Source organism: Sarcophilus harrisii, chromosome 4, assembly GCF_902635505.1.
Source record: "Sarcophilus harrisii chromosome 4, mSarHar1.11, whole genome shotgun sequence".
NCBI lineage: Eukaryota > Metazoa > Chordata > Mammalia > Dasyuromorphia > Dasyuridae > Sarcophilus > Sarcophilus harrisii.
The window spans coordinates 219,379,271-219,930,609 of NC_045429.1; the positions used below are offsets into that span (position 1 = coordinate 219,379,271).

The following is a 551,339-nucleotide window of genomic DNA, read 5'->3' on the forward strand; positions in this document are numbered from 1 at the left end:
AAATTACAAAATACAAAATTGGTAAATGTTGGAAAAATTCAAAGAAGACAGAAATACTGATATACTCTTGATGAAACTGAATTGACCAAACCATTCTGAAAAAAAAAAGTAAGTTATTTTTAATTAAACTTTAAAACTCACTAAATTAAAGATACCCTTTGACTGATACCATTATTAAAAGTAAACTACCACAAAGATAGAGAGAAAGTTCCCATCTATGTGTAACAATAATAAGTGATGTAGTCCTTGATCTGTTGGAATGAGACTCCTCCCATTCATCCAAAGTACATATGCCCTGCGGCCCAGGAGTCCACCATACAGTCAATGAATAAATATTTTTATGTGCTTACTATGTGGTCAGGCTTTGAATTAAGCAAGAAGGATACAAAGAAAGGCAGAAATAATCCTTACCTTCAAAGAGTACACATTCTACTGGAGAAAACAACATGTAAATAAATAGATTCATAGAAGACTCATTTAGAATAGTGAGAAATTACCACAGAAGAGTAGTTTTGGGGGCAACAATGAACTGGAAGGAAAGTGGGTGCCTACCAGTTAGGAAACGGATGAACAAATGGGGATATATACATGTAATGTCATATAATTGTACAGCAAGAAAGGGTGGAATCTGAAGGATTCTGAGAAGCATGGAAAGACTTGTAGAGACTTATACAGAACAAGATAAGAAAAATCTGGAGATTAGTTTGTAAAATGACCACTATAATTTAAAAGAGAATAGTTCTGGGAGCTTTAAGAGTTTCAATCAAATACAATGTCTAATAAAGACTTCAGATGACTTCATAAGGAAGCATTCCTATCTCTCAACAAATATGTAGCAGACTATAGGTTCAAAATGAGGCAAGTATTTTCAGACATAGACAATACATTCATTGAGGTTGCCTGTCTGTACCTGTGTAATAATAGAAAGATCTATTATAGTTGGGGTAGAAGTTACTGCGAAATAACAAAGATTGTTTAAAAAGAGTATCATGCAAATATTTGGAAACAAAGAAGTAGATTTATTAAAGTTATTCTCTGTGTAAGCCACTGTGCTGGGCCTTATTGGGGACTGATGGGGGAAGGAGTCAATAAAGGCAATTATTCCAGTTTTGCTGGACCAAGTTGTGATGGATACTTTTTTTTTAACTTTGTTGGTGCCAAAAAAATCTTTACAAGTGTTATAGATTCTTTCAGACCAGAAGAGGAGGCTATAGACCTGCTTAAAGACAAACAACCATCTCCTTCCTAATTGGAAATGCGTCCTTTTGGAGACAGATGCCCTGAAGGTTAGAGTAGCATTTGAAGCTGACTGCTAATGTATGACTGGAGGCATTTGCCTTCAAATTCTCCTTTCCCCATAGCTGTGATTTTTTAATTTTTTTTTCTTCCTAAGCTTTGCAGCATTGCCAAGGAAATAAATGCAAGGACTCAAAGTCCCTGAATCAAAATACTGAAGATCTATGGCATTAGCCTAACCAGAAAAGAAGGCCTAGAGGAAACCAGGTTGGGAGAAAAAAGCAAGGCCTTCAATGCTGGAGGTATATTTTAACATCGATTCATAAACATGCCATTTCTTGGTAAAATCCTTTCTTTGTAGAAATGAGTCAATCTACTTTTTTTTTAAAAAACTGCTAAATACAGACAATAGCATACTATAAACAGGAGAGCCAAGAATCAGCTTGAACCTTCCCAAAGGGCCAGGAATCAGGCTCTGTCAACTCCTTTCATGTGTGTTTGGGTGGGGGTGAGGGAGGCACCAGTGGCGGGGATCAGAGGCACAAGTGAGTTCGAGCTGCATTTTTGACTGCCAAGAAACCAGGAATTTATTGGTACAGTGTTGACAACATCTTAAAGAGTCAGGCTAAATTGTCATGTGCGGTGCCCCTGATGGGTATTCATTCCAGGGGATGGCGGTTGAGCTTTGTTACAGATCATGGCTTAGAGCCCTCTCTTTGAAATTCTCATTTCTTGGCTGAAGAGCAGCATGAGATCCAGCTAAAGGCAGAGACTCTTTCATTGTTGTTTCTGTATCCCTTCCTTCCCATCTCTTCAGCCCTTCTAGCATAGTGCTTAGCACATAGTAGGTGTTAAAATTAATTATTGAATGAATAAATGAACAAATGAATGAATGAATATAATATAAATGTGAGAAAACAGATAAAATTTACAAATCTTTAAGTTAGGAAGGACCTTGAAGACCAACAAGTTCCTGGGGGAGAGAGGGAGAAGAATTCTTTTTATAATATACCTGACAGTGACCTTTGGCAATTCCTTGAACATTTCCTGTGGCCCCCCTGAGGCACCCTAATCCAGTTCTGGAGAAGGTTGTTTAGGCAGTTTTTCATTACAACCTCTTTGCAATTCTCCCTTCCCTCTTGATTGCCCCACTCTCCCATATTTCTCCTAGTCTTGCCTTCCGAGTCTGAAACAAACTAATCCCTCTTTCACATTGCACACATTCACTTACTTGAAGACAATTCTGTAGTACCCCCAGTCTTGCCTCTCCCAAAAGTTCTGTAGCAGGGCCATACACAAAAAGATGTACACACCTAATCCCAAAGGGAAATGGAAAGAAGCCCAGACCACTAGTGCCAATTGAATCCAAACTTCCTGAATCCGTACCCATCCACTCCCACATTCTCATATGCTGTATCATGAATCCCACAAAAGATCAGCCATTTTGACAACTGAATATTAAGTGCCATTCAAGGAGTCCTTCACCTTTTCTCTCAGAAAATAAGATGGGGGCCAAAAGAACCTTAGTGAGATGTAAGAAGGGCACAGTGTGGTCTCTCCTCCAATCAATGTTCCTACTTAGGGAAAACATCATAATGAAGAGATGAAGCTCTCCTAATTCCCAGAATACTCAGCCCAGAAGGTCTAGGGAATACCCTAAAGACTGAATCTGGAACCCTGAGGCCAGTTTCCCTCAATTACCAGAAAGAACTGCACAGTGATGGGTTGGAAGGATAAGGCAAAAGCAGAAAGAAAAGTACTTAGCAAATGTTTCTTAGCATAGTTCCAGGCATTGTGCTAAGCACTTTACAAATATTATCTCATTTAATCTTCAAAACAACCTTAGGAGTAGAAATTATTATTATCCCCATTTCACAGTTTAGGAAAATGAAGCAAATAGAAGTTAAATGATTTTTCTGGAGTCACACAGTTAGTAACTGAGGTCATATTTGAATTAATATATTCCTGACTCTGTGTCCAGTACTCTATCTACTGTGCCACCTGGTTGCTTCTAGTAGAAATGGGGAAGGCATCTCTATTAATATCCTTCCCTCCAAGTCATTCCCTTTAGAACCCCTAAATTTCAAAACTCAAAACCAGCTTAAATGCTTCCTCTTTCCAGTATGGAAGCAGCTAAGTGCCTTAGTGAATAAGAGTGCAGAGCATGGAATCAAAAAGACTCATCTTTCTAAGTTCAGATTTTACCTCAGACACTGTGTGACACTGGGCAAGTCACTTAACTCTGCCACTTAACTTCATCTGTAAAATGAAGGAGAGAAGGAAATGGCAAATCAGTCCACTATCTTTAGCAAGAAAACCCCAAAAGGAGTCCTAACCCCTGAACAACAACAATTTCCATGTCTGAGATATAGGTGGAACCTCCAAAGTTCTTCCATGGCCCCTACCTGTAGGGTGTTACTCAGTGTTGTTAATATACATAGCCATAAAAACCTGGAAAGATTTACACAAACTGATGCTAAGTGAAACAAGCAGAACCAGGAATACATTGTACACAATAACAGCAATAACCCCAAATGGAGTCATTAAGAGCTGGACACAGCTTGAAGAACTAAGAAAGACTTAGTTCTTCTCAGAGATTCAGTGATCCAAAGCAATCCCAGTAAACTTTGGATAGAAAAGGCATCTGCATCCAGAAAAAGAATTAATGGAGATTGAATGTAAATCAGCATATGCTATGTTCACTTTTATTGTTTTGTTTGTTTCTTTTGTTTTTCTCTGACATGTTTTTTCTCTTTTGTTCTGATTTTTCTCTGCCAACATGATCCATCTTATCTGAATGTATAAAACACATTGCAAATGTTGCTTTCTCACCTTTTAGTTATCCAGGCCTGAAAATGTTCATTTCAATTCATTTGACTGCTTTTAAACATTGTAAATATTTGCATTATGTTTCTAAGTATGCAAATTGTTCACTTGCTGCTGCTTACTTCTCTCTGTATCATTTCATGCAAGTCTTCCTATGTTTCTCTGAAATCATCAAAAAAAAGTCATTTCTCATGCTGCAATAATATTCTGCTACATTCATATGCCACAATGTATTCAGCCATTCGCCAACAAATTAATTCATTAAAAAATATTTGAATGGTATGTTAGGCTGGTGTTGTTGTTCTAAGTGCTAGGGATACAAATAGAAAAGTAAAAATAATCCCTGTCCCTAAGGAGCTTACATTCTAATCAATACTATTACAGAAGGGGAGAGAACACATAATAGGAGAGTATTTTGTTTTTGAAAATTATTGAAACTACAAGTTGAATTTATTAAATATCTTAAAAGAAAAGCAAGCTTTACATAATAGAGACCTACAGTACATGTGTAATACTCTTTTTCTATTTTAGTATTTATGTGAAATTGTCCATTTTATTTGGCATTTGCAAAATTGAGAATGAAGATAATTTTTTTTAAGTTACAAGGATGGTTAATAGAGCCATAGAAAAAGAGATTAATATATCCTTTCTAGGAACAATGACAGAGTTATTATATGGTTCCAGAACTGGAAAGGAGGAGATAAGGTATATTAATTTTATAGCTAGTGGAAATGTCCAGGGACTGAAGTATGACTGGAGGCAAGACCTGGATGTAGAAGGTGGCTGAAACAATAACCACTCAGATTAGTGGGGTTTTAGACTGGTAGTTTCAGGTCTGAAAGGGGCTAACAAGGGTAAACTTTTTCCCCTAGTTCCGTCTAAGAGAGACAGAGTTAGATTGTATGCCTGATTTTATTCCTCCTAAGAAGGCAGATATGAATACATGGGAGCACAGTTAGAACTGAGCTCCAGGTGGACCTAAACAGTATAGGTTATAAAGACAAAAAATCACAAGAGTGTAGGGTGTACTTGCATAGTGGTTGATCAGGTTATCAAGACAAAAATCACAGGTCAGGGAGTGGAAGTAATCACATAATGATCTTATCAGGTTATCTCTGGGCTAGGCTGTTTTTCAGAAGACATATTATTACCATATCAGGTTTGAACTAGTTAAGTTGGTTCTGTGGCATAACGGGGGAGTTCCAGATTCAGCATATCAATACTTCAAGGAATTTCTGATGTGCCCAGTTTAAGGAATGCTCAGTTTATCTCCTGCTTCTGATTTCCAGGTCATTCTGGCCTTCTCTGCATAGTAAAAGGAGCTTAAGCAAATCAAAGTGGTTAATAAAAATCATTAACTGCCTCAGTTTCACACAAGTCTTGGTTTCTGATCCCAGAAATATGGTGGCTGAGGAGGAAATGACCAGTTTTTTGCTTCCACAAGACATGTTGCTATGAATTTTTTTCATACATATAGGAACTTTCTTTCGGCCATTGACCAATGGGTTTAAAAATGGGATCACTGAGAAAGAGAACATTAACACTTTCAACTATGGATATTTAAATAGATTGATAGATACACATATGTAATGTGAGTTTATTTATATTTGCATTATATGTGTATATACATATATATTAGATATGTAGATAATGTGTATATATTTACATATGTACATATAAATGTGTGTATGCATATAATATTCTGCTACATTCATATGCCACAATTTATTCAGCCATTCTCCAACAAATTAATTACTTAAAAACATTTGAGTAGTTTGTTAGGCTGTTGTTGTTGTTCTAAGTGCTAGGGATACAAATAGGAAAGTAAAAATAATTCCTGCCCCTAAGGAGCTTACATTCTAATTGATGCTATTAAATAAGGGTTTACATACATGTATGAGAGAGAGAGAGAGAGAGAGAGAGAGAGAAAGAGAGATGCTAGATGTACAGTAGAAGACATCTTTTTGTTCAAATATGACTGTTTCCTCATTTGCAAAATGAACTGGAAGAAGGAAATGGTAAACCACTAAAGTATCTCTGCCTAAAAACCCTAAAAGAAGTCATAGTCAGACATGACCGAAAAATTATGAAAAATAGCATATGTGTATATACATTCACATATATGATACAAAAATATTCTTTTTAAAACCATTTTTTAAAATCTGAGCCTATAATATTACATCTTAACTCAGTGAATGTATTTCTACAATGAAAATTGCTCTTGGATATCTAATTTAATACTTAAATTAGGGAGTTTAGAGAACTTATAGGAATGCATTAAGTGATGTTGACATTGAGTAGAACTAAGAAATATTAAAAATGACTTTGAGTGAATGTTATTTTGACTATTATAAATATAGAAATTAATAATAAAGGACATATGAAGTAAGACTATACATCTGGAAAAAGAACAGATAAATAGAAGTATGTATGGAATAAGTTTATACATATATACACATATATATTTATCTATTTGTATCTAATAGCAGCCATCTCTAGGGTGGAGAGAGGGGGAAAAGTAAGTGACATAATATACATATATACCTATTTGTATCTAATGGCAGTCATCTCTATGGTAGAGGGGGGAAGCAAGTAACATCATAACTTGTTGTACATTTGGAAAAAAGAGCTATTTGTACATGGGAATTTTGCAGTTTCATGTGTAATCATCTTTTTTATTATACTGTATTATGAAAATGATTGTTTTATTCTGTGAACTAAAAAATAAAATAAATTTATCATATTAAAAATAGGAAATGGGTGGGGGAAGAGTATAAGATATCCTCACACAGATGGAAGAATATTCTTCTTTTGATTGGAGAGGACAAAGAGTGCCAATTTCATTAATTCCTTTATTCAATCACTTGCTTATTCACAAAAACATATACAACTTACCATGCATCTTGTTACAAGGCATAAAAAGATAAGAGGTGATTCCCCATCATCAAGGACATTACATATAGTGCCTTTAAATATGTCTTAAAGTTAATGATGCAGATTCTCAGACCTCTCACTGCCTTTTCAGCTACATAATCTAATAGGATAAAGAAGGGTCTTATTACAGAGTCAGTAGATGAAGAAACCTCTCTGATTTCTGAAGAATTAAGCACCAACTATAGCTACCATACAGTAATACTTAGGAAGAGGGAAAATACAGCTCCTCTCATCATGGGTAACAGATGGGAGAAAGACATACATGCAAAAATTTCACATCAGGTAGGAAAGTCTTCCTTTTCTAAACAACATCATACCTCAGTGTGTTGATAATAAGGGAAATGGAAAAGAAAAGAGGGATAGAAGACATAAGTTAAAGAAAACCTCACTCTTGGTTTGATTATGGGAGGCAAGGGAGAAAAAAGGATGACTCTGAAGTTTGAAGACCAGAGTAGATTCCTGAGATGATGGTGTTGTCATTAAGAGAAAGAAGGAATTAAAGAGGAAGAACTGCTTTGGGGAAGGACAGGATGAGTTCAGTGACAGAAGGACATAATTATAATAATGATCATGATGATGGTAATATTGACATTTATGTAGCACTTTAATGTTTACATTAAAGTTCTATTCCAATACATTATTATGGCACAGAGGTAACCCAGCTTCTTGAATTCTGGGTGAGCAAAGTGCAAGTTCTAGCATGTCCTACCATCCTACGTAGGAAAGTCCTTGAATACATATAGTCCCAGCAACAAACTGTGGCTTTTTCTCTAAGTATAGAGAGGCTTGCTATCAATAGATTGACTAATAAATGATGAATTTGGTAACTTTGGCAATCTGTAAATCAAAGGAGAATGAGAAAGAGCTTTAAGTCTTGTGCAGTCCCTTCCAATTCTGCAGTAGCAATAGCAAAAAAGAGAAGGAGGAGATAAATATTACATCATTTTTTGATATTCTATAAAAAGTACTTCATCTATTTGGTATTATAAATGTTAGATACTTGTCCAAAATATGATATACAATTGAATAAACAATATATATAGGTCATCCATCTACGTAAGTATTTATAAATTATATATACAATATAAATGGATATATATGCATAAATATAACTATCTTCAACAAACACTATAAATTAGTTATGAGGTAAACTCAGGATTGAATGAGAGATGAAAAGATAGAATGGATTGACTTTGGTACACTGCCAATTACATTTATGACTTCAAACTTCTCCTTGAAACAAAGATCCATATTTTGCATGCCAGTATTCTCCCAATGTTGTTTTATAACTACATGTAGGAGTATACTGATAAATGTTTAACAATCAGCTTTCCAAGGGGGAAAAAATGTAAACATGACACACTTTTAAACTTAATCTGCACATTGTATAACAGCAATATTGTGAAATAATCAATTTAGACTGACTTAGCTCTTCTTGGCAATACAATGATCTAAGATAATTCCAAAAGACTCATGATGAAAAATACTGTCCATATCCAGAGAAAGAATTATGGAGTCTGGATGCCAATTAAAGCATACTATTTTTACTTTTTTTAATTGTGTTTTCTTTCTCCTGTTTTTTCTCATTTGTACTGATCCTTCTTTCACAATATAACTATTGTTGAAATGTATTTAATATGATTGTACATGTATAACATATCAGATTGCATGCTATTTTGTGGGGGTAGAGGCAGAAGGAAGGGAGGGAGAAAATGGAAATCATAATGTTATAAAATTAAACAGTGAAAACTATCTTTACATTTAATTGAAAAAATAAAATATTAAGTGGGGAAACTACGTAACCTACATTGTAAACATTTTTTCCAATATTTTCTTAATCTAGACAATTTTAAAAAACAACAAATCAAGTCTTATTTTGTAGGATTGGCCAATTTTCAGTATATAAATGCTCCCATGGAAAATTTAACAACTAATTCTCATAAACAAATCTGAGCTGGCTCCCACATACCCCTGAGTCTATAAATCATAGATGACTACAATCTATGAGAATGAAAATTGAGGATTATCCAAAGTGCAATGGAAAGATTCATGGTAGACAAGAATAGACTATAACATATTACAAAGAAAGTATTATGAAGGAGCAATGCAGTAAAAGATAAGCATCAGAGAAACATATGAGTGCAAAAGATGAGCTAGTCACATGGTAAGAACATGAGATAACATCAGGACATTCTACTTGCTCTACTGGATTAATGATCAGTGCATCAACAGACAATTAGACAAGGTTATCTCTGTTATATCTTTATGTAATTCTGTCTATTTTATAGGGCAGCAAGGAAGGTTCCAGAATACTGGATGAAACCTCATGCCATGTCTAAGGGAAGGAAAAAGGAAGGGAAGGAACAAAAGAAGGAAGGAAGGAAGGGAGGAAGGAAGGAAGGAAGGGAGGAAGGGAGGAAGAAAGGGAGGAAAAAAGGAAGGAAGGGAGGAAGGGGGGAAGAAAAGAAGGAGTGGGGGAGGGAGGGAAGGAGAGACAAATGAAAAGGAATGTTGACTCAAAGGACAGAGTCAAAGAAAGAGTGCTGTTTGTAATTTTTTTTAAGAACAAAGATTTTATAAGCAGAACAATGATTTTAAAACCAGTAGAAAAGGGCATCAAAGATGTGAGAGATAAATGTCCTATAAAAGATAGGTAGAAGATATATAGTAACAATATCTTTGGAAAAGAGAAAAAACAACTGTAGTTTTTAAGCAAAAAGGGAAAAAAATGCAAAAAAAAATCAAATACAGAAGATGATATGGTTACAGACCATTTGAAGAAAAGATGTAGGAAGTTGAGGGAGGTGTACAAAATCAGCTACTTGTGCAGTCAGCCTGAGTGACCTCATTAAAACACACACACATACAACCAAAATAAAAAACAATCTTCTTTAGATGTTGAGTATCTGGGCAACCAGCCTGCAGAAAATGGTGATCTGAAATACCCCTGTACATATATACTAACTAATCCTTTCTCTCTATGATAATGATTGAAGAAGAGCTGGGATGGTGACAAATCTCATTTTCATAAGATTACTTGCATCACTCAACATGCTTTTGCCTTTATATGAAAGTTGTGACTCTCCTATTGCTTGCTATGTTGTGCTAATAAAATCCTTTTTGCCTTTCTTTGAGTTTTGCCTGATTTATCAAGGTTTGAGCCAAACCAAGGTTTCTTTTAACAAAGGTCTATGTCAAATGGCTTCAGTCTCCTCGATTAAACCACCGAAGATCTTCACATTCATATTCCTGATAAGATTACATGAGAGGAAAGTGGTAGGCATTGGAGATATGGCAAGACAATCATTCTAATGCAGTATTGATAGAACTGTGATTTGGTCCAACTAGTCTGAATAATTATTTGGAATTACATTGAAAAAATATCACTAAACTGTCTACACTTTTTGACCCAATAAGTAATACCACTACTGGAAATAAAACTTTGTAGGGTATCAGAAACAGAGAAAAAGGTCTCATACATAAGAAATACCTTGCATTGATCTGGAATATATTTTGTATACATATATATGTCCATGCTGTCTCATTTCAATAGAATGTAAGTTCATTTAGTTCAGGAATTATTTTTATCTTTGTATTCTAAATCTGGCATGTAATAAGCACTTAAGCATGTATTAATTGATCAGAGTCCAATCTGCTCATTTTATGAATGAAACGATTGCGATCCAGAGAGGGAAAATGATTTGTTCAAAATCACCCAGATATATAGTAGCAAAGTCAAAATTCAAACTCAGTTCATGGCTTTCCTCAGATACTTGGGAAGTCAGTAAAGATACTTGGAAAAGCAAAATAGTGAGGACTAGAAAATCAGGTATGGGTTTAGAGGAAGATGAAATTAAGGGATTCAAGTGTGCTAATGAAGGCCTTGTTAACCAGAGTATCCAAAGTAGTCAAGCCATCAGGTAAAGTGAGGAGAAAACCACTGGAGTGTGCAATCTATTACCATGATCTTTAAGACCCTGGTTGGCCTCCGTGTCATGATGGGAAAGTACAGGATGCTCCAGCACAGGGAACCAAAGGTTGGACAGTGAAAAAGAGCAAGTTTAGTTCACATAAGGTGACAAGAAATAGATCACTTACTCTCTGATTAATTTGGTTTAACTCAAATAAGACACACAGGAACATCTAACAATAGAACACTAAGGCAAAGAAAACCCCAAATAGGGTCACAAAGAATTAGACATGACTGAACAACAACAAACCATACGTGAACACCCATGTTTGAAAAGTCCCCTTTAAGGTGATTAAAAACACTCGTTTGTATAAACATTCTATTCTATCCTTCAACTTAAGAAAGCTTTGCTGTGCCTGATGCAATTGCAAAGGCAAATTGCAAAGGAGACACTTTTACCTCTTCCAGTTTAAAAAAAAAAAAAATTAAAGCATAAAATTTTAAAAGAAACACATCTGTAAAGTTTCTGTTTCCTAGGAAAGTTTTCTTAGATAGTTCCATCCAAGGATCAGACAGAAAGCTCTGAAAGGGTCATGCAAATCTAGGCTTTGGTATTTTATTTGGTATATTAGGTAAGTGGCCCAAAGCAGGCTTTGACCAATTAAAAGATCAAGAAGTCCAAATCAAGGATTAGGAATTGGAAAGCAGCATTACCACCACAATCTGTGAAGTAGAGTAGTAGAACAATGCTAGCTTCAGGGTCAGGAAAATCTAAATTTAAATCTTGTCTCAGACACTAACTCTGAAGTCCTAACAGGTGACTTAACTTCTCTTACAGCCTCAGTTTCCCTGTCTATAAAATGGAACTAATAATAGCACCTATTTCACAGAGTTGTTGCAATCAAATGAAATTATATATGTGTGTGTGTCACTCTACAAGACTTAAGGCACTATTACATTAGTTATTACCATTATTATCTTTTCATAATGTTGTAAAACCCAAAGAAGACATTGAAAATTAAAGAACAAAGATAAACCTTCAAAAAATCATGGAAAATGAAAGATCTGGGTCATCTAAATTGTGCTTACATTTCAATAAGATGTAAGTTCATTCAGGACAGGAATTATTTCATTTTTATCTTTGTATTCTAAATCTGGCATGTTGCAAGCACTTAAGCATGTATTAAATGATATCAGTCCAATCTGCTCATTTTATAGATGAAACAATCATATGCATATGATCCTGAGAGATGTTCCTCCCAAGTAGCTGAACTGACACAATTCAGAGGCCACCATATCTTATTTTTCCTAGATTTCTTTGCACAAAAGTGGTAATATGGACACCCAAGTGTATGTACGTGTATGTGATATTTTTCCAGGCTCAGAGGAATACAACACCTTACTACCAAGCTTAATCACCCTACTAACTTTGACAGCACTTGACCTAGTTACCAATAGCCCAGGTCATTCATCTCAAGCTCAGAATGTGCAAACAAAACATTATCTTTCCCCTTAAGCCTTTTTCCTCTTTCTGACTTCATTATTCCAATCAATGTTACCATCCTTCACCCTTCTCTTATATTCAAAATCTTGGCAACATTTATGCATTTATGACTGCTTTCTGTCACCAGTCAAATCCAGGATGTCACCAATTCCTATCAGTTCCTTGTTAACTTCTCTTGGATCCATCTATTATTCTTTATTCTCGCTGCTACACCCTTAATACAACTCTCATTACTATCCATTCAGACCAGGAGTAGGAAATATGCAGCCAACATGCCTTATACCACTAGTAAAATCATTTGCAGGCAATGATGAGCTGAAAACTAGGTACAATCTCCTACTGCTTGAGTTCTATAAGTTGATATTTTGTAGGCCCATGAATTATAAATATCCAAATGACTGTTAGCAGAAAAAAGGTTCCCTACCCTAATCTAGACTATTATAAAAGCTTCCTAATATTTCTAACTTCCAGTCTCTATCCCTTTTCCCTCCATGGCCAGATCAAATTTCCTTATGCGTAGATCTATACTTTCTATCCTTCTCATTAATCTCCTATTACCTACTGAGTAAAGTTCAATTTTATCTCCCTACCATTCAAGTCCATCCACAGCCTTATGACAACCCTATTTACCCTTGCAGTATCAACACAATCATATCCCTCTCTTCTTTGTACACTATGGTCCATCCAAAACAGACTACTCTCTTTCCCTCAAACACTCTGTGTTTTCTATCTCCTCATCTTGGCTCATGCTTTTCCCTACTCCTAAAATAGCCTCACTTACTCTCTTTAACTGCAAAATTTCTACCCATCCTTTAAAGCCCACTTCTAATACCATATCTTCCTTTGAGTTTTCCCTGAATTTCCTTACAAGTAAAAGTAGTTATTTGATCTATGTATCAATAATGCACTGACTCAATTCAATAGTAATTCATTTAATTAAGCATTTATTAAACACCTACAATGGGCCAGGCACTGTGTGACAAAACAAAGACACAAATGAGAAGAATTTCACTTATCCTGTTTGCTTCAGTTTTCCCATCTGTCAAATGAACTGGAGAAGGAAATAGCAAACTACTCCAATATCTTTACCAAGAAAACCCTAAATGGAGTCAAGCATAACTGAAATGACTGAACAACAACATTCTCTCCTAGCACCTAACACAATGCTCTGAATACAATAAGAACTTAATAATTAATTTTTGAATGAATGAATGCTCTTAATAGGAAAGAATTTGATTAAGTATATGTTTTTCATCCCAGGGAATTTAGTCATTAAATTATCAACTAAACCACTTTATAAGGTCTTTGCAATAAAGCCATTCCCTAAAAGGTATTCTGAGAACAGCATCATAGAGTGATTTCTTTGGTTTTTAATTTTGTTGTGAGTTTGGGATTTTGCAACATGGAACTTAATTTATTTATAGGTGTAAATCAAATGGATCAAAGACCATCATAAATGTAATAGTACACAGCAAGTTTGCGGAGATCTGCATTCCTATCTTGCATTTGGAAGAAATTTCAAGAACATGGAGTTGTTTGCAATAGTCATTCATGGGTTAGAGAAAAGTACTGTTTAAATGCAGCTGGTGCTTTAAAAACAAAGCTATCAAATGTCAGAAAAACAAGTCAACCTGGAGAGAGAAGAATGGGAAGAAAAATTGAAATATTGAGGGAAAAAAGGTAGTTGCAGGACTACTGTGAGAAGGAACTGACCCAGTCTTGAAATTAATGAGAAAGAGAATTTAGATCAAGTAAAAGAAAGATTTTAAAGTTTTCTTAGTCTGAAATATACCAGTGGGGCCACAATTTCGTCTAATCCTGCTTTATATCACCACCCTCCCCCAAAATAACAACAAACTAAGAAGAATATACATATCACCTAGTGAGTGAATCAATCATTATTCGATTTGAACTGGAAGATAAAGACAATAATAAGATCAAGGACATTCCATTCTTTGAAGATTGGATGACTCCTCATTCTTCTTTGAAGAATGGAATAGCTAAGCATCTGTCACTTTATTGATATGGATCCTTTTTCTCCTCTTTCACTGAGGAGATAGTTTTCAAGAGGATCTATAGCCAAAATGTTCATTACTATGCAACCAACCTGAAAAAATAACTAGACTACCTATTCATTAGCAACAGACACAACCAATATGGAAGCTATTGAATATGCATAGTCTTCAAGAATCCAGGGTCACCTTCATGCTACCATGAGATATCAGAGTAAGGCTTCAGTGAAAGAATAATAAAATGTTCCACAAACAAAAGAATAAACTAAATCAAATAAGATGGACTTGAATAGAGATAAATGTGAAGTCTTCCATTTTGGTTCAAAAACTCAATTTCACAAGTATAAATGATGAGACAAGTCACTACAAAAAAAATTTTTTTTTCATGGAGAAGAGCTACTTTATGACAAATTCCATATGAGTCAACAATATGATATAGCATCACAAAAAATAATGGGAACTTGTGAGAATTTTAATAAATAGGACTAGGGAGAAGTCAGTCCCACTGTACTGTGTTCTAAAATCTAAAGAGATGATATAAGAGGATTGTGTTCAGTTTAGGATACCATGTTTTAAAAGGACACTGATAAGCTGGAACTTGTGCTAGCCAAAGAGATCACTAAGGATGATGAAAGGTCTTGAGAGTATACATGAGGATTTTTTTTAGGGTACAATAGGAAAAGAGAAAATGTTTCTGAAAAGTATAGAAGAGGGATTAAACTTCTATTTGACCCCAGAGAGTAGAATCAGTAGCCATGGGTGGAAGTATCAGAGAGAAAACTTTAGCTTTAATATAAAAATTTTTTTGTTGTTGTTGGAGCTATCCAACAATAGAACAGACTACCTCAGGAAATAATGGGTTCCTCCTCATTAGAAGTTTTCAAGCAAAGATTGGATGACTCCTCATTGGGTATAGATGTCTAGTAGCGCAAAGATGACATTCATCCCACAATGGTCCTGAATGAATCCGAACTATATATAAATGTAATTAGGATATACTTAACTAAATAAATAAAAAATTAAATAAAACATCAATAATATTAGGATGACTAGATAGTACAGTGAAGTGCCAGTCTAGAATCAGGAAGACTCATAAAACTGGCTTTAGATGTGTATAAGCTGTAGGACCTTAGATAAGTCATTTAACCCTGTTTACCTCAGTTTCCTCATCTGCTGAAAACAAGTTGAAGAAGGAAAAGGCAAACTACTCCAATATTTTTGCCAAGGAAACCCCAAAAGGAGTCATGAAGAGTCAGACATTATTGAAAAATGGATAACAGTACTTTTGGGGGTGGTTGGTGATAAGGCAATCAGGTTACACTTGCCCAGAGTCATATAATAAATGTCCATTGCCTAAGGTCATATTTGAATTCAGGTCCTTCTGACCAAGGCCAGTGTTCCATCCACTGCAATCCCTAGCTTCCCCAATAGTATTACATTATGTGCTCTCAAGGATACTTCTGTACAGATGAATAGTTCCCTTTCTATTTGAATTCAACAGGACTGGTGAATTCTTGTTCAGGCATTAGCTAGATTGAATGGCAATCCTTTCCAACTCTAGGATTGAAACCCTTCCTAGATAATCGCATATTAAAAGCAGTAAGACTACAAGAGATGAGCTCACCAACCACCCAATCAAGAGAAAGAAGTAGAATTTAGGGATAGGAGTAGGATCCTGGCCCAAATCCATTCTCCCAACTCAATAGGAGATTCATCTTCCTCTGCTTTCTCTCAGTATTAGCTCTCAGGGAATTAGTCTGAACAGGTTGAGCCACGGGGAAATGAAGATTAAAACTAAAAAGAAATTCGATCCTTTGGAAGGGAAAGAAAAAAAAAACAAAAAAACAAGTTGCAACCTAATTTTCCATAATATAACCTGGGCTCTGTGACAAGAAATAAAGTTAGGATTAGGGCTGAGTGAAACTGACAGTCACCCATGATTCAAACAACCCAATAATAAGCTAGTAACAAGCATTCCCATACTAAAGTTAATCTCAATACTCTCATCTACCCATCATTTTTATTATTAATCATGTGGGGTTTTCTTCTTTTAACTCTGCCAAGCTTTCTCACACCTAATGATAAAAAAATAATAATAAGCCTTAAGAAGCCACTCATCCAAATTTAGCTTTGGTTAGACATCCAAGAGAGCTAAAAAGGAATGAATATTAATTGGAAAGTAGAACAAAGAGCAAAGCAAACATCTGAAGTCCAAAATCTTCTTATTTATTGCAAACATAAATAATTCTCTTACATTTTTGTTTCTAGTTAAAGAGGTTGAAAAATGCAGTAGCGTTAGGTGATAAATGGATGTCATTTCTTTTGCTGGGAAAATAAAATAAACAATGGCTTGATGTCCAATTTGTTCCTCGTTGGCATTCAGTGAAAACAAAAGTGTAGAACTTGAAATCTCCCACCACATATCAGCAAATGCTGAAAAATCTGGGACAAATTACTAATTAATCTAAGTAACATGGAATAAAAAGATGAAGTAGAGAAAATATGGAGTCAGTGGAAAGCTGCTATGTAACTATTTAGATGAATTAAACACATTTAACAAAGCTGAAAGTAACCCTAGGGTATCTTTGGGATGTGAAAGGACAGTATGTACAATAGAAAGAACATTTGATTTTGAGTTGGAAGACCTGGGTTTGAATTGTTATTTTGCTATTTGCAACCTGTGTGCCTTTCTGCAATCACCTATTCTCAGTTTCTTCAAGTATGGGAGTTGGGAATTAGATTAAATGATCTCTGGCATCCCTATCCACTCTAAATCTGTAATTCTATAAAACTGACATACCTCCTCTCAAAGGGAGGCAGGGGAACACTAGGGCTGAATGGTGAATACACTGTCCAATGAAGAAAGTATATTGGTTGTTTTTGCTTAATGATTTTTCTTATTACAAATGAGGTTTCAACCGTAAAGGGAAAAGAAGGGAATAAGCATTATTAAGCACCCACTGTGTGCCAGGCACTTATACAAAGAGCTTTACAAATATTATCTCTTTTGATCCTCACAACCACCCTGGGAATTAGGTGCCATTACTATCCTTATTTTTTAATAAGTAAGAAAAGTGAGTCAGACAACAGTTAAGTGCCTTTTCCAGGATTACACAGCTGATAAATGTTTAAGGCAACTGACTCTAGGCCCAGCACTCTCTACCCATTGTGCCATCTAGCTGCCATAAACTTGAGAGAGACATAAAAAAGCTGGAAAATCAGGACTTATAGAGAAGGCTGAGATTGCCTCAGGCGGATGAGGTTAGGGTCGGCAATCCCAGGATTATATACAGAGTAATTATATGCAGAAATGATAGGTATTTTAAAAAATTGCATCAGTAAAACTTACTTTTATTTTTTTAAAAATCATAGTTATTGTTCTGCCCTCTCCAATAAAGAAAAATAAAAGGAGTTAAAGATAAATAGAATTTTCTATAGAATCTCAATGGCAGTTGTTTGGATCACCATTAATGATTAACAAAACATTTCTAATTGTTTAGTGTTTGGGGAAGGGGAGGAAAGAATCAATTGGAATACTTGTTTATTAAATAAGCTATTAATTAATTAACTATGGAATATTTAATGTTCAGGCTAGGACTATGGGAAAGTGAGAATTCTCAGAAAACTAGCCAGTATCTAATCATCCCTGTCCTTGATTGAACTAACATTTCTATCCCAAGATCTTCCACTATCACAAAGCTAGCCTTCCATACCTCTTCCAGAAATAATTTCCCAGCTCCCTTTGTAAACTCACACGCTAATCAGTGCTTTGTTAAGTCAGCTTAGCAGAAAGCTGTAGAAGAGCCAATGAAAGCCAGCAGCCAAAATGTGACTTCAAATGTTCCCTGCCTTGCATTGAGGGTTATTATCAATGCCTCCTTGAACCTCAGAAATGCTACAAGTACTGAGTAAAGTCAGGCAAGATTCCCAGCCAAGAGAGGGAAGCTCAACAAAAAAAAAATCCTCCCATGGCCTTGGGGCTGCCCACCTCATCCTCTGGCACTTGGGGCAATCTCAGCACTCCCTCTGCTTTCTTTGTTTACTTGCAACAGGATTTATTCAAGATATTTTGAAGTTCTATTCCTTGGTTTCCCTGCTTTTTTTTTTTTTTCTTTCTCTGGCAGGCCCCAAGTTTAGAGCTCCCCAAAGTATTCACATCACCTTTCTCCTACTGCAAACTTCATGTGGGGCCTTGCCTCCCTCCTGGATGCGACCCCATTTTTACAAGTTGCCACATGTGGGGAAACAGAGCCGATTGCCTAGCCGGGCTGTTTTGAAGTAATAAAATTAACCCCTCCCTCAGGAGGCTGAATCAGCCTTGCATGGCCCATCTCCTAATCGTGGGAAAGGGAAGCAGGAGTCTAGACTGGTTTGGGAGATATCCCAATTCATCACGTTACGCAACTGTCACAGATTCAGATGGAGTACGCAATGATGGAAGGTAGCCCTTTGATTTGGATGGAGTAAAGCATGAAAAATATCTCAGCCAGCTGTGCCAACAGTTGCACAAACATACTATTTTAACACCTCAGTGTATCTTCAATATACAACATTATCTCCACTTAATTAGACCCAGCACACACCCAAAGAGGTGGGCCAGGACAAACGCCCCCAATTTGCAGATGGTGGAGCTTAGTCACAGTGAGGTTAGATGAATTACCTAAAAAACACAAGAAGCCAGCAGGAGAATAACAGAGTTTATTCAGTGCCCTTTCTATGGGAAACACTTTGGAGAGATTCAAAAAAAAAGAAAACATAGTACTGGTCCTCAAGAGGGTTGGAGTTTCTTAGAGGAGACATTTATATTTACTCTTATAAATGCATAAGAACAAAAGAACAAAAAGCTATATAACCCCATCCATGGAAGTCCCTCCCAGCTTTTTCATATTTGTAAATAATCTCAGAAAACTTAGTCATATGTAAGGTATCTAAATGTCTCAACTGCAGCAAGTTGGTCCTGGGTTTTAATTTCCTGTTTTAACTAGGAATGCATCATCCAAAATGCCTTGGGCTGACATATGTCCTCCACTAAGCATTTTCTCCTTTTCTTTTTCTTTTTACAACTTTGCTCTAACTATCCCATAGATAGAAAACTGGCCATAAAGTCAGGAAAAGTTGGGTTCAAATTCCAATTCAGACACCTGCTACAAAGGGGAAACTGAGGCAGCTAGGTAATATAAAGGATAGAGGACCAGAACTGGAGTCAAGAAGGCTAATTTTGGTGAATTTGAATCTGGCTTCAGATATGTCCTAGCTTTGTGACCCTGTGACCCTTAACTCTGTTTACCTCAGTTTCCTCATCTGTAAAATGAGCTGCAGAAGGACATGAAGAGTCAAGCAGGACTGGAAAATGGCCCAACATCAGTAAAAAGAAGGGGAACTTTGGGCAAGCTACTTAACATTCTCTGAAAAACGAGACTTGATAGCTTCTATCTCACAAAGTTGTTAGGATCAAATAAGTTACATAAAGTACTTTGTCAAACAAAGAACTGTGTAAAGACCAACTGTAATTAGTACTGGTCTGTTTCTTAAGAGGCAACTAGTTCGTATGATGGATAAAATGAGGGGCTTGAAGTCAGAAAAGTCTGAGTTCAAATCCAATCTTAGAAACTTACTAGATCAAGAAACTTGATCTCTTTCTGCCTCTGTTTCCTTATCCATAAAATAGGAATATTAATCGCATCTTCATCCCAATTTGCAAGCCCCAAAACACTATATAAATGTTTGCTATTGTTGTTGTTGTTATTTTCCTCCTGCTCACTTCTTCTTATATGGCAGTGTTATTGTGATGTATTTTAACATAATTCCTAGCACATAATAAGTTTTTAATAAATGCTTACTTTCGAGAAATTGTGCAACTAGACAATGACAGCAGTCATCTTGTTTTCTCCTCAATCAGACACTTTACACCAGTGATGTCAAACTCAAAAGGGAAGTGGGGAGAAGGGAAAAAGAGGGGAAGACAAAGGGAGGAGGGGGGAGAGTCATTAAAATATACATAAGGATCCCCATAAGCCTCATATCGACAGTTTTAAAATGTAATATTATCTGTGTTTTTCTGTATTTTTATTTATTTTGTTGAATATTTCCCAATTACATTTGGATTTTATTTGGGCCCCATTCAAGTATTACTGTAACCAGAGGTGAAATGTTTGGCATTCTATTCACCAAACTCTCTCCTCTACATAGATACCTCTTTCAAACTTCACTTTAGTTCCCTTCTGGGATATTATTTCTCCCTTTTCTCTCTCCTTTTTAAACAAAATAAAAGGCAGATTTAGTATCAAAATGACCTGGGTTTAAATGCCACTTAAAAGATGTATGACATTGACCAAGTCATTAACCTCTTTGAGGTTCAGTTGCCTTATCTCTAAAATGAATATAATAACAACCAAAATCCCTCTCTCACAGGGTTGTTGTAAAGATCAAATGAGATGATGCATGTAAAATGTTTTGCAAACTTCAAAGCACAACATAAATATATTTTAAAATTATTATTGGAAGTAGCATTCACCAGTTACCTCCCTGTGTTCTGCCCTGGCTTATCTGAATTCCATTCCCTGAAATCTGTGCTATACATAGTACTAATATCAAACACTGTCATGTAGCCCACAATTTTCCTCTGTTCTTTACAAATTGCTATTTTTACCTCCCCTTGACCCTAAAAAACCTTCAATTGGAAGAAAGCAGAAAGGCATAAGAAAATTCCTTTTCATGTAAATACCAAATATCCTAGAACAGAAATCACAGGCAAAATACATTAGATTGGAATGGAGGAAAGGGTAAAGGTAAGGCTATCCAAGGCTATCCACACTTTCTCTAGATTCCTATAGAGATCCTAATCCAGTTGTTGTTCACATCAAATATATGAATATTTCATTCAATTAAAAATCAATTATTCAACACAGAACATAGCCTGGACACATACACTCACAAAAAGTCCCTATTCTGCCAAAAAAGATTCTGTGATAGAATAGATACATAAATACACATGCACATGTATACAAAGACACTTTACTCACAGGATGAGTCTTTATTCAAATCCTGTTTACTCTTTTCTTAGACACCATTCTAGAAATATTGGTGATCTGACTTCCAAGCTTATTGCAGACTAGAAGCGGCAAATTAGAATAGTGGGAGGTAAAAATACATAAGTATAGTAAAAGAACTAAGCATTGACATCAGGCCAACAGCCTGATAATAAAGGAGGAGACAGATGGTCCATAAAAAGCAGATTCAAGAACTTTAAAAAACCCAGGGGTCTCCTAGTATCCCAGCTTAGTCTAACAATGAATATTCATATGGATAGTATTCTTAATGATTAAGAAAAAGATTCAGTTGTAACAAGTCAGGGAAATGTGCTGCATACTTTAAACTATATGAAATTGCTTTAAAAAGCAGTTACTTAAGTTACTTAAGCTTCTCCTAACTGGAAAATTCACTTATGTGGAAAATCTCATGGATAGAATGCTAGAGAAAGGAGAAGTCATGGTCTTGTCTTATCTTCCTATTACTATTTCTTTAATTATCCACTCAGCCCTCTCTCTCCCCACTCAGCCCTTCCTCCCATCCCCACCCCCACCCCATCCTACCCCTGTCATTCAACCCCTTACTCCCACCCCCTTCTCCCCACTCAGCCCCTCTCCCCACTCAGTTTCTCCTTCTCCCTACTCAGCCCTCCTTCTCCCCACTGAGACCCCCCCACACTCATTTTCCCCTTTCCCTGCTCCCTCTATTCTCCCCAGGCCTCCCCAGCCAGACCACAAGAAGCATGAAGTTGCACCTCAGATAATCTGGTTAAGAGCTATGGCATTAGAACAGGTAGCTAGTCTCATGAGGTAATATAATGCTTCTTTTACTTGCCTGAAACCAGAATTCTCCTTATTCTGTTCATTGATGTGCCTATAGCTTTATGGCTAAGCATTTGGCCATATATTTAGGGTCAGGGTCCAGTCCCTGAAACCATTCTTCTGAAGGTGTTAATTTTGTTCCCACCTTCTGAGAAGGTACAGCCTGAACCATAGAAACTCACTTACTTATTTCTATTCCAAAGAACAGTAGGAATATACTCAAAGCTCAGTGGATGGAGGGTCAGGGCCAGAGAGAACAATTCAAGCTGCCTTTTTCCCCAGTTATTATTGCTGATACACATTTAATTCAATTCAGTAAACACCTATTATGTGCCAAGCAGTGTGCTAGATGCTGGGCATACAAATTAAAAATGAAAGAGTCTCTGACCTTGAGGAATTTGTTTTCTATTGATGGGAAGAGAGGGGGAGAGAGAAGAAGACAACATGTACATAGAAAATCAAGTATGAAGTCAAGGTCCAGAGGCTGAGCTTTTCTGTTTCAGGGGAGGAACTGCAGGTCCACACTCCTTTTTAGTCTCTGAGATAGAACCCTCAAGGAGCACCCTATGATGTGGGAAAGGGACATTCCCTACCTTCCTGGAGGCAATCAGCCAGGAAAGTTGCCGGCTGTTTGTTAGTGACACTGATTTGAAGACTCCCTTGTGCCCTTCTGAGAATAGGGACCCATTCCCCATTTTCCTGCCTTTATTTCCAGCACTTTGATGGGCTCAGTGGATAAAGTGCTGGACTGGAATCAAGAAGATCTCATTGCAAATGTGGCCTCCACTACTCCACTAAGTCCACAGACTTAGACTGGGCAAGTCTGTTTGTCTTAATTCACTTAAGAATGAAACAGTAAACCTCTCCATTTTCTTTACCAAGAAAACCCCATAGTCCATGGGGTCATAAAGAGTTGGACAAAACTGAACAACAACTTCTACTCTTTGTATTCGATAATCCTTCAAAGAGAAACAAAATAAAAGTGGAAGCAAGCTATTCTGCTGCTTTTCTGCAGGTTGTTAGCAGAGCAGGGAGGCCTTTAGAACTCTTAACTTTTTAAACACTAATTTCTTGCATGGGGGGGGGAGGGACTTTAGAAAGTGAATTAAGTTGGACTATGGAGACTGGTTGGAGTGTATTTCTTTAAATACATGCAGAGAGATGGAAATGGGGAGAGGTGATCAAAACAAATTACTGGGACTTTTGTAATCTACAGACTGTATCAGTGAAGTTGGCTAAGGGTTCTAGAGCCAAATATTTAATAGAGAGGAGAGTTAATTAGATTGTGCAAGAAATTATTCCTAATAAAAATTGAACTAACCTAAGCTATCAGGATAATTGAACATGGCAAGCAATTATGCTGGCATTCTGGGTTTGAAAAGCAAGCCTAGTCCTTGAGCTGCTAGAGAATTTCCACCCACCAAATGACATTTGGGTGTGAGTTGCTGGGAAAGAAAACCATATCACCATGAAGGGAGGGTGGAGTGAGTGCCCCCTCCCAGATGAGGCACAGACAAGTCTCTCGAGTTCCAAAGTAATTGGCAGTTCAGCCTTTCCTGGAGTGGTGAGAGACTTGTGGCAGGGAGATCAATTAGGAGGCTGTTGTAATAATCTAAGCAAGAAGAGATAAGGGCTTGAATCAGAGTGGTAGCTGTGATTATTGAGGGAAAGTCAATTCTGAGAAAGGTTGTGTAGGTAGTAACCTCAAGCTGAGAAGGCACAGCCTGAACCATAAAAAGAAGAAATAAAAAGGATAAATGGGGAAAAAAATCAAGGACAATGAAAAAGTTTATAAACCTCAGTTACTAGAAGAAGGGTGGTACCCAGAACAGAAAGAAAAAATACAAAAAAAGATATACAGTAGGGAACAAATAATGAGTTCAATGTTGGACAAGTTGAGTTTGAGATACTTATAGTGTAATCAATTTAAAATATCTAATAAATATTTGGAGATGTACAATTGTAATTCAAGAAAGGAACTAGAGACCTATAGATATAGATAATACATACATATATATATATGTATATATATACATATATATATATATACAGAGAGAGAGAGAGAGAGACTAGAGATATAAACTTGGGAGTCATCTGTATAGAGTTATAGAGAGTCTAGGAAAAAAGAATAGAAAAGAGCCCAGGAAAAATCTAGAATTACATCCACAATTAAGGAGTATGGTAGAGATGAAAAGAACCAAGAGGTGGTAGTTGTTGTTGCTGCTCCTGCTCCTGTTGTTATTGTGTGGTGTCCAAATCATTGTGACCCTTTGGGGATACCAAAGTGGTTTGCCATTTCCTTCTCCAGCTCATTTTACAGATGAGGAAACTGAGATAAACAGGATTAAGTGATTTGCTCAGGGTCACACAGCTAGTAAGTATCTGAGACAAGATTTGAACACAAGAAAATGACTCCAGGACCAGCTTTCTATCCACTGTGTCACTTAGCTGCCCAAGAGAGTAGACACATGAAAACTCAAAGAAAAGAGAGAACCCAGGAAGAGGAAGTGGTTAAGTGTCAAATGCAGAAAATAGATTAAAAAGGATGAGGATTAAGAAAAAGGAAATCAGATTTGGGAACTGAGAGATCACTACTAACTAGAGAGAACAGGTTCAGTTGAGGGATGAAATCAGAAGCCAGATTGCAAAGAATTGAAAAATTCACAAGAGAGAAAGTGGAGACAACAACTTGTAAACAGATTTTGTTTAGAAAATTGGCTGAGAAAGGAAAGATACAGAAACAACAGCTTCAAGAGATGGTAGAATTTAGGAAAAGTGTTTGTTGTTTTGGGTTTGTTTGGTTTTTTTAAGAATGGGAAAGGATGGAAAAGTTTCCAATGAGTTTGTAGCAATGAAAAACAGAGCTAGTAAATAATTAGAGATTAAAAAGAAAGAGGAAAAAACTGAATTTATAATTTACTGGATAAAAAACAGAAGGGATGAAATGAAAGGTACATGTAAAGAAGCTGGCCTTAGCAAGGAGAAATGTTGCCTATTCACCTGAAAGAAAGAAGAGAATGAAAAAATAGCAAAGGATTTTGAAGTGTAGGGAAAAGGGGAAAGAGAACTTCCAGAAATTTGTTTGTTTGTTTTTTTTTTTCCCCAGAAAAGTATAAGGTAAGGTCCTCAGCTGAATGAGAGTATGTTATGAGAGGCTTAAGAAAAGAAAAAAAGGTTTTTTTAAATCCTTTGTGGAAAACTGAATAAAACAAAGTTTCTTAAACTTGTGTCATGGACCCCATTGCCTATCAGGTGAAACCCACAGACCACTACTCAGAATAATGTTTTTAAATGCATAAAATAAAATACAATGTGATTACAAAAGAAAGCAATTATATTGAAATAAAGGTGTAATCACTACACACCTGTCAGATTGGCTAAGATGACAGAAAAAATAATGCTGAATGGTGGAGGGGATGTGGGAAAACTGGGACACTGACGCATTGTTGGTGAAGTTGTGAACAAATCCAACCATTCTGGAGGGCAATTTGGAATTATGCCCAAAAAGTTATCCAACTGTGCATACCCTTTGATCCAGCAGTGCTACTACTGGGCTTATACCCTAAAGAGATCTTAAAGAAGGTAAAGGGACCTGTATGTGCCAAAATGTTTGTGGCAGCCCTGTTTGTAGTGGCTAGAAACTGGAAAATGAATGGATGCCCATCAATTGGAGAATGGTTGGCTAAAGTAAACTGCTTGCATTTTTGTTTTTCTTCCCGGATTATTTTTACCTTCTGAATCCAATTCTTCCTGTGCAACTGTTTGGTTCTGCACACATATATTGTATCTAGGATATACTTTAACATGTATAGCACTGCTTGCCATCTGGGGAGAGGATGGAGGGAGGGAGGGGGAAAAATCGGAACAGAAGTGAGTGCAAGGGATGATGTAAAAAATTATCTAGGCATGGGTTCTGTCAATAAAAAGTTACAATTATTTAAAAAAGAAGAAGAAGAAGAAGAAAAGAAGAAGAAGAAGAAGAAGAAGAAGAAGAAGAAGAAGAAGAAGAAGAAGAAGAAGAAGAAGAAGAAGAAGAAGAAGAAAGAAGAAGAAGAAGAAGAAGAAGAAGAAGAAGAAGAAGAAGAAGAAGAAGAAGAAGAAGAAGAAGAAGAAGAAGAAGAAGAAGAAGAAGAAGAAGAAGAAGAAGAAGAAGAAGAAGAAGAAGAAGAAGAAGAAGAAGAAGAAGAAGAAGAAGAAGAAGAAATAAAGGTGTAATTATTTCCCAGGGAACTGTGGATCCCAAGTTAAAGAAAACCTAAGAGCGAGGTTTAGGGAGGAATACAAGTAGTTAAGTATAGAAACAAATTTGAGAAGGAAATAAAAGGGAATAAATGCAGGGGTGAAAGTTTGAGTAAATATAGAGGGTGGATGGATTTGAGGTACTTATAAGACAATGGACAGGTTTAGGATGACAAAGTATAGAAAGAGATGAAGTTAGGATCTAATAAAAGGGTTTGGGAGTTTTTGAGTGCCAAAATGGATCACTAACTATCCCTGTCTGTGGCTGAGATGGAATGGAAGAATAGGTCATGGGAGTTGAGACCAAAGAATTGAGAGATTAAAGGTATTTGGGAGACATCAATCTATATGTCAGAGTTCCATAGGATAAGAACAGAAGTTGGGATTGGGAAGAGTAGGAGCCAGACATTAATCATTAGTATCTGTCTTTAGTGACCTTGAGAAAGGAGGAGAATTGGAGAAGGGAAGTACAATAGATACTTACCTCTAGGAACCTGATTGGGTAATAAATTTGAATAGAATGACCCTCAGAGATAGAGGGATTGACAGCAAAGAGAGATCTGGAAATGACACTGGAGAGCAAGAAATATTCAACCATTACTCTATCCAGAACCAATATGTATGTACAAGAAGGGAGGGGTATGACAGAAAATTCAGCCAGTTTGGAGAGAATGGTTAGGGATGCAGTGCCATCTAGAAGAGCAGGGTCTCTTCTCATACAAGTAAATGGGAAAAGACTGAAAGGAAAAGGTTTAAAACCCTACAGAAATGCTACATAAACGTAAGCTACTATTAGTAAAAACCTTGTCCTACATTCTAGTAGAGGGGAACAATAAAAAGTGCTGTTTTTAATTATCTTCAACACTATTACTGTGGATAATCAGGTATTGATTGTTCATAGATTCATGGGGTGAGAAGGTGCTTTCAGAAGCTATGTATTCCATTCAGCTGATTTACAATGTTGCAGCAATGAATTTCTATATATCAAGTTTATCTATATGATTATTTGAGGGAGGGGAGATGCAGACAAGGCAGCCAACAAGAAAGTAATTGCAGTAATCTGATCATGATATGGTGGCTCATGGTCTAAGATTATGTCTGTGGAAATGCAAAGGATGAGATGAGTCTAAGAAATAGCACAGAGGAAGATTTAACAGAAGTGCCAACCAAATTTAATTAGATTCAGAACTCAAAAGCCCACTAAAAAGGGATCCTCTGGCCTTTTAATTTAAGGTTGCAAAAGTTCAAGCTCATTTTGTGTTTCATCTCTCAGCAATATGAACACGGGGCTTTTTCAAGCAGACAGCAAACTTCAACATGATTTATTTTGTATATATGCACTTACAATAAATACCAGACCAAATCAAACAAATGATGAAATGCGCACCCTGTGTAGTCTTTCAGAGGAATTTTTTTTTTTAACTTAGTGTTGTACTGTTGGGCCCATAGCTGACAAAAACAAAATATGTGGAAAAATGAATTCTGAAGCCTGTTCTCACATAGAAAAAAGAAACTATAGATTCAGGATTCTCTCATAATAACCTCGGATTAGAGAGTAGATTCTGAGCAGTAGAAAACTTAAGAATCAGTAAACCTAATGGACTGAAGGCTGTGCTTTGAGTTAGGAAGACCTGATTTCAAATTCACATTTACTTAGCTGTATGACCATGGTTGTTTGACTTCTTTGTGATTCAGAAAACTTCCTAGGACTTAGCTATTTAGTCATAGGTAGGCTATATTGCCCAGGGGAGACAGTGCTTTAAATTCACCACGCCAGCTTACAAAAGAAGCTCAAGAGGCTTTGAGAGAAGTTGAACTGGCTTTATCCAATGTGGTTGAAAGAGTCACCAAAACCCTCGAATTAGTTTTTCCACACAAGAGGACCCACAGCAGTCCTTCATCAAGGACACAGTGTGATAGAGTGGGTGAACCCCCCAGCACAACCAGATCAAAGCCTTACCCTACCCAGTGCTTGTTTAGAATTTTATTAAAGGCCACTAAGCGAGCAGTACAAATCTGGGACAAGACCTGATAAGATATAACCTTTTATACCAATACACAAATTAATGTGTTTGGAGACCATCCCAAATGGAAATTTTATTAGCCATGGCTCCAAATTTTTTACATGGGCCCATTAAAGATAACTAGACTATTACATAATTGGCAATGGACTCTTGAAGAAAAAGTTTCTAAAGTTCCTCTTCAAGGACCAACAATCTTCACGGATGCATCCAAACATAATATTTGTGCTGTGTACTCTCATGATCTAACTATGAAGATAAACCCTTTTCAGTCCACTCAGCAGAATAATTGACATCATTTAGCTCTTACTTATTATCCAGGAGACATAAATATAAATCTGATCCGGCCATTCAGTAGGTGTGGTACAAAGAATTGCCACAGCCCAAATAAAATTTGCAGCCCTAATATATATCAGCCTTAAGAAACCAAGAGCAAGGAGAAAGCATCCAGGTAAGATCATATATTAATGTCCATTCTCATAGTGGACTTGGTCCCATATTTGATGGCAATTCAAAGGCAGATAGCCTTCTAACATGTTGGTCAACCCCTTTATTTCCGAAGCTCAGGCATCTCATTCTAAATATCATCAGGCTGCTCGAGCTTTACGTTTAAATTTGGGAATAAAAAAGAGGTTGAACAATAAAGTGAGGCTTGCCTTCCTTCCACGCCCTAATGCCCCGGGAAGAACCCTGTGGTTTGAGACCCAGTGAAACTGGCAAATGGATGTGACCCATTATAAATCTTTTGGTCGTCTGTCTTTCATCCATGTTGTGGTAGACCCTTTTCAGGATTCACTTTTGCAATGCCAAGAAAAGAGACAGCCCAGGGTTCACTGAATTCTCATACAAGCATTTGCATTTGGGTGTGCCAAAGCAAAAAAAAAGACAATGGTCCTGCTTATTTTTGAAACATTTTGCCACTTTTGTACAGTATGATTTTACACACCACGGGCATACCTTTTAATCTCAAGGACAGGCAATAGTGGGAGGAGAAACAGAGATATTAAGACACTACCCAAAAACAAAAGAAAGGGGAGCCACAGGTAACCCTAGAGAACTTCTAAATCTAGCTCTTTATACTATTAACCTTGATTTTTTGACAAAGATGACTGCGCTGACAGGTTTTATAACCCAGGAAGGCGTTCATGATCAGCTCAAACCTCAGCCCATTACAGCCCCATTCCTAAGAAACTTAATGCCTGAATTGGTAATTAAAAACAACTATTATTTTGACTAAAAGAGGATGGAGTAGAAGGGTAATAAAGATCTCATTGCTAAAATATATAGAGAATTGACTCAAATTCATAAAAATCCAATTGATAAATGGTCAAAGGATATGAGCAGACAATTTTCAGATGAGGAAATTAAAACCATTTCTAGTCATATGAAAAAATATTCTAAATCAATATTGATTAGAGAAATGCAAATTAAGACAACTCTGAGATACCACTATACACCTCTCAGATTGGCTAAGATGACAGGAAAAGATAATGATAAATGTTAGAGGGGATGGGAAAACTAGGACACTGATACATTGTTGGTGGAATTGTGGACAGATCCAATCATTCTTGAGAACAAGTTGGAACTATGTCCAAAGGGTTATCAAACTGTGTATATCCTTTGATCCAGAAGTGTCTCTACTGGGCCTGTATCCTAAAAAGGGTAAAGAACCCATTTTTTTAAAATTTTACTTAAGGTTAATTAGGGTAACTTTCAGCATTGACAATTGCCAAACATCTTGTTCCACTTTTTCCCCTCATTCCCCACCCCATCCCCCAGATGGCAGGATGACCATAGATGTTAAATATTTAAAAATAAATTAGATACAAATAAGTATACATGACAAAGCGTTATTTTGCTGTAAAAAGAATCAGACTTGAAATATTGTACAACAGCCTGGAAGGAAACCAAATGGGCAGGCAAAAATATAGGGATTGGGAATTCAATGTAATAGTTTTTAGTCATCTCCCAGAGTTCTTTCGCTGGGCATAGCTGTAAAGAACCTATTTGTGCAAAAATGTTTGTAGTAGCCCTTTTTGTAATGACAAGGAACTAGAAACTGAGTGGATGTCCATCAGTTGGGGAACAAGTTATGGTATATGAATGTAATGGAATATTATTGTTCTATAAGAAACAATATGCTGAAGGACTTCAAAAAGGCCTGGAGAGACTGACATGAACTGATGCTAAATGAAGTGAGTAGAACTAAGAGAACATTGTATATAGAAACAGCAAGATTATATTATGATCAATTTTGATGGACGTGACTCTTTTCAATAATGAGGTGATTCAAGGCAATTCCAATAGATTTGATATGGAGAGAGCCATCTGCAGCCAGAAAGAGGACTATAGGGACTGAATGTGGAACACAACAATGTTTTTTCATCTTTTTTTGTTGTTGTCTTTGTTTGCTTGCTTTTTCTTTCTTTCTTTCTCATTTTTCCCCTATTTGATCTGATTTTTCTTGTGCAGCATGATAATTGTGGAAATATATATAGAATAATTGCACTTTTAATTTACCTTGGATTATTTGCTGTCTGGAGGATGTGATGGGGGAAAGAGAGGCAGAAAAACTTGGAATACAAGGTTTTGCAAGGGTGAATGTTGAAAACTATCTTTGCATGCATTTTGAAAATTAAAAGCTATTATTAAAATTTCTTAAAGGGGGGCAGATGGATTAGAAGGAGAAAAGATTTGAAACAAGGATGAAGCAATTAAGGGGTACAGTGAATAGATAGAACACCGACCCTAAAGTCAGGTAGGACTTAAGTTCAAATCCATCCTTACTTACTGTATGACCCTGAGCAAGTCACTTAACCCTTATTCCCTCCCCAAAAATAAAAAATAACAAGGCAATTCCAATAGACTTGTGATACAAAGAGCCATCTGCATCCAGAGAGAGAACTATGGAGACTGTGGATCAAAGCATATTTTCACCTTTTTGTTGTTTGTTTTTTCTTTCTCTTTTTTCCCCTTTTCCTGCACAGCATGACAAATATGGAAACATATTTCAAAGAACTGCACATGTTTAACCTATGTTGGATTATTTACTGTTTAGAGGAGAGGAGGGGAGGGAGAGGGAAAGAGAAACATTTAGAACACAAGGTTTTGCAGGAATGAATGTTGAAAACTATCTTTACATGAATTTGGAAAAAATAAAAAGCAATTTTTAAAGAAATTAGTTGTCTAACCAAAAAGCTATTAGAATATCTAAGCAGGAGGTGATAAGGACCAGTACCTGAGTGGTGACTATATAAGGGAATATAAGTAGGGAGAATCAGGTAAATACAAGAGATAGGGTTCTGGACTCTAACCCTGGACCCTAGACTAGCTTATGAAAATTACTAATAAACATTTTCTAAAATCACCAACATAAGTATGTTTAAATTGGCTGAGCCCACAGAAGGAACTCTTTCCCACTAAACAGTTCCTTGAACCAAGGTAACCAAGTTGAACATTAGTATGTTTAGACTTGTTGGGTCCATAGAAGGAACACTTCCCTTGTAAACTGTTCCTTGAACCCTAGTAATCAAGTTGCTGTTTTGACTAACTCTACTTAAAAGCAGACTCTGAGGCTAGGCTACTGTCTGAAAAAGATTCTGTTTTTAACAGCATTAGTATTCCCAACATGACTTAGAGCCAAAATTTTGGTTTAAAAGCTTTCTTCCCCATGACCCTAATTGCTATTTGGCCTGACTGCTTTGACGAAATAAAGCTTTGACTTACAGAGAATCCTGGGCAATTGTTCTCACTCCATGCCCAAACCAAATGCTCTCCCAAAGCAATAACTATATTCTAGAAAAGTCATTTGGGTAATTATGGGTAGAATAGACTGGAATAGGGAGAGACTTGAGGCAGAAAAGGGACTTCCATATACCAAACAAATGGAGTTTAACTACTTCTCTCTTAAGTTCAGAAAAACAAAGAGAATTTTCCATCTCACAGAAAAAGAGATAAAAACATAAAGAAAACTTTGTAGTCATTATCTGGCCTATCACAGATGATACCTTGCCAAATCCCAATCTTGAGATTATTCCTACCATCTTGCTTTTTTTGATCCTATTCATGAGTTGCTTAAAGGAACTGGAGGGGGGAAAAAATCATAAAACCTTGTTGATTATACCCACTAAAAATTTGTATAATTTCAAATGGGCTTTCTTTACATCAAGGCAATTTTCTTAAGTGTCCTTATCAATTCACTCTTCTAGTATTCCACTTATCACAATGCTTTTTCCAAACCTTTTCACATCTTTGTCAAACCTCCTACAATTACCCCTTCAGCAACCCTATCCCCAGCCTTTTCAATTGAAAAATCAAAGAAAGTTTGATTTAGATTTCCCTGGAAAAATTGAAGTCATTTTCAGAGAATTTATTGGAGAAGATGAATGAAATGAGATCATTTTACCATGGAGAAAGGTATCCTTTATCCAGAAAAGGCCATAGTACCAAACATTGAAGAACAAGGTTAGAAACCTGAAATTTCTTCAATATAAGGGAATTGTATGTCTACAATTTAGAGTATTTAAGCATTACTTAGAGCAGAGCTTCTTAAACTTTTTTCACTCATTACCCCTTTTAACCTATGAAATTTTTACATGACCTTGGGTACATAAGTATATAAATAGGTATACAAATCAAGCCTTTGATTATCAAATCAATTATAAAGAAATTCATTTTAAAACAGTTCTTTAATATACATATAATCTTACCATTTATTTAAAACTAAAGCAAATTTGCATGCTAATGAGATGGATGTGCTAGCTTATTTTTACGTAAAAAATTAAATCATGACAGGCTGGTTTCAGAAAGCCTGGAAAGACTTATGTGAACTGATGATGAGTGAAGTGAACAGAACCAGGAGAATATTGTACACAGTAACAGAAAGATTGTGTGATTATCAACTGTGACAGACTTAACTCTTCTCAACAATAAAGTGATGCAAGACAAATCCAATAAAATGGATGTTATCTGCATCCAGAAAAGAAAAAAAACTATGGAAGGTACTAATTTCACTTTTTTTGTTGTTTTTCCTTTCTTGTGGTTTTTCCCTTCTGATTTTCTTTTTCCAATATGATTAATATGGAAATATGTTTAAAATGATTATATACATGTATAACCTATATCAGATTGATTACTTTCTCAAGAAATGGCAGGTAAGGGAGGGAAGGAGAAATAAATATTGGAACTCAAAATCTTGAAGTGAATGTTGAAAACTATTTTAACATGTAATCAGAAAAAAATAAAATGCTATTAAGTGGGGGGGAGGGGGGGTGAAGGATTAAATCCTGGTGGAATATTTGATAACTTTTTCTATGGCCAGATTTTTCACAACTCAATTCAGTTATGCAATCCCATAAGGGATCAAGACCCACACTTTAAGAAGCTTTGATTTAGAGCATTGTCAAGTTGAGTAGCATCTCCACAGTCACACAATCAGTAACTTTCAGAGTCAGGACATGAACTTAGACCTTTCTGTATTCAAAAACAGCTCTATTTGCTTACTGTACCTCAAAAAACTCTTCATTGAAAGCTGAAATTTGGGGGAAATTGGCCAGAATGCATGAGACAACAGCTCCAAGTGTCCTTTGAATTCAAGAACTATTTTGGCAGTGGCAAAATGACAGTCCTTGCCATGATTTATGAATTTGACAATGCAAAAGAAAAAAAATTCACCAAAGCACAGACTGGCAAGGCCTCTATAAGAAAAAACGAGAAATTAAGAAAGCAGGGACAGAAATGCAAAGACAAAATGAAATAAATGAGGAATAGTACAAAGGCAAATGTTGGTGCTAGCCAAAAGAACTAAAAGACAAAACAGTGATTTTATCTGTGAAGATAGTACAAGTTTGTTTTTTATCAGAGCATTAAAAAATTTGTAAAACTATATAATTATATATCATACATCATTTTATATATAATTATATAATATATTACATGCCATTATAATATATTACATAATTATATGTTGTTATATATTATATTATATCATTATATGTCATACAATTATATATCATATATATTATACACACATACTTGCATATATTAGAGTGGGGGCAAGGGAAGAGAGTTTCTTTCGGTCTAAGGCAAGAGTTCTTAAATTGGGATCTATCAATTTGATTTTTTTAAACATATTTTAATAACTGTATTTAAATATAATTGGATTCTTTTGTAATACTGTGTATTTTATTTTATGTACTTAAAGAGGTCCATAGGCTTCACTAGCCTGCAAAGGCATTTATGACACACAAGAAAGGTTAAGAACCCTTGCAATCTGAAGTCACTAGGATGGTAGAGATTCTGCAAGTCCTCAATGGTCACACTCTTTCCAAAAGCAGCAGTAATTGCATTGGTTTGATTCCTGTTCCCAGAATAACAGTTGTAGGGATTGATGGGGAGGAGGGAGGATTCCTAGAGACAGGATAAACTAGATTCAAAAACACAGAAGATGGCAAGGTGACTTAAATGCTCCACTGAAAAAAGACAAAGGCCTTTCTTCTTTTTTTCTTCTTCTATTTTTTAAATAAAGCTTTTTATTTTCAAAACATATATATAAAGTTTTTAACATTCGTTCTTGCAAAAGTTTGTGTTACAAATTTTTTTTTTCCTCCCTCTCTCCCCACTACCCACCCAGACAACAAATAATTCAATATATGTTAAACATGTACAATTCTGCTAGATATAGTTCCACAATTACCTTGCTGCACAGGAAAAATCAGATCAAAAAAGGAAAAAATGAGAAAGAAAACAAAATGCAAGCAAACAACAACAAAAAGAATGAAAATATTATATTGTGATATAACTCAGTTCCCACAGTCCTCTCTCTGGATACAGATGATTCTCTCCATCACAACACCATTGGAACTGGGCTGGATTATCTCATTGTTGAAGAGAGCCACATCATCAGAAGTGATCATTGTATAGTCTTCTTGTTGCCATGTATAATGATCTCCTGGTCCTGCTCATTTCACTCAGCATCAGTTCACGTAAGTCTCTCCAAGCCTCTCTGTATTCATCTTGCTGATCATTTCTTACAGAACAATAATATTCCATAATATTCATATACCACAGTTTATTCAGCCATTCTCCAATTGAGGGGCATCCACTCAGTTTTCAGTTTCTGGCCACTATAAACAGGGCTGCCACAAACATTTTTGCATGTGTGAGTCCTTTTCCCTTTTTTATTATCTCATTGGGATATAGGCCCAGTAGAAACACTGCTGGATCAAAGGATATGCACAGTTTGGTAGCCCTTTGGGCATAGCTCCAAATTTCTTTCTAGAAGGGTTGGATCAGTTTCAACTCCAATAATGTATTAGTGTCCCAGTTTTCCCACATCCCTTTGAGCATTCATCATTGCCTTTTCCTGTAATTTTTAGCCAATCTGAGAGGTGTGTAATGGTTTCTCAGAGTTGTTTTAATTTATATTTCTCTGATCAATAGTGATTTTTTTTCATAATTATAACTTTTTATTGACAGAATGATCAATAGTGATTTAGAGCATTTTTTTCATATGAGTAGAAATGGTTTTAATTTCTTCATTTGAAAATTGTTCATGTCATTTGACCCTTTACCTATTGGAGAATACCTTGTATTCTTATACATTTGAGTCAGTTCTTTTTATATTTTAGAAATTTGGCGACAAAGACCTTTCTCCAACAAATCTTCTCACTAAATGAAGGTTATGATAGTGATGCAGTTCTAGTGGTAGAGAATTGGAGTGGGAAATTCCCTCTGGCTGGCACAGGTACAACATGAAAGAATTTGCAAACCCAAAAAGTCTGAATGGCCAAAGGGATTTTTATTGGCACTGAGAAGCCAGCTTTGCTAGGAAGACGGACTCCTCGGTGGCAAGGTCCTGTCAGAGAAATAACAAAAGGTTATCATGGAGAAGAGGGTATCTTCACAGTGGGCAAGAGTCCTGGCAGGCAGCTGTGCCAAGAAGAGAGGTCTCTTGGCAAAGCATAATCCTACTTCGGACTTCTGCAGAGATTTGGAGTTTAAAATTGTCTTTTTATAAGAAGTCTGAGGCTGAAGCTTCTATTGAATGAGATTCAATGCCCACAGGCCTAGATTTCCAGCTGAAAAGAGAGTTGGCGTTTCAAGCCACTCAGTAGAGATTTCCAACTGAATAAGACCGCTTAACTGCCCGGAAGGGTGAGTCTCTGTCAGAGGAGTTTCAGAGTTCACTTACTTCCCCCCAAAAATCAAGGGGGATAGTTTCAGGGTTCACCCCCATCAATAGAAAGCATGAAATAATAAGTTAATGTTTATATAGCATTTTACATATATTATCTTATTTAATAGTCTCAACAATCCAGGGAAGTGGGATTTTACAGAGAGAATGATGTGATCCTGGGTAGCTAGTAGACCTTAACAGAGAAAGTCTGAAGTACAGATAAGATTATAATACCCTGAGGCAAGCAGGGAAGACTCAGCCTTAAGTAAGCCTTTTGTTTTTAAGTAGGTCTCTTGTTCTAGTGGACTTTCCATTACCATATCAAGCCAGGTGAAGGTCTTTAGAAACCCCACCTTACAGTATCCAATCAGAAAGCCAAGTTATAATGTCAACCCCTTCCCCCCAGGTTAAATTTCCCCCATAAATCTGCTCATGGTTTAAGCCATCTTTGTTCAATCCCTTTTAGGAGTTAGTTTCCCATGACGTTCTGCCTCATGGCATCCTGCCTCCTGGTGTTTGCCTTCTCTTCCCCATTTGTTTCGTGGTGAGTTGCTCCTTGTTATAGCTAAGTAACTTTAGGATGCTAAATCCCTTTTAGGATGAGCCTGCCAATCAATGGTATAAACCCCTTCCTCTATTAAGCCCTTTTGGGCTTAGTCTGCTGAATTCCTGTATGAAGAATTTAGTCTGCCAATTACAGCATGCTCACACCTCATGGAATATTCCATTTCTCCTGGTTAATTATTAGTTTGACTAGGGAGCTTGTCTTTTTCCTTGTTAAATGTTAAAACCCCTTTCCTTGCTAATTATAGGCTCTTTCAAAGCTCTTTCATATTTACCACTTCTGGCATTTTATCTATTCATTTTGTTCACTTTGCCACTGTGAATTCTTCACATGTCTTGAGCCTTATATCTCCTATTTCAAACTAGGAATTGCTACCCAGACCCCATTAATAGAGTTGAGTGATTTGCCCAGGGCCACACAGTTAATTAATAAGGCAGAATTTGAACTCTGGTCTTCCAATTTTATCTACTAGGCCAGATAGCTGTCTTCACTTTGAAGTCCTGTAATTTTAGATTTAAAGAACTTAAAGCTACATGGGGCCCTTAAAGATTATCTAGTCCAACCTCTTTTATTTTGTCTGATTCTTTATTACCCCTCTTTGAGGTTTTCTTGACAGAGAAATTGGAATGGTTTGTCATTTTCTTCTCCAGCTCATTTTATAATGCCGGAGAAAGTGAGCAAGACAGACATTAGAGAACAATTTAATAGTGTATAAAATGGAGAGATATACTGGGACCAACTGGATCTTGGTCCCAGGGCTGAATGAGACTATCATCTCAAAGAATCCAGCCCTGAGTAGCAAGATTTTTATAAGATAACAAGAACAATGACATAATGGGGGAGGCACCTAGGATGACATAATAGGGGGTGTACTGGAGAGGTTACTGATATTCTAACGATGTCTAAAATGGATAAACCTTTTTCTGTCAAACATTAAGAATGTTTATAGCTTAAAGATATAAAACCTTTATCTCATCAAACATTAAGAGGGAAAGGTTATAACCTGAGGCAGAGTAACTAAATAGGACAATTGGGAAACTGGATCAGGACATTAAAAAGGAACTGTGGCACAACAATTTTACAAATGAGGAAATTGAAGCAAACAGGATTAAATTACTTGCTCAGGGTTACATGGTTAGTATCTGAAGTCAGATTTAAATTCAGATTCTCCTGACTCCAAGTCCAGTACTCTATCCACTTTAGGCTTGGCCCAGAGTTCTAGCAGAACTTGAGAATTAAATCACACCCATTTTGTTATCTTTGCCCAAGGCATTCTTTGTATTCTTGGTTTGGATTTCCTTTCATCTGTATCTAAAACTTCCTGCCACAAGGCAATCTACTTACTCCTACTTGAGTACTTCTGGTAAAAGAGCTTCTTAAATCACTCTACTTGATATTAGTTTCTTGTGACTTTCACTAAACTTTGAAAATAACAATTGTTATTTTAAAGGAAGATTTATTATAGTCTCTCTAACCATCCAAGACAAAAATCACAAGTGTAAGCATTCTTATCCTTTCTTGAAAAATGGAGTGTCTACATTGGTTGTTCATAAAAAAAAAAAAAAAAAAAAAAAAAAAAAAAGCAGATTTTGGTTTGTTTGGATTTTTCCTATAGTGTTCAGTTCAATAAATAAAAAGGTGGATGTTTGGAGGCAAAGAGTTTGGAATCACTAAAAGCACTTCAAATCATCTTACAGGGCTTTCTATGATCCTATATTTGAATAGATACTTAATAAATGTTTGTTGGTAAGTTTGCTGTATCCAAAAATAATGCCATGGCCAAAGCCCATCACTTTGTTTTTGATGCTCATGGCCATGAATCACAGAATACCATAATTAAAATTTTTTAATCATGAATAACCCAAGGGACAAGGGATATACATACAGTTCACTAAGCAGGCAGTGTAAATCAATGAATTACAAATGAATTGCATGTAAAAAAAAAAAGGGTATCAAAGATATTATTTATGATGTGAAGGGATTGAGCCTGTCTTGTAGGAAAAACAAGGCAAAACAGAAAGGTATATCAATGTTCCAAGATATAGAAATTTTAAAAGAAAGAATATTAGCATGTTGGGATTTGAATCCCAAATCTTTTGAATCCCAATGCTCTTTGACTCCTCTATTCCAATGCTGTTTCTAATACCACTATGTTTCTTCTCTTCCTTTGAGATGTGAAAATAAATTTCCATTTATGGTCATGACGCTTCTTCAGTTTTATGTGTCTGCTAATGGCTCTGAAGTATGTTTCTAGATTCCTTTTTGGATAGAAAAGGAAATTTGGAATTCATTTTCATGGTTGGTAATGTTCTAAAGAGAAATTTCAGACCTCCATGTTGAGGCTTTAAAATAAAACCCTGATGAGACTCTTGTCTTGGGACAACTATAAAGTATTTTTTTTGTATTATGGGATACTGTCAGGGGAGGAATGCTGAGGAAAGAAACTTGGCTTTGAATCAGAATACCTCAGGTTAGGTCTTGTTCAGGCTAGATGCATGTGCCAAGAACAAGGCAATTAGTCTCTCAAAAACCCAATTTCCTCATCTATATTATAGAGAAAATACTTGGACAGACTATCTGAAAGGGTTGTTGTTAGAAACAAATTCTGTAAAATTTAGAAGTAGCTGTTATTATCAAGAACTGAGCTTTCTGGAACCTAACTACAAATATTAAGAGCAACTTGAAGCAAATCTGGTTTTCAAGAATTCTACACAATATATACATATATATAGATGTGTATGTTATTAAAAGGAAAACTAAAGTGTAGCTAAAGCCTTCCAAGTGATCTCTTTGAAATACTGAGGGAAAAACTAATAATTATATCTGACTTGTGACCCAAACCTCTCTGTTCTGTGCTAGTTGACCATAATATGTGATCATTAGAGGCTTGGAAGCATTGGAGTAAATAGCCTCTCCAGCATCATTGTTTTCAGAGTCATTGTTGTTTTCATGATTGTCATCATCACAACCAACATTTATATAGGACTTCAAAGTTTGCAAAATGCTTTATAAATATAAATATTATCTCATTTGGTCCTCAAAGAGATCTTGTGTTATTATCCCCATATTACAGAGGAGGAAACTGAGGTAGATGGAGGTTAAGTGATTTGCTGAAAGTCATCTAGCTAGTAAATGTTTATGGTGGGATTGGACCTCAGGTCTTTCCAATTTCCCAACTCCATTATCCCCCATACTATCAACTGCACTATTTGGTTGTGGTTTAGTCACCTTAAGGATGGTATGGTAATATTTCTGAGGTGCCTGAAAAAGTATATCCATTTTTACATTTTTAAGTCTTTCATAAATGTGTAGAGTGGTAAAAATGGAGTAAAAAATAGATAGATGGTAGGGGTGTGTGTGTGTGTGTGTGTGTGTGTGTATGTGTGTGTGTGTTTGTGAAAGAGGGAGAGAGAGAGAAAGACAGAGAGAAAGAGAGAGAGAAAGAGAGAGAGAGAGAGAGAGAATGTGTTCCTTCAATTGAAAGTCATTTAGAGGAATTTATTTTGCATCATCTTCAATTTCAGAAGCCTATTCTATTCCTTTTCTGACTCCAGTGAAATGTAAGCTTTGTTGGGACAGAAACTATTTCACTTTTGCTTTTATATTTAATTTTGACCTTTGTATACCCAGCACCTAGTATATTTTTTGACATATAGTAAGTATTTAATAAATGCTTGATTGAATGATTATTAGTTGATTGATTGAGCAGATGATCTATGAAAGATTTGTGAGAAAATATGAAAAAAATTACAATTCAATTCATTAAGTATTTATTAACCCCAATTATGTGTCAACTATTATGTAAGTCTTAGGAATATAGAAATAAAGCCATCTCTGTCTTCAGAGTTTACATTCTATTGGGGAAGTATAAGGGTAAATAAAGATATCAAATAAGATAAAAAGGCAACCCAAGTTGCTGTTTTTAAAAGAACAATATTTAATGCCAAAATTGAAACAATTGAAATAAGATTACATTTAAATAGGACCTTTTAAAGAGGATATCTTATTTTAAATTATTTTAACTAAATTGATTTTCATTATGCCTTTAAAATATCCACTGCCTTCAGTTTTGGGCAAAGTTCTTTAGAAAATACCTATGAATAAAGTGCTTTCCATGCCTTCCTCTCCCCCCCCCACCCCCCCCAAAAAAAAAAAAAAAAAAAAACAAACACCTTTATGAAATTTCTTATTTGTGAGATTGTTTCTTTAGCCAATCAGGTAGTCCATCTCCATGCTCCTTGGCTTATTGTTGTTCAATCATTTCAGATGTGTCCAACTCTTGATGACCCCATTTGGGTTTTTCTTAGCAAAAATACTGGAGTAATTTGTATTTTCCTTCTCTAGTTCATTTTATAGATGAGGAAACTGAGACAAACAGGGTTAAATGACTTGCCAAGATTCACACAACTAGTAAGTGTCTGAGGACAGATTTGAACTCTGGAAATTGAATCTTCCTAACTTCCTAACTCCTAACTCCACTTGAAAAACTCTACCACCTAGCTGCCCTGTAATGCTCTTTGGCAGATAGGGTTTAAGTTATATACCTGTATTTTTTTCAGTGTTGCCATAATCCCCTCGTGTATTTACAAGGATAGAGTAACGAAAGACTCTTGAACTACTAGAGAAAAATCATCTAAAAGAAAGAAAGAAAAGAGGCTGAATGTCCCCACAACAAAAACATCATTTTACAAACCCTAAATCTCAGTGAAAGAAAATGAGAAACAGCCTGAGTTATTTTTCACTTAGTTTTGTTTTAAGTGGAATAAAGTTCTCTTAGGAGTTATAGACTCATAGGAGCTTAATCTGGAAGAAACATCGTTTTCATATAGTCCTGTCCTCTTGTTTGAGAAGGTAGAAGAGATGAAGAGGTTCCCCCAACACCCATCAGGTAGTAAATGGCAGAACCAAGATCTTAATCCAGATTTTCTACAAATCAAATCTAGTGTTTCTCTAAGATCACCATATTGGCCTCCCATTAATGATTACTTAATGACTTATACTGCATCAAAGAGTCAATTCATGGGAAGGGATAGAAGGATAATGGTAACAATGGTTAGAACACTTCATGGTCTGCAAAAATGTTTTACAACTATTATCTCAAAACAACCCAGAAAGATAGATATTATTATTATTATTCCCATTTTACAAATGAAAAAAACTGAGGCTGAGAGAGGTTAAGTGACTTCTCCCAGTTAACTGTCTAAGGCAGGATTTAAATACAACCCTTCCTGATTACAAGTCTCAAAATTTGCAAAAAAGGGCAAATTGTGATTACTAGATGCTATATTTAGAGCTATTAAAAACTGCATGTGATCAGAAGCCAGTCATCACCCAGAGGAAGCTTCAGACCCAGAAATATTCGGGAAATATGATATGTAAGAGGTCAGTTAATGTTGCTTGGTTTTTTCCCCTTTGTTTTCCTTCATTCTCTCCCTTTTTCTGTCCTTCATATGTGCAGCACTCTAGGATGAGACCTTCAACCCCAGACTCAATTTATCTTGTAGGGACATTAAAAGTTCCCTAGGGCACTGCTCATCATTCATCATTTGCCTCAGTGTCCTTGGCTAAGATCTCCCTCCCTACATGGTCATGAATTTAACTGTTCACCCTGATTGCCCTGTAGCCCCACTGGATTAAGTTACAGAGAGAAAACTACATGCATTATTGATTACAAGATTTTCATCTTTTCTAATTCTTTTGAAAAATTCCTCTTACTTCCTCCCTCTAGCCATTCACACACCCCCTGGAATTAATTCAGTGAGGAACTTAAATCTGTACAGCATACCCAAAGGGCTTAAAATCAGAGAGAATCTTATAGGAATTCAAATCCAATTATTTTATTCTTTTGAATCCAAGAAAGCTTTTGTGAGGGTATATATGGGCATGAGGTCAGTGCCCACTGCTGGGAAAGTCAGGCTGTGGAAAAGAAAATATGGTTGAAAGAACACAGAGGGAGGAAACTGTTTCTGCTCTCAACTTGGTATCTATTTGTCAGAAAAATGCATTTGGTGGCTAATGTTGGCAGGGTGCTATTTATGTCTGTTTCTTGAGTCTACAAGCAACATATAACAGTACAAATTTCATGATGTGGTGCTGTGGTTGCCAATCTATGGGCAATGGAGGGCTAGAGTTCTTGCAAGGGAAACTGGGATTTTATATTCAAACAAAGTGATATCTACTTTATTCACAAAAAGATCCATGGAGGCAACATACATTACACTTTACAAATCTTAAAGGTACTGCAAAAATACTAGTTGTCATTATTGCCATCTTGATCTTTATTTAATTCCCATAGAATATTAAAAAATGTACTGTTTTTCAAATGTATGTGAATATGCTTGGGATTCACAAAACAAATTCATTTAAAAGTTACTGAATCACACAATGGCTTAGTCATCATGTGTTTTTTCAATTACTAGATAATACAAATGTCATTTCAATCTTGAAATTTTTTTGATATTTGAAATAGATCCTAAAACATTAAAGGGTTTCAAATTCTGATATAGATTGGAAGTTAAGAGGATAGGTAGAAAAGTCAATAGACCTAAAGTTAAAAGAACTAGGTTTGAGTTTTGGTTTTACACAGTAGTTGGGTATTTTGGGGCAAGTTGTTTAATCTCTCTGAGCCTCAATTTTCTTACCTATAAAATGATAACTTCTTTTCTATGAGAATCAAGGTAAGGTATATTCAGTGTTAAGTAACTATGAAAGTTTCAGCTGTCATCATTATTATTGTTATCATCATCATCATCATTATTTCTGAGAACCTCACAGATTCAATAAGAATAATACATTTTGGTATATCATTATCAATCCAAATACTAATAATCTCCAACTAGGGCATAAAAAGCTTTAAAAATGTATAAAGCGGGGCAGTTAGGTGGTGCAGTGGATAGAGCACCAGCCCTGAAGGTGGTCAGTCAGAAGAACCTGAGTTCAAATATGGCCTCAGACACTTAACACTTCTTAGCTGTGTGAACCTGGGCAAGTCACTTAACCCCAATTGCCTAAGGATTTAAAAAAAAAAGAAAAGAAAAGAAAATGTATAGAGCTATCTGAAGAGATCAAAACCATGTGACAAAATAAAATGAATATGAACCCTGGTATCCTGTCTGCTACTAGAATAGTAACAAAGACACTTTCAGTGAGCCTACATATAATGCTACATCTTAATACTTTTATTAACTATGATTGTTATCTTTGCAATAGTCATTTAGAATATTAAACACAAAAAAATAGAAATTAAATATAAAAGTCTTGTCCAAGAATCAGTTATAGCTGAAATCCATTTTTAAAAGATCAAGAGAATCTTGATCAAGACCAAGAGAATAATAATATTCTTATTAATAAGTATTATTATTATAAGTTTTATCCTATGTACATTTTTAGAAAAACTCTCATATCCCTTAAAAATCAAAGACAGTTGTATATTCATGCTATAATTTTGAGAGGAAGAAAATAAAATAATAAAAGTGAAGTAATCTGCGCCCGCCCCCCCCAAAAAAAGGAGACTGTTTGGTTACATTATTCAAGACAAACACAGAATTACATGTGAATCATCTATTCACAAGTGAATTCTAGCAGGATCATTTTTCTCTACTCTGTGCTGTTTGTCTCATGCTACAATCTGCTATAGTAACACTCACTGCTGTCCCCTGGTGACTTGCCAGTGAGATAGGTATTCAATGAGATTGATCCTAGGCTGCAAAATTCTTAATAAATAAATATAACTTGAGTAGACAGGAGATTAATGGCTGTAACTAACAGCTCATATAGCTTCAGATTGTAAAACATATAACTCCTTCAGACTGGATTGCTCTCTAACCTAATGTACTGACTTAACGGGTTACAGGAAGCAAAATCTGAAGTTGGTTTTGCAATTTGGTAGTTTCTTTTATGGGGGAGAAAAAAGGGTATGATGTGATCCTTAAGAATTTTAACCATTTAAATTTTAGATTCATGTAGAAATTAATTGGAAATGAATAACATTTGCTGTGTGGCTCCTTCTAAAGTCATTTACGTTTTTTTTTGTTTGTTTCATTTTTATTTTAAAGGAAATATCTGTATGACTGCTTTCCTTGACTCCACCCTTCCTAAGGAATTTTGTCTTATGCCATGTCAAAATGCAAGTCAGTCAGAATTAACAGCTTATTTTTCTATGTAGTTACATGGGTCAGTGCTATGTCATTACTTGATAAAGATTAAGCTAGCCACTTCCTACTTGACCAATAGAATTTGGCAGGATCATCATTCATTTAGTATATTCCAAATTCCAACTGAATCAATCACCTCTGAAATGGAAAAAAAAATTTTAAACTTAAAAAGCTTATTAAATTTCTAATGAGACAGTTGAATTACAATTAAGACCAGTTCCTCTTGTTCACTTTAATCATATCAGAAAAAAGAACAAGTAAAGGAAGGAAGGAAGGAAGGAAGGAAGGATGGAAGGAAGGAAGGAAAGAAAGAAGGAAGAAAAGAGGGAGAGAATGAGGGAGAAAGAGAGGTAAAGAAAAGGAGGGAGAAAGAACAGGAAAGAGAAGAAGGGAGGGAGGGAAAAAGAGAAGAAAGAGAAAAAAGAAAGAAAGAGAGAAAAGAAATTCTCACAAAGAAAAACAGTGAAAAGACTGAATAACTTCATAAACTCAAAAGAAGAAAGACCCTAATAAAAATAAAATCTTAAAAAAATAAGAATGGAACTACTGCACATACTTCCAGAATGAAGTGATTGAGAAACTTAATAAAAAAAAGAAAGAAAAAAAAGAAGATATATATGGAAGAAAGTTAGAGCTCTTAAAGAAGAATTAAAAATAACAAACAAGAGAATTTATGGTTTGGAGCAGAGTATAAAACTTAATAAAGTGCTGAACACTAAAAAAAAAAAAAAAAAAAAAAAAGGCAAAAAAAGTATAACTGTAAAAATGTGGAAATGGGACAACAGATATCAAAGCATGATCAAAAATGAACAAAACTGGAAGAACATTTGGAATATATCTATAGACCAAAGAATTGATCTTTTTTTTTAATAGCTTTTTATTTACAAGACATATGCATGGGTAATTTTTCAGCATTGACCCTTGCAAAATCTTTTGTTACCACTTTTCCTCTTCTTCCCCCCACCCCCTCCCCTAGATGGCAGGTAGTCCAATACATGTTAAATATGTTAAAGTATATGTTAAATACAATATATGTATACATATTTATTATTCGGTTATCTTGCTGCACAAGAAAAATCAGATTTAGAAATAAGGTAAAAATAACCTGAGAAGGAAAATAAAAATGCAAGAGGACAAAAACAGAAGGAGTAGAAATGCTATGTTGTGGCCCACACTCATTTCCCATAGTTCTTTTGCTGGGTGTAGCTGGTTCTCTTTATTATTGAACCATTGGGACTAATTTGGTTCATCTCATTGTTGAAGAGGGCCACATCCATCAGAACTGATCATCATATAGTATTGTTGTTAAAGTGTATAATTATCTCCTGGTCCTGCTCATTTCACTTGATATCAATTCACTTAACATCAACATCAAGCCTCTCTGTATTCATCCTGCTGGTCATTTCTTACAGAACAATAATATTCTATAGCATTCATATATTATAACAGGTTCAGTCATTCTCCAACTGATGGGTATCCATTCAATTTCCAGTTTCTGGCCACTACAAAGAGGGCTGTCACAAACATTTTTGCACATGTGGGTCCCTTTCCCTTCTTTAAGATCTCTTTGGGATGTAAGCCCAGTAGACCTTTGACTATAAAAATGTTTTCCCAGTTTATTGCTTCCCTTCTAATCTTGTCTGCATTAGTTTTGTTTGTACAAAACTTTTTAACTTGATATAATAAAAATTATCTATTTTGTGATCAATAATAACCTCTAGTTCTTCTTTGGTCACAAATTCCTTCCTCCTCCACAGGTCTGAGAGGTAAACTACAAGGAATTGGATCTTGAAGAGAACGGTTAACAAAACAACAGGAGCATCAGTCTCCTAGAAAACATGAAAAGTAAAGAGCTTTAATTTCATGTCAGGAAATCACACAAGAAAATTGCCTGAAAGGACTGACAAATAAAAGTGCACATTCTTTGGACTTCACCATCATGTATCAACTTCTACTTCTCTCTTCCCCAAAAGGTTCCTCCTCCAGTTGCTAAGTTCTTGTCTTAATCTTCATTTTGAAAAAGGGCCAGAACAATTATCCCTCAACTTCTGGACACATACTCTTGTTGTTGCTATGTACAATGATCTCCTGGTTCTACTCAATTCACTTAGCATCAGTTCATGTAAGTCTCTCCAAACCTCTCTGAAATCATCCTGCTGATCATTTCTTACAGAACAGTAATATTCTATAGCATTCATATATCACAACAGATTCAGCCATTCTCCAACTGTTGGCATCCACTCTGTTTCCAGTTCTTTGTCACTATAAAAAGGGCTGCTACAAACATTTTTACACATGTGAGTCCTTTCTCCTCTATTATATTCTCTTTGGGATACAGGCCCAGTAGATACACTGCTGGATCAAAGGGTATGAACAGTTTGATAACTTTTTGAACATAGTTACAAATTGCCCTCCAGAATGATTGGATCAGTTCACAATTCCACCAACAAAGTATTAGTGTCCCAGTTTTCCCACATCCCCTTCAACATTCATAATTATCCTTTCCTATCATCTCAGGCAATCTGAGAGGTATGTGGTGGTACCTCAGAGTTGTCTTAATTTTCATTTTTCTAATCAATAGTGATTTAGAGCATTTTTTCATATCAGTAGAAATGATTTTAATTTCTTCATCTGAAAATTGTCTGTTCATATCCTTTGAAAATTATCAATTGGAGAATAGCTTGGATTTTTATGCATTTGAGTCAATTCTCTATATGTTTTAATAATGAGGCCCTTATCAGAACCCTTGCATATAAAAACTTTCTGCTTACCTTCTAATCTTGTCTGCATTGGTTTTGTTTATATGAATTTTTTTTAATTAATATCATCAAAATTATCCATTTTGCATTTCATAATGTTTTTAGTTCTTCTTTGAACATAAATTCCTTCCTGTGGTCTTTCAGACAAGATCTGAGAAGTAGACTATTTCTTATTGTCCTAATTTGCTTATAGCATCACCCTTTATGTCTCAATCATTAACCCATTTTGACCTTTTCTTGGGATAGGATGTTATGTGTGGGTCAATGCTCATTTTCTGCCATACTATTTTCCAATTTTCCCAGCAATTTTTGTCAAATAGTCAGTTCTTATCCCAGAAGTTAGAGTCTTTGAGTTTATCAAATCAGTTATCAAACTGGAATACTATAGTCATTCATTATTATGCCTTGGGAACCTAATCTATTCTTCTTATCAATTATTCTATTTCTTAGCCAGTACCAAATGGTTTTATAGTATATAGTTTTACATCTGGTACAGCTAGACCACCTTCATTTGCATTTGTTTTCATTAATTCCCTTGAAATTCTTGACTTTTTGTTCTTCCAGATGAATTTTGTTATTATTTTTTCTAGTTCTGTAAAGTAATTTCTTGGTGGTTTGATTGGTGTGGCACTGAATAAGCAGATCACTTTAGATAGAATTGTCATTTTTATTATATTAGCTCAGCCTACCCATGGGCACTTAATATTCTTCCATTTGTTTAGATCTAACTTTGATTTTTGTGGGAAAGAGTTTTGTAATTGTGTTCATATAGTTCCTGGCTTTGTTTTGGCAGATAGAGTCCCAAATATTTTATATTATCTACAGTTATTTTAAATGGAATTTCTCTTTGTATCTCTTGCTGTTAAACTTTGTTGGTAACATATAGAAATGTTGGTGATTTATGTGGATTTATTTTGTATCCTGCAACTTTGCTAAGGTTGTTAATTGTTTCTAGTAGGTTTTTAATTGATTCTCTAGGGTTCTCTAAGTACACCATCATATCATCTGCAAAAGTGATAATTCGGTTTCTTCATTATCTACTTTAATTCCTTTCATTTCTTTTGAAGAAATTCTATGAATTCCAGTTAACACTCACTTTTCAACTGTTTTAATATTGTGTATAAGATTCTGAAACAGTCTTAAGATGTTTCTTAGAATTCTGAGAGAATAAGTAACTTCCAAGTTTCAGAAAAATTCTGCCTACCAGCATATCAGTACATTTATCAAAGTTAATCATTCCATACATGGAGAAAAGACTTCCAAGTCCATTGGAAATTGTTTTAAATCCCTTGAAAAATGTGGGGAAGATATTTTAGTCTGTAAAGATTCCCAGATCTTAAAGGCTTCTTCTGACAAGCTTTTTTTGTATAGCTTTGAATGGAAAAAGTAAATTTCATAGTAAAAAAAAAACCTGGTTCCAATCACCAGAACTCCAGTTTTTGTATTATCTTGCTTATATCAACTTATTTTTTTCTTTATGACAATAGTTAGTATTTTTTATACTAGTTTTTTTAATTGAAAATAGTAGTTTTTTATTGATTTTCTCATTGTTCTTTGGACTAAACCACAAGATAGAGTAATAGTGTCAAACTCAAATAAGCATGAATTTGACTGAACTGACTAGACTTAGGAAACTACAATTAACAGCATCTACTTGGATTATAAGTTTTTGTTATTGTTTTTGTTAAATATTTCCTATTATAAGGAATTTTTCAGGGAATTTGACACCTCTGCCACAGAGCAATCAATTATACCACCTCTAGCTGTAGGATTTCTCTGGAGGTCTTTGCTTGTTTTCTGAGCATTAATTAAGCGCATCAATTGTCAGTTTGTGGTATTTTTATTTTCAACTATACTTTCCTTTGTATGACTGATCCTTTTTCATTGTGGATTTGAATGATTTTTGAAATGCTTGGTTTTCCTACATCAACAGCAATTGTATTATCTAATTATCATTGCAGTAAGTATGCTTTTTTAGACACTACAAAAAAAAAGAAAATGTGTAACATGCATATTTCTTTGATAATATTCATCCTTTTAAAAACTACAAAATGTAAAACACAACAGAAGAGAGCAAAGAAATGCATGCAAGGTACAGATTCTAGCACTAAACTGAAAGCACTAATTAAGGGAGAGAAACCAGCTCAATCTGGTTCAAGGCCAGATGGTCTAAAACATCCTTTTGTCAGTAGAAGCACATACATATTGGTGTAATATAGCTTCTAGGGAAGACAACAATAATTTTAAGGTTCCCTGACCTTAGGGGGCTTCTATTCCAACAATCTGTCAGTGATTCTAAAGTCCTCTGGCTTTAGAATATGTTATCAAGGCCCAGAACACCCAACCTGAGAATACTGTTGTTCTAATAATTTATCTGATTGTGGGACTCAGGATAATCCCACAAATGAAACTCTTGAAACAATAGTGAACAAACCACTCCTCAATTCATTGCCGACCATCAGATAAATAATCTGATGTTCAGTGATAACCAAATTCCAGAGACTACTCCTTGGTTCTACCTTTGGGCCACAAAATTAGCACATTTATAACATAAAGTACTAGATTAAATGTGTCACCTTGCTTTTGTTTCTTTGCTAAATTCTCTTGGAATTTAGACCACTTCAATTGGCATTACAATTACAATAAACTTTGCCCTAGACTTGGAAATGGGTTCAACTCTGCAAATTCTTTTGAGATACCTCCAGACACTGGTCTGTACCCCAACCTTTTGGAGTCCCTTCCCAATCTCAACAATATTACTTTTAATATCACAAAATTAAAACATAAAAATTATTGCTAGTCCCAAGTAATTTATACTTGACTACACACATGTATATGCCTTATGTCTCTTATACAGAGATCAGTAGGATTAGATATAAAGGGATGATGATGCATTTTTCAATCTCTATTTTACAGATGGAAAAACTGAGTCAAAGATAAAAGGAATTGTCCAGGTCAAAGAACAAATAAGTGAAAAGTTTAGAAAGAAATTCCACATCCAGAGAAAGAATTGACATATATACGTATATGTGTACACATACACGTATATATGTGTGATAACTTGTAATTTTGAAAAGAATAGCATAATGTACATAATGAAGCTACAGTTTCAGGTTTCTTTTTTTTTCAGTTTCTTTTTTTCTATTCCACTTTGTTATAGTTTGTTTTATTTCTTAACTTCAAGAAAGAAAGAGAGAAAGAGAGAGAAAGAGAGGAAGGAAGGAAGGAAGGAAGGAAGGAAGGAAGGAAGGAAGGAAGGAAGGAAGGAAGGAAGGAAGGAAGGAAGGAAGGAAGGAAGGAAAGATGAAAGGAAAAGAGACTTCAATAGTCTGGAATCCCTGTTCAACATTTCCTCACACATCTAAATGATACAGTAATTGCTGGGCTTGGAGTCAGGAAGATTTGAATTCAAATCCAGTCTCAGACTCTTACTAACTGTTCAGATAGCTAGGCAAGTCACTTAACCTCTCTTTGCCTCAGTTCCCCAACTGTAAAATAGAAATAACAGTGTTTACCTCATAGATTTGTTGTGAAGATCAAAAGACAATATTTGCAAAATACTTAGCACAGTGTCTGGCTTATAGTAGGTACATTATAGATGCTTGTTCCCTTCCCCTTTCTGTAAAGGAAATAAGCAACATCAGATAGTAGAAAATTTAATTGATTTATAATCAGAGGATGTGGGTTTAAATCTTGTTTTCTTCCAATTACTGCCTAGATATCCTGGGCAAATCATTTCCTGCACTCTGTGTCCCTCAGTCTTTTCCTATGTAAATGAAGATGTCAGATTAAATCAGTATTTAAATGAGCACATTATGTATCAAACCATGTTAAGTACTGAGGATATAAAGGAACAAACAGTCCCTACCCTCTAGGAGCTCCCATTTTAATGAGGAAGAAAATCTGTAAATTATTAGGCACATTCAAGGATAGATGCAGAATAGAGGTAAGGTAAGTCCAGAGGAGAAGCTTCACATGAGACCTGGAAAGGCCTGAACTAACTTGGAATAATGAAAAGACAAAGACAGAGAGAACATTCAAACTTGGAGGCAGCCAAGGCAAAAGCCTAGAGAAGAGTTGGAGTGCAGAGTACTTATATAGTGTCTGGTCCAGGGTAAATGTTTAATAAATGTTTTATGTGCCTCACTATCTGCAGTCCATATAGACTCTGAGGGTGCTTATGCCAATTCTACTTATACTGGTAAGTCAGGTCTTGAGAGTATACTGGTCACATCTCCCCTTGGTATTCTAGGGATGATAATTCTTTTTCCTTCCTTTCTTCCTTCCTTCCTTCCTTCCTTTCCTTCCTTCCTTCCCTTCCTTCCTTCCTTCCTTCCTTCCTTCCTTCCTTTCCTTTCTTCCTTCCTTCCTTCCTTCCTTCCTTCCTTCCTTCCTTCCCTCCTTCCTTCCTTCCTTCCTTTCCTTCCTTCCTTCCTTTCCTTCCTTCCTTTCCTTTCCTTCCTTCCTTCTTTCCTTCCTTCCTTCTTTCCTTTCTATTCTAGGGATAATTCTATTTTCTTTCTTTTTTTACTTCCTTTTTTTATCATTCTTTGAATTCTAAGGATGATAATTCTTTTTTATTTCTTTTTTCTTCCTTCCTTCCTTCCTTTCTCTCTTTCTTTCTTTTTTCCTTCCTTTGTCTGCCTTCCTTCTTCCATCACTACCTTCCTCCCTTCATCCCTCCTTCTCTTTCTCTCTTTCTCTTTCTCTCTCTCTCTCTCTCTCTCTCTCTCTCTCTCTCTCTCTTGATGGGTCTCCCCATCTTGCCTAAGTCATAAATGCACAATCTCACCAATGAGGTCATGTTACCAGTTCCTAACATGTGACAAATTCACAATGACCGTTCTCTTTGCCAAAAGGGAAGTGACTAAAAACAAAATAAAAGGTAAAATAGGCACCAGGAGTAGCAGATATGAAATAGAGTTGGGAGAGCAATACAATTACCAAGGAAAAGAGTTTGGAAGAATCTATTAAAGGAATATGCCATGAAACCTAACTATGCCATTGACTGGCAGGTTAGATTCACAGTTAACCAGAGTTAACTACACTAAGGAGAAAGATGCCATTAAGGGAAAGACACTATGAGAGGGAGAAAGAATATCAGAGTGGGCTTAGTCCTGAAAATTCCTGAAAAGAACTTAGCAAAGATCTTCACCATGGGCACTTCTTTTTTAGGGAAATTATAGCGTTGAGAGTTTCTCAAGGAAACCAGGGAAATAAAGGCAGGAACTTAGAGGGAGGAATCAAGGGACCAGATGGAAAGCACCTGGCAGATCAGGTCCTAGACCTGTCTAAAGATATGCTCATCAATATCTCAAAGGCTATTTAAAGATGCATGGAAGTTGGGGAATAGACAATGGAGGGTGATAAGAGTTCCATCCTCATAATCACTCTGTGAAGACAGAATAGTCTGGGAATTGGTTATGCTTGATAACAGCTGGTTAGGTTTCTTCCTGACAAGGGAAGAGAGTTAATCCACATCACCACTACTCATCAATGCAGAACCTTTGACCTGTTTCCTGTTTCTTTTAACCTATTTCCAAACCGGGCTCATTTGCCCCTCTGTAGGCAACTTGTCCCATCTCTACTATTCCCACCTCCTGAGCTCAAAACTTCACCGCATTGATTCTAAATTTAGGGTGCATACCTAAGTATCAGATCTTATTATATTTTAGAACTCTTGATCCCTTGAGATCTAGGAATCCCTACTTTCTGAAAAGCTGAGATTACAAACATACACCTCCAATTGGGGTAATTCTTCTAATGTTATCAGATAATGATATTGAAGCCTCATTCTAGTATGTTCCCCAATATCAATATCACTAGATATACTTTAAAGCCATTTTAACTGTACATCCTATTCATCCCATCTTCTTTTTGTTGACTTTTTTTAAAATTTTCAATAGCATTTTATTTTTCCAAATACATGTAAAAATAATTTTCAATATTCATTTTTTGTAAAACTTTGTGTTCCAAATTTTTCTCCCTCCCTCCCATATCTCCCCCACTCCAAGACAGCAAACACTCTGATATAGGTTAAATAGGTACAATTCTTTTAAACATATTTCCATATTTGTCATGTCATACAAGAAAAATCAGACCCAAAGGGGAAATAAAAAACAAGAGAAAGAAAAGAACAAATAAAGAACAACAACAACAAAAAAGGCAAAAAATACTATGTTTCAATCCACATCCAGTCTCCATGATTCTCTCTCTGGATGTGGATGGCATTTTCCATCCCAAGTCCATCACAGTTAATCATCACATAATCTTCTTGTGTGCATAATGTTCTCTTGATTCTGCTCACTTTATTTAGCATTAGTTGATGTATGTCTTTCCAGGCTTTTCTGAAATCAGCTTGTTCATCGTTTCTTATAGAACAATAATACTTTTGTACATGACCCTTTTCCCTTTTTTATGATGTCTTTCGGAGTATCCCACCTTCTTTTTCTCTGGTTTTCTACCCCATTTGGGGTCTTTTAATTGAATGTAGGGGTTGTGAAATTATGATTTATTATCAGTAAATGTTTGATTTGTATACTTATTTTATATACCTACATATCCAGGGTCACACAAAAATTTCCTGGGCAAAAAGCAGTGGTGAGTGGAAAACATTTTAAGAAGCCTTGCTATGTATAATTTGTATTTTATCTATTTTTCTGCTTTAAGCTACACCCAAGACAGTTGGACTAACACAATAATACAATGGACTTCAAAACCAAGCTGACCTAAAGCTAAACTACATAAAAAACAAAAAAGAAAAAAAATCAAGATTCCCTTGTAAAACAGAAATCAATATCTACCCCCCTCCCCTTATATCTTCTATCCATCCACTGAAATCCCACACTGCACAAAGTGGAGAAACAAACAAGTCTTTTATCTCAATCAGGAGATCAAGTAACACAGGCATCCACCAAGGCTAAAACCTTCTAGACTTGAACTAAACAAACAAGCCAGGTTCACTATCCTGTTTTATAAATGTCCTTGATCAGAGTACAAGAGGATAAGAAAATGTTCCTGTTATAAACACTTCAGTTTTTTTCCCCCTAGTATGTTTTATATTTGTTCTTACAAAGCCCCAGTGAGTTAAATGAATATAATATTATCATTTCCATTTAACAGTGAAGGAATAAGTGGAATGCTGAAAGAAAAATCCAGCTCTCCCTCTGGAGGTTGCCTGTAAAAAAAATAATACAACAGGCTCCTTGCTTCCCAGCAGTTCTTATGATTATAGGGAAATCAAAAGATACCTAGATTCAAGAACATGGTCTTTCTCAGAGGACTTATTTATAGCCTAGAACTTTGTTGTCCTGCTATTCATCGGTGAACAAACTTCAAAAGGCAGCTGCTTTGTTTGTATCAAAAGAATTGACTCTGGTACAATGGAAAGAACACTGGCTCTAAATTCTGAGGATGTGGGTTCAGGTCTCACCTCCGGTACTACTATGTGATCTTAGACAAATCACTTTATCCTCCATTTCCTTATTTATAAAGGATATTGAACTAGATAATATTTAAGGTCCCAGAATGATGATATTATGAATATTCTTTATAACATGGAAGCCTTACCTCAAGAACATCATAATTTTTTTTATTATAGTTTTTTATTTACAAGATATATGTATGGGTAATTTTTCAGCATTGACCCTTGCAAAACCTTCTGTCCCAATTTTCTCCCTCCTTCCCCCTACTTCCTCCCCTAGATGGCAGGTAGTCCAAAACATGTTAAATATGTTAAAATATATGTTAAATGTAATATATGGGTACATATTTATACAGTTATCTTGCTGTACAAGAAAAATTGGATCTAGAAAGAAAGCAAAAAAACCTGAGAAGGAAAACAAAAATATAAGTAAACAATAACAGAAAGAGTGGAAATGCTATGTTATGGTCCACACTCATTTTCCAATGTTCTTTCTTTGGGTGTAGCTGATTTTCTTCATTATTGAACAACTGGAACTGGCTTGAATCATCTCATTGTTGAAGAGAGCCATGTCCATCAGAATTGATCATCATATACTATTGTTGTTGAAGTATATAATGATCTCCTGGTTCTGCTCATTTCACTCAGCATCACTTCATGTAAGTCTCTCCAGATCTCTCTGAAATCATCCTGTTGGTCATTTCTTACAGAACAATAATATTCCATAACATTCATATACCACAGTGTATTCAACCATTCTCCAATTGATGGGCATCCATTCAATTTCCAGTTTCTAGCCACTACAAAGAGGGCTGCCACAAACATTTTTGCACATGTGGGTCCCTTTCTCTTCTTTAAGATCTCTTTGGGATATAAGCCCAATAGTAATACTGCTGGAATAAAGGGTATGCACAGTTTGATAACTTTTTGAGCATAGTTTCAAATTACTCTCCAGAATGGTTGGATCCATTCACAATTCCACCACAATGTATCAGTGTCCCAGCCTTCCCACATTCCCTCCAACATTCGTCATTATCTTTTCCTGTCATCTTAGCCAATTTGACAGGTGTGTTGTGGTATCTCAGAGTTGTCTTAATTTACATCTCTCCGATCAATAATTATTTGGAGCACCTTTTCATATGACAAGAAATAGTTTCAATTTCATCATCCAAAAATTGTCTCTTCATATCCTTTGACCATTTACCAATTAGAGAATGGCTTGATTTCTTATAACTTTGAGACAATTCTCTATATATTTTGGAAATGAGGCCTTTATCAGAACCTTTGACTGTAAAAATGTTTTCCCAGTTTATTGCTTCCCTTTTAATCTTGTCTGCTTTAGTCTTGTTTGTACAAAAACTTTTTAACTTAATATAATCAAAATTTTCTATTTTGTGATCAATAATGATCTCTAGTTCTTCTTTGGCCACAAATTCCTTCTTCCTCCATAGGTCTGAGAGGTAAACTATCCTGTGAAGAACATCATAATGTTAAGAGGTTGCTTTGTAGCATGTAACCTTGGATTTTCCTTCAGAAACGACATGTTTCAAGGCAGAGGATTGGGAAGCTAATAGTGCTTACAGTTCTGGAGTAGGCAAAGACAAAATTATAGTAGACATCTGGGGTGGCCCATTCTTCCTTTCAAGAGCAGTCCAAATGGTTTCCATAAAATAGTCAACCAGAAGCCTTCTTCTAGAGCCAAAGCTAACAAACACAGCAGCCAAGTTGCCAAATGTTTCTTTCTTTTTTTCTTTTTTTTTTTTGGTCAGTTTTGTTTTGTTTTTTTCCCCCTTGAACTCTTTGAACTTAGAAACCAGTTCTGCTTGATGTAAAAGTTTCCAAGTTTACTGCTTTAGAAATGTGCTTTGCTTCCTTCTAAGAAGATAAACCTAAGAGCCATTACTATCTCTATGTGGGTGTTGCTAAAGAAATTGATACCAAACAAACAATTCTTTCCACAAGTTTCTGAGAGAAGAAACTAGAAAACAAAATAATTAAAGCTGATTTTATATTCACTTGGCAGTTGGCTGTTCAATGTGCATAACCTTTTTATTATGAAGACACACCAAAGTTACTGCTAAAAGTAAATGAACTTTGCTCTCTCAACGATGAATAGTCATTACATCCTTTATTAAGACCCTATGACTATGGAGCTGTAAAAATATTGATTGAAAGTGATATCTCTCCTTTTTTAAAACAATAATATTTTATTTTTCCCCAATTACATGTAAAAACAATTTTTAACATTCTTTTTTTTTTCATTTTTAAAGTTTTTGAGTTCCAAATTCTACCCTTCCCTTACTGAGATGGTAAACAATATGATAGGTTATACGTGTACAGTCATGTAAACATATTTCCATATTAGTCATTTTGTGGAAGAAACCTTAAACCAAAAAAGGAAGGATGGAAGGAAAGAAAGAAAGAAGACAAGGAGTTGGGAGAGAAGAGGAAAAGAGGAAGGAAGGAAGGAAGAAAAAAGAAAGGAAAGAAAGTGTATTTCAGTTTGTATTCAGACACCCATCAGTTCTTTCTCTGGAAACAGTTATCTTTTTTCATCATGTATCACTTTGGGATTGTTTTGGATCAAAGTCATTCAGTTATTCATCTTACAAAATTGCTATTATTATGTACATTGTTCTCCTAGTTCTGCTCACTTCACTCATCATCACTTCATGTAAGTCTTTCTAGGGTTTTCTGAAGTCATCCTGCATGTTATTTCTTATAGCACAATAATATTCCATTACATTTGTACACCATAACTTATCCACTTGATGGGCATCCTCTCAATTTCCAATTCTTAGCCACCACAAAAAGAACTTCTATAAATGTTTGTACAAATAAGTCCTTTTCCTTTTTTTTTTTTTTTTTTAATCTTTTTTGGGATACAGATCTAGTTAAATAATAGGTCTTATAAACAAACCAACAAGACTGGACAGTTCACAATAACTTGTGAAATTACAGTATTCACTCTATCTCTAAGATAACACCAAGGAAATTCCAGTTCAACCAAACAAATAGTTAAATAGGGAAGTGAAAAGATAAATCCAATTATTAAATTGGCAAAAGGACAACTTTGACTTTCTATCATTGAGCTTTTCCAATACAACAAAATGGAAAAAAAACAGTGAATTTAGAGTCAGAAGACCTGAGTTCAAAAGCTGCCTCTGAGGACTAGTTGTGTAATCATGGAGAAGTCATTCAACCTACTTACATCTATAAAATGAGGATAATGATGATTATACCTACCTCATGTAATTACTTCAAGGCTCAAATGAAATAATCTTTTTCAAGTACTTTACAAACCTTAAAATTGCTATATAACGGGTAGCTATACATATATTTTTAATATCTGGTTCTGCAACTACCAAAAAAAATCCAACAAAAGAAAAGTCCATCAATTGAGAGATAGCAAACTAAATTGTAGAATATGAATATAATGGAGTACTATCATGTTGCATGATAATCATTATTTTTAAAAGCTAGAGAGATGTGAGGTATAAAGAATTAAAATGCTGTATGTTCTTTCAGAAGAGATTGCTGTATTATTAGCTTTGTTAACTGCTTTCCTCTTTTTATGAGATTCACAAAATGAAAGTAGTCTGTAAAAATCGTGAAAAAAATAAAACACATCAAAACTTCTTTTTAATTTAGTTTTAACACTTATAATCATCTGATCTTGGCCATGTGACAGTCTCTCTGGCCTTCATTTTTTTCACTGGTTAAATGGGGATAACAATATAATATGCACTGCCAGCCTGTATAGGCTTCTTGTAAGAAATAAGCTTTAAAAAACTTAAATCGCTCACTTAACCCCAAATGCCTCAGCAAAAAACAAAACATAACAAAACAACTTAAATCACTATCTCATGGCCATGACATAATTTTTCTTGCTATAAATTAGGTAGGACCAAAAAGGATTTTTTGTTTGTTTGTTTTGTTTTAAATTCTATTTGCTATAAGCTTTGGGTCACAAACTATGTCTAATCTGAATCTGGCATATTATTAGAACAATCATTGTTTTGATTAAGAAAACAAATAGAGATAGGGTTAGGAAAAGGAAGAAAGGGAATAAGTATTTATTAAGCACCTAATATGTGCCAGTCATTGTGCTAAGCACTTTACAAATATCTCATTTAGTTCTCAAAATAACCATAAATATGCCTCAATTATAACTAAAGGAGTGGGGAGGGAAGTAACCCCCCATCCAACAAGCATTTATTGAGTATCTACTGTGTACCCATTGCTATGCTGGATACCAGCAACACAAAAACAAAAATAAAATAATTCTTACATTTTACTCTAAAACTACAAGATTTCAGAGATTCATTACTTAGCATTAACTCATCAGGTATATGCCATACTCTACCAACTTTTATATTAATAGCTCATATTAAATGTCTTATATATACCCAAGATGGTGCACTGGATACAACACTGGGCCTGGAGTAAAAAAGATTCATATTCCCGAGTTCAAATTTTACTTGAGATACTTCTTACCTATGCAGCCCTGAACACGTGATTTAACCCTGTCTGCCTCAGTTTCCTCCACCTGAAAATGAGCTGAAGAAAATGGCAAAACACTCCAGTATTTTTGCCAAGAGAACCTCATAAAAGATCATAAGGAGTTGGACATGGCTGAAAACAACTGAACAACAAATATATAATCGGCATCATCATCCCCATTTTGCATGTTGAACAAAGCATGTTGAAAAAAGTATTTGTCTAAGCTTTTCCAGAGGAGGATCTGAGATCAGAATCCACACTTATGGACCTCCTAATTTAACCAGTTGTAGTCTTATTAAGTCATTTGCCATGATTCTTCAGCTACTCAGAAGATAGGCAGCTGGGATACAGATAGCACAGAATGGTCACGTCATTTAATAGTGGGTAAATCTTTGAAGTTAACTTCCTTTTAGACCTATAGTACATTGAAAGTACAGGAAGCTGAAAAGATCAAGCATTGCAGGTCTACCTGAATCAATGTTTCGAGTAATTTATTAAAAGCATATTAAAAACAAAAACAAAAACAAAATTTTTGTACTACATTTTAGGAATGTTATAATGGAATTTTTAAATATCCTTTTCAACATGGAAGAAGATAATTATCTATCCAAAGAGCATCATCTTAATAATAAGATCTAAAATTTCTATACTCTTAAAGTTTATAAAATGCTTTACATGCAATTATCCCATTTGATCCTTATAATACGGTGAGGAAAGTTCTTTTATTATCTCTTTGAGGCAGATGAGGAAAGGGAGGCTCAGAAAAATTGAGGGATTTGCTCAAAGTCAGGTAGCTACTAAGGGCCTGATAGGTAGCACAGTGGATAGTGTGCCTGGCCTGAAATCAGGAAGATTCATCTTTATGAATTCAAATCTGGCTGTTTTCTAGCTATGTGACTCTAGACAAGTCACATAACCCTATTTCCTTCAGTTCTTCATCTGTAAAATGAGCTGGAGGAGGAAATGGCAAACTATTCCAGTATCTCTGCCAAGAAAACCCCAGAAGGTGTCATGAAGACTTCGACACAACTGAAAAACAACTAAACAAAAAACATAATAGTTACTAAGTTTCTGAGGCAAGGTCCAATCTCAATTCTTCCAGTCTTTTATCCATGATGATAGTTGCCTCTCCCAATGAAAATGAAAGGACTAAAGGAACAGTCTTGATTCCCTCTTTTTAAAGAGAGTCTAAAAGAAGTTTGAACCATTTCTATTCAGTCAACCTAGAGTAAAAGTTCAAATTTAGTTCATAAGCTTATCGCCAAATTTTATTTTATAAAGTACCTCAAACATAAACTCCTACTCAACTTGATCAAAAGCCTTTCCGGCTTCAAGAGACATAGCAACAATCCAGCCCCTTGTTCATTTAGCCAAGTCAGTGTTCTTAATCAACATAAGAACCGTTAAGAGCCAAATAAGTGGTTTTTTTCTCTTTTTTCTTTCTTTTTTTTTCTTAAATAAAAGCAGCTTGATATGACTCCAGGGCTAGTGGCAGAAATATGAGTCTGCTCCTTAAATACTCTGCCAGCCATGACCGTTGGAACCAAGGAGAGAATCCTAGCTGGGTCTTCTTTGAAAATTCAGGAAGATACAATTCAACCGACCCCTCAGTTCTTTGGTCTCAGTCTTCCCCAGCTATCCAAGATCTGAACCTCTTTCTTAACATGTGGGAATGTTCTTCTGAATCTATATCCAAATGGGTTTTTGTGCTCTAACTCCTTCAAAATTGAATGTTTGGATTTAGAGTCTCTTCCTAGAAAAACAAAAAGCTTCCTAAATTTCCAACATTGGCTTTACTTGGCCTTGATAAAAACATCAATTTCTCATTTTCCCCAAGTAAAGCAGCTTAGCCTGAAGATTGAAGTCTCTGAAGAGTCCCCTGAGTGGGATGAGGGGGAGTAAAGCAGGAGTTAGCAAAGCACTTATTAAATCCAGGGCTGGTTGATTTGTTTCTTTGTTTTAAAGTATGTTACATTAGAAAAAGTGATTGTCAAAAAGCAAAAATGTTATCTTTTTACTTTTCATCTAAAGGCTAATGGAACAACCTAAGCCTAGGAAGAATGTCAACAAAAGACCTCCTTACCGCCTGTATTTGTGAAATATCTATTAATATTATTTTTTCAAATGGTCAGTTAGCATTTATATAGCATTTCAAAGTAATTTAAAATATTATTTCATTATCCTCACAACACCACCTAAGAGATAGGTTCTACTATTATTCCTCATTTTACAGAAGGGGAAAGAGGTTGATCCAGGTCTAGTGTCAGCTTTCAGGATAGAAATATGAGTCTGGCCCTTCAAACACCCTGCTGGCCATGAACATTAAAAACAAGGAAAAAATCCTAATTGGGCCTTCCTTAAAAACCCTGAAAACAATCAACCAACCCATAATCCTTTGGTTTCAGTTAAATGAAGTGACTTGCCCAGGATTACATGGATACTAAGTGTCTCAGGCACAAATTCATCTCAAATCTTTCTGATTCCAGATCCAACAGCTGTTCTCTAAGTGCCTCCTCTGGTCCAGTTTGAAAGATCCAAGAACTATGATCAATATAGTAGCTAACCACAATTCCAGAGGATTGTCGATGAAGCATATTGTCTCCTTCTTGACTGAAAAATGATGGATTCAAGAGCCAGAATGTACTAAACATTTCTGAATGCAGACAAGGTAGAAATGTGTTTTGCTTAATTATGCATATTCAATATGAGGAATTATTTTTCCTTTTTTCCCCATATCCTAAAAAAAATAGAGAAAGGAAAATTGGAGTAAAGAAGGTTAACAATAGGTGGTCAAAAATAAAAAGGAAAGAAAGACTACCATCAAAGTATTTTTTTTTTAAATATTCAAAGGAGAACAGAAGGAAAGTCAGAAAGAAATGCAAAGAGGACAACAATGAATGTTGCATGTTGAATTTATTATATAATTAAAAGGAAAAAGTAAGTTATAGATAACTTTTATCACTTCATTTACAATCTTTTTTCAGTTCTACCTTGTATATGGAAATTCTAATTTTATCTAGTATTTGCTAAATTCACAATAAAAATTAAAATCCATATATATGTATATATACATATAACAAATATAAATACATATACATACATATAATATGTATATAAATACATATAATTATATACACAAACATACATATATGTGTATGTATAGTTTAAAGATCAATTTTATTTTCCCAGACTTAGATTCTTTCAGAGAATACCTCATCGAACTTTAAGGCTATTCATTCTTAGTGAATTTATTTGTTTATGCAATTATTTTTAATTCTTATCTCTTTTTAGTATTTGTTAACAAATTCTGCTACCACTCAAAAAAAGGTCTTCTTCATTTCTTCATCTAAATAGATATGTATAGATCTTGCTCAGTTAGCTCCTTATCATTTCTTATTTGAAAGATTAAGAACCAGGTACCATACAAAACAAAATTTGACATTACACATATCTGAGAACTCATAAGATGTATCATAGTTCTTCCTCCCAACTCAAACTCATAGCACTTTTATCTTCTATTGTTATTTTCAATACTAATTTAGTGGTTGATGGTGTCTTCTTATCAAACTTTACAAATGTTGACCTTTGGAGTTTATCCACTGTTTTTTCCCCCCTCTATCTCTCCTCTATTTCACTGTAGTTACTGGAGGCATCCATCAGGATCTATATTTATCCACACACAATGTGAGTGTAGATCCGTTGACTGCTCTGCCATTTCCTACCTATATGTTCTTGGATAAGATACCTCACATCTTTTAGTTATAGGTTCCTCATCTATAAAATAATGGGGTTGAGTTAGGTGACCTTTAAGGTCCCTTCTGGCTTTAAATGTTTGATCTGAAATCCCTCCAAACTATATATTCTTTCCTCACTACAGGCAAAAATATGTGGGAAATCCTGAATTATTGGCCCATGCCACTGTTTGGGAAGAACTCATTTAAGAAGTCAGATTCATTACGGCCCCTACTTAAGTTTGAAAGTAAAAATACATTCTATAGCCTTTCTCTTCAAGATCAAGGATGCTATAAAAAAAAAAATCAAGGATGGTAGATTTAATTGTTCCTACCATTGTAAATATAGTAGAACTCTGGGACCTCTGCTTATTAGCAAGTTAGTCCTTACCCTATTTTTCATCTTTATTACTCCATCTCTATGTATAATAATACATATTCATATTTAGCAACAGTTCCTTTCCAAGAAAAATAGTTAATTCTCTTGAAACATACACCACACCAGCCACACTACAGAGAGAGAGAGAGAAAGGAGGGAGAGAACGAGACAGAGAGACAGAATGAGAGACACGGAGAGAAACAGAGATAGACACAGAGATAGAGAGCGACAGAGACAGAGAGAGAGACATACACACAGGGAAACAGAGACAGAGAGACAGACAGAGAAACAGAGACAATAACAGAGAGAAGAGAGGAGGAAGGGAAGAAGGGAAGTAAGAAGAGGGAGGGAGGGAGGGAGGAGTTGAAAAGGGGGAAGGAAAGGAGACAGGGAGGTAGAAAGAGAGAGAGAGAGGGAAAGAGAGAGAAAGAAGGAGGGAGAGAGGGAGGGAAGCACTTCTCATTTCTTAAGTAACTAGATGATATTTTCCCCAGTTAAAGACTCCTTGATGTAAAGTCTTAGATGTGATCATTTCCTGTCTTCAATTTCAGTCATCCTTACTCTTAGTTAATTTGCTTAGATTGATTTAATTGAGTTCCACCTGGAAATGGTGTTCCTGTTATATGGTTGAATACTTTTGAATTTTATCATAAGCCCAGGCTAGGTTAGGATTTTCAGAATCTTACTGTTGTCTGTAATCACCGCTTGAGTTACAAAGCCTTTGGCATTCTTAGAATTTCTAAGTTTCTTACAGATCTTGATACTCAGAGTCATGATATTCTCACCACTCTTTAAAGATTTTTAGAGAAGCTCCAAGGCTTTACCTGGAAAATCCCTTAGGTTACTTACAAAGGAGAATCAGATTCAGAAAATCTGAATAGGACACAAACAGCCACTCCAGGAAAAGCTTGGGGTAACTAAACAAGAGCACCAAAAGCAAATATCTATTTATGTGCCTTATCCTACTACTTGATTAGATCTTGTATATAGCATGTTGTCTTCCCCATTCTACCTCTACAGCTACATAAAATAAACCTAATCCCTCTTCCATATAGCAACCTTTAAAATAACTGAAATGACCAACCTTTTTTTTTTTTCAAGCTGGTTGAAGAAGCAGATCCAAAAAGTGATGATTAATGAATTATTGTCAATTTAAAGAGTGATCTATAAAGGACAATCCCAGTAATCTAAGTACACTTGGTCTTATTATATTCACTATTTTTATTAATGATTTAGATGAAGTAAGATATGTCACCAAGTCAAATTTTGTGAATGACTGAGAAGTGAGGACAATCGAATCAGGTTGCAAAAAGCTCTCGATAAGTTAGAACAGGAGAAATCTAATTTGACTAAGTTTAGAATGATTATAAAAGTTCTACCTTTGAATTTTGAAAATCAGTTTTATAAGTATGGAAAAGGTGTGGTTAAACTTTGAAGGTTGTAGTGGATTAATGTTCAATATAGAGTTAACCTTTCTTCATTGCAAGAGTTAGGGACAAGTCATTATATACATCCCCATCACATCTCCAACACTCCTCCACCCTGAAAATCCATTAATAATATTTGGGGCCCTCTCTTTGTACCAGAGAAGAAGTCTGAATGTTTTCTTTTTCTTTTATGGGAGTGTTTACAGAACCTTATTGTAAAATTTGGGTTGATATTGAACGAGATGAGGTGAGATCTTTCAAGACAGTTGTGAAAATCGAGAAAGGCTTCATCTATTTCAAAGTTTGAGTAGACCTAAAGGACTTTAAGCATTAAGTCAAGGGCATACTTAAGTCCCCTCCCTGCTATCCCCTAAGGGCATACTTAAGTCCCCTTGTTATCCTCCTATGACATCAGTGTCTCTCTGTTTCGTCAAATATGGGCAACTATGTACTTATTGGTCAAGTTCAATTTCTTGGGGAGTTCCCTTGTTTAGAATGTAAGATCCTCAGTCAATAAGGATGAGGGTCAGTGGTGGGAGGGGGTATTTTCGTTAGGGATTAAAAGTGTTGACTCTGTCCCCTACAGTGCCTCCTCCCTTTGATTATCTGCTCAAGGGTGGGAACCCTATTCTCGAGAGAATGTATAATAAACTTTGCTTTGCTTCTAGAGATCTCTCCAGCTTTTTTTATTAAATGGTGTCTGAACCACACAGTTTCATGTAATACTATACACATGTTTTATGCATTTCTGAGTTTCTAAACTTTTTCTCTATCATCTGCTGGCCTTTATGCGTTGTCTATGGCTTCCACAAAATTCCTCCAAAATTCCCAGTTAATTTCTTATGCTAACCACACGATATATTGAAACTTCAATGGGGAAATCAAGATGTGGAAGAGAGAACTTTATGTCCAAAAATGTAATAAACTAACAATCATTGAAAGAACTCATCCCACAAAGAGCAGATGAAGAAACTAATGATACAAATACAAAAATATAAAAGAAAATCCCTGCCCCCAAAGAGTTTATATAGAGGGGGATAAGTCCTCAAGAAAAAAGTGGAGAAAACCTTCAAATTTGCTTATATTATTACATATTCTTGACCACTATATAATACAAAGAATATGTGGAAAAGAAGAAATACTTAGGAGAAACATAATGAAAGTTGAATAAAAAAAATAGATATATAAATTATTTTCATTCTTTCCAAGTGATCTGTGAAAATAATATATCTTGGATTGGGGAAAAAGTTCAAAGAGTTTGACTTTTACTTAGGTACTTTAGAGCAATGAAATTTCCCCAAGTGAATCTGATCCTATTCCACGAACCAAAACAATATATAGGTGGGGCAATAAAGGCTTTTCCCCAAGACAGAAAAATTTAGAGGGTGCCAATAGTATTTGCAACCTTCAAAAATATAAAAATAACTAAGCTCAGCCTATAGCTAACAACCATACTTAGTGAAAATTGAAAATTACAAAATGGCATGCTGGTGGGTATACCTCTTTGTAACCTGTACCATAGCCTACTTCTCTGTCTTTCCCTGAGGCCCATTTCAGGCCATTGTGCTTTCATATTTCCTGGGTCATATGAATTTTCTGCACTTTCCCTGAGCATGTTTTCTGCTACTTGTTCCAAACACAAAAATTGCTAAATATGGCTCTACAATTAGCCTATAACCAAGGAGAATTTTATTAAATGAAAATTATGTGAATAATTGCAAAGAAAAAAGGAAAGGTGGATTAACCACCCCAACCTCCTATTTTTTTTTTTTTTTTCCCTACATCTTGGAAAAAAAGATGATTTGTTGTCTGGATTCTGGTGTGAGAAAATAAATTCTGTTCCATCTTTTACAAAGGTGGCAAATTATGGATATGGAACATTACTTATACTATCAGACTCAGTTCATATGTTGGTTAGTTTTGCTAAGCTACATTTTTCTTTCATTTTTATTCTTGGTTGTTTAAAAATTCTCTGTTGTTGATTTATTTGGCATGAAAGGTACAAGAGAGATATTTAGGGGAAAAAAACCAAAAGATTTCAATAACAATTTTAAAAGATTTCTGAGAATGTGCTGAGATTAAAATGTTAAATGGAGAACCATCCCTTGGAATGGCTTCATCTTTAGTCCTATGCCAACTTTTAATGATTGTTCATTTGGGTCAAACACAAATATGATGTTTGTATTTTGGCACAGGCAGAGTTAGTACTATTAGATGATGTATATTAATCAAATAGATCAAATGTCCAAATAGAGCATTTCTTCCACCCAGATAATTATGTTTAATGTACCAGATCTGACTCTTACTCTGGTGGTATTTTCCAGCAAGATTCACTGTGCTAAGATCAAAGTTAAAGAACAGAAGTAGTATTTAAGGTTTTCCTCCTCAGCAAGGTTCAGTTCTTCACAACTTGAAACAAAAGGAGAGTCCCTGTTGGAAGCATGTTATTAGATATCCATTTTCTAGAATCCTGGCCATTGGGCATTCTTCCTTAAATAAAATAGACTGAAACACCTGGTGCTTCTCTGAAAGCACAGAGCATTAATTAAACACACATTGTTAAACATTTTTCAGCTGATTTGCGAATAAGAACTACAGGGGCTAAGGGAGGGGTTTGTACTGTGGGAGATTTTTAAAAACCTTCTGTTTTTAATGTTTCTTTTTTTAATCACTTCAGAGCATTATTTCTAAGACCTCAGTTCTTCAAAATTTTAACTCATTTAAAAACATCAGGATAACAAAATGATCAATAAAGTCACAAGGAATGAATAACTGGGTGATTAGGTAGTGATTAATTTTTAGTTTTATCCTGGTTTGTGCAAAGTAAAGACAAGAGCCTAAAACATTTCAGAAAGAAGCTTAACAAAGAAAACAATCTTTTTTTTTTTTTCTCAAAGAATGAAACAAAGCATTTTTGACTACCATGCTCTCAAAGGGAGACTGACTGAATAATGTCCCAGATGTAACTTATAATGTTTCTCCTCTACAGAGATAGGTTTCCCAATCTGAACTTTTGGAGCCAAAGAAGTTTTAAAATATTGATTCTTTGGACGGGGGGACAGGTTGGAAGAGTTGGGCTTGGTACTTAAATGAGGAATAAGAACTCATTAATTAATCAATAAGAAACAAACATTTATGAAATATCTACTGTGTATCAGGCACTGTTCTAGGTGCTGGGAAAACAAAAACAAAAGATTCTGTTTTCAAGAAGCTTAAATTCTGTCATAATATTTTCCCCTCTAGATGGTCTTTACCTAGACCAGAAAAACAAAAAAGTTCCTGAAAAATCCAAGGACTCTGATTGAAATCTTCTAGTCAATAATTCAGGCAATAAGAAAATTCTAAGAAACTAAGAGACAGCATGATATTCCATCACTGTAGAGTTTCTATTACAGAGAAAAAAAAAATTTTTTTCTTGGTAGGAAAAGTTAACAAGGCAGTTGCTTTCAAATGAATTGCAAAAATAGATACCACAGTGTTAAACTAATACTCCTTCCATTAAGGGGAATTAATCAAAAAGGTACCTATGATATGAGTCCAAAGTTCTAAAATATTTCTTGACCTAGTTTCACTATTTCCAAGGCAGATATACTTTTGTTTTCCAAGTCCCTTTTATGTATTATATGAGAGATAATATATTACATTATATTAGATTGTAAGTTCCTTTGAGGGCAGGAAATATTTTTGAATCTCTGGCATTTAGTGTAGTGCCTGGCGCACAATAATCACTTAAATGTTTTACCTGTTTATTTATCTAGCTAGCTGTCTGTCAGATATCTGTTGCTATTTATCTTTTGTTTTCTAAGAGAACCAATGATATCATGGGGTGAAATCTTAATTCATGGGTGAATTGGATTTAAGTAAGACAGAGTTGCACAAAGTTTTCAGCTTTACTCTCTCTTCCAGTCATCTCTAGTGGAAAAATCCAAATTACTAGAGATGGCCTACAATGCATTAGATTACCTTGGCATCCTTAATGTCTGAGCAAGCTCTAAGCACACCATCTTCATGGCTGTCATTCTTCACATACTTGGGGTAGACACTCCCTAACTCACCAACAGATTTGTAGCCCACGGTTACCAGAAGGTCTAGTTCACCTGCTGAGAGGGTTACCAGTGTGGTTATTGTGCATGTTATATATTCTCAGAGCCATAGATGAGAGTTGAGTGGCAGGTGGACACTAAAGGTAGATGAACAATACTGAAAAGGGCTTGGCAAAGCCCACAAAAGAGGTACCAGTTCTCCCTGAACCCTCTATGTATCCCAGGGACCATGCTAGAGATGGAGAAAGAAAAGGAAGAAAAAAGAATGAGGAGGAAGAGTAGAAAGAGGAGGCCAAGGAGGGGGAGGGAGGGATATATAGAGAGAGGGGGGGAGAAAAGGAGAAAGGGAGGAAAGGAGGAAGGAGAGAGAGGGAAGGAAAGAAGGAGGGAGGGGGAGGAAAAGAGGGAGAGAAGGAGACTAGAGGGAAGGAAAAAAGGAGGAAGGGATGAAAGGTGGGAAGGAAGAAGGGAGGAAGAGGGGGAGAAAAAGGAATGGAGGAAAGGAGGGAGGAAGAAGAGGAATAAAGGAGGGAGGAAGGAAGGAAGGAAGAATGGCAGGGAAAGGGGGAAGAAGGAAAGGAGAGAAAGAGAGAGAGACAAAGAGAGGGAAAGAGAGAGACCGAGAGAGACAGAGAGAGAAAGAGAATGAGAATAAGAATAAGAATGAGAATTTATCTTTTCTTATGCTATAATGGTCTTTTCTGAGTATTTTGCAGATCACTAACTGAAGTCATTCCTGCTTTATTGATGTGTGCTCACACCTGAGGTTATCAGCACTTTTTTAGATGGCCAGAGGAGATGGAAGGATTTTCAACTTTGTAGATCACTACATCACCAAGACTAACTCAGCTAGGTTCATCCGCTCAGCTCTTAATGAGCTAGGATCAGCACCACAAAACCAAGTACAGTAATTGCCCTAGATTTTTCCAAAGACTACCACACAATTGAATTTCATTAAAATACTTTCTGATTGTAGTTTAACCAATACCTCCTTTCCTTCTTCTCCTTGAAACTTTTGAATTAGATAGGACAGTACTAACAATTTGGCAAATGGTGAGATTGAGGAAAAGATCGGATAGGAAATCAAACGAAATTAAATTTTGCATTGGGTTCTTTCCATCCCTGAATTTCAGAGACAGAGAAAAGATTGTACCCCTATTGTAGGAATAGAATGGCAGAATTAGTGATTCACTTTTTTATGATTCATCCATCTGGCCAATCCACATGTGTAACAGATTATATAAATGGTCTTTTTGAATGCTAAGTCTTGCCTAGTATTCTCATCTAATGAGACCAAAAGAAATTAAAAATAACTTGTCCTTTGATATTTTTTTTTCTCAATAGTATTTCCTTCAATAATATTTTGAAGGATGTATATGAAGAATTAAAGATGCACAAAATATTTGTTGATTGTTCTGAATGAATGAAATAGATCTTTAAATAGTCAGTTGGAGGAAACTTTATAAAAGAAGACATTAACTGTTTTTCAATAGCTTTTTTTTCCGGCTTCAAAAGTTATTTCCCCATGCTATCTGCTAACAATTAAAAACAAAAACCAAGATAACAGATGAATGATATCCTCATAGCTAATTTTAAATTCTATTTCTATTCTTATAATTATAATAAAGAAGCTTTGCCTCTGAGTTGAGAAAATATAATTTCCTTCCCTCGCAGTAGAACTGGGCAACTATGGGTGAGTAATAGGACATAGATTGTTTGACATAAATGTATTGGTTGCTTTATTGAGATGATTGTTGTTTCTTTCTTTTAAAATATGTCTTTGAAGGAATGGTTTCCCAGGTAGGAGAGGAGGTAGAGATATATCCAGAAATAAATGTAATGTAAAATAGAAAATATTTATAAAGTGAAAAAAATTGTTTTTAAATACTTTTAAATACTTCCATAAAAGTAGTAGTGATTGAATGTGATCATAAGAAATATTTCATGGAAAAGATACACAGAGTTCCTATGGAAACTTCCCAGACTCAAGGACATGGTGATTTGACACTTGTGTTTTGGGGGATTGTGGGCTCCATGGCTGTTTCTGGCCACACCAGGGCTGAAAGGACTCAGAAGTTTATCATGATATGAAAATCCCTGAGTGGTTTTTTGATTTTCCTTTACTCTATGGCAGCAGCAATAACACAGAATGCTGCATCTGTTCAAAGAAAAAAAAAAAAGAAAAAAGAAACAGATTTGAGTTCAGATTTGTTTTACCGCAACTTTCAGTTGGCATCATATGACTCTAAGAATGGATAGAGAAAAACCAGTACTTCTACAGTCCTAATATCTTTTCTCATATAGCAGATAGTGCCAAAGGTCCTGACTAAAAATGTGCCTGGTCCTCTGGCCTCCTCTGCCTCTTCTGTGTTCATTCTTTCTTGATCTTAGGTACAAATAAATAAAGTACAAAAATAAAAAACAAATTCTAATTCTAAATGTTTTCATTGCTGCCAAGATTTGCACCATTAAAAAAAATGTTGTATTGCTCTTTTGCAGTAGAGAATCTTTCTCTTGAGATCCTCCTTCCTTCACTTTTATACAAATAACAACAATTCTTGATAAATGATCAAAGAAAATGAACAGATAATTTTCAGGTGAAGAAATTAAAACCATTTATAAGCATGTGAAAAAATGTTCTAAATCAGTATTGATCAGAGAAATGCAAATTAAGACAAGTCTGAGGTACTATTACATACCTCTCAGGTTGATTAAGATGATAGAAAAAGATAACGATGAATGTTGGAGGAAATATGGGAAAACTGGGACACTAATACATTGTTGGTGGAGTTGTGAACTGATCCAACCATTCTAGAGAGCAATGTGGAACTATGCCCAAAGGGCTATCAAACTGTGCATCCTTTTGACCCAGCAGTGTTTCTACTGGGCTTATAAAGATCATAAAAGAGGGGAAAGGACACACATGTACAAAAATGTTTGTGGCAGCCCTTTTTGTAGTGGCAAGAAACTGGGAAGTGAGTGGATGTCCATCAGTTGGGGAATGGCTGAATGGTATGTTATATGAATGTTATGGAATATTATTGTTCAATAAGAAACGATCAGGAGGATGATTTCAGAGAGGCCTAGAGAGACTTACATGTACTGGTGCTAAGTGAGCAGAATCAGGAGATCATTGTACATGGCAACAACGATATTATAAGAAGATTAATTCTAATGGACTTAGCTCTTTTCAACAATGAGACGATTCAGGCCAGTTCCTTTCATTCTTTTTGTTATTTGCTTGCATTTTGTTTTCTTTCTCGGTTTTTTTCTTTTTTTATCTGATTTTTCTTATGTAGCATGATAATTGTGGAAATACGTACAGAAGAATTGTGCATGTTTAACATATATTGGATTGCTTGCCATCTAGGAGAGGGGATGGGGAAGAAGGGAAGGAGGAAAAACAAGATTTTGCAAGGGTGAATGTTGAAAATTATCTGTGTTTTGAAAATAAAATGCTTTAATAAAAAAACCAATTCTTTTAACTCTATAAGTATATACTAAGCTCTTATTATGTAAAAGGTACTGTGCCAGGCATTGGGGACACAAGGATAATACACAAAACAAACCCTGCCCTCAGTTTTGTCATATCTCTTTGTAGAAAGTTTATTTTATATGTAATTTTAGGAATTGAAACACAGAAACAAAGGAATCTGCCATAGTACTTCTAGAGTCAATATTAGCAGCAACTAGCCCTCTCCAACTCCAACCATTAGCTCTGAAACAGAAAAAGAATCTACCAACTGCTAGATACAAGGGTAAGATATTAGGAATGATAATGATGTCGTATTTACTTAAATAAACATTGATATGAATATATACTTTGCAGAATTTTTTTTCAACACCACTTTGGTCCTGGCCATTCATTTTTGTAAAAGCACTCTTCCTTTTTCAATCTCACTGCAGAATTGTGCTAAAGAGGAAGACCGGAGCAAGATAGATTAGGGACTACTGTAAAATCCTGGGCAAGTCCCTTAATCTCTCTTGCTCTAGTTTCCTCATTTGTACAATAAGGCTAATAATAGTCCCTACCTCACAGAATCACTGTGAAGATCAGATGAGATGACATACATAAAACATTTTGTAAACCATAAAATGATATATAAACATCAGTTATCATTATTACAATTACTGTAAGCACTTAATAAATGCCTATTGTGTGATTCAGTTTCAGATACACTGAGAAAATATAAACAACAAGATTCCAAATAACTCTTGCACATTAAACTCCAATCCCTGATACTACAAGGCAAAGTCATTAGCATTGTATTTCTGTCATCCTGTTTCCTGCTGGCTCAAAAGTTTGTTATTTGATTGGTGGTTGTTTGTGCTGACTTTACAAAATGAGAAGAGGAAGCTTACTCACAATCACACAACTGAGACAGCTGAGAATGGAAGGCAAGTTTAGAAGGAATCTCAGAGGCCATCTGGTCCAAATTTCTCATTTTGCAAAGACGGTGGTAGGATATGAATAGGTAATATAAGATTTTATATTCTTTATTCTTTCCTTTATCCCATGTTATAATCTTTTGAATTTCCAGTTATTTCCCATTGTTTCTGTTTTTAGTTTAGTTTATTTTTTCTTTTTGGGGGAGTAGTAGGGGAAGGTAATCAGGATTAAGTGACTTGTCTAGGGTCACACTTCTAGTGTCTGAAGTTAGATTTCAACTCAGGTTCTCCTGACTCCGTTTTGAACTCTGAAAGATGAGCATTCCTGACTCCAAGCGCATCCTATCTACTTCACTACCCCACAGTATCTATAGATACTTAAAAAGATGATGAAGCATTTTAGATATAGTCCAGGTCAGAGGTACCAAACATGCTGGTCACCATGGCAACATCCCAAACTATAGCAGATTAAAGTGTAATTGACAAATATTTAACAAAATAAATAAAAATACAATAAAACATAGATAATGCTATATTTAAAAACTAAGTCAATATGCAGCTTACAGAGTTCCTCATATATTGGTTTAAAGGCCTCTGTTTCTATTTAAGTTTGACGCCACTGGTTTAAATGACACAGATTCTTGTTTTCCCGCATAATTGATATTTATGCCAAATGAGAAGTTTATAGCCTGTAACATAACCACTTTTTTCTACTACTACCCTATCCTATTCTATGGGTTGTGGTTGCTGAAAAAAAGAAGTCTGTTTGCTAGAAGGTACTATAAAGATGGGGATATTAATATTTGGTATTTTTTGAGTTTCTATACTTGTAAGCTATTGGGATTTGAGGCTTAACCTCTGAATTATAACTAGGATGGCTTCATCAGGGGCTTTGCTCCAAGGTGTTGAAATTTAAAGAGCATTTGTACTTCTGTAAGTAGAAATAACAAAACTTTATGCATACTTAGCAAAAAAAAAAATAGGAATTAGTTAAAATAGGAATCTGTAAGATAGAAAACTTAAACACACAGAGACACATTCACTGAAGTCACAATTCCTGTAAAGCTTCCCTGACCTTATCCCATCCTGCTCCTTCCTTTGGCAGCAACCCACCTACCCCTAGACAATATCCTGTGTTATCTTCCCTCCTTCCCCATCTTGAAAACTTGTATGACAACTGAAGTCTCTTCCTCCTTCCTCAAATGAAATTGTCCTAAAAAGTTCATTTGAATGTATCTTTCTAGCTGGTTGCTGTGGATGGTTTCAGTATTTACCCATACCACCAGAATTGCTAGCTACTACTTGGGCAGACCAAAATAGTTTTGTAGCAATAAAGGATTGCTTCTTTCTTGGTCACTTTTACTAATCTCAAAATAATCATTTCTGATGATGAAGGTGGCATTCCATTTAAAGCTGCACATTTGTAGGCATTATGCTTAAAATGCCAGCACCCTGAAACATGAATAGACCAGTACTTAAAACTGCCACTTTTTGGAAACAAGTAAATACTTGATGACAGCCAGCCTTGACATGGAAGGTGTCATTTCTAACCTGTCTTTATATAAGGCCGATAAGTTTTGGTTATTGGATTGTTGTGTAGACAAACTCTCTTTTTTGAAACAAATGGGACAAAGTTAAACCCTAAAATATGCTAAAATGATATTAGCTAATAATGGTATAGCACTTTGAAATTCATATAGTCTTTTATTTATTCAGTTATTAATTTACTTGTTTTTTTATTATTTATTTTGTAAAGCCCTTTTTAGACATTATCTCAGTTTGACTTCACAACAAACCTGTGATATAAAGCATTATTAACCTCATTTTAAATGTCTATCACCTTCCATTCATGACTCTTGGAACCAGGCTAACCTTGATTCAAATTCTACTTCTGATACTTACTAGTCAAATTATCAAAGGCCCATCTAACTTTTCTATGCTTGTTTCCTTAAAACAAGGAAAATGATGCCCTATCTCATAAAATTGTTGTGAGGTTCAAACTAGATAATATGAAGTTAAATGAAACTTCTTAAAATTAATCTGTCCTTCCCACTACCCATATCCCCATATCCAATCAAGATTGTTGTATTAACCTTCTAATTGATCTCCCATTTCCCAGTCTCCTCTTTATTTAAATTATCTTCCTCACAGCATAATAATCCATACCAAAATAATCTTCCTAAAGTATAGGACAGATTATTTCACTCACTTCTGCTCAAGAAGCTTCATTGGCTGTCTGTTGTCTCTAGAATAAAATATAGTTCCTTGATTTCAATCTCCTTTTCCAGATTTATTGCATGTTATTCCCCTTCACACATTCTAGTAGACTTGCTTTTTTCTGAGCTCAGAATTCCATCTCCTTCTTTCATGCTTTTTTTAAAAAATAGATTATCCCACATGTCTGCAATGTAACTTTACTCATCTCCACCTCTTAGAATTTTTAGCTTTTTTTCCAGCTAAATTCATACACCATCTCTTATGGGAAACTATTTCTGATGTCTCTAATTGTTAGTGCTATGGTCAGCTTATTTTGCATTTACTCATCAGTATAAATGCTGTATTCCCCAATGATGTAAGCTCCTTGAAAGGAGTGTCTTTTTAATTTTGTGTTTGTAACCCTAGTACCCATCATACTCACGTGTAATAGCCATTTAATAAATGCTGATTTCGTGTTAAAAGAATGCTCTCTTCTAGAAGAAAATGAGGGAAAGAGAAATTAAATGACTTGTCTATGATCATACAACTAGAACAATTGAGAGATGATATTATGGGTTTAGGTATCTCCTTGTCTAACTTATGGTCCCTATTTTAATTATGGTATAATCAAAAGTGCATTTCTCAACAGTATTAATAAGCTATTGTTCAAATATATAAGTTTCATAAAGAAAATTAATAGATCATTTCTTGTTATTGCAGAACTGTATTACCTGTTCCAATACAACTTGGAAGATTTCTCAGAGATATATTCTAAAATTACCATTAATGTGAAATTTATGATGAAGCCTTTAAATCAGTGGTTCTCAAAGTATGGTCTAGATGCAGGGGTCCTCAAACTTTTTAAATAGGGGGCCAGTTCACTGTCCCTCAGACTGTTGGAGGGCCAGACTATAGTAAAAACAAAAACTTTGTTTTGTGGGCCTTTAAATAAAAAAACTTCATAGCCCTGGGTGAGGGGGATAAACGTCCTCAGCTGCTGCATCTGGTCCGCAGGCCATAGTTTGAGAACCCCTGGAGGGAATCCTGGGGATCTCTGAAATCCGTTTAGAGGGTCTACAAATTCAAAAATAGTTTTTATGTCCAATATGGTAAATGTCTATAAATATAATCCAGATAAACAAAAGTGCTTTGGAGAGATCCTCAATAATTTTTAATAGGATAAAGCTACTGAAAACAAAAGTTTGAGAACCACTGAAGTTTCAATGGTACCTCTTAAATGAACCTAATGACATCTATAATAATCCATGAGCCAAATGTGGTGGTATATGATTAATATCCAAACTACCATGGAGGCTAAAAGCGTGTGGATCTCTTGAGCTCCAGAGTTCTGAGCTACAAAGAGCTATCTATACCAATAAGGTAGTGAAGCCACAAGGGTAAGGAGACAACCATCCTAAGAAAAGGCAGACCAGTCCAGGGTGAGAAAATTGGAATGGATCAAAGCTCCCTTGCCATTCAGTAGTGGGGATCAGGAGTAACTAATCCCTACTTTTCCAACATGTGTGAGATGAAGAAACCCAATTTTAATATATACATATAATGTGTGTGTGTTATGTATGCAGCTCAGAACTCCAGAATTCAAGAGATCCATAGCTTTAGTCTCCATGGTAGCTAGGATTATAGTATTATACTAACACACTTGGCTCTTGGACCATTATAATTGTGAAATTATATAGATATAGATATATGTGTGTATATGTCTATGAATACATATATATTTGTGTTTGCATATACATACATCCATATATACATATATCTGTGTATACCTATAGTTCCCTGAAAAGAAAAAGAAAAAAAAAGAAGAAACAAAGAAAGAAAAAGAAAGGAAGGAAGGAAGGAAGGAAGGAAGGAAGGAAGGAAGGAAGGAAGGAAGGAAGGAAAGAAGGAAGGGAGGAAGACAATTTTTATTTTATTCTAGAAGCAATAGAAAGTCATTAAAACTTCTTTAAGAGAAGACATAGCCTGACCTATACTTTAGGAAGATAATTTTGGCAACTGTGAAGAAGATAGATTGAATAAAGGAGAGACCGGGAACTTGGAGATCAATTAGCAATATATTCCTGGATATATCTATATCTACATATGTGTATATATAAGTGCAAAAATATTTGTTCCTAATTGGTATATGTACACATACACACACATAATATATATATATATATATATATATATATATATCCTAGATGGATAGAGATTCAGGCATTGAAACAGCATTTATACATTGATATAAAAACTAAAGGAACAGCTTCTAATATAAATATGATAGCATACAATCTTGTCAAGACAGTCAGCAGAATGTGGGAACCATGTAGACACTACAATATCTGCTGATTAGTTCAAATGTGAAAACTAAAAGTCAAGTCATAACACTATACATGTATAGCTGGAAAGTCTTTTATCAGTCACCTGGTCCAAAACCCTCATTTTACAGAAGAGGAAAATGGAATTCAGAAAAGTTAACGGACTCCCAGCTTCACAAATGTAATTAATGGCAGAAGCAGGTTTTAAATGTAAGACATCAAACTTCAAATTTGGAAGTCTTTCTACCAAACCAGCCAACTTTCAGTGTTATGGAGGGTTAGACTCACTCTGCTTACCAAGTCAAGAATGCAGAATGAAGATTCATTAAAAAAAAAAAAAAAAAAGGAACAGTATATTATTTTGAAATTTATACAAAGGAAGCCCATAAATTTTTCAACATTTGCCTTTGAAAAATCTTATATTCCAAATTTTTCTCCCTCCCTACACTTCACCCCCTTCCCCTAGACAGCAAGTAATGTATTATAGGCTAAAAATATACAACTCTTCTAAACATATTTCCACATTTATCATGCTGCACAAGAAAAATCATATCAAAAAGGAAAAAAATTAGAAAAAAAGCAAGCAAACAATAACAAAAAAGGTGTGAAAATGCTATGTTGTGATATACATTCAGCCCCCATAGCTCTTTCTGGATGCAGATCACTCTCTCCATCACAAGCCTATTGGAATTGAAGCCCATAAATTTGGATAAAAGTTCACACTACCAGAAAACAGGTGACCTTGATTATTCACAAATTAGTAAATCTCCATATTCAAAAGACCAACAACTTAATACCTGAAAATCTTGTCACATTTGTCATAATATTCCTCAAGAGATATGATTGTAAGACGTATGTCAACTCAGAGTAACATCTCTCAATAAAGTTATTTTCTATGGAGTCTTCTCCCAAGGATATTTTGCCAAAAATTCTGAATTCTTCAAGATAACAATATCACTTAATTTATATTATTAGACCCTGTGCTGTGAATAAGTAGGATTCCCTTTGTGGAGAGGCTCACACTCAGCATTGCAAGGGAGTGAGACTAAAGCTTTAGGAAACAATTAATGCTGGAAACCAAGGTCTATTGTATTTATTCCATTAGTATAGCTTTATTATAAGGTGCAGACAGGTTTGTCATTATATTCTCCAAAAATTCATAAGGGTCATCCAGTATCTTTCCTTCTATTTCGTGCTATTACACTAATTCTCTTGAAATCTAGTAATGTACTTTTTTACTTTGAGGAAAAAAAACAAAGATCTTAAGAATCACAAACAGAATGTCCTGAAACTCGTTAGTCATATCTAATGGATTATATCTATCTTGCCTCTGTTGAAGCCTAATGGTAAAACAACTCTGGGGAAACAAGTGAATTGTTTGTGCTTACAAATAGTGAAGCTTAAGTTGTGCCTTCTTTAGGTCTATGGTAAACTGCTTCAGAATACCACAAACATGCTCAATTCTAGTACAAATGGAAAAGTGAATGCAAAAGAAAAGCAAATTCAGAAGGCCTGAGTCCTATGCCTGCAATTAGTGAAGTCCTTTCATTTTTGCTAGAAGAAAAGGTCTTTGCAAAATCTGACCTTTCCTAGTCTTGTCAACAATTAATCATATATGTTGCTGTAGATGTTCAATCATTTGTTGAAAGGCAATATAGATTAAATAACTCCAGTTTGTTGGCTATTATGACCCTGGAATTTAGCAATGTCATGCACACTCCTATAATCCTCATGCTATCCTGTTTTAATGAATCTTCAATGTGGTACCAGATTAAGAACAAATTCAGCAATCCTATATAGTTTTGAGGCAAGCATGCAAGTGAATACAAAAATATGAACCAGAACTCCCAATGTCAAGGGAGAGGTTGAGGTTGGTGGATCACTTGAGCTAGAGAGTTCTGAGTTGTAGTAAGGTTAAACTAATTTGGCTTCTTCATTAAGACTGTCATCCATATGGCAAGTCACTTGGAACAGGGGGCTGCCAGGAGGCATAAAAAGAGGCAAATTGGTCCAGATGAAAATTGGGGAGAATCAAAGTTTCTGTGCTGAGCTAAATGTAATTGGGCCCATAAATAGCTACTGTCCTTCCTGTTTGAGCAAGGGAATTTTGTGACTTTGACCTTCATGATGCAGAGGAAAGAATTCTAGACTTAGAAACAGAGGACTTGAATTTAACACCTTACTCTGCTACTTAACCACTTGGACCTTGAACGTGCATACACATGTGGAGATACCAGAAAAAAAAAAAAAGTATTCTGAATTTAAGATTTCCTGTGGATCCATATGCACTCAAAATTATAGCTCACAAGCCCCTGGCAGCAAGGGGACTTTATTATTCAGAGCAGAAGTTTTTAATGAAATGGTATGAGGAATGAAACGATGGAACCTAGAGTGCACTCATACCATCAGTGGGCAGAATGAACATACACTGGGATCCCATTTGGGGACACATGTAACTGTGAAAGAGCACCTTTCTCTGTCTCTCCTTTATTTTTATTTTTTAGTTTATACATGTACATTCATCTTTTTTACATATTTTCATATGACAATCAATATTATAAGGCTATCAAGTTTTCTTGATGTCATGACAATTTTCTCTTTGATCCTTCTTCCTGATGGAATTACAAGTGGACCCCCATTGGATGTCCTATCTGTGCTTTTCTCTTTCTCCTCCCTAAGCTTCGAGCTCTCTCCTAGATCTCTCTCACTTCACTGATCTAGGGGTTGCAGCTGAATCTTGTCCCTCATCACTAGCCTTTGAGCTGCATCTCTATGGGTAACCTGTAGCCATCTCAGTTCTAGACTGCTAGGATATAGTGACTAGAATGTCATTACCTGATAAGGGCAAACTGACAGGTCGTAGCCAGAGACAATAACAACCAGCTAATAAATGCCAGGCAGTGTCTCAAGGCTAAGGAGGTTTTTTTTCCTAACTCATAACTAGAACTTTTATATTAGTCTTTTGTCTCAGACAACTATCTGACAGGTTACAAATTCCCCAGCTCCTTTCAGGCTTGGCTTGCGAATTAATTCAAGCCAGAACAAAACATAAACAGCAGAGTGAGGTCATTGCTCTCTTCTCTTTTATTTCTGCCTTTGTTATAAATATATGTCAGCAGTAAAACCTCCAAGCATGCGTGCTATATTTGGCCATATCTATCTCTACGCTTAACCTTCTTGGGTCTCAGTTTCCTCATCTGCAAATTGTGACCTGTAAGGTCCCTTCCAGCTCTAAATTTATGATACCGTCACATGCTAGAATGATACTTCCCAGAACATTAAACTGCTATTGACTTCTGGGGCTATGCCAGTAGATTTTGATAAATATAAGTCACTGATTCTACCACTGTTGCTTGGATTTACATTGTTGAAACTACTTTTAGCCACAAAATCTTGGGCGATGCTGAGGTAGCAATTATTTATTCCTTAACATAAAAATAGCAGGCTATTGTGGAAAGAAAACTGGTTTTGAAATTGGAAGGTTTCACTAAGAAGTTCAAATTCTGATTTTATTACTTTCTACCTGGGTGATCCAGAACAAGACTATTTCACATTTCTGTGCCTCAGTTTCTTCGAGTGTAAAATGAAAGGGTCATACTAATTTGTATGGTCCCTTAAAACTCTCACTTCAATTCAACATTTCTTAAGAATCTGTATTGTATAAAGCACTATGCTGGAATGCAGAGACAAAAATAAAAACAGTAATTGCCTTCATAGAATTTACATTTTAACCCCTATGACATATTTTTAAAGCTACTTAGAAAGTGGAATAACATACAAATTGAGAAGAAAAGCCTTACAGCTGTCATGCCAGTCAAGGTCTTCTACAACTACCTCTATAGTCAGGCTGTACAATTTTTACTAGTGAAAAGCCCTTTATAGATAAGCCCAAGTCCTTATTTTAAACACAGACATACACACATTCTCATTCTCTCTCTCTCTCTCTCTCTCTCTCTCTCTCTCTCTCTCTCTCTTCTTGTCTCTGTCTCTGTCTTTCTCTCTCTATATCTCTCTGTCTCTGTCTCTATCTCTCTCATGCTATTATCATTAAAAACAAGTCTTTTATTCAGTGTTTATAATAAACTCCTGTTCATAAGCCTGAAAGCATTGAATACTATTGTATTGCTTATGGGCAGGGTTTTATTATAACCACTGCATTTTAATTTTAGAAGACTTCCCTCATGACCTTTTTTAAGCTAATCAAATCTCATGATCATCCCCTTAGAATCTCATATCACTCCACATATTAAACTGGCTATGGGAAAACTGTCCAGGAGCAAAACTGCCTAAGGAACCTAAGCTTTCCATGAGCTGTCAACATGAGTTCTGTGCTCATAAGAGAGATGCCTTTCATGAGGAAGTTGCATTATTCCAGAAATGTTCATCTCTTCCTTGGCCATACCATATTGCAGCAGCAAAGTATTATTCTCACAAAAGCATTGACTAGATGCTATGACTAGTGACCTAGAATTGATTCTCATATTGAAAAAACTTTAAGAGAGCTCCAGGCAACAAGGCAAAATGCAAAGGTTCCTACTTTTATATTGGAAATGACCAAAAATTCTTGGTCAATTCAATTCGATCCAAAAACTGTTTATTTATTATCATCCTATCTCCTTCAGTAAGTTTCATCTACTATCCTTCCCCCTTTCTTTTAATTTTAGTTTATTCCTAACTACTTGCTTTTTTTCTGCCTTCTACAAATATGCCCATGTCTCTCCCATTCTTAAAAATACCTCATTTGATCTTTTCATGCCTGTTAAATATTGAATTATGTCTCCCCTCTCTCTTAATGATCTATACTCAGTGCTTCTGCTTCCTCTCCTCTCATTCTTTTCTAAACCCTCTTCAATATGACTTTCAAACTTGTCATTCTTCAAAATTGCCTTGTACAAAGATGCCAATGATCTCCTCCCCACCTCCATGTCTGTCTGTCTGTCTGTCTGTCTCTCTCATTTTTTTTTAGTTTATACATATACATTCATCTTTTTTACATATTTTCATATGACTCAAATTGGAAGAGAAAAATTGAACAAAAGAGAAAAAATACAAGAAAAAAAATAAAGGAAAAAAAAGTTAAAATAGTGTGCTTCGATCTCTATTGAATTTCCATAATTCTCTCTCTGGATGTGGATGGTATTTTCCATTCAAAGTTTATTAGAATTGCCTTGGATCACTGAATTGCTGAGAAGAGTCAGGGCTTTCAGAGCTGATCATAATACAATCTTGCTTCTATGTATAATGTTTTCCTGGTTCTGCTTGCTTTGCTCAGTATTATCTCATGTAAATTTTTCCAGGTTTTTCCATAATCAGCCTGTTCATAATTTTGAAGTGTTTTACATTTGCTTCTATTTTTTCATTCTTTTTCATTTATTTGACTGATACTTAATGTCTCATAGAGTCATTAGTTTCCATTTGCCAAGTTCCAGTTTTTAATACCAGTGATCTCTTCATTGCAAATTTCTCAGTTCTCATTTTTCTCAACTTCTCTGTGGCATTTGACTCTAATTGACCATGTTTTCCTGTATTCTTTCTCTTCTAGATTCTCCTGGTTCCTCTTCTACTAGTCTGACTCTTCCTTCTCAGTCTTCCTTATTGAATCTTCATCCCTGTCACGTCAGCTAACTGTGGGTAACCTCCCAAGACTTTCCTCTAGACCCCTTTCTCACTTTTTACTTAATGATTTCTTAAGCTTCCATAGATTTATTTATCATCTTTGTTCAGGTGATATGTATATATATGATATATATGATCAGTCATAGTCGTTCCCTTGAGCTCCAGTTGTACCTCATCTACTGCCTATTGGACATTTTGAACTGCGTGTCTCCTACACAACTTATACTCAACAAGTCCAACATAGAATTCAATATCTTACCCAAAAGGAAAAAAAAAGACTCCTCTTCTGAACTTCCCTATCATTATTGAGGGCACCACCATTGCAGTCACCTTGGCAGCATCCTCACCTTTTCATTCTCACTTATCCCAATTAATCAATAGTTGTCAAGTCTTATCCTTTCTTCTTTCATAACATCTCTCATATATGACCACACCTTTCCACTCACAGCTACCACCCTACTTTAGATCCTCATCACTTCTTGCCTGAACTATTATAATAATTTATCCCAAACTCGTCTCTTTCCATTTGAATCCATTTTCTACTGTTGCGAATGTGATTTTCCTAAAGTATAAGTCTGAGCATGTCAGCACAACGAATTCCAGTCATTTTCTGACATGGTAAATTTGGGAAGCAAGGAAGTCCTGGATCCCATCAAGTCCAAACTGATTTGCTTTGCCCCAGGAGGAATCCTCCGCAGCCATTCCAGAGCACTTGAGCAAGACAACTGACAACAAGAAGACAAGCTTAGGCTCACCCAGAAGACATGTACTAGGAGTTTGGACAGTGCAGAGCCAAGGTGAAATATAAAATACATAACAAGCCATCCTACCAATTGCTTTATGCTTAATGATTTTAAGTATCAATTTCCCAACTGAGTATAACAATAGTTAGAATTAGTTCTTGTTTAGTATAAATCTTACTGTCAATGTATATTTGTAAAAAAAAATTTTCTATTTTAACATTTCTTTTGTTTATAGGAAATAAACCTATCCTATATCTGATTCATATCATATAATAAGATTTTTTTTACTCTTCATCTTGGGAAAACCCAGGATAAGGACAAACCTTAAAACCTAAGTTTGAAATAATTTGTCCCTAGGGTACCTGGTTGGGATTTCATGAGCCACAATGTGAGAAAAGGGAACCTATAATTCTTCATATTAGAGGCCATATTCCTCAGTACTGAATTTAGGATTGTTTCACTTGCAAATAGGCAACTTAGTGTATTAGAAGTATGCCCAATACCAGAACTTCTTGTGAACCCTGCAGTTCATGCACAATGTTGCATATCAATGGGGCAATCAATATATCACCACTAGTTTGGGTTATCTTTATCTATAATTAGATAAGAATTTGCAAGACAAATGTCTATACTTTCTATGCCTCTCTGAGCCCACAAGTAAACCACTGTCAGTCAGCAGAGGGAGAAGAACATCATGAAATAAAATCATCTTTTACTGAAACAAAATGTCATTAAGTCAAGGTCCTGGACTCAACCATCAATGCTGTTTTACTGACCCTGCCTTGGAAGAACTGCTTCTTGACTGGACTTTTAATTCCTGACTATAAATCAGGTTTTTTTGTCTCTTTTCTATCTACTGTCTGGAGAATTGCCAATTCTCAACATTGTACAGTTTACTATTTGTTTTCTGATCTCTGGAATGGGCTCATACTCACCACCATTTCTGAGGTTAGCTCACTGGCTCATTGCCCACAGTTTTCTAGCACATCTTAGCACTGTATAGGCGCAGGAAAAAACAGTGCAGATTCTTTACTCATTTTTATGAGTTTTTTTTTTTTTTTGCTAAGACCTATGTGCAATGAGTTACTTGCAATTGCATGCAATATATTCTGTCTTAAGTGAACAGTGCAGCAATGAAAGAAGATGCCAGATCATAGGAAGCCATGTGAACAATACCTTCCAGTGACTGATGCTAAAACTAATAACTTTTAACCTTCAAAGCCCCAGTGCCTGCTGCTCCATTCCTGGATTTAGAGTCTTGGAAACTTGGCTATACAGCTTCATTTCATGTTCCTAAAGCTGATCTTTTCAGCAACAACCTGCTTCAAACTCTACCATCTTGAGCATATATCACATACCTACGGAGCTTCCAGCTAAAGCCACTGATACTTCGGCATTTGATACCTGACAATATGGCAGGTAGACAAATGCAAAAATGTCCCTCCATTCCCACTCCTATCAAGGAGATTCGGCAATAACTAAATCAGATCCACTAGATCAAGTTAATCATGATCTTTCAACTTATCCTTCCTCAGGACTCAGAGTCACAGGGTAAAGGACACAATAGTTCTTTGTCCCCTGTCACTGTTATCATAGAATTATGTGGAATCGTGGGGCAGCTAGGTGGTAAAGTGGATAGAGCACTGGGCCTAGAAGCAGGGAGTCATGAGTTCAAATCCTGCCTCAGGCATCACTTAAACTACATTTACCATTTTCTTCAACTACAAAATGGGGATAATAATAGCATCTACCTCCCAGCGTTGTTGAGAGAATCAAATGAGATCATGTATGTAAAATACTAGCACAGCGCTTGATATATAGTTGATATATAAATGTTGGCTATTATTATTATTACATGGTATTTCTAAATCTACTGAAGAATGAGAGAATCTCACTAAAAGGCGCTCCTTTTTTCTAGTTAAAAGGGCAAATTGAAAGAGGAGTGACATTAGGCCAGGAGATGCTGAGGAGCAATGTTGGTAGTTTTATTCTTTTTGAGTTTCTATGTGCTTTTGTGACTTTGAGAGATGGGTCAGACAGAACAGGTTTTATTTTAATCAAATACTACCGTGTTAAAAGTCTTCTCATCTCTCCTCTGTGTCCTAGGCAGCCAATAAAGCTAATGCAGACTTAAAGTAAGAAAAGCATGTCTAGAAGAAGGGAAGTTGATAATCCTGCTATTGTATTCAGTCTTTGTTAAGTCACTTCTAGAATATTGTATTCCATTTGGGACACTGATAAACTGGACAGCTTTGAGAGACCAACCATCAAATTATAGCTTAAGTCACAGGGGTCCTCAAACTTTTTAAATAGGGGGCCAGTTCACTGTCCCTCAGACTGTTGGAGGGCCGGACTATAGTAAAAACAAAAACTTTGTTTTGTGGGCCTTTAAATAAAGAAACTTCATAGCCCTGGGTGAGGGGGATAATCATCCTCAGCTGCCGCATCTGACTGGTGGGCCATAGTTTGAGGACCCCTTCAGGGTTAGACAAAGTTAAGGATTTGCCCAAGGTCACGGAGGTATTAAATAGAAGAACTGGGATTTGACCCCAGAAAATGGGGATACTTGGCCTGAAAAAGACTTAGGGAGACACAATAACTGTTTTCATTTATTTGAAGAGCTTCCAGTTGGAAAGGAAATTAGATTTGTTCTGCTTGGCCCCAAAGAGTAGAAGTAGGAAGAAGTACCCCCCACCATGGTTAAACGCCCCCTCCTCCCTTCTCTCTCCATCCTCCATCCCATGCCCAGAAATTGCAGAGATGCACGATTAAGTTCTCAGAGGAAAACATGTTAACAGCCAGAGCTATTCAACAATGGAATAGGCTGTCCCTGAAGCTAATAGGCAGCTGGATAGTGCAGTGGACAATATGGGAGTTGAAGTTCATGACATAACTTGAACATATATATCAGACAGCAGTTGTGTGAGCCTTCTCTCAGCCTCAGTTTCCACTATAGAAAATGAAAATAATACTGTATTATTTATTATTATTATTTTGTTGAGACAATTGGGGTTAAGTGACTTGCCCAGAGTCACACAGCTAGAAGCCTTAAAGTGTCTGAGGCCAGATTTGAACTAAGGTCCTTCTAACTTCAGGGTTGGAGCTCTATCCACTGAGCCACCTAGCTGCCCTGGAAAATGAGAATAATAATAGCATTTGCCTTAAAGACTTGTAGGAATGGAATGAGATCATTTATGTATAGTGCTTTTCAAACCTTAAAGTGCTAACTATTAGCTATTAATGGACTGCTCCAAACTTCCAGGAAAAGCTATCAGACCACTTGTTGGAAGGGACTCTCAGCTGGGTGGGAATTGGAATAAAAATCTCTGAGGTCCCTTCCAAATGAAAAATCTGCTTTACTGATGCTTATAACACAGAGGAACAGAAAAAGGGTGTGGGAGAACAGGGGAAGGGAGAACGAGAGATAGTGAAAGAGAGAGGAGTGAAAACTAAAAGGAGGAAAAGGAGAGGGAGAGAGGTATGGAGGGGAGAGACAGACAGACAGAGACAGGGAGGGTGTGGGATAGGAAAGCAAACCTCTCTGCCAGAAATGACATGACAAATGGAGTCAGAAAATGAGAGCGAGAGGGAAGAACTAAGCCAAGTCAAGCATTGTTGGGCCAACAAGACTTTACCAGCCAGCACCACAAGTGTGCAACTTACCCACAGATTCCTAAAAAACCTTGACTAGGAGAAGAGGCAACAGCTGGAGTGGAAAAATTGAAATCACTTGCACTGCCAGATCAATAAGGATATGTATTCCTTTACTAAGCAAATACTGGTGGAAGAACCCAGAATTTTCAGCTTTGTGCATTGAATTAAGGGAAAAATAAACTAGTGAAATAAAAATTTTAAAAAAGGTTCACACACAAAAAAAGTTGCACAATTCATTTAAACTAAATTTGGATTAGTTTCCCTTCTGGATCATTTATATTAGAATTCCTTGTCAACTCAGCGTGGTTGCTGAGGAGTGTACTTTTGGCCTAATACCATAAGTATTATCTGACCCCAAGCTGTTTTTCTACTTTAATGAAGCTTCATCTATTATGCTTTATATAAACCTTATGGGTATGTAGGGCTCATATACAAAACACACACACAAACACACACACACACACACATACACACACACACATATTCACTATGTTTCAGTTTGTGTTGAAAAAGTTTATGCCACATAATAAATCAACATCAAATGCCATCTGCTCTCCCCATCATCACCACTCCCAACTCTACCACAGCTAAATACAACAACATAGTTTTTCAACCTTTTGTTTCCTTTTTTGTCTTTTGTTTATGATAGGAATCTTAAATAAATTAGGTAAAAGAAAGAAGGAGGCTTAAAAAGAAGAGACTGTGAGGACTAAAAGAAAAAGCAAAATGCTTTCTCAATGGATGAAGGAGGGTGAGAGAGAATTTGGAACCTAAAATTTTAAAAGATGAATGTTTTTAAAATGTTTAAAATGTAACAGAAATATTTAATAAAACAAATAAAATAAATTTTTAAAGAGGGAAAATCAAAATGATTTCTCAATGTATAAAGGACAGATAGAAGAGAATTTAAGAGTTCATCTTTTTTTTTTTTTTTTTTTTTTTTTTTTTCCCTGAGGCAATTGGGGTTAAGTAACTTGCCCAGGGTCACAGAGATAGGAAATGTTAAGTGTCTGAGATTAGATTTGAACTCAGGTCCTCCTGACTTCAGGGCTGATGCTCTAACCACTGCACCACCTAGCTGCCCCAAGAGGTCAAATTTTTAAAAGATGAATGTTAAAAAATTGTAATTAGGGAAATTTTTTTTTAATTATTTTTTTTTGTTATTTTTGCCTAGTTAAATTTAAATTGTTTTTTTAATATTTGTTTCTAAAACTTTTGAGTTCCAGATTCTCTCCCTTATCCTTACCACCATCCCCCAGCTGATGTGGCAAGCTGTCTCATAAGAATTTGTAGACTTAGATCTTTTCCAGATTGAATCAAAAATTATATCATTATGCCATTGACTGGAGGGCTAAATTCCAAAAGGGAGTTCAGTAATTAGATTAACTAGGGGAAAAATGTGGGCTAAGTTCCCTAGTGGAACTCACCATTAACAAGAGGGAAGACACCATAAGGCAGGCAAAGTTCCTCAAGAACTTGCTGCCACAAGGCAAGCAGTTCCTAATGAACCTGCCATTGTGATGCTTAGTAAGTAGGTTAAGTTCCTTAAAGGAAAATACCATAGTATTTTAATTTTAGATTTTAATTGAGCTTTTGACAAAGTATCTCATACTTTTCTAGTAGAAAAGATGGAGAGATATGAATTCAATGATTATACACATATATTCAGTACTGCAAGGATTCCCAGACTAAAAGAGTAGTGATAATGCTTCACTTTCCACATAGCAAGAAATGTCCAGTGGAATGCTGCAGGGGATCTGTTCTGTCTACCATTTTAAGCAAGGCCCTGTTCTTTCTACCACTTTACCAGTGACTTATAAAGGCAAGTTTGTCTCATCAAATGTATACACGATACCACAATAAGAGAAATAACTAACACAGTAGATGATGGAGTCATAATCATGACTGACTAGCAGGGGACTAAATTGAAAGTCAATCGGGCTAAATGTAAAGTATTTCAATTTAGTGCAACTTATACACAAGTATAAATTGATTAGTTGACAGAACAGTTGTTCTGAAAAATATCAACCTTCACTTCATTGAAGTTCAGTGGTCTAACAATAAGTATAAACTCATAATAAGCCACCATCACCTTGTCAAAATCTAATGTGATTTTGGTCTGCACTAATAACCTTATTATTACCTTATTATAATAACCAGGAACCAAGTGATGAAAGTACCTTTGAATTTTGTCTGCTCTTATCAGACCTTATCTGGAATTATATGTGAAATTCTGGGTACCACAGTTTAAGAAGGACAATTATATATTAGAAAATGTAGAGAAGAAAGCAAGCAGAATAGTAAAGGGACAGCACTCCATGCCATATGAAATAGGGATATTTAGTAGGAAGGCAAGATTCACAGATGAGGGAGGGGAACTGAGATACTTGTTTTTAAATAAGATTTAATAGGGCTTTCACTTGAAAGAAGGATTTACCTCCAAAGGGAGGAACAGAATAGGTGGGAATCACAAAGTCACAAAGTTACAAAGAGGTCAACTAAGATTTGATTGCTGTGGAAAATTTTCTAGCATTTCATCTCTCAAAAAGTAATATTGATAAGGTTTGGTGCAGGACAGAGAGTAGTGGGGACCCCCTCTGGTCAGCCCGCAAGTCCTTTGTAAAAGAATTTGGGAACCCGAAAAGTTAGACTGGCAAAAAGAAGTTTATTGTTGAAACTGAGAAGCCAGACTTTGCTAGGAAGGCTGACTTCCTCAGAGGCAAGGTAGAAATCACATATAGGGGTGTGGTCCTGTTAGGGAAACAGATGAGAAAGATAAAGAAGGGTTAAGCTGAAAAGAGAATGTCTTCTCAGAGGGCAGAGGGTCCTCGAAGGTAGCTATGCCAAGGAGAAAGAGAGAGATTCCTTGGCATGGAATGGCATGTCCTGCTTTTGGCCCTCTTCAAGGAATGAGCCCCAAGTTGCCCCTTTTTATAATCTGAAACTTTAGCTAGGGGCTAAATGCAGTTTGAATTGAAATCAGACCGAAATCTTCGCAAATTGAAGAGAAATTTCCAATTGAATGAGTGTCCCTGGACTAATCTCCAACTCAGTACAGGTCGATAGAAATCTAAGTAGGAGTGGTCCAGGACTTAAATAGTCCCACCAAGATAAACAGAATGAAACCACTTTATCTTGATTCCCTAGGGTGGGTCTTTCTCAGAGGAGAGTTCAAGGAGTTTCTTCCCTTCAAGGAATTCTCAAGTGTTACCTCATGGTCCCCCACAAGTCAGAACAGTATCAGCGTTCCCTACATCAGTATGGGCTACCTTATGAGTGGTGGGTTTCCCCTTCCTTGGAAGTCTTCAAGCAGAAGCTGAATAACTATTTCTCAGATATGTCATCATGGAGATTCCTTTTGTGTATGATTTGAACTAGATGGCTGCTAAAATCCCTTTTAGCTAATTCTGTGATTATTTGAATTGGATAGAATTAAATCAAATGTCCAAAAGTGAAATAGGATACTTCAGAAGGTAGTACATTTCCTTTCATTGGAAGTCTTCTAAAAGAAGTTGGTAAACCACCCCTGAGGCTATAGAGGAGATTTCTCAATCAGGTACCAAGTAGAGGAGACAGCCTCTGAGGTTTCTTCCAGCTCTGACATTTAGGGATTCTGACATTGCTTATATGGACCCTATACTTTTTCATCTATAACAGAGGGAATTACTACACACGTGGATGAATCAGGTAGATCCATCCCCTTTTACCTGGATGACATTCTTCTGTGTCATCTAAACAGATGCTACTTAGAACAGAGAGGTTAGTTATCCCTCCTCTCCATTAAAAACAAAAAAGTGAAATAAACAATCAGGGACAATTTTAACTCCCATGCAAAGAAACGTCAACAGGATCTTTGTCTGTTTTTCTGTTGGGTTCCAAAAATTGTTTGTCTGGGTTCCCTGGTCCAAACTGTTGGATTGTAAAGGTGCAATTTTATCCTTGAAGCAGGGCGTTCCTCAGGCTCCCAGCCAATATAATTGGCTCATTCACTTCCTTCCCTATTCAATTTCTTCAGGGCTTTATGCATGTGAGAAGCCTATTAAAATGATGATTCAGAAGGGGGAAACCAGGAAGCATTCCTCTGAAGCTAACAAGAGTGCCTCAGATCACTCAGGCCACAGCTAGTTTACCTCCCTGAAGCCGTCATGCAGGTTCCTTTTTATTCCCCACAATTACCACCAGGGACAGCGTAAAGTAGAAGAGGAAGGGGAAGAGGAGGTTGTTTTTTTTCCTGATAGAATGTTGATAATCCTTTCATAGTCAGAGTCTGACACAATACACAATTGTATTGTTCTTTCTACTCAAAAGGACCTGTTGCAAGGCAACATTAGCCTGGAATTACTTCATCTGTGGGAATGATTGGATAGATCACTCCAAGGCTGTTGGACCAAAGGCAAAATATCTCTAAAGCTATCTGAACTGATGAACTTTCAGTGTGGAAAACTCCATCCCCAATGCAGATTGGCAACTTAGCTTTCAATTAGAAGCATATATTTTACAGAGGAAGACAAGAGTCCCACATAGGTTAAATAGCCTGCCCAAGTTATCAAAAAGGTTTCAAATCTCTTACTCCCAATCTAGTCTTCTTCATGCTAAATTATACTGTCAGAAATGCCAGGGGCTCAAAGTCCTACATCTAATTTGTTTCAAAAGATTTTCCTTACTCCAAGGCCATATTGTTGCTTCCTGCATCTGTGAATTACACTTTATATGTATGTATGTATATATATATATATATATATATATGTATGTATATATCTTTTTATTTACAAGATATATGCATGGGTAATTTTTCAGCATTGACAGTTGCAAAACCTTTTGTTCCAATTTTTCACCTCCTTACCCAATACATGTTAAATATGTTAAAGTATAAGTTAAATACAAGATATGTATACGTGTCCAAACAGTTATTTTGCTGTACAAAACGAACTGGACTTTGAAATAGTGTACAATTAACCTGTGAAGGAAATAAAAAATGCAGATGGGCATAAATAGAGGAATTGGGAATTCTATATAGTGGTTGATAGTCATCTCCCAGAGTTATTTTGCTGGGTATAGCTGGTTCAATTCATTACTGCTCTATTGGAACTGCTTTGGTTCATCTCATTGTTGAAGAGGTCACATCCATCAGAATTGATCATCATATAGCATTGTTGTTGAAGTTGAATGACACTTTCTACTCTTACCACCAAAAAAACTCAAAAAACATTCAAGATAGCTCTCCTTGGGGTTAAGGTTACTTATTGTAACTATGGATTATCAATCAAACAATCAATAAACATTTATGAAATGCCTCCTATGTGTCAGCCCTGAGCAGATTTCAAAGGTATAGCCCAGAGGGTCCTGCATGCCATATATATACATATGTAAAAACAAAAATCACTGACATGGTGTTTCAGTAATCCCAAGAGTACTCTAATTTCCATATATAGCCAATTTCTATGTTGCAAAGAATATTTCTTAACTGAAGAGTAACTATTTCCCTTTAAATTTCCAAAAAGACTAATATCCGAAGCAATATTTCAGCCAAAAGATTATGGACAAGAAAGGTTGGTAATCTGTGTTCTCACTAGTACTGATTGACTCAGCTTGAATGTAAATAGTAATCATTTCTACTTTGGTCAGAAAACCCGAGAGTCTTCCCCTCTCAGATTTATTTACTTATTTAGATTTTTTTTTGGGGGGGTGGGGAGGGGGAGGAACTAGATGAAAGAAGATTCTTTGCCTCAATTGCTCCCTAGCCTTAATCGTTGAATGTATGCGGCCTCAGACAAACAGACCTGTTAAAGACCTTAGTTTAAAAAGGCCTAGATCTCCCTTTTTATCCAGGGCAATCTCCAGTTGTCCTGATCTACATCTGGCCCTAGACCCAGATGGCTCTGGAAGGGAAAGTGAGGCTATTGACCTTCCCTAACTGCAATCCAATTCACTTACATGTCATGGTATCCTCTCCCTGAAGTCATGGTCAACAATACCCTCTGTGAAAAGTTATCACGGTTCTCTGCTAAGCAGGGAAGTACATTATGCCAAAGGTACATTATGATAGCAGCAGCTAGCCTGAAACTAGAAAACAGTGCAAGATTAGGGTTTTCAGACCTATGCTTTCCATTATTCACTTTGAGATTTTAGTTACCCTCTTAGCATGATGCCCAAATACAGAGTACTTGTTAGATGATACATAAAATAAAAATGATTAGACTTGTTTCTGAGTAGAGTCCAAAGCCCATTACTCTCTGAAGGCAAACTCTGGAAGGAATTTTGATTTTCTATAGATGTAGTTTATCATCCCACCTTATAGGCTGACCTAGGATGGAGGAAATGACAGGCAGAAAAATATAAATCTCTGAGAAATCCTCCAATAACTAACTCATTCAGATGGTATTTCAAGGGCATAAAAATAAATGACACCCTATCTCAAAACTAGTTGGGCCTTGTAATTAACTCATTAAGGAGTTTCAGGTAGACTATAAAAAGTACAATTAGAACCTTTATATACTATAAAACTGAAAAGATTCAGTATCCTTTTACCTTTAAAAAAGAGAATAATATAAACACTGCATTAAAAAAAAAAAGTCTAGATAGAGAAGCAACATGATATAATAAAGACCTAGACTTGAATACAGAAAGACCTGGATTTGAGTCTTATCTGACATATATTGGTAGTGTGACTCTGGTCTAATCACTTAAATTCTTAGCATACCAGGCAATTCTCTGAGACAATAATTTCCAAACTTTTTTGACCCTGTAGCCACATCAATGAAAAATATTTGAGCAGGCACTTTCAATGTATGTATATTTCCTTATTAATAAACTATATATCCATCTTACTATGTTAATAAATATGCACATATAAACACACAAAAATGGACATTTCAAAAGGAAAAATTAATTATTAAATAATATTTTGAAAATGTTTCATTAATACTACAAAAAACTTTTTTCTATCACTAAAATGTTATTAACTATCAATAAGAACAAAGTGATTGAATAGGCTTGGTTATTTTTTGAAATCTTGGTTTCACACTATGATACAAAGTTCTAGTACTAAATTCAATTTATTTTGCTAATTGATTTTAAAGGCTGTTATAACTGAAAAAGATAATTCACAAAGATATGTATAGTCAAATGGAAGAAATACATTGTTAGCTTAACTTACTAAATCAAAATCCTAGTTTTTCAATCCTGTCCACTAATTATAGTAAAATTTTTGTTGAAGTTTATCTAATACATTTCCATCTTCCCTGATTCTAAGCAATTATTCTCACAAACTAATCATTTGGCATCACAGTTTTATATTTTTAACAAATAAGTTCAAAACTCATTGATACTCTTTATTTGGAAGATTTTAAAATAGATTAGAAAATCCTGCTTTCAAGTTTTTTTGAGTGTGAAACTATGAGTTTTCCCAAAGGATGTTGGGCTATATATTATAGAGAAATTGTCAATCTTCATCTGCAAAAGAAGTTCCTTGCCAGGAGTTCCCTATAACTGTGAAATCAGAAGTCCAAATCTATCTTACCCTACAAAAAAGTAGAAGGGGTAGGGGATAGAGAAAGAAGGAAGGGGATATTGATTGAAGGAAGGATAGATTAGAAACAAAACATTTTTGAGGAGGGGCGGGGTAAAAGATGAGAGAGAATAGAATAAACAGGGTGGAAATAGATGGAGGGAAATAAAATTAGCAATCAAATTTGAACGAATTTTTGAAGCAAGTTTTTCTGATAAAGTCTCATTTCTTAAATATATAGAGAAGTGAATCAAATTTATAAAAATAAGAGCCATGCTCCACTTGATAAGTGATCATAGTTTTGGTTTAATTGTTGGTGGAGTTGTGTACTGATTCAACCATTCTGGAGGGCAATTTGGAACTATGCTATTAAACTGTGCATATCCTTTGATCCAGCAGTGTTTCTATTGGGCTTGTATCCCAAAGAGATCATAAAGGTGGGAAAGGGACCCATATGTGCAAAAATGTTTGTAAAGCCCTTTGTGTAGTGGCAAGAAACTAGAAACTGGAAACTGAACGGATGCCCATTAGTTGGAGAATGGCTGAATAAGCTATGGTATATGAATGTTATGGAATATTAGGGTTCTATAAGAAATGATCAGGAGAATGATTTCAGAGAAGCCTGGAGAGACTTACATGAACTGATGCTAAATGAAGTGAGCAAAATCAGGAGATCATTGTACACAGCAACAACAAGATTAAGCAATGATCAATTCTGATGTACATGGCTCTCTTCAACATCAAGTTGATTCAAGTCAATTCCAATGATTCTTGTGATGGAGAGAACCATATGCACCCAGAGAGAGGACTGTGGGGATTGAATGTGAATCACAACATAGCATTCTCATTCTTTTTGTTGTTGTTTGCTTGCATTTTGTTTTCTTTATCATTTTTCTGAGTTTTCTTGTGCAGCATGATAATTGTAGGAATATATCTAGAGAAGAATTGCACATCTTTAGCATATGTTGGATTATTTGCCATCTAGGAGAGGGGGTGAGGGGAAAGGGGGAAAATTTGGAACACAAGATTTTGCAAGGGTCAATGATGAAAAATTATCCATGCATATGTTTTAAAAATAAAAAAAACTTTAATAAAATAAAAAAAATTTTTAAAGCTTTGGTTTAGTTTACTTTTTTAGTTTAGTTTAATTTAATGGAAAGAAATGGAGAAAAAAGGAAGAGAAGTTCTCAGGATTTTTTTATTTTCCTGTCTGCATTCCTGGGCCCTTTATACTCCTTATTCCCTTTGGGAATGTTCACTCTACTCACTCTCAAAAAGGTCACCATTTTCTGTAACCTTGATCTATTGTAGTTGCTTTGAGACCTACAGATTTTACAAAAGAGGCAAGCTGGGCCAGTCTTAATACAAGCACTAGATCTTTCATGTGGGAGTATTTTAATTCACATAGGAAATGACATAAATTTTAACTCAAGAAACTAAGAAGGGGATGAGAGATCAGGAATAAAGGAGGAGGGTCATGGCTAAGAATACATGTGAATTTCAATGAAGGAAAAAGGAAAAAAAACTGGATTTCAATCACAAGAGAGAGCATTACTTCATGTCAAGGTTTTCGCTGGTTATGTCAGGCCACAGTAGGAAGGGATATGGAACTGATTTTTCTGTAGGAGGCTGCCCTGTGAACTTGACACACTCTGGCTACATTAAACTTGTCCACTAACTAGCTATCATTCCTTCTGGCTCAGTATGGGAGTTCCTGAGTTATATCCTCCTGATCAGAGCTGTTGAGTCACTTAAGTAAGGGCTAGGGATTTTAACAGTAGCAAAGTGGGAGTCTTGTTCAGGCACATCTTTAATTTTCTTTTTGCTGAGGCAATTGGGGTTAAGTGACTTGCCCAGGGTCACACAGCTAGGATGTGTTAAGTGTCTAAGGACAGATTTGAACTCAGGTCCTCTTGATTTCAGGGCTGGTGCTCTAGCTACTGAACCACCTCGCTGCTCCCCCACCTAATTTCAAAGTAAGCTTCCCCTATTGGGATAAATTGCTATCAATCAAGAATTCCAAGAGCTATTTCCTTTTACCCTTAGAGATTGGTACACATCTGTCTCTTTCTCAAATTACTTTGAATTTATTTTGCATATATTTTTATAACTCAAGACACAGGACCCCACAAATATTCTGGACCCAGATGGGCTATGATCAGTCCCAGAAGCTGACCTCAAGAAGTTTATAAGCATTATTTGTTTTTATTATCCTTACCAGGAAAATCTCCTAAAATACTCAGGATTTTATACCCAAATATGGATAAAATGTGGGTAAATGTAAAATAAGCCTTCAGATCCTAAACACACACTCACAGAACTAAGAGTATACCAGATATAAGAGAGCCTCTATTTCACTGGGCCTCAAATTCAATAGATATAACAAACTCTATAAATAGATCCAGAAAATACATGAAGGTCTCACATGGCCTATCAACTACTCTCAGAAGGAAGTTGAACCAAGGGGTAGCTATCAAGGCACCTCCATGACACTATGGCCAATCCTATACAATCTTTTCAAAACATTGTGTCATCCTGTGGTTTAGATTCCTTCCAGTCAGAAAATATATTTCTGGGGCTACTAACTTTCCTATCAGTTCTGCATTGTCTGAGTGACTCAGACTTGTCTTTTAGTAGGATGTTAAACAGGAACTATGAGCATGATCCTCTTTATAGTAGGAGCATTTATGGGAGGAGCAATAAGAAATTTCTGTGTGTGTGTGTGTGTGTGTGTGTGTGTGTGTCTGTCTGTCTGTCTCTGTTGTCTCTTTTTCTCTCTTTCTCTTTCCCTCTCTCTTTCTCCTTCTCTCTCTCTGCCTCTCAATCTCTCTCTCTCTCTCTCCCTCTCTCTCTCCCTTTCCCTTCCCTCCCTCTGTTCCCCTCTACACACATCTATTTTATTGCAGTTACTTTTGAGATGTAGAGATTTCACAAAAAAGGCAAGCTGGGCCAGGCCCACTAAAAATAATAAGTCTCACACACAAAAATATTTGTAGCAGTTCTTTTTGTGGCAAGAAATTGGAAATTGAGTGGATACCTGTCACTTGGAGAATACCTGAATAAGTTATGGCATATGAATGTAAAGGAATATTATTGTTCTGTATGAAATAATGAACAGGTTGATTTCAGAAAAGCCTGAAAAGATTTACATGAATTGATGCTAACTGAAGTGAATTGAACCAGGAGAACATTGTACATAGTAACAGCAAGATTATGTGATGATCAACTATGACAAATTTAGCTTTTCTTAGCAATTCAGTGATCCAATATAATTCCAATAGACTTGGGATGGAAAATGCCATTCGCATCCAGAGACATCCACTGGAGACTGAATATGGATTAAAACATAGTATTTTTACCTTTGTTTTTGTCTGTTTGCTTTTTTCTTTCTCATGGATTTCCCCCCTTTGGTCTGATTTTTCTTGCACAACATGACAAATATGGAAATATGCTTAAAATGTTATACATGTTGTTGTTGCAATTATTTTTCCTTTGTTCTCAAAGAAGATCATGACATTAGGATGGTGATGTCATGACATGCAATGAATTAAGAGAGGGTTGTGCAAGGTCAACTGCCTCACTTTCCAGAACCTCTGTATCAAATTGCTTGCTGTCTTGGGGTGGGGGAATGTTGGTGTTTTTCTCTTCTTTAAAATATAAGAGTTCTCTCTGGGAGAGGTTTCTCGGGAAGGTTTTCTGGAGGCAGCTTTAGTTTCAGTTACAAGTAAATAATCACCCAAAATCGCAGCCAGCTGATAAAAGTTCAGATCTTTTATTGTGTCTTTCAATATAGCCTGGTTAGCTCAGGCCTATCTCTCTGCTTGGTTCCAAGAGCTCTTGCAGCTTTGTCCTTGGCTTCTGCCTCTGCTTTCTTCATCCTCCAGCCAGCACCAAGGTGGAAGATGCAATGAATCTCCCTTGTCTCAGAGAGAGGGCTTGTGGGCTTCCTCCCAGAGTGCTCCTCTCTGACCCCAGTCAATGTTCTCAAGTAAGACTCTCGAGTGGCTCACTGAAGCTCTATTTATGCTGAGTGTAAAAGGCTGACTCCACCTTCTGGGGGCAGGGATTAAGGGAGGTATGAATTCAAATATCTCTTTCTAAACCCTGAAATCTCCCAAACATGAGAACTCCAATGAGTACTTAAATATTTCTTGCTTCTATGAGCTCTCTAAAGGTGTGAACACAAGCATCATTTCTATCAGTTGTACTTAGTACCTTGTTTCAAGTTCTGGCCCAAACTATCTCCTTCTAAGATCAAATCAATCATATTGAACCATGCTAAATTAGATAATTATTGTCTCTATCAACTCTAATGGCTTAACAGTTTGTAAAGATTCCAAAAGGGGAAGGCAAGGGAGAGAGGGAAAAAATTGGAACACAAAATCTTACAAAAATGCATGTTGAAAACTATCTTTTTTCCCATGTATTTAATATTTTATTTCCCCCAGTTATCGGTAAAACAATTTTTGAGAGCTTTTTGTTTATTATTTCCCAGAAAACAATAATATACCATCATAACTACATACTGCAATTTATTCAGCCATTCCCTAAACGATGGGCACCTCCTCAATTTCCAATCTTTTGCTCTGAGAAAAGAGTGGGTACAAATATATTTATATATTTCTATGTTTTTTTAAAATCTCTTTTGGGAAAACTATATGGATTTGGAAAAACAAAATATTTTTGAAATAAGTTAAATTAAATTAAAATCTGCATTAGATCTTTAGTGTAAGAGTATTTTAATTCACTGGCAGCTAGCTAGGTGATGCAGTGTCAAGCCTGGAGTGAGGAAGACCTGAGTTTATCCAGCCTCAGATACTTACTAGATATATGACTGTAGGCAAGTTACTTAACCCCTATTTGCCTCAATTTCCTCATCTGTAAAATGAGTTGGAGAAGGAAATGACAAACCACTCCAGTATCTTTACCAAAAACAAACCCCAGAAGGGGTCACAAAGAGTCAACAACAACTGAAAAATGACTAATTTTTTTTTTGTTGTTCATACATAAAGCTTAACTTAAGAAACTGAAAAAGAGGGTAACAAGGATAAGAAAACCAAGGGGTATGGCTAAGAATGTACATGAATCTCACTCTGTAAAGAAAAAAGGACAGAACTGGATTTCAGTCATAAGAGAGGATTCAATCATTGGGTGACAAGGACATCACTGGGTGTGTCAGACCACAGAAGGACACACATACACACACATTCACACACATTTTCAAACTTGGAAATTGAAAAAGTTGGATTTAAATGTGACACAACTCCCAAAAATATTGCTGCCCAGGAAATCTTTATTTGCTGGTTGGAAGACAAGATTCCAGGATTATACTCCTTTTTTTTTTTTTAAAGTAAATTTATTTTATTTATTTCCTATGTTCCCCATTTACAATCAAATAAATTTGTTTTACATTTGTTTTTGATATTTTTAAGTTCTAGGTTCTCTCCCTTATTGCTACCCACAATTAAGAAACCACATGTGAAATTATGCAAAAAATTTCCATTACAGTCAAGTTGTGAAAAGAAAAACATATCTCTCACCCTAATGAAAATAAAAATCCTCAAGAAAAAATAAGTTAAAAATAAAAAGAGAGATGAAGAGAGTAATAGAGAATGCTTCAATCTGTATTCAGACTCAATCAGTTCCTTCTCTGGATATGGATAGGATTTTTCATTACAAATCTTTCAGAGTAGGTGTTGATGATTGTACAATTGAGAATAACAGTCATTTACAGCTTTGTATACAATATATTTCACTTTGTTCATGAAGGACTTTCCAGGGTTGTGTTTTGTTTTTTTTTTGTCCTCCCCTCCCCCCCACCTCCAAGATCACACTCTTGAGGGAATTCAAGATCCTTTGTCCTCTACATAAAAGTTTGGAGTTCATGAAAATTATTTATGAACTATGCTCTCAGGCTACATATAAGCAACTTCTGCTTCTACCATATGCTTCTATTGTAAGTCACTATTATAAATTATTCCTATGGAGAGGAAAATTTACATGTGCATAGACAGAATTCCCTTCTTGACCCCATCCCCAAAATTTCTGTGAGGTCTCTGGTCTGTCTTCTCAAAGTCCTGGGGAGAGTAAAAGACACCTGGTCTTAAGCTCACTTTTATAGACCACAAAGAAAGTTTTTGACAGACAAATATCAGGAGCTTGTCTATGTGCTAAGAGCAAAGGATCAGGGAAAATGCTTTCATTTCATGGATCCCAGTAAGACTAATGGCATATAACCTTATCAGATTGATTTGGGAAACCCTTCAAATTGATCATGGACTCCCCTCAGCCATCCTCCTTATGTTTTGTATTTATATATTTTTGTTTATATTGTTACTTTTCCCCATCTCTCCATCCTTCAGTAGACTCTAAACTCCTTAAGGGAAAAGACTGGCTCATTTTTAAATCAATCAATCTACGTTTATGTATGTATGTATGTGCCAGGTACTACACTAATTCCTAATACCTAGTACCACTCTTGTTGAATTGAATTGAGTCTAATAAAGCAGAACTCAAAAATAGACATGAATTCTCATAAGTATATTCCACCTTTCACTATCTAATTTATAGATTTATTTCAAGACTCCCAATTATAAGAGATATCTACCTTAGGCCTTTTGCTCTTCTTTTTATTCTCTCATGGGGTGCTATTGAAGAAGAGGCTCCAGGTCAAAAGTCTTCAGATTTCCTTCACACATACTGGTCTGTCCCTGCTCTCTGTTGAATTTTGAGTAGGAATTTAGTGCATGGAAACAAATTATTTATTCCAAGGGAATTGTCATGGATCATAAAGGCAATAGAAGCTTTTCATCTGCACCAGAGGGAGGCAGTTTTCTAATCTTTTCTAGAAGACTTTTTAAAAAAAAATACTATTTGCAAGACTACATTCTATGCACATAATATTGTTTTATGAGCCTTTATAGACCATAAGCTGGAACTATTAAAGTGAATAGCATATGTGGACAGGTGCTAAGTGGCAGAGCAGGAAAGGAAAATAATGGTAAGAAGAGATTTTTACTGCTTCATTTATTCACAGAAAAACTTCATTCTATAATACCCGCCAAGCCAGATTGCAATGTAGTGATTTGCTTTGTTAATCTAAGTTTGAGCTTAGGATATCAAAGTATATAAAATAGTCACACTGAAGCTGTGACAATAAAAACTGTGAAAATAAACTCAGGTGGCCAGAGACAAAAGGCAGTGCCCTATTATTGGGCTTATTTTTCTGAGAATTTATGTTTGTAGAATAGTCCTGAATCTAGTTTCTAGAATCAGGTGCTACTGTTCTCTTAATGTAAAAATATGGGCAGAAAGAACAGGAGATAAATGTTGCAAATGGAATATTATGAAAGACAGGGTATATAATAAGCCAAAAAAAATAAATTTCCACCTATAACATACCATAGCTTTGTGCCTAGAATTCCCCATAAAGACCAAAAATCATAAAAAAATGCCAAAGGGACAGGGGATATGATATGTATCCTCTTGGCCCTTAGCAATGGAACCTGAAAATTTCATGGTCAAAGATAAAAGACAGAATGTTGACAACTAAAAATGTTGAAAATAAGCTGAGATCCAGCTATGAATCTAGCACCTGTGCTTTACTAGTAAGGAGCAAGTTGCTGTGAGAAACAGTTTAACAGGACAGCCAATGATAGGGCACCAAAAGGAAAAGTGTTGGTAATAGCAGTTTCAGTTTGGATAGGGGTCCTCCTGAGTCTCTGCTCCACACTGTGAGGAAGGACAGAAACATGGATCCAGAGTTCCTGGGTTCTTCATGCAATGACTGACTCTACTAGAAGCTATGATAAGATATGAGTTGAACAGAACTTGGGAAAATGGGAAGGAAACAAGTTTAGTACCTTGGAAAGGTACCTTAGTACCTTGGTTCTATGTTATAAGTCTTAGGTTCAAATACTATCTCTGATACTAAGGTAAGTCACTTAGACTCCCTGGGCTACAGTTTCCTCATCTATAACATGAAAGAGTTAAGACTAGATGGTTTCAGAAGTACCTTCCAGATCTAGATGATCCTGTAAACTTAACTATGTCTTTCTTAGAATTCCTAAGTTCAGAGTAACCTAAAAATGATTTGGAAATAATGTAATTCTAAGTAGGATATTCTCTTATTGATTCTATGGAAAGAACAAAATTCTGTATACAGCATATAGGCTTCTCTTACACCATGTAGAGCCAACTTAGTTATTACTCAATGAACTATAGTAGATTCAGGGTGGCTGTGATTTTTAGAGTGGAGTTCACAATTTGTTCTGATTGGGTAAAACTAAATCACACCCTTCAGGGGTCCTCAAACTTTTTAAATAGGGGGCCAGTTCACTGTCCCTCAGACTGTTGGAGGGCCGGACTATAGTAAAAACAAAAACTTTGTTCTGTGGGCCTTTAAATAAAGAAACTTCATAACCCTGGGTGAGGGGGATAATCGTCCTCAGCTGCTGCATCTGGCCCATGGGTCGTAGTTTGAGGACCCCTGCCTTAGACTAACAAAATGAATATAGCTCTTCCCTTCTAAAGAGTGGACATAATCAATTGGGGAATGGCTGAATAAATTATGGTATATGAAAGTATTGAAATATTATTGTTCTATTAAAAAATGACGAACAAGCTGATTTTAGAAAGGTTGGGAAAGATTTACACAAACTGATGCTGAGCAAAACAAGCAGAACTAGGAATGCCTTGTACAGAATAACCAGAAGATTGGATGATGATCAACTATCAAAGATTTGGTTCTTCTCAGCAATTTAGTGATCCACAGCAAACCCAATAAACTTTGGATGGAAAATGTCATCTGCATCCAGATAGAGAATGGAGATATGTAAATCAACACATGCTATGTTCACTTTTTTCTTTTTTTTCTGTTTTTTTTTTCTTTTCTCTTTTGGTTTTTCTCTTCTGTTTTGATTTTTCTCTGCCAACATGATTAAAAAGGAAATGTGTTTTTTTTTTTAATGAACCTAGAACTAAGATTAAAAAGCATGACTTTTAAAAATCAAATTTTATTCAGAATACACAAAGAAAAAAGACTAAATAGAGGCATTCTATTTGATTTTTCATCTTGGTTCTAGATTGACAGAAGTTTGGAGTTGTAGAAACCTGTCAATTTTTTTTCTAAAGACTATACTTTTCTATATATTTTGAACTTTTAGATAAAACTATGATTGGCAACCTGTACCGAAGGAAGGAAGGAAGGAAGGAGGAAAGAAAGAAAGAAAGAAAGAAAGAAAGAAAGAAAGAAAGAAAGAAAGAAAGAAAGAAAGAAAGAAAGAAAGAAAGAAAGAAAGAAAGAAAGAAAGAAAGAAAGAAAGAAGGAAGGAAGGAAGGAAGGAAGGAAGGAAGGAAGGAAGGAAGGAAGGAAGGAAGGAAGGAAGGAAGGAAGGAAGGAAGGAAGGAAGGAAGGAAGGAAGGAAGGAAAGAAAGAAAGAGGGAGGAAGGGAGGGAGGAAGGGAGGGAAAGGGAAGAAAGAAGGAAGGGAAGGAGGAAGGAAGAGAGGGAGGGAGAAAGGGAGGAAGGAAGAGAGAAAAAGAGAGAGAGAACGAGAGAGAGAGAGAGAGAAAGAGAGAGAGAGAGAAAGAGAGAGAGAATAGAACATATAACCACCACAGTGAAAATTTATATTCATAGGTCCTTTTTTGGTGAACTAGGTCAAGATGATGGCTAGCAATATTACTTTGTGGTTAAATAATTAAATTGTAGAAGCAGGCAAGGTAGCTCTCCTGAGATGAATTAATTCTTTGCAATGATATGGATACTGTTACAAATAATTTTATAATAACTGAGGAAACAAAGTCCAAGCCGTACAATTTATTGGCAAGGCATGAATTTGCAAAATCAATCTGTTCCAAGGCCTCTCATGAAGACCCTGAAGAGAGAATTACAAGGACTTATATAATAAAGCACAGTTACTATTTTTAGATTTAGGGACTTTCCTTTGTTTGGGAATGCTGATGGATTGCATCCACTTGCATCTAACAACATAATAATAGCTGATTTCCTTGAAATGACATGGTTTACAGAAACACCAGACTGCTCAGCGACACAAAACTCAACTTCAGCAACTATACAAAATGTCAGTGATGACACAAAATAGAATAAATTTGATTCTCTCAGTTTCCCCTCTTTGATCCATGAGTCATGGATTCCCAAAGATCACTATCTATAAGCAAGTTGTATAAGATTTTTAACATGGGTATGATCAGTATAATCAGAGCACACTAACATGACCTTCTTTGGGACTATCTTGGAATAGGCTTAATATAGTAGTTATTGCAGAGTCTAAAAAGAATTATAAGGTAAAGGGCAAATAAGGGCCCATTTACTAACAGTGGCTAACAGGTTATTTTCCAACCTCCAAGTGAACAAAGAAGAGGTATTCTATCAGGAAACAACTAGGGAAGGTTATATATAACTCCATATAACTCTTTGGATTTTATGAAAGTTTGTTACAATTTCCACTGATCAATTAATATAGAAACAACAATATTGTTTAATCATAGAATAAGTTCTTCCTTGTGAGGTAGTGAGGAGATTTTATAATACTGTCTGGACTAAAGAATCTACCTCAAATTTGAAGGAAGAGATGGATTCATTCATGACCTGGACTAACCTCTCAGTCTCAAGGGAGACCTTTCTAGTTGATTATTCTAAGATAACAATCCATATACATGGAATTAAGGACAAAGAAACTTTATTTCCATGCTGTTTTATGGAGTTTTGTATTGAAACTACATTCCTGTTAGTTTTTATTTTTATTTTTTTGATGCATGGGCCATTATGCCCCCAAGTTTCTGATAGACATTTTTTCCTACAAGTTCATACTAGGAATGATTAAAGACCAAAAGTGATGGGGCCAAACAGGCAATACCACAGGTACCAAATCAATTGCGACAGAGAGGAATAGATGTTATCATTACAAATAAAAAATTATCCTGGAGTCACTAGATCCCATAAGACTTTGGAAGGGAAAAGTTTATGTCTATCACAGGGTTTTGCCAAAATGTGTCAAATATTATTCCTAGATTTTATCTAACTGAACCCAGTTATATTCACCATAGTTATGGTTGATTAGGGAAACTAATCTAGAGGTTTGTAGTCTTTAGGATCATTATGGAGAATAGCTTTGGCACAGATATATAGATTCCCTTTAATAATATTAGGAAAAGGAAGATGCAATTATCTATGGTACCTAAATCTAGAGTAGTGCTAAATCCTTTCTCCTTTTTTTTACACAGGAATAGAAACTTAAAAAAAATTTTTTTTAAATTTAATTTCAATAGCATTTTATTTTTCCAATTACACATATAGTTTTCAACATTCATTTTTTGTAGATTTTGAGTTCCAAATTTTTATAGGTTTTAGATGTTTCCATATTAGCCATGTTATGAAAAAAAAGCCAGAACAAAAGGAAAAAGCATGTTGAGAAAAAAAGCAAACAAATAAAAAAAGAGATGAAAATAGTATATTTTTATCTGCAATTAGTCAATCTCTCTCTGGACACAGATGGCATTTCTGTCCCAAGTCTATTGGAATTGTTTTGGATCACTGTATTACTGAGAAGAGCTAAGTTTATCATAGTTGATCATCACATAATTTTGTTATTATGTATAACCATGGTAGTAATGACTTTTAATGAGATAGCTCAACCTTAAGAGTGAATTGATTTTATCTTGAGGGGAGTAAAGCCTTTGAGCTTTTGGGCATTTTTTTTTTTTTTTGTTAGAGGTATTAAAATTACAAGTAACAAAAGCAAAAACTGTAAAAGCCCCATTTAAAGGTAGAGAATCATGAGTGATAAAGTTCTTCTGTGAAAGTGTTTCCTTTTCAGTAATGGGAAAAACTTCTCATGAATTGAAACCCAATTGCTTTGAGATGGTACAAAATATGTCCCACTTCTCATGGAGAATGCTAATAGTATTAAGTTTTTATTTTTTGCTTTTTGTTTTTTCTCCCAATCCTTCTGTGAGAAGTGGGACAAACGAGGAAAGGGCAACAAATGGGTTAAAGGAGAATAAGCAAATTAAAACATCATGAAACAAAATGGGGAGCAGGTTTCACATGGAAACAATATATCTAGGAGTTATTTTCTCTGATTTCAATTGACATTGAGATTGCAGTACTTAGAACAGGCCCTCCCAAGGTGGTTGATTTCTATGAGTCTGCTGGAAATTCCTAGTATAGACCTTATCTCCAGAGTGAAAGTCATGTAATGAAAAGTTTACAAGTCCAGTCTGTTCAGCAGCTCCCATGTCATAGAGTTCTTGCAGCCTGGTTTGCAGTTTGTAGTTCCTGCATATTAGTTGTTATTGTTCTTCAGTCATTTCATTCATGTCCGGATCTTTGTGATCCCATTTGGGGTTTTCTTGGAAAAGATCCTGTAGTGGTTTGCCATTTCCCTCTCAAATTTATTTTACAAATGAGGAAACTAAGATAAATAGGGTTGACTTGTCCATGGTCACACAGTAAATGTCTAAGGCTGGATTTGAACTCAGATTCTTGACTTCATACCTGGTGCTCTATCTATATATCACCAGCAATCCAATAAAGAGACGTATGTACTTGGGGGGAAAAGATCTTGCTTGAATGGGGAGGTGTGTAGTACCTTAAAAGCTTTTCAAAAGGAGATATATGTAACCCCCTCCCCATTTGATGTATTTCACAGAGAAGAACAAAGCCAGAGGAAAACATCAGACCACTTTACATGGGTTTTGGCACACAGCTTGCTAATCGTGTTTTTAAGTTCCTTTTTCATAATGTCAGTTTGGCCTGGGCTCTGGGAGGGATAAAGTATATGAAATTTTGGGACCATCCCTAGGCAAGAGTAAACATGGGATAGGAAAGAAGCAGTGAAGTGGATGCCTCTGTCAGAATCAATGAGGGCCAGAAGGCTGAAGCAGAGAACAATTTCTTTCAAAAGCATCTTTGCATCAAATCCAGTCATGGCCCTAGAGCTAGGAAAAGCCTCTACCCATTCAGTGAGTTGATCAACAATAACAATGTTTATAGTGGCCAGATTTAGGTGTACAAATTAAATCAATCTTCAGGGCTCAAAAGGTAAATAAGCTTGTATATATTTTGAAAATAAAAAGCTTTAATTAAAAAAGAAAAGCTTAAAAAAAAGATGAATAAGCTAGGGAGCACCCATTGTAGGTAAAAGCAAGAAAAATATGTTGATTAAATGTGGGACAGGTGGCCCATATACACAAGCTGAGACCAGCTGAGACGTAATGCATGGGGCAACCCAAACCCTCTTAACTGAATCTCCAAATCTCTACGTAACAAAATGGTTCCATTTATGAACAGGTGATATATCTGGTAAGAGAAGCTCTGAGGGAGGAGTGGTTTGCCTTCTGTTGTCACTGAGACCCCCATCTATAGAAACATCTTGAGGTTTCAGAGACACAGACAGGTCAGTATCACCAGAAAAAGAGGAAACATATGTGCAGGGCATTTACGGCTCCGAGTTTTACAGCTGTATCAGCAAAGTTATTGCACCAGTTCCTCTGGTATGAACAGGATAATGGACAATGGACAAGTCATTAGGAGGCCTCAGGGAACGTGAGAGATCTTTGATAAATTCCACATCTGCATGACTGAACCATAAAACCCCTTTGCAGCCTAAGAATCCCATCAGTGTTACAAATACCAAATAAGTACCGCAAATTGTGGTGCTTTTTCTGTTGACAAGGTATTGACAGCAGCTTGGATTAGGTTAGAAAGTTAGAAAGGTTAGAAAGCAGAGAGACCTCCCAAACAGGGTCATTGTCAGAGACAACAGTAATGTCAGTGCAATGAGCACCATTTGTCATAAAGAAGACCTGACAGGATAAAAAATATAATCAGGATTTTGCAAGGGAATGTCAGAGAAGTCATCATGAGTTTGGTTTTTTTTTTTTTTTTTTTTTTTTTTAGCCACATGTACTACAGAAGCACAGACATGCAGAGGCTCTCTTGAGATTGGCAAATCAGGGAGCAATATGTCTAGACTGAGGACGGCACTTTACTTGAGGGTGTAATTCTCTTTACCTAGCAAAAGTCACTCCATATTTGGCAAGTTTCTAGTCAGAAAAGGCCTGAGTTTTCTAACTGTGGAGGCCTAGACAAGAAAGTCTGAGTCCTGATTCACCAAAGAATGCCAAACAGAGTAGATCCTGGAAATACTAGGGGGCCCCTGAACTTTAGCGAGGAGAGTAATACCATGCTCAGAATTTGCTTTAGGAAACTCAGTTTGGCAGCTGTGTAAAGAATGGTTTGTCGAGGGAGCAGATGTGGGAGGAGGACCCTGATTAAAAGGTTATTGAAAGAAACTAGGGATTGGTAGTCAGAGACTAAACTAAGATGGGAGCTGAGTAAATGAGAGAAGCAGGTGAAGTAAGAGGATCTCACTTCACTGAAGACACTCCATTTAAGGGGAAATCCCAGATCAAATTACAAGCCTTCCCAACCAAAAGGGTGTCAAAAGCAGTTACAGCATCAAGCAGAGAAGAATAATAAGCCACTGGATGTGAAGTGGGCCAAATGTTTGGAACAGGACACCAGAAGCTGTCCCCCTTCATTCATGTACAAAGAGAATCTGGAAGGGCTTACTGTAATCTGGGACTCCTAGTGCAGAGTCTGACAACAAAGCCTTTTTGAGCTTCACCAGGACAGAGAAGTATTGCTGGACAAGCTGCAGAGTCTTTAGTCAGGGAAATTAGGGGGTTAGTGATAGCATCAAAGGAGGGAACTGTTGACAATATTCAGCTGCTATGAGGATGACACACAGTTGTCTTTTGTTTGTGGAAACAGACAGTTTCTGGAAGGCCTGCACAGCTTAAGGGAAACAAAGCAGGCACCAGCAGATAAAATAAAATCAAGATATTCTACCTGTGGGAAGTGCCACTGAACTTTTGATTTAGAGACTTTGTGATCCCTCTGATGGAGATGAAGAAGTGATGGCTGTCTTCCTGATGAACCTCAACACTTAAGTGCTGCCAGTAGGAGTCATCAATATATTGGATTAAAAAACAAGTCCTTTAAAGTTATGGAAGTTAAATCCTGCCATAAATTTTGAAAAAACAGAGTAGGACTTTCTACTTACTCTTGAGACAAATGAGTGCATCCATATCCATTGTGCATTCCTGCAGGTGAAGGCAAACAAATAGTATCTGGCTGGATTCAGATGCTGACAAAAGCTGAGCAAAGATCTATCATGGCAAAAATTGATAGCTTCATGGGAATTGAGGAAATGATGGATGCAGAATTGAGCACTATTAGGTGCCTGGGTATAACAAAAGCATTAAAAGCATGCAAATTCTGTTCAAAGTGATAAACAGGTTTGCCATCTGGACCTGGCTTAGGTTTCTTAATAGGAAAAATAGGAGTATTACAGGGGGATTTACATGGAACAATAATCTTCAGTGGACTTCAGTGGGATAAAGGATATTAATGAATGGATGGTGGGGGGCTTCCTTTAGTCTTGATGGTGACTTGGCAACAGATTGGTTATGAAGAGTAAGAGTGAAAAGTGGAGGATGATTGTTATTCAGATTGTTAGCCTGAACTAGAGTCTAGGAAGATGGTGTTGCTCTCTCTAGTAATAGGGATATAGGAAGGGGAAAAGTTTAAGGGGAAAAAATGAATTCTGTTTCATTTAAGATGTCCACTGGATATTTAGTTTGATGAAAGACAATCAGAAATATGAAGTTGGAGCTCTACATAGAGGTTGGGACAAGAAAGGTAAATTTGAGAATCATTGGAATAGAGATGGTAATTAAATCCATGGTGATGAGATTACCAAGTGAGATTCTATAAATAAAGAAGAGGAGAGGGTCTAAGGATAGACCTCTAAGGGACATCAGCAGTGAGAGGCTATGATCTGGATGAGAATCCAGTAGAGGAGATAGAGGAATGATTAGATATGTAGGAGAAGCAGCAGGAGAATGATATTCCAAAAACTTAAAGAAAGTTAATAAATATATATATATATAATAAATATAAATAAATAAAACATAATAATATTGTCTATATATAAAATAATAAAGAAAGAAAATGGAAGAAACTATCAAAGAGGAGAAAGTAATCAACTTTTATTGCAGTCAAAGGCTGCATAAAGAGTAAGTAAAAGGAGGATTGAACAAAAGTCATTGGATTTGGCAACTATTGGTAATCTTGAAGTTTGGGTGGAATGATAAAGTCAGAAGCTGAATTGTAAAGGAACTAAAGAGTGGGGGGAGGGATGAAAGAACCTATTGTACAGGTGCTTTTTGTTAAGAGTTTTTAAAGAATTTAACTACTTAGGGCACAAGAGATTAAGGATGATGGTGGGCTTTAAATGATCCAGTGTTGTTTATTTCAGAATAAGGGAGACATGAGCATGTTTATAAGTAATAAAGAATCAGCTGGTAGACAGGGAGAGATTGAAAATAAGTGATGGAGCAAGAATGTCAGAGGGGGCAATGTGTTGGAAGAGGTGAGATGAAATGGGATTACTTGGAGAAAGGGATTCCCTTTGATAAAGGAACAATATCACTTCATCATGTGAGGCAGGGATGAAAGAGGAAATAATGGTAGAAGGGATATGAGTGATAAATGAGATGAGGAAGAGGAGAAAAAGGGGAGCTCATGGCAAATAGACTAATTTTTTTTCCTGCAAAATATAAGGCAAATTGATTTACTTCATTAGCATGAGTTTGGAGTGTGGGACATGATTGAAGTTCCTATGGACCTCCTGAAATACGGTATGGATAGAGGTTTCCCTAAGGATTGAGTATGTAAGATCTTACATTTTATATCTGGAATCTTTTCAACTTGGAGAAGACCCTACTTGGGTGCATCATAACTTGAGTAGATATAGCTAATTTATCACTGCATATGAGAGAGAGAGAGACAAAAACAGAGAGAGAGACAGAGATAAAGAGACAGAGACAAAGGGAGAGAGAGAGACAGAGAGAAGGGAGACAGAGACAGAAAGACAGAGAAGAGAGAGAGAGAGACAGAGAGAGACAGAGAGAGAGAGAGAGAGGCCTGCTATCATCTGTTTTAAAAAATCTTTATTTCTCAATGAATTTTCATTATGTATGTAAGTATGGCATGAAGCCTAAGTTAAAAAATACCTGGATTCAAATTCAAATTCTGATATCTAAAACTATTTTTATTTTTAAAAAGTATTTTATTTTTCCAAAAACATGCAAACATAGTTTTCAACATTCACCTTTCTAAAACCTTGTGTTCCAAATTTTTCTCCCTTTACCTCCCCCTTTCCCCATGACAGCAATCTGATATAGGTTAAACACATGTAATTCTTCTAAACATATTTCCATGTTCTAAAACTGTTTTTTTTTTTTTTAAGTTATCTGCATTAGTAGAAGGAAATTTTTTTCACCAGGAGCTTTCTATACCAAATGAAAATACATGTACAGATTTTTCTTTTTAAGCAAAATCAACATTATTATTGTTACTGAATATTTACGAAGGACATCTGGTATGGCAGAGCCAGAGAATACTAGAGCCAGAGACAACTGCAATTAAGTTTTAGGCCCTTGAGGTACCAGAAAGCTTGAAATAGAACCATGATTACTATAAGCTTCATTTTTCTTTAACAAGGAACTTGCTTAGTCCTAGAATTGTGAATAATGTTCAAAGTCTTCCATAAGTGAATTGTCAACTGCAAATAAAGACAAAAACTCAGGTTACTTGAACTAGTCCTCCATCCATGCTATCCTTAATATCATTACTAGCTATCCTTCCATATATTCAATTGATGAATTCCTTTAAAAATTTCTTTAAATATTTTAAGAAATTTTAAAGGAATTCATCAATTGAATATATGAATATGAATATGTATATATATATATATATATATATATATATATATATATATATATATGTAGAGACAGAGAAAGACAGGGATAGAGGTAGAGACACAGACATAGAGAGACAGAGACAGAAACAGAGACAGGGCTGGAAGTTGGGGGTGAAGGAAGACAAAGAGATATACAAATCAAATGCTATCCCCTTTCTGTCACATTTTACTAAATTTTTGAAAAGGATGATAAAGAATCATTGTTAACAATTCATGCTCAACAAGACAGTTCAGTGGATGGAGTCAGGAAGACCTGAGTTCAAATGTGACTTCAAACCTTTATAAGCTGTGTGGCACTGTGTATGTCACACAACCTCTCTCTCTTTCCTTTTTTCTTTCTTTTCTTTTAAAAATAATATTCTTTTGTTGTTGTTACATTTTGAATTCTGAACTGCCAACCTCCTTCCCAATCCTGTATTAGAGAAGGTCAACATTGATATAGATTTGTCTGTGGAATCATACAATACATACTTCCATATACCAATTTTTCCTCTGGAGATAGATAGCATTTTCTATTATAAGTTCTTCATAGTTGATCTGAACATTCATATTTCTCAGAATAATTTAATCATTCAGAGTTACTCTCTTAATAATATGGCTATTTTTACATAAATCATTCTTTTAGTTGTATGGCTCAGTTTCTTTCCAGAGATGTTTTGAGGATAAAATGAGAAATATCTATAAAGGACAATAAATAAGTGATAACTGTTGTTGTTTTGCTGTTTGGAAGACCAGACTCATCTCCTATCTCCCTCTTCCATCAAATCATCTCTTCCTTCTGAGAACAGTAATATGGTAGATTTAAAAGGGTATTGAATTGGAAGTCAGAAGAGCAGATTTCAGACCCTAGCTTTGGCATTAATTATAGCTGTGAACCTTTGGCACATCACTTTGTCCCCTTTGAGCCTTATTTTCTTCATTTATAAAATGAAGGTCTTGTATCCATCAAAGCTACTCAGAAGTCTTTTTTATTTCTAAGATTCTATAGATAAATCCAACAGATTATAAACTGTTTGAAGACAAAGATTTGTGACGACCACGCTAGCACCCAGGATACCTCAGAGTCAGCCAGAGTCAGGATAAGCAAAAGTCTTTAGTCTTTATTCTTGGTCTTTAGGGGTAGAAGTGAAGGGGATGGAAGTAGGATCTCCACAAAAGCAAAGGCCTTCTTCCTAGTCCATGGCCAAAGTGACTCTGGGTAGTCTTACTCCACCCCCTGGTTCCTCCTACAATTCTCTGTATACACCAATCATTGAGCCAGCACAGGAGAGAGAGAAGGGTCATTTTCCAAGTATATGCCCATAGAGTATTGTCCAATCAGTAGTTAGCCTCAAGTGCTTGGCCATCCTGACCTCAGTGCATCGACTCAATAGTTTCAGCCCTCTACACAGATTCTCATTTTTTTTTTTTAATTTCCTCAAGCACCAAGCTAGAAAACAAATATAAAATGGGCAATAAAATAAAATAAAATGCATTTTAAAAGTGGAGGTTTGGGGTTTGAACTTCTGATACAAGGTTCTATAATAATTAGGGGAAGGGGACAGGTTAAGTAGCAGAAGAGGGATTAGTCATAAATAGAGGATTTTTGTCATATGAGAGGAAGAGAAAATGGATGATGGAACTGAGATTGTGTGAGGAAAGGAACAATGGGACTGATAATTTATTTCTTTTGGCCTTAGTCTTTTCAATGAATTAGGAGGTGAATTTGTCTGCAGTTGGGATTGAGACAAGAAAAGTAAAAGGTCTGTGGGAAATTATATCAAATTATGCTAAGTTATATAAATTAAATATTAAATTATATATACATATATGTGTGTATATATGTCACCTTTATACATATACATATATATATATATATGTATGTATGTGTATATATCTATATCTATAATATCACCTTTAGGTAGAGTAAAAGTATCACTAAATAGCAGTAATGGTTTAGTTTATATCCACAAATTAAAGTCTTATAAGGCGTAATCTTCTCTGGGTTTTGTTGATACCACTCTATGATGGTTTTCCTACTATCTGTATAATTGACCCTTCTCAGTCTTCTTTGTTCAGTCATTATCCATATGTCTCCAGAAACTGTGGGAGGTAGGTAATATAATTATTTTTATCCTTCTTTTGCAGATCAGTAAGATGAAGCTCAAGTAAGTGATGAATGACTTTCCTAAGATCTCCATTAGTAAAATAGTGAAGATAAGGCAAACCCAGGACTTCTGGTTCATAGTATATTATAATTTCTACTAAATCACACTGCTGAACACCTACTATTTGAAATAAAATATTCTATAAAATTAGGAAAGAATCAGTTTTGAGCAGACTAGAAGTTTGGTTTTTGCATCAGAATGTATTCTTCATTCCAGTAACACTGGCCTCCTAGCTGTTGCATGAACAAGACACACTATCTTTTGACAGTGGACATTTTTATCTAGCTGTCCCCCCTGCCTAGAATATTCTGCTTCCTCTGTTCTGACTACTGACCATTCTGGATTCCTTTAAGTCCTAATTAAAACCCTACCTTCTATAGGAATCCTTCCCTAACCCCTTTTAATTTCAGTGTTTTCATTCTTTTAACCATTTCCCATTTATCCTGTACATAGCTTAGTTTGTATAGTTGGTTTCTATGTTGTTTCCCTTCTTAGATGGTAAGCTCCTTGAGAGCAAGTGGCTACTTTTTGCCTCTTTTTGCATGCTCAGAGCTTAGCATTGTGTTCAACATATACTAGGAGCTTTATGATGTTTCTTCAATTAATGAAGTCCTCCGTCTGGTAGATAATGTTTGAGTGAACCCAGAAAAGTCAATGAACCTCTTAGTGCTCCTAAACAACATTGTAGTCACATATTACAAATTTCTGTAACAATTAATGACATACATTCACCATGTACCCAGCATTGTGCTAGAATCTAGAGTTACAAAGATAAAAGGGAATTTAGACAATAAGGAACATACACTGAACTGGGAGGATACATCAACACACTAGGGAAAAGAAAACAAACTGTAGACAAAGCAAATACAGAGTGATTATAGCAGGGAGAGAGATATAACCAATTGGGTCAATTAAGAAAAGCTTCTGGAAGGCAGTGGTACTTAAATTGAGACTTAAGAGAAGCAAGGAGTTCTAAGAGGTAGAAATAGGGGCAGAATAAATTCCAGGAATGGAGAATAGCTTATGCCAAGTCACAGAGGCACAGATCTATCTAGTCCAACCTCCTTATTTTTCATATGAGAAAACAGTTCCAGGGAGGTTAAGTTACCTTCCAGTGATCACACTAGGAGGCAATGTCAAATCTCCCAGTTTGGAGATTTGAAGGTCTTCCAACACCAGAGACAAATGCTTTCCATTATAATGTCAATGTAATCTAACAATAATTTTGCTTAAATAGATCTACTTAGCTCTTTATATCTCCCATTATATGTGTGTGTGTTTTAATGTTGTTTAACAATATATATACATATATATATAAAAACACATGTGAGAAATGCTTATAAGAAGAGATGATATGGGGTAGCTAGATGGTGATAGAGCACTGGTCCTGGAGTCAGGACCTGAGTTCAAACAGCCTCAGATACTTATCACTTCCTAGCCGTGTGACTGGACAAGTCATTTAATTCCAATTGCCTTGCAAAAAAAGAGAAAGAGAAAGAAGAGGAGATATTGATTTTTTTTTAATTTTCAAAAGCTTTTTATTTTCTTTTTAAAAAATTTTTTATTATAGCTTTTTATTTACACAATATATGCATGGGTAATTTTTCAGCATTGACAACTGCAAAACCTTTTGTTCCAACTTTTCCCCTCCTTCCCAGCACCCCTTCCCCCAAAGGGCAGGTTGACCAATACATGTTAAATATGTTAAAGTATAAGTTAAATACAATATATGTATACATGTCCAAACAGTTATTTTGAAAAGCTTTTTATTTTCAAAACATGCATAGCTTTCAACATTCACCCTTGCAAAACTTTGTGTTCCAAATTTTTTCTCCCTCTTCTCCCCCTTAAATAACAAGTAATCCAATATATGTTAAACATGAGCAGTTCTTCCATACATATTTCCACAACTATCATGCTGCACAAGAAAAATCAGATCAAAAAGGAAAAAATGAGAAAAAACAAAATGCAAGCAAACAACAGCAACAAAAAGTGAAAATACTATGTTGTGAACCACACTCAGTTCCCACAGTCCTCTATCTGAGTGCAGATGGCTCTCTTCATCGTAAGATCATTGAAATTGGCTTGAATCACTTCACTATTGAAACGAGCCACATCCATCAGAATTGATCCTCATATAATCTTTGTTGTTTCTGTATAATGTTCTTTTCGTTCTACTCACTTTACTTAACATGAACTAATGCTTTACTTAGCATAGGCCTCTTTGAAAAAAAATCCTGCTGATCATTTCTTACAGAACAATAACATTCTATAACATTCATATACCATAACTTATTCAGCCATTCCCTAACCATTGGACAGCCACTCATTCCCAGTTCTTTGCCACTACAAAAAGGGCTGCTGCAAACATTTTTGCACATGTGAGTCCCTTTATCTTTTTTATGATCTCTTTGGGATACAGGCCTAGTAGAGACATTGCTGGATCAAAAAGTATACAGAGTTTGACAGCCCTTTGTGCAGAGTTCCAAATTGCTCTCCAGAATGTTTGATTCAGTTCATAACTCCACCAACAATGTATCAGTGTCCCAGTTTTCCCACATCCCCTCCAACACTCATCATTATCTTTTCCAATCACCTTAGGCAATCTGAGAACTATGTAGAGGTACTTCAGAGTTGTCTTAACTTGCATTTCTCTAATCAATAGTGATTTAGAGCATTTTTTCATATGACTAGAAATGGTTTTAATTTCTTCAGATGAAAATTGTCTGTTCATATCCTTTGGGCATTTATCATTTGGAGAATGGCTTGTTTTCTTATTAATTTGAGTCAATTCTCTATATATTTTAGAAATAAGGCCTTTGATGGTATTGTTTAAAAGGTAAAATCAGAACCAGTTAGAACAGAACTGGGAAAGTCTGGGACTTAGAATCACTCAGGTCCAAACTCAAAATTCTAATGAATTATTAATTCTAGGGTTCAGTTTCTTTGACATAAAGGAAAAAAACGAGATTAATATTATAAAGCAATTGTTGCCTGTCATCCTTCCTACCCCCCCCCCCCCCCCGCCCCCCGCCCCTGCAAGGGAAAGAAATTGAGTAGTGCAATGTCAAAATTGGACATTTCCCCCCCTCAAACTCTCAGTAAGTTGCCAATTCAAATGAGATAAAATTCTCTCAATCTCCATCTTCCCCATGAAAAGTTTTCCATGAGAGTTTGGAAAATTAATACTTTTCAAAGACCATTGTGGCCTTAATTTTTCACTGCCAGAATTTAGCCTTAAATGAACCTGATTCTCCCCTGAGCACCAGGGAACCCAATTGTGTTTTCCAAACATGGAGGACAGGAAGTTAAGAAGTAGGCAAAGTTTCTCTCTGTTGTATTCCTTATTACTTCCATGTCCTTGGGCACTTTTTCCTCCCAGGTGTTCCAGATTTGGTTCTTAGAATACTTATCCAGTGTTTCCTCTGGGCCCTTTATCTTCAGACAATGCACTATCTCTGATCCCTATTTTATTTCTTTTCTTCTTTCCTTCAAAACATATCTCATTCTTATAAAGCAGAGAGTCTTAATCATGACATAACATGTCATGGTGTCATGGATTCTTTTTGGCAGTTTGATAGGGGGTATTAGAACCTCCTCTCAGCATAATGTTTCTAAATGCACAAAATAAAATATGTGACATAATAAAGATATGATTTTCTCCCAACCAATTTCAAAAACCTTGTGAAATCTATTCACCATCCCCTTGGAAGTATGTGGACCCCAAGTTAAAAACTTCTATATAGAGAGAATTCTAGGTTAGTTAAATTAACTGTCCAGTGTTTGTGGTTGGGGTTTTTTTTAGACCCAATAAATTTATTTATATCAAGGTTTGAATATGTAATCCAAGCTTAAAAGTTTAGAACTGAAAGAAATCATTCAGTCCAACTCCTTTTATTTTAAAGATAACAGACCAAGAGAGATGAAAGAACTTGACAATGATCACATGGATAACCAGTGACACAATTGAGTGTTCCTATGAATTAGTACTCTTAGTGACAACTGGATTTCAAGGGCAATCATTAGGAGTTCCCTATTTCTTATCAGCAAGTTTCTCACGGATATGCCTATATTCCTGTAGGGAGGTACCTTCAGTTGCCTCCAAACACAGGACCATATTCTGAAATCTCATCAATTTGTCTGGGAAACTCAAATTGATCAAGAATTCCTCTAATTGACCATCTTACAAATATAAACTTATTATACATTATTCCCCCTTCCAGGAAAACTACAATCCAGTTAAACTGGATTTTTAATCCAGTTCCTTTTTATTTGTTTTAATTGTTCCTTATAGCAGACTTCCTATCTTTCCTCCTTCTCCTAGAATCTGTAAGTTCCTTCAAGCTCAAACTTGTGCATGAGACCTTTCTTGATTCTTTCTTGCTGCAGGGACCTTCCTCTCAAAATCTTATATTTGTTTTTTATATCCCTATACATAGGCACAATATGTCTTATCTCCTTGGCTGGCCTGTAAGCCTTTTAGATCAGGAACTGTTTTTGCTTTTGGCTTTGAATTCCTGGCATGTAGCACAAGGCTTGGCACATGGTATATTGTTGCTTAATTAATACTTGTTGATAGATTGCTATCAGCAACAGATTGGTAGGAAAAATTTGAGAATTGCTTCTTGAACTCTCTTAAGTCATACTTGCAAGGTTGGAAAGGAAAGAAGTTTCCACTAACCTCCTCCACCATAGCTTCTTAAGCTTTTTCTACTTGTGACCCCTTTTTGTCTGAGAACTTTTTGCATGGTCTTAGGTATATAGTTATATAAAATAGATATCCAAATAAAATATTTACTACCAATAAATCATAATTTTATGACACTCACATTTAGTTACAAGACTCTACATGGGGTTGTGACCCCAGTTTAAGAATCTGGATGCTATATCTATTAGTTCATCCCACAACACACACAAATACATATAATTCTGTCCTAGAACCAATTCTTAGTATGGCTTCAGTGCAGAAATGTAATCCCCAAATCAGTAGCTAACATTCCCCCTCTGGTTCACACTTCAAATATTTGGCCAGAAGGGACAATCCTTTCCCAGAGATTGGCAGATTATTCAGGCATTAGCAGGAAGGTTTTGCTTTGTTTACTCCTAAAAGGGTCTGCTTAGAGGAGATCACATTTGTATCTCCTAATAGATGAAATATGTTGCTTTCTAAATTGTATATTGGGTAATTTGTAAAAATAATCAGTTATGCTTTAAAATTTACTCAGCTGTGCTGGATATATGTATAAGTTTTATGAAATTTGATCCAAAGTTATTTAGATATTACCTATATTGTTAATTTTAAAGTTAAAAAAAATAGGTGATTTTAAAAACAAGAGACAAGAAAGTTTGATTTGCAAAGGTAATTGATAGTTTGAATGGAACATGCAGTTAGAATCTCACAAGCGAAAGTATTTTTTTTTACAAAATAACTTTTTCAATTAGTGTGTGTTAAAATTAGAAACTTAATTTGTAAATTACATGAGATTACTATCCATTCTTGTGATAGATTATAAAATTGTGAGACTGTTAAATTATTTGAGGTTTTTGTCCTAATACTGAAATCTAAAATTGTTAAGCATTATTGATGTGACAGGTTGTTGGAGAGAGAGAGTAAGAAAGAGAAAGGTGTTGGAGGGCACAGAGAGGATCAAGATGTTTTGGCTAGCACTAAAATATGTGGTTCCAGGACCCAAAAATTAAGGGATAGAATAGATACTGGGAATGGTAAATATAAAATAGAATGGGACAACATAGAAAGGGGTTTTAATTAATTTATGATTAATTAATGATGGAAAGGACAAGTTCTTCTGTGGAACCTGCTATTTGCCAGGAGAAAGGAAACATCCCATAAGGTTGGTACGCGCCCTTAGCTGGCAGGCTAAAATCTGAAAGCGACTTAGCAGCCTAAAAGAGTTAACTATAAAGAGAAGTGGGGTCAGAAAGCAGAATGGAGATAGTAGAGACACCACATGGCATGGGGGAAGGGAAAAGGGAAAGATGTGTTGGCTTGGGAAGGTAGAGGCTTAGTCCACCTTTCTCTCATTGGGTGTGACTAATGCTTAGAGGTGAGAAAAAAATCCACTCACTGGAGTTTATCCCCCCAACTTCTACCAATCTCCTTTCTGGTTAAATGAAATTATTTTAATATTAATTGTTTTTATTATTTAAAGGAATAGCTTACATTTACATAGTGTTGATACTGAATATTTTTATTTTTAAGTCTGTGGTTATTTTAAAGCAATCATTGGTGATACACTGTCCAAAGTTCTACCACTTAGCAATGCAAGGAACTTCTAAGTGAAGTTTGTTAGATTTCTTATTAACTGCAAATTCTCTGAAAGTAGTTATTTCAAAACTCATTCAGCAAATTATCTAATATTTATTAAGTGCATTATGGTCTCATTGTTTAATGAATATGATATATAGCTTTCTTGCTCTACAGGCACATGGAATAGATAGTTTAGGATCTAAAATCTCATTGATGAAAGTTGTTATTGAGATGAAATCTCTTAGGATTATAACTTATTTTTTGAGTTTTGAATTTGGGAATTATTAAATTATTAACCTACTAGTTGAGAGCTAAATTGGCTAATGTGGGATTGACACTATATGATTGGTTGTCAACTGTGCCCTCAGGCAGAGGACCTGAAGAATTGGTTTTGATGCTATTATAATCATGCTCCTACTTTTTCCACTTATAGCAAATTTCAACTTTCAGAGTAAGTGGCCAATAGAAGTCATAAGCACAGATCAAGTATGTAATATTTTGCTGGTTTCCATCTGAAAATATGTAGTTATCTTATCTTACAATTAGGTAAATGAGTATTTGGCCTGATCATTTAACTGTTGCAAGATATATGTGTTTGTATAAAAAAAGATCCTTTAGGAACCTCATGTACATGTAAGAACAATTGATACAACTGTGGGACCTGTTATTTTATTGATTATTGAAACTGAAGTTGAAATATCTTTCATATGGTTTAGAGAATATTTTAGTGTACTCAAATTTTCCTGTAGGATGTACATCATGGAAAAATTCATAGAAATCTGAGTGGTTTTTAAGCACCTTCAGGCCAGCTTCTAATCCTAGAGACAAGTCAGTAGAACTTCTTAGGACTACAAAGGCTCTTGTGAAATCTATTTTCACTGGTCTCAGGCTAGGAGCACAAGTAATTCCTGAAAGTGTGATTAAACCTCCTTCTTCTGAAACCTGTTCAGAGTTATAGGGATACTTGTCTAATGTGTGTGTGTGTGTGTGTGTGTGTGTGTGTATATATATATACATATCTCACATATGACTCATGTAAGAAGTTGGGTTCATCTCATCTCAATATCCAGCTTTAGATAGGCAAAGATTTTGTGAATACCTCTGTTATTCTGATGGGATTCCCCCTTTATGAAAATTGCTTTTGGGGTATAATGTACTCTCTAAAAAAGAAATAGCTATTTATAGAATCTTCAGGGGAAAATATAAGCACACCTCTCAAGATTGAGAGTTCTGCTCTTTGAACTTGCTTTCTCTAGTTCTCTTAGGCTTGTTTTCCTCTAGACTTTGAACAATTCACTTTCAAATGACCAATGCCAAACAGCTTTATTGACCAGCTCCAGAGGTCTGACTCAACTCACTGGATCCTTCGATCAACTCAAGCCCCTTCAAATGGGACCCTGTAGGACAACCCAGTTCAATGTCCATTGTCAGTAGGAAATACTTTCAGAAGATGAGATCATCACCCCATACCCCAAAAGACTTTGAGCACCATTTGTTTGGGAAGGAACTAGAACTGGTTGGTGAATGGACTCCAAATAACCCAGTGTCTGAGTGGGTTCCCTGTAAAGAGTCCATCAATCCTATGAAAGAGAAAAAAATATGTGGTATTAATGCTATTCACCTGCTGCAATAGTTTTTGAGACTTAAGATGGGGACATTGGGTTAAGATTTGGGAAATATTATTGGGAAAGGATATTACATAAACAATTCAGTTTGATGCTTGTAAATTATAGAATTGTAGAGGCTTGACTAGCCTTGACAAGTAGGTACAATTGTGTCCTAATAGAGAAAGAGGTTTTTATGGAACTGTCTGTCCAATTTGGAATAATGTTTGGTTTGCTACAAAGGCTAGACATTTAGAAAATGCAGATCAAAGAGTAAATTAGTTATACATGTAATAGGTATAAATAATTCCTTAGGAAGATTTGGAATCAAGTTAAGAACTTTAGGCAAGTAATAGACACCAATGCCTAGGGAGAACTGGTAAAGTACTCTATAAACAGTCTGAACAAAAAGTAATTTCTATGTCTGTGCTACAGGTTACCCCATGAGCAAATAGTACCATTCCCTTTGGATACAGAAAAATACAAGAGTGAATTCCTTCTGTTCCCAAAATAACATTCCTGGGGAGAATTGCAATGCAGTGCCTTACCTCTAGAAATATTTCAATTTATTCCTCATGGCAGAGTGAAAGATTCCAAAATCTAGGGATTATAGTGGTGTGTACCTGAGTCTGGAATATAACTAAAGGTAACTTTGGCAATTTCTCAAATGAGCACACCCCAAGCAAACTTTGGGTGATATTGTGGAGGCAGCACTCTCAAATCTGCTTTACCTGGGAACTGAGTGGGCACCTGTGCACTGATGCAATTGACTATTCCTTTTACCTTGGAATTCAATGAAGTAAGAAAGACTGAATCAGGAAAAATTAAGTCAAGCATAGTAAATGATGAATTCAAAGCTAAAAATCTAGTTCTGGTTGTGGGTCATTCCTACTCTGGTGAGTAAATATTATTGGATAAGTTATATCAGAGAAGCAGTGAAAGAAATAACAGAATGGTTAGATGCCACTAACAGAATGGCATGAGAAAATAGAATGACTCTAGAAAAGTTAATGGCAGGAAGAGGAAGAACATATGTTACAATTGGAAGTAGCCTCACTCTTAGGAAAGCCCTATCAAAAGAATTAGCAGAGAATTCAGGGATTAATCCCTGATTAATTATCCATTCTGTGTAAGGAGATCTGTGCAAGGGTTAATAGACTTATGAAGTGGAACATAAAAAAATTAGTCAAATATGAGGGATTAAAAAAAGGCTGTGGAAACCAAATTATTAAAAAGAAAAAAAAGCAGGATTGTGAGAAATGCATGGGCATTTGTTTTCCACAGTTATCAAAATTAAATTGGAGAAATGAAACTGAAATTCACAAGGATATTAAGGAATAATCAAGGATGGAGCCAAAAGAAGGTAAACTCCTTGGGAATAGCATCCAACTCAAAGTATGCCCTAATTGGGGCTCTACGAGCAGTTGCCCAAACTATCTCATATGACGTCTCCTTAGCTATCATTCTCCTCTCAATCATGCTAATTAATGGCTCATTTACCTTAAAAACATTTTCAATTACTCAAGAAAACTTATGACTTATTATTACTGGATATATAATGAAAGGTGGAGATTCATGTACTGTGACTTCTGTACCATCCAATTAATGGGGAATCAAGAGTGAGGGCCCATAAATCAGGAAGATAGAAAAAGTCCTAAAGGTGAGATAGATATAGAAGTCAAGGAACTATATCAGGATTGATGTGAGAAGTCCTCAAAAGAACACAAAAAAGAGGAGGGATTAAGTGGGATAAGTCTGAAGCCTTTTCAGAAAACTAACCCCTGCTATAGTTTAGGGCTACAATTCCAGGAAAATCCTCCTTGCTTGGACCCTTGCTTAATCTTGCACAAACCTCTTTATAATCTAGTCCCCCTGTTCTTGTATCCTGAGGATGGAGTGGATTTCTGTGATAGACTGAGAGCCTTGATACTAAATCAGGGACAGGTGGGGTCCAAGTTCAGGATTTAAAAAAACCTGCTCTGTTGCCTGTGCTTTGCCTCACTCCACTAGAATATACTAGTGAAGGTGATGCCTTTTTCCTGCAAGAATTGAATAAACTGCTTTCTGCTCTGGCTCTGAGAAAAATCTATTTGAATTATTTTGGCTTAGTGGTTGCTATCCCACACACTCTTATTTGATTTTTAAATTCTTTTTTGAGTTCTTCTATACATTCTCTTTGGGCAGAGAACCATTTCACATTACTCTTTGAGTTAGAAGTTTTTTGTTTGTTTGTTTTTTTTACTAAAGTGTTCTCCTCTGAAGATGAACTGCAGTCTTCCCCATTCAATGATGGGGTTCTTTCTTCTTTGCTGGTTCATTTTTTTTAAATGAGAAGTGTAATCACCTCTAATCATGGGATGGATGGATGATGCCTCAAGCTTCCCTTCAGCTCTCCCCTCTGACCAGGAACCTCAAACCAAGAGCTCCATCCTCTTACCCTTGTAATAAGCATATGAAAGACTCCTCTAATCATTAATAATAATAGAGAAATGCAAATCCTTGAGTTCTAGGACTAATTGCTCTTAAACAAAAATTTGTTGATTATTCTAATGGCATGTTTAGGGATCAAGGAGAATCCCTAGGAAGAGTCAAGTTTTACCCTGTCAGAATTAACTTTGTCCTGGGTCTAATATCTAGTTAAGGAGACAAATGAGACCTGAGACATACTTTATAAGTCTATTACTCTTTCTACTAAACCAAACTGCCTCTCATGTAAGTATGGTCTGAACTTTATATTTTTCATGATTTTACAGGGGCTAATTATTCCAGTTGAATGGTTATCTAGGAATCTTTTTATCTCTTATTTTCCTTCTGCAGAGTAAATGTTGACTTTGATTTTTCACTAGTACAGTTTTCTTAGTAAAGGAAAGGAGAGAAAGGAGAAGTTGAATTTAACTATTTCTTAGCAACTCTAGTAAAAGTGAAAGTTTAATGGTAAGCTTTAGGGTTGCCAAGATGGATCCCGTCCAAAGGACAGGTTTTGTTTTTTGTATTTTTGTTTCTGAGGACAGGTTTTGTTTTTTGTATTTTTGTTTTTGAGGCAAATGAGTTAAGTGACTTTCCCAGGGTCACACAGCTAGGAAGGGTTAAGTGTCTAAAGTCAAATTTGAACTTAGGTTGTCCTGACTTCAGGGCTGGTGCTCTATCCACTTCACCACCTAGTTGTCCCCAAAAGACAGGTTTTAAGTGCTTCTTGTAACCCATCTCATTTAGAGATGAGAGACTGGAATATTTTTTTGATGCAATGAATTTGCTAATGAGGAAGCTCCCTTTAACAATACAAATATAGGCTAGAAACTGAAGAGCAATTAATAGTTTTAGAGGGCTATTTTGGGCATTAGAAAGTTAAGTAACTTTCCTCCTTAGGTGTTAGTACTTTCATCCTCTTTAAATTACTCTATATGAGAATAGAACTTGACCTGTAATTTCTTTGGTAGAGGGCGCTCCCAAAGATGAAACTCTTTCTACTAATGCAGGTTGGTACTTTCTTACAACTTACAAACTAGGTCATCTTTTGCCTTAATTCATACCTAACCTTTAAATACTGCATTGCCAAACTGAGACCTGGGAAAGACTTTAGTTTAAAAAGGTCAAGGTCTCTCAGACGATCACTAATTGTCTTGGATTCTGATGACTCTGGAAGAGAGAGTAAAGCTGATGACTTTGCACAGTTCTGCCTCATTTAAATCCAATTCACTTGCAAGTCTAGACATCATCTTCCTGATGTCATTGATCCCCTTTGAGAATGAAAGACAAATAACAATATTAAAGAGTTGTGGCCAGATACAGAACCAGTATACATCAGAGATTTGGATGAGACACTTGAATCTAAATTTCTAGATACTACATTCTGATGCCAGTTCTCTATTTACTATGCAATCTTTAAACCCTTCTTCTCTTAGAATAAAGTCATAGAATGTTAGGATTAGAAGTTGTAATGTTCAGGCTAGTTTTTTGGAGGACCTTGGGATCAGCCTGAGTTCTTGGTCTTAGTGGAGAAGTGAAGGAGGCAAGAGAGCCACTAAGGGGGATGGTCAAAAATAGAATGTCTCATTTCCAGTCCTTCTCAGCCTCATATACCTTAGTACAATTACATCATTATAGCATTCTGAATATGTGTGAACTAGAGAACTATTACATCACCATACTAAGTACTAAGTGGATATGTGAACTAGAAAACCATCATCTCCTCAATTCCACTGAGTTAACACCTTGTTTCAAGTATATTTCTCCAGAGTTCTGGCTTTCTACAGGAAGTGACCTTAGAGCTCAACATATAATCTGATTCCCTCATTCTGTAGAAGAGGAAACAGACGTTAAGACAACTCTTATTGTTCCCACATATGACATCCCATCTTCTGATTTTCCTCTCTGTCTTTGCACAGGTTATCCCCAAGGTTCTGGATTGAATCCATTTTTCTTTTCTCCTTAAACTTTTTCTCTACACAGATCCCATGATTACTATTTATGCAGATGACCCATATATCTATACAATCAAAATGGAACTCATTATCTTTCCTCAAAAATCCAATCCTCTTTCCAATTCTTTATATTGGCAAAAATCCAATCTTCTAATTTCTTTATGTCTATCAAGAATATCATCATCTTTCCCGTCACTAGGTTTGTTCTGGAGGAGAAAGTGAGGCAGGTGATCTTGCAGGGCCTTCCCTCACTTAAATCCAACTCACTTGCATGTCATGGCATCACCTCCCTTGATGTCTTGGGCCTTTTTGAGAACAAAGGACAAACAACACTAAGTTTGCGACCAAGAAGCCATTCTGAACTCTTCACTAATCCTCACTTCACTGTCACCTCCAATTTGGTCAGTGGCCAAGTCTTGTTGCTTCTGAATCTAGAACATTTCTTTCACCTGTCCTCTTCTCTGTATTTATGTTATAATAACTGTGGTTTAGATGATCATAATCTCTCTACACTATTGCAATAGCAATTGGTCTTATTAATTCTAGTCTCTCTCTTTTGGGATATATCTTTCACATAACTGTCAAAGCTATAATCCTAAATTTTAGATCTAACTCCAGTATTCAAAAGTTTCAGTGATTCTTCCTTAGTACCTTTCAGAGAAAATACAAATTCTTCTACTTAGGATTTAAAGCCCTCTACAATTAGGATCTAGCCTACCTTTCCAGCTTTATTACAATTAATTCCCCCTAATGCACTCTACATTGTAGCCAAACCAGGCTATTTGTTAATCTTGATATATAACATATCATCTCCTACTGCCATTATGTTATGTTAGCCATAACAGCAATATTCCTTCTTCATTACTTTCTCTTAGAATTCCTATTTTCCTTCAAAATTCAACTCTAACATTTTAATGACTTCTAGATGAGACTTTTCAATTGTTAGTTTTTCTCTCAACAAAATATACTTTGCAACAGTTTTCTATTTATTATATACATGTTACTTTCCATTCCAATAAAACATAAGCTTTTAAGTCACTGCTTTGGGGTCAGTGTCTAGCACTAAAAAACACTTAACAAATGTCCCTTGAATGAATAATTGAACTATCATAATCCATTCCTTAATCTTCCCTGTCACCATAGCAGCTTTTTTTTTTTTTGTCAAGGTTCTTTTTTTTTTTTAAATTCATTATTAACTATTATTATTTTACTTATTTTGTGGCTTTTAAAATGGAGTTCTGCTCCTGGGGCATAGAGGGCATTGTTTCAACCTCACTTTGAGCTTTGGGGCCCTTTGAGCTTTGGCTTTGAGTACTAGGGCCTCCAGTTTTGGGGGATTTGCCACTTGAGATAGCACTGGGGGTAGTCTTACTTAATCCTGCCGGTTTTTGCCTGTTTTCCAGGGCTGGAATTTGCTTCTGTGCTTGGACTGGAAACTTCACTACTGGTCTGCTTGGGCTACTATCCTTTTGATGGATATGGATTGTTTTACTATAGCTAAGACTGTCCCACTGGCTTGCCTGGACACTATCTGTGCTGGGCTACACTCCTCTTTTACTCCAATGAGATTGGCCTTTCTATCTCTTTGTAGATTCTGTGACTCCGGAATCTCTTCAGAGGCTTGACTTCAAGTTTTTGTTGTTGTTGATGTTGAGGAAAACTGAGGAGAGCTTAGGCAATTTCTTGACTTTATCCATTGCTTGGAAAAAGACATAACAAAATACTACTATAAATTCAATAACACCTTTAAGTTAGCATGAGGGTCCCTAACACTATCTAGAAGAAAATGTTCTCTGATTTTGATGAGACTAGTTAATGTTTCTAGCATTGTGAAAACATTCTGAAGGACCATTTAATTCATTAGATCATGGAATCTGGGTTAAAAGACAATTGAAAGAATGTGTGAAGATGTACTCTGATTCTCTGAAGTGCAAACTAATTCAAATCACGATTACTATAGGTGGTTATGCAGCTTCTGCTTGAATGCGTTTGGTGACAGAGAACTCCCTACTTCATGAACTCTATTTTTAAGAGCTACAATTATTAGGAAATTCTTGTTCAGACTAAGCCACATCTTCCTTGTAATCTTCAGCAAATATTCCATTGATGGAAGCAAATCTTTCTGCTATAATTCTCTATCACTTTCTAATCTGTAATTTAGTGTCCTTGGTGGAGATGCCCAGAGAAATACCTGTGCAACCAACTGCCAGATATTAATCCCATTGTACATGAATATGAATTCATCTTCTGATATCAGTTTCTTGTGAGTTTAGCTAGTATGAATCAACTCCAGATGCTTACCCTTGCACAAACCAATAAAATCTAGTTACTAACCTGGAGAGACTAAAGATATTTTGAATCTAAGATCACTTTTTCAAGTTCAGAACCCTGAGGCCCAATCAATTGACCTTTTTTCCTGCCTTGCCTTATCACCACTCAGTTGCAACACAAACTCCAAAAACATCTAGCTGGTAAGCCAATTTTTGAAAGATCTGTCCTCCTCCTTCTCTTTCATCTCCTCTTTTTCCTGCTCCTCCTCTTCCTTTTCATATTTCTGTGACTTATTATCTTCTTTGTTTTTTAAATTTCTACGTGAAAGGCTGAGCTGATTTTAAAGAAATCTGGTTACGCGGCTGTGCTTCAAATATGATGCATCCTGGGTAAGGGTGGAGGAAAGAGGGTTCTTTTTCAAATAAGAATCATAGTTTTGGGTTTAGAAATACTGACAGTTGTGGGCTGGCAGTTGTGAATGAAAAACCTGAATAATGGTTGCAGATTGATATTTGAGCATAGGAGTTCAAGGTTAGTATTTAGGAATAGTGGTCAGATTTTTCAGCTAAAAGCTTTATATCTTTCTCATCCAGGCTCCTCAAGAGACCTGGGGAAAACCAATTAGGTTCCAGACTAGGAGAAAAGAGGCTGATCTTTGGCAGAAAAATGAAAATAATATCAAGCCAGAATAGTTATTGGGCTCCTCTTTGGGACCCACTCCACTAAAGTGGGTAGCTTCCTAGATGTTCTGCTCATGTATGGCTCTGGACCAAAACAGAAAACACAGAGACATAAACATCACTTGACTGGTGGGGCTGCATGCCTAACTTTGGCCCCTCTAAGGAACTAAGATAAGACTCTTGCACCCTAGAAACTCTTCTTCCCCTTCCATGGATGGTATCCTTACTCTCTTTCTGTTCTTAACATAATTAGGTGAGTTTACTTTAGGAAGTATATAGGATGAATTATTAGAGCATTTGCAAATTTGATCAAGCAGAATATAGTTTCCATATTAACTTTTGTATAAATACATTCATCTATATCATGTGCAAGATATATACATAGTATACATTTATCACAAAGATATGCATTGGTGTATATATACACTGTATATATTAGTATATACTAAATATGTACTAATTAAGTTTAAATATATTTCATTTTGTAAAGTTAATCAAATTCTTACAACTTTGTCCTGATTATATATATTAAGGAATTTCTTTACCTTATAGCTAGTGGATTAACTATCCTGCCTGACATCTAACAAAAGTTAAAAAAAAAAAAAAAAAAAAAAAAAAAAAAAAAAAAAAAAAAAAAAAGGTTTATGTTTTTCAGGGAGACATACAGATTGGGCTCAGCAATCATCCAAGAAAAAATTCTTTATATCCCAATTTATCATTTTAATCATTTTAGTCACTTATCCTAAATATAGCTCCTCTCCTGTAAACAGACTAATCTCTATTTTCTATTTTCTGAAACACTTCATAGTGGGCAGCTAGATGGCACAGAACAAAATCAGGAAAACCAAATACTGCATGGACATTTTTACCTCTGAATTTGTATTTGCACCTTTCATCTGACTAGAATGTTAAATTTGATTCATCCTTTAAGATTCAGCTCAACTCTCTATCTCTTTTTATATGTATGTGTGTGTGTGTGTGTGTGTGTGTTTGTGTGTTTGTCATTTGTCTCTGTCTGTCTTGGTCTCTGTCTCTAATTCATAGTATCTGAATAATACAGAATGAGGAATTTTCAATAGTAGGGGCTAAAGCATCTGCCCTATTTCCTCTATCTCAGTCCCAGCTGTTTCCATTAGGAGTTCATCCTATGAACTTTATAACTTTTGCTTTTGGTATTACATTTGATAGCATTCTGGTTTCTTCAGGGCATGATTTCTTCTTCTGGTTTCTTCTTCTTTAATCTTTGTATCTCTAGCATCTAGCATAGTGCCTCGATTTCTCAAACATAATGTGCTTAATGTGTGATTGATTTTTGTAGGTAATCAAAGCTGCCATCTCAGGGACTTTGCTGGTAGTTCCTGAGACTACTGGTGGTAGTTTCTGACAATCTGTAAAGATGCATAGGCTTCAAGGACTAAAGTCATTTCTCTGTTCAATAAACTTTAAAGTCTTTTCTCTGTTTAATAAACTTTAGACTTATCCACTCCCTTTAAATGGCTCTCAGCTATACTTGTTTGATTCAGTAAAATAAAATATGGAACTTTTTTTTGTGTTTGTGGAAGCAAGGAACTGAAAAAAATAGATGTCTATTAATTGGGAAATAGGTAAGAAAATTATAGTATGTGAATGTAATGGAATTTTATGAATTATAACAAACAATGAAAATGATAAACTGATGCAAAGTTAAGTAAGCAAAAATAGGAAAACTATATACAATACTAGAGTGTTATAGAGCATAAATATAAAAAGAAATTAATAGAATTTTTAAAAGAAAGTAAATAATTTTAATGACCAAACTTGGCTAGAAGATTCTCTTTTTCATAGAAGTTGGGGATTATGGGTAGAGATGACTGCAAATATTGTCAGATTGGGTTGAGATATTAGTGAGTTTTGCCAAATTAAAAAAAAAATATTCCTTACAAAGAATAGTGTGTTGGATGAGGAGAATGGGTGAAGCAAAAGTAAAAGTAAAAGCTATCTTTAGAACAATTTTAATAAAGCCTCAATACTCAAACTTAGTCCATTTGGGGAGGACTAAACTTTAAACTCTTATGAGACTTTCTTACTCATTAGCCAGGATGTATTCAAAGTCCTTTTCCCAAAGTCTCTGGGAGAAATAAATCAAGTTCTAAACAAAGGTCAGTTCTTTGTTAAGTCAGTGCTCTTCTAATATAATCAATGGTGGATGCTGTCAATTTGTAGACTACCAATCAATCAATCAATCAATCAAGCATGTATTATTCACCTCCTATTTGCTAAGGATACAAGAGTTCCAGAGATAAACAGAAGGGAAATCTTTCATTAACACTCTAATAATCATAATTAAGTCATATGAATCTAAATATACATTATAGCTAATGGCTCCCTGAACTATATGGACCCATAAGTGATTTTAACAGAGGTTTTCAAAACCCATGACATGTTTTAATGCTTAGTTTTAATTCTATGGGAAAGACAACATATATATAAGAAGGCCCATTCAAATGTTACAAAATACACACCAAATGATTTGCAGGAGAGGACACTAAGCAGCTAGTAGGATCAGGAAAGGTGTCATGTAGAAAGAGGCACTTGAGATGAATATTAAAGGAGACTAAGGATTCCAAAAGGCAGAGGTGAGGAGAGAATTTTACAGATTAACACGGCCAAGTACACAGACATGGAGCCTGAAAATGGAGACTTGTGTAAGAGGAACAATATGAAGGCCAGTTTCACTGGACTGAAAGATAAATGATTCAACATAGAAAAGTCTGCTTTTTGAAATGGGCTCATCATTCATGAAATTACTAAACTTTTCTTTCCTTGAGGTATATTTATTGCACACATACATTTCAAAGGACTCTCAAGTACTATACTTAGCATTAGTAATCTTAATACTTCCTTAAGATCAGCCTATCAGCCTACTAGGGAAAAATTATCAATTGTTTTTCCTCAGTATACTCTGTCCTTGCACACTCAGAAATTCCTTATAAATTCTTTCTCATATGAAAGAAAGTTTCAAATTTGGGGTTTTTTTTGTTCTAGTATAAGAACGAGTTCACATTTAGTTAATCTACGATTTAATCAAGACTCTGAGACATCCCTCACCCCAAACTTCCTATAACAGTTTTGTTAGATTTGACAGAAAAATGACTCACCAGAATCAGTTCTGATTGAGGAATACTTTTGTCAGTGTTTTTATTTTTATTTTTCCTAAACATATTTCCACATTTATCATGGTGTATAAGAAAAATTAGATAAAAAAGGGGAAAAAATGAGAAAAGAAAAAAAGTAAACAACAACAACAAAAAGATGAAAGTACTAGGTAATGATCTACATTCACTCCCCAAAGTTCCTGCTCTGGATGCAAATGGCTCTCTCTATCATGTCTATTGGAATTGGCTTGAATCAATTCATTACTGAAAAGAGCCAAGTCCTTCAGAGTTGATCATCACATAATCTTGTTCCTGTATACAATGTTCGCTCGGTTCTATTCACTTAGCATCATTTCACGTAAGTCACTCCAGGCCTTTCTGAAATCATCCTGGTGATAGTTTCTTATAGAAGAATAACATTCCATTACATTCATATACCATAACTTAATCACTTTCCCCAACTGATGGACATCCACTCAGTTTCCAGTACCTTTTGGCAATCTTTTTAAACAATTTAATATCTCTTTTATATGGAATGTTGTCCTAGCAAACACAGTACCTTATTTCCATTTTTATCCAGTGATTTCCAATGCTGTACAATTAGGAAATGCTTGCTAGCTCTACAAGCAACTATTACAACAAACTATTCTAAGTATTCCAAGCCTGTTAAAACTTGCCATTTTTTTTTAAGTCATTGTAAGAGCAGCATTAGTTCCACATAGATCATGGAGCTATTAGCTGTATTATACATTTAGATTCATGTGACCTGATTATGATTATTAAAGGGTTATAGGTTTTCTCCTTGGCCAATAAAATAAAAATTACTTTCAAATTGATATTTAGACTCTTGACCTTATAGCCTTTTTTTACATTGATACTGTCTGACAATTTTCCTTTATCTATCCCAACTAGAAGAAACAAGTAAAGTTGTGCAAATAGGAAGATAAACCTCTCCATCTTCCACTCTTCTGTATTCTGCCAGACACTACCTAAGTCCCAATTATTTTTCCTTTTGATCTGATTATAAATTCATCAGTCTGAAGACTGTGGAACTCCTTTCACTTAGGAATGTGAGAAATTCTGCATATTAACTTAAGATTCTTAAAGAGTCTTTTATGACATTGAGCTAGTAGGCAAGTCTTAAACCCCATCTTCCTGATTCCATTGCCCTTCTATAGGATGAATAAATTAATTAATAAGCATTTTTTATTAGACATCCACTATATGCCAATCATTCAATAAACAAATACAAAGGATACAAATAATGCTTACTATCAAAGAAGTTAAATTCTAGCTGAGGAGACATATATAGGGTGACCCAAAAGTCTGAGTGTAGAAATAGCATTGTGTTTCTGCACTGAGACTTTTAGACATCCTGCACATATATAAGTATATGAAGACTAAATATGAAAACTACATATCAGGAGAAAGAACACTAGTAATTGGGATAGTCAGAAAAGTTTCATTTAGAATAAGTCTTTGTGTCATGGATTCCTTTGGGAAATGAGGTAAAGTTTGTGATTTCTTTTTTCAAAATAATGTTTAAAATACACGCCATAAGTAGTATCACAAAGAAAAATAATTATGTAAAAATACAATTATCAAATTATTTTTATTTTTTTATTATTATAGCTTTTTATTTACAAGACATATGCATGGGCAATTTTTCAACATTGACCCTTGCAAAATCTTCTATTCCAACTTTTCCCTTCCTTCTCCCCACCCCTTCCCCTAGATGGCAGGTAGTCTAATACATGTTAAATATGTTAAAGTATATGTTAAGTACAATATATGTATACATATTTATACAGTTATTTTGTTGCACAAAAAAAAAATATAGGATTTAGAAATAAGGTGAAAATAACCTGAGAAGGAAAACAAAAATGTAAGCAGCCAATAACAGAAGAAGTAGAAATACTATGTTGTAGTCCACACTCATTTCCTATAGTTCTTTTGCTGAATATATCTGGTTCTCTTCATTACTGAACATTGGAACTGATTTGGATCATCTCATTGTTGAAGACAGCCACGTCCATCAGAACTGATCATCACATAGCACTGTTGTTGAAGTGTATAATGATCTCCTGGTTCTGCTCATTTCACTTAGCATCAGTTCATGTAAGTCTCTCCAGGCCTCTCTGAAATCATCCTGCTGGTCATTTTTTACAGAACAATAATATTCCATAACATTCATAACATCCAACAACATCCATAACTTATTCAGCCATTCTTCAAATTATTTTTCTTAAGTTCATGATCCTTTGTTAAGAACCACTGGTAAAAGGGTAGTGCTAGAGCTTTGTTGTGAAGAAAAAGGAAGATGCTATGATATATATAAATGATAAAAGCCTGAATTCTAAGCATGGGAGATAGCCAATTCAATGGCATCAAAATAATGAGTGTTGTGATAAAGAGCAAAAAAAAGGCCAATTTGGCTGGATCGCTGTAAAACAGAAGTAATATCCAATGAGGCTAGAAAGACAGGTGGAAGTCAGGTTGTCAAGTACCTGCTACATAACATCCTTACTACTTACAAGTTAAACGAAATTTATATTTAATTCTAAAGACAATGGGGAGGAGTGTCTGAATTTTATGGAAAATTGCATGGTCAAATCTGAACTTTAGGAAAATCATTCTAACAGCAGTGTAGAAAATTCACTAGAAAGAGAAACTTCAGGCAGGGACAATAATTTTGATGAGAGGTGATAAAGGTCTAAACCAAGGTGGTAATTATGTGGAGAGAGATGTCAGATGTAAGAGAAATATTGAGGTAAAATTGGCAAGACTGAGGTCAAGGATAATGCTAATGATATGATTGTAGGAAATTGAAAGGAAGATGGTACTTTCAATAGGAATGGGAATATTTGGAAGAGTTTAAGGGAAAAGAAAATGATTTCTGTTCCAGATTTATTGAATTTGAAATGGCTTTGGGGCATCCAGTTTCAAATATCCAATAAGCAACTAGTTATTTGGAATGAAAGCTCAAGGGAGAAACTGGGACTAGATATATAGATTTGTGAGTAGTCTGTGTAGAAATGATAATTAACCCCCCAGGAAACTGATGAGGTCACAGAGAGAGAGAATGTAGAGAGAGAAGAAGGAGAGCCTTGGGGAACACCCAGAGTTAGGAAGCAAGATATGGATAATGAGCCATCAAGAGACTGAGAAAGAGTGGATAGACAAGTAGGTGAACCAGGAAATGGTGTCATGAAAACCCAGAAAGGAGAAATGTAGCAAGGTTCAAGAAGGATGAGGATGACTTAGAAAAGACCATAAAGAAACTGAAGAAATCATTAGTAATTGGAGATAGAAGTTTCAGTTTAGTGATAAGGTTAAAAGCCATATTGTAAAGGGTTAAAAGACCTGGTAAAAGAAGAGGAGCTGGAAGCAAGACATATTTTTTTTCCCCAAAGAATCTAATGATAAAGCAAAGAGAGATTATAGGATGATAGAATAAGAGTATGATAAAGGTCTAGCAAAGTTCAAAAAAAATTTTTTTCCCAACCAATAGCAACTTATGTTCTCAACTTTATACTTTATCAACTTCCTTTGGGGGGGGTGGGGTGGGGGAGATCTTTGTAAGAAATATATATAGTCAAGCAAAACAAATTGTTATTCTGCATCATGGGTCTATCACCTCTCTATCAGGAGGTGAGTAGCATGCTTTATTATCAGTTTCCTGAATTCATAATTGTTCATTGTATTGATCATTGCTTACATTTATTAAAGATTTTTTATAGTGTAATTATAGAAATTTATTGTCATGGTTCTGCTCACTTTACTCCATATCATTTCACACAAATTTTCCCCAGTTTCTTTGAAAATGTCTTTTGTTATTGCTTATGGACTCAAGCATTCTGTTATATTCATACCCCTCGATTTATTTAACCATTCTTCAATTGATCAGTACTCTTAAGTGACCTGGTGAAGTTTTGTTTTTGTTTTTAAGGTGAGGGAATACTTGTCTGAAGATATTTCAAAATGAACTAGTAAAAAGAGAGAATTTAAAGTTTATTTTTAAGTTTTTAAAAATATTTTTATAATTACATGTAAAGAAAACTTTTAAACATTAATTTTAAAAATTCTATTTCCAAATTTCCTTTCTTTCTCCCCCCTCCTTCCCTAAAATGGTAAACAATTTGCTATAGGTTATATATATGCGGTCATGTAAAATATTTCCATATTAGATATGTTGTAAGAGAACAGACCAAAAGGGAAAAAAAAAAGAAAAAAAAGTGAAAATAGTATACTTTGATCTGCTTTCAGACTATATAAATTCTCACTCTGGATGTGGACAGCATTTTCCATCATGAGTTCTTTGGAACTATCTTGGATAATTGTATTGCTGAGAAGAACTATTCAGAGTTGTTCTTATAGAACTGTTGTTACTATGTATAATGCTGTGGTTCTGCTTACTTCATTTTGCAACAATTGATGTAAGTCTGTGCAGGTTTTTCTGAAATCTGCTTGCTCATTTCTTATAGTATTCTATTACATTCATATATCAAAAGTTGAAGTTTAGAAAGTGGGGATTATTAAGGTTGCACTGTATTAGAGAAGCCACAAAGAATACATTAAGGGCACATTGGTTGGTTTGGGTCTTGGCAAGAAGAGCCATCTCACTGTCAGAGAAAAGAAGAATTTATGCCCAGTGGTTTTGAGATTAAAAAGAGAAGAGGAATGATTTCACATTAAATGATTTCAGTTTTCTCAGTAAATTCAGTTGAGAGAGGTGGGGAAAAGGAAGGTGTGACATACTTGAGAAAAGAATGTTAAAGGTAGCTGGATGGCACAAACAGAAAATAATATTGGACCTGGGAGTCAAGAAAAGCCAAATCCAAAGTTTGCCTCAGGTACTAATTGTGGCATGTCACTTAACCTGTTTGCTTCAGTTTTGTCATCTGTAAAATTAGGGATAATTTTAATACCTGTTGTAAGGATTAAAGAAGAGACTAGATATAAAGTGCTTTATGAAAGCTTATAGCACTGTATAAATTTTAGGTACTATTATGAGGTAGCTAAATGGCACACACCTAGTGTTGAAGTGTTAGAGTTGGAGTGTCAAGGCCAGAATTAAAATTTTGCCTTGTATTCTTACCTTTTTCAGCTTCAGTTTTCTCATTCCCAAAATAGGGGGTTATTGTGAGGCTTGTATGAAGTTCTATGCTATATAAATTCTAGCTTTTATTATCATTTACTAAATCATCACACTTTCTCTTCAAGATCTGATTATGAAACTTATTTAGTAGAGATTTGGGATGAGGTCTAAAAATAGCTCTAGGGAGCTAGTAGTGGCAAAGTTGTGCCAAAGACTCCAATTTATGGTCTATTTACGGTCAAGCAACATCAAAACTTGGTAGATAGATGCTAGTTTAGATCAAGAGGCCAGTGTGATTGCTAAGAATTAACAAATCTCTTTAAATACCTTAACTTCCAGATTCAATCTTCAATAATAAATCTTGGACTCATAAATTAGTTCCATCCTTACTTTAGAGAGAATACCACATTCTAATTTTTTTAAACATGAAAATATCTTTTAAGAATATAAATCTTGTTGTAGTCATAATTTACTATCTTCCAAAAGCAACTTTTTTTTTTTAAATTTGCAAAATTAATCTTTAATTACTTGAGGAGAGGGACTGTTTCACTTTTGAACTTGCACCTTCAGAATCTAGCAAGTTACCTGACATATAGCACCAAAGGCTACTGATTGCTGGTTGCTTGGCTATACAGATAGTCATGGCTTGCTGATCTCACAGGCCACTTAGAAGTCACATTTCACATCATAAACTTTAAAACTGTTTATGACATAGTCAAACATTTGATTTTACTGTCCAAGCTTGGTCAGTATTTTGCTGTATGTTTTTTCTTAAACATAACAAAATTTGAAATAACATGTGCTTAGTTGTCCACATAAACTTGGTTATACATCAGGTTCTTGATATCTGTTCCTTGATTTATTGAAAAAGGTCATTAATTTGGCAGCTCAGTGAATGATAGATTGAATTAGGGAATGAATGTGTGCAGAGATACTAATTAGACAATTGCTTCATCTCCCTGGCCGCATCCACTCTTGCTTCAAATCTTACCTCTAGAGAACATACTTAGAAGTTAAAATGCATTGTGAAGTAAGGTCTTTAATAATTTTCAGAAAAATATATTTCATCCAAAACATAAATTATCTTATCCTGGATCAGGAGATGGTATACATGACAATTTGTTTAAAATGCATTTTTTCCCCTTAATAAAATACGTTAAGAATCTTTGTGTTTAATTCATCTCCTTGCTACTTGAAATGATGTACAACTTTTGAAAATGATTGTTTTTTGGTTTCCTCTATCTCCTTATCTGTACTTCTTCCAATAGTTGCTCTATAGGCTTGATATTAAGACATCATTTAGAATAAATTTATTTTCCATAAAGAATAAACGTAAACATTTTATATGAATAGCACAGAAATCTCATCTAGAATTTCGTTACCATAAAAAACTTTTGGGTTTGCACGTTATTTAAACTCCTTTGAAAAACCAGAGTATTTTAGAACGTGAGCCATGAGTTTAGCTTTCATCAAAGGCTGGTATAATTTATAAAGTACTTAGATGAAAAAAAGCTATTTTGTTTTCATAATCCTTCACAATTTTCTCAACGTGATCCTACTTTTTAAGTGCAATGACGAACACTCTAATCTGATACACTAAGGCTTTTGTCTGCCCTCCCAGTTCTAGTAATTTTCTATTTTACAGAGATAAAAGACAGCTGTTGAGACCCCGGGGCCAGCTGTGCCAGAACATTTCGTTATCTCCATAGAAAAACGGGGCTCCACATATTTCTTTATTCCACCAAGCATTTACCAAGCGCCAACTATCTCCACTTTTCAGTCACCACTCCCCTTCTAAACTGCCTTTCTTTTTCAACTCTTTTCCTTTCTTTCTCTTCCTCACTTTTTCAAAACCAACCGAGTGAAGAAGGGGATTTAAATTCCATTCCGGAAGTTGGGTTCTCGCGCACTGCACGGTGGGAATCGTAGTTCCGGATCCCCCTCCCCAACTGCCTTTTCCGCCCGTTTTCCCGAAGAAGACTACATTTCCCAGGACTCCTTTGAAGAACCCGCCTCCGTGCGCACGCGCTCTTCTGCCGCAGGATTTGAATCGGCGGCGTTGTTATTGACGCCATATTGGGGCCGGCGGCTGGTGGGGAGAAGTCTTATAGGGGGGCGGGGGGGAAAGGGAAGCGGTTAGACAAGCCTTTCCTTCAGCTGCCACTGCCGCCGCCGCCGACGTCGCTGCCGCCTCCTTCTAACCATCCCCTCGGCATTTGTCCTAGACCCACCGCACCCTATACCGGCCCTGCCCGGCGAAAGTCGCGTTCCGGCTTCAGATTTCGCAGCGCTCAAAGGGAAACGGATAGGCTGAGAGGAGGGTCCATTGAGCGAGGCGAAAAGACTCGAGCCGGGGCGGGGACCGGGGTCGGAGGCTCCCGGGAGAGCGGGAGCTGAGGCGAGAGGAAGGAAGGCAGGCAGGAAGGAAGGCCCCCAGCGCGAGCCACCCCCTCCCCCCCGACGCCGCCGGCTCTCGTCACCCGGGTCCCCCTCCCCGCAGGTCCGTGCCGCCACTGCTGCTCCCGCCGAGGCGGCGGCGGCGTAGTCCGCGTAGGCTGCCCCTTTCCGCCGCCCGCCCCTAGGGGGTCGCCGGCTCCCCTTTCCAGCTTTCCTGCGCCCGGCTCCCCCTCGGCCCCAGTCATGGCGTGCGGAGCCACTTTGAAAAGGACTCTGGATTTCGACCCGCTGTTGAGCCCGGCGTCCCCCAAGCGGCGGCGATGTGCGCCATTGTCGGCACCCGCCTCGGCCGCCGCCTCCCCGTCGTCCTCTGCAGCCGCCACCGCCGCCTCCTTCTCGGCCGCCGCCGCCTCACCGCAGAAATACCTCCGGATGGAGCCGTCCCCCTTCGGCGAGGTCTCTTCTCGCCTTACTACAGGTGGGTGCCGAGCCTCCGAGCTCGGGAGAGGGTGGGGGGAGGGAAAGACCCCTCCTTCCTCCTCCCGTCCTATGCGGCCAACATTGGGCGCCTGCCGTGTGCGGAGTCTGATTTCGGGACTGGGTATCGTCTGGCGAACTGCGCAGGCCCTCAGGGAGCTTCCATTCCACTTGGAGGCCGGCGGGGGGAGAGTGCGAGGAAGGACGGCTTTGGCTGGGGTGGGTGGGGGGATATCTCGCTCCTCTCGCAGCCATGTACAAAGTCCCATGCTTTCCGGTAGGATAAGGCCGTGGGATGGGGGCCGGAGGGAACTTGTTTTAATTAGGCGTCCCAGAGACGGGGACACAATAGAAATGGCCGTTTGGGCGGCGGGGGGTGGGGGGGAGGGAAGAGAGGAGCGGTGCGTGGGGGGTTGAGTGGAGAGAGAGGGGCTGTGGGAGGAGTGGGAAGGGGAGATCGGGTTTCTTAGGGTTGGGGACAGGAATTCGAGGGAAGGGAGTAGAGTAGAAACACTCTGCGGAAACGACTCCTCGAGGGTCGTCTTAGCCCCAACTTGGGAGCGAGAGGATCATTTGGAGCGCCCCCCCTCGGCCGATGCCTTTCAGACTAGCCCGAGCCCAGGAGGCAGCACCTCTTCTTTATCGTGCCTGGCCAATTTTCGTGGGGGGAAGAGGGGGCGGTGAAATCCGCGAGTAGTAGGTGACCCTAGGGAGCGAGACGGGTCTGGCGTCAATACCGCTGAAACGCCGATTCTGCTTGAGGCCAAGTCTACTTTACGTATGGCCGGTTCCGCAACAAAGACAATGCTCTTTGGGGGCACCGAAAAATAACCCAAACGTGTAGACTGAGTCACCCCGGAGAGATTATGGAGAATGTATTTGTGTGTAAAATAGTAGCTGTAGTTGGGTAATTAATTACTTGGACGAGGAAAAGCTTTATCTGGCCAAAAGGTGTTGGGGAATGCACCCGGAGTGTTAGGTAAGAAAGGAATCAACCCCAAGCGCCTCAGGGTATTTTCGTGTTTGGTTTCGAAACTCCTGAAAGTGACGGGGGGTGGGGGGGGGGTGGGGGTGGAATGGCTTTTGTATGTATGCCCCATTCCGATGCTCCCTTATGTGTTCTTTAAAAGCTGTTCCCTTGGCACGCACCATCTACGAATAGGCTTTTGTGGGACAGAGGTGTAAATCGACTTCCTTTGTATGTAGCTTGACTAGCAAAGATTTTGTATTGGCCTTTGGTAAAGCGTTTGCTACTTATGACTGGTTTGGTGATTGAGGAAGGGTCAAGGATCCTTTTTTATGGAATGGGTTAACTAAATGTCTAGTTATTGTCGATTTAGAAAGCCTTTGGGGATGCCTGGTGTTCTAAATTTGGTATCTTCCATTCTTAGTTGGCTGTCCTAATTATTTCACCTAATTTTAATTTTTCTAATTTTAAGATTGATTGCAGTTATTTTAAGGATAACCATAAATTCATAGAGGATCCAAAATTACTCTACTCCAATCCCTCATAATCTTTACTTTCCAGTATTTGAAATTATTTCATGCACAAGTAGTTTTTGGCTGCATTTTGCAGATTTTGTTTCAACAATGCTACCAAAATATTTCATCTGAATTGTGATTGCTTTCTTTGGAAAAAGTTATCCTGAATTTATGGCTAATAACTTTCATCAAAAAATCACCCAGATACTTTGGTATTTTATAGGAAGAAATGTGCTTGCAGTGTCGAGTGTTTTTTTAATGCTTTTTTAGTTTAACATTTTTAATGAATGTAAATTGAAAATTTACTGGAAGGATCTGTTACTATATAATTAATGCAAATACATTTGAAAAATTGTTGGCTAATTCAATAAATTCCATTGTCCAAGGGGGAAAATGTTTAAGTTCAGTATATAGTCATTTTTGTCTCTAAAGCCTAAATTTGTTAATGGTAAATAATATTAAACTTTTGGTTAATTGATCTGGATCTGTAAATCCTTTAGCACTTCAGAATTATTTTATAATGAGGGGAATGCTGATTTTAAACTTATCAAATGTTAGAATATGTCCACGAAATTGGATTAATTTAGTTAGATAGAAGCACCTTGCATTTTTCATATACTTGATATTTTTGAAATAGTTCTTGGTGACATCTAGTTGGGGAGTTTGGTCAATTTCCCTTATATTTAGAAATTTGAACTAAGTAAGACTATACTGCTTTTTTCCCCCTTGTTAGTGATTGGTTAACTAAGTTGACACTGCCAGGCATCTGAAAATACCTATCTTGAAATGAAATGGATTAAAATATTGTTATAATAGTTTTATAAATTATACTTAAGTTAATTTTACAAACATAATTAGCAAGATTCTGTATATTGAATAACTTATAATTTAGATTTGTGCACATTTAGCTATATTAGATGTGTACATTTGTGATACTGTCACAATGGGAGCATCTTTGAAAAGCTTCCCACTTTCGAGTTTAATGACAAAGAAACAAAGTATTTGGTGCCTAGTTTCTTTTTCTTTAGAATGTAGTTCTTAGACTAAGAAATACTTGCTTTCCTTAAAAGTCAAACATTAGGTTGAGAAGTCAGTCAATAAGCATTTATTTAAAATGCCTGCAATGTGATACTGTGCTAAGAGCAAAAAATAGCCTTACTCTCCAGGAGATTACAAACTAATGTGGGGAAGACAATGGTGAAAACAATCAAAAGGAGAGCAAAACATTAAAGGAACCTATAATAACTGGAGATTTGGCTTGGTGTTTGTTTGTTTTTCTCACCACTTTGACATTGGAAGGGAGTAGAATATATTTTAGAGTTGCCATCTTGTAACAACTTGAATAATTAAATTTTAGTTCTAAGAACTAAGTTCCCTTAGTAGTTTTCAGTTTTATTATGGGAACATAGTATGCTATTGTGTTACTCTTGTGTTTTATATAAATACAAAATTAGAGAATACTAGAGTAATTAGTTGTATAATTTAACAGAATCTTGAGACAAAAAGGACTTAAATAGTCATATGTTAAAGCTTGTCCATCTGGAAATATCTCGGGAAGTAATTCATTCTAGTCTTAGTAACTTGTTCTATTGCTCAGAGTTGCCAGTAGCTTCATATTCTTTCAAAAAACCTAACTTTATATAACTTTTAAGGTTTGCAAAGCACTTTGCATATTTTCATTTGATCTTCCCAGATGAAACTGAGAAGGACTTAGTGACAGGCAAGGTCATGTAGTATCTTGCAACACGTTTAGAATAAAAAATACCATGTGTTAATTAACGGGGACAGCTAGGTGCCATAGTGGCACCGTATAGAGGCTAGAGTCAGGAAGATTCATCTTTCTGAGTTCAAATATGACCTCAGACACTTATTAGCTGTATGAACCTGGGCAAGTCACTTCACCCTGTTGGCTTTAAAATGAGTTGGAGGAGCAAATTACAAACCACTCCAATATCTTTGCCACGAAAACCTTAAATAGGGTCACAGATACCATCAAAGAAGCAACAATAAATAGAAAAAGTGAGATAAGTAATTAAATGTACATCACTATAGGTGCCAGTATATTTTGTTATCACGTTAAAATGTTTATTTTCCTAATAATTGTACTAGTCCCATAAAATCATTAAGGAGTTATGGAACTTTGGAGCTAGAAGCTTTTAGATTTTTTTCAGTTCACCCCCCTCATTTTACAGATAAGGAAACTGAGGATCCATAGTTATTGGCAAAACCAGGACCAGATTTCAGGATTGGGTGGAAGAGAAGAGACTACTACTGGACTCTAAAGAACTGAATTTGAGTCCAATTCTTGCCCTCCTCCTCCTCCTCCTACTACTACTCTGTGATCCTGGGCAAAAAAATTAATCATCTCAATTTCTTTATCTGTGAAAGAAAAGGCTTGGATTAGCCTCTAGATCTCCAAGGTTCCTTCTAGCTTTTGTAGTGTTATGAATCTGGTTATAGATATAACATTCTTAATGCTTTAACATTTAACCTTCATGTGTAGGAACATTGTTTAGATAATGGAAGAGATACAAAGATTGGGTAAAAATTCATACCTCTGGTACTCAAGACTGTGAGTGAATATGAGAGATAATTGTAATATACAATATTACATAAAAGTATTTGTTGCAAAACAGTGTCATATGAGGTCCAGTGAAGAAAGTCTTGCTATTTATAATTCTTAGAGACATTATTGTTACTATTGTTTCACTTTTAAGTATTAGATATTTTAGGAGTGCATCAAATGCATTAGTTGATCTTAAAATTTTTTATAAAACATCAGTTGGAAATTTGCCTCTAATTGGACATTACAGCTTCTAGATAGCGATGAGCTATCCTATATAGATTGTTTATCAGACTTGTTTTCAAATTGAAACACCAGCTGGCTTAAATTAAATATAAATGGTTCTAGGTAAGGAAATGAGATATGTTGGAGGAAGATGGAATCCCACATCAGATGTAATTTATATTGAACATTTTAATTTGTGATTAAGTGATAGCTGTAATTTCACTTCTAATTTCCTAATGTATTTGGCAACTAAACTGTATGTTTAATAATCTCTTCGTGCTTTGGACTTTGGATGTGCTATCTTTAAATTGCTGATTGAAATGTGCTTGTGAAACTTTATGCTTGGTGTTAAATAGTAGGGGGGGAAATCCCTCTATGATTAAATGACTAGGGTCTCTAATCTCTTAGTGTGGATTTAAAGTGTTAGAAATATAAATACCTGTGCCACTTGCCATGTGTACATTGCTCTTGTGGTTTTTTTTATAAAGTCTCCTTTATCTTCAACTTAAAAATGCAGAAGTGAAGGAAAGGGTCTATTAGTTGATGTGGTATTAGAATTTGAAATGTTGGGGGCGGTGTTAACTATTAATCCTGTGTGTGAGTGTGTGTGTGTGTGTGTGTGTGTGTGTGTGTGTGTGTGAGAGAGAGAGAGAGAAAGAAACAGACAGACAGACAGTAAGTTTCTTTGCAGTTGATTTAGCAAATGTATAATTTGAGGGGTAGTATCTTAGGTGTATATTTAGAATGGAAGGACTAAGGGCTTCTAGTTCAAACCCTTCATTTTATAGAGTAGTTATAGATCCACATAGGAAATAGATGATACCCTCTGCTGCACAAGAGCTTGGGTTCAAAATTTTGCCCCTTAGATTGAATGATCTTTCTAGTCTTAAAATTCCTCGCCAGTAAGATGAGGAATTCCAGGTGTATGATAGCATCTAAGGTTGCTTTTGACTGTGTATGATTTCAATTTCAATGTTCTTTTTACTAGATTATGCTTTTCTATAAGATATGAAGATAAGTTTACATTTGTGATTTCAGTCTTCAGTTTTGTGTGTTGTGGCACTTTTTGGAAAATAAAAGAAAATTTAGAGTACATTTTTGTATTTATTAATATTCTAAGCAGATTCATTGAACACCCATTTGTTTCAGGTTTTAAAATAATGAAAGCTCTGACTTGAGAAATCACTTGCAGAGCACTTGTATTTTTAGGGGAAGCAGAAAAGCAGCCCTGAAAAAAGTCAGGTGCTGGACTACCAAAGAGGAAGTATAGTACAATAGAAAGAACATTGCTTTTAGAATCATTAGCCCTGGGTTCATCTCCACAGTCACTTAATTTTGTCACCTTGGGTAAGTCAGTTTAAGTTTTGTTTCTTCAGAGCTTTTTATTGTTATGTTGTTTTTACATTAATCTCCAAATATATCCTTTCTTTCCCTATTAAAAAACAAAAATGAATAAAAACAATACAATCAATGGGCAAGATAGCAGATCAAGCAAAATTAACACTTCTGCTAAATCTGACATTTGCGGTAGAAAAACTGTAGTTTACTATCTTTGCCATAAAGGAAGGGGAAATGTGTTTTTTTCACCTTTTCTTTTTAAGAGCAGGGGCTAAGGTTAGCCATATAATAAGCGTTTTGTTAAGAAAACTAATTAAGGGGTATGTTTACATGTAATATGACATAATTATTGTATCTGACTTGTAACCTGAGATTTATTTTCCAGTTTTGCCAATTGGCCTTCAAGGTAATTGTAATTGTAAACTACTTTTAAACTATGGCATAGAACAGAGGCCTTAACACTTAGTTCCAAATTGGGAAATAATTAACAAAGTAGATATAGAACTGGATATACATAATGTTAATAATGAGATTTTTTTATGGCAAACTCTGACACCACACAGACATATATTTGTGTCATATATGATTTAGTGATCCCAGTTTCTATTTGAGTTTGATGTCACTGGTAAAGACAACCCTTTCCTCATCTTCATTATATAACATGCATATAGTATTTAATTGTAATTGGTTGCAAGAACAGATCTATCTTTTTAAAGTGCTTGGAAAAGTGTACTTTAAAAATATTAAAGCCATTTAGGAAGATGATGATGATAAAAGGTGTAACTGGAAACCAAATTGATGTTTGCTCCATATAGCTTCAAATTTCAGAAGCTTGTCATATCAATCAAATGGAAGCTTATGGACAGCAAGCAAACTATAGATTTGTATACTCAGTGCTTAGCTGAGAATACACACACACACACACACACACACACACACACACACACACACACTATAGGAAGTAAGTGCTTGATTAATATTTGTAGAGTTTAAGTCAAACATTTCCTTAACAGAAACTATAAAAAGAAATATATCTTTTGAAGTTTTTTTTTTTTTTTAAAGAATTAATATCATGTGAAAATTAGGTCTTCTGTTTTCTGAAATTGCTAAAATAATTGAAGGATTCCAAAAGTAGAAAGGATGTCGGTCAGTGGTTTTCATCCATAATAAGTGCTAGTCTCAACATTCAGCTTTTGGTGGAACTATTTTACAACTTTCAAATGGTAGAAAACTAAGACATGTTTATGTTCTTTTATTTTGGAAAAAAAAGAGACAAGAAGACTTAAAAATATCATTTATCTGATCCTAAGACTTTTATTTCTTAGTTTGGGATCTTGTGTACCAGATGGTAACTGGATATGCCTAGAGCCCTTGGAGAGAGTGTATTTATATAGTTAGTATGTATGCATGTACATATGATATATATTACAGATGTAAAATTGTAAAGCTGAGTAGGGAATTTAACTGTTTTATCAGTCTTAATCCCCTCCCCACCCCCTTTTTAATGAAGAAACAATAATTCCTAAATGATGTTCTGCCCTCTCCTCTTCCCTCTGCCCACATCAGGTTATCATAGTTTTAAAATAGGGATGCTCTTAAAGGCGATTTTTTTTCTCTTGCATCTCTGAACTCTCCCAAGATATCTTGGTTTACTGGCTAGATTTCTTAAACCAAAACCAATCTGATTCTAATTGGCCATCAATAAATCCTAGGCCAGGCCCTATTTGGTCATTGTTTGGGTCCTAATTGACTCATTTTGATTGTAAATAAAATAGCAGTCATTTCTTCTTTGGCCAGAGACCCTGAGGGTCTTCCCTTCCCTGTTTTATTTATTTATTTTTATTTGGGGGGAGTGGGGGTTAGTGAAAGAGAAGATTCTTTATCTCTATTGATATTTATCCTTAATTATTGAATGGGTGCAGTCTCAGTCAAACCTAGCTGTCTTGAAGACCAGTTCATCCAGTGCTATCTCTAGTCATCCCGATTTCTATCTGGCCACTGAAATCTTAATTCACTTGCTGATTTTTCATGGTGGCATTTGAGAGCAAAGGACAAACAACAATCTAAGTCTATCTCTGTCTCTCTGTTGCCATGTCTGCCTCTGTCTTTGTGTCTTGTCTCCATCTTTCTCTTCCTTACACCTTGCTCTTGGCTGAAAAACTACTCATGGTTAAACAGTAATAATAATGATAATTTTTAAAAACAACGGGGATCCCGCAGTATCTGCATATATGTTGGTTTAAGGTAAGACTAGCATGTGAATGAAGAGTGCCTTTGCTTTAATTATTATAATCTTCATTTTTATATTAATCTTCCTGTAGACTTTTATTAATTCTCATTACAGAAAGGCAATTCTTGAAATATTTTCATTTGGGTGTTCATGTTTTTAAAGGACATTGGACAAAGATTGGGTTTGGTTCCAAAGGGCTAGTGATGAAACGCATTTTCCCCAGAGATGGTAGTATGGATACAAAATGTTTGCACAGGTGTTGAGTGATATGGTTATTGTGGTTGTTTTTGCTTTACTTTTTTTCTTTGTAACAAGAAAGGAGGATGGGGGGGGAGGGTTGAGTTATTGGGGAAAGATTGATATAAAAATCAAAACCTTAAAAGAATGGGTAGGTAACTTTTACCAAGGTTTTTATTCTTAGAATTAAACCCTAGTGAAATTAAGTTATGCAATTGGTATGTGAGATTTAATATCAATTTGGAAATTTGTTAATGTGTTGTTTAATTTGAATAACACTTAAAATTACTCTAATTCTACAAAATTATTGTTAATTTGTTTGAAACCAAGTGAGATTTTGATCCAGGTTTTTGAATAAATTGTTCTTGAATGTTTTCCTAACTTTGACAAATTGAATTGCCAGTTTAATATTCTAGTGGATATTTGTCTATCTCATTATTATATATTTTTGGCACTTCTATTAACAGTTCTTAAGAATGAATATTAGGATAGGTATGTTGGATGAATTTTTTTTTCCCCTGAGGCAATTGGGGTTAAGTGACTGGCCCAGGGTCACATAGCTAGGAAGTGTTAAATGTCTGAGATAACATTTCCTCCTGACTTCAGGGCTGGTGCACTATCCACTGCGCTACCTAGCTGCCCCTTGAATAATTCTTGAAAAAAGAAAACTGGTTCCTAAAATGGTCATGATATTGGGGCTTATTGACCATTTAGATTTGGAGAACCTATTTTAGGTAATCCTTAGTTTTAAGATTTTAATCTCAAAAAAAAAAAACAACTTAACACCTTAGCCTTTTTATTGTATCCTAAATCTTATTACTATTTCCATAATAACACTTCCTCTTCTCTCCATTCACAGTTAAACCACTCTAGTTCAGGGCTCTTGTCACCCTTGCCTGGACAACGATTCTAATTCATCTTCCTGCCTCAAATCTCCCATTTTCAATCCATGTTCAACCAAATCACTTCCCTCTTTGTTGTTGAATTGTTTCAGCCCTGTTCAAGTCTTTTTGAACTCATTTGGAATGGAATTATTTAAGCCAGTCTCTCTCCCAATTCACAACATTTAAAAAGGAAGGAAAAGCAACACCAATAAAGCTACATTAGAGATCAGACATAATATATAGTCTGCAACCATGTGAAAAATAGTTTCTGCCATTTTGTTATTACACACCACCTGGTTTTTTAAATCTCCTCTGAGATTTAGCCCTCAACAGAGAAGCTGCTTTGCTCTATGAGCTCAAAAGAAAAGCAAGATATCACAAAGTTAGAGAGTATACCCCAAATGTTCATAGGGACTATGTGTCTGACCTGTGGCAGAACATTCCAAACTCATTGGTTTGATCAATCGGACACACTAACTTAATTCTAATATAGTGCTGTCATTTTACTCCTCTTTGAAAAAGGACAACCAACCAAAGTCATAACACTTATAAGAAGCCTTTTCCCATTATGCATTCTCTTATATTTCCAATTTTTCCTATACATATGTAATATTTGTACATAGTTTCTTTCCTATTGTCATCCCAAACGGTCTGCTTTTTGGAGATCAAGAATTACTTAGCATAGTGTCTACTAAATGCTTGAGTTGATATGACTACATACTCCTTTCTATGTTTATAGTCTTTTTTTTTTTTTTTTTTTTTTTTTTTTTTAATCTGCCAATTTAGCTTTTCTTCCTGCCTGAATTCTCCCTTGTGACAAAAACAATTAAGCAACAATGTACTGGTACCTTGTCTGACTAAAATATTCTGATTAGTTTCTGCTTTTCTGCCATTAGAAGAGTATGCTTCCGTAACAAGGGGAATTTTTTTTTTAGTTTATTATTCATCCACTTCATCTTTTTATTGACAATATTATTATGTGTATTGGTTTCTTTTGGCTATACTTATTTGCATTCTACATCAGTCTTGGCAATTACAATATTTTTTTTCATCAATTATTTCTTGTTGTGCAGTAATTTTTATGTGCTCCAAATAGGTTTTTTAAAAGTCATTTCTCAATCTTTAATGGATCTACTTTTCTTTGCTATCACAAAGAATATTTTGATTTATAGTGGACAATTGTTTCTGTTGACTTTTCTTTAAAAATCTTTCTAATAACAAATTGGGGTAATTAAGGAGAGAAGGGAGAGAAAATTGGGTTTTATAATTTATTTTTAGTCCTTCATTTTTTGTGTTTTAAAAAAATTTGTTATAACTAATTTGTTTTATTCCAATTACATGTACAGAAAGTTCTTCCAACATTCATCTTTGTAAAATTTTCAATTAAAATTTTTCTCCTTCCCTCCCCAACACAAGAAGCAATTTGATATAGATCATACATATACAGTCATGTTCAACATTTTTCCACATTGGTCATGTTGTGAAAAAAGATTCAGAACAAAAAGGGAAAAGAAAAAAAAAACATGAGAGAGAAAAAGTGAAAGTAGTATTTGATCCATATTCAGACTCCATAGTTCTTTCTGTGGATGTGGACAACATTTTCATTCACAAATAAATCCCTTGGAGTTGTTTTGAATCATTGCATTGCTCAGAGAAGCTAAATCTGTCATAGTTGGTCATTGAATGAGATTGGTGTTACTGTGTACAGTGTTCTAATTCTCCTCACATGTGAGGAAAGACATGTGAGTCTTTCCAGGTTTTCCTAAAATCTGCCAGCTTATCAGTTCTTGTGGAACAACAGTATTGCATTAAGTTCATGTACCATAACTTGTTTAATCATTCCCCATTTGATGGGCATCTCTTCAATTTTCAATGCTTTGCCAAAACAAAAAAAGCTGCTATAAATATTTTTGTAAATCTAGTCCTTTTTATGATCTCCTTGGGATACAGACCTCATAGTGGTATTGCTGGATTAAAGAACATGCACAGTTTTATAGCTCTTTGGACATAGATCCAAATGGCTTTCACAAATCACAACTTTACCAATGGTATACTCAGTATTCAAATTTTCCCATATACTGAGGAGCTTGATTTTAAAGGAGTCAGTATGACAGTCATTCTTTTTGGGAGGGAATATGAGGCAACTGAAGGTAAGTAATTTATCAGTTAGTGGTAAGTAAGTGTCTGAGGCCTCAATTCCTCCTCCTCATTCCAGGACTAGTGCTCTATCTACTGCATCATCTAGTTATCTTGGACAATCATTCTTCAGTAAAGTCTCATTATACAAAAGATACTGATAATTGAGGAAAATCTTTATGTCCTTTAACCCTTAAAAGCTTCATCAGAATTAACTTCCATGTCATCCTGCCATCTAGGAGGGGGTGGGGGAAGAAGGGGAGAAATTGGAACAAAAGGTTTGGCAATTGCCAATGCTGTAAAATTACCCATGCAATTTAACTTCCACGTAAAGGTTGCTTTTATTAAAAAAAAAATTATTAAAAATAACAAAATGTCATAAGGATTTAATAATTAATTGCTGGTTGAATATACTAATATCTTACTAGAAACTGTTGCCACATTCCTCTACTAAATACTAAATGTAATAACTTCTGAATAGCAGAATACAAATCATATTGTTTTTATATTGTGTTGTTTCACAGTAGCTGCCAAGGTGGGTGAAAGAATGGGAGTTGGAAAAAGCAACTGGCCTTTCATGAGAGGGTAATGATTGACCTAGTTTACAACAATTTGACATACTTAACTACTGTCTCATGCATTTCATTTCTTAGAAGAGTTCTTTAAAATATTGAAACAATTCTGATGCAAAAGTTTTTTTTTTTGTGTGTGGTTTTTTGTTTTTTAAGAATTGTAAATTCAGAGGGGAAAATGGTCTTCATATACAGAAAAATATTGCTAGTGTAGCCACACACATAATTTTCTCAGTGATTTATTCAAGGGATTTTTCTCTAATCTTCATCCTATTTGGTGTGTTTTTCCCCCATGAGCATGTATGGATTAAAAAGAAATATTTCATGTCTCTAATTTCTGAAATACAAGAATATAAATGTTACTTATTAGATTCTACAATAAGGTTGAACTTGAAATAAAATTCATTTCAGAATTGTGTTTAATTTAGGTTGTTGCTTTTTAGTTGCAATTTTTAGTTTTCAGGATATCAGATATTAATCTTATAATTAGAACTTTAGTTATTGGTAATTGACAGCATATAAATTTACAAATTTCGCACTTTTAAACGATTATGAATTGAAAGTTTTAAAAGCATAATATTTAGTACCTTCTACAGATTTGCTTTACAATCCTCATATCATTGGTCAAGAAATCAGAGGTATAAAATAACAATAAATAATAGTGCATAATACTAATATTTATATAGTCCTGTGTACCAGACACTGTACTAAGTAAACATTTTACAGATACCAGTTGATCCTTACAACAATCCTAAAAAATGATTTTAAAATGTGATCTGTGTGAGTGATGTAGACTATTTTTATTGGACCAATTTATATTGGACTTAAGAATTTTTTTAAACTCTTTTCAGCCCTGAAAAGAAAAATAGTGGTGGTGTTATCTCACTCATGTTTGGAACTTGATTAAGTAATTTGTTCAGAAAGTAGTAAAAGGCAGGGAGTTGCTCTGTTTTCTGAATCAGGATTATTGTATTCCAAGTTTGAGAGTTTTATCTGTAGCAAATATATATCTGAAACGTTCTCCCTGTATTGATATCAAATATAAATTTATGTACTTTGATGCTTTTAGATATTTGGGATCATAGGATTTAAGAGTTGTAATTCATTTAGGACTGTTATATAGGGCTTTACTTAGTTCTTAGAAAACTAGTTTTTTAAAACAAAATAGAACTTGTCAAATAAGTTGTTAACTATCTTTTTTTTTTTTTTTTCCATGGGAAACCTTAGCAGCCTCATTTTTCCTTTAGGAGTGAAGTGTAATAGGTCTGTATGATTTTTATATAGGCAAAACTGGATGGGGGACCAAAGTAATCTTCATTTTAATACTTAAAACTAGGGCATAAAGTAAGTGACTCTCATTTAATAGATTTTATATCTTTTTCTTTGGGGGATTAGCATATATTTTTCCATTCCTAGAAAGAGGTTTGTGAAACCTGTACTGGTAGAGGGAGTTTTATCATCTCAACACTTTTTGTGCCAAAAAAAGTGACCTGCTCAGTCTTTATTTAATTTATTTATTTAACCAAGGGGTTGAAGTGAAGGATGAAATGGGTAGTTTATTTGGGAAAAAAAAAATTTATGGAAGAATGAATGCATCATCTTCTGTAAGGATTAACCAGAAGACTTTTTAAAGTAATAAAGAAGTTGCAAAGGAATGATCTTAACAAAATTTAAGTGAATAAAATAGACTAGAAATAATGATAATAAACCCAAACACTGTGTTGAAGAATTTGGAAAAATATCTGCATAAAATATATTTGTCCTATGGAATATTATTTTGGGGATTGCGATCTCATCAATTCTAAAACTGAGTCTAAGATTGTCTTTTTTAGCCTATACCTATTCCCCTCCCCTTGTGTAGTGTAAAATTGTGATATGGTTAATACATTTGATTCTTTGGTAGAGAGGATAAATACTAACTTTAATTTTCATTCTTATTTTGAAACAATGTAATATTCTTTTGAAAAAGTTTATTTCCTTAATTTCACACACATACACTCAGTTGAGCACTTACTAAAAGAAAAAGCATTTAACAAAAGCCAACCAATCATTCCATAAGAGTCTCTACTTTATTAAGAAAATTAATGTAGTTCTATTCCAGGACTGACATTGTTCATTATAGTTAATAGATCTATTGCCACTTTTAACTCTTGGCATCACTTTATACCAGTCTGAATTCCTTTTCTTAACATTCATATATGCCACAATTTCGAAGAAAAATTTCATTAAAAAATATTTCTTGGTTCAAAGAACTAAAGGTTAAAGTGAGGAGACTTTCACTTGTTAATTTTCTTTCCTTTTTTCTTTTTGTTATTGTCAATAACAAAAAGAGAGTTCCTATGGTTATAAATGACCTATCCTTTGACAGTGTCATTCTTGATATATGCCTAATAGCGTCAGAGTAGGAATAATTCATTGTCCGTTTTGTTCAGTTGTTTTCTTCCTCGGGCTTCTCTCTACTTTTGCTGGGTATGAGGTTAGCTAGGCCTTAATGTACATTTCTCGTATTTGTGATTTCAAGCATTTTTTAATAAAGTTGGCAATTTTCCCTAAAATCCCTAATTTTTCCTAAAATCTGTTATAAACTAAATGATCTTGAAAAAGTGACTTGGGTAAGGTGGATAATATTTTGTTACACATATTTAGTTAGGCAATAGTAATTTCTTTTAAAAATTAAACCTGGCAAAGGAAAGATTTATGCTAGAATGTATGATTTAACATTAGCTGTTAATATAAATATTATTTATAAAATCAAATGATAACAGTAGTAATAGAAAAGGTCTTCAATCAGTAAGGCAAGAAAAAGAATTTAAAGGAACAAAGACTGAAAAGGCAGTGTTTTTTGTTTTTTGGGGTGTTTTTTTGCACACAAATGTGATTAGTTTCCTTGGAAAACCCTATAGAATCAACAAAAACCATTCTAGATAGAATATGAAATTTACAGAAACCATTAATGTTTTGTATATTATAGATTCAGGAGGAAAAGAAATTCCATTTAAAATCTTTTTTTTTTTTTTTTTTTAAGAATTAACTTCTTTAGAATGCAAGTGAAGGTAAGTGAAATAGAAAAAACTATTTTTAAAATATTATTTTATTGTTCCAAATTTTTCTTCTTCCATCACCTCTCTCCTTCCCAAGACAGCAGGCAATCTAATATAGGTTAAAAACGTGCAGTTCTCTTAAACATATTTATGTTAAGTTGTATTAAGAAAAATCGGACTAAAAGGGGAAAGAAAGCAATGAGAAAAAAAAATTAAAGAAAAGGTTGAAAATACTGTGTTTCAAACCACGTTCAGTCACTAGTTCTCTCTCTTTGACCATCCATGTCTATTGGCAATGCCTTGAATCACTGCACTGTTGAAAAGACCCAAGTCCATCCTATTTTATCATCACATACTCTTGTTACTATGTACAATGTTCTCCTGGTTTTGATCGCTACACTCGGCTTTAGTTCATAGTTCTTTCCAAACTTTGCTGAAATCAGCCTGCTAATTTCTTATAGAACAGTAATGTTCCATTACATTCATGTAATATAACTTATTCAGCCATTCCTCAACTGGTGGGTATCCATTTAATTACCACTTTCTTATCACAGCAAAAAGAGCTGCTACAAACTAACTAATTTTCAAGGGCTGAGACAGTGCAAAAGGTAGAATAAAAATATTCCGGGGGGAAATTTAAATTGCTTTAAGATTTTGATTGTTAAGATAGTTTGAGGTAATAGATCTAAAAATTTGACCACAGAGGAGTGTGGCTGAAGTAGGGTACAAAGGGATGTTAGGGATTTTGAGGGGGCGATGCCCCAGGAGGCCAAGTTATCTGAAGAGCCTCTTCACTTGAAATATGAATGTCAATATGAAATGTTGAAATATGAAAATCAGTCAGAAGGAAGTGGTTGAGGAAGAAAACTGAATTAAATATAGTGCGAATTTATTATAACTAAAAGAAGGAAAAGTTTATAACAGTGGAAAGTATTGTTTTTCTTTTGACAAAGCTGGTGTGGAGATGGTTTGGAGAGAAGGATGAGAGGTCAGCATTGTAGAGAATTGGCAAGCTGTGAAGGTTTTCCTTGAGGCGGGATTTCTAATATTATGGTCCCACTCCTGGTGGGGGTGTCCCTGAGACCCTTTAAAGGAGTCTATGAAGTCTAGGCTATTTTCATAATACCAAGGTGCTATTTATCTATTAAAATGCTCCTCTCTTTTCCAGCTAAGTATCTGAATTGGACTGGATTTTTTTCATAAACTTCAACTAAAATAACATTGCAACAGATGGCGTGCAGAAGCAAATATGAGAATCTAGTTGTCTGTTAAAGCCAGACGTTAAAGAGAGTTATAAAAATATGCAAAACAATGCCAGTATTCACATTTTTGAAGTTATTTTTCATTAAAAATTGTTAGTATGTAATGTGTTATTGGTAACAGGAAGAAGACATGTTGAGTGAAGGGAAAGAGAGAAAATGAATAAAAGAAGATAAATAATTGACTAAATTTTGTGTTTAAAAATCTTAGACAAAAAAATTTCCTGCAAGTTATTTTCTGTAGTGCTTTTTTGGTTTAGTCTTTTTCCTCCCTCCTTTCCTTCCCTCTCTTCTTTCTTTTCCTTTTCTCTTCTCAGTTTAATTGGAGGGTTGTTTCTCTCCCTCACACTTTGATTATACCCAGACAACAATCCAATTTTAACCTATTAGCTTCTTCTATCATTCCCAATGACTAGCTGCATGAATGCTACCTGTCTCCCCCTCCTTGCATAATACAGTGTGGAAACCATTCTTTTCCTCCCTTTCCCAATAATCCTTTCTCAGTAGTCTCAGCACTTGGCTTATAGAAATAAGAACCAGGCTAGAAACTAGGTTTGGGAAAGACAGGGAATGGATAGGGGGTGGAAGGAGGAAATTGGCTCTAGGAAGTAGGAGAAAGGGGGGGCGGGGGTGGGGGAACTCTTACAAATCTCTTCTCTATTTGCTGCTCCTTGCATCTGACGAAACTGAAAAGGAAAAATGGGATCTAGTTGCTAATTTTTTAGATTCTTTTTGCTATCTTGTTTTATGTTGAGTATTTCTAGCAACTCTTGGTTTTTGGTTGAGCATTTTTTCTAAACTAGTTCCATTTTTTGGCGGTTTAAAATATTAAATATGACCTCTTAAGACCAGAAATCAAAACACAGTAAGGTGTCTGCCATTTAGCAAAAAATGTCTTTGGTCAAGTGCTGTTATTCCCCATTTAACTAACTTTAGGGAGAAGAATACCTTGGAATTATCTGAAGGCACACTGAATTACTTAATTTGTCTGGAGAACTGACATAACATTACTAATTTATATGCTCATTATTATATAGCTTTCTAACTTGTGATTTGTACTAGCTTTATAATTATGATTTGTACAATTACTAGATTCACTAGTATTAAATTTAGTCTTTTTAAAAGGCATTGGACAAAGATTCTAGTAAATGTAGTACTAGATTTATTAAATCTAGTACTACATTTACTAGAAATTCAGCCCATTAGGATTAGACTTGACATATACAACATCAAAAAAGCTTTATTTGACCTTTTTCTTGTGTTTCTGAACATAGGTATGTAATTAGTAATACTACTGATTTTGGCATTACCATTTGGTCATAATGAAGTAAAAATTGATTTAAAAGTGATCTGACTAGCTTTGAATAAAAAGAAAAATTCTACTTTACTAATATAAAAAACAATATTGCTTATTTTGAATTAGTAGGTATAGAGACTACTCAGATCAGACATTCTGATTTGACTTTTTTTTATTTTGAGGCAGTCAGGGTTAATTGATTCTCCCCCCCCCCCCCCCCCCCCCCCCCCCCCCCCCCCCCCCCCCCCCCCCCCCCAAGAGCTACACAGCTAGTGTCTGAGGCTGGATTTGAATTTGGGTCCTCTTGACTTGTGGTACTCTATCCATTGCACCAACTAAATTTCCCCAGTTGAGAAGATCTGGATAGTTTTTTGTCTTTGTTGTTTTTGTTGACCATTATGAAGCTAGAGGGATTCTCTGAAGATTTAGTCATTACTACTGTACTGCAATAACTTGGAAGGAAGGAGAACCTAGAAATCAGATTTTAGTTGATTTTGTTGTTTTTTTTTTGTTGTTGTTGTTGTTACAGAGCTTATGTGGACCGATATCAAATAAGTCATCACATCAGTGCATTTCAGGGTATTAAATGAGGTCTAATTGACGTTTTTATGCTATATTAGAAACAGAAACAGTGCTATCCCAGGACCCCTTTTGATTTTTTTTTTTTTAAAGCATTGGATGTGGGTTGTTTTGTTTTTAACATTGAATATAAATGTTTGAATTGACTAATAGAATTTGCATTAGTTTTTATTATGGGAGATAGTTTTTGGTATTGTAGAATATCAGAGCAGAACCATAATTTTGTTTGGCAATGTAACACTTTGATTTTTTTTGAAGTCTTGCTTGGTTTTGTGAAACAAATGGGAAAATGATAATACTAAAGAAATTGCTTTATGGTGAGGGAAGGGGAAAGTTACAAGAACTGTGAACCAGCTCTTTTGATCTTTTTCTGATAAATTTTTCATTGATCTGAATTTTGCATATGTCAAAGGTACATTCACAAAACAAGGTTTTATTAAGCACCAGGAGTATATAAGACGTGGGGGATACAAAGACCCAAACAGTCCCACTTTTCAAGGAACCTCTATACTTTAGACTTGGGATTTTTTTAAGTCCATAAAAGTAAGGAGGCCAAGGACGCCAAATTTATCAGTAGTTCTGAATTCCTATTTATTTTTAAAGGAAGACATCTGACATCTTCATGCCTTCCATATTAATAATATGGCCTGGCTTTCCTATAATAGGATATTCATCCAAGTTAAGCCTGGAAGAGATAGAAATCAAGAGAAAAAAAATCATTCAGAAATGTAGACCACACAACAAGTTAGGGGGAATAGCAAGTAATCCAATTTAGAAACGGTAGCTTGTGTAGGGGAAGACTAGTAATGTAAATAAGGCAGGGAGTAGAATGAGGCTAGATTTTTAAATGACTTTAAATGGCAAGCCAAAAGAGGTTTTGGTTATTCTATTTTTTTAAATTCTGGAGGCCTTGGGGAACTATTAAATAATTGTGAACCAATTCAAAAATAATTGTGAATCTTTTGATTTAGAGGAATATATAAATAACATAATTTGGCAGTTGTGGGAATGGAGTTGAAGTAAGGATACCAATTAAGGTGGTGATTTGTGTGAGTTTGAGAAAGATAAAAGCAAAGTTGGGAACTGATCGACTATTGGGGTGGAGAGTTGAAGGGAGGGAGATTGAAGATTTGGAAGAAGACTCAGGTTTGATAGGAAGTATAAGTGATAATTTAAACAAGAAATAAAATAAGTTAGGAAAAAGGGAAAGAATATGTTCTGATTTCAGCATGAATAAATAAATACAGGATTGTTATTTTGTGTGTAAGACTGGTTTTAGGAATATTGTTAAAATGCTTTAACAAGGATTATTATTTGGAAAAGGGAAGGAACCTAACAGATAATTACAACATTGAGATCCAGGAATGTAAAAAAATGATTTACCCCAAGTCATACAACTAGTTAAAGTCAGATATGAGACTGTTACATTTTAAAAAAAATTCCCCAAATACATTCAAAAACAATTTTTTTAAATTCATTTTTTTAAAAATGTTTTTTGATGTTGATGTTTTCACTCTTTCCCTCCCCCCTCCTTGAGAAAGTAAGCAATCTGATACAGGTTATACATGTGCACTTATGTAAAACATTTCATTTTGTTCAAGAAAAAGTAAAAATTTTGATGCTTTGGTCTTTTCAAATGGCATCAGTTTCAAGGCAAGTAGTAATTTTTATCATGAATCATTTGGGATTGTCTTGGATCGTTGTACTGCTGAAGTTATATTCACTGTTGTGTTCCAGGTATAACATTTCTTGACTCCCTTTCTAATGTTCTACATTGGTGGTTTTCACACTTTTTGGTCCCAGGCTCCCTTGAAACTCTTAAATTCTTGAGGCTCCCAAAGAATTTTTGTTTATGTAGATTATCTCTTTTTTACTTACAAACTCAAAAGACAGGTCCTCCCCAAGGATCTCCTAGACCTCAAAGGTTTCCTGAACTAGACTAGTTCCTGTGTGCACACAAGCTGATCATTCTAATCTAATAAAACTAATCCTAGGAAAACAGGATAAGCAAGCTTGTTAGATTTGTTTGTATAAAATAGGATTAAGTTACAAGTGAGTAGGTTCTCAGGACTAGACATTTTATTTGGGGGACTTAGGCTTTGTTTTTTCATATGATTGTTTATTCCCTTATTGTTTTAGGAAGGGAGGGATGGAGGGGCAGGTAGGATGAAGGATTGATTGGTTTATTAAGCATCTAATAGGTGCCCAGTGCTACAAATATGTTATCCTTACTACCATCCTGAGAAATGTTATCCTTATTTTAGAGAAGAGAAAATTTAGGGGTAAAGTGACTTGCCCCAAAAGTCACACAGCTATTAGTGTCTGAGGCTGCCTTTGAATTCAGGTCTTACTGACTTCAGGTCTAGCCTCCCTGTCAAGTCCCAGATAGGTCAATTTAGAGCTAGAAAGGAAATTTAAGGCCCAGCAAAGGTAAAGAATTATTCAAGGTTAAAGATGTTCTAAGAAACAGGCAATATTTCAATTCAGGTTTTCTGACTTTTGAATCTGTTTCATTCCACTGTACCATGCTACTTTCAGGGTATTATTTCTGGATATTGCTAGCTCAAACTCATTTAGCCATTTGTTTTGTTAGACTTGAATGTCACATCTTTTGATACTTGGAGGAAATCCCTTTTTGTCAAAGTGGTGTTTAGGGGAATGGCATTGACATTGAGGGGAACAAACACAGATACATATTAGAAACCTGATCAGATTTTTCTGGGTATGCTTTCTTGCCTAATTTTTAACCTTATAAAATGTTTTATTTTAGAACAAATTCTGTACAACATAAAACAAGAGTATAAACGTATGCAGAAGAGAAGACATTTAGAAACTAGCTTCCAACAGACAGATGCTTGCTGTTCTTCTGATTCACAGCCACATGCATTTCTCCTCAATGGACCAGCTTCTCCAGGTGAGTGTAGTCAAAACGGACTGGGGTTTCTCCATCCCCAATTCCTAAAAAAAAAAATTTGAACAATTTGATTGTTCTGTTTTACTGATTAGTGTAACAGTGCTTTTTAGTAGTTATACAGCTTGGTTTGCAACTATCAAACATGCTATAGAAGTAGTTTCTTGGAAAGGGTAGGATTAAAATTGGTTAGTCCGGTTTGGATGACTGCCTTGGTTTGGTGTGAGGCCTAGGAATAAAAGAATGGTAGGAGGAAAAGTCATTTTGTTTGACTTAGTTTTGTGTTAAGAGTTGCTGAGGGGATTGCTCAGTCTGTGAACCCTAGTAGACTTGATGATTTGAAAGGTTTTTTTTTTTAACTTTAAACTGATTTGTAATAAGTGAGTTGGGAATAAATTGACATTTGTTTTTCTCAAGTGTGTTGAATGCCGTCTTCTGACAATAGCACCTTAGTGGACCATGAAGCTAAGTAATTTGCTGAAGGTTAAAAACTGGCATGCTCTGCACTCTGATGGAAGAATGCTTTTATATCAGGAAGTTGGAAAGTGAGATGCTCAATGTAGCATTTTTTCTAATAATGAATTATAAAAGATTTAACTAGGTAGGTTCACTAAGTGACATGCTGTGATGTGAATAGAAATTTTTTTTTTTTTAACAAAGTCTCAAGTCACTTGTAGAGGCAAAACACTGTTATTACATGAATCAATACATCATTTATCAGATACTTTGTAGGTATTTATGAGGGAATGACAAAGGACAAACACACCGCCCCAATTCCCACTCTAGTGGGGCTTTCAATTTGGAGTCAGGTTCTTTATACCTTTCTAATTCAGAGAATTGTTTTAAGATTTTTGAATCTTAAAGATTTTGAATTGAAATTTTTGTTTGAGTGAATGATTCTTTATTTTTAAACAACAGCGACTTTTTTGTCACATTAGGTATACTTTAATCATTCCCCAATTTATAGGCATCCCCTCACTTTTCAATTTTTTTTGCCACCATAAAAAGCTACGATAAATAATTTTTGTGCATATGAATTCTTTTCCTTTGACTTTTGTATAACTCTAGAAGCAGTGTTGCTGGATCCAAAGTATATGCATAATTTAATAGCCTTTGGGGCACAATTCCAAATTGCTTTCTAGAATGGCTGGATTAGTTCACAAAACCACATACTTGTTTTTCTTATTTCCTTTGGCATATTTTCCTTTTTGGTCATCTTAACAGTGTGATAGTTGTGAAACAGTAGTTTAGCCTTTAGTGACACACTTATTTCAAGCTTGATTGGAAAGAATTCTAGCTTATCTTTATAAATAATGGCCGCTCTTGGTTTTAGGTAGATGCTGCTTATTTTGATGAAACATTCATTCCTATACTTTGTGGTTTGGTGTTTTTTGTTTGTTTTAAACAAATGGCTTGCGTGTTCTGCATTTATTAAATACTGTGAGTTTTGCTGGGTTTTAAATTTTTATTTATTGCTATGATCAATTATTCTTACATTTTGCCTAATATTGAACTAGTTCTGCATTCTGGTATAATCCAATGTGGTCATAGTATAAAATCTTCATGAGATATTGCTGTAATTTCTTTTCCTTAAAAAATAAAAAAATAAAAAGTTGATGTCTCAACTTGTTGGTTGACAATTTGGAAAGACTCAGAAGATGCTGTTCACATTTTCAAGGAGCCATAATATTTCTACTTAGTGGTTTTCTTTCTCCTGGTGTTTCCTTTTTGTTTTGATTCTTGGATAGCATAACTAATGTGGAAGTGTTCATGCATGTACAAATATCATATGATTTGGTGGAGGAAGCAGGGGGGGGGGGGGGAATTTCATGAAAGTAAATGTTGAAGGGGAATATGATCCCTGAAGTCAGGAGGACCCAAATTCAAACGTGGCCTCAGACACTTAACTCGTACTAGCTTTGTGGACCTTAGGGACATTAATTGCCTTACACAGGCACACAGTGAATGGTAAAAAAATAAAAATAAAAAAAAATCTTTACATGTAATTGAAAAGAAAATACTGGGGTTGTTGGGGTGGAAATTGGTCTATAGTTATCTTTCTTTTGAGTTTCCCTTGTATGAAGACAATAGAAGTGTATGTCATAGTATGAATGTCATAGAAGGAATTTGATTTAGGACTCATCTTTTCAAACAGTTTACATAATATTAGAGTTAATTGGTAGAATTGTAAATCCATCTGGTTCTGTTTTTTTTTTCCCCCTTAGGGAACTCAATTTATGCCTTTATTTTTCTAAGATGGTGTTATTTAGACATTTTATTTCTTATTTTTTTATTTATTTTGCCATGACATGGCAAATGGGATTCCAATGACATGGGAGATATTGGCACAGGACAGTCCAGCATAGTGTGCTCTCATCAGAGAAAGTACTATGCTCTATGAGCAAAGTGGAATTGAATTAGCTCAGAGAAAATCTAAGATGTACAAAGAGCTGCAAAAAGAGAAGCCATTTATTTATTTTTATTTATTTGTCTTTTTTTAAAAAATTCATTTCATTTAGATTGTTGGTTTGATTGGCATATATCTTTCAAATTCATTAATATGTCCTTTGATTTTCATTATTTCCATTTCAGAGTTTTAAATATATTGTTCAGAGGTTTAAAATGTCATTTTCTGTTTTTTTTTTTTTTTTTTTTTTTTTTGGCTGCATGCCCATTTTTTTGATCTAATCTGTCTTATTGATGTGTTTAAAGATAAAACATTTTCTTGTCAGCATTGTTTTGGTTGTATCTCACATATTTGAAACACTGTCTTGTTGTTAACATCTTTAATGAAATTGTTCTATGCTTTGTTTAGTCCACTCACTTATCAAAAACCCTTTATTGAATATATTTTTTATTGCATCCAAATTTGTTAGATGTCTGTTGTATAATTTAACATTTTTGTTTATCTCAACTTTTTTTGCTTTGTGGTTATATTTGTATAGATCTAAGAGAGGTAGATTGGAATCCCATTAATATTCTTTATTGTCTTGTTTCCTTCTGTAATTTTCTAACATTTGTTTCAAGAATTTGGATGCTATGCCGTTTGTTGCATTTGTTCCCTATTGATATTCATTGTTTATGGTACCTTTTTAGCAAAGTGTAGTTTTGCTATTTAGCTCTTTTAACTTTGAGATCACGATTGCCCCTTCTGCCTTTTCTTCAGCTGAAATTGGATTTTGTGTGTGTTTTTTCATTTTATGTATTTCTTATGGGATTCTGAATTCTAATTTCATTTTGCATTCTATTTTATAAAGTTCATCATATTCAGTTAGGATTGCTAACTTTTTCTCATACTTTTTTATCCTCTGCTCATGAATCTCTTTTGCTTCTGATTTTGGCCTTCCTTAATCTACCCTCCTTCCTCTCTTTCCCCTACTACCTACACTTTTTCTCTTACCTTCTTATTGGGTGTTTGAATTTCTTTACCAAAACTGTGTATTGAACCAGTACAGATGTGAGGTTTTGAGGGACTGTTCGTTTCTAACCCTTCCATTGTATAAACTCTTTTATATCCTCTTTTATGTGAAGTAATTTCCCATTTTTTCTCTCTTCCCCCCCTTTCCCTGTACATTCTTTTACACTCTTCCATTTTTCAGATTATTTCAGTATTACATAATCACACACAGATTTTGTTTAATTTTGTTGTCATTTTAATTATGTCTGACCCTTTGTTGACTCCATTTGGGGTTTTCTTGGCAAAGATAGAGTAGTTTGCTATTTTTCCAGCTCATTTGACAGCTGAGGAACTAAGGTAAACAGGGTGAAGTGACTTGCCTAGGGTCACACAGCTAATGTCAGAGCCTACTCCTTTATCCATATGCCATATGTATGTTTCTGCCCATATAAAAATGTAAACACTTTATACCCCCTTTTTTTTTTCCATCATGTGTATCTTTTTATGCTTCTTTTAATTTCAGATTTTCACTTCTGGTTTTTTAATCAGGAATGCTAAAACAAATCCTCTCTGTGTAGGATTATATTTAGTTTTGCTGCATAGATTATTCTCTTGCCTTTCAGAAAATGATGTTCTAAGCCCTATTATGTATGTTTCTTCATGGTAGTGAATGTGAAATGGTATGTGATCTTGAGAGTTTCATAGTATTTATTTTATTTTATTTTTTGCTTTTACTAAATTTTCTCTGGCTTGGAAGTTTGGGATTTGGGCTATCTGATTCTTTGGAGTTTTATTTGGGAGTTTCTTTTGAGAGATTAGTGATGGATTCTTTTGATTCCTACTTTGCTCTTTCTAAGGTATTTGAGCAGTTTTTTAAAAATAATTTCTTGAACTATGTTTAGGTTCCTCTTTGTTTCTGGATTTCATGGGAGTAATTCTCAATTTATTTTCTAGATCAGTTGTTTTTCATATGAAATAAAATGATCTAGAATGAAATCTTTAATGGCTATGATCTAGAATGAAATCTTTAATGGCTACTACAACAACTAGCAAACTGGTTAGAATCAAGGCCTTCTTATGGTTCTGAATTGTTTTTTTGTTTTTTTTTTTCTTCATACATTATATGTAGGCACTTCATCTGCAGCATCATCACCATTAAAAAAAGAACAGCCCTTATTTACTCTAAGGCAGGTTGGGATGATCTGTGAACGTTTGCTGAAAGAACGTGAAGAAAAGGTTCGTGAAGAGTATGAAGAAATATTGACCACAAAACTTGCAGGTATGTCTTGTAATATTTTCCTTATTCAGCTTATACTCTATTGGCTATGGAAAATATTTGCTCTGGCAAACACTTCATTCTCAGATTGGCATTTTCTAAATTGCTTATAGAACATCTTTTTTAAAAACAGAAAAAAAGCATACAGATCTGTAGAAAATGAGGTAAAAAAAACACCCACTTTTTGATTTTTCATAACAGTAGTGACTAATGCCAACCTATAACTGTATTTAAATTTTTTTGGAAGAATCTGATGTAAAATATTGTTTACACGGATTGTGATTTATATTTACATTCAAGTATTCTGGCTTATAGAAAATATTCATTTAAATTGTCATCTATAGATGATTTAGAGTGTAACATTAGCATTCAGAGAAAACCCTTAGGTTCTCTAGTCCTATTTTTCACAGAAGAAATCTTAATTAGGCTGAGAGGGGTTACTTGCCCAACCCACATGACTTGCTCAATTCCTTGTTAACAGTATGTTTTTCATAATGGCATATTGCCATTATATTATTTATTAGAAAAATTTATATTTTGATATTTAGAATTGTTGCTTCACAAGATTTGGTCAAAAGGAGGAAAAATGGGGGGGAAATATTGACCTGGGAAGGCTCACTTTATAAATTATTACAAGTTTGACACATTTACTTAATCTGTTTGTAGAACAATATGACGCATTTGTGAAATTTACGCATGATCAGATAATGCGACGATATGGAGAACAGCCTGCTAGTTGTAAGTATTTGGATTTTTTAATTTAAAACAATTTGTAGGATTTGGTTTTTAATACTTATTTCTGGGGTAGAGGTTGATGGGTGTGTTTATTACAGATGTTAATTATTTTAAATTACCAGTGTTTTTGGAGAAAACAATTCTATTAATTTTCTTCTTTTTTCCTCAGATGTTTCATGAATCACGTTTCCTGCATTTGTGGGCTGCCCAGTTCCCTGTTGAGTTGTTGCAAGTGGTCCCAGTTAAGACTTGCAGCAATGCCATATTTCTCCCCTTCCCCCTGTGAACACAGGTTATTTCAAGCTTTTGTCAGTGGCAACCACTCTTAGGCAGCAACTGATTTTGGAGTGCTCCCTGATGTCAATACCATCTGGATGTGGACTGTTGCTACCTGTATTAATACCAGTGGCCTCATTTGCTGTATCATTACAATTTGGCTTCTTATGTTAATGATATGTTTGAAAAAGATTAAAACTGGTGTTCTAGAAAATGCCCTTCATTGGTTGTGTAAATAAAACTGTAGAATGACACTTCGGATTGAAGTTAGTGTGGTTTTAATAACTGTGCACTACAACCAACCTGTAACCGTCATTAATAACTTAGAATGTAATCCCAGGACAATTAAGCAAATAGCCCGCAGTACTATCTGTGAAATATAGTGAAGGAGAGCATTTCTGTATTCCAGGACTTTGGGGGTGGGGTAGTTAAGAATGGGTTTATATGATTTCTTGTTTTGTAGTTTTTATTTATTCTATCAGTCTTTAACAAATGTTTATTGCTGCATTTTTTTTTTCAGTGTATCATTGTTTTACTGCCCTTGTAGTACTGGAATTTAGTTGAAAAAAATAAAACCTTTACTTCTAATCTGTTTGTTTTTAATGTGCAGATGGGCTTTGTGCAGTGAACAAATAAAATTAATATTTGAAATGCAAGCATTACCTAAGTGAAGGAACTGGAAGTTCTCAGAATGAAGTTTTATCTCGAGTAATCAGTGATTTAGTGTTATTGTTTAAAACTTGGCTGAGTTGTTTTCTGGTCCTGAAGCAATTTTCTACCTGATTGCAGTGATAGGATTTGACTGGCACTAAATTGCAGCTTATACTTTTAGCTTCAGAATTGTAAATTTCAGTAGAATGAAAAAGATTTGGGGGGTTTTGAAAGTTAGTTATTGGCATGAACAAAGATCTGAAATTTTTTTTATCACTTGTTAAAAATTTAACTTTTAAGTGCTGTTTTTAAGCATTTTTTTTATTTCTTGTTTAGTTTTGAAGCTATGCCAGGGATAAATCATTATGCTAAATTCCAGTAATACATTTGGCCATAAATAATTGAAAATGGGTTAATTTTTGGAAATATCCTAAGTGCAGCTTACTTTTAAAAATGTGCTTTCTGTAACAAAGCAAAGAGATGTATTTGATGCTATACATTTTCCTTCCCCTGGTGGCTTATGTTGTTTTTCATTAATACTTGAAAGTATTGGTTTTAACCTAATGAAGACTAAAGGGAGGAAAGGAGGCATGGATGGAAGGGTAATAAATACACTGACCCTGGGCTGTGGTTATAGATGTCACTTCATCCTGTTTTCCTGGTCACTAACTTCCACACCTGGAATTTTAGTGCCAACATAGTTGTATTAAAAAATCAGTAATAGGGCTACTTTTTATACTTGATACAGGGAGACACCAGTATCTCACTAAAAGGAAAATCAGTGCCTTTTTCCTTCCTTTTCCCCCTATTCCACAAGGAATGATATAACTTTTTAGGTCACAGCATTAATATAGTACATTTTAGATTTTATTAAAGTACAGAAATAAAATTTCATCGTAATGAAATTTCATTAGAACAAAAACTTTGCCAAATCTCAGTTTATGGCCTGGTCTTAAGCCACAGAATTTGGGCATTACCTTAGAATTCATTTTAATGGGATTTGGTTAATTGGAAACTTTCCTCTAGTGATGGGCCAGATATTTAGTTAGATTTGAAAAGTCTCTCCCCGCCCCTTCCCCCAACCCCCTCACTTTCAGGCCTGTTCTCTTTGGAATTACTTTTGTAGTGTTTTGCTATCGACAGGTTGGTGATTAAAGTAATAGCTAGTCAGTGCTGTTAATAATTTAAAGGTATTCTGTTACTAAGACCTATCATTTGTAGATATTGTAGGTAGCACACTGGCAAGCAGTTTTGTTGTTTTTGGTTTTTTTTGAAAGCAAACTTAAATTTTAGCTTCCCATGGCCTTTTAGAACTCTCAAATGGTGCTGTGAGAACTATGTTGCTCTAATGTGAATTAGTGCCATAAAACCCTGTTTAACCAGAACACTCAAATATGCTTTGGGGGGGGGGGGGGGGGGGAAAGGGGTTTGGGGGGGGGGGGGGGGGGGGGGGGGGGGGGTCAAGGGGTTTTGGGAGGGTGTACTGGGTGGGTGTGGGTAGGAGTTGCCTTTGAGGGAGAAGTCAATCACAAAGCATATGAATTCTCAGGGATTTATTCTAACATCTTCCAGGGTATTTCTTGGCCTCAGTATAGATTCCAACCAGTCCCCTGTATACCTTTGTATATACCTACACAGAGGCAAGTAAGTAGACTACTGTTTTAGACTTTTTCCAACACTTGATAGGTAAACCCTTCCCCCCAAAAAAAACAAAAACAAAAAAACCCAGTTAGACTTTTATTTTTAAACTGTTTAGTTAATTATACTTTTACTTCATCATAAATAAGGGAATCGGGGCAAATTGAATGGCTTAGTCTAGTTTTTTTCCTCCATGATAAGCTGCCATGGATAAGGTAAGAGGCTTTGTACCTGCTTCTAATGTAATATAAAAGCTATTACCAAAAACAAATTGACCTTGACCAAATGTGAACACAAGAAAATTTCTGATTTCTGAAGTGAAAATCAGACCTAGTATTTGGATAAGTGAATCAAAATGGGGCTACTTTTAAACACTATAGAAAAGGTAGCTAAAAATGGAAGAATCACATGAAAAACCTTTTCCATAGTACAGCTTTGATTACTTCTAATTGTACCACTTGTATTTTTTTCTCCTCTCTTAAGCAAGTACATGTTTGAACTTGGCTAAGCTGCTACAAAAGAAACCCTTTAATAAAAAGGGTTAAATTTCAGTTAGAAGATGAGGACATTGGCTCTCTTCCAGCTTTGATTTGATATCTTTGTTATGTGTGTCTCAAGTACTGTCCAAGAACAAATTAGTCGATTCCTTCATAAAGGGTACTGTCTCTAATTTGAGTGGCTATTTTAATCATGTTTAAAACTTGTATTCAATATTCAGTACATTTGTGGAAGTATATTATGTCTATAATCAGGTTCTTAAAAACTCCTCAAGATTTAAAGTTACCTGAAATTGAGCTAGATTGGGGGAGTCTATAAATTCTTAAGGAAATGATGAATTCTGACCATTCCCATGGGAATATGTTTTCAAAGTAGATACATTTCAAACACAAAGAATTTCATCACATATAACTTCCACAGACTTAATGATTTTTAAAGATGGAAGTGATCTTAGAAATAAAGTTTTATATGTCTCATTTTTTATAAGGAGAATGAAGCCCACAGGAGAGAATATTTGACTGGCCAGGGCAAGTGAGCCATACCAGGATCTGAATTAACGTTGTTTCAGATGTCAAATCCTAAGTTCTCTACCATGAAGACTTGAGGGTTTTGTTTTTTGATAATGTCCAGTTTCACAGACTAGGAGCCAAAATCCTGGTCTAAAGTTTTTTCCTATTACAGTACCTCTGTGAGAGAGAACTCTTCTGTTTGGAAATTTTATTAGGCTACTTAATTTTTTAAGAAGGACGGAGGGAACATGTGATATGTTATTTCTTTGTTCAAGGCACATTTTTTTCAACTCTTAGGCAGATGATGACAGGGATATAAAGCTGGGACTGAACTTGAAAAAAAAAAGAACTTTGAGAATCTTATGCTCTATCCTACTTCCTCTTAAAATATTAGTTTCTTAGCAACACCAAAGCATTTTACTTTTTTTCAAATCTTGACCTACAACAATCTGGGATTTGAAACTAGGCCTTTATATGATTGAATTTATTACCTAGAATGTCACCTCCATTAAGAAATGAAATGACTTAAGTTTACATTATACATTTAAGACAATTCTGAAATCCTTTCTACACTGATAAGACTGTTAAGACATTTCTGAGACAGTCATTTTTTCTTACTAAAGTCTGTTGCATCCACGTAAGAATGAATTTTATACACAGCCATGCAGATGTATTCTTGTTTCCTTAAATAGAAGCCTCCTGTAATGACTTATAGATTCAAGTAGAACTTAGTATTTATATCTTTCTGGAATTTTGCTATCTGGCAGCCTCACTAAAAATGGCCTTTGAGTAGCCATAATAAGATTCCCCAAATCCCTTATACTTAATCAGTGAGTCCTTCAGCCCATTTCACACACATACACATCCATGTCTAATAAGCTTGGTTAACTGGTTTCTGACCCTCTCCCCAATTTTTTAAAAAAGAGAAAAAGGAAAGGGGGAACCATTACAGCTAAGCCCACTGATTGATAGCAAGAGTAGACAGTCTGACAAAACCATTGTTTCTACTTAATCCATCAGGTCTTTCCTCCCTTTCCCCCCTCCATAGATCGTTAATAGACTTATAGCACGGTACAATAGATGTTCATGATAATGCTGAACTATCAGGAGATTAAACTGTATTCCATATGCTATTGAAGAAGGTAGGGAAATACAGATAAAATTTGATATTAGAAGGGGTAAAACCTTCAGCTCTATTCAAGGATTTTTGATAGCTGGGGATTTACTGTACCATTTCATCTAGGATATAAGATTACATAGTCTACTAACAGCTTTGTTTAGAAAACTATAGGGTCTACTGAATGTGATGTGCTTTGAATGTTGATTGAAGCTGTCTTTTTTTGGGAAAATGTTTACTGACACAGGAGTACTTGTATTGGAATATTTAACATACTGATATTCATAATAAAATGACCTTTCCACACATTGATAGCTGATGTTTTGGAGTTATTTTTTGGGAAAAGGTACTACCATATTCAGGATGGTAAATGACATTCATTACTATTCAGATTGGTGACAATGTGGATAATTATTGCTTTATGGCTTTTTCAGATCTGCTTTCACAGACAACTTGAAATATCTTCATACTATCTTCATACTATCTCTTTTTTGTCGAAAAAACAGGGAGAAGTAAACTTTTTCTCACCCGTAAGCTGGTAAACTTCGCCAATCTGTCAGTTGGCTAAGAAGAGTTTTTTTGACAGTCAAATCAACTTAATAAAATTGCAAAAGAATAACTTTTTAAAAATTTCATTGTTTCTACAAGGTCTTCAAGTCCCTGTAAATAACTACATTGTCATATTTCAGACATTTTAAACAGTCGATGCTAATCTAGTATACAGTTATAAATTTCTATGTTTGGATATATGTATATGAGCATTTTCATATGTAGTGCTAAGCATGGTTGGTTAAGCCTGTAACCTATCCAGTATTTGTTACTTACAGAAGAGACAGCAGAGAGAAGTTGGGATTTTAGGACCTGAATGCATGGTAGTTTTAATATTAATATACTGGAAGAGGGGGCGTTATTTTATAATGGTGGGGCAAAAACTAGTACTTGGTTACCCCATTAAATCAAATTTTTTGGATATGTATTCAAGATATTGTGAATAAGGGGTGGGGGAGAAGAGATTGGCGATTACTTAAACCATGAATACCCAGATCTGAAACGGGCTGTAATAGGATTCTATTAGTGTATAAAATGTTTGCAAAGTTTTCCTTAAATTACTCTCTGGTTCTATTCATTTATGTACCAGTTTATTCTATTCAGGAATCTCAAATCGTATTTTGTCATTTCTTGAGGCATGATAATTATTATATTCACATGCCTTGCTTTATAAAATTGCTCAAGTATTTTCATTATTAGATTCCTAGTCTTTCCCTTTCCATCCTTTATTTTTGTTTTAAGGAAGTTTCCAAGATGTCACAGAAACCAAAGAAATTTCCCGAGTTCAAGTTTTCCTTGGAAATGGCATTAAATCAAACCTCTATAAAACAGATTTTGAAGCAACAGAACTCGCAAAAAGACAAAGTGGTTCTCAATATAAGAAGCTTAAGACAGTTTCCCTTTGTGCCCCAGGAGCAAAGCTCAACTTTAAAAGTCACTAATTTGGTTTTAAAAAATCAACAAAAACAACCCTGATTATAGAAAGCTACAACATCAACGGGAAAGTTTCAAACACAAACTCAGAAAAGGACAATGTTAAAATATCTGCATGTGAAGCCTCAAGGGGGAATATGAATTAGTTTCATGCTCAGAAAGCCTTAGAGCACAAAAAGATTTTTGAAATCAAATAACCGAAGAAAAGTTGGGGGGAAAAGATATGCAACAGAAAGTACAGCATAGAAAACGGACAAAATTTGACTAAAACAGAAAATGCAATGGAAAAGGAGACTGAAAAACTAAGTCTAGAAAATTATTTAAAATTAGAATTGAGCAACTGGATGCTAATAACTGGACACTAATGACATGTCAAAATCAAAAGAATGAAAATAGAAGAAAATAGGAAAAACAAATGACTTGGAAAATAGATCCAGAATGTTTAGAATCTGAGAATTACTGGACTACCTGAAAGCCCAAAAGCCACAATCAAAAAAAGAGCCTGCACAGCATCTTTTAAGAAATTGCCAAACTGCCCTGATATGCTAGAACCAAAAGGTAAAATAGTCATTGTAAGAATCTACCAGTCACACCCTGAAAGAAATCCCAAAATGAAAACTCCAAGTAATATGGTAGGTAAGTTCCAGAAGTAAAAGGTAATATGGTGCAAGCAGCCAGGGATTACAGAGAATTTAGCTTCTACATTAAAAGATCAGAGGACTTGGTATATAATATTCTGGAAGGCAAAACAAACCAAAAAACCCAAACCCCAAACTTGGATTACAAGAAAAAATGAACTACCTAGCAAAATTTGAACATAAACTTTCAGAGATATTCAACAAAATAAGAGACTTGTAACTCCTGAGAACTGTATCTCTAGTAAGGCAATTAAAAGGAGTGTACAGTATACATAGAGGGTGTGGGTATGAATTGATTTTGATATAGGATAGTATAAAAAGTTAAAAGGGTGAAAAAATATTGTATAGAGAGAAAAGAGGGAGGCAAAATAGAATAGATTACATAATATGAAAAGGCTTGCAAAAGACCCGTTACAGAAGAGGAGGGGATGAGCACTGCTTGAATTTTACTCACTGGATAGGTTCAAAGAATAATGCTCAATTGGATACAGAAATTTATAGAGAAGAGGAGGAGGGGAAAGGGTAAATAAGAGAAAGGACGGGGTGCTGATAGAAGAGAGGACAGAAGGGGGAAAAAAGAAGGGGAAGGCAGAGACAGCAAGGTAGATTAAAGGAGGTAGAGATTAAAAGCAAAACACAAGGACAGGGTGAGAGAAAAGCATAATGGTGAAAGATAGGGAACAGAATGAACATAAAAGTAGATGGCAATGTGGATTAGAAGCTAATATTTTGTATATAAGAACCATCTGAAGTAGAGATTCAGATAAGATGCCAAATTATTTTGAGACATCAAGAAACAAAACCAAAGTGATCAAAAAATAAAAGATGGAATATTTTATTGGAAAAACAATTCACTTGGAAAATAGATCCAGGTGAATAGAGATAGTTTTTAAAGTCACCTGAAAGCTATGATCAAAAAAAGAGCCAAGACACCATCTTTCAAGAAGAAACTGTCAAGAAACTTTCCTGATACTCTAGAATCAGAAGGTAAAATAAAAATTGAAAAAAATAACAACTACTGAAAGATTCCAAAATCAAAATTCCCAGGAGTGTTGGTCAAATTCTAGGGCACTTAGCTAGACAGAAACAAAGTACTGAGTCAAGATAAGATTTGGCAGCTTTTACAAAAATCGGAGGGCCTGGGATTATGTTTCAGAGGGCAAATTAGCTAGGATTATAACCAAGAATCATCCATCAGCAAAATTTGAGTTCATTTCTTTGGGGGAAAAGGGATATTCAATGAAATAAAGGATTTTTAAGCATTCTTGATTAAGACTTTGGTCTGAATAGGAAATATGACCCTTCAGATGCCAGACTAGAGAAGTCTAAATAAGTAAACAGGAAAGGGAAATCATAAAGGACTTAATATTTATAACTCATAACTTTCTCATTAAGGGAATCAAAAGGGGTGTTTTGGAGGGGAAGAGGGTACATGTGTTGAATGTGAAGCAGTGACATCTAAAGAGGTGAAAGTAAGGGGTGAGAGAAATACTAGGAGAGAAAGGAAGGGAGAAATGGAATGGGGCAAATTATCACAATCATAGGAAAAAGCTTTTATACTGGAGGGGAAGAGGTGGGAGGGAAGGAAGACTCAGACAAATTATCTTTCCAGCAATAACTAAAAGATCCACCCCACTGATTGTCACGGGACAGCGTATTCCTTTTGCTTCACCCACCCTCTGGCAGTTGGGGTTAAGTGACTTGCCCAGTCACACAGGTAGGAAGTGTTAAGTATCCGAGACCAAATTTGAATTCAGATCCTCCTAACTTCAAGGCTGGTGCTCTTATCTACTGTGCTACCTACCTGCCCTGTATTCACTGTATCTGTAAAGAGAGATGGGCAATTGATGCATCCTTGAATCCCTGGGGCAGAACTTCTTGCCATATAATGTGGAAAATTTCAGTCAGCTTTTGAATGAGCAATGGACCTTCCATCTTATTAATTTCAGCTGGAATAGAATCAGCACCAGATGCTTTGCCACACAAAAATAACCTGATGGCATTCAAAACCTCTTGTCAGTTTGAACTCACTTAGGACCTAGTGGTTGATTTCAACTTGAGGTCTCTGTTACTTGTGCGAATCTCGGCCTAACACCCCCAAGAAAACATGGGTACTCCATCAGCCAGTACCACATCATACATGTATGAAACCACTGCTTACAACAAATGGAGAAGTTCTGAATGCTGTGGATAAGTTCTCTTATTTTGGCAGTATACCTTCCAGGGATGTACACATTGATAATGACACACACATTACCAGAGCTAGCTCAGTTATTTGGGAGGTGATGAAGTAAAACGTGGGAGAGGAGATTGATTACTGAATTGAAGGTCTGCAGAGCTGTAGGTCAATGATGACCTCATTGGTATATGCCTTTGAAATTTGGACAGCATTCTAGTGCCATGCCAGAAAACGGAATTGCTTCCATTTTAATTGTTTTGGAAGATTCTGAAAATCATCTGTCAGGATAAGATATCAGATAATGAGGTCCTTTCTTGAACTAAACTGCTAAACATTTAAACTCTACTGCAGGGAGCACAACTCTGTTGGGCTGGCCACATTGTTTGAATGCCAAATGTATGTTTGCCAAAGACTGTTTTATGAACTCACACTGGGCAAGTTCTCACAAAGTGGTCAGAAAAAAGCAATACAAGAACACTTAAGGTCTCTCATAAGAACTCCAGAACTGATTGTATGACATGGGAGATATTGGCACAAGACAGTCCAGCATAGTGTGCTCTCATCAGAGAAAGTACTATGCTCTATGAGCAAAGTGGAATTGAATTAGCTCAGAGAAAATCTAAGATGTACAAAGAGCTGCAAAAAGAGAAGCCATCCCAAATGTTCATAGGAACTGTTTGTGTCTGATCTATGGCAAAGCATTCTGTGCTTGTCTTAGTCTGATCAGCCACAATCTTTAACACAGGGATGTCATTTAGATTCTCTTCAGAAAGGATAACCTAAACCTAAAAGATAAAAAACAAAAAAGGAAATATGTACAAAAAATATTTACAATATCTCTTTTCTAGGGCAAGAATTAGAAATTGAGGTGATGCCCATCAACTGGAGAATGGCCAAATAAATCATGGCATGTGATTGTGATGGAATACTATTGCGCTATAAGAAATGACAAGCAGGATGCCCTCAGAAGAACCTGGAAAACCACGAGCTGATGCAAAGTGAAATGTACTGTCTACAAAGTAGCAGCAATATTGTACAATGATCAACTATGAATGACTTAGCTAATCTCAGCAACATAATCCAAGACAACTTTGAGGAATTTATGAAAAATGTTAACCACACCCAAAAAACTGATGGTCTGAATACAGATTGAAGCATACTTGTTTTTACTTTATAAAGGGTTGGTTTGGTTGCTGTTGGGTTTCATTTTTTTGTTTTTCACATAACTATTATAGAAATGTTTTACATAACTACAAACATGTCTATATTGCATTGTTTATATTTTCAATTGGGGTATGTGGGGGAGAGAAAAGAATCTGAACTTCAGAATTTTAAAAATTGTTTTTACATATATGTAATGTTCTCTCTAAAATGTAATGTTCTCTGTTAAGGTTTTCTTGAGGTCTCTGGAGGTAGCCTTCATTTCAGTTCAGGAATCACAAGTACAGCCAGGTGTTAAAAGTCCAAATCCTTTATTGTCTCTTTCCAAGTCTTGTCTCCTTTCCTGGGACCCAGTTAGCTTTCATATAGCCCAGATCCTTTATTATCTCCTCCCTGGGGCTGGGCAGCTTTCTGGAGAGCCTTTCAGTCTGGCCTTGGTCTTAGTGGGGGAAGTGCAGGAGTCCAGGCCAACCACCAGGAAGATCCAGGATCAAATTGAATTTCTCCCCTTGGTTCTGAGAGCTTAGGCTCCTGCCACCAGTCCTTTGCCTTCTCTCTGAATGTCTCCAAATCTCCCTGGCTGAGACTTCTAGTTTATATGCCCCACACTGAGTAACAACCAATCATTATATCACTAGGAAACCATTATTTGTTGTAGGATTAAATCAGTGCTAAACTTGATTTTAACCATTGTCTCCTCAATTCCATTTAGTACCTTGTTTCAAATTCTGGCCCATTTAATCCTTTTAGCAATATAAGCAATAAATCCTTTAGCAATAAGAGAAGATAAATAAATTGAAGAAATTAGAATAGGCAATGAGGAAACAAAACTACCACTCTTTGGATATGATATGAGGTATAGAGAATACTAGAGAATTAACTGAAAAAAACTACTTTTAATAATCAACAACTTTGGCAAAGTTGCAAATCATCAGCTTTTCTATATGTTACCAACAATGCATAAGAGCAAGAACTAGAGAGAGAAATTCCATTTAAAATAACTGTAGACAATATAAAGTATTTGGGAGTCTACCTGCCAGGAACTATATGAACACAATTACAAAACACTCCACACAAATGAGATAAAAATAATTGAAAAAATATCAGTTGCATGTGGGTAAGCCAAGTTAATATGATAAAAATGACAATTCTACTTAAATTGATTTACTTATTTAGTGCCATAAAAATCAAACCATCAAAAATTATTTTATAGAGCTAGAAAAAAAATAAATTTCATTTGGAAGAACAAAAGAATACCATGGGAATGAAAACAATATAAAGGAAGATGTGGTCTAGCTGTACCAAATCTAAAACTGTATTAAAATGCAGCAATCATCAAAATTATTTGGTATTGGTTAAGAAATAGAGTGGGATCAGTGGAATATGTTTGATACATAAGACACAGTAGTAAAATAACTATAGTAATCTGTTTGATAAGCCCCAAAGAGTAGTTTCTGGAATAAGATCTGAGTAACAAAAACTGCTGAGGGTATGACAGAAACTAGGCAGAGAGAGCAATACCTCATACCATATACCAAGATAAGGTCAAAATGAGTACACGATTTAGACATTTAGGGTGATACCATTAAGTCCATTATAAGAGCAAGGAATACTTCATTTGTCAGATCTATGGAGAAGGGAAGGATTTATGACCAAACAAAAGATAGAAAATATTATGAAATGTGAAATGGATAATTTTGATTACATTAAATAGTTTTTTGCACAAAGCCAAGTGCAATTAAGATCAGAAGGAAAGCAGTAAGTTGGGAAACAATCTTTATAGCCAATGTTTCTGATAAAAACCTCATTTCTAAAATATATAGGGAACCAAGACAAAATTATAAGAATATAAGCCATTCCTCATTTGATAAATGGTCAAAGTAACAGGCAGTTTTCAGATGAAATTAAAGCTATCTCTGGTCATATGAGAAAATACTCTAAATCACTACTGATCAGAAAAATGTAAATTAAAAGACTTCTCAGGTTAAAAAAAATGTAAATTAAAAGAACTCTGAGGTAATACCTCACATCTATCAGATTGGCCAACATGACAGAAAAGCAAAATAATAAATGTTGGAAAAGATGTGGGGAAAACTGGAACACTAATGCTTTGGTGGTAGAGTTGTAAACTGATTCAACCATTATGGAGAGCAGTTTGGAACTATTGCCCAAACTATAAAAGTGTGCATGTGCTTGGATTCAGCAGTACCACACTACTAGGTTTGTATCCCAAAGAGTTCATAAAAAAGGGGGCAAAGATCCACATGTACAAATATATATATATATATATATATATATATATATATATATATATATATACTAGCTCATTTTGTGATGGCAAAGAGTTAGAAATTGAGGGAATATCCGTCAATAGGGAAATGGCTGAACAAACTGCTGTATATAAATATAATGGAAAACTATTGTCTTATAAGAAATGATGAATAGGCAGATTTCAGAAAAATGTGTAAAGATTTACATGAACTTATGCTGAATAAAGTGGGCAGAACCAGGAGAACACTGTACACAATAATAACACTGTGTGGTGGTCGACTATGATAAGATTTAGCTCTTCTCAAGCAAGACAATAATGCAAAACAATCCCAAAAGTCCTAATGAAAAATGCTGTCCATAGCAAAGAACTATTAAGTCTGAATGTAGATCAAAGCATATTATTTCCAGTCCTTTTTATTTTTCCTTTTTCATAATTTTTCCGTTTTGTTTTGGTTCTTTCACAATATGACTAATAAGGAAATATGAACATGATTGTACATGTATTGGGAAGGGGGAGGGAAAGGGAAGGAAAAAATTTGGAACTCAAAATCTTACAAAAATGAATATTGAAAACTGCTTTTACATGTAATTGGGAAAAATAAAATACTATTAATTGGGGGTAAAAAAAGATCGTGTTTACTTGTGACTATTCTCTCCTAGTATGCCCAGGATGTTGAAAATTATATATGTATTTGGAAAAAATAAAATATGATTAAGTAGGCAGGGGGGAGGGCGGATCAGGAGATTTGCTTGAGACTCTACTGTCCCAGTATTATCTTCCTATTTTAAGCCCTCCCCTCTTATTTCCTTGACATATTTCTGTACTAAATTGTGGTGGTTTTCTTGGAAGCAGCCTTAGTCTCAGTTGAAATAAATAATTACTCCTAAATCTCAGCCAGCTGGTAAAAGTGCAAACGTTTATTTCTCCTTCCAAATTAGCCCGGTTAGTTGAGGCCTATCTCTCTGCCTGGCTCTTGCAGCTTTGTCCTTGGCTTCTGCCTCTGCTTTCTTCAGCCTCCAGCCAGCTCCGACTCATGGCTTCTCAATCTCCAACTGAGGCGAGTAGGCTTCTGTATCTCCCAGAGTGCTCTGTCTCCAACCCCAGTCGAAGTTTCCCAGAACTCTCTCGAGTCGCTCACTGGAACTGTATTTATGCTACTTCTCTGAGAGTGGGATTGTGGGATATCTCCCAGCATGCTCTCTGAAATCTCCCAAACATGTGAACTTCATTGAGTTCTTAGATACTTATGAGCTCTCTAAAGGTGTGAACACAAGCATTGTTTCCATCAGTTGTACTTAGTACCTAGTTCAAGTTCTGGCCCAAAATAACTTCTAAGATCAAATCAACTCCAATGGCTTAACACTTTGTAAAGATTCCAACATCTCCCCTTTTCTTTTGATTTAGAATATAGGCGATCATAACCTCCTTGACTTCTTAAGGAGGTGAGAACTCCAAAAAGGTGATCACGCCTTCCCTGACATCTCAGGGAGATGAAAATACCAAAGGAAATAGAAAATCAAATCAGATTAGGAGGTTTCTAAAGGGGCTCACTTGAAACAAGGTGTACATAAATCCATCAATATGGTAGGCATTACACATAGTTACATAAGCACATAGCAATATAACACAGGCTAGTAGTAATGTAACAAACAACATGAATTAACGTGAGAATTTACACATTGTCCATTAGTTCATGTGCCAGGTATCCAATGATTCCTTTAAGCTTTGAGGTAAACAATTTTTCATATACAACATTAAAGATGTCCATAAGTCCTAAAAATAGTCCAAAAGGAGCCCATTGTCCATCAATATAACACAGTCTAGTAGCAATGTAACAAATAACATGAATCAACATGAGAATTTGTACATGTCCATAAGTCCTAGAAATAGTCCCAAAAAATAGTCCAAAAGGTTAATGTGCCAAGAATCCAATAATAGATTTTAAAGTTATTTTAACAGTCTCATTATCAGCCATGCTCTTTCAGTATCAGATGTTTCTTGAATCTTCTCCCTTTGTTTAGAGGTTTTTCTTTTTCTGTTTCTCTCTGATGGACAAGGAGAATACGGCTTGTTGGCACCCATCTGATTCCTTCTCCTCCTGTAGAGATACAAGCAAATCCTCTTCCCCAAGCAGTTAACCTATCTGGTCCCTTCCATTCACCACTTTCTGGATCTCTCCACATCACCTGGCAATTATCTAAAGATAGTGGAGCTGCTCGCACTGGACACTGCTCTTCTGGTAGGTTATAAAACCTGTCTGCTGGAGCCAGTGCATCTTTATCAAAAATTTAAAAATTAATGGTATAGAGAACTAAATTTAGAAGTTCTCTAAGGTTCCCCATGACTCAGAAATCTGAAGGTCCAGGGTTCAAGTCCCTGTTCGGGTGCCAAAATGCGAAGGTTTTCCTGGAGGCAGCCTTAGTCTCAGTTGAAATAAATAATTACTCCTAAATCGAAGCCAGCTGGCAAAAATGCCAACGTTTATTTCTCCTTCCAAATTAGCCCGGTTAGTTGAGGCCTATCTCTCTGCCTGGCTCCAAGAGATCTTGCAGCTTTGTCCTTGGCTTCTGCCTCTGTTTTCTTCAGCCTCTAGCCAGCACCAAGTTGGAAGATGCAATGGATCTCTCTTGCCTCGAAGATAGGGCTTGTAGGCTTTTCTTCCAGAGTGTTCTGTCTCAGAGCCCTGTCGATGTTCCAGAGAAATTCTTCCTAGCTTCAAGAGCTTCTTCCATATATATCCTCTCCCAAAGGTTAACTCCTCCTTCTCGAGGCAGGGATTGTGGGATATCTCCCAGCATGCTCTCTGGCCCTAAGAGAGGTGTGAATTCAGATCTCATACTAGCCCTGAACTCTCCCAAAGGTATGAACTCCATTGGGTTCTTAGATACTTATGAGCTCTCTAAAGGTGTGAACACAAGCATTGTTTCCATCAGTTGTACTTAGTACCTAGTTCAAGTTCTGGCCCAAAATAACTCTAAGATTAAATCAACTCCAATGGCTTAACACTTTGTAAAGAAATGTCTTAACACTTTGTAAAGTTACAACACTAAATATATGCGTGTGTGTATGTTTGTGTGTATATAACTTTGTTTCTGTAAACAAAGTTTGTATGATGCCCATACCTCTGCTCTTTCTCCCTCATGTTTGCAAACTCTTTTCATATGCTTCATTTATGGAAAATAGCAAATTCTATCCCTTCTTTATCTACCAGAATATTCAATCCTTTAGCTTCCCTTCTTTTTCTCCCTTTCAGACACCCAAGATAAAAACAATCTACTCTCAAAGCTTCTGTTTTTCTAAACTCTCTCAACCCGTGATATGAAAGTTTGGTTCTGCACACATATATTGTATCTAGGATATACTACGACATATTCAGCATATATAGGACTGCTTGCCATCTAGGGGAGGGGGTGGAGGGAGAGAGGGGAAAAATCGGAACAGAAGTGAATGCAAGGGATAATGTTGTAAAAAATTACCCTGGCACGGGTTCTATCAATAAAAAGTTATTACGATAAATAAAAATAAATTTAAAAAAAAAGAAAGAAAAAAAACTACATGAAACCAAGCCACTGAACAGAAAAAAAAAAAAAAAAAAACCAGTTTAACAAGTGCTGGGGGATGAAGAAAAGGAGAGTAAGCTGTGTTAAACCAATTGTAGTAAGTGAACAATTTACATTACTCAAAGGATTTTATTATATCACATAATTCATAAGTTCACAAGGGACTGATTCATAATATTGTAATGACTTAAAAAAAAAAAAAACAACAACAGATGCCATGGTATAGGAGAACAAAACAGTCAATGCTGCTCTTCTGGCTTTGTTGACTTGCCTTCTAACAGCCTCCCCAAGTCAGTCTTGCTACATGATCGGTCTTCTGTTTGGTAGGCTTTATAAATCCTAAAAGTTCTAGTTCAGATACAGCTCTGATAAATCGAGCACTGAAGGCAAAAGCTAAGGAAAGTCACCAAATCATGATTCTGCTCTGATGTTAGTATGTAAAATGAAAGGAGAATGGGGAGAATGAAATGTATTCAACTAGAATTTATTACTACAGAAAGGAAATAGGAAGAAACAAAATAAGTCCTAACTGAAACTCTCCAGCTTCTGCAAGTGGCGAAAAATAGCATTTCCAATTTTCCTAAAACATTAACAGACTATATAAAAAACAAGGACTCAGATAATTGTCAGAGATTCCATTTTTGGTGGATGTAAAAAAGTAGTTTACATTGTACAATGTGACTGTGTATGTGTGTACATGCATGCACATATCACACCCAGTATTATATTTCTGACTTATTTCCAGAGTAGAAATCCAGCACAAATTTTAGCTACTAAAAATTTAGTTATTAGATCTAGTCGAGTTTTTGCTTTTAAAAATCCTCAGTGAAGATTTGGGAAATTGACATTCTGGTAAATCATGTGTATCTGAATGGTGCAAAACTGTATAAAAGGATACTGGATAATTTCCTTTATCTCTTCTGAGGCTGTGGAATTTGGATCTGTTTCTTCAGCAGCTGTTACCACTGTTGCAAAAGCCTTTTGAAGGGACCAAACATAGAACTTAATACTTTGAATATTTTTAGGCTTGCCAAATATTCTGCACATATGGAGTGTACATATTTGTGTCTTGTCCTTTTTTTCCCAATATCCCCCAGTTAAGCAGGACACATAATGTTGCTGATCTGTATGTACACATAATTATTTACTCTGCTCTTATCAAAATGCCCTTTATTCTTACAAGTTTGGAAATCCTAAACATTTAAAATCAATCATATATAATAAGTTGTTGCCATGCTAATCCTAGTTATACTTACAAGTTTCAAAAATCTGAACACGTGGTAAAGAAGAGCAAAAATTAGAGGCTCAAGGAAAAAACTAAGTGACTCTTTCCCCTCTCCTCCAACTTTCTCTAACTTCCAATAAAAAGTGGCCCTTTGGAGTTATGGAAACCTTTCCCTAACTTCCCCAGCCTTGGCTGAAGGGATGCCTTTAGAAAGCTGTCTAGAAAACAACTTTTTCACTGAAAGTAACACAATAATACACATCATTCTGGCATAAGTGAAACAAATATCTTAATCCTCAAAGTACTATCTGAGGAAGAATAGTATTTTTACTATATAGTGTTATATCTCTTAGAAAAGAAACAAACAGAGTTATCTAGGGCCATATCAAGAACTCTCTGAATCCAGTACTTCTCAATTTGTAATCTACACATATATGCTTTTATATCCAAGTATGTTTTGTTCTTTTATTGTGACAAAGAAATTATTAAGAGGGGACTTAGATTTTCAAAAGTGGAAGTAAAGAACATTTAAAGGACAAATGTGGATCCTCAAGAACCAATGCAATTAAAACGTTCAAAAAAAGTGGTCACATATGACTAAATAAATAGATCATACATAGCTTATTCTCCTAAAAACATACCTCTGACCAGTCCACGAGGTTGATGAGCCTACTACATTCCAGATGAAGTTTATAAGCTATGCAGATGTCAGGTGCTACATTTGGAATGGAGTCATCTTCACTTTTCAGAGCCTGATTCTAAAAATAATATAAATTATGATTGCTTTTCTTATAGTTGGTAAGAAGCAAAATTAGAATCTAATGAGTTGCAATAAAATGAACTTTTTTTAAAAGTATTTTTTGGTTGTTCAATATGCTGCATTATTTGGGTAAAGTTATATTGATATAACCTCAATAGTTAATACTGCACATTCTTTCCTACTAGGACTTTGGTGACATTTGTTTTTGAAGACTGTTCTCAGGATCAAAAGACAAGCACAATATTTCTTTCTTTCTTACTTTCATGATCAATAATTACTAGGAAAGCCTTAATTGCATTATTATTTTTAAATGAATTTTCTTTTTATTCAATTAAAAAAACTCATTAATAGCCATATGTATAACTGAATACTAAATGAAAGTTCCAGTTAGATATGAAGTGGCATCTGAGATTTGTTGGGTCAAATCCTCAAAGGTCAAAAAACTAAGTCCTTCTTTATAAGAAAGACAGCAATCCAGGTGATCTTATAGATCATTTAAGTCATTTCCCTTCATATTTCAGATGAGGGAAGTGAAATGACAAGCTGAAGGTTATTTTTTATACGTACTCCCTCTGACTCCAAATCCAGTGTTCCCCCTTTCTCTAGTATTTCTTATATTTATATGAAAAGGAAAAACAAAACAAGGCATCTTTGTATTAGTCATTCTTCCCCTCTCCTACTCTAGGACTGTGTCCTCAGGGAACTGAACCCTCCTTTAAAAAAAAAAAAAAAAAAAAAAAAAAAAAAAAAAAAGGAAAACCAACCTGAGGTGACAGCCGATAAATAATATGGGTAATATTCTACATTGTCCTTCACCTCTGCTTTCAGAAGGTAGGTTTGTTTCATTAGCTCTTTTCTTGAATTTACTGATTTTTCAATTATTTGAGTCTGGTTTCTTTTTAGATCAAATCTGTGCTTTTCACCTACATTGTTATAATATCTGAGATTTTCTGTCTGGTTCTGTTTATCTAGCTTCTTTTGCAATGATTCTCAAATAAGTGCTATAGGATCATAGAACTGGAAGGGATGATAGAAGCCATCTAGTCTATTCCTCTCATTTTACAGCTCAGGAGCCAAGGCCCAGAGAAATTAAGTGACTTGTCCAAAGTCACACATACACTATACTATTTAGGGATACTTCAGATTTGTTTGGTGTAGTACTTAGGAAGCATCAACATTTTAGACATAAGGAGTAGACTGAGAGGCCAATACATAATCCTACACAAATAGAAAAGCATGTAGTAGCCATTTTACAGGTCATAAGAAAACTGGCTTTGTTTTATTTATGCAAAACACTCAAAACAAGAGAAAAGCCTATTCACAAAGAAGTTAGATCTTAAAAATGTAAATCTTTACATGTACTTGTATTGACTTTAACAGTAACGAAGTCTGCCAGAAATAAGGTTTATCATGAAAGTAACTAACTCCAGCAAAATGATACTTTTGTTTTATATGTACATGACAAAATCATAAATTATATCTATAGATCACAGTACTGTTAATTTAAGGAAATAGTGCAAGAAACTTGTCTTTTTAAAGATGTAGCAGATGCTGCCATCTAATCCTGAGAGGAAAGATCAGCATGGTACCTTACAACGTGTATCTAGAGAAAACAAAAGTGTTTGAATCCTTACTGGAATGGAAATACATTGGAACTAAATGAGGCTATATCCAAAATACTTTGTCATAAGTTTCTTTTTTAAAAGTGTGTTTGTGACAGTGGTAGTCAGGCACTACAGAGTCATGTTTGTTAAAAGCAGAGGAAGAGGGAAAATATTTTGAAATCTTGTTTACTTCCCCTATTAAAAACTTGGGGTAGCACTGATTGTTTTCTTGCTAACCCTGGGATCCAAAGTCAGACAATGAAACTTAAATGGATCTGTTGTTAATCAGAATTAAGTTCCTCTCTGTGACTGCTGCTTTCCTGACATATCTTGTGTTGGGAAATCAAGAACAAGAATTCAAATTTCCTGCAGTGTGCTGCAATTAGAACACTACCCTTTGGATACTTCTGGCCATCTCATGTCTGTATATGGGTCTACCTTTTGAGAACAAAATGATATCTGTGCAAAATTCAACATGAATAACCATGCATATGATATTTTACATTTAACAATGTGCTTTTCTCATATAACAACTGGTAAATCAGGAAATGTAACTATCTTCATTTAAAAATAAAGAAACTGAGGTTAAGATGAAGTGTGTCATGAGCTTTCAGAGTCAAGACTCAAATCCAGCTCTTTCTATTATGTCTGTTGCCTATTACATGGCCACATACCTATGGAAACATTTCATCTTTGAATTCCTAGATGACCAGTGCTGGTGTCTAGACTCTTATCTAAAGTGCTTTAGATCAGATTTTATCTAAAGAAATTTAGACTGTGCGGAATTTACAAGTATTGGGGCTGAAAGTGACAGCTTTTTATTTCATCATATGGACCAAAATCCAGTGACAGTTAATTAACTCAATAAATACTATGAATCTTAGCAGAGAATACAATGTTAAGTGCTGAAGCAGCACTGCAAAGGGAAAGCAGTCAGCAGGATCCCAGTTAATAAGTGAAGGAGGATTTGACAAGAGATCATTTTTGACCTTAGAAAAAGAAGTTTTGGTAGACCAGTAAGGACAAAATTCAATTATGTCCAAAATCTATTCTTACTTCATGTATATATTCACATTTCCTCTCCTACACACACACTTGTGTAAGACAGAAATCTATCATGAGAAGCTCCCTCAATTCCTCCATACTTCTCTAAATTCTTTTTCCTTTTCTGTCTCAGAGGAAGAATGTTACCTACTCTCTGTCCCTTTATCTGTAGCCAGGAGCACTTGTGGGCTGTATTCCACCTGGCATAATGGAAAGCGTGCTGGGCCAAGAATCAGAAGACTTGGGTTTGTGTTTACAACATTAATTCTTTGAGGTAGTTGATATTATCCCCATTTTAAGTTGAGGAAACTGTGGCAGACAAAGTTTAGGTGGTTTCCCCAGAGTTACCCAGAGTAAATGGCAGGATTTTAATTTAGATCTCTTTGGATCTTGATTTGGGCTCAGCCCAATACACTACCTATTTACCCCATAGTAAGTATCTTAGCCTCTCTGGGCTTGGGTAATGAAATGTTTGGCTTAGATTTTCTCTAAGGTCCCTTTCCAATCCTAACAGTCAATAACTGTAGGAATTGCTTGCCCCATTTTCCCAGCGGTCATCCCTATCTGTGCAAGTGTATCTTTGTTAACTTCTTCACCAGTGACTTTTTACTTTCTGCCACAAACCTATTAGGTATTTCTAGTTTTTTAAAAGGCCTTTTTTTGACCCTTCTGTTTCATCTTGTTGCAATCCTCCTCCCCACTTATGGCCAAACTTCTAAATGTAGAGGGAATCTTGGATACTCGGATGGATTAAGGGACTCTTTAGGGTAAGCATCATGCACATATACAGATTTCAATGTATCCACATTTTCTCATCATGTGCCCTTTTTATTTGGACTTCCAATCAATACTTTGTCCAGTGCAGCAGACATCTTGTTTTTTCATTTGCTATCATTTACTCTTAGAATATGACTGAAATACCTTTTTTCAGCCATACATGTATTTGATGATTTTTTAAAAACACACTTCTTGCATACAAATCATGGTTAGTCATTTGTTGCATCCTATTCACATTCATCTTGTATGTTCTAATACATCTTTAATTAACTAAAATTTAATTCTTCTGAGATACTGGTATTTATAAATCTCAGACATATAGCACCACCAAGAGTATATTGATAAGACATTCACTGGTAGCAGGAAGTAACTTGGGAACTTCAAGAGAAATGCACAATTTCTCAAAAGGAATTCGGTCTTTCATTTCTTTGTCCAGCTTGATGGACAATCTGAATATCTCCAATACTTTCATATCACTCCTACTATTCCCCTATCATTTCTTCTCCCCAAATACATTTGTCCAACCATTGGCATACTATTATTTGGGTAATATATTCTTCATCCAATTGGTTGTCTTGTGTGGATTATTAAGCTGACCTCTTTTTTTAGTGACATTAATTTTATTGAGGAAAACTTACTAGTGTTTTGAGATTTCAAAGTAATCTGGCAAACCTCACCATCTTTGTGAATCTCTCTTCCAACTAGGTTTTTAACAGCCTATCCTCTCTGTGACATTGGTGAACACATGGTGAGGATCAATGCACAAGTTATCTTTACTTGTACCTGTCATGGAATTTTGTATGATACTTTTGTCAGGGATATTTTACTTTAACCAAATGCTTTTTTATAATTTACAAATAAAAGTTCCTTTTTGGTCATTGTATGACGAGGATGTGATCTGCTGTTGAAAATCTTTCATTGATAACTGTTTGAACCAATCATAAAAATTTCATAAATATGGCATGGTTGTCTTTCTTTAGTAATAATATCAATTGTGACTTATGAACTAAAAATCCAATTCATAAGATTTCTAAAGAAAAAAAAATTCTAAACATTCATTGAGAATAAATATATAATTTAGAATATCAATCCTAATAGGTTTTATGTCAACTAATATAGAATGCATTGCTATAGAGCATAGCACTGATCAAAGTTATTGTTCTCAGTTAAGACACCGTTTCCTCTTAGGAATTCACTTCCTACCTTCAGATAATGATAAGGGTTGTTGAGTGCAGTATGAAGAGCAATTCGGGGAGCAGCATTCAAGTGCTCACGCAGTATGTGAGCCCCGGTGAAATACACCACTTCATATAGCGTCTGTGTGTCTGGAGGGGACAGATATTTTCTGAAACAGTCAAAATGAGACACCACCAACTTTTAGAACAGAAGTTTTCCAAATCAAAAAGTCTTTCAACTGCTGTTATATCATCAGTTTATTATTTTTAAAAACTAAAAATACATAGTAAAAACTAACTTTGTGCTGATCATTTTTTTGGGGGGGGGATCATAAAGTTAAAAGTTGAAGGGACCTCAATAATCAACTTCTGTGCCACTCCTCCAACCACTTTACAAAAAGGAAACCGATACTTAGAGCAGTGAAATAGTTTGCACAAATTCATAAGTAGCAATAATTGTGTCTTTTAGGTAATATTTCACATCTTTAATGATAACAAGACAATACATTTTTAACTTTAAAATTAAATCTCCAGGAGAAAAATGGCACATGTAATTTGTTCCAAAACTTACAAGCTTTATTTTTTTCTTTAAAAGAAATTTATTAAATGAACTCAAATATGCTTTCAGAAAGTGAACATTTAATTCATTCCTTGGTAATGATATGTATTAATTCTTGGAATGAAATTTCTAGTGTTTATATGACATGTCCTAAAGAAATCATATACTGGGGCTTTTCATATTTTTTAGATTTAAAGATATAAATTTTTAAAAAATGATTTAAAGAAAATGTATCATCTCACATTAATACAAATTAGAATTCCTTATCCTTAAATTTTTAAATGTTTTTAGAAGTAAATACTGAGTCACAACATTTTAGAGATGCCTATATCCTCAATTAAACTATATATTAGGAAATGTCAATAAAATCTGTTAATTTAAAAGCCATTTGAAAACATGTTCTATGCATGTACATAGAAGTTGGACTGTGCCAAGATATGAACATTACTCCATCTGGGAAGACTTGAGAGCTATCACAGAGCCCAAGTTGGAATGAGAGAGAAAGGCCAGAGGGCGGGGTAACAAAAGGTCATATTTCCTAACTTGTTTAAAGCATTAAAAACACAACCCTTCATAAAGAAAGATCACGGGCCTTGCTCAATCCTGTGGGCAAGTAGGAAATATTTTGGCAACAAGAAAAACCTGTATCAGTTTCTTTCCAGAAAACAGGCAGTATTTGACAAATACTAGCCCCAATCGTTGGTGCAGAAAAGTCTTGATGTTTACTTGCTCTCCCTATGCTGAGGCCCACAGGAATCACTACTAATGAATTATAGCTGAGATGGGAGTGAGAATAAGGGAGAAGGGGAAGATGTTTTTAGTATTCTAAGTTGAAACTTTGAAAGCATTTTTCCTATAGAAAGATCTGTAAAATTATGGTTAGTTTATGTGAATACTGTAAGAATTGATTAAATTTTGTGGCTACTTTGCAGTAGTAAACAGTCACTAAATATATGAATGGATGACCTTCACCTCCAATGTACATCAGTCCCCTGGGTGATCGTCACTTTAAACTGCTGCATACATCTTTCTGAAGGACTATTTATCTTTTCCTATGCTTATTCACCTTTACCTTTTATTTCTTGATTTCTCCTTTTCCTCTCTGTATTTAGATTCACTTACCTATCTTGCTCATCTTTTACCCTATAAAATCAGTCATTTCTATAATGACCCTTCCCTTAACCCTGATATTCCTTGCCCTTGTGTCCCTCTTGGGTTTCCATTCTTAAGATCTGCAAATCCACTTATCTTTTTTCTCTCCTAATCCTGTTGTCCAAATGCTGCTGAATAAAATCGTGTTGACTGGATCTGTTATCAATTTATGATATTTTATCTCAACTGGACATTACTATTATACGTTGATTCTTTTATTTAATTCAAAGATTCCCAATTATATTCCTCACACTTCCAAACTGTCTCTTCTCTCCTCAAGATTCCAACTCCCTCCTTTCACCTCCTTCATTCTCAGGCTGAGAAGAGAGAGGCCTTTGAACTCCTTAAGACCAAAACTCTTATTAGTCCCTTATATCCTTGATTCCATTCCATTCCTTCTAATATTCCCCCTGGTTTTGCTCCAGTAATGAGCATCATTCTTATGTATGTTTAGTTTCTCCCTTTCCTTTGTATCTTTTCCCTAAGCCTACAACTATTCTAAGATCTCCCCATTTTTAAAAAACAAATAAACAACAAATATTCCCCAAATCTAGACGTCCACTCAAGCTACAATCTTATCTTGTAGCCTTTAAACATTATCCTCCAAATTCATTCCTTTTTGGAACTTCACCATCTCTGCCATATTTGCAATTACTCCTCATTCTTATTCACCCCCTTATTCAATCAGTTTACAAGTCTTGGTGACTCTACTTCCACAACATCTCTCAAGTTTGTCATCATCTCTCTACTCATACACGGCCACTTCCCACTACTTACTTCAGTCCTTAGTCACCTCTACTTGTATTATTACAATAACCTTCTAATTGGTTTCCTCCTTCAATTTTTCACCTATCCTTGCTCTCCAATGAGAATTATTCAATGTATTCTCAACACAGCTGCCAAAGTGATATGCATAAAACAAAGGTCTGACCAGTAACCAGATTACCCCTCTATTCAACAAGATCTAGTGATTCCCTACTACTCTAGAATCAAATATAAGTATTTTTCATCATTTAAAGCTCTTTACAACATGGTTTCAATTTTCTTTCTAGCCTTATTTTGCATTATGCCTCTTCATATACTCTCTATTTCAAGCTGAAATACTTGCTGTAATTAATGTATTATTTTCCATCCCCAGTTACTCCATCCGTTATACAATTTGTCCTCCCATGCCTGGAATGTCCTCTCATTTTTGCCTCTTGGGATCACTAGTTTTCTTCAAAACTCAGTTCAATCACCTTATATCCACTTGAGCAGTTAATGCTTCCCCAACAAATCATATTTTTAAGAAATTATATACTTATATGTCGTTCTTTTTGATAGCATTTAAACAAGAACTATTTCATTTTTAAATCTCTAGCATTTAGCATAGTATTTTTCCCTAGTTGAGGCCCTCATCTCTTCCTATAGGAATTTCTATAAGAGCCTCCTATCAGGTTATCTTCCTTCCTATCTATCCTTTCTCTAATCCATCCTCCACCCAGCTGCCAGAATAATCTTTCTAATATAACATTTTGAACATTTCACTGGTCCTATAAAAAATATTCTGTTTCCCAATAAATCCCAACTCTCACAATCTATCTCCAATTTATCTTTCCATTCTTATCTTATCCTACTTTTATTTATGAGTCAAACCAGATTCCCTACCACTCCTTATTTCTCAAGTTTACCTTCACGAACTTCTTTACCTTTGGTCACAAGGTCACCCATCACTGTGAAGAACTCTCTGCCTTTATTTTCCCCTCTCCTCAACAACTGAAAATCCCTACTTGCATTCAGAGTCCCACATCTCAGATGCTACCTCCAAGCTTCCAGCTCATCTCTCACAGCCATCATTCAGGGAAGCCACTCCCATGGAGAAGGGGCCCACTATTCTCACTAATTGCAGGGGCAGTCAAGCCAGTCTAGGTAAAACAAAAAAGATACACTAACTACCAACACTAATATTTCCTTGACCACCAAGTACTTTAGACCCTGCTGAAGACAGCCCAAGAACCTTAAGCCCAGGGACCTTGGAAAAAGCAACGCCCTCCCAAAACAGTTCTATTTCAAACCCAGCCCTCCTATTCTTTCCTCAGCCACCACTAAGAAAAGAAGTCATTGTGAAAGAGAAGTCTACCACCACTAGTGTCACCTGATGACTAGCTATTACCAACCAACAAATAGGCATAAAAGCCCTGGAAGTGGCACACACCCCAGAACACCATTATTGTTTCCAATCCAACCCTCACAGCTATCATCTGGAAAAGCAACTCATGTGAAGGAGACCAGCCGTCCTTATCAACTAATTGATAACAAACTGCTGCATACAGGACAGACAAGTCAGTCTACCTGAAGCATCAAAGCATCCTTAGGGAGTGACACAAGACAGCTTATGCTAGGCAAATCAATCTACTGTTAATTAGCATCATGACCTCCATCTTCCCTCAAATTCTTATATTAACAGCACAGGACCCTTGATTTAGCCAACAGAAGACACCAGTAGAAACACAGAAACTGTTCCTCCTGGTGCTACAACCACAGCTACTGAATACTCTGAAAATAAAATTCTTGCCATCAAATACTTAATCTTATCCAATGATTCAATACCAGAAACCACTTTATGATGTTTTTATCAGTCTAAATAATATTAAAGAAGAAGCATTACAATTTGCTTTGCCACTGTACCCTAAAGACCATGGGACATTTTCATCTAACTTGCATTTGAAATCTTTCTTATGTGTTGTCTCCCTCATTAGATGTGAGCTCCTTGAGAATAGCGACTGTCCCATTTTCCATTTGGCTCCCCAGAACTTAGTACACAGTAAGCATTTAATAAATTCTTCTTCATTAATTTATGAAGCCTTTGCTATCGGTTCCAGTTGAAAATGATTTCTTACTACTTATATTACTTAACAGTATTTTAATTGCATACTTTTCACATTATGCCTTACAAAATAACAATTTGTGTACATGTCCACTCACTCCAATTAGGCTATAGCTCTTTGAAAGTAGGACTCATTACTTTCCAAATCACAAATACCTAGAATATAGTAGGTGCTTAATAAGTATTGGTTGGATTTATGTACATCAAATAACATTGTTTTTAAGAGAAAATGCATTTTGCAGTCCAAACAAGTGACTTTTAGAGGAACTATAGGAATAAAAATATATTTAGTCAGACTGGATGTGTTATCATTACTTAAAATTTACCCAGAACAGGTAGGTAGCACAGCAGATAAGAACACAGGCCCTGAAGTTAGGATAACCTGAGTCACATATGAACTATGTGACCCTGGGCAATTCACTTGACTGCCTCCACTGCCTCCTCTGTAAAATGAAGATAATAATAGTACCTACCTTCTCAGGATTGTAGTAAGGATCAAATGAGATAATGATGCAGGTTGTGGTCCCTTTAAGAATTGATTTATTCCTTTCTTTCTGATTCCCAACCTCTCCTAGTTGATGCATTATCAATCCTGGTCAAAACCATCCTTTTGAATTCCAATAGATGATCCTGGGCCTGTCCCATCCCCCACCCAGATCTGAGCCACATGGGCTGTCCCAGCCCCCATTCTAATGATCTGCTCAGGTTTCCCAACCCCCACCATGTGAACTCAAACCCCACTGAAATCCAGTGAGGAACCACCTCCACCCACAAGCCTCTTTAGCTGAGTCTCTCATTATAAAAGAGTTAAGCTGGAATCCTCTCTTTGCAGAAGTTCCAAACATGCCAGCCTTACGCCTGGCACGCCAGGGATCTCTGTCCATTGGAATCCTGTTTCCCCGGTGCCCTTTTTATCTCTATCTTCACCTATTTCCCTAACTAGACTTTAACCTTACTTCCAAACCCCATAATAAACCTCTTTTATCAATCTAGCTTTTCAGGCCTATAAATTCCTTTGCAGGGGACTCAATGTGACTCTCTGTACTCCAAACCTACCACTAGAACTCAATTAAACCCTAATTTCATTTAGGTACCCCATATCTAGACTTCATCAATAAGATTTATAAGGTCCTTATCACTGTGCCTAGCACATAGTATATCTATAAATGTTTGTATCTCCCCACCTTCTCTCCAGTCCCTCTCATTCCAATCTGGCTATCCTACTAAAATTTTTAATTACTTAAACAACTGCCTTTCTAATTTCACTTACCTAAAGGCATGAGATCCCTTACTAATTTAATCAAATGATTTTCTGCATTTTCTCTTCTACTTATAAGCATTTCTTTTCCACATCAAACATATATATTAACTTTTAAACTTATTACTCAAAGCTACTACTGAGAGAACTTTAAACTAGAATTTGCATTTTGTCGAAGTCATTATCATTACTTCATGCATACAGCAAGTTAGTGGGAAAATAATGACACCCACATAGTCAGCTTCAGTAAATGTAAAAATTTCAGAAATGCAAGATATCACCCGAAAAGGTATGTTACTTTTAATTATGCTTGGGCTACCATCAAATTCTCCATTTGTAAAATTTCTACTTTTAGCATATGTAACTGCAAGTAATTTGTCACCCTTAGCACAAGGGAGTTTTTTTTGCTATCCTCAAATAAACCACATCATGGGTAACATCAAGTGTTTTCCTTTAGTGTGCCAGAGCTCAACTGCAGCAGTTGAAACATCAAAAAGAAACAAAACAGCCACGTCAGAATTTCCTTTTGCTCAGCTGAAGAAAACAACTTGGGTGGGAATGCACTACTACAACTGTCTTTAAGTGAAAATAGTTGATGGATATGCTAAAAGCTGCCTGGAATTGGGTCATTGTAATGCATGCTTTTGAATTTAGATTCAGGTCAGAATTCTGTAAAGAATTCTGTTAAGTTTTCCTTAGAGTGGTGCTGAAAATACTGGACTTAGTATCATCAAAAACTGGGAACTGAAGATTATGGTTTAAAAAAAAAAAAAAAAACCCACCACCACCAATAATTTGACATGTAGCAGTTTCCATTCCCAACTCTATTTTCTGCTAAAAAGTAGTTCAAGAAAGGTTGGGAGCCTTTTCTTTTGGACTTTGTATTATTTATAGAGCAGTCTTCTTCTAAAGAATCCACATCTTAATAAACATCAATGATTTAATCCTCAGGCACTCTTTTGAAGGAGTCTGGCTGTAGTATGAGTGAATCTAGAATATCCTAATGATACTTTTATATTTTATCTTCACTAGCACTATAAAGGATCCTGCAAAAGAAAAAAAAGATTTAGTTACTTTCTTCACTAATTAAGTTGGCTACACTACAAGTAAGGAAAGCATGGGGCTGAAAAAAATCTTCTGAGGAAAGAACTTTAAAGATCTGAGTAAGCTGTTGAGTTTCACTGAGCAACATTAAATACAAGGAATCATCTTCTGAAAGGAATAACAAATGTTTTTTCAAAACTGAGTGAAAAAAGGAGAGTCATATAATACTTGCTAAGAAAAATCTATATAAATCTCCCATGAAACAATTTTTAAGATACAGGAAAAGTGGAAGCTAAAAGAGGGCAGGTATTGTAGAAAATGAACTAGATGCAGTATCAAACTTTTCCAGCCGACCTTGGGCAGACTCAACTGTTACCTAGTTGGTGGTTTACATACCTAACATGCCCCAATGATTAATGCTTTATTAAATGTCTCTTTTCTAAAAAGCACAATGAATGAGCCAAGACCTCACACGTGGAGAATGACTTTTGCTCTGGAACTGATATTAATGAGGAAAATCTTTAAGGAAACACTGAAGACATAGTTGGAACAGAAAATGGCTAGTTATTACCTAAGCTATAGTTCCTTACCAAGGTTTCTCCAGAAAGTAACACAGGAAGAGATGGACAGATAAGTGATCCAAATATGGTCAAATCCTAATTATCTTTACCAGGTCTGAGAACCATTTTTCTGCCATATGGCTCAACGAAGGGGGTGTCATAGTTTGCTTTTGGCAGCAGTTTACTCCTGAGCTGGCAGAATCAAGCCTCTGGCCCCATCTCAGCTGGGGTGGGCCTATCACTAATACAGAGGCTGGAACTGGAAAGATGATTGTAGGGCACTGCTTCTGCATTCTGATATATTCTTAGTGCACCTTTATGCACAGTACAACACTTTTCATTTAAAAGGGATTTCTTTCTGAAGACTTAGGCATTTGGAACCATGCTAAATTGTTGTTTTAAATGTTGTTTTAAATGCTTCCTTCTATTCCTTGCACACCAGGTGGAAATGGGAAAAACATAGCTTAGTTGCTTTCAGGCGTCTTCTAGCTCTGCCTCACATGGCAGGAACAACAGTACTTCATACTGGGCAAGTGGTATAATAGTTTGCCTTTTGTAAGGGTCAAGAATTATAGAAAGGAAATGAGGTATATCAGCCCAGGTGACAGCAGATTATTCTTCAAACTACTCAGGAAGCTAAATATATAAGAACACAGACAGGGATGGTTGAGTTGGTTTCCAGTTATACCTTTGGGAGCTGCATGAACAGGAAAAAAGAGCCAGATGTTTAAGCTACAATTAAGATGTTTAAAACTAGTCTTTGAGACACTTTTTGCTGATGAACAACAATCACTGCTTGATAAACTATAAAGATTCTGCTTTAGAAACTTGGATATAGCAACGGAAGGGGCCAAGGCAAGTGTTGGCCCAACAATAAGGATGAGAATTATTAATTATACAAAATGATTTTTCCAGTAGTTGGTCATTTTACTACCATTCTTCAATTTATCACTTTTATATGGAACAGTTCTATTTACTTTTGTCACATGTTGTTATTTTGGATCTCTTCCTCAATAGATGGTAGTTTCTCTCCAACATACAGCTACAATGATTCTGTCAATAAAGTGTCTTAAAAGATGGTACTTCTCATTTTCACTAATGACATGTAACTCATTAGAAACAAATTCTCTGTGCCATTATACCTCCATTTTAATTGGATACTATTTTTCTAATAGTTCATCCCTTCTTCCTTCTTCCTTCAATACCTAGCCAATTACTGGCTTTCAATCTCCACTAAGTATCATGAACAATGATAAACAACTAGGATGATGATAGCAATTTCTTACTGTTTCTCATTTTCTTCTAAACCTCTACTGCTTACATTCTTCTTAGAATTTTCTTTGCTATATCCCAAAATTTCACTGTAGACCTAAATGGATGTTCCTGGCAATTTACAAACCCTGAGATATTTTTACATAGCTACAAAAAGCTGGCTTTTTATGATATCACAAACCACAATGATGATTAAAGTTTGTGATAGTGAATGACCTTTAATGTTGAATCATGATGTTTAGTCAGTAAGTTTCTAAATTTACTTTAGTGTATAATTCTCAACATCCATTTAATATACATAACAAGTTAGACTAATAGACTCTTTTTAGAAAGTGAAGAAAAGTGGGACTACCATGATGCTTCATTTTTGTGCCTTGTCAAGAGCAACTTAAACATCCAGATCTAGACCCATAATTTACTTCTACTAGAGCCATTGAAATAATAGAAGGGTCTACAATTTAGACATTTGATTACTAGAAAGTATATGAATACTTTATTTTCTCCTTTAAAAGAATCATGACGTACTGGATCAAATTTAAATTTGTGATTTTGGACAACAATTAATAGGAATGGTACTTGATGGGATATGTTAGAAACTGAAAACAAGTCCACATTACAAATTAAATTGGATCAGTTGACCCTTATATCTCTAGACTTAATAGACTAGGATCCAATATTGGTCTTTCAAGCACAATAAAAGGCTTACCTTACCAAGTTGTCAATAAAGTCCACAACTCTGTCCCGCTGTACTTCAAATTTGGTTTGCTTCTTATTTGAACTTCTTAATTCCTTCATTTCCAACAAGGACTACAGATAAAAGAATACACTTTCTAATAACTTGGCTAGGAAATTTCCATGGAAAGGAGAGTAATAATGTTTAGACAGTAGTAAGCCACAAAAAGGAGGGTAGAAGAAGGAAGGGAGGACAGAAGAGAATGAGATGGATACATATTATGAAAACAACATGAAATCAGACAGACTTACATAGATAGTGAGGGATAGAAAGGTCTGACATGCTATGGTCTAAGGGGTCAAAAAAGTTGCCTGAACAACAGGCAAATCTTCCTCTTGACGCTCAAGACTTTCTCAGGATAGAAAGGTTAGAAAAAGATACTCTAAGGCAAGGGCTCTTGTTCTAAAGGTCAGGGCAAAAACTTTCATAACATATTTTTCATTTTATAAAGGGGTCCTATTAAGCTAAAGGAATGGAAGCAAACCAGAAGTTCAGTTTAAGTACTAATGGAATGTATTCTACATTATAATTCTAAATCTAATTCTAAAATTCTTGTAGTATTATAAATTGAATAATCTTCCTCAAAACTTTATCAGTAAATTACATGTGATTTTTCATGTACAACTGTTATAACTTGGCATTGTGGTGCAAAAATGTAAATGCTTTTTGTCCCAGATATAGTCATCTGAATTTTTGTTACAAAATTGTCTGAAAAACGAATACTCTTAGATGTGGTACATGTGCAAAAATAAAACAAAAAGAAACATCTTAGATTGCTGAGGTAGGAATTAGCAAGATTGTCTGATCACAGTGAATAAGTGCAATCTATGAATATAACATATCATACTTACCCTCTTGTTAGCTAGGGGAAACTTAACTTGTTTCTTATGACTGCATTTTCTCAGGGAACATTTCCACTTTTGTTGGCTAGCAAATTGCATAGAATGTTTAGTTATATTCAGAGTTAGGTAAGGCAGTGGGTCACGCAAGATGTACAGTTTACAAGTCAACTACAAAGTAAGTGTGTTTTGTGGTTTTAAAACTGAAAACAGTCATGTAGAATAAATGTAGAATGTTCAATTAATTGAAAAAGGTTAAGTCACAGGAAGTAACTGGTAGATAAGAAACTAGGCTGACCTTCTGAAGATGATAGAGGTCTGTCTTTTGGAGTCCTTTCTGTTGTGATCCTGATCCATTCTCTTCTTCATTAGATTCTGTTTCTAGAACAACCGCAACATTCAACACTTAAAGAATTCAACCGAGTTAACTAAAACAGAGTGCTGCTAAATCAAGTTTAAATCAAAGGTCATGTTATTTTTCATGTAGCAAGGGGCCAGAGTTCCACAAGATGTAGGATTTTCTTCTTAAAGGTTAAACTCAATAAACATATTCTTACATAATTTATGCTACAAAGAAGTCTTCAAAAATTTCAGTTCCTTAAAACTTAAAAAAGAACAGGAATAACAACACACTTTCATGTAGTTACACTACATGAAAATAATAAAAGACACAAGTACAAATTTACTTTCTATGATTATTCCAGATTAGTAAATGACCAAAAGCTGATCCCTGCCCTTTTTGTATGTTCTAATAGAAAATTGGTGAAGCTGGCCTAGATTTGCCTACACCTAATTGATTTAGCTACAAAGAAGACTCAGGATATAAAAAGGAAGTTGCTCAAACATTATATGGCTTAAAAACCAGAAGAGGCTCCTCACCCTTCTGAAAGCATAGGGGCCAGAGGGAATTGTAACCTAAGGCTCCTTCTTTGTGTTTTCAAAATCTCTTTTTCATCTCTAGTCTAAATACATATTTGATTTTAATAACAGCACACTCACATGGTTTGTTTAGCTTAATTCAAATGAAAAAGGCAGCAATGTTTTCTAACAATGAATTTCAATTCAGTTGTTAATATCTTCTGGTTTAAAATGCAATCTAAGCATATATGTATATTATGCAGTATATTCTTTTTGCCTCAAAAAATTCCTAAACCAAATCAAACTATATTTGATCAATAAAAATAAATGAGCTATTCATGAGGTTCTGCTCCTATTTAAAACCCCAACTGTAATTTTAAATCTAGGTTGCAGTGTGGAAGACATTTTAGGAATAGGAAAAAATCATATAGATAAATATTTCTTATCTTTCAAAATGAAGGCGTTCTATTTTCATTCAATATTTAAATTAATAGATCGGCTATGAATTCCTGAACAACTCATTATAATTTTAAATCCAGATTGGTAAACGTAACATTTTTACTCTTTCAAAAATTTCAATCTCACTTCTCATAATCCCATCCTTTCCAAACACTTAATATAATAATTTCTTTCATTTCTAAAAATACTTCAGATTGCTTTATGCCTTTTAATTTTTTTTTTTTTTTTTTAATAATTGTAACTTTTTATCGACAGAACCCATGCCTGGGTAATTTTTTACAACATCATCCCTTGCACTCACTTCTGTTCTGATTTTTCCCCTCCCCCAGATGGCAAGCAGTCCTATACATGTTAAATAGGTCACAGTATATCCTAGATACAATATATGTGTGCAGAACCTAACAGTTCTCTTATTGCACAGGAAGAATTTGATTCAGAAGGTAAAAATAACCTGGGAAGAAAAACAAAAATGCAAACAGTTTACATTCATTTCCCAGTGTTCTTTCTTTGGGTGTAGCTACTTCTGTCCATCATTGATCAATTGAAACTGAGTTAGATCTTCTCTTTGACAAAGAAATCCACTTCCATCAGAATACATCCTCATAGAGTATTGCTGAAGTATATAATGATCTCCTGGTTCTGCTCATTTTATTTAGCATCAGTTCATGTAAGTCTCTCCAAGCCTCTCTGTATTCATCCTGCTGGTCATTTCTTACAGAACTATAATATTCCATAACATTCATATATCACAATTTACCCAACCATTCTCCAATTGATGGGCATCCATTCATTTTCCAGTTTCTAGCCACTACAAACAGGGCTGCCACAAACATTTTGGCACATACAGGTCCCTTTACCTTCTTTAGTATCTCTTTGGGGTATAAGCCCAGTAGTAACACTGCTGGATCAAAGGGTATGCACAGTTTGATAGCTTTTAGGGCATAATTCCAGATTGCTCTTCAGAATGGTTGGATTTGTTCACAACTCCACCAATAATGCATTGCTATAGATGTCCCAGTTTTCCCGCATCCCCTCCAACATTCATCATTATTTTTTCCTGTCCTCTTAGCCAATCTGACAGGTATCTCAGAGTTGTCTTAATTTGCATTTCTCTGATCAATAGTGATTTGGAACATTCTTTCATACGACTAGAAATAGTTTTAATTTCATCATCTGAAAATTGCCTGTTCATATCCTTTGACCATTTATCAATTGGAGAATGGCTTGATTTCTTATAAATTAGAGTCAATTATCTATATATTTTGGAAATGAGGTCTTTATCAAAACCTTTAACTGTGAAAATGTTTTCCCAGTTTGTTGCTTCCCTTCTAATCCTCTTTGCATTAGTTTTGTTTGTACAAAGGTTTTTAATTTGATGTAATCAAAATTTTCTATTTTGTGATCAATAATGGTCTCTAGTTCATCTTTGGTCACAAATTTCTTCCTCCTCCACAAGTCTGAGAGATAAACTATCCTATGGTTCCTCTAATTTATTTATAATCTCATTCTTTATACCTAAATCATGGACCCATTTTGATCTTATCTTGGTATACAGTGTTAAGTGTGGGTCCATGCCTAATTTCTACCATACTAATTTCCAGTTATTCCAGCAGTTTTTGTCAAATAATGAATTCTTAACCCAAAAGTTAGGATCTTTGGGTTTGTCAAACACTAGATTGCTATAGTTGACTATTTTGTCTTGTGAACCTAACCTATTCCACTGATCAACTAATCTATTTCTTAGCCAATACCAAATAGTTTTGGTGACTGCTGCTTTATAATATAGTTTTAGATCAGGTACACAGCTAGGCCACCTTCATTTGATTTTTTTTTTCATCAATTCCCATGAGATTCTCGACCTTTTGTTCTTCCATATAAATTTTGTTGTTATTTTTTCTAGATCATTAAAATATTTTCTTGGAAGTCTGATTGGTATAGCACTAAATAGATTAGTTTAGGGAGTATTTTCATCTTTATTATATTTGCTTGGCCTATCCAAGAGCACTTACTATTTTTTCAATTATTTAAATCTGACTTTATTTGTGTGGAAAGTTTTTTGTAATTTTGCTCATATAATTCCTGACCTTCCTTTGCTAGATGGATTCCCAAATATTTTATGCTATTGACAGTTATTTTGAATGGAATTTCTCTTTGTATCTCTTGCTGTTGGATTTTGTTGGTGATGTATAAAAATGCTGAGGATTTATGGGGATTTATTTTGTATCCTGCAATTTTGCTAAAGTTATGAATTATTTCTAATAGCTTTTTCAGTAGAATCTCTGGGGTTCTCCAAATATACCATCATATCATCTGCAAAGAGTGATAGTTTGGTTTCCTCATTGCCTACTCTAATTCCTTTAATCTCTTTCTTGAGTCTTATTGCTGAGGCTAGCGTTTCTAATACAATATTGAATAATAATGGTGATAATGGGCAACCTTGCTTCACTCCAGATCTTACTGAGAAAGGTTCCAGTTATTCCCCATTTATGCCTTATAATTTCTAAAAGCAATGTTCCCTCAGTGAAACCACATGACTTTTTAATTGCCTTTTGGACATCAGGTTTTCTCAAAGACACAATATTATAATAATTTTATCTAAAAATGACTATAGTCAAGATTCAAATTTGAACTTTTTTTTTTCCTTTTTGGTTTTTGATGGGAATTTAAAGGTAGGATACTCCCATATAAGAAGATATGTACAACACAGCAGTTTCACTCTTTTTGTTGTTTGCTTGCATTTTATTTTGCTTCTCTCTCTCTTTTTACTGGTTTCATTTTTCTTTTGTGGCATAATTGTATAAATATGTATGCATGTATTGGATTTAACATATTTCTACCATGTTTAACATATACTGGACTACTTGCCTTTTAGGAGAGGGCGTGGGGGAAGGGGGAACAAATTGGAACACAAGGTTTTTCAAGGGCTAATGTTGAAGAATTATCCATGCATATGTTTTGAAAAATAAAAAGCTTTAATAAAAAATAATAAAAATTTAAATTAAAATTTTAAAAAAGATATACTTCAACTATTATTATTAAAAACATTTTTGGACATTTGGAACATGCATATTTTAGTAATCAGCATAATAGTGAGTCTTACTGCCTTGAAAACTATATGTATAAAATTTTTAAGTTCACAAATGATTCACAGAATGTTTTTAAAATTCACAGAAAATGAGTAAGATGCTGAAGAAAAATTAAAAAAGAATCATAAATGTGAACTTTTTTCTTTCACTAGTCTTTTTCATTTAAAAAAATTCTAAACAAAATGTAGGAACTGTACAGTTAGAACAGAAATGTCTATTTTTAGTACTTTGATAATAATCACTGTTGAAGCTAAATTTGCAGGAGAAACATTTGGCATGCTTATGAGCTGCTTCTGAGGCTGAGAGCCATGAGATGATTTCAGACCAGTGAATCTCTTTCTCATACCTCAGTCCATCAAAATGTGAGTGCTATAATGTCATTTCAGAGAAACTACCATGACCAATGGAACTATTAGTATATTACATACTCACCTTCTAATTTCTGAAACTGGACAAGGAACTCCTGCAGTTTCTCTACTGTGCCCCCAAACTGTTTTCCTGGAGGTGATTTACAAACCTCTAAACATTTCTGAAGTATGGCCATTAGCTCATCTTTAGCCAGCATCCTAGAAAAGCAGAATTAATGATTGAAGATGTATTGCAACAGACAAATTAATGAACAACAAAAAAAGCACTGCTTCTTAAATTTTGGAATGGCATAATTTCTACAACTCAATGTTTCTGCTCAGGAAAAGGAGTGTCACTATTCTTTTTATTAGCAGTCAGTGATTTTATCATAGAGAAACTTTTTGGCAAGTGATCTGATTTTCAGAAACATCTGAGAAACTTCATATGATAATGTTCAAATCTGAAACAGCTGAAAAAAGTCTCAGAAGAAGCCAAGAAGTTGTGACAATTTCTCCAAGGCTAAGTTCCTTCAATACAAATTCCTTTGATTATTCAGCCAGTGATGTCACAATGATTTCACAAAGAATTTATTTGCAAACAAACTGCTTCTGTGCTAGTTAGAAATGTGAAAGAGTGAGAGGAAGTTCTTTAACAGCTGATCCTATGTTTTAACCAAATTAAGTAGAAAAGATTTGTGAACTGGAGTAATTACTTGAAATGAGACCAAAAGTATTAAGCACAAGATCCTTCGCAAACATTGACCCCCGTGGTTCATAAGATTTCTAGAGCTTGGTTATTGCTATTCTTATTTAGTGAGATGGGGAGAGAGGGCAGCCTGCCCAAGGCCACAGTGCAAATGAGATCCAAAATAGGATTGAAAACTTAAACATTCCAGTGTCAACGTTCTACATTTCTCCGGCAAAGCATTTGCTCAAGAGTAGAATCAACTTCAATCAGGTCAAGGTTAATGATTTGTTTATTAAGCCATGAAACATAACTATGCCAATTACATTCTTAATTGAATAACTATGTACAGAAAATACTAATGGCATGCTAATGACCAATATTAATATCACAAAATTAGAATAAAAAGAATACCAAATAATGTTAAATCAAGTTAATTATTGTAAAGAAAGCTTTTGCCTACCTCAATTGAAATCTGAATATAAAAATGTCATATTCATAAACAATAAATGAAAGAAACTAATAGGGATAGGCAGTGAACTTTTCCTTTTTCCTTTTTTTTTTGGCTGAGGCAATCAGGGTTAAGTGACTTGCCCAGGGTCACACAACCAAGAAGTTAAGTGTCTAAGCCAGATTTGAACTCAGGCTCTCCTGACTTCAGGGCTGGTGCTCTATCCACTACACCAACTAGCCACCCTAACTTTTCCTCAAAACTGATTCTTTGTCTATATTAAATAAAATGTTGCTACAAGGCATAAAGAAGAAATTCAATTCTTGATTATCCATGAGTGGTAAGTATATTAAATATAACCTCTTTCTCTCTCCTGTCTTTCTGGGAATGGGGTATATTGACACTAGATCTAAAATAGGAAAAGGTCATTCCAGAAGTCAGGTGCAATTGAATAATATGTTTTGCTTGATATTTGGCTCCTTTGGTGAATCTCTAACTCTTAATATCCCAGCTCTTAGAAGTTCATCAAAGTAGTAACGCAGTGTGTTTCTGAAGTAATGTATGATGGAAACATAAGATGCAACTCAAATCACTCAATTGACCTTGCATTTCTTCAATTCCCAAATTCAGGCCTAGAACTTATAATAATTACCCAACTCAATTATTAAAAGAAAAATTTTCTTCTGGCTTTACCCTTAATAATGAAGCAAACTCAAGTAGAAAAAATTAAAAGAAGTTTATTAAACATCTCAAGGCAACATGACATTGAGAGCATCTGGGAAAAAAATACAAACTACAACTACAAATTCAAATTAGATGAATTTCTTAGTAAGGGAAAAAAAAAATCTTCATAAGGGCATATTTCTAAAAGGAGATGGGCTAAAATCTCTCAGCTCTTACTTTATTGCCCTCATCATAGGGGAAATGAGATTAGAGGTAGAAAGATGGCATATGCAATTATGTACCCTAACAGGGATTACAAAGGAAAAATGGAAAGAATCAAAGTACATGCTTCCTTTTCCTACAGATTGTCTACCACATACATAAAAGACAAACAAGACATGAAACAGTGGAGTCGCTCATATTGACTCAGTATAAATTTCAATACTATTTTATACAAGCTCATTAACACACACACACACACACACACACACACACACACACACACAAATTTATTCATTCATTTATTTATTCCAGTACTATTTTATCTACAGTCAAGGCATAAGAACATCTTATTACTTTCCAACCTGGTTTCCAAATTTATTGGACTATATTCTATTACTTGTAGTGAATTTTGATTGTATGGATCAGATACTCCTTCATAGATGCTGTTTTCTACAAATGTGGGTGACTTACCTTTGTTACTATTAAACCAAACATCCGTTACCTGTTTTTTTTTTTTCAATAAAAAGTAGCTTATGCTTTTTCCAGCAACCACTTAGCTTTTATATAAAAAACAAAACAAAACAAAACTTGAGCTTATAACAGGAACTGATAATCTAATAGAACTGATCAAATTTTTCCTATTTATGATTAGCTAATCTGAAATTCTGGCAGCTAAGTGGCACTATGCAGGGCTTGGAGTCGGAAAAATAAATATTCCTGAGTTCAAATCCAGCCTTAGATGCCTGGGCAAGTCACATAATCCTGCTTGCCTCAGTTTCCTCATCTGAAAAATGAATTGGAGAAGGAAATGGTAAACTCACTCCAATATCTTTGCCAAGAAAACCCCAAATGGAGTCATGAAATCTGAAACAACCAAACAATAAAACCTCCTAGAGATCGCAAACCATTTTAAGGGCAGCTAGGTGGCACAATAGATATAGAACAGTGGATATATTGAAAGCCCCCAAATGGAGTCACAGAGTCAAATATAACTGAACAACAACAATAAAAATCTAAAATGTGTTATTTTATAAAATGTGATAAAGCAATTAATGATATTACATATATGAAGTATATATTACATGTGTATATATGTGTATATATTTATGTATATCTATATGCCTTTATCTATGGCTTTAATATGCCACTATTCTTTATGTTTCATAGGAAAAAAAAACATTTTTATTCATATAAGAAAACACAAGATTGGTAAAGTAAGCCATGGTTGATATGGGCCCAGAACTGGAAATGGAAGGATCTGCATTCAAATCTAATCTTTGATATATAGTGGGTACATGAACATGGGCAAGTCACTTAACTTCATGAAAATCTTTTGCAAATCTAAGATTTTAAGTTATACATAATTGATATGAATTGATAGAGGGTGGAGAAAGCCAACATAATTCCAAAAAGCAAGGAAATTGCCAGAGTACTCTCCAATTTCCCTGAAAATAACTGTAAATAAAGCCTCAAAATGAAATCTGAAACAACAGACCACAAAAGGATGAAGTAACACAAATTTCCAACCCAAAATAACTTAGAAGGACTGCAGGACAAGTCTGTCACATTTGGGTAAAAGAGGAGGACAGGCAATATCTGGGCTACCCAACAGGAAATTCTTAGCTCCAGCACAGATCAGCAACTCTGCTCAGTAGGCCAGAGGCACAGGAAACCAGAGGGGAGGCCTCCAGCCCAGAGAAGGGAGCTGCCAGCACCTGAAATCTGATGCATCAGGTAATAAGGGAGGTGATCCCTGTGCAACAAATGAGCTGCCAGGTCCAGAACCCCAAACTACCACAGCAAGCTAATAACCAGGCCCCAGGCTCCCCACCACATGAAGCTTGAGACAGCACCCTCTTATATCCCAGGAGCAGAAGTGAATTTTAAAGGTTATTAATTAGGTTGGAAAATAAGCAAGCAAACAAACAAAAACACCCTGACCATAGAAAGTACTATGGCAACATGTAAGATCAAAACACAAACTCATTAGAGGACAACAATTTCAAAATGCCTAAATCTGAAACCTCAAAAGAGGTTTCATGAACCTCTTTTATATATATAGAGAATCATGAAAACAAGAGTTAACAACTGAGAAAATGAAACACAAAAATTGACTAAAGAAAACAACTCCTTAAAAAGTAGATCTGGCTAAATGGAAATGGAAGTGCAAAAGCTAACTTAAAAAAGAAATTATTTTGAAGATGGATATGCATTAGCATATTAAAGGTCTTTGTTTCCCCTCATTCCCCGCATTCCTCAACATTCCCCTGCTTCAAAACTCATTTAATTTGTATTCAATGCATTTCAACAAGAAAAAAAATGTTTCAGCACTTGACACTTGCTCAGAATGCATTGTACTTGGTTGTCTTGGTTAAGCAGTAGGAATAGGAAGTTGGTCAGGCATACTGCCCTCAGCTGACCGTGGGTAGCTTGCTACAGTGAAAGCAGAGGTGCATGGAACTTTCAGGTTGGATCACATGAGACTGAGATTTTATGTGATGAGCAGGTCATGGTAGGCAGTTCTTACAGGATGATGTGGCTACAATAGATAATATCGTGGATTCCAACACAGTAGTACTGGAAGGGGCACTGAGTGGCCAGCATGCTCAATAGGAGCATGCAGCAGATAAACAACAGAAACAGGAGCAGCTGTAGCTTGAGTAGCAGCAATCGGAACCTAGGCAGAAGTGACAATAGCAGAGGACCAAGGACTCCTGGAAGCCCTGAACTCTGGGCAGCAGAAAGGTGCTGGACCATAATAAATTCTGCCTCCACATGCAGCTGCTCCCCATCCTCCACTCTCCAAGGAAGCTTGTGGGGTAGAGGGAAGAATATAAAGTTTTTATGGTGAGTTGGGTCAAGAAGGGAGGAGGAGGGCTGGCTTGTTTCCCCATGGAAGCAACACTTCTCCCTTTGGGAAATTGGCTGGGGAAGGATAGTTAGGCTGCAGACTGGAGATGTACTCTTTATGGGAAAGACTTTTCCACCACTTCTCAAGTCTTCTGGAACCAATTAAATGAGTACTGAGGTACCACTCTATTGTTTTTAGGGGTAAGGGAAAATAGAACTGGAAAATGCTTTTGATGGGTTTCTCCCATAGATATGCCTTCATAAGATATTCCAAGGAAATAACAGGAACCTAGCGATATTGCAAGAGTAAGATTAAGAGTACCAGGCACAGGAGAGAAAAGTTCAGAACAGGTACACAGACAAGTTGAAATTAAAAAAAAAAAAAAAAAAAAAAGGCATAGACAAGAAAAATAAAACAACACATAGTGACCATATCCAAATATGTGAATTTGAACCTCATATCCACTATTTCCTTGTCAAGAGGTAGGAAGTATGGTTTCCTTGTTCTTCTTGGTTCACATTGCATCAGTTCATAATATTGAGGATTTTTTGAAATTCTCTTATTTCTTAGGACAATAATATTCCATTACTTTTTTATACCAAAATCTCTATAGCCATTCCTTAACTTAATAAGTAATCTAAAATTCTTTCACTTCTATTTCTTTTACTTTCCTTTTTTCCATTCTTCAGAATCAGGAAGTTTGTTTTGCTTGTTACTGTTCCCTTGCCAGTAATAGCCTCTTTCTTAAGCCCCTCTCACTATTTCTGCTTGTTTTTCTGTTGAGTTTGATATGTTTCTGTTCCAAACACTGTTTTCAATTTGCCTTTGTCCATTTCTGAGAAATGAGGTTCATCTAATGTCTAAACTCCAGTTCTTCCTCTATTTTATATATTCTTCTTATGCATTCCAAGTATGAGAAATAGCCAAGTCCATTTCATTCTTTTAACTTTCTACATCAGAGTATTTCTCCTTTTATTCTACCTTCTCCAAAATTCCTTCAAGAATTTGAGGAATTAAGGCTCTGAAGGGATACTTGTTCCTTTTTTCCCATGAGAATATGAATATTAAATCATCCTATAGTCCCTTCCAAATGCTCAAATAAATTTACCTCCCTGTCCTTCTCTGGACTCTTGTGTTTGTATTTCAAAGTTCCTGTTCACATGTGTTTCTTTTCATTAGGAGTTCCTGAAAGTACTTGCTTCTGGCCAAGCCATACCAGAAGTTAAATTGCATTATAAAATGGTAATCATCAAAACAATCTGGTACTGGCTAACAAGAAGAGTGGCATATTAATAGAATACATTAGATGCATAATATACAGTAGTAAATGGCCATAGTAATCTAATGTTAGATAAAGCCAAACACCCAAGCTTTTGGAACAAAAACTCACTGCTTTACAAAAACAACTAGGATGGCAGAAACCAAGTATAGACCAACATCTTACACTGTTTACCAAGATACAATCACAAAATGGGTACATGAGATAGATATAACATGTGATACCCAAGCAAATTAGGAAAGCCAGAAATAGTTTACTTCTCAGATCTATGAAGAAGGGGAGCATTTATGACCAAATGAGACAGAGAATATTACAAGATGTAAAAATGGATAATTTTGGTTATATTACATTACATGAAAACAAACATAACTAATGCAACCAAATATGCAGGGATCTGTGATAAAAGCCTCATGTCTCAAATACATAGAAAATGGAGTCAAATTTATAAGAATACAAGTCATTCACCAATTGATAATTAAAGTACATGAACCAGCAGGTATCAAATGAAGAAATCAAAGCCATCTCTAGTCACATGAAAAAAATGTTCTTTTAAAGATCCAACTTAGGCACAGAGAAGGAAATGTCTTTGGGGTGGGGAGGAGTGCTCTCATGACAGGGTTGTACTTCATATAACTAACTGCAGCCATCTACTGTCCCTGGCCAGTTTCCCTGCCATGGGATCACTCGAAAGGACTTCTATCCGGACCAGTGTTTTACTTTTCTAGGCCAGAGAACCAAAGAATGATATTCTGATTTTGGTGTAAAATAACCACATTAAAAAATAACCAAAAATAGAAGACAACTTCAACCATAATAGCTTTTGACCAACATACCACAGATTATTTGTTGTTCAGTCATTTCAGTTGTGTCTAGCTCTTTATGACCCCATTTGAGGTTTTCTTGGCAAAGATACTAAAGTTGTTTTCATTTTTCTTCTCCAGTTCATTTTATAGATGAAGAAACTGAGGCAAACAAGGTAAAGTGGCCCAAGTATTATGTATTTAGAAGCCAAATCTGAACCCAATAAGATGAATCTTACTGACTCCAGGTCCAAAACTCTGTCCATTGCACCGCCTAGCTGCCACTGAGGATTATAGAGAAATCTATATTTTAAAACTTCTGAGATTTCTTACCAATAGTGTTCTAAAAGAAATTACATACTAATATGTTGTATATAAAGTTATATATAAGTTGTATATAAAATTATATCTTGTTCTGGTCCGCTTAACCACCATCCTCCTTTTCTAGCTAGTATATACTAAGCTTATAAGTAACCAATATAAAGTAACAATAGCAGAAAGTAAGATTGCAAAGGTGAACCATTGTCACAGACAGACAAAAGGAAAATAATTTGCAAACTGTATCATATGTTAACTAAAACTCACATCCAAATACTACATACTAAATCAGGAGAAGTCATCTAGACCTTGCTGGTGCGCCCTTTTGATCCTATAATTTGTGAGCCCAGATAAGCCCATACATCTACAATAAGACCAGCAGAACACTAAATGCTGCTGATGAGATGATATGGATATGTTAGTGAACAAGGTATCATAGGTAAGAGTTAGTCTTCTCCCACCAAAACCCTTTAAAAATGAGAAGCCAAACTGTTGCATCTTAAACACTCTTCCTATCTCCATCTGGGTCCATGCTGCCCAATGTCCCCAACTCTAATCCGTGGTTTCATGAGTGACTCTTTTGTGTCTCTCCCTCTCCCATCTTTTCCTCATACTGCCTGCCTCTCTCCATCACCCCCATCCCTGTCCCTATGCCACTGTTCTGTCCCCTGAGCCCTTGTGCTGCTTGTTTCTGTACTTTCTATACCATTTGCCCCATCAAAGTATGATTGCAACCTCACTTCTCACTGCTAGTGTGTTCTTTCTAGGAAAATATCCAAAAAGTCAGATGTGCTTGCCCCATTTCTTAATTCTATAAATTACATAGGAATTCACATATTAAAAACAAGGGGGAGGGAAAGAAAGGAAAAATACCTGAGAAGCTGCAAAGCAGGTTCATATTCTTGTGACTCCCAAATGTTCTTTTCTAAACATGCACAATACAGCTCTCTAATCTGAAAGTAAAAAATGTATCTAGTCAGGAACCAGAACACAAATGCTGAAGCTTTTTTTTTTAAATTAATTTGTCAAATTTGTATATATTCAAGAAATTAATTAGTATTATTAAAATGACCAATTTCTTCAATTGAAGTCAGATAAATAATGAACTGAGTACTTTATAGTACTCATATAGAAGTTTAAATAACTTCCTTTAAATAAATGCAAAGTGAGTGTATACAGTTTTGGACACTTTGTATTGCTCTGTAGATACTTTAGGACAGAATGTCTCCCTCTCAGCAAAATGTAAGCTCCTTGAGAACAAGGAATATTTTGGTTTTGTTTCTATATACCTGGTGATACGCCTGTAATGAATATTCAATCAGAGATGGAAGTTCTAGGCCCAGTATTAAGCAGAAGTACTAATCTTATGTAACATTGCTTCCTTTTACAGAATCATATTTTGTTAGAGCTAAATAGCAACTTACTCATTTTGAAGATGAGAAAACTGAGGTTTAGAGAAGCCAAGTGCTTCATTAAGTTTATTCAGTAAATTAATAGCATTTCTTATATAAATTTAGTTCAGTTCAATAAACATTTTATCCATGGCTTAATTTTTTTAAAAATCTCACAATAAGATCCCCTACAAAAAGCAGACAGACTTCATAATTTATGTGATTTAGAAAAGAAAATGACAATAATACATTTCAGTTATGTCATAGAGAAGCTGTATATACTATGAAATATAGTTAATTGTCATAAACACTTTTTCAATTATCAGTACAATAGTAATATATGCAGCTGGAATTGATTCAGATTTGCAAAACTATTTTTTTTTTTTTAAAACAGGATATGACTCTGCTCCAAATTCTGATTCCTAGAATGCTCAGGAAGTCAGAGTATAACTACCAGCATTCCTATTTCAAAGACTTCCAATTAGAAAATATTAGTTACCTGTCGGCCCAAGGGATATTTGGGAAGAGAAGATGTGAATGCATGAAGACACTTCAGAACTAAGAAGAAATTCTCATGGTAACTGTGTAGATCTTCCAGGAATCTGAGAGTTTCTTCCTAAATATCATTTTAAAAATTTGAATTTATCATTCAAAAACAAAAGTGACATAATAATACCATGTCAGAAGAAATAATAACTATTTCCAAATAATATTAAGCAAGCAAACAGAAGAGCAGAATTTGAATAACAAAACTGAGATCTCAATTCATTAGATTTTAAAAGACTAACAATATACAAGATGAGAGTTAGGTAAATCTGGCCACTATATATATTTTCCATCCAATGATAATTAGTCAGATATTCTTTTGCAAATGCTAAAATCAGTTTTGTATTTCTAATAGGCAAATATTTCTAAAGCTATGGGGTTATGGAGCAGAGAGGGGAAAATGCATAAATAAGCATTTAATTAGCAGTTTTATTGTGCAACTGTCCAGTAAGTACTCTACCGCCTCACTAGTATTAAATGGGCTGATAAGATGACTAATAAAGTCAGATGCAATCAGTGTAAGAAACTCAATGAAAATGTGTGCTTTCACAAAGATATTATTATAAGAATATATTTACATCCATGGCAAAAAGCATAAAAGAAATTTGGAGTAAAAATTTCTTCATCATTCTGTGGTAGAAATATCCAAAAATTGAGTTTAATCCTGAAAGTAATAGATAAAAATGCCAGAAATGTTAACTCGTGGAGAAGAAATAAACTTGACAAAGTTCTGGCTTCTCTAGTTATTATGGGAAATTCAATCCCATCATTCAATATGGCTTCTTGGCTCTTTTATAAAAATAATCAAATGTTGAATTGGAAGTGAATTTCAAGTACTATTTAAGCCCCCAAAGCCCTTCATTTTTCTAATTTGAAAATACTTCAAAAAGATTATATAGTGTGGATATATATTTCCTTAAGTTTTACCACTGAGGGATGTTAGTTTATAGACCAGATTCTATACATTTAAAATTACTTTATTCTAAGTTTAATATCACACAAAATGAGTATTTCCCTGTACAAAGTAGAATAGAAAAAAGTATGAAACTAAGAATCTAAATTATTTATAGCTTGCTTTGCCTTTTATGCACATAAGGCAGCATATAATTTTTTATTATAGCTTTTTATTTACAACATATATGCATGGGTAATTTTTCAGCAGTGACCCTTGCAAAATTTTCTTTTTCAACTTTTCCCCTCCTTCCCTCCACCCCCTCCTCTAAATGGCAGGCAGACCCATACACAACATATAATTTTAAAAACTGACTTCTTTCCTTTTGACTTTTCTTTGTCCTCTTCTAATTCCTTTTTTACTTATTTAAAAATATTTTTATTAGTATTTTTTTTTAACACTACCTATATTTCTTTGTATATTCCCCTTCCCTTGTCCCTACTCAGGGAGCTATCCTTTATATCAAAGATTTTTTTAAGGGAAGAAAAAAATAATTAAAAAAAAATCCACGTTATATGTTCTGTTTAATATTCATTAGTTTCTACCTCTGCATGGGACAGGGGAACACAGCTTTTCACATTTTTTTTTAGGACAAATCTTGTCTGATTCCATACATTTTTAATGTAATATTTGGTTTTTCAAAGTATTCTGAAATTGTTTTGGCAATAAATTTAAAAATTTCACAACCTATCAAATGATCTCTTTACTAGGATATATTTCCAAACTCTATTACCTGAAACATGTTCTTAAAGCCTGACATTAACAAAGTATCCTTAGTAGTCACTGTCTTCAAATTTTCATTTTCCAAGAAGTTACATAGCTGACTTAAACTACTTACTATATGTCCTCCTTCAAATCATACTTACTTAGCTGATAATCATTATCTTAAGCTCTTAACCATGCTGAAAGTAACTGCTCAGATATAGACACAGTCAAGTGAATTGGATCCATAAATGACTAGTTCAATAAATTTCCTTCTATTCACTGAAAAAATCAATTCCTTGTTCAGCAAACTATGGCTCATTACACTGAAAGCATTGTAAAAATAAACGAAATGCTTTTAGCTCTCAGATGTTTTCTTGCTATTTCTTTAATTGGCTGATGTGTAATTTAAAAAGTAACAAAGTAAGGTCTGAAGCCTATCACACTAAGAGTAGTCACATTTAAAAAGGCACATCAGCTGTAACAGAAAAAAAACCACACTGTAACTACATTATAAACTAAACAGAAAGGGCATAAAATCTGTTCTTAATAATTTGCTTTTTTGCGTACTCTGGAAGCTTTGAAATGAAGCTTCTGAATAGAAAAAGATATATGTCATTGCTTATTAATCACATTTCATATTAATCTGAATTGTATATTGTTTATTTCTGTCTTGAAAATTAGATTTGCTAAGTGAGGATGTCTCAAAGCAATTCATGTTTCTTAGGATAGACTATAGGTATGGTCCTTGACAATTTTAAATAGGAGTCTTTCTCTATATGCATATACTCTGAAACCCTTATTATTCTCACAGCAATACACAACTAATATGGTGGATAAAGCATCATATTAATATATCCTTTTGCCAAGAATATTCCAAGATGGCTTTGAGGACTGAAATCAAAGTTGACTTTCCTGTATTGTATACCTGTTTTCCACCATCAAGTTTAAATATAAGGGTATCCTTTAAAATTATTTTAACAGCTGTATATCCTACTTTGTACTCTCTCCCACAGGGATGAAAAAGCATTTCTTAAATCTAGTTTCTAAAACCTAATTACAATAAAGTATTGAATAACTGGACCTTCAGATATTAGTCATTTTGAACAGCTGAAATTAACCAGAGAGCTGGGAATTAACCCTTGCATTAAAAAAAATTTTTTTTTTCTTATGACAATCTTTTGCAAGATGTCTTTCCTAATGCCCTTAAGGTTGGTACTTTTCCTCTGAGATTATTTCCAATTAAAACTGCAAATGTCTAATTTGCACATAGTTGTTTGCATATTGTCTCCTCCATTAGTTTGAGAATTCCTTCATGGCAGGGACTATTTTTGCCTTTCTTTGTGTCTCCAGAAAATACCCAGCACATAGGAGGTTCTTAATAAACGCCTGCTCAATATTCAATAAACATTTTTAAAGCATCTACTATGTCCTAGAAACTATGCTAAACACTAGGGATATAAAAAGAAGTAAAAGACAGTCTCTGCCCTCAAGGAGCTTACAGTAGTCTAATGGGGAAAACAACATGCATACAAATATTTGCATGGATATAGACAGACAGATAGGAATAATTAACAGAGAGAAGGCATTAGAAAAAATTAAGAGACACTGAAAAAGGATTCCTGTAGAAGATAGAATTTTAGTTAGGACTTAAAGGAAATCAGAGATTTCAGTAATTAGGGCAAAGTAGGGAAAACATTTCAGGCATGGAGGACAGTCAGAGAAAAAACCTAGAGTCCAGAGATGTAGTGTTTTGTTCATGGAACAGCAAGAAAAGACAGTGACATTGTACTGAAGAGATGAAAATGTATTTATCAGGAAGTAGTATGTAAGAAGATTGGAAAAATAGGAAGGGGCTAGGTAATGAAGGGTTTTGAATAATGATCATGGAATTCTGTATTTGATAATTGAGGTGACAGGGAGCCACTGGAGTTTACTGTGAAAGGGAGTAGCATAGCTGGGAATGTGTTTTAGGAAAATCACTTTAGGGGCTGATTGGAGGACAGACAAGTAGGGAGAGAGATGAGAGAGCGAGATCCATCTGAGGAATGTTGCAAGGGTGAAATTGCCAGGTTTTGACAACATGAATGTGACTTTATTCTATAATGTACTGCACTTTTATAAATTCTTAAACAGTATTAATGTATATAATTTAATCTTGTCTTGACTCAATGACATCATCATGGACATTAGTATTGTGATGTGCTCTATACAAAAGTAATTAACTCATATTTGCAAAGTGTTCATTATTTTATTTGCCTTTCCTAACTTGTATAATAAGAAAGCTGAACAGGCATCATAATCTCCATTTTGCAAAAGAAGAAATGGAGACTGAGAAATGAAGTGACTTGCATGGTTAATAAAAGGTAAGATCAAGAGAGGACCTAGTTTTCGGGTTCCTAATTTACTGTTCCTTCACCTCCACACTGTGTGGGAATATGGCCCATTCATACATGGGAATGAGCTAGTACAACTCATGAAAGCCAATTGTTGAATATTCAATGAAAGTATTTAACCTCTGAAACCAGCAAATGCTACAAATGAGGGCTTGATTTCTTATTTTCTTGATTGTCCAGGCTTAAGAAAGTGATGGAAAAAAAATGATAACAATGCAGATTAAACTTGAAAGTATGTCCTGAGGATAATTTTTCCTGAGAATCACTTACTAGCACACTTCTACATATGAGGCTGAATAAGCATTGACAATGGCCTTGGAAATTAATTCCCCCCTTTTTAAAAAACAAATTTTATTGAAACTTTCCTTGGCAAGTACAAGTATTCAAATACTAAAACAGAAACAAAAGAAAATAACAGTGAAATACTCAAATATTCAAGTGGCTCAGTAATTTGATCTGTGTGGGTATTTTTTTTAATTGAAAAAAATGGTATGTGTTAATTATTTGACTTATCTTTGTTTTCACAATCCTTTTTTGACTATTTGTGAAAAGCAACTCTGTAGCTATAATCATAACACTGTTTTTAATTATACAACTGTTGTTAATATTCATTCTTCTTTTGGTTGCCTTTTCTGCTCTGTTACTTTATAAGATTTCACATATTTATTTTTGTATTCATAATCCTATATTTAGAGCCGAAGGGACCCTAGTTATTGTTTCTTATGGCTCAATTATATTTCATTACATTCTTATTCTATAATTTAAGTCCTTCCTCAATCAATGGCCATTTAAATTTGTTTCTAGTGCTGCTATGAATTTTTCATACAAATAAGTATTTTGTATGTAGGGATCAATATGCCAGATAGCTAAAAGAAAGTTACCAAAAGCATGAGGAAAAGCCTCAGATTTTATTAAATCTCCTCCCCCCCAAAAGCCAGGGAAGTGGGAAACCATTAGAAACATCAATAATTACCAATTTATATGCCTATTCTCCCATCTATTACAAAATCTTTATGAAAGTCATCTATACATGCACTGGTAGGAAACAAGTAGGCTTTCAAAAGCCATATTCACTAATGGACCACAGCTTTACCAGCTCTGGAGGAAAAAGTGAGGCTGGTGACTTTGAGTAGTCCTCTCTCACTTAAATTCAATTTATTTGCATGGCATGGCATCATTTCCCTGATGTCACGGTCCTTTTCAAGAATGAATGACAAACAACAATTTTACCATTTCACAATTAACTAAATGATTTAGAGACTACAAGAAGTCACTATTAGTTGATTTTATTTTTTTAAGTATTTTATTTTATAAGACAAAATGTCACTCTATGTGCTCTCTTAGAAACTTTCTCTCATTGGGCAGCTAGGTGGCACAGTGTATAGAGTACCTAAAGCCAGGAGGACTCAAGTTCAAATACATGACACTTAATAGCAGTGTAACACTGGCAAGTCACTTAATCCCAATTGCCTTACAACAAAACCAACCAAACAAAAAACCCATCTTGTTTTGTATTTATATATTAGAATCAATTAAGATTAATAACTATATGATGATAATCATCAGAAGCATAAAACAAGGAGACATACACTTGGCCAAAGATATTTGCTGGTATCTATGACGGAGAAAATTCAGCGCAGGGTCAAAACCAAAAAGAGATTTCCTACAGGTTGTAAGGTCTTCCAGATATTCCTATTTCTAGATGGCAGTATGATGATTGCAACAAATCCCATAATACTACAGCATTCTGGGCTACATTCCTGGCTTTTCTGGCTTCCTTGACATCTCCAGGTTCTAAACTCAGAATTTCTTAAAAATGTTCTTGATGTCAACTTCCTTTTTGGTCTCTTCTCCCCACCCCCCTTTAAAATAAGATATAGTTACATGATTTCTTAGTATAGAAATCTATCCTACCTTGGGCACACTCATAGTATTGCAAAAGCATTTTTCTTTATTTAGTTTTAAGGTTCCAATTACAACTGACTTAAACAAAATTAATTAGTCAAAGAAAAAAATAGTTTTTTCAGTCTCCCGAAGACCTTTAATACCATTAAAAACATTTCCAACTTTGGATTCAATTTTTATTCTTCATTCTCCTTGGCATGAAACATCCAATTCTGTTGATTCAACCTCCTTAATATCTCTTGGATTCAATTGCTTTTCTCATATGGCCACAACCCTAGTTCAGATCCTCATCACTTCTTGCTTGCACTACTGCCACAATGGCAAATGGTTTCCTTGCTTCTCCTTTGTTACTTTCTCCATCTCCAAAAAGTTGCTGAAATAATCTTTTTAAAGTATAGATCTGACTGTCACTCCTTGTTCAAAAAACTCTAACAGTTCCTGATTGCCTATAAGATAAATGACAAATTCCTTGGCATTTCACAATCTAGCTAGAAATTATCTTTGTAGCCTTACTTCACATTATTTCCCCTCACATATTTCATGTTTCAGCCAAGATGACTACTTGCTAGTTAGCCTATACAATACTCCCTCTCTTGCTACTTCCAAGCCTGGAGTACACTGCCTTTTCATCTTAGCCTCTCAGAATTTCTTGCCGTCTTCCACACTCAGATCAGAGATCATATCCTACCCAAGGTCATCCTTCCCTGATCTCTTTCTGTTGCTACTGCTTTTCCCTTGTAGCAAATATTTTGCATTTATTTATTTGCATATATGTTTGATCTCCACTTGTCTTTCTTACCTCCTACATGAGCTAGTTGAAGACTAGTAGACTATTTTTCTTCTTTGTACCTTTAATGACTAGCATAATGCTGGCCTCATAGAGCAAAGGCTTAAACAATTTTTACTGAATTTAATCAGGTAACTTCTAATTTACCCATCACAAACATAACAGCATCTATACCTGTTATTTTTTTTTTTAAATCCATCTTTTGCCTCACTTGTACTTATTTGCTTATATAATTGGGAAAGTCATATAGCTGATCATTTGTGCTTGAGTGTTTGAGGAAAGAATATTTCAAAAGCTATAAATTAATCATCTATATAACACTACTGCAAACATGATATCAGCCCATAATTAAACCTATCTTGAAGTCTGAATTTTAGCAGACATAGACAACATAGAATTCCAGACATAGGCAATAATGAAAATCATATTTTAAATGTTACAAGATTTAAAAAAATGTAATAATTGGATGACAGATGAGTCTTTTTTTCTGTAAGAACATTTCAAATTTTGAATATAACTCTATAGGTAAAATTAGGTGAGTTTCCTCAACAATTCTCTGAGTTTGCTAAGTTTACTAGTCAAATTCTGTCTACCTAGATCAGAGAGGTTCCCTAGTGTCATAAAGCAGAGCTGGTTTTCGTTTCCCAATAGCCTTATGGTAAGTAGAGATGGAGAGGTATTGACAATGAAGTCTCTGAGGAAAGGTGGAAATAGAGACTAAAAATGAAATCTCCAGCTTGTAGAAGGGAAAAAGAGAATTTCTGCTAGCTAAGCTCTTGTGTAAGGCTTCACTTTTCACTAACTGCTTATGTGATTTGATATAAATGTTCTAAGTAGTATTTACCTAACAAGAACAAAACAGAATGTTGCCTATTTTCTTTGTGTACATAGTTATCAATGCTGACCTGATTCAATTTCATGTCAGACAAGGATCAATTGAAGGAATTGAAAATGTTTGGCCTGGAGAATAAAAGACTGAAGAGGAAATATAGCATCTCTTTATAGGTATATGATAGGTTGTCATATAGAAAAGTGATATCATACTCAAATAGAACTTAACCAATTTAGCCATTAACCCAAACATAAGGATCCTTGAGGGTCACATTGACTTTGATTTAAAATGTATTATTTTCTATGCTATATTGTATTTTCATTTATTTTGTCAAATTATTTCCCTATTATATTTTAATCTGGTTCAGGCTATACTCGAGAATGTTTCTTGGTCCCAAAGGGCAGAACTAAAACAAAATTGTGCAAGTGGTAGAAAGATAAATTGTCTCTATAAGGAAAATAGTTCTAATAAAGATTCAAATGGAACATATTGCATCATAATTGATATGGGTTTCTTAACTATACTGAGACTGGCTGATCACTGATAACAGGAGGGTTAACAGGAAATCTCTACTCAGGTACAGTTTGATTTAGGACTTCTTAAACTTTTTCCACTCTTCACCCCTTTTCACCTGAGAATTTATCTATCTATATATCTATAAATAGATATGTAGATATAAATATATAAAATAGGCATACAGATCAAATATTTACTGATAATAAATCATAATTTTGCAACTCTCACATCATGAGACCCCATATTGGGTTGCAAAACACAACTTAAGAAGCTGGGGACTAGATGACCTTTATCAATATCTCTTTCAACCTCTGTAATCTAACTATATTTCCTTCTCCTTTGCTACTGTCTTCAACCCATCCCCTAAAAGTTGCTGATAGCCACTTAGCCACTAGGAAATGGATAATTGTTACAATTCTACATTTTACTTAAAGTTCAGAAAACTGGATAAATTCCCCACTGATTTTTTTCCTTCTGCTATATCTTGATGTTGATATTAACACAATGTAAAAATGCCTAGAGAATTCATGTTTTTATTTAAACTTTTATTTACATTACTCAGTAAAAATGACTTTTTTTTTTAAAAGAGAGAGAAAACAATGTATTGATAACCTTTATGGTAGTGTTCATTGAAGTCCTAAATGATCAACCAATCAAGTCAGCTTAAATGTCAGGGAATAGAAAAGATAAAAATGAAAGTGTCTCTGCCCAAAAGGAGATTACATTTCACCAGGAGAATCTATTACTGGAAATCCCATAAAAGACATTCTAGAGCAAAAGATGTCAAGTAATGTCAAAGTTAAGTGGAAATGGGGCCACTAAGCCATACATAAGGATAACAAGGACATATACTGACTTGGTTTGTAAGTCATTTAAGTTTTATTATATTCTCATCTTGTTAAATATTTCCTTATTACATTTTAATTTTATTCTCAGTAGATTGCTTGAACCATATGGCACCTTTGACACTTCTAGGGGTCTTGTTTTCTGTCTTCTAGGGAAGTTTTTTAGATCACATCTGACATCATCTATGGACCAAGAGTAAGTCACTTCAACCTTGGACTTCAACTTCCTTATGTATAAAATGGAATATTAATATCGTGAGGCACACTCCATGGTGTCATTGAGTCTTTATAAATAAATCTTAAAGCCCTATGTAAGCATATTATTAAATTACTTTTGTTAATGGATCAAAGGAAAGACAAATAACTTCTTTTTTAAATAAAGAATTGGAGAACTATGTCAAGTATCCCAAACTTATAAGAAAGATTTTCTTGGAAGTCATAAATGACTGCCACTTGGCTATTCTTAAAAAAAAAAATTTTTTTTTCATTAAAATTGATCCTTTCTCTGAAGAATTAATTTACTGAAGAATAAGTAGAAACTTCTAAATGAGGAAACTCCCTCTATCAGAGATTTGTCCCTTCTCTGCAATTTATTGTTTGAGTTGCCTGAAGCAGACAGAGACTGTGCTGTCCACAGTCACACAGCTAGTAGATGTTAGAAGTGGGACTTGAACTCAGATCTTCCTTGTTGTAAAGTCAACTTTTTATCCACTATGTCAGGCTAGTTCTCAAAGAACAAAGGATGCTTTATTATTAAAATATCTTTTTGCCTACACAGAAGAATTGTCAAATAATTTTGATTATCTTGTTAAATATTCATCTTTTAAAGTTTATTTTTAATTAGTCAAAGATTAAATTTTAATACTGATTAGTGAACAGTTTGGCAAACAAGTATGTGGTGTTCTCTCTTTTTCTATTTTATGATCCTTCTCTGGGAGGAGGAGGTTTCTTGGAGGCCCTCTGGAGGAAGCCTTAGTTTCAGTTCAAAGTAATAATTACTTCAAATACAGCCAGGAATTAAAATCCAATCTTTTATTGTCTCTTCCAAAATAGCCCAGTTAGCTTTCTTTAGTTCCAACAGCTCTCGTTGCTAGTCTTTTGCCTCTGTCAGATTCTGCCTCTACTCAACTATGACTCCTGGCAATCTTCTGAACTGACCGACTCCATTGACTCCACTGCTTTTTATGCTCTTTTAGAGGTGTAAACTTAAAGGTTGACTCCTCCTCCGAGAATGGGAATATGGGAGGTGTAAACTTGGATATCTCCCGACTTGTGAACTCCAATGTGTGAGCCAATGTGTAAACTCTCGAAGGTGTAAACATAAGCATTGTTTCTATCAATTCCATTGAGTTAACACCTTGTTTCAAGTTCTGGCTCATAACACAAACAGAAATAAAACCAGGAATATATGAATATATAAAGTAGAAAGGAATTTAGAGAATAAGTCTGTTTGAACAAAGTGGCCAAATTTCAGATTCCTGGCATCAAGCTTAGATTTATACATTCAATAATTTAAAAATGAAAGATGCCATTCCATGTTTCCTGTTAGTAGAAACTGAGGTTCTGGGAGGATATATATGAATGATACCATGATTTGACAACACTAAACCCAGTTGATCTCAATATATACTAATTTGATTATTTTGAGTTACATGGGATGTGATCATCCTTTCCAGTTTGTAGAATTATTTTCAATCCAATAAATTTTTGTTTAGTCCTATCTATGTGTAATCTTCCCATAAAGTAGGATTCCTGAGCATGTAGCACTTAAAATCTAATAGGGAAAACTTCCTTCAAGGAGTCATTTAGATTAGATTAGGCCAAACCAGGTTTAGTGCTGGAAAGATTCAGAAACCATGTGATCCAATACCCTCATTTTATAGATAATGAAATTGAGCACAAGAATGATTTGCCCAAGGTAGGATTTGAATCTAGTTCCTCTGATTCCAGTCATCCCTCTTTCTCCTATACCACTGGTAGAACAGCAATAGATTATTATATAATATTGTTGTCATTATTGTCCTAGATAAGAGAGCATAAAGTTTACTCAGCAGGCAGTAAGAAATCACTGAAAGATTTAGGCCAAAAAAAAAATATATATTATATATATATATATGGATATACACATCTATGTATAAAGAAAATAAGTCTGGAAGCAATGTGAAGGATGCTTTAGAAAGAAAAGAGAATAAAAATTATAAAGATAAAAAAATTAGCCAACATTAACTAGCATCTACTATGTACCAGGCCCTGACTAAATGCTTCACAATTATTTGATTATCTCCATTTTACAAAGGAGGAAACTGAGGAAAACCAGAGTTAAGTGACTTGCATTGGGTCACACAGCTAAGTGTCTAAGGCCAGCTTTGAACACAGGTCTTCCTGAGTCAAGGTCCTGTACTCTATCCTCTGAATCATCACATTAATGCTTTTACTAGCTGAGGTGAAGTGAGAAGACTTGTTTTTGTGTATATATGGAAAAGAGTATAAAGAAGAATGAGTTTTTAAAGAATATGAGAGTACTGTAGGTTTTAATCTAAAAATTAGAAATGAATAAAGAATGTGAGATTTAGATAGGGAACTAGCAAAGTACAGTGGAACAAAAGTTGGATCAGGGATCCTGGCTTTGAAATCCCAGCTCTGTCACTTATTCCCTATATATGATCCTCAGACAAGTCACAGAACTTCTTCAGTTTTTTCCTCTGTTATGTTCATTTGAACAATAAAACTATGATCCTATGAGACAAAATGGGGCAGTCTCTGCCTAGAAATTCTGATGTCTATGATGAGTAGCATAATCACTGCTAAAAAAAATTCATATGTACTTAAGAATCTGAGGGGAGCTGTGTCTCATGCTTTAATTCTGGGCTTTAATTAATTTAATAATTAAAATTTAATTTAATTTAATGCTTCTTCCAAAATTATGGAAGAAGCCAGGAAACTCTTTTTTAGGACTCTTTCATGCCAGTGATTCTCAAGATAAACATTATTTATTAGGTTCTACTTTTCCTTCTTCTAAGTGAAAATACTAATTATATTCCATACTTTTCTCACTTATAAATCAAAAAGAATATAAAGACCTAGCTGTTCTCAAGAAGTTTACAATCTAGTTGGACAGTTAAGATACATAAGAAAAGTTAATAGTACAAGGCAATAAAATAAAATCTCATTATCTACTTACTTTTCTGGTTTTCTACTGGCTAATTTCATAATCCAATAGTATTAAAGTCCTTACTATGTATAATCTAATGGGTTCTTAGCTGGGGATAAATCCAAACAGTTCCTAACCTTAAAGAGTTTACTCAGTCTTTTGGGGCTTACTTTCTAAATTTAGCATATGGATTATCTTTTTCTTACCCTTTAGCAGTCTGGTGAAACTTGTTCCCAGAATGTTTTTAAAATAATTGAAGGAAATGTTAATTTTCAATTAGAAGTAAGTAAAAATAAAGATTTAAATTTTTTTTGACCCAAGTTCATGGCACTGCTGAAAACTATCCACAGACCCTTTAGGGGTTCATAAACTCTGACTGCAGAAATCTCATTGTATTGATAAAAAAAAAAAAAAAAAAAATCAATCAACAAGCTTACTATTAAGTGTGGCTAAACTGACTACAAGGAGTTTACATTTTAATGGGTACAGACAGTATACAAATAGACATACAGTATTCAAAATTATAAAAAATCACAAAGCTTAAACGAAAAAAGCCTTGTGGAAAAAAATCCTAATTCATACTGGTCAGAATAAGACCAACATTAAGTGCCCAATGTTCTCTCTTCCCCCTTCCCCTCCAGACAGGGAGCTTGGATATCAATTAACTGTTAATTTCCCCCAATATTCATTAGTTAACCACTAGTACTAAACCTTGACTCATACTTCATGTTCAAAGTCCCCTTGCACTTGTCCCCAAAGTCTGGTTCTGCTTGATCCAGGTAAGTATGCAATAAAAATTCACTCTACTTTCTTCACATTTAGTGGCCTAATTGGATACAATCCAGAATATCAATAAACCACCTAGTGTGTATGTATCCTCCCTGACTGTTCCTGATTTAGTATCTCTCACTATCATAAAACTTGATTGTTGGACCTTATCTTTGTCACCTTCTTATGCTGTTTTTGGTTTGTTTTCTCCTTAGAAATGGGTACAAGTAATCTCCTTAGAAACATGAGCAGAATTACAAAATTGAGACTACCTGAACCTAATTTTCAAGTCCTTGACTGAGAAAATATAGAGAGTAAGGGAAAAATTGGGAACCACACATCTTTATAGCAAGGGCCTTCTCCTTCCTGACACCAGGTTATGACTAAGGACTCTGTCCTTTCTGAATATACCTCAGTTTTCCACCTGGCAACAAAAATAGCTGAAAAGATTGCTAACTTACACTGTATAGAACTTTACCATTCAGAATCTCTTCTGAGATAAGTTTTCAAACTTAAGACAAAGATACATATAAAGCAAATGAAAGGCAACATTAGAGAGAAGAATAAGAATAAAATGAAATGAGAAAAGATTACATACAGAAGATGGCATTCAAACTGAGTCATGAAGGAAGAGAGGGATTCTAGGAGGGAGTTCCTCATCTATAAAATAAGCTGGAGAAGGAAAGTTCATTGAGCAAAATGAGGGAGAATTGTTCATTATCAAGGGTGGTAGTGATGTGGGAAAGATTCCTTTCTAGATTCCCACCCCCTCCTAGTGAATGTAATTACCCTTTAACTCACAAATCCTGGTCCCTTTGTATTCCAATAGAATATCCAGGCTTCTCCCAGCCCCACCAGGATCTGAGCCAACTTTGGGGCTACAACCAAAAGCCCCTCAAGCTAAATCTCCCATTATAAAACGGACATGCTGGGACCCCCTCTTTGCAGAGATCCCAAACATGCTAGCCATGTGAGGACCCTCTGTTCACTGGACTCTCTGTCCGGTGCCCTTCCTATCTCTACCTTCACCTATCTCCTTACTTCCAAACCCAATAATAAACCTGTTTTATCAATCTAGCTCTCGGGCCAATAAATGCCTTTACTGGGGGCTCGTGCCGCTAATAGACCTCATTTACCACTGTATCCTTGCGCCAAACTGGGGGGGGGAGGAAGGGGGGGCGATTGCAGGGGAGCTTTTCTTGATTCCCTGTACCCCAAACCTGTCACTAGACCTCAACTAAACCCTAATTTCATTTGGGTACCCCAAATCTAGACCTCAACAGTAGAACATGATTAAAATGAATAAAACAGACTGTTCAAACCTGAGATAACATTTTACTTTGCACAGTTCCTTGCATATAGTAGATGCTTAATAAATGGCTGTAGAATTGAAAATCTCCTGCCTGATGATACCATTATTTTTGATTAGGTCCAATGTTCACTTGAGCCACAAAAACATAACTAATATTGGGCAAGCACAGGGTTTAGCCCAAGTACATGTCTTCCTTACTCCCTGTTTCTGTAATAAGCCACTTTTAATTATCTTACCTTCTAATGAAAAAGCTACTTTGACTCCATGGTAACTCCAAATGAAACTATATTCTGAGCAATTCCTTACCCAAAAGTGATTTTGCCTTAGGCACAGTTCTTTGTAGCCTTTGAGCAGATATTTTGCATACTTCCTCTTGGAGTTTTTGCTTTGGGGATCCAGACTCTAATATGGCATATGGCATTTAATAATACTGTGCATTACTTTATATTTGAACTCAATATATGCCTATAGCCAAACCTCTCTAATTCCTCAGGAATTAATTCCACAGATTAATCTCTAGCTGTTTTGGTTTATGAATCTATGAATTGATAAGTCTTTGCCCCTTAGTCTTGTGTATCTATATGTACATACACATTCATACATGTAATCTCTAAAACTGTATAATTATGTTCAATTTATGTCATTTTGCTCACTATTCAATAAATATCTAATGATCTGAGCCTTTCATTCTTAACTAGAAATCACTAAGAATTCTGGTTATATTTACATATTTTATATTTACATTTAAATTTACAAATTTACATATTTTATACTTAAATTTCTTCTTGTTAATAATGTGAAGTTGACTTTTGTTTAAGGCTGGAAATAAATATTGGAATTATATAATTTTTTCCATGACAAAATATATTCCAAAATCATATTCTTTTTTGAGTAAAATATGTTAATACATGTCAAAAGGTGAAACTTTTCATGAGGCAACATAATTATAAGTATACTGAATCGATAGCAATTGGGAGAAATGATTATTTCTCTTTTATATTATAACCATTTACTATTGGGAAATGTGGAATTTTTTCCCATTTCTTCATTCAGAGATCAGCCCTTTATAGAATATTCAGCAAGCATCTAAAGGACATTGCTGATAATGAGATTAGATTAATTTTCTCCATAAACTAGTTTAGATCTCACTTAAGTGGGAAGCTCATTGTGTTCTACTCAGGATTGAGGTCCTTTGTCTAGATTACCCAGGGATGTGAAAAGGGTTGTGTTCCCTTTAAGAAATTGTACCTCTTGAGCTTCTTCTATGTTACACAACATAGAATCATTGTATTTTAGAGTTAGAAGAGACTTCAGTGTCTATCTAGTCCAAGTGATAGTGCAAAAACAATCTTTGCATAAAACCACAAGTAGTCAGTCTCTCTAGAAGATATCCAGGAGGAAAACCCATTACCTTCAGAGGCAATTCATTCTTCTTTTGCATAGTTCTAATTATTTAATTCTTTTTTTCCCCCTTTCTAATATAAAATCTTAATTTGCCTTTTAATTCATTGCTCATAGTTGTATATTTTGGAGCCCAATAGAACAAGCAAGCCCTTCAAGTACAAATGGAGATAGATCAATAGTAAAAAGCTTTCAAAAGAAAGCTTCAAAAGAAAAGTTTGTAAGTGCTAGCAATAACAATATGTAAGAATATGTGCTAGAGAGCTATTTAAAAATGATTTAATGATAAACAGAAGTACCAGGGCCTTCCTTTCTCTGACACCTCAATGTTTTAATGGGTATTTAAAATTCTTTCTATTCTTCTGAAAGTATGCTTAGATAGAAAGTTGTAGCAGTAAAACCTTCTAACTATTAGAGTTTTACTAGACACTTCAGCTGGAGGCTAATCTAACCATTCTTAAAATACTCACAGATATCTCTGACACTTATTTTTTAGACAGTTTCCAATATATTTTTACCTCTATAATTTACCTTGGTTTGAGGTGAGGTTCTCAGAGAACTATAAAAGATTAATTAAAACCATTAATGAGCCTAATTCATTAAGTGTTTTCCATTATACTCCTGTGAAAATTCTGTAACAGTAACCTTCTTCAATAAACCATTATCTGGCTGGAGTCAAGATGCTGGATTAGAACCAGGAACCAAGTTGAACTCTCTTAACATTCCCTTCCAAATAACTTTTAAAATAACTCCTCAAATCAGATTTTGGAGTAGCAAAGCCAACAAAAAGATCATGCTGAATTATTTTTCCAGTTTAAGAGTAGAATCTAACAAGTTTTAGTTGAAGTAAAAAAGGCAAGGATAACAATCACGTTCTCAGACGTAGCAAAAATCAAAAATAGATATAATGAAATGAATTAAAGAAATTATATTTTGCTAAAAGATAGCACAGACAATAAAGTAATATTAAAATTTTTTACAGTGAGTTTTTCTAATAGAGGCCCCATTTCTGACATATATAGAAAGAACGGAATAACATTTGTAAAAATAAAAATCATTCCCCAATTGATAAAAGGTTGAAGGATATGAACAGGTAGTTTTCAGAAGAAAAAATCAAAACTAGTCATATGAATAAATTATCTAAATCACTAATAGAGAAATGCAAAGTGAAACAACTCTGAGGTCCAATCTCACAACTAACAGAAATGACAAATTCTACAGAGGATAAGGGAAAAATAGGTACATAAACAAACTCTTGGTACAGTTGTAGACTCTCTCTCAAAGTGATCAAAGAAAAAAAAGAATCCCAAAAGGCTCATAACTTTTAAAAATGATATACATTTCCAGATAGAGAAATGATGAACTGAGAACAAATTTTAAAATAATTTTCTCACTTTATTTTTATTGCCTTTTAAAAAACATAGCTAAAATGGTGGAAATGTTTTGCATGATTTTACATGTATAATTGACATCAGATCACTTGATTTCTATGGAGGTATCAGAGAATTAGAAAAGAGAGAATTTGGAACTTGAAATTTTAAAAATGATAAAAATAATAATATTTAAATAATAAAGCATTATTTCAATACTTTCAAAGAATAGCAGAATTTTAAAGCTGAAAGGGACCTTAGAAGACTATTTTGTCCAGTCCTTTCATTTTAAATATGAGGAAAATAAGGCACAGAAAGTTTTAAATGACTATGTAAGGTCACAGAACTAGTAAATAGGTTTCCCTGTTCCCAGAATATTGTTTGCTTTTAGAAGAAAACTACTATTTGGTGCAAAAAATTTTTTAAGACTTTTTTCCTTAACTGTTATTTATAACATTATTCTATCCAAGTTCTTGAAATAGAATTCAAAATTCTTTATGCTATTAAAAATTAAAACTGAATTAAGAATTTTTGGGAACCTTGTATTATAAAGGGCTGAAACTGAATAGGTGCACTGGAATCAGACAACCGAGCACTTAAGACTAATTACTTATTGGACAATATTCTATTAGCATATGCTTGGAAAAGCATTATTCTGTGCTGGCTCAAACTTTTGGTGTATACAGATAATTGTAGAAGGAATTAGGGGGTGGAGTAAGACAAGCCAGAGTCTCTTTGGAGGAGGTCGAAGAGAAAGGAGGTTGGTGGAGAGTTTGTGGCAGTTTTGTCCATCCCCTTCACTTCTCCCCCTAAAGACCAAGGACTTTTGCTTATCTTGACTCTGGCTGATTCTGAGGCCTCCAGGGAGCTAGTCTGGACTTCACACTGTGTAGTCTTCAGGAGAGGCATGGTCACATAATAGATAAAGAGCTGATCTTAGAGTAAGGATGAACTGAGTTCAAGTCTAATTCTGATTGCTTTCAATGACACAGACAACAATCTAAGACTAAGATTTGTACAGTAGGAGCAAATCTGCATGGGTAGAGAGGGTTTTCCTCACTAGAAGTTCCTTCCATAGCTGAAATCATAGTTCTAATTCAAAAAAATTATTATTCATAAAACTAATATCTAGTTTTCTACAACATGTAACATGTCAAGTTTCCTTTTCCAAAGAAATGTATGAGAATAAATTACATATAAGTATTGAGTATAAACATAATTAAAAGAACCTATAAATAAAAGCTCCCATTTATGTAATGTTCTTTAGTTCATAATTTCCTAAAGCCCCATTATATCATCTCTGATATTATATCTATTTTGCAGAAGTAAGAGTATGACACTTGAGCTTCTTGGTTTGTTTTGTGCTGTGATGAACCTTGCAAAGAAATTTTAAAATAAGACTACCTACAGATTCTAAAACTGCTATGCGACCATCACACTAAGATTTAATAGTCATTTCAGAACACACTAGAAGAAAATCAATAAAATAATTTCTCATCCACCTTTTTTATCATCATAAACTAATATTTAAGTAATAAATCCACTATAAAAAGCTGAAACACAAAGCGCACCACACTATGCTAATTTGGGAAATGAACTAAATAAAATCTGACCTACAAAATTTTGCTTCCTAAATTCTTTGCAGAAAAACAGAGCTAAAACAAATTTTAATATTAACAAAGTTGTTTTTTTCCCCCACTCTTACCTTTAGAAATCTCTCATCAGTCAATGACGCAACTTGTTTTTCTGGAGTTTGCTTCTCTACGTACCTGAAATTAGCACATGAGACATACACACATACCCAGAAAACCATCATATAAAAAATAAACAGAAACTGTCACTAAAAGGACCCCAAATTCTTCCTAGTTTAATATCAACAAACAGGTTATTTCTTCCTAAAATCCAAAATGATGGTCAAGATTTCATAAGTCCTACATTCGAAGCATAGTGCATTCACCAGAGAATTTGTGGGCAAGGTGGGAAAAAATACAACTGTCCAAAATGAAAAGTAACATGAATCAGCATAAAAGGAACTGAATCATCCATTTGGAAATGCAACCAATCAATATGAGTTACCTAGTTACCTGACACATTACTACTCAAAAGAGCTACCATGCTCTAAAGCTACATTAATAAAATCTGGTACCCAAAATGAGAGAGTAGATGCTTCTGATATTTTCTGCTTAGCAAACTGATTATTCTTAGCAACGCTATCAGAGAAATTCTTATTAGAAACAGTTGTACTAAATGATCTTGGAAATCCCTTTCACCTCTGAGAACCATAAGAGTCTATCATTTTGTTCATAAATATGTCGCTGCTGAGTTAAATGTGTCTTAAATGTGTCTCTTAAGATAACTTTTTCTCTAAATCTTACCAAGGGAAAATATCTATATGAAATGATGCAAATCAAGACAAAATTAGAAGAGCATATTTACAAAACCAATGTAAACAAAATGTAGATAGGCTCAGAAAACAATGAATAGACATTTTTAAAAAATGTATTTTAGTTCTAATTTGATAAAATATACAGAGTAACAATGATTATGAAAACTGAAGTTATAGCTTGTGTAATTACAGAAAGTTAACTTATTCCTGAAGAAGAAATAAAAAAATGTTCCGCCCTTCTTTATTTAGCAGAGATACAGATGATATGGAACATTGCATACATTGTTAGGTTAGTGGATTACTTTTGTTGAATTTTTCTCTCTTCCTTTACAAAAAAAAATTTGTCCCCTCTGGGTGGGGGAGGGAACTATTGGGAAATGAAGGTAATACAAAAATAAAAGATAATAATTTTAAAAAATCAAGATAAAATGTACAGTGGAATATATTAGAAATTTTATTCCTTATATTTGCTTTGACATTGATAACGTTTATAATGAAATTTAAGAAGTTAAAAAAACTCTCAAGTGTTCTGAAATGTAATTTATATAAAATAAACTGTGACTTAATTAACTGTAATAGGAACAAAGCAATAATGTCATAATAGAAGAATTCTGATTTTATGGATTCTAAAAACAAATACTAAACTGTTCAAAGGAGAGACATTATTTAGACAAGTATTCTAGTCACTAGAAAAATGTTAAGTTAAATTAAGAATAATTCTTCATGTTTTACCATTCATCTACATAAAAAGAAACGTTAATAGCTTTTATACAGCACTTTAAGATTTAAAAAGTACTTTATAAATATTATCTCATTTTATCCTCACATCTTAATTTAAAAACTGCTATTATTATCTCCATTTTGCAAATGGGGAAACTGTAACAAACAGAAGTTATGACTTGTTGAGAATCACATATCTGTATTTGAATTCAGGACTCCCCAAGTCCAGGTCCATTTGCTCTATCCACTAAACCATCTAATTTCTTAGTATCTTTTAAAACCAGACAACTCTTCCCTCTTCTCTAATTTCACACTGACTGACCTTTACGATTATTTATTAGCTTTCTCTTGTAAGTACCTTTCATGGTAAATTAATGATTTGCCACTCTGGTTTTATAAATCAGTCTCCTGTGAATAAGATTAGCACAATTCAGTTTCCCTGAGCCTTCTCACTCACTAATTGGAGAACAGGTATAGTAAACAGAGCATGGATACGTAAGTTTCCATATCTAAAATGGTAGGAGGAGGTTGAAGAAGGGCTGATTTCTTGGGTCCCTTCCCGCTATAGATCTATGATTCTATAATCCCAAGACCATGAGAAATGATAAAAATCAAGTTACTAATGTAGTAAAATGAAGGAGTTGTGGTCACTTCATCTAAGTGCTAAGATTCCATAACTTTACCATTATTAACCACAGCTTTACTTGCTATATGTTCTAGAGATGTATAAATCAGCTATGTTTAATAACCTTTGTGATTTTATGAGGTATAACAAATCCTAGAACTATAGGCTAGACTACTAAAAAGTGAACTGTGTAGTAAATTAAGAGGTTTTCCAAAGTGCAAAAAGGAGATATTTTTATAATTATGCTTTTTGGAATATTTTAGATGTGGTGATAAGACAATGTATAGAAAGGCTTACATGTCAATAGACAAGAAACATATATATAGAGTGTAAGGTAGAGAGGTTACAGTCTTGAGAGCATCTATAACGAAACTATAGATCTTTTGAATCATACAGAAGTGTTAAACATGCACTTCTTTTTTACCTCATAAAAGAGGGAAGGCGCCGAATACTTTCACATTGGTCTTCTGATAAAGAATGTATTCTTTTCTTTGCTTCTGGGAGATCACAGCACAAAATGCTGAGTGGCTGGGAATAGAAATGTTCTAATATGGCCAGCTGAAAGAAAGAGAAGATATTTGGAATGTCTTAACAGCAAATCTTTTGTCATATATCAATTCATTTGGGGGGGGGGGGGGGGGAGAAGGACAGGGCAAAAACATTAAAAAATTTTTTAAAAAACCTAAAATATTTATGAAGTTAATATGGTGGTTATCAGGCTCAAGTCCTATCTCTGATACATAATAAATGGATGGCTCTGGACAAATCATGTAACCTTCAGGTACCAACTCTACTAGCAGGACCTTCCTCCCTGTGAGATACTCATGTAAATATTTTTAGATTAGACTTATGAGCTTATACACATTATTCAGATACAAATACATACGTATATATGTTTTGTGCATTTGTGTGGAATGTTATTAATGGTATTATAGTCATTGAATAAAGAGATTTGAACAGTGTATAGTATATACACCCAGATTTTGAGAACAAGGTTAGAAATTGTCAGCCACTGTTGTGTCCTGCTTTCTAGAGCCCCCAAGTTGGTTTGACAAAACATACCGTTGCTTTCTAGAGCCCACACACTGGGGTGATTAAAATATACCTTCCTAGTGAAGAAGTGATGAGGCGGGACTCCGGAGGAGGGTGGAAAAATGGAGTCCATTTATTTCAAGGGCTTTCCCCTTTTTATAATGTAATAAAAACAACCCTGAGCAGGTGGGACCACATAAACAACTTGCTATATAATTTGCCACCTGGTACCACCTGCTATAATTCTGCTTCAATCTCGACACAAATTGTCACTGCCATCCTCCTCCCACTTTTCAGGAAAGCCTAGAGCCCTTAGGGGAGAAGGGGAGCAGAACCAGACCTTGTCAGCAGGTTCCCTCTGGGCTGAAGGGTCTTAAACCTCACCCAGAGTTTCCCCACTGACTGTGACCCTATAGAAGCCACCTAATAAAAACTATCAAGAAAACATCAATAACTATCAATCTATATTCCTATTTTCTTACCTATATAAATATGTGTTAACTCTATATGAATAAGGATGTCTCCCTAAATAAGGACATTAATGGAGAATAGGCAAGCTTTCAGAAGTAATAGTCAGCATTCAAATACATCTTTATCATTTTACAATTAACTAAAAGATGCAGAGAATTTTAGACCCTATCATACTTATTGTTTAATGATTATTTTTTAAAAACATTTTAATAAGGATAATAAAGTGCTGCCTTATAAGCTTATTTACAAGAAGGGATCTCCTATCTATATAACAAAATCACAGCTTTCCTTAGAAGATATAGAAAAAATCCTTTTCAATGACACTCTGATAACAAAATATCAAACTAGGTATAAAACAGAGAGATGTACTATATGTTTGCCAAAAGCAATTATTCACTGCTGGAAGAGATCCAGCATAGTCTAATCAAGGAAGGATTCTCTATGGATAGTGAGATTTTCCAGATGCTCTTGGTTGCAAATGTCATTGTGCTGATTGCATTAAGCCCCTACACACTAAAGGGACTCCTAAAAGAGATCTGTATTCACTCAAAGGAATCTCATCAATCCATCCATGAAGGAAAGACCAAGTGTAGAAATAATGTGGAAACATTTTTTATTGACTTTGATTAGTATTCTTATATGGCAGCAAGCCATGGAATAACACTGTCTCAGAAGAACTAAAAATAAGCATCATAGAGTACCACATGGTAGATGTGAGTTCTGTAATATGTAACTAATGAGGAACTCTGAAGAACAAAAGTACATCATCAAGAAATTGCTGAAAGAAAAAGAGTCTTCTTTTTCTGGGCTAGTCAAGTGACAAAAGTGATGGGTGACAGGTTGACAAATAAAGCATCCCACTACTTCCCTCTCAATGCAAGAAAGTAAGGAAAAACTCCCAAACTTTGTGTGGATCTGTATTTTGAGAAAAAATGGACAAAAATCACATAGGATTAATAAGTAAATGTCAACTGTGGTCTATAGAATTGGCAGGAATTCCCAAATCAATGACACCACAGAATATTATATATTATATAAATATAAATAAGAATATTATATATTATATTATAAATATAATATAAAATTATATAAATAAATAAATGTATATATATACATATATTATATATAAAATCATCTTATTTGAGCCTCACAACAATGCTGTGAGGTAGGAGCTAAGTATTATTTCACAGACAAGGTTATTGAGATTCAGGAAAGTTAAGTGTCTTGCCAATGGTCACACAGCTATTAAGTTATCCAAAGGAGGATCTGAACTTGTGTCCTAAAACTATTATATTCACTCCTGTACTTGGGCAGCTAGGTGGCACAGTGGATAGAGCACCCAGGCCTAAAGTCAGGAGAACTTGAGTTCAAATCTGACCTCAGACACTTAAGACTTCCTAGCTGTGTGACCCTGGGCAAGTTACTTAGCCTCAATTGCCTCAGGGGAAAAAAAAAAGAAACCTTTCTATATAGAAGAGAAAATAAATATTTTTTTAAAAAAATTTCTGTACTCAGCAATGTGGAGGATGACTTGGAGAGGCTGATCCTGGAAGGAGGAAGGTTGAAGCTACTGAAATAGTCCAAGCAAGCAGAAATAAAGACTTGAACTATGATTGTTGCAGCAGAGGCACTGAATATGAGAATGATAGTGAGAGAAATAACAATGGAAGATGACTACAGGCTCTACTTTTACAATCTCATTTATAAACACTCCTCTTTATTGAAAAAATACATGACAAAATAACAATACTTGATACACATGTGAATTTGTAGTGTCTTTGCAATAATTACTTGTTCCTCCAGAGATACAAACCCACAGTTTGGGAACCACCAGTAAACAGAAAAAAACATTGTATTTGGAATAAATAGACCTACTGTCAAATCTTGATTGTGGTACTAACTATATGAATGAAGTCACAACCTCTGTGAATCTCAGTTTCTCCCTGAACAAGATGATTCCATCCTTCTCATTGCCACCAATCTATTATGGGTTTTTATAACCATTCATCTAGCTTACAGGCTCTTGACAAGTTTTTCTGTTTCCTCATCCTTCCAATCTACCTTTTGTAATACTACTAGACTAATCTTCTTAGGAAAAAGATCTTTTTATGTAACTTTATTTAAAAAATAATAGTGGCTGGGAGAGCTAGATGATGCAGTGGATACAGTATCAACCCTGAAGTCAGGAAGACCTGAATTCAAATCTGGCTTTAGACACTTAACACTTCCTAGCTGTGTGACCTTGGGCAAGTCACTTAACCCCAAGTGCCTGGGGAGGGAGGAGGGAGGAGTGGCTGCTTACTATTATCAAGTAAAATTTCACTCTTTATTCTCACACTTTAGATATTTTGCAATCTTGCATTAATAGATCTTCTCCAGTCTTATCTCATTGTTCTTGTTTTCATATGTGGGATGTCCCAATAACATAAAGCAGTTTAAGTGTTAATAGCTTAAAACTACACTAGACTTTTGGGACCCTATAATTATGCTAATATGAAAAAACTGTCAGTTCCTGTGTACATTCTATGATTTACTATCTTTGCTTACACTATGCCTTATGTCTGGAATGCCAAACTCAGATACCCCTTTGTAGCAATATGTCTCCCTCCTTTCCTCCTTCCAGGCCTTCTCCCCCAAGATGGTAATGAGCCTCTGTTCCTCAGACTTGAAAAGGGTTCTAATTTTTTTTTCACTTCTGTACTTATCATGTATTAACTTGAATCAGTTATGACTGTGACAGTGCTCTTACCAGATAATGATCCATATGGAACTATTAATCCACAAAATCATAAGACTTTAGGACTAAAGAAACTTTATAAACCTAATCTAACTTTCTCATTTTAAAGATCAAGAAACTAAGTTTCAGAGAGGTGTAGTGATTGCTTATGGTAACTGAAATCCTAAGTAGTAGAACCAGTTTTCAGAAGCAGAATTCAAATTCAAGTCCACTGAACTAAAATATAGTATGTTTTCTTCTATAACATTTGTTTCTATATGGAAATCTTTTGGCCTATGCGGGGAATGGGGAAGTGGGGAAAGGAATTACTTGCAAGGATCCCATATAGGAACCAAGTTCTATTTTTTTTTTTTTTTTTTTGCATTTATAGTCAATAAGAATAATAGAACCACTATCATGTGAACGTGATGTAAATGGCATCCCCTTTAATCTGTGAGAGAAGGGTTAAAAAGGCCCTGATGTAAACTGTGGGGGAAGGGTGGTTCTGAGTCTCAAACTCTCCCAGGCCTATGGGAGCGGCCCACCCTTCCGTCCATGAGGGAAACTCCCAGATAAATAATTTCATTCAATTGGAGATCTTGGCCTGGGGTATAATCAGCAAAGCCTATTGAATTGAAAATTAGTTCTTAATATCCCCAGCCTCTAACCTCAGCCTCAAACCTCAGAAGGCTAATAATAAAAGACAACTCTAAACCCTCAAATATTTGCTAATGCCCTTCTGGACTTAGCCTGCTGGGTCTTTCTCAGTGTAAACCTTTGCAGAAGTCGTAACAAGATTTTGTTCACTGATGAAGATATTTTTTTCCCAGTATAAACCCATCTTTGCAAAAATAGTCCTAACAAGATCTTGCCCACTATGAAAGCTGTCTTCTTAGCATATACTGTTTTCTTAGAATAAATAAACCCATTCTTGCCACATACCTGAGACCTGTATTTATTGGGGTTTGCAAATTCTTTCGAAAAACCTGCGACCAGCCAAAGGGGATCCCATTGCTGTAAGGAGATCTCTCAACCCTCAGTTCTCATACCTCAACAAAGGTATGCATATATTTAAAGGGATGTCTCATAAATCAAAAAAAATTTGGCCCCAAAGAGGAGATATGGGAGATCTTTTCCTTTATAGAAATGAGGGAGGATGAAGTGGAATACTGCATTATTATTCCTTTTCTCCCCCTTTATCAATGGTTCTCAAACTGTGGGTTTTATTATCCCTAGAGATGAGGAATTATTGCAAAGATACTACAAATTCATATGAGTACCAAGCATTATTTTATCATTATGTATTTTCTCAATCTTAATAGAAGATAGAGGACGAGATAAGGGAAAGCTGAACCAGATTTAAATATAACTGGGGAAATGGGTAACAAATAAATAAAAATACAATGGAACATAAATTAATTAGTGGTTTTCCAAGGCCACAGTCTGCAGGAATCCTTTTGGACAGTTTAGAGACTATTGTTTCTATGTGATATTACTGCTATATATAACAGCAGATTCTTTACAATATGCCAATTAGTTTTGCTGCACTTTTTTTTTTTTTTGAAAACTGTAAGAGACAGGAAGTGAGAGGAATGGTCTATGAGATAAACTGGGTGAAGACATTATAGGGAACATAGCCTTAAACTATACCTTAATTGTGACTTGAGACTTTATAATGACAAGTAGAGCTACAGCTAAAAAAAATTTACAGGGATTTGTCCCCTCCATTTTCCTACCACCTCTTAATTAGCATTTAAATACTTCTTTTAAAGGCAATTTATTCTTTTATTTCTGGGATACATTTCCTATGTTAGAATGTAAGCCCAGAGTTCCCCAAACATTGGGGAAAAAAGACCAGGCAGGAGAGTGGGAATTTCTTACCAGGATTTTTAATCTTGTGTTTTGCAGTTTTTACTTTGCACTCCTTTTATTGACAAATACCTTGTCAGTTATGAGATGTCCATTTTCTCACTAGATCATATTAAAACCTTTTTTGCTTTTTTTTTCTTACTCTGAGAGTCTCTTATTGTTTTTGTGATCACTACAGTCTCACACAGATAGAGAATAAAAAAAGAGTGCTATCAAAACAAAAGATATCAATGAAACAGATTTTTAAAATTAATGACAATGTTATAATGATAGCCACTGCTGTTAACTGAGCAAAAGAAAAAATATGAAACAAAGAATTTGGCAGTCTTTATCTAACATTGTCTACAGGAAGAAAAGTCATATCCAGGGGTATCAAAAATCCTGATTACTAGAAAAGTAAACTGCAGAGAAACAGGGATAATTATCCAGGTGGTTTAAAAATCTGCACACAATATTCTACAAGATTAATATTCCCTTTGTTATGGTTTTTGTGGCCACCAAAAACCTTCAGACTACTAACTTAATTTAAAAACAGGAAGGAGGAGTCCTGAATAATAATTAATGAGTTAATTCTCCAGAGTCTGATTATTATAGAATAACAGAGAAAATTAAATTCCAGAGCTTGAAAAGCTGAAACTAAATCATGAATATAAATGATAACCCCACCAATTACTCAAAAAATCCTGTAAGACTCTATCAGAAACAGCCAGGCTCTAATTATTTCAATTACACATTATTTTTCCCCAATAAGAAATAAAAGTTCATTATTAATATTTAGTTTTATTTCAAAGTAATTTTCAACTATCAGTTGTCTCTTACATTGATATTATGTTGTTTTGATTAAATGTAAGGAATATTTTTTAGCATGAAGAAACTGAAGACCAAAGAAAATGAGGGACTTCAATGAGTCAGCAGCAGAAGCGGCACTACTATAGGAACCTCAAACTTGCTTAACAAACTAAGTGACTTTTCAAGTATGTTTTAATATCTAATGTGCTGGAAGTTGATTGTTCCATGCTGCCAAATGAAAGTAATTTCTTGAGTTCACTTTTTATACATGCTAATTATAAGCTCTGTAGCAAAAGAATGCATTTTAGCCAACGATCTTGCTATCAGAGTGTCATTGGTCAACAAGACAGAATGGGGAAAAGGATTTTGGAGGCATCATAGAAAACTAGTTGAAAAATCATTCAAGATACATGTTCTATTGTCATGGGTAGATAATAACTTCAGTTTAAAAGACATAAAATCACAAAATGTTAGATCTGAGGGACCTTAGAGATCATGCAGTCTAATCCCCTCATGTTCCTCCTCAGGAAATAGGAACTCAAGAGTGGTTAGATAACTTTTCAAAGGTCAGATAGGGAATTAGCAACAGCTACAACTAGTAGTTCATGTTTAGTGTTTAAGATTTATGGAGAACCGTTTTCCTAACAATGGCAATGAGATAAGAACAGGAATTATCTTTGTGTCATTGTGGAAACAGCTCATAAAATTATCTGATTTGCCCATGGTTATATATAACTGGTAAATAGCAAAACCAGAACCTAAATCATATCATTCACAAAACAATAAGATATTTTCAGTATTTTATCAGGAAACAGAATATAATATGATCCTTTTAAATAGCAAGAAAATGTTCTATTTTAAATGTAGGGTTTTTTTGTCTTAATTTTACTTAAATACATGTTTAAGTTATTTTTAAACACTATCCAGCAATAAATAAGCATAAGATTTCAGAACAATATAACTTGACAAAATCTGTTCAAAAGTTATCATTGTATGATCTTTATTTAAAGTAAAACATTTTTACTTTAAAAACAAAACAACAGATTAGTGTACTTAAAATTTCTTTAATGTTCTCTTACCTGGAGTCCTTTGATAAAATTCTGAACTGAAAAATCATGGTATAGAAATATATTGGTCAGAACTTGCAATGCTTTCTCATTGAGTTTAAAGGGAAACCGGGTTGTAAGAAGTAACTGAAAGAAAAATGGAAAAGTACCTTAGTTATTAATTTAAAGAGAAAATCTATTAAAAAATATACTACAATAAAGTGACATTTCTGAGGGGTGAACACTACAGATTAACTAATTCTCTGTTGGGTCAAATATATGTCAATTTTTTCTTAGTTTCATTCCTTAAGCAGAAGACAAAAGCTCCCTTTCCAAAGTACAGTCTTAGAAGCAATGAAAGAAGTTTATTAATCCTGTAGAAAATAGACTGTACTAAAATGCTGTTTCTTGCTTCTCCAAATGTTGTCTTTTAGTTAAATGGATGGTTGATATTTTTTAAAAAAAACTATAAGTGAAGATCAATGGAATAGTATTTGGAAAGTTTCTGTAACTAAGATCCCTCTTAAGACTGACAATACTATGGGAGAAATTACTATGAGAATTAGATGCCTGCCTTTTCTATTTCTAAGAGAAAAAAACATGATATAAAGAACAATGGAATGAGTTTTCCCAAAATGAGCAGACACAAGACATTAACAAGGAAATTACACCTCATCTCTGGATGGCAGAAAACAGAATATAGTTTCTTCCTTCATCCCCCATGTTTATATAATTAATGCAAATTAATAAAGTTCTACTATAGATGGCCTGGGTACTGCTAAATCTTCTGACCATCAGAACAAATATAAGATATATTTGGATAATATTAATAAAAAAATACAAATAGTTTTCAATGAAAAAAGATATATGTGTGTATATATAGAGAGAGTGAAGATACACAAACTCACACACACCACACACATCCACACACACACACACACACACACACACACACAAGAATAAATGAAAACTTGCCCTATGCGTCATGATTCAAAGGAAATTTAGTAACTGAAAGAAGCCATGCTCACCCAAAACCAAGTATATAAAGCCACTGCAAAACAATTTCATTTTTGAGGAATGGAAAAACTGTCAGTATGTTTTTTTTTTTTTAATTTAGATATGCATATTGTCTTCCTTTTGGGAAAAAAAATGTAAAGGTAGTCAGTAAGTGTATCAAATTATCATTGGTTCACTAAAGACAAGCAATCATTCAGCATATATAGCATTTCTGCAGAAACCCCTTTGTTTACAAGCCTAACTAATGATCCAAAGAATCTTTATTATTATTTTTTTTGGGGGTGGAGGGATCTGGGTAAAATTAGCTAAAAAGTTTCATTTATGTTTTTTTTTTCTATATTATTTTTTTCAAAATTCTGTGCTAATAAAAATTTTTATAGTTATTTGTAGTACTCCATTTCAGGGTTGGCACTCAGAAAAGATTTCACTAAAAAATTTAAACCATTTTATATAAAAGGCAAAACAGTTATTGCTTTATATAAATACATGCATACGTATATACACATACATATGCAGATACAATAAATTTTATCATGAGCTACATAGACTACTGAAAGTATAAAGATGTGACTTATCTTAAATTTCTTTTCTTATCTGAAGACAAAAATAATCTGACACAAATTAATAAAGGATTATGCAAAACTACACAAATGAACATGCTCAAATGTTATTTTGAGATATGTATAGCATTCCTTCATCTACATATGCACTTTCATGGCACAACCATGCTACTCTATCTTGGTTTCTCTGGGAAAAAATTACCTTGTCCAGTAGTTTAGCCAGGTGTTCCTTGCAAGACAATGACTGGAGTAGCTCTATACATAGAGAAGACACTGCCTGAGGAAGCAATCGATGGATAATGATTGGAGATGTGGCAATTCCAAAAACAAGTACTATTGGAAGCTCATGTAGATACTGACTAGATTCCAAGAGAAAAAAGGAAACAAAAATAGTCTTTAAGTAGCTAAATATATTTCAGTACTTGATACTTCTGAATGAGACAAAGTATAATATTCTTACCTTATCTGATAATGGATAATAATAGAAGTTCTCATGTTTAAACAAGAAATCCTAGCTTCTTAAAACTAGATGGCATCTTAAGAGTATATTAGGTTTATCTCCTCATTTTGCAGATGAAAAAACTGAGATCCAGGAAGATCAATAATAGATTCAAAAAATTTCATTAGCAAAGATCTCACATGTCACATAATCTAATTCCCACCCAAAGCCAGAATTCTATTATATCCTTGACAGATGGTTATCCAGTCACTGCCAGAGCACTTTCAGTGACAAAGAGCTACAAAGTAAATGATCTATTCTCAGGTAACTCTAATTTTTAAATGAAGTCACTAAGAATTGGAGAAAACTGAAATCTTTTATGTATATGTGTATGTGAGTAACTGAGTGTGTAGGTTATGTGTGACTATGCATGTGTGTGTATAGCAAATTTTAATGGAAATTTCTTTAAAATTTAATTATGCCAGAGTTCCCAACTACAAAAACCTTATCAAGTGGATATGGAAGATATTCAGTAAATAATTATACTACCTTATTGAATAATTCTGAAAGTAATACCTCAAGTGGAAAAATTGTGTTGAGAGAGAACAGAGAAAGGGAAGAAGGAAGGAAATATTAAAGTTCATCTGAAAATTTTCAAAAAAGTTGAAGAAATAATTGCTGTGTACCAAAACCAAAACTTTCTTATAATGAGTTAGAAAAAAAAATCTGGGATAGTGACCCAATGAGAGATTAAGTAATTAATCTCCACAATAATAAGCAGCTCCAAATTGATTTCCTGTTGATGAAGTTAAAAATTTTTGGCGCACCCTTTGGAGATCTTATTCTTACTAAACTTGCTCACGAGGCTTTAATTCCATTTATAATAATATCTCTGTGAATTCTCAATCATAACAGAGCCAGAAAAGACCTCAGAGGTCATTTAATCCAGTGGTTTCAAATTCAAACAAAATCAGGGACCACTAATCCATACTTAAGGATAACTATAGGCTTCAAATTGACTTAGTTTGAAAATGTAATACTACCTATGTTTATTGTATTTTTATTTACTTTCTTAAATATTTCCAGATTAAATTTTGAGCTGGTAAGGGCCACATTCAGGGGCTATGGATTTGATACTTCTGATCTAGTTCAACTCCTCATTTTACAGATGAAGAAACTGAGGTCCAGAGAGGTGGTATCTCTTGCTCAAAGTCACCTAAGTGACAGATTGGGATTCAAACTAATGTTCTATAACTCAAAGTTCATTGCTAAAAAGAGCAATGCAGTAAAAAGACTGCTGCAGTAAACTGCCTCCTCAAAGCAAGAAACAAAATGAAAAAACAAAATGAAAGCTGAACATGATATGTGAAACGCTTTAAAAAATTACACTGAAGATAAAATTGATAGTCAAAAAGAAACCGAATCAAGGATCTCCTTAATTTTTTTTGACAGTCTTAATAATAAACATTTAATAAATTTATACCCCAAAATGTTGTTAGGTTTTGAATAAAGTTTTTTTTTTCTGTAAAAACTTAATCACTTTATTTCTAATATTCAGAAGCACAGAACTGGACCTGTGATTTCCCCTGCATAAAAATTCCTATATGAGAAAACTCCCTCTCTCAATGTAGGTAGATACCTTCTGTCCTAGGAAAGTCTCCAAGAGCAGAGGTATCAAACACAGGCCAATGAGCTACATTGCAGCCAGGTCTACATTGTGTCTGAATGCAGTCTAAATGAGATTAAAATGTAATTGGAAAATATTTAACAAAATAAATAAAAATATGATAAGAAAGAGAGAATGTTAATATGTGGCTTTCAATATGTGGCCCATAAGGATCTTTAAGTATAGTTTAGTGACCCTTGTTTCTATTTGAGTTTGATACTTGATATTATATTTGAATTTGAAACTCTGGTATTAAACTATTTCTTGTATTTTATATATACATATATTCAATACAATTTAACTTTTTATTGATGATAACTTTAATAACAGTAATAATAGCTAGCATTTATATAATGCTTTAAGTTTACAAAATGTTTTACATATGTAGGCAAGCCTATGAAAATCATAGTCATATATACTAAACTATCATAATACTATCAGTCATAATACTAAACTATAATAATTTTAGTCTAAAAAGGTTTAGAGGTTATTAGATTTACAAGAGCTTTTATTTTAGATAAAATGACTCTACTATCTCTTCTGTATTCTCCTCCACTATTAATTCTAACTTCTCATTACATTAACTTTTGGTAGTTCTAGCCTTAGTTAAATAAAAGAGTCGCCATGAACATCAAGTATTTGATAAAATATGATCAAAATTTTTTGTAAAGAGAGTCAAAGATTATGGGATTTTTGAGTCACAAATAATCACTGAGATGAGCTACTTGGCATGCAACAGTAAGGTATTTAATGGTGCCTGAATTGCCTGTTCTCTTCCTTGTTTCATGATTTGCACATATATGTAATACATTTTAACATTTAAATATCTTTCCTTTAAATTTCCTCAAAGTATGTTACCCTGTAAGGATGGAGGAACAGGAAGAGAATTAGTTTGTTTTCCTTTGGTTGATCTGTCCGCATTCAAAAAGGCATCATTCTTGGCAAATAGAATGTACAAATGATCAGAAAATGACTAGACATCAGAAAATAGGCTGTAGCAAATTTTAATGACACAAATGGACATCATCCAAAGGAACGAGCAATTTAGCTTTTTATCCAGCAAAGTAAAAACCTGTCTTCATAAGACAAATGTGGTTTTGGGAGGAGGGAGGAAGGGAGTCTGCTTAGTGAGTTAAGAACTGGTTAATTTTCTCCTTTTGATTCTCATTACTGTGCAAGAATGTAAATGCCAAATCTGACAGCAATTTTCATTTATTTGGCATTTGAAGCTTGGATTCTCTCCAGTTTCTATCAAATTGAAGAAATATTTAATCACCATTCCTCTCCAAAAATGGTTACTTCTTTATTAAAAGAAAATTTTGCTGTAATTGATGTTAGAAGTTAGAAGAAAAGAAGATTTTTAGTGACAATAGAAGAGGAGAAGACTCCATTACCTGCTGATAATTATGAAGTCTTGAAGTACTTTAGTTGAGAAACTTTCTATGTCTTTCAAGATAATCACAATAGGAGGTGATTCCTTCCAGTGACTAAAAGAAGTTATTTTTTTCTTTACACTTTCAGAGCTTGTCTTCTGTAATGACATTGGGAAAATTAAAAGCAAATGTTGAAAATATGCTTCATACAAAATTATGATGTCAACTGTTGATAAATCTCTCAATATGGTTTATAACAGTGGTATTAAATTCAAAGAGAAATGGATTCCAGGGGATTACAGATTGACTTAGAAAATCACAAATTAACATATTGTATTCTTATTTATTTCACTAAACATTTCCCAATTGCATTTTAATTTGATTCAGGACACAATGGGGAGGTGCATGAGTTTGATACCTCTGTTTTCCAATATTGCTATTCCTTTTTATTTATCCACATAATATGTAAAGAAATGTATTTAAAATAGTAAGTAGCAAAATCTTTCTTGTTTCTGGTTACATAAAGGATAGAGTGCTAGTCATGAAGTCAGGAAGCTGAATTCAAGTCTGAGCTATTGATTTATTTAGATTACTAACTGTATTGAAACAGGTTGTGGTCCCTTTAGGAAACTAGTCCTTTCAGACTGATTTATTTCTTTCTGATTCCCAACCCCTCCTAGCTGATGCATTATCAATTCAGGAAGCTAGGGCCTTTGATTGACAAATCCTGGTCAAAAGCACCCTTTTGAATTCCAATAGATCTGGGGTTGTCCCAGCCCCCACAGGATCTAAGCCAACTTGGGACTCCACCCACGGGCCCCTTTAGCTAAATTTCTCATTATAAAAGAACCAAGCTGGAGTCCTCTCTTTGCAGAGGTTCCAAACATGCCAGCTTTATGGCTGGCATGCCAAGGGTCTCTGCCCATTGGAATAATATTTCCAGTGCCTTCTTCTCTTTACCTAACACCTTTTATTAACTAGACTTTAACCTTACTTCCTATGCCCATAATAAACTTTTATCAATCTAGTTTTTTAGGTCTGTAAATTCCTTTACAGGAGACTCTTGCACCGCCACTAGACCTCATTTAACTCTCTACCCTTGCCCCGAATCCAAAAGGGTTGCAGGGGAGCTCTATTTGACTTCCTGTACTCCGAACCTGCCACTAGACCTCATTTTCATTTGGGTATCCCAAATCTATACTTCATCAGTATGACCCTGTATAAGTTACTATCTGTCTCAGTTTTCTCAACTTTAAAATAGAGACTATAAGGGCACCCACTTCTCAAGTTTGTTGTGAAGATTAAATATTATCACAAAGCAATTAAGTACAAAATCTGATATGTAGTAGGCACTTAAATGTTTATTTTCTTCTTTCCCATAATAAATATAGATATATTAACACATTATGAATTGAAATTCATATAACATACTCAAATTTTCTTTACATATTGGGTAGAAATGAAAGATTCTGAGGGAGAAGAGATGAATTTCTATGAAACATTGACTTTATTTTATTTATCATTTTATTTATTTATTTTTTGGCAATTGGGATTAATTGACTTGTCTAGGGTCACACAGCTAGGAAGTGTTGTGTTTGAACTCAGGTCCTCCTCACTTCAGGGCTGGTGCTCTATCCACTGTGCCACCTAGCTGCCTCAAAACATTCACTTCAGAGCTGCTTTTTTCCCTTCCTGTGAGAGCATTAGTGACATCTTACAATTTAATAAAATTGGCTGGCATCAAAAGACTCAGAATCTCATAATCCAGTTTACTCTCCCAACTCTGCCTTCATTTGTTTCTATAGCTAACCTTCATTCTATGGTCAGCTACTTTCATATCTCACTAATTACTACACTAGAATCTTTTGCATTTTGACATTTCCCCATTCATGGTCAATAAATTCTATCTCTGGATACCTCCTAATATTGAATTCTGCTGCTCATGCACTTACTGTAGAAAAAGTAACAAAATAAAACTGATTCAATGTGCCTGGCACACAATAGACTCTTAATCAATGCTTACTGACTGATTCATACATAAGCAATTTATACACATTTCTTTCAGATGGACCCTACATGTTTTGTTTTTGTTTTTTTAGTATTCAGGAGTAATTTATTTATTTATTTTATTAAAGCCTTTTATTTTTCAAAACAGTAGACAATTCTTCAACATTAGCCCTTGCAAAACACTGTGTTCCAATTTTCCCCTCCTTCCCCCCTGCTCTCCCTAGATGGCAAATAGTCCAAAATATGTTAAATATGGTAGAATTATGTTAAATCCAATATATGTATATATATTCATATAATTATTGTGCCGCACAAGAAAAAAAGAGAGAAGCAAAATAAAATGCAAGCAAAAAACAACAAAAAGAGTGAAAATGCTATGTTGTGAACCACACTCAGTTCCCATGGTCCTCTCTTGGGTGTAAATGGTTCTCTTCATCACTGAACAACTGGAACTGGTTTGAATCATCTCCTTGTTGAAGAGAGCCATGTCCCAGATGGGCCCTACTTGTTATCTTATTTTGCCATTATCATTTCAACTCCCTAATTCTACAAAACAAAAATTTCAAACCTATCCTCTTTTTCTTCACATCCCTAAACTCCACATGACCCACTCTCCCATATTTTCAGAAAATGATCGCATTCTAGCTTGTTGAGATTTTAAACTTCTTCAATTCCTCTTTTATATCTCTTAAACATTTCAACTTTCCTTCCCATGGTCAAGAATAGGCAACAACAACATTCTTCAAAAAAGCTAATCCTCTATATGTATTTTCTAAAAATATTAAATTTTATTGTCAGGTCCTCATTCTTTCTTTTCCACTTGCTCACAGCCACTTTAAACAAGAAAAACAAAACTCTAGCTACATACATAAATTCTTGCATTGGTCATGTCAAAAAAAAAATAATAATAATAGTAATAATAATTCTCAATATATACTCCTGAGTCCATCACCGCTCTATGAGATGGCAAATAGCATAGTTCATCATGAACACTTTGGAACTGTGGTACATCATTGTGGTGATCAATATCCCTAAACTTTTCAAAGTTGTTTGTCTAACAAAGTTATTATTGTGCATATTTTTCTTCTAATTCTATTCATTTCATTTTGTATCAGTTCAAACAAAACTCTCCAGGATTCTCTATAATTAATCTCTTCCACATTTCTGACAACACAACAGTATTCTATCACATTTCATATACCCACTGTATAATTTATTCAATCATTCCCCAAAGATGGGTACCCCTTCAGTTTCCAATTCTTTGCCAACATAAAAAAAGCTGCTTTAAACATTTCAATATATATGTCCTTCTCTCTCTTGTTCTCTTAATCTCTTTGTGGTATGGATCTGACATTGGTATTGATGGGTTACAGCGCATATACAGTTTAAATACAGACCCAGTAGTGGTATTGCTGGGTCAAAGATATATTTAATAGCTTAATATTATAGATATAGTTTAATAACTTCTTAGGCATAAATCTATATTGCTTTCTTGAATAGCTAGACTATCAATAATTCTATTAATAATTAATTAGTGTACCTATTTTCCCACAACCCTCTCAGCATGTCATTTCCTTTTTGTCATCTTAGCCAATTTGATGGATGTGAATTAGTTCTTCAAAGTGGTTTTAATTTGTATTTGTCTAATTATTAGTAATTTAGAGCAATTTTTTTCATATAACTTCTGATATCTAGGATTTCTTCCTCTAAAAATGAACTATTCATAATTTTTCACCATTTATCAATTCAGAAATGGGTCTTATTCTTATAAATGTAATTCCTTAAATCTGCTGTAAAGATTTTTCCTCTTTAGCAGCATTAGTTTGGTAAATGCAAAAATTTTTTAATTTTATGTAATCGAAATTATATATGCACCCCTTTGTGATTGCTTTTGACTATTATCAAGTTTTTTTTTGAATACTGAGTTCTTGCCTCCCAGTTAAGACCCTTGGATTTATTAAACATTAGGATATTGTGTTTACTAACTTCTATTTATTGTTTACCAAATATGTTTCAATGATCAATCTATTTCTTATATAGTATCAAACTGATGATTACTGCTTTACTAGTGTAGTTGGGCTCCTTCCTTCCCATTTCTGTTTCATTAATTCCCTTGATCTTCTCGACCTTTTGATCCTTTAGGTGAATTTTTTTTTCATTTTAAAAAATTCTATAATGCAATCCTTTGATAATTTGGTTTTCTTCTCTTGGGCCCAAGAATAGTCATTACAATTAAACAGCACATGACTTTCTTTTACACTATGTAACTTTGGGGAATATCTTCTTCCTAATATTCCTTTTAAACCCTTAGAATATAAGCAAAAAAGAATATTGTCAGAAGAATATAACTTTTACTAGTAATTGATACAAATAAAAGAACACTCACATTCCATCATTCTCAAGGGAAATAAGGAGCTGTTACTCAATTAAAACTAGAGCTACATGTGTTGTCTTTATTAAACTAAAATATTGCTACACCTTGTAAAATTTTAAAACTCCTTAATCATAAGCCAATTACTTCACAGAAAATTACTTATTTATACACACCTGTGTGACACTCTTGTACCATGTAGAAAGAAAAGCCATTGAATAATGCATCTTTCTCTGGGATGACTGAACATACTCCTCCTCTGTGGATTCCATGTCTATACAGCATCCCATCAATTGTGATGCCAGTTTTTGCAAAATATGCTTTACATCTATGGAATAAAAAAAGTAAAGGAATCCAATTCACTTTATACAGTTTAAAAGGTTAAAAAAAACTATTTGCTACACTGTTACTTTATTTCTATATATTGTATTTTCCCTCATTCTCAATCTACAATTCTACAATCTACAATCTAAATTAACAAATTATTAGCTGAAGCTACTTTTGGGAAAAAATCACATATATTTCTACTTGATACAACAAGGCTTAGTAAATTGTTAAGACTCAAAATTAGAATAGCAAGGGATTTAATTTTAAAATCTAGAAATGTAATTCTTCCCACAGTATCAATGATTATTACCTCAATACTTCTATAGTCTATGATTTTGTTATTGTAGATCTCCCTCTGTAAAAAACATAATGAAATCCTCTAAAATTTAATAGAAGATCATAAAGAATTAACTGGGGCTTAAAAAAATTTATCATCTAGTCAATTTAGTGATAAAACTTGGTGAAAAATTAGGTTAGGTCTTGGAAAACAGATGCCCATGAGACAGAACTTAAAGCCGTTCTGGCTTTATAGGATCAGCTGGAGTTTGGGGCTATTAATGTGACCTTTGAAAACACATAGTTATCTTCATTCTACAACAAAGAAATGGGAAAGAAGTTGAAAGATATTATTAATAGGAGGTAAAGCCAAGACGGCAGAGTAGCAGGAAACAGGATAGCAAGCTCTTCCCCAAAACTCCTCCAAACAGATCTAGAAAATGTAATGAATGTATCTTCATAGGAAAAAATTTTTTAAAAATCAGTGATTAAGTTTTCCAGTATAGGTCAGCATAGGAAGGCAGACAGAGAAGTCTATGGACACAGGGAATAGAGTCTGGCCAGGAATGTATTGTGAAGACTCTTTCAGTGAAATTTGAGAGAAGGTCCAGAACCAAACCAAAACAAGAATAACTATTTATCTTCAAAGAAAATCTTATTTTAGAACCTCACATTGATATAGGAGTGAGCTGGATTCTCAAAGGCTACACTGGCAAGGCAGGTCTTATCAGGCTGGAAAAGTTTTAAAAATGGCTCTGTTATGAATTTCAAAATATGGAAGGATCATGGCAGCTAGTTGCACAGTGGATAGAACACCAGCCCTGAAGTCAGGAGGACATGAGTTCAAAACTGGTCTCAGATACTTAACACCCTGAGCAAGTCACTTAACCCCAATTGCCTCCAAAAAACAAACAAATAAATAAATGAAGAGGATCAACACCACACTGGCAGCACTGTGATAAGCTTGGTGATCCTGTTAGCTCTTTCCAGCTCACCCATTACGAGTGAAGGGATTGAGATCCATATTAGGTAGATGAGAGTGTCCTAAAGTAAAATATTTATTCATTAAAGAGAATGATTTAAACATTTGTTAATTTAAACATAACATTTTGTTATGCCAAATTCTGGCAATTTTATCTACTTAAATATAATAAAAATACAAAAGAAAGGGGAAAAAAAATAGATTTCTGAGTACTTAAGATTGTTCTCCCTCTAATTTGTAATTAGATGTTAATGTGCATCCATGTTACGGAACATGGAAGACCTTACCCCATTTACAGAATTTTGGAAGACTGAAAACCTTAAGATGGCCCAGATCAGTTTTATTTTCTTCTGGTTGACAAAAGAAGGAGAAGAAGAAAAGTGAGAAAGATAAAAGGGAAATATGTAAATATGTCCTTTCCTCTTTACTATTATTGTGCTATACAATATTATTTTCAGATCTGAGAGAACTTTTAGAATGTATACCCTAAGGATGCTATATCTTTAAATCAGTTACCAAAGTTATTATAATATTTATACGTTACCTGGGCATTCTTTAGCTTGTAAAGAGACAACATATGGAGTAACTGTATCTCTAAGCATCTCAGTTAAACCTTTGAAAGTTAAATCATGATCTGTTACATTCACACCTGAAAGAGGAAAAAAAAATCAGTATCAGATTCTTTTTATCACTAACAATGATTCAAACATGTCAAATGAACTACAAAGAAATAAAAAGTATACTCCTACTAACAGATTTTTTAAAAAAGCAATCCGCAAGATTTCATAATTGTGCTGCATTATCTATAGGTAAAGAGTCTTATTTGTCTGAACTGTAATCTCAACAAAATACTATCAAAGCAAAAAATACAAAGAAGGAACAAAAACTTGAGGCAAAGCTATTTTTAGTACTTTACCAATTGCACTATATTAAATGAATATGTGTGAAGTAAGTTTGTTATTGAGCAAGTTAAAGCATATTCATTTTTCTACCCAATGTGTACTAAACACAGGGCTCTGGAAGAGACATAAAAGGTTAGATATGTAGTCCTTGTTCTTCCTATACAGACAGATTAATTGGGTGATAAGATATAGATATATAGACAACTAAAAAAATAATATATTTTGAAGTACTCTCTCCATTGAAGTATATCAAAACCCTCTTTAACTTAAATGGATGACACAATTCATTACACTTAGGCCAGCTAAGGAATAAGCATATTGGAAATTTGTCATGTTAACGTAGGATAATGGGCATACCACCATACAACCAAGCTCCACTCAAAGTCTTTACAATTTGGTAATTTAAATTCATTAAACCTTTTGTAAATTGGAGACTCTACTTGGTACTGGTAATATAAAGAAACAAATATATGTATGTATATTTATATGTTCAATTATTCAATCATTTTTTTCAGTTTCAGGGGTCTTTGTGACCCCATTTGGGTTACTTTAGAAAAGATACAGGAGTGGCTTACTATTTCCTTCTTCAGCTTATTTTACAGATAAGAAGACCAACAGTGATTTGCCCAAGGTCACAAAGCCAGCAAGTGTCTGAGACCAAATTTAAACTCAGGAAGATGTCTTCCTGACTTCAGTCAAGAAGGGTTTCATATAAAAGAAGACTCTTTAAGTTGAACTTTTTGAGAAACTAGGGATTTTAAGAAGATGAGGTGAGGAAAGAGGGGATTTCAGATATTTGAGACCCACTTAAGCAAAAATAAAAGCGCAAAGTATTATCACAAATAGAATGCTAGACTTGGAATTAGGAAGACTTGAATTCAATACTTGCCTGAGATATTTAGTAGATATATGACCTTGGGCAAGTCATTTAACTGGAGTGGGATTCAGTTTTTATTTGGAAAATGAGGGGGTTGTACTTAGAGACCTCTGAGGTCCCTTTAGGCTGTACATCTATGGACCTGTCATTAGACAGAATGTTTTATTGAAGGAATAACTAGCAGGTCATTTTGAAAATAAAGTGAAATAAAACTAGAAAGTAGGTGGCAATCATTATGAATGATGGGCTTTGAATGAAAGGCTATGGATTTTGTATTTTATTTTTGCAATAAGGAGCTGCTAAAGAGTTCTGAGTAGGGAAATTAAATTACCCCAATTGGGTATATCAATTTGGCAATTATAGACTATAGAGAAGGTTGGCACCAAGAGAACAATAAGGAGACTATTAAAATAGTCTAAATAAGAAGCAATAATGGTCTGAATTAAGGTTGAAGCTATAGAAGTAAAAAAAAAAAGATGGGGACATACTTAAGAGATGTAATGGTAGTAGAAATCAAAAAGAGCTGACTATAGACAGATATGGGAAGTAAAAACTTTCCAGAAAGCAAACCCAGAAGGTAATAAGTCTGGTGGTACTCTTGATAAAAAGAGAAAAGTTGGAAAGGAGATGTGTTTAGAAGGAATGTAATAACAGTTTTTCACATTTTTAGTATAACATACTTATAGAAAATTCCTGATGGAGATAGATATTCATAAATAATTGCTTATATAGCACTGGTATTTAGGAGATAAATTGCAGGTTTGGGGGACATCAGCATAGAAATAATAACTAAATCTTGGGAATGGAAAAATTCTTCAAGGGAATAAACATATATATTTGTATGCATACTCATATTCAAATATATGTGTGTATATAAACATGTCTATATATAGACAATCTCTATATAAAATATAGGATATGTGCATATATATCCATATGTATTATATACAACATACATGTATGTGTATATAAACATAACTATTTATACAATATAATTATATAAACATGTATATAACATATAAAAGACAAATACTCTGGGGAACAACTGTTGGAATCTTTACAAAGTGTTAAAGACATTGGAGTTGATTTGATCTTAGAATGAGAAATTTTGGGCCAGAACTTGAAACAAGGTACTAAGTGGAACTGATAGAACAATGCTTGTGTTCACACCTTTAGAGAGCTCATAAGTATCTAAGTACTCAATAGAGTTCACACGTTTGGGAGAGTTCAGGGTTAGGGTTTTGCACTCTGGGAGATAACCCAAAATCCCTCTCCCTCCAGAACGCGGAGTTAATCTTTGGGAGATCACATATATAGAGGGAGCTCTTGGAGGTTGGGGACTTACTTGAGGTACTTAGCTGAGTTAGTTACTTGAGGAGTTACTAGAAACTCTGGGAGCCACAACAAATTTTGTCCAAGTTCTAAGCATGTCCTCGTTACGGATTTCCAATCATTCGGGGTTAAGATTTCATAAGACAAATTATCTAGCAACATCTTCACATAAGATGATGTAGCCCCATAAAGCAGAGTTAATGAGAATAATGTTTCATTAAAGGAGAATGAGAAGGAACAGATAGCAGGAGAATTACATAACAGATTGCAAAACCCCTGGGGAATATAAGATGAATGGTAATACTGATAGGAAGAAAAGTTGTGAGGAACAATAAACTCAGTTTTTGAAATCTTAGGTTTAAGATGTTGATATTGGGTGAATAGCTAAGTGGGAATGTTCTCTAAGATAAAGAAATATGAATTTTGCTCCCAGAAGGGAAGTCAGGACTAAAAACACTTATTTCAGAATCTTTTGCTTGGAGTCAACAGGTTAACAGATACGTTAAGGATGCAAACAGTTTAACTTTTAAATAACTTTTTTTTCCTTCCTGTTTTTTTTTCCTTTTTCCTTTCTCTTGAGTCCTGTATTTGATTCCATTCAGTTCTGGTCTTTTCATCAGAAATGACTGAAAATCTCCTATTTCATTGAATGTCCATATTTTCCCCTAAAAGATAATGATAAATTTTGTGGGGTTGTTGACTCTTGTTCCAAGCTCCTTTGTCTTCTGGAATATCATTTTCCAGATCTTTTAATCTTTTAATTCTAGTCTGATCTTTTAATGGGGAAGCCGTTTCTTTCTGATTTCTGTCCCCAGTCTGGGTACTTAGGGAGGCCTAGTGGCCTCAGTCAGACTGAAGCCTGTTGAAGACCTTAGCTTAAAAAGGCCTAGTCCTTCCTTTTCATCCAGTGCCATCTCCAGTCACTTTGATCTGTATCTTGCCACTGGATACCAATGGCTCTGGAGGGGAAAATGAGGCAGGTGACTTTCCCTCACTTAAATCCAATTCACTTCCATGTGATGGCATCACCTTCCTGATGTCATGGTAATCTTTAAGAACAGAGGACAAACAATAACAACAATATGGAGTAAGGAAGAAAAGACAAAAAAGGCACATTTACAAAGGTAGAAAAAGAACCAAGGGAATAAAACATTTCAGATGCCAAAAGCAAGATTATATCTAGTGCAATATTTTAAATAAGAGTGGAAGGGCCATGATGGAAAAATAACAATGACACTGAACTTGGTGATTATTATGTAAGAAAGATTTCATTACCAATGAAATGGTAAAGGTGGAAGCCATTTTTTAAGGGTCTGGAGAATATGTAATGAGAAGCTAACTTTTTAAAAAAGAAAATAAGTAGCCAACTTTTTCAAGAAGTTTAATAGTAAAGAGAAAGAGTTACTAACATGGCAACTAGTATGGAATAGGATCGAAGAAAGGATTCTTTAGGAATGGGACAACTTGACCATTCTGGGGGCAGATGAAAAGAAGAAAGTAGAAAGAGAAAACTAAAGATACATGAAAGAGAATCTATCTATTGAAAAATGGTCCTGAAAAAGTAAATGAGACCCAGGGAATAATAGAGGAAATTGGTAAATCTGATGCAATTTGACTAGAAGGAATAAGAAAAGGGCTGGTAATGATAAGTGTTGATAAGCAGAAGAAAGAAGCTAAGACAGCTAGAAGGTTTAAGTGAAGTATAAATGTGTGGAATAGAAGTGAAGTTGGAGGCTTGAGAAGAGAGGAAATATTTTGGAACAGTTATTTGGGGGAATGATATAGAGAATTAATGGTAGAGAAAGGTCAGGTAAAGTATTGAACCATAAGCTTGAGATAGGCAAAGTCAACTGTATCTGGTAACTATTTCCCCAAACTCTGAATAACCTGGAAACAGAAGGGAAGAATTACATAATGGTCACTATTTTTTTTATGATATTTTATATTTTTCCTCAATTATATATTAAAACAATTTTTAACACTTTGAAGTTTTATCCTTAACTCTTTCCCTTTCCCTCTTCCCTGAGATGGTAAGTAATTAAATGTAAGTTATCCATGTGCAATCATGTAAAACATTTCCATGTTAGTCATTTTGTACAAGACTCAAACTAAAAAAAAAAAAAAAAAAAAAAAAAAAAAAAAAAAAAAAAAAAAAAAAAAAAAAAAAAAAAAAAAAAAAAAAAAAAAAAAAAAAAAAAAAAAAAGGAAGGAGAAAAAGAAACAAAGAAACAAAGAAGGAAAGGAACAGAAGAAAAAAAGAAAGTTTTGATTTGCATTCAGACAGTATCAATTCTTTCTCTGCTAGATGGGTAGCATTTTTCATCAGGAGTCCTTTGGGATTGACTTGGATCATTGCATTGCTGAGAATAACTAAGTGATTCATAGTTAATCATTGTACAATACTGCTATTATTGTAAATGAGGTCCTCCTGATTTTACTCACTTCACTTTGCATCAGAGTTCATGTAGTTTTTCCAGGTTTTTCTGAATCATCCTACTTGTTATATTTTATAGAACAATAATATTCTATTACAATCATATAACACAGTTTGTTCAGTCATTCCCCAATTGACTGACATCCTTTCAATTTCTAATTCTTAGCCACCACAAAGACAGCTGCTATAAATATAATTTGTACAAATATGTCCTCCCATCTCTTTTTAAAAATCTCTTTGGGATACAGACTTAGCAGTGGTAGTGCTAAATCAAAGGGCATGGAGAGTTTTATAGCCCTTTGGGCCTAATTCCAAATTTCTCTCCAGAACTAGGTTAGATCAGCTCACAACTCCACCAACAGTGCATTAGTGTCCCATATTTCCCACACTCCCTCCAACATTTATCATTTTCCTTTTTTGTCATATTAGCCAATCATCTGATAGGTATAAGGTGGTATTTCAGTTATTTTAATTTGCATTTCTCTAACCAAAAGCAAATTTTTCATATGATTATACATGACTTGTATATCATTGTCTGAAAATTGCCTGTTTATATTCTTTGACAAATGATAGTGATTATGAAGGAACAAGGATTAGTAGATAAGAAATTTGGAAAGATCAAGAGGAGCCAAGAAATCCTATAACAATATCTAGTCAAGTATTAAGAAAATACAAAGCTGAGAAGGATGAGATAACCATAACAAGGGATCATAAAAGGGATAAATAATAAATCAAATCCTTTTATAGACAATTCATCCAAATCTTATTTCATGCAAACAAGATCAATATAGTCCAATATTTATTGTAACTGCTGTTAGTCATTTCAGTTATGTATCTCTTCCTGATCTCATTTGGGGTTTTCTTGGCAATAGTACTAGAATGGTTTGCAATTTTCCTTTTCTAGCTCATTTTAGAGGTTAAGAAACTAAGGCAAACAGGGTTAAGTGACTTGCTCAGGGTCACACTGCTAGTAAGTATGTGAGGCCAAATTTGAATTCAGGTCTTCTTGACTGTAAGCCCAGCGTTCAATCCACTTCACTGTCTTTAGTCCGACTCTTATGCTAAAATGAAAGAACTGAGGCATAGAGAAATTAAGATAACACATTCAAGAGAAGAGCTGAAAATAGAGACTAGGAATTCAAGATACCTATCATTCTATTCCACTAAGATTGTTTACTAATTTCCATATTACCAAACTTTTACTGCTGATATTCACAGAACATAGCCTAGGGAAATTATTGGTTGAAGAAACCATTATCAAGTAAATTTTCTTGGCTTTCCTGGAAATTAAGATAAACTTGAGTATGATAGCTTAATCTCACCTAAATTCTTTTTATATATTACTTTGATATATTATCAAAGAGATAAATTGCATAGAGACAAGTTTCCATTGCACTTTTTTTTGTTTCTAAAATGTCAACAATTGAATTAGAATTACCTAGAACAAGAGCAGCAGTTGGAATTTCTCTGCATTTTATTTGATAGTTCCACTTTGTTGACTTCTTTCGAAACTCCAAGTGAGATTTTTCCAGAAATTCTATTAGACTGTCAAACAGGTTTTTATTCAATTCCTCTTGTAGTTCCTTTAAAAAAAAGAAAAGAAAAGAAAAAAAACACCTCAATATTTTTCCAAGTATAAAGAACCTTTAGTAGTTTTGAAAGCTAATTATCATGGGTTCCTTTCCAAGTAAGAATTCTGATTTCTTAGATAAGGACTAAGGGGAAATAGAATTTATAAGGTTTATTCCTTCTTCCATCTCTGTCCTTAAGGTCTATCTGTAATCTTTATTGTATTTATTTGTTTATAGATAAGAGGAGAAACAGTCAGTTTAAAAATGTTATTTCTTAGAGCACTACATAAATGTTCACTATTATTCTTATTTTTATTAGCACAGAAAACTAGTAAAACAATCCCTTCTCATTACCCCGCCAAAAAAAATTAAATGCGGATTTCAAAGATGAAATGGAGGGAAAAAAGCATTTTGGGGATTTCTTTCTGGCAGATTATTCTCCTTTCTAAACAACTCCCATCAGATTATGAAACAAATGATACAATCTCTACTTCTATTTGACAGTTCAAACCTGAAGAGTAAAAAACTTGATTTCAAACCAAAATAATTTTAAAAACTGCCATAAACAATAAAAAATGAAAAAACAAGGATACTCATTAAAAAAATAATTATCATTCTTGTCTTAACATTAGGAGGATTAAAAAACAAGAACAATAATTATGATCCTAGGGCAAAATCAAAAAAAAAAAAATAAACTAAAAAAATATTAAAATTAGCTCATTTTTATCATATTACTTTTTTTAAATAATAATTTGACCTCTATCATAGTTTTCCATTTTCTACTTCCAATCATGAAAAGTTAAATGATTTTTTTAAAAAACTCAGAATTGATTCATTGAATTCATTTCTGTAGTTATAAAAATATCTTTGACCCACAAGGATTAATAGGCTATCCAAATACTTATTATTTGTCAGAACCTGGTTCAACAAAACAGAGAAAAACAGCTCCAAGTCATTTCTTTATTCACTCTTGAATTGGTTTGCTTTGGTTTGCCAGTCCACAAATATGAACCAAAAGGGAAAAGAAAAAGTGAGTAACTACATAGTGTAATTTGATGAGTTTTGTGACTGGATTATCTTTTTCCCTCCAGGAAAATGAAAAGGAATTTCTCTATGTGAACCTGGCCAAGTAAATAGGTAGTTCTACATCATCAAAACAAAAAATAGGAACTGTTGGAAGGCAGACAGAAAACTGTTAGTTTCAATCATTAAGACAATTAATAATTCAGGGTCTTATTCATTTTGAAGGTTCCTACTAGGCATCTCAGAAAATGTGATATATTTCAAACCTAAGTTTTACAGGATAATTTTGATTATTTTAAATTAAAATTTTCTAATATAAATATAACATGCAAAAAAAAAAAAAAAAAGGAATGCAGAAAACTGGAAAAAAATTTTTATAGCCAATCTCTCAGATAGAACCCTGATTGGGTTGGAATATTGCTGTAGTGTAGAAAATGATGTGCTGGTTGATTTAGAAAAACATGGAAAGACTTGGACTTATGAAAGATAATATTCACATGAATATGTATATCTGTATGTTTTATATGTACCTATGAGTATGTGTGTATATATCTCTATCTATATATCTACAACTATATGCTTACTTATAAATCTATCTCCACATTTAATTATAGCCTTCTTTGTGAGGGAGAGGAGGTAATAAAGTAAGAAGTGCACAGCAGAAAACAAAAGAAAATCTATAAGGAAGCAATGAAAAACTGGACAGCTTTGAAAACAAGGTGTAATATTTATTATATAGTTTTTTTTTTAAATGGAAATTTATCACGATATATTGAATCCTCTCATATTCAGATGTGTACATGTCAATTTTTTTTTCTTATTCTTACTTAAATTCAAAATAAATTTTAAAATATTAAATTAAACATTAAATAAAACATTAAATTAAAAACATTAAAGTTCTAAAATTTAGAGCTCAAAGATACAATTCAATGAAATTTTATAGCATTTCACAATTGTTTTGGTTTCAAATGGTGCTGTTTATTAATTTTTTTTTTAAATTTCATTAGGATCATAGATCTAGAGCTAAATTGTGTCTTAAGAGTTTATATAATCCAACTCCTCATTTATTTTTAGATGAGAAAACTCAGACTCAGTGGTATAAGTTCTTTGCTTAAGGTTGATAGACAATAAACAACAGGGCCAGAATTTGAACTCAAGTCTTATGATTACAAATTCAGTGCTTTTTCTACTGTACTATTGAGTTTAATTATCAATTCAATTCAACAAACATTTATTAAGCTCCTAACACAGCTTTACTGTCAAACAATAATTCTCATTATTATATTTTTATTAGCAAGTAATAATAACTATAATGATAACAACCAATAACAAGAAGCAGAAACTATATCCCATGGTTTATTAACAGCCTTAAATTGGTTTTATATATTAATGGAATGTTGTAACTGAAATTCAAGTGATTAAGAAACTAAGAGCCACAAGATTAAAGTGACATGTCTGAGATCATACAGCTCTTTATTAGCAGGGCCAGAACAATCATACAAGTCTGTTGATTTTTAGAACTATTTCTTTTTCTTTTGGTGAGGCAATTGGGATTAAGTCTTGTGCCAAAGGTCATACAGATAGTGTCTGAAGTTGCATTTGAACTCAGGCCCAGTGCTCTAACCATTGCATCATCTAGTTGTCCATCCAGAACTATTTGGTGGTGATACTTCCTAGTTAATTGTGTCTCTACTATTTAATCCTGTAAACATATATACTATATTGCTTAAGAGCACTTAATCTGAACTGTGTTCAGACTTTATAAGAAGAAGTAATATATGTATGGCACTCATCTTTTTTTTTTTTTTTTTTTTTTTAAAGGAGCTATTGTCTTAGTTCCAGGGAGTGATTATTTTCTGTGGAGAACTTTTCAGAAAATGTCATGTCTTTACCTTTCAGTTGATTCTATCTCAATTTAATTTAATAATTAAAAAAAATTTAAAACAGTTGTTGTATGAATGTACAGTAGTAGATTAAAGTTAAATGATTTATTTACCTGAGAAGCACTGTGCTGATTGGTAATTAAAATAAAGACATGAAAAATAATAGCATCCCTACTCTCAAGAAATTATAATCTAATAGTGAAATATGAGATTTCTACAAATAAGCATAGTGTAAAATGCGACGTAGTAAAAGCAAAGAAGAAATCCACAAAAAGTTCTTTAAGATTCAAGGAGGATGGTATTAGTTACCAAATTCCTTTAATAATATATACCATAGTTGCTAAGCTATTATTTTCCATGTTATTATGTTTTGGAAACTATGCAGATGAGAGATGGATTACTTTTCATATAAATCTCAAAACCCCCTACTCAGACTGCTAATGCAACCATAGGGAGTGGGCATAGTATATATAAATAATACATCATGCTTCAAAGCCTAGCAGTAAGACTATACATGCGGTACATAAAACCAAAATTATATATTATGTAATATAATATATAAAATATTATATAAAATTATATAAAGAGTAACAAAAGGCATTCAGTATGAACACAATACAAAAGTCTGAAACTTATTATTGCATGGTAGTTGATACATGAGATTTTCCCAGGAAAGCTAAGCATTATTCTTGTCTATTTTGTTTTATTTCAAATATTTTATCAAGAAAAGAAAGGAAAGTTTATGTAAAAGTGATCCAAAATATTAGACTACTTAACTCACTAACTTGTTAGGTAGGAAATATAGTACAAGTATCATCCCTGTGAGGAATCTTGAGTCTCAGCTTGAGTCTTAAATCTCTCTTCCCACTCCACCCCCCCCCAAAAAATCCTAACTTCATGTTTATTCCTTGATATATCCAAGTGAGTGTTGTTCCTTCAAACTCTTCTCCTTGAGATATTTTACTGTAGTAAGGCTTGTACTATTAAGGACTTTTTTTGGAATTGTTTTCAGAGGGCAAGTCTTCATCCTCAGAGTGGATTTGATTTGACTTTTGAAAATAGTCACTCAACCAAGCCTGGCAAATAAGGTGGGTAAATCAATTGAATAATAACAGTTTAGGTCACAAAGCAAAGTATGAGACAAAGTAGTAGAAATATTCTTGTGTGGCTCATTTATTTGCTCCAAAGGTGGGTCCAGAATTGTTTGGTGGAACAGCATCACTTGGCATCAGATGAGCTCTTTGAGAGCAACAAGTGCCTTTTTCTATTAACTTAGCCTCAAGCATTATAGATGGAATGAAATAAACTAATTATTGACCTGGCTTCCTGAAATAATTTACCTAAAGAAGAAGGAATGGATATGTTTCTAATATATATATATTTTTGATTTCATTTCACATTTACATATTAAAATGGTCCCTCTTTAATGTGCTTCCCTTCTTCCCCACCTTCCATGTTGGCTACAGTATGTCCAATTTAAAAATACTATAGTTATGTATTTTTTTGAAAGTAGGTCCTTAGTATCAACTTCTGTATTGACACCAAATTCTCTGCTGCCTGAGATCATTGCTAAGACAATGCTACACTTTGATTATACACTGTTGCTCAGTGCCTTGGTTCAATGTCTGTGCATAGTGTTGCAATGCATATGCATAACATTTCTTTTCATAATAAAGGATTAACATAGTAAAATAAAATAAAATAAAATATTAGGCTGAGTTATTATAATCATACCTACCTCAGCTTCAGATTTCATCTGTTGCCATAACAATTGACAAGTGTCAAAACGTAGCTTGCTATCTTCAGAAAGACTTTCACCTTCATTGAAATAGTCAGCTGAAAATATAGAAAAAAATAAGAACCTGGAATTTCTTAAATTAATTTTTTTCATATGAACTATGAATAAAACACTATGCAACTCCCTCAAAAGAAAAACCCTCGGTTTGGGACTAAAAATCACCCTATCTTGCAGAAATATAAACTTAAATGTCATCATCTAGCATATTTACCATAGAAAATGGCTAACACCATATAGGAAGAAGGTATAAATAAAGTCAAATCTTAAACTATCTCAGGAATATACACTTTCCTCAAAATATTAAGAAATGATAAAAAAAATATTCCTGGAAAATCATAAATCACAGAATCACTGAGTCAAAAAGGACTTCATTGGTAATTTGATCTTACTCATAACTGAACCCAAATCCTTTCAATAATATCTTTGCTGTGATGATATAATCTCCACAAGAAGAATTTCAGTGCTCCAGGGATGCTACATTTTACTACAGCAGGCCATTCCATTCTGGAGCAGTTCTTCCTATTGGAAGCTTGGGTGACTTCGGTCATTAAGTTACAGAGTGGCTAGCTGGGCACAAGCTTGACACAGAACCCAGTGACTGGGTTGTAGTAATAAATCAACAACCCTTAATTTTTTCTATTCTCTAAAAATGCAATATATGGAAAAAAGCATTAAACTACAATTCAAAAAATTTCAGATCAAGTCTAATTTCTCAGTTAATTAGAGGTGTGCTCCTGAAGAAATGCAATCTTTTGGTCTCCATTTCCTCATCCATAAAATAAATGCTTTCTAATTTTAAATTTCTATGACCTAAAGCATCAAAAAGGATCAATGCTGCCACTTTTCCAAGGCATCATATAAGATCAGTTTTAAAATGGTAAATCATACAAACAATTTTCAGATGAATAAATTGAAACTATTTCTAGCCATATGAAAAGATGCTCCAAGTCATTATTAATCAGAGAAATGCAAATTAAGACAACTCTGAGATACCACTACACACCTGTCAGATTGGCTAGAATGACAGGGAAAGATAATGAGGAATGTTGGAGGGGATGTAGGAAAACTGGGACATCAATACATTGTTGGTGGAATTGTAAATACATCTAGCCATTTGGAACTATGCTCAAAAAGTTATCAAACTGTGCATACCCTTTGATCCAACAGTGTTACTACTGGGCTTATATCCCAAAGAGATCTTAAAGAAGGGAAATGGACCTGTATGTGCAAAAATGTTTGTGGCAGCCATGTTTGTAGCGGCTAGAAACTGGAAATTGAGTGGATGCCCATCAATTGGAGAATGGCTGAATAAATTGTGGTATATGAATGTTATGGAATGTTATTGTTCTGTAAGAAATGACCAGCAGGATGATTTCAGAAAGGGCTGGAGAGACTGACATGAACTGATGCTAAGTGAAGTGAGCAGAACCAGGAGATCATTATGCACTTCAACAACAATACTATATGATGATCAATTCTGATGGACGTGGCCCTCTTCAACAATGAGATGAACCAAATCAGTTCCATTTGTTCAATAATGAATAGAACCAGCTACACCCAGCGAAAGAACTCTGGGAAATAAGTGTGAACCACTACATAGCATTTCCAATCTCTCTGTTTTTGTCCTATTACATTTTTGATTTCCTTCACAGGTTAAATTATTTCAAATAAGTCCGATTCTTCTTGTGGAGCAAAATAACTGTACGGATATGTATACATATATTGTATTTAACATATGCTTTAACATATTTAACATGTATTGGTCTACCTGCCATCTGGGGGAGGAGGTGGGGGAAGGAGGGGAAAAATTGGAAGAAAAGGTTTTGCAAGGGTCGATGCTGAAAAATTACCCATGCATATATCTTGTAAATAAAAAGCTATAATAATAATAAAAAAAAATTCTTCCAAGAAAAAAAAAAAGGTAAATCACTACATGGTGTGTGGAATTAATATGGATTTCTAAATTTACTTTTCTGTTTATTAGTTCAAAACAAGCTAGGCTGCCAAATGACAACCCTAAAATGCCATCTTCAGTGTTTGTACTTTTCATTTACTATGAATACCATGAAAAGTGACACATCAAATCTGAGACAAATTTTTGCATATACTCTTTTTTCTACTCTATGGCAACTAGCAGTGCTAAGCTTATAGTAGTAATTAATACTTTTTTGATTGATTAAAATTTGGTTTGCATGCATAAAGTAAATCTATTTATCTCAAAATAATTCTCTGCTGACATAAATAAAAAGTAAGAAGTCATTATTTTTTAAAGAATTGAGAACATCCACTATAAGACATGTACTATATATCTTGATTTTTGAAGGTCTATTTAAATTCTTCTTTGAGTCAAAGCTCCATCTGACAACAGTCACCTTGGAACAAAATTGCTATGTATGCATGGGCAAATAAACCAAACCTGGACATGGAAATTACTAAAATGACCTAGGGAAAAAATTGACAGGTTTTTTATGTAAGAAAAATAAAATATTAACTTACCTATTGGAAAAGAAACTTTTTTCCTTTTAAAGTCTGGTTTAAAGACAAAACAACCCTATAGAAAAAAAGCAAGAAATTAGTGAAATTCAAAGTTTAAAAGTAACATATACATCTATGTAGCTTAAGATTCTGATTAGCCAATTGAAGTCAAATATGGAAGCTATTACTAATATGAAGTCATTTAGAAAATCTTATTTTTCAAAACTAATAAGCAGTGAAGGAAAAAACTAGTTGTGGAAAGTTTGGCATTATGAGAAACAATTAAGCAGTTATATTCCAACAGAAGGAAAACCAGAATTGTGAAACCAGAAGTAGTTAGGAGTAGGCAAACAGGAGCTCTTGAAACCAGTTGAAACTAGGTAAAAATGGACAGAATTAGCTGTGTAGAGGAAAAAAAGTGGAAAGTAGACCCAAAATCATAAATTGGGCATGCTTAATTGGGTCATAAATATTATTAACTTCTCCCTAGGAGGAGCTAAAGCTCACTTTAATGGTCATACAATATATGTAGCAGGTAAGGGAACATATTAAGGGGGTGTAGGTTGTAGGATGATCTGGAAAGAATGTTAACCTCATCTCCCCAGACAATGGAAAGACAGGAAGGGATTTCGTGGCAGGGGATTGGGAATTAAAGACTATGCTCTTGTTCCTGAAAACTGTGTGCGAGCTCACTTTGAGTTTTCATACCTGCTCCTACAGGAATATATTAAAAGTTTAAACTGCTTCACTCATTCTGAAGTTGTTCATTTACCGTGTCCTTATTTGGGATTCAGGATTTTGTTTCCAACAGCATGAGGCACAGTTACATTTAAAGTCAAAATTGGGAGGATACAGACACGGAAGAGGCACAGGCACAGGCACATAAAACAAAAAACACTTTACCACCACTATTAAACAACAAATGATTTGTCAGGATTTCTATATCTATATTTCAAAATTTATTTCCTCACTACAAGTGGACTGACATGTCAGTCCCCAATATGCTAAAGGAGCAAAGAGAAATAAAATGAAAAAAACAAAGCCAGGAAGAGCATTTGAATCAGGTCAACTATATATAAAAGCTATCTACAGAAGAATAACTTTTCCTGAAGAAATTACTAAGCCTTCACTGTCCAATGGAGGCAACACAGAGTTGTCCACAAAACATATTCTCCAATCTTCAGAAGGTTACTGCCAGGAAAGAATAACATTTCACCAATTCTCCCTTTCCCCCCTTTTTCCACCTAGCTTCTGGCATTAATGAGATTAGATTTCAGGGTTTCCTTTGGTTGGGGAACCACAATGATGAGATTAGGGATCCTGGTGGTCAGGGAAGAGGTTTAGCTCCCCTAAATTCCCTTTAGGATTTGGTGCAAGGTAGGGAGTTGTGGCAACCCCTTTCTGGTGGCACAGAGGTGCTTCATAAAGGAATTTATGAACCCAAAAATCTAGACTGATAAAAAAGAAGTTTATTATTCACATTGGGAAGTCAGCCTTTGCTATGCATGAACAGAAAGACTGAATTCCTTAGTGGTAAGGTCCCAACAGAGAGATATAAAGTCTTGTTAGGGAAATAGGTGAGGGAAATAAAGAGAAGGTAATGCTGAAAGAGAATATTATTTCAGCGGGCATTGGGTTCCTTGGCATAGCATAGCATGGCATGCTAGATTCTTTTCAAGGACTGAGCCCCAAGTTGCCTTTTTTATAAGGAAATCTGAGACAGAAGTTTCAATCGAATGAGATTCCCTCAATGCTGTCACTAAACACAGGCCCTGATGAGACCACTTACTAGGAGTGATTTTGAGCCAACAATAAGGGTCAATAGAAATCTAGATCTCTAGCTAATGATATTACTTCAACTAGTCCCACCAAGATAAGCCACTTTATCTTGGTTCCCTGAGGTGGGGTATTTTATAGAGGCAGGATTCAAGGAGAATCTCTCCTTCAAGGAGCTTTGAAGTTTTGGGGCTCCTCTCATCATTTCCCCTTAGGCAGTCACCCCCAAATTCATTTGGGATAAAGGGCAGAGGTCTCTTCTTCCATAACTGCTTCGAACTGGCAAGGGCCGTAGAGATGTCACTAGTTCACTTGGGGGTTCATGCCAGGAAGTGAGGTGTGAGGTATGAAAATGGCAGCAGCAACATTTAAAATATGTGATTCCCTCTTTGAAAAAGCCTTTATTATCCTGCCTCTTCCTCATCACAAGTATCATCTTTGAGGCAGGAGTTCCCCAGAGAGGACTATATGAGTAAGCAGACTTTTTCTCCTAGTGGCCAAAGAACATCTATCTTCTGGTCAATAATTATGTTCAAGTTCCTCTAGACTTCTGATTTTTCTCAAGATCTGGATTGGACAAATAGTAAGTACTTAATAAATGCTTTTTTCATTCATTCATCTGTGGGCTCACTTTTATAGGCTTCAAGTCCAAGTTCAGGTCAATAGCCTGACTCAAACATCTTCTATGAGATATCAATATGATTCAATAAGTACCCAAGCTATTCTCTATACTCTCTCAAGGGAATGTTCTCAATTATTTTTAACATGATATTAAAGGGGATGTTCATGTTTTCCATTAAGAGTCTTAGAAGGCAGAGCAAAATTTTCAACATTTAATCGCATCCACTTCAACTGGTCATAATACATTTTCATATAGTAAATTTGAATTGAAGAAAGCTTCCTTGGATGGTAAAATATGAAGCATATTATATAGAACCTCCAAAATAGGACCCATATCTATTATCTCAATTCTACAAATCCCTCATGAAAATTATTTAAACATGCATCAATGCTATCTTAAATGAAAATAGAAAACAAGCTTTTGCAAATTATAGTATCCTCAATAATGTGAGCAGTGTAGATAATCCAAGATTGTACTTGATTGTTTTTAAAAAGCATTTGCTTTGCTAAAGTAAAATGTAGCTCTAAACACTCTTCTCCAATAGGGTGTTCTCCCATGCATATTAAGATCATATACAATCCCTTGGTAGAGCCAAAAAACAATTTTTTTCAAGAATATCAACTTTCAGTATCAAGTGAAGAATGAAATAGAGATACATAACTCAAAATCGTTTGCCACTCTCACAAAAGATAGCCATCAAATACAAATGATAAAATGATATTCCTATGACTCCAGTCTCCTATTCATCCTGGATACATCCTCCAACTTCTAATTGTCCTTTCTGAAATACAGTATTCAGAATTAAACACAATAATCCAGATATGGTCCAGACAGCATCTCCTTATTTTATAGACACTATGTCTTTTAATGTTACTTTAATGTTACTGACTCCAGGACTCCAGGAGTCAGAAGGACCTGAGTTCCAATTCATACTCAGATGTTTACTAGATGAATGATCCTAGGCAAGTCACTACCTCCTACACACACACACACACACACACACACACACACAGCTAAGATAGTGAGAAATGGAAAAAATGAGCCTGGGTCTTTTGATGCCACTTGTTCTCTGAAGCTAATATAAATTTTCTTTCTTTCTTTTTTTTTTTTAATCAACTGAATTTTGAAGGATAAACAATTGCTGTTCCTGTGAATTAGCTTCCTTTCCTTCAGGTCTTTATTCTTTCTTCTCCACCCTAGATCTCTTTGCTTCTCATTCTGAAGTAAGGATTTTCTCAGATTCATTCTTTCATTTATTTAGATTTTTTTTTAGACTAGGTGAAAGAAGAAATTATTTTTTTTAATGCATACATATTTGTACAATTATTGTGCCTCACAAGAGAAAAAGTGAAGCAAAATAAAATGCAAGCAAACAACAACAACAACAACAAAAAAGAGTGAGAATGCTATGTTGTGAACCACAGTCAGCTCCCAACGGTTCTCTCTTTGGGTGTAGATGACTCTCTTCATCACTGAACAATTGGAATTGATTTCAATCATCTCACTGTTGAAGAGAACCACATTAATCAAAATTGATCATCATATATTCTTGTTGTTGCCATGTATAGTGTCTCCTGGTTCTGCTCATTTCACTTAGCATCAGTTCACTTAAGTCTCTCCAGGCCTCTCTGAAATCATCCTGCTGGTCATTTCTTACAGAACAATATTCCAAAACATTTATATACCACAATTTATTCAGCTATTCTCCAATTGATGGGCATCCACTCAGTTTCCAGTTTCTTGCCACTACAAAAAGGGCTGTCACAAACATTTTTGCACATGTGGGTCCCTTTCCCTCCTTTAAGATCTCTTTGGGAGATAAGCCCAGTATAAGCACTGCTGGATCAGAGTGGTAAGCACAGTTTGATAAGCTTTTGAGCATAGTTCCAAATTGCTCTCCAGAATGGTTGGATCTGTTCACAGTTCCTCCAACAATGTATCAGTGTCCCATTTTCCCCACATCCCCTCCAACTTTAGTCATTATCTTTTCCTGCCATCTTAGCCAATCTGACAGGTGTATAGTGGTATCTCAGAGTTGTCTTAATTTGCATTTCTCTGATCAATAGTGATTTAGAGCACCTTTTCATATGACTAGAAATGGTTTCAATTTCTTTATCTGAAAATTGTTCATATCCTTTGACCATTTATCAACTGGAGAATGGCTTGAATTCTTATAAATTTGAGTCAATTCTCTATATATTTTAGAAATGAGGCCTTTATCAGAACCTTTGAATGTAAAAATGTTTTCCCAATTTATTTCCCGGAAAGAGAAAATTCTTTGCCTCAATTGCTACTTAGCCCTAAGCACTCAATGGGGTGGCTTCAGTCAAACTTAAAAAGGCCAAAGTATCCCATTGCATCCAGGGCCATCTCCAGTCATCCTGATCTCTATCTGGCCACTGGACACAGATGGCTCTGGAGGGAAAAGTGAGATAGGCCCAGCCCTCCCTCACTTAAATCCAATTCACTTGCATGTCATGATATCCCCTTCCTTCCGCTTGTCACTTTTTAAAAAGTACACTGAAAAGTAGAAATGTGTCCAAATTAGGGCAACTTAAGATTGTGAGGTTACTGGAAATAATTATTTATAAAGCTTAATTGAAGAAATTAGGGATATTCAGAAAAGAATAAACTGGATTGTTGTTGCTATTATTTTTATCCATTGGGGTGGGGAGGAGAAGATGTGAATACTATCTTTAAATATTTGAAATGACGTGTTGGAGCTAAAGGACAGATGAAAAAGAAAAAGAAAAAAGAGAAGATTCAGAAGAAGAAAAGCAAGTTTTGGCTAAAAAAAATTAAAATCTTTGATAACTAAAAGAATTCCCAAAGTAAAATTTTAGTGATTTCTTTATCATCAAATGTTTTCAGATAAAAATAAGGTTATCAAATACTGCAGAGGGAATTCATGAGCCATGCATGAGTTGGAAATTTTGGGGAAAAGAAAATGTTAACAGTCCCTTCCAACTCCAAATTCTGGAATTCTACTGTGAGGATCAAAACTCAATAATGGAGTTAAAGCAAAGTGAAAAATAAAAGTGCTATGCAAATGCAAAGATGGATTTAAAATAAATATATTCTTTGCTGGAATGAAACAAAAAGCAGAACAGGAAAGGGAAATAGCCCAGGCGGTTAGGATTAGACTTCTAAGTCTGTTAAAATTTTATAACTGGATTTGGACTCCAAGCTCACTTCTCAAGGTGTCTTCTCTTAGTTAACTTCACTTGATTGATAATTTTTTTGAACTGAGAGGAAAGACAAGATAGTGGAATTGGAAAAGAATTAGCAGCCTTGCACAAGGGGTACAAAACCTTGCCCAAGGAAAAAAAAAATCCACCTGAAAATTAAAAACAACCAAATGAAAGCCAATGACTGCAAAATTGAAGAAATATTAAAACACAATGGGAAAAAAACATGAACAACAATCCTAAGAGAATAAAACAAGAAAAAATTATTTTCATTTTGATATGAGGAAATAATTCATTTCTCTCTTTAGAAGTCTATCATCATCTTGGATGGTCATATACAATGTCTAATTAGACAAAGAGCCTGAGATATTATTTTGATGATATTAAAGGAAGAAGAGGAATAAAAAAGAAGTATAATATACCATTAGGGAATAAGAGAAAGGAAAGCATAATCAGTGTGAGGAAATAGATGGCTAAAGGGACAAGAAGGAAAGGGTAGGCGGGACAACTAGAATCTCTCAACTAGTCAAAGGGGGGCAGAAAACACACAAATATATATGTACATATAAATATATACACAGAGTTAGATTTGGCAAAGATACTGGAGTGGTTTGCCATTCTTCAGCTCATTTTACAGATGAGGAAACTGAGGCAAAAAAGATTAAGTGACTTGCCCAGGGCACACACCTGAGCCTGAATTTGAACACTTGAAGATGAATATTCCTGATTCTAACACCAGTGTTCTATCCATTTCACTACTTATCTGCCTCAAAATTGGGTAGAGAAATACATTTCACATAAAAAAGAAAGAGGAGGTTTGGAAAAGGTCAAGGGAAACTGTTGTGATACAGGAGCCACCTGCCAGTGGCTGGTGGAGGTCTCAGACCTGTAGAATTAATTTCTTCATGTGAGAGGATGATGATGATGATATAAGGAGACGGAGAGGCAGTTGCTGTTCTCTGACCTCTCCACTATCTGCGGCACTCTACAGGAAATGTCAGAATAAGGAGAAAGGCATTAGTCCCAAGCAAAACAAACTCTAACAAAAGAGTATAGATTGAAAAAGTGGAGTTTAAAGAAAAGATAAGAAACAGTGACTGGATTCCAGGTAAGGAAAAGAAAATTAGGGAAAGGAAGTAGAATCAAGTTGCACCAAACCTAGAGCACTAATGCTTAGCATACCATTTCTCCCTTACCACCCTCTTTTTTTATGAAGAAGGTATAGGGAAAAGAAGAAAAAGTATAATGGAGTAGGATGGAGGGAAATATACAGTTAACAGTCATTACTATGAATGTGAATGGGATGAATTCACCCATAAAACAAAAGAGGATAGCAGAATAGATTAGAAAGCAAAATCCAAAACTTTAAACATAATTCACTAAGGTAAAATAAGAGGCTGGAGCAAAATGTATTATGCTTTGGCATAAAGATTTTAAACTCTTACCAATTCAGACTACAAAAACAATTCCAGAACCGTAATTATGTAGTGTGGTATCCAATTCCTGCCAGAGAGGTGATGAACTCAGAGTTCAGCAAGAGCTATACATTTCTGGACATGACCAGTGTCCAAATGTGATTTGCCTGAAATATGCATATTTGTTAAAAAAATTTTTTTTTTTTTCTCCCTGTTCCCCAGTTTGGGAGATGGGGATGATAATAAAAGTTACATTCAGAATAATTTTAAAAGCAAGGCCTAGTTAATTTATTATTTGCTTCTATTTGTCATCACCCAGTATGAAGCTAATCACATAATGCTATAGACTAACTGATACAGAATGCTACCGATCAAAAGGAGAACTTACCCCTTCCACAAAGCATGCCAGGGAATTAGGGAATGAGGAAAAAGGAGAGGTGGACAGCATCAAGTCATCGAGTAGTTTTCCTGGATTCTGTTCCTGTGTCTGACATTCCCATCCATGCCCAACTCCCACTCCAAATATATATTTTCAATAAATATTTATTATATGTATCAAGTGTACTATTTATGTTCTTTTCCTAAAGCATCTTCTAGAGTAGTTACTGGGATCTGGAATTAGAGTAGTTAAAACCTGGACTTATCAAAGTGCTTTTATTTCAAAGATCTCAAATCTGGAGCAGTAAGGGACCTCAGAAGCTATCTAGTATAATTTCCCACTTTAAAGGAAATGTGAGCCCAAGTTACTTGCTCTGGGGTCAAATATGTAGCAAGTATTACAGACAGAATTTGAACCCTGACCTTGTGTCACCAGAGCTGGTGCTCTTTCTGTTCCTGGGAAACAAATGTGCTGCACACAACAGAGATAAAAATTTCCTCTTCTCTCATTCATAGCTTCTAGGTGACAGTGGATAGAGCAGTCCTGAGTTCAAAAGCAGCCTCAGATATTTGACACTTACTAGGTAGTTATGTGATCCTGGTGGAGGGAGGGAGGAAGGAAGGAGGGAAGGAGAGAGGGAGGGAGGGAGGGAGGGAGGAGGAAGGAAGGAAGGAAGGAAGGAAGGAAGGAAGGAAGGAAAGAAGGAAGGAGGGAGGAAGAAAAGAAGATAGGAAGGAAGAAGGAAGGAAGGAAGGAGGAAGGAAGAAGAGAGGAAGGGAGGGAGGAAGGAAGGAAGGAAGGAAAGGAGGGAAGGAAGGAAAGGAGGGAAGGAAGGAGGGAAGGAAGGAAGGAGGAAGGAGGAAGAAAAGAAGATAGAAAGGAAGGAAGGAAGGAAGGAGGGAGGAAGGAAGGAAGGAAGGAAGGAAGGAGGAAGGAAGAAGAGAGGAAGGGAGGGAGGAAGGAAGGAAGGAAGGAAAGGAGGGAAGGAAGGAAGGAGGAAGGAGGAAGAAAAGAAGATAGAAAGGAAGGAAGGAAGGAAGGAGGGAGGAAGGAAGGAAGGAAGGAAGGAAGGAAGGAAGGAAGGAAGGAAGGAAGGAAGAAGGAAGAAAAGAAGAAAGAAAGGAAGGAAGAAAGGAGGGAGGGAGGAGGGAGGGAAGGAGGGAGGGAGGGAGGGAGGAGGGAGGGAGGGAGGGGAGGGAGGGAGGAAGGAAGGAGAGAAAGAAAGAAAGAAAAAGAAGATTCTCTATATTCCTCTCCATTTCCACCTCCACGACTCTGGCAGTCACACTGCTTGTTTCTCTTCCCTCAACTCCTTCCTAAATCAAGTGTTTTTGTGCCTGTTTATCTAAATTATAATTGGCACAGTTTGATATGTACCCTGGATTTAAGTTTTCAACTGGGCCATGAGACGACGGTAAGGAGAACAAATGAAAAGTTGTCTAATAAGTTTGAGGAAAGAGCTATTTCTGGCTGGAAGTCATTAAATCAATAAGCACTTATTATGTGTCTATAGAGTGCAGGGAAGTCATATAAGTAGCTGGGGGAAAAGCCAATTAATTACCTTCAAAGAACTTGCAAGTCTATAGAAGACTATAAAAGCCTGAGGAGAAAGCACCAAATTAGAGCGGCAAGAGCTAGGTGTGAATTCAACACTACTTTGTGTTCTCTGTGCACAATGGAAACTAGGAAGCCCCGGGTTCAGATCTGTTCACTTATCACCTGTATGACATCAGCTAAGTTCCTCTACCTCCATCGGTCTGTTTCCTCATCTGTAAAATACTGAGTAAAACTAGCTGATTCTGTTCTTACTTTTCAAGCTTACTCCATAGGATTTCAGAGTGGGTTAAGGCGAGAAAACTGGGACGTGTAAGGCCTTGAATAGTACTATCTGGTCTACCAGCGAACGCGATAAGATAGGTGGGTCAACAACAGGATGATTTCAGAAAGGCCTGGAGAGACTTACACGAACTGATGCTGAGTGAAATGAGCAGGGCCAGGAGATCATTATATACTTCAACAACAATATTATATGATGATCAATTCTGATGGATCAGGCCATCCTCAGCAACGAGATCAACCAAATCATTTCCAATGAGCAGTAATGAACTGAACTAGCTATACCCAGAAAAAGAACTCTGGGAGATGACTAAGAACCATTACATTGAATTCCCAATCCCTATAGTTATGCCCACCTGCATTTTTGATTTCCTTCACAAGCTAATTGTACAATATTTCAGAGTCTGATTCTTTTGTACAGCAAAATAACGCTTTTGGTCATGTATACTTATTGTGTATCTAATTTATATTTTAATGTATTTAACATCTACTGGTCATCCTGCCATCTGGGGAGGGGTGGGGAAAGAGGGAAAATTGAACAAGAGGTTTGGCAATTGTTAATGCTGTAAAATTACCCATGCATATAACCTGCAAATAAAAGGCTATTAAAAAAAAAAAAAAAGATAGGTGGGTCAAAGTTACGAATAAGGGTCTGCTTCTCAAAGGCGGCCTAGGGAGAATAAGCGTTTACCTAGCACCTACTGGGTGCCAAGCCCTTTATGAGTATTATCTCAGTTGTTCCTCACGACAATCCGGCAAATATCCCCATTTTTTACAGTTGGGAACCCGGACAAATAGCGGTCACACTGACCCTAAACGTCTGAGGCCGAATTTGAACTCGAGAGCTTCCTGAGCGCTGCCTGCCCGGGCTCCGCTTCGGCTGCCCCCTCCCTCGGGGCTCCCGGCGAGTCACGAGCCGCGAGGGCCGTCAGAGCCAGGATGGGGACAGAGTGAGAGAGAGGCCGCACACGCGGCAGCAGGAGAAGGGAGAGGGCGTAGCCGGGGAGCGGAGGAATGAGCGGGAGGTACGTGCCCGGAGACGCGCCCCCTCCGCCCACTCACCTTGGACACCGAGGAGGTAGCCATGATGCCCAGCACCCGCTTGATTCAAGTGGCATTGAGCATTTCCCGAGTTCCCCAGCGGCAGACGGATGGGGCGGGGAGAAAGGTCGGAAGCAGAGGAAGAGAGTTCTTGATCAGCGATTGGTTCGCAGTCTGCTTCCGGAACGGCGGTTCTTGGGGGCCTGGGGGCGGAGCGTAGGGAAAGGGGCGGGGTGGGATGAACGCTGACCCGGCTGGCTGGGCGGGGTGGTGGTGGCTCGCGAGGGCCCAGTCTCACGTTCTGGAGTTGTGGAGCCATGGCCTGCACCTTCCGCAGGTCCATCGCCTCTCAGGTACCAGGCCTGCCGGCAGTGGGGGAGGGAAGCTCAGCCGGGACAACTTCTCCGGGGACGCCTCCTGCCCCTGCCGCCTCGGGCTTGGGAGCCCCCGGGCGGCAGCGCGCCTCTCTCCGGGCTGTCGCGCCGAGCCTCGGCCTCCTTGGGGAGACCCGGAGCGGTCGGTGTCAGGAGCCATGCGACGGGGATCGGAGTTGGCAGCTCCTCACTCTCACTCGCTCCTCTCCGTGATCCTCCAGCTTGACCGCCCACTGGCGGGTAGGGGGAGCGAACCTGCGACTCACGTGCCCAGGGAGCTTTACTTTGCTTTCTCCCGACAGCCCTGTGGACGTTGTTGAAACGCCCACTTTGTGTTAGGAGCTTCGGGCTGCGGCTCACCCAGCTGCACTTCCGTCCAGTCCTGGTCGTTCTTTTGGACTAGCGTGGGAGATTGATAACGTGCGTGGGGCTAGGCTGGTCACTTTGCCTCTTGGAACCAATCTCCTCAACCAGCTTTTAAATGGGGGCAGAGAAAGAGAATAATTCTTGAAGTAAATATCTCAAATTTCTTGTGGTGAATAGGGTAGACCGGGAATCTGGATTTGAGCCCCGCTGCTGCCTTTTACTACCTGTGCGATCACTCATCCAAGCTTGGAATCCATCCTCTTTATTCACAGTTCTTACGGTCCCTCGTTTCCTGAAAGGCTTTGCTTTTTTTATTTTTTATTTTTTTTAATTTTATTTATTTTATTTAATAGCCTTTTATTTACAGGATATATGCATGGGTAACTTTACAGCATTAACAATTGCCAAACCTCTTGTTCCAATTTTTCACCTCTTACCTCCCCACCCCCTCCCCTAGATGGCAGGATGACCAGTAGATGTTAAATATATTAAAATATAAATCAGATACACAGTAAGTATACACGACCAAAACATTATTTTGCTGTACAAAAAGAATCAGACTCTGAATTATTGTACAATTAGCTTGTGAAGGAAATCAAAAATGCAGGTGTGCATAAATATAGGGATTGGGAATTCAATGTAATGGTTCTTAGTCATCTCCCAGAGTTCTTTCTCTGGGCGTAGCTGGTTCAGTTCATTACTGCTCCATTAGAAATGATTTGGTTGATCTCGTTGCTGAGGATGGCCTGGTCCATCAGAACTGGTCATCATCTAGTATTGTTGTTGAAGTATATAATGATCTCCTGGTCCTGCTCATTTCACTCAGCATCAGTTCGTGTAAGTCTCTCCAGGCCTCCCTGAAAGGCTTTTCAAGGACCCTCTTTTACCCGAGTCTGCTCCTCCTACAACCCAACCAGTTGCTAATTAATTAGCCTCCTCCCCAAAGTTACCCTCTATATATTTATATTAAATGACATATATAGGTATAGTCTGTATAACATTTTAAATATACAACATACATACACACAGGCATGTATGTCATCTCCTATTTCAGAATATAATTCCTTGACTTGAGTCTTTCATTTTTGCTTTTGTATCTTTTTTTTGCTTTTGTGCAGTGCTTAGCAGTTAAGAAGAGACCAATAAATGCAGTTTAGGCAAGGTCTTTCCATCTGGGCCTCAGTTTTCTCATTGTAAAATGAGAGGTTTTGATGAACTGGATGACCTAAAGACCCTCCCAGTTTTAATCTTGTGATCCTAAACATTACTAAAATAATTACAAAAGGCTATATAAATAGTGAAATTTTGGTGTGATTCTAAGTAATTTGAAGGCCAGATTTTCATACTTCTATTAGGTTTAATATTCATTTGTATGAGGAGGAGTGGGTGGAAGGGAATTATCCAAAGAAATCTTTTGACTATATCTTAAATAAATTCCTGGTTCCCATGTACTTTGATTTTAAAGATATTATGATACTTTTTTTCCTTCAGGTTTCCTTCATCTCCCATCCCCAGACCATTCTCTTTTAATCTAGGACCTTGGCTTTGTATTGAAAATATTGAGTCAATTCATCTCAAAATTCACTGATATTATTTCCCACTTCTTTCTCACCCAGTATCCAACAGAAAGATGGCTTTTTTCTTTGTCAAGGCCCAACTTTCTCTGTGTGATTTTGAGCAGATTCTTTCCATTTCTCCAGCAGATTATATTGTCATTTTCTATGTGTCTCTCATCTTCAACCTTTTCTTGTTTACTGACTCATTTCTCCAGCCTTAGAACATGTTTGTCTCCTTAAAAATTCTTCATTAGACCCTACCATTGTCTCAAGCAGTTGAATTATAGTTCTCCTTTGCTTAACCATATTCTTTGAAAAAGTTGTCTATACTTCATTTCCTCTCACTTCTTAGTCCCTTTGCTGTCTGACTTTGAATCTCATCACTCAATTGAAACTACTCTCTTCAAAATTGACAACAATTTCTTCATTATCAGATTTTGCAATCTTTTTTTTTCTTTCAGTCCTCATTCTTCTAAACCTTTCCACTCCATTTACCAGTATTTATCACACTTGAATGTTTTCTCCTCTTGGGGTTTTTTGTGAAACTGTGCACTCCTAGTTCTCCCACCTGTCCATCTTTCTCAAGTCTCCTTTTTTGGCTCATCTTCTGTAGCTTGCCTTCTAACTTTTTCTCAAGATTCTGTTCTAGGTCTGCTTCTACTTTTATGCTTTTTTGGTAACTTCATCAACTCCCATAGATTAAATTGTTGTTTCTATAAAGATGATTGAAATTCACAAAAAATGTCATGTATATGATAAATTTCCTCATTTGCAAAAGAGGGATAATATCACCTTCTCAAAGTTGTTATGACAAAATGAGATCATTTTCTTTCCTGAGCTTTACCATCTGTTCATAATATCAACTCTCAATGAAACATTCATACTGGATGTTACTAAGATGCCTCAGACATATCCAAAACTGAGTCCATCTCTTCCCTTTTAAAGTCTTTCCCTCTAAGACTTTACTACTTCTTTTGAAGGCACCACCATCCCTTCCCATCACTAAGGTTTGTAACCTTAACATTATTCTTGATTCCTTTCTTTCCTTTTGGAGGATGAGCTACCTTGTGAGTAGGGTTTCATTCTGTAGTTGTACCCAGTGTATTTGTATCTAATATCTACCAATGTGTCTGGCACAGCAAGAACTTAAATATTTGATGCTTGATAAATGAATGAATTAAAAAATATATTAGTTCTTACTATATGCTAAGCACTAAGCATTTAGAGATACAAATAGAAAAGAACGAAAAAAATTATGCAGAGTATTCTTTTTGGGGAGTGGTTCCTGCCAGCTCTGAAATTCTGCTATTTTGTGATAAATTAAATGTAGTAGAACTTGTTGACTCACTTGGACTTGAAAGGACAAAAAACATCATAGGACTGGGGGGAAGGTAAGGAAGCAGGGAGAAAAACATAAAGGTTTTAAGGAAGTAATAAACCTGGATATTAGGGATTTAATAAGGAGAGGGAACTTACTGGATCAGAGAGGATGAATTAAAGATAATTATTAAATATATATATCATAATTAAAGATAAAAATAAAGCATTAGAGATTAGATAAAGTGGAGCTATTTGGTAAGGAGCTTTGAAATATTTATCTAATGCAGTGGTTATAATCTTTTCAAACTGCACAGCCCTTTAACAGCCTTATAGTCTACTTTATTTGTGCAAATATTGATTGCCTATTTTCAGGACCCTATGCTGGGCAATGAGGCAAGTACTGAAAATATGATCTGTAACAATGATGTAGTAGAAGAAAATGGTACAATACAGTTCTGCAACTTCAACAAAATCTGAAGAAGAGCCATAGTGAAAAGAATAGATAAGGACACACACACCACAGGGGGTCAATTTTTTAGTCACTATGGATTCAGCCTAAAGGCAAGTAATCAGGACAAGTATTAAGATCAAAGGAGACTCACAGTAGGGGCAGTCTGACTTTAGGGTATAATTTTGAATTTAGTTTACAGGTTAGGGACCAGGGCAAGATTTCTTAAGAGGTGAATCTTAACTCTGTGTTCTGATTCTGGAGAAGGAATAGGCACTTAGCTACTGACTTGGGCTCAGGTTTGTTGCTAAGCTGCAAGGCAGAGTTTGTGGATCTCCAAGAGTGTACCTAACGCACAGAATTTCTCAACACAGAACGGCGTACTGGAGTTCTAGTCAGGGTCAAGATTACAGTTGTGGGCTGAGAACCAGATAGTATTGGAAGCTTGCAAAGCTAAGATCAGGAAGGCAGCCCTTGGTCAGACTTCTTAGGAGTGATAAAAGTTTGTGTTTTCTAGCCAAAACTATTTATAGATAGATGCCTAAGGAATATACACTCAAAACATAGAGACTGTAACAATAAAACTCCAAGTAATACAAGTCAGGATTATATTATTTCCCACTGTTTCCTCCAGAAGGAGTGCTTATAACCACAAACGCAAAGTCTCAGTTTAAGAAGTAAGGCTGAACTCCAATAGCTTTATGATGGAGAGAGCCATCTGCATCCAGAAAGAGGACTGTGAGGACTGAATGTAGAACACAGTGTTTTCATCTTTGTTGTTGTTTGCTTTTTTCCTATTTTTTTTCCTTTTTGATCTGATTTTTCTTGTGTAGCATGATAAATCTGGAAATATGTATAGAAAAACTGCACGTGTTTAACATATATTGGATTACTTACTGTCTAGTAGTGGAGGGGAAGGGAAGAGGAAGAAAAATTTGGAACACAAGGTTTTGCAAGGGTGAATGTTGAAAACTATGCATTTTGAAAGTAAGCTATTTTTTAAATGAAAACAAAAGCAAAAGCTTTTATTTTAAAAAATGTAAAAGAAAAAAAGAAGTTAGACTAGAAGAATGAATAAAAAAAATAGACATCAATCTTAAATGACTATTAGAGAGAGAAAACACCCAAGACAGAAACCCAGAAAAAAGAGAATAACCTTTAAAACATCTATAGGGTATGCTTCAAAGAAAAACGCAATTTAGCCTTTAGATCAATAAGAATTCCTACAAGAAATGTAATGAGCCTAACTTAAAAATAATATTTTTAAATAAAACAAGATTTCTGAAACAGATGGAAAAATTAATAGCTTAGTAGAAAAGGTTCAAAACTTTATTCCTTGAATATTAGAATTGACCAAAGAGAAGTTAATGATTCCATGAGACAATAAGAAATAATAAAATATAATTAGATTGAAAAAATGTAAGGTGTCTCATTTCATAAACTGTTCTGGAAAACAAGAAGAAAGTTTACAAATCATTGAATCTCTAAAGTTTATACCAAAAAGAAAGAGAAAGAGATCCTTGTCATTTTTATAAATCATGATTGAAAACTTCCCAAATCTATTAGAACCAGAGTAAAAAAAATATAATCTAACGGTCATCTCCTGGAAAAACCTTCAAACAAAAAAATTCCATTAAGAGCTTTCAATAAAGAAAAAATACTGCAAACAGCTAAAAAGAGAGTTCAGCCCTGAGTATCCACAATTAGGATCACACAAGATTTGGCAGCCACTCCATTTGAGCAACAGAGTTTGGACTGCCAAATTTTAAAAGGCAGAAGATAAAGGCTTACAAGAATAATTTACACAGGAAAACTAAGTGTTTTATGTAGGGTCTGGAGTCAGGAAGGCTCATTTTCCTGACTTTAAATCTGGCCTCAGATTCTTACTAACTCTGTGACTGTTTGCCTCAGTTTTCACAAATATAAAATGATCTGGAGAAGGAAATAACAAACTACTCCAGGGGTTATGAAGAGTTGGACACACTGAAAACAACTGAATGACAATGACAATGAAATAGAGGTCTTCTTGGTATTCTTAATGGAAAGACCTTAGAGAATACAAACACTGGAGTTCCGAGAAATAGAAAGGTAAAAATACAAGTGAACAATCAGAGGGAACTAAATAAGTGATGAGGGAGATATGTGTCCTCTCAGAATTATAATATCAAGAGTTTTGAGAGTGGTTTTGTTAATGTTTTGATGACATTTAAAAGAGAAAGGAAAGAAAAGGAGGAAATTGCCATTTCACATAATCAGGATGGACAAGTAGAAAATTATATAAATAAAGAGGAAGGGGTAGTAACAGAGCATCACATCACTTTCATCTGAACTGCTCAAGAAAGGATAGAGGATATACCCATTCATCTAAAACATGCTGTTGGGCAAATAATTCAGCTTAATAGGGAGATAAGAAGAAATAAGGGGTTTGAGGGAAATAAGAGAGAGGGATTAATTGAAAACAGTACTAGCCACTTTTAGAGAGGATGGATCAAAGAAGGATTTTTAATGAAAAAAAAAGGGGGGGGGAGTGTGATTGGGGTCTGGAAAAGGGAAGTGAAGGAAGTTTAGGAAACTAGAAGCAGATTGTATTTCTATCTTTGCCCTTAAGGAGTTTATAGTTTGAAAAGGGAGTTGACCTCCATATGAAATAGAGGTTTGCGAACGGTCATTCTAGCATTTTTAACTATTTCCCTTATAAATAACTATAATACAAAGTCGAGAACAAGAATTAAAAGAAAAAGGGCACAAAAGAAAGTGTTGTGAATTGGAGGATGGATGGTTGATATGAGTATGGAAGGTCATGTGAAACAGATGACATTTGAACTGATTCTTTAAGGGCAGGTATATTTTGTTATGTAGAAATGTAGATAAGGTTTTCCAAGTTCAGAGTAATGTGAACAGAGGCACAGAAGCAAAAAATTAAAAATGATGAGTAGTTTTAGGTAAAACATGAAAGAAGTAGATAAGTAGTGTGAGGTAAGACTGAACAGTTAGGTTGAAACTAAATTTTATAGCCTTAATACTGGACTAAGAATTTTGTGCTTTATTCAGCAGATCATGGTGAGCTTTTGAAGGTATTTGACCAGATGTATAATATGCCCATAATTGTCTGTATGATTGCTTACTTCTGTTAAGTGATAAGATTTTTGAGTTGTAAGACTATTATTTTTCCATGTCCATGTTGTAAATCCAAAACCAAGTATATAATGTTAAATAAATTTTTGTTGAATTGAAAAACTGACCTCAGTTACTCAGAGTGGAAACCTCCAATAAAATATTACCCTGCAGTCTGTGTGTGCCTATGTATTCACAATGGTAAATTTGTTAATGTGACCCTGGGCAATTAATTTACTCTATAAAACATATCTGTAAAATTCAAGTGTTAGACTAAATATCTTTTGAGTTCTGTTCTTGTTTTCATTTATGAACCTCTGATGATAAATATTAAAGACAAAAATTCCAAACTGAATTTTAAATAGCTTTTGATAGAAACTTCATCTTAGCCCTAAGCCTTTTGTTGGCTTAATTTAATGATTTTTCTACTTGAGTTAACATTGTCATTTATTTAAAAGTTATTACTATAAACATTAAAATAATTTGAAATTAAATTGGATTTGTTTTTAGCAGTTTAAATCATTTTTCTATCAGAATTGGTTTTGTTCATTCAAAATCTTAATCACTTGATGGTTAGCAAGATTCTCATCTTATTCGCCAGGTGAAATTATTTATAATTGACTTGGGTGAGACTATCTAGCCAGTGTTTCTAGGGGATTTCAGTATTATATATGTCTTGACAGTTAAAAAGTGTTTGCTGAATTCAAATCCAGCTTCAGGCATTTAACAGTTACTGGCTGTGTCACCCTGGGCAAGTCACTTAACCTCAGTAGCCAAGGGAGGGGGGAGCGGAGAGATAGTGTTTGGTTTCATGTTCAAAATAAATTAAAACCATTTTTTTAAAAGTTCATAACCTTGTAAAGTGATTCCTAAGTCAACATTTATTAATTGCATTGCATTGTATAATCAGATGACATTTATTAAAAATATCTGGTTGTAATATGATGGAAGTTAGGCATGTTTACCATGTGGAAATGTGAGTTTTATTTTGAGAATGTTTTCTTTTGTTTTTCTTTCTAAAGATCAGATTTCTGAATTATTGTTAGCATTTGTTTTCCTATCCTTATAAGTATTTTTGGCTTTTCAAATAAATATTTAACATTGGATATTCTTGTTTAATGAAAATTTTTTTAAATGAATCAGTTAAAATTGGAGCTATACACATGTAATATGACTGAATATGAACCTGTGAAATATTTTAACAGTCATTTTGAATTGGCTTTTACTTTATTTTGATTTTAGCTATCCAGAGTTTTGGATCTTCCACCAGAAAACTTGATCAAGTCAATATCTGCAGTTCCAATATCCAAAAAAGAGTAAAGTATTTTTTTTTCCATATAGTAAACTGAAATGCTGCTCACCTAAATTGATATAGCATGTGTATACACACATTTTATGCTAGTAAACAAAATAGTTGAGTTTCAGGGAGCCAGCTATGGAAGTAAAATTTTATATATTAAAACATTTTCTCATTGACATTATACTATAGAAATATATGTACAGAAAAAATTATATTTCCTCTTTGAACAATTAGTCTTGCCTAAAAGTCAGAATGGTTTGCCTCAGGAAGTCATAAGTTCGTTCTAATTGGATATTTTCAAATAGAGATTGGGTGTGTAAAAATGGGAATTTTTTTTAGAGTATATAGATCCTGAAGGCCCTTTCAACTATGAAATTCTGTAGTTGTCTCAAATATTGACTTATTACAAGTTCTGATAATTTTCCTATATTATCTATACTGCTGTTCTCTTGGAGAGGATTTTTTTTAAACTAGAATTTAGAGCAAATAAATTAACTGGAACTTGTCAAGAGTCTCCATTAATTAAATTCTGATAGACTAAGCACTGATGGTATGTAGAATATAGTGTCTCTTCACCCTCACTCCAACTATACTTCTCAGGAACTTTGTTCTCAGAGCTAAACAGGACCCTAGTAGAGATAATATAATTTGACACCTTTCTCAGCATAACAGCAGTCAACATTGAAACACATTTAAAACTGTTCTCAAGCCATCTTATAGTTGGCGTCCAAGATAGACCTATTTCAGTATATGCATAAAATATAAACTTGGATCTTAAACATTCTGTTGATTTCATTAGTTTGTATATTCCCTCCACTGACTTGGAATCAAGCCTTTTTTTTTTTTTTGCCTTTTCAGCTTGGGCTTTTTATTTGTACCTCGTAAATGATCTACCCAGTGTATTAGAGTCCTGCCTCTTTTTTTCTATATTCTATATTCTTTTTTCTCTTTTTTGTGCGTGTTCTGAAGATATCACTGTACTATGGTGTTGTCTATCAGCTGCTGTCATTCAAGAAGACAAGAAGTAATACCACTGTAATATCTTGAAACATCCAGGTTCTTCTCTCCCAACATTCCTATTATTTCTACTCTACCACTCATTTCTTCCATTTGTGAGAACTGGATGCAGAATAGACTTTTCCCTTGTTGGTTATTGTACCTTTTGAAAGTTATTTTCTCGAGTGTAAAAAATAAAAAAATAAAAAAAGAGTAATAATATTTGCCCTGCTTAACTCTTTGGAACACTGAAGTATTCCAGATAATAGACTTGAGATTACTTTGCATGTTGGAGGGGAAGAAAGCAAAAGTGCAATGCAAATTGTTGGCTCATTTTTAAATTTATTTTGCTTGATGTAAAAGCTTTTTAAAATTGTAAATAGAAGTTGGAAATAGAAAATAGCCATAGTCTTTCTTTAGAGTTCCTGTGAATTTTTTAATAGGGAGAAACAATTTTATTCTCTTTCAATATTTTTTAGAGAAGTAGCTGATTTCCAACTTTCTGTACATTCTGTGCTGGAGAGCAGCAGTGGTCACTCAAAACCAGATATTCAAGTTCAAACCCGAAGACTAGCAGAGAAGGTATTTTAATACCTAATTTGTGTTGTTTTTTTTTTTATTAGATATTAAGTTTATTACTGGGCTAAAAACAGACTGTCTGTTTAATCATACATTTATAGTAATCATTGCCCAAAAAAGCTGACTAATGTGAAATAATTTTATTTTAAAGTATTACTGTAAAACTGATTTTTTTCAAATTGTATAAAAATAACAGATTTATTCTTCATTCAGCATCTTGGATAAATTGAAGTAGTAGATAACAATTTTAAAATAGTTCTCGATGAAGATGAACATAAAATGAGAAGAAAATGATTAGATGTAATAGAAAATTGTTAGAGTTTGTATGATTTAATAAATCTTTTTTACTTCTAATAGCCACGGTTTCTTTAGTAGCAGGGAAAAAATGTAGGGGTAATGAATGACCAAATGTAAGTTGTCTGTATCGTGGTATCAGAATGTGAAGTTAGATCAGGTCTGTTAAGAAGCTAATTATAAGTGAAGCAGAGAGAGAATTGGGATCAGAAATGGCATATAATAGAAAATAAAGGTTATTTAGCTAATAAAGGGATAACTAAGATGATAAAACAATCCTGCAAATAAGTAATAGAGTTTTGTTTTGTTTAAACTAATTCAAACACTCTTTAGGAAAGACATCTATATATAGGTTTCTGTCTAAGTTAACCTGTAGTTAAAATGTGAATCTCCTTTTACAGTGTTCCTGACAATGTATAGCCTTTCTCTGCTGGAAAACTTCAGACCTCCTAAGGGAGCTTCTTCTGCATGTAATTCGCTCTATGCAGAAACTTCCCATTTAGTCAAGCCAAAATAAAAACAAAGCTTTTTTATTATTATTATTTTAATTTCTAATCAGAATATAAGTTCCTCTTGAAGAAATATTATTTTGTTTTGACCAAGCACAATGCTTTATACATCATTCAGTCAGCATTTAATAAATATTTTTTAAGGTGAAATGAAATAAAATCTTTCTCTACAATTTTTATCCATTGTTCCTAGTTTTGTTGTCTAGTGGCAAGAAAAAGAAGTCTATTTCTTTTCCTTGGGATTTCCCTTCAAATATTTGAAGACCCTAATGATTTTGAAGTCTTTTTTTTTTTTTTTTTTTTTAATCTCTAGGCTAATCATTCTCTGGTCTTTATTTATAAAACAAATAAAGAAACAAAACATTGTAATGAAGCTTTTTGTCTTTATTTTATTGTCCTTGATAGTTCTTCCCCCATATGAAGATTTCATTGGCCAGTTCATGAGGCTTGGTGGTATAATTGAAACTATATCTCCTGGTTTGGGTAGTAGAGCCTAGCATTGAGTTACCTTCTTTCATTTCATCTTTTTTGATCCTTTATATCTATCATTTCTCAGAAATAATAACTAGAGGTATCAACTAGTTTCATAATTTCCTCAGACAGTAATATCATCTATACCTGTTACCTGAATGCAGAAGTTAATATACATAATAAGACACATAACTCAGGAAACTGATAGTTATAGCTATTATTATGAGTAGATATATAGAAAAACATGCCAGTGGTTGTCCAGACATGAACTGGATTTTTACATTATGTGCATTTATATGCATGTGTAATATCTTAAACATTTTAGGCACATTGTTTTTTGTTTTTGTTCCAATCTTTCATTTTTATTATTTATGATTTTTTTTAAATTAAAGCTTTTTATTTATAAAACATATGCATGGGTAATTTTTCAACATTGACCCTTGCAAAACCTTGTGTTTAAAATTTTCCCCTCCTTAACCTTACCTCCTCCCCTAGATGACAGATGATCCAATTCATGTTAAATATGTTAAAATATGTGTTAAATACAGTATACATATACATATTTATACAGTTATCTTGATGCACAAGAAAAATTGGATCAAGAAGGAAAAAAACTGAGAAAGAAAATAAAATGCAAGCAAACAACAACAGAAAGAGTGAAAATGCTATGTTGTGGTCCATACTCAGTTCTCACAGTCCTCTCTCTGAGTGTAGATGGCTCTCTTCATCACAAGATTATTGAAACTGATATGAATCATCTCATTGTTGGAAAGAGTCAAGTCCATCAGAATTGATCATTGTAGAATCTTCTTGTTGCACTTTATTTTGTAAAAATATTGGCTAATGGTTTTAGAGAGACATTAGCCATTTCCTTAAGTTCTCCAAACTACATATCATCAGGCCTGTTTATTTGTACATAGTTAATAAGTTAAAAACATGCACAATTCAAGACCCTTGTTCTTATATGACTCTGAGAACTGACACATAGAACAAAATTAATTGACTAAACACCAGTTGAATTATTTACATTATGTATATTAATGTAAAATATTTTAATATGAAACTATATGCTTTATGATGCTCAGATAGAAATAAAATGTATAAAATTTGCATGTCAGAATGATTGTTGTGATGGCAAGTCATCATCTCATTACCAGAAACATTTAGAATTTCAAAGGAGAAGAATGGAGATCTGGAGTGGGACAGCATTTCATGATGTAAGATATAAGGATATAAGGTAGGAAGTGATGAAAGGGATAAACAAAAGAAGGGAACTTGGAAAGAGTTTATCTGATTAAAAAATAATAAGCCTAGGAGAATAGAGACAAGATGCATTGACTAAAAAGAGTTCACTGGATGCTGTTGCAGATCAAATACTTATTTTCATCTTAGAATTGTATGTGCCTCTTTTCATTTAATATATAATTTAATGTATTTATATCTCCAGCTAAAATGTGATACAGTAGTGAGTGAAATCAGCACTGGACCTGGGACAGTAAACTTCAAAATAAACAGGGAACTGTTAACAAAGGTAAGAATTGTTAATATTTCATATTTTATAATTTAGGCAAAAGCCAATCCTTCAATCATGGAAGCTCTTCTAAGATGGAATCTTTTGAAATTTACATGGAATTTTATATTTCAAACAACGAATATATATTGAGTGCTTGCTGTTCAACAACTTGATTCAGAGTTTCTTAATCCATTATATACCAGATGCAGAGACCAAAAAAAAAAAAAAAAAAACCCACAGTTTCTGCCCTTAGGGAGCTTATATTTACTAAGGAGATATCACATGTAAGCAGATGATGTAAATACAAGTTATCACTGTTCTTGGAACAATGAAAGACATAAGGGAAATGTAAAAATCACCTGCTTTCTGGGAACCTATATTCTAATGGAAGAAACTAGATTTCATTCAATACTTCATAGGCAATACAAAATTGTCTGGTATAAGTAATAAATAGAGTCATGAAGGGACCTGGACTGAATTTTTAAAACCATCTAGTCCAGCACACCCTTTCCCCCCCACCCCTCCCCAGATAAGGAAACTGAAGCCCAGAGAAGTTAAGAAATTTGTCTATAATTGAATAATAAAAACAGGACCCCCAAATCCATTTCACTTTCAGCTATGTAACTTTGGAGATCGGGTCTGTCATTATGTGTTTTTTCTTGATGGTAGTCATGCTGTTAGTATTTGTTGATGGAGAAAATACATAATAAGAAAAACTTAATTCATTAATATTTCTAAATGGATTTGTATTTCATTAATGACAGTAATATATGTGATTTGAAAAATAATAAGTTATTTCTGTGCAAAGCATACATCATTCTACAGAAGGTATGCATATTATTTATGAATTCACAGTAAATTCATAAACCTGTTGCAATAATTATATGATTCTCATTTTGAGAACAACTATTTTAGACATCCCCAATTTGCTGGTCTTTTGCTATAGGTTTGGTTTGATTTGTTCTTCATGTTCCAGGACATCTAGGAGTGATACTTTCTGGATGATAACTTTCTGCATATAAAGAGTTTTAAGGTGGCATCACTTCATGTTGACTGTCTTTTTAAAAAATAAAATACCTTATATGTCGAGGAGCATGCTACAGAATACTTCAGTGTAATGCCTCTGCTCTAGGATCTAGAACAGTACCATGCTCACATTAGACAATAAATAATTTCCTCCCTTCCAAGATTCAGAAACCTATGCTAAGGAGTTTTAGTCTTCAGGAGTTGAGAGATCCAAAAACAGACTGAAAGATTTAAGATAGGTTGTATTTTATCTCAATATTAAAACTATTTCTCCCAGTTAATAATTCTATGGAACTGATCAATTTATTCACACCAGAGTTTACAGAGTAGAGGTAAACAGGTTTTGTTTTAAGTATTCATTTTCCTTTGCCAGTTGCAAAATACTAGATGAAGAACCATGGTCCTGTTTCTTTCTATTGTTTTAAATGGAAAAATGGTGTTTAATAAAATTTTGCTTTAAAGCTCTTTTGTATTGAATAATGCTGTATCTGATGATGGATGGTTAAAGTTACAAATTAGTCTTTAACAACCTTATGTTGACCTTATTTTCATTCTTTGGTCTCAATTCTTGATTGTTAATTTGATTCAGAGTGATGAACTAGCCTGTTTTTTTAAAGGTGAAATATACTTGGGGGTGACCTTTTTGTGGCTGTAGATTCAAATCTTATACAACTAAGTGTAATTCATTTAAGGTGCCACATTAAGGGATTAACCCTAGCCCCAAGGCATTGTAGATTGTATTGCCTCTGTAGTTGACACTGTTCCTAAAAGATCTCATGAGACAGAAATTTTTTTTTTCTCAATTACTGATCAGGATTAAACTCAAAAGATAAGTGTGTTGTGCTATCTCTGCTTCTTGTACCTACTTCTGTTTCCCTCTTTAGTCAGATATTAAAGAAATAGCCTACTGGAATGTATTTAGTTGCACAGATAGCCAAGAGTAAGCTTACTAAAGTTGTAGTGTTGTGTATTAGGCTGGCATGTTAAGTGCTGAGCATATCTTTGCCAGTCAATTAAAAATGTAGCTTTATTTAATCTATTTTTTTTTTAGGTTATGATACTCATGAGTCCAAAGTCATATATTTCATTTTAGCAGCTAGTGTTTATATGGGGTCCTTCTGTGTGCCAGACACTGTGCCAAATATTTTACAAGTATTATTTCATTTGATCTTCACATCCTGGGAAGTAAGTGCTATTATTATTCCCATTTTACAGTTAGAGAAACCGAGGCATGCAGAGACTTAGGTGACTAAGTATCTAAAGACAGTTTTGAAATTGAGTCTTTCTGATTCAAGACCCAGGACTCTAATCACTGGGCTCTCTGGAAAAACTTTATTGAGACAATAGCTGAGATCATTTAACTGACTACATGTGTTGTAAATGTATATTCCATGATTCTCCAGGGAGTTAGGGAAAAGGATCATTCCCCACTTGGGGATACCTAAAAGTGTATATCCTGCAACCAGAAGGTTAATCAAACATGTTAGGTGAGACCTAGTATCTCCAAATAAAAATTTATAGATGAAATTGCCTTGTCTTGTCAGAATTTATATTATAGAACTACCCTGATGGCTAGTTCTTCTAATTACACAGAAACTTTTCCTTTCCCTCTTCACATTCTTCTTAACCTGTTTTGATCTGGCTTCCAAGTTTATCATTCCACTGAAAACCACTTTATTTTATGATAATAATCAGTGTACTCTCACTTACAAAATCCAATGGTTTTTTCTCACTTTTTATTCTCCTGGATCTTTTTGACATGTGATGACTTTCCCTGCATTTTCTCCTTAGGTTTTAGGGACACTACTCTCTCCTAGTTCTCCTACATATCTGATAGCGCCTTCTCAGTCTTTTTTGTGGGATCCTCCTCTATATAACACTCTCTAACTGAAGGTCCCTCAAGGTTCTGTCCTGAGCCTTCTTTTTTTTCTTCCTTCATACTACCTCACTAGATATTCTTATCAATTTCTATGGATTTAATTATTGTCTCTAAATACCGACATTCACAAATCTACTTATCCTGCCCCAATCTCTCTTCTGACTTTTAGTCTTACAATTTCAGTTGCCTTTCAAACGTCTCTAATGGATGTCTTGTAGACAAATTTAATGTGTCCAAAACTCCTACCTTCTCTATTATACCATTTTCCCAATCTCTCAAGTTCACAGTTTAGGAATCATCCTCAGCTCTTTACTCTCTCACTCTCCTTATCCAGTCTGTTGCCAAGGCCCATCAGTTTCATTGTTGCAACATCTCTCATACACGCCCCCTTCTTTACTCTAGCACTGATACCACTCTAGTGCAGACCTTCATCACCTCATACCTGGATTATTGCAAAAGCCTTCTAGTGGGTCTGCCTGTCTCAAGTCTTTTCCCACTTCATTCTACCCTCCATTTAGCTGTCAGTGATTTTCCTAAAACACAAATTGACTATATCACCAACCCACTGAGTATTGTCTACTCAGTAAACAATAGTGGCTCCCTACTCCCATGACCTAATGAAAAATGTTCTCTTTGATATACAAAGCCTTTCATAAGGTGGCTGCCTCCTGTCTTTTCAGTTTTATTGCACTTTGTTCCCCAGCACATATTCTTTGATCCAATGACACTGGTCTCCTGGCACTTCTAAAAACGAGGCATTTATCATTTCTCAGCTCTAGATATTTTCTTTGGGTGTCCCTCATTCCTGGAACTCTCCTCATTCTATGTTACCTCAGGGGAGCAGATTTGATGCTTACTTTTTTAAGGGTATAACTTAAGATTTTTTTTGTACCTCAGTGATCTCTCAAGGTTTGATAGTATACTGCTGGCACAGAGCAGATGGAGAACTCAGAATATAGTGATCAGTGAAAGAATAAAATAAAAAGTGCTCAGCATAGAACAAAAGAATAACCTACAAAGAAGCAAAGATGGAAGGTCATGAATATAAGACATTATATTATATGTTATATATATTATATATACCCTCTCAAAATGGAAATTTATTGTTTACATATTTTGAATCCTTCCTGTTCTGCTAGACACATTACAATATTTTCTTTTGTTTTTCCTTTTTCTGTCTATTTGGTTTTTTCTTACTTTGTATTTAGGTTATAAATAGGTTGTTTTTGTTTTGTTTTTTTTAAGAAGGAAACTATGCACTAAATGTGCATAGTAAAGAAAAACAAATTCTTATGGGGCAGTTAGATGGTGCAGAGTGGATAGAGCTTCAGCCCTGGAGTCGGGAGGATCTAAATTCAAATACAGTCTCAGACACTTAACATTTACTGGCTATGTCACCCTGGGCAAGTCACTTAACCGCAGTTGTTTCATACACAAAAAAATTCCTATTGTGGCCATGTCCAAAATTGCATAGACCTTAAGTGTGGAAATAGGTGCACAATGATGCTAGATAATATTTTGTATTGTATTTGGGATCAAAGAATATTGTTTTGAATCCCCTGGGAAAAACATAATGTCCTTGAAACCTTCTGTTTCCTGATATATAAAATGAGGGTGTTGGACTAGAAGGCCTCCAAGGTCCATCCTATTCTTTATAGAGTTATTAAATTTTCCAAGCATTTTTTGTGCATTTTCTCATGATCCTTAAAATCTATGTGATCAGTGCTATAGGTCTAAGTCTCACCATTTTAGAGATGAAAATTTGAGGCTCAAATAAGTTAAATAACTTGCCCATGATCATTCAATACAATTTATGTATATTGAAGGTATAATATGAACTTGGCTAGGTCCTTCTTCAAGTCCAATATTATTTCTGCATTGCCCAAATAAATCTATCTTAAATTAAACTCTATTTTTAGGGAAAAAATGCAGTATATAAAGATTATAATCTGGCTTCTATCACAACACTCTACTGAAACTGCTCTCTGATAATGATCTTATTCTCCTTGAACTGTGATATCTGAAGTTTTTGACCATCTCATCCTTTTGAATGTCTACTTCTTTCTTTAGAAAAATATTTTTATTATTTTTTCTTAACTCCTAAAACTATTTTTTTTCTTTCTCTTGTTATTTCCTCATCTCCTTATACTTCTTGAGCCATAGGTATCTTAAAAAGGTTCTTTTAATTTCCTCCTCCTCCATCTATTTTGTAAGGTAAATTATCACTTACATTCATATGACTTCCTAATCTCTACATCTAACTCCAGTCTCTTTCCCAGATATTTCGTTTCATATTTCCAGCTACATACTATATTTCCTTACTTGAACGTCTTACTTATTCATTCCATCCCACATCAGATTCAATATATCCAAAATTTTGGTTCTCATATTCTTCCAAAACACTTGGCCTTTTACATAACTTCTATATTTCTCTTGATGTTATATTCCCAGTATCCTTTTCACCTAGGCTCTGAATTTTAGAGTCATCTTTGACTCTCTGCTCTCAGTCTTTAGATTTTCTAAGCTCCTGAAGGTAGAGATTTACATAGAGAAGTTTCAGTTCTCTATGAAATAATAAGATAATTATTTAAAATCATTTTTTCATAGTAACTTTTTAAAGAATTAAATTCTGATTGCACTTATTTTTTAGACAGTGCTACAACAAGTATTTGAAAATGGTGCAAATTATGGATTAAAAAGTGAACTTTTTTCTGATCTTCCCCAGAAGAAGGTAGTGGTTGAATTTAGGTGAGTATATATACTTAGATACTAAACAGTTCATATAACTAATTGAGAAAGTACTTTTCAGGTTGGTGCTTTGCAAACATTAACTACTTTCATATTATTTTAAAGTTGGGAGAATCTCAAAAGCAAAGCATTTAGGATCTGAGGTCATAGTGCATTATATAAGACATGAGTTTGTAGATAATCAATCCAGATATTTTTTCACTTGTTAGATTCTTTGTCTTTTGTCTTTTTAAAAAATAAAGTATCATTTATTTTCTTAGTAAAAGAATGTTTCTCTGCACAGCATTCTTTTGAGATGTGTTGCTTATTATTATTCTTAGAGTACAAAGCTTTATGCAAAATCATTAAAATATTAGTTTGGGTTATATAGTTACTTGAAATAATCTCAGTAGTTATCCTTACAGTTGTGTTTGTGGTCTATTTTTAAACAGCCAAAGAGAAGAGAATATCCTACTAGTGTATAGTTGGTCATGAGACAATATTTTAAAAATGCTTTAAAATACATGTTAGTTTTATTTCTATAGTAAATAAAGAATAGCAGTAACAAATTCTTATTTTTCTATTTGGAAAGTCAAAAAATGTTATAGATAATTTTTTTAAGTTAATATTTCTGTGGGAGGGCTTAAAAATAATAGCCATTGAATATGAATTCTTTGAAATGAAAATGAGAATTCTTTGAAAGAAAAAAATAGGCCACACTCACATGTTATATAAACCTGATTTGGGGAAAATGACTAGCCTCTAATCAAATGCTTAGTAAGTCAGAAAACTACTTAGTAAAGGGACCAGAGAAAAGGAAATAAATGGCTTCATGGATAATTTCATTCTGGTGATATTGAACTCTCGATAAATAGCCTATTCCATTTTTAGGAATCATATCTTTCAAAATGCCTGTTTAAATGTCAAAATAGTCCCCTCCCCTGAAAGTGTTGGGATTTCACAATGACAAATCATCTCTGATTTTCGCATTCTTTTGATTCTAATCATCACACCAATCTTCTATTTTGCTACCTTATTTCTGCTTTAAATAATCTTTTTAAATTTTGTAGTAGACAACGATTTTAGCTAGGTATATATAATGTCATTGTGATTAATGGTGCTACTTTATAACTAATAGGTTCTTTTCAATTAAAGATCATTGTTTCTCTCTGACCTTTGCCTTGTTGACATTTTCCTGAACCTTTATGGCTTTATTTTTGTTATAAATTTATTTTTTTTTGTTACATTTTAAGTTTCAAACTGTCTTCTTCTCATCTTCCCTTTCTTATAATATGGAAGAGAGAAGGCCACAATTTATCACAGATTTATAAATACATGTAAAACTATACTATGTATATTTCTGTTTATCAGTTCTTTCTCTGGAGAGGGATGCCATCTTCATTGATAGGAACTTTATAGTTGATTTGAGTATTATAGTACTCAGAAAGATTTCATTGTTCACAATATTGCTGTTACTGTATACAGCATTATCTTGGTTCTATTCACTTCACTGTTTTAAGATAATTATTTTATTTTTAATTTGTGGAATAAAGCATTTCCATTACATAGTGTTTTTAAAAAAATGATTGCATATGAAACTGCAAATCTGTTATGTACAACTTGCTATTCCTTTTAAATATATAATATTGTATAAATTTCTTTTTTTTTCTTCCCCCACTCTAGAGATAACTAGTATTATACACAAGTGTGTGTGTGTGTGTGTGTGTGTGTGTGTGTGTGTGTGTGTGTGTAAAATCATTCTATACATTTTTTTTAATCAGTTCTTTTTCTAGATGCAGATAGTATCCTCCTTTCATAAGACATTTATAGTTAGTTTGGGTATTTATAATAGTCACAGTGACTTATTCGCTCAAAGTTGTTCTTAAAACAATTTTACTTAACTATATACAACATTCTCTGGTCTTCTCATTTCACTCTTCATTATTTCTTTGCAGATCTATATAGGTTTTTCTAAGATTATTGAGCTCATCATTTCTTTTATAGCATAGTAGTATTCCAGCACAATTACATACCACAATTTGTTTAGCCATCCCCCAAATGATGGACATTCTTTCAATTTCCAGTTCTTTGCTACCATAAAGAGAACTCCTCTAAATAGTTTAAAACATATGTATACTTTTCCTGTTTTCTCTGGTCACCCTGGGAAACATACCTGATAGTAGTATTGCTGGACCAAAGGGTATATGCACAGTTTTATAAATCTTTGGGCATAATTCCAGATTACTCTCCAAAATGGTGGGATCACTTCACAGCTCCACCAACTGTATTAATGTCTACTTTACATTTTTTAAACTTTACACAAAAATCAACTTGTAGTGTTGTATATTTTTTATTTTTGTTTTTTGCAGTTCACCTAATGTTGCCAAAAAATTTCATGTGGGACATTTGCGTTCTACAATCATAGGTGAGTGCTAAAGGTGTCTTAAGACTATGTTAAAAGTCAAAAAACTGTCACTGCTTATTTGTGTGAATATGGACATAATATTTAATAAAATATACAATTTAAATTAAAATATGTTTTCTACTAAAAGATTAAATTTAAAAGTTAGGAAATATTTTCTACAGACTTTTAGTTTGTCAACTTTCTTTTATAGTGTATTCACTAAAACAGAGTACAGAATTCTAGCTTTGGTCTGTTCTGTTAAAAAATTGCAATATAACTATGGTTTTCCTTAGTCTGTATACTAAACTTCTATTAATGCAGCTCAGTATTGCATGGGTTTTCAAAGAAATCTACCATATCATATTATTTACAGCCAAATAAAATCCAGCTTTTTCTTATAGACATCAGTATAGGTCAACTTGTCTTATCAACAAGCAATTGGTTTTTGAACCTAAATTCTTGATACTTTTAATTTGGATAAATAAAATTTTGGGAGGCCGAATATCAGAGTTAAAAGTGAATGAATGGATGGATGAGCTATGATTAATGCAGTCATGTAGGCAGACAAAAATAGAATTTTTGTCTTAACAGAACTGAGATTGCCTATTTAATGAAATATAATTAATTGCTTGGCTTGTAAAGATAACTAAGCAAATCCAAAATAAAACCCATCAAACATGATAGAAAAAAGAATGCTGCATTTATTTTCTTACTGTCCTTCTTCTGCCTCTTTTCCTTCCCTCCCTTTTGCCCTTTTCTTCGCTCTCCCTGTGATTTTATCAGTATAAGAAGTTCCTAATAGGAAGTTTTTCTGCTTATGGAGAATAGTATCTCTTCTGCTGTATACAGTCTTAGAACATGAGGCCTTGATGTCTGATTTATCAGACTGATAAACCCAGTAGGGATAAGGGGTGAGATTTGATCTACTACACTAAGTTGGGATACTATGCAATTTTTAAAATACCTTATTGATGCTTTATTTTTGATATTACTGTCAGTTCTCAATGACTCCTCCATAATCCCCAATACTCTCTTTAGTAACAAATAAAATACAGTTATGAAAAACAAGTAAACATTTAGACAAATGCAAACCTCATTCTGCATCTGTAGTTGATCACTTTTTAGCTCATACTGGTCATTTTATTGTTGATTTCCTTTCTGTCTTATTGTCATCATCACATAAATTTTGTCCTGATTCTTCTCACTTTGCTCTTTATCAGTTCATATGAGTCTTTATGTTTTCCTGAATTCTTCTGATTTATCATTCTTTTATAGAACAGTAATACTCAGTTGGATAGGTATAGCATAATTTGTTCAGCTTTTCCCCATTTAGTGAGCTTTGTTTCCATTTGTTTACCTCTGCAAAATTACTGGTGATGAATAATTTGTTCTCTATGAGAATCTTCCCTCTGTCTTTGACCTCCTTTGGATATAGTCTGGTCATGCATAAAAGAATATATACAGGTTAGGTATTTTTTGAGTTAATTGCAAATTATTTTGTAGAGAAGGAAGTACTTCATAGTTCTAACAGTACATTACCGTGTTTGTTTTCCTGTAGCACTTTTAACATCTTCATTCATGTAGTTTTTGAGAGGCTTGTACATTACTTTTTTTTTTTTTTTTTTTTTTTTTTTTAAATTTAATAGCCTTTTATTTACAAGATATATACATGGGTAATTTTACAGCATTAACAATTGCCAAACCTCTTGTTCCAATTTTTCACCTCTTACTCCCCTCCCTAGATGGCAGGATGACCAGTAGATGTTAAATATATTAAAATATAAATTAGATACACAATAAGTATACCCGACCAAAACGTTATTTTGCTGTAGAAAAAGAATCAGACTCTGAAATATTGTACAATTAGCTTGTGAAGGAATTCAAAAATGCAGGTGTGCATAAATATAGGGATTGGGAATTCAATGTAATGGTTTTTAGTCATCTCCCAGAGTTCTTTTTCTGGGCATAGCTAGTTCAGTTCATTACTGCTCCATTAGAAATGATTTGGTTGATCTCGTTGCTGAGGATGGCCTGATCCATCAGAACTTGTACATTACTTTTTAAAACTTCCTGTTAATATATCTAGATCACTTATTATTTGAAATAGCAATTTTTTTTTGTAGTTGTACCAGTTCTCTAACTATCTTGGATATTAGACCTTAATGCTATTTGCTATGAAGATTTTTTTTTCCCCTAATGGGACATTTGTGATGGTGCTTACAACCCTTTAATTTTCAAGGAATGAAGGTCTAATCCTTCTGAAGGGGCTTTTGAGGCCTTAAAAATCTTTTATAGAGCTGGTGTCATCAATTTCTTTTCAAACAGGATTTCACCTTTGGAAATTGATACTTTAGATATTGTTTTCTCTTTGGATTAGGTGGCAAGGAATAGAGGAGAGATTGGCATCTATATGATCCTGTAGTTGGCAGCATCATTGTCTTTTCAGATAGTATTATAGACAGTTACCAACATTGAGTGGAGGATTAGAATTGTCTCTTTTCTTTGCTGGAAGTGTCTCCATACAGGCAGCCAACTATACACTGAGTACTCATCTTATGTGATGACATATCTGATAAATGTAGATGGTAGTAGTCCCCATGAGGAGGTGGTTGTGTTTCATTAGTTCTCTTCTGAGACCACTGTTGCTTTTCCATTATTCTTTTTAGTTTCTTTTTAGTAGTCTTTTCATTTTTGCTGTCTTCATTATATATATTGTTCTTTTGGTTTTGCTTATTTTACTCCCCAGTTCAAATCATATTTCATTTATCTGAATTCTTCATATTTGTTATTTCTTCCTGCACAATAATATTTCATTATATTCAGGTGTGATGGTTTGTTGTTGTTCAGTCATTTAGTCCTCTCTGACTCTTCATGACCTTATGGACTATAGCATGCTAGTACTGTCCTTGAGGTTTTCTTGGCAAGGATACTGGAGTGGTTTGCCATTTCTCCAGTGGATTAAGGCACAGGTTAAGTGACTTGCCTATGTTCACACAGCTAGTAAGCATCTGAGTCCAGATTTGAAGTCAAGTCTTCTGATTCCAGCCCTAGCACTCTATTCACTGAATTGCCTACCTGCTTTCTGGATTCATGTACCACAGGTTTTTTAGCCCTTTCTTATTAGGCAGGCACTCACTTTAAGTTCATGGATATTACTGAGTGCTGCTGAATGTTTTGATGTTCATTACCTCTTTATTTCTGATTTTGATCTCTTTGCCCCTAGTCATTTATATGAAGTTCTGACTAACCAGCTTTCTCCTGTGTATTATTATAGTTGATTTCTTAAAATCTAAATGTCAGTTTTGACATTGATTCTTCTATTACTGTCAGGTTAATAGCTAGAGAAGATTGCTCTTATTGCCATCTGTAGATTAGGAGGGAAAATCAGAAAGAGACCCAGAAGAAAGAAATGTAATATTCCAGGTATGGTGTGGTTATAGATTGTATTATATTATGCTTTCCTCAGAAGAGAGCAAGGTCCATAATGCTGTGATTGAAAGGTAGGGGCTCAAGAAAGAAATAAAGCAAACTATTTATGAGTTGCCTTAGATGAAAGGGAGTTTGTTTATAATTTACTGGAGGTTGCGTAAAGCACAGCAGAAGTTACAAGTCTTCTTCCTTGTCTGAAATTGACTTAGTAATTGCTAAATTTTTACAAATCCTACTAATAAAGGAAATTCTATTGATGTAAAGAAAGTGCAAAGTAATTCCTTGGGTTCTGTCATATAAATAGACAGGGTAATGAATGAACTAGTAAAAAATTAATTTACATGATGAATTTCTAGCAAATGTACAATGTGCTGTGCTAGACTTTTGTTATAGAGAAAAAGAAAGGTGGTGTGCATGAATTGGTGGTAAGAATTAAAAACTTTTGTTAATTAATAGGGAATTTTATAGCAAATCTCAAAGAAGCATTAGGACACCAAGTAACAAGGATAAATTACTTTGGAGATTGGGGCATGCAGTTTGGTAAGTATGTTTGGAATTAAGTTTTTTTTCCTCCCTATTTTATTGTAAAACATAATCTGACTTGATTTTAGTTAATTTCTTATCATTATATTGAATAAAAATTTACTCAGTGAAATAGACCTTTCTACTTGATTTAAAGATTTGGGGGAGGCATATTTGTTTCTCAACAAAAAATGTTATTTTTATTAATAGACAAGCTATAGAGTAAAAATATATAATAATATATATATAATATAATTTATGTCTAAATCAGTATCTTTGTAGACAATCTAGATTTTTATTAAAATTTGAATGGCTTTTAATACTGTTTCTTAAATATAAAGATTCTTATACCAAGAGTATATGAGTAACCAGAGCCACTTTGTTTTCTCTATTGTTCTTTTCCTTATATACCTCTGCTTCTGGCCCCCTGCCCTTCTGTTATTTTAATTTTATCCAGCTAAGCTTTTTTATGCCTCATCACACAGAGTCTGGTCATTGTATCATTTACTCCTGTCAGCATTAAGACAAAGCTGCCATTTTCCATTTCCCTCTGTTCTGCAATAGGAAAGCAGAAGGGAAAGAGAGTAGCAAGCTTCAAAAAGGAACAGTATGTGAAGTAAAATATGTCTAGGAACCTCTGTTATTCTAAAAATATTCATAACTAGAAAAGTTTCAGGTACTGTTGTACTTTGAAGAGGGGAGGGCCAAGATGAACAAAGATTCTGTTCTGTTTTTGAAATCAACAAGAGCCTAGGTTACAATTTATTAAAAATTGTCGACTTTTTAGTAAAGTAATCAGAGACTTTTGAAAATGCTCAACAATCTCAAGGAAAATATGATTTCAAGATATAAACTGAAGTATCTATCAAGTATATAACATTTAATATGTTAAGCATTTGGGAAGGAAAAATGATCATTCATAGAAATCTTCGACAACAGAATGCTGATAACAATCCTTTTGAAGGAGTTTTTCTTTTAACTCGACTGTCCCATTATAAATAGGTAGTACCCTTTGAATTATTAAAATTTTAACTACAGGCTAAAAATATTCATTGCAATATACTTATTATTCTCAGGCTAAGCAATGAGAGATAATACTTCACATTTCACAACCAACTTATAACCCAGGATATTGCTTGTAGCTCCAAATCTTAGCCTCTCTTCTAGCCTTAATGGTCCAATTTCAACAGTTGTCCTCAACTTTTATTATGTTAACTTGACCATATTAGACATTTAACAGTTATTATAGAAGATGTGACCATGGTGTGCCAAATTATAGCTCCAGGATTTTATTATGATAATGCTTCTCCGGAGTACTGCTGTAGTTAATGATCTGCCAGCATTTCCATTATAGTTGTCAGTGTGGAAGAGTAATTTTGGTTGTTTCCGTCATTTATACCCTGTAGAAAGTTTGCAGATAGATCTAAGCACAGAACTAGTTAATGTGTACATAAATGTGTGTGTGTGTATACACACTGTATCTATGTGTGCACATATATCAATATGTGTGCATACAAGTAAATGTTAAAGGATCTTTATTTTTCACATTTATGCTTTTATAGGATTCCAAACATTTTTCCTTTTCTCTCATGATCCCAAATCACAGCCATTTTAAAAAAAATATTGGTGATTATTTAGTAAATTCCTCACTATGGGTCTGTTGTGTACCTATAGTGCCCATACTGTTCAGACTAAATATGTACATGGTATACAGTATGTTCCTTTGGTAAAGCCTCATTAAAAGTATACTTTTAAAACAAAATCCTAACTGCCCTGAACAGCCTGATGTGCCTTATATGTGAAACACCGAAACCTAATGAAAGAATAAACCTCTGATAACCCATTGTCTCTTTGATGATCTACTATAATAAGCCCCTTTCTTTTTAAAATTTTGCTATAGTTCTAGAGGTAAATGGATTTTTGAAAAAATCCACAAGTACTTCTTCCTGTGAAATTATTCATAGTGGACTCATACTAAATATATGTTTTCAGAATAAAACTGTAGAATCTACTGTTACCAAAATATCTTTTGAGCACAAACACAGCTTTTCAGAAAAATATTTTTTTCATCCCTCGTCCATATAAAGATATCTTGCTTTTTTTCATTAAAAACCTAAACTATTATGATTCATATTGGATTACATAATTTATATTCAGATTTTACATTTTATGGACACAACTCTTGATTAGAAAGAATTATAGTTTTGTTTTCCTATGTAGCATGACAAATATGAAAACATGCTTAGAAGAGTTGCACGTGTTTACCATGTATCAGATTACTTGCTGTCTTGGGGAAGCAGGGAAAAGGGAGAAAAATTTGGAAAACAAGATTTTGCTGAGGTGAATGTTGAAAACTACTTTTACATGTATTTGGAAAAATGAGATATCATTAAGAATTATAGTTTTGGCAGAGTTGAAATAAATAGTAATATAAAAAGTTTTTGTTGATGATATTAAGCATGAAATATAAAATGAAATTTCCATTTATCATATAAAAATAATTTCATAAGATACAGTATTTATTCTTCTGGAATTTCTAATCTAAGACCAATAAACCTAAGAATATTATTTGTGTATTAGCTAGGATTTATATTTTAAGGTTTGCAAAGCAATTTACAAATAATAATTCATTTTATTATCACAATAACCCTGGGAGGTAAGTGCTGTTATCCCATTTGACAGATAGTCAAAGAACATTTGTATAGTCAAAAGCATAAGTTTATTTTTAATTCAGCAGAGTTGGAACAAGAAATCTATCTCTGAATGCTTTGAATTATTTCCTTATCCCAGTTATACTGAAAATAACTAAGGAATTTTAATTTTCTAAGGATATTCCTCTTTCTAACTTGAAGTTTTAATATATACATATATATATATATATATATATACATGATATTTATATTTAATATATACATACATGAGATATATACAGCGTACATTTTATACTTAATAAAAAATTAATTTTATGTAATCATCCATGTCATAGATGACCTGATGTATAAGAATGAAGTAAGTATAGGAATTCAGAGAAGTCAGAAAAAAATTGGGAAGTAGAATTATTCTATATTAATTTATACTGAGCATTTATGTTGGTTAGCTTGGATGTGGAGAAATATTGATCATCAAAAGGTGCAGATGTCACACCTTAGTGTCAAGATATTAATTTGGTATAAAAGATAGAGCTTTTTCATAGAAATATATTCTGATTACATGTTCTTTAACATCCCATTTCATATTATATTTATCAATCATTATGTTAGGTCTTTTGGGAACTGGTTTTCAGTTGTTTGGCTATGAAGAAAAACTTCAATCCAATCCTTTACAGCATCTTTTTGAGGTGAGTTATTGAAAAATATTCTCTTCCTCTCCCTCTAAACTCTTCATGTACCTATTACCTTCTACACTGAAAGATCTTCAGAGATTGGCCTGATCTATAATCTACTAAAAAGCTTTGTAAAAAAGCTTGAATGACATCACTTATATGAACTTTTACTTGATTTCATAAATAGATGCACACATTCTCTTTTTCCCTCCCCAAAATACCTTCAATCATCTGTTTAAATGTTGACTATAAACTTATTGAGGAAAGAAGCTGTTATGATTTCATTTTGGTATCTTATAAATTTCCATTGCTTAGCATAGTTTCTTGCACATAGTGGCCAGTTAATTCAGTGCAGTAATAATTTATATTATACTTGTGAAGCATTGTAGATAAAAAAAAAGAAAGAAAGAAAAGAATGCTTGCCCTTTAAAAAATGTAATTTTTAGAGGGAAATGGGTATCAAATTTTAATAAAAATATTGACAAGCTAGATTTTGCTCAGAAGATGATGTTACTCAAGGATTACTCAAGGGCTTTATTTATGAATTCTTTCATGCATGACGAGGCATGAATTAAAATAGGATTCTGACATTTTTCATAGTGTTTACATACATAATTGTTAGTTCATTCTAAAGCCTACTGATTCTTCTACTTATCCATCATCCAAATTGAAAGTATTCTCTTGCCTCAGTTTTTTCTAGACTACTTTGGATAACTCTTTTTGCCCTATCATATTCTATATATAGCCTATATCATGAGGCTTTTCTTGAGAACTTGTCTGATTCATTGAGAAATATACTTAAAGCACCTTTGAAGTCATGAACTACTCCTGTGGTTTCTTTAGTGGAATAAGGACAGGAATTATCATTTTTTAATTTTATATATACAGTACTTAACATACTGTCACCCATGGAAAAGAGTCAATAAATGTTTATTGGATTAAATTTGTCTGATGCATCTATTCCTTTAATGAAGAAACCAAACTTAATTGAAAAATGTTGCCTTTATGTTATTAGTGAACGCTGTGTATAATTTTAAATGATAAGTATAATTTTAGTTTTGTTTTTCTTTCTTTTGTTAATCATGTGCCCAGTCTTCAATATAATTAATCCATAAACAGAGCTAAAGTGTTTTGTATAGTGAGAATGAGCGAAGCATTCTTCAAGATTATAATTAAAATCCATTGAAAAATATAAGAAAACATTACAGAGAGAATTCTCTTTGCATCATTGAACAAATTAGAACACATGACTTTAATTTATGAATGAGAATATTTTGTTCTGTTTTTATGTGCTCTTGATCTGTTGTTCTTATTCTGGTGTGTGTTTTTGTTCTCTCTGTGTCTATCAGTCAGACCGTCTGTCTTCTTTTTTCCTACCAGTTCTTTAGGCTGGTTATCTTATGTTATCTTCTCATATGTCCAGTTGAGCTCTTTGGTTTCACTTTTCTGTTCTTTTCTTTAGGACCCACAAGTAACATCTCCTCTGTTCAAATTTTCCTTAGTTCCTTTTTCTCTATTTGAGATCCTTCAAGTCAGTGGCTGAGCTTTTTCAGTGCCACATGAAAACATTCAGGACATATTAAAGATAGATAAGAATCTGCTTAAGGATCCTTAGAAGGAGGTGGTGGAGAAATAGTAAAAAAAAAAAAAAAAAAAAAAAAAAGTTTTGCTTTTTTAAAGCTTTTTCCACACAATATTGTTTCTAATTCTCAAATACCTCTAAAAAGATTTAAAATTTTTTCTGTTAGTATGTTTCTATACTATGCAGAAGTGATAGTGTTTTTATTTTATTTTTTAAATAATAGCTTTTTATTTTCAAAATACATAAAAAGTCTTTAACATTCACCCTTGTAAAACCTTGTGTTCCAAATTTTTCCTCCCTCTCCCCCATTCCCTCCTCTAGAAAGCAAGTAATTCAATATGTTGAACATGTGCAATTCTTCTATATATATTTTCACATTCATCATACTGCACAAGAAAAATCACGTGATCATATTTTTATTTACCAAATTGTTTAAAATATTTTTGCCTTCTTTCCTATTGAGGGTTTTGACAGATGAAGTTGAAATATTAATGACCTGTCTTTATGGTTGCCATATAAGATATGCTGCTTTAGTTCCCAGAATTATAACTTGTCTTTTTTTCTTAAAGCTGTTGGAGTTTGAAAAGTGGTTTTGGGTTTTTTGTTTTTGTTTTTTTTTTGAAAAGTGCTTTTTTAAAGCAAATAGTCATCTTTAAACATAACCATGCCAACAGGGAACACCCACATCACAAAAGGACTGCACATTGAGACTTTCCTGCACTATTAAGGGAAGAGTTTAAGTATTTAGTCAAATGTGACATAGGGAAAGTAATTATCACATAAAAAATTGAGAAATTCAAATTTTTTGAATCACAATTTTGCTAACAATTGATTTTGAAATGTAATTATAAAACTTAAAATATAACTGGTTTTCTAAGTTATTTGATATCATTTTCTACCTTTTAAGAGTGGAGGGAAATAGAACATTTTCATTGCATTTCAGATCACATATAAAGAAGTCATAATTAATTGGAAGAATTCCTGAGTAAAGAACATGAAGGGGAAAAGTATTTGTTCTGTTTGTAAAACCAGGGGAAAAATGAATAAGATTAGTATTTTTCATTTTTTAATATTGTCATTTTCACAATTTAGTTCTAGGGAGAACATTCATGAAAAAAGACAAAGGGCCCTGCCATTATACCTTTTAGTTTCTATATAGATGGCATGAAACAATCTAGAGGGATGAGTTAAATCTGGGTTCGTCCTCTTCCTGCTGCTTCTGGAATTTTTATAGAATAGAATTACAGAGCAGACTCATCACTTAAAATGGCAGCCTTCAGGTTATTACATTTTATGTTAATTCTTTACAGAACCAATTTTCTATTTAAAATAATTGCCAGTTGGTAGATTCCTTTACATATATACTTTAAGTCAAATGACTTGTTGCCTCCACATTGTTTTCAGATTTTCATATAATTAGTTAATTCTCACAAAGACTTTTCATTTGACCCTGTAGGAATGTGAGATCCATTCAAGGAACTAGGATGTAGTCCCAGACATTTTCCCCTGATTTCTAGTCTTCATAGAAGTGCTTTCAGGCAGTTCCCTGTGCTTTGTCAAGAGAGAACCCGTCTCATGCTGCAGAATACTTTGTCCTTTTGTCCTGGCAGCAGGACCTCACTCAACACTGATAACATGGTTGAAGAAAGGATAGCTGTGAAATTGAGAGTACTCAGGATTTTAGAAATTAATTTTGGGACCCTCCAATAAGTTACCAAAACAAAATAGATGAAATTCACATTTATTTTTTCCTTCATATGATCTAATTCACAATGACTTTTTTTCATCATTTTGGTCCTTTTTTTCATATTGTATACAATTTTAGTGGGACCCAAAATTGGACATATAACATAATAAAGACCTGGATCATGCTAAATATTGTGATTGAATTATATATCAGCTCCTACTCCCATCTCATATTTTCATGTTAGTTCATTTAGTCATGCCATTGCCTTTGAATCATATTTTATTGCCCCAGTTTATTTAATTCAAATAGCCCTAATATGATATTGCTTATCACCATTTTTTGGGTAATACAACATTTATTTGGGAAGAAGTAAATGTCATATTTCTTTGGAAATTGATCCAGTGATATTTTCATCTATAAATTGATCCCAGATATTTTTATCTATAAATTACCTACAAAGATAAATTAATTGGTCCTTAAAATTAAAAATTATTCTAATAGCTTTATTTCTTTTAACTTTTATGTGTCAGTCACAATAGTATGGTACAATTCTACATCTACCCTTTTCTTCCTCTTTGAATTTCCAGACTTTTAAAATTGGCATATGATTCTTCATGATATATACCTAGCTATTACTACATTTTCTCTCTAAATGGGATTACATAGCAGTCTGCTTGATCTGCAAGTGAAAATATGAATCTTATCTTAGAATGTTTCATAAAAAGACCACTCAGCTTTTATTTCACATATATTAAAAAGTATTTTATTATTAAGCCGTATAAGGGAAATGAATAACAAAATGATAACAACAAACCAAAGGGGGAAAGTTACAAAAGTCAGATTCAGCATTTTGGTACTTTCCATACTTGGGCATCATAAGTACTGTTTGTTGTTCTTCAATTGTTTCAGTCACTTCCAACTTTTCATGAACCCATTTGGGAGTTGTTTTTTTTTTTTTGTTTTGTTTTTTATTTTTTGAACTTAGGTATTTGTGTGTTCCTGATTTCTGCTCCTGTATTGTTTTTGGCAAAGATACTGGAGTTGTTTGCCATTTTGTTCTCCAATTCATTTTAAAGATGAGGAAACTAAGGCAGACAGAGTTAAGTGATAATTAAGTGATCCATGTAATGTCTGAGGCCAAATTTGAACTTAGGAAGATGAGTGTTCCTGATTCCAGCCCCTGCATAGTATTACTGCTGCTAGTTTTACTTAAATCTAATTAGGATTTTTATGGTGGTCTAACATCTTCCTGGAAATTCTGTTGGGATTAATAACTCATCAATTTAGGTTCTTTTTAGAAAAAGATGTTAGGCAGAGCTAGGTGGCACAATGAGATTCCTGAAAGACTTATCTTTGTGAGTTCAAATCTGGTCTCAAACCTTAGGTAAGTCACTTAAGTCTGTTTGCTTCAAACCAGTCTAGCAAAGGCAAACCCTACTTTGCTTCAGTTCCTCATCTGTAAAACTAGCTAGAGAAGGAAATGGCAAACCATTCCAATTTACAAGAATATGCCAAATGGGGTCACAAAGAGTGTACACTACTGAAATGACTGAACAACAAAATAAATAATCTTAAATTTTTATTGTGTTAAAATAGTATTTTTTGCAATGTTTTTTACTCTGTATTATTGCCCTAATTTTGTACATTCCCCAACTATGTTTTTTATTTTTCTCTGTTTTTATAGGTCTAGTCTTATAAAGTAATATTTCTCAGCAGAATAGTAAAAAATTATTTCTTTGGGAAACCATATTTTAGCTGAAGATTATTAATTGATTGGTTGGAATGCTTCCTATGGAATCTGTCTTTGGGGTTATTTTGAGTATATCTTAGGGATTTTTTATTGGTTACCTTTTAAATTAATTTCTTAGTGTTTGATCTACTGGTCATCCTGCCATCTAGGGGAGGGGTGGGAGGGTAAGAGGTGAAAAATTGGAACAAGAGGTTTGGCAATTGTTAATGCTGTAAAGTTACCCATGCATATATCCTGTAAATAAAAGGCTATTAAATAAAAAAAAAAATTTCTTAGTGTTTGAAATATATATATATTTTTATTTGCATATATATGTAAATTTACTTCTAGTATGAAATAGAGAAGTAGTTTTGAAATGATTCTTTTTCTTGAATTGACTGATAAGTAATTGGACTAAACAAATATTTTGTCCAATCAGAATTTGCACTGAAAATTAAAGGAAAAGTTACTTGTTATAGCCTTAGGCACGTTCTCTGTTTTGGTAGTAAACTTATATTTATATATTTAATTCTACTTTGTTTTGAACCTGAAAAGGTTGATTTCATGATTTTAATGTTGTTTGTATACTTATTTGATTTCATGTCTTGGATTAGTGAGATGTTAAAAGAAAAAATTTAATTTCTTTGTTAATGTTAAAATATGTTTTAAATGTTAAAAATTAAAATTAAATTTAAAAAATGTTAAAAGGAAAAAGCAGAATTTTAATGCTACAGAGGAAATTTACTTGATCTAAAAAAGAAACCCATTATACAATGACATCTTACATAGTTTTAGATAATTTGTCATATAAATTCCCTTGGAAAAAAAACAAGTCATATAGTAAAAGTATGTGTGATATAATATGGCCTTATAAGATTTCAGAACCAGCATAAAGGTCTTTCATTTCACTAAAAAGAAGTAGAACATACTTTTTACATTGCACTTTAGGTTTTACACATGTTAAGTCATTTGATCCTCATAACTTTGTGGGGTAAGTGCTATTTTTTAAAAAACAAATTTTTTTTTATATTGTCTGTTTGCTATATTATTATAGTGGACTAACTGGATTGTACTTTCACAAAGTAGCTGTGTAAACGCCGGGCAGAGAAGGCACTTCAGTTTGCATTAGAGTCCTTTTTGTATTTCCCAGTTTTAATCACATACATAATTATCCCATTATATTCATGTACTACCATTTTTTTAGCTATTCCCTAATCAATGAACAATTTCTCTTGTTTCTGATTCTTTTTTAACACAAAAAGTGCTGCAGTAAATATTTTGTTGTCCATTGGCACTTTTTCCTTATCAATTGAATTCTCAGGACATAAGCCCAATAATGGAGTCTCTTGATTCAGAAAACGGATATTATTTATTTAGGTAATTCCAGACATCTTTCAAAAAGGGTGTACCATTTCAAAGCTCCACCAACTCACATACCATTTTACAACCCTTCTAACATTGGCTATCACTATTCTTTATTATCTTAACCAATTTGAAGATTATATATAATATGTTTTATTATATTATAATATAATCATTAATGATTATATTAACGATATATGATATCTATAATATAATGATATAACAATATATAACTATATATATATATATATATATATATATATATATATATATAAAACGATAATAATTTAACGAAATGAGGCATAAAGAATTTCTTGTTCTTGGTTCTATAAAGAAGGACCAAAAAATGAAAAGTTTTCTATTTCTGAACAGATCTCCAACAGATAAAAATATTTCTCTATCTGTAAATTGACCTTATAAATATAGTTGGGTGCTTAGCTTTACTAATTCTCTTACTCCAAGATCACTCTTCATTGTCTTGAAGGAAAGGTATTTATTTCAAAACTTTTTTTCTTTCTGGCTGTTGGGTACAGAATATTCATCAGAAACATTAATACTTTTGGTGCTATAGTATGAGAGGTTTATGGCTTAGTTTGAATTTGTAACCTCAAATAATATTAATATGGCTACAAAAGTATAAAAAGCAGAAGGAAAACATTAAACCAAGGTTGAAATGCATACATTAATGAATTTTATTAACATTGTACAAAGAATAATCATATAGAGAAGAGTTTTAATTAAGAAATACAACTTAGACTCTTATGACATAATTTCCTGTTTTGTGATTTATTTTGGGGAACTAACTGAGCTAACTTATCTACAGTAGTATGTTTGGTAGGGACATAAATATTTTAAAAATTGATAATTAGATTACTTGAAATATGAATGTCATCTTGCCAGTTCCCTGTTACATATTAGATAGGCTTTTATAAATCAAATACAAAAATAAAGGGTGAGTGTATTTTAAGAATAAGAAATAGGTAAATATTTAATTGAAAGAGATTAAAGAGAATGGCTGTCAAATAGTTCATTGGAATCCTCATAGAGAGGAAGGCAACAAACTCATAAATAAGTATATAAATAATAGAGGTGAATAAATAGGAAGCAATTAAGTGAAAAGTAGCATGAGACTGGAGGAATGTGTCTGTGTCAAAATAGAGAAATCTAGAACGGGGATTGGGATTTTTTTGGAGAAAGATGATAAGGTAGTTTTCTGACCATTGAGTATGAGATGTCCAAAAGGTTGTTAATAACAAACTAAACTAAACTAAACTTAGAAACTAAAACTTAGAAAATCAGACTTGAATAGATTTCACAGTCATTAAACAAATAATTAAGTCTGTGGAAGCTGAATAAGTTACTGAGGGAATATAAAGTAAAAGAGGAAAGGACTTAGGAGAGAATTTGGGGAACACCCACAGTGAGGATGAGAGTTGCTATATTGATGCAAAAAGAATAGCCACACAAAGTATGGCTTGTGTAAATGTAGACTAGTAAATCCATGAACCATGGACTATGTAGTCTTTCAGAGAGCATATAGTATATCAGAAGAGCAACTATACCCATAAGAAACTATAATGTAGATACAAAGTAATTTCCAAGGGAGAATGCTAATGATTCCGACAGGTCAAAAAAGATGTAAGGAGGTAAGACTTGAGGTCAACTTTGAAGGTAGCTAGTAGGGATTTAAAAGGAAGAAGCAAAAATAAGAGTTCCTTCCAAGCTTGGGGACAGCTTATGCAAAGACAAGGGAATGGGCATGAAGTGTTTAATAAAGGAACTGTGAGTTAAGGGGAAGTGTTTTTAATGATCTTGAAATGGCAGATTAGAACCAGTGGGAAGTCATTGCTGTTTCTTTAGCTAGGTCATTGAACATGGTCAGGCCTGGGTGTTGGGAATATTCATTTTTGCAGCAGTATGACATGAGAGAGACTGTGTTAAGAGGCCAAGTAGTCATTTTAATTTCAGAAGAGAGGGGAGCCTAAGACAAACTGATCCAAACTCTAGTCTACAGAGTAAATCCAAGTATTCCATCTGATACTTTAACACTTTACTAGGGAATATCTGATTTTCTTCATTTCACTTAAAAAAAAATTTTTTTTTTAATAAGTATTATTTGCCTTTGGAGTAGTCCCTTGTTTTATACAATTTGATATTGAGCTTAGAACATATTGACCCTTATTTTTAAATTTTTCAATATGAAATCATGCTTTCACATTGGATATTGTGTTCCTTTCACAAATAGTCCATTGTCTCACATCTAACCTTGATTATAACCTAGAGCTTTTCATCTCTCAGATGGGTTTAATTTTCATTCTTTTGGACCCATAGTTTATCATTGCATTGATCAGAGTTCTGATGTCTGTAAAAGTTGTAAATGTTATCTGTATAGACTGTAAAAGTCTATAATGGTATCAATAAATAGATGGTTTTTCTAGTTCTCCTGCCAAAGATGTTTCCCTTTAGAGTTGCAGCCTATACTTGAATAAATGTGCCATATTTTTCTTCCAGCATCTACTCATTGAATGAATAGGAGTTGAGATGTAAAGGGCTTAAGGCCAGGCAAAACAAGTTTGAGTCTGGATGTCTGATGGCATTCCAGAATTTTGTAAGTTGCTGTTGTTGTTTTACTAAACCATATTGGTTTCAATATTGAACTTATAATTTAATAACTTCACTTGTATTTCCTTTGTTTTTAGATGTACCTCAACAAAGGTACCTTCAAAGTAGATTTTATCCAAGAAAAGGACTTGTGTCAAGTATAAATTTAAAAACCTATGCTTTTTATTTTAGAGCTGCAGCTTCTTAAATCTATTTCATGAAGCAAGAATATTTTTCTCCCAAATCAAGATAAATGTTATTGCCCTCACATTTTTAAATGTTCCAGGCAATTTGATAAATGCCTATTAGGTTGGCCTTTTGTGCTGGTTAATTGTGTCATTTAATTTTACATAATCTGCAGTTTAAACAAATATGGTTTTGGGAAAAATTTGGGAGATTTTTAGAAAGTGGAAAAGGAAGGTATGGGATATTTTTATCCAGAAATTAGTCTAGAGGAATTGTCATTTTTTAGATTCTAAGACTATATCGTCTGATATCTTTAGGCATACTAATTTAATAGATTTACAGTTATCTAGTCAAGACAATTTCAAGAATCTTGCATTAGAGTTTCAAAAATATATTTCCAGCATCTTTTGATAGTTCTGAAATTTGAGAGGAATTGTATGTGTGTGTGTGCTGGCATATTTGTAAGTCTAAATATGGCATGTATAAAGCAGTATGTATGAGAGGTAGACAGTGTACAAATATACTCTATTATTAGCAGTAGGAAGATGGATAGGTCAGGAACCAAGAAATCTACAGCTTACCTACATTTCTGCCCTTTTATTTTTCATTAGTAAAGTAATATTTATATAATGATAGGCATTGGCTAAGATACAAAATTTGGATAATGTATTTCTTTTGTTCTCATAGATCTTTGTGTATTGTAAGAGCATATAATATAAATAATTGAAGTTATGTCATAATCATTATTAAGTTATATAATAGAGTTATAAGCAAAGTTCTGTACCTGAAGCAAAAAGAATCACCACTGATGAATCAACAAATATTATTAAGTGCTTACTGTTAGATGCCAGGAACTATGCCAAGTGCTGGTGATACTCTAAATGCTCTAAAATTCTCACTGGCTGTCCCTAAAGTTCTCTCTCCTCAACTCTGCCTCCAGCAACCTTGGCTTCCTTCAGTTCCCAGCTAGAATTCTACCTTCTGTAAGAAGCCTTTTGGGGCAGTTAGGTAGCCTAATGGATAGAACACTGAATTCAACACTTTATTAACTGTGTAAGTCTGAGCAAATCATGTAACTGCTGTCTCTGCCTTAGTTTCAGTTGTAAAATAAGGATCATAATAGTACCTATCACCTAAGGTAGTTTGAATCAAATGAGATATTTGTAAAGCACTTAGCTCACTGCCTGGTACATAATATTTTATAATTCTTTTCTTTCTTCTTAATGCTGAATCCCTCTGAGATTACTTTAAATATATTCTGTGCATTTTTTGGTATGGATTCTTTGCATATTAAGTGCTTTATTCGCTTGTTGATTGATGTAAGTACAATGAGTAAAATAATTTCCTCTCAAAAAGACTTTATATATGTTTATCCTTTAGAACATAAAAATACATACATCATTAGTCTAAATGTAAATATATATACAAAGTAGTTTTGTAAAACATAGGAAGGGCATTTGCAATTGGGAGCAGGGTATGCAGATCAGAAAAGGCTTCATGCAGAAAGAATTTGAACAGCATCTTAAGGAAAGAGATTTTGTGAGGTAGAGAAAGAAAAAGACTGTTTTCTAAGCATATGAGATGGTCAGTGTAGAAATATGGATATAGGAGATAAAATGTTGGCATATATAAAGAGTAGAAAGAAGCCAGATAGTGTTTAATTTTGACTTTCAAGAAAAGTAGTCATTTATGATTGGGGGGGGAGAGGGCGGGGGGAAGGTGCACTGTATCATATATTCAGTACTCTAGTTTCAAAGCTGTCCTATTTGTCTGTGTCTTTTACTGAATTATCTTCTGCTCCATTTTGTGCATTTTTTTTTTTAAATGCTTGATAAACATTTTTTCTTTTTTTAAAATTGCTATTTCTCCAGGTCATTCCTTCTCCACAGTTCTACCTACAAGAAAAATTTTTTTTACATATTCCCTTATAATAAATAGACATTGATAAAAGCTAAATCTTTATATTGGTTTTGTGTGAATGTGTATACTTCATTATTCACCTTTAATCAGACAGAATCCGTTAGATCACCGAATGAATAAATCCTATAAGAGTTTTTTTTCCTCTTGCTATGTCCAGGAAGTGAGGCACTATGCTGTTTCCTAGTAGTTCGTTTTGATATTTTTATTAACCTTAAAGTTAAAAGATCTTCCTTTTAGTCAGTCAAGATTTCTATAAAAATAATAACTTGCCTTCTTTTCTATGAGCTTAATAGCCCCACTTCCTTTAGCCTTTCCCTAGAGTATTGGCAGAAAAATTAACTTGACATTTTAGGGTGCAAGAAAAAAGACAGTACTAGTTTAGTTTAAGCAATACAATTGTATTGCTTAAATCAGACTGCATTAATAACCTTTAAGTGAACATTCCTATGTAATGAGTAATTTGTTTTCTCTCTCTGGTTTTTGTTGCTGTTTTCTATTAGAATTCACAATAATCACATTCGCAATTCACAATAATTACAATTTTCATTTTTTTTTATTATCATGTATTTGATCAACATTAATGAACACAGACTTTTCCATATATAAAAAAGAATAGAAAAAGATACTTGTCTCAGAGAGTTCCTACACTATTCTGCTTATCTGTGTCACCTAATGAACTTCTATATGATCTCCTTTGATTATTACTTTAGAAATTCATCAGTGTTCTTTTCTTTCTGCCATTTTGTTTTTAGGTTTATGTACAAGTTAATAAGGAAGCAGCAGATAATGAAAATGTGGAAAAATCAGCACGTGAATTCTTTCATCGACTGGAAGCAGGTGACAAGCAAGCACTTTCATTGTGGCAAAAATTTCGGGACTTGAGCATTAAAGAATATGTCCAGATTTACAAGGTATGTGGAGTCCACTCCTGACAGCAGTATGAAACATCATGAAATAGAGCCACTGCATTTATGCAAACCATGATCTAAGCACTTCCTTGAGTTACTTGTTACTATTGTTACTAAGGTCTAGATGACCATAAATTCTGAGTCACATTGATTAACACGAGCAATTTGAAGATTCCCTTTCCTGTTGTCCTGCAGTTAAACTTCCTCTCCCTTATCCTTTTGTTTCCCATCTTCCTTTTTTCTTTCCTTTCTTCTTCTTCTTCCCCTTTTCCTTCTCCTTCTCACTTTTTTTCTTCCTTTCTCCCTCTTAGAGTCTGCCTCTGATACTTAACATAACCACTTTCTTATCAGACAGGGCTCAAAGAGTTGAATTTTGAAAAATTATTGTCTCGAACCATGCAGATTATTAAATGGGTTCATTCCATTTTGTTTGCATGATTACTATATCTGTGAACATATAGTGTTTCATGGAATTACTTAAAGCCAGGACTTAATACATTTAAGAAATATTTAAGAATAGAATGCTTTAAAGAAAAGACAAAATGTCCTTATATGTCTCAATTAACAAAAACATCATTGGCCTTTGTTGTATGTGGTTTTTAACTTTCTTAACTATCACATTTCAATTTATTATCTATTTGATAGAGGAATAACTGCTTAAAGTTTCCCATTATCTGCTGAATGTTGGAGGGGATATGGGAAAACAGGGACACTGATAAATTGTTGGTGGAGTTGTGAATACATCCAGCCATTCTGGAGAGTGATTTGGAACTATGCTCAAAAAGTTATCAAACTGTGCATACCCTTTGACCCAGCAGTGTTTCTACTGGGCTTATACCCCAAAGAGATCTTAAAGAAGGGAAAGGGACCTGTATGTGCAAGAATGTTTGTGGCAGGTCTCTTTGTAGTGGCCAGAAACTGGGAACTGAGTGGATGCCCATCAATCGGAGAATGGCTGGATAAATTGTGGTATATGAATGTTATGAAATCTTACTGTTCTATAAGAAATGACCAGCAGGATGATTTTAGAAAGGCCTGGAGAGACTTACATGAACTGATACTGAGTGAAATGAGCAGGATGAGGAGATCATCATATACTTCAACAGCAGTACTGTTGATCAATTCTGATTGCCATCTCCAGCAATGAAATGAACCAAATCAATTCCATTTGTTAAATAATGAATAGAACCAGCTGCATCCAGCAAAAGAACTATGGGAAATGAGTGTAAACCACTACATAGCATTTCCAATCCCTCTGTTTTTGTCCTATTACATTTTTGATTTCCTTCACAGGTTAATTGTACATTATTTCAAAGTCCAATTCTTCTTGTGCAGCAAAATAACTGTATGGACATGTATACATATATTGTATTAAACATATATTTTAACATTTTTAACATGTATTGGTCTACCTGCCATCTGGGGGAGAGGGTGGGGTAAGGAGGGGAAAAATTGGAACAAAAGGTTTTGCAATTGTCAATGCTGAAAAATTACCTATGCATATATCTTATAAATAAAAAGCTATAATTTAAAAGAAAAAAGTTTTCCATTATCAGACCTCCAACACATTGGCTAATAAGATAAATTGTTCTTAAGGAAAACATTTGATTCTTATTTTTTCCAGAATGTGAATCTACCATTTCTGTGGATTCTTGACATAGCAATATAGAATCATTTTTCTTTTCTTTGGTAGATTAGAGGATCAATCTAATTTTTAGCATTGTTTAAATGTAAATCAAATTTTCTTCTTTTGTCCTTTTATGGGGCAGTAGGACAACTTAGTCTCTATCTTAGAAAAAGTAAAATTTATCTTCTACCCTGACTTTTTGTTTCTGGAATTTTATAGAGACTAGGAGTGCATTTTGATGATTATTCAGGAGAATCATTTTATCGAGAGAAATCCCGGGAAGTCTTACAGTTGTTGGACAAGAAAGGACTCCTACAGAGAACAAAGTATGATCAAAATATTTTTTTTTTTTGCTCATCATATAATATACTTTAAAATGTATGTATTCTTTTGGTCATAAAGTACCTTGGATTTTTCAGTGATTTCAAACATATACAATAATCCAATTTAAAAAAACAAAGTAGATGTTATTCCTAACTAAGAATTCTGAGAGGAGTAGATATGAGGCATGGAGGAAAAATTGTGAAAATAAAAATAGCTAACATATAGTACTTTAAGCAAAATACATTACATAAATACTATTTCATTAGAATTTCACAACAACTCTGTGGGTTAAGAATTGTTATTCCCCTTTTACAGCTAAAAAAAGTGAGGCTTGCAAAGGTTAAGTGACATTCCTATAATTACATACTTAGTAATTGTCTAGTTTGACTGCACCACAGATTGCATGAAGACCAGTAAAAAATCTTATATGAAGTAAAAAGCCTATAATAGTCTTGAGAGGTAGGTTGGAGCCAGATTGTGAAGAGTTTTAAATTAAATTCAAAAATATTTGTATTTGATGGTAGAGATAATGGGTAGCCCAAGTCAAACTGTCTGTTCTGGAGAACTTTATTTTATTTTATTCCTTTTCAGTTGATAATGACTGTTTTATCCTCAGGTACAGGGAAGGTTATGACATGATGAGAGATGTACTTTAGAAACATCACTCAGCAGTTTTTTTGTAGCATGGATTGGAGAAGAAAGAAATTTGAGGCAGGACACTAATTAGGAGTTTGTTGAGTTAAGAATCTGGGACAAAGATGATAAGAATCCAAACTGGGATGATGCCTACTTGGAGAATTGATGGAAGAAAAGAGCTTGGGGAGGAGAAATATTCTGGGGGTAAATTGGGCAAGATTTGACAATTGGCATGTAGAACATGCAGGGTGGTCAAAGATGCAGGAGGTCAAAGATGACCCTAACCTTAAAAGCCTGGGAGACTAGAAAGTTGTTCATATCCCTAGTAATAATAAAAACAAGTTCAGAAGATGAATGCTGCCATAGATAGGCTGAGTTTAAGATGCCCAGAGGACATGCATTTATAAATGTCTAGGAGGTGATTAATGATGCTGGACTGGAGCTCAGAAAAGACTGAGGCTGAATAGAGATCTAGGAGTTCTATGCAGAGATCAAAATTAAACTCAGGGAAACTGATCATGTCACTAAGATAAAATGAATAAAATATAAGAGAAGAGGGCCCAGGACATTTGGATATACCTTAATTAGAGAACGTGATAGGATAGTGATGCTACAGAGAAAAAAAAAATAAGCATTTATATAGCATCTCTTATGTGCCAGGAAGTCTGCTAAATACTTTATAAAAATTATCTCATTTGTTACAATGTCCCATGGAAGTAGATGCTGCTATTATCCCCATTTTACAGAGGAGGAAACTGAGGCATAGGATAGGCGGCCTGCCTAGTGTAAGTATCTGAGGGAAAGTTTGAACTCAAGTATTCCTGACTAAAGCACTTGTCTACTGCTTTACCTATCTACCCTTTGAACTTAACTTCCATTTATATTTTGAGGTGTGGGTGTGAGTGTCTTGTATATACATAATTATTTATAATCTGACCTCCCCATTGGACTGGGAGCTTTCTGACTACAGGACCTTTTTATTCCCAGAGTTTAGCATATGCCTGCAATATAGTAAGTGTTTAAAAATTGCTTGTTGATATTGTTCTGCGTGATGTCTAATAACTATTTCATAAGGTTGTTGTAAGAATCAGTTGTACTAATATATTTTAAAATGCTTTGTAAATTATAAAGCATTACACATTATTTTATAACAAGTAAAATGTCATTTGTATGCCATTATTATTAAATTGTGAACATTAACAAATTACAAATAATAATACATTATTGTTATAAATAGCTTAGTCTGTTAAATTAGGTAAAAACATATTCAATCAATTCCACTGACTCCTTATCACCTCCAACATCAGATTCAAAGCCCTCTTACATCCAAAGCCCTTCAAAACTTAAAACCCTCTGCACCTACTCCCCTTTCCCCAAACTTTCCATTCTCCTGTTTTACATTCTTTATCCCTACATACTCTTTGATTCATTGACACTAATCTCTTTACTGTTCCCAGAAAAAGTATTATCTCTAGCTTCAGATTTTTTTTGGGGGGGCTATTTCTTATTCTTAGAACACGTTTCTTCCTCATCCTCCAACTGATTTCCCTGTCCAATTAATAGCTTACCTTCTACAGGAAGCCTTTCTTAATTCCTCTTAATTCTAGTGCCTTCTTTTTGTAAATTATTTCCTATTTTTCCTGTTTGTAACTTATTTACATGTATTTGTTTGCTTTTGTTTCTCCCTTTAGATTATTAACTCCTTGAGGGCAAGAACTGTCTTTCATATTTCTTTGTATTTCTAGCACTGAGCACTGTGCATAGCATCTAGAAGGAGCTTAATAAATGCTTATTGACTGACTGGAAAGAGATCTAAATTTAGTATTAGAAGATCTTTTTTTCCCTAATCCAAACTACCACTTTCTGGCTTTGTATTTGGAGACAAAGCCCTTAACCTGTGTGAACTTTGATTTCCTCATCTTTAAAAATGGAAAAATGGAATGAATACACACACACACACACACACACACACACACGTGTGTATATACTTAATAATTTAATATTATATAAATTAATTTTAGCAGTACATAATTGGAGTGAATTAACCTGTAAAGAAGTCATTAAGCATGTCATTCCCATCCTCAGTTAACTCTAGTGGCTCCTTATATCTCTAGGATCAAATTTTTTGTTCAACAGTTAAAATCCTTAACAACCTGGGCCCAACTTGTCTTATGATTTATACTCCTCCATTATGGATACTACAGTCTAGCAAAATTGACTTTAATGCTCACATTTCACATCTCCGTGCCTTTGAATGGGATGTCCTCATTTTTGCTTCTTAGCATACATAATTTCAAAGCTAAGCTCAAACAATACTTTCTATATTGTCTTCCCTGATCCTCTCCATTAATATCTCTCCCTATTACCATTAAGAAAAATATATATTGCATATATTTTGCATATGCCTATATGCATGTATTTTCCCCCCTAATAGATTGTAAGGTCATTAAGAGCTGGTTTGCATTCTGTGTTTTTATTTTCATTCTCTAGTACTATAACTTATAATAAGCATTTATTAAATACTTGTTAATAGGTTTACTGGTTTTAGTTAGTACTTTAACATTTGTTAATACTTTGGAGTAATAATGAAAATCAGTACAGTATTGAATGTTAGATATTATAATCATTGGAAAAATTGGATTGTTTTGCCTTGTACATTGTTATCTTTCTTATAACACTTGATTGCTGTATTAGACAAATGGAAAATTTTAAGAGCAGTATGTTTTCTTAAAAAAGTTAAATTTATTGATTTTGTTTTGACGCGAGAGACATTTGCTGACAAATAGTCAAATCACCTTACAAAATACATTCTCTGAAAGTTAGTTTATTGATCATTAATAGAAAGGCTTTGTCTTTCACCTTCAATAATATGGTACTAACTGATCATAGTCTTATTGTCTCTCAGAATTGACTTGATTACATTGTAGTCATTATTCATAGTCATCTGGTCTTATTTTCCTCATTGTACATTATTTCATGTAAGTCCACATAAGTCCTTCACAGTTTCATATTCATTCCTTACAGCACAATAGTCCATTAAATAATAGTTAATAAGAGTAATAGCTAATACATAGTACTTATTGTGTGCCAGGTAATTATCTCATTTGATCCTGACAAAAACCCTGTAAGTTAATTACTATTATTATCCCCTTTTAGATGAGAAAAATGAAGCAAATAGAGCTTAAGTGACTCATTCAGGGTCACCCATGTAGTAACTATCTGAACTGTCTTAATAATTGGAACTAAAATTGATTATTATTGAGGACTTCATGTCGGAAAGATTTTTAATTTGGGGGTGGAAAGAACCTCTACAGGCTTTCAGATTTCTAAGAGCAAATGGAATTTTATTCTGTTAAACAATGCAATGTTATTCTATTAAACTATATATGTTGTATTTTATAGTTGCATATATTATTTCAGTGCTTTCCTTTTTGCATTTCTAGAAAAGGAACAGCCATAGTAGATCTCTCCGGAAAAGGAGACCCTTCCTTTAGTTGCACTGTAATGCGAAGTGATGGGACTTCTCTTTATGCAACCAGGTTGGTACCTTTTTCAAGAATGGTCTCAGGATGTATATGTTTTGACATATTTTTAGGTCAGTAGTAGAATATGAAATCCTAGGCTCATAAACTGAGAACTAGAAGGTACTTCACAGGCCATTTGCGAAAAGCCTGATAGGTTATTTTTTACCTTAGAATATAAAATTCTATAGGCATGTTTTATTACCATTAAAATCAAGGACTATTTTTCATGGAGAGGTTAATTATCAGGCTAATGACTAAAAAATTATAGTTCCTTCAGAGCAGGGAATATATATATTATTTACTTTGTATCCCTTACTCTAAACAGTGCTTCATACTGTAAGTAGTTTGCTTAGTAAAAGCTTATTTAGTGGTTGATGTGGAACATACTGGCTTACATATCCCTGGGATGCCAAAGTATTCTTTATAGTTCAACAACATCAGATTTCCCTATGCATTGTCTCACTAAATTATGAGTTATAATAAGTACTTTTATGTTTTAGTAATAAGTATCCAAAAATTAAGCACTAAAAGACAATCCTAATAGCAATCAACAAATGTTTTATTAAACACCTACCATGTTCCAGAGATTGGGCACTGGGGTACAAAAAGAAATAGTCTCTACCCTCAGGCAACTTACATTCTCTTGAGGGATACAACATGGACTTAAGTATGTATATAAAGATAAACTGTGTGTGTGTGTATGTACATATGTGTTAATATGTACATACTAATTTGTAGCAAGGGCTCCACTATGAGGGGGTGATAGGACAAGAAAATTTTTCATGTAGAAGATGGGGCTTGAGGTAAGTCAAAGAAAAAAGGATTCTAGAAGAAAAAAAGCTAGATATATAGCAAAAGAAGATGGGAGTGTATTGTGTAAGGAACAGCATGAAGACCACTTTGATTGTATCATAAAACATATCAAAGTATGTAATATATGTCTTGAAAGATGTTGGAGCCAGCTTGTGAAGGACGTCAAATTTTTATTTGGCCCAAAATATCCATCACAATTGAAAGTACATGAGGCTAATAAAACTTCTTGGACTATCTGATATTGGTATTTTCAATTAGCTAATTTTTTTTTTTTTTTTAGATCAGACCTATATTTTATCAGTGTAGGCACTTCACAAGCAGGAAATTCCTTTTCTAGTGCAGGTGGATTTCACCCCTCTAATTTATCTTACGAAGTTGGGATCCCTGAGAGATTAAGTGACTTCCCCAGAACATGTAAGAAGATCACAATTTCTTTCTTTACTTGTCATGATGGATTTCAATATGTACTGAAGCAGCCACATCTAATGAAAAAAGCAGCATATTACATCTCAAGGAAAGCACTATGCTAGGAATTAAGAAAACTAGGTTCTGGCTTCATCTCTACCAACCATTACTAGCTAAGGATTTTGAGGAAGTTGTATAACTTTTCTGGGTCTCAGATTATTAATCTGAAAAGTTTAAGTATTGAATTTTAAAAGATTTCTCAAGTTTCACCAATTTCAAAAAAATGTTCTGTGAATTTAAAATACCTTTTCTTTCCCATTCCATTCATCTTTTGATTTTTATTAGGTCTCTATTGATTTTGTTCCACTTACCTTTTGATTTTTATTAGGTTTCTATTTATTTTGTCTTTACCTCTCTTTTTGAAATATCTTCTGTATTATCTGCCATTTTAATAAAAGATTTAAGAATGTCATGTTAACCAAAAACCTCTTTAAGTTCGCAGTTTGAAATTCATTTCTCATTATGTCCATTATGAATATCAACTTTGTTCCATACAGTTATGATTATAAGTGAGATCTTTGCAAAAGAAATTTATATTCAATCATATTCAGTTAAGAATGCCTACCTTTTCCAGTAACACAAGATTAAAAATCATTGTTAATACTGGCAAAATAGTAGTTTAGGAATTGAATGAATAGCTTCCCTTCCCCCACTTTTTTCCGGTAATTTCTAATACATGTACAATCTTTTAAACATTTTAAACTTATTTCCATTTTTATGAAAGAAAAATCAGAACAAAGGGGAAAAAACATAGGGGGGAAAAAAAAGCAAAAATAGTATGCTTCAATCTGCCTTCAGTCTCCATGGTTTTTTCTCTGGATGTGAATGGCATTTTCCAACCCAAATCTATTGGAACTGTCTTGGATCACTATATTGCTGAGAAGAGCTAAGTCTGTCAAAATTGATCATCACACAGTTTTACTGTTAATATAGACAATGTTCTTCTGGTTCTTTTCACTTCATTCAGCATTAGTTCATATGAGTCTTCCCAGTTTTTCTGAAATCAGACTGTTCATCATTCTTATAGTATTCCAGTATATTCAAATACACAACTTATTCAACCATTTCCCAATTGATGGGAATCCACTGAATTTCCAGTTCTTTGCCTCACCACAAAAAGAGCAAAAATGGCAAACATTTTTGCATATGTGAGTCCTTTTTTCTCACTCTTATGATCTCTTTGAGATACAGACCCAATAGAGGCACTGCTGGATAAAAAGGTACACACAGTTTGATAGGCCTTTGGACATGGTTATAAATTGTTCTCCAGAATGGCTGGATCTGTTTAGAACTCCACCAATAATGAATTAATGTTCCAATTTTTCCACATTCCCTCCAGTATTTATCATTATCTTTTTCTGTTATCTTAGCCAATCTGATAGGTATGAAGTGATACCTCAGAGTTGTTTTAATTTATATATTTATAATTTTTATATATATAATTTATATATTTCCAATCAATATCCTTCCTTAAACAGTCCCCTACATAGTAAATTTGAGGGGTCCTAGATTTGCAAATGGTGGTACATATGACATTCTTTAAAAGTTGCTTTACATCCCCTAAAGTATTTAGCTTTTTAATGTCTGAATATTGTTAGAAGTACAAAGATCTAAAAAACTTATAATTTATTAATTCATTTTTCAGAGATCTTGCAGCTGCTATTGATCGAATGAACAAATATAATTTTGATTCAATGATATATGTGGTAAGTAAACAAAATAAAAAGTAGAAAGCTGGAATTCCTTCCTCATAAATATCAATTATGCAGGAAGGCCTCTAGAGCCATTCTGGAAAGCAATAAAAGAGATTAATATGTGTCTAGTGTATTAAATTGCTGCAAGAACAATGTAATACTAAGAATATTTATATAAGCAATTTTTATAGAAAGCTTTACAAAAGTAATATCTTTTGTTTCATTAAAATGAAATTTTACTGCACTTTGAAATAGCATTGCAAATATATTATCTTTGCCATTTTACCCTAGTAATACTATAGTTTTACTCTACAGCAAGAATTCTTAATCGGAAGTAAACTTTCATTCTCCCTTAGAGAGGGAATGACTTCATTGAGTTTTTAAAAAAATATGCTGATAACTGTAGTTCTGTCCTTTGTACCAATGTAGACTGACTGTCTTTTGTAAAATTTTATATTTTATTCATTAAAAGTGGGGTTCCTAGACTTAACCAAGGAGTTAAAAAGGGGGTCCATGATACAAAAATGGTTTAGAATTTCTGCTCGATTAGAAACTGTACCATAACAGAGTTTTACCTGAATGAATGAATCTTTTATATAATTTCAGCCCAGTTAGTCTTCATTCTTATATCTTGACCATTCTCAAGGCTCCCTTCATCGCTCCAGTTTCTCTCCTATTGCCATTCCCAAGAGTCTGCCTTTAACACTAAAACTTCAGACGTGCATTACTGTGTTGTTCTCCTTCTTAAAAATGTAAATCTTAAAGGTTAGATATTATCCATGCTTACTATCTCTGTTGAGTTTCATGGTTTTTGTCTTGTTTCTCCCATCATACTTTGTAATCCACATTGGCACACTGGATGTATCTATTCACAGTTATCTGCTTATTAATACACTGATTTTTGTCGTTGTTACTATTTCGTGGGATGTTAAATTTAGTTTTCTGTTTCAGATTAAATTTGAAACGCCCCTTTTTCTAAGTTTATTTTCTTTTCAAGACAGATAAAGGCCAACAAAATCATTTCCATCAAGTATTTGAAATTCTGAGGCTAATGGGATATGAATGGGCAGAAAGGTAATTTTTTCTTTATTTCTAAGCTTTGAATAGCAAACAAGGTTAATCTTAATTAGCTCAACTAATCTTTACTAAATTGTTAAAAATTTGAAGTCAAACTTTCATTTTTAGGTAAAGAACTTTTCTATATAGTTTGAGCATTTTAAATTTTGTTTTTTGTTTTTTTTTTTGTTTAATGTGGCTATATTTCTAACTTCAAAATATTATTTTTATTATCATTTGTTTTATCACCTGCATTTCCCAATACAAAAAATGAGCCACCTCTTATAACAAAAGATGGGGGGAGGGAACAATTCAATAAAACCAACCATATCAGCCAAGTATCTGTAATGTTCACTCTCTACCTAATTCTCCACCTGTACTCTTATTAGTCTATTTAATGAATAGAGAACGGGTGAAGATTCATTTTCATTTATCTTCTTTGGTTGGGACCAAGAACGTCATTAAAATTTCATAGCATTCAATTTCAGTCTTTTTGTCAGTCGTTTCACATTTACATTGCTGTAGTCATTTTTTCTTGCATATTTGAATTTCATTTAGAATTCAAATGACTTTTATATTCATCAGTCTTTTTTTTTTTTTTTTTTTACAATGTAGTAGTAGATTATTCATGTACTGGTTTGTTAACTGTTCCCTGATTGATGGGCATCTACTTTGTTCTTTGCTATTACTAAAACTGCTCCTATAAATAATTTGATGTATATGGTACCTTTCTTTTTTATCGCTTACCTCTTTGAAAATAAATGCCTAGGAATATCCTCTCTAGGCCAAAAAGTATAAATGTTTTTAGTCATTTTCTTAGTGTAATTCCAAATAACTTTCCAGGATGGTTGGAATTCAAGTTAATGTATCTATCCATCAGCAATTTCTCCATCAGCAATATTCCCATCTTGTCATCTTTCCATTTTCCACTATCTCTTTGCCATCAGTAACCACTAGGTTACTGATACCTAAGGACTATTTTGATTTCCAGTTCTCTTATTATATTGCTTTGGAATAGTCTTTCATATAACTTTTTAATAGTTGGCAATTCTTTTGAGAACTGTTTGTTGTTATGCTTTGACTAACAGTTATTTACATGAATTTGACTTATTACTCTCAATTGCTTGATTTTTAAAATTCTCATCTCTTTACCCACATACATGAAGTAATTAATTATCCCTTCATATTAGGAATGGATTATTTCAGTGATTTGATGACCCATTTTAAGTGAGCAGGGTTTTATTCAGTTGTCTAGTCAATTTCTTCTGCTGTTTTCTGAAATGGGATTATTGAAAACTTTGATCTCTTCATGTTAAAGACAGTGTTTTCTAATTCTTTTTAATTCTTTTAGTTGTCTGTTCTAAATAAAAGATATGAAAGTTCAGCTCCTATCTCCCTCCCCAGGTGTCAACATATTCCCTTTGGAGTAGTACAAGGAATGAAAACTCGAAGAGGAGATGTTACTTTTCTGGAAGATGTTATAAATGAAACTCGTTCAAGGATGCTAGAAAACATGGCTTTTTCCAAGAGTGAGTTTACATCTTTTTAAATGTTGTTATAGTCAAAAAAGGCAGTTTGAGGAAATAAAAATAGTAATATTTTACTTATCAATGAATACTGGTTCCAATTCCTAGCAATGAAATGTGATTTATTAAGTAGAATCAAGTTGGCCTAATATAAGGAAGTAAATAAATTACTCATTGTAGATCTATTTGCTCTTGCTAATTTCATATTCTTTGCATATATTTTAGGCAAGACTACATTCTCCACTTAAATTGTCTGACAGTGTCATGTATATTAAATCCACTAGCTTTTGTGTGTCAATATTTTATAGCAACTAAAGAACTGGAAAATCCACATGAGATTGCAGAAAGAGTTGGACTTGCAGCACTCATTATTCAGGTCAGTTGAAATTGTGCATCCCCTTCTCAAAAATTGACACTTTTAAAAACCTTTCTTAAGTTATTAGAAATAAAGCTGCAAAGTTCTTTATCCTTTCAGGACTTCAAAGGTTACCTGTTATCTGATTATAAGTTTAACTGGGACCGCGTTTTTCAGAGCCGAGGTGATACAGGTGTTTTCCTGCAGTACACACATGCCAGGTTGTGTAGGTAAGCTGAGGCTCCTGGGAAAGTGTCTCTCTTCTCTTTTTCTTGCTTCTTTCCCCAAAATTATAGTAATCTTCTGTTGTGTCCTTCTAAGACCAGGTTTCTTGCAGTCTGTGTTTCTAAATTTTTCTTCACAGTTTTTGGGTGTGGACTAATAGCTAATAATTGATAAGATAGCTGCTGTATGTGATTTTTATTGTATATGGTCGTTATGTCTTGGAGTATATGATTTAGTCCATTGTATCTTCAAATTCATGTTATTTGTTTATTCCTACATCTTGAAAAAGATAAAAAATGTTGAGTTGCTCACTGACCTTCAAATGGCCATTCTTTTAATAGCACTAGTAATCAATAATGGAGTGAGAGAAAAAAATGGAAAGTCAAGGAATTAAATTCTTAATTTAAAAGCTAAACCAGTAAAGCAAATGTTATTTGTGTCCTAAACACATGGCATTTTAGTTTATCACATTTCTTAGTCAGAAGCATGTCTAGGTCTTAGAAGGCATAAAAAAATACTTTACAAAAATTATTTGTACAAGACCCTGAGGCAGGAGAGTTTTCTAAGTCAGACAACTCCATCCATGAGAGATTGGAGTGCTCCTTCACTCAGAATGCCTGAGCTGTTTGGGGGAATCCTTGATGGCAAACTCCCTACCTGCCCCAAGCAAGTATTGGATTGGAGAGTTCTTCAAGCAAAACAAATAAAAACAGCAGTGTTATTTTTCCTTTGACGTCCCTGATTTCAAAACCATTTTCACTTCTTCTCTTAGTTAATAACATTTAACATCTTGTATTCCATTTCAACAAACAAATATCACCTGATATTTGTGAGATGTTATGACAGACATCGAAGATACAAAGTCAAAATGAAAAGCAGTTTCTACCCTCAAGTAACTTGCATTATATTAAGGGATACAGGACATAAGCAGATAGAAATAAAGAATTTGAAACAGCAATGAGCTTTAAAAAGAAGATAGCTCAGGAACATCTTAGGAAGCACATGGGAGTTGAACCTTGAATAAGTTAGGGATTCTAAGCTGTCCCAAAGAAGAGAACAACCTATAATATTTTGGGGCTAGAGATGGGGTTGTAAAGTTAGGAAAATAACAAGTAGGTGATAACAACAACAGAAGAAAAAGACATTGAGGAAATATGAACAGGCAAAGAGAAAACAATTTTGCTTTATGCAAATGATTACTTAGAGAACCCTAAAGAATTAATAATTGATAATTAATTAAATTGAATAATTGAAAGTGTTAGCAAATTTGCAGCATTTTTTAAAATCCTCAAATAATTAGAATTTCTCTATATTACCAACAAAACCTAATATGAAGAAAAAAAGAAATTCTATTTAAAATAACTACAGGATAAAAAAAAAAAGTAGCTATATATTATATAAAATATTTGGAAGTCTATACCAGACACTCATAGAAACTATGTAAATAAATTACAAAACAAATTACACTCAAAAATTCATACTTAAATAACTGGAGAAATTATTGCTTGTGGATAGATCCTACCTAATATACTTGTAGATAGTCCTACCTAAATCATTTTGCTTATTTAGTGCCATACTAATTAACCTACCAAAGAATCACTTCATAGAACCAAGAAAAATAATGAAATTCATCCAGAGGAGCAAACGATCAAAAATCTCAAGAGAAATAGTGAAAAAAATAAAAAAGGTAGAGAAGGATGTCTATCAGTCCCTTATCTCAAAACAACTACAAAGCAGCAATCATAAAAATAATTGGTTAAGAAGTAAAAACATACTTCAGTGAAACAACATAACAGAACAAATGAATCTAGTAGCTTAATGACCCATAAATCTAAAGAATCCCACCTATTGGAATAAAAGACTCATTAATCAATAAAAACAAACTTGGCAAACTTGCAAAGTTTGACAAGTTAATTAGATCCATACTTCATATCTTACACCAAGAAATGCTCCAAATGAATATACATGAGTTAGACATAAAAAGGACACATCAGGAACAAGTTAAAAGACCAAGAATTTGCCTTTTTAGTTTGCATGGATAGAAGAAGGGTTCATAATCAAACAAGGGATAGATATAATCACAGAAGATAAAAGAAAAATTTTATTACATAAAATTAAAACTCTATGCACAAACAAAATCAATGCAGCTAAGATTAAAAGAGCTGGAGGCTTGGAACTAGAGAAATTTTTAAAGCGAGTTTCTCTAATAAAGGTCTAATTTTCAAGATACCTCATTGAAGATACTCATTGAAGTTTATGTAAACCATTCCCCAGGTGATAAGTTAATAAGAAGAAATACAATCTTACAGCCTTATGAAAAAATACCCCAAATCACCAGAAAGAAGAGAAAGGAAAGTTAAAGTAACTCTAAGTTTTCACTTTCCACCTATCAGATTGGCAGAGTTAAATGTTTATGACATAGAATTAAGGTTGATAACAAATAGTGGGAAAGATAAGGAAAAAGAAGCACATTAATACATTGTTAGGGGAGTTATCAATTGACCCAAGCCAGTGGACTTGGAAGGTGGGAAAGGAGGAGAGAAAGATAGAAAATAAATGCTTGTTAATTGAAAAAAAGTCCTAAAATGTTTCAAACATGTGATGCCTGTTCTATAACTTTTTGAATAATGTTTTCCTCATTTCTAATTTTCCTAAGTTTTAAATATATAGTAGGTCCTTAATTATTTCTTAAATTGAGCTTATCGTAATACTTCTCATTAGCAAATAAACTATGGCTATCTTTAATTCCAATTCATTCCTTTCCTTCTGATTTTGCTTTCTTGAATTGTAGTTTAGAAGAGACATTTGAAGGTGGTCATCTGAGAAACATTAAGGCAGCTTGCTTACAAGACCCACAGTCTGTTTCTATACTCCAACATCTCCTCAGGTAATTTTCATTTTAAAAGTGTATGTTTCTGTTAGTTGAAATCACCAGTAGTGATGTTAAATATAAGTAGGTCATTTCCATTTCCTGTCTCTAAGAGTGCTACACCAAAAACTGTCATGAGGAGATTATCTACCCTTTTTTAAAACTTCAAGTGCATTTTTAAAACACTAGTTCATTCTTTCCTAATGGGATATGCTTTTAAGTAGGATTAGTTATTTCTTACAAGTTATTGCCATAATAAACTGTCTATCCGATATCAGCTCTTCTGGGTGTTGAGCTCTTGTATGTGTTAAAGTAGTTTCTCTTGTATGTGTTAAACTAGTTTTCCCATTTAAAAACCAAACATAGTGTATTCTAGAAAAGAGAAAATGCTGTAAATGTCCAGAACAATGCTCCTTTCTCCTAGCAGTTATCTTGAGAGGATGACTTCCTTGCTGGCAATGGTTTTCCCTCTACAGGAACCGAAAAAAAATTATATTAATAGTATACAGCTAGAACAATGACTTTCTATACAGGTAGGAAAAATACAGCTTTGCCAAAATACATAAGCCAGTTTACAACCTGCCCTTTGGCATAATGCTAAGTCTCCATGCAGCTAAAATAAATTGCTAATTGATTGTTTCAAGAATCCTAGTTAGCTTAGTTTAGTACTTCTAGTAGTAGTTTCTGGGGTTCATAGAGTTTTCTCCCTTAAAATGAAAAGAACTGATTACATTCTCCCTATTTAAATTACTACATTTACCGTCAAGTCTTTCCAAATGAATGATTCTATGGTAAATCAGTATCTACTTTAGAAAAAAGAAAAAACAAATATGCCCCTATGTATGTATCCAAATATGTATCCAAAACATTGCAGGATGTTCCTTACAGTTGATGGTGAGGTATTAACAAATCTTTTATATCATTGTCCATCATGATTCATAGAACTTTGGTTGGAGTGAGGAGCAAAATAGCTTCCCAGCTTTCTCCTTTCTTGTACAACCAGCATCCCTTCTTTCAAAGTTGGTCATTTTAAATCACTTCACTGTGGTTCCAATGGAAATAGTTATTGCTGGGAACAAAAATGTTATCTGTTGCCTTTGTTTCTAGAGCTATACTTTGGGGTATTTGAACATTGTAATTGGTTTATAGAACGAAAGAAAAGGAAAGCGAGAAGAGAATTGTACTTTCCCCATCACTTTTTCTCATCAAAATAAAAGCCTTTCATGGCATGCTGAGAAACTTTGCACGCACAGGTCATCCCTTGCACAAGTGAACAATCATACTAGGATTTGTGTCAAAAGAGAGAATGTAAGGGCTTCACTTTATTATTCATGATCTGAATTGCTCTCCTAAATTTTAAATCATGTGGTAGGTACAGTAAACAAGCTAATACTGAGTTTTCGTTCAGTATTTCCTATGTTGGGGGTCTCTTGCAACAATGAAGTAGATTAAAAAAAAAAAAACCATGGCTGAAAGTAAAATAGGCCCTAATATAATAACAATGATTCTTCTTTGAATCAATTTTTTTTTCCATCTTTTTTTCTTAGGTATGATGAGGTGCTTTATAAATCCTCTCAGGATCTTCAACCCAGGCATATTGTCAGCTACCTTTTAACACTGAGGTAATGAGACACAGAAATGAGACCCAGGGAGATTTACCTCAAGTGACCAGACCATGATGTTGGGTGGGTCTAATCTTGCTTCCAGTGACTGGCTGATATAATCTCAGATGACAGTCTTAGAAAATCTCAGATCCTTCATGCCCACTAAGTTCTTACTTTGAAACACTTTCATATTACATGTCACTATCCTAGAGGATACTCAAATTACAGATGTATTTTCTTAAAGCCAAAGTCTATAGTTTTCCCAGGAATCTTTCAATCAAAGTTCTCTGGTAAATAAGTCTTTTAGCTTAGATGTTCAGAGGTTATTCTTAAAATCATGGAGGTGGAAGATGGTGTTTATTTCATCTTTGCAGTTAGATAAATTTATGACATAATGTCTTTCTTTGGCATTCTACTAAAGATAATCATCTATCAGAATCATCTAGAATATTATAAAATCTTGGACAAATTTTGAACAAAGTGAAAAATAATCATTTCTTACCATATTACTAGTATTACAGAAAAGGCAAATATTTTGATACATCTCTTGTTTATATGAATATATTTCTTGTTCTTTTCTCAACTTTTTTTTTTCTTAATCCCACTTGGTAGTTAAAAATTAACATATAACATTTAGGGAGTTAGGCAAAGCCTAACAGATTATGAACAATTTTTTAAAAAATTAACTGCTATTTAAGGATGATTTACATAGTCAGAAGCCTTGATATAAGTGTTTTTTACCTAAACAAATAATCTCAGAGAAGCAAATGTTTTGGGTTCTTTCTGGTGTTTTCGGAAATGAGAAAAGTAAACTATGGAGGAAAATAGTTGCTTGCTTTTTGAAATAGGCCGAAAACTAAATTGCAGGTAACTGTGGTTCAACAAACTTAAACGTAAGTTGTTCCATTTTTTAATTGGGGGTAGGGAGAGAGAAACCTGCACAAAGACAAGAGTAGCTCATTACCTTCCCAAAAAGAACTTACTGACTCTTCACTTTGGAAAAAAGAGAATTGAACCCAGGGAGCACAGTTTCTAGTCTTAGTTCTGCCAAAGCTGTTGTAGCTTTGTCAAGTCATTTAATATCTCGACTAGTTCCCTTTTCCCAAAAAATGAAGTTCTTGAAATTACATCAGTTTCTCAAGCTATTTGGTGAAAATTGAATAGTAGTTTGGGGAGGGGGGAAGGGACAAAATTGCTAGTCAATTTTCAGTATGAAAATTATGTAGTGAGAATAGAAGTAGGTTCATTGTTTTTCTCATGAAAGTAAATATAATTATATAATTTTGATTTCACTCAAAAAACCTCGATTTATTAGGGAGGTCAGCAATTATGGGTCCAAGAATATTCAATATCATAATAAGGTAATTTCTAATGAAAATACTCATTAAAATGCTCTATATGATAACATTTTTCTCTTTTCCTGTTTCAGTCATCTTACAGCTGTGGCTCACAAAACATTACAAATAAAAGGCAGACTCCCTGAAGTAGCTGAGGTATATACTTTTGTCATTTGGGTTTTTCTCTTTCTATTATTTTCTACCTTCTACTGCTTTTCTGTTCAGTTTCAGTTAATACAGTAGAACTGAAAATCAGTATAGACTTTTCTAAAATAATTCTGTCGATATATTGTTTCTGTGTCTTTCTATGTTTTTGCAAGCATAGTTCTTTTTTCTGATATTGAGGAACATATTCCAATATCTCATAGTTCAAGAATAACAATATTATTGCAACAGAGCTATTTATATTAATTTTTGTATTGGAAATTGATCCTCTCACTTTTTTTTGTTATCAGTTCATCTTTGCTATTTGCTATTTCACAAAAATCTCTTTGCCAAGTGCAAATTATCAACTTTTTTTTACAGATAAAACAACTATTGATACTTTGGACTTTTGTTTTATAGGCCAGACTTCATCTATTTAAAGCTGTCCGTTCTGTCCTAGCCAATGGAATGAAACTTCTTGGAATCACACCTGTATCTAGGATGTAATTTGTAAGAAAAAAGACATTGGAATCCTATATTTAAATTGAAAAGGAATTTAATATAAAATTTTGCCAGAATCCATTTTTATGTCTGAATTTTTTTTTAAGAATTCTTACCTATATTTTATTCCTTTAATATTTTAATTTTTTTAGCAAAGGAAAATAACTGCTTACCTATCTTTTCCACTTCATCACAAAGACTATGAGACCATTCTATCTAATTCAGCTATTAACCTCCTATAAGTGTTGTTTCTCTCCAATGGAACAGAGTCCTTTGAGTATAAGAATTGTATGTTCAATGAATGGCACAGTATTTTGCTCATAGTAAATAAATCCTTAATAAATTGCATGTTGATTCACTGATCCCAAGTAGCAAGAAAACTAAGACACATGCAATAAACACACATACATGTTTATGAATTGGGCTCAGACTATACATCTATAGACTTAAGTCTATAAGTTCAATCCAAATTCAATTTCAGACCTTTTTATAATCTCTAATAATTAAATGGTGAGAAAATGAGATATAGTAATTCAGATAGCCCAGATACTAAAGTATCTTATTGATCTCATAATTTCTTTTAAAACAAAATTTGTGTTTATCCCATATCTGCATACTTGCTCAAAATGTGAAATGCCTGGCAGCCTAGTTTAGTTGGCCCTTAAAAAGCATGCTAAGAACAGTTAGGTTAATGAATAGCCAGCCTAGGAAGGAAAAATACCATGTATAATAATGAGAAACTATTTTCTTAACATTCTTAATGATAAATATATATTCTTTCACACTCTCATGCATTCTCGTTTTCCCTCCCTTCTTCCCTCCCTCCCTCGCTCTAAAGATTAGACATAACAATTATGTAAATAAATTAGGTTTATTGCTGAATTCCCCATGAACATTATGGAGATTAAAAAAAAGAAAAAACCCACTGGTTTCACAAATTACTCTTGGTGAGGCCAACAGCTGATCATTTTATAAAAAGAGTACAAAAGTGATGTAAAAAGTTTTATGAAGAAAAACTGGGATTGAGATTACTAATGGCACAGATATCGTGCTAAAGAAGCACTAAGTCACCACCTAGATATATTTAAAGTCACAAAGTGGACTCAGTCTAAGAAGAAATAACATGTTTCTGAATTGACCTATCCTGCATATGCATCCTTCACATATCCATCATCTTCAGGAGATCTATGCCTCTGTTGAAATAAAATTATATGCATTGCAAGGTAGAGAGGGACTTTCTCTTCCCCTAATATTTGACTAAGAGTTCCATTAGTGCAGAAAAAAAAAAAAAAAAAAAAAAAACCTTTGGCACTTTAAAACATCATCTAGAACCATATCCTACACTTTTTTTAAAGCACAAAAATTTTTTTTATGTACATTATGTACAGCAATTCCTGTTTTCCTAAAATTGTACAAAGTGTGAGCCCCTTTTTATGTTGGCAACACATCCCATTACTAAATAGCAGTTCTCATGCCATACATTCATTTTTTTGTTTTGTTAAAGCTACCTTCTAGGATTAGCTTAAGGCTGTAGTTATTTATTCTGTTGTTCTTTGTTGTTTGTTTTAATCTTAGAAACAATATCACAAGTGAATGAGTTTCTCTTTCGAAGTGTTGTCTTCCCCTTGAATTACTGTTGTTGTATCTTGTCTGGGTAATCCATAAAGATATATTGAAACACACACAAGAAGGGTACCCAAAGCAAAGTTGAGTGCTGAAAGGAAATAAAACAATTTCAATACTCAATTCCCAAGACACATTTTTCACTGAACATTTTAAAAAATCTTTTGTGTAATTTCCAGATTTTTATAAAGCATTTGCAATTTGGCTTTAATAACTTAATACCTTTAAAATAATCATTGGTCCACCAATAGCCAAATAGCACCTGAAGCACTCAGTTTTCAGAAAACAATATATTTTGACCCTTGTACTACACCACAAATCTTAAAATAGTTGTGCTTTGATACTTCATATCTATGTGATTTTAGGCAAGTCACTTAAACCCTATATGCTAAAGCAACTTTTTAGGACTATTTCTACAAAGGCTAATTACTGAGTAACAGTGGCTTCAGATAGTATCTAAGGGTCAGGAAGACCCTTGTTTTCAAACTTGCTCAAATATTTCTTTGTTATGAAGATGAGATAATAGATAAGAACTACATTTGAAAAAGGAATAAAAAATGATATAAGAAACATCTTACAACACTGAGTAACAGTGGCTTCAGATAGTATCTAAGGGTCAGGAGGACCTGAATTCAGTTCCTGTCTGTCTGATGTATCTCTTGTCACCTGGATAAATCACTAACCTCTCAATATCCTAACCAGTCAATATCAGATGTTTCAAAAAGATAACTCTCTTATTTAGTAGAGGACCTTTCTTTGTTCTGAACTTCCTGTACCAGTGAAATTAGAGATCTTCTAAAAAATACCTGAACTATGAAAATAACAATTAGTCTCTATAAAACTTTTATTCAGGATTTCCTTAATGTGGAAATTAATCTATAATTTGTATAAATTAATCTGTAGCATTTCATCTCTGTCAAGAGCCACCTGGTATATTTATGTCAATACATTAAAAATTGTCCAGTTCTCTTCCTTTTCTTACCATGGGATTTCACTGTTATCAAATTAATCTGTGCTATCTTAACACATATCCAGGAAGGGAAATTATTACAGCATAACATTTATTTGAAATGTCAGCCTTGTTGTTTAAATAATTCAGAAGCTCTTTTAATACTGTGGGCTAGAGAAAGACCTTATTAAATGCATTCTATGGCAGTGGTGACAAAATGCCCTTAGTGATTAGGAATTGTGTATTGTTTATTTTTATATATCATATTTAAAAATGACATCTAAAAACATGTCTAAAAGAGAAAATAAAATTCTAATTAGGTTGTTTTTCCAAAAGCCTCTGGTTATTAGTTTAAGACATTCGGGGAAAACAATTCTTAAAGATTCAGAGTAAGGTGACGAATTCACTTTTCTATATGACTTTTTTCAATGATTCAAGTTAAACTATACCATTGACTAAATTGGACATTGCAAAAAACATTTCCTTGTGACCACTTTTACTCACCATTATGACAGCAATGGTCACAAGCCTCTACGATCTCTCATTTTATACTTGAGGAAGCTAAGACCCAGACAGGAAAGGGACTTGTCTGAGGCAAGAAGCAGAGCCAGGATGAATCCAGATCTCTCACTCTGGATTCAGAGGCTTTTTTTGTTTTGTTTTGTTTTTAACTACACTAATTTTATTTATATTGCACTGTGTTGTTGAGAGATGGAAAAGAGGCAAAAATAGTTTAACTTTGCAATCAAAGTTTCCCTGAAGCTCTCTTAAATTTAGAAGATCAGAGGCTAGCCCATGATGTTTTTCTTGCTTCTAGGATAGCAATTCATTTGTGTAATCCACATATTCTCAGCTGTTAAAATAACTAACAGCTAATCTTAAAATTAGATGTGAAAAAGCATCAGTAAATCTAACATACTTATCTGTAACCCAAACAGCAGGACTGAAGCAACAGTAGAAAGTACAATGGCTGCGGCTGCAGAGAATCCCTTCATGATGTTGTCTGTATATTTTACCACAATGGACGTATAGAGTCCTCCAACACTAGCAAGCACTGGGATGTAAACAGAAGTAAAACATCATTAAGCAAAACATTCTGTGGTGTAGTGAATTTTCAGAGATATTTTACCTTCAGATTTTAGGTAGCTTCTGGCAAGCATGCCAGAAAATTAAGTTATTGTTCCTAATAAGATTTCCTCTTAAATGCCTAAGGATACTATATAACCTATTGTTGAATATACAGAGAATTTCCCTTTAATAAGCTTTAATTATGAAGACTAATTGCTTGGAGATAGTTATACCACTAAAGTAAATCAATAAAATCAAAATTATGTTAAGTAGTATACACAAAGATAATTTCAAAATACTGTGAAACTTTAAAATTGACATTTAGCAAGGTAAACCAACTTTTGAGATACTTACAGATAACAAACCAGACATAGTATGTATAGCCAAAGAAAAATCCTTTTTCTATAACTTCATCTCCATCTGACATGTAGACAGCAGCTAATGTCACCACAATTCCAGATAAATACATCTGAATATTTCTCACCCATAAGGAAGTATCTGAACTCTTTAAAACTTTTTCAAAATATACTCCTGAAAAAAAAAAAATTCAAATAGCAAATAAGACAAATCCAAAAGAAAAAACATTAACTGACAAGCAATAATAGTTTCAAACAATTAAACTGCCTCTATCACTTACATGATGCCATATGGTACATACTACATATTTTTATCTGGGGCACAGATAATCATACATGCAGCCCAAACTAGATTAAAATATAATTAGGAAATATTTGACAAAATAAATAAAAGTACAATAAAATATAGTAACACTACATTTTAAAACTAAGTTGGTGTGCAGCCTATAGAGATCCATGTGTAAAATTTGGTATCCCCAATTCTATTCGAGTAATACCACTGATAGATATCCTAGGGGATTTCTGACTTCTAGATTTCTATCTTCTTAAATTACCTTTATTTTCTTGTGTACATATTGTAATTTCCAATAAAGTTAGTTGCCTAGCCATTCAATGTTTGTTATAATAGTGATAATAGTAGTTTTTATTTAGTCGTTTTTCAGTCATGTTCAACTCTTTATGATCCCTTTTGGGGTTTTCTTGGCAAAGATACCAAAGTGGTTTGCCATTTCCTTCTCCAGCTCATTTTTACAGATAAGGAAACTGAGGCAAACAGGGTCAAGGGACTGGTTCACAAAGCTAGTATCTAAGGTCAAATCTGAACTCAGAAAAAAAAACAAAACAAAAAAAAAAAAATGGAGTCTTCCTGATTCCAGACCTGGCAATTCATCCATTGACTGTAATAGCTAGCACTACCAGCACTTTAAAGTTGCGAAGTGTTTTGCATTTTGTCCCATTTTAGCTTCACAACAATCGAGTGAAGTACATGCTATTTTCCTCATTTTATAGATGGGGGAAAATAAAGCAGAAAGGTTAAGTGATGCTCAGGGACTCAAGTCCCATATTGAAACACCTGTCTCCACCATTATAACATACACATAGTAACTTGTGACACTTATTTCTAAAGACCGTATTTAAAAATTACCCTCAATTGTACATTTTAATAGAATGAGTGGTGTGACAAATCTTCTGATGTTTATTATTATACAAGGACCTTTTCTTAATAAAATTAATCTAGTAATAACTATGTTAAATTTGCAAACTAATCATTTAATAATCAATTTTTTCAATTAATATTTACACTTTAAGATTTGTAAAGTGTCATATGTATTTTGTCATTTAAAGGTTCTCATTTACATAATTTCAAAGTTGAATCTTTGTGACCATCAAGTCCCAACCCAATGTGAAAAAAAAATTCACCTAGGGCACTCTCAGCAAATCATCATTCAGCCTTTGAAGGCCTCCAATGTGAGCAAAGCAATTTTTATATCCCAAGACAATCCAACCCACATTTAAACCTTTTCTGAAGGTTTTACAAGTCAGCTTAAATTTTACTCTTGTGAGTGCTCATAAGTTCTGCTCTCTGACATCAGACAGGACAATTCTAATCCCTTTTCCATGTTACAGCTCTTCACATACTTCAAAACAGTTATTCTATCCCCTTGGGGGTTCTCTGTAAGTCAAACACCCCCAGTTCCTTCAAGTACCCTTATGTGGCCTAAACTTGTAACTCATCAGTGTCTTTCCAACAACGTGCCACACAGAACAGGAGAGCACTTTCCAGATGGAAACTGGCCAGAGCAGAATAGAGGTGGGGGGTATAACCACGATTTTCCTGGAAGCTAGGCCTCTATACTGTTAAGATTAAGAATGCTAGCTGCCATAGCACACTCAATTCAGTTTTAGTTTGAAATCACTCTATCTTTTAAAGGTAAACCATCTGCTACTTAGCTATAGCTCTCCATAGCTTTTGTGAAGTTGGTTATTTGAACTCATGTTTAAGAATTTAGATATATTTATGCCTATTAAATTTTCTCTTACTTGATTTTGCCTGATGCTTTGTTTAGACTGTCATTAACTCTGAATCCAATATTCTAATATTTTAAATAGCTTTCCTAGTTGGGAGGCATTCCATTGGAAAGCTTCAAAAGGTAACATCAAATCAGCTATCCAAACAGTTGAGTTCTTATAATTGTCCCTGCTTCACAACTCTTTGCCTTTTTTTTTTTTTTTTTTTTTTTTACAAAGTCATGAGAGAGACTTAAAACTGGAACATTTATTTTACCTTTTAATGAAAAACTTACAATTACATGCCATTAATATTCATTCAACAAATATTTTAGTTCAATAGGCATTTATTTTAAGAGCACCAGGCTCTAGAGATACAATTACGAAGAATGAAACAATCCCTACTGACACAAAGTTTACATTCTAATGTGGGAGACTAGTACACATAAAAAAAGTACAGCATGAACATAAAGTTAATAAATAAGTACAAAGCAGTTAAATATAATAAAGAAAGGGAGGTACTACCAGTTGAGGGAAGATAATCAGGAAAAGCTCTATGCAGAAGGTGGCACGTAAGCTGCATCTCAAAAAAGGGGACTGAGGCAGAGGTAAGGAGAGAATACGTTCCAAGATGGGGAATAATCAATACAAAAGAAGGAATGGATTATCACATAAGAGACAGAAAGATCAGTTTGGCTTACTCTCTGAGAGGGGGATTATGTCCAATTAGTTGCAAAGACAGGTTTAGGCCAGGTTATGTAGGGCTTTAAAAGCTGACAAAAGAGTTTGGCTTTTATTCTAGAATTGAGAGAAATCACTGAAGCTGATTGAGTACATTCGGAATCACAAAGTCAGTTCTGTATTTAATGAAAATTAATTTGGTAGCAGTATTGAGTGAATTGCAGGGAGAGACTTGGGCCAGAGGGTAATTTTGCAATGATATAGTATTACCTCTGGATCCAAAGTGGTAGTTGTGAGTGGGGGGAAATAAAGAGTTGGATATGAAAGATGTTAAAAAGGAGAAACGGCATGACTTGGCAACTTAGTCAAACATGTGGATGAGTGTAAATAGGAAGGTAATGTCGAGATTGCAGACCTGGGAGACAGGAAAGATGGTGTTAGCTTTGACAGAAACAGCAAAATCTGGAAGAAGAGAAGTAGCATTGGTGGGAGAGAAAGTAGGGCAGAAAGAAATTCCATTTTGGACATATTGAGTGTAAGCTACCTCTAGGACATCCAATTTAAAATGTCCATAAGTAACTGATGAGGAGGGACTGAGGAAGATATCAGAGAAATAAGAGCTCTGAATCATCTGCATAGACATGCTAATTAATCCAATAGGATCTGAAAAGGTTATCTAGAGGCAGAAGGGAAGAGAGGCTAGGAGAAAATCTTGGCAATTACCTCAAGTTTTAACCTGGTTTAATACTTTTGGAAATAGAGTTTGCAAAGTCTATGTAAATGAAAAACAATAGAGTGCTTAATGAAACATCTCTACTATGAAACATTGTTACTGGGTTAAAAAAAAACCCCACAAATTAGCAATAAAGGAAGACTGAAATTAGATTTCCTATAACCTCCCAAAGAAAATCACTTAGGATTCTATACTTCATTTGTAAGTATTAATATTAATACCACATTATCTTTTTCTACCTTACAAGGTTTGTTAGTATACAGGAAGTGTTCTTAGTTGATTTCAGTAAAAATTTATAAAATATAAAATACTATTATTTTCTAGTAACATATATGTCCTTCCTAGTTTTTTGGATTTCAAGACAAAAAAAGATCTATTTGATAGTATTAAAAAAAAAAAAAAAAAAACTGACTCCTTGGTAACTTCCAACAGTAGGTAGAAGGAATGTTCTGAAAATGTACCATCCCATCATTTCACAGCCTACAATCTTAAATTAAAAGTATTTTTACTTTCAATGTAAAAATGCTTTCAAAGTAAAAAAAAATGTAAACAAAGATTCCTGTTACTAAGAACTACCAACTGCCACTAACCACTATTTCTTAAAGAAGTAAATTTATAAATAAAGTAGTTCACTAGATAATGTAATCTATTTTTGATTTATCATCCTATAATTGTCACAATAAGACGTCATTTATCTAGAATTATCAGGGAATACAGTTTTAGATAAGTACATTTTTTTAAGGTACTGAAACTAATCACTAAATAAGTTTTCAGTGATTCTTATTCTATAATCAAATGTAAAAATCAGTTGACTTCTAAAGCCTTTCACAATCTGGACCATTCCTATCTTCTCACTGTAGTCTTCTGTCCACATTCTATGATCTAGTGACACTGGCCTTCTTGCTATCTCTTGAACACGACACTCCATCTCAATTCCATGCCTTTTCCCTGGCTTCCATACAAAAAGCTCTCTCTTCTCTCCTCTTCTTCTTGGTTTCTTTGGTTTCCTTCAAGACTAAGTTCAAATTCACTTTCTGCAAGGGACCTTTCCTTTTCACCTTCTCTCAACCACCTACTTTTTCTCTGAGACTGCCTTACATATAGTTGTTTACATGGCTTCTCCCGCATTTAGAAGGACCTCCTTCAAGGCAGGCCTATAATATTTCTGCCTTCCTTTGTAATGCCAAAACTTAGCACAGTGTCTAGCATAGTAATAGCCCTTAATAAATGCCTATTGATTGGTCAGTGGATTGTTAAAGGAACAAAACTTCTGCTGAAAAATTCTATTGAAAATATTTTTTTAAAGTAGAGTCATCATTATAATTTACCATAAAGTTGACCTTTTGGTATTTGAGGATCTACAATTCTCACTATACTATACTACAATCCACACACTACATGGCTCCAGATTGCTGTGCTTTAAGGTGATTGTTCTGAATCTTTCTTTGTTTCCTGTTAAACCAAGATCAAACAAATTCTGTTTTAAGCTAGGAAGAACTGTAGATTACCAAAACACACCTGATGGAACAACCTTATTTACATTAAATTCTCCATCAATAAATTATGGCCTAATGCCTGCTACACTCTTTTCTTAAGGAAGTGAACTCATTACTTTCTCTTTTTATTCAGGGACATTTTAAATTTACTTTCAGGATTACTCCTGTGCTAAGGAAGTTTGCCATATATTATCCTTAGAAATATGAGTAAGGAATGAGGTTTAAGTCATTGCGTTTAAGCCATTACTATTTATTTCCTAAAGGTAAGGTGATATCAAACAATTTTTGTGCTTGCATTTTAAAACTGCAAAGACTTTTGGGATTCCCTATATAAAGTCAGATTGTAAAAGTAAAGGGAAAAAATGGCTATTATGATAAATTCAGATAAACACCCCTCTTAAAATATATTTTTCAATTTTCTACAGATGAAAGAAAGCAATGTTTTTATGATTTACCTGCAAATCCTGAACATAATACAGCAATAGCTATAGCACCAAACCCTAACAGTGGATTCTGTTCCACCTGCAACATTAACAAAAACTACAAGTTAGTTTAGAGATTTTGATCCCTCAAGGAGTTCATTAATTATATGAAAATTTTGTTGTCAGGCAATACTATACACACAAGATCAGGTCAAAAGAAAAGTAAGTATGCTAAAAATCTAACTTCACCAAGGTACAGTATACTTGATTAAACATGGTACATTACATAGATTTCAATATACTTTAAATATCTATAATTTCATTCACATGAATAGTCCTTGTATCAAAATTTCTCACAAAACTCTTCCAATAGTTTGGGTCTTTGAGAATTTTTGTAATTGTGACCCATCTGGTGATGGGTCTAGGTAAAATTTACCTAGAGTTGTCATTAGACAACAGACCTATGATATATTCTTAAGTCTATACTTGAAATCTTTCCCGTTGAGTAGTGTCTCCCACAGCTTGAATTCTTGGCAAAGCCTTAAAGAATCTCCATGTTACAATGAAATACCAGAGGAGGGATTCAGAGAAAAGATTTAGCTATGTCAGGAATTTAAATTATGTCTCCCAAAATAAAACTAAAATAAAATTCTGATAAACACCCTTGGATAGGTACTTCAACTCAACAGTGCCTAAAACAATGCCCCAAATATAGTAAGGACAATAAATATACATTGATTTTCTATTCTTACCATCACCTCAATGCTAGTCTTATCACTCTGTACCTCAATACTATAATGATGTAATTGGTTTCTCATCGTTCAGTCTTCCTTCCAATCCATCTTATACAGTGAAGTTAATTCTTCCTGAAATACAATTTTAGTTAAGTCTACTCATTGTTTAAAAGATCTCTACAGGTTTCCTGTCGCCTGTAGGGAAAAAAAAATCCAAGGTGTAGCTTTACCTTAAGGACTTTTCACATAAGACTCTATGCTTCACTTATGCTTGTTTATGAACTCTTGCACAAATCTTGTGACTTCTTGTCCTTGTCTTCATATGTTTCCCCTTCTTGGACTGTCATTCTTGCTCCTTTCTTTAAGATTTACCTCAAATGGGGCAGCTAAGTGGAGCAGTGGATAAAGCACCAGCCCTGAATTCAGGAACTGAGTTCAAATCTGCCTTAGTCACTTAACACTTCCTAGCTGTGTGACCCTGAGCAAATCATTTAAGCCCAACTACTGCAGCAAAAAAATTTTAAAAAGAATAAAGGATTTACCTGAAATGTCACTGTCTTCAAAAATGCTATGGAAACTTGATTTATTGTTTTCTTCAAGTTCCCAACTATTTGTACCTTTAAATATCATCTCAAACTTGTTCCCAGTGAATAATACTACCTTAAAAGATAAGGGATGAAACTAGTCATTGACTCTCAAACTCCACAGGCTTCTTTCTCCCTATTGCTGAGGCAACTTCTTCTGGGAAATAGTTGGTACTAAGGAGTCAAAGATGCAGCAACTGGATATGGAGATACATGGTAATCCAAATAGCCTTACAGCTGCACAGAACTTTTAATGTTTTAAAGTAATTTCATATTCATTATACATTTTATCAGTGGCCTCTTTTCTCCCAGACAGCTACTATTTAAATTTGGATAAAAATATTAGTGTTGATGCTAATCTGGAAAAGGGTAAACCTGACCAGAAAAGTATTTAGCTCCTTCACTTATTAGGTCTCTTGAAATTTGTATACCATGGTGGCTGGTGCTGCTAACATAACTCACTTACATCCCTAATCTTTTGGAATGTAGGTGTGTAATATTTTATGAGATCAAAGTATAAGCTGAATGAAAAAAGTCTTTTATCTTTCCCTGTTACTAGAAACATACTAGAAAGGATTAGAAAGAGTCTGATTACTGATTAAGAGCAATAGATTTAAAAATATCAATGAAAAATGTGGATAGGTTAGCAAGATTTTTTTTTGTTGTTGTTTTTAAACCTACCTTTGAGACTTAGGTCTTTATAAAAAGTTTTAAATTAAAATTACCTTTCTTTTATAATGGCACCCTCAAATTGCTAAAACAAGCTATCATCAACAAGGCTATAAAAATGATTTAAGGAAATTTGCAATTAGTAGTCTGCTATGCATGACATTCCTTACCAATACTTTGGTGGCTTGAGCTGGTTTCCACTGAACAAGTGTGACTCCAGCACACAGCATAAAAACTGAAATCCACTGTAATTTACTGAGTGATCGATTTAACATTAAAACAGTACATAAAGCAGTACAAGGAATCTTTAGTTGGTAGGTCACCTAGAAAATAAATAAAGACATAGAATGGAGAGTTAATGTAAATCTCTAAATAGCACAAAAACAAAGAATTTTATTTCCTAATTTCATTTTCAGAAAATATCTACAGAACTATTCAGAGAGACAATCACTTAAGTTCAATTCTCTTTTCATTGTGAAAAGATTTTGAATTAACTCCTATGTGATGGAGTAATTAAAGCTTTATTGTTTTCATTAAATTCACTCACCTGGTATACTGCTGCATCCAAATTACTAAGAGCTAAGAAAGCCATGTTGTTTTGGACAGCATATACTAGAGATGGAACACTTAATTTCATCAGTTCCTTTGGGCTTCCTAAGACATTTTCTTTTAAAGAAGTCTTGAATCTACCCACACTACCAGTTTCTCTTCAAAAAAAGAAAGAAAGAAAAAAAGACATTAAAGCAAATCTGGATAGCTTTTCTCATATTAAGCACAGTCTATAGTTTGTTTTGTTTTGTTTTGTGGCTCTCTGATGTAATTCAGGAAACATAATTTTAATAACTGCCAGCTAATTTCAAAATGAAAGAAAAACTGAAAATAAATGAGGCTTCTAATAATATATCAAAGAGAAAGAATAATAATATCAAGCTTAATTTTGGAATATATGAAAAAGATAATAATAATCATGTTTAGCATCAACTGTCTCTATTCAAAAAGTTCCAGATACTCGTCTCCATTCTGAGAATGCTCTAATACTAAGATGAAAGGAAAACAGAATAATATACAATGTTTACAAGAAATGAGTATGAATCAGTTTGCATTTCAGCTTCATTACTTCCTACTCTCCTCTGGTTCTCCAATACATTATTTCTAAACTGCTGAAACTTTTTTTTCTACTAAGTTGCAAATGCTATATTTTCTTAAAATTTCTCTTCATTAGCTCGGTTTTTCAAAAAAAAAAAAAACAACTATGTTATAGACACTGTTTAATTAGGAATTAACTATTTAACTATTTCATTATCTGAAAGTTATAATGAATTAATGTATCAATTTGTACAATGTTCTTGGAGCGAAAGGCTCCAAATAATAGGATGAACCCACGAGAATTTGAGAACATCAGAAAATGTTCCATGTGAAATTGAAACTATCCCAAAAACTCTTCCCAGAGTTCTTCCCCCAGAGAGATAATTTATTATATATGTGCTGCCAAGAAGACAAAGGTATTTTCTCAAATTCAACAAAAGATACTTTATTAAAGAATAAATTATACTTTTAAAATATGACTAATTAAAGATAAGTTGTAATGCTGTCAACTGTTGCATGCTTATAATATTAGAAAGCAATACAATAATGAGAATTTTGAAAAAAGTTAAAGAATAAAGAATTTCTCAGTGTTTATTCAAACACTTCATCTGACAGATATTTCAGGCACTAGAAAAATGTTTTCTGTACTAAAATATCATTCTCAATCCAAAGCCTTAGGGAAAGTGCTCCAGAAACAACTTTTCTGATTACTAATTTGATTTGCTAGGTATGTTGATATCAAGGAATAGGGTACTTCTAAATAGCCAGCAAGAGTATTCCAAGTTGCTCAAAAGGCCTAACCACCATTGCACTAATAAGCATTATAGTTAATCAATTTGTCTTATGCATTTGAATCAATCTAGAATCCCTGGATGGCAGAGAACTATAGAGATTGAATAAGGATAAAAACATAGTGTTTTCACCTTTTCGTTGTTTTTTTTTCCTCTTTTGATCTTATTTTTCTTACATAGAGTGATGATTATGGAAATATATGTTCAGAAGGACTGCACATTTAACCTATATCAAATTGCTTGCTATCTTGGGGAAGGTAGGAAGGGAGGGAGAAAAAATTGGAAGACAAAGATAAATGTTAAAAACTATCTTTGCATGTATTTGAAAAAATAAAATACTATTAAAAAAAAAAAAAAGAATCCCTGGATGAAAAGAAGAAACAAGAGTTCAAAATTCTATAAAAAGCTGACTTGGAACTGAAGTGACCCTATAAAAGTATTGCTTTCTGGTAAAATGCTGTCTAAACAACCAGCTAGTCTTTCTTTTTTGATGAATTAAATTAGGCAGGTTCTCAGACAATATAACAGAGCCTCATTGGAGCAATCTCCAATAACCTGGCTCAGTAGCACCTGCAAGAGCTTATGTTCTATTAGAACAGCCTTTTAATAAGCTATTTGAGTAGGACATCAGAGAAGAAATGCACAACTACTCTTTGGGAACTATAGTGAGTGCAGAACTGAATATAAAAAGACTACAAGGCAAGTATAGACTAGTAAGTGAGGTAAGATAATTTCTGAGTTGGGGAATCAAATTCCTGGTTGTATTAATATTTGATCTGTAGCTTGAAAAAAATAGTATTTCAAAAAGCAAAATGGGTGATTTTTTAGGATTCCCTACTTATATCATCATATTATCTGCTAAGAGTTTTATTTCTTCATTGCCCATTTACATTGTGCTTTCCCTCATTAGAATATATGTTCCTTAAAAAGACAGATATTTATTTATTTGTTTGTTTTTGCTTTTCTTTGTATCTCTGATACTTTAGCAATGTCTGGCAAAACATACAATACCTATTGACTGACTTGACAGATCAGAAAATAAGAGTCCAAAAAACTAAAACAAAAACATGAAATATAAGAGAATAGGTGATTAGGTGAATGATGACAGAAATAAAGAATTCAGGAGAAAGTTTGTGAGGGGAAGAAAATACAGTTTTACAAAAAATTGAGTTTAAGGTGTCTTTGGATAATCCACTAAGAGACTTCCAATAGGTAATTAGAAATATGTATGTAAAATATGGAGCATAAGTAAATACAATAAAAGTCAAATATATCTGCAGTGTATTACAAAAAATTCTTAAAACTATAGAACTTTAATGTTGAAAGGGACCTTAACAATCATCAATCCAACTTCCTAGTTTTGTAGATAAGAGCCAAAAAAGGTTAAGTAATTGATAATCTTTTCTCAAAGTTCTATATGTAATATTATTGATGTGGGTGCTATTTGGCCTTTGACAGTATTTGACCAAAAAATTCACCAGCCTCTATTCAATGTAGTAATGAACTTGTTCTTGGACAAGATATATCATCCAATATTGGGCCTAAACATGAAGCTTTTCCAGTTAGGTCTTGACAGAGATTATGCCTCATTGGCAAAGTTATAAAAAAAATCCAATCATTTTTTATGGCTTGCTAGTTATTATAGAAGATGATTTTAATGGAAAATATTTGTTGTATTTATTTTTAAAATCAGTGTGTTCTTTATTTCATTTATTTTTTTTTCTTAAGAATAAACATGGCTTATACAATAAATATGCCTTGTACTTTGTGGTAAATTAACATTTATTTGCTCAGCAACAACAACAAAAAAGATATAATTCTCCACTAGAATAAATATCTCTAGCTGAAACTCTTATTTCCTCCAAAGTACCATATTATTTGGGTGATATAACACAATTTCAACTCAAAATTGAGTTATTAGGGGGGAAAAACCCTAAATATTAGATATAAGTGCAATCACCATTTGTAAATCAAATATACATCTCATTTTGAAATTACAGGAAACAGATAAATTTAAATAAAAGCGCTCAGAAGCCTCCACCAAAACAGTTGATATGGAACTGCTGAAAAAATAGGATTTGCCCTTCTCATAGAGGTGAAATTCTGGAAAGGAATCAATCAGAAAATCTTTCTCTCAAAAGAACAGAGAAATGTATTTTTTTAATAGATTAAAAAATGAAAACACTTTTCATTGACGTGTTCTCCTTTTGAAATACCAGGGAGCCTGTCCTGTAGAGGTAGAGGGAAAATGGAAATTCAGGTCGTAATTATGCTAGGACTCAAGTATACAAATTAGATGAGGCATTTGTTCTCCCATGGTTTATCTGATTTTTACTGTAACCTAGTCTGAGATGATCAAAAACCAAAAACCCTCTAAAATTGCAAAGTTGTTTTGCCTGGCTGAGCTCTCTATAAGAGAAAGGTCGAGGATAGGGAGTAAATAGAATACATACAATAGTATCTGGCAGTGCCATTGAATTTTTCCAGTATAGAATGTATTAATATTTCTAGGAAAGGAACAATGCTGCCTATCAGGACGATGTCTGTTTATGTCCCTGAGAATTCTACATCCTTCTCCCACTCTCATCCTCCCTAATCTTCTGAAACTTATCCACTAATCTAATAAGTATCATTTGCAATAAAAAAAAATTATAAATCTGAAACTAGAAAAGAAAGGGAAGGAAGAAAAGGAAGCAAATTAATCCTACTTTTCCTAACAAATTAATCCCAGAAAGGATTCAGAAAGCTGGGCCAGAAGTAGAAATAAAGGGAAAAGTGATTTTTAGGAGACTGAACATATGTCAATGAAGTTGAGAAGTTCTCTACCTTTCTCTTAGCCCATGATATGCCACTCAAGGGAAGCATGGTCCTTCAGTAAAGGTATCAAATGAAATCTTAAGGACTTTCTTGTGAGCTTATCTATTTCCCACCCTAACCCTCCTAGTTTTGGCTGCCTGGAACCTTACTCCTAGAAACCATCATAGACTCACAGAATTTCAAAAACAGAAGGAATCTCCTGTAGTCATCTATTCCATCTCATACTAGAAAGGAATTCCTTCTACAATACACCTGGACAAGTAATTACACAGCTTTTGCTTGAAGCCTTCTAATGAAAGAGAAGCCATTACATACCATAAATGACCACTCTACTTTTGAATATTTCTATCTATTGGAAAGTTTTCCTTATTCCAATACTTTCTGCCTTTTACCAACTGGTACCTACTGTTCCTAGCTCTAGGAGCCGGAATCTAATCCCTCTTAGACATGAAGGCCTTTCAGACACTTGTAGAGTGTCTTACCTTACTTCAGGCCTTACCCCACCCAAATCTCATCTCTAACCCATACATTTCCATCTCCTTCATTTAACCTTTATATGGCATGACCTCAAGGCCTATCCTGATTGTCTTGTACTCTCCAGCTTTATCAAAGACCGCTTTAAAATGATACCTATAACTGAACACAATACCCCCAAAGTGTGATCTCACCAGGGAAAAGTATAGCTGGATTTTCACTTTGCTAATCCTAGGCACTATAATTCTGTAGTCTTCTTGCCATATTATATAGTGATTCGTACTCAGTTTGCAATCCACATTCACACTTCTTTTCAGATGAACTGCTATCTAGTTATGCCCCCTCCAATTTGTACTTGTGAAATTGATTTATTTTGAAATGGATTCAAATATAAGTGCCTTCATAATATTTCTAAAAGCCTTTTAAGATCTAAAGTCATTTTAGTCATTTGCAGTGAGATTCATGGGAGAACTGTTAGAAGTATTCAAGGCAGAATCTTAGAGAAGACCCACAGGTAGGAAGCATGATATTGATAACTTGGCAATGGAGACCAAGTAGTCTTCATACAGGATAAAAGGAAAATCAGAATATATCCTTCTGGGTACAAAGAAAAAAAAAAATCAAAGAATATTTGGGAAGGTAAACTGTGGTTTAAAAAAAAAAAGGAATGAGAATTTTTTAAAAAGACAATCAGATTAGTCAATTAAGAAATTACTGATAACTTTAAAGAAAAGCTTCAGTTGAGCAATTATGTGAAAAACCAGAATGAAAGCTTGATAAAGATGCTAAGGTCTACTGAAGATTTCTTAAGGATAGAGGAAATTTGGACATGTCTGTAAAGTAAGGGTAGGTTGATGATTAAGGAAAAAGGGAACACCTAGGATAAGATGGAAGTGAAATATAGGTATGAGTTATTATATAACTCATACCTATATGTTGCTCTTTATAAAAGCTGGAGAAACTTTTCTCACAATAATCCTATTGTGAACAATAAAGACTTAATAATTATTTGTTAAAATTATCTATGTAGTACAAGTATCATACAGTACTATCCTCATTTCACAGATAAGGAAAAAAGACTTGGATTTAAGTGACTGGTTAAGTCATATTACTAATAAATATAAAGGCCAGGACATAAATTCAGATCTACTTACTTGAAAAGAAATACATCATATGAGATTTTTAAATCTGATTCATCCATGCCATCATGTATTCAAACTATTTGCTTCTTTTATCTCTATCTTGATGATTTCCACATCTACCTGTCCTGCCCCCACTCTGGTGACTTCTTATTTAATATTACATTTCCAAATATGTCCAAAATGGAACTCATTATTTTTCACCTTAATCTTTCTCCACTTCCTATTGTTATGGGCACAAATACCGTTTATACCCAGGTTATGATGCAGACTTCCCAAGATCTGAACATGGGAAGACAGGGTCCCTTCTGGCAAGGGACTTCCAGAGAGACTTGTCAATGCTTTCAATGTGGTAAAGTAGTGCATCTGAAAGCTCAATGTTGGCATAAAGACAGAGTGAGAAAACAGGGTGGGAGAACAAGACCCAAAGTCCATGTCCAAAATGCAACAGAGGCTTCCATTGGGGATCAGATTGTAGACTGATTCAGGGAAATGGGATTCAGGGAACGGCCGCAGGGTCCAAAATAAAAAATACTTGGGGCATGATGGCAGCCAATGCTATACCCAGACAGTCTTTATTAGTTCAGTATTCAGACATGATCAATTAGCCAGAAGCAATCTGATGGGAGAAAAGGATTACACAATCAATCAGCCAAGCAGCAACCTGATGAGAAAAAGAGATTACAATTGGGGAGAAAAGAGTTGTATGTAACTGGGAATACTGAGATACCCGCTGGAGAGGTGAAATCTGTTCCATAGGCTTATGGATCCCTTACCTCCAGGCACAGTAGGCTTGACAATTTCACCTCCTGAGAGTGCTTACAAAACAGTGTCCATCCATACACTGATGTGGGAAACTGAGGAATATGTAGATATCCCAGTCACTAATACAGGTAGACAAAGGTAGACAATACAGGAGAAGTAGCAGCATCGGGTTTACTGATAAAGACTTGTAATGGGCAATTTGATGATAGTTTCCCAGATTCTAACTCCCAACAGCAGAATCCAGGAATATTCTAGACAGCAGCAGTTACAGCTGACTGTCCTATGCTCACTATCTATATAAATGGCATACTATTAGAAGGATTGGTAGACACAGATGCAGATTGTACAGTCATTAGAGGTGCCAGCTGGCCCAGTCACTGGCCAAAGATTAAGGCAGACACCTATATGTCTGGCATAGGAGGATCAACAGCAGCTGAAATTAGTACTACCCCTTTGAGATAGACATTTGAAGGTGAAACAGGAGTTTTACTCTTTTTGTATTTGAAAAAATCCCCATCAATCTGTGGGGAAGAGACATTTTACAACAATTAGGATTACAAATGAGTACTTCAGTTTTTTAAACAGGGCTGCTGTTAAAGACCTGTTAACACTCTCACATGTTCCTATTCAATGGAAAACTGATATACCAGTATGGATAGAACAGTGGCCTTTAGCTAGTGAAAAAATTCAGGCCTTATTAGATATGCAACTTGACCAAGGACACTTAAAACCTTCTCTAAGTTCTTGGAATTCCCCAGTATTTGTTGTAAGAAAGAAATCTGGAAAATGGAGGATGTTGATTGATTTAAGAAAAGTAAATGAACAGATGGAAACTATGGGAACTCTTCAGCCTGGGCTTCCATCTCCTACTCAGTTGCTTAGAGAATGGCCTCTTTGGGTTATAGACATTAAGGACTGTTTCTATTCTATCCCTCTAGATAAAGAGGCTATGAAAAGATTTGCCTTTTCAGTGCCCAGTGTTAACTTAGCTGAGCCTTACAAAAGATATGGACAGTTTTGCCACAGGGAATGAAAAAAAGCCCTACTATGTGCCAAATGTATGTTGTTGCTGCTCTTGCTCCAGTAAGTAAAGCATTTCTAAAAGTTATGTTGTTACATTACATGGATAATATATTGGGTTGGGAAAATGTTAGAAGCATGCCTACAAAAGACCATAGAAACACTAAGGAACTTCAAATTGCATATAGCTCCAGAAAAAATTCAAAGACATGCTCCTTTTCAATATTTAGGATATGAAGTATATTCTACGGTGCTTACAGTACAAAAACTTTCCTTAAGAACAGAGAAGCTAAACACCTTAAATGACTTTCAGAAATTGATAGGAGATATCCAATGGAGGTGTCCAGTGATAGGCTTAATTGCCTATCAATTGCAACCATTATATAACATTTTAAGAGAAGACAGTGCTTTAAACTCTCCACGCCATCTTACAAAAGAAGTCAAGAGGCTTTGAGAGAAGTTGAATTGGCTTTATCCAGTGTGGTTGAAAGTCACTCAAAAACCCTTGGAAATATCAGTTTTTGCTACAAAAGAGGCACTCACAGCAGTCCTTCATCAAGTCCTTCATCATCAGTGTAATAAAGAGTGGGTGAACCTCCTAGCACAACCAGAACAAAGCCTTACTCCTTACCCAGTGCTTGTGGCTAGAATTTTATTAAAGGCCATTAAGCGAGCAGTACAATATCTAGGATAAGATCTGACAAGATATGCACCTTTTATACCAATGCACAAATTAATATATGCTATGAAACCAGGGCAGGAAAGGGCAGGAAGACTATATCAAGTATAGAGAGAGGAAATCCCTACCAAACATAATGCTATTTTGAGACACTAAAGAATACCAACAGTTGGGAAAATCTCACAATTTATTTTGAAAAAAGGCAAGCAAGAGAATAACAAAACTAATAACATTCTAATCTATACAAAATTTTTATGAGAATTATCTATACATATATCAATGATATCTTTGATAAAGATACGGAAAGGGCATTGATAGACTTGTCCAAAAAATATTCTACAGAGGATTATACTTCTTAAAGTCACAGACCGGAATAAAAACTGAAATAAATACAAGATCCCATTGTGCTTATTGAGTATAAAAAAAGTATTTTATTCAATAGAGCAAAACAATACTTTAACACTTTTCTCCAACAAGGTGTCTCCCATGAAATTGCCAAAATCATACAAAGTCCTTCGAAAAATGTAATAGTTATGTATCTTTGTGGGGTAGCTCTCTGATTATTAATATCAAACAAAGTATCTATACATTCACCAAAGATGATTACCACTGTAATGAAAAAGGCCTAATGAAGAAGAATTTCTTACACATGTTCCTGTTTGCATCAAAATCTGGAACATTACAGAATCTCCCAATTGATATCCATAATCACTCATAAGAATTCAGCAAAACTTAGTGGATAACAAGTCCAGTAAATACAAAAATGGAATATATAAGACAATCTAGTAGGATGAAAATGACAATTTCTATACACTTATCAAAAGATCAGAAAAAAATTAAGTTGTACTAATATTTAATAGTTAGATTACCATGAGGGACATCACTAAGACCATTGCTGGAAAGTTATATATCATATGATCCCAGGCTATGTGATCTGAAAATTAAAATTTTAGCTGCCAAGATGAAGACTGAGTTAATATCTCACCTGCAGAACTGTACATTTACTTCACAAAAGATTGAATTTACAGACACAGAGTTGCTATTTTGTTTACATTTATCCATTATTAGCATCACTGTTAATCACTAAAGATTTTTTATTAATGTTTTGCAACAAACACAAATGGTGTTGAAATATAAAATGAATAATTTTTAAAAATCTAATGGTTTATTAGGGAACAACCCAGTTGATATTTGCACTAATGGTAGAAAAAAAATAATGGGTAAAACTGCTGGCATTTTAGAACAAAGCAAAACAGCAGCATCAAACTCTACTAGTAGTCATTACAATCTTCAATGTCATGCACCTGAAGTTTAAAAAAATGAGTTTTATTTTTAAATGTTCTTGAAGAAGCAATACAAATTATTAGTTCTGTCTATTCTTAACCACTTGAGCACACATCTTTTTTAATATTCATTAAAATTCAGATCAAATTCAATGTGCACTATTATTTCCAGATTACTAATGCTAGAATCCATTACCTTTTGCTAAACAGACAGATGGAGAGAGCTATGGATACGGATTATATTTTCAATCATGTTGCTAACCATTAACTTCCCCTTCTCCCTTTTCTCTATCCCTGTTATAAATAAGGAAGAGTGGAATAGTGAAAAGCATTCTAGTTTTAATTTCTGTTTCTGACACATATTACACATGAAATCATGAGCAAGGCACATAACTTCTTAGAGCTCCTTGCAACTCTCTATATCTACAAATTACAGAACCATTGCTAATCTGCATCACTGGAAGGAGTGTCCATACCTGAAGTTCCTCAAACCAATGAAATCACAGTTATAAGGCCGGAAAAAAATATTAGGGTATTACTGGAAGAGAGCAAATTACTGGGAAATGCACATGGCATAAAAATTTAAATGTATTAATATAGCATTTTAAAAATAAATTAGCTATTTTAAACTACAATTTAGTTGAGATTATGTTACAATATTTTTTCAGATTATTCATAAAATTAATCAAGGTTTAAGGATCAGTTGCTAGCTATTTGCTTTTCTAAATTGTTTTAGTAATCAAAACAGATCGTTTAAATTTACAAAAGAGGAAGTGAATATCTAGGTCATGTAGTTTTAGAACAAATACAACCTCTGTATTGTTTGCTCTTCTCAGTATCTACAAAGTTATAAACTTACATGAAGCCAGAAATGGATCCTTAAAAGTCATATGTAAAAGTCAACATATATGTGTGTTGAGGCATAAACAATAAAATATATGTTGCATCTTTGTATCATTTATCCACTTAAAGAGAAAAAAAATTATTCTGAAAACTTCAAGGCTTTGTGTCCCTTCTGAAAGTGATTTGCCGAGGATTACATAGTTAGTGAGCGTCAAGTATCTGAGGCCAAATTTGAACTTGGGTCTTTCTGACTCCAGGGCCAGTGTTCTAACCAGTATACCACTTAGTTGCCCGGCTCCTTGTAAATTAATGAAGTAATCTTTCAAATATCTATAGTTCTATAAATATTCATTTATTCAGACTCTGCTTTCTCTCTTGCTGCTTTTTAATTTGAGACACTTTATTAATATTAATACAAACTTAGAAAGAAAGTTATGAGGTAAAACATCACTTTTTTCAATTTTTTTATGTAAACAATTTTTAGAGAAGACTTGTCACTAAAAGTTAAAATGTTTTAGGTTTTTTATGGGTTTTAATTACATACAATGTTTCCTCTCTTCTAATGCCATAAGTAATGTGACAATAAGTATATTTAACATAAAATTTTATTTTTACAAGTTAAATTATTTATTATGGCAATTATCTGATTGTATATTTGTATGTATTCACATAAGATAGAAGTAAATAAGTATCAGAACAGGAGAAAGGACTATCAAAAAGTTTAATTTTGTATTCTATTTTAAAATTATTTTTAAGGTCGTTTCATCAGAAAAGGTTTTTTTGCTTTCATTCTTGAATGTTTGAAAAAAAAAGAAAAAGGAGAAAACTCTTTAGTGTTTTGTGAAAGCACTAATTTTTTGTTAGCTTTAACTTTCTGAAATTTGGAAAAAGTAAATAAAAGTAAACATAACTTGTGGAATGTGATCAAATTAAATATTTTTAAAAAATATTTGAAATATATGAACAACAACAACAAAATATATGAAATATCTTTAATATTCTGGCAATAACTCTCATTAAGTATTACTAACTATCCATAAGATTTCAGCAATCCCAAAGAACACAAAGAAGGTATAGTTTCTGACCTATATATAGGTATATAACAATTTATACCTTGCAAAGAACCTATCAAATCATAAGAAAGGAATACTTTTGAGAGAACACTCAACTAAAAATTGATTTTAGTGTTTCAATAATGCAGATAATTAAGATAAAAGCAGCATACATATACACACATATTAAATGTTACTGTTCACTATATAGGGTGTGTACATATCTATATAAGTGTAAATCTATCTACTGTATGTACATATGTACAATGGCAACTAATATTTTATGATGTTACCTGTGATAATATTTATCAATATTATGTTGAAATCTATATAGGCAATATATAAAGCCTGTTTGATGTTCCTTTTGAGATAAAAGTACCCTGGGGAAAAAAAATCACTGAACAGAGTCTGAATATAGCAATTCTAGTCCTAGTTCTGTCATTTCACTTCTGGCCACATGACCTAGAATAAATCACCAAGGCCTATTTCAGGGCACATGGTTTCCTCTCATATAAAATTAGAGGGATATAAACTAGCTGTTCTATAAGATCTCTTTCCACCTCTAAGAATCTTTGAAAAGAGTTGCAGATTAGGGGGGCCCATCTGTCCAAATCAACTGGGTTTGAAAAGCTTTGCTTTGAATATTCCTGAGAAGTGAAGGAGTAATAAAAGAGTGCTTGCTTTGGGAGCCAGAAATTCTATCTCTGACATTCACTTAGGTATGTGACTCAGCATGATGAAATCACTTATTCTCAACTCTAAAATGAGAATACCAGTAATATCCACCTTCACTGGGGTCATGAGATCCAAATGATGTGAAAGTATTTACTTCACAAATCTCAAACTGATAAATAAATGTCAGTATTATTGTTAAAAGATAATACCTTAGTCTTAGTAATGTGATTTGCACAAAGATTGTTAGCATTGTGACTATTCTGTGTGGTGCCAAATTTTAGGGGTTTCCCCAAGATACCCGATAGCAACCCAAGAAAACAACAGATGAGAGCGTCAGATCAAAGTGATTTATTAAAGTATTTTATTACAGAATAAAGCAGCAGTTCACTGATTCTCTATCTCCATTTCATCTAACCACAAAGGAGAAAACAAAATTATAATCTCCTTCATTATTGAATATTTGTGCTAGGCTCTATGAGTGAGACCATTTTTAATCCAGAGGACATTAAAAATGGTCTCACAAACCTAAATTTCAGTCCCAATTTCAACTTGGACCAAGTTCTAGGACCTCACCACATAGTGTGGGTAGGGCCAACAAGATTCTGATTGCTACAATATATTTCATCACATCTGCTTAATTGTTTTTAGAGTCTTAGTTATAATACTTTGCTATTTTAGCATTGTTTCAAACTGAAGCCTCACTGTAAGCATAAATGAACTGACATTGCTTACCAGACAAAATATGTATTTCTATCTTGCTGCATTGGTACGTTAAGATCTTTTCTCCTTAAAATCAAAATTATTATGAAATTCTCTCACCCCTAAGTCAGCATTAATATGTAGAATCCCAAGGAAAAATTCTAAATTCTTCATTTTAAACCACTTCATTAGTATCCCTTGAAGAGAAAGGCTCCAGACCATTTCCCTTGGAAAAAAAAAAAAAAGAAAAAAAAAGAAAAAAAGAAAGTCCAATGGAGATACCATCACCAACACCCCAAAACCTATTTCCTTGCAATACTTTTATATCTACTTCAAATCTTTTGGAATTTCAGCATTTTTGTATAAACTATTGGGAAGATCATTGTTCCCAAAATTGTGATAATTTTCAGCTCAATCTAAGTAAAGCAGTCAATTTTCTATAACGGATTTTTTCATTCTAAATAAAGATGAGGACAAGCCTTCTGATCTCACTCCCCTCATCTCATTTAGTTAATCACTAAACTGGGAACTAGAAAAAATAAACACTATAATGTGTGTCAGAGAAAAACTTTTTCATATCTAGCATCTCCCTATGGGCCACTTCCAATTGTCACTCATAGGGTTAGGTCTCCACGTAGGGCAATTATCTCAGGTTCTAGATACTCTCTAAGTCTACATTCTTAAAACAATATGTAACAAGCCTCCACTACTGTACTTCTCTTTAACAGTCAGTCAGGAGTCATGATAGCTAAAAACAAAGAAGTTTAGTAAGACAGTATAGTAAGAACAGTAGCTACAAATCATGCTCCTTATAAAACATGCTGTTCCCACCAATAAACATACCATCAGTAAGAACAGTGAGCACATACTTGATCTGGCATCAGCCGTCTACAGGTATCATCAGTGCTTTCACTTGGGGTTTTTTTGGTAGGGAGGAGAGGCCATAGAGTGCTGAGCCAACAGGTAGAGGCAGGAGGAGGAGCACAGTATTAGAAAGTTAATGTAAGTGGTTTTCTGGGATACAAATTTCTTTATGTAAAATTAAATTTGTATAATATGAATGTATATATTAAAAGAACTAACTAAATCTGATAGACAGAAAATACATGGCCAAAACAACTCCTATCTCTGAATGTCTGCAGCTACACCCCAACCTCCTCCCAAATAGCATCTCCACTGGGAAGGTCATTCAGTTTGATTCCCTGACTTGCTCCTCTTTATAGCTCAACTTCCTATTCTAGGGTTAATTAACCCTTTTTATTCTATAGCTGACACCTTTCCCTGCTGTCAAGTCACACTCTTCACCTTTTTCTACTGTCAACTCTCTCTCTTTGAAGCTGCCTTGACTGAAAGCTTAAGAGTTTCTTTCCTGATTTTTATGGGGAAGCAACTGATCCTTTGGAGTCAATGACTAGCTAGCTGTCCAAATTCCGTTAAGGCTGATTAACAGAATCAGTTTTTGAACTACTTTATACTTTAAGATCTAAATACCTTCAAGCCATTCTCCAATTGATAAATGGTCAAAGGATATGAACAGACAATTCTTAGATGAAGAAACTGAAACTATTTCTAGCTATATGAAAAGATGCTCCAAGTCATTATCAATCAAAGAAATGCAAATTAAGACAACTCTGAGATACCACTACACACCTGTCAGACTGGCTAGAATGACAGGGAAAGATAATGCGGAATGTTGGAGGGGATGTACAAAAACAGGGACACTAATACATTGTTGGTGGAATTGTGAATACATCCAACCATTCTGGAGAGCAATTTGGAGCTATGCTCATTAAGTTATCAAACTGTGCATACCCTTTGATCCAGCAGTGTTACTACTGGGCTTACCAAAGGGATCATAAAAAAGGGAAAGGGACCTGTATATGCAAGAATGTTTGTGATAGGTCTCTTTGTAGTGGCCAGAAACTGGAAACTGAGGATGCCCATCAATGGGAGAATGGCTGAATAAATTGTGGTATATGAATATTATGGAATATTATTGTTCGGTAAGAAATGACCAACAGGATGATTTCAGAAAGGCCTTGAGAGACTTACATGAACTGATGCTGAGTGAAATGAGCAGGGCCAGGAGATCATTATATACTTCAACAACAATACTATATGATGACCAGTTCTGATGGACCTGGTCATCCTCAGCAATGAGATGAACCAAACCAGCTCCAATGGAGCAATAATGAACTGAACCAGCTATGCCCAGTGAAAGAACTCTGGGAGATGAATAAGAACCATTACATTGAATTCCCAATCCCTATATTTTTGCCTGCCAGCATTTTGGATTTCCTTCACAGGCTAACTGTATAATATTTCAGAGTCTGATTCTTTTTGTATAACAAAATAATGGTTTTATCATGTATATTTATTGTGTATCTAATTTATACTTTAAAATATTTAACATCTACTGGTCATCCTGCCATCTGGGGCAGGGGGAAGGGAAGGAGGGGAAAAATTGGAACAAAAGATTTGGCAATTGTCAATGCTGTAAAATTACCCATACATATAACTTGTAAATAAAAGGCTATTAAAAAAATTAAAAAAAAAAAACTTTTAAAAAGATCTAAATACCTTGTTGTCTTTTGTTACTTGTGATTTCATCAACTAGGCTGGGGCACCTGAGGAGTCTCCTGATCAACTCCCTTACTAAATACCAAAGAGCCAACTGCTATCTTTCCCTCTCCTCTCAATTAATTATTATGGGTGCTGACACTTAGGTGTAATGGGCTGAAATTGAGCAGATGCACTTGGACAGCTGAGTACTAAAGGCTAATTACTTATTGGACAATATTCTATTAGCATATGATTGGAAAATGGCTCGCCCTGTGCTGGCTTGATCTATTGGTGTATAGAGAATTGTAAGAGGGGATTAGAGGGTGGAGTAAGAGAAGAGAGAGTCACTTTTGGCTGCTGAGAGAGGAAGAAGAGAAGTATGGAGATTCCTGTGTCCATCCCTCTCACTTCAACAAAGAATAAAGACCAAGTGCTTTTACTTATCCCGGGTCCGGTTGATTTTTAAAGTATCCAGGATGCTAACTTGGTCTTCACATTTGGCACCCGAACAAGGGACCAAGGAACCTACTTTCACTGAAGAAGTCTTCTTTCATCAGGAAATTGGGTGAGTATTTTAATAGACAAACAGGGAACTTACTTTGTTAAGGGCTAAATCAGTAACCTTTTCTAGCTGAAATGGGGCAGATGTTAGGAAAAGATTCTCTTCCTCTCCCCCCCCCCCTCGGTCTCCACCCCCCCCAAACCCAAAGGGGCGCTATAGAAAGCATACTTAAGTTGATCAAGGGACAAGGCTTAATCATAATCTGGGAACAGATCACTAGACTCTTGGGTACATTAGAACACACAACCCCTTGGTTCTTAGAGGAAGAAGAAGTAGGAACAGATAATTGGAAGCTTGTAGGAGATCAATTATGTGAATACTACAATGATAAAGGTCCTCATTCAGTTTCCAACGAAGCATTCTATATATACAACATAACACAATTGGCCTTGAAGAATCCTGCAAGTTATAGAAAAAAGAAAAATTTTCAGAACATCCAGATGAGGAAGTGTGAAGAAAAAGAGGACAAAGAACGGATTAATGATATTGCCAGAAGGCATGAGGAGTTAAGTAAGGTTCAAGGGTGTGGTGATTCTCCTTCTCCCAAGGAAGCTGCCTACACCTACAGAGCAGATCCCTGACACGCTCCCAATCAACATCACCTTCTGGGATAGAGGGAGGAGGAATAGTGGGAGGGGCAGTGATACCACCAACACCTCTCCCCCAGCAATCACCCCCTCCTATGAGTAGATTTCAAAAGGCAATACTTAAAGCCACTGAGGAAGGGAAGGATATAGCTGATTTGAAACTAGGTGTGTATCCGGTGATTCAATAGTTTGACTCTTCAGGTCAAGAAAGTAGAAGATACACTCCTTTTGATATAGAAATCTTCAAAGACCTGAAAAAGGCTTGCACTCTTTATGGGGTACATCAGCCTATGTTAAGATGTAAACAGAATTTGGCTTATGAAGTCTTAACCCATAGTGACTAGAAATCTATGGCAAGGGTATGCCTAGAACCTGGACAAAACTTGTTGTGGCTTTCTGAATATAGTGAGCTCTGTAGGATACAAGCCCAACAAAATAGTCAAAGTAGAGTTAATACTCCAATCATCCATGACCAACTAACAGGTGTAGGTTTTTATGAAGATATTTTAGTACAGATTAATTACTCCATAGCAGCATATGAGCAAATTGCTGCTGCTGCTATCAAAGCATGGGCTTCCCTCCACAATAAAGATGACAAGGGTGAGTCCTTCACAAAAACTGAACAAGGACCAAATGAACCCTTTGCTGATTACTCCAAACTATCTGTTCAATTTTCTTTCACACTATTCCCTTTCATGCACTCCATAGTCCAAGCAAACCAGAACTAGCTATTCCCTAATTTCACTTTTCATTCTTTCTTTGCATACATGCAAGTCCATGTATTCCCACAGGTTGTCTCCCATTGCCTAGAGTTCACTTCTATTTTATGAAACCCATACCTTCCTTCAAAGATCAGATAAAATTCTGCGTCCTCCAAGAAGTCTTTCTGATTGTACCCAGCTGAAAGGGCTATCTCCCCTCCTCAACTTTTCCTGTATTATTTTGTCTCCATTTTTCTTATATCACTTTACATTCTGCCTTATATAGTATGATACTTTCTCTGTACTTAAGTCTTATCCCCATCTGCCACCACCACTATGTGATAAGTTTATTAAACTATAACTCTATATCACAAATAGTTGGTTTTGTTTAGTCATTTTTCAGTTGTGTCCAACTCTTCGTAACCTAATTTGGAGTTTCACTGGCAAAGATACTGGAGTAGTTTGCCGTTTCCAACTCATTTGACAGATGAGGACACTGAGGCAAATAGGGTTAAGTGATCTCCCCATGATCACATAGCTAGTAACTGCCTGAGAACAAATTTGAATTAAAGATGAATCTTCCTGACTCTAGGTGTAATACTATCCACTATGCTACCTAGTTGCCCTTACAAGAAGTAAGCACTAAAAAAAAAAAACCTAACTGCATGTTGATTGATAGACTATATATTGGATTATTTAGACTAAGTTCAGGGCCTTTCTTCACGTTAAATAACTAAGCTTTTCCCTGGATTATAAAGTTGCTTATTTGAAAGTATATTAACTCTTTTGGATATTCTTTATTAAATCATAGTTCTATTTTGTGAAATAATACTATTATTCCTTTGTCACTGTTTCTAATAAATATCCGATTCTATTTGAACTTTAATTTCACAAAAGAATTTAACAATGAAAGCCACTATGAAAATGGGCAATTCTGAAATATATGGAAATACTTCTTAAAAAGTATTTCTAAAATAACATAGAAACAACTGTCCAAATTTTCACTTACATTTTGAAGAAACGTCACTTGGCTTGTTTAATGTGAAGCAAACCACTTGGATTGTTTGATTGAATAAACAATACATTTAGTTGTTTGATTCTTTCTAGGGGAAAAAAAACCCTAAAATTTAACTCATTCCTTATAAACTTTATACTCATAGAGGGCTACATAACTGACATCAGAGTTTCCTATTAAATCAGAAAGCAAGCAAAATTGAAAAATAGAAATAAAAATTTTTCCATTAAGATATTTCTATTTCCATTTGAAATAGAACACTGACATTTAATCTGACAGCTACTCTCTTGATATTTCTCATTAAATGTTTGGAGCCCAATATATATATAAAAGGAATTAAAAATTAAACCTGTACACAAATCTACAAAGAACTACTTGATTTTTTCTTATGAACTAGTAGAAATCTAAGGTATTAAGAAGTAAAATTTACTTTATTTAGGAGAAAAAATCATCTATCATCACTATCAGGTTCTTTTGATTATTTTCCTTTTTTCTCTAATTCATGCTTTCAGAGAACACTGATTTTGCTCTTGAAGTAAATGACAAGAACATTTATCATAAAAGGTAAGAATGATCTAAAGAATATAATCCTCAGAGCAACTATTCCAAACTTTTTCCCATTCTCTTCAAATTCCCATGCCATAAAATCAACCCATCAATCTCAGGAGATGAACACGTCTCCTACTTCACTGATGATTTAGGCCATCCATTCTGAGCTCTGAGGAAATCTATCCTATCTCTATCTCTGGCCCTATACTCATTTTCCAATCTCTCTCAAATCTCAGGAGAAAAAAGCAAAACAAAACTGTCTATACTAGTTTTCAAGATTGATTTTTCTACTTGTATTCTCAATTTCATCCCACCCACCTTTACTCCTACACTCAATTATTTTCCCTCTATATTGTTAATCTTTCTCTCATTATTGGTTCTTTGCATGCCTTCAAATATGGACAGGTTTTTCCTATCTTCAAGAAACCTTCTCATATTTCTAATGCTGCATCCCCTAATTACCAATCTTTCTTCTTCACTTCCAAAGTGATATATATCTGCTACTTCCATTTCCTCTTTAGTCATTACTAATGTATTTTCATTCACATTAATGAACATTAAGCTAAATTATTGGATTTGTTTGGCTGGCTAATTCTTGAGTATAAAGGTTCTGTACCCTAACTTATAGAAAGGTAAAAAACAGTACCACAGTGCTACACCACTTCTATGAAGGGTGACATTTTTTAATGCCCACAAAGCAGGGAATCCGGCTAAATCTCATTAAATTTACTTTATTTGCCCTTCCATAGCTTTATTAGATCAATCCCGGTAAAGATATCTCTCAAAAATAAAAATTAGTAACTATGGTTATGCAGGTATTAAAGACAGAATATCTAAATATGTAGGAAAATTTAACTCCAATATATTGCAAAATATTTATACTCACTTAGCTAAAATTCCAACACTTAACAATAACTTTATAACCTCTGAGATGCACACAGCTGTAGTTGAAAAGTAGAGTTCTTTGTCTGTTGTCCTTGTGTATCTTAAAGCTATGATGTAAGCTGCAGCCACCAGGGTCATCACTGTCAAGCAGTACAACTTGAATAGCAAACTGACATTTTCTGAAAAAATATTTAACAAAAATATAATTTAATGAATAATGTTATAAACAACAACTTTTAAGAATTACATTAAGAATGGCATTTAAAATAATTGGTTTCATTCAAAGGAGTATTTTTCCATTGCTTGTACTAAAGATACTCAAAAACACTGTCAATTTGAAATATTTATAAAGCTTAGTTCTAGAAAATATCACCAATTTCAAGATTTAAAAATCCTTCATCCTCTGGACACTACACTTTGCATTAAAAATTGCTGATGCTGAATATTGAAGGCATGTATAAAACAGAAATGAAGAACTTTTACAATCACAAATTTGTCAAAGAAAAGGGGGCAGCATGAAAGCAGGTGAAATGGCCAAGAACTCTAAAAAAGGAAAATGGCTCAAGGGGATTGGAAGGAGACCAAAAACAAAAGTCTGATGATTCAAAGAATAATTATATGAGAAAGAGAAGTCAGTATCTAAAAATATTAGGAGACTATGACATAAAGGACATAAACAAAATATGGAAAAGGGCACATGCCCAAAAATGAGAGGAAAAAAACTGTAGAGCTATTTAAAAAGGTAAGGGGAGAGTCAAAGAATGAAAAATTCAACGAGCTAAGGCTTGTGGAAAAAATAGTAACAAATTAGGAAGGAAAGGGCTTAGAAAGGTTTACTGTGGAGAAAAAGAAGAGGGAGGGGGAGAGGAACAGGAAGATAAAGGAAGGGGAAAAAGGAGAGAGGGGGATGGAGAGAGCAGAAAAAAGGCAAGAGAGAGGGAGGAAGACAGAGACAGAGACTGATTTTGGAAATTACAAACTGGTAAAGTCATTGCCTTACAAAATTCTAGAATGAATGATAAGAGTCAGTGTAGATTCATTAAAATCCAAGCCAGCTCTTCTAACCACCTTTCTTCTAATAAATCTCATGTTTTTTTCAAGAGGGCTACTAGATTGGGAGAACAGGGAAATGCTATAAATGCAGCCTATAACTGGATTTCAATAAGACATAACAGTACTTATTCATGATAGCCATATGGACAAAAGTAGTGTAAACTGTGCAACAAAGTAGAGTTAGATGGATTTGTCGATGAACTCTACTCAATAAATATTCAATGATAAATCAATAAAAGTGTAGAGAAGTCTTTAATAATATTTAAATGCATCTATGATTTAATTCATGTGGATACTCCCTCCAATAGACTGATCATAATCTACTTTTACGTCATAAGCAACACTTGTCCAAGACTTCTCACAAATGTTTTATAGAGAGGGCACCCAAAATGCTGGAAATTTTCCTATAGAGTTATCTCATGCTCTTGCTACATTACCAGAGCATGTGCCATTTTCAGTGATACACCTCCCTGATACAACTTATCCTATGCATATATAATATGTTGCAACACCCCCATCATGTGACTCAATTGTTTTTTATAATGATTATCATAATAACTGACAATGCTGCACTTAAAAGTTTGCAAAGAGCACTAAGGAAATTATATTTCACTAGGGTCAACCAACCTCTAGTATTAGTCTCAATCTATAGATAAAAAAAAATACAACTCAAGAGACATTAAGTGATTTGGCCATGGTGGTAAAACTAGTGGGTGTCAAAAGGGGAATTCAAGGTTGGTTCCTTCTAACTCCAAGTACAATAATGATTCTTCAAAAAGTCATTCTATGACTTGCAGTCATACACTATAACTTGAAAATGGGATCATTAAAAGCTCTATGCAATTTTTCAAAGGCAATTCAATGTGTTTTCCTAATCAATTAATGATGTAGTTCATTGTCTATTGTATCTGTTCAAAACATATGTCCTAGTGGACCAGTCATATAGGGTTGCCCACCCACCTTGACATCACAGCTTGAAAAATAACCATTCTTCACTCAGTTTTCCTTGGATACACAATTAGGCTAGAACTTTAAAAATTATGAACCTCAAACATTAAAAAGCAAACTAGTGCAGTGAAAAGATAACTGAATTTGAGTGAGAGGACCAAGGTTGAATCTCATCTCTAACTTTATGATCTTGGGCAAACCACTTAACGTCTCCAGACCTCAGTTTTCTCAATTATTAAATTAAAGTACTGATTACATCTAAAGTCTCTTGAGATATAAAACTGATGTTATGGTTATTTAGGAGGCTTTGCAATATTCTAAGCCCAAATATAATTAATACAGTGTTGTACATAAACAGGAGTATTTCTTAACTTGAAAATCTAATGGCTTTTTCTTATCTTTCTTGACTTCTCTGAAGTTTGAGCCTATTGATCAGCCTTTTTACACTCTTAGTTTCTGTGACATTATTCTATCCTGACTTTTCTACCTATATAGAAGGTAGGTACCTTCTATACTGCTCCTTCTGAGTCTTCTTTGCTGTATCTTCATCCAGAAAATGCCTTTAATCATGAATATTTTCCATGGCTCTGTCATGGACCTACTTTTGTTCTTTATATATTATTTCATTTCACCTCACCAGCTCCCATGAATTCAATTATGTCTATACAGATTCTCAATTTACTTATCTAGCCCTTACTAACTTTTCTCTCATTTCCAGTCTCATATGTCCAAGTGCCTGTTAGAAACCTTTCACAGGATGTCTCAGACACCATACACTCAATATGTCTAAAAACAAAATTCATTGTCTTTCCCCAAAAAATCTTTCCCCTCTTTTGAATTCCTTTATTACTGTCTAGGCTACCACACTACCCTCCTGGTCCCTTGGACTTACAACCCAGGTGTCACCCTGGATTTCTCACATATCACACATCTCCTCTGTTGTCAAGTTCTGTCAATTTTATCTTTGTAATAGCTCTCATATATTCTTTCTCCTTTCCTTTGAAACTGCCACCATGCTGGTGGAAGCCCTAATCAATTCACATCTAAACTATTACCACAGACTGCTAGTTGGTCTCCCTGCCTCAGGTTTTTCCCCACTACAATCCATCCTCCACTAAGCTATCAAAATAATCTTCTAAAGTGCAGCTCTGATCATGTCACCTTCCTAGTCAATAAACTCCAGTGATTCCCATTACCTCCAGGATCAAATGCAAAATCATCTGCTCACTGTTTAAAGCCCTATATAATCTGGACCCTCCTGCCTTTCCAGTCTTTTACAAATTGCCCCCAAGTAAGTACACAATCCAAAGATACTGGCTTCCTTGATATTTTTCAACATATTATTCCTTGCAACTCTGAACACTTTCACTAGCTGTCTCTCCTGCCCAAAATTCTCTTCCTTCTCATCTCCACCTTCTGACTTCCTTCAAGTTCTAACTAAAAATCTCATCTTCTGTAAGAAGCTTTTCTGGATCCCTCTTAATGCTGGTACCTTCCCTCTTATATTATCTCCAATATCCTGAATATATCTTTTTTTACATACAATTGTTTGAATATTGACCTCCCTGAAAGTAGAGACTATTTTTTGATTTTCCCTAATCTTTAGTACAATAGAGACCATTCTCACTTTAAGTAAGTGGATTGTTCAACCTAAGTAATTATTAATGTGAATTTGTCTGCTTATGTGAGGAAAAAAGGGAAGAAGGGAGGGAGGGTGCCGAAAAGAAGGAAGCTGGCACACCATTCAAGGATGTGTAAGGCTGGGGACAGAAAAGCATTGTGCATTATGCGGATTTGACTTTAGATATAGAATTCTGAAAGAAATTCACATTTCAAAAAAAACCCAAGACCATCTGTTTACTGTACACTAATGTGCTTGCTCTCTGGCTTGCTCTCTTCCCTCCCTCTCTCCCTCCCTCCCTCCCTCTCTCGGTTTCTCTCTCCCTCTCTCCCTCCCTCTCTCTTTCTTTCTCCCTCCCTTTCTCTCTCTCTCTCCCTCCCTCTCTCTCTCTCTGTACTTGATATATAGTAGGCACTAAATAAATAAATATAAACTGACTATATGATAGATCTCATCATATATGGAGATGATGACTGTTATTAAAATATTTTTACAACAGTATTTCAATAAAATAAAGACCTTTGAAGTCTTATGCATTTTATTTTATTTAAAAACGTTATTCTCTAAATTCACACACATAGATAAAGGGTTGGGAAAGCATATAATTAATCAGTACAATATATAGCTTAATTTCCACAATAGTTGTAACTAGTTCAAATTTTCCTTTGACATCATGTTGTGGAAAACAAATCAAAAACAAAAAACAAACCCCCAAAAAACCCTTTCCTTTAAAGATAAACCAAAGAAACACAATATGTCTCACATGTATTATGCTTCATTTTGTAAAGCATTTTTATAGATGCACTCTTCAGTTACTCCTAAATACCTAATTCATTGAAGAATTTCCTTTCTCATTCCAATGAAAACTAAAGTTGGCTGAAGTAACCTAACAAAGTATTTTATGTTCTGGTACTAAGAAAGTGACTTTTCAATAAAACTATTGAAATGAAAAAAATAAAATAAAATAAAAATAAAAGCATTATTTTGAGAAAGGGTGCACAGGCTTCACTAGTCTGCTAAAGGAATCTACAGTACCTCCTCCCCCCCCCCAAAAAAAAAAAAAGGTTAATACCCTTTAATCTACAGAAAAACCCTTTTGCTTTTGGACTTTTGGATTGATAACATCTGTGCCTCACTTGATATTAATAATCAGAGGATCATAACTCACTGTTATTCAAGGAATCTTACTTATTTTCAATCAACAACCAAGCATTTAACACATGCACAGAAGAAATCTTATTGGATATCACATCATCAAAGAGAGGTAGGTATATTCAAAAAACAGGATAATATATACACAGCCCAAATGTTATAATAGAATCCATAACATGTTAAGAGATCTAGAGAAGGCCTCCATCATATCAGGTGGGCCTTTTATGGAGGTTCCTTCAAATTCTTCCTAATCTCTCAATTCTTTAATCTTTTAAAATCCCCAAATCATTCTCTCCACTGTACTTCAGTCACACATAGGGATAGTCACATCTACCATTACCCACAAATGTTCTACTTCCTTAACCAAAAACTAAATTGTCTCTTCTGTATAATGAAGAAATTGGACTAGATGGCCACCAAGCTCCCTATCAGTTCTGGACCTATGTTGCTTTAACTACAGTTTCCTCTCATTCCATCTCTCCCTATGCTTCATGCTTCCCAAACTATTTACTCAATCTTGAGATACTCAAAACTACTGTTTTCTCAGTACTTTTTTCTGCTCTGACTTTGTAGTCTTACTTTCCAAAATTCTACTTATTAAGCAATTCAGCTCTATATTGCTATCTATCCTAAAATACCTGATCACCACTCATCCCCTACAAAACCTGTACTTCTAGATGACCTCAACCTACCTCTTTTATTCCTATTTACATTAAGCTGAACAGAATTGAAGTCACACAATCCAGAATAACTGGATAAAAACATAAATGCATATAATCCAGCTTCATCTGGATTTTTTAAAGGAAATATTTTAGGAAAATAATTCTTGGATTTCCTCCAAATGGATTTCCAATCTTAATCCCCAAAGATGGTACCAAATCTTCTCTTCTCTCTTCATTTTCTTATATTTTCCCTCTCTCCTTTCTTTCTCAGGTGAGAACTATAGTGTGTCCATTGTCATTTCTTCCTCCTCTTTCCTCAGTACTTGGAATTCTCTTCTCTCTAACTACAATCTCACCTGGTAATCATCCATTTCCACAATATCAACTATCACTTCTTTGCTAATCCATTCATTCATTCAACAAATACTTATATAATGTCTACTACATACAATTTCTTTATATAATATACAAATGTCTACTATATATAAGGTAGTCCAAATACTAGAAATAAAAAGACAAAACAAACGTCACCACAATAATTACATTTCATGAGGATGGGGGGATTGGGAGATACACTGCTTTAACTGCTAAGTATGTACAATATATTTTGAGGAGAGAGCATAACAAATAACTCCCAAACCTAAATCTCTAGACCTGACTTCTGCCCTCAGGCTGTAGATTTACATTTTCAAATGCCTACTATCTCTTTAAACTCTTCATATTTCTTCCTCCCTACCCCAAATCCTCTCCCTTTCACTATTAACACTGGATCATAATTCTTCCAGTGTCTCACATTTATAATCTAATAATGATCTCTGATTTCTCCCTAATTATACATATTTGTTAATGCAGTCAGTCAAGTCTAGTCAATCCTATTTATATAATACGCCAATTAATCCCCCTTTATTATTTGTTATTCCCATTATTGTTAGTTAGTACTACCACTCAACTACTGTTAAGGCACTTAACTTCCAGATCTCTCTGACAACACAGAGCAAATACAGTTAACAGAACAATCTTTCTAATGCACTAATATGATCACATTATTCCACTGTTCAAGGTCTTAAAATGGCTCTCAATGAATCAAACAGCTAACTGTTGAGGTGAATGGAAGGTAGACCCTGGAATCCTCAGAAACTTATTAGCTATGTGACTCAGGGCAAATCACTTAACCCTATTTGCCTCATCTTTCCCCTCTACAAAATGAGCTAAAGAAAGAAACGGCAAACCACTCCGGAATCTTTACCAAGAAAACTCCAAATGGAGTCACAAAGAGTTGGACGGGACTAAACAACAGCAAACTTTTTTGCCTGACATCCTAGTCCCTCCATGACTCAGTTCCAAAACCTACCTCTCCGCAAAGATTCCAGACTATTCCCTCTCATGTATGTATGTTATATTCCAGCCAATACTTATTAGTCAAACAATGCTCATGCTTTATTTACCATTTCAACACCTCTGCTCAGTGGTGATAACTGGAACTCCGCTTCCACTCTATTTCTCTCTCCTGGCATTCTACCCTTTCAAGCTCCAAGCACCAATCAATAGGCATCTCTTCTATCAAGAAACCCCCAACCACAGTCATTTTCTCCTTTAATTTCACAGCACTCTGCACTTTTTATCCCTGTCTCATACTAATTCTTAATACTAAATGTGTGTATGCCTGTATATGCATGCATATCTACACCTATGTTTGTATAGGTATACACACACACACATACACCCCTTGAAGGTAGGATCACGGTTTATTTATTACTTCTCGACTTCCAGGGACTAGCACATAGTAGGCGCTTTGTTAAATGTGTGTTGCACGAAGCTTTTTAAGTTATCACCTTTACGACAAAACATTACAACGTAAGTAATTTACACAGCTGACATAATTTAAATGTTTCCCAATTCTCGCATTTAAAAAAATGCAGCTCAAAGTTGGTCTTTGTTGCAATTGGGGGCAGGGGGACGAGAAAAGTGTGGTGAAACTGCATACTCTAAATAACACGTCTTTGTACGGAAGCAGAAGGAGAAGAACAGACGGCAGGAAAGGGGGATGGGAGGCCTCTGGCCCCCCCTGGCGGGGTAGATGGGGACGGGATCCGGGGTCCACTCCGTCCCTACCTCGGCTGAGGTGGCAGTGGCAAGCGTACCCAGGGTTTCTCCCGGCGCCCGCCGCCCCTGCCCGGGAAGCTGACGGTGCCATCGGGGCTGCCGCGCGGGGCGGAGATACACCGCCCCGGCCCCCAACGGGGCGCGAGGACAGGCCGTCTGTCTGCTCCCCGCGCCCGAGGGCGCTGCGGGCTGTGAGACAGTCCCACGGAGGCCCTGCAGCGCCAGCCAGCCCCGGGGGGGGGGGGGGGGGGGGGGGGGGGGGGGGGGGGGGGGGGGTGCGGCCTCAGCGCGCCGCAAAGCCGCAGGCGTCTCTCCCTGCCCGAACCCGCCCCCGCCCCCGCCCCCGCCCCCGCGGAGAGGCTCACCTCTCGGAGCGGCCATCGCCACCGAGCAACCGCGGACCAACTGACGTTAGTGCATCCGCACTCAGCTCGGGACCGGCTCTGCGCAGTGTATTGTGGGACCAATCCCGAAGACCATAGAGAGCCAAGCGTGGCGGCCTAGAGCGGTCGTCTCGCTGCCGCGGTGCAGTGTCTCTCTTGGACTGCGGGAAAACGCGACTGTGCCTAGGTCGTGATCCGACCTCCCCCGGTTAATCTTCGTGCCGAAATGCCCCCGTTGGTGGACGTCGGAATAAAAACTACAATTCCCAGAAGGCCGAGAGGCTCTTTGAAAAGGGTAACCGTTACTTTCTAGCAATTGTGGCTCCCCACAAATCAGCTGGTGACATCTATTCGAGGAGAAGCAATTCTTACAAACTCCAAAAAGTGAAGCGCGCATGCATCATTCTGTTATACTTTACTATCACGTCAGCCAGCGGCTGCTTATGCCAGGTGAATCGAAGTGGCTTATTGTAGCGGGGATATAAAAACAAAGAACGCGAGCCGGGCCCCTCGTCGGCGTCGTTCTTCGGTGTCCCCGACGCCAGGCCCCTGGCACGTGGGAAGCGCTCAGAGAAATGGGGTTTCAGTGATTTTTTTTGAAAGCGAAGTAAAAACTGGCAGGTGAAATTGTTAGAATCCTTAGTTCAGAGATTCTTCCCTTATACCGAGAAAGGTGGAAACCGTTGATTTCACTTTTCTCGGGGTTATTTGCCCCTAGCTGGGCATAACAAAAAACGTCAAGGGAGAGTGGGAGAGAGGGAGAAGAGGAGAAATAGAGAGGGGGAAAGAAAGAGGGAGAGACTAAACTCGTTAATCATAGGGGAATTTTTTAGTCCCATTTTTTTTCCACTTTTTTTTAAAGTCACGTTTATTTTAGTCACATTAATACTTTTTTAAAGTCACATTAATTTTTACTTTTTTTTAAATTCACATTTTTTTAGTCACATTAATACTTTTTTAGTCACATTAATTTTTGCTCTTTTTTAAAGTCACATTTTTTAGTCACATTAATACTTTTTTAAAGTCACATTAATTTTTAATTTTTTTAAAGTCACATTTTTTTTAGTTACATTAATACTTTTTTAAAGTCACATTAATTTTCACTTTATTTTAAAGTCACATTTTTAAAGTTACATTAATATTTTTTTAAAGTCACATTAATTTTTACTTTTTTTTAAAGTCACATTTTTTTAGTCACATTAATACTTTTTTAAAGTCACATTAATTTTTACTTTTTTTAGTCACATTTTTTAGTCACATTAATACTTTTTTAAAGTCACATTAATTTTTAATTTTGTTAGTCACATTTTTTTGTCACATTAATACTTTTTTAAAGTCACATTTTTAATTTTTTTAAAGTCACAGTTTTTAGTCACATTGATACTTTTTTAAAGTCACATTAATTTTTTTAGTCACATTAATAGTTTTTTAAAGTCACATTAATTTTTACTTTTTTTAAAGTCACATTTTTAGTCACATTAGTACTTTTTTTAAATTTACATTAATTTTTACTTTTTTTAAGTCAACATTTTTTAGTCACATTAATACTTTTTTAAAGTCACATTAATTTTTACTTTTTTTAAAGTCACATTTTTTTTAAAGTCACATTTTTTAGTCACATTAATACTTTTTTAAAGTCACATTAATTTTTACTTTTTTTCAAAGTCACTTTTTTTAGTCACATTAATACTTTTTTAAAGTCACATTAATTTTTAATTTTTTTAAAAGTCATATTAATACTTAAAAACCTTAAGGGTTTTTTAAATTTTTGTTGGTGAGGGGAGAATCCACACCCATGAAATCGGAGGTCCTTAAATAATTTAAATAAATTGTTTTGCCTCTAATTCTGTACCATTAATATTGTTAGAATCCTTGGGTTAGTCTTTTTATGATATGAAAGATACTTTGGTAACCTTACTTCGCTCCCAATTTAGGTATGACATGGAAACTTCAGTGTGCCAGTACCCACAAAGGCATCAAACATAGACCAACTTTTATTTACATAAATTACCTAGAAAGGACTAGCACTGGGTCCCATAGGTAGTTTAAATGTCAGGGTAGCAATTCCTAGTTCAAAATACACATATGGCAAATTCACACTGACCATTCTCTTTGCCAAAAGGTACATTTATGAGAAGAGGTTACAGACAAAATAATTAAAATAGGCACCAGGAGTCTATTAAGACATCAAAACTTGATGTATGAAATATATTTCATATTTAGGAGATCATATATAGTTAGCAAGGAAAGAGGTTTTACCAATTAACCCTGGAAAAGACAAATTTCTCATTGGAACTCATGATTAGACCTCCTTACCCAAATTGACTACTCAGAGGCATCAGAAAGCATTTATTTGGTCCTTGCAAGGAGAGGTCCAAGCACATCAACTGAGCAGCCCAGCATGATACGGAGCCCCAGGCAGGAAACAGGGAGTGAATTATATAGCAAGAGACTTGAGTTTACCGGATGGACTGAGAAGTAACCATTGACCAATGGTCATCAATGCTGTCTACTTCCTGTGATTCCTTTAACTTCCTGAAGCTTAGGTCTAGGTTCTGACCTCTTTTGTCCTAAACCCTCTGAGAATGGGAATCACATGATTTCCTGAAGGTTAGGTCTAAGGTCCTACAGCTTCTGAGAAATCTTCACTTGGTCCCATTCAGTCCTTCCTCTTCATTTCATACTTTTGAAGATTTCTCACCCAATCCTAATATATTTTTTCCTCTAGGACATCCAGATTACCTAGGTCTTCAGGCTCATCCCTCTCTTCAGTATTAACTGTAACCCATTCTCTACTATTTAAAACCAACACCCAAACATCAGTGGAAGCTTTCAGGAACCATTTTACCTAAAAAATCTTGAAGTATTCTAGTGACTAAGTACATAAGCAAGGGGGTGATAAGATACTGCTGCTTAAAGCAATGAGCAGGAATCAGAGACCCTACTTCCACCAACTCCTACTATCTGTCTTGGAAACTCTGTCATCAACAGACTGGCATCTGGCAGCCAAGTATATGTAGAACTTACAGCATTGTCAAGGTCCGGGGGCTTCAGGGCCATTATCCCATCATTCCCACCCCAAGCATTCCAGACCCAAATTCATTTGGGACAAAGGGATGGAGATCTCTCTTCCCGAGCTGCTTCAGGCTGAGAAGGGTAGAGCTGGCCTTGCCTAATGGGGTGGAGACTGAGGAAGGGAGACAAATGACTTGTAGATGGCATCGGCAGCATTGAGGAGAAGGGGTGCTGAATGTCAGAATCAGATATCAGGTGATTTCAGGTTGACCAAGTAGTTGGAATTTCATGGCTTGGAGTCTGGAAGAAACAACTCTCACAAGTAGATTAACAATTCAAGAATTAAATATGAGCAAAATAAATAAATAAATAAATAAAGGTGGAATTAGTATAGGAATCACTAGGAACCCCACCCAGAGGAAGATGAGGCTATCATGAATGTCTCACATCCAGATAGCTTTTCTAGAAAAAATACCAAAAAGCCTTTTCCCCAAATTCCTGCTTTTGTTTCCTCAAAATTGATTGGGCAATGGATAAAACATTGTGGTCCTAAGTGAGTGTGATTTCCATCAAAAACTCTAGAGCCTTTTCAGGCTTAACAAGGAAAGGCTTTTACCCAATTAGTACAGATATCAACAAAAACTAAAAGCAGTTTGAAGCTTCTGCCAGGGGGCATATGTGCAAAATCCATCTGCCAATCTTTTCCTAATTTTGTACCCTTCTCCTCCAGATAGGCTTTTTAAATAGTCCTTTCAGAATTTACTTGGACACAAACTGGGAAGACCTGATAGATGTTTGTTTCTCCTATTGTGACCAGTGAAAATAGGTTTCTCAAGAGATTGGAGAGAACTTATTTTCCAAATGAATAAAACTTGGTGTAGGCCAAAAAGAAGTTTCCACTGATTGGCCTCTGGGATTAGAAGTTGGCTTAAACATGTTTGAAACCACACAGAAGGAAAAAGGGTATATTCCCTTTCTTTCCATATAACCCCCATGAGCATGCAGAACATGAAAGGCATAATTGGAGTCACTCTCATTCCTTTCTGTGATGACCGCCTATTTTAAAATCAGCCGGAGGTAGGGATTCAGGTTAGGGGAAAATCGTCAATCTTTATTCTTAGCAGAGATGAAGAAAGATCGGAGGTAGAAGGGAATCGGCAATAGCAATGTCAGCAGCTAGCTAGACCAGAAGCCACCAGACCAGCATCCACCAGAGCAGAACCCAGCCAGCTGTCTCTCTCAGCCTGTCTTCCTGTCTCTCTGCCTCCACCCACCAAAATCATCATTTCCTATACAACACATAAGGACTTGTACAGAGAGTAGGTGGGGGCCATTCTTTCTCCAAGCATATATATCAATAGAGTATAGTCCAATTATTATTTAGCCTCATGTGCTTGGGACCTCAGTGCATCAACTCAAGCCTCAGCTCATCACACCTTTCCCCAATTTTAAAGCCTTGGTATAGGCAAAAATTCTCTAAACCTGGTGGAGAGAATCTCCAATGATTAGCCTAAGGTAAGCTTAGAAACTTAGAAAGACTATGGTAGCTATTGCTCTTAGGTGGTAGGGTCACCCCAAAACACCAAGTTTCTTTGAGAAATAAGCAAGGAGTCTGGAATTGGGTCCCAAAGGACTGAATTAAGACCCTTAGGACCTGGCCCTGCCTTTCATCAACATACAGAGTAAAAGACTTTAGGTAGAATTACAGTGGGGGAGAGATCAATTTAACTTTCAAGATATTAAAAGCCTTGGCCCAATCAGAGCATGATAAGATTATCTGCTTCCCCTCTAAAAGTGAGCAAAAGGGGGGTAGGAGTTAATTCATGACCCAAATACTCAACAGACTGATAGGCAAAGTGGGCCTTCAAAGAAAGAAACTCTCATCCCAGGAAACCAGAAAGTTAGGGGTTTTTATGGCAACAGCTAGAGAAGCCTCCAGGGCTGGGATATAGATCAAGATATCTACATATTTGTATTATGCTCATGGCTTCTATTGACTACTTGCTCTGATGACAGAAATTTACTATAAGAGGTAAAAAGAAGGGACGTGATTATAAATAGCATTAAAACTGATCCTTCAGAGCCTCATCCTGAGAGCACATACATGAGAAGATTTTTATCTATTTTTATCATCCTTAACTCTGATAATCAATCATGCAGTAACAATTCCATCTCATAGCTAGACTTGGGAATAATCAGGTGGGAAACAAAGAAATAGAACTAGGAAACTGAGTCAGGAGGATCCCACCTTGAGCAGAGATCAAGGTTTTCCTCCAAACTCTTATGCAGATAAGACATCCACCTGTAGCAGTTCAGGAAGGCATCCCTCAGAGTAACTTAATGGCATTTGCCCCAAGTGGTGGGTTACTGACTTAAAAATTCATCAGGCAATCATTCCAAATTCAAAACTCAAAACAATATTTATATAACTTACAAACCATTGTGTATAACCTATACCATTATGCATTTAAATAAGTATTAAATAAATTTGCTCAAAACAGATGGAGAATTTGGAATTAAATCATTTTCAGAGAATTTGCAGTTCTAACAAACCTCTTAAAAGTTTCTTGCATTACTAAGCAGTAGAATCTTTGATACAGCATTAAAAATTATCTTGCCTTCATGAAAATAGCTAATATATAGTTTTCAATCCTAAATTTTTGATTATCAAAAATCCTAATCAAAAATTTCCAGAAACCTAAAGGTGAAGAGGCTGAAACTCTACACCCAGAACCAAGCTTTTTCCCCCTAAACCTGGCAAGTTCAAAGCAAGGACTGAAATCTACTTCCCTTGCCTGTCTAACCCCAGAAATCCCAATCATGTCACTGGGGTCAAATCCTCCCCACAAAATCTACTCATGAGCCATCCCATGGCCGCTGTCCTTTCTTGGATCAGCCTGCCAAAGCACTCTGTCTTACAGTATCTTTCTCCTTCCCCCTTGCCACATGGTATCTCTACTAATTCCATTATGCTTCTCAACCCCACTTCTCCTCCTTAGAGCTACCACTTTTGGGGTGCTAAGTTCCTTTCACTTAGCTTGCCAGCTAAGGATGTGCCTCAACCTCATGGGATGTTTCCTTTCTCCTGGCAAATGGGAAGTTCCCCTAAGGAACTTGCTCTTTCCATGATAAATCTACCTTTTGTCAAAGATAATGGCCAATGTGAATTCTTCACATGATTGTACCTTAACTTTTGGTGCCTATCATGATCTGGTGTCTACATCACCCACATAATACCTAACAACTTTAGGTTTCAATATTACAACAATAACCCCAAATAACTTAATTAGCAATTTCACAATTTTCATAAGTGTTAGGCTCTGTTATGTTTATTTGGCTATCACAAAAATGGATAGGAATCCCATGTAATTTACAGTCGTTTCCAATACACACCAATTAAAAAAAGTTATTTTCAAAATCAATACTTTACCTTGTGATATTCTAATTAGATGTTCCATTCAAACTATCAATTGCTTTCACAAATCAATCTTTCTTGTCTCTTTTTTAAAAATCACCTTTTCTTTTTTAAAACTTTAAGATTACCTAATATCTAAACAACTTTGGGCCAAATTTCATAAAATTTATACATATGTCCAGCAGATCTGACAAAATTTTAAAGCACAGCTCAAAATTTTTATAAATTACTCAACATACATTTTAGAAATCAGATATTTCATCTAATTAAAGGGATACAGACATATGACCTCTTAAGGTAAGTTAACCAAAACTGTTTCAATAACCTATATTTTTAACTTAAAATCAATTCAAATACAGATTTAAATTTCCAGTAGTAATGTTTCAATATTTACATACAAATTTCTAAAATTTTGTACTTAAACAAATTCACAATTCGAGCACATACTATTTAATAGTGATTGTCTCATATAATTGTAATAGTAAGAGATTCATCATATAAAATTTACAACTCATCTTGATATCTAAGGAGGTGGCTTTAAGTTCAACATTTCTGATGTAAAAGGCAATTATTAGAAATTGTTCCTACTTTACAAAGTTGTGGATAAATAGTAAAATCACTCCTTCATTGGGACCGATGTAATTCAAACAAGTTATTTCTTAAGATTGATAATCTTACTCATAAAATAGTTTTAAGAAAGCTAACAAATTTACAATTTAAGAGGAATTCTAGAAAAACTCCTCTTCCTGTCCATTTACTTTCTTTGATTGATAGCTGCTTTCTTTGTTCTCTTTTACTACCCCCAAATCCAAAGTTGCATACTCTTAGGTCCTCAGGCTTTTAAAGTGCAAACCTGATTCAGATGAGGTTTTTTTTTGGGGGGGGGCGGCGCGGGGGATTTGCAGATACAAACTTTTAGTTACAAGTCAAACCTTAGTTTTACATTTTAGAAAGAAACCATTACCTTTTGACTGTTTTTGCCAGTCCACACAAATCTTTTTCTCTTTCCTCTGTGAATCAGAAAAGGCTTGAAGACTAGGCTGTTTGCTGCCAGGTTTTAAAAGCATCCAAGTGCTTTTCTGTTTTTTCCCAAAATTCCCACCCTCTTAAATCTTCTGTTAACAGTCAATGCAAAGACACCTGCATTTTTGATTTCCTTCACAAGCTAATTGTACAATATTTCAGAGTCTGATTCTTTTTGTACAGCAAAATAACGTTTTGGTCATGTATACTTATTGTGTATCTAATTTATATTTTAATATATTTAACATCTACTGGTCATCCTGCCATCTAGGGGAGGGGGTGGAGGGGTAAGAGGTGAAAAATTGGAACAAGAGGTTTGGCAATTGTTAATGCTGTAAAGTTACCCATGCATATATCTTGTAAATAAAAGGCTATTAAAAAAAAAAAACAGTCAATGCAAAGAGATTATAATTTACACAAAACTACATTTACTATCATATCTCAAACAACTAATTGACCTGAACTGAGTATTCCCTCCCTCTTACCCCCCACTTTGCCCATGTGTCCCTGCTCCAGTTAGGGAAGAGGGGAAAGGGGAAGAAAAAGAGACTCTCTTTGCTCTATACACTATCCTCCTCATGGAGGCCTTGATTTAGTTGAAATTTACTTCCAAATTACTTTACACACACACACACACACACACACACACACACACACACACACACACAAATCATCTGAGTACTTCTTTTCACAGAAAGGGAGACTGAGAGTCTGAGCCCAAGGACGATTAGAGAAAACCCAACCTGGTCACCTGCCTTGCATCAGAACCCCAGCCATCTCTCTGAAAAGCCATAGATCCCAGACAAGCCCCCATAAACTGTGTGGAATGGGTACTAGACCCCCTTACCCAAACTGACTTCTCAGAGACATCTTCAGATACAAATAGAAAGCATTTATTTGTTCCTTGCAAGGAGAGGTTGAAGAATGCCAATTGAGTAGCCTAGCATGGTGTGTGGTTCTGAGCTGGAAACAGTGAATGAATTATATAGCAAAAAATACAGGTTCATTGGATGGACTGAAAAGGAAATAACCATTGACCAATATAGTCAGCAATGTTGTTTACTTCCTGTGGGTCCCATAACTTCCCAAAGCTTAGGTCTAAGGTTTGACCTCTTCTGCCCTACACTTCTCTGAGAATAAATATCACATAACTTCTTGAAACTTAGGCCTAAGGGCCTATAGCCTCTGAGAAATCTTCATCTGCTTGTACTCACAACTAAACAAGAAAAAGGGAATGTATTATGAGGTATGAGTTGACTGGCAGGCTAAATCCTTAGAGGAGTTGAGCACTCTAAAAGAGTTATTTCTAACAAGGAAAAGGACATCGTGAGGCATGGAGGGAAGGGGTGAGAGGAAAGACACCATGAAACCATGGTGGACAAATCCAAAAGGGATTCAGCAAAGATGGTATAGTTCATGAGCAGATTTAAAGAGGAAACATAACCTCAGGGCAGAAGTTTGGTAGCTCAGAGGAAAGTGTCAAGGAAGAGCAAAGTGGAATCCACCCAGCTGACCAGGTTCCAGATCTGTCTAAATACATGCTAATCAATATCTCAAAGATTATTTAAAGATGCTCTGAGTTGGAGGGATAGACTGGAGGCAGATGAAAAGTTCCATCCTTATATCATTGTATACAAACAGGATAGTCAAGGACTTGGAAATTTCTTATATGGGCTTCTTCCTGATATGGGAAGAAAATATGTTCCTTTCAAAGTCCATATCATAAAGATCCTTTTATTTTTCTTCTAACAGGGCCTCTCTTCTGCTCCCCCATTCCAATGAGGTTGTTTTGCAAAATAATCAATACATTAAACTTAGGGAGGCATTATAATAAAATATGTGGGAAAGAATACTGATTCTAGAATCAAAAGAATTGAGTTCAAAACCTTCCTCTGATACTTATAACTATATAACTTTAGGCAGTTCATTTAAAATTCATGGGCTGGAGGAGGTAGATGATCCAGTAGATAAAGTACCAACCTTGAATTCAGGAGGACTTGAGTTCAAATTTGACCTCACACTTAACACTTACTAGCTGTGTGACATTAGACAAGTCACTTAACCCCAATTGCCTTGCAAAATAATAAAGCTCATGAGTTTTAGCTTTCTTATCTGTAAAATTAATATGATCAGATGGACTTTAAAGTTTCTTCCACCTCCTACATTCATTATCTGATCAACCATGGGGGAATAATAAAACTTATATAAAGGAATAGTATAGTATCCTGCCTTGCAAACTTTGTGGCCTCTGTTTAAATCTCTATTCATTATTGTAGTGTTTTTTTTTTTCTAGAATATGATGGTTCTCTCTGAGGGAGCAGGTTTCTCGAGGGAGGTTTTCTGGAGGCAGCCTTAGTTTCAGTTCAGAGTAATAATCACCTCAAATGCAGCCAGCTGATAAAAGTTCAAATCTTTTATTGACTCTTCCAAAATAGCCCAGTTAGCTTTCTTTGGTTCCAAGAGCTCTTGTTGCTAGCTTCAGCCTCCAGCTCTCTCTGAATCTTGGTTCTGTCCCTCCGAATCCTTCATTCTGCCCAACTGCAGTCTCTAGCTTGTCAATCTCCCGAATTCACTGACTTCTGGCTTTCAGTCTTTTTCAACTGACCTCTCCTGACTGAGCTTAGCTCCTTTTATGCTCTTTTAGAGGGGTAAACTCAAAGGTTGACTCCTCCTCCGGGAGTGAGATTATGGGAGGTGTGAATTCACAAAGTTACAAAGTTAACTTTGTGTATCTCCCATACTTGTGAACTCCAATGTGTGAGCTCTAATGTGTAAACTCTCTCAAAGGTGTGAGCTCTAATGTGTGACCTCTGATGTGTAAACTCTTAAAGGTGTAAACCCAAGCACACAAGCATTGCTTCCATCAATTCCATTGAGTCAACATCTTGTTTCAAGTTCTGGCCCATAACACATTATGTTATCTAGCAGTCTCTGATGAGGGCCTGATTTAGGGCTCTAGTCATGTGAATGGAAAAAGAGAGAGTGGATGTGAGAGGTGTGGAGGTAGAACTGAAAAGACTTAGCAACTGACTGGAATTGGGAAAGTGAGTTGGTAATGAGTATCCCAAGGAGCTCACACGGGAATGCTAATTGAATTAATTGATAAACATTATTGCATTACAAATGCTAATGAAACTTAAGAGATTAAAAAAATGACTGAAATATTGTAAATTTGTTGACCATTCTACAATAAGCATAGGTTGCTTTCATTATTTTATTCTTAAAAGTCCAGACACTTCTTATAACAAAACGTATAAACAAAGAATTTTGCTTTCCAATTTAATAGAATGACACGTTACAAGAAAAAAAACTGAATTTCTAGCAACATAGTTTTATGGTGAATGAATGTAGCTGAAAATCTAAGGAATATTATATAATAATAATAATAATAATAGATGCCCCCAAACTTACCTATTTATATATGTTTGTTTGAATATTTACTATAAATCATTGTATGATATCTAGTTTTAAAATGTATTCTCCAATTAGGTTTCATCAACAGCTCTTGTTAAGTTTACTTTGACTGCATGGCGTGATGCTGCACAATTGCCTCGGAGACCAGCTATATAAATCTGGGGCCTGGGTACTCTGCTACCATTTTCTTTCTTGGTCTGTGTGCCAGTTGACTTTAATAGGTATACCTGTGTTGAATTTTCTCTTCTCATGTGACTAAGGTTGGTTTGTACTGAATGGGTGAGTTTTTGACGCAAATTAGCCTAAAAAAATGAGAATAGGGAAGAATGAACATTTCTTCAAAACTCATACAAGCATTATTACCTACTAGTTGTAACCAGTCTGATTTATGATTGTTTACATATATTTTTAACACAGATTTACTTATTAGCATTCATTTTTGCCATCAGATTTTCTCTAGGACCTCAGATCTGTACAGAAGCAACAGTAACAAAAATGAATATTTAAAAAATAACATATCTTTGAATATAACATTAAATAAATTTTAATAAAATATTCCTTTCCTTAGAAATCAGAAAAATCATACCTTACATATTAAGATTTTTTTTTTTACACAAAGTTTAGCCTCTAGAATTTTTCCATTCATATGGTTTGGAACTTAAATGATATGTCAGAGTCATGATATATACCAATGAGGAACTTTAACTATCCAAACATCTGTTGTCTACCATCTCTGTCAATTTGCTGTTAGAGAATACCTGATTTTTTAGCTTTATTAATAACGTATCCAATATAAAATGGAATGAACAATTAGGGCAACTTCTAGCCATGATTCTCACACACAAAAAATAAGAACTTGTTACTAGGACACAAACAATGAAAACCATAATGGGAAAGCAAACATCTCATTTTAGAATCTGTGATAATTTTTTTGGACAATAGCTTTCAAAGAATTAAAAATGAATGAATAAATGAATGTAAAGCTACATAGATTAAAAGAGTTCCATGACTAAAAGTCTACAGAGGAAGTCAATCCAGGAAGAATAAAAAACTCTCAGTATTGAAATTCTAAAGAAAGACAAAATATATTGAGGAAGAAAATGTACCACTACCTAAAGAGAACAATATGGAAATGCATTAACCAACTTGACTTTTTTTTTTTATTTAATAGCCTTTTATTTACCAACTTGACTTTTTAAAAGATTTGTTCAGAAGATGGATAGCAAGAGCAGGTAATGGAGAATGAATAGAAAAGTACCACATAGAACTAGGAGAATGTCAGAATCACTAAAGTTCAAAATGAATTGAGGATGACAAAATTAAGAGCACAAAAAGGTTGAATGTATGTGTGATTGTATGTATGTGTGTGTGTAGTATCATAGTATCATTTTGTTAAAAAAAAAAAAAAAGCAGAAATCTTGCTATAAATAAAGAATGCTATCCTCGGGAGATTGCCATTTCTCACATAAGTTTTCCAGTAGCTTTGTATACATGTGGCCTAATCACTTACATTCCTTATGTATATGCCCTTCTATCTCTCTATTTTAATCATAGGTGTTCTCTAATTTCTCCCTGGAATCTAAGATAGGAGTTTAACAAACCAAAAAAGCATAAGAAAAAGTAAGCTAGCTTCCCTTTCATAGAGATCAGGATCCCTCAGAACTGAATCTTGCCCTAACCATATGAATGGACCCAGAGCAAAAGGGTCCATTTATACATTTCTTTAATATAGAAGGGAATGGGATCTGTGGCCCAACCCAGAAATGATTCTTTAATGTTGTAATAGTACTCACAATGAGAGAAGTAATAATCCTCTAGTTCTCTGCCTTAGGCAACATCTGAAATCTAGGCATTATAATATCAGTTAATATTCTCCAGATTTGCCAGCCTAGGACTGCCAATACTGCATTGGGTTGTGTACATCACTTTTTTAGGAAGAACAAGACAGAAAGTAATCATGGGTTGACAATCACAATGATGAGGGGGATAAAGCTATAATGACTGTTGAAAAATATAGAAAAGTTTAGTCTGAAAAAGAGCTAGGGTATTATAGTAACTACTTCCAACATTTGAAGAACTGCTTGTCCTGACTGACTTCAAAGGGCAGAACCAGGAACAAAAAATGAGTTACAGAGAGGTAGATTTAGGCTAAACATAAGGGGAAATTTCTTAGCAATTTGACTTATCTAGAGAATGTGCTGCTAGAGGAATTAGTGGATAGATCTTCAAAAGTGTACTAAGAGGCAGCTAGTTAGTGCAGTAAATAGAACATTCTGAAGAAAGATTAACAAGAAAAATACCAAATTTAACTTTTTTTTCTTAAAAATTTAGTTCTGTAAGTTTTATTATGGAGAAGTGAATAGAGTTCCGGACTTGGAAGCAGAAAGATCTGAGTTCAGATCCAGCCTCAGAAACTAAGTTACATGATTCTGGTCTTGTCACTTTAACTTCTTGCAGTCTCATCTTTTAGCCTATATTGGGATAAATAACTTTCATAAGGTTGTTGTAAGAATCAAAGGAGACAATTTAAGCAAAGAATTCTGAAAACATTAAAGCACTATATATATATATATACATATATATATATATAATTTATTATTATTAAATTTAGTGTTACTACTGTCTAGCTGTCTCAATACAAACTTTACATATATATATATAAATGCATGTGTGATTTTTATTTTTCTGTCTCACACCTCTGCATCCCTCTACAATTATTCTTCTTTCCCTTACCACTTAGAGCCAGGTAGCTCAGATCACACAGCCACACCAGTGGAGTGCAGGGCACCTCAACTACAGGATGACATTTGGAGAAGTGAATCTACTTCTGATAATTGAATCTACAAATCTAAAAAACATAATGTAACAAAACCAAACATCACCTAACAGGGATTTATTAATCAGCCTTTTAGAATTCTTTAAAGAGTTCACCATAATATTCAGAAACTGTACTGGACATTCATTAGAGGCATCTGTAGGGAAAAAGATGAGAGGGAAGAGAGTGAACTGAAAAAAAAAAAAATGTAAAGTATGAAATCCATGGGAAAAATCGGCTCTAAGTGAGGTTAAAATTGGAAAGAATCAAGCATCAAGAAATCTTTTGAAAACAGAAAATCAGTTAAAAGTCTGTGAATCAACGTTAACTACCTAACTAATAGTAATGCCAAAATCTAAAATGCTGTGTAAATAATTGCTTGTTTGCTGTGACTTCAGCAGATAAAGATTCCAGGTAAGAGCATAGGTTGGTTTTGTTACATTATGTTGATAGGTTGATTAACACTTTCCAAGATGAGATAGTATCTTCATGATAATAGGTATCTTCAAAGAAAATACAATGAGTATATAACGTATATGCATAGAATCCTATGAAGAAAATTATTAGTGACATGTAAGGATAAGTCTTTAGAAGTGATTTATAATTAAATTCCTTATCTACAAAACAAGGGGAGGGAATTGCTTTAAATAAGACATGATAGAAGTGAGTTGGCATACTTTAAATACGAGAGCCAAGATTTAGTCCCTGTTCATTCACGGGTGGTAGAAAGCAATGTTGGGCTTCTACCTACTTGTCAGAAGGAAAACTTTAGTTGTAAAATACTGTATAATTAGTTATAAATTAGAAAAGAACTCTCAGTGTATCTTATATTGGTTTGCTGAAATAATTTCATTTAGTCCTCTAAAAATTCTAAAAAACAGGATTTTTTGGAGGGTAGCTCAACTTTCACTTCTGTCTCTCCCCCAATTTTTTAATGAACTCAGAAAAATACTTTTTTAGATAACATTGCTACAAACCAGTTTTATAGCTTTTCTTCTCAGTTCCCATTCATTCCATTCATAACCTTTTTCAATTGTTGGCTGCATTATGTGTGTATCTGTCTGTGTGCTACTTTCACATCTTGTTATTGGTTTTATGTGTTTATCAATCATTTTGACCTGAAGAAATGGAGAGTTGTCATTAGTATATATAAGTGTATGTTTCATTTAATGAATAGTATATGTCTAGGAAAAATAAGATAAATTAATAAATTGAAAATATACTTGTTTTAAAAAACCTACAGAAAAGGCATATAAACCAATTTTTTTAGATGAAAAGAGAAATAGAGAGAAAAACATCTGGAAGGATATCAAGCAGAGCCAGTTTATAAAGTAGTCCAAGAATTTTAACTTTTAGCAAAATCTGTCATACCCAAGATGATGGAGACAATTGGGTAGATATGAAGTTATAAGAAAAGACTACTAGAATAAAAATTTTCTATCAGGAAGAAAACACCATTATAATAAGAAATGTAGTATTTCCTATAGTCAGTAAAGGATTCCTCTACTTCTACCTTAGTATGGGTAGTCAATAGCATTTACCTGTGAATATGGAATCACAGTTTCAAATTGCTGATGAAGTTCTAATAGTTGAATTAATTCTGCACTTTTTTTTGCTTTTTCTCCAATCATCTCGATGTATTTATTTGGATTGTCTGCAAAAGCATATGCAGCTTCTTTGGAATTGAAAGTGTAATATCTGTCTTTATGTTTCAAAATTCCAATAGTTGGGTTTCCTTAAAAATAAAGACAAGAAAATAAATTATTAAGCAAAAAATATTATTGTATTTACATAAGATGCTACTTTAATAGACTATATTTTAAAAATCATGTTTCTTATATGTTTTTAATTTTTTTATTTAGAATTTTATAACATTTTTCAAATATCTGCTAACCTACTTTAAACACTAGGAGGTAATGTTCTTCTTGAAACAAATACTTAAGAGTCTTCATTTTAGAAAAGACCCTAGAGGTCACTTAATCCAAATTTCTACCCTATCTAGTGATCCCTTGAATAAAACCCCAGGACAAATAGTCTACAAGCCTCTGGCTCAAATATTTACAACAATACTGTTTTTCAGTTGTTGTATATTATCAAAGAGAACCAAGATGACATTGCTAAGTTAAAGTAGAGTTACAGTGTGTCAGACTATGGCTGATATATGTTTATATAAAGCATTCTGAGTTTATATGACTCATATAAACTCAGAATGCTTTACCACATGTTGGATACAAATAATCCATATGAATATTTGGGATGGCTACTCTAACTTTGAGAGTCTTATGTTTCTTCTAAGCTAAATTCAATTCTGCTTTGTTCATAGAGCACAGCACCTTCTCTGTTGAGGGCATGCCACATTGGGCAGTTTTATGCCAGTGTCTCCCATGTCATACAATTGATTCTAAGTTTGTTTGTTTGTTTGTTTTTTGTTTTGCTTTTTGCTGAGGCAATTGGGGTTAAGTGACTTGCCCAGGGTCACACAACCAGGAAGTGTTAAGTGTCTGAGATCAGATTTGAACTCAGGTCCTCCTGACTTCAGGGTTGCTCTATCCATTGTGCCACCTAGATGCCCCATCTATTGCATCTTGAATCTAAACTATATTTTCTACCTTTTGGGCAACCCCTTCCATTTTGCAATATGTATGCTGGTGAAAAGTTATTCATTATACTTAGCTAGTGTCCTTCCTTTTAGCTACCCTGACTCAAAATCTTACTGTCATTCTCAACTCCTTACCCACAATCCTACCTATATTTACTGAATCAATTACCCTATTTTGATATTTCTATCTTCACATTTCTCACATATGGCCACATTTCTCCACTCACACACAAATACCGCCTTAGTTCAGGCCATTATCATCTCTCACCTATGTTACTGCAATAGCTTTCTAATTGGTTCTCCTCCCTCACTCCATTCCATTCTATCCTCCAGCCAGACACCAGTTATTTCTTATTTTTTATAAAGCTTTTTATTTTCAAAACATATGCACAGATAATTTGATATAGTTTGCATAGTTTCAGATTTGTTTCAGATTTTCTCCTCCTTCCCTCCCCCCCTTCCCCTAGATGGCAAGCAATTCAATATATGTTAAACATGTTAAAAATATATGTTAAATCCAATATGTACAAACATATTCATACAATTCTCTTGCTGCACAAGAAAAATTAGATCAAAAAAAGAAAGTAAATGAGTAAGAAAACAAAAAAAAAAAAGAAAGTAAATGAGTAAGAAAAATGAGTAAGAAAAAGAAAATAAATGAGCAAGCAAACAACAAAAAAAAGAAGGAGAATGTTATGTTGTGATCCACATTCAGTTCCTACAGTCCTCTCTCTGGGCATAAATGTCTCTCTTCATCACAAGATCATTGGAACTGGCATCAATCATCTTGTTGTTGGAAAGATTCATCAGAATTGATCATTGTATAATATGGATGTTGTCATGTACAATGATCTTCTTGTTCTGCTCATTTCACTTAGTGTAAGTTAAGTCTCTCCAGGCCTTTCTAAAATCATCCTCATGATCATTTCTTATAGAACAATAATTTTCCATAACATTCATATACCATACAGAATTATTTCTCTAATACACAAGTCTAACCATATAATCCCTTAAATAAACTCCAGGGACACTTTATTACCTCCTATTCTACTTGGTATTCAAAGTTTTTACAACCTTATCTCTTCTTTTTTTAATCTTCTTATGTATTTTCCCACCACTACCATCACCCAATGCTCTGTGGTCCAGCCATATTGGCCTTCTTTGCTGATCCTCATACAGAATTCTCCATCTCCCGTTGCTGTATCTTTGCATTAACTGCCCTCTATTGCCAAGAATGTTCTCCATTATTTCTACCTCTTATAATCTCACATTTCCTTCAAGATTTGGCTTCTTTCACTCCCTCCTTGAGTTAAAAGACTATTTCACTTTTGTTTTCATATTTTCAAAATAAAGCCTGACACTGTGTTGTTGCAGTTGTTCACTTGTTTGGTTGTATCTGACTCTTCATGACCCTGTTGATAAAAGATACCAGACCCTTCTGTTCTTCACTATCTCTTAAAGTCTGTCTAAATTATGTCCATTGCTTCCATGACACTATCTATTCATCTCACCCTTTATCATTCCCTTCCCTTTTGCCTTCAATCTTTCCCAGCATCAAAATCTTTCCCAATGAATTTTGAGTATTTATCTTTCAAATTAACAGTCGGAGTTAATTTCTTTGAATATTGATTTTGTCTCCTTACTGTCCAAGGAACTCTCAAAAATCTTCTCTAGTACCACAATTCAAAAGCACTGATGCTGCAGTGTTCAACTTTCCTTATAGTCCAACTTTTTATGGTCATATATTTGTACTGGGGAGGGGGGGGGGAAACGTTGACGTTGTTGTTATTGTTGTTATTGTTTTGTTGTTGTTTGGCCTTCTTTCTTGAAGAGGAACAATGCATCAGGAAGGTGATGTCATGATTTGCAAGTGAGTTGGAATTAAGTGAGGCAGGGTTGTGCAAAGTCACCAACCCTACTCTTTCCTTCAGAGACATTTGGGATCAGTGACAAAATATAGATGAAGACAACTGTTGATAGTCCTGGATACACTAGGACATCTTTGCCTTTTTAAGGTCTTTCTTTAAAGGAATTAAGTTTTTCTGAGACAATACCTATTCAGTGATTAAAGCTTGGTAAGAAATGAGGCAAAGAATAGTCTTTTTTACCTAGTAAAAAAAATTAACCAGGAGAGACACTTAGGGTTTCTGGCCTAAATAGAAAAATTTGCTATTGATGTTTTGTGTAAAATATTATTTTATTACTTAATCCTGGGCAGTCACTTCATCTGTGAAAGCCCTAGCGTTACCTGATATTTCACATTGCCAATCTCTCCTAATTTCCAGGGCATCAAGGTATCTCTGGCCACTAACTGTTGTAGTATCAACTAATTCTACCTGTCTCACTTCCTCTGAGGCCTTCAGAGATTTTTGGCTATGATTTCTTGAATTGTAGTTTAATAATTGATAGCGTGCTCAAGAACAGCCATGTGCAAACTTAAAGCCTTTATTATACTTGCTCACATATTGCCCTGACTTGTTAACTCCCTAGTGAACACATGGTCTAGAGACCCACGTGTTCATTATCAAGCTCCTTACCTCTCTTGGCTGTCCATCCACTCGGCTCAGCTACCCCAGGATAAAGAGACCGATCTCCTGCTGGCAGTGGGCTTTAAAAGGGTCTGTGAGGTCACACACACAGCCAATCAGTGAGAGAGCCATCTCCCGTTACGAAGGTATCTTGATATGACTAGGATCCCGCTCCATGGGGCAGTCTCTAGCCATAGAAAATTACTTCCCAGCCACTCAAACCTCCTGTTGCACTGTGCTGGGCCATTTAAAGAACCTTTACAGACATGGACCTTTGTCATCAAGATGATATCTCTGTTTTTTACTATTCTATCCAGATTTGCCATAGCTTTCCTTCCAAGGAGCAAGCATTAGTACACATTTAATAAATCTTCATTGGTTAATTGATCTCCACATTTATCAGTACTCTTTTTTTTTTAAATTATAGCTTTTTATTTACAAGTTATATGCATGGATAATTTTACAGCATTGACAATTGCCAAACCTTTTGTTCCAATTTTTCCCCTCTTTCCCCCCACCCACTCCCCCAGATGGCAGGTTGACCAATACATGTTAAATATGTAAAAGTATAAATTAAATACAATATAAGTATACATGTCCAAACAGTTATTTTGCTGCAGTACTCTTTTCTAAAAGACATCTTGTGGACCTCTTTCAGGGGAGAACCTAAATATGAAAACACTGCTAAATTTTATTTAAGAGGTTTGATGAGATGAGAGGGGGGAGAGAGAGAGAGAGAGAGAGAGAGACAGACAGACAGACAGACTGACTTTTATTTAGGTCAAAATCCTCCAGGACCTAAGTCTTCTCAGGCCCAGAAATGGAAAAAGAGTTCTACCTTGGGGACCTGAGTGATACCTCTCTATCTGTATATATTCCCTTTTCTCTTTACTATTCATTATCTATATAGATTTCTCTGAATTATCCTCTATGTTATCTTCCTGCCTATTCACAGAACAAACTAAAATTTTCCAAATGAAATTTCCAAACAAAATTACTTTGTTTTTCTGCAGGTCTGTGGATCAGAATTACATCTGTTTTCTTGATAGCTAGTCAATATTACAAATAATTAACTGATCTAAAAATAATAAAAATTTCAACTATAAATTCAGTACAACTAACATATTTTACAGTTTGTGTGACTATAGCAACTTCTCTTTTCAATCACAGTAATAATGATGATAAAGAAAAATATGATATCCAATTATGTGATAAGGCACAAATACAAAGAATAAAGAAAAGACAAACTTTATTCAAGAGCCACGGTAGACAAAGTGAATAGAAAGAACAAGAGTGAAGTGCTTTTAGTCCTAGAAGTTTTTTTTATCATAAGAAATTTAATAAGCACAGTGTGTAAAACATTACTCTTCATTTGTTTATTGTAATGTTGTGAGAAAGTTCAACCCCTATAAGTTTCAAATACAATTTCCATTAATGTACATATTCTTTTAAAATTTCAAACAGTAAAACTTTGGATTCCTTATTGGAACATGACCTATAAAAATATCTTTATAAATAAAATGTAACCTAATATGTCAGATTTTTTTAAATACCAGAATTTAAATATCAAAATGAATATTATCCTTTCAAATAATAACTTTGGGAATTATAATGTTCCATTTCCCAAAACATTTGTGAAATACTACTTTTGCAGTGTGACAGTCATATTTCTTTAGAGCTATGGTTTATATAAATTCAACTAAACTCTAAGAATAGAAGGGAAAGAAAAGGGAAGGAAGTGGGAAAGAGTAGGGGTAGAAAAGGAAAAGGGAAAGATGAGGGGGAAGAGGAAGGGAAAGGGAAATCTTATACCAGACTTCTTTTGTTGCTGAAAATATGAGCTGATCATATTCAATGAAAATTCTTTTTGCTTTCATGCCTAGATTTTCATTTCCTTGATACTCCTGACATTTAAACCACGTCTTCCATAGGATACAAATACCTGTAGTATTTTTCTCACATATTGCTATTGTGAGGATCAAGTGAGATAATATATGTAAAGTGTTATATGCAAATACCTGTATGATTATGCTTATTTTCAAGTACGTACCTGGAAGGAGCAATCCATCTGTTACAGCAAGCGTATAACCACAAAATCCCCGGTATTGAATTGGCAATTTGTCAAAATTTGCTGTAGTTTCTGGGAAAAGCCAATCTACTTTCTTGAAATCACCTACATTTACTCTGGTTCCTAAAGCAAAACATAGAAAAAAAAATATATATATATATGTATGTATGTATGTATTTTTTTCTTATTCCTTTGATTACATTTGGGAAATTAAACAAAACTATCTGTGGGACCTTTAGCTCATCCAGACTTATCCAATTTCACTTTTCTCACATGCAAAACAAAAGTGATGGCTAAACAAAACACAATGATGGCTAAGGCCCCTTCTAGGTTTAAAATTCTTTTGTATGAAATTTAATTTTTTTTAATCTTTCAGTTTTATTTTTCCAGAAGATCAAATATATTACTCATGATTATTTCAACTTTTGCTCAACAACTTATCCACTAATTATGAGATTCATTAAATATTATATAAGGAGATATAAATTCATATTTTGTATTTTCTAGTATGTACAATTGCAACATATTAGCCATTTATGATTAATCTGCCAATGTTATTTTAAATTATTTATAACAATTTCATATTTAGAATCAATTTTTATGCAAAAAAGAACTAGTTTGGGTTAATGAATTTGGCTGGCTTTTATTTTAATTTTATATTTTAATTCAAATAAAATATTTCAGTATAAGTTTGGGAATGATTACCTATTTCCATTTTAAACAGAAAGGCATTAGTACCAATCAATCGATAATATGAACATTTCCCACAAATGTATTACAATTATACTCTTTGGCTCTTTAAACAGTTTAGCTAACAAAATAAAAGTGACTGATGAACCAGTTAGACTTTCTTTGAAAATTAAAAGATACATTTAAATACTTAATTTGAACTTAGATTAATAAATAAATTCAAGTGGATACCATTGGTTGTATCTTAAATTCTCATACCTTTACAGTGTGGTTGGATGATAAGTATACTCTCTTCAAAAATAGTATTTTATAACAAATTTTAATTTCTTTAAGAGAAGACTGGAGGAAAAGAGATTGGTAAATTTAGGTTGAAATTTTTAAAAGAGAAAGAGAAGTAGAAATTATTTATACCCATGCTTTCTTTTATCCGAAACACATCAGTTTTTATTTCCACTTCTTCAAGATAGTTTTGAATTATTTGCTCACTAAAGAGTTCTTCATGAGATCCTAGGAATGGTCCAAGGTGAGTGGTTAAATTACTTAGAACACTAAGCAATACAGTTTCATCCTGAAAGCTGGACCACAAGCCAGAAAGTGCAATAAATACAGGCTGAAGAGGAAAGAGAAGGAACAATTAACTTAGTTATAATAAGATTACAACTTAAAATTGTATCATTGAAAAAAATTTTAAAAACCCTCTCATTTGCAAATAGTCAAATTTTGCTTTTAGGTATATTTTTAAAAACTTAAAAAAAAAAACCTATGCCAACATCATATGCACAAAATCTGGTCCATATACATTAAAAAGTTCCATTTTATCATATTTTAATTTAATAAATTTTATTTAAATACATATACTTTTTTCTCAATAATATTTTATTTTTCCAATTTTATGTAAAGATAATTTTCAACATTCATTTTTACAAGATTTTCAGTTCTAAAGCTCTTCTTATTTCCTCTCTTAATAACTCCCTTCTCTCTTCAAGGCAGTAAGCAACTTACTTTAAGTTCTACACATACAATCATTTTAAAACATATTTCCATAATTGTCATGTTGTGAAAGAAAAATCAGAACAAAAGAAGGAAAAACATGAGAAGGAAAAAGTAAACAACAAAAAAAAGGTGAAAATAGCATGCTTTAATCTGCATTAAGTTTCCATAGTTTTCCTTCTGGATGCAGATGGCATTTTCCATCCCAAGTCATTTGGAATTGTCTTGGATCACTGAAGAGCTAAATTTATCATAGTTAATCATCACATAACCTTGCTGTTATTGTGCACAGTATTCTCCTGGGTTCTGCTCACTCAGCATCAGTTCATGTAAATACATAAAATTTTAAAATAAATCATTAATTCATTTACTGCAAAAGGTTTAACAAATTCATGAGAAAAATGAATTCAAAGAACTAGAAAGGAAAGTTTCTTTCTCCCCTGTTTTATTGTGTTCACTTTCACAATCTCATTAGCTGGCATCCTTTTTCAGAACTTTTGACTGCAGCTGATTCTTTGCCATTTCTCCCAGTTCAGCTTCCCTACCTTAACAAAAGCAGAAACATTTGTGAGATTATGAACTGGGGACCTCCTTGCTTACAGCTTTAGGAGCATTTCTGTGATTATTTGCTTATAAGTATCAATGCATGTCTCTCTGAAACTAATTGTATCTGTCCAGAACATTGAATGTGATCAATCATAAGATTAACTTGTATAGCTTTGGAGACTGAATTCAATTCTTGTGAGTTCAAGAGGTCAAGAGATCCGGGGTGCTCAGTGGATGCCAACTATATTTTATCAGATGCCCTCTCTATATCTATTATACTGTTTGAAGGAAAAGATGAACACAAGTCATCCCAGGTCTGGATAACATGAACTTTGAGGGAACTGATTGGACAGTGTGAGAACCAAGGTGAAATGTGAAATGATGATTTAGTAGTGATAAAAACTGCTTTATATTTTAAAGGTTTTAAGTCTCTATCTGTTGAGAAGGTAGTTACATTGCTGCTACTACTAAAGTTCTGTTAATACATGCCTTTGGGCCTTGTAAATGTAAAGCATTTCTTTTTTTGTGGAGGAAATAAATAACTATCTTATATCTGGTCCATAATGGACACTGAGTACATGGTATACTTTTCTATTACCCTTTTTAGAGTGGTATTTTAGATACAAGGCAGGCTTCTCTGCAGCTCTATAGTTTTTTTTTTTTTAATTAAAGAGTGTGAAAAATAATTCCTGATCCTTCCTTTCTATAATAAGGCTCCTCTAGGTTTCAAACCAATCTGTATGTATCTGGACTGATACTAAATGAACTAAAAAATTTTTTAAAAAATTTTCCACACATTTTAAGTTTAATAATCCTGACCAGATATGAGGAAATTTGTTTTATTTGACAAGGCATAGTTGTCACAAGGATTTTTCATTTCTTTTTTTCCCCCAGAGGTTGATGCAGTGAGTGGTAGGAAGGAGGGAAAAAAATTGTTTATTGAAAAAAAAACTTGTGAAGATTTATTTGAATTGATACAGAGTGGAGTAAGCAGGACCAAGAGAATAATTTATACAAAAATAACAAAACTATAAAGATGAAACAACTTTGAAACACTAGAACTCTGATGAATGTGATGACCAACCATGATTCCACATGATCAATGATGGAGCATGTTACTCAGCAGAAAGGCAATCACTCGAGTACAAAATGAGACATAGATTTTTAGACTGCCCCATTTTTTTTTCATTTTTAACAAGAAATTCATTTTTCTATTTTTAATAGGGGAAGAGAAAAGGCAGGCACGAAAGAGAGAAAAAAACAATCCTAGCCAGAATTAAGTATTGGGTATCTTAAATTGTTCTATTAATTTAAAATAATATGAACAGAAATAATTTAAGACCTCTATTGCTCTATAAAGCACTGCATTCATATATTGTGTTCATCTTTACAAAAAAAGCATTCAAAGGATCACTTTATAAACTTGCACAGGAAAATGGTGCAGATGAATTGAGATCTGATAAATGAGATACTAGGTGTGTGTATGCACAAAGGATCAATATTTTCTATTCCTGGTACATTAGAATTCCATAATGCTAATGAATACTTTTTCATCAGCATTCAGTGCTACACTATCTCTAATAGTAGTCATATATCACGACCAGGCTTGTAGTTGTTATTCAGTAGGTCCCTCTTAGCTAAAGTAGGTACATCTCTCCAAGTAGGGATATTAAATATAGCAGAAGCTTTTAAAAGGAAAATATAAAATTATTGTAGTATATTATTATGTACATTATATATCATTATAATATAATATAAATATAACATTAATATTAACATGTATTATTACAATAATTATTATATATTATAAAATATAAAAGGAATATATTTTCTTATATAAGTATAACATTTAAAGTATAAATGAAAAATGAATAAAAAAATAAAAGAGAACCAAAACACACCAATAGTTGGAGCCTATCTTTAGTAATTTAACACAATAGATGTACTCTATTACTTTTTAAAAGCATACTTTTAAAGGAGATCTTTCAAAGCAAGATATTGATTAAAATGAGGAAAAGCTGATACATGGAATACTCACATAGACTTGTGATGTTGGTACAGCAGTCTTTGCTTGAACAGTCATTTTTAGTTGTTCCATTTGTGCTGCTAATTGCTTTATCATCATTTCAACTTCTTGTGCACAAGTAATTATGTCAGACTGGATAGACAAAGTACTTTGTGTTAAGATTATTATTTTTTGAGTTAAGGAATCATTATTAGCAGGACTACATCTCATTAGATACAAACTTTCTTTATCTTTTCCATTTCCTATATACAAAGAATCCTTGACACACTAATGTAACCCTCCTGGAAAGTTCTAAGGGCTGTTAAGGGATCTCTTGAACTTGTCTTTTTGAGTTGCCATATTTTCCAAAAACACTGGTCATAGATCATGCAGAAAGCCCTAAATGTGTCAATGTTAAAACTCTCCTTACATGTACATAATTTGTTGTGGCAACCAAGCGGGACTCCCTGTGTCTCCTTGGGAGGTAAGACAAACATCAGCCAGCCTATGGTAGGCTGGGATAATGCTTGTGTAGCTTGGATCCTTTGCAGATAAGTGGATCCTTCTAATCTTCATAGTCTATCAGATTTCAAGAGAAAAAAATGAGGTTTTTGCCATCACTTTGCTCCTCCCTGTGGAAGATGATCTTGGTTTTTTCTCCACCTTTGCTGCAGTATTCCTCCTCCCAGGTTATGCCCCTTCCTAGTATCCCTTACTCCACTTTTCTCACTATAATAAAAATGTAACTTCTATAAAGACTGGCAACACTTTGGGTTCTACATGCAGGTTGATTTCTCTTATAATAAACCTGATTTTCACATAAGTCCCATAATGTGACTTGCCTGTTGACAAAAGTTATTCATAAAACAACATTTTCCATTTTTAAACCCTCCCCCACCCCATTGAATCATTATTATAACTAGTATGTTACTTTTTTCCCTTTTAAAAAAATTTATTGTATTTTAAAAAAGCAGAATTAAAAAAGAAAAACAGAAAAGGAATACAAAACAAAAGAGAACATTGTCATGTGTCCAGAAGAATGGACATTAGACACCTTTTTTTACTTGCTTGAAAACTATTCTTTTGTTCCCTACTATGCACCTTTTTTACTTTATTCTTTTTTTCCCTCTTTCATCCCCCCCACCACTATTCCCTAAGTAGGCTATAGTTAAGAAAGGATATATTTATATATATACATGTAGTATATATATATATATATATATACATATACATATATCTCCCCCCAACCTATACACCCATATGTTTCCTATCCCTGCTGACTCTGTGCTTTAATTCTGCTTCTTAACTTGCTTTGCTATAACCTACTCCCCCCACCCAGGGATCCCTTCCTTGCCTTTTCTCCTCATCTTTTGCTCCCCTATTCACCTATCCCTTCCCTCTTATTTCTTTATAGATTATGGAGGGATCCTTCATGGTATATATGTAGTGTTGCCTATTGAACTCATTATTCCCAATATGAATTGATTTTCAGAACTCCCCCCTCTAATGCTTTTGTGTCTATTCTTCCTCTGCACCTTATTTATATGACATAATCACTATTTTTACTTTAACTCTATCCCAATCTTACTTTTGAGCTACCTTATTGTTGATGTCAATCTTAAACTTATGGTATACATTTCCCATGTAAAAAAAACAAACTATCCATGTTGAGTTCCTTTAACTTGATCTTTGAGATTGGCTCTTATATGTTAAATTTTCTATTAAGTCTGGGTTTGGTTGATTAGCAAGTCCTGAAAAATCTGCAAATTCATTGAATATCCATTTTTTTCTCATTCAAAATTATAAATAATTTTGCTGGATATGGTATTTTTAGCTTCAGGCCTAGCTCTTTTTGAATGGTACCAGTGAAGATTTTTCAGAACAATGTAGGACCTTAGATCTAAGTTTCAGGAAGTCATGTGACACCCAGGAAGTAGATAGCGTTGTTGAATACTGGTCAATGGCTACTTCTTTTTAAATCCATCCAAAGAATTTAAAAGTCAACAGGAAGTGGGGTGTACCTGCATCTTTTCGACTATATAATCCATTTCTGTTTCTGACATGTGCCACACTATTCTGGGCATGGTGGCCCACTTCTTGAAAGAACTGTATAAAAACATTCTGTTTTGTACATGGAGATGCCTCTGAGAAGTAAAATTGGATAAAAGGGAGTCTAGTACTCCATCCCACACATTTTGATTGTCAGTATTGTGTGGTTCAGACAGCATTTAATAAAAAAACTGGAGAAATATCTAGAAGCAAAGCAAAGTTTATTATACGATCTAGAGAATGGGCGTCCCACCCATCGAGCAGACAGTCAAAGGGAGGAAGCACCGTAGGGGGCAGGGTCAACACTTTTTATCCCTAATGCAAATACCCCCTCCCACCACTGACCCTCATCCTTATTGGCTGAGGATCTTACATTCTAAACACGGGAGCTACCCAAGAAATTGAACTTGACCAGTAAGTACATAGTTGCCCATATTTGACATAAACAGAAAGTCACTGATGTCATAGGAGGATAACAAGGGGACTTAAGTATGCTCCTAGGGGATAGAAGGGAGGGGACTTAAGTATGGCCTTGACTTGATGCTTAAAGTCCTTCAGGCCTACTCCAACTCTGAAATAGATGAAGCCTTACTCGATTTTCACAACTGCCTTGAAAGATCTCACCTCATCTCGTTCAGTATATATCATTCCAGAACCTGCAGTCTTTTATTGTGGCTGCAGTTAAGTCCTGTACAATTCTAATTGTAGCTTCTACATACTCGAGTTATTTTTTTCTTGTTTCTTGCAAAATTTTCTCTTTGAAAAGGAGGCTTCAAAATTTGGCAATAATATTCCTATATGTTTTCCACAAAGGATCTCATTAAAGTGGATTTTTTTTTTTTTCTATTTCTGCTTTCCCCTCCTATCACTCCAGGACAGTTTATTGTGTCAAGATAATTTTTTTGGTCACAACTTTCAGGCAGTGCAATTATTCTTATATTTTCTCTTCTTGATCTGTTTTCCAGATCTGTTGCTTTTCTTATGTTTTACATTCTGTTCTATGTTTTGTTATTCTTGGTCCCTCAAAACTTCACTGGCTTCCCCTTGCCCAATTCTAATTTTCAAAGAGCTATTTTCATCTTTGAGACTGTATCTCCTTTGCTAGTTGGTAAACTTTTTTGTTGTTATTGCAGAGGCAAATGGGATGAAGTGACTTGCCCAGTATCACACAGCTAGGAAATGTTAAGTGTCTGGATCACATTTGAACTCAGGTCCTCCTGATTTCTGGGCTGGTGCTCTAAACACTGCACCACTTAACTGTTCCTGGTCAACTTTTTTTTTCATAATATTTTCATAATCTGAAAGACCACTGATCTATAAAATAGATCAAGGAGAGATAATTTTAAAATATTAGATTATTTTAAAGCCATGATCAAAAAGAGAGCTAAAATTTTTATCAAGAAAAACTTCCCCAGTATTCTAGAACCAGAGAGTATAATCTAAATTGAAAGAATTTACCAATCACCCCCTGAAAGAGTTCCCAAAGAAAAGATTCTCAGGAACATTACAGCCAAATCATTAGAGCTTCCAGGCCAAGGAGAAAATATTGCAAGCAGCCAGAAAGAAGCATTGCAAATTCATGGAGCCACAGTCAGTATAACACAAGATTTGACAGTTTCTATAGTAAAGGATCCAACTTTGAATATTTTCTTCTAGAAGGCAAAATAACTAGAATTACAGTCAAGGTTAAGCTATGCAGCAAAACTTTGAATTACCTTTTGGGGAAAATAATGAATATTTAATTAAAAAAAAGAACTTTCAAGTATTCCTGATGAAAAGATCAGAGCTAGAATACAAAATCTAACTTTCATTACAAGATTCAAGAAAGCATAGAAAGGTAAACATAAGAGAGAAATCATAAAGTATTCAATAAAGATTAAATTGTTTACATTCCTTCATGGGAAGATGATACTTGTTAATCCTAAGAATTTTTATCATTTCTAAAAAATTTAGAAGGAGTTTACATAGAAATGGGGGATGGGTATGAGTTGACTATGTTGGGACAAATTTTCAAAAGTAAAATTAAGGGATGAAAAAAGAGGTATTCATTGGAAGACAGGGGAAGGGAAAAGCAGAACGGAAAAATTACCTTGCACAAAAGAAGAAAGAGCTTTTACAGTGGAGAGGAAGATAGGTGGTGTCAGGCAATGCATGAACCTTATTCTCTTCAGAATTTGTTCAAGGAGGGAATAGCATACACATTCAATTCAGGAATGAAATATATCTTACCCTACAAGGAAGGAGGAGGGGAACAGAATTTAAAAAGGTGGGGAGAGTTTCTCAATAGAAGGGAGGGCAGATTTGGAGGCAGTGATCAGAGGCAAAACAAACTTTTGAGGAAGGACATGGTAAAAAGAGAGAGAGAGAGCAGGATAAACAGAAGAAAATAGGATGGAGGAAAATACAAAGTTAGTAATCATTAATGAGATAAACTCATCCATAGAATGGAAGCAAGCAGAGTATATTAAAAATTATAATCCAACAATATGATTTTTTGTTTGTTTGTTTTACAAGAAGTACACTTGAAACAAAGAGATACATAGAGCAAAAACAAGGGAGCAGAGCAGAATCTATTTTGCTTCGATTGAAGTAAAAGTAGCAAGGGAAGTATGATCTCAGACAAAGCAAAAGCAAAAATAGATGCAATTAAAAGAAATAAACAAATAAACTACATTATGATAATACACCATAGACAATGAAGTAATCTTAAAACTAAACATATATGCAACAAATGGTATAGCACCCAAATTATTAAAAGTTAAATGAATTATAGGAGGAAATAAGACAACAAAATTATACTAGTAGGAGACCTCAATTTTCCCCTCTGTTCTAAGAGGTGCAAGTAATTCTATTTGATATTATATTAAATGATAACTCTTCCTTTCTCAATATTCATAGTGCCTTAAAGTTAGCTATCTTATATTTGAGTCAGCAAGATATACATATTTTGCTGTAGGAGCTTGAAAATACAATTTCTATTGATAAATTTAATCAAAAACTAAACAAGAAAGAAGTCAAGGAAGTAGAAGGTTAGACAAATTAAGATATTATAGATCTTTAGATAAAATGGAATGGGAATAGAAAGCAGTATATCTTTTTTTTTTCTGTTGTAAATGGTACCTTCCAAAAAGTGACCATTTATTAGGGCATTAAAACTTCAACAAAGAGCCATGGAAACAGGGTTGAAAATTGGAAACCAGTAATCTAATCCCAAAGAACAAATCATAGAAACTATCAGTAATTTATTAAGGAAAATAACAACAATTAGACAATAAGACAAAATTTATGGGAGGCAGTCAAAACAGTACTTGGGTAACAATTTATATCTCTAAATGCCACTTACATCAATAAAATAAAGGCCAGATCAGTGACTAGGGTATCCAATTTAAAAAACTAAAAAAAGAACAAAAAAAAGGCCCCAATTAAACACCAAATTGGAAATCCTGAAAATCAAAGGAGAGAGTAATAAAATTGAAAGTAAAGAAACCATTGAACTAGTAAATAAAGATAGGAGTTTGGTAAAAGAGATAAACTACTAATTAATTTGATTTTTTAAAAAATAAGAAAACCAGTATCAAAAATGAAAAGGCTGAATTTACCACCAAAGAATAAGAATTTAAAGGATTTATTAGGAGTTATTTTGCCTGATTATATGCCAATAAATCTAACAATCTAAGCAAAATGGATCAATATTTAGAAAAATATAAATTGCCCAAATTAACAGAAGAGGAAATGGAATACTTAATAACTCTTAGATAAAGAAATTGAACAAGTCATAAATGAACTTAAGAAAAAATCCCCAGGACCAGATGGATTCACAAGTGAAGTCTGCCAAACGCTTAAAGATAATTCTAATATTATATAAACTATCTGGATTTTTTTTAAAATTGGAGGGCTGGGACAAAAGATTGCTGAAAAAGGGAAATCTGCTTCAGTTATTAGGGCCAAGGACTCAAGAAAATGGGTTTGAAATAGAAGAATGAGAAAGTATTGCTGTGAGTTGCTATATCAATTTAGAACAGAAATTTTTAGCAGGGTTTAAGTTTACGACAACATATGTTTCCAAGCAATTCTCCAAGTGGTGATTCTGGACCCTAATAATTAGGTATAGATAAGAATTAAAAGGTGAATATAGGAAAAGATATTGACAATAATGAATAATAAATGAGTTGTAATCTAAATGATCTTTAAGATCTCTTCCTGGAATATATATCTACTTTGGGGAAAGTCTATGAAAAGGTCAATAGAAATTGTATTTTCAAGTTCCTACAGTACAACATGTATATCTTGCTGACTCAAATATAAGATAGCTAACTTTAAGGCACTATGAATATTGAGAAAGGAAGAGTTATCATTTAATATAATATCAAATAGAATTACTTGCATCAACAATTTTAAAATTCTTATTCATGAATGTTATTTGCACTCCTCTTCTCTTTCTTGCTGCTTCAAATTTTTTTTCCTTCCTCTTGTATTTTCTTATGTAATGCTATATATAATTCATCAGTACCACCCTGGTAAAATAATTACTTCCTGATCACTTCATAGGAGAGGATTAAGTGAGATTACAGATGTCAAAAAGCTTTCAATATCCCTTCTTCAAATATGTGGTTTTTCCTGTGTGGATTACTAGTCTCATTATCCTTGAATGGTCATGGATAGTACTAGGCAGGACTTGTTGCATTCCAAGACTTAATGTAATAAGTGCACTGGTTATGCAATGAAATCCACAAATATTATCATTCAGAAAAATCACACCATCCTCAAAGAATGCCTCATTCATTAGATTTTGCATAGGATATTCAATTCAGTTAAGCGAAAAATTTACTAAGCAAAGCACTGAGCCTACATGAGATTTCCTAGAATAGTTTGCACAAGGGCTGACGTTTGAGGGTAGAAAAGGATTTGAGAGTCAGAGATATGGAGGGTTACATTCCAGCCTGTGAGAATTCATGAAAGAAATAAATAAAATTTTACACTAAAAAAATAATTGAATGTTTATTTAAAAAGCAGAATTCACAAAAAATAAATTATGTAAAGTAAGATTAGAAATGTGGTTTTTAGGAATATTATTTTTGACAATTGCTTGTAGGATAGCTAAGGGGAAGTAAGCTTTTGAAATCATGGAGAGAAATTTGAAGGCTATTGAAAGAGTTCAAATTAGAATTATTGATGAGAACCTAAATCACGGAACCGGTCATAGATGTGAGATGCAGAAAGAAAGAGGTAGATAGAAAGGTAATTGTCCTAATAGAATAGAAATAGAAATTTGGCAACTGGTTCGATGTTAGAAGAGAGAAAGGAGAGTCATTAATGGGGAAATGATTAAACAAATTATAGCATATAAATAAAAGTTGTAAGGAATGGCAGAAGAGACTGAGCCAAAGGAACCTTTAAAGACTTATATGAACAGATGTAATTAAGTGTATAGAAATAGGGAGAAACATTTAAGAATTCTGATCAATGCAATGATCATCTGCAATTCCAGAGGATTGAGGATAAAACATGCTTTGCATCTCTTGACAGGGAAAAAATGGACCACAGATGCAGAATAAGAGATTAATTTTCAACGTGGTCAATGCGTGGATTTGTTTTGCTTGAAATTTCTATGATAATTGTTTTTAAGGATTATTATTTTGTTTTAGGAGAGATACTGATTAAAAGGATAAATTGAATGGTTAAGAGCTTCTACAAAACATCATAAGAGAGAAGAGATTCACAGGGAAACACAGACAAGTCAGGTGATTTTTGAAATATTCTAAATTTGTTACAGAGATACTTAAGTGGTTTGACATTTCTTTCTCCAACTCATTTTATAGATGAGGGACTAAGGCAATACTATGAAACATCTTACCTAAGGTCACATAGCTAGTAAGTTTCTGAAGCCAGATTAGAACTCATGAAAATGAATCTTCCTGACTTCAGGACAAACACTCTATTTACTGTATCATCTAAGCTGCCCCCTGAACTGGGTTAAGGTTTTGAACATGTATGACAGGTGGAAACACTCTCACTCCATCAAATAAACATTTTCTTTATCTCTGCCAAGAAAACCTCATATGAGGTCATAAAGAGTTGGACATGACTAAAAAATGACCAAAGAATCAAGTCTAGGATAACAAAAAAAGATCTGTTGAAAAAAGGAACAAAGAATAGTCAAAAATGACTCTTAAAGTTATGAACATAGGCAAATAGCTTCAGGAGAAATAATGAAAATTGAAGGAGGGGCAACTTTTTGGGGGGATGCAATGAGCTCCTTTTTGAGATGCTGATGGGACATCTAGAAAAACTTGTCCAATAGACAAAGGCATTCTTAATGAAAGGGATGATCATCTTCAATAAGCACAAATCTCCTAGTTTTATGTCTTTCTTGATATTGTTGATGAAAAGTTTACTGAACAATTATCTGAATGGTTGTATCTATCAAAGAATGTTTTATTTATTAAGTGTGGAAGAATAGAGCCTCTAAAACTGCATTTTAGTTTACTGAAGCAGTGATATCAAACTTAAACAAAAACAGATCCCTGGCAACTATTTGATAGCATACTGAATAAGAAAACCCCAAATTGAAATTATGTTTTATTATATTTTTATTTTGTTAAACATTTCTCAATTATATTTTAATCCAATTAGATGAGTTTGACACCTTTTTACTGAGACAAATGATTTAAAAAAAACAATGGGATAAGTATAAGATTTAAAAAAAACAAGCATTTATTAAATGCATATTATGTGCTAAATACAATTATTTTCTCAATTGCTCATCATATCAATTATAAGGGGTGGGTACTAGTTTTGACTCCATTTTTCAGCTGAGAAAACTGAGCCAAACAGAGGTTAAGTGACTTAATGAGGATCAGGCATGCAGAAACTGTCTGAAGTTAAGATTTAAACTCAGGGTTTCTGACTTCAAGCCCAACATTGCATCTATTGTGTAGAATTATCTGCAAAAAAAATTTTAATCACTTTTATGTCATCACTTCAATTATCTTTAGAGGGAAATAATCTCATATAGACAAGAAGAACAATTTACCTTCTTCCTAGTATGTTAGAGAATAACTGGAATTAGAGTATCAGAATTCTGAAAGTAAATGGGGTATTGTAATCAATACTTTTTTGAGTATGTTGAGTTTGAGATTTCTGTGGGCATACAAGTGTGAAAAATGACTATTTCTTGTATTTAATAACTAATTATTGTATTAAGACCAAGGTTTTCCTCCTTTTCTACTTCCTCATTCAGAAATCTACAAGTATGGGAAATCTAAAGCAGAACTTTACTCAACTCAAGATCTAATCAGAGTAAACTAAATTCTAAATTTGAGCTAATAGGTGTATTACTGATCACTGTGTTTGCTCAGGCAGACCTGGGAAGTGTTGATTGTATCTTTTGTCAGACAAGTGATGTAGAAATTGATTAACTCTTTTTGACCAAGATTTGGGTGATCCAGGTCATAATCCCAAGACTTCTATTATAATATAGCACAACCTCTCAATAACTGTTAACCAATCAGAGTTGATTGGTTCCCTCAGGAACACCTATTCTCTTCAAAGGACATATGAACTCTGAGCCCTCTATCTGGAGGTGTTTGATCTAAGAGAGGTCAAATAACCATCCTTTTATTAAAATACTGGCATTATTAACAAAAATTATTAAGGTACCCAGAAATTACCTTTTTAAATGCCACATGGGGTTGGGGGGGGATTTCCAGCAGGTAGAAAACATTCCAAGTGACAGTGATAAACATTTTTGGAAACTAATATCTGAAGTCATTTAGTTCAAAATACCTGAACAGTATTTACTTTATAACATACTCAGCAAGTGACTGTATTTTGTCTAAAAACTTCAAAGGGGGACATATTATATAATAGTTAAATGGGAAAAAATCTTTACAGCAAATTTCTTTGATAAAAGTCTTAACTGATTCAGACATATAAGAACTCATTCCCGGTGGATACACACACACACACACACACACACACACACATACACACACACACACATACACATATATAGGTTATTTTCAAAGGAAGAAATCCAAAGTATCATAAGGAAACATGCTAATAATGTTTAAAATCACTAATAATTAGAGATATACCTTCCACTCATCAGGTTAGCAGAGATTTTTTTTAAAGGAAGACATAAAGAAAATAGCATAAGTTGGAGAGGCTGGCAGATGGGAAACAAACACATTAATACTGGTGCAACTGTGGACTGGTCTAGCCATTCAGAGTGCACAACAGAGAGGCATTTTTAGTCTAAACTTCCTTCATAGCAATTAGAGTTATCCAAACAAAGAATGAGTTCTTTCAAGAGGTTTTCACTCTCCTTCTTTGGAGATCTCCAAGAGAAAGCTTTTTGGAGAGTGGTTTAAGGAGGATGTTTGCTCACATACAGGTTAAACTAGATAGAGACTGGTGTTCCTTTGATGCAAGATTCTTTAATTCTGTAATTCTACACTTCACTGTTCCAGAAAGAGTTTCAATCTAGTGAATCACACCTGTTCTGGTGTGTGTTTGTATGCGTGTATGTGTGGGGGTATATTTACATGGCACTCTGGTTTACAAAGCACTTTCCTGACAATAACTGAGATCAGCAATATCAGTATTATTGCACTAGTTTTATAGGAGAGGAAATTGGGGTTCACAGAGGTCGAAGAATTTGCCTGCAGTAGCTGTACATAAGTAATAAACTGAGGATCTAGGAATGTTCAAGCCCAGAGATTCTTTCTACGCTATTTAGGACAGTTCTGAAATGCTAGCTCATCTGAAATAAATGTGTTCAGTTAATTCAAATAGAGCTTGATCAATAAATCTGCAGTCCTGGGGTACAAAATGAGACATTTTTTTTGGACATGGCCAATGCAGAAACTTGTTTTGCTTGACTATGCATATTTGTTAGAAAGTGAGACGCATGAAAAAGAGAAAAATAGACTTTTGTTGATTTTTAAAAATTAAATCAAATCTTTAAAAACTATGTAGCTCAACAAACCACACTCTGGATTTAATTTCAATAGATCATCAACTGATTTGTGGAAAGCTTAGGCTCTAGGAAAGACTTAGAATAAGTCAAATAAATTCCAAATTAGATTTCCAGCCCCTTATTCAGAATGCCGAGATCTATAAATAAGTTCCTAAAACATCAAAGGAAACACGATTTTACCAGTCTTTCGCACATTTGCCATGATTGTAAAGATGGATACATTTTAAAGTATCTAAAGCTGCACAGATTCAGATAATTTCATTAAATACAAATACCTATTTATAAAAACAGCATAACTATTATAAATGCCCCCTTAAAAATCACTGTGTTAGGAACAGGTAGGTGGCACAGTGGATAGAACTCCAGCCTTCAAATAATGAGAACCTGAATTCAAGTATAGCCTTGACATGCATTAGCTGTGTGACCCTGAGCAAGTCACACAACCTTAAATGCCTCCCCACCCCACCCCCAAAATAATGCCTTATTTATAAAGTTTTTCACACTATACTATTAACATTTTAACAACTCACCAAAATTATATTGAGGAAAACCTCATATTGTCTCAAATTAAACAAGGCTTCTTTTATCATAAAGGGCTCAAGATCTTTCATTTTGAGGGGATTTTCTGATGCTTTCTCCAAGATTGCTGTATACCGATACGCCTGTTCCTGGGAAGTCTGAAGTTGTATATCTATATGTTGGGTGGTGGCTGGAATAGCTTCATTCAAAATAGCTGGTACTGTTTAAAAAAAAAATAGATCAATGGACAATCCATCAACATTCTAACATTAAAGAGAAGAGGAAAAAAATGAAAATTTAGTTCTGTTATGACCAATAAATTGGATCTATTTTTTCAAACAAATTATGAAGCACCTAACAAAAAGAAAAAGGAAAAAAAGTCTCAGATTCTACTGCATCCAAAACTAGTAGTCAGAATAATAACCCCCAAAATGGAAAACCCCAAAAGTTTCTGCCCTGATTAGTGGTCACCTTAATTCTTTCACTACATTTAAGCATAATTCTGTACTTGCTTCACTTCTCTCCCCAACAATTTTCACCCAAGCATCCTTGCTGCTTAGTGCATACTTTTTGTCCTTCCCTCTCACCTCCAACTTTCTAGTTTGAGATATATAATCAAAATCAAAATAAAAAATCTGTCATATATCCTTGAAAAAGATGGATTAATCTTCTCCCTCGAGGTTTTAATCATCATTCTGGTAGTCTCCAAACCAAAAAATGACTGTTGGGTCACTTCCATTAGAATGTAAGCATGTAGAATATAAGAATGTAAAAGCATCTAGGTGGTATATTAGAGAATGTGTTTCAGGTCTGGTATTAGGAAGAGTTCAAATTCAGATTGTTTTGTTTGTCTCAGTTTCCTCACCAACAAAAGAGGAATGATAATAACAGCATTTCCCTCTCAGGGTTATAAGGATCAAAAAAATTGCTATGTGTGAATCACTTAGTATGTGTTCAAAAACTGCTTGTTTTTTTTTTCTTGAGAAGAAGCACTATTTTTGCTTTTGAATTTTTATTCCCGGTGCTTTTACACAAGTGTTTGGAATACAGTAAATATTTCATAAATGTTTTTTGTCCCTTTGCTCATGTCTAGTATGGTTAGCATAACACCAAGTTAATTCAATGAGTTTAGAAGTATAGTTCCAAATTTCTTTCCAGAAAAGTTAGAGTAATTCACAGCCCCACCAGTGAAACTTTAGGGTACCTTTCTTTGCAGTTGTCTCTTAAAACCTGTCATTTTCTGTTTTTTTTTTTCATCTTTGCCAATTTATTCATTTTTGCTAATCTAGTTATGTGGAGCAAAACTTTAAAGTTGTTTTAAATTGCAATTCTCTTATTACTAGTGTTTTGGAACATTTTTATATGATGTAAATAGATTACTTTTCTTCTTTTGAGAGTTACCTATTCCTATAATTTGAACATATACCTTTTGGGAATAATAAGTGTCCTTAAATAGTTGAGTCAGTTCCTGATATATCTTGTAATCAGACTTTTATTAGAGAAGCTTGCCATCAAGATGTTTTATCAATTAATAGCTCCCCTTCTCATTTTAACCAAATTGGTTTTGTTTATGTAATAGCTTTTCAATTTTATGAAATCAAAATTTTTCACGTTGTTTCCCTTGATCCACCCTAAATCTTGTTTCATCAAGAGATATTCCTCTATCCATAGTTGCAAAAGGTATTTCTTTATTTGCTCTCCTCTTTTTTTAAACAATGTAACCCTTTTTTAATATCCAAGTCATTCATACACACACACACACACACACACACACACACACACACACGGAAATTTTTAAATCAAACAATAAGCATTCAACAATCGCCTACTACAATCCAGGCAATATATGCTATGTACACAAAAATACCTAGTCTGTAACTCTATTTCTCTATGCCACTAGTGGTCATCACAAAGATTCTTGTCAAATAACTTGAAAGAATATGCTAGAGAAAGAAACCAGCGTGTGTGTAAATTTGACATATTAAAAAGAAACTGGATCAATAATTTAGTAGACATTATTTACACTAAAATAGTGAATCTCTAAAAATGACTAATTTATATTAATGAAATAGGTTTTTTAAATGATGGGTTCAAGGCAGATATTTGTCAAGACACTTCAAAATCTCAGATAAAAGGAACTATAACTATCTTTAACTATCCCATCATATTAGCCACTGTACAAGATAAACTTTAATCTTATTTATAACACATTTATATAAATCATGATAGATTTATAGAATTAATTTAATTTTATACCTACAATCATCAATGCCTTCTCCTCCTTTTCCACAATCTTTGTTGAATAACCGAATTCCAGTGACAATCATAGTGAGTTCTTTCAGCTGACGTTCTTTGTCCTTCTTGGAAAGGGACAGAAAAGTACCAAGCTCAGATTGAGGAAAAACACTCTGTAGTGCAGCTGAGAAAAGAAAAACACACACATAAAAAAATCATATGGGAAAAATAAGTAGAAAAAATGTGGATTTGCAATATACTCCAAATAATTTTTTTCCAACTAAAAGATGCTGAGGTAGTCATTTAGAATAATGAGTCTTTAAATATTAAAATGATTAGACAGATCATGGCTCATTAGACAATATTTATGAGGTACCAGCAGTCATTTTGCACTATTGAAAATCAATGTAGAGCAGCTAGTTAGTGCAGTGGTTAAGATCACCAGCCCTCAAGTCCAGGAGGACCTGAGTTCAAATTTGATCTCAGACACTTAACACTTCCTAGCTATGTGACCCTCAGCAAGTCACTTAACCCCAATTGCCTCAGCAAAAACAAAGAAAAAAGAAAATCATGGCATTAAATATCAGTGTCAAAGGGACTATGTGGAAAAACAGGCACACTAAAGAACAACATGTTGGTGGAGATGTGGAAATGCTCTAACTATCCTGAAAAGCAATTTGAAGTAATGTGGAAAAACTCTGAAACATGTGGTAGCCAATGTTTCAGAGGCTCTGAAACAGAGATCCCACCACAAAGCACAAATCATAAGCATGTCAAAAACAGATAGAAAGGTCCCATTATACACTAAAAATTTTTGTAGTAACACTTTTTTTGTAGCAGTAAAAACCTGGAGACAGCAGAATACTTATTGTATATAAATGTAATGGAAGGTTATTGCACCATAAGAAATGATTAATATAAAGAAGAGAAACATTGGGAGATTTATGACTGGATACAAAGATAAAGAGAATAATATTATACACAAGGGCTACAATGTAAATGGAAACAAGAAAGAAATCAAAAGGTTGTAATTATAATAATCAAAATTGGACTTAAAGGACAAAAGGAGAAAATATACCTCCATTCTTTCTTTGCATAGGTGGGTGGCTAGGGGTGTGGAATACTGTAAAATATTATCAGATTCAGATGATTTGTTAGTTTGTTATATATGAATGGATATATATACATATGTGTGTATATATATACATATACATACATATTCATATACATATATATATAGAGAGAAACAAAGATGATATAAAAATGAAAGTTTTTTTTTTAAAGAAAATTTATGGCACGTCTTCCTCCTTGCAGGTGTGAAAGATAGTGATGTGGTCAGCATAGCAATATCTAGTTCAAAATAAACATGACAAATTCACAAAGGCCATTCTCTTTGACAAAAGACAGGCTTATTTAGGGGAAGGGGTTATGGATAAAATAAAGGGATCCATAGATACTAGAAATGGTAAATATGAAATAAGAGTTGGGAGAGGGTATATGGCTAAGACTAAGGAAAAAGACAAGTTCCCCAGGGAACTCAGAGTTCATCAGAAGAAAGAAAATACTCCATGAGGTGGGAGAGTCATTGTCTGGCAGGCTAGAATGACTAGAGTTAGCAGGAGAATGGCACCATTAAAAAGAAGGCACTATGAGAGAAAGAAAGTACTTCACAATGGGCTTAGTCTTGAAGAGAACTTAGCAAATATCTTCCTCATAAGCAGATCTTTTTGTATGGGAAATATAGCCTTGGGGGTCTCCCAGGTGCAAAGGCTTGGAATGCACCTAGCACACCAGGGTCCCAGACCTATTATAAAAACAACAAAAATCAAATTTTTGATTGCTGTACTATATATGTACTATATATATATATATATAATGATTGAATTGCTGTACTATAATGATCATGTGCTCATATTCAAAGTGGGGGGTTTGAGAAAATTATCTTCCTCATTCCCATGCAGAAATGGGGAGATATAAGTGTGAAACAATGTATATTCAATCAAGATTTATTTGACAGGGTTAATTTCACTGAATTTGTTTTTTCCTCTTTCTTTTTCATTTTTCTTGATACAGAGGTAGCTAATTGAGTGGGTGATAGAAGTGGAACTTTTTTTTTCCAAGAGAAAATTTTTATTACTTTTAAAAATAATTTTCAATTTTTAAAAAATTTTGAGCTTCAAATTTTCTCTTCTCCCTTCTCTTTCTCCTCCATCCTGATCATTTCTTATAGCATAATAATATTCCATTACAATCATATACCAGAACTTTTTTGACCATTCTCCAATTGGTGGGGGGAATTGATGATCCATCTTCTCCTTAAGGACCTTCAAAGTCAATACCTTCTGAAATAGATAATTGTAAAGAAGTGCCACCTTTTTTTATGGAGGCCCAAACCTATCTACCCATTTTCCTGGTTTTGCCCACCAATGCCAAGCACAATAATCAGGAAAGACCTGCTTTAGATTCTTACTAGCTATATGACCCTGGAAAAGTCACTTATCCTTAGTTTTCTCATCAATAAAATGAAGATAATAATAGCACCTCTACCTCATAAGTGGTTGTGAGGATCATTTCTCTCTTAAACATTCTTAGCTATTTAAATCAGTCCTTCAATAGCTTGGTTTTGAGCCTCCTCACTTTATCCTTCTGGATGCACTTTAATTTGTTCCTCTTAAAATATGATGTCTGGCATAAAATATATCAGATATAGTCTGACTACTGCAGTGGAAGAACAATCATCATTCTCCTTCTGTACACTGACTATCGTTCTATTAATAGTACTTGGAATCACTTTACCTGTTTTGGCTACCACATGGAAGCCTTGTCTCCTAATGAGCTTTCTGTGCACTAAAATTCATATTTCGTTTTAAAACGGCCTGGTCTGTTATTGAGCTCCATCTCTCCTAAAGTATACAACATATACTTGATATTTTTAAAAACCAAATTTTGAAAATTTACATGCATACCTGTTAAATTTTCTATCTAAACCTTTTGTCCTATCATTTTAATTTTCTGAGATTTTTTTGGGGGGGAGGGAATCCCTACTTGCTCATCTGACAAATCCACTATTCTTTGCAGATTTCTATCATCTGCAAATCTGAAAAACATACCAATTAGTCTTCATCCAAGACAATGAAAATATTTAAAAGAATTGTGGGCATTATTGCTTCCTTTCCTCAGTGCTTTCACATCATCTACTGGAAAAATCTGTTAAAAACATTTTTTTCAAGAAATTAGCATTAAGTTCATTGGCTTATAACTTGAAGAACCCATCTTTCTTCTACTTCTGAGAATCAAGACAGCATTTGTCCATCTTTTATTCTCCATGATTCTGCAAAGACTGCCTACATATTAGTTCAGCAAAGAAGATGTTGAATAAGAGAGAGAAATTACAGTATAATGAGTCTTTAAATATTAAAAATGGTATATAGCTTCCACAGAGAATATAGAATTAGATAATATGTATTATGTTACAGGAATAATTCTTAAAAAGGGAAACAATAAATGCTCATTGACTGGAAAATGATTAAACAAACATGAATGTAATAGAATATTATTGTACTATAAGAAACAATGAATTATGAAAGACTACAGAGAAACATGGAAAAATTAATTGGTGAAGAGAAGTATTTAGAACTAGGAAAATATACACAATGTCTAAAATTTTTCATTTATTTTGGATTTCAATTCCCTCTTAACTATTTAAAATCTTTTACATCCAATATGACTATCATTCTCTTTGATTTGTTTATTTTTATTTGTGATCATTCATCTCATCCACCCCAAGTAATAAACCACTTGTTCTTCTCACCCTCAATATACTTCCCTCCCTTTATATACTTTCTTGTTTTTAATGTTTTGCAATTTTATATTGTGCTTATAGAACCATGTCAGTTTTTGTCTTTATCTTCAGCTACATTCCCATCTTTTTTTAAAACAAGTTCTTTTAAAAACAAAAATCTAGCAATATGCTTTCCCAAAAGCATATTCATATTTTAGACATATTTTTTTTAAAAAATTTTATCTCTTTCTTATTAGAATCACTGGTGAATGCTAAAGAATTTTATTCTTCAGAGTTTCTTGTTCCTCTTGAGCTGACTCAAGTGTAAATGAGCTAAGAGCGTCAAGTCATAGAATCACAGCTATCTTTTCTCTGAACTTTCTGAAATCTTATATTCTAAAGTTTAGAGTACATATCCATCTAAGTCTGCCTTTGTCCTCCCCATTGATCATTAATTGTAATAAAACTTGGCTACTTTCTTCCAAGGATCCATTCATTTTCTTTCTAGTGGTCAGAATCATAACCAGAATATGACAAACTTCCCTAGTCATTTTCTATTTCTCTTTATAAAAAAGAAGAAATGTTTATGATGCATGAAGTTTATCGTGTTTTACTCTTAGCACAAAAAAGTTTTATAGTAATAATTCAAATTGGAAAAATCAACATCTATTTGCCCTATTTGGCTAGGCAGTATATATAATCTGCATTTCAGACATGAATCCCATTCTAACCTCAGCCATATATGAGAATTGTTGGAATAGAAATTCCAAATAGCATAATACACATATTATATGTTATATGTCATATATGTTACACATTTTTATCTCCAATTCATATCAGACACTCAAAGACTTCTATAATGCAGCAATAATGTGTCTCTACTTTTCCAACCTTATCTCATATTAACTTCATACATTTACTTTACATTCTTAAAAAACAAACAAACAGGTTACTCTGCCATCCAAATAAAATTTGTTTTCTTACTTCCATGCCCTTGCTAACACTGTTTCTTGTGCCTTGATATGTATCCTTCTTCATGTTCTCAATTGCAATCAGCCCAACTAAAATTTATACTTCCAGAAAACCTTCCTTGATCTCCTGTCATTTAACAAACTTTTCTACCTTGGAGCTCAATAGCATTTTGTTTTTCATCTTTATTGTACTTGCTATATAATATCATTTATTATAATTATCTGTATGTGAGTTTTATTTCCCTAGTGAACAAAAAGCTCTGTTTCAGGAGAAACTAATTTCATCTTATCTTGTATCTCCACTAATTCCCACTACAGTGATCTATATACTTTATGTAGTTAATAAATGTTTGTTGAACTAAAATGAGTGTTCTAGATAAGCAGAGAAGGGCTCATGATTGGAAAGTTGGCCAAATAAGTAGTTAATATTGTTTTAGCCGTGGTCATCTATGAAATTAACAAACACAGCAAATAGTCCTCATCCCTGTAAAATCCCCTTCTTCAGTGATACTGACAGAATAATATAAATGGAAACATAAATTAGTAAAAATGGCAGACACCTTAAGACTATTTATAAATATTAACTTATTTCTTTGGTCTCATTAATGTACAATAATTTTTCCATAACCAATGAGTCATACTGTTTTATTAGTATATACTAGTTAAATACACACACACATATATATATATATATATATATATATATATATATATATATATATATAAATATATAAGCGATCTTGACCTTTTTAAAGCTAAGGTCTTTAACAGGTCTCAGCTTGACTGAGGCAACACACACTCATTGATTAGAACTGTAGTAAAACAGGAACTACTTGTCCATATTGTTTAAAAGGTTGTAAATAGGTCCAACCATTCTGGAAAACAATTTGAAACTATGCTAGAAAAATGAATAAACTGATCATATCTTTTGACCCAGCAATCCCACTACTGAGCATATACCACCCCCATCCCTCACCCCCCAAGGCCAATGCAATACTTTTTTTTTGGTTACAGCAAAAAACTCTACAAACTAAGTGGGTGCTTTTCAATTAAAGAATAGCTAATTAAATTCTGGGTAATTAGGTGTTATAGTGGATACAGTTCTAGGCTTGGAATCAGGAAAACTTGATCACATCTTGCTTCAAAACACTTACTTGCTGTGTAACTCCTAAGCAAGTCACTTATCCCTCTTTGCCTGTTTCCTCATATGTGACCTGGAGACGAGAATGTTGTTTTTTATTTATTTCAGTAGTGTCTGACTCTTTGTCAAAACCATTTGAAGTTTTCTTGTCAGAGATACTAGAGTGGTTTGTCATTACTCTCTCCAGCTCATTTTATAGATGAGGAAACTGAGGCAAACAGTGTTAAGTGACTTGCCCAGAGTCACACAGCTAGGAAGTGTCTGAGACAAGAAGAGTCTTCCTGAATCCAGATCAGCAAAATCCAGAGTAAGATGAAAGAGATTTATATAACTACCCAAACTAAAAAAAAAATCAAAATTGATCTATAAAAAACAAAACAAAATCTAACAAAATAACCTTCTTATATTGCCCAGATAATGAAAAGCTAGAAGATAATACATGGAGCTAATCCATCAATGCATGTGTATATCATAGACAGGTGCTATGGAAAAACAATGTGTTAGACCTAGAATTAAACAGGGTTAAACTGATTGGGAAGGATCACATTTGAAAAATTATGAAGTTCTTTCAAATGATGCTGAAACATTCTTTCCATAAAGATTTTTCTTTCTAACTTCAATATTCTTTTGGTGATACTATATAGTTGTGAACCTTATAATTAAAACTCCAAATACCTAAAACAACAATGGAAAGATGCAAAGCAAACATATACAAAAGATGCCACATTGTCAATGATGGCTTGCATGTTAGAAGTAAAGTAAAAGCCATAATTGAAGGCTCAGTTGATCAAAAAGAGAAGCTGCCTGATCGTGTTACAGTAATGAGATAACAGATGGATAACCCAAGTAGTACATTAAAAGAATAATTACATTAAGATATTAAGAAAGCAAATGGAAGGCCTTCAATACATTGAATAGAACTTGTATGGACAATTCATAAGAAAACAGGAACAAGAATCATTCAAGATGAAAAAGAATGGAAAGCTTTCAATGTGTAGTAACGGAGGGAATACTTTGTATCAGTGAGTACTTTGATGAAACTATGGCAAAGCAAAATTTAGTCTAAAAACTCTTAACTTTAATTAAATGGAAGTCGGGGACACATTTTCTGACAATATCATACTCAATAGGACACTATTGTTTTCCTCACCCCACTTCAGGTAACAAGACAACTTGCCCATCTATATCATCTTAATCTACCTGGTATCTTTACTAATTAGGCTGGTACCCTAACTCCATATATAGCTTTCCTCTACCATGATGTAACAAGTGGCCAAGTATCTGTGATTCTAAGAAAATGAACAATAACATTTTACTTCCTAGAGATAATTTTAATGATATCAGTAAGAGATGAGTTTTCATTTCCTGTTTATTCTCTATTTCTTTTGTGGATAAAGACTCTAAGACTATAATTGAGCACTTATAATGAAGATAAAATGTTTTTATTCCCCCCATACCCCACATAAAGGAATGTATATATTATAGACCTGTTGCTTCTCTGACAACTTTGATATCAGTAGGGGATCCAAGACCAGAACGTAGTAATATATAGCTCACAATCTTCCGGTAGAGGCTCTCTAATTCTTCTCGACTACGGGCCCTATTATCAGTGATTTCTCTGCTCACAATACTTAATCTAGATTCTAGGACTCGATGATGTTCATCAAGAAATTCTCCTGGAAAAGAACAAAGAAAACATTTTTAACATGACTAATATTTTAGTTTCTGCTCTCACACAAAAAGGTATAACTGGGGATAAATTGGCATAGGGGCAGCATTTTTTAGTTCATGACTAACATTGTGTTTTATTAATCCTTCTCCCTTAAAAAACAAAAAACAAAAACAAAAAAAAAAACTAGTGTCAAGGTGAAATAACTACCAGATTACTCTTCCCAGCGATTTAACTGAAGTATTTTGGCAAGATAATAATGGCTTACATTTGTATAACATTTTCTTGACTTGAAAATTTTCCTTCTATTACCATTCATCGAGGAAGTAATTGTTATTTTGTTGAGTAGAGTAAATGGTATTACCAACATTCTACAAATGAGGAAACTGTGATGTAATGAGGTTAAGTAATTTGCTCAAGGTCACATGGCTAACAAGCACTACAGCTAAGAGTTGAACTGAGGTCTTCGGATTCCAATTTTAGGGTTTATTGTACTATACAACATTGTAGATGCCCACATAACAGACTCAAAACTCAAATAACATAAAATTATAAAAATAATAATGAAGCCTCTAATAAAAAGATAACCTTTATGGAATATCAATAAAAATACAATATTACATGATTCTATTTTTGTCATTTATCCAGGCCAAGCAATGTGTGTAGCAAGAAAAGCAGACTATAATAGCATGACTAATCATGCCTTTGGCCAACTTAATAATTAATAGTACTTATTATCATGAAGGAATCAAAGATCATGGAAATATGAGATCTTGGAGCTAGTAATGGCTTTAAAAGTCATGTGGTTTAATTTCTTAATCATTGAGATTACAGGATTATAATAGCAATAGTCTGTTTAACAACTAGCTCTCTGGAAAAACATACATACTTATGACATACTTGTAAGTTTAATGTGCATCATTAACATTTTCTCTATTGCATTCTTAGGTCTAGGAAATCAGTTCTTGCAGGTATGAGCCAACTCCAGTACATCCTAGATTACAGCTTGAAGGTACCTCAGAGGCAACCTAATCCAAATGCTCTTATTTTATAAAACTAAAAGAACTAAAACCCAGGAAGTTTACAATTCTTTTATTTTACAAATGAGGAAACAAAGGGGAGATGATTAGTCAGTTGTTTAAGATCATACAGATAGTGGCAGATACTAATTCAAGGCAGATACAAATTAGATCTCTTGACCCTCAAATACTTCTCTCATCATACCACTTGCAAATCAAATATTCAGGTCCTTATATTCTTAGGATAATGGCAGTTATTAAGAAAGATGAGTAGTGCTGTAAGCCTAGAAAAGAGTAAATGTTCTAATTTTTTAAAGGTTGAAGCCTGAGAATCAGCAAATTTGAGTTCTATCCTCAGTAAAATTCTAGCACATGTTATTTTTAAAAGGTAGTTTATATATTGAAAGAAAAAAAAATCACTAAAGCCAACATGGCTTTTTGATAAACATGTTATGTTGTTTCTAACTTCATTCCTTCTTTTGACGGATTCAGCCCAATTTAATAAGATGAAATGTGATAGGAAAAAAAACTGAAGTTTTACACTTGGCCTCAAAAAAAAAAAATCAGCTTCTTAAATACAAAATAGAGGAAGTGGCAAAACAGCAATCCATCTGAAAAGGATCTGAGTTTTAATGGACTGCTAGTTGAATAGTGTGAAAAGGCAGCCAAAAAACCTATTAAATCTAGGTTTTGTTCAGAAGGTATATAGTATCAAGGAATAGAGATGTGATGATTCCTCTGTATCTCACCCTGGTCAGGCTACATCTGGACTATTGTGTTCCTTTTTGGGCGCACATTTTAAGCAAGACATTGATAAACTGAGGAATGTCCAGAGGAAGGTAACCAACATGATTAGAGGCTTCAGGAGCAAAGTAATAATAACCAGCATTTATATAGCACTTTAAGGTTTGAAAAGTACTTATTTACTTATATCATGCATTAATATTTATGCTTACTTAAATATTTATTATTATTTATGCTTATTTATTATTACTATCTCATTTGATCTTTACAATAACCCTGGAAGGTAAATGCTATAATTTTTCCCCATTTTACAGATATGGAAATGGAAAGACACAGAATGAAGCACTTTTCTCAAAATTACATAATTATTACATGTCTGAGACTGAATTTGAACCCAGGTTATTACTGATTTTCAGGGTCTAGCACTCTTCAATGTGTTACCCAGCTGCCTTAACATGATGCTATATGAAGGTTAATTGAGGGCTGCTTATTCTGGAAAAGAGTTTTATTGGGCACAATAATAGCTGTCTCCAAAAATCTGAAAATTGTCAGGTAGAAGACAGATGAGACTCCTTCTAATTGTGCCCAGAGGGAAAATACAAAGAATATATATATATATATATATATATATATATATATATATATATATATAATCAAGAAAAACTTTTAGCTTCCTAAAAATGGACAAGTCAGCCTTGAGGGGTAATGGACTCCTGCTTATAAATGTTTTTTTTTTTTAATTTAATAGCCTTTTATTTACAGGATATATACATGGTAACTTTACAGCATTAACAATTGCCAAACCTCTTGTTCCAATTTTTCACCTCTTACCCCCCCACCCCTCCCTAGATGGCAGGATGACCAGTAGATGTTAAATATATTAAATATAAATTAGATACACATAGTATACCTGACAAAAGTTATTTTGCTGTAGAAAAAGACTCAGACTCTGAAATATTGTACAATTAGCTTGTGGGAAATCAAAATGCAGGTGTGCATAAATATAGGGATTGGAATTCAATGTAATGGTTTAGTCATCTCCCAGAGTTCTTTTCTGGGCATAGCTTAGTTCAGTTATTACTGCTCCATTAGAAATGATTTGGTTGATCTTGTTGCTGAGGATGGTATCCATCAGAACTGGTCATCATATAGTATTGTTGTTGAAGTATATAATGATCTCCTGGTCCTCCATTTCACTCAGCATCAGTTCGTAAGTCTCTCCAGGCCTTTCTGAAATTATCCTGTTGGTCATTTCTTATAGAACAGTAATATTCCATAATTTTCATATACCACAATTTATTCAACCATTCTCCAACTGATGGACATCCATTCAGTTTCCAGTTTTAACCACTACAAAAGGGCTGCACAAACATTCTGCACATACAGGTCCCTTTCCTTCTTTATAATCTCTTTGGGATATAATCCCAGTAGTAACACTGCTGGATCAAAGGGTATACTGTTTGATAACTTTTTGAGCATAGTTCCAAACTACTCTCCAAAATGGTTGGATTGTTCACAACTCCACAAAATGCATCAATGTCCCAGTTTTCCGCATCCCTCCAACAATCATCATTATTTTTCCTGTCATCTTAGCCAATCAACAGGTGTGTAGTGGTATCTTAGAGTTGTCTTAATTTGCATTTCTCTGATTAATAATGACTTGGAGCATCTTTTCATATGACTAGAAATAGTTTCAATTTCTTCAATCTGAGAATTGTCTGTTCATATCCTTTGACCGTTTTTCAATTGGAGAATTTGGGATTTTTTATAAATTAGAGTTAATTTCATATATTTTGAAATGAGGCCTTTATCAGAACCTTTGACTGTAAAAATATTTTCCCAGTTTATTGCTTCCCTTCTAATCTTGTCTGCATTAGTTTTGTTTGTACAAAAACTTTTCAGTTTGGTATAATTGAAATTTTCTATTTTGTGATCAGTAATGATCTCTAGTTCTGCTTTGGTCATAAAGACCTTCAATGGGGAGGGATTTTAAAGAGGGAAGGTTGCTTGAGGCAAGTGATGCCCATAAATTAAATACTGGGAGGGGGTAAGGGGAAAAGGAAAGAGAAAAGTATAATCTGGGGATAATAAGATGGCAGGAAATACAGAATTAGTAGTTTTAACCATAAATGTGAATGGGGTGGACTCTCCCATAAAGCATAAGAGGATAGCAAACTAGATTAAAAGCCGGAATTCTACGATATGTTGTTTACAAGAAACACATTTAAAGCAGGGTGATACATATAGCATAAAGGTAAAAGGCTGGAGCAGAATCCATTATGCTTCAGGTGAAGTAAAAAAAAAAAAAGCAGGGGTAGCCATCCTGATATCTCAGATCAAGCAAAAGCAAAAAATGATCTAATTAAAAGAGATAAGGAAGGGCCCTATGTCTTGCTAAAGGGTAGCATAGATAATGAAGCAATATCAATACTAAACATATATGCACTAAGTGGTATAGCATCTAAATTCCTAAAGGAGAAGTTAAAAGAGCTGCAAGAAGAAATAGACAGCAAAACCATAAAGTGAGAGATCTCAATCTTGCACTCTCGGAACTAGATAAATCAAACCACAAAATAAATAAGAAAGAAGTTAAAGAGGTAAATAGAATGCTAGAAAAGTTAGGCATGATAGATCTTTGGAGAAAATTTAATGGAGACAGAAAGGAACATACTTTCTTCACTGCAGTTTATGGAACCTATACAAAAATTGACCATATATTAGGACATAAAGACCTCAAAATCAAATTCCTATTAAAAATACTAGGGAGTATGGAAATAAATGGACTCTTCCTTAAAATAGTCAGTAGCATCTATCTGAAACTATCAGTAAGCATCATATGTAATGGGGATAAATTGAAACCATTCCCAATAAGATCAGGAGTGAAACAAGGTTGCCCAGTATCACCATTACTATTCAATATTGTATTAGAAATGCAGTCTTTGGCAATAAAAGATGAAAAAGAGATTAAAAGAAGTAGGGTAGGTGAAGAAACCAAACTATCACTCTTTGCAGATGATATGATGGTATATTTAGAGAACACCAGAGATTCTACTAAAACGCTACTAGAAACAATCCACAACTTTAGCAAAGTACAAAATAAATCCACATAAAATCCTCAGAATTTTTATACATCACTAACAAAATCCAACAAGCAAGAGATACAAAGAGAAATTCCATTTAAAATAACTGTTGAATAGTATAAAATATTTGGGAATCTATCTGCCAAGGGAAAGTCAGGAAGTATATGAGCAAAACTACAAAACACTTTCCATACAAATAAAGTGAGATCTAAACAATTGGAAAAATATTAAGTGGTCTGCGATAGGTTGAGCGAATATAAAAAAGATGACAATATTATCTAAACTAATCTATTTATTTAGTGCTATACCAATCAAACTTCCAAGAAACTATTTTCCTGACCTAGAAAAAATAACAACAAAATACACCTGGAAGAACAAAAGGTCAAGAATTTCAAGGGAACTAATTAAAAAAAAAATCAAACAAAGGTGGCTTAGCCATACCTGATCTATAGAACTATATTATAAAGCAGCAATCATCAAAAGTATTTGGTACTGGCTAAGAAATAGACAAGTTGATCAGTAGAATAGGTTAAAGGACAATATAGTCAATAACTATAGCAATCTAGTGTTTGACAAACCCAAAGACCCCAGCTTTTGGGATAAGAATTCACTATTTGACAAAAACTGCTGGGAAAATTGGAAACTAGTATGGCAGAAATTAGACATTGACTCACACTTAACACTGTATGCCAAAATAAGGTCAAAATGGGTTCATGATCTAGACATAAAGAATGAGATTGTAAATAAGTTAGAAGAACATAGCATAATTTACTTCTCAGACCTGTGATGGAGGAAAGAATTTGTGACCAAAGAACAACTAGAGATCATTATTGATTACAAAATAGATAATTTTGATATTAAGTTAAAAGGTTTTGTATAAACAAAACTAATGCAGACAAGATTAGAAGGGAAGCAATGAAGTGGGAAAACATTTTTACATTCAAAGATTCTGATAAAGGCCTCATTTGCAAAATATATAGAGAATTGACTCAAATTTATAAGAAATCAAGCCATAGCCCTTTTTGTAGTGGCTAGAAACTGGAAACTGAATGGATGTCCATCAGTTGGAGAATGGCTGAATAAATTGTGGTATATGAAAATTATGGAATATTACTGTTCTGTAAGAAATGACCAACAGGATGATTTCAGAAAGGCCTGGAGAGACTTACACGAACTGATGCTGAGTGAAATGAGCAGGACCAGGAGATCATTATATACTTCAACAACAATACTAGATGATGACTAGTCCTGATGGATCAGGCCATCCTCAGCAACAAGATCAACCAAATCATTTCTAATGGAGCAGTAATGAACTGAACTAACTATACCCAGAAAAAGAACTCTGGGAGATGACTAAAAACCATTACATTGAATTCCCAGTCCCTATATTTATGCACACCTGCATCTTTGATTTCCTTCACAAGCTAATTGTACAATAATTCAGAGTCTGATTCTTTTTGTATAGCAAAATAATGTTTTGGTCATGTATACTTATTGTGTATCTAAGTTATATTTTAATATATTTAACATCTACTGGTCATCCTGCCATTTAGGGAGGGGGGGGTAAGAGGTGAAAAATTGGAACAAGAGGTTTGGCAATTGTTAATGCTGTAAAGTTACCCATGTATATATCCTGTAAATTAAAGGCTATTAAATAAAAAAAAAATTTAAAAAAAAAAAAAAAAAAAGAAATCAAGCCATTCTCCAATTGATGAATGGTCAAAAGATATGCACAGACAATTTTCAGATGAAGAAATTGAAACTATTTCTAGTCATATGAAAAAGTGCTCCAAATCAGTATTGATCAGGAAAATGCAAATTAAGACAACTCTGAGATATCACTACACACTTGTCAGGTTGGCTAAGATGATAGAAAAAGATAATGACAAATGTTGGAGGGGATGTGGGAAAACTGGGACACTACTATACTGTTGATGGAATTGTGAAGGAATCCAACCATTCTGGAGAGCAATTTGGAACTATGCTCAAAAAGTTATCAAACTGTGCATACTCTTTGATCCAGTATTATTACTACTGGGCTTACATCCGAAAGAGATCTTAAAGAAATGAAGGGGACCTACATGTGCAAAAGTATTTGTGGCAGCCCTTTTTGAAGTGGCAAGAAACTGGAAACTGAGTGGACGCCCATCAATTGGAGAATGGCTGAATAAATTGTGATGTATGAATGTTATGGAATATTATTGTTCTGTAAGAAATGACCAACAGGATGATTTCAGAGAGGTCTGGAGAGACTTATATGAATTGATGCTAAGTAAAATGAGCAGAACCAGGAGATCATTATATATGGCAACAATAAGATATATGTGATGATCAATTCTGATTGGCATGGCTCTCATCAACAATGAGATGATTCAAATCAGTTTCAATTGTTCAGCAATGAAGAGAGTCAGCTACATCCAGAGAGAGAACTATGGGAAATGTGTGGATTACAACATAGCATTCCCACTTTTCTGTTATTGTTTGCTTGCATTTTTGTCTTCCTTGTCAGTTTTCTTTCTTTCTAGATCCGATTTTTCTTGTGCAACAAGATAACTGTATAAATATGTATACATATATTGGATTTAATATATACTTTAACATGTTTAACATGTATTGGACTACCTGCCATCCAGGGGAGGAAGTGGGGGAAAGAGGGGAAAAGTTGGAACAGAAGGTTTTGCAAGTGTCATTGTTGAAAAGTTACCCATGCATATGTTTTGTAAATAAAAAGCTATAATAATAATAAAAATTTAAAAAAGAAAAAGATCTAAAGGTTTTAGTAGCCTGTGATCTTAAAATGAATTAACAGTGCCATGGCAACAAACAAGCTAATGCTATCCTAGACTACATCATGAAAGTAGGAATAATGTGGAGAACAATGGAGGTAATTGTTCCACTATCCTCTGTAATGCTCATGTCATACTTGAGCATGTCATTTCTGAGCATCACTTTTGGGGAATGAAAGATGAGCTATTTGAAGAGGGTGCCTTAAATAGTGAGGGGGCTTGAGATTAAATCATAAGAATTTAGTTAAAGGAATTGGAGATGTTTATCCTGCAAAAGAATTGGGGGTTGGGGGATGAAAGTGGGGAGCATTATTGCCTCCAAGTATTTAAAGGGCCAACATCAAGAAGAATAGTGATTATATAAGGTCAAAGGAAGAATTAGAAGCTGCTATTGAAAGGTACACAGAAGCATATTTAAGATAGATAAAGGACATTTTCCTCACAAAACTAGAAAGGGCTGATGCAAGAAGGTAATGGTTTCCTTTTTATTGGACGTCTTTCAGCAGAATCTGGACAGCTACTTTTAGAGGAATTTTGTAGAAAGTATTTTTAGTCTAGTACAAGGTTGTATATGATGATTCTTGAAATACCTTCCAACTCTTATGATTCTATAATCCTGTGATATTATAATACATAGTTTAATAGAACATTTTAAAGTTAGGTATTAGATACATTACCTCGGTTTGTGTAATTCATATCAAAATAAACTTGCATCTTAATTGTATTCAAGGATGGATTTTTTTTGTCCAGTAGTCTATCAACACATAGCTAGGGAGGAAAAAAATTGCTTGTGTGAATATCTTTGAACTACAGTTTCTGAAAGGTGATTCTTCTCTAAATAGTAAAGCTCACAACTTAAGATTTTGTCTTTCTAGATTAAGTTGTGTGATGCTGAACCTGAATAATAATCCATAAAGAATAAAAAAATCATAGCCACCCCCGCTTCCTTGCCATTAGGACTGGGAGAATCAAGTCAGGAAAAACCTTGAAACTCTGACCACTTTACATACCATTGTGTCATAAACTTCAGGTACATTATCTAAGATAATTCCCCTCCATTTGTGTATTGCCCCTTGCTTTGCTGTCTTTGACCATCTTATCTTAACCCCTATCCTGTCAGGGTATGATCCTTTCCTGGCATTATGGCTTGTCTGCCCACCCAGTATCCTTGCCCCCCTTATCTGCCTTTGCCTTCTCAGCTTTTGTATACTGCTTGTAAACCCTAATTGGCTAAAACCCTATATAAGTTCCTTGCCTTAGTTCCTCGGGGCCAGAATGATTTTGGACATGAGTCCCATTCAGTTGGCTAGTCTAAAACTCTCTACATTAAAAGATTAAAAAACAATATCTGTCTTGCCTCAGTTTCTCTGGTATTACAGTTGTATGCTAACATGAAGGAAAACAAGAATGACTGGTCATCCTGCCATCTGGGGGAGGGAGTGGGGGATAAGAGGTGAAAAACTGGAACAAGAGGTTTGGCAATTGTTAATGCTATAAAGTTACCCATACATATAACCTGTAAATAAAAGGCTATTAAATAAAATAAAAAAATTTTAAAAATTAAAATAAAAAAAAGGAAAACAAGAATGACTATTATTGGTAAACAATGAAATACTTCACAAGTTTGTTTATATGTCTATTTTTTTTTACACTAGACTAAAGATTCCCTTACAACTTGAGTGGGAAAAAAAATACTTAAGTCGAAGTCTTCCAAAATATCTTGATTGGATTCTCTGTTGAATTCCTGTATAATTGTTCATCTATAGTTACATCCATTCTCCCAGTCTGTAGCATGTGAGAAACTACTTTTCAATGGACAGAAATCAACCTTGAAGGATGCTAGGACATGTTGTCATTTCTATAGCCAAATTATCTTAGCAACAAAATTTCAGATCTCCATTAATGGAGACCTTAACAACTTCTCTACTCCCATGTCTTATGCTTAAGGTAGAGTGCATATATTCAGCCCACTTCTGGTACCATTAATTGGGAAGAAGGTGGAGAAAAATTTTCTCCCATCTGTGTTAAAACCTAGACAACATTTCTCCATAGGTTTATAACTGCCTCCTCTTCACCTATCCCATGAAAGTCAAACTCAGATTTATAATATCTTAGAAACATAGGTAAGACATCTAATTTGTTTTTACAAAATGATTAATAGTTAACATGAGAGAAATCAAAGATGTCTTGAATTCTTGATTTCTTTAGTTTCCAAAATTGGTTTATAAGCATTTCCACTTCATTTCTAAATTTTGGTGATTATTTTCTTCTGATTTCAGCTTTTCCCTTAGAAAATAAGCAATATCAACTTGAATCATAACATTACATTGATCAGAATAGTAGCAGATCACAAAGCAATTTAGATAATTCTTTAATATTAAATATTATATCAATGTCAAGAGATATTAATGTTATCCTACCAAGTTAAGATTAAAGTAATAGTAAAACATCTCTATGAGATAAGATAGAATGAGAATATGACCCCAAACTTGAGGGTTTAAGTAATAATCACCTTAACAAGTTTCTGAACATCAGGTTTTGTGAGATTTCTATCCATGTTGAAGCCATTGCTTGGATCCAGAACAACAGCTTTCACCTACAGGATAGCAAAAAATATTTTTACTAAGTGACATGATTATGATGAAATTTGGTTATTATGTTTCTTGAAAGACTGGGGTATTGTCATTCACACATCACCTATTAAAGTCCTACTACATGCAATATATTGAGGATTGAGGAGGAGACACACAGGTAAATAAGACAAATAAAATAAATAATTATTAAAGAATATGAAATCTTGTTCATATAAGATTTGTACACATAAATATAGGTAAGAATATGATAAGTATATAAAAGGGTCATAAGGTACAATGAGATTAGATGAGGGAGAAATCATTTCCAATTGGGAAAATCAGAGATAACATCATGGTGGCATTTGATTGAAGCCTTGAAAAATATATGGGATAATGGGCATTATACAATAGAAAAGCATTTCTGTAATATGGCATAGTGGAAAGAGCACTGGCAGAGGAGTCAGGAGAATCTGAATTCAAATCTGGCCTGAGACATTTAACACTTACTAGTTGTGTGACCCTGGGCAGGTCACTTAACTCCCATTGCCTAGCCAAAAAAAGAAAAGCATTAAAACAGCAACAACAACAATTATACATCACTTAGAGAAAAATGAAGAAGATATAACTTTGTGAAATTCACCACTATGCCTGATTTACCTTATCCCTCTGTTCCTACAGGCTCCTATTTCCAATTGTGAGTTCCTCCTTAAAACCTCCATTTTGAGTAGTATAAGGAATCCTAGTGAATCTTGGCCATATCTTTTACGAAACTTTTTGCTGAGAACATGAAAATGTGCTTGCAGTTACCCATGGAATGCCAGGAAGCGTAAGGAAGGAAGGTTGCCTTTCTTGTGTATTGACTAATAAGTTTCCTTTATTGTTGATCTATGTTTGTCTTGGAAATCTGGCCAGTTCCCTGAGTAAATGCAGTTATCCTAAAGGAATGAACAAATATTCTCCTTAAGATGAAGCACCTGCGCCTGGAAATCTGCTTTATCCCAAGAGTAACATATCACAGGAGAACATTTAGCATAGTGCCTTCTTTGTTCTCAGCTTATAAAACCGCCTTCATGGAAAGGTGAGAATCCTCATTTCCAAAATATATAGAGAATTGACTCTATAAGAAATCAAGCCATTCTCCAATTGATAAATGGTCAAAGGATATGAACAGAAAATTTTCAGATGAAGAAACTGAAACTATTTCTAGCCATATGAAAAGATGCTCCAAGTCATTATTAATCAGAGAAATGCAAATTAAGACAATTCTGAGATACCACTACACACCTGTCAGGATGACAGGAAAAGATAATGTGGAATGTTGGAGGGGATGTGGGAAAACTGGGACACATACATTGTTGGTGGAATTGTGAACACATCCAGACATTCTGGAGAGCAATTGGAACTATGCTCAAAAAGTTATCAAACTGTGCATACCCTTTGATCCAGCAGTGTTTCTACTGGGCTTATACCCCAAGGAGATACTAAAGAAGGGAAAGGGACCTGCATGTGCAAGAATGTTTGTGGCAGCCCTCTTTGTAGTGGCAAGAAACTGGAAACTGAGTGGATGCACCTCAACTGGAGAATGGCTGAATAAATTGTGGTATAAGAATGTTATGGAATATTGTTCTGTAAGAAACGACCAGCTTGATGATTTCAGAAGGGCCTGGAAAGACTTACATGAACTGATGCTGAGTGAAATGAACAGGACCAGGAGATCATTATATACTTCAACAACAATACTATATGATGATCAATTCCGATGGACATGGCCATCCTCAGCAATGAGATCAACCAAATCAGTTCCAATGAAGCAATAATGAATTGAATCAGCTACACCCAGTGAAAGAACTCTGGGAGATAACTATGAACCACTGCATAGAATTCCCAATCCCTCTATTTTTGTCTGCCTGAATTTTTGATTTCCTTCACAGGCTAATTGTACACTATTTCAAAGTCCGATTCTTTTTGTACAACAAAATAACTGTATGGACATGTATACATATATTGTATTTAACATATACTTTAACATATTTAACATATATTGGTCAACCTGCCATGTGGGGGAGGGGGTGGGGGGAAGGAGGGGAAAAATTGGAACAAAAGGTTTTGCAAGTGTCAATGCTGAAAAATTACCCATGCATATATTTTGTAAATAAAAAGCTATAATAAAAAAAAAAGAAAGGTGAGAATCTCACCTAGGAAGGAATGTACACCTTGCTTGGGATTTTCTCCCACTCTAAGACTCTGGGGACCCGGGATTCTTCTAACCAAGAAGTTCAGATGTCGGTGCTTCCTACATCTGTTTTTGTATGTTGTATGTTGTATACATTTGTATGTTGTAAATAAAAAGCTATAATAAAAAAGTGTTTGTTGACTTAATAAGTGTTCATCAAATATATTCAGGGAACAAAAAGTAATCCAGAAATCCAGTGCTAGAGCACAGAGTATATATAAGAGAATAGTGTGAGATAAAGCTGAAAAAGTAGGTTTGGGTTAAATTGTGAAAGTTCCTTGAATTTGATGATTTATTTGATCTCTGAATTTGATTTTTATTCGACTCTCTATAAGAAGAGGCTAATTATGCAGTTGGGTATATTATTCAGAACTATGCTTCTGCTTACATGTATTTATACTACTACAAAACAGAAAGAGAAAGGGGGGGGGGTAAAATAAAATCAGATAATTTATCTTTAAATGAATAATAATAGAATAGTTGGGTACAGAATAGAATAGTCAGAATAGTTGGGTAGGGGAAGAGGGTGAAATTCATGTCTAAGATTAGGATCGATGGTCATCTGTATATTTTATTTAATCATGGATAACTGCAGCATGAAGACTGAGTCAATGGATTATTTTTTAAAGGTACACATACTGTAAAAGATCACAACCCAATTAATAAACAATAATTTATTCAGCATTTATTTTATGTCAGGCATTATTCTAAGCAATGGGAAAATAAAGACAAAAAAATTAGATTCAATTCAAATTCACAACATCTTTTTTTTTTTAAAGTTAGTTTGTAAATACAAAATTTATGTACCTCCAAGATTTTTCTTTCATATCCTCCTCTCATATCCCTATTGTTTAATATATTTTAAACTAAAGAAGATCTAGTAACATATAGTACACCTTTTTAAAGGGTAATTTCATACAATTAATACAAAAGAATAAAATATTAATACTAAACAACATTAATTTTATTCCTACCATAAAAGCCACAAGTGTTTCAGAAACAGTTTCTCCATAGTGTGCACATTCTTGTCCTATTTCTCGAATAATATTCTTTATAACACATTCAGCTTGGCTGTAAGCCATCCTGGTAAAATAAAACAATTATAGTTTTAAACTTTATATTTAAATTTTTCTTCATCTTCAGTTTTCTTTCCATTACAATATTTTAATACAATACCAATTACATATTTGCCAGACTCACTAGCTTTTCATAAATAATTCTATTGATGAGAAACATCATTTGCTGAAATTTGGACCATAAAGGATAAAATCGTTTTTTCCCCTTGCTTAAATGATAAATGATTATAACAACATTCTTTTGAAATATTTTACTCTATTTCTTATGCAATAAGATATATGTTAATTGACATAAAAATATATGATGTATGGAGGAATTTCTGGGAAATTGAAGTATTGTATAAAAGGAATAGATATTTTTTAAGATATTAAAACAAAAAATTCTACAATACTCCCTAATATCACATTTAATAAACTAATAGTTAGTATTTATATAGCATCCCCCCAAGAATTTAAGGATGCTTTTATTGTCCATTTCCAAAAAGGAAATGGAAATAGGTTGTCCTGTGACAATCATAGAGGATATCTCTTTTAGTCATTGCTAGCAAGATTCTTGCCAGAATTCTTAATAGGCTGGGCCTTCATGTGGAAGATAGCCATCTACCTGAAAGCCAGTGTGGCTTCAGAAAGGAATGGTATATGATAATGTGTTTGCTTCCTGACACCAGGAGAAATGCCAAGAGCAGAACACAGGTGTGCATACTGATCATGGCCTTTGATGCTGTAAATCATAAGTGTTTGTGGAAGATCATAGCAAAATCTGGTTGCCTGGAGAAGTTCCTCAGAATTATGTGATAGTATGCATGTTTTCAAGGATTCTAAATAATGGATAATGCTCTTGAACTTCCCCAATCACCAATGGAGTGAAGCAGGGCTGAGTGCTTGCCCCCCCATGTTTTTTGTTGCTGCAAGCTAAGACTAAAGTGGGCTGAGAATTGGTGTCCAACTTTTCGTTAACAGAGGATTTTGCACTCATGAATTTGCAGCCTCTAAAGCTGAGATATGCAACAAAATATGGATTTATTTTCTGCCACTTCTGCTATTCTTGCCTAACAATTAACACCAACAAAACAAAAGTTCTTCACCAGCCAGCACCATACCATCCATAGGTGGAACCAGCAGTTAGAGCAAATGGAGAAATTTTGAATGCCATGGATAAATCTCACTGTGGCAGTATCTTTTGGAGGAATATACACATAGATAATAGGGCTGATGTACACATTACTAGAGCTAGATAAGTGTTTGAGAAGCTCCTAATGAAGGTGAGGGAAAAGAGATATTACCTAGGGCTGCCTACCAAATTGAAAATCTATAGAGCCTCTGTGTTGACCTCATTGTTGTATGTGAAACCTAAGTATATGAGTTCCATGTTAAGAAAATGAATTTCCCATTTGATTTGTCTTAGGAAGATTCTGAAGATCACCTAGCAAGGTAAGGTTCCTGACACTAAGGTGCTTTCTCTTGAACTTCCAAACTCTACTGCAGAGAGCACAATTCCGATGGGCTGGCTATATTGACTGAATGTCAAATGTATGTTTTCCTAAAAGACAATTTTACAGAGACCTCACAGAAAGCAAATGTTCACATGGAGGTCAGAAGCAGTGAGATAGAAGGACATTCTTAAGGTCCCTCTGAAGAACTTTGGGATCAATTATGAGACATGGGAGACACAAGCACAAGACTACCTGGCATGTCTGCTAGCAACAACGGGCTATTCTCTTGAGCAGAAGAGAATTGTAGTAGCTCAAAAGGAGAGAAATATGCAAAGTTAAACATATCTCCTCTCCAAATGTTTCATGGACTATTTACGCCTGATCTATGATAGAGTCTTCTGAGTTTGTTGGTCTGATGAGCCACAGTCAGTCACACTATACCTTGACTCCCTGCACAATGATGTCATCTTGGTCTTCTTTAAGAACATGAAACAGTTTTTCCATCGTGTGCACATTCTTGTCCTAATAGTCTTTATAACACATTCAGCACTTTAAGGTTTGCAAAGCAAACTTCACTGATATAGCTCAAAACCTCTCTAAATCTTAGTATGTAGTTTGCAAGAATTGCTCTGGCCAATTTTATTTTTTGGTAGTAATTTCATCATCCTGTAGCTAACTTGGTAATGATATTCTATGAATTTTAGAGACTGGATCTTTAAGAACAGATAATTCTTCACAAGTTTGGCAAGAACTTTAAGTCTGTGCCTTTTTCTGGTAAAAACTTTTGAGAAATCTAGGACACCTTTCTGCCATGAAGGATCAGAAGTTTTCAGTCAAAAATGATGCCTCCTGGAGTATAAAATACTTTTGTTTTGGTTTTGGTTTGGTTTTTTGAGAGGCAATTGAAGTTAAATGACTTGCCTAGGGTCATACAGCTAGTAACTGTTAAATATCTGAAGTGGCATTAGAACTCAGGTCTTCCTGCCATCTAGCTGCCCCTAGAGTATAAAATTATTAAGAATTGTGAGGTGATATGAATATTATGGAATATTACTGTTCTGTAAGAAATGACCAACAGGATAATTTCAGAAAGGCCTGGAGAGGCTTACACAAACTGATGCTGAGTGAAATGAGCAGGACCAGGAGATCATTATATACTTCAACAACAATACTATATGATGACCAGTTCTGATGGACCAGGCCATCCTCAGCAACGAGATCAACCAAATCATTTCTAATGGAGCAGTAATGAACTGAACCAGCTATGCCCAGAAAAAGAACTCTGGGAGATGACTAAAAACCATTACATTGAATTCCGAATCCCTATATTTATGCACACCTGCATTTTTGATTCCCTTCACAAGCTAATTGTACAATATTTCAGAGTCTGTTTCTTTTTGTACAGCAAAATAACGTTTTGGTCATGTATACTTATTGTGTATCTAATTTATATTTTAATATATTTAGCATCTACTGGTCATCCTGCCATCTAGGGGAGGGGGGGAGGGGTAAGAGGTGAAAAATTGGAACAAGAGGTTTGGCAATTGTTAATGCTGTAAAGTTACCCATGTATATATCCTGTAAATAAAAGGCTATTAAAAAAAAAGAATTGTGAGGTGAATTTTGTTATTCATAAGTGTTTTCCTGATTTTATATTCATCAGGGTTAGGTGTATCACAACTGCCAACCCATAGGCAGAAATGTCATATAAAGGAAAATAGTCCTGGATTTGGAAACCTTGGACTTCTCCACTCTGTTGTTCATGTGTGTTCTTATACAAGTTGCTTAAGCTCTATAAATCAATTTCCTTCTCTGTAAAATGAGGAGGCTGGATTAAATTATTTTCTAGCTGTAAATCCTATATCCCCTGTCATTCCTATAAGATGAACAAAGTGTTGCTAATCTGTTTAATATTACTCATGGATGAAATATTCACTGATGACCTTCAGACACTTGTCTAGGACAAGCAACTTCAAATTGTCTTCACTCACAATTCACAAACTGAGACCCAGGAAATCAGAATTGTAATGGCACAAAGAATCAGAGACTCAACTAGAATTTGTTTCTTGAGTTTACTCTCTTTCTTTTCCCCTGCTTTTCCCTTCTCTCCTCTCCTCTTTCCTCTCTTCCCATCCCTTCCTCTAATTTGACTTTTATTGTCTTCCCTTCCTTCCTTCCCAGTTCCACCCTTATCTGTCTTCCCCTGCTCTTTCTTGCTCTCCTCTATCCTCCCATCCCTTCCCACCCTCTCCATTTCCTTCCCTTCCCTCTATCTTTATAACACTGTGCTACTTCACTTACCTTGCTTATAAGAATGTTCTTAATTTTACTACCTGGATGCCTTTGGCAAAAATCACTTCTGTGTCCTCATTATAAAATGAAGCATTTGGCCCAGATAGCTTTCAGATGATAAGAATTCTCTTCTCCAGGGTCTTTTAAAAATTGATCAGTAGCATCTTAGATTTAGTGGTGGAAAAGACTTCAGAAAAGTCCATCCCCCTCACTCCTCATGAAGAGACTGAGACCCAAAGGACATTAATGACTTTATTAAGATGACACAGGTAACTAGCTACCAGCTAAGGTATGGACAGGCTCACACACAAATACAAAAAAACATTCTATTTTGCAAAGTATAAGATGTATAGAATTTTGTTCAATCCTCACAACGGGAAGGTGCTATTATCACTATTCACATTTTATAGGTGAGGACATTGTGATTGAGATTAAGTTTGAAGACAATGAACTTACTAAATGTTTTTTTAATTGAACGGGATGGGATCCCAGGAATCATCGTACAACCTTATCATTTTGAAAACCAGAAAAGGGAGGCCAAGAGAAGTGGACAGATTTGTCTTATGATCCATAGGTAGGAAATAGAGTCAAGATTTGAACCGCTCCTAAACCTATTTGACCGCTTCCCTGCCTGAGGAATCTCTGCTTGTCCTTGCAGTTCCCTACGCGGGGCTCATTCTTCAGCTCACCCCCTCCAGACCAAGCCCGTCCCTGCTGCCTCTGGGGTCCCTGACGTCAAAGCACAGTCCCGGACGGGAAGACGGAGGCCAGGCAGGCAGTGGTTAGTGCGACACAGAGAAACAGCTACAGGATCGGCTCAGCCCTAGGACCCGCCATCCCGACCCAGCGTCTCCATCCAGGGTCCCCAGCATCCTCCACCGGCGCGGCCCAAATATACCTGCAAATGATCTGAAGGGCGCCCACCTCGCAGTCCGGCCTCAGCCTCCGCCTTCTCCTCCCTCTGCGCTGTTGTACTCGGTGCGTTTCCAAGGAGACCGAACGCGGCCCGGGAGTGGGAGGGGCTCATCCTGGAGTTCTTTCCTGGGAACCATGGGCAGTGACACTGATGCGTATCTCGCCACTGGACCCAGATGGTTCCTGAGGAGAGAGGCTGGTGACTTTGCACAGCCCTGCCTCACTTAAATCCAATTCACTTGGAGAACAAAGTGCAAATAGCCACAGTAACTTCTAGCTCCAAGCCCCGGAGGGATGGAGCCCGCAGAATTCTGACACTTGGTTCCTGAGTTGGAAGGGACTTTTTCGTGGGAGCAGAGGATCATCAATTGAAAGCTGAAAGATTATCTTGCAGGTCATGGAGACCAACTTCTTCATTTTACAATATGGAAAACTAAGGCACACATTGTTGATGTACTGTCATTTTCAGCCATCGCTTGGTGATCCCATTTGAGGTTTTCTGGGATGATTTGCAATTTTCTTCTCCAGCTCATTTTACAGAGAAAGAAACTAAGGCAAACTGGGTTAAGTAACTTACTCAGGGTCACACATCAAGTGTTTTAGACCAGATTTAAACACAAGAAAATACACCTTCCTGACTCCAGATTCAACACTCTATCCGCTATGATACCTAGCATTGGTGTTGCATGGATCAAAGAGTTTCCTCATCTGCAAGTTTCTTATAGCACTGAAATAACAGGGCTATATCCCTAATAAAGGCCAGGAGGAGAAATGCATTATTCAGAATATTATAAAGATCAGTAACAGGATATTAAGAAAAGAAAAGGCTATATCATGCATGAAAGTCATCCTGGAAATGAAAACAATTTCTTCAACCTAAAGAGAACTCTAGTAAATAACAACCTAAATTCATTTTTGGTTCATTTTATTGGATATATGAAATAGTTAAATACTTTAATACAGTAGATACAGATTTCTGCAAAACGTGCTACAGTCTCTTGTGATTCCCTTGTGAGCAAGACACTGTATTGAGCTATGGAGATACACAGAAAGGCAACAAAGAACAAAACCAAACCAGGGGAAAGGAAATATTAACTAGCAGTGCAAATTTACAAGATCTTAAAAAAAAATCCAACAGTGTTTGTAAATACAAAATTTATATACCTTAAAGATATTTCTTTCTTTCATAAATTCCCATCTCTCCTATTATTTCAATTTACAGTATTTTCACCTGGAAGTCTTGATCTGTGTACCTCACCCCTTTGTCATCTGTCTTGTTCTGGTTAGTATTCCTATTAATAATTTGGATGGAAAAGTAGAATGCATAGTTTTTTGCATTTCTAGATGACCTGAAACAGGAAGAGAATGTGCTAGATGCCAAAACAGATTCAAAATAATTTAGAAAAAACTGGAATATGGGTAAAATTTAGCAAAATGAAATTCAAACAACCTAAGTCTTGTACTGAAGGGTTTTAAAATCAATTGCTCAAATACAAGATAAATCTATGAATGAATGTCATTTAAAAAGCATTTATTTTAAGCACTTATATACACATTATGTTGCATTTTAAAGATATGCATAAAAAACAAGTAGCCTCTGATCTCAAGGAGATTATATGTGTTCTGCAATAAAGCAGGTGGCAAAAGTCAGGTAGGGGAGAAAGGCAGATCTGAGGAGATACAGCATCATATGAAAAAGAGCTGGGAGGCTGGGGGACTTTGACTGCAAACTCAATACAGCAGTATGACTTGGCTAAATCAACACAAAAACTTACTGCCATCTTCAACTACACTGATAAAAATTAGTATCCAGATGAGAAGTGATATATCTGAAGGAATTATAAATAATTCTGGTCACCATGGCAAACTGGAGATGATGCAGAGAAAAACAGCTGAGGATCCTAAAAAGTTTAGAAACTACCATATGAGGAATGATTGAAGAACTGAAGGGATAATTAAACTGAGCAAATATGTCTTGGGTTTGATAATTGCCTTCAAACATTTAGAGGGAACTTGTGCAGAAGTTAGATTAAAGGTTGTGTATGATTTTGGAGTATAGAACTAGCACCAATTAAATGTTGGAATTTACAGGAAGGTACTTTTGGTTCAATGTTAAAAATCTGAATAATTAAACAAGCTGTTTAAAAAAAAAATAGTGAGCTCACCAGGACTGAAAGTCCTTAAGCAATCCCTGGATGACCATCTCTTAAAGATATAGAAGAAACTCATGCATTGAGAAGCAGGTTGAAGCAAGTTCTCAAAGCCTCTAAAACGGAGCCTTTTCTCTTCTCATTTACAGTTAGGTCCCCTTTAGTTCAAATAATGAATCTTGAGAAGGGGGTGAATTATTCGCGTTCACACTGCATACTTACATGGGACTAGAAGCAATGACTATTTTTTTTTTTAACATATTTGTAACTTCAAAGAGTGAAATTCAAAGGCCTGCAATTACTTCACAGGATTTGTTGATCAGGATCTAGCTATATTTCCAAGTAGGTATTGGTTTAGCTTTATTTCTCACAATTATAGAAATACAAATTCTTAGCTTTTAAGTCCTTTTTAGAGAGTTTTTGCTATTCAATTGTAACTGACTCTTTGTGATCCCACAGACCAGCTGTCCATGGGATTTTCTTAGTAAAGATACTGGAGTGATTTGCCATTTCCTTCCCCAGTTTTATGTAGGCAGAGTGTTAAATGACTTGCTGTGGGTCACATAACTAGTAAGGGTGTGAGGTCAAATTTGAACTGGTCTTTTTGAGTCCAGACTCAGGGCTCCAACAATTGAGCCAGAGAGTAATACAGTGCAGATAAGATCCAATTTCCCCCCCAGATCTTCCCTCACTCCCTAGTTAATGCCTAACAGTCTCAGACTTCATCCTTTGAGTTTAAGGTTTGGTCCCTGGTTTTAAAAAAAATCAATCAATAAATTACTGAATGCTAAATTAAGTTCTGTGAGGGATACCCCAAAATGTTATAGTTTACAATCTAATTGCTAGAAACAAGACATTTATGTTCAGAATTATAATAAACCATAAAAAGAAGGATGTGGTCAGTACCAAATGAATGGTAGGTACAGAGAGTAGTTGCTATGAGTTCAGAAGGGCAAAGTATAATCTAGGACCGAATAGGAACTTAATAAATGCCAGTTTATTTACTGTAAATTAACTATAATTAATATAATTATAATTAATTTAAATTGTTTATATAAATTGTTTTTAACTGTTATAAATTATAAATTAATTTAAAATCCTAGTTCTTTGATTCTGACCCTAACCTAAACTTGTTGATCATAGAAATCAGAACTAGGATAAATGACATTCAAGAAAAGGAAAGAATTTGGAACAAGAATACTTCTGATCCTGGGTCTTTCCATTCATATTAGTTCAAGCCTTGGCCCTCCTCCAGGACTAGGACCTGAAGGACACATTTGAATATGTCCTGAGGTTATAACAGTACCCTGAGGTTATATTGTTATGGGACATTAAATTGAAGGCACTAAAGATTATTCAGAAGAGGAAATAAAGCATTTTCAGGCAAGATATTGCCAGAGATAAGAAGCAGCTTTGGAAGTTTTATTGTTCCTTTGTGGGTAATTGGAAATGAATACTGATTTATTGATTGAAACTGAATTTTATGGATCAAGGGAATTAACTAAAGATCCCATTTTGCAAGGCTATTTTGATTTCTTTTCAGACAGAATAAGAGAATTATATTTCTGTTCAGGTGGATTTATCTGAAAGATTTGGTAATTCTTGTTCAGCTGTATAACATTGATGGGCTAAATGAATGAACTCCACACCTTTTATGAACAAGCTGCTACACAGGCCATCTGTGAGCTAATCTCTCTTTTCTCCAATGGGGTATTGAGCTAGAATTATATCTATGTGTTCCACATCAGATATTTGCAGTTGAGAGGCATAATGTTCTATTTTAGGGTTCAGAATAAAATACACTTTCTCTCTAATCCTAAGTAGTTTCAACCTGAATTAAAAGGATAACAGTTGGTTTACTGTCTGCCAGTTAGGCTCCCTCCTACTGGACACTAAAGACAATCATGGATCGTGAGCAAAGAAATGTATCACTGCAAGTAGTTAAATAGAAATCTGTAGTAAAATATAGATTAGGGTAGACCATGGACAAGTGGGCTTTTTGATTCAGAAGCAAAATAAAATCTTGGCTCAACCAAGGAGAGAGTAATCTCACTGATCTCTCTTTACCATCTTTAGGGGGTGCAGGCACTGGGAAGCAAAGGACATATTGCAGGGCCAACTCTTACAATATTCCTGTGGCTTCGGGGACTTGTATAAACATTGAAAAATTTGGACCTTTTTTTCATAATTCCCTTTCTCTAATTCCACTTTGTCCATGGGTTTAAATCCCAGCTCTGATAATACTTGGGTGATTTTACACAAGTTTCTACAGTTGCCTGAGTCTCAATAACCTCTTCTGAAAAGTGAGAAGGTTGTTGGAAATGATCTCCAGGGTCTTGTAGCCCCTTAAACATATGGTAAATGGTGGCTTATAAATCCTATATTTCCCAAACTAGGTATCATTCCCAGTCTTGATTAAAGAAGAGAGGAATAAGAATAAAGCAGAAGTGGTAGAAAGGGGACTAGGCTGAAAGCTAGGGCTCTGTTACTATTTATGTGATCTTCAACAAATCAACTTCTTTGGCTTGTAAAAGAGAAAATAAGATTGGATTCGATGTCTGTTTGTTTCTGCTAGTGTAGAAATGTATCATATTATGGCAAGGGGTCATGTTGTAATGATCAGTCAGAAGTTTTCTTGAGTCATTGAAAGTGTTTTTAGGGTAAATGATCCATTAATTAGTATGATTGAGAGGAGAATGATAGCTCAGATCCTTTCTGAGTGTTAAGGAAATTGTTTTTCTTGAAGAGCTATGAAAAGTCTTGAGTTTTTAAACAAACAAAAAAACCGGACAGAAGCTATTTTTCTCATGAGGAAAAGGTAAGATTACAGGCAAGATGCCACCAGATGCCAGAAGGCATAAGGTTTAACGATCATATTCCCAATGAATCTGGATCTTGCAGAGATATTGTGTGACCCTAGCAAGTCTTTTAAATTCTCTAAGCTTCAGTTTCTTTATTTGCAAAGTGGAGTTAATGATAACATTTACTCATAATGTTCTTATGAGACTCAATTAAGATAATTTATATAAAGTTCTTTGCAAAACTTAAAATGCTATATAAATGTTAGCTACTATTACTCTTTCTCCACTCCCAGTGATAAATCTCCTCTCTCTTATAACTAATAATAACAATTACTCAAAAAATAACTGATTTAGAGACCATGTCTGACAATATGCGCAAATGTTTTGCCCTGATAGTCTTCTGTTTCATTATTTGTTCTCTGAGATGATTACTTGTTTTTCAATTACTTAGATTTTGGCTTCCTTTTTCCTTTCATTTATTATACTTATTCCTTATTATACTTGTTCCTTAAATTATATATAATTTATACATGTATATAATACATATTATCTACACAACTAAGTAACAAAATGGATAAAGTTGGACCTGGAGTTAGAAGGATCTGAGTTCAAATCTAGTCTCAGACAGTTACTAACTATATGACTCTGGATAAGTTATTTAATCCTGTCTGTCTCAGTTTTCTGATCTGTAAAATGAGCTGCAGAAGGATACAGCAAGTCACTCCAGAATCTTTGCCAAGAAAACTCCAAATGGGGTCACACAGAGTTGGATGCAATTGAAATAACTCAACAATTTGGGGGAAATTTGTTCCTTGGGCAAGGTTTTGTAACACTTGTTCCAAACTATTCATTCTCTTTCCAAATCTTTCTTCCATAGCTCTCATTTCTTCTCCATTTTTTCCTTTAGCATTCTTTATTTCACATACAAAAAATTTTAAAACTCCTTTTTACTTTTTTAAATCATAGCTTTTTATTTTTTCAAATACATGCAAAGATAGTTTTCAACATACACCTTTGCAAAATCCTGTGCTTCAAATTTTTCTCCCTCCCTCTCCTCCTCCCTCCTCCCCTAGACAGTAAGCAATCCATTAGAGGTTAAACATGTACAATTCTTCTAAACATATTTCCATATTCATTTTGCTGAGTAAGAAAAAGCAGATCAAAAGGGAAAAAAACATAAGAAAAAAAAAGCAAACAAGGGCAAAAAAGGTGAAAATACTATGCTTTTATCCACATTTAGTTTCCATAGTTTTCTCTCTGCATGCAGATGGCACTATTACAAGTCTATTGGAATTACCTTAAATCACCTTATTGTTGAAAAGAACCAATTCCATCACAGTTCATCATCACATAATCTTGTTACTATGTACAATGTTCTCTTGATTCTGCTCACTTCACTTAGCATCATTCATGTAAGAAGTCTTTCCAGGTTTTTCTGAAATCAGCCTACTCATCATTTCTTATACAGCAATAATACTCTATTACATTCATTTATCATAACTTTTTCAGCCATTCCCCATCTGATGGCCATCTGCTCAATTTCCAATTCCTTACCACTATTAAAAAGGCTGTTACAAATTTTTTTGTATATCTTTTTTTATGAATTCTACATGAATTTTTTTTTCAGGTTTTGTTTGTATATGCTTTAGAGTCATTCTCCTGAGATTTGTCTTGAGTGTCTCTTTTACCATAATAGTTTTTTATGAGTTTTTTTTTTTTTTTGCTTATTCTTTCAGCCTACTTTTTGAATTCAGATTTTATGTTAGACCCAAGTCCTATGCACCTCTGGAAAGAAAGTCTGGACTGGTGATCCTTCTGTTGTTGTCTTAAGGTATTGAATGCTGTGTTATTTTAGGATTTCAGGGATAGCTTAGGCTTCTTCTTCTCATTTTTCTTCTTCTTATTTTTATTTTTATTTTTATTTTTTCTGTGAGGCAAGGGATTAAGTGATTTGCCCAGAGTCACACAACTAGTGAATATTAAGTAAGGCTGCTTTTGAATTCAGATTCTCCTGACTTCAGAACTGGTACTCTATTCATTATACCATCCAGCTGCCCCTTCTTCTCATAGATTTAGCTTCTATCAGCTAATTGCTAAACTAAGCTATTCAGAGTGATAGAACTACAGGTTTCCCTTTGGCCAGAGATTTCTACTATGGTTATTTCATGGCAGTCTTCAGATTTGGCTGGAGAACTAAAATCCCTTTAGGGTCTGAGTTACAGTGTCTTCTTGTTTCTGGACTTTTTCCTTGCTTGATCCATAACCTAGAGCCCCTGAATGCCTCTCACCCTGAAACACCACCTTAGGCACAAGTTCCCTCATTAATCTGTGACTTGGGAATGGCAGTGAGTCATAGAACTGCCAGTTGGCACCTGAATTATTTGGGACTTTTAATGCTGGGTCTAAGACCTCTTGCCCTGGGGAAATGTTCAGTTTATCTCCAAGTAAGTCAAAAATCTGAATTGAAAATAATGTTATATAAAAGCTTCTTCAAGTTGAAGGGTTAAGGGGAGAAAATAATGGAAGAGTTCAGGAATCTCTGTTTTATTGATTTTAGACCAGAAATAAGCAGAGGCTTTAATTAATTCTAAGTAATTATTAGGGACTGAAGGCATGAAGAAAATGAAGATAATTGAGAGGTTCACAAATAATCAACCATATATAACAGAATACTCTTTCCTCTGTTGTTAGCTCTTACAGCATCCAGGGATTTTGAAAAGGGTGAGTGTGAGTGAGGAATGGGAACGAAAAAAAGTCAAATTTTTTTCATTTTTTAATAGTTATAACATCATTTCCAACTATTAAACTATACTGATCCTGCTTGGATTGTCATGAGAATATCTGACCCTGTTGAGTCATATGAAATGTTTTGCACACTAGAATTCAAATAGCATATTATTGGAAAAGATATATCTAATTCACTTACTTGGTGAAATATTTACTTCAAACTCCCACAAAGTTATAGATGAATTCATATACAGCTATTTTCATTCTCAATTTCATTGATTTCAACTTCAATGAATAGAATACAATGAATAATTGCATTTTCAGGATATAAGCTTCAAATCTGTATGCTCAATAAAAGAACATTGTTCCTTGGACATAAATAGTTTTTGTTCATTTCTGCTTCCAGGATATTTCTCTTTTATTGATTTCCTTGTTTCTAGTACCTAAAAAATCTCATCTAGCTTCATTTATTTATGATGAAGAATAGTATTTGTCATTTTTTTCTGGATCACATATTTTCCCTGATATATTATGGGAATTGTTCTCGGAATTATATTACCTAGTTGGCTCAATCCTGGGTTGTCCCAACTCAGCTCTGGCCTGTGGAGGTCCTGCAAGTAATTGGCTCTGTTTTAGTAACTCTAACTACAAAACTAACTACTAGGTGAGTGGTAGGGATTGCTCTGCTCAGCTATTTTAATCTCTTCAAATCCCATTACTTTTAACTCAGTCATTTATTATTCATTCAATGTTTATTTTCTAAGACCTTCTGAAGTTTGGGCTTTTTTAAACTTTCAATTTACCCTAATCTTTCCTTGTCTCTTTCTGGCTCCCTCCTCTTTGATTTCTCTCTTATTTTCTTGTTTCTTTCTTTCTCTTTCTTTCCTTTTACTCTTTTCTCTCTTTATTTGATCATAACATGAAACTGAAATTTATTTGTGTATGTATCGTGGTTGTTTGAGCTAAGGTTGTACTAGAGCCAACTCTAATCAGAGTTGATTATGACACACACACATCTGCATACGTACAATATCTAAAATCATATACTTATACCCTGCTGTAGATCTATGTAATGTTATATTATACTTGTTTGTCCTCTGCTTCTCTGAAGGTGGAAAACGTTATCCTTTTTAGGTCCAAGTCTCTCCATATTTTTTTTAATCTACCAAATAATTTTTTGCTACCTCATAGTAATGTTCCAACTTTATACTATCTAGTTGATTTAAAGCCTAAAACAACATTGATTAGTATGGCTGACATATAGTGTGGTTTCCCTTCTCTTTTGATTAAATCTATTTATTTTAATTTGAATTTTGTCTGATATCAATGATTACTACCCCTACTTTTTTTCTAATAAATTCTCTCTCTCTCTCTCTCTCTCTCTCTCTCTCTCTCTCTCTCTCTCTCTCTCTCTCTCTCTCTCTCTCTCTCTCCCCCCCCCAAAAAAAAAAAAACTCTATTCTTCTATAAGTGCCCACAATTAGCAGCTACCCAACCCACTGCTTCTATACTCACCAAACACGTGATGGTTTCTTTTAATCCAAAATCACATCTAGGCAGCACAATCTGCCAGGTGTTCTTTATCATCAGAGGTTCCCTCAATTTTCCCAGACTCAACCCTTCCTCCTCCCCCCGCACTCCCACATAATCTGGGAGGGGAAAATTCCTGTGCTTAGGGCAGAGGCTACCGCCCAGCCCAGCTAGTCCCTCCACTCTCTGCTTGTTGTTGCTCTGGTTCTAGCTTGGAAGTGCCAAACTTCTGAATGGGAAAAGTTTGAAATTTCTTCAAAAGGAAACTATAATTAACCAAGCTGTAGGATCAGGTTCCCATTTTCCCCTGGCTTTCCTCCCTGACAAACAATTCCCAGGATATGAGTGGACAGAGCAAGTTTGGGAATGTATAGAACAAACTGACCTAGCTCTTATTTACTCATCCCATACATTGAGGACATATTTCACGGGGTCAGCAAGATATGGCTTTGTTTAAATTCACATTTATGTGTTATTTCCCTGTTTCCCACTAACCTAGCCCCTGTTTTCCCAGCTGGTGTCAGATTGTTTTAATGATTGATGCTTCCTAATATGGCTTTTCAAAAAATAGCTTTTGCATTTAGAATGTAAAGTCACCTTTTCAGCCAATGAGGATGAACCAGCAAGGGGGAAGGGAAGTTAATATTGTGTCAGGGAACATATATCTATGCTCAGGGCCTCACTTTTACTTCTTGTATAGCGAGAGTGACTCCCACTTATCATGAAAAATGAATAAAACTTTTTCTTTACACTTTAAGAGATCTCCAAAATTTATTGGATGGGCTACGTACTACACACCTCTCTCTTCCTAATATCTTTCTCCAGACCTTCTAATATATTAGGAAGATCGATTTTGCCCCAATTCTTGTTTGTTTTTATCTGTTCCACAAATTTTTCCCTGATTGTGGGGAAAATCTTGAGAGCTTGGAATTTTCTGAATTACTCTGCCAGTTTCCCAGAATCCTCTCTTCTTCCTCTTTTCTTTTTTAAATAAAAAAATTATTTATCTATTTATTTAAAACTTAAATGCAAAATAAGAAAAATAAGATAGGAAAAGGAAAATAATTGTGCCCAGCAGAACATGAAGAGGATTCCAAACATGTAACAATACTTTTCCATCTCAAGAAAGCATATATAATAAAAGACATTGTATTCATAACTGTTTCTTTGCTTCCTTGTAATTTTTTTGTCCTTTGCTGTACACTTTTTACTTTATTCTTTCCCTCCTTTCCTTTCCCCATCTCCCCCAAAGCTGGCTGTAATTAAGCATGGATTTTATATATGTGTGTGTATGTGTGTGAAAAAGAGAGAGATACAGAGATAAACAGAGAGACAGATATATATATATATATATATATAATACATATACATATATATACACACATATACACATAAGCATACATACACATACATCTAAAACAACATTAGTATGGCTGACATATAATGTAGATTTCTCTCAATTGAATTTTTTTCAAGTTTGATTTTGTCTAAGACCAATGATTACTACTTTTTTTCTAATAAATTCTGCTACTGGTCATTGTTATTATGCTTGTGTATATCTATTTCCTGTTCCTGCTGACTCTTCTACTTTGCTTCTAGTTAATTTTCTTTGCTACCATTAAACTTCCATGTCAGCACTCAACATGGATCCTTCCCTTATTTTCTCCCCCACCCCTTTCTCTATCTCTTTATTCCATTTCTATTAATCTACACACTTTATCCCATTCCCATTAATCTAAATACTTTTCTGTACCCCATCTTATCCTATCCCCCCTTTCCCTCCTTCTTTATCCTTTTTCCATTAATCAATACATCTTATCCACCCTGTTGATTTACACACCCTTCTATACTTCATCTTATATTATTCCCTCACCCCTCATTTCTTTATAGATTTTGGAATAGATATGTATTGTTCCCTGTGAATAGATTTTCAGAACTACTAGCCCTCCTCCTCCATCTAATTCCTCTTTCTTGGTTCTTGCTATGACACCTCATTTGTATAGAATAATTACTATTTTTACATTTTCCTAGATGGTTTTGCTTTTTAGTCACATCATATTCAGTTCTATCCCAGGCTATCTTTTGGACTATCCAATTTACTGTTAATTTTAAAGATATAGTCTTAATTTCCCCATAGAAACCATAAGCAATTTGTCCTTATTGAGTCCCTTGAAATTAATCTTTAATATTAGCTCTTATATATTAAATTTTCTATTGAGTTCAGTTTTCTTTGAAACAAAATCCTGAAAATCTGCTGTTCATTGAATGTCCATTTTTTCCATTCAGTATTATACTTAATTTTTCAGGGCTTAGTATTTTTGGCTACAACCTAATTATTTTAATTGTTGATATGTAACACCTATAGTTTTTTATTGTAGCTGCTGATAAATCCTGTGCAATTATTATTATAGCTCCAGCATATTTGAAAGGGGTTTTTTGTTGTTGTTGCTTATAAAATTTTCTGTTTCATCTAGGGCTTCACAATTTAGCAATGATCTTTCTCTCTGCTTTCCATGTAAGATCTCTTTGAAATGGTTATTGGTGGATTCTTTTTCTATTTCCACTTTCCACTCTTGTTTTATCACTTCAGGACCATTTCTTTAATTACTTTTTGTATTATTGTGTCAAGGTTCTTTTTTTGGTCTTAGCTTTTAGGTAATTCAATTGTTTTTATTTCTTCTCTTCTTGATCTATTCTCTCTGTTGTTTTTCTTATGTTTCATGCTCTTTTCTATTTTTTTATTCTTTATATTTTGCTTTATTCTTTCTTCATCTCATAATTTCATTGCCTTTTCCTTGACCAATTTTTTAAAAGAGTCATTTTCTTCTTTAAGACCCTGGATCTCCTTTTCAAGGTGGTTGACTTTCTTTTCATTATGCTTTTAAAAAAAGTTTTTCCTCAATTTCTCTCATTTAATTTTTAAAGTCTTTTTAAAAGTTCTATAAATTCTTTTGGGACAGGTTCCCATTTAACATTACTCTTTGAGTAAGGAAGGCTTTTGTTTTTATTTCAATATCCTCCTCTGAAAATGACTTTCTTTTTAATGTTAAACATGATAGAAATATGTTAAATCATATATATATATATATATATATATATATATATATATATACACACACACACACACACACATACATTTATACAATTAACCTGCTGCACAAAAAAATCAAATCAGACTGGAAAAAATGAGAAAGAAAATAAAACGCAAATAACAACAAAAAGAGTGAAAATGCTATGTTTGTGAACCGCACTCAGTTCCCACAGTCCTCTCTCTGGGTGTAGATGGGTCTCTTCATCACAAGATCATTGGAACTGGAACTGGAATTTATCACCTCATTGTTGAAGAGAGCCACATCCATTAGAATTAATCATCATATAATCTTGTTGTTGCTGTGTATAATGATCTCCTGGTTTTGCTCATTTCACTGAGCATCAGTTCATGTAAGTCTCTCCAAGCCTTTCTGAAATCATCCTGCTCATCATTTCTTATAGAATAATAATATTTCAAAACATTTATATACCATAATTTATTCACTCATTCCCCAACTGATGGGCATCCACTCAGTTTCCAGTTTCTAGCCACTATAAACAGGGCTGCCACAAACATTCATGCATATACAGGTCCCCTCTCCCAAAGATATACCCCTATCTCTTTGGGATAAAAGCCCCGTAGTAACACTGCTGGATCAAAGGGTATGCACTGTTTGATAACTTTTTGGGCATAGTTCCAGATTCCTCTCCAGAATGCCTGGATGTATTTACAATTCCACCAACAATGTATCAGTGTCCCTGTTTCCCCACATCCCCTCCAACATTCATTATCTTTTCCTGTCATTGAAGATGACTTTCTACAGTATGGTTTGTTCTCTTTTGTGCACTTAAAAAAAAAATAAGAACTTAATAGTGTAATCTCCTCTTGTTCTGGGGTGGTGATGGGAGCTGGTCCTCTGGCACTGCTCTGACCTGGAACACAAAACCAAGAACTCTCCCCTCTTACAAGTGCCCATAGCCAGAAGTTTCTCTCCTCCACTGCTTCTGTACTTACCAGATTCCTTCTCACCCAGCATAGCTTCTCTGCCCAGCTGGGCCTAGTGTTCCTTATCAGCCAAGGTTCCCTCAATCTTCAACTCAGACCTTCTACTCTCCAGCTGTTTGGAAGGTGAAAGTTCCTGTGGTTGTTGTTGAGGCTACCTCTGAACCCAGTTAGTCCTAGGGCTCCCTGTTTCTGTGGAACTAGCCTGAAGGTTTATATTTCACAAGGATTAAATCTGTGTGCTGGGGTCTTTCTTCCTCTGGTTGACTCAGGAGGATCCTGTTCTGCCCCAAGTGTTATTCATTTTTTACTGGTCTACATTAGTCCTGAAGCGTTTTGTTTTTTTGTAGGAGAAATCTGGAAAGAATCTTGGAATCTTGAATTTTCTGACCTGCTCTGCTATCTTCCCACAATCCTCCCCTCTCCTTCCTTTTTTCAAAGCCTTCGTGAATCAGTTCATTTTTGCAATTGAATGCCTTGACCTCTTGTCCTACATCTGATCATATTTTACCAAACCATATCTTTGGCTTATTTCCACCATATTATCTTAGTTCCTAGTGATATGCTATTGAAAGGAAAGGAGAAAATCATGAAACTATGATGACTAGGTCCACTACAAATTTATGTTATGTGATCTAAACTGGGACCTCACAACAAAAAGCACTCTTTTATACTTCCCTAAGAGCTTCACTGTTCCACTCACCAAGGCAGCTATTTCCTACCTTTACATCCTTTCCAAAGCCTGTTACAGCACTTCCTTCTTTCCTCTTTCAGCTGAGGACTTTCCCTCATAAATTAAGATCATTCCACAAGAGCACCCTCTTTTTCCTTCTTTCCCATTTCAAATCACTCATATCTTCCTTCACTATTTCCTTCTTCATCTTGTTCCCTAAAAAGTGACCCTTCTTTTTGCCAAGGTAAACCCCTCCACATGCATTAATAATCCTATTATTATATCATTTTCATAGCCTCTCACCATTCCCTGAGATGGGCCATGAAATAGCATCTATTATCAGGTAAAAATGGAAATAATGTTTATGGGATGAGTTGGGGAGGACAGTTAGCAGGATTATGTCTGGGGGGAAGGATGCTTCAGAGAGTCAGGGTGATATCTGAATACAGTGCTGGCACAAACCATGGTTACCTAGGGATGGATTATAGAGTTTCAGTTATTTAATCAGTCTTTTCAGGTTCTTCATGATCCTCTAGACCTTTTTCCATAGGGTTTTCTTGGCAAAGATACTGTAGTGGTTTGCCATTTTCTTCTCCAGTGACTTTCTGTTGGAATTCTCCAATAAGACTGGTCTATTGGGTAATGGCCTAGTTCATAGTTTCATTGAGCTACACAAGGACCCCTATGCCATGACAATGCACTGATCCAGAGTGGTTATATTTCATACCTAATAACAGAGTTGTAAAAATTGGGCTTCAATTCTATTTGACAAATATTTATTAAGGTACTGCATTAGGCACTGGAGATATAAAGACAAAAATGAAATTATTCCTGCTCTCAAGAATCTTACATTTGACTGCAAATGTATGGGTAAGAAATGGAACAAGTTCTTGCCTTCATAAAATTGAATACCCAACATGTACATAGAAAAGTAAATGCAAGATAATTTGAAAAAGAAGACAGAACTTAACAACCAGGGAAATTAAAACAGAGTACTTTCAAGAGAGTTCCTAAGCAGTGCTTTGAGGAAATCTATTCTCCATTTTGGAGTTAAAGTGTAATCATAAAAGGATATTGATTTAGAGCTGGAAGGTAATTTACAGACCATAGAGCATAATTCCTTCATTGAGATGAATAAGCTGAGGTTCAGAGAAATCAAGAATTTTGTTCAAGGTCATACAAAGAGTAAGGAAAGAGCTGGAGAAACTCAAGTACTACTCCATGATTAAATGTTTTCCCGGGGGTCACAAACAGTGCAAAGGTGAGGAGATAGGGTGCTGCAAGCAGATTTGGCTGGAACATAAAAATCTATGAAGGAAGTAATATGAAATAAATCTGGGAAGGTAGGTAGCAGCTAGATTGTGGAAGTTTTAAATGCCAGGCTGAATAATCTTCAAATACTACTTTATGAAGCAGAGACCCTAGAGACACTTAGGAAGGTGTGTCTGAGGGGAGCAGCTTGTCTTGCCATCTGCCCTCTCGATCATCCATTGTTTACTAAGCTTTCTTGGACTCTCTTACTGAATCTCTGGAGAAGGGCTCAGCCGTGTAACTGATGGGGTTTCCCAGAATGCAAGTAGGCATTTAAAAGGATAAAACTTCTGGGACCTCACAGTATGCATCCCCTATTCAGCCTCCTACTCAGGATCAAGGGTAAATATGGTCTCTAAATCAGCATTTTAGCATTCTAGCTAATGGTTCCTCAAGCTCAGTCCTTATCTTGTTCACTCAGTGAGTCAAATTGACTTGATTCTTTCCCAGTTATATGCATTGGGAAAAAAATAGAAAAAATTCATACAAAGCTTTGCAAACCTTATAATACCAAGTAAATGTTAGCCATTTTTATCAAAGATTATACCTGTGAGTTCTAGGCTTTTCCCACTACTTCTTAAGCAAAATCATTTGGTCCAGTATATATTACTGAAAGTTAGGTTGGCTCAATGATCTGCTTGTCAATCAGTGTTGGGGGGAGGTATCACCCAGGTTTTTTTGATATTTGTCTTGAAATCAAGTCACCTCTACCTTTTTTACCTGTTTATTTTAGGAACTGAAATCTAAGGGACCCAACTCTTTTTGCTGATGCACATCTATCTGAACTGTCTTAATTTCATTACTAAAGTTAACAATAAAAGCTGACACCACCTTGAAGCCATCATTGATCTCTAGTCATCAGCCAGTCAATGTGTTGCTATCTTGACCTACTTATAATAAACTCCTTTTAATTCTCTTTGTCCTAGCATTTAAAACTTCCATAATCTAGCTGCTACCTACCTTCCCAGATTTATTTCATATTGCTTCCTACTTGGATTTTTGTCTTGCTAATCAAAAATAAAAGCCCAAAAGAAGAATTTTCCTTTCAAGAACATAATGAATGTAAAAGCATAATAAAACTCTACCATCATCACTAACAACATTACTACTACCACCAGCACCAGCATCACCACTACTACTACTAGCTAACCTTAATAAACTACTTTAAAGTTTGCAAAACACTTTTCTATTTTTATCTTATTTGATCCTCAAATACAATTTTATGAAGCAGGTACTATCATAATCCTCATTTTACAGATGAGGAAATTGAGGTTGAAATGACTTGCCTAGGGTTCACATAGCAAATTTTGAATTCAGTTCTTCCTGACTCTAGATCTAGTACATGAGAGTATTGGATTTTTTTTTTCCTGCTTTAAGCTTCTTCTTTTTTTTTTTTTTAATTATTATATCTTTTTATTTACAAGTTATATTCATGGATAATTTTACAGCATTGACAATTGCCAAACCTTTTGTTCCAATTTTTCCCCTTCTTCCCCCACCCCTTCCCCCAGATGGCAGGTTGACAATACATGTTAAATTACATAAGAGTATTGTGAGATCAAATAAGATAATGTATATAAAGTACTTTATAAGCCTTAAAGTGATATATAAATCTTAGTTACTGTTGTTACTCTTAATACTATTATAATCTAGGAAAAATTTAAAGTTCAAACTGAATGGATTTGAAGTCACACAATTTCTTTTTTAGCCTTAAATAACCACTTCCTGAAGTTCTCTGTCATCATCTTCTATAACCTCCTCATCATTGAATTATATTTGGATTTTCATGATATGCCTCCTACAAGCTAATTTTTCTTAGGCACTTTGCCTATAATTCAAATATCTGCCATCAGATAATCATGGGTGAATGTTAGAGTCACATAACTCTGTGGTTATAAATCTGTTGGAGAATTCTCTCAATCTTTTTGAGGATGCCTATCAGTTGGTTGAATGACTGTGGTCAAAAATTGGCTAAATTAAAAGCAAAGAGATTTATTAGCATATTAAAGAATCTTCTTTTACTGATAGAAAGTTCAGACCCTTGGGGTCCAAATTTGATTTTATAACCTTTCAATCCTGCTTAGAAAAACATAGCTAATCTGCAACAACTTTGGATAAAAAAACAAAACATTTGACAGGGTTCTGAGATGTAGAGGAAAAAAGGAATGAGTCAAGAGAGAAAGGGAGTGTGTCTGGAATGCAAGCTGCAGAATTTACTATCAGAGTAAGAAAATCTTCCCTATTCAAATGCAAGAGACAAGGGGTGTGATGCCAGGGAAACTGAGGCAAGATAGAGATAAGAGAGTTTTAATATTTTATTTATTGGAGAGTTTAATTGATTGACTGGACAAGACTCTCGTCTCAAAGTATCCAATGGTGAATGTGAGTTCTTAATGACATATATACACACATAGCTCAGCTAAAGGGGTAGACCAAGGCAGGGGCAGAGTCAGAGCACTGAGAGCAGGAACAGACTATCAATCTGGTTCTGAAAGGGTGGTGGGAGACACAGGACATTCTGGTAAATTGGGATAAAGAACACTGACAGGATAGGGGGCAGGACCATAAATTCTTGATGACAGAAGGAGTTAGGAGCCAGGAAGTCTGAATTCCCCCTTTTCTTGAGTCTCACAATTTATAATCTTAGAGCAAGTGGTCCTCAGTCTTAATGAATAGGAGGAGGGGTTTGCAACTAAGGGGATTGAGGCAGAACAGTTAAGGAAACAGAGGCAGAACCAATTAGGGAAACTGAGTCAGGGCAATTAAAGAGAACTGTGGCACAACAGGGGAAGAGACCAAATACTTTTAAAATTGTGAAAGCAATTGTTTTAGAAAAAACAAGAACAGCAACTGCAGAGTCTCTTAACTTATCCAGGAATCCAAAAGTACTTGTTGCAATAGTGGGAGAGACTATTTGCTCTATTAGGTCCTTGCATGGAAGTTGGGAATTTTCCAATATTAGGCCACCAGGTCATTGGGAGATTTCTATACTGTTGTTAGTTCATTGAACTATAGAAAAATGATTGTGATTCCAATTTTCTTCCCACATTTCCTCTTCTTTGATATTTCTTCAAAAATAGCATTAAATCTGGATTACTTCTATTTCTTTGTTCATTAGAATGTTGATTTCTTACAGTTTCTTTAAAAAAAAATCAGTATTTTTACTTTAAAATAAGTGATAAGTTTGTTACTCCCTTGCATATTAAGGCAGTTTATTATACAATAAATTAGGAACCTTAGTTCAGTGAGACTTATATGTCAGTGAGTGTAAAACTAAAAATTGATTTTCATTCTATATTAAAGATTTAGTCAAGCTGGTATAGGTTAACATTCTCCTGTTCTTTGTTAGTCTAAATTCCTTACCCTAGTAACTTTTCACCTCACCTACATACAGGGCTGTCTTCCACCTTTGGGGTCTACCTGGCACTCAACTCTCACCTGTGGCTGCAAGAAGCTAGAGGGTAGCATGTGGAATGGCCACACCCTGGTAAAACATATTAGCAGATGGGCTGAACCAAATTGAGGATAACTGAAAGGTCTCAAGCCATTATGTGGTGATGTCCACCCCACGCATGTGAAGACTTCCCCCAGAGGAATGAGCAGATGAGAACAATTTGTTCCAATGGCAAGTGCAGTAGAGTACTTAGAGCTTGGACAGATATAGTAGAAACCCAGGGCATCCACTGCATCCCAGGCCATCATCAGCCATCTTGACTTTTGTCTTACCTTTGAAATCCAAAGACTCTGGAAGAGAAAGGTAAAGATACATAAAACACACATAAAAATAAAATATTTATCTATAATAAATCCCTCACATTCTGAGACTCCATTAGCTGCAGACTATTCCCATTGTACGCAAGCTAATCCTGTTAGCTTGCTCCCATCTCCAAATGAGGAAGTAAGGGGGGGAGATGATTCAACTTATCTCCTCATTAAAATGTCTATCAAATAGGATTGTAGATTCCTTTGCCAGGGAAAATTCAAATAATGCATTTTCCGGCCAACCAGAAGAAAGATTAATCTATGTTTAAAAGATTCTGTCAACTCTTACTCTGCTCTTAAGTGATTGAGAAGGGTCATTAATCCAATTTATCAATCATTTATAGCCTAATTAATAAATTGACCATGCTTAGAACTTCATCCCTCAGTTTTCCTTAATTTTCAAATATAACAGAAAACAAAAACATGTGGTTAACAAATCATTCAAGAACCAAAGCTCTTACACACTAAAAAGCAAGCATCAATCAATCATGTTATACTAAATCAAAGTGGAAATTTAAATGAACTCAGCAAAAATAGAGGATTATAAGAAAAAAATCAATCATTATCTATAAAGTTTCTGTAGTTACTGTTTTGAACAGCAGAATGTTTTAGGCAAAAATATCCATATTTAAAAGTAGGACCTGGATTTCAAGAGTAGCATTTTTGTTTTTGCATGTTATTGCTACTAATTTTACAAGAAACTAGGACAAGGATGATTAGGATTTAGATTTTCAGCTCTGAATTAAATCTGGCCTCTAGGTAATTTTCCAAAAGAGGCAGGGCATAATAAGAGACAATGGACAATAAATATCACTATATAATTAAAAAGACAAAACATGATGGGGAAAGCATCTCATTGTCTATTTAGGTAGCATCTTGTTCCATTTCTAGGATTTATTTCACAAAGTAGTCTGCTTCAGGGACACATTTTTCTTTGTAAGTCTGAGACAAAGGGCTCTCTATTCTATTGCTGTCTGCAAATTATTTAGCTTGATCTGCTTACACAGACATGGGCCTCTCACCTTGTTTCTAGGGCAGTTTGGCAAAGATGTTTCTTTCTAATAGATTCACTTGCCAGTTTTTAAGTCACGCATTGCTCTTTGCATTGGTAACCCAGATAATGCTGCTCATGTCTGCTAGTGACAAGACATAGTATATTTTAGTAAAACCTAATAAAATCCAATTATACCAGCCTTCCAGTATTCTTTCCCATGGTGAAAATCTTATGATATTAACCTTAGAGTCATTAGGAATACAGGAAGATCACACCAAGATACCTCTAATTCATCTAAAAGTTTCAGCCACATACCATTTGTTCTTTCTATCTTGCTCAAGTCTTGAAAATTTATGGATTAGAGCAGGGCTGGGGAACCTTTTTTCTGCCTAGGGCCATTTGGATATTTATGACATCATTCACTGGCCATACAAAATTATTAACTTATAGAAGCCAAGCAGTAGAAGGTTATTGTACCTAGCTTTCAGCTCATCGTCACCTGCAGTTGCCTTGACAGGGACAGACCAAACTATTTCCAGGCGCTTTTATGGCCTATGGATCAATCAGTTTCTATCCCTGGATTAGAGGAAAAATCTTAAAGGGATCTTTGATGACTTGAGCTACAAAATGCATCTTTATGTTATTTGATATTATGAGAGAGAGCAAAAAAAAGTTTAAACATATCTTTACAAATATTAAAGCAATTCTATATGTGAAAGCCTCAATCCATCTTGAGAATTTATAGACAACTTTCCTTTCTGAATTCAGAGAATCACAGTACTTTTGATACATCTTAAATATTGTTGAACTATCATCATTCATTTCTAGTCAGATGTTTAGAGCACTACACTAGTAGTGATGTTGTACCACAGTTCCCTTTTATTGTCCTGCTTCAGTTTCCCTAATGGTCGTGACTCAGTTTCCCTAAATTGTCCTGCCTCAGTTTCCTTAAACTGTCCTGCCTCAGTTTCCCTAATTTGTTCTGCCTTAGTTCCTTGAATTGTTCTGCTTCAATCCCCCTGGTTGCAACCCCCTTTCTGACCCATTAGGACTGAGATAATTAGGACTATAGCTGGCCACTGTTTTCAAAAGATAAAACTCTAGATATCCTGTCTCAGATACCCAATATTCTCTGTCTCTAAGTTCAGACTTCTGGGCTCCTAACTCCTCCAAAGTTATCAAAAATTTATAATTCTACCCCAACCCTGTCAGTCCCTGGAAATTCCCACCATTTACCAGTGTTCGGACTCATCCCTTTCTCCCTGAACTATGGAAACATATATAATTCATTGGAATCTCACATTTGAGGCTGGATTCTTTGAGACAAAAGTCTGATTCAGCCCTGGGACCAAAACGGATCCTTTGGTTCCAGAAAATCTCTCCCTCTCAGAAATCCAAATAAAATATTAAAAACTCTCAATTCTCTAACTTGCCTCAGTTGCTCAGGCATTACAGTGGGACCTAGCTAGTATAACAAATTCTTTTTTAAAATTTTATACTTTTATTCATTTTGAACTTAAATACAAAAAGACAAAAAAGAAAATATTTTATTGAATACAGTACTATATAAAAAGAGAATTCAATATAAAACCACGAATTTCCTTTTTACATTGCTTATTCTTTTAAAAAAAAAACTATGTAATAAATACTACACACTTCTTTCAAAGCTACCCTGCTTTTCTGTGTTTTCTTCTAAGTTTTCTTTTGTTCCTTGCTATGCAATTTAAATTTTTTTTCTTCCTCCCTATTCACCCTACCCTGGAGAAGCTGCCATTAAACACAAATAATTATATATGTACATATATGTCTCTCTCTATATATACATATACACACACAGACAAATGTAAAACCATAATATATATACTATTATTTATCAGTTCTTCCTCTAGATGTGGAAGGCATCTTCCTTCATAGGTCCTTAGTAATTTATTTGAGTATTTATAATATTCAAAATGACTTAGTCATTCAAAGATCTTCTTAGAACAATATTGCTGTTGCTATGTACAATGTTCTCTTGTTTCTGCTCATGGGACTTAGGTTCTCAGAGCCTCCTTAGTTTCTACATCTGTAAAATGAGAGAATTGGGCTAAACAAATGTCTTAAGTTCCCTCCCAGCATTGTGATCATATATTTCTCTTTGAGAAAGTGATGTAAAGGTTCATCTCTCTTATCATTCAGAGATGATATTGAATAGAATTTTCCCACTCTGTTCCAGGTAATTCTAGTATAGAAGTGTCATTTTTCTCAGAAGTCTTAAATATGCAAGTTTTTCTAACTTTAAAAGCACTATCATAACCTATCATTGTCACTATTACTATCACTATTCACAGTGTTATCACTATCCCAGTCCCAATAACACCTAGAGTCTTATAAAGCATCTGTCTCCTCTTCTGATCAAATGACCATAATGCCAGTTCAGGCTATCATCTTCTCTAGTCTGAACTATTGCTACAGTCTCTTCTCCCATTCCAATACAGCTTCCATAAAATAGGTTTCCATGATTGTACATGTATAACTTATATCAGATTGCTTTCTTGGAGCAAGGGAAGAGAAAGGAGAGAGGGAGAAAAATTTAGAGCTCATAATCTTACAAAAATAAATGTTGAAAATTATCTTTACATCTAATTGGGGAAAATCTATTAAATAAAAACAAAACAAAAAATTTCATCTTCCACAGCTGCCAAAATAGCTCTCCTAAAAAACAGGAATGAATTATTCCACTATTCAATAAACTCTGATGATTCCCCTTTACCTGTAGGAGCCAATAAGCACCTCTGTTTGGCATTTCAGGCCCTTCACAAGCTGCCTCCAGCCTACTTTTCCAGGATTATTATATGTTATTTTCTTTCATGCTATGGTTAAACTGCACTTCTTGACATTCTTTGCTCATAGCACTCCACCTTTTTGCCTTAGATGCCCCTCATGCCTAAACTATAACTCTTCCTCCTCACATCCACTTCTTAGAATTTATTGAGGACAGTGCTTAATGTATATACAAATGCTTAATAAATACATGTTAATTATGTTGCTGATTGTGAAAGGAAATACTAAAGTGTCCACCTGATCTAAACGTTCCTGAGAAGTCAGGGGCGGTGAGAACCTATGTTAAGATTGAGGCAGAGTGATACCAGGTGGAAGAAACTACATACAATAGCAAGTTGATGTGGTCCCCCGTGAGCAGTGTTGTTTTTGTTACATTATAAAATGGGGAAAGCCCTTGAAATAAATGGACTCCATTTTTCCATCATCCTCAGGAGTCCTGCTTCATCACTTCTCCACTAGGAAGGTATATTTTAATCACCCCAGAGTGAGGGCTCTAAAAAGCAATGGTATATTTTATCACCTCAACTTGAGGGCTCTAGAAAGCAGGACACAACAGATGATGATGACAAAATGCAACTTACAGGGCAAAAATAATAAAGGAATTTCCATGAAGGAAATGACCTATTTCAAAATGATTTAAATGAATTATTCCATCAGAAGGCAGCAGGTCACAAAATAATTATTTCCAGACAAGTAGTTCTCTACAAGGTACAATCACAGATCTGGATTATTCCCCCACCCAAACTTTTACCTTTTATTAACAAGGATCAGGATTTAAGAATGCTTTAAAAGACCAAGCAACAGTATCAGATGCAGTACATTTGCCCAGCACATTTTAGTGATAATAGGTTGACAAATTTTATTTCAAAATAGAATTATAATATGTGCTTGCAATTCTTTGCATTTATAGTACATTTGCACATATAGATAGGAAAATTGTAGTAAAAATTGCTTGAAAAATTCTCGCCTCAGTTGGTGCAATTGATGAACCTAATCCTCCTAAGGTTAAAACCAATTTGAGAACAGTTTTTTTTTTTACCCATTTTCACCAAAATAATTGGTGGAAATGGTGAAAAATGCTAATTACAGTAGAAAGACTATAATTTATAACTAATGATGGTACAATGGGAAATCACTGGTGTCAGGGGGCCTATATTCAAATCCTGCTTCTCTCACTGGTGAACTTGGACAAGTTATTTTACTTTTCTAGATTTCAATCACCTCATTTGTAAGATGAAGAGTATTGATCAACTGATCAACTGACCTCTTCTATCTCTATTCTCTAAATACAAATAACACAAAAGACTGAAGATGCTAACTATAATGAATCTGGGATGGAAGGAAATAAATGTTCTTTTCCTAATTAGTTATTTATAGCTCATGCAATAGCTAGTGGCAAGAGGTCAATGTAGCTTGGATCCTCTCCAAATTAACTGTAATTACACTTGAAATTTATAACATTCTATTTATTATCTTTGCTCTCTGAGCTTTAAAAAAACTTTTGAAAATCTTTCATTTTAATATGTTATTTCAAGATTTTTCTGTCATTTCTTTCTTTCCTCAATCATTTATAGACAATACAACTGTGGAAATTTAATAACATTTTGAGAAAATCATGAAGCACGTTCTAATGAAATATGAGCACTTCTTTCTCTTTTAGATATATATCAGGGCTACATCAGGGGCAATAACAAAGAATCTCAGAGCTATAAGGAAGCTTGGATAATTTCTAGTCCAATTCATACTTGAAAAGCCACTTGTAATTAAATCATCAAATCCTACAAGGTCAGAATTTGAGGTTTTCCTAAAAGAGTACCTACTCTTCATTTTTATGTTGATAAATCAGATTTTTTCTCAAAATTAAATCCAGTGTATATATTTAGAGTAAATCTGGCTGATCACAGAAGCTGCAGAAGGGGCTTGAAACTTGGAATCATGAGACCTGAATATTGATCCTAGCTTAGCCACTTCCTAACTGTATGATCTTAGGAAAATTTACCTCTATGAGCCCTCAGTTTCCTCATGTATAAAAATGAATGGATTGGACTAAATGTTCTCTAAGGTCCCTTCTAGCTTTAAATCAATGGTCCTTTGAACCAAATCATGGTGCTTGTGAAGACCTATATACATCCTCTTCCCCTCTAAATCAGTTTAATGATTAGTATTTTAGTATCTGTCTAATTGAAAAACATAATTTAACCCATTAAGGCCACTAATTCAAAATCATAAATTTTCCTGAGATATATACTGCCCCCCTACCCACCACCACCATGTGATAATCTAACTCAATACTCGAATGAATCTTGAAGCACAGCTGTTCTGACTGGTGATTGGAGGATACCTGAAAAGCAGTAGAAAGCCATGGAGAACTTCAAGCAGAGAAATTATTTAGAGGATAGATTTGGACTTGGAAGGAAACATCTTCCTTCTAATTCAGGAATTCTAATTCCTTCCATCTAATTCAACTTCCTAATTTTACAGGTGAGGAAATTAGGGAGGTTAAAGGCTTTGCCCAAAGTCACATAGATAAATAAGATCAGATTCAGAATTTTAAACTTTTTTTTCTGACTCGAGTCAAGGTTCTTTCCACTATAGCCCTCACAATAAGAGAGTTATTAGGAGAACATATCAGTGGTTCTCAAATATTTTTCATTCATGACACCATCATTTTTGCCATGAGAATGTATGGCACACCACATGTTTAAGTTGTCAGCATTATTATGGGAGAGTAAGTAGGACTAGTCAGTGCAGTTGCATGACAATATGAATGACTATCTTTGTTGAGTTCTTTGTGAGTTCAGGGAATGAGCTATTCTGAGATTTATACAGTTGTGTAATGGTCAAATTTTATTTTGCAAACATACATACTGGCCAAATAAAATATATGCTGGTCAAAATTATTTACACATTTATTTTTATTTGCCAAATTTGGAACCTCCAAAATTTCATGATACTCCCTTGTAAAAACTCGGCCCATTAAAATGCCATGGTATGGCATTTGAGGGCTACTGTCCCAAATTATTGTTTTTTCTTCTTATGTATAAATCTGGCGGTGTCAAAAGTAGAAAGCAAAGCCCCATTATAACATGGTATGGGATTTTTAAATAGTCACCATGAGTTTTAAGATAAAATCTTACTACTCAAACTAACTTCTTGGGAAAGAGCCCTCTTTGGAATGTTGCTTGTTTAAAAATTTTTTTTCAGCAGAAATTCTTATCCAAGAGCACAGACCTGCTCAGAAGAAAGATGCCATTATTGATTGCCCCTTCAAAAAAATTACCTTGAGTCATAGAAACAAACTACTTCTCCTCAGAGAATTCTGGTTTTGGCTTCTTCCTTGTGAGCTGGCCTCCTAAGTAGGCTGAGATGAGATGCTGCTAGGAGATGACTAATGACTCAAAGATATTGCCACCAACATCAGGTCAACCAAGACTTTTGATTGAAGAGTCCATTACTAACAGGGACCTGTGTTTGACTTATTTTTCCACTAGTGGTCATAGGAAGTTTGAGCCATTCTTACTCTGTCACATGGTTCTTCAGTAATTTAGAGGTATCCTTGGGAAAGGCAATATGGCAAAATTAGCAGAGCACTAGACTCACACTCAGAGATTGGATTTTGAGACTCTCCTTTGATGCTTTCTAGCTGTGTGATTGTCTTTTTTTTTTTTTAGTATTTATTTATTTGCTATTAAACTGTGCATATCCTTTATTTTTTTTAATAATTATAACTTTTTATTGACAGAACCCATGCCAGGATAATTTTTTTTTATCCCTTGCACTCACTTCTGTTCCAATTTTCCCCCTCTTTCCCTCCACCCCCTCCCCCAGATGGCAAGCAGTCCTATATATGTTGAATATGTCACAGTATATCCTAAATACAATATATGTGTGCAGAACCAAACAGTTCTCTTGTTGCACTAGCTGTGTGATTTTCAAGACAAGTCAACATACACTTATTAAGCATCTATGATGTGTCAGGTACTGTGCTAAACACTGGGGATACAAAGAGAGAGTCAAAAGCCTCTTCCTTCAAGAAACTCACAGTCTAATGGAGAGAGAATAAATAGTTATATGTGAGCTAGATACACATATGTAATATGTGTATATATGCATATAAACGTGTGATTATGTGGATGTATAATAAATTGGAGATAACTTTAGAGGGAAGGCATTCGCATTAAAATAAATCAGGTAAGACTTCTTGCAGAATTTTGGAATTTGGGAGGAAAATTCAATTCAATTTAGTCAGAAAAAATGAATCTATATTAAACGTATGTGTGTAACAAGTCTCTTTTTCTTTAGTCCTTACCCATTTCTACAGAGCAGTTGGTGGAGAGATTGTGTTAAGTATCTAGGTAATAATGATGAAATAACACACACTTAAGAAAGAGGTAGGCAGATGAAGTGAAGTCTTAAAAAAAAAAAGATCATTGGATGGAAACAACTGTTTCAAGAAAGCAATGGGTTTGGAACCCAGATTTAGGGGGCTTAGGAGTTTAGTACATATTGAGGCAGGGGAAGAATTAGTTTTTTAGGAGTTTGGATGTGAACAGGAGAAGGGAAATAGGATGGGCTAGCAATCAAAGCAATAGTATTTTTGGAGGGGGGAAGACCTCGGCATTTGTATACGAAAAGAAAAAAAAGCAATAGAGAGGGATATAACACAGTGAGAAAAATTTGCATTGGGAGTTGGATTGCAAGTGAGAAATACTAGAAAAGAATTGATTTGAGGAAGCTAATATGGTCATGGGTTGTATGGGTCTTAGACTCAGGAAGTCCTGAATTCAAATGCTACTTCAGACACTTAACTAGCTATATTATCTGGGACAAGCCATTTAACTTCTCTTCTTTTTCTCAGTTTTCATTTCCTCATCTGTAAAAGGGGCATCATAATAGTATATACCTCCCAGGGTTGTTTAGAAGATCAAAAGATATAATATATGTAAAACACTTTGCAAATCTTAAAGTGCTATGGAAAACCTAGCTATTATTATTTGTAGGCAGAACACCTGAGTTTAAATCACTGCTGATATGACGACCACAGGCAGAGTTTTTAAACTTTAGTTTCATAAGTAAGATGGGGATAATAATATTGTATCATTTTTCTCAATGAGCTGTTTTGAAGGAAATGAAAAAGTAAACCTTCAATGTCCTAGAATTGTGTTACTATCATTGTTATTCTTATTACTCTGCTTCTAATAACCTTATAGTTTTCAGACTTCTTATACATATAAAATGAGGATGGTAAAAATGGTTTCATTTATCTATATTCACAGGATTATTGTGAAAATATGTAAACATTCTATAAATGTAAGATTATATATCATATCCTAATATTTCATATTATATTTGTGGGGGATAGTGTGTTATCTGCATAGCACAATTCTTTGCACATATTAAGCACTAAAAAAATTTGTTGATTATCATCATATGTCATCAAGTGTATAGAGAATGCTTAGTGAAGAAATTCCCTCTACTAATATGAATCTGTAATTGCTTATAGTCTTTTTTTTTTTTATTTAATAGCCTTTTATTTACAGGATATATACATGGGTAACTTTACAGCATTAACAATTGCCAAACCTCTTGTTCCAATTTTTCACCTCTTACCCCCCCCCACCCCCTCCCCTAGATGGCAGGATGACCAGTAGATGTTAAATATATTAAAATAGAACTTAGATATACAATAAGTATACCTGACCAAAACATTATTTTGCTGTACAAAAAGAATCAGGCTCTGAATTAGTGTACAATTAGCTTGTGAAGGAAATCAAAAATGCATGTGTGCATAAATATAGGGATTGGGAATTTAATGTAATGGTTTTTAGTCATCTCCCAGAGTTATTTTTCTGGGCATAATTGCTCATAGTCTTAATGTCATTCAGCCAGTAAGTGTTACAGGTGGAACCTGAACCTAGGACTTCTTTATTCCAAAGCAGATTCTTTATCACTGTTGTCTTTTATCACATATATCTAATTAAAATAGTACAAAGAGCCCTGATTTGATCAGTAAGGGCACTCCTTCCCAAAATTTAATGATTTGCAGCGATTGGACTATTTAATTAAATCCGATCATATTTATAAAGCACTTAGCACACGGAAACATGATATAAATGCTTATTCTCTTTCTTTCCTCTTCTCTAATCACTTAGTAACCAACCCTCTAGAAATAACCTTCCCCATAATTAAGCAGGTTTGTTTTATGGTGACAGTCAGGGTCTGTTGCCAACATTCTTTCAGTTCAACATGATTATGCCTGCTCTTTCACCTCCACCTGGCTTCTGTTAAGTTGAGATGAATCTATGTGGAAATCTGTGGGAAAATTATGTGGAAATAATCTTTGAACTAACAGAAAGTTTATGGAAAGAAGAAAACAGAAGCATCCAGAGAATATTCATGTATATAAAAAATGCTTTAAAAAAATACAGATAACAGGACAATAACTTCTACAGGCATGTAAAATAACTTGCGCACAATACCACCCTTTCTTATAACTTATTTAATACAATTATTTCTCAGAGCTTATCTTAAGATAACTATTTCTCAGAGCTGTCATTCCAATATTTCTTCACTGGTAAATTTATCATGACCTAGGGGCATTAAAAATGTTGACATAACATTAACAGAACAATTTGCTTACATTTGATTCCCTAAATCGTGCTTGTGACAATTTAGCCTTCATTTATTTTTATATTTTCTTTAAAACTCAATTCAAAATCCACCACCTACAGGAACACCCCCCCCCCCCCCCCACTTGTTAATGATTTTCTCCTTTAGATTACTTTCATCTAGTCTATATATTTTACATATATCTAGTTATTTACATGTTGCCTCCTTGATTAGAATGCTCCTTCCTCTAAGAAGTTTGTTTTCCTCCCTTTCTTTGTTATCTCCAGTGCTCACCTTAGTGCCTGGAACACAGTAAACAGATATTTAGTAAAATGCTTGTTGATTGACTGAATCTAACCAGGATCTAACATCTTGCAAAAGGCTGAGGCAGTATTTGAAATCTGATCTTCCTGATTCCACGTCCATGGCTCTAGCAATTGGTCCAGCTAAGCTTCCTAACCCTAAGAGGTACCCAAGGAAGGCTCACTGAATGAATTTATTTGATGACCAGAATAACAATCTGCTTTTTAGGACAATCTTAACTGGAAACTATTTCACGATGGGCTTCAATGTATTCTTCTAAATCACTGGGTGGTTTCTTTCTTAGTGGTAGAATAAAATCTGCTTGCCCTGGTGCAAGCATAGGAAAGGTACAATTGATGTATTTCTGGAATGCCTCCCGGGTTTCCAGCAGCTCCTCTTCCAGGAAGTCCTTCCAGCGGGTCATGTTCTCCAGATGGTTGCACTTCTCCTGCAGCTTGTCTTCCGCGAGGTTCAGCTTATTGGAAACATCCTCTATGGCAGCTTTGTGTTGTTCCTCTACCTCCTTCAGCGCTTCAGCAGCTTCTTCCTGCTTCCTTTTTTGGGTGACCTTAAAAGTAGCATTCATCTGGTATTCTGTGGCTTTGGTGATTTCTTGTACATTTTTTTCAAGATTCCTCTTAGAAACAATACCAGCTTCCAAAATTTTCTTCTCATTCTTCCTAAAAATAATGACATAGATTTGGACCATCAGAAGGTTATCAATTAATAATCAATTCAACTATCAGTGATGGAAAGTTAGCACTGATTTAGTGCTGGGGTACAAATACAAAGAATGAAATGATCCCTGCTTGCAAGTTTACATTCCAGTGAGTAAGGCAACAATGTAAATCATTACAGAGAATATATTAAAAATAAATAAATACAAGATGAAAAAGGAATTATGATATAGCAAAAAGCCAGTCTCAAAGTCAGAAGGATCTGCATTCGAATCTTACCTTTGACACTTAATATTTGTGTGACCCACTCTGGCAAATCGCTTAACATTTCTGTGGTCTGGACAACTCTTTAAAAATAGGGGTCAGCAAACTCCCTCCCCCCTCCTCCACCAAGTGCAGCCCATCTACTTGTTTGTTTTAAAGCTGGAAGATATAGTTTTTGGATTTTCAAATAGAATAAAACTTTATTTTTAAAAATGTAAAAGCTGTTCCTGGCTTGCAACAGTTTGGGCCTTTAGGCCAATAGTTTGTTGACATCTGCTCTCAGTGGCAAAGAGAAAATGATAGAGGGAATTTCCTCACCTGAAGAAACCAATGAAATTACAGGAATAGTGCCTATTCCTATCTTAAATATAAGAAAGTTAGGAAGGGAGGGCATTTATGGTTGAGAAAGAACATGGAAAGCTTCATTGTAGAAGAAGGAAGTGTTTGAATTGTACAACTAATCTCTGTTCCTAAATTTCTTTAAATCCTATGATTCACTCCTTCACTCCATCTCAATTATAAACAAGAATGGTCACTCCCTGGATTTCACTTTATCTCATGGTGATCACTTCTGACCAAACACTTAGAGAAACTTCAGCAAAAAATATTTCATCACTTAGAAGTATTTTGGATTGAAAAAGAAAAGAGGATTTTTGCCTGGGGATTTTGGAAGACTACCTTATCTGCTTGTTCACCAGTTCAATAGCTATTTGTTGTTCTTCAGCTCTGACTTGTTCTATTGCCTCCATCTTTTCCTGATGGCACTCTCTCAGGATCTTCTGGATTCTATGGACCATGCGCTGTTCAGCAGCCCTGTTTTCTCTCTTCATTTCCTCTTCCATTAACTCTTTTGTCTCTTGCTTAGTGAGTTCCACTATTTCCTTAAGCAATATTAAAATAAGATTTAAGTAGAGATGATGCTGAATTATACTTTCAATTATATAAATGCATTTAAATGGTTAGGAAGGGTATGGTACAGTTGGACAAATATTAGATTTGGAGTCAGAGGACTTTTGTGTGAATCCTAGCTCTGCCATTTACTACTTTTATCACCTTGAGTAATTAATTCATTTTACTTCTTGGGACCTCAGCTCCATCATTTGTAAAATAGTGGGGACTGCATTAGATGACCTCTGAAGTTCCTTCTAATTCCAGATCTGTAATCCTATGCATAAAGTCTTAGATAATATTTTCCCCTTGGGACTTGCAGCTCTCCTGATAAGTCATAATGTTTGCATAATTCATCATTTTTATTAGCACTATCTTATTATCTCAAATGACTTTGGACAGGATACTTATCCTCCCTGGGTCTTAGTTTCTTCATCTGTAAAATGAAGAGGTTGGAATTAGTGATTTCAGAGGTTCTATGATATTACATATATTAAACATTTCTCAGCCCTGTTAAAAAAAAAAAAGAAAAAGAAAAAAGTATACAGTGTGCTAACATAACTTTCTTGGAGAGTCAGAGTCAATCTTATAAACATATTTCATATATATGTATATATGAATTACATGTAAATATTATCATTAAATTATGAATTATATCATAAATATAGTAAGATCCAAACAGTCTATTATCTACCCCACCAATAAGAGGCTTGAGAAGATTGAATTTTGGATTCTTAGAAATATTTTTTAAGAGTTTTTTTTGTTTCCATCCTTTCTTCTCCTTTTCTCCCTCCCCCACTTTTTATTGTCAGCTATTAATTCTCTTACCTTTCTCTTTTATCAAGCTGTTGACTATTATAATTTTCTTGCATTATTCTCAATTCTTTCCCCAATTTTTTCTATACTTCTCATTTGATTTTAAAAAGCCTTTTTGAGCTCTTCTAGGAATTCTTGTTGGATTTGTGACCAATTAAGTTTTTTCTTTGATATTCTGTTTGTAGCTATTTTCTTGTTCTGAGTTTGTGTCATGAACTTCCCCTGTCCCTATGGTCACTTTTTATGGTCAGGTTCTTTGTTATTACTGTTGTTATTTGCTCATTTTCCCCAGCTTATTTCTTTTTTTTTTATTTTTTTATTTAATAGCCTTTTATTTACAGGATATACACATGGGTAACTTTACAGCATTAACAATTGCCAAACCTCTTGTTCCAATTTTTCACCTCTTACCCCCCCCACCCCCTCCCCTAAATGGCAGGATGACCAGTAGATGTTAAATATATTAAAATATAACTTAGATACACAATAAGTATACATGACCAAAACATTATTTTGCTATACAAAAAGAATCAGACTCTGAATTATTGTACAATTAGCTTGTGAAGGAAATCAAAAATGCAGGTGTGCATAAATATAGGGATTGGGAATTCAATGTAATGGTTTTTAGTCATCTCCCAGAGTTCTTTTTCTGGGTATAGCTAGTTCAGTTCATTACTGCTCCATTAGAAATGATTTGGTTGATCTCGTTGCTGAGGATGGCCTGATCCATCAGAACTGGTCATCATCTAGTATTGTTGTTGAAGTATATAATGATCTCCTGGTCCTGCTCATTTCACTCAGCATCAGTTTCGTGTAAGTCTCTCCAGTCCTTTCTGAAATCATCCTGTTGGTCATTTCTTACAGAACAGTAATATTCCATAATTTTCATATACCACAATTTATTCAGCCATTCTCCAACTGATGGACATCCATTCAGTTTCCAGTTTCTAGCCACTACAAAAAGGGCTGCCACAAACATTCGTGCACATACAGGTCCCTTTCCCTTCTTTATAATCTCTTTGGGATATAATCCCAGTAGTAACACTGCTGGATCAAAGGGTATGCACAGTTTGATAACTTTTTGAGCATAGTTCCAAACTACTCTCCAAAATGGTTGGATTCGTTCACAACTCCACCAACAATGCATCAATGTCCCAGTTTTCCCGCATCCCCTCCAACAATCATCATTATTTTTTCCTGTCATCTTAGCCAATCTGACAGGTGTGTAGTGGTATCTTAGAGTTGTCTTAATTTGCATTTCTCTGATTAATAATGACTTGGAGCATCTTTTCATATGACTAGAAATAGTTTCAGTTTCTTCATCTGAGAATTGTCTGTTCATATCCTTTGACCATTTTTCAATTGGAGAATGGCTTGATTTTTTATAAATTAGAGTTAATTCTCTATATATTTTGGAAATGAGGCCTTTATCAGAACCTTTGACTGTAAAAATATTTTCCCAGTTTATTGCTTCCCTTCTAATCTTGTCTGCATTAGTTTTGTTTGTACAAAAACTTTTCAGTTTGGTATAATCCCCAGCTTATTTCTTAAGTTTATGTTAAAGTTGGGCTGTGCTCCCAGGATGGAAGGAGTATTGTACCAAGCTTCAGGTTCTTTTATGCTGCTGCTTTCAGAGCTAGTTCTGGGTATTTGTGAGTTTTTGGTTCTTCCAAGATGGCATGAACAAAGGAAAGGTGTGGTCATTGTTCTCCTGGCTTGTGCTCTACTCTTTACCCAGGAAAGGACCTTGATCCCCTGTAACTACAAATGCTAGCACTCCGCTTGGCCATGAAAATCTGACTTGAGCCTCTGCTCTCCTGTGGCTGCAAACATTCAGGGCTCCTTTCTGCCTTGGAACTGACCAGTTCTCTACGGCCATAAGCACTCTTCCCTGCCCTGGGACTATGACCAGGGTCTCTTTTCCCATGTAACCCCAGTTGCTAGTGCTCCTATTCATTCTGGGACCACAATCCAGAACTGTCTATGGGCAATGCAATAAAGTCTTGAACCCAGCACTGGCAAAGGATAACTTATAATCTCTTTCTGACCAGTTGTCCAATCCCTTTGCCCTCTATGGGCTAAGAGTTCCCAAAGCTGCCGCCGCCACTGTTGACCTTTTATTTGCTCTTCTACTCAAGAATTTAAGCTTTTAAAGTTGTTTAGAGGGGAAGGAATATGAGGAGAGTTCATTTGAGTTCTTGCTTTCATTCTGTCATCTTTGCTTCATCTAGTTTCCTTATCTGTCAGTGAAATTGCTCCTAGCAGTCTCTTTCCTCACTTTTAATTTATTGCTTCTGATAAACTTTGGGCTTAGAAACCTGATCACATGGGTTGTATTAAGAACTAAAATAAGAGTAAATAGTGCCTTGGTCCTCTGTGTAAAATGCTCCCTTTATTATGTGGAGTTAGTGATATTTCTTTTCACTGGGTTTGTGTTCTAAATAGGTAAGACTTCTGTATTGAGCAGATCCAGATAGATGAGGTGGTACTATAACACATTTGTATTTAGTTAGTGTACTAAATTAAAGTAAATTAAATGATTTATCAATAATCTATCCTGGTTAGAGGAAAAAAAAAACTCATGGATTTAAATCTTAGCTTTGCAATTTACTACTTGTGAAGTGATGGGAAATCTTGACTTGTTTCCTCATCTGTAAAATGAGGGGGGTGGTTTACAGATGAGGAAACTAAGACCCAGGCAGGATAAGTGTCCTGTCCAAAGTCATTTGAGATAATAAGATGATCCTAATAAAAACGATGAATTTCGCAAATGTTATGACTTATCAGGAGAACTGCAGGCCCCAGGGGGAAAATATTATCTAAGACTTTATGCATAGAATCATAGATCTCTTTTGATTCTCGCTCTTTAATACTAATATGATGAAATTCAAAAAAGCTAATCTAAATAAACTTTTTCTTACCAGGATCATACACTATTGACACTGGGAAAAGAATGCATACTTCTTCATCTACTTTATCATCTGCCAATCAGAAGCCTGATAGAATAGCCAGATGGTTCCTTATGTCCTAGATTTTTAATGCCTAGGTCATTAGAAAATCCTTAATTAATAGCTTAAGCCTTAGTTTTTTGAGGTAATTAAGTCTTAAGGGTAGTTTCAATACTTTTTTAGAAAAAAACTAGTCTAGCCTGTGTGGTATGAGGTTCAAGGAAAAACTTGTGCAATCTACATGGGAGGCCCTAGGAAATACTGTTCTTCTTACAGAAGATGAAATAGGTGATTGTATAGTATCTTATCAGTTAATGATGCTAGGCAAGTGAGGGGAAGTAAAGAAGTATTTATAAAGCAGCTACTATATGCAGAAAGCTGACAGTAGAGTTCTGGATTTGAAGTCAGAAAGATTCAACTTCCTGAGTTCAAATTTGTTCTCAGACAGACACAGTCTACTGTCTGGTCTTGAGCAAGTCACTTAACCCTATTTGCCTTAGTTTCCTCATCTGTGAAATGAGCTGGAGAAATAAATGGAAAAACACTCCAGAATCTTTACCAAGAAAACCTCAAATGAAGTCATGAAACTAATTGAAAATGATTGAACAACTATTTGCTAGGTACTGTATTAAGAGTTTTAAAAATATTATTTGTAAATAATTATCATTTGATCCTTACAACAACACTGCAAAGTAGGTGCTGTCATCCTCATTTTGCAGTTATACAAATTGAGAGACAGAGGTTAAGTAAGTTGGCCAGGGTCTTGCTTTTATAAAGTACTTCATTATTATGTATCTGAGAAAGAATTTGAACTGAAGGTCTCTTGACTCCAGGTCCAGTATGCTATCCATTATATGACTTAACTGCCTCTATAATTCCATATTCTGGATGTTCTGGAAGTTAGAACATCTTTTGCTGCTTTTTATATTCTTCTCTATTGTCTGAGTGAGCATCCTTTTTTTCAAGGTCTACAAAATGCTTTCTATGTATTATTCTTATTTAATCCTCACAATTTTATAAGGGTGATACTATTATTTTCCAGATTTTACAGTTTAAGACACTGAGACTGAGGGAGTGATTTGCCCAGTGTCACACATTGCCTTCTATGTGTCAAACAGAATGGAAAAGCCCTGGGGACACCAAGACCAACATGAAGTATCTCTACTCTAAAGGAATTTACACTCTATTGAGTAATAGAGAAAACATATATTTATCTTAACTATAACTTGTTTATATATAGTTGTTTGAATATTGTCTCCCTCTTTATACCGTGGGACTGTCTTTGCCTTGCTTTATATCCCTAAGACTCAATATAGTACCTAGCACAAAATAGGTACTTAGTAAATGTTTATTGATTAAATATACAAAAAAATTTAGAAAATAGAGGGGGGCTACTAGTTTATATATCTACCCCATCCTTAAAAACCCAGCAGTGAATATTTTCAAAGCTTGCTGTGGTGTTCAAGATATAAACAGGGTCCTCCAGATAGTCCTTGCAGAATAAGAATCCGTATCTCTTCCACCACTAATATGCCTAACCTATAAGTTGCATGGGAATGCATAAATCATTTTATGAGGTTTTATGACATTTAACTCTCGAAGGAGTTTTTATTAAAAACGTTTTCGATGAAGAAGTTACAAATCAAGACTTTTTCTGGTTTTAGTCATAAGCACCATATGCATAGCCAGTGCTTGTACCTTATGTGATCTTTCAGTCTCTCCTTCTATGTGAAAAAACCATTCTTCCCATCAAGCTCTTTGCAGATAAAGGGCTACACAAATGTGATGGATAGTAAGCAAGAAAACAAACGAAAGAAGTGTGTGTGTGTGTGTGTGTGTGTGTGTGTGTGTGTGTTTGGAACAAAGAGAGGGCCAGTTATGTTGGACTGCAGAATGCAAAGGGAAAAAATATGGTCAATGAGACTGGAAAGATAGTTTGGTTGAGGCTGTGAAGGGCTTTAAAAGTCAAAGAAAGAAAGCTACAGGTAACCACATATTGGTTGACTACAGAAGTAACATGATCACATTTGTGCTTAAGAAAAATTACTTTGGTAGCTGTGTAAAAAGGAGTTTAGATTGGCAAGAGATTTGAGGCAGTAGATTAATTAGAACATTAATTAGAATTAATTACTCTAGGCAGGAGATGATGAGAGCCTGTATTCTGATTGTGGTGGTATGAACAGAAACATTAAAGTGCAAGTAATGTTGTAAAAGTAGGGACATAGCAAGATTTGGCAACTGATTAGATATATGGGGTCTGAGTAGGAGACTTGGAAGGATGGTGGTATCTTCAACAGAAACAAGGAAGGTTAGAAGTGGAGTTAGCTTGGTGAGTAATGAAATATGATGAATTCAGTTTTGGTCAGATAGAGTTTGAGATTTTTCAAATATTATTGTTCTATAAGAAACAACCAGCAGGATGATTTTAGAGAGGCATGGGGAGACTTACAGGAACTGATGCTAAGTAAAGTGAGCAGAATCAGGAGATCATTGTACATGGCAACAACAAGATTATATGATAATCAATTCTGATGTACTTGACTCTCTTCAACAGTGAGATGATTCAGACCAGTTTCAATGATCTTGTGATCAAAAGAGCCATCTACACCCAGAGAGAGGACTGTTGGAACTGAGTATGGTACACAACATAGGATTCTTCCTCTTTTTGTTGCTGTTTGCTTGCATTTTATTTTCTTCATCATTTTCTTTTCTGGTTGGATTTTTCTTATACAGTAAGATAATTGTATAAATATGTATGCATATGTTAGATTTAACACATATTTCTACCATGTTCAACATATATTGGACAACTTGCCATCTGGGGAGGGAGGAAGAGAAGAACTGGAACACAAGGTTTTGCAAGAGCTAATGTTGCAAAATTATCTATGGATATGTTTTGAAAAATAAAAAGCTTTGGGATCCTTGATATCAGAGAGTGAAGTTTGAGTTTTATATAGGTTGAGCTTAGATTTGTAACCGTTTCTATTCTCCCTAAGATAAAAGAGTTCTTGACCTGAATCCATTTATGTAATACTAAAGGAAGATGCTCCTAAATATAAACAACACAGTGAAGGCTACCATATCTTAAAAATACTCTTCTGTGAATTACAGAGCCACTCAATATCTTCAGAATATCCCAAACTTTAAAAGTATGGAATATTCTGAAGATATTGAGTGGCTCTGTAATATGTGCATATATGGTATTTCATTTGCTCTTTGGTACAGTGCTTCAACATTGGTAGGTATCCCCATTTTGTAAATTTAGAGACTGAAACTTTGAATGCTTAACTCATTTGTCCAAGTAATCAGAAGATAAAAGCCAACCTGGGGACTAGATACCCATCAAGGTATCCTAACTGCAGTCACTCTTTTCACTATCTTATACTAAGCTATCAATCAGCATTGGAAAATAATTTTCTCATTAATGCTCCATAGGTTAAATACAACCCTGAGTAATGGTCAAAGAGAAAAAGGAAGGAAAAACACTATTAATGCAAAAACATTAAACAAAAACAAAAATAAAAGTCAAACAGTTATTGAGGGACATAAATTAATTTGCAAAATAAAACCCAAATACTCAATTTCAAATGTATCTATGCAATCATGCTAAAAGAACTCTGTAGATGCAAGATTCTTTTTTCAAGTATTCACACCTAATATCTCTCCTTTACATAGAACTTTTCAAACACATTTCTAACAGTATCTTTCTGAATTATCAGGATCGTTCTTGCTATTCTCATTTTATAGCTGAGGAAAATAAATTTCAGAGAAATTTTACAAAGCAAGGACATATTAGCAGATTTCTACAAGAACTAGCCTGATACTTTTGGTCCAAATGCAGAATTTTCTACCATACCTACTACTTTTCTGCAAATATAATCTACTTTTTTTTTTTTTTAAGAACAAGGTATCTCTCTCTCTTTCTTTCTTCTGTCTTCTTCAAGCTTCCAGGTAACACAGTTATACAATGTTAAATAGGCAAAAAGGCAAAGGAAAATCTAGTATCTATTTTTCTCCCCAAATGCTTTGAGAACTCTCACAATCCATTACAATTTGACAATGTTAGATTGGCTCCAATATACATTTGAGTGGATGTGAAAGAAATTGGTGCCCACCATCCCATCTCCCCAGTTTCTCACTATCCTAGTCATTATTTTTTGCAAAACTGTCTGCCTTCCGGCAATAAATCCTAAAGCAATTTCTCCCTGCCACCTTCCCTTTGGCTTACTGACATTGGGATTCTACTCCCTATTCTTACCACAGTAATCCTTCTTTTGAATAACCTGACTTTATAATCTTATAATCATGAGGACATTATATCACATTGCCCAAGTAGAAGCTAAACTTTAAGCGCAATTTCCCCCAACTACTTCCACAGACACAAGCTGAGTAACTATGGGCAAATCACTTAACACCTTTCAGTCTCATCTTCCTTATTTATGAAATTAAACATGAATAATAACATCCCAAGACTGTTGTGAGGATCAAACGAGGTAACATGTGTAAAGGGCTTTGGAAACCCCAAAGTACTTTATATGTAGCTATCAGTCTGTTGTTGTTGTTGTTATAGCAGCTGTGTCTCCTGGATGGGAAATCCAAATGGCTGCTCTGGAGCCTATTTCTCAGAGCACATTTTCTGAAACCAGAGACAATCAGCGAAGCTTCTGGGCTGGGCTTCTTCCTGAGAAGCCTGCCAATTTCACCTTTTCGCTTTTTAGTTGAAGGCTGGATCTAAGAGATGCTTTCCTGTGTGAAGCCTGGATGCCTCCGTGGTAGGAAATGCTTAAGTATTATCTGTGCCTTGGCTAAAATCTGCCATGTCTACAAGGTGTAACAACATGGCTGCATCTTCCCTTTCAGCATGGTGACCCACCTTGAAGGGAAAAGCATCACTGCGTAGCTATTTACTATTGGTCTCAGAAAGACAACCCCATTCCTCCTTTTCCTATTAGCTCCTCTGAAACTTTTATGATCCCATCATCCCACCCTATCTTTCCCTGAAGAGTACTGCCCTCAATCTTCCATATGATTCTGTTTCATCCCATTACCTAAATTTCCCCCCACTCACCCTGAGTTTACAAATATACCAAACAACTCAGTCCAAACCTTGATTTCATCTTCATGTTCTTCCTTTAACTCTTTTATTTCCTGCAGGTGTTTATCATGGATTTTCTTGACAGCTTTTTTCACTGCCTCATCTGTTATAGCTTCAACCTGAAAAAGTCAGACACACCCAGAGATAGATACAGAGAGACAGAGAGAGAGAAAGAAACAGCCACAGAGACAGAGACAAAGACAAAGAGAGAAAGAGAGGGGAGAGAGACAGAGATACAGAGAGTTGAAAGAGAGAAAACAGAGAGATACGGAGACACACACACACACACACACACACAGACAGAGACAGAGAGACAAAGACAGAGACAGAGCCAGAGAGAGACAGAGAGATGGGGATGAAAGAGGGAGAAGAGAGGAAGAAAAGGAAAGGGGGAGAGAGAGAAGAGAAATTCCATCTAAGAAAATCCATCAATTTATTCTGAGAGATGGCAAAGTCAGTTTGCCATTATCCTGGTGAATAGAGCAGCAAATCAGAATTTACTGACAGCTAGCTTAGAAAGCCATGTATCCATTTACTTGTGGACTCTACTCCCCCCTAGTGACCAACTGCACATAGCCTGCACCAGAGAGAGATGCCCTATGTTTTAGACTGTTACACATCAGGGGGCAATCAGTCTATTCTCAGTAGGAGCTCTTTGCAGGAAGATCGTGCTCAAGAAGAATGGAGGAGTTGTCCAGAGCTCAACCCTTCTCAGTATAAGGCTTTTGTATTGTTTTTGATGACAATTCCCAAAATATCATAAATCAAGGATTCATAGGTTTAGAACCCTGAAGATTAATAAACTCCCCCATTTTACACACTAAATCTCAAAGTGGCAAATTAGTCAAGTTCTCAGAGATTGAGAATAGTGTCAGAAATATGTGACTTTCTCTTCTATCATGATGGGTTCCAGGAAATAAAGATGATAAAAAAACTTTAAAATATTAATATTTAAATTAGTTAATAAAAATATTAATTAAATTAAATAATTTAAATATTAATCTAGTCCAAAACCTTTACTCCACAGTTAAAAAACCAAGACAAACCAAGGCTAAAATAGTCAATTCTGGCCCAAAGCCAAAAAGTGTCAGGATTAGGGTTCAATCCCAGTTCCTGCAGCTCCAAATCTAATTTTTTTTTTAATCACTCCATCATTCCACAACATCTCTACAATCCCTCAGTGAATCATTTGTGTAGCAACAAATTAATATAATTAGAATGGAAGGGAACATTTTTAGGAAGGATTTTGTATCTCCAGAATGGTAGACTGGAGTCACTGTTTTTTAAAGGTAATTGTCAAAGTCTGGGGGACTCCAAATTGCTTGTTATATAGCTCCAGGATTTCCAGCAGAATGAAGCACAGATCCATAGATACAAGGGGCAGGTTTGGAGGAGGAAGGGAAGTTTGCCAAAAAGAGGCTCTAGCAATATAGAACAGATGTGTCCCTTACCATATTTTTCTTGCATGCATATTGTCTGCATGCATGCATGCACAGTCACTAAAACATACATATACATACGAACATGCTATAATTTTTTTTAAAAAGACCTTTTCCAGAATTATATGGGATACTTTTGAACAGAACATAAGAGATAAGACCTCAATCTTGATGTAAGACTTTGTAAATAACAATTTTAATAGGTTTCAATATTTTACCTTTTCCCATACTTCATCCTGTGCTGCTTTAAGAAGTGCGTCCAGTTTATCAAAATGGATTTTGTCTTCATTTTGATGAATCTGAATTCCAATATCTGTATATTTGAATGAAAATCATAGTATCTAAAGATGGCCTTTTTGTATTATCTTTTGATCACCTTTGTCTGCACTCAGAACCTACTACAATGCTTTGCACATAGATAGTGCACAATAAATATTTGGCTGGGGAATAAATGGACAAAATCCAGTTATGACCCATTTTCACTTGAAGATAGTTTCTTGACAATCCATTTCAGAGATATAAATAAAAGACAACATAGTGTAATTTTTAAGTCAAGATTACCTGGGGTAAAGTGCTCCTTCTGACAAATGCTATGTGAATGGCTGAATTAATTACCCAATGTCCCAGTCAAATCTTCAAAACTACAAATTACACATAGCTGCTTATTTGCATGGCTGGAGGAAAATTTCATGTTGAGAATTCCCCCATATATACTTTTATGAGTTCAGTGCCTTCAGGTGTGGGGTGAAATAGAAAAGGAACTAGGAAAAGAAGGAAGAGAAGTACGCTTCCTCCTTTTCTTCCTCTTCTTCCTCCTCCTACTATTATTGCTTCATATTTGAGAATTAAGCACTTTCACATCAATGATCCTATCTTATATTCATAAAAACCCAATGAACATTTATTACACCCATTTTACAAGTACCTAAAACACAAAAAGTTCTAGTATTTGGGTAGTGTTGTGTCTGACTTTCTGTGACCCCTACTTGGGATTTTCTTCACAAAGATACTAGAGTGATTTGCCATTTCCTTCTCCAGCTCATTTTACAGGTGAGGAAATTGAGGTCATCAGGATTAGGTAACTTGCCTAGGGTCACACACCTAGTAAGTATGTGAAGTCAAGATAAATATTCCTGACTCTAAGCCCAGGGCTCTATCCATTGCATCACCCAGCTGCTCTCCTCCAATCCTAGGGAACCCTAAATCCAGAAGATTCAGGTACCTGGTTGAGATATGCCTACTCAGAACTAGCAATCTTCCCTAAGGTTGATCTACTTATAACATCCTCAAGGTCATATTTCCAGTCAGTTGGGAAAAAATTAGAAACTAGGATTGTTGCCTAGATTTTTTCCTTCTTACAGGCAAGATTGATGATTTTTAAAAATTCATTGCTTTCCACTATTGCCCCATAGATTAAGTGAAACTGTGGCAACTCAAAAGGAAGGCCCAGTTAAAGAGAAAGACCCCTCCCATACCTCTAATTCCTCACTTTTGCCTTTAACTCCTCCCAAATTAGTAGAGGCTATCATCCTATATCATTTCTATCTCCAAACCCTTTAGCCTTTTTGCCTTCTCCCTAGGCAAGTGAAGCTTGGTGGAGATGTCAACATTTAAAGGCTTGTCCCCTCTTTCTCTTCTGAGCCTTTTGATGAAGATTTAAGAAGATATGATATAAGTAAAACACTTATCCCAGAAACTTACACAAAGGCACATCTATGAACATCTATGAACAAGTATCACAAACATCACATTAGCAATATAGTAGTCATAAGTGGTTAAAGAGCTGGGTCTGGAGTCAGGAAGACTCATTTCCATGAGTTCAAATCTGTTCTCAGATACTCACTATCTGTGTTGCCCTAGATATGCCACTTGTCTCAGTACTGGTGTCCCACCCAATGATAGTTGGCTAGCAGATGATATTGAATGGTGGACCTCTTTACTATAGAGGTTGCTTCCCTGGATGATGATTGTGGGGGCTGGTTGGAAACTAGGCTGATGTTCATGTTCATTTGCTTAGGACAATATTCATTCATTCATTCAGTCAGCATTAGTGCTTCTGTTCCAGGGACTCAGATACAAAAAAAAGAGCAAAAGACAGCCTGAAGACACTCATAATTTAATACGGGACATAAAAGCAAAAACTCCAACAATACACAGAGAAGCTGCATACAGAATGAATAGGAAGTAAATAAGAGAGAAAAGGCACTATCATTGAGGGGTTGGGAAAAGTTGCCAATAAAAAAAAATAGGATTTTAATTAGGACTGAAAGGAGCTAAGAAGTGAAAAAAGAGAGAAGTAACTTTCATTGAGGAGTTGGGAAAAGTTGTCAATAAAAGATAGGATTCTAATCAGGACTGAAAGGAGCTAGGGAAGCCAGTAGGCAGAGATGAGGAGAGAGCATTCCAGGCATGAGGAGCTGTCAGAGAAAATTACCAAGCTGAGAGACGGAGAGTCCTGTTACATGGAACAGCCAAGAGGCCAGTATCATTGGATCAAAGAGTTCTTGGCAGGGACAAGATCTAAGACCAGACAGGAGGCCAGAGGATGAGGGTTCTGAGCCCCAGAGCATTTTATATTTGATTTTGGAGGTGATAGGCTACTGGAGTTTATTGCATAAGGTGATGACATAATCAGACCTGCTCTTTAGGAAAATTACTTTGATGGTTGAATGGATGATGAATTAGAATGGGGAAACACTTAAGGCAAGTAGACCCTCAGCAGGTTATGGCAATGATCTAGGTATGAAGTGATGATGATTTTGCACCCGGGTGATGGCAGTGTCACAGGAGAGAATGAGGCTTATTCAAGAGATGTTACAAAGACAAAATTGACAGGTCTTGGCAACAGCTCAGAAATAAAAGGTAAGAGATAGTAACAAATATAAAATGACTCCTAGGTTGTGAGCCTGAGGGACTGGGATGGTGTTCACAGAATCTTTTGAGTTGGGAGGGACCTCAGTAGTCTGTTTCTTTTCAACTTTCATTCATTGCTCCTAATTTTGTTTTTTTGTGACCAAATAGAAGAAATCTAATTTTTCTTCTGACTTAGTGATACTTCCTCTTCTAAGTCTTTTCTTTCCCACATCAGACATTCCCAGAGTGAAAATTGAATGACTAAATATTGATTGGGAAGACACATGATCAAAAATTTGAAACGAAAGTTTATTTTATAGCATATAGTGAAGATGATGGTATGCAGATCCCAAATTTAACATTAAAGATATTCTAATCTTTTAGATTACTATTAACATTATAAGTAATTGATTCCTTTTCTCTCTTTGGGGAGCACATAAAATGGAACACACACATTAGCTACGTGAGACTTTGAAATACTGAGCACTGCATTGAAATAACCTGCAAAATATCAAAAGAATAAATCAAGTTATGCTCATCTTACCCTGTCATACATACAATTCTGTCTGGATTCACCCATTTTGTATTTGAATTAACATTTTGGGTTCCCCAAAGGGCATCTGCTATCCTGAATTTCAGGGACAATCTTGTGAATGACTACTCTTAAAATTATAGTTCATAAGTCCCCATTGATGGGCTTCCCATGAGCAATTAGTCAGTAGACTCAATTAACTCTTGGAAAAGATATTTACTCAACAAAGCATTTGTCCCCTTCATACTCTCCCACATATAAAGCATATTCTCCCACAATGAACCCTGGGATGAATAGGAGAGTAGGCACAAATTTAAAGTGCAATTGCAATAGGCATATGTGTAGGGGAACTTTATGGCCAAGACAACCCATAACTCCAAACCTTGAAGTCCTTCTTTCTAGAGTCTTCATGAAATTCATTGGCAATTGGGGCATCATGCCAGTGACAAAGACTGGCTCTGTATAGTACACAGGATTTTCAATTGGACAGGTCAATTTACTTCCAGGTTAGACTGGGCAAATTACTTGGCCAATAAGTTGACTTAGAAAGTGTGGCATCTGTACTGAAAAAGGCTTTTATCTGCTGCACTCTCTGATGTGGAGCTATCTATCTATCTATATAGAGAGATATATATTTATCTCTCTCTCTCTCTCTCTCTCTCTCTCTCTCTCTCTCTCTATATATATATATATATATATATATATATATATATATACTCTAGCACCTTCAGTCTCAAGACAGTTGGGATTTACTCTGCTATTTCAGCTGGGAAGTTAGTGTTCCTATCAGCTGAATATGAAAGTCATTGCTATCTGACTGCCACAAGATCTTGACTAACAATCATAGAACTCTTCATATTGAACAATTCTTCATGGTTTAGAACTAGATTCCCTAAGTGAGGGGACCTCATACTAACTTAATGGTGACCAAAATTCTTACTGGATCTTATGCAAATACTTGGAGATACAGGTAGTGAGTTGGTAGTGAGTTTCTAGAACAGGTTTATTGTCTCTATTTTTTCTTTTTCTTGTTTCTACTTTACTTTTTTTCTTATCTCATACTTTTCATATACAATTTAGTTACTCAATGGAATTATTCAAGACTTCAGAATCCCTTCCAAGGAGAGGAATCTTTTATTTACATTCAAAGATCTTACCCTCATACTTCATTGTCTATATCTTTTCCTCTTAAAGCAGCAATTCTCAAAATGTGCTAGTGAGTCTCTAAAATCCTTTAAAGGTGGAGGTATGGAAAAGTGAGATCAAAGCTATTTTCAAAATAGTAATAATATAATTTCTATGTTATAGAAAATTCTGTGTTATGGAGAATTTGCATAAGGCAAGTGCTCACATAGAAGTCAGAAGCAGCACAAGGACACTCAAGGTTTTTCTGAAGAATTTTAGTATCAATTGTGAGACATGGGAGATGCTGGCACAGTAATTTTTGACATAGCAAATATTAACAGATATGTCACATTAACAAATGCTCTTTAGCGGAGGAGGTCTGTAATAATTTTTAAAGACTGTAATAAGATCATGACACCAAAAAATCTGAGGATACCTGATTTATACCTTCAATTTTGTTTCAATCTAAAAAAAGGCATAGCCTTACACAGGGACAAAGAAATACTGTTTTTGAAGTAGAAAGTCAAATCGGGTCAGTAATCAGTTAATTATTCATATTCCATTGACTCTAGAAAGTTTAAAACCTTTTGACAACTGACAAAAGTTTCTTTTTGAAAAGTTTTTTGAAATATTCTTTTGAAAACTAACAAAATTCCATTTTAAAAGGTATTTCACTGTAATCTTGTATTTTTGTTCCTATACTATTTTTTTTGTGTTAGTATAATAATCTGAAGAATATTTTCCATTGAATTTTAACTCATATTCCTGCTTGCAAGTTTCCCAAGAGAACTGGGATCTCTTGTATGCCTCTTTATCTGTGGATAGTGGGAATGAGTTTATACGGTATTATGGACTGGCCAGACCGTATTTGGAAATCAGCCTTTGATGGTATTTGACTTCCTGGAGTCACTGCTTACTCAGCCACATGTGTGAGAATATCAGTCTGAGGGTTTAATCACTTTCCTTAGGAACAAAATGAGACCTATATAATGTCATTTTCAATAGTTTAAAAAAAAAAAAAAGGTTTACTTTGCCACAGCAAGAGGAGGATATTAAACAAGGATAGGCCTTCAGAGCACCTCAAGTTGATTCAGATGTGCAAAGTTCCTCTGCCTGAGCTGTCAACCATTTCAGAGAAGAGTATGAGATGCCTCATGTTTGTTTTGTAGCTCTGAAATGAGTATGATGTCAATGGTGTGAACCTTTATTCCCCTGAGTCAACTAACTCTCAAGGATAGTCTTCATACTTTGGGGTAAAAACTAGACTAAGCTGTATGGGAAAAGGATTGGATAAACAGTCTCTACCACGACTGCTAGCAAAGAAATGAAACTACATCTAGGTATATTAAGTGTTATTATAAGGGCAATAACAATAAACAAAAAAGTTCAAAGGAGCATTTGGGATTACTGTAGGTTACCATTTTATAAGGCTCAAACTCAGCCTGGTATGTCTTTCTGATAGGAAAACTGGGGATGAAGAAACAAAGAAAGGAATTTGTAATTATATTCCCTACATGAATTATCAAGGGGATCAGGGAATATTTCACAAAAGAGATGACATTTGAGCTGGCTCAAAAAGATGGCTAGGATTTTAAAGGATAAGAATGGGAAAGGGGACATTTAAAGTTATGGTGGAAGGCACAAGGCCTTAGGAGAGCACTGAGCCCAGTGCCTGGTCCACAGTAAGCACTAAATAAATGTTTACTGAATGACTGGGAGATTGTCATTTGATGCCATGATGAGAGTAATTTGAAAGGTAAAGTCCTACAAAGAAGATACATTAACTTTGAATCAGAATTTGGGTTCTAATTCTGGTTCTATCATTTATTTTATGTGAGCTTGGGCAGCTAAGTCATTCAACTTCTCAGGGTCTCAGTTCCACATGTGCAAAATGAGAGAGACAGACTAGATGGTTTCTAAAATTCCAAATCTACTTCTATGATCCTCTGCTCTGATGTGGCTACACTATAAGGCATACAAAGCACAGAAAGAGAAATAACTTATAGCACATTTGATGGCTACAGAGCACTATATTATATGTGACAAAGGCAAAGCAAATATCCCTGTTTTGCAAATGAAGAAATGGAGATTCAGAGAGGTCAGCTAATGAAAAGCAGAATTTTGACTCAAATTCTGGTCTGCTGATCTCGTCTGGTGTTTTTGTTTTCCTACTGTAAGATAAAGTTGAAACCAAATTATGCTCTGAATATTAAAAGTGTAATGACCACTAATTGTGAAATATTCTACACACCTCCTACTAGACATGATCATAAACTTGATGCAGAACAAGACATTTTTTTTTTTTGGATATGGACAGTGAAGAAATGTTTATACAATAAAGTTTGTTTCATAAAGGTTTGCTTTTTCCTTTCCTTTTTTTCCTTTCCAATAATGTTAGGGAGAAGTAGGAAGAGAAAAAATTAAAATGCTTGACAATGAAAAAATATATTTAAAAAATCCCAACAGATTATGAAGGGCTTCAAAGTCACATGAAAGATTTTGGATTAGGCTCCAACAGCAGTAGATTCCACCAACTGAAGATTTTGGAGCAGGTAAATATTTTCAGAACTTTTGCAGTGTTGAGGTTTTAGAGACCAAAGAATTGAGTATGAATCTTGGCTATGCTCCTTTGATTAAGCAATTCACCCATCTGAGTCTCACTGTTTTCATGTGTAAATAACACAGGGGATAGACTAGATGTTCTCTGAACTCTAAATAAATTATCCTATGAACTGAAGAAAGGCAACTACTGAAGCTATGAAAGTAGATGCCATCAGCACAGAACAGAGAAGTCAGTTGAAGAAAGGAACACAGGAAATATCTAGATATAGCAAGTGAATGTACATATATAGTGTAGCATGAACAATGCATACTTGTGGATCAATTTAAAAAAAGCAACAAAGGAGACAAATTCTCTTCCAGAAGTCACATTAGTTCTTTCTTTAAGTGGAAATCCACTCCTTTACCTAGCTCAGTTACTTAGACACCCTAAAAAAAGTATTTTTTATATTATATGGTTGTGATGAAGGGAGCCCTGAAACTCCTGCTCTCTCTCTCACTTTGGGGGAAATGGTTGAGAAACTGCACAAACCCTTGGCAAAGCTCTTCCCTGAGAGACCTGCCCTAGGAAATCAAGATAAAGTGCTTTCAGTCTGTTTATCTTGGTGGGACTAGTTGAGTCCAGGACCACTCTTACTTAGCCCGACCTGAAGATCTGGATTTAACCTCTATTGAGTTGGAGATTAGTCCAGGGACACTCATTCAAATGGAACATTTCTATTCAATTCTAAAAATGTCTGATTTCCATTGACCCCCAGCTTCTAGGCTAAGCTTCAATTATAAAAAGGGGCAAGTGGGTTCAATTCCTTGTAGAGAGCCCTAAAGCAGGAATCATGCCAGGCCAAGGGACCTCCCTTGGCTAGCTGCCTGAGAGGGACTCTCTGCTGGTGAGAGGACATTCTCTTTGTCTCTTTCACACATTTCCCTAACAGGACTATATCTATCTTCACCTCTCTGTCAGGATTTCTCTGCTAGAAACTTTCTCTCTTTCTCTGCCAGGATGACTCTGCTAGACCTTTATTTCTTGTCGGGACCTTGCCACTAAGGAAGTCAGCCTGCAAAAGCTGACTTCAATAAACTTTTTTGCCAGTCTACCTTTTTAGGTTAGTAAATTCATTTATGAAGGACCTGCACCGACCAGAAGGGGTTCCCACAACTTTCTGCTCTGCCGCAAACTTCATCATTTTTGGTTCCCTGACCTGGAATCGAGGGGACCCGAACCTCATCAGTTGAAAGATCTTAATAGATATTATGGTATAATAAGCCTTGTTCCTGTGACGTAAAATTCTTGCTTCTGATGCATGATGGCTGTGTAAATCTGTGCAATTCACTTAACCTCTCAAAAGCTTGAAGCATACTCTCTCAAGACCACAAATTAAAATTGCCAATCTGCAGTACTAGAGAGTTTATACCCTGGGAATTCTCTATACTGGTGAAATCATAGATCTGAACTAAAAAAAGGTTGGAAGACACACAAGTGGATGATCATTTAACTTTAATTAACAAACATAAAAACAGATAAGACAGTAAGGTGACAGAAAGACTTAGATCTGTCACTACAAAATATTAGTGCAACTAGAGATCATAAACTTACTTACCTAGTATATCCTTGTGAGTATAAAACCTTGTCTTAAATGGTTTGTATTCTTGGATCTGTTCAAAAGCTTCTCCAGTAGGTGGTGGTGGTATTATTTTATTACATACTGCACAGCAAACAAAGTTTTCGAGATTTGGATTCCGAATCATGGTTGAATTTAAGACAATATTTGCAATGTAGAGTGGCTAAAATTGTCATACTAATATTAGGAAAAGCAGCAGTAAGGATTTTGAAGGATAATGATCTTTTTGGCAGACTAGAGTGGTTTACTGTTTCAAAGTGAAGTCTGGAGAATGGCTTGAAGATTAAATCATTCACCATTATGAATTAGAGGAATCTTTACAAATAAAAAACATTGGGACAACCAAAGGACCTTCCTGCATGGAGATGAAAAGGTGGCTTTACTGAACATTGACCTTCAGACTAGAAGTTATAAACTGTCAACTTACTTAGCAACTGTTGCCAGGGTCAACCTTTGCTCACAAAAGTGTCTAGAAATGACAAAAGAGATTACTATGGAGTACTACAAAATTTTCCAGATGTTTTGCTTTGAGGTATTTGAATAAGACTTCAGGCAGTACATCAGATTGTGTATGAATGAAAGGCTTGGTAATGTAGCAATAAAACTAAAGTTTGGGAAATGACACTACAATTTAGAGGGAAAATGAAGTCAGCTCCTTAAATAATCCTGTCTGGTTTCCTAGGCTATATAATTAATAAATCTGCAAACTTCCAAAATAGTTGATATAAAAAGTGACTTGACACTCAATGTTTTTATCTTTCTTTCCTTCTCTGTTCCTCTCTCTTCTTTCTACTTCTTTGCTTTTTCTTTTCATTTGGTTTAAGACTTTCTCCCTTTCCCTTCTTCTCTTTTGTCTTATCTATATGTATTAGATAGGATGAAAACACAGAGCCACTAAATGCCAAAATTGGTGCTCTTATTATTCTCACCTTTTTTCTTGTATTTGGATTTTTATTGATTAATCGTTTAAAATATATCCTGAATTCCTCATCTTTAGAATAAGAGTGTAGGACTAGAACAAAATTCTTAAGCTTTTTTTTTTTTTTTTTTTTTTTTACATTATAGACCTCCTTTGACAGAAATGTTTTTAAGTGAATAAAATAAAATGAACAGGATTGAAAAAGAAACTAATCTTACTGAAAGATAATCATAACAGTATTAAAAACAAACAAACAAAAAAACAAGTTCAGAGATACCAGATCAAGAACCTGAAGATTGGATAATCTTTGACAATCCTCTTCAGGTGTAATGCTACAGTAATTCTCCTCACTTAGGTTTTTCCATCTTAGTTATCCTTTAGGATCAAGAAGAAATGAGCAAATTCTTCTCAATTTTAGAGATAAAAGGATCTTTTAGAGATTTGCCCAATCCTCTTTTTTTTGCACAGATAAGGAAAATCAGCCTTGAAGGTTGATTTTGCAGATAGTCTTCAAGGTCCTTCCCATCTCTAACAATGTATGATTCAAAAATCCAAGGTCATGACAGGAATTTCAGCTCAGAATGTAGTATGGAGGAAATTTCATTTGGAGAATCATATCTCACACAGAACTATTATTTGTGAAGAGCTACCCCCAACTCTCTATCCCAAGTAAATTTTTTTTAAGGCAAATATTTATTGAATACTCAAACATAAAGGCCATTTTTAATTCATCCAACTAATTAAACTACTTAATTAAACTAATTAACTACTTACACTAATTAAACTAATTAAAAACTTAAAACTTTGCTTGAAAATTCAAACTTTTAAAAATGGACAATAAATTTTTTTTTAAGACGTTAAGCTCTACCAGGTGTATTGATGGATAATCATGTATATCTATTTTATGTCACCTTATTTATAAACATACTTCAATTGCTGCACACCATTCCTTTTCCTGCTTTTACAACCTTTTTCACTTTCCTAAGAAATCCCTAGTTTCTTCTGATGCCCAGCTTCTTAAACTGTGGTTCACAATCCCATATGGGAGTAATTGAATGTGGAGGTTGTGAAATTTTGATTATCCCTAAATGTTTGATGTGTATAATTATTTTATATGCCTATATACCTGGGGTCATGTAAAATTTTCTCAGACAAAAAGATGTTGTGAATAGAAAAAGTTTAAAAAAGTATGCTTTAAAGCATAATAAATACCTCTTAGACAAAAAACCCTTTTCTAAAGCACACCCTCTTCTCCCATTTATGTCTTCCTTTTAAAACTTAAAAAAACAATAGCTTTTTATTTTCAAAATATATAAAAAATAGTTTAACATTCATCCTTCCAAAATCTTGTATTTCTAATTTTTTCTCCCTCATTCCACTCCTTCCCATAGACAGCAAGCAATCCAATATACATTAAACATGTGCAATTTTTCTACTTCTATAATTATCATCACACACATACACACACACACACACACACACAAAATCAGATCAAAAAGGAAAAAAAAAAGTGAGAAAGCTAACAAACAATAACAAAAAAGATGAAAATATTTTATTGTGATCCACATTCTGTCCCCAAAACCCTCTCTCTGGATGCACATGATTCTCTCCATCACAAGTCTATTAGAAGTGGCCTGAATCACTTCACTGTTGAAAAAGCCAAGTCCATCACAGTTGATCATCACATCTTGTTATTATCATGTATAATGATCTCCTGGTTCTGCTCATTTCATTTGGCATCAGTTCATGTAAGTCTCTCCAGACCTCTCCTGTTGGTCGGTTCTTACAGAACAATAATATTCCATAACATTCATATACCATAATTTATTCAGCCATTCTCCAATTGATGGGCATCTATTCAGTTTCCAGTCCCTAGCCACTACAAACAGGGCTGTTACAAACATTTTTGCACATACAGGTCCCTTTTCCCTTCTTTATGATATCTTTGGGATACAGACCCAATAGACACTGCTGGATCAAAGGGTCAAAGGGTATGGCTCAGTTTGATAGTTCTTTGGGCACAGTTCTAAACTGCTTTCCAGAATGGTTGGATCAGTTCACAACTCCACCCACAATGCATTAGTGTCCCAGTTTTCCCACATACTTCCAACATTTATAATTATTTTTTCTATCAGCTTAGCCAATCTAAGAGGTGTGTAGTGGTACCTCAGAGTTGTCTTAATTTGCATTTCTCTGATCAATAGTGATAGAAAGTAAAGCTACTTTCTATTCACTTATTTGTATTCTCTCCTTCCCCTTCTGTTTGCTGCTGAATCTGTTGAATTAAATCTAAAAACGTCTGTCCTTTCTTTCTATACTTGCTCTGCTTCAGCTTGCCATGTAACTGCTTTTTTTCTCTACATCAAAAATATTAATGGTATAGAATTTGTATCTAATAGAGAGCAGAGCAATAATTAAACTACAATATATAAAATACGAGGCCTATTGTTCTATGGCACTAATGGACACAGATCAGTCTATATCACAGAACTAAACTACATTCACTCAATAGGCACTTATTAAGTGCCTACCATGTGCCAGACACTGTACTGAAAGCTAAGGATACAAAGAAAGACAAATATATTGTCTGCTTTCAAGCAACTCACAATCTAAGGGGAGACAATTTGCAAACAACTATATAACAAATAAACAACAGAAAAGAGAAACCTCATGGGGAAGGCCCTGGCAACAAAGGGAAAGATGTGGTGTGATTTTTAGATATGGATTATTTATTTTACTATATTTTAACAGCAGAAGTTATTTTAGTAAAATGCTTTCTTGGTTTTTACTTTCCTAATTGCCAGTATTATCAAAAAACATTTTAGTAAGCATCTCGTATGTGCCAGGCACTGTATTAAGAACCGTGTTAAGACAAAGAAAATTAAAAAGCAATTGCTGCTTTCAAGAAGCTTGTAGTCTCTAATGGCTAAGACCTTGTTTACTTTAGTTCCTCATCTGCAAAGTGAACTTGAGAAGGAAATGGCAAATCACTTCAGTGTCTTTGCCAAGAAAACCTCAAAAGAGGTCATGAAGAGCTGGATACAACTGAAAAATGACTAAAAAATGGATTTCTGTAATTACCAGACTATGTTTTTAATTAGTTTTGAAGAAACTAAAAATCTCAAGTGTTGAGAGTGAATTAAGACTCAAATGACTTTTTGGGTTTCTATCAATAAGACACTCCATCTCTTGGTTCAGCATTTTGACTATCCCTTATTCCAGAAATTCTCCTTCTCCACAGTTTTCTACCTATTGGCTTCCCTAGCTTTAAGTCCCAACTAAAATCCCATCTCCTACAGGAAAACTTTTTCAACTCCTCTTTAATTCTAGTGTCTTCTCTCTCTTAACTATCCTATTTATCCTGTGAATAGCATGTTGGTACACATTTGTTTGTGGTTTCCATGAGACTGTGAGCTTCTTGAGATAGGAACTGTCTTTGGCCTCTTTTTGTATCCCCAGAATTAATTAGCAGGGTACCAGGCACATGGTAGGTTTTTAATAGATGTCCATGGATTGATACTGACAGATTTACTACCAGCCCTGGAAGGTCTAGAAAGCAAAAGTTTACCTAAGGACTTTCACATATTTCACTCCCTAAGCCACTAGGTACTCATTCCTAAAACAATAAACTTCGTTGTTTTTTGGATTATTCCTACCTTACTCCAACCTCCTCAAAGTAACTTAAAGCACTAGATAATCTTAGAACAACAATAACAAAAAGGGATGGGGCCAATTGAAGGGGGGCACACATTCAGAAAGTTAATTTTCAGCAGTAGGAATTCCACACTAATGAAATCTCAAAGTCTCACCTGTGCAATTGTAATTAGAATAAAAAATAATAACTAACACGTTAAGATTTACAAATGACTTTACAAATATTATCTAATTTTATTCTCACAACAACACTGGAAGGTACATATTATTATCCCCATTTTATGGATGAGGATACTGAGGGAGATACCAGCTAAGTGACTTGTCTAGGGACACACACCTAGGAAGTGACCAAAGTTGGATCTGAACCTTGGCTCTTGCAAAGTTTGATCCAGTGTACCACTTAGCTATCTATGTTTTGGCTGGAAATTTACAGACTCCTCCCTGCTTTTTTTGTGATGATTAGCAGATTCTCTAGAAGGGAGCAGCTCTGGTACACCTTTGCTTGCTGAAACATCTACAAAACCCATTTGTAACATGGTCATAATTTAAATGAAGGGCAGGAAGATGGCCCATACTTATCTGAATAGGTTTGTGATTTTTTAAAAAAGGTTTTAAGATTTGTTTTTTCACAACCTCAATTTTACTTGCACAATCTCCTCCCCCTCCCAAACTTTCTTAACTAATGGTATCTTCTGGCTATGTAGAACAGGAACTATTTTGTACATAGCATGGGACCCAAATAGCCATCACTACAGTCTCTTCCTGATTTATTGAGAATACCAACCAAAGGCAACCACTTTTACTTTACTTTTATTATACAGTTCAATGGAGATGATTAGCATTCTTATAGAACTTTGCAAGAGACTTTGCTAGGAGGAAAAAATTGAACCTTTTTATGTATGTGTAAAAGGAAGAAGCTGCAGCTGTGAAAGGCAGAATTTAATACCAAATGCCAAACTGTTTCATTCTTTCCATATTAACATAATGCAGGATAATAAACATGATACCTGGTATAATAGTCTTTCATCTGAAGATCGCAGAGCCCTTAATACAGCTGTCTCTAATAATCAGCACTATTAATCCCATTTAGATGTTTTTCTCCTCATATATCTGGCTCCCCCACTGTCAATAGCTTCATAGAGGTCCTTTTTATTCTCTTGAGTTGCATGTAGGTAACCAATGTAAGCCACGCAAAGTGTAAGTGTTATCAATCCAAAAGCCATAACAGGTTTGTTCTGTTAAAGAAAAAAAAAGGCATAAATGTTATTAAGGATATTAATTTTGAGTGCTTTTGGTATCTTGCATCATTCCTCTTAGCATGCATATTATCAGGTTTAGATTTGGCATTAGAGTCTTTTGTATCATTAACACTGATAACTTTTCACTGTCAGCTTGATTATCTAGGGGCACCCTGTCCGTCTGGGGATTAGCGAGGACCTCAGACCCTTTGCACTTGCTAAGAAGTGCACTGGCACTGAGCAGTACAAGGCAGAATGGGGGCCACAGCAAGAGTCAGGCAGCCTCAGTTTCTGACGTGCCTCTGGGACTTATTTTACAGATGTAACCATCCAATGCCTTGCTGGGTCTCCAAAAGAGAAAAATACCTTTCTCCTAAAGGGAGAGGCCTGGACCAGGGGGTTCCCAAGATTCTTTTCCAGCTCTGCAACTCTAAAAGGTACACTCATTCATGTTTCAATAGGAGTGGAGGTGAGTGTACATGTCACTGTCCCCATGGGGCACCTCTTCCCCTTTAATAAGAAAAACTGAGAGTTGGCTGTCCTTGAAAAAAGCCTTCAGTTCAACAACCATTTGTTAGTCATCTACTATGTACATGGGAGTGCAGTGGATAAATCTGGGTTTAGAGTCAGGAAGACTATTCAAGTCCTTCCGTGATACATATTAGCTGTGCGACCCTGGACAAGTCACTTTAAAATTTCCAGTTGCAGAGTAAGTGTCAATCTGTTAGTAGAGGAAACTTGCTCATTAGGAATGTGCTATATCAATGAAGTTACTGCCTAATGGTCTCTGCCTTCATGAAGTTTCCAGTCTAATAAAGGGATAGAACAGGCAAAAATAATTATAGAGCTGAAGTTATTTATGTGAGTGAGGATTTTTAACTTAAGTTTTTTATTTGAATATTTCATTGTAGATATCTAAAAAATTCTCACAGTACCCAGAATTGAATACAATAATACACACATAGCAGACACTTCATAGATATATTTGGAACATCAACAGTAAATTACTGATGTAACTTCATTTACAGCAGGGAAAATGGAGGAAATATTGAGAGGTGTGGCAATAGGTTTCAGGGTCCTACAAATTCTGGAGATCAGAAAGTTGTCCAAGACTCCAAACCTTCTTCTTGGTCTATATATTGTATTATGATCCCTCAATTTCAAAATACCTTTAGCATTTGGGCAAAAAAAAAAAAAAATCCTATTATGTCAATATAGCATTGATAGAAGGTAATGGATAAAGAAAGGATTCAAGTAATTTATATTCCTTATATTTTTCATCCAAATTTGTTACATTATGAATTATTTACATTTCATTAACATAATGAAAAAGAAACATTTTCCCTAAAATAAAAATAAACAATCAGTATTCAAGAACCTGTATTTGTTATTCCTGATTTTCTTTTGAGTATTTCTCTACAAAATGAGAAACACATTCCTTCAAAATCATCTTTCATACTATCTAGACCCAGAGACTGGATTATAGGATTTGACCTAATTGACTTTCAAATATTCCAAGTACTGAAAATTAAATAACCAAAATAATAATAATTATTTTTTCTAGAGTAATACAAACTCTTAAGGAGTAAATGAAGTTCATAACCTTAGTATAACTGTAAATTTCTATATAGTTGTAGTGAGAAAAGATCAAATTTAAATCCTGCCTTAGATTTAATCATTATTAATCTTTTAACCTCTCAGTTTCAGTTTCCTTATTTTTAAAATAGGTATAATTATAGCACCTATCTAACAAAGTGGTGATGATAAAGAGGTAACATATCTAAGCTCTTGGCAAACCTTAAAAAAATGTATAGCTAGCAATTACTATTTTTACAATATAAATGTGAGCTAACATTCATGCATAAGATATGTTAAGTGTTTCTTAAAACAGCAGAATAGCAGAGTTGGAATTTAATAGATCTTTTAGTTCAACCTGAAATAGCAATGTCTTTTAATCATTCCTGATACATGGTCATCCAACACCCACTTTAAGATGTCAAGTGACAGGGAATTTAGTGCTCCCCAAAGTATACCACTGTTTTTTGTTTTATTTATTTTTTTTATACAGCTCTTATGCTAGAAACTTTGTCCTTATGTTGAGCTAAAATCTCATTAACTTTCTTCTGACCGATGAACCTAGTTGGTTCTTTGATGTCAGTGTCTCAGGACTACTGAAATAATAAATATGCCTAAACTACTAGAAGAGAATGTATAGGAGGTAAAAATTGCAATGATCTGAGATTCCTTTAAATCTATATAATGTAAGTTAAGTAATGCAAGTAACACAAGCTAATTTTTCCTAATGAATGACCTGATCTAATATGGTGAATACAACTTGCTAGTATTAAATTAGAAACTTCAGGAAGCATCATTAGGTTATTATTTACAGTATGAGAACATTCCTAGTAAAGAATAGTCATTAACTGAAAAGATCAACAAGTTATCTCTTTGGCCCCTCATTCCCAAAGTTCTAAGCCACAACAAAATTTTTAAATGGCAGGGAAAAGAAAATTATTTTTTTAAAGGTTGAAGAATTAAACATTATATTCTATTATGCTCTCAAAGAATTATAAATATATTTAGTTCATTTTAATATAATAAGAGTTAAAATTTTTTCTTTTATTTTCTGGAACCTATTATTCACACATATACAAAGCCTTACCCACATTACCCAATGAGAAAACAAAGGACATGGGGAAATATAAGGCCTTTCTATTTCCCAAGATTAAGTTAGAATAAATATATATACTTCTTACAGGTTTAATGAAAAGTTCTGGATTCACAGCTCGAAATAAGGTGGTTGTGCGGGCCCCCCTGAGCCCTGGAATTCGATAGTCTTTCTCTTTGAGTGGTTCATTTTTAAAGGTTGGGGGTTCAGGTGCTGAAGACATCTTGATTAAAGATGATTTATTACCTAAAGACAAAATAAAAGATATTTTTCCTTCATAACTGTTTTCTTGTTTAACTGTTTTTTAACTCTTTTGAAATTATTTTATTATATTTTTGCTTTAACTCTATGGTATAGTCTTAGTTTCAATTATTCTTAAAATCACATTCCACATACAGTATATAATGTCATATATTTTTAAAATGAGGCTTTAATAAATTATTTTGTTAATTATTCTCCACAATCAATAGAATCTGGAGAAGTAAAGTAACTGTAGGTTACAAGGCCAAATAACTTAAGTCACATTTAATCTTTTTATTCTTCAGACATGCTAAACATATATACTGATCAGTATATTAAGTGCCATCTTCCCAAAATCTTCTTCCATCTACCTTCCAAGTTTCTCACACACATTCCCATAACCCCATTCCTTGAGAAAAGCATTTTTTTCTTTAACATCCATTCTCATGCTCACTCATCCCAAATTGCATGGGGCTCACTATTTCTCCTGTCTCCCCAATCTTCTACCTAGGAGTCACTCCCATTGGACCCCCTAAGTGAGCATGATCTTTCTTTTGCTTTAATTTAACTACTGGATTCTTTCCATTTTTTTCCTCATTTGCATGTTTACTACCTCTCTGCTGCTGCATACCTTTCAAGCTGCTCTGACTTCCACACTGGTGCACACATCTATTTATATGTCTTGAATCTCTGCTTCACTATCAACACTTGTGAAGCTTTGATTTCCCTTCTAGTATTTTTTGGCCAAGATAAACTTTCCATTCCTGCCATCTAGTGGCAAAACAAAACCAAAAAACTAGAAACCTTTACAAAGAAAACTTTTAGGAGTGTTTTGTTTTTTAAGCTGAAATTTCATTTCATTTCACTGTACAGAAAAATTTATGAAATAATTCTTAAAGCTTCATCCTTATATCCTACAGATATTTCTTATGAAGTCGCTTACAGCAAATACTATATTCATTTAATCTTCTATTTTTTACAGACTTCACAGGCAATAATCACACACTTTAATGAAGAGCAAATTCATTCACATTTCTGTTGTTTTTTTTAAATAGCTTGTATTGCACAGGTCACTAAATATTCATCTATGCCACTTAATTGTGCAAATACCTCATCAGGAACATCTGTCTGAGTAGAAAGAAAACGCCAGGCTTTTCACACTTGATCATGCTCATCATCACTTTCAGGTTCTATTTTTACATCGGTAAGCACTCTTTCAATAATTTCTCTGTCCTTTGTCTTTTGAGAAACAATTAAATTGTTATCTGTTATCAAAATCAAATTGGTCTGGGACACCAATGGCAGTGGCTATTGAGTGCCATATTTTTTTCAAATTCTACATTTGGTTTGTGATCTTCTTTCACATCCACATCAGATGACTCCATTGGGATGATACCAGTTTTCTGCCAGCATTTCACTACTGTAGATGGCTCCACAGACTACTAGATTTCAGCAGTCATGTCAATGGCTTGTTTCATATTTTCTCATTTTTATTCTCATTTTTGTCCTGGTCAACCAGACTGAGAAAAAGTTGTTTCAGTAGTTGGCTTCTGTAGTGAGCTTTCACAGTGTATATTATGCCCCAATCCAAAGGCTGCAAAATGGCTGTGTGGTTCATTGATAGAAATTCGGATATGTTCTAAATATGGAACTGTGTTGTGGGCAGAGCAACTGTCAATTAATATGAGGATATTGCATTTTGCTCCTTTCATCCTCACATCAATCTTTATCAGCCACTCATTAAGTAAATCCTGTGTCATCTGAGCATGTGTATTGGCTTGGAAATCACATGGGAGCAAATGGACATTTCTAAAGCAATGTGGCTTGGCTGACTTGCCAACGATGAGAGGTCTCATTTTTTCTGTCCCTAATGCATTGCAACAGAAAAGAGCTGTCAATCTTTGTTTGCCTCCTTTACAAATGTTACCTTTGGCTGAGAGTATATGATGAGGCAGCAATTGATCAACCATCTGTTTTATCAGCATTAAAGACATCATCAAGGATGTAGTCAGCAATAAGCTTTTTAATTTCTCCTGCATGTAAGTCACTTATTTTCTCCATGGGAGCAGTATTCTCTTCATTACAAACTACTTTTGAAACAATTCCATACTGTGCACAAAATCTGTTCAGCTAGCCTATGCTTGCTTGGAAGTCATCATGATCAAGAAGGCTGGCAAAGCCCGGGGCCTTCTGCTGCACAAGTGGATCACTAATTGGACATTCCTTGTTCTCATATCTTGATACCATGCAAACACTGCTGAGTCACCATAAAAGGCACCTCTCGTTCGCTTTGTTTGGGTCCTAGTATCCCTTTCTTCACTTTCTCTTCAATTTTGACTCAGACCTTCAAAAAAGTAGGCAAAGTAGATGGAGTGATTCCCAAATTCCTTTGCTACGTCTCCTTTCTTTTGGCCAATGTCTAATGCTTCTACTACTTTCTTTCTTTCTTCCAAAGAAAACTGGTGGCATCTCATCATGCTTAGCCACCATGGCAGGATGGACAGATCATGTGTATACTTTGTGATTAAAGTAATTCAGTGTTAGCCACTACCATGCAGAGTGTGAACATGGAAAAGAGAAAATTCAATATGAAGCAATCATTCAGCCGAAAGAAATTTTATAATTAAAAAGAAGAATCTTAGAACAGTAAAAATAAGAGAATCATAGAAATCATCTAGTTCAAGTCTTTCATTTTATAGATTAGGAAACAGAGGCCAGGAGTCTCAGTGCCTCAAGAAATAGTGAGTACTAATTACAGTAAGTCAAATTAGATATGTTTATAACAAAACAAATACATACAAACTAATGAAATAACTCCTTCATATTATGTTCATAACAATTATTATATTCATTATTCACATTAAAATGACAAAACAAATGCTTTTATCTTGAAGATGATACACACACGATATAATAAAGGTGTAAGATACGTAAGATAACAAACCATTTTGCAAATAACTCACTAGACAAATGCTATTGTTATATTATTACTGAAATAATTTTCATGAAAATTCAGTTAATGAGGATTAATTCAACCCCAGAAAAAACTCACTGCGATGAATTATTGGGACATCTTAAAACTTTGAACATTGATTTTACTTTGATAATTGAATTAGATGATATCTAAGGTCCAGCTCTAAATCTTATGATCCTGTAACCTGCTTGGGATTTTATTGTTGTAGGAACTACAAAGTGATTCAAATAAAGACTGTATTTTCCTCTTGAATCTGGCTGCTATAAGGGCAGTTCTGAAGGCTACCTAAGATCATACTTCTGTTGCAAAGACACAACATAAGTTTCAGAGTTTCCCTGGCAGAGCAACAATTTTCTCCAGGTTACAGATGCTCTTGCTACTTGAACTTGTGCTGCAAAGCAAAGACGACAGATCCTTTTCTGGTCTTTACCTCTCAAACAACTGCCTACAAGGCATTTTTAAAAAAGAGATCTCATTGCAAAATATATCAATGATCATTTTCCTCAGGCTTAAAAGGTCCCTAAAGGATGGATGGTAGAAATAGATCTGAAAAAAATCACTAACTCCAAAGATTTTACACTTTTTTTCTCAGCTTAGACTACACCCTTGCACTGTAAAATTCAATGTTAGGAAATAAAAGATTAGCATGGGAAGTAACAGAATTGAAACAGGAAAGATGATAGATCACTACAGCTGTCTTTTTTTTTTTTTGCACTTAATATTTTATTTTTTCCAATTACATATAAAGATAGTTATCAACATATATTATTAAGATTTTGCATTCCAAATATTTTCCCTCCCCCTTCCTCAAGAAAGCAAGTAATCCATACTAGATTGCTATCATGTACAATCATGCTAAACATATTTCCATATCATAGTGCTGTTGGTCTTAAGAGAAGAGAGGAAAGTGGCCCATAAATATTTCTCTTCTCAGTCCCCCAAAGTAAACTTTATGTTTGTTACTCTCAATTTCTCTATTTCACTGTGGCAGCTAATCTACCTTGAATGCAAGTTCCCTAAAGGCAGGGACTGGACAGTGTTAATTTTTATCTTTGTATCCTTGAGCCTAACATACTATTGGGATTTGAATAAAATTTAATTCTTTTCTGTTTAAAAAAACAAAAACAAAAACTCTCAAGTCAGTGTTTTTAATAGGGTAAAATTTTGTATTCATTTTTCAACGTGTTTTTATTACACCCTCTCAAAAAGATCTTGTGTTTAGAGTTATAACTTTATTCAGGAACAGCCTGGAGTAAATTCATTACTTTAAAAAAATGGCATTTAGCTGAGTTTCCTCCTTTTCTTATCAGTATTACAATACATCTAGTTTTTAAGCCTCTGTGCTAAGTCTTATTTCTGTTAGAAATTCTCAATTAAAGTTGAGAGATGTGCACACAGATTAGAGTAGGAACCAAGACAATTAATATTCACTAACAAATGTCTGAAATACTACCACAGATTTTAAAAGAATTAGTATGAAGGCAATAGTCTATATTATTTGATACCAGAACATTAAATTTCTCTTATTTTGCATTTTTTTAAAACAATGAAATCTAACACAGATCTATTGTTTCTTCAAATACATTTGCCAATCTCACTGAAAATGTTAACAGTTAATCTTAAAGGACAAGAAGCTAATAGCCATATGATAAAGAATTTTTAGCTACTTACTCTTCCTTAAAATATTTAGATTTACAAAATCAAAAAGTAAGCTAAGTGACAAAGGATTTAAAAAAATATATTAGCACTTCACACATTCAAATCACCTTCAAAAGATGACTTTATTTAAATTAACAAAGAGATCTGAATTGGAGGAGAGTGACTCAAAGCAATAAAACAAAAAATGTTTCCAAATTTATGTTCATTAAAATTTGAACCCCTACTACTTACTGTAGCATCCCAGGGGTGAATGTATTCTCAAAGGCTGCAAGAAGAAAGTATAAGCTCTAACAAGTTGTATCAAATGAAGATTCTTCAAGAGGCTCAGGGATGGACAGTATGTCTTGTCATTTGATGACTAGTCTAAGTTCCTAGAAGACTATCTTGGTAACAAGGCTGAGACTCAGTTATAAGGTGATAGACTTTTAGCTCACGACAACTCATTAAGATTAAACAAACAAGCAATAAGAACCTTCTGTGTGAAGATGTCTACTAAATTAGAAGGTCTATAATCTATTTGTAATGGTAAATGAAGTACCCACAGTGAATAGTTTCTTGAAATACTGATGTATTCTACATATAAACGTTAGATGTCAAAGTGTTTCTGCTGATTCTAATTCGTTTGTAATTTAATGACCTTCAATTAGTCCATTACAACTATTGTCAAATTGGTGTCCCTTCTTCAAGTCTCTCATCCACAGAGCTGCCAGTGACATTCTGACCATGTCACTCCCCTACAAAATAAACTCCAGGGGCTCCCCATTGCCTCTAGAACAAAATAAACTCATCGAGGTTTTTTTTTTTTTTTTTAAAGCCCTTCACAAACTGCTCCTAACTTACTTTTCCAGTCTTGTTATACATTTCCCTACACATTATGATCCAGCTTTCTCTTTGTTCCATATACATGACAACCCATCTCCCCTCCTTGATGCCTTGCACTGGCTATCCAACATGCTTTTAATGTAATCCTTCCTCATCTTTTTTTCACAGAATCTCTCTCCTCCTTGAAAATGTTTTGAACATCATCTGATATATGAAGTGTTTACTGATATAAACCCACATATGTTGTTGACTCTCCCACTAAATGTAAATACCACAAAGCTAAAGATTGTTTCATTCTTTGTACTTGTACCTTCAGTGCCCAGCACAGTGCCCGTCACAGATTAGCTGCTTAATAAATTCTTGACTGATTGATGAGCAAATACGTGTTTTATGTTAAAGAACTGCCAAAAACATTTAGTTTTTTTTTTTTTTAAATAAGTTATCTGCTAACAATTTATTCAGTTTCTACTGTATATGCCGACAAGGTCTCTAATATAGTTAAAAAACAGATCTGATTCGGTAAGGGGCTGGGTGAGGAAAGGGACTCAGAACAAAGACTATTTTCATATATAGCCTGTAGGCATCATGGAAGAGGCAGTTCTGATCTTTCAAAGGTAATAAGACAGCTTTTGAGTAAGAGTAATCATACATATCCCTACGATGTTGAGTATATTTCTAAAACTTTAATCAGGCCTAGAAAACTCCTTAGAGATCATCTAGTACAAGATGGATGTACTGTCTTTTCTCAGTACATGATGAGACAGTACATTGAAATGACTTGCTCTGAATCAGTGATGGAGCCAAGGCTGGAGTAACAGGCTTCTTATGTTTAGTCTGACACTTTTTTTGGTACATGTTGCCATGAGGTTTTTAAAATTTCACAGAAAAAATATTAAATTTTGAATGTAAAACTAAAAAACCAGAAAATTTTCCTTAAGAATGGGAAGTACCTTTCTAAACAGCTAAGGAAAGAAGAATAATTTCAAAGACTAATGGTAAGTAATATTTTACTCTTTTTATTCACCCTATTATGCAAGTAAATAAGATATTAATTTTATAAACACTTTATCCACATTGACTCATTCACTTCAGACCCTAGCTTTCTCCAGTTTCTTTCCCCTTTTCCTTCTCTCCTCTTCTGCTGTGGTTTTTTTTCCTTTTCCATTTCTCTTACCTGCCAATAATACTGATATATTTGTAAAATGACCTGTTCTTTTTGTTGAATTCTCTTCTAGTAACTCTGTACAATATGAAGACAATCCTGGGTTCCTAAAGGCCATCCATTGAAGAATGGAACAGTAAAAAAAGCCAGTAAAGAAACACTAAGGGGCTTGGATAGTACACCTGTGAATAAACTGGAGCTGATTGTATTCAGAACTTTGTTTTCAAAGCTTAAGATTTTCCCCTTTCTTACAGAACCACACTACAATGCTATGTTAAAATATTTTGCTGCTAACATTAAAAATTTCATTTTGACATAAAATTGCTAATGTGTAGAAAAATTAGGTCAACACACTGAAAATCCAGGTAGTATTTTTAAAGAAAAATGTGTTTTCTACATAAGCATATTAATGAAAGATAAATCAATATGGAGATAAAAATAGTGGCAATGAAATTCCAATAAAGGCACAATTACATTTAGGAGTTTCCCTTCTTAATGCTCTAGAGCTACTTTATCATTTTTTTTAAAGGAAAATAGTTGAAAGACTAGAATTTTTAAAGAATACTTCAGAAGATAAAATAAAGGTAAGAAAAAACAACTGTTCAATTCTTAGCTTATATGTTTATAGGCTGTAAAAAGTTCAAGAGTTATAAAGTGGAGAGAGAATAGGCCATAGAATCAAAAAGAGGATTCAAATCATGTTTCTAATACATTCTAGCTATGGAACCTTAGGCTACTCATTTAACCTTTGTGTGTCTGGAGGCAACTCTATTAGACTATCAGGTAGAGAAGGCAGCACAATTGCACAGATAAAAGCAATTTTTTCACCTGGAGTTCTCTATAAGATCAAATCACACATCCAGACAAGTATTATACAATCAGTCACATATCTAAAGCTCCGTTAGAGACAAGAAACCTTAGAAGTCATCTAGCCCAACCTCCCCATTTTATACATGAAGAACCTGAGGCCCACAGAGATTGCAATTTTCCTCAAACTCCAATTTTTATCTTCTTTTTGTTACCAATATCCCCAATTTAAATTTTCAACACGTTCAATCCTTTTAGATGATGCAATACATCATGTAATATTTAAAGGAAAAACTACCTTCCTTTTATTTACTTTATTGCATCTGAGAGAATGATATTACTCCTTTTAAATCATCTATGCAGAGTAACAGTAACCTATAGGAAACTTGATGACAATCATTACCTTTAATTTATCTTCAATACCCCATTTCACAACGTGTAGAGATTCTGAATCAACTCTTAGTAAAGTTTATTATTGGGCTGACATTATAAGACAGTTTTTCTTGGAAGGATGACAGGAAAAAAATTATACATAATTTGTGGCATATATTAATATGGAAAGGAAAAACACCTTCTAGGCTTTAATGATACCAAATGGTAACGATCACATGTTTTGTGCTCAGTGTTTAAAGTTCTGTGTTCACTTAAGAGGAAAAGCTCTCAGCCTCCGCGCTTTCTCACGCAGCTAAGGGAAGGTAGGGGGTTAGTAAACAGGTGGACGTGCCCCACTGTCTTGTGCTCTGGAGGGAGGCAGCCTTTTCAGGGCCGTGTGAAGCTTTCCCAACGTGAGGCGCCAAACATTTCTGTCATCTGCGATACGAAGGAAAGAGGAGAGGCTGGGGAGGTTCGGAATAGGGACCCCCGGACACCAGCTTGGGGGGAGGGGAGGGAGGTGCCTGGGGGCGGGCCTCAGGAACTGCAGACAAGCGCCCCCGAGACTGTAAGGGTCGTTGTTTTGGGGATATGGGAAGGAGTGCGCTGCTGGTGTACGGGTGGCTCCGAACTAGGACGGAAGAGGAAGAAAGGAGAAGGAATAGGAAAGGAGGGAGGAGAGAGGAAGGCGGCGGCGGCGGAAGGAAGGGAGGAGGAGGGAGGGAGGGAGAGAGAAAAGAGGAAGGAAGAACGAGGAAAAGGGAGGAAGAAGGAGAGAGAAAACGGTGGGAGAGTAATAAGACGAAGAAAGGCGAGAAGAGGAAGCCCGAGGGAGGGAGGGGAGAAAACCGGAAGGAGGGGGAGGAAGGAGGAGGCGGGCGGAGCTGGGTGCGGGCCTCCGCCCTGGCGGGCTTGGGTGGCCCCTGGAGGGGCCCGCCCCCCTATACCCGAGGGGCGTCCGCGCCAGTTCCGGGGCTCCGGCTGCGTCGCTCACCTTCTGGAGTCAGCACTTCCCCCGCTCCTCTCGCCGGGCCGCCGCCTCCTGGACGGAGAAAGCGGGTACGCGCCGCCTTCAAACCGGAAGTTCGCCGCCGCTAGCGGCCCCTGCAGTCGGGAGGCCTCGGTGCTTTGATCGCGGGGCGGCGCGGGGGCGGGGCTTGGGCCTACTGGGCAGCCACTTTTGACCCTGCACCAAAGGGCCTCCCCTCAGGCCGCCGGGGTGTCCTTGCTTACCCAGGTCTCTGAGGGGGGTTGTGCAAGGTGAACGAAAGAAAAAAAGTATTGGAGCTGGTTCCGTCAGCAGTAGCTTCCAATAGCAATTAAGTCATAAATTCAGGGGAAAATTATTATTTTTTTTTGGGGGGGGGGGAGGGGTGTCCCGGGAGACCCGCGGCTCTATAAAAGCTGACGAAAACCACCGACGCCGCCCTCCCGGAGCTTGTGACCGATGGAAAAGGCCGCCAGGCGGAAAGAAGTAAACGCTAAGCGCCCGAGGGGCCTGGGAGGGGCCCGGTGTGAGCCGCGGCACCTTAATCCCGCCCTGGAGGGGGCGGGGGGCTCTAAGAGGTAGAAAAAAATGAAAGGGGAGCGCGTTCCCGAGTGTGAGGGGGGGGGGGGAATAGCCTGTTTCCGGGAAACTTTGGCGGCAGGAAGAGAGTAATGGGAAACCTAGAACGTTCTTGCTGCTTGGCTGGAGGAGAGATGCTGTTGAGAATGTGATGTGTTTGTGAATAGTTCCACATTTATTTTCACATACATTATAGATTGTACTCTGAGCACAAATGAGTTTGACGGGATGTGTATAGATTTACATACAAATATGTGTGTATATGTGTGTGTGTGTGTATCTTTTTGTTGTTCAGACTAGAGCACTGATCCTGCCTCTGATGTTTAGTACCTGTGGTAGACTCAGGGAACCTCCCTGCACCCCAGTTTCCTGGACTGTTAATGAAGAGTCAGAGCAGATCAGAGGCTTGGCAGTCTGGGGAAACCTATCAGCCCTCTCTCGGAATAATGTTTTCTAATGTTTTTAAATTTTTTTAAAGTTAAAATACAAAGGAAACCAAAAAATATTAAAATTCTCTCCATCCATCCATGAATCTATGTAGCTATATCTCTCCATCTACCTCTGTATCTCTTCATATCTCTCTTCTCTCCTCTCTGTCTCTCCTCTCTCTCTTCTCTCTCTCTTCTCTCCTCTCTCTCTCTCTCCTCTCTCTCTCTCCTCTCTCTCTCTCTCTCTCTCTCTCTCCCCCTCTCTCTCCCCTCTCTCTCTCCCTCCTCCTCCCTCCCCTCTCCTCTCTTTTCTCTCTCTCTCTTCTCTCTCTCTCTCTTTCTCTCTCTCTCTCTTTCTTTTCTCTCTCTCCCTCCTCTCTTCTTCCTCTGTCCTCTCTTCTCCCTCCCGTCTCCTCTCTCTCCTCTCCTCTTCTCTTCTCTCCCTCTTCCTCTTCCTTCTCTTCTTTTCTTCTCTTTCCTTTCTTTCCTCTTCTCTCTCCCTTTCTCTCCTCTTGTCTCTCTCTTTTCCTTCCTTTTCCTCCTCCTCTCTTTCTTCTTTCTTCTCTTTTTTCTCCCCTCTCTCCTCTTCCCCTTTTCTTTCTCCTCTTTCCCTCTTCTCTTCCCCTTCTTCTCCTCCCCCTTTCTCCTCCTCCAGTTAGCCTCCATTTGCCCAATAAGCTTTTAGTAGGTCAGTTTAAATGACCTTGCTGTTGCTATTGTTCTTGCCTTTGCCCAAACCTCCGACATCAGGGATCCATACACACAATTGGCTATTTAGATAAGGGCAGTGTTTGTTTGTTCCGATTTTCCTTTTAATTGGGTTGCAACTAATTAATCAAAATTTGCAATGCCAAACTATACCTGGGTTTTTATTGGTTTCATTTTGAGGTTCCAGTTTTGTCTGAAAGGCAAATGAGTCAAGTGATGGAAGTATGTGTTAAATGGCAAAAACTTAGAAAAAATTTAATGAAATATTCTCTTACACTTCAAAGCTATTTTCAATTTCAGGGCCAGAAATTAATGTTTGGTTTTTTTTTTTTTTCAATTTGGTCCTAAAATAAATAATGAAGGGATTGGAAATCCTAATTAATTGAAATATTTTGGTAAATTCCAAATTAATTGTTTTATTGGTTTAAATTTTGGGTTCAAGTATTTTATTCTTGAAACTGATTCAAATTAAAGTCATTGCATTAAAAGTTATGATTTCAGTCACTAAAATGACAAAAAATGTGCATTAGAAAAATAGATTATAAATGGAAATATCAATCTTACATTTTCTTCTTTCCCCAAAGCATTCTCTCAACAATCAGGAAGAGACCAGAGAATACAATAGCTATATAGAGCATTTTTTTTTTTTATTAAAGTGACAAACGAAATTAGAATCCTAAAAGATAAATGAATAGAAGGGTATGTAAGAGGTTAAGTAAATCCATGGGACTTATTATAGTGAACAGAGCCATTTCATGGATAAAGATTCAAATTAAGTTGATATGTTGATATGTTAAGTTGATAAAATAATTTGGGATCTAAGATAATTTTAAATTTTTCTTTGAACAGCGACCCCAACTTGAAAGTCAGTTTTTGCACTTTAATAAGCTTATGTATTTCAGATAGTGCCATTAATAATTATTGATTTGGTATTTCATTGTTGATGTCATTGTTGATATAAGAATTAAAGTCTATTCCATATGAAAATATTTGACTTTTCAATATAATGCTCAGTCTGTCAGGATCCTTCAGATGGTCTAAGGACTGGTCTTTTGTAATCTTAATGCTTTTAACCAGACAATTGTTTGCACTTTTCTTGGAGTCAAGAATTAATGATTTATATTAAATTTTACAAAAATTCTAGGCAATATCTTCCTGTTATTTCTTCAAGTTGTTTGTTCCCAGTTCTGACTTCAGACGAATTTTCTTTCATAGACATCATATCACCCCATTATAGGAAACTATCTACTGTTTTGTTAGGAATAATATTAGCTTCAACTAAGGATTTATTCTGAATAAAGTCTAAATTTGGCTGGAAGTTTTTTCCTGGGGGGAAAATACAACTGAGCACTCATGAACCACAAAAGTCAATTAAAACTTCTTTAAATAATTTACACGTATATTATAATAAAAAAGGTTATAGAATACAACTCCCCTTCCATATTTACTGATTCAGGAACAAAAGGACTTGACTTGCAGGCAGCTGGAATTCAGAAAAAGATCTCTGGCAACCTTCCTCACAACCAGGCTAATCCTTTTATAGTTTAAACAACGGGAAGAGTAAACTGACAGATGGGGTGAGCCTACAGGAGCACAGAGGCAAAAGAGCTGCATAATCCTGCCCTAGTCCCCACTACCTGGTTACCCTTAAAACCTGGTTACTTTGTTTATGGGTCAATCTGCTTTGTTGGTAGAGAAAGTTTAGATCGAATTCTGAAGAGTAGTGTGATCTTCTCATCTCTGGATTTTACCAGCCCCTGCAACAAAGGCTGACCTGATATGTGATGAAATTAGAAAAAAATTAAATACTTGCGTGGAAAACTAATAAACATTTTTGTACACAAGTCTTAATTAGCTTTTATAAACTTTAGATATCTGCTTTTGATACTCTAGCTTTCAGGTGGATATTGAACGAGATGAGGTGAGATCTCTCAAGGCAGTAGGCCTGAAGGTCCTTGAGCATTGACTAATACCTAAGTCCCCTTCCTGCTATGCTCCCATGACATCATTTTCTCCCTACTCCAATCAAATATAGATAAATCATGTACTTAATGTCCAAGTTCAATTTCTTGGGTAGTTCCTGCATTTAGAATGTAAGACCCTCAGCCAATGAGGATGATGGTCAATGGTGGGAGGGGTGTTTGTGTTAGGGATTATTTAAAGTATAAAACCTGTCCCAAAAGGAGCCTCCTCCTTTCCATTGTTTGCTCCAAGGGAGGGACGCCCACATCTAGTGAGGGTGTGCAATAAACTTTTGCTTTGTTCCTAGAGATTTCTCCAGCTTTTCATTAAATGGTGACCACTCACCATTCTGAGCCACACAATAAGTTAATATTTTAAATGAATATTAAATGTGGTTGCTATGGTTTTTTCCTTTATAAGTAGAGAGTGAAAATTATAATTAAGTTTAGAATCAAAAAACCTGGGTTCATATTCTGCTACTTACCTGAGTGATCTTGGACTTTACATATAAAGGTATATGGGTCCCTGCTGGCTCTGATCAATCCACAAGTTCTCCTATGGTATGACTCTGGTCCATGTCTTCTAATAAATCCTTTTTTTTTTTTTTTTTTTTTTTTAATTATAGCTTTTTATTTACAAAACATATGCATGAGTAGTTTTTCAACATTGATCCTTGCAAAACCTTCTGTTCCAACTTTTCCCTCCTTTCCCCCACCCCTTCCCCTAAATGGCAGGTAGTCCAAAACATGTTAAATATGATAAAGTATATGTTAAATACAATATATGTATACATATTTATACAGTTATCTTGCTGCTCAAGAAAGATTGGATTTAGAAAGAAAGTAAAAAAAAAAACTGAGAAGGAAAACAAAAATACAAGCAAATAATAACAGAGTGGAAATGCTATGTTGTAGTCCATATTCATTTCCCATAGTTCTCTCTCTGAATGTAGCTGATTCTCTTCAGCACTGAACAGTTGGAACTGGTTTAGATCATCTCATTGTTGAAGAGAGCCATGTCCATCAGAACTGATCATCATATAGTACTGTTGTTGAAGTATATAATGACCTCCTGGTCCTGCTCATTTCACTCAGCATCAGTTCATGTAAGTCTCTCTAAAACTCTCTGTATTCATCCTGCTAGTCATTTCTTACAGAACTATAATATTCCATAGCATTCATATACCATAATTTATTCAGCCATTCTGTAATTTATGGGCATCCATTCAATTTCCAGTTTCTAGCCACTACAAAAAGGGCTGCCACAAACATTTTTGCACATATGGGTCCTTTCCCTTCTTTAAGATCTCTTTGGAAGACAGGCCCAGTAATAACACTGCTGGATCAAAGGGTATGCACAATTTGATTAGTTTTTGAGCATAGTTCCAAATTGCTCTCCAGAATGGTTGGATCCGTTCACAATTCGAACCACAATGTATCAGTGTCCCATATCCTCTCCAACATTTGTCATTATCTTTTCCTGTCATCTTAGCCAATCTGGGAGGTATGTAGTGGTATCTCAGATTTGTCTTAATTTGCATTTCTCTGATCTATAATGATCTGGAGTTCCTTTTCATATGACTAGAAATAGTTTCAATTTCTTCATCTGAAAATTGTTCATATCCTTTGACCATTTTTCAATTGGAGAATGGCTTGATTTCGTATAAATTTGAGTCTGTTCTCTATAACAATAAATCCTTAATAGAAAATCTACCTAGACTAATGTGGAAATATGTTTTACATGATTGCACATGTATAATCACCATCTGATTGCTTATTATCTTGAGAAGAAGGGAAGACGGAAAAAAAGGAGAACAATTTGGAACACAAAAATTTTATAAAAATGAATGCTGAAAATTATCTCTAGGTGTAATTGGAAAAAATAATATTTACATTAAAAAAATCTACCCAGTGAACTGGGGGAGGGGGAGGGGGAGGGAGAGAAGGCTGAGTATGTGTATGAAGTGGGGGTGGGAAGTTCCTGAACATGATTTAATATTGTTTGGCTGTGTGACACTTTGGCCATCTGTCTGCAATCTCCTCTTCTGACTATATGACTGGTCAAAATTTTCTCAGGGATAAGTCATTGTCAGGAATAAATACTTATGCCTAACCTTTCCTATAGTCATAGGTGAAATTTAACAAAAAGGGAAACTGAGGCACGTTTCTCCAAGCAAGATAGCATTTTATTATCAGGCTAGTGACCTGAGAATAAGATGGTAAGACGAGTCAATGGCTTGCCTCCATCTATGCCAACAACCCAGAATTAAAGATACAACACATTTTTTATAAGCACAGAACAAAGAACAGTACGAGGTAAGTGATGTTTGATTACATAGCTGAGGAGAGAAGAATGATGTGATAGGTTGGAAGTTTGGTAGTGAGCGTCTAGAAACAGCCCCTTTTGTCCCTCTCTTGATGCCCACCCCCCACAAGAAATGTTCATTGTTTGAATCTCTCTCTCTGCTAGGTCTAGAGTTAATGGACCAGACTTTTTGTATAGCAAAGGCATCCTTGAAGGATAGCTTGGTGGTCTAAAGATATTAGAATTGGCTAACTATATCCCCCCAAAGTTAGCTCAATTCCTTGAGGCAAGAATAGATTTGTGATTAGCAAGAGAACTAGATTAATAAACTTAATCCATCACAGACCAGGTGAATTCTGAACTAGAGAAAAAGAACCTTAACTTAGGCAGCATCAATAATATTCGGGATCAATTTAGTATAAATCTTAATCACTTTATTTGTAAACCTAAAATGTGATTTCTTTGTAAAATGTGATTAATATATGATTTTTTACCCCTGAAAAATTCCTATCACATAAAGCAAGTTAACCTTTTAATTGTGGCGACAAATTCTTAAAAAAGAATGGGTATGTGTGGGACAGCATCTCTTACCCAAATTAAAATTAGAGACTCTCAAGGTAAAAAAGCAAAAAAGGATTTATTAGGATCTCATGGGAGGGAGCAAGTCCTAATAGATAAGATGCCAATAGAACAGGGCAAAATACAAACTGCAAAACACAAGATTATATAGACCCTAACCAGAAGTCCCTTTCTCCTATTGGTTGGTGAGTTCTAATTTACCCAGAGACTAAATATGGATCCCAGAATGCACTTACTATATTAGGTACTTAAATGCTAATAAGAAGGTGTGTGTGCAGAAGACCGGAGGGAACTGTTTATCTAAGATAACACCTGCAGCTTTTAGCTACAGGTCAACTTGTTATTGCAAAATCTCAAGTCACAATTAGGGCATTGGTCAAGGCCACATTCTTATGAGAGGTTTTCACTCAATTTATCCTATTCAGGGAAAAGCTTCACCATTATACTCAACAGCCTTCTAATAAAAAAGGTTATGTCGCTAATAAATAGCACAACAGAATGTTTCCAAGGGTGAAAATTAGAAAACCTTGGTGTAAGTATCTGGGATCATTACACAATAAAATTTAGTTAGTTTGATGCAAATTAAAAAACTATAAATTACAGAAGCATTGGCTCTGTGGTAAGACTATGATCTCAATTCAAACCTGGCCTCAGATGCATTTTTGCAAAAATTACTTTACCTCTCAGGACATCAGTTTCTTTATGGACAGAATGAGTGGTTTGGATTAGATAACCTCTGAGGTCTTCTTCTCTAGTTTTAGTTCTATGATCCTATGATCCTACATAGAAAAAACACCTTCAAATTAAACATAAAAGCTTAAACATTTTTCTCACAGGCTGACTCATGCAGTAGTTATAAGTTCTTTTGAAACAGACTTCTCAGTTGCTCCTGTTTCTACAGCAATTACCCTTACCGCCAACTCTCCTTTCTTTTCCTCCCACCAATTTTTACTGGGCTGTAATCTAGATTCCTTTATCAGGCCCCAGAACTCTTTATTCTGGAAGGTCATCTCAGCTTTGGAGGCTATCTCTGATGTACTCTTAGCTCTTGACATGCCGTCCTCTGTTTGAATGTATGAAAAATATGAAAAGTTGGGTTTCCATAGAGTATTGCAAGCACTAGTAGGATAGTTGATACCACTGACCAATAGGTTTCCAGAGAGGTAAAGGGAGGATAAGATTCCCCACAACAAAAGAGTTTCAGTCTCTCAAAAGTCTTGAGCAAACAAGGAGCTAGGAAGGCACAGAATCTTGAGGTTTTGAGAAAACCACAAACTTAAGATCCAGCCCACACTAGTTAGGGTTAATGACCTGACTTGACCAAATCACTATTATGCCTGCTTAATAGGCTAATTGAATCTTAAATATTAATGACTAGTATTTAAGTATTTTATTATCAACTAATTACATTGTAATTAGTATATATTATCACAATTTATTACATCACACAATATTTATTATATATTTATTATTATAATATATAGTGTTATATAATTATATTTCTAATATAATTGTCATGTTATACAATTATTATTAATATATAATTATAAATTTATGATATATTAAAATATAATAACTTAGATTAAGATATTAAACTAATATTAAACAGCACACTTTGTAGAAGGAGTTTACTGCCATTTTTGAACATGGCATGTATGACAAGGGAGAGGAGAAACAAAGAGTGGGCATATCAGAAAGAATGTAATCCTGAAGGCAATGGACCAATTCATTTTCTGAAGGGAAAGGCTGTGCCAAGCTAAGGATTATAAAGCTTCTCTCACTTCTGTGCTCAGGACTCCCTCTTCCCGAAGGTGAGCTTGCTTTTGGCCAGAAATGTTAAGACAATTCCTTAAGATTATTCTTTAATACATTTTCCTCAACATCTGATTGTTGAGTATGTTTCTAACAAATGGCTCCTCACAGAACCTCCATTTTAAGAGGGTGCAGTGGACTACTCATCTCTTCACTTTTTACCAAGTTTGCACTCTTCTATCATAGCAGGTGCTAGAAATCTTACCCTTACTCCCTTTCTCAGCATTGTTCTCCCATTAGAACACAAGTTTCTTGAGAGAGAAACTTTTTCTTTGCTTGTATTTGTATTCCCAGCTCTTAGTACAATGTCTGGTACATAGTACACTTAATAAAAACTTGTTGACAGACTGAATTAATGACAGACATCTAGTGCCAGGCAATGGTTTCTGCAGTTTCTAGGTTTTTGTTTCCATTTTCTGAGGGTGAAGATTGTTTTTTATTTCTTAACTCATAACTTGGTGAGGCGTAGTGTGCAGTTAATAATCGATTTTTTTCCCTCCTCAAAAATTCTCATTAATTTAAATTTCTGTCTTCAAAAGCCTTAGGCAAAGCAGACAAGAGTAAGAGCCCAGATGGCTGGAATTTAGATCCAGTAAAGGCTGGTCTTAGATTTTGTCCAATGTAAATATCTTTACTATTTTTTGGCTACAAGGACATATGGCCTTAGACTATGTTTTCTTACAGAAATTTCCACAAGAGGTTTTTTTTTTTTTTGAGGATTAAGGAAACATTTTTTTTCTAAAAAATCTACTTCCTTTAGAACATAAAAGAAATAATCAAACGATTTAAACTTATATAATACAATAGAATCATGTCATTTCTGAAAAGAAATTTCTTACAAAATTGAAAACTATTTCTTTAGTTTAGCTGAGGAATAAACTCTCTTCTCTTCTAATAGCTTTAATTTCTACCTTGCCTTGCTTTCCTTCTCTTAAGGAGACATTTGGAAATCATTCCAAAATGGATGAAAGTTTATTTTCTGTGCAGGTTTTTTGTTTGTTTTCATCTCCACAGAGTGAATGAAGGTATTCAATTAAGTTAATGGACTGACAATATAAGTAATCTTCCGATTAATGATATTATTGTTTCAAATTCTATAGCAGCAAGTATTAATGCAAAGAACTCAACTGCTAAAATCACAAGAAGGTGAGAGTGTCTTTATCATGCTCCATTACTTGCTAATTGTGTAACCTTGGATATGACACTTTACTCCTTATGAATGTCAGATTTTTTTTTAATCCACAAAGTAGGGATAATAATATCCCTAACATAATATAACACATAATATTTGTGAATATCAAATTTGAAAATGTATGCAAATCACTTGGTAAAATCTTAAAAGCAATATATAAAATCAGCTATTAGTTATTTCTTATTATTGTTGTTGTTGTTTACTGTTTTCCAATCTCAGAAAAGAGATAATCAGATAGGTCATTAAGACAAATGGGAGGACTTGTTTTCTCCGCTAAATTACTCTATCTCTTATATGGGATGACATCAATGACTCATCAGCAGTGGGAAGAAAGGAGGCTAATGCAATCATCAAGGACACCTTACATCCCTCTTCCTGCCTTTAAATTGTGTGAATCACAAGCCAGTTCCAATGGTCTTGTGATGAAGAGAGCCATTTGCACCCAGAGAGAGGACTGTAGGAACTGAGTGGGGATCACAACATAGTATTTTCACCTTTTTTATTGTTGTTGGCTTGCAGTTTATTTTCTTTTTTTTTTCCCTTTTTTGATCTGATTTTTTTCATGCACCATAATTGTGGGAATATGTATAGAAGAACTGCACATGTTTAACATATTGGATTACTTGCTGTCTTGGGGAGGGGGGAAAGGGAAGTAAAGGGAAAAAAATTGGAACACAAGGTTTTGTAAAGGTGAATGTTGAAAATTATGCATATAGTTTGAAAATAAAAAACTTTAATAAAAAATGATAAATTGTGTGAATCAAAAAAGCGAAAAGTTTTCTTTTTTTGTCCAGATGTTGCACATCTTTTTCAGATGGAAGGAGAAGTTTGGGAGATAAACTGATGACCTATTAAGGAAAATTTTATCCTGATTGCTTGAAAAAGGAAGACAAAAGTGTTTTAAAACAAGCAGGAAAGCTTAGGAATGTATGTGAATGGCAACAGGGTATATTATATCCCAGAACATGCTGTTGAATAGGCTTCAAGCATGGTACAAAAACACATTAAGTCAGCTTCTATCTGAAGACTGACCTAGACAAATACAGAAAAGTTCTTTACTAATAACTTGGTCCCCTAGCTGTTGCATTCTTTGGCCAGGACAGCTCATGAAATATAGAAAAGTATAAATGGTTCTCACTTCTGTTCTTCCATAGTGATAGTGATAGCAGAGAACAGGGCAGACTGTCTTAAGAATCCTGTAGTGTTTAGGCTATTTGCAAACTTTAACTTAATTGTAGCTAATTTAAATGTGAGATCTTTGTCCAATGATCAACAAACTGATATACTACTAGAAAGCTGACTTATCAGTATTGGAATCTTTGTGAAGAAACAAAAATAAAAGACAAATGAAAAATGCAGATAAATGTGAGGATATCACAAATTCTCTTTGTAGAGGTAAGCAAAGGAACTGGTGGAGTTGAATTCTGTGTTAGCTCAAATTTAATGAGAAAGTAAATTTAACAGGTTATTTAATAATCTTATTTATCAGTGTTCATGATACATATAATTCCTAAGACTATCACATAGATAATTTTGGTTATGCAGCAATATATGTTAAAGAGGATGATGAGATATATTTTTTTGAGATCTTGAGTAGATCCTCTAATTCATATTTGTTACTTGATTATTTTAATATGAAAAGATAAAGGTGTAAAGTCTGTTGTTTTCTCTGCTAAATTACTCTATCTCTCATATGGGATGACATCAATGATTCTCATCAGCAGTGGGAAGAAAGGAGGCTAATGCAATCATCGAGGACATCTTACATCTCTCTTCCTGCCTTTAAATCGTGTGATTCACAAGCCAGTTCCAATGGTCTTGTGATGGAGAGCCATTTGCACCCAGAGAGAGGACTGTAGGAACTGAGTTGAGTGGGTATCACAACATAGTATTTTCACCTTTTTTATTGTTGTTGGCTTGTAGTTTATTTTCTTATTTTTTTGGTGTAAAGTCTGTTGGAGAAGTATATGTTTCTGGATTAGTAAACAAAAGAGGACAAATAAAAGTAGAATATTCAGAAGCTTCAGACTCATGAATCAATAACACTTTAGTTTTTAAATTAAAAAAAATTCTTTTGTACTTAAACATGTTATTTACATTAACATGATTATTTCTGCACACATAGAACAAAGATATTTTGTGTACTTTTTATGTTTTGAAGAGCAAAAATGGATAATTTTTTAATAAATGCTTTTTCTGCATCCTCAATATGATCATGTGATTTTGTTATTAATATTGTTTATTATAATTCTTTATATTAATGGAGGGCAAAAGGAATAAGCATTTATATATTACCTACTACATGTCAGCCACTGTGCTATGCATTTCACAAATTGTCTCATTCGATCCTAAACTTTATATTAAACTTGATCCTAAATTTGATATTAAACTAATCCTCAATTTGATTTATAGTTTTCTATCTCTATTTTTACTTGCCCTGGTTTAGATATCAAGACCATATTTGTGTTATACAAGGAATATGGTAGAATCTCTTATTTTTCCAAACAGTGTATATATTGCTGAAATTAATTGTTCTTTAAATGTTTGAAGAATTTGCTTGTAAATCTATCTGGTCTTGGATCAATTTTTTTCCTTTAGCAATTTATGACTTACATTTCTTTTTCTAAGATAATGTTTAAATCCTCTCTTCCTGGGTTCTCTTAATCTGGGTTATTTATATTTTCACAAATATTTATCTATATGATTTAGATTCTCAATTTTATGCCACATATTTGGACAAAATAGCCATTAATAATTCCTTTTATTTCTCCTTTATTGATTATGAATTCATTTTTTTCATCTTTTTGATGTTGGTAATTTGTTTTCTAAAGTTAGTAATGGCTTATACATTTAATTGAGTAAAAAACAGCTCCTGGTTATATCTTTTAGTTAATTAGGGTATTTTTGTTTTCATTTTTGTTAATCTCTGCTTTGATTTTTCAAGGATGATTTTAATTTGTTGGCTTTCTAGTTTTTTTTTTTTTTTAGTTTCATGCTCAATTTATTGATCTTTTATTGAAGAAAGTATTTAGAATATAAATTTTCTCTTATGTACTGTTCTTGCTGCATCCCCAAAATTTTGGTATGTTATTTCATTGTTGTCATCTTTTATGAAATTATTGTTACTGATATGTTCTTTGACCTAACCATTTATTAGGATTATTTAGTTTTCAATCTTTGCTTCAAAGACTTTTTATTCAATGTTATTTTTATTGCATTATGGTTAAAAAAAAAGATCCATTTAATATCTCTGCCCTTCATTTCTTTCTGAGGTTTTTAAGTCTTAATATACTGTCAATTTCATAACTTCCTGACTAGATTTTCATAATTGTCTCCTATATGGTTTCCCTACTTGAAAGTGTCTCTTTATTCTGATCTATACTTGAAATTATTGCTCATTAAATATTACTAATGCATTATTTTGAAAAACTCACTCCCCACTGCTTATTTAATGAAGTACAAATTTCTCAGTCTAGCATCCTAGGGCCTTCACCATCTATTTCAATTTACCTTTCGAGCTTCGTTGTGCATTGCTTCCTTTCATGTAGTCTGTCTTCTAGCCAAACTGGAGTACTCATCATCCTAAAATTTTTTTCTTCCTTGTTTTATGCCCTTGCCCATTCTAAAATTTAGGCCTTAAATGTTTTTACCAACTGTAAAACTATTGAGATCTTCATCTATTTTCCAAATTTAGCTCTAGTGCCTTCTTTCCCACAAAGGTTTCTTTGAGCACTCCAGATTGAAGTGATCCCAAAAAGCACATGAGTGTGGTATCTACAGACCGTGGTTACAATCCTAATTTTGTCAATTATGTTTGTGGTCTGGGGTGAGGCAGCAAACTTCTTTGGTTCTCAGTTTCCTTTTCTATATAATCAGAGTTTGAATTAGAGGACTTCTAAAATACTTTCCAGTTCTAAATCTATAACCTTTGAATTTGTCATAGCAATTTTAACCTCTTTTTCTCTGATTGTATAGTTTTATCCTATTAGTGATTATAATGAACAAAAGTAATTTTTGAATCTGAGGAATAGATATAGAGATACCCACATGCTGAACAGTGGATAAATGGTGTAGTATCTTTTATTTTTACCCTACTGTCTTCTTGCTTATTATGCTCCTTTTTCTTTCTAGTTTGAGGAAAATCATCCTTAAAACATGAATTTTTAAACTTCTTTTTTATTGTGAACTTAATTATTAATAAACACAAATGATACTGCTACCTGCCTACTCTGCTAGGATCAATATACCCTCTTCCCTCCTTCACTTCATGGTTTTGAAATTTTGAACTGTTATATACAGTTTCTTTTTAAAGATGCCTAGGTCTATACATGTGAATATATGCACACAAATACATACATGTATGGGCATGCAATATACACACATGCATATATATGTACATGCATATATACATGCATATTATACACATGTATCTATCTGCTGATAAGGAGAAACATAAGGCATAGTAGAATTTCTTTGGTATTAGGGGCTAGGCTTATCAGTCATTCTAGCTATTTCTGTCTAAATAATTCCTTTGTACTCTTTGTGGGAAAGAGCCTCATCTGAACAAACTATCACAAATTAGATTTTTAAAATGGCTTCCTTGAACATGCTAATACTTGTAAATAATAAAATAAGTAAAAATACTCTCAGCCAAGTGAATCCAGAGTCTTTGTGTGTTGGAATATATGTATATAAGATGATACTACCTGCCCTGGAAACAGCTGATATGGGAAAAAAGTGGAGATTTAGCTGCAGGCCAAATATGAATTAACAGTATGTTATGGCTGCCAAAAAAAAAAAAAAAGGAATAAAATTTTAGTCTGAATTAGTAGTAGCATAATAGTTAAAGCAAGCGAAATAATATGGCCCATTATACCCTGTAATGGCCAGAACACATTTGAAATTTTTAAATTCTGCATATCATATTTTAAGAAAAATTCACCAGATGGGTGGTTTTTTTTTTAAATTTTGCTGTTTTATAGAATTAGTGAGGCTAAATCTGAAGATAAGACAAATAAGGTTATCTTTAAATACTGAAAAATTTCCATGAAAACATGAAGATGTTCTTTGTTGCTCCATAGAGCAAAATTAAAGCCAATGGATAGTAATCCAAAGGAAGAAGTTAGGGAAAGAGAGGGTGAGGAAGCCATATAGTGCAATAGAAAATATATAACTTGGAAACATTAGACCTAAATTTGAATCTTAACTACTACTTTTGTGACCTTGGGCAAGTAAGTTACTTTACCTCTTTGGGTAGAGCTTGAAATGAAGTTTTTTCAATAATCAGATCTCTCATTTTTGAGATAATGAATTTACCATGCTCGTTTCTAACTTTCAAGACCCAGTTCAGACCCATTTTTTCTGCAAACTAACAATCAGGTAAGTTTGAAGTCATATTTCTCTTCTCTAAATTTCAATTACTCTTATAACTATTCTGAGTCATTCATTTGATCAAGAATCATGTTCTTCCTTGTGGTATCTGTTTCTATATATCAGGGGAGCTCAATATAAGAGATACCGCAAGGAAATTTTAACATACACCCTAATGTTACAAACAGAAGATTTTATTTGGTCCTAGAGATAATAGGGAGTTTTTTGAATATGAAGTGACATGATTAGTTTAATATTTTGAGATTTCCCAGCAGTTGAGTTGAGGATGGACTGGTATAGGGAAAGACTTGAAGCAGGGAGATCATCCAAAAGATCATTGCTATAATTCAAGTATGAGGTATTAAAAATTTACATTAGGGTGGTGGTGGTAAGTGGAGAAGAGGCTGTAGGAGAAGTATTGTGGAAGTAGAAATGATAAGACTTGCCAATTGACAGTCAAGGGCAAATAAGCTTTTGATTATTTTAAAGGTGACATAGCACTCTTCTGACTTAAGAGAGGGATAAAAACATAATTTATTTGGAAAGAACACACTTTCAATCAACTACATATGTATGGAAAGATTTAAAATATTGATTCCAATTTCATTTCCCCTTTAGCATGTGTTACTCACACCAGAGACATAGTATTGTTATAATTTATAAGTCAAAACAAATACTCAGGTTACATCTGTTTAGTTTATACTACCTTGGAAACCATTAGATTTCATTTCCCAGCTTTAAAGCCACAACTCCCTTTCAAGGAAATGACACAACCTGCTTGTAATTTTTTAATGGACTAAGCTAATGCTGGGATCTCTCCTTAATCTCTCCATCTGTGCTGTGCAGGTAAGCCGAGCTTATTCCTGTTATGATAAGATGTAGTTATTTTCTGAAGGGAAAACCTGCATTTCTATTAAATGAGAGATGTGGGAAATTAACTACCTCAGGGAAATAGTACCTCTGGAACTTTTGAGAGATTATAAACTTTAGCAAAATGAATGCACCTGCTATTCCTTGCTATCCCTTCATTCTTAATGACTTTACCTAACAAGATGCCCTGGAGTAAGACTATTCCTTTAGACTATCTTGTTGACATGAGTATTTTTATATGATCCACTAGAATTAGAGTTCTTCACTGTTGCCTAGGCATATACATTCTTCTTATTGTTAATGGTACTTTATAGGAAAATTTTGGTATTTTTCAATGGAATTGCGTTGTGAGGACTGAAAGCTGTAAAAGTGCTTTTTCAAATAAAGATCATCAAAAAGACATCTTGTATCTTCACAGGAAACCAGGTTTGTCTGTGTGTACTGCTGGGGGAAAGAAGATAATGATTCAATTAATTTTCTTGCCTTTCCCATCAGAGTACAAATTTGAGGGCTATTCCAACTCTAGTTCTGTGATTTTATAATCCTAAATTTAATTACCATATTATAGATGAGGAAAATGAAGAAGAGGAAAGTATGGTGAGGAGAGATTAGATGAAACTTCCAAGATTTGAAACTGGAAATCTGTTGAGATGAAAGGAAATCATATAGATAGAATTATTAGTGTTAATAGAACTTTTCCTGAGTTGTCAGAAGAGTAGTTCAAAGTTCATGTGTCCCCTTACTCTCTCTCAAATCCCTCCAAATTTCAAACGGAATCCCCTTGCTTTTCTTAATTATAGTTTGCTGATACACCCAGCGAAAGAACTCTGGGAGATCACTAGAACCACTACATAGAATTCCCAATCCCTCTATTTTTGTCCACCTGCATTTTTGATTTCCTTCACAGGCTAATTTTACACTATTTCAGAGTCCATTTTTTTTTTTTTTGTACAGCAAAATAACTGTTTAGACATGTATACTTATTTTGTATTTAATTTATACTTTAACATATTTAACATGTATTGGTCAACCTGCCATCTCGGGGAGAGGGTGGAAGGAAGGAGGGGAAAAATTGAAACAAAAGGTTTGGCAATTGTCAATGCTATAAAATTACCTATGCATGTAACTTCTAAATAAAAAGCTATAAAAAAATTATAGTTTGCTGATAAGCAAGCCTATCTTGAGTCCCCTGGATGTTGGAGCTCTTTGTAACATATTTGCAACCTTGGAGAGAGAAAATTAAGACTAACAGCTACCTTCTTTGTTCTTGAATTAATTTGTTCTTCACTACTTTTTTTTCCCCACTAGTCCCATGCAAATTAATAGTCAAGAATTAACCCCCAACAAGCTTCGTGATAGATCTTCCACAATGTCCTGAAACATGAAAGGGTTTTTGCTGAAGCAGACATATGCAGATATAGTATTTTTAAGACTTTAATGATCTCCAATATCCCCAATTGAATTAACACAAGAGAACCTAAGGACGGTTATTGGAATCTAGGGCTTTAGTAACCTTTTTGAGAGTTGTAGGCGGAGATCTTTTGGGGTTCCTTCCACAAAGGATCCTCTAATTTTATAAAGGCTGCTTGGGTCCCACTTATACCATTGCAAGTATCACCATCACCAGCCTTAGCTTCTCAGGCAAAGCTTATCTAGGAAATGAGAAATACAAGGTTGAAGTTGACCCTGGTTATTTATTTCAATTTTGTGACTTTTGGATTTTTGTTTTATTTTGACATTTGAATGTGTTATACAAATAAGATTTAGTTAAATCAGTGATTTACAAATTCATTAGTTTTTCTCCTCTTTTTTCTCTACCCTGTTTTCATGATCAGATTCAATATTCTCATTCAGAAATTATTATATGAAAACATTCATATATATACATATATGTATGTAAAACATCAAGAATATTATGGCTGAGGTATATTTTAACAAAACTAAAGAGAAATTTGAGAAGAGCATGGCTCCCTGGAGCTGCTTTTTTGTGGTTGATGGTTCTAAAATACAGATGTTGAGATCTTTCAAAACGGAATTTACTTAGGGCTATTTTGTATTGGTTTAAAAAAACTTTTCAATAAACCTCTTATAATGGGTTTCATTTGAAAGATTCACTTCATTTAATATTCACACAAAGGTCATTTATGTCTCCACAAAAAATAAAGCTGGTATTGTTTCTGCAAAAACACAGGGAAGGGTGATCAGCTAAATAGGAATGAAGGGGAATTTTCTATCCACTAATATTATCTTTTCTAGCAATGGAAACTGTTTTTCTTCATATATTTACTTGTCCTTTTTTAAAAAGTCAAGTTACTTCTCCCCAAACTGTTAAGAGTTCAACATCCCTAACTACCTTGTATTTAATTACTTTGTATCTATTTGTATTTGTTTCCTTTATATTTATCTTGGCACATAACACATACTTACTAAATGCTTATTGATTTAGTGATTATTGCTAGCAATTAGGAGATTAAAAACCAACAAAGTATTTCTTGAACCATCTCTCCTTTATAATAAGAACACTTTACTCCAGAATTCTGGAGAGTGTGGGAGATAACAAGAGAAATGGAAAACACTATATTCCTTTTCTTGAAGAAATCTTTGCAGGGTGTGTAGGGGTTGAGTGGAAAAGGTTACCTTGTATAAAAAGTTTCAAGAACAGCATGAACAGTATCCTTGCCAAAATCTGATTACAATCACTCATCAATCCACGTCTGTGCTTCTCAAAGGCAGGGCAGCAAAGTGTAACCTTTGGCATGTCCTCTCCAACTGAAAAAGCTTGGAACATGGGTCTAGTAATATACTGTTATGTCTTTTATCCAAGAACCAACCTAGTTAAATTCAGAAAAGATTATCAATCAAATTGATTTCAGGGTGGTAAATTATTCATCCACAAGTACAGAGTGATAAGAGATTGTGAGCTGTTATTAGTGGAGTGAGTACCCCCTGAATCCAGGGCTATTTCCAGTCGCCCTGATCTACATCTGGCCATTGGTAGCTCTGGAGGGGAAAGTGTGGCAAGTGATCTTGCACCTCCCTCAGTTAAATCCAATTCCCTTGCATGTTATAGCATCCCCTTCCTGGCATCATGGTCCTCTTCGAGAAGGAAGGAAAACAACAATGCATGCTAACCAAATGCAGATCCTTGAAATGTTTTGTTTTGGAGACCAGTTTTCCTCTCTTGGCCCAAATTTACTGAGGACACTTCTTGGAAAACACACAATTTACCAACAGATCCATGGTCAAAGCTTTTTCACCAAGATGTTATATTCCATTAGAAGAGCCTTCTAGAACCCAGGGTTACCTTGATGACATGGCAGGGCATCAGTATAGAACTTTGGTAAAGTATTGTAAACACTATATAGAATAAATAAGAAAAATGAATAAATATAATAAAATAATAAACAACCTTAAAAGTTAATCTCACACATTTAAGGTTTTGAATACTTGCTATTTTGTTATAGGTAATTATATATAGACAGTTTGGATAAATGAATTTAATTCCTATATGTTTAGATCAATTATTTTTAAGGTCAGCTAGAAGCAAAAAGTGGAATTTTTTGTGGCACAGTAGACAGAGTTCTGGGCCTGAACTCAGAAAGACCTGAGTTAAAAATCTGTCCTTATATACTTACAATCTGTGTGGTCCCAGGCATGTCCTTAGCCTCTGCTTCTTCAGTTTTCCTTAGGTAAAATGGGAATAATAACACCTACATCCTAGGATTGTTTTAGGATCAAATGAGATAATATTTGCAAAGCTCTTTGCAAAACATAACACCCCACTGAAATGTGAGTTAGTTTTATTAATATCAGTAAATAAGCATTTATGAAACACCTATTATATGCTAGGTACCATGATAACTTTTGATAATATAAAAAAAGGCAAAGGACAGACCCTGCCTTCAGTGATCTTAAAATCTATTGAAAATGTGAAAAGCAAGCTATATAGAGGATAAATAGAAAATAATTTCAGAGGAAAGTCATTGAAATTAAGAGGGATTGGGCAAGGTGGAGGATGAGGGGTGGTGCAGCTAAGTGGTGCAGTGGAGAGAGCACCAACTCTGGAGTCAGTAGGACCAGAGTTCAGATTTGGTCTCAGACACTTACTTATTAGCTCTGTGACCCTGGGCAAGTCACTTAACTCCAACTGCCTCTCCAAAAGGTAGGATGGACCTTGGGAAGCTTCCCTACAGAAGGTGTGATTTTAGTTGAGTTTAAATGATGCCATGGAGGTCACTAGTTAGAGAGGAGACAGGAGAGCATATTAGGAATGGGGGAATAGCCAGAGAGAATATCCTGAGCTGAGAGATGGAATGTCTTGTTTGTGGAACAGCTAGGAGACGAGTGTCACTAGATTGATGAGCATATTCATGGTGGGGAGTACAATCTGGAGGCAATAGGTAGTCATTGGAGTTTACTGACTGGAAGGATGGGGATGGGAGTGATATGACTGGACTTTCGATTTAGGAAAATCACTTTAGGCTGAATGGACAGTGGATTGGAATGAAGACAGACTTGAGATAGGCAGGTTATTGCAATATTCAGTCATGAGGTGATAAGAGCAGGTGACAGTGTCAGAGAAGAGAAGGGGGTATATTCAAGAGGTGAAATCCATAGACTATGGCAACAGATTGGATATGGCGGTGAGAGATAGTGAGGATTACAGGATGACTTCTAGGTTGTGTTCCTAAAGCCTGGGAGAATGGTATTGCCTTCTACTGTAATAGGAAATAATAAGTGGAATGAATTTAGGGAGAAAAGTAACAGATTCTGTTTTGGACATATTAAGTTTAAAATATCTAATGGACATCCATTTCTAGATCTCAAAGGTAGTTGGAGATGTGAGAATGGATGTTAACCAAGAGACTGGAGCAGGACAGACAGATTTGAGAATCATCAGCATAGAGATGGTAATTAAATCCATGGAGCTGATGAGATTATTAAGTGAAACAACAGAGACAGAGAAGAGAAGGCATAGGACACCTATGATCAGAAGGTGTAAATTTCAATTCAGCAAAAGAGACACAGAAGGATTATCAGATAGATAGGAGGTTTAAAAAAAAAAGATCATTAGTGATTTTAGAAAGAGTAGTTTCAATGAAGGTGGGAAACCAAATTGTAAAAGGTTAAGAAGATAGTGAAAAGAGAAAGTGGAGGCAACTACTGTATTGCGATTTCAAAAGTTTTGCTACAGGGGCAGGTAGATGGCAGTGGATAGAGCACCAGCCCTGAAGTTAGGAGGACCTGAGTTCAAATGTGACCTCAAACACTTAGCACTTCCTAGCTGTGGGATCCTGGGCAAGTCACTTAACCCAATTGTCTCAACAAAAAAGAAAAGAAAAGTTTTGCTACAAAGAGCAGAAGAGACATTAGAATAATTGTGAGATGAAAGGATCAAGCATATATTATGATTATTATTATTTTTATTACATTAGATCCAAACCCCTCATTTTACAGATGAGTAAATGGAAGCCCCAAAACATGAACTAACTAGCTTAAGACTCAACAAGAAGTAAGCAGTAGTAAGGATCAAAAATCCAGGTCCTTTAACTCCAAAGCCAATATAAATTCTTTGTTTCCAGATTTGTCTCCAGAAATTGGAAGAAAAGCAAACAAATGAATAAAGAGAAAGTAAATCCCACAAAGAAAAATCAAAGAAGTTGCAATTCTTATAACCAAGGATAAGAAAGCTAAGAGATGACTTTGTCTATGAATACATGAATAGCTATTTAAATACCTGACCAACTCTTCTCTGTCCTCACAGGAAGAAAACTCATTGAAAAGCACTAAATTGAAGCTAGAGGTTTAGTTTAGGGAAAAAAATTGATTCAGATGGGAAAAGTGATTTACTACTGTGATAATCTGTAGAATGAGGGAAGCCACTGATAGTCTCTGAAGATCGTTAAAAGAAGACAGACAACTAGTTTTTGATGGCTTGGGTGATTCTGACTCACATGATTTATAAGTGTCTTCTATTCAGTTTTTTTAAAAAAAATTATCAATTATCTATTATGATATTAGTACTGTGATATATGCTAGATGAGATATAACATTTAGCTAAAATGTGGTTTTTGCCCATCTATTAGGGGAATATAACACATTTTTAAACTTTAATGTCAATGGATTTTTGATGTCATTCTTCCAGTGGTACAAATTGCAGCCTATTTGTGGCAGTTCTCCTATTGTTGTTCATGTAGAGAGATAATAGAAAGTCTAATCGATATACTGTTTCAAGTCTATATATGTGTACTTCTTGAAGGACATATTGAAATTCATTATAATTTAATTCCACACACATTTATTGAGATTTTTCTCAAGGAGTTTAATTTCTTTTTGGGGAGAGAATAAAACATATACAAATGAAAATATATAAGCAATATATCAAATAAATAGAAAATAATTTCAGGCTAAGGTAGAATAATTGAGGAGAATTAGCAAATATCTCTTGTAGGAGGCAGTAATTGATGAGAGGTTTGAAGGGAACTAAGTTTCCAGAACTGGAGATGAAGAAGGGAGCGGAGGTAGGTAATCTGTGCAGAGAAAAGGGAATGGGATATAAAACTCCAAAGAAGCTGAAGATCTTAATTAGGATAGAGATTCTCTATATGAACACAGGTAAGAAAGCAGATGTGAAAGGTGAAACAAAAGTAGAATCTATCAAACTTGGCAACTGTTTAGATATGGGGGTGATGAGTATGACTATAACCTGAAAATAACTTTTGAGATTATGAACTTGGTGATTTTCAGAATGGGGCCCACTAGCAAAAATAAGATAGTTGTGTTCACAGAGAAAGTAACAATGTTGAATAAGACATAATTAGTGTTTCCAAATATACCATACTAAGTCTGAAGAGGCCATTATTAACTGGAGTAATCAAAAAAGGATTAATGGAAGCAGTGTTTAGTTGTACATTAAAGAATAAGTAGGAATTCAGCAGAATTCAACAGGAAGAAATAACAATAATACCATGCATTCCAGGCATAGACAACATTTTGAGCAAAAGTACAGAAAAGAATTCTAGGGCATGTTTGAGGGACAATTATTTGTGCAGGTTGGTTTGAATGGAGTACATGGAGAGGAACACTATAAGGCCAGAAAGTCAGTCATAAAAGATTGTGCAGGACTTTGATGCTAGGCTAAGGTAATAAACAGGCTAGGCTAGGTAGAAAACAGAAAGCTGTTTGTGGACCAAGGAGATCTGATTTCAAATTCTAGCTTTTATCAGCCATATAGTAACGGACAAGTCTCTTAATATCTCTTTAACCACAGGTTCTTCATTTATAAAATGCGAAGTTATGCTTGCATGAACAACATTATAGATTTGTTGGAAGGAATGTACTTATCTACCTTAAAAGGTCATCTATATGTTAGTTAAAATTAAAATGTCCTTGGTAGACAATAGGGATTCATTGAAAGATTTTGATCAGAAGAGGGGTATAACTAGATGAAAGCATAATCTGGCAGTGGAGAATAGGTTGGAGGAGGCAAAATAGAAAAAGTCTATTAGGCAGCTATTTTAATAGGTTTTTCTAGTCCTATGATTCAACCCTATTCAATAGATACTGCTTCCCTGGGAGGTTGGAAGGGTGAAGGGGAAACAGTGGATATAATTCCTCTTTTCTCTTCCCTAAAAGGCCTGATAAGATTCTTTCTACTGTTTTGTAATATAATACAGATTTCCTCTTATATTAACATGAAAACAAGCCAAATGCCATATGTCATGGTGAAACATAATACTTTTTTTTTTCTTTTTGGAAATTCATTTAAATTATTTATACAGATATTAACCTTTCTGCGAGACTTAAGATGCTTTTTTATTTTAAGGTATTTAGCTTATGTGTTCTGATACCAAGAGCAATGAAGTGTTTACTCCTCTTTGAAAGGAACATTGTACATACTTTTCTTTATTCTCTGTGAATACATTCTCCTTTGTATATTTGTCCTGGGCATGAGGATCTAGGCTTGTTACATTGTATCTCTCATAAAAGAAAAGAAAAGCTATCGTGTGTTATTTGTGATGTTTTATGACAGGTGCTTTTTAGTTTAGGAGCCCAAGAAACCTTACATTGTCAAAAAGTCACTCCACCTTAGAACAAAGTCCTACATACTCTTATTGATTAAAAGGAAAACTAAACGTGATCACAAATTGCTCCATTTGTGTTCTGAAATCATATTGAGATTGATGGCCTTTGTCATGAGTTTCCCCCTTCATTTCCTATCTTCTACATGTCAAAATTTCTCTATATTCTCAATCACCCTCTTTTTTTTTTTTTTTTTTTTTTTTTTGCTCTGGTCTCAAAAAAAAATGTGGCTAACTTCTGCTATGACTCCCTCCCACAAAGACTTTGCTCCATAGATCGTTCTCTCTCATCTACAAACTTTTCCTTCTAGTGGTTCTTTTGATAATACCTATAATAATGCTCAGGTCTCCCCTTTTCTAAAAAAACAAAAAAACAAAAAACTTTCTCTTGAACCTTTTCATCCTTTCAAACTATTAATTGTATTTTTTCCTATTATTCATTGCTAAACTTATAAAAAAGAATTTTTTTTATAAGTACTTCATTTCTACCTACTTAGTCCTTTTCAGTCCCCTCTAATCTAGCTTTCAAACTTAGAGCTCTATTGAAACATCTCTCTCCAAGGCATCACTTTTCAAATCCCATTTTTTTTTACATTTGTATTATTAATTTAATAAACATTAACTTATATGAACATTTCTATATATAAAGAACAATTAAGAGGTTTGCTTACAAAACCATGAAATTGTTTTAGTTTTTTAAAAACATTAAATTTAAAATTTTAAATTAAATTTAAAATAAAAACATTTAAACTAAATTAAAAACATTAAATTTAACAGTAGTAACAAAACTGCTTTTGTGTTGCTTGTATGTCCTCTCTCCCATTAAAATGAAACTCAAGAATAGGGAGTATACTTTTGTCTTTCATTGTAAAACTAAGCATAGTGCATAGCACATAGTAGATGTTTAATACACGTGGGTTGACTTTATATTATATGTAATGTATATTACAGATCTATCATATATATCTATATAGATTTATCACAAATTATCACATTTTTGTCATTTGTAACTTTATACTAACTCTTTAAATCTGACTACTTCTCTACTCACATGGTCATCATCTTAGTTCAGATCTTTATCTCATCTTGTCTAGATTATCAGGTAGTACAGTGACTAGAGCACTGAAGCTAGAATCTAGAAGACCTGAGTTCATATCTGGTCTCAGACACTAGCTGTGTGACCTTGGGCAAGTCAGTTAGTCTTTGCCTCAGCTTTTGTAACTCTATGTAAAATGCATGTAAAAGGGGGCATCATAACAGCACCAACTTCCTAGGATTACTGTGAATATCAAGTGGAATAATATTTGCAGAGCATTTAGCATAGTGCTAGAGACACAGTAGGCACTGAATAAAATTTTCCTTTCTTCCTTTCTTCTGTGGCCTCTTACTTGATCTCCTTGACTTATCTCTTCCCGCACCAATTCATTCCAAAGTGAAATTAATTTGAAATCCTTAAATGTAAATCTGAACATGTCACTTCCCCAATCAATAAACCAGCAACTCTCAATTATTTTTGGGAATAAACATAAACTCCTCTTTATGCTTTCACTTGATTCTTGTAAGTCTTTCTAGTCCTATTTTACCTTATTCTCCTTACTGAAATCTATGGTCCAGTCAAACTAGTTCTCTTATTTGTTTCTCAATATGATACTCCATCATTTGTATGACTTTACACTGATAATTTCCCATGCCTAAAATGCACTTTCTTTTCATCTTTGCCTCAAAGAATCCTTCACTTCCTTCAAGATATAACTCAAGCACCATTACCTTTCTAGTCTTTCCAATGGCCAGGGGCTCACTTTCCTAACTACCTTGTATTTACCTACCTATTCATCACTTGATGGAGATCATACACAGAGTTCCAGTTAAGAAAGTGGATGGCATTATATTAATTGCATCAAGAGCTAAAGTAGCACAGAGCCTCCTGAAATAGATCTGAATATACTCAAAATAGTTTGGCTTCTCCATTAATGCAGGAAAGATTAAATGGATAAACAAATCTCTACCATTCAGATTTCAAAATGCAAATGAATGGCTATCTTACAGAACTTGTTTAGAAAGCTCTATTATTATTATGTGTATTATGTCTGGGACAGACAATACATATGGACAATGGTGATCCAGATGGAAAAGAATTTAAAAAAAAGAGAGAGAGAGAGAGAACAGAGTTATAACTTTCTGGAAGTTGTGAAACATTGTTATTAATCCTGAGCAAAGATCTAGATTTTCAGTACAAATATTTTACTGGTACTGAAAATGTGTAATATCTCCTGGAATATCACTGTCTCCAAAGAACCAAAAGTGAGCATCATGCAGAGAACAATGGAAAAGTGAAAGATTAGTGTAAGCAAATTGCAACATACAACTGAGGAACTCATCACACATACACATAGACACACATATATGTATATGTCTAGCTATACATATTGCCTCACTGTGTCATCTCCAGTACAAAATAAGCTCCTTGAGAATGAAGATCATTTCATTTTTTTGTCTTGGTCTCTTTAGCATCTATCACACTCCCTGGCATATAGTATTTGCTTTATAATTATTTGTTGATTGATAGAAATTCTCCTTAGTATTAAAACAAAACAAATCAATGCACTGGCTATATCTGAAAATGTACATTTAATTATTTATCTGTAATCAATTATCTTTCAAGAGCTGTGAAGCATGTCTCACCATTCCCTTTCATTCATTGCTGGTCACTACATAGATTAGAATTCTGAAGTCTTTCAAAGTTGTTCTATATTATTGTGGGCATTGTGTAAATTGCTCTACTCCATATTCTATTGATTTTCCTCAGCCCTTAACTTCTTGACCATTTTGGAGCACCAACACTCTTGGCTGCTCTCTTCTTAATGCATTGTTCTGATTCTGACTAATGTTTCTTCTTATTTTTTACTATCTCAATATCTTTCTCCTCTGATTGATATTTCTCAGTCTCCTTCACTAGATTTTTATCCTGCCCCCTAAGCATGAATATTCTTTAAAGAATCCCTTTGTTCTTAAAGAAGGAAAAGGGTCTCACATATGCAAAAAACATTTGTGGCAACTCTTTTTGTAGTGGCTAGAAACTGGAAATTGAATGGATGCCCATCAATTGGAGAATGGCTAAATAAATTGTGATATATGAATGTTATAGAATATTATTGTTCTGTAAGAAACAATCAGCAGGATGATTTCAGGGAGGTTTGGAGAGCCTTACATGAATTGATGCTAAGTGAAATAAAACAGAACCAAGAAATCATTATACATGGCAACAAGATTATACGATTATATGTCCATCTACTCTGATAGACGTGGTTCTCTTTAACAATGAGATGTTTCAAAACAGTTCCAATTGTTCAATAAAGAAGAGAATCAGCTACACCCAGAGAGAGAACTATGGGAAATGAGTGTAGACCACAACAGAGCATTTCCATTCTTTCTGTTATTGTTTGCTTGCATTTTTGTTCTCCTTCTCGGGTTTTTTTTCTTTCTTTCTAGATCCGATTTTCCTTGTGCAGCAAGATAACTGTATAAATATGTATATGTATATTGGATTTAACATATATTTTAACATATTTAACATTTAAATTAAATTTAACAATTTAACATACTGGACTACCTGACACCTAGGGGAGAGGGTGGGAGGAAGGAGGGGAAAAGTTGGAACAGAAGGTTTTGCAAGGGTCAATGTTGAAAAATTACTCATGCATATGTTTTGTAAATAAAAAGCTGTGATAACAATAACAATAATAATAATAAAAACAATCCCTCTTTAACACTTTTCTTCTTGGTGATTGCATTCATTTCCATTGTTGCAATCATCCTCTACATGCCAATGGTGACTGATATATCAATTATTCAGCCTGAATTTTAACCTGGAGCTATACTCCCATATTTCCACGGCCTTCTGGACATCTTTACTTGGATGTCCTCCCAGCATTTCATCAGCATGTCCAAAATTCATGATCTTCTCTCTACTTATTCCATTCCTGTTATGGTAACACCATCTTCCTTAGCATATGGGGCTCAAAAACTTGGAGTCAAATTTGATTACTCCCTTTCTAAATCCAATAAATTGTCAAGACCTGTTAATTCTACCTTCACAATCTTTTTTTCAAACACATCAGCTTTCTCCATAATTTAGACTACCATACTTATCTATATTTTTAAAATAATCTTTTAACGATTCTTTCTGATTCTGTTATCTCCTATCCCCACTATTTGCTTCACAGAACTATCAATATAATATTAATTCCTGATACTGACATTTGACCATAGTACTTCATATTCAAAACCTATTTAGGTTCTCCATGGTATACAGAATAAAACATATATGGCATGGTCAGGCATTAAAAACCCTATATAATCTCTTTTCCAATCAATCTTTCTAGCTTTATTTTACATTCCTCTATCATATACTCTATGTTTCACTCAAAATGTACTACTAGATGTCTTCTAAATTTATCATGTCTTACACTTCCATGTCTTCCCATAGAGTGTGTCTCCATACACTTTCTCCTCATTTATATCTTTGGAATCCTTACCTTTCTTCAAATCCTTTTCTATGAGAATATGCCTAAGAGAAAATTGGTAAAGTTCTTTCGAATCCCTTTGTGTCAAAAAGAAGGCTGTAGGGCAAGAGATGGAATTGGACCAAAAATAAAATGTAGCACAAAAAGATGTTGTATGTAGATTATATAGTTAACTGAAGAGAAATACTATATAGCCAAGGAGAGAATTACACATGGTCTCAGAGGTGGCAGTGGTAGAATAGGCCAATTTAGTAGTAATAGGGATGTAAGTCAGCCATAGTGGAGTACTAGTAGAAGAATGAAAGAGGAGTTCTGGATCAAACAAAAATTGAAGCCAAGGAACAGCAAGAGACTAAGGTGTGATATAAAAGAACAAAGTGGAACCCTACTTGTGACTAGTCATATAAGTAGTGTCAACTCAATAGGTCCATGAAAAAGGGGCCAATTTTCTAGTGACTTTGGCTACTTTTCTTTTGAGAGGGCCTTAAAAGTACTCCTAGTTTATGAGAACTATATATAATTCCCTGGAGAAGGTGGGAATCAGAGAAAAGAAAAAAGAATCTTCAATTTTTTCCTTTTATGGGTCAAGAGTTCTACAGTCAATCTAGCACTTTGAAGACAAGTCACAGATTACATACCAAGGTAAAACCTACTCCATAAATACTTTCTTGATAACCCTTAGCTTAAAGTGGTCTTTTCCTCATCAGATTCTTCCACAACACTTCATCTTAGTTTTTACTTTGAACAATCATATTCTTCTTAGCATCATTATGCATCTACATTTATGCTTTATATCTATGTAAGATTATAAATTATTTGAGGCAGAGGGAAGGAATACTGGTTTTTTTTTCCACTTCTGTATCCATAGTGGGTGCTGAATAAAATTTTTAAAAAATTTATTATTAATTTATAGAATTTAGTTGTTCTAAATAGTGTTAGAGAAGACAAAAGCATGACATCAATGCCTATAGAAACTTGTTATGTTTCACAGCTATAAATTGTACTCCTAGTTCTAGCTAAATGTCTTATGCATATACTGTTTTTGATTATAGTTGTACAGTAAGGGGAATAATAGTGAGGTTGGAATAGAATACCAGCTGAAAGTGTGGGAATGAATCTAGGTAATTCTATCAACATCAAGTAGGAAAAAATTACTTAAAATATATGTGTATAACCTTATTATTTTGTATTTTCCAGCTGCTAAAAATATTCACAATAAATTTATGGTACAATTTATTATATGGATAAATGTGAAAATTCATGTAAGTACATTTTAAAATGTAAGATACCATGCCAATTTCTAAGTAAAAACTAGTTTTAAATACTCAAAATGATTTTAAAAATAACTCTAGAATTCTTAATACTGTTGAGTCTCTTTATGGCTTCTGAGCAACTAGACCAATAAAGTACATACAAATCTGAGGTTAATAATCTGCAATTATCAGGTAATTAGGATCACTTTAATGTCTATTAAATTCCTTTCTTTAGGCAGTAATTGGGTAGGATTTTTGCTTATTGTTGGTAGAAGGGTAAAAATGAACTTTGAAATAAACCAATCAACCAAATTCAAATAAATAAGTAAGGTTATATACTGGCACTAATATTGGCTCATCTGCCATATTCTTGGATGCAAGACAGGACATCAATTATTACTTTCTAAAAGTTTGATAAAAATGAATAATCTCTCCACTTCTGAAGGATAACTGAAAGTAGGATTTTCTTCCTCATATTTGTCCTTTATAAAAGGGGAGAAAAAATGTATCTTAATGAATTTGTATTTGTATTTGTATCTTAATTTCTTCACAGAAATCTTGCCTTTCTTGATCAAACACCATGAGTTGGATGTTCCTCGGAGACTTCCTAAGTGGAGTAAATAAATATTCAACTGGAATTGGTCGAATCTGGCTAACTGTTGTATTCATATTTCGCTTGCTGGTCTACATGGTAGCTGCAGAACATGTTTGGAAAGATGAAGAGAAGGAGTTTCAATGCAACATTAGGCAGCCTGGTTGTGAAAATGTCTGTTTTGACTACTTCTTCCCTATCTCCCAGGTTAGACTTTGGGCACTGCAGCTGATCATGGTCTCTACTCCTTCTCTTCTTGTTGCTTTGCATGTGGCCTACCGTAAGGCCCGAGAAAAAAGGCACCAAAAAAAATTTTATATTAGTCCAGATAGTATGGATGGGGGCCTGTGGTGCACTTATGTCATCAGTCTTGTTTTCAAAACTGGATTTGAAATTGGCTTTTTGGTTTTGTTTTACAAGTTGTATAATGGATTTAGAATACCTCATCTTGTGAAATGTGATGTAAGGCCTTGCCCCAATATTGTGGACTGCTTCATCTCCAAGCCCACTGAGAAGAAAATCTTCCTTTATTTCTTGCTAGTCACATCATGTCTATGCATTGTGTTGAATATTGTTGAACTAGGCTATTTAGTATTTAAGAGTTTTGTGAAATGCTATCTTCAACGATATGCTCAAAATTTTAAATCCTCAGATTGTAAATGTCATAACTTTGACTATGTCACATGCAATGAGATTGATGTCCCTAATCTGCTCCAGAAACACAATTCTCACTGTTCCAGAAGCATTCCTCAAAAACTTGAAAGAAGTAGTTTGCAAGAGAAGTAAAAAAAAAAAAAAATTGCAGAATGCTTTCATAAGCAGGATTTAAATTGACAACCCAGAGTATCTTACATTAGATGCTTTTATTTTGTGACATGAGAAAAAGGATATGTAAAGTATATCTTCAATTGTAAATATAGTAATTGGATTGCTGTTTTTGTTTATTCTTATTTATCTATACATAATCAAACATTTTTTTCCCTAAGTAATCTGAAGGAATTGAAGGTAAATGTGTTATGTTCTTAGTTTCAAATTTTGGTGTTTTAAGGATAGTTATCATATGTCTTACAATGCTTTATATATTAGTTGGTAATTAAAAATTGTGAAGCATTATTTTCTGTAGACCTTTTTTTTTTTGGGGGGGGTGGAGAAGGGGTTATGTCCTTTCTTCTCTCTTCCACTAGTGCTATCCCTCTGAGATTACTTACCATTATGGTGAATACTACACATAGACACACAGAGAGCCCTTGTGTGTATCTAGTTATTTATGGCCTTTCTTTTATTATATAATGTGAGTTCCTTCAGAGCAGGAACTTTCCTCTCCATCCTCCTTCTGTATATGCCTGTAATACCTGGCACATAATAAATGCTTACTACTTGTTGATGGACATTCTCCCTGGGCTTTAGTTTTCTCCTCTGTTATATGGGGAATATGTTATATATAGATGACCTCTAATAGACTCCCAGCTTTAAATCTGAGGACATTAAAAGTATTAGGGTCAAGCCTGCGCAAAATTGGAGAAGGGTGATGAATGCTATTTCAATGGTCTTAAATGAGGGGTGATGATGGCTTGAACTAGTGTGGGAGATACAAGGAGAGGGAAGAGATGTTGCAGTAGAAATAACAAGACCTGGAAATTGATTGGATATAGAGAGAAAGAGAGAAGGGAAGAAGACCCAGGTCCAGTCCTTGAGGGGACAACCACAATAATATAGGACACTTGAAATTGATGATGATTCAGCTAAGGAGACAGGGAAAGTACAAGTGAGACATGTAGGAAGAGAATTAAAAGATAAGAACCAGGAGATAAAACCCATGGGAGCTGAGGGAAGACGGTAGCTAGATGAGCAGGCTGGCCAAGAGTTTCAAGGATGAAAGGAAATCAAGAAAAACATTTTCCTTGCTCTCATCTGTTCTGAATATAATGAAGCTATTTAGCTTTCTCACTAATCCACAAAAACACAATGTTTTTTTTATCACTCTTATTACTATGTTGATATCACTTATTTAATGCAAGTATTTCATTTGGTTCAAAGTTTCTATTTCTTTATGTCTTTTATAACTCATGCAACTGTCAAACAGAACTGACACTTAAAAGTTTCTTTTAATTACAGAGCAAAAAAGATGTATATATGTGTGTGTGTGTGTATTTATGTATATATGTATATGTATTTGTATATTTACACTGGGAGCAATTGCCCAAACCTATTTTGGCACTTAGTTCTGCGTGTGGCAGGTCCCTGGAGCATAAAACATGAAATGATCACTCATTGGTCTTTACGTGAGCCATTTCTCAGTGTAATTCTCTTCTTCAATATGCCCCAAGATGATCAGGGTAGCAGCACCTTTTGTTCCCCCCAAGTTGGTCCTATCCATGAAACTTTTATAGTGGGTGTGGCCCTAAAATTAAGACAATACTAAAAGCATTGTATATTCTAAATGTCTTGCAGTGTTGGTGCTCATAAGACCTCAAGTTTGCTTCCTTTGCATCTCCTACCCTAGGTGGAACAAACTGAGGTAGGGGTTATATTCTGCCTCAAGGATCCTGTATATAGGAACCTCTAGACTTTAACCACATATTAGCCTTGGAGAGATGGTAACAGTAAACTAAGTAGACAAATATTCAGAGATTGGAAGAAATAGTCGAGTAGTACTGAAAAATCACTGGACTCAGCCTTGGCTTAGTGTGGGAGCACATGTTTTTAGCCAGAAAGCCAAGGACAAGAGTACCATATATTCTATGTAGTGAGAATCATCCCCCTTTTTGAAGGGGAATTCATCAGCAATGCCAATATGGCTCCAAGCAGCAAAGGACTAAAATCTGAACATGGGATGCAAGAGACATAGGGAATTTTTTACTATTATTGTGTTATTTTGAAAGTTTGATATTTTAGAAACTGAATATTTATTGTCCATTGGGGAGAGGATTGCATGAATTACATGACTTCTGAAGCAGAGATTCCAGAAGGAACTGACGATGGGTGATAGGCTAAATTATAATTCTAATGAATTGTTTTTGTCAAATTAACTATAACCTGATATGCTAATTAATTAATCACTAAATATTTTCTAAGTATCTCCTATGTGCCATGCATTGTGCTAGGCATGGAGATATAAAGATGAAAATGAAACAGTTCCTGCTCTCAAAGATAAATTCTTTGTTATATGTGAATATTATATTTATTTTTACAAGTATCATGCAATGAACATGTAACCTATTAGGAAATAGCTTTCACAAGAAAATGATGTGAGAACCCTGAAACTGAAGGGGGGACCCCAAAACTCTGTAAAAGACCTGCGTGAGGGAAACAGGATAAGTAGATTCATTCTGTTATCCTGAGAGACCAGCACCACCCTCATTGATAACACTCACTACTGATTACCACTTCCTATTGAGTTGAAAATTAGGCTAGGACTTCTCATTCAATTCCAAGATTCTCTATTCTGATTTCTAGCTCAAACTGCTCCCAGCCCCCACCAGGAGCTGTCCATAAAACAAGCTTCCCTCAGCTCAATCTTTTGCAGCTGAGGACCTCAAAGCAGGAATCATGCCAGGCTAAGGGACCTCCCTTGGCATATCTTCCTGAGAGGGACTCTCTGTCCACTAAAAGACATTCTCTTTCAGTGATACTACTTTATCTTTCTCACCTATTTTCCTAACAAGATCTTATTCACCTCTCTGTCAGGATTTCTCTGCTAGAAACTTTTTTTGCTAGAGGATTTCTCTGCTAGATCTTTAATAATAAACTTCCTTTGCCAGTTTAACTTTTTGGGTTCATAATTTATGAAGGACCTGCATTGTCAGAAGGAGCTTCTCACAACTTCCTGCCCTGCACTGAACCTCATCATTTGGCTCCCTGACCAGGAATCAAGGGGAGCCAAAACTCATCAGGACTGTGTTCTTATTATTCTTCCATTTGGTCCTCTTATAACTTTACCAAAGGATTAAAAAAAAAAAAAAACCTAAGTACATTTACATTTGTTTCAAAAGAGAGTTTTAAAGAATTACTTTTTGAATGAAAAAAACTGTGCCCTAGACTGATCCCTGTGCTGGCAGTACCATTCAATTGGTGAAGTGTATGAAATGCTTTAGTACAATTGGTGGTAGTGTTGGGTTTCTCTGAATCAGTGGTCCTCAAAACTTTTTTTCTCAATATCTTTATCCTATTAAAAATGATTGAGGATCTGTCCAAAGAGTTTTTGTTTATGTGGTTTATAGTTATAGATATTGATGATATTAAAAATAAAAACTAATTATGAATTTGTAGACTCTCTGAAAGGATTTCAAAGATTCCCAGGATGCTCTGGACCAGACTTTGAGAACCACTGCTCTAAATGATCATCTGAAGCATAAAATTAACAAGTCTTTCCAAGAGATGACTGGATAAGAAATTCAAAGAGCCAATCACCAGGGCTTTACAAAAGCTAGAACAACATGGTGGAAGAAGCAGCTTTATGATAATCAAAACTTAAAATCCAACCTATTGTTCCATTTGCTCTTAAGCCAAAGGAATGATAAAACCATTTGGCTAAGTGGAGAGAGTTATCAGAAGCTTGTGTTAAACATCCTTTTTTTTAAGGATCCCTTTTGAACATTTTTAAAAATCACAGCTAGTGATTTCTTATTTACTTGACAAAAATTAATGCACAAAATTGATTCTACTAAATCATAGTAAATAAGCATTTATCCTGCATGGGGAAAATGGAAAATTATGGAAAACTATTGAAAGGACTTGTATAGTATAATTTCTGGGGTTTAATCAATTTTTTTTTCTTCCTACAGTAGTCTGTATCAAGAACCACAGTTTTGTTGACAATTTCAGATCTGATATTTATATTTTAGTATCTTTTATGTATAATATCACTTAAGGTTTGCATTAATTTCTCACAATTACTCTCATAATTTGCAGGGTTTTTAGATTGATCAGAGTCATAAAAATGAGTAAGAATGATTAAATTGTTTAGTAACTGAGAAATTATTGCTTTTAAATAGGTATATTATAATATGGAAAACCTGATAAAAACATCCAAAACATTTCAAAATTTGAATTTTTCAACAGTGTGAAGTTCTGTCTTAACATATAAACTATTATTTTACTATAACTTGCTAAAATTATACATGAGTTTAGGTATTGTGTAATTAGTATGTAAGTTAATGTTTTTTTTTTTTTTATATTTCCTCACCTAAAAGAAATATTACTTGCAAATTGGGATATTTAAGAATTCAACTCATGAAATTCTAAATTGTATTCACAAGATTTTTGATATTAATCTGTTAACCTTTTCCCACCTAAAAATACTTAATATATAGTAAGTAGTTCTCATTTTCTCTCTGTCTCTATCTCATATACACTGAATGAAGCAATAGTTTCTTCTTTAGCTATGGTGATAGAGCTTTCAGTATTAAGAAAGATAATTTGACAATGAAACTAGTAATAGAAAAAGAAAAACTTCAACTACAGAAAAAAATTAATACCACATTTCCTAACAGTTTTTATCTTTCTGAATTTCATCAGGTTATCAAATTGTTGCAGGGGAAATGGGCAATAAGTGAACATAATAAGACTTTGGGATTCCAACTACTTAGTTGACCTGTTAAAAGGATGAAGTTATAGTAAAGACTTTCATTGCCTAAGGAAAGGTCATCATTAAGTTTCACACATCAGGAAAGAGGCTGGAGAAAAGTCAAAAGAACCAGAGTACTGGCTATATACAATAATGCAATTTCCATAACCTAAAATGTCATTAACTAAATTGATAACCATCAATCTCCTCTGACCAAAAATAAAACAAAACAAAACACTAAATCCCTGAACTATCAAGGTTGCTTTCATCAAATTGGCATTTGTTTGATTTTTTTTTAAGCTATGTAAGTACAGTAACTTGAGATTTGCCTTTTCATGGAAAATTAAAGACAGATCCAAATAAACTAAGATTCTTGGCTAGAACAGATTGTTCCCAATTAAATTAATTTTGTTTAAAGATTAAAAGCTGTATTATGGAAGAAAAAGGAGATGGAGAACAAAATCAACTCAGTACAGACTCCTGTATAAACATGGTATTTCAAGTGATTTCCACATTGACGGTTAAATCCACAAAAAATTTAATTCATCATGTATAAAGTCAATGAAAGTGTATGCAAAATAACTGGTTGCCTGAAATGTGATTTTTTAATATAGTTAGGTGGATGTTTAAAAGTAGGTAGTAACTTAGTTTTCTACTATATAGAACCAAAAATATCTTCTTTTGTACCAATGGAAAAAAAAAAAAAACACCTTCTTTTCCCTCTCCTCTAATTAATAATGCTTTCAAGGCATGAACTTCATACACACACTCTTTCTCTCCAACAATTTTGTAAATTTGTGGCCTTTTAGCTTTGCTAGTAGTGAATCTCAACAGATTGTACTAAACAGCTGACACATCTTACTTGAAAACAGGTATGTATATGAATTAAACTTTCAGAATTGAATTGTACATTGGTTATATTTGATAAATTTTAGTTCAAAATTAGGCAAATTGTTCGTCAAAAACAGAATTAGCTCAGATGACTAATTTTCAGTATTAATTCTGAAAACTTATAATAATAAATCACATATATTTACACACTATAATCAAGTAAAGATGACATACAAAAGGGCTAAATGAAGGGTAGGAGAACAGTAGCTAATAGCAGGCAGACCTCAAAAGGATCAGCACTGAACCATAACATGAGAGATGCAGCTGGGTGCCTCAATTGATAGATTCCTGAGCAGAGCACTAGGCTTGGAATGAGGAAAACTTGCAACCAAATCCAATCTCAGACACTTACAAGCTGTGTGATCCTGGACAAGTCACTTAACCTGTTTGTTTTAATCCACTGGAGAAGGAAATGACAAACTCCTTCAGTATTGTTTTAAGAAAGCCCCATGGATGACATTGTGCTATGGTGTAGGGTCATGAAGAGTTGGATATGACTGAATATAATATGGGAGATTTGAATTTATCCCTTTTCCTGATAACATGAGTTTTACAGATTAAGTAAGTCACAAGGGAAGATAGTGCCTACCAAAGTAGAGAAGAGCTAGGCTCTTTAATAATTCTCATTAAAAAAAAAAAAAAAAATCTTTGCAGTGTAGCTTCAACTGCAACTCAGTAACATAAATCTAGTGGATTTTTTAAGTTCTTAAGAAAGATAGTACTAAAATCCCTCGTCCATTTGTGGAAATTCCCAAATATTTGAAATTCAATGCTGGAGAAGTAGAAACAAACCACTCTACTGAGCCACTTCTATAAATAATTTGCCTGAGTCTGTCTGACATGGGTACCTCTCTACTCTTCCATTCCAGTTCCACATTGCTGCCTAATGTCATGAGAAGACTCCATCCTGAAGATGAACTCCATACTTAAGTGCCTTCTCTAATGATTAACAAACTCTTATCATGCCCTCTATTCCTTCCACTATCACCTGCCTTTTCCATTTTCAGTTATCTGTTCCCTTATCATCATTCCCTTCAATCTAACATCCACTCTCCCACCAATGGCTTAGTCTCAAGCTACTTCCTCCTTCCCCCTTCCAATGTACTCTCTGTAATCTCTGAGACCCAGTTCCCTCCTGATATTATAGCCTCTTTGACTAATCTTTCTAGCACCAGCTACACTTTCGCTTACATCCCCAGACTGCAGTGTGAAAGTTCAAATACCTGCTGCCATTGTCACTTTCAGGCTCTTTTTCTCCACCATTAATACTCAGTAACCTCTACTCCTTTAAGGTTCAGTCAGTTCATACTTACTACCCAATCACAACTCCAGAGGCTACCAACTTCCAGAACACTCCTCTTCTGTGGGGCAGCTAGTGTCACAGTGGATAGAGCAGTGGGTTGAAGTCAGGAAGACCTGAATTTAAATTTGGTCTGAGCTTGGGGTAAGTTACTTAAATTGTGTTAGCCTTAATATTTTCAACTGAAAAATGAGAAAATAGCCTCTCCCGATTATTAATATCAAATGAAATATTTGTAAGGCACTGAGCACAGTGCCTGGCATATAGTGGATACTTAATTTTTCTTTCATTCCTGTTCTGTTCATTGAGTTCAGGCTCAGGCCTTTTATCTTCTACAACTTCTGCTGCTCAACAAAGTCCCAGTTCCTCAATTTACTCATTTCCTATGTCCTCAACAGTGACAGACATGGTCATATATTTGTGGTCTTGTCACTGCTTTTAAATGTCCCCTTCTATGTTCATGAACTCTCAAATCCTTTTACCTGATCACAGAGTTGTGATTTCACCTCTCCCTCTTCTTTACAACTGTAACTATTATCTGTCCTCACTGTTAACCTTTAATCCTTCCATTCCTCAGGACTTTCTTGGTCTCAACTTAAACTAACCACACTGTTCTCTTCTCTCTTGGTCTCTACCCCTTTATTCTACTGCCAATCCTCAACCTTGAATTATTTCTACCACTCACTGCCTTCTCTTATGTGCTTTTGAATGGAGCTGAAGAAACTCATGAAAGCATGTGGATAATCCTTTTATGATAACTAAATAACCATCTCATTCACCATAGTGACTTTTCCCAAATTATTAAAAACCCTTTCTCACACTTTCTATGGCTCTCTTCTCAGATGAATACCCTCACTTTTAACTGAAAAAAGAAAATAACTCATCTTCTCCTCTCATCTTATTATTCAGGTACCTTTTGGCATTATCTTCTTCATTTGAAAAGGTATTCCTTTTGCCACATCAACTCCATCTTTTACAGCCACAAGTGATCCTGTTCCATTCCATTATCTCCAGATTACTCCCTTATATCCACTCATTTTAATCTATATCTTTTTTATCTACCAAATGCTTATTGTCCCCATATTAAAATAAGTCACTTGATCTGTCCATTTCTGCTTAGGAATCACCCCATAACTCTTGTGTATGTGCAGAGAGGGTTGAGCGGGGGAAAGGGTAATTCCTTGAATAGGCTAACCACAATACATCTTTTCAACTCTATTATAGTCTATTTTCTAACCTTGTTATTCAACTGAAAGTGAATTCTCCATACTTACTTGTAAATTGTCAAATCAAATGGACTTCATCCTTCTTAACTTTTCTGGATGATCACCTTTTTCTTCTTGATATTATCTTCTTTCTATGTTTCCAATACACACACTCCTTTCTTCCAGTTCACCCTCCTCTCTGGTTGCTTTCTGTTTCCTTTGTTGAATCTTCATTCAAGTCATAACTGCTGACTAAGGGTATACTTAGGTCCCTTTCTCTTCTTTATATCATTGTTGATTTCTTCAGCTTCCATGGGTGTCATTATAATTGCAATGGATGATTTTCAGATCTACTTGTCTAGTACTGACCGCTTTCCTAATCTCCTTACTTTTCCAACCGCATAGACATCTTGAACTGGATGTCCCATATATATCTTAAAATCAACATGTTCATAAATGTATGTCTTTTCCCATTCCCAAATATTGCCATTTTTTATTTTTTATTACTGAAGACACCATTATATTCCCAGTCACCCAACCCATTATATACCCCAGTAACCTATGAGTCATCCTTATCTCCTCTCACCTCTATATATTTTCAATTGCCAAGCCCCCCCAATTTTATTTTCAAAATATCTGACACTAATACCACTCTCATACAGGCCCTCAAAGTAATGTATTGAAATAACTTTGTCTCTGACCTCCTTGCCTTAAGTTTCTTTCCACCTCAGGCCATTCTCCCACCTAGTTGTCTCAACTAAGATTCCTAAAATACAAGTCTGACTTGCATAACCCATTTCCTTTTCAATAAACTCCAGTGTTTCCCTGTGGCCTCCTGGATCAAATATAAAATTATCTAGCATGGAAAAGGCTTCATTATCTGGCCCTCCTCTATCTTTCCAATATTCTTACACCTTGCTGGCTTCTTTTATCACTCAAGATTATTCCTTTGACTTTCTGTTTCCAGAATTCTTTCTCTCTTCTCTAAGCTCTCTTGCTCTTAAGTCTCCAAGTTTTCTTGGCATCAATTTCCAGCTAAAATCCCACCTATTAAGAAGTCTTAATTCTAGTTCTTTCTCTTATCACCAGTTTATCCTGGATGTATCTTATCTGTTCTTAGTTGTCTACATTTTATTCCCCCCTTACAATGAGTTCCTTCAAAGTATGGGCTATCTTTTGCCATTTTTGCATCATTAATGTTTAGCACAGTGTCTGGAACACACTATGTGCTTAATAAATACTTGACTAAATTGACAAGTTATATAAAGTGGTTTCTTCTTTCTCTCCTGAATATCTATGTTAGAGAATACTTAAGACAACATAATTATGGATTGCTACTATTTGAAGGATTATCATGTAGACTTATTCTACATGGTTCCAAAGGGGAGAAATTAATATTGGGTCAAATCTATGGGGAAGCAGCATGGCAAAGTAGTAAGATGATTGAATTTGGAGAAGTTCAAATTCCAACTCTTTACTACCTATGTGGCTTTACATTCTGAGTATAAAGTCTGTATCTGCATTTCCAGGATGAGAGGCTAGATTCTGTTCAGCTTTCAATCCTGAAGGTAAGTAAGAGGTCTATCTTACTCAGTAGGTTAAGATACAAACTGACTACTAGATACCCTATACAAAATG

At 34.7% G+C, this 551,339-nt stretch overlaps 8 protein-coding genes across 13 annotated transcripts; 3 read left to right on the plus strand and 5 right to left on the minus strand.

Moving 5' to 3' along the window:
• The first annotated feature begins 141,642 nt into the window (after nt 1-141,642).
• Nucleotides 141,643-170,073, plus strand: AKIRIN2 (akirin 2). 2 transcript variants are annotated; one of them, XM_031964546.1, is made up of 5 exons: nt 141,643-142,469; nt 163,082-163,225; nt 167,749-167,898; nt 168,562-168,633; nt 168,800-170,073. In XM_031964546.1, the coding sequence occupies exons 1-5, from the start codon at nt 142,235-142,237 to the stop codon at nt 168,808-168,810; spliced, it is 612 nt and encodes a 203-aa protein (XP_031820406.1). In that variant the 5' UTR covers nt 141,643-142,234; the 3' UTR covers nt 168,811-170,073. The 2 variants fall into 2 exon arrangements, with proteins under 2 accessions (XP_031820406.1, XP_031820407.1); XM_031964547.1 differs by lacking the exon at nt 141,643-142,469 and adding an exon at nt 142,526-142,745.
• On the minus strand, nt 163,117-279,859 carry ORC3 (origin recognition complex subunit 3). Of its 2 annotated transcripts, XM_012549204.3 has the most exons (20): nt 279,618-279,855; nt 269,361-269,415; nt 266,805-266,902; nt 262,028-262,172; nt 255,589-255,693; nt 253,636-253,787; nt 249,103-249,239; nt 245,806-245,962; nt 244,060-244,173; nt 236,528-236,661; nt 234,078-234,141; nt 215,389-215,505; nt 214,372-214,451; nt 206,315-206,448; nt 201,778-201,860; nt 200,614-200,714; nt 191,225-191,366; nt 186,478-186,594; nt 185,510-185,589; nt 184,721-184,991 (listed from the first exon to the last, which is right to left on the minus strand). In XM_012549204.3, the coding sequence occupies exons 1-20, from the start codon at nt 279,639-279,641 to the stop codon at nt 184,886-184,888; spliced, it is 2,145 nt and encodes a 714-aa protein (XP_012404658.1). In that variant the 5' UTR covers nt 279,642-279,855; the 3' UTR covers nt 184,721-184,885. The 2 variants fall into 2 exon arrangements, with proteins under 2 accessions (XP_023358871.1, XP_012404658.1); XM_023503103.2 differs by lacking the exons at nt 184,721-184,991; nt 185,510-185,589; nt 186,478-186,594; nt 191,225-191,366 and adding an exon at nt 163,117-163,269 and having other exon boundaries at nt 279,618-279,859.
• A 14-nt stretch (nt 279,860-279,873) lies between these two features.
• On the plus strand, nt 279,874-338,819 carry RARS2 (arginyl-tRNA synthetase 2, mitochondrial). Of its 2 annotated transcripts, none has more exons than XM_023503106.2 (20): nt 279,874-279,949; nt 288,017-288,090; nt 289,550-289,652; nt 292,371-292,454; nt 297,992-298,089; nt 300,438-300,493; nt 304,358-304,441; nt 307,684-307,760; nt 319,565-319,723; nt 321,567-321,673; nt 325,751-325,846; nt 328,755-328,815; nt 329,801-329,877; nt 331,264-331,388; nt 331,670-331,761; nt 331,861-331,970; nt 334,757-334,852; nt 336,382-336,456; nt 337,868-337,931; nt 338,340-338,819. In XM_023503106.2, the coding sequence occupies exons 1-20, from the start codon at nt 279,914-279,916 to the stop codon at nt 338,424-338,426; spliced, it is 1,761 nt and encodes a 586-aa protein (XP_023358874.1). In that variant the 5' UTR covers nt 279,874-279,913; the 3' UTR covers nt 338,427-338,819. The 2 variants fall into 2 exon arrangements, with proteins under 2 accessions (XP_023358874.1, XP_003769317.1); XM_003769269.4 differs by having other exon boundaries at nt 331,694-331,761.
• Nucleotides 338,820-339,270: 451 nt separating this feature from the next.
• On the minus strand, nt 339,271-388,788 carry SLC35A1 (solute carrier family 35 member A1). Of its 2 annotated transcripts, none has more exons than XM_031964545.1 (8): nt 388,713-388,788; nt 369,928-370,105; nt 350,290-350,449; nt 349,913-350,065; nt 347,789-347,855; nt 342,415-342,591; nt 341,912-342,046; nt 339,271-340,134 (listed from the first exon to the last, which is right to left on the minus strand). In XM_031964545.1, exons 2-8 carry the CDS (start codon nt 370,062-370,064, stop codon nt 340,004-340,006), a joined length of 960 nt encoding a protein of 319 aa, XP_031820405.1. In that variant the 5' UTR covers nt 370,065-370,105; nt 388,713-388,788; the 3' UTR covers nt 339,271-340,003. The 2 variants fall into 2 exon arrangements, with proteins under 2 accessions (XP_031820405.1, XP_003769315.1); XM_003769267.4 differs by lacking the exon at nt 388,713-388,788 and adding an exon at nt 377,831-378,373.
• Nucleotides 388,765-442,540, minus strand: CFAP206 (cilia and flagella associated protein 206). 2 transcript variants are annotated; one of them, XM_003769266.3, is made up of 13 exons: nt 442,436-442,539; nt 437,711-437,819; nt 434,443-434,526; nt 432,608-432,698; nt 424,120-424,308; nt 416,765-416,923; nt 414,516-414,724; nt 402,990-403,109; nt 399,827-400,025; nt 398,708-398,848; nt 393,072-393,265; nt 392,508-392,648; nt 388,765-389,017 (listed from the first exon to the last, which is right to left on the minus strand). In XM_003769266.3, exons 2-13 carry the CDS (start codon nt 437,816-437,818, stop codon nt 388,787-388,789), a joined length of 1,866 nt encoding a protein of 621 aa, XP_003769314.1. In that variant the 5' UTR covers nt 437,819; nt 442,436-442,539; the 3' UTR covers nt 388,765-388,786. The 2 variants fall into 2 exon arrangements, with proteins under 2 accessions (XP_003769314.1, XP_031820404.1); XM_031964544.1 differs by lacking the exon at nt 392,508-392,648 and having other exon boundaries at nt 442,436-442,540.
• A 29,806-nt stretch (nt 442,541-472,346) lies between these two features.
• Nucleotides 472,347-493,380, minus strand: C4H6orf163 (chromosome 4 C6orf163 homolog). Its single transcript, XM_003769265.4, has 5 exons — nt 492,963-493,380; nt 484,514-484,608; nt 482,868-482,975; nt 473,788-473,990; nt 472,347-472,848 (listed from the first exon to the last, which is right to left on the minus strand). The coding sequence occupies exons 1-5, from the start codon at nt 493,108-493,110 to the stop codon at nt 472,404-472,406; spliced, it is 999 nt and encodes a 332-aa protein (XP_003769313.1). The 5' UTR covers nt 493,111-493,380; the 3' UTR covers nt 472,347-472,403.
• Nucleotides 493,381-498,350: 4,970 nt separating this feature from the next.
• Nucleotides 498,351-510,575, minus strand: SMIM8 (small integral membrane protein 8). The gene is made up of 3 exons (XM_031964548.1): nt 510,493-510,575; nt 501,551-501,708; nt 498,351-498,791 (listed from the first exon to the last, which is right to left on the minus strand). The coding sequence occupies exons 2-3, from the start codon at nt 501,683-501,685 to the stop codon at nt 498,633-498,635; spliced, it is 294 nt and encodes a 97-aa protein (XP_031820408.1). The 5' UTR covers nt 501,686-501,708; nt 510,493-510,575; the 3' UTR covers nt 498,351-498,632.
• A 30,152-nt stretch (nt 510,576-540,727) lies between these two features.
• Nucleotides 540,728-541,690, plus strand: GJB7 (gap junction protein beta 7). Its single transcript, XM_031964549.1, has one exon. The coding sequence runs from the start codon at nt 540,728-540,730 to the stop codon at nt 541,523-541,525; it is 798 nt and encodes a 265-aa protein (XP_031820409.1). The 3' UTR covers nt 541,526-541,690.
• The last annotated feature ends 9,649 nt before the right edge of the window (nt 541,691-551,339 follow it).

Bases quoted from the DNA above. Each gene is read 5' to 3' on its own strand.
- AKIRIN2 (XM_031964546.1), top strand. From the start codon at position 142,235: ATGGCGTGCGGAGCCACTTTGAAAAGGACTCTGGATTTCGACCCGCTG. The intron at 142,470-163,081 runs GTGGGTGCCGAG...GTTTTATTTTAG, and splicing joins CTCTTCTCGCCTTACTACAG to AACAAATTCTGTACAACATA. The intron at 163,226-167,748 runs GTGAGTGTAGTC...CATTATATGTAG, and splicing joins CAATGGACCAGCTTCTCCAG to GCACTTCATCTGCAGCATCA.
- ORC3 (XM_012549204.3), bottom strand. From the start codon at position 279,641: ATGGCTACCTCCTCGGTGTCCAAG. The intron at 253,788-255,588 runs GTAACGTATAAA...TTTATTCCATAG, and splicing joins ACAAGCTAAAGAATGCCCAG to ATGTAAAGCATATTTTGCAA. The intron at 186,595-191,224 runs GTAGGAAGTGAA...TATTATTTTTAG, and splicing joins ACCCTTATCATTATCTGAAG to AATCAGGCTCTGAAAAGTGA.
- RARS2 (XM_023503106.2), top strand. From the start codon at position 279,914: ATGGCCTGCACCTTCCGCAGGTCCATCGCCTCTCAG. The intron at 319,724-321,566 runs GTATGTGGAGTC...GGAATTTTATAG, and splicing joins AATATGTCCAGATTTACAAG to AGACTAGGAGTGCATTTTGA. The intron at 331,971-334,756 runs GTAAGCTGAGGC...CTTGAATTGTAG, and splicing joins ACACATGCCAGGTTGTGTAG to TTTAGAAGAGACATTTGAAG.
- SLC35A1 (XM_003769267.4), bottom strand. The intron at 347,856-349,912 runs GTAAGGAATGTC...TTAATGTTGCAG, and splicing joins CTCAAGCCACCAAAGTATTG to GTGGAACAGAATCCACTGTT. The intron at 340,135-341,911 runs GTATGTTAGATT...ATTTCCTTTCAG, and splicing joins GCTGTTTGGGTTACAGATAA to CACTCAACTTTGCTTTGGGT.
- CFAP206 (XM_003769266.3), bottom strand. From the start codon at position 437,818: ATGGCTTACAGCCAAGCTGAATGTGTTATAAAGAATATTATTCGAGAA. The intron at 434,527-437,710 runs GTAGGAATAAAA...GCTATCCTGTAG, and splicing joins AAACACTTGTGGCTTTTATG to GTGAAAGCTGTTGTTCTGGA. The intron at 424,309-432,607 runs GTAATGTATCTA...GTTCTTTTCCAG, and splicing joins TATGAATTACACAAACCGAG to GAGAATTTCTTGATGAACAT.
- C4H6orf163 (XM_003769265.4), bottom strand. From the start codon at position 493,110: ATGATTCGGAATCCAAATCTCGAAAACTTTGTTTGCTGTGCAGTATGT. The intron at 473,991-482,867 runs GTTTGGACTGAG...ATATTGCTTAAG, and splicing joins AACATGAAGATGAAATCAAG to GAAATAGTGGAACTCACTAA. The intron at 472,849-473,787 runs GTAGTCTTCCAA...CATTATTTTTAG, and splicing joins CTGGTGAACAAGCAGATAAG to GAAGAATGAGAAGAAAATTT.
- SMIM8 (XM_031964548.1), bottom strand. From the start codon at position 501,685: ATGTCTTCAGCACCTGAACCCCCAACCTTTAAAAATGAACCACTCAAA. The intron at 498,792-501,550 runs GTAAGAAGTATA...TTTCTTTAACAG, and splicing joins CAGAACTTTTCATTAAACCT to AACAAACCTGTTATGGCTTT.
- GJB7 (XM_031964549.1), top strand. From the start codon at position 540,728: ATGAGTTGGATGTTCCTCGGAGACTTCCTAAGTGGAGTAAATAAATAT.